Source organism: Homo sapiens, chromosome 12, assembly GCF_000001405.40.
Source record: "Homo sapiens chromosome 12, GRCh38.p14 Primary Assembly".
Lineage (NCBI taxonomy): Eukaryota > Metazoa > Chordata > Mammalia > Primates > Hominidae > Homo > Homo sapiens.
The window spans coordinates 116,884,098-117,452,778 of NC_000012.12; the positions used below are offsets into that span (position 1 = coordinate 116,884,098).

Genomic DNA, 568,681 nt, shown 5'->3' on the forward strand with positions numbered 1-568,681 from the left:
AAGAATGTTGGGGATCCACACCCTCAAATATATATAGTTCCCCTATTGTGAATTGGTGATTCCATTGCTGATATTAAGCATTGCTCAAAGAAAGCAAATTCTTTGGGAGGGTAACATGTCTCCTAGCACTTTTTAAATTGTCTTAATTTTTATTAAAAAAAATTTTTTTTTTAAATGGTGTTTCTCTCTGTGGCCCAGGTTGGAGTGCAGTGATGAGATCATAACTCACTGCAACCTCCAGCTCCTGGGCTCAAGCAATCCTCCCACCTCAGCTCTGGAGTAGCTGGGACCACAGACACACACCACCACACCTGGCTAATTTTAAAAAAACTTTTAGAGATTTTTTTGGGTCTTGCTATGTTGCCTAGGCTGGTCTTGAACTCCTGGGCTCAAGTAATCCTCCCACCGCAGCCTCTCGAGTGGCTAGAACTAGAGGCGTGCACCACCGTGCCAAGCTTCTCCTAACAGTTTAGTAAAAATGAGTTGTCGATTTCAATGTTTAACTTAATAAGCACTTATATAGTGCTCGCTCTGTGCCAGGTGCTGTTCTAAGTTCTCTAGACACATAACTCCTTTAATTCCCCTAATAACCCTATGAGACAGATACTATTGTTAGCCCAACGTTATGTATGCATAAACCAAGGCAGAGGGGTTAAGTAACTCATCCAAAGTCACACACCTGCCACGCCCCAGAGTTTGAGCCCTTTAGAATTAGGGTGACAAATGGTTACTGGGGACTTGGGAAGAGGGAGGGAGGCTGTAGTGGGATGAATTCTGTCCCCCCTGCCACCGCTCCACCCCAAATTGATAACCCCTGGAACTTCAAAATGTGGCTATATTTGGAGATAGCATCTTTAAGTAATTAAGTTAAAATGAGGTCATTAGGATGGACCTGAATCCATTATGACTGGTGTCCTCATAAGAAGAGGAAATTAGGACACAGACACAGACACACAGAAGGAAGACCATGTGAAGACAGAGGAAGAAGGCATCTACCAGCCAAGGAGAGAACCTAGAACAGGTCTTTCCTTCACAGCCCTCAGAAGGAACTAACCCTGCCCGGGCCTGGTGGCTCACACCTGTAATCCCAGCACTTTGGGAGACCCAGGCGGGTAGATTGCTTGAGCACAGGAGTTCAAGACTAGCCTGGGCAACATGGTGAAACCCTGTCTCTACAAAAAAAAAAAAATAGCTGGCATGGTGGTGTGCTCCTGTGGTTCCCAGCTACTCAGGCGGCTGAGGTGGAAGGATTGCTTGAGCCCAGGAAATCAAGGCTGCAGTGAGCCGAGATCATGCCATTGTGTTCCATCCTGGGTGACAGAATGAGGAGTGAGGCCCAGTCTCAAAAAAAAAAAAAAAAAAAGGAACCAACCCTGTCAACTCATTGAACTTGAACTTCCAGCCTCTAGAACTGTGAGAAAATAAATTTTTGTTGTTTAAGCCCCTGAGACTGTGGCATGTTGCTATGGCACCCCTAGCAAACAAATATAGAGAGGAACAACATCCTAAACAGGAAGCTAGAAGCAGATATTTCACCAGACTCTGGCTGCTTTTACTGTGGGGCACATGTGAGGACATTTTTCTGTGTTCTTGGGAAGGATGGGTTCTAGGACTGTTTGCCTGTTCCTCTTTTTTTTTTCTTTTTTTTTTTTTGAGACGGAGTCTTGCTCTGTCTCCCAGGCTGGAAAGCAGTGATGCAATCTCAGGTCACTGCAACCTCAGCCTCCCATGTTCAAGCGATTCTCCTTCCTCAGCCTCCCAAGTATCTGGGATTACAGGTGCCCACCACTGCACCTGGCTAATTTTTGTATTTTTAGTAGACACGGGGTTTCACCATCTTGACCAGGCTAGTCTCGAACTCCTGACCTTGTGATCTACCCGCCTCAGCCTTCCAAAGTGCTGGGATTACAGGCGTGAGCCACAGTACCCGGCCCCTGCCTGTTCCTCTTCTTCCTCATTGGTGTCCTGTTGGAGATCTTTAAGGGAGGAAGAGTTTTAGGAGATTATTTTGGAAAACAGTTTGTGGAACTCCAGTTCATCATACAGGGAAAACTTTTCTACCAGTTGCAAAAAATGCAACCTCTTTCTCATGAAGTAAAGAAATGGGAAAGGCTTTCTAGTCCATGAATGTTTCCTGTGGTCTCCCGGCTTAAAACCAGGCACACAGCAGGCACTCAAACTTTTTTTGAAATATAGACTCAGGCCGGACTCAGTGGCTTACACCTGTAATCCTAGCACTTTGGGAGGCTGAGGTGGGCAGATTGCCTGAGCTCAGGAGTTCGAGACCAGCCTGGGCAACATGGCAAAACCCTATCTCTACTAAAAATACAAAAAATTAGCCGAGTGTGGTGGTACGCGCCTGTACTCCCAGCTACTCAGGAGGCTGAGGCACGAGGATTGCTTGAACCTGGGAGGCTGAGGTTGCAGTGAGCTGAGATTGCACCACTTCGCTCCAGCCTGGGGAATAGAGTAAGACTCTGTCTCAAAAAAAAAAAAAATTAAAAAAAAAGAAGTAAAGACTCAATGAATGAATGAACAAATAGTAAGCATCCTGATTTGTCTCTCGCTTCCTTTTTTTTTTTTTTTTTTTTTTGAGATGGAGTCTCACTCTGTTGTCCAGGCTCCAGTGCACTGGCGTGATCTCAGCTCCCTGCAACCTCTGCCTCCCAGGTTCAAGTGATCCTCCTGCCTCAGCCGCCCGAGTAGCTGGAATTACAGGTGTGCTCCGCCATGCCCAGCTATTTTAGTAGAGACGGGGTTTCACCATGTTGCTCAGGCTGGTCTCAAACTCAAGTGATCCACCTGCCTCGGTCTCCCAAAGTGCTGGAATTACAGGCGTGAGCCACCACTCCTTACCTGTCTTTCTCTCTTTCAAACATATGCAGTGATATATGTACAATCGTTATGATCAAGTGTGTGTGTGCGTGCATGTGTGTGGATTCTTTCCCTAAATTATTCTCTTAACTCCTACAGAAATCAGTACTCAAGTGTATTGAACAGGAAGGGGTTGGGTATTTCCTTTCTTTAATTAAAACAATAATTACCTATCCTGGTGTTTGAGACCGAGTGAGCCTTACCTTATGGTGTTTTAATTTGTGTGGCTTGGTGGAGTGGTAAATGAATGAACAGCTGTTGACTCCTCCAAACAGCTGTGTTTCCTGAAGCCATGTATTAAAGCCAGGGCCAGATTCAATGCCAGGAGCCTGCTTGGTGAACAACAGAGTTCTTGAATTGAAATCAGAGATATAGCAGAGTTTGACACTTGGAGCCAGAGAGACCTGGGTTTGAACCCTAGTCCCACTATGCGATAGTTGGGTACCTGGGGCATATTTTCCACCTCTCTGAGCCTCCACTTTCCCATCTGCAAAATGGGACTAATAATCCTAGTACCTTCCTCATTGTGTTGTGAGGAGGATTAAAAAGAGAGAATGTCTGTCAAGTGTTTGGCAAAGTAGTTGGCACTCAGTAAATATTAGTTATGGTCTTTGTTGATATCTCAGGATTACTAAGCAGCCACTTGAGAACTGGAACAGGGACCCTGACCCAAGCCCACTGGGAATACAAGAGGATTCAGATTTCAGTGAGTACCTTATTCAATTACATCATGGCTATTCCCAGGAGAGTTTCCCTCCATCCAATAGACCCAGATCAGGACAGCGCTAATTTCTCACATTTACCCTATTTGACCCTCCCATACCTGAAAAAAAAATGGGGCAACCCCTTCTCCAGGGACGTCCTTGTAATTCATTTGATACCTCTCCCCTGAGGATCTTGTTGTTGTAAGCAAATGGAGAAGAGCACATGAACGTCCACAGCAGGGGAGAAAAAAATTAACCAGCCCATAATTATAGTCTCATCAATACTTTAAGTGTAAAGGGTAAACCTCACTTAAATAAAACCTAATTCCTTGATTACCGGAGTCACAAGAGATAGGGCTGATTAAACCTGCACCTCTGCTGTGAAAATCCAGTCATATTGTCCTTTGCTCAGGCAATAATCACTTTATTGAAGGCAACTGAGCTCAGTTTAAACACATGAATCACTAGACTTGAAATTATGCTGATGAAAGTGTAAATGAGGATAAATGCTGAAGAACATTTTGGCAGAGCTGGAAAAACTGAAAACGCACATGCCCTATGACCTGGTGATTCCACTTCCAGCTCTTTACTCTAGATCAGCGGTTCCCGACGGAGGACAACTTTGCTCCTCAGGAGACATTTGACAATATCTAGAGAGATTTCTGATGGTCAAAACTGAGGGATGTTATTGACATCTAGTGGGTAGAAGCCGGGGATGCTGCTAAAATCTTACAGGGCACAGGCCACCAAAAGTTACCTGGCCCAAAATGTTGTGACAGTTGTCAGAATCAAAATGCAGTTGCTAATGTTAAGAAAACCCTGACAGGGCCAGGTGCGGTGGCTCATGCCTGTAATCCCAGCACTTTGAGAGGCCAAGGCGGATGGATCACTTGAGGTCAGGAGTTCAAGACCAGTCTTGCCAACATGGTGAACTCCATCTCTACTAAAAACACAAAAATTAGCAGGACGTGGTGGTGCACACCTGTAATCCCAGCTACTGGGGAGGCTGAGACAGGAGAATCGCTTCAACCCGGGAGGCGGAGGTTGCAGTGAGCCAAGGTTGTACCACGGCACTCCAGCCTGGGTGACAAAGTGAGATTCTGTCTCAAAAAAAAAAAAAAAAAAGAAAAGAAAAGAAAACCCTTACAGGGCTACTTGAGGGTGGAGGTTGGGAGGAGGGAGAGGATCCGAAAAAATAACTATTAGGTACTAGGCTTTGCACCTGGGTGATGAAATAGTCTGTACAACAAACCCCCGTGACACGAGTTTACCTGTATAACAAAACTGCACATGGACCCCTGAACCTAAAATAAAAGTTAAGAAAAGAAAACCTTGACAGATAGAGCCAGGAAAGGCCATGCAGAGAAGGTTCTCGTGCTTGTATGCCTGATAACAAAAATGATCATAGAAGCCTGCAAAAACCACAGCCTTGCACAAGCCCTTTTGTGTAAGACCATCACAACCTTACACAAAAAAATACTCCTGCAGGGACGTCTGCCCAGCAACTGCCTGTGCAACTTTGGACTGGTGTCACTTTTGTTATTGATCTTTGTAGCCAAGGATAATTATTTCTAAGCAATTATGTAATCCTCCTCATGTTTTTTTCCTTGAAGAACCCTTGTCTTCTTTTACCTCTCTGCATGCACACATAGTTTACTATGCCGTGCATATTTTCATTACAATGCGTTGCTCCCAGAAAACGTCTTTTCTTCTGGAGAGAGCCTCTCTCTGTTATTTACATTGACAATGTCAATAGTGCTGACTGTGAGGTCCGGTGCGGTGGCTCACGCCTGTAATCCCAACACTTTGGGAGGCCGAGGCGGGTGGATCACCTGAGGTCAGGAGTTCAAGACCAGCCTGACCAACATGGAGAAACCCCGTTTATACTAAAAATACAAAATTAGCCAGGCGTGGTGGTGCATGCCTGTAATCCCAGCTACTCGGGAGGCTGAGGCAGGAGAATCGCTTGAACCCAGGAGGCAGACGTTGCTGTGAGTTGAGATTGCACCATTGCACTCCAGCCTGGGCAACAAAAGTGAAACGCCATCTAAAAAAAAAAAAATAGTGCTGAGTGTGAGAAACCATGCCCCAGATATATTAGCTAGTATGCATTGGGCAAAAGTAACAGGAAATTCAACTGGTAGAGCCTTAAATTATAAGAATTTTTATTGTTTATTTGGTAAGTCCAGAACAGGGGTTGGCAAACTATAGCCTATGGGCCAATCTGGTCTGCTGCCCGCTTTTGTAATAGATAGATCGATTATTGATCGATTGATGGGGTCTCGCTCTGTCACTCAGGCTGGAGTGTAGTGGTGCAATCATGGTTCACTGCAGCCTCAACCTCCTGGGTTCAAACAATCCTCCCACCTTGACCTTCTGAGTAGCTGGGACCACAGACATGCACCACAACACCTGACTAATTGATTTTTATTTTTTGTAGACATGGGGTCTTTCTATGTTGCCCAAGCTGGTCTCAAACTTCTGGGCTCAAGCGATCCTCCCACCTCAACCTCCCAAAGTGTTGGGATTACAGACATGAGCCACTGCACCCAGTTGTAATGGTTGTATTGAAACACAGTCATGCTTATTCATTTATATAATGGATGCTTTTCTGCTACAACAGTGGAGTTGAATAGTTTCAATAGAGACTATATGGCCTGCAAAGCCTAAACTATTTACTATCTGGCCCTTTACAGAAAAAGTGTGCTGATCCCTGCTCCAGGGGAAGGCATGGCCTTTCAAGGTTGGGTTTATGGTGCAAATATCTCATCAAAGATCAGGCTGTGCCTGTGCTTCCACTCCGTCACCCTTAGTATGTTGGTTTTAGTCTTCAGGCTTATTGCCTCATGGCAGCAAGATGGCTGCCACAGCTCCAGCTATCACATCCTTGATGCAAAAGGAGAGAGAAGGAAAAGAAAAAGAACTCCTTGTGCAGGTCTCTTGTTCAGGGGAAAAAAAACCTTTCTTAGAAGCCCCCCAGCAGATTTTTCTTAATCTCATCGACCAGCAGTAAATCTCATGCTCACTTCCAGACCAATGATTGGCAAAAGGTAATGTAATTGTCAGGTGTACTAGATCAAATAGTGTCTCCTCCAAAAGTTCTTCTCCACCTGCAACGTGTGGGTGTGACCTTATTTGGAAATCGGGTCTTTGCAGGTGTGAGCAAGTTAACATGAGGTCACACTGGATTAGGATGGATCTTAAGCAGTGACTAGTGTCCTTATAAGAAGAGGGGAATTTGGACACAGATATACACAGAGGGAGGACAGCTATGTGAAGATGGGGCAGATTGGAGTTGCACTGCTCAAGCCAAGGAACAGCAAGGATTGCCAGCTACCACCAGGAGCTAAAAAAGGCAAAGAAGAATTGTTCCCTAGGGCCTTTGGAGGGAGCATGGCCCTACTGACATCTTGACTTCAGGCTTCTAGTCTCAAGAACCATGAGAGAAGATATTGTTTCTGTTGTTTTAAGCCACCCAGTTGTTGGTAATTTGTTACAGCAGCCTAGGACGTGAATATACCATATGTATTAGGTTGGTGCAAAAGTAATTGCGGTTTTTACCATTAAAAGTAACGGCAAAAATTAGCCATTGGTCTGGAGATGAGCATGTGACCTATTGCTGGTCAATGAGATTAAGAAAAATCTGCTGGGGGGCTTCTAAGACAGGTTTTTCCCCTGGACAAGAGACCTACACCAGGAAATCTTTTCCTTTTCCTTCTCTCTACTTTTGCATTGAGGATCTGATATCTGGAGGACAAAAAAATCTAGTTAGTTAGAATTAGTTAGGCCAGCTGGGCACAGTGGCTCATGCCTGTAACCCAGCACTTTGGGAGGCTGAGATCACTTGAGCTCAGGAGTTCAAGACCAGCCTTGCCAACATGGTGAAACCCTGTCTCTACCATACAAAAATTAGCCAGGTGTGGTGGTGTGTGCCTATAATCCCAGCTACTCGGGAGACTGAGGCACATGAATCACTTGAACTCAGGAGGCATAGTTTACACTGAGCCAGATCGCACCACTGCACTCCAGCCTGGGCAACCGAGTTAAACTGTGTCTAAAAAAAAAAAAAAAAAAAAAAATAGTTAGGCTATGAATAGCCCAAAACACTCAAACTGATGCAGGGCAGGCAAGTCCCAAAGTGGGGCTTAGCCTGCAAGGGTTCTTGGCTTCACCCAGGAAGGAATTCAAGGGTGAGCTAGTTGTAGGGTAGAAGAAAACAGCTTTATTGAAGCAGCAGGGTTACCGCCCTGGCAGGGTTACAGCTCAATGACTGCTCCTGCAGAGCAGGGCCACCCCATAGGCAGTGTGCTGACAGCAGCAGATCAGGGCATCTCTGCAATCAGATTTGTACCTACTTTTAATTACATGTGGACTAAGGGGCAGTTTATGCAGTAATTTCTAAGAAAAGGGTGACAGCTTTTGAGTCTTTGGGTCATTGCCATGGAAAGGGGCAGTAACTCCCGGGTGTTGCCATGGCAATGGTAACTGACATGGCACTGTGGTGGTGTTTCTTATGGAAAGCGGCTTCTACCCCATCCCTGTGTTGGCTAGTCCTCAGTTTGGTCCAGTGTCCGAGCCCTGCCTCTGGACTTTAGTCTTGCCTCCTACCCCAAAACCTCAGTGGCTTAAATGAGATAGGATGTAGTTCCCTCTCATATATACAAAGAGTGAGGAAGGTGTTGTAGCTACATAGACATCAGGGTAACAGGGTCCTTCGATTTTGTTCTTCCACCAGCATTCCACACTGTCTCGTGATCTGAGATGGCTGCTTGAATGCCTGTCACACTTTTACATTCCCAGAATTACCATTTAACACTTTCATGTAGACTTCATATGTCAGAACTTAGTCATGTGGCCTCGCCTAGCTGCATAGACTGCTGGGAAATGTAGTCTTTTGGCGAGACATCAATGTGCCTACCTAATATATACGGGAGGTCTGTTATTAAAACGGAAGGGAAGAACAGAAGGTCTCTGCTTCACCATTATGGCCTTAAATCAGAGATTGACAAACTGTGGGCTGTGGCCAAATTCATACTTCCATCTGTTTGTTTGTTTTTAATTGGAATTTTTATTGAGATACAGTAGTCCCCCCCAACCAAGGGACATATGTGCCAAGACCCCAGTGGGTGCAGAAACTGAGGATAGTACCAAGCCCTATATATATCTATACTATGTTTTTCCTATACGTACATGTCTATTGTGAAGGGAAAATAAAAACTTGGGACCCCAATTCACTACGCCGAAAGAAAAAAAATAAGCTGGAAGCTGAGTCATGCAAGAAGCTGCCTTTCTGTTAGTTCCTAAGCAGAGAGCTACAGATACAAGGTTAAATATCCCCCCAGTCAGTACTCTATGTTCACCTTATCTATGTAAAGTGCCGATTTACTAAGCACGATACATCATGTAATTGACTATTCCCCTACGTGCTCCTTTTGTCTTACAACCTGTGGATGACCTTATCCTCCCTCTTTCCCTTCCAGCCCACTTCTCCTCTTTCAATATCGAAGCCCTCAAAGTCATCTTTGGAGAAAGGCAAAGACCACAGACTGTTTCTGTGATTCCATGTTTATTGCTTGCTGGCATGTCCTTAACCTTGGCAAAATACACTTCTAAATGGATTGAGCCATGTCTCAGATACTTTTTGGTTTACGCCATGATAAAGTTTAATTTATAAATTAGTCACAGTAAAAGATTAATTGCAATAATAAAATAGAACAATTATAGCAATATGCCAGCATCACCGCTCTTGGGCTTTGGGGCCATTATTAAGGAAAATAAGGGTTACTCGAACACAAGCACTGCAATACTTCAATAGTCAACCTGATAACCAAGATGGCAGCTAAGTGGCTAATGGACTGGTAGCATCTATGGCATGGATGTGCTGGAAAGAGGGATGACACACATCCTAGGTAGGATGGAGCAATGGAGCAGGGTGACGAGAGATTTCATCACTATTCAGAATACTGCACAATTTAAAACATATATATATATATATATATATATATATATATATATTTTTTTTTTTTTTTTTGATTCGAAGTTTCGTTCTTGTCCTCTAGACTGGAGTGCAGTGGCGCGTTCTTGGCTCATGGCAACCTCCGCCTCCCAAGTTCAAGTGAGTCTCCTGCCTCAGCCTACCAAGTAGCTGGGATTTCAGGTGCTCGCCACCATGCCTGGCTAATTTTTGTATTTTTAGTAGAGACGGAGTTTCATCATGTTGGACAGGCTGGCCTCAAACTCCTGACCTCAAGTGATTCACCTGCTTTGGCCTCCCAAAGTGCTGGGATTACAGGTATGAGCCACTGTGCCTGGCCATTAATTTTTTATTTCTGGAATTTTCCATTTAATATTTCCAGAAGTCAGTTGATGGTGGGTAACTGAAATCTTGGAAAGTGAAACCGTAGGTAAAGGGGGACTACTGTAATTATAGATTTATGTGCAATTTTAGAAGTAATATGGAGAGACCCCTAGACATTGCCCAATTTTCCCAATGGTAATATTTTACAAAACTGTAGTATAATATCAGAACCAGGATATTGATCCACTGATCTTACGCAGATTTCCTCAGGTTCACTTATACTCTTGGGTGTGTGTGTGTATGGTAAGTTCCATACCATTTTATTGCCTGTGTAGATTCATGTATCCACTCCCACAGTAAAGACACTGATTCCATGGTATGGCTGTATCATAGTTCGTTCAACCATTCACCCATTGAAGAATGTCTGAATCATTTACAGTTTTTGGCTATGAGAAATAAAACTGCTGTGAACATTTGCATACAGGTTTTTGTGTGAACATAAGTTTTCCTTTTTCTGGGATAAATGCCCAGGAATGCAATTGTTGGGTCATATGATAGTTGCATGTTTAGTTTTCTAAGAAACTGCCAAACAGTTTTCCAGACTAGCTGCACCATTGTGCATTCCTACCAGCAATGTATGTGTATGATCCTGTTTCTCCACATCCTCTCCAGCATTTGATGTCACTATTTTATATTTTAGCCATTCTGATAGGTATATAGTGATACCTCATTGTGAATTTTTTTGTTTGTTTGTTTGTTTGTTTGTTTGTTTTGAGACAGAGTCTCACTCTGTTGTCGAGGCTGGAGTGCAATGGCACGATCCCGGCTCACTGCAACCTCCGCCTCCCGGGTTCAAGTGATTCTCCTGCCTCAGCTTCCCGAGTAGCTGGGATTACAGGTGCCCACCACCATACCTGGCTAATTTTTTGTACTTTTAGTAGAGACAGGGTTTCACCATGTTGGCCAGGCTGGTCTCAAACTCCTGACCTCAGGTGATCCATCTGCCTTGGCCCCCCAAAATGCTGAGATTACAGGTGTGAACCACCGAGCCTGGCCTCATTGTGGTTTTGATTTGCTTTTCCCTAATAAGTAGCTAATGATGTTGACTATCTTTTCAAGTGTGTATTTGCTATCCGTATATCCTCTTGGGTGACTCCATCTATTTTTGTAAATAAAGTTTTATTGGAACACACACCTGTTCATTTATATATCATTGCTGTCTGCATTTACACTACAACAGCAGAGTTAGGACAGACACTATATGGCCTGCAAACCTAAAATATTTACCATCCTTGCCCTTTATAGAAAAATGTTGCCAGTCGCTGCCTCAGACAAATCATGATTTATTCCTTGAGGTGGCTGGGCACAAGGCTGTTCAAACACAATCAGGGTTTTATTGGGGAGAGAGAAGAGAAGAAATGACGTTTTCTGCTGTATTAGACATCCAGTGGTGTTCAAAGATGTTCACTGCAGCATTGTTTGAAATAACCAACATTTGGAAGCAACAAAAATATCTACCAAGAGAAGACTGGGTAAACAAATGTGGTATATTCGTACTATGGAACAGTGTGACAAATCACAAGAAATGAACTAGATTTATAGATAGATGTATTTCAAAAACATAATGTTGAGCAAAAGAAGGCATTTGTAAAATGAGGCAATTATTTGTACAGTTTGATACTGTTTATGTAAATTTGAAATACACAGAAAACAATACCATCAATTATTCATGAACACACACATATTTCTTTAAAATAGGCTGGAAGGATACACATGAAATTTACGATGGTGGTTTTGCTTTTGCCCTTGGGAGTGGAAGGGTAGAAATAGCACAGGGGTAATTGATAAAGGGGACTTTGGAAAGATATACATGCACTGGTATGTATAAGAGTTTAAGCCAGGTGCAGTGACACATGCCTATAATCCCAGCTATTTATGAGGCTGAGGCAGGAAGATCACTTGAGCCCAGGAGTTCAGGACCCACTTGGGCACTGTAACAAGACCCCGTCTGAAAAAAACAAAACAAAACAAAACAAAAAACTAACAATTAAAGAAGTTTAAGTGCATTTTCCACATATTTCAATTTCAGGATTTTTTTTTTTTTTTTTTTTTTTGAGACGGAACCTCGCTCTGTCCCCCAGGCTGGAGTGCAATGGCACGATCTCTGCTCACTGCAACCTCCGCCTCCTGGGTTCTAGCGATTCCCCTGTCTCAGACTCCCACGTAGCTAGAATTACAGGTGCCCACCACCACATCCGGCTAATTTTTGTATTTTTAGTAGAGACGGATTTCACCATGTTGGTCAGGCTGATCTCGAACTCCTGACCTCAGGTGATCCACCCACCTCGGCCTCCCAAAGTGCTGGGATTACAGGCATAAGCCACTGCACCCAGACCTCAATTTCAGGAATTTGATGACAAGGTTTTCAATAGTGAAGGTCAGCCCCATACCTCTATGTGTCATCATTTTACTGTTTCCCATTTTACTAAAATTACACAAATAAGGAGATCACAGAATTCACCGGTTTCCCTAGTTATTAGAGTGTCCTGAGCAGCTAGCAGACACATCGTTGATGCCTGCTCAGCGCTCACTCCCTGCCTTTAGGGAGTACCCTTTAGCTGTATCCCGTTTCAACCCTGTAATTCTGATAGAGGCTGCCAGCCTTCGGAGCTTCTGCACTTCCTTGGCCACAGAGGTGGGTAGCTGAGCCACACTGGGCCCTTACATCTTCCTGGCCTCAGTACTTGCTTGGAGATGGACACGTGGCTAGCTTCCCGCTTGCTGCAGAAGCAAGCACCCTTCAGAGGTGTGGCCTTTGGGATTAATCCTGATAGCTCAGCCCAGGGTCTGTTTCTTCAGACCTTTCAACAAGTTTGTGAGCAAGTTAACCCACTGTGGGAATACCCTTTCTGCTTATGAGGAATTCTCTCCTGTACAGCTGAACTCTGACTGATATTCAATAGATAAGCAAGATAGGCTGGGTGTGGTGGCTCCCACCTGTAATCCCAGCACTTTGGAAGGCCAAGGTGGGAGGATCACTTGAGGTCAGGAGTTCAAGACCAGCCTGGCCAACATGGCGAAATCCTGTCTTACTAAAAATACAAAAATTAACCGGGTGTGGTGGTTCACTCCTGTAATCCCAGCTACTATGGAGGCTGAGGCACAAGAATCACTTCAACCCAGGAGGAGATTGCAGTGAGCTGAGATGGTGACACTGCACTCAAGCCTGGGCGACAGAACAAGATTCTGTCTCAAAAAAAAAAAAAAAAAAAGAATCTGGGGCCTTACAGGGGGTATGTTCCCAGAGCCCCTCTCAAGAAGTAAAACAATAAGTGACTCTATGGGGTGGAGAAATGCCCAGAAAAGAATAATTGATCAAATGCAGTTGAATAACTCTGGCATACATTGTGATGTGCTACTCAGAACTCACTTCAGCAGTGATTCTCAATTTTTGCTGCAGGTTAGGATCACCTGGGAGCTTTAAAAAAAATCCTGATGTCCAGGATATCCTGATACCCAAACCAATAAAATCGGAATGTCTGGAGAGGGAGCCAGACAGCAGTGTTGTTACAGATCCCAGGTGGTTCCAACGTGCAGCCAAGTTTGACATGCACTGTCCTCCAGGAAGGAAGGGTGTGTTCCTCCAGGTGCTATAAGTGTTGCAGGAAGACTGCCCTCAGCTCTCAGTCCCCTATGGGAATTGCCTCACTTGAAGAAACTGCCTTATCCAAGATCATATTTCCTTCCAGGGGCAGTCCACATCTGTTGAGCAACCAATGGTGGGTTACAAAGGCCAGGCTCTTTTGCTACAATGGGAGACAACTGTAACGTACAGCGCTTGTTGTCATAGGAACCACATCATCTAGCTACATTGTTGTGATTCCCTGTACCAAATCCTCCTTCCTTTTCTTCCTTTTCATAGGTAGTGATCCCAAAGGTATCCCTAAAAAAACTGTCTGCATGCTAATCTCCATCTCAGATTCCACTTGCTGGGAAACCCAACCTGTGACAATAACCATGTCAGATCTTCCACCTCTGTCCACCTGACACGGAAGTCAAAGGGCAACACAGGTGAGGCCACTGAGTGGACCAGAGGGGAGCATCTGATCAAAGACAGCTCAGGCAGTAAACCTGTCAGAATTGCTCCCTCTCTGGTGGGACTCCACGTATTAGAGAGGATTTGCCAGTTGGCAGCGAAGAGAGAGGGAAGCAAACACGGTGGCGCCAGCTGATATTCCTGTCCTTAGATCTGTCTTGGATCCTGGTGGTTTTCATTTCGAACTTGATCCACTCATTCTTCATCCATTTGTTTAGGAATAGATGAGCTCTAGAAAGAGAGGCTAGCTTTCTCTCTACTTAATATGTTTCTAGTCACTAACTACTTAGATCAAGATTCCAGATTCAACTCTCCGGGTGTCTGGCCCATTTCTCCAGCTCTGAACTGCCTTTTTTTTTTTTCTCCTGAGATGGAGTTTCGCTCTTATTATCCAGGCTGGAGTGCAATGGCATGGACTCGGCTCACTGCAACCTCCGCCTCCTGGGTTCAAGCCATTCTCCTGCCTCAGCCTCCCTAGTAGCTGGGATTACAGGTGCCCACCACCACACCCAGCTAATTTTTGTATTTTTTGTAGAGACGGCAGTTTCACCACGTTGGGGATTTCACCATGTTGGCCAGCCTGGTCTTGAGCTCCTGACCTCAGGTGATCCACCCGCCTCAGCCTCCCAGAGTGCTGGGAGTACAGACGTGATATCTATTGGTAACATCATCCCCATTCCTCTAGAGAAATGACCATCTCTCACTGCATATGGTTCTGAAGGGACTAGCAATCATAGGACATACATGCACTACGTGTATACAGGGCATACATGTGATCAGTCCCAGCCAATCATAGTATCACCTTCCCTGACTCTCACTGTGGGCATGTGACCCACAGTGTCATATGCTAATCAGAGTCCTTCCCTGAGACATTTATCTATGGATGCTGGGAGTGAGAAATAACTTCTTTTCTCTGGTGCTACTAAACTGGAATAATATAAGCTTGGAGCTGTGTACAGCAATGCTTTTTCCCTAAGTGCAATAAAAGAAAGTGAGACCAACAGAGAAAAAGAGGGAGAGAAGGGGAGAGACAAATCAGAAAGAGAAGCCTGAAGGCTAGTTTCAGAGCCTGAGTTTCCCTTTTTTAAACTGTAGTTTTTTAATTTTTTGAGACAGAGTCTTGCTCTGTCACCCAGGCTGGAGTGCAGTGGTGCCATATCAGCTCACTGCAACCTCTGTCTCCTGGGTTCAAGCTATTCTTCTGCCTCAGCATCCAGAGTAGCTGGTATTACTGGCGCGCTCCACCGCACCCGGCTAATTTTTGTATTTTTAGGAGAGACGGGGTTTCGTCATGTTGGCCACGGTGGTCTTGAATTCCTGGCCTCAAGTGATTGGCCTGCCTTGGCCTCCCAAAGTGCTGGATTACAGGCACGAGCCACTGCTCCTGGCCTGAGTGTCCCTTTTTACCCTTGGACTTCCCAGAGCAAAATTAATTCTCTTTTTAGCTAAAGTCATTTTCAATTGGGTTTCTTTTTTTTCAACCTATGGATCTTAGGTAATACAGAACCTAACCTGGTCTGGAGAAGGAAGGCAGGGAGGGCTTCTTGAAGGAAGTAACCTCTAACATGAAACCTGGTAAGAGTTAGGCAGGTGCCGGTGGGAAGGGAGGCGAATTCCAGGGACAAGAGAGCATGACAAAGTGAAAGCTGAAAGAGGTTGGGATGATGAGATTAGATTGGAGACTGAGGAGAGTGTTGAGAGGTCAGGCTACAGACAGATGTGGGGTAGAGACCTCAGAAGGTTTTACATGGCATCCGCCTTGGAGAAATCTCATGAAAGTGGACATTAAGATTTACAAAGCAGATGGACAGGTCCTCAAAGAACTCAAGGGCATTGCAGACATTCCTGACTTCATCCTCATGATGGCCCCAGTGATGTCCATCTGCAAAGTGCTTTGAGAACATTCTGAGTGGCTTAGGGTACTTTGCTGCTATTAAGTGCCCATATAAATCCCAACTTATTGGCTCAAATATTTGATTTCCTATTTTTCTTTCCACTTGCGTGTCACCTGTAATTAGAGTTCCAAAGTGCTCAGTGTACCAAAGTGCTCAGGGTGATTTTTCTATTAAAACAGAAAGGAGAGAGGACTCATCGTTTCTGCAGATTGCAAAGTGGAACAGGCAACTGTTTCCATCACCTGCATGGGCAATTGTGTTGAGATTGATGAGACACATCAATGACACCCCTCACTTTTTTCTTAAAGGACTGAATTTATCTTTCTCTCTCCTACTCAATGTGTGTGTGAATGTGTGTATGGTTGTGTCTACCTTTATTACTTGCAGGCTCATCAGCAGCACAAATTTTTTTTTTTTTTTTTTTTTTTTTGAGATAGGGTCTCACTCTGTCACCCAGGCTGGAATGCAGTGACATGATCATGGATCACTGCAACCTTCATCTCCTGGGCTCAAGCAATTCTCCCACCTCAGCCTTCCGAGTGGCTGGGAGTACAGGCATGTGCTATCATAACTTGCTATTTTTTTTTTTTTTTTTGTAGCGACGAGGTCTTGCTATGTTGCCCAGGCTGGTCTTGAACTCCTGGGCTCAAGTGATCCTCCTGCCTCGGCCTCCCAAAGTGCTGGGATTACAGGTGTGAGCGACTGTGCCAGGCTTAGCAGCACAAATATTTATTGAGCATCCACTGGGTGTGGACACAAATCTCAGAAACACCTTCTGCTCTCTCTGAGCTCCATCATCCATTCATTAATTGATTCATTCATTCCACCAAGCAAGATTTACTGAGCACACTCTAGGAACCAGGCTGTATGAAAGGAGATGAGGATGCCCTGATGAACAAGATAGGCACGGCCCCCAGCCTCAGGGAGCCCGCATCCTAATGGGGGAGACACACAAAACAAACAGATAATAAATAAAACCACTTATCTATTGAGGTACAGCTCTGTTTCAGTGATAGGGATAATTGTGTGTGGATGCATTACTTAAATGGAATGGTCAGGGGGGTCACGTTTGAACTGAGAGCTGAAGGATGAAGAGGCAACCTCACTGAGGAGTGATACAGGAAGAGTGTTTTAGGAAGAGGGAAGTGGGTTCAAAAGCCCCCAAGGTGGAAAAGAAGTTAGCTTTTTTCAGACTACAGATAAGTTTGAATGGGAAGATATAAAATAAACACTGGAACCCTCACACAGTGCTGGTGGGGATGTAAAGTGGTGGATGGCAGGTCCTTAAGTGATTAAACATGATTTAAAATTATTTAACCCAGCAATTCTGCTCCTAGCAATATACCAAGGAGAAATAAGAAACTATGCCTACACAAAAACCTGTACAGGAATCTTTGTAGACACATTATTCTTTTTCGTTTAATATATTTTTTTAAGGACAGGGTCTCACTTTGTTGACCAGGCTGGAGTGCAGTGGTACAAACATGACTCACTGCAGCCTCTACCTCCTAGGCTCAAGTGATCCTCCCACTTCAGTCCCCCAAGTAGCTGGGACTACAGGTGTGCACCACACCTGGCTAATTTTTGTATTTTTTGTAAAGATGAGGTTTTGACGTGTTGCCCAGACTGGTCTTGAACTCGTGAGCTCAAGCAATCCATCCACCCAAAGTGCTAGGATTACAGGCATGAGCCACAGCACCTGGTCAGAAGCATTATTCTCAATAGCCAAAAGATGGAAGCAACTCAAGTGCCCATCAATGTCTGTAAAATAAGGACCGTTTTTTAATAGATGAATTGAGAAACAAATTTTAGTCTATCCATACAATGGAATATTATTCAGCCATGAAAAGGAATCAAGTATTGATACCTGCTGGAACGGGATGAGCCTGGAAAAGATTAACTGAATGAAAGAAGCTAGACACAAAAGGTCACATACTATATGATTCCATCTATATGAAATGTCCAGAATAGAGAAATCTACAGAGACAGAAAGCACAATGATGATTGCCCAGGAAGGACTGGAGGTGATGGCTAAAGTGAGTAGGGTTTCTTTTGGGGGGTGATGCAAGTATTCTAAAATTGTGGCAATGGTGACATATATCTGTGCATACTCTAAAATACATTGAATTGTATGCTTTCAATGGGTGAATGGTGCAGTATGTGTATTATATTTCAATAAAGCTGTTGTAAAATATGATCTCATTTATTATTTCAAGAACAGTGGAGGTACCTTTAGGTGTTTTAAATAGGGAAATGTCCTGATCTGATTCACTTTTCCAAAAGCTCTCTGGCAGCTCTGTGATTCATTGGCAGGAGCAACAATTGAGATGGGGAGACCAGTGGGGAGGTTCTGCAGTGGGCTAGACTCCATGACGGTGCCTTGGATTTAGGGGGTTGTCAGATTTAGCAAAGAGAAATACAGGATGCCCAGTTAAATTTGAATTTCAGATAAGCAAAGAATATTTTTAGTATAATATATCCCAAATATTGCATAGGACAAAATTATTCTTTGCTTATCTAAAATTTAAATTTTGCATGGGTATACTTACACTAAAATAATTCATTGTCTGTCTGAAATTCCATTTTAACTATGTGTCTTGCATTTTACCTGGTGACCTTCCTTGGACTAGGATGGTGGTGAGGGAGATAGAGAGAAGAGAAGTGAACAGATTGAAGATACAGTTTTTCTTTGTTTTGTTTTCTTACTTTCTTTTCTTTTTTTTTTTTTTTTTTTTTTTTTGACAGGGGCTTGCTCTGTCTCCCAGGCTGGAGTGCAGTGGTGCAATCTCAGCTCACTGCAGCCTTGAACTCCTGGGCTCAGTCAATCCTCTGACTTCAGCCTCCCTAGTAGCTGGGGCTACAGGCATGCACCACTACTCCTGGTTAATTTTTTTAATTATTATTTTTAAAGATAAGGTTGTCCTATGTTGCCCAGGCTGGTCTCAAACTCCTGAGGCCCGTGCGATCTTCCTGCCTCAGCCCCCCAAATTGCTGGGATTATAAATGTGAGCCACCTTGCCTGGCCTCAAAATATATTTTGAAAGTAGAATTATCTTGACTTGAGCTGGGCACAGTGGCTCATGCCTGTAATCCCAGCACTTTCAGAGGCCGAGATGGGCAGATCACCTGAGACCAGGAGTTCGAGACCAGCCTGGCCAACACGGTGAAACCCAGTCTCTACTAAAAATACAAAAATTAGCCGGACCTGGTGGCGGGCATCTGTAATCCCAGCTACTCAGGAGGCTGAGGTAAGAGAGTGGCGTGAACCCGGGAGGTGGAGGTTGCAGTAAGCAGAGATTCCACCACTGCACTCCAGCCTGGATGACAGAGCAAGACTCCATCTCAAAAACAAAAAAAAAATTATCAGCCCTTGATGTGAGAGGTGAGGGAGAGTGAGAACTCAAGTTCTTGGCTGAAGCATCAACGTAGTGTCATCATGTGCTGAGATGGGAAAAACTTAGTTGGATTGCAAAGAAATAAGATGAGAGGAATAATTTGAAATTTAATAAATTGGGAGGGATGACTTGGAATAAAGAAAATAATTTTGAGGCCAGGCGCGGTGGCTCACGCCTGTAATCCCAGCACTTTGGGAGGCCGAGGTGAGTGGGTCACCTAAGGTCGGGAGTTGGAGACCAGCCTGACTAATATGGTGAAACCCCGTCTCTACTAAAAATACAAAAATTAGCCAGGCGTGGTGGCGGGCAACTGTAGTCCCAGCTACTCGGGAGGCTGAGACAGGAGAATTGCTTGAACCTGGGAGGCGGAGGTTGCAGTAAGCCAAGATCACGCCACTGCACTCCAGCCTGAGTGACAGAGTGAGACTCTGTCTCTAAATAAATAAATAAATAAATAAATAAATAAACAATTTTGAGGTTCTTTGTTTCATAGGAGTGAGAGTTAAAGTCATACTAATGACAGGAGTATCTCTGCTTCATGTGAGCCCAGACTAGGATGGCTGCACAAGCTTGCCCTGGTGCCTTGCCTCTTAAGTAGACAGGCAAGGAAATTGGCTCTTGCTGTCCCAGGGTCTGAGCTGGAGTCTGGGCACTTATCCTGGGGACCCAAGCCATTGCCTCCTCCTTCGGCGCCAGCAGTAACTGAGCAAAGTGTCTCTCATGAGCATCAGGCTGGAAGTGAATTCTCAAGACAAATAAAAAGATGCAAGAGGTGAGAGAGAGCGAGAGACCCAAGGATGGAACACGTTTTTTTCTCCAGGGGAGGGTAACACTTTCAGAGGGAAAGATTTTGGAACCAGACTGGAGAAATGAAAAGGGAAGGGGCTTTAATAAAAGCAAGAGGGGGTTGAAGAGAGAGAAAGAGAGGTGGGAAGAGAGTTGGGTCCATATGGGACAAGCTTCTTTTGAATGACTAAGTCTGTAAGTGGCAGCTGACGCTGAATCCCGTCTGTGCAGCATTTTTTAAAAAATGGAATTATTGATGGGAAAGTTCTCAAGAACAAGGAAATTTTTTTTTTTTTTTGCTACAGATCGTTTTTCTTTTATTTCAAGCCCAGTTAAAAAAAATTTTTTTTGCAGAATTTTATATTTTGCTAATATGAAAGCATAAATCATGTCTACAGCAAGGGATGCATCCAGGTAAGGCTGACATTCAGAATGGCCACTCACATCATTGCGATGTTCTGTTCATGTTTCTAAACAATGTACTTAGAAATCATCACCATTTCTTATTTTCATTTTCATATTAATTTCCTGATGCTCACACATTAGTGATCCCAAATGAGGTGTGATTCTTCAGTCGCTACTTACAAGAGGGGAGGAAGTAGCAATGTAAGTTGAAGGGAGTTTTGACTCAACTCATGGCTTGTTCAAGAATAAACTACCGTTTGCTTGTTTGCTTTTTTTTTTCCTTTTTCTTTTTCGAAATGGAATCTCACTCGGTCCCCCAGGCTAGAGTGCAGTGGCGCGATCTCATCTCACTGTAACCTTCGCCTCCCGGGTTTAAGCGATTCTTATGCCTTAGCCTCCTGAGTGGCTGGGATTACAGGAACGTGCCACCATGACCTGCTGATATTTGTATTTTTAGTAGAGATGGGGTTTCGCTATGTTGGCCAGGCTGGTCTCAAACTCCTGACCTCAGGTGATCTACCCACCTTGGCCTCCCAAAGTGCTGGGATTACAGGCGTGAGCCACCGTGTCCGGCCGCTTTTTTTTTTTTTTTTTTTTTTTTTTTTTTTTTTTAAGAGAGAGGGTCTTGCTCTGTCGGAGTGCAGTGGAATGATCACAGCTCACTGCAACCTCAGACTCCTGGGCTCTAGGGATCCTCTTGCCTCAGTCTCCCGAGTAGCTAGGACTATAGGCATGTACCATCATGTCTGGTTAATTGTAATTTTTTATATTTTGTAAAGATGGGGCATCACTATGTTGCCCAGGCTGGTCTTGAACTCCTGGTCTCTAGCCATTCTCCCGCCTCAGTCTCCCAAGGCATTGGGTTTACAGGTATGAGCCACTGCATACAGCTACTGGTTGCTTTGAAGGTACTGAATGCAATGTACACTTTTAGATAAACATCTTTGTTTAAAAAATGAAATTAGTTGCTAACAATGGTCATTTTTCATAATTAAAAATCAAGACATTGAATTTTGGAAGATGTGGGCTAAGATGCAACAATTGAGTAGAGGAGAGTAATATTGGCTTTGTGTGGCTGGGCGTGGTGGCTCACACCTGTAATCCCAGCACTTTGGGAGGCCAAGGTGGGTGGATCACCTGAGGTCAGGAGTTCTAGACTAGCCTGGCCAACATGGTGAAACCCCATCTCTACTAAAAATGCAAAAAATTAGCCAGGCGTAGTGGCGAATGCCTGTAATTCCAGCTACTCGGGAGGCTGAAGCGGAAGAATCTCTTGAACCCGGGAGGTGGAGGTTGCAGTGAGCTGAGATCATGCCATTGCACTCCAGCCTGGGCAACAGGAGCGAAACTCTGTCTCAAAAAAAAAAAAAATTGGCTTTGCGCCGTACATGGACATCCGTTCTCCAGTTTGTTACAGTCCACGCCTGGCCCATTTGTCCCACTTTTGTTTCCTGGGGTCATCTGTAGGCATTTGAGTCTGTGGTTACTGAAGTCCAGCTGCTGTAGGCTGAATAATGGCCCCTCAAAAATATCCAAGTCCTAATCCGTGGAACCTGTGAATGTTACCTTAAATGGCAAAAGATTTTTGCAAATGTTGGCCAGGTGTGCTTGCTTGCGCCTGTAATCCCAGCACATTGAGAGACCAAGGCAGGCGGGTCACTTGAGGCCAAGAGTTCAAGACTAGCCTGGCCAACATGGTGAAACCCCGTCTCTACTAAAAATACAAAAAATTAGCTGGGCGTGGTAGTGGGCACCTGTAATCCCATGTACTCTGGAGGCTGAGGCATGAGAATTGCTTGAATCAGGGTGGCAGAGATTGCAGTGAGCTGGGATCGTGCCACTGCACTCCAGAGCGAGACTCTGTCTCAATAATAAATAAATAAATAAATAAATAAATAAATAAATAAATAAAGTTTTTTGCCAATGTCACTACATTAAGGATCTTGAGATAGGGAAGGTTATCCTGGATTGCCAGGTGGGCCCTTAGTAATCACAAGTATCCTTCTAAGAGGGAGGCAGGCTGGGCATGGTGGCTTATGCCTGAAATCCCAGCAGCTCAGCAGGCTGAGGTGAGAAGATTGCTTGAGGCCAGGAGTCCGAGACCAGCCTGGACAACATAGGAAGACCATGTCTCTGCAAAAAAAATTGAAAAATTAGCAAGGCATGGTGGCATGGAAATCCTGGAAATCCAGGACATTGTAAACCGCTCCCTGTTCTCCCAAGAGCTGGAAATATGACTGCCTTAGGCCAATCAGATGGTCCTCCAGGAGAGTGGTTCTCAAACTGGGTTATGCATCAGAATTACAGGGAGGGATTGTTAAAATCAAAATTGCTGGGGTTGGACCCCTAGCGTTTCCAATTTAGTGGTCTGGGCTGAGAATTTGCATTCCAAACAAGCTCCCAGGTATTGCTGGTTCAGGGGCTACATTCTGAGAACCTCTGCTCTCGGAATTTGAATCCTAGGAAATGAAAGACAGGCAGCGATCCCATCCTACAGAGATGGTTCACAGTTCCCATGATGAAATCCCTAAATCTGATCTGGTTCTTGGCATTCCAAGGGTCTGGTTATTCCTCTTTTTGTTTAACTTGGTGAGCCATCCTCTGAGTTTAATTCCCTTTTTCTTAAGGTAGAAAGACTTGGCGTCTGTTGCTTGCAAACAAAGAACTTTAACAGATTGAGCTTGCAAAAGTATACCCTCAATGTGATAAAAGGTGGGGCCCTGTGGAATACAAGACTTACAGAGCACAGGTTAGATGCAATCTCTATCTGCCAAGACTGTATTAATGTGGATCATAGACATCATTTATTAAAAGCCTACATTATGTTTTATGGATGCTAAGAGTTTTATAGGCATTTTATCAGTCTTACAGTTATTCTGAAAGAAAGATATTTCTATCTTTACTTTTCATTTGAGGAAATGGAGGTCCAGGAATTTACTACTGGAAAGATATAAAATCAACATAAATATAGTCAGTGAATGGTAGGCAATACTAAAAAAAAAGACAATATTTTCCTTCTTCTTAGCATGCTTCTCTCTCTCTCTCTTTTTCATTTTCTCTGGGTGACTAATGGTCCCATTAGCCTGCCTGCACTGTCCCTGTAAAAGTTCTTTTAAAGGGGCAACAGGAAACATTGATCTTGACCAGCTTGGGTGGTCTTGACCAGCTTGGGTGTTTAAAATTGATCTTGACCAGCTTGGGTGTTTAAAATTTTCCAGTTTGAGCCTGGAAAATTGGGTGTTTAAAATTTTCCAGTTTGAGCCTGGGCTTGGGGCCTAATGCTTGTAATCCCCCGAGGTGGGAGGATCGCTTGAGGCCAGGAGTTCAAGACCAACCATTTGACCAACTTCATCTCTACTAAAAACTTAAACATTAGTCTGAGATAGTGGCATGCTCCTGTAGTTCCAGCTACTTGGGAGGCTGAGGCAGGAGGATCACTTGAGCCCAGGAGTTCGAGGCTGCAGTGAGCTACGATCATGCCACTGCATTCCAGCCTGAGTGACAGAGTGAGACCCCATTTTTTTTAATTCCAGTTTGCTTTCTGTTTTAAGTGTTAGATGGTCCATAAAATCTAGAGATACCAGAAAAGTGATATTTGGCTTTTGACTTGCAAGTAGATAATCAAAGTAAGTATGACCTTTGGATTTCACATGGAAGGCACATGGGATGAATGGGATGCTAGCGGAATGGGGAAAAATTAGCTCGTTTTTATTTTTATTACAATAATATTTATTGGCAGCAGCCACTGATGAGCAGCAGCCATGTTTCTGTGGTCTCCCATGTCTGTGGGTCTCAGTGAGGGCCACAAGGTGAGGACCAAGAATGTGAGCAAGCATGGCCACTGCTGCCACCGCAGGCACCCCACCAAGCACAGAAAGTTCGTGTGGGACATGATGTGAGAGGTGTGTGGCTTTGTTCTATATAAGTGATGCACCTTGGAATTGTTCAAGGTCTCCAAGAAAAAGTGGACCCTCAAGTTCATCAAGAAGAGAGCGGGGACACACATCTGCACCATAAGAAGTGAGAGGAGCTGGGCAATATCTTGACCTCCAGGAAGCGAATGGCTGCCAAGAAGAACTGAGACTTCTTCCCCTTCTGTGTATAATAAAACCTTTACGGAAAAAAAAGAGAATGCTTACTTGTATTGGATGCTTATGTTCCATCTTGCATCACTTCACTCATCTTTTACCTTAGTCACTGCTGTAGCAACTGGCTTTGTGCACGTGTAACCTGACAGTCGTTCCTGTTAGCTGCACAGTGTACCTCCTGCTTTTTGCCCCAGAGCATCTCTGCTGCCTTGGTACGGAACATCCATGATAATCCGTTTACTTATACCCAATCTAGAAGTGGGAGGTTGTTAAAGCTCCTTGGCTTAGCCTTTCTCTAGTAGGGGATGAGAGTCACTGGACAAATGCTTTCCTCTTCTGGCTCTTATCTCTTGGGAGGACAATTCTGAGCTGTGTTCTAAGGCTCCTTAGAAGGTGCTAATGGAATGAGCCTAAATTGCCACAGTAGGACCAACTCAGAGATGCTCTTTCTTTTTTTTGTTTTTTTGAGACAGAGTCTCGCACTGTCGCCCAAGCTGGAGTGTAGTGGTGTGAATATACGCCCAACCATATACTCTAATTTTCTACAGTGAAGGTTGTCCAAGCCTGGTTTCCCACAGTAAGCAAGCCTGAGCCCTGGGTTTGTAGGCAGCTAGTTTATTTACAGAAGTGATTCTAGAGAAGAGGCCTGAGAGACTAAGAAGAGTTAGACAAGGAATAAGGGACAGTTAATTGCAAGAGCATCTTTGAGCCTGGAGTGGTGGCTCACACCTGTAACCCCAGCACTTTGGGAGGCTGAGGTGGGTGGATCACTTGAGGTCAGGAGTTCAAGACTAGTCTGGCCAACATGGTGAAACCCTATCTCTACTAAAAATACAAAAACTTAGCCAGGTGTGGTGGCGGGCACCTGTAGTCCTAGCTACTCAGGAGGCTGAGGCAGGAGAATGGCGTGAACCCGGGAGGCGGAGCTTCCAGCGAGCCGAGATCGCGCCACTGCACTCCAGCCTGGGCAACAGAGCGAGACTCCGTCTCAAAAACAAAACAAACCAAACAAACAAACAAACAAAAAACCATTTATTGAGCATGTATTAATCACCAGTCTCAAAGCTAAGAGTTGCCAATCTAGAAGGGAAGGGATATATATATATACATAAAAATAAAATTACAAATTGTGTTATGTATTATGATGAGAAGTACAGGATGCTGTGAGAATGAGTAACAGGGATACCTGATGTTTCTTGAGTGGAGGTTGGAAGATTAAGTGAAATGTGAGTTGAGATATGAAAGATGTGTAGGAGTTAACCAAGTCAAGGTGGGGGGAAAAGTTCCCTGCTGAGGGAATATCAGGTGCAAAGAAAACATTTTTAAGTGGAACGCCATCGTATGTCATTTTCTTTCCCATCTTAAAGCCCTTGGATTTCCTTCTGGAAATCTCTCTCCTAAGATCTGACCTTCCCTTGGCTGGTTTCTCTTTCAGATTTTTAAAAAAAAATTTTTATTTCCACAGGTTATTGGGAACAGGTGGTATTTGGTTACATGAGTAAGTTCTTTAGTGGTGATTTGTGAGATTTTGGTGCACGCATCACCCGAGCAGTATACACTGAACCCAAGTTATAGTCTTTTATCCCTCCCCACCTTCCCACCCTCCCCTCGTCCCCCTCCCCTGTTCCAAAGTCCCATAAGTCATTCTTATGCTTTTGCATCCTCGTAGCTTAGCTCCCACTTATATGTGAGAACATACGATGTTTGGTTTTCCATTCCTGAGTTACTTCACTTAGAATAATAGTCTCCAATCCCATCCAGGTTGCTACGAATGCCATGAATTCATTCCTTTTTTATGGCTGAGTAGTATTCCACCATATGTATATATCAGTTTCTTTATCCACCTGTTGATTCTCTTTTAGATTTTAATTTAAATAACATCTTAAACAGACTTTCACTATCAATCCTTACTCCCCTTACCTTACCTTATTTTGTTTTCTTCCTAATACCTATCACTGATTTAAATGTTCATATTTCTTTGTTTAAAGTCTCCCTACTTAAACGCATGCTCCAAGACGTCAGAGTTTTTGTTTTGTTTTACAGATTTAAATGCTGAATTCTTGGTGCCTGGCATATAGTAGTTGCTGAATGAATGTTTGTTGAATGAAGGAACAATGCTTGGCGCAAAGTCAGAGCTTAGCAAAAGTGATAGGCAGCAGAGCTGACGGGCTGAGGGGCAGCTGCGTAAACCTCTGCTTTGGGCGCCACAAGCCACAAGCCGGACCACCACGTGCGTACAGGGGCAGCGCCGGGGGCGTGGCGGGGGCGTGGACGCCCACCCGGAACCCTAGAGCGGCGGCGGCAGCGGCTTCCGGCCGCGGCGGACACTTCCCTGGGCGGGACTGTCTCGTGGCACCCGGTGGAACCGAGGAGAACGTGGAGCGCCGGGAGCGGCGAATATGGACGACTACAGCCTGGATGAGTTCCGTCGGCGCTGGCAGGAGGAGCTGGCGCAGGCCCAGGCGCCGAAGAAGCGGCGACGGCCCGAGGCTGCCGAGAGGCGGGCTCGGCGGCCGGAGGTGGGCTCCGGGCGCGGCGAACAGGCCTCGGGGGACCCGGCGCTGGCCCAGCGTCTCCTGGAGGGCGCGGGGAGGCCCCCGGCGGCGCGGGCGACTCGGGCCGAGGGGCAGGACGTAGCGAGCCGCTCACGTTCTCCTCTGGCCCGCGAGGGCGCCGGGGGCGGGGAGCAGCTGGTGGACCAGCTCATCCGCGACCTGGTGAGTGGCCGTCGCCTCCCCCCCGCCCATGCCTGCGCCGGCCCCCGCCCCCAGGACAAACCCCTGCAGTGATTTGGAGAGTAACTGTGTGCCACTAGTTGCCCGAGAAAATGAGTAGACGCACAAACACCAATGTTTGTGCTTGCATAGGGGTCTTTCTGGAAGCAGCACTTCCCAACCAGGGCGATTTTGTTCCCCCAGATGTGGCAGTGTCTGCAGACATTTTTGGGTGCCTCATCGGGGTGTGTATGTGTGCATGTTACTGGGCATCTAGTGGGTAGAGGCCAGAGATGCTCCTGAACATCCTACAGTGTACAGGACACCACGCACAAAAAAATTATCCAGGACAAAATATCAGTAAGTGTGGGGTTGAGAAATCCTGCTCTTGAAGGCTACCTAAACTTTGAACAAAGGTTGCCTTTGAAAAGGAGGACCCAGATGATGGATAGGAAGTAATTTTACCTTTGTATACTGTTTGCACTATTTAATTTTTGTAACCGTGCACGTATTCAAAAAAATTATCTCAGAAAAAAAGGAAGAAGAGGAGGAAGAATCTCCTGGGCACTTTCATTAGGATAGAGTTTCTTATCTTTTTGTGGGGCGTGGATACCTTGGAGAATCTGGAGGAAGCTGGGGACCCTGTGTCCGTTAAAAATAATCCCCTTCAGAAAGTTGGGAAAATCAAGAACACCTGAAATGCATCCGTGGCTCCCAGGTTAAGAGGACAAGGCTCCAGGTTCTAATGGTTTGATTTAAATTAGGCCCAAAGGAAGTCCCTACAGCTTTACAATTGGGAACCCACTTTTTTTTTTCCTGTTTTTTTTTTTTTTTCTTTCTTTCTTTCTTTTCTGAGACAGGGTCTTGCTCTGTTGCCCAGGCTAGAGTGTACTGTTGCTCTCCCGGCCCACTGCAGCCTCAAACTGCCTGGCTCAAGCCATCCTCTTCCCTCAGCATCCCGCGTAGCTGGGACTACACGCATGCGCCACCACACTCAGCTAATTTTTTAAATTTTTTGGTAGAGACAAGGTCTCCCTGTATTGCCCAGTCTGGTCTCAAACTCCTGGGCCCAAGTGATCCTCCCAATTGAGAATCATTCTTTTTTTTTTTTTTTTTTTTTGAGACGGAGTCTCGCTCGCTCTGTCGCCCAGGCTGGAGTTGCAGTGGCGCGATCTCGGCTCACTGCAAGTTCCGCCTCCTAGGTTCACGCCATTCTCCTGCCTCAGCCTCCCCAGTAGCTGGGACTAACAGGCGCCCACCACCACGCCCGGCTAATTTCTTTTTGTATTTTTAGTAGAGATGGGGTTTCACTGTGTTAGCCAGGATGGTCTCGATCTCCTGACCTCGTGATCCGCCCGCCTCGGCCTCCCTAAGTGCTGGGATTACAGGCGTGAGCCACCGCGCCCGGCCGAGAATAATTCTTTTAAGTGGCAAGCTGTTTCAAGAAATAATGGCCTATTATTTTATGTAATATGTAGTTTACTCAAATAGCATTAATAGCTACTATTTGAGTTTTTACCAAGTGTTTAGTCCTGTGCTCTGCCCTAATTCGAATATAACAATCCTGTGAGGTAGATTTTAACTCTCCTTTTACAAATGAAGAAACTCAGAGATTCTCTGTAACTTGCCCAGCATTACCCCACTGATAGATTCTGGGGATTGAATTTGGATCCAGGTCTTTTCAACTCCAAGTTTCACCACGTGAACTTGAGTTGGCATAAGAATCACTTGAGGCTTGGTTATAATATAGGTTCTGGGCCCTCCCCAGACCTGCTAACTCCATCACCAGGGAAGGGGCCCTGAAATCTGATGACTGGTATGATCAGGCAAGTTTAAGACATTATACTCTACTGTATAGCCTCCTTTGGTTTAAGGTCCTGATTCTCAAGGCTTTCCATTTGTAACACCTTAGAGGTATAGGCATTGATGCCAAAAATAGTAAAGAAGCAAATCATGTACAGTTGACCTTTGAACAACCTGGGGGGTTAGGAGAACTGACCTCCTTGCAGTCAAAAATCTGTGTATAACTTTTGACTCTCCCAAAACTTAACTACGAATAGCCTACTGTTGACCAGAAGCCTTATAGATAAGTCAGTTAACACATATTTTGTATCTTCTGTGTGTTATATACTGTAGCATTATAATAAAGTAAGCTAGAGGAGAAAGTGTCATTAAGAAAATTATAAGAGAAAATGTATTTACTATTCATTAAGTGAAAGTGGCTCATCACAAAGGCCATCATTCTCATTGCCTTCATGCTGGGTAGGCTGCTGCTGCTGCTACGAAGGAGGGATTGGTCTTGCTGTCATAGTGGTGGCAGAGGTGCAAGGAGAGGCAGGCACATTCGATGCAACGTTTATGGAAAAAACCTGCATACAAGTGGACCCACGCGGTTCAAACCCATGTTGTTCAAGGGTCTGTAGTATTCTGAAAATAGAAGGGACCTGCATACTGGAGAATCTGGAGGGTACATCTGAATCTATTTCATGTTGTTGGAAAAGGCCTTCCCTGTCTTCCTGGAATTCATTTCCCTGGTCTCCTCTGCCCCCTTCAGAATCACCACATTAGGTACTACTAGGTTCTCTATGAGTAGCATACAACTTTTGGGGCACCTCTAATTTTAAAGAGGACTTTGTAGGCCAGGTGTGGTGGTACACACCTGTAATCCCACCACTTTGGAGGCCAAGCCAGGAGGATTGCTTGAGCCCAGGAGTTCAAGACCAGCCTGGGCAACATAGTGAAACCCTGGTTCTACAAAAAATTTAAAAAATTTAGCTAGGTGTGGTGGTGCACCCCTTTAGTTCTAGCTACTTGGGAGGCTGAGGTGGGAGGATCGCTTGAACCCAGGAGGCTGAGGCTGCAGTGAGCCATGATTGCACCACTGCACTCCAGCCTGGGTGACACAGCAAGACCCTGTCAAAAGCAGGCAAAAAGCAAACTTTGTGGCTGGGCAAGGTGGCTCATGCCTGTAATCCTAGCACTTTGGGAGGCTGAGGTGGGTGGATGGATCTCTTGAGCTCAGGAGCTCAAAACCAACCTGGGCAACGTAGAGAAACCCCATCTCTACAAAAATTGGCCAGCGTGGTGGCATGTTCCTGTAGTCCTCACTACCTGGGAGGCTGATGTGGGAGGATTGATTGAGGCCAGGAGGTCGAGGATGCAGTGAGCCGGGATCACACCACTGCACTCCGGCCTAGGTGACAGAGCGAAACCCTGTCTCAAAAAAAAAAAAAAAAAAAAAGGCTGGGCCTGGTGGCTCATACCTGTAATCCCAGCACTTTGGGAGGCTGAGGTGGGCAGATCACCTGAGGTCAGGAGTTCGAGACCAGCCTAACCAACAAGGAGAAACTCTGTCTCTACTAAAAATACAAAATTAGCCAGGCATGGTGGTGGGTGCCTGTAATCCCAGCTACTCAGGAGGCTGAGGCAGGAGAATCTCTTGAACCCAGGAGGCGGAGGTTGTGGTGAGCCGAGATCGTGCCATTGCACTCCAGTCTGGGCAACAAGAGCAAAATTCCATCTCAAAAAATAAAAAATGAAAACAAGACTTTGCAATCATTAGTAACACTGCTATAAATAAAGTTATAATTCATTGTGTGCGTAAACTGTCTCCTTGGTACTGTCTTAAGGGTTTAGAGACATTATCGTCTTCATTTCTCCCAACAACTCTCTCCAGTGGCTATTTTCAACTAATCTGTAGATGAGCATTAGGAAAGTAACTGATTTTTAGATAATAAACCTACTCCTTCTCTCCAGGCTGATAAATGATGACAAGGTTTATGGAAAAGGCTTGGATTCCTGTGTCAGTGGTTGCAAGCCCCAGAGCCCACAGGGCTAAGGCAGGTAATGCACGTGAGTGAGGTAGGCTGGGTGTTGCACATTAGGTCTTTTCTCCCAGCTCATCAGGTGTTTTTATGTGTTCTGGTCATAGCTTTATAATTCGTTTCATAGTGGCAGCTGTTCTTTTTGTCACAATTAAACATGTAGGAATTGTCTTTAAACATGGCCATCTTGGTCTTGTTTTCCCACTTTTAAAAGTTTTTAAGCTCAAACTATGTATTGACCTTTACAAGGGCCTAAATACACAGCTTGATGAATTTTCAAGTGTACACATCCATGTAAACAGCAGCCAGGTCACAGGGCAGCATCACCAGCATGTCAGAACCACCTCCCCTGCCCTGTGTTCCCTTCCACCCAAGGGTAACCACTCACCTGACTTCTCTTCCACCCAGGGGTAACCACTCACCTGACTTCTCTTCCACCCAAGGGTAACCACTCACCTGACTACTTTTTTTTTTTTTTTTTTTTTTTTTTTTGGGAGATAGAGTCTTACCCTGTAACCTAGGCTGGAGTGCGGTGGCATGATCTTGGCTCACTGCAACCCTGACTTCCCGGGTTCAAGTGATTCTTGTGCCTCAGCCTCCTTAGTAGCTGTGACTACAGGCATGCACCACCACGGCCTGCTCATTTTTGTATCTTTGGTAGAGATGGGGTTTCACTATGTTGGCCAGGCTGGTTTTGAACTCCTGGCCTTGTGATCTGCCCGCCTCGGCCTCCCGAAGTGCTGGAACTACAGGTGTGAGCCTGCATGCCTGGCCTCACCTGACTTCTAACACCACATTTAGTTTGTTTGTTTTTGAACTGTATATTAAGTGGAGTCAAACAGCACATACTCATGTGTCTTTGAGTTCTCGTGTATGGCATTATCTGTGAGATTGATCCCTATGAATATGCCACATCTTATCTACTGTTGATGGGAATTGTTGCTAGTTTGTTGATAGCCAGTTTGGGACTCTCAGATATAGTGCCACCATAAATGTTTTGTACATCTTCTGAAAAATGTGTCCACATTTTTCCTGAGTATTCATTTGGGAGTGGAATTGGTGAGTCATAAGGTATGCATAGATTAGCCTTGGTAGATACTGACAGTTTTCCAAAGTAGTTGTACTGGTTTTCTCACTTTTGATAGTAACTTGTGTATGTGGAATGTAGTATTTCACTTTCTTCTTTACCATAAATCAACACCCAGCTGAGATGACATGACAGCAGAACTTGACCCCAGCATGGGCAAGATGATAAAGACACATTGGGAAATACATGCCATGGCTGGGGTCAGGGTAATAACCACTGCCCCCATTAGCTGGTTGTTGCCCTGTAGGAATGTGGTCCCAGTGTTGTAAGGTCTTTAGATTTTTTTTTTTAATTGGGAATATGTATTTTTATGTGGACTCCTTCAGTTTTTTCTGCATGAGAAAACCATCCAAGCTGGGCATGGTGGCACATGCCTGTACTCCCAGCTGCTGGGGGAGTTGAGGCAGGAGGATCACCTTAGCCCAGGAGTTTGAGACCAGCCTGGGCAAAATAGATTCTGTCTCACTTAAAAACACCATCCAAAACGTTGGCTTAAAACAACCACGATTTAGCTCACCATTTTGCAGGGTGGCAGCTTGGGCTGGGCATGGGTGAGCTCACTCGTGTGTCTGAGGTTAGCTGTGGTCACCTAGGCTGCTCTGCTTCTAGGGGTTGGCTAATTGTGCGTGTGTGTGTGTGTGTGTGTGTGAGAGAGAGAGAGAGAAAGAGGTGTGTATCTGGGTTATGAGTCATCATACAGCAGCTTAGCTTAGCCCCAAGTGGGCATTCTCAGAGTTACAAGAGCAGCAAGAGGGCGAGCCCCAGTGGCCAGATGCAATGGTGCTTTTGAAGTCTGCATAGGTCATGTTTGTTATTCTCATGTGGCCAAGTCCAGAGTCAGTGTGGATTTACCCAAGTGCTTGGATACAGAGAGACATGAACAAATTTGGGGCCATCACTATGTCAGTCTACCTCAAAAGCTCTTCCAATTTTTAATTGTTGGTAACTAATAAAAATTAATAAGATTTTAGGTGCTAACATTGCAGGTTAAACAAAACCTGTCAGTGGGCTAGATCTGCCTTGGGTAACCATTTTATCATCTTTGCCTTGTGCCTTCCCAAGAATCCTTGCTTGATCCATGGGTGGCTCCTGAAAGGAAGAGTTAGTTCCATTTGAGACTCCCTAGAATCTTTAACAGAAGCTGATCCACTTGACATGAATGGGAAATAAAATCTGGTACTACCTTCTTACACTTCCTCCCTGCCCCCGTTTCTTCTCCAACCTTTGGCACTTTCATTAGTGCACCCTGTTGTATTTCTGGTGCAGTCTCCTCCACTTCAGAGTCTTCAGTATCCATCACTAGAGAGAGAACAACTAATAAGTTAGCAATCAAAAGTGAAGTTGCCTTTGGATGGGTAGGTGAGCAGTGCTGCCTTGGAGTGTCATCTGGCTGGTATAGGCCAGAACCTCTGATGGGCAAGCAAAGCTGACATGAAAACGCAGGACTCACTGGGCATGGTGGCTTATGCCTGTAATCCCAGCACTTTGGGAGGCCGAGGTGGATGGATCACGAGGTCAGGAGATCAAGACCATCCTGGCTAAGACGGTGAAACCCTGTCTCTACTAAAAAATACAATAATTAGCCGGGTGTGGTGGCACGTGCCTGTAGTCCCAGCTACTGGGGAGGCTGAGGCAGAAGAATTGCTTGAACCCGGGAAGCAGAGGTTGCAGTGAGCCGAGATTGCGCCACTGCACTCCAGCCTGGGTGACAGAGCAAGACTCCACCTCAAAAAAAAAAAAACAAAAAAAAAACAACGCAGGACTCCTCCCAAGCCTCATGTTTTATGAAGCTTTTAGTAATAGCACTTAGCAGCCATCTCTTTTTAGGTGATGAGTTGGGAATACCTCAGTTGGCACCTGATAGAGTTCTTAGTATAAGTAAACTAGTGAAAGAACACATCCCTGGTCAGAATTTCAGAGGCAGTAGGCACTTTCTCTGTTGTCTTCTCTTCTCCTCTGTTCATAAACCCAGGCTTCTTGGAGATAGTGGATATACCTGAGTATAATTGCAAGTGTGCTGCTTTCTTCAGTGGAGTGGCTGTGATACCAACTTGCTTGGGCTCCATTTTTATTTAGGTGGTGTATCAGGACTCTGGGCTGCAGGCAACAAGCACCCAACCCAAACTGGCTTAAAAACCCAAACTGGAATCTATTGATTCCTGTAACTGAAAATTCCAGGTGGTAATGTTTGTTCTGGGTGCTTACCTAAGGTAAGTAGGATTTGCCTTCTCTTAATCCTGCTTTCCTTTTGTTGACTTTATTCACAGACAGGCTTTCCTCTTGGGGAAAAATGGCTACCAGCAACTCTAGTCTTCTATCTGCTTAGCAACTCAAGGGAAAGAGAGCTGCAAGTCATGAACCTAAATTCCCATTGCTGCAAACTGGGTCATGTGTCCACCTTTCAGCCAATCACTGATTCAAATTGTTCAGACTCGAATCCATTGCCCATTCCTGAAGATGAAGGTGAGGTCAGCTCTGCCTAAATTGTGTTGACTAAGAGTGGGAGTGGGATGGTTTCCTAAATAGAGGAAGTGGATGTTGGGCAGGAAAAAAGAGCAATAACTGATATCCATTTTAGGTGGGTGTGTGACGCAGCACTAACTGAGAATACAGTAGTCCCACCTTATCCACTGGAGATACATTTCAAGACCCCCGGTGGGTGCTTGAAAATGCAGATAGTACTGAACCCTGTATATGCCATGTTTTTTTTTCCTATATACACAGAGCAATGATAAAGTTTATAAACAAGGCACAGTAAGAGATTAACAGCAACAACAAAATAGAACAATTACAACAGTATACTATAATGTTATATGAATGTGGGCTCTCATAATACTGTACTGTAAGTAACTGATGCTATGGAAAGCAAAACCGCGGATAAGGGGGGACGACTGTGTTTTCTGTTCATCCAACATATATTCATTGATCAGCTCAGTGCTGGGGAATCAGCAGTAAACAGAATGGCTCCTTGTCCTCAGAGAGCCTAAAGTCTTGTTTCTTTTAACTAAAAGAATGACATTAATGGAGTCAGGACAGTCTTGGCTATGGGGCTGGGCTCTGCAGTCAAGCAGACCTGAGTTCAGATTCTGGCTCTGCTGTTACCAGTTTGCCTTGGGCAAGTTAATTTCCCCTGCCTTAGCTGTCAAATGATGATGATGTTAGTACCTATCTCGTGAAGAGGCAATGAAATAGGCATGGAACTTAGCACTGAGCCTGGAGTACAGTAAGGGCCCAATAAATGTAAGCTGGTGCCATTATCGTTAGTACTCAGAGTTTGCTATGCTATTTTACTTCCTCTTTACTGAAGCTTATCACCGATAAGCCCTTAGCTTCCGCCTCTTGTGAATCCCTGGAGGGCAGGATCTGTTGCCTTACTGTTCTAACTCCACCTGCCTTACTAGTACAGTAGGGGCCCTATCTATGTTTGTTGAGTTGAAATAATGTGGGCAAAATTGCTGCTTCTGACTGCGACTTTATAAAGGCTCTATGATTGTTAGAACCCTTGAACATTCAAAGCATCCTTCCAGGTTAAGATATGGAGTTTTAGGTCTGCTGAAAGTTTTAATACTGCTGGCCAATATTTATCACTCACCATGTCAATATTTAACCTGTCAGATCCTGCATCTGTGTTGCCAACAAGATAGATTTAATGGCTTAACCTTCTTCTGTTTTTAAGTTAAACACAAATAAGTAAGCTCCCTAATGTGAACACTTTTCTTCTGGCTAATATGCAGTGAGACAGCAAACCAAACCAAATGTGTACTCATGAATTGACTTAACTGGAATAACTTCCTTTCCTCTTTCCTGTTCTTTGCCTGCCTTTTAAAGCTCAGCTTGAGTTCTGTCTCCTGTGTTAATTCTTCCGTGATTTCTCCAGCCCAAATTTCTCCCTTTCCCCCAACTAAAAAGTTCTTATCCTCAGTGCTGTTCATTTTTTCATGTTATTCGTGAATTAGCAGGCCTCCACTTACGAACCTTTTGAAATGATGCCTGTGTATACTAGAACAACTTGTGACTTACATGCGGTCTTTGTTGGAACGGTCTGCTGCTTGAAGCAGCTTGGGTTTCATTCATATCCCACAAATATTTATTAAGTGTCTTCTTGGTACCAGCCACTGTTCCAGGCACTGAGAATATAGCATTGAACAAGGCAGAAAAAAGCCTGTGCCCTTGTGTAACTTACATTCTGGGGAAGAGGGAGTTAGACAATGGACAAATAATTGTCAGGTAATAAATAAATGTTCTGGAGAAGAAATAAGCAGACAGGATAGAGTGTATCTGCCAGGGGAGGGGCTGTAATTTTAAATAGTGCTGTCCAACAGGGTCTTTCTGGGAAGGTCACATTTCATGGAGAACCTAAAGGAGGTGAGGAGTGAACATACAGAGATCTGGGGGAGGGGATTCTAGGCCAAGACGGGCAAGTGCAAAGGTTCTGTGGTGACCAGGACCCGCACTTAGTTTAATGCTCTGTTGCCTTGATCATTTGTAATGATCTTAATCATTTGTGACCAACAGGCCCCCCAAATTCTATAGCCAATCCTGATGGTGGGAATGTGCCTGCAGTGTTTGGGACCCTTAATGTGAACATCTTTACTCTTTTCACAAACCCACTGTGGTTTCAAAAACCACACCCACTGTGGTACCCCTCTGGGACCTGAAGCTTCTCCTCTTCCTGTCTTCTCTCCTCGCCATGTCCTAAAGCTCAGATCCCAGTTTAGACTAAAAGGGGGCTCAAAGCAGAGGCCCAGCCCATTTTGCTTCACACCACCCTCCTTCACCACCACACCCAGCCTCCTGGGATTTCCCCCAGCACTTGCATTTCTTTAGATTGGCATCTTCTACCTTCTTTCCTTGCCAGAGTCCCCAGGAGAGTGAGAATATGTCTTGAAGCTGGAAAGCCTATTCTCGTAAAAAAAGGATAAATCAAATTCCATGGACATTTATTGTGCATCTACTGTGTGCAATGCACTGAGCTGGTTAGATTCTATAGTATTATAGTTCACTTATATCACCCGCACATGTGATCAACAAACATTTATTGAATACCTTTTGCTCTTCCTCATAGCTAGGCATGGGGATTAGGTTAAATGTTAAGAGACGAATTGTTTTTTTGTGGACTGCTTGGGAGCTTAGCCGCTCTTTGTAGCATTGTTTGTTTGGAGAAATGTTTTCCAGCTTCTATATGGCTGGCTTACTAATGAACTTTGGAGTACCTTAGGGGACGATCTATATTGCCTGTTGTAGTCTCCTGTATTTCATTTTACGTGACAATGACTTACCTCTATAAAAGATTTTAGCTCTTTGAGTGTAGACCATTTCTTATATACTTGCTAACAGCACCTCCCTCCCCCTAGCACCTGGTGTGGCCCTGAATTTAGATAGTATTTTGAACATAAGTTACCTTACTTTAAAAATGTGTTGCTTTTCTGTGTCTGTGAAAATATCATGTGCTCACTGTAGAAATATTTAGGAAATTCAGAAGAATAGAAGAAAATAAAAGTCTTTAGTAATATAATTGCTTAGAGGCTACCATTGTTAACATTTTGGTGTATTTCTGACTTTTTTTTTTTTTTTTTTTTTTTTAGACAGGCTCTCTCTCGCTTTTGCCTAGGCTGGAGTGCAGTGGTGTGATCATGGCTCTGTAGCCTTGACCTCCCATACTCAAGCTATCCTCCCACCTCAGCCTCCTAAGTAGCTGGAACTACAGGTGCATGCCACCACACCTGGCTCATTTATTTTTATTTTGTCTAGAGACAGTGTCTCACTATGTTACCTGGGCTGGTCTTGAACTCCTGGCCCCTAATGATCTGTCTATCTCAATCACCCAAAGTGTTGGGATTACAGATATGAGCCACTGTGCCTGGCCTATTTCTGACTTTTTTTCTTTTTGTATATAAGAATATATATTTCGAGACAAATTGTGGATTATAAATGGATGCTTATTTATCTCGACTGCCTTTCAGACCTTTTTCCCCCAGCCAACCAGTTTTTTTCTTCTCAAAGAAGACACAGGTGAAACTGAAACTCATCTATTTCTTCTGATTGAGATTGTGTGGGTCTACTCCACTCAGCTTTTGCAGTACATGGAAAGTTGAGATAAACGCCTAAAGAAACTAGTTTCAGTCATAGATTTAGTAAAAATGTTATTGCAAATCTCTTCTTTGAACTCAAGGTGCTTTTCTCAGTTTCTTAAACCACCACCCAGAGAGATCTTTCATGTCCTCTTTGCCCTGGAGATGTACATTGGGAACAAAAACCTTAAGTCAGTTTCTTCACTTTTTACTGCTTTGGCTCTTAGTAATTATCTGTTCTTCTATTAAACAAGAGAAGACAGATTAAATTTCTAACAGTAAGGCACAAAACCAATCCATTTACAGAATTAGTCTTACATTAGCACATAGGAATACAAATCAGCCTCCCTGGGGATGGATCTCTTTGCAATTTCTCTCAGTGTTTTTGGAGTAAGTCCAGTAGACTTTGGGAAAATCTAGTATTCACTGACTTTAAATTAAATAAGTAATATGACCCCTTTGAGTGTGTGTGTGTGTGTTTTTTTTCCCTTGACTAGGAAAAAGGGGATGGATAGATTTTTATATCTGCCTATGATGTATGGTTGTGTTCTCAACTTTTAGTGTGCATGAGGATCGCCTGAGAAAGAGGTGCTTGAGGCCGGGTGCAGTGGCTCATGCCTGTAATCCCAGCACTCTGAGAGGCCAAGGCAGGTGGAGGCCGAGAGTTCGAGACTAGCCTGGCCAACATGACAAAACCCTGTCTCTACTAAAAAATACAAAAATTAGCTAGATGTGGTGATGTGTGCCTGTAATCTCAGCTACTTGGGAGGCTGAGGCATGAGAATCGCTTGAACCTGGGAGGCAGAGGTTTCATTGAGCCAGGATCGTGCCACTGCACTCCAGACTGGGCGACAGAGCGAGACTCTGTCTCAAAAGAAAAGGAGGTGCTTGAGCCCTAACCCTGGAAATTCAGGGCAGTAGGTCTTGGTAGGGCCCTTGGCATTTTTTTTTTTAAATTCCACAGGTGATTTTAATGTGTAATACAGGACGAAAGTCCCCAATAGTGGTAGAGAATCGATATCTGAGACATTGTCAAAGAATTAAAAGCAAGGTTGTATGTTATCAAACAGATACTTTTCCTTAACATTGAAGGAATACTAATATTTTGAATTTATTGGTTTCCTATAGAATAAATTTGGCCAGTCTCACATTGCTGAGAGCTATTCAACTACTGCAAAATTATTTTCTTTTTTTTTTTGTTTTGAGACAGAGTCTCGCTCGCTCTGTCACCCAGGCTGGAGTGCAGTGGCGCGATCTCGGCTCACTGTAAGCTCTGCCTGCCGGGTTCACGCCATTCTCCTGGCTCAGCCTCTCGAGTAGCTGGGACTACAGGCGCCTGCCACCACACCCGGCTAATTTTTTGTATTTTTAATTAATTAATTAATTTATTTATTTATTTATTTTGAGACGGAGTCTTGCTCTGTCGCCCGGGCTGGAGTGCAGTGGCGCGATCTCGGCTCACTGCAAGCTCCGCCTCCCAAGTTCACGCCGTTCTTCTACTTAAGCCTCCTGAGTAACTGGGACTACAGGCGCCTGCCACCAGGCCCGGCTAATTTTTTTATTAGAGACGGGGTTTCACCATGTTAGCCAGGATGATCTCCATCTCCTGACCTCGTGATCCGCCTGCCTCGGCCTCCCAAAGTGCTGGGATTACAGGCGTGAGCCACTGCACCCGGCCCAAAATTACTTTCTCTAAATATTGTAGCCATGTTGATATTTTTATAGTTTGACCAGATTTCTCTATTTTAATATTTCTAATGTCTTTAATTCCTTTTCCTTCTTCTTGGAATATCTTTGTTTCTGAAATGACAGGTTGTCCATTTTCATGTTTTTAAGTCAGTGTTGTCCATTTTCATGTTTTTAAGTCAGTGTAGAGTTGGGTTAACGTGGCCCATAACTTTTTGGATGGCTATGTGCTTCGCAGTAGTCTAGGTGGAACACTGATAGCATCTTTATTTATTTATTTTTAATGGACACATTATAATTGTACATATTTATGGGGCACGGTGTCATATATGTATACAATGTATATTGACCAAATCAGGGTAATTAATGTATCCATCACCTAAAACGTTTATTATTTGTGTTGTAAACATTCAAAATCTGTTCTTCTAGCTATTTGAAAATATACAATAAATTGTTGTGAATTATAGTCAACCTGTAGTGCCACAGAGAACCAGAACTCATTCCTCCTGTCTAGCTGCACTTTTATATCCATTAACCAACCTCTGTCTGATAGTGTGTTTTAGATAACAAGGTATTTCTCTGCACACTAGTAGCAAGTAGTGTTTTTAACCTACATTTATGAACTGTGGGAAGTACCCAATCAGAGTGCCTAAGACATTCTGCTGCCCGACAGTAGTAGGATTTATGTGGTTACTAGACCACAGCTTTTGTCCAGGATGTGGCTTCATATCCTTGTCAGATCATGCACACTAATAAAAGAGGTGTGTTTTCAACCACAGGGCCAAATATGCTCACAACTCTGCCTCTTGTAAGGTGTTTCTCAAATGATATTTCCAATAATAACAAACTGAAGTTGATGAATTAGTTACTAAACCTTGAATTTACTCTGGTTTGTCTGGTGGAGTGATGTCACTCATTTACCTGCATTCTAGTATCCTCCTCAAGTAGGGGAGAGGAAGTAGCTTACCTAGACTAATGTCTCTGGAGGTGTGCTTAAGAAACCTTGGGAATATATTGAACACAGGACTATCGTGGGTCATGTCTATCACTTTGGTTAAAAAAAAAAAAGATTGAACTTTTCAAAAAATAGATTCTGAAATGGAGATTTGCATGTAGGTGGTTTAGTGGGTTTTCCTTTCAGAGAGGTCCTGAACTGAGCAAGGGGGCCAGGCCTTTGTACCCAGCCATGGACTAGTCATTGGATACAGGCTGCCTTAGTGGGGTGGGAGGGGATGCAACCTGGGTGAGTCAGCTTGTTTGGCCAAAGGCATTGCCTAGGAAGGGACTCAGCTGTGAGTCAACAGCAGGCAGCATTTTCATCTAGGGGAATGAGTGGGACCGGAAGCGGGATCTGAGTGACCCACTGCAGTATCTATGGCAAGGACCATTGATAGAATATGTTGCCAGAATTACTCTAAGTGTGCGGCATGAAACTTGAGCATTTGGTCTCCTCACCTTGGAGGAGTCTACATATTTCTTAAGATATGGACCTTCCGTTAGTGTATTGGTTTCTTTTTTTTCCCTGCCATTTTCCAGTGGTTACCAACATGGAAGGTCATCTACATGAAAGTCTGGGACTTGATCTCTTTTGGAGTTTAGATCATAATTCTGAGAGCACAGTGACTTTTTTTTAAAAAAAGTTTGGCTGTGTAATGTCGTTTACAAAATTACAATTCAATGCTTTGAAACAGTGGTTGCCCTTCAGAACTTGTAAATGATCAAGAACCATCATAATGCATGCATTAACAGTGAGACCAGCATGAGGTCTCATTTTTATTCTTAATAGCATACCTATTTCATAGAGTGGTTATATCTCTTTTACAGATGAGAAAGCACAGATGCACTTAGCCTGGTGGCTTGTTGGTAAGGTGACTGAACAGGTGTATCAGTTTGAATCTTTGCTCTGAACCTCCATGCTGGGTTGCATCCCAGGGATTATGGTGGTTGGGATCAAGGATACTGGTGGCAGGGCTAGGGTGATGCCAAGATACGGGCATTGTCTTCCATGATGAGGATGGAGGCCAGGCCAGCTGAGTAGGCAAAAGACAGAAGGCTCCTGTTACTAGAGGTAAGACTTTTCTGCACTAGAACAGCTAAAAACAAAGATGATGATGTCCTTTGCCTCATCAGAATAGCATCAAGTCCAGACACCAGTTCCTAGTGAGTCTTAAGTGGAACCAATTGAAGAAAGCAATGCCTGCAAGTCTCTAACAGTGAAAGGCTAGATGAGACTTCAGTTTCAATGAATGCGGGCTTTTCCTTGCCTTTGTTCTGGTTGTAGGAGGATAAGGAACATTTTTCTCTTGTTTCTTTACCAAGTAGGTAAAGTAGGCCTCTCCACAATGTCAAAATAATCCAAAAAAGAAAGCAGGAGGAAGACCACGATTGCAAATGAAAGTTTCTTCGTGAGTGTGGCTTTCCTTGGCAAGCAGTGACTCCCTCCAGTGTTGATTGCAGGAGTCTCAAGTTGTATCTGGGCCGAGAGAGAAAGTGATGCCTCTTTTTCTTGATGAGTGAAGCCAATTAGTTGTGGGAGGGGATGGAGCCTGACATTAAACCAATGACTTTCCATTATTTTTTTAGGCAAGCACCCCTGAGCCTTCTAATTACAATTGCAGATTTTTTTTCCTGTTTTTTTCTGTATGGTCAAAATTTCTCTCTTGATTTAACATTCTGTTCCTTCTCTTTGCCCACAGAGAGCTGTCAGCTCTTACTCTTTTTTTCCTCCAGAGATCCCTTTTGGCCTTCATCCTTTGCACTGTTTTTGCAGTTAAATACCACATTTCCTTTTTATGCTCTGGGCTGTCTTTTAGCCCCGAGACTTCTAGATGAACAGAAACTTCATTCCAGAAAAATCTTTACTGTGAGTCTTGGTAGGGTCTAAATCAGTGCTTGGACTCCCTTAAAAACATTGAGGTGATTTTTTTTTTGTTTTGAGACAGCAGCCTTGCAATACATAAGACCGCTGTATTTGAGTGGTGAATTAACAATTCGCTTGTAAGCAGTAAGTCACTGATGTCAGCCAAAGCTTATTAAAAATGGATTTTATTAAGCGAGTGCTGTTGGGACACAGAGTGAAGCTTTTCCTAGCTTTGCAGAAGCACATACCAAAGTGAGCTTTGGCAGGTGGATTGGGAACAGGCAGAGGGGTACATACATACATACACTTGGCTTTTTTTCTGTTTCACACTCATATTTCTTTGTGCTACCAGGATCGTCAATGACAGCCTTATCTCTCAAATAAAGCCCGTTACCTCATCTCTAATTGCTTATCCAAAGGCAGGCGAGCTCTGATTTCTCTGCATTAATAAATGACACCGAAGAAGAACTGCTTTGTTTGCACTGGCCCGCTCAGGTTAACCAGTGTAAGCCCCTGAGAGCATTAGGAAACCTTGCACTTCTCCAGTGGCCAAGGAGAGGTGGCGTTCATCTCCATCAAGAGCAGTGTCTACTTGTTTACTTTTTGCTCATGTTTATAGCCCTGTTCTTTTCCCAGTGAAAACCCCTTAGTGACCTAGAGCAGCTTTTCTCTAGCTGTGTGTGCTCACTCCCTTCCTAGTTGAGAGTAGTGGTGGTTGTCCTGGGAAGAGGGGTGGCCTCCCTGATTTCAAGCCTCACTTTCTTGGCCGCCTGCTGCTCACCTTTCCTTAGAGGTCAGGAGGCTTTCCACAGACCTTGACGGTGATTCCTGTGCCGTATACCAGGCTGGAAGATAGCACCCCTGCTGCTTTGTGAAGCACCATGGGAAATGGTCATATGGGTTTCCTAAGTGAATATAAGGAGTGAAGGCGTGTGGGGGTCAGAGAATGGAGGATGGCTGGCAGATTCTGAAATAGTTCCATGACTGCCTGGTGAAACAGTATGGATGCCTCCCTCCTGGGAAACAGCCTCATCTATCTTGTTACCACCTAAGAATATCTCTGGTCATTTAAAGGGCCTGTAAATTTGAGTTATTTTCATATCTAAAAATTATAAACTTCTTTCTTTTTTTTTTCCCCTCAGAATGAAATGAATGATGTGCCTTTCTTTGATATCCAACTGCCTTACGAATTGGCAATCAATATATTTCAGTATCTGGACAGGAAAGAACTAGGAAGATGTGCACAGGTAAGGTGTCACCAACAGATGTTCCAGATTTTCCTAAATGTGTGATTAAGGTATAGGACTCTCCGGGGTAATAGAAATTTACTCACAGAATTATAAACTTTGCAGAATTAATGAATTGGATGGCAAGTTTACTTGAAGGAAAGCCACCTTGACCTTAGAGGATTATGTTCCACATCACTACTCGGTGTGTATCTTTCTGTGACCCAAGAGCTCTTTTCTCCCTGCAGTCTGAGTTATGGCTGACCTGTGGCAGTGTGCTGGTGGCCGACAACTTGGTGCTAAGCCTTTATTGAGCTTGTCTGTGCTGTTAATGCACTCACAGTTTTTAATGCAAAGATGTGAGCCCTTGGTTAAATCGAGCCTGTTATTAGGTTGGTAGCTGAGGGGGTCAGCACGAGGACAGAACATGTTTTAGGTGAAGTCATGTTTTAGGTGTATAGTCCAAATTACCCTTTAAACTTTAGGATCTCACTCAGTGAGGTGCAAGGCAGGTGAGAACTGAGACCCACCAAGGGAATTACAGATCAATGTCACCCGTCTCACACTTACTCTGGGGCATATGCCTGTGGAGTGGAATGGTGGGAGATATCATTTAGGCCAAACTGCATTGTGTTTAGGAATCATGGGGGAATCTTGATAAAATGCAGATTCAGATTCAGGAAGTCTGCGGTGGGGCCTGACAGTCAACTTTCTTTTTTTTTGAGATGGAGTTTTGCTCTGTCGCCCAGGCTGGAGTGCAGTGGGACGATCTTGGCTCACTGCAACCTCTGCCTCCCAGGCCCAAGCAGTTCTCCTGCCTCAGCCTCCCGAGTAGCTGGGACTGCGGGCATGTGCTGCCATGCCCAGCTAATTTTTGTATTTTTAGTAGAGATGGGATTTCACTGGCCAGCCTGGTCTCAAACTCCTGATCTCAGGTGATCTGCCCGCCTTGGCCTCTCAAAGTGCTGGGATTACAGGCATGAGCCACCGCGCCCGGCCCCATTGATGGTCTGCTTTCTAAGCAGGGGATGCCAGTGTGGCTTTGGCCACACTTTGAGAGAGGCAAAGGTTTATGCCATTAACATCGTTCTCTTGTTCTCGTCTTTTTGGCCAAGAGTGTGTGATTGATTTTTCTTTTCTTTTTTTGAGACAGAGTCTTGCTCTGTCACCGAGGCTGGAGTGCAGTGGCGCGATCTCGGCTTCCTGCAACCTCTGCCTCCTGGGTTCAAGCTATTCTCTTGCCTCAGCCACCCGCATAGCTGGGATTACAGGCTCATGCCACCACATGCAGCTAATTTTTGTATTTTTAGTAGAGACACGATTTTGTCATGTTGGCCAGGCTGGTCTTGAACTCCTGACCTCAAGTAATCCACCCACCTCAGCCTCCCAAAGTGCTGGGATTACAGGCATGAGCCACTGGGCCTGGACTGATTTTTCTTTTTTTAAAAATTTCATTTTATTTTTTTAAATGGACAAATAAAGTTATATATATGTATCAGGTATAACATGATTTTTGAAATATCTATGCATTGTGGAATGGCTCAGTTGAGGTAACTAACATGTATTACCTCACATACTTATTTTCTGTGGTGAGAACACTTAAAATCTATCTCTTAGTGATTTTCAAGTATACATCATTAACTGAAGTCACTGTGTTGTACAGTAGAGCTCTGAACTTATTTCTCTCATCTAACTGAAATTTTGTATCCTTTGACATCTTTCCAGTGTCCCATCCTGCCCCGCCAGCCACTGGTAACCGCCATTCTACTCTCTACTTCTATGAGCTCAACTTTTTTAGATTCTACATTTAAGTGAGATCATGCAATATTTGTCTTTCTGTGGCTGGCTTATTTCACTTAACATAATGCCCTCTAGGTTCATCCACCATGTTGTTGTAAATGACATGATTTCCTTCTTTTTTTTTCTAAAGGCTGAATAGTATTCCATTGTGTATACATGCCACATTATGTATCATTTATCTGTTGATTCTGTATCTTGGCTGTTGTGAATAATGTTGCAATGAGCCTGGCAGTACAGAGATCACTTTGACAAACTGATTTCACTTCCTTTGGATGTATACCCAGCAACCAGAATTGCTGAATCATATGGTAGTTATATTTTTAATATTCTAAGGAACCTGTTTCCTTAATGGCTGTGCTAATTTCCATTCCCACTAACAGTGTGCAAGGGTTCCCTTCTCTCCATGTCTTTGCCAGCACTTGTTTTGTCTTTTTGGTAATAGCCATTCTAACAGGTGTAGTTTAATTTGCATTTCTCTGATGATTAGTATTGTTGAGCATTTTTAAATATACCTATTGGCCATTTGTATGTCTTCTTTTGAGAAATGTCTATTCAGGTCCTTTGCTCATTTTTAAATTGGGTTTTTTGTCTTCTTGCTATTGAGTTGTTTGAGTTCCTTATGTAATATTTTGGATATTAACTGCTTATGAGATATATGGTTTGGAAATATTTTTTCTCTTTTATAGGTTGTCTCTGTATTCTGTTGATTGTTTCCTTTGCTGTACAAAAGCTTTTTAGTTTGATGTAATCCCATTTGTCTGTTTTTGTTGCCTGTTCTTTTGGGGTCATATCCAAAAAATCATTACCTATACCAGTGTCATGGAGTTTTTCCCCTAAGTTTCTTTCCCATAGTTTTACAGTTTCAAGTCTTATGTTTAAGATTTTAATCCGTTTTGAACTTATTTTTATTTTTTTTATTGAGACAGAGCCTCACTCTGTTGCCCAGGCTGGCATGCAGTGGTACAATCGTAGCTCACTGTAGCCTCAAACTTTTGGGCTCACGTGATTCTCCCACCTCAACCTCCCGAGTAGCTGGGACTATAGGCTCACGCCAACATGCCCAGCTAACTTTTAAATTTTTTGTAAGGACAGGGTCTTGCTTTGTTACCCAGGCTAGTCTCGAACTCCTGGCTTCAAGTAAGAGTTCACTTCTTTATAATAGTGTGAGATGGGATCTAATTTCATTCTTCTGTATGTGGATATCCAGTTCTCACAACACCATTTATTGGAGACTTTTTTCCCCATTGTGTGTTGTTAGCACCTTCATTGAAAATCAGTTGACTGTAAATGCACAGGCTTATTTCTGGGCTCTCAGTTCTGTTTTACTGGTCTATATATCTGTTTTTATGCCAGTGACATGCTGTGTACATTGCTATAGCTTTGTAGTATATTTTGAAATGAGGTATTGTGATGCCTCCAGCATTGTTCTTTTTGCTCAGGATTGCTTTGGCTATTTGCAGTGTTTTGTGTTTTTATGCAAATTTTATCTTTTTTTTTTCCTGTATCTGTGAAAATGTCTTTGGAATTTTTATAGAGATTGCATTTCACTCACTTTGAGTAGTATGGACATTTTGATAATATTCTTCCAATCCATGAACATGGAATATCTTTCTATTTATTTGTATCATCCGTTTTCTCCTTAGTGTTTTATAGTTTTCAGCATACTGGTCTTTAGCTTCCTTGGTTGAATTTGTTCCTAAGTATTTATTTTTGGTGTGGCTATTGTGAATGGGGTTATTTTCTTGATTTCTTTTACAGATAGCTTGTTGTTAGTATATAGAAACTCTACTGATTTTTGTATATTGATTTTGTACCCATAACTGAATTTGTTTATTAGTTTCTTGGTGGAGTATTTAGGGTTTCCTATGTTTATGTTTATATTGTCTGTAAACAGGAACAGATTAACTTCCTCCTTTCTGCTTGGATGCCTTTTATTTCTTTCTGTTGCCTAATTGCTGTGACTAAGACTTCTAGTACTATGTTGAATGGAAATGGTGAGAGTGTGCATCCTTGTCTTATTCCTGAAGAAAAGCTTTCAACTTTTTACTAAGTATGACTTTAGCTTTGGTTTTGTCACATGTGGCCTTTATTGTGTTAAAGTACATTTCTTCTATACCTCATTTATTAAGAGTTTTTATCATGAAAGGATCTTGAATTTTGTCAGATGCTTTTTCTGCACCTGAGGTGATCACATCGTTTTTCTCCTTCATTCTGTTAATGCATTGTATTACATTTATAGATTTCTGTTGATTTTTCGTAAGTTAAATGGGTGTATGATTGCTAACCATTTGGCCTTTGATGGACAACTGTATTCTCTAGGAGACACTGGAGTATCCATTCTCCATAACTGCCAAAAAATTAGTTTGTTTAATGGTTAGCATTTTCATCCCTGGATTCTATACTGCATTTTACACAGGTGTTTACAGCTTCAAGAGCAAGGGTTTGCAAAATTCACTGGTAGGAAAACTGAACATAAAATTCAAAGCACCAGCAAGACTATGAAGTTCAGCATATGAAGGCGGTTTGAGAGTGGTGAAAACTGTACCCAAATTTAGACTCTGGAGCTTGCTACCTCCATGGCAGTTCAGTGAAATCACACATGATACAGGACCATTTAGACAGTTTATGGTGTTCTACTCTTTCTTTTTCTTTGACGGAGTCTCGCTGTCACCAGGCTGGAGTGCAGTGGCGCGATCTCGGCTCACTGCAACCTCTGCCTCCCAGGTTCAAGCTATTCTCCTGCCTCAGCCTCCCAAGTAGCTGGGACTACAGGTGCGCCACCATGCCCAGCTAATTTTTGTATTTTTAGTAGAGACGGGGTTTCACCATGTTGGCCAGGATGGTCTCCATCTCTTGACCTCGTGATCCACCTGCCTCGGCCTCCCAAAGTGCTGGGATTACAGGCGTGAGCCACTGTGCCCAGCCGTTCTAATCTTTCTTTGTGAAGCATTTTGCTTAATCGTTTTTCTACTTGAATATGAATTTGAAAGAATTTTCAATATTCTTGATTATTGTTGTTAGTATTGCTTAAGTGGGGGCATTGGCAGATATTTTTTGATGCGGAGTGTGTGTCTTTAGGAAATGATGGAAATTATTTAAAGGCTAAAATTCACTTAAAAAAAATGTGCTGAAGTGTAAACTGTGCTCAGAGCCTATGAGTTGCATTAAGCATGAGTACCTATATTGTTTTCTTTCCCCTTGGAAATTTGATTTGTTATATTCTAACTTTACACATTGGCCTGCTCCCAAGAGTTGAAAACAAGAGTGTAGCTAAATGAGGCCAATTCCTGGATTTCAGCCTGATGCTGTTAGCCGAAGTCTTGGAACAGGGTCTAATAGCTAGCTGCTTTACACAAAGTCAGCATTAGATGATAAAATCTTCATTCTTGATAGCGAGCTGCTGTTTAAGAAATCATTTCTTTTAACATTGCTTTTTGCTCCCCTGCTTTGTAGAGAGCCATGTGGCTTTCACATCTGCTGCTGGTTTTCTCATCCAAAGAGTTTATCAGAGAAAGATAGAATCTAGTGGAAGAAGAGATCCCCTTTTGGTACAATGGGGCTGCATTACAGGGTAGATTGGTTATGCTGGTGATATTATTCTGCAGGTGTGAACAGTTTAATTTGCAACACAGTAGTCCAATTGTCCACCAGAATTCTTCCCTCTATGGCCAGTTGGATTTGGCTTTTTGTTGTTGTTGTTAACCCAGTTGTTAGAGCACATATATAAGAATAGAAAATATTCTTAAACAGAACCCCGTTAGCGTACAGTGACTAAGTTAGCTGTGATCTGTGAAGTCAGGAGTTTTATGGAGCTCTTACATGAGAATGACAATAGATGGCCAGTAGTTTGTAGAATTGGCTTTGTTTCATCAATCATTAAAATTAAAACCACAAAGTAATAAAAATAAGTAGCACTTTCATTTGTTTCTTGGGGTGTTTTTATTTTGAAACAGGGAGGAAATCCTTCTGTGGAATGTCCTGCTGCTTTATGATTTTATTTTAGAGGGGCTTGCTTTTTTTCTCTCTCTCCATCTCTCTTTTAATCTAGGTGCCTTGGGATTTTAGTGAAATTGGGCCAGTTATGTGGAATTGGCACCATGAACTAAATGTATGCCCTTGGAGAAAACCTGTTTGCTTAGATCTTTATGCCAAATTGGTAACTGACTAACAGTAAGAAACTCTGTTACTGGGAGGCCTTTGAGATTTAATTATCCCACAAACCATGCCGGAGACTGATTTTGCTTTGACTTTGCCTCCTTTCCATATCCCCTCCTCTTTTTTTTGCTTTTGAGGCTTTATGTTTTGAAAACTGAAGTCCTGCTACATTAGTTTGTGATCTGTGTGTACTTTTGATGCTGAGGTCTCCAGCTCCTTCCTTTCAATAGTTGTCCCTCGAGGGACTTAATCTCTCTGTGGGAGTGTTTCTTGCCGAAACATCTTGAAAACAGTGTAGCTTTTAGTAAGCAAAGTTACTTGTTGGACAGTTCATTGAACAGGTTTGTAATCTTGCTATTTATAATTTTATGTTCATCTTTTTTTGTGCCCACAGGATTCCTGGTATTTAAAGGAGACAATTTTTTAGTCGATAACAATGATACAGTTGTTGGTTTCAAAATTACAAATTGGTTTTTAGGAGAAAAGTAAGTCTGCCATTATATTACAGTGTGAATAATTCTGAGGAGTGATGGCTTTTAGGTATTTACCAATATTCATTTTTTAAACTTTAAAAATTATTATAAATTCATAGGAAGTTGCAAAAAATAGTACAGAGAGTTCCTGTGTACCCTTCCCCCAGTTTCCTCCATTGGTAATATCCCGCATAACTACAGAACAGTAGCAAACCAGGACCTGACATTGGCACAATTCACAAATCTTGTTGATGTCACTAGTTTTACATGCACTTATTTGTGAATCTATGGAACTTTACATGGATGTAGATTTGTGTGACCACCACCGCAGTCAACATGTAGAACATTCATCACGAGAATCTCTTGTGCTACTCTTTCACAGTCTTTGACGGCCACACTGGCCTCAAGTCCTTCCCCGACCCTTTCACCCCCAGCTCCATCTCTAACCCCTGGCAACCACTGATCTGTTCTCCAACTCCATAATTTTGTTTTCAGTTTTTTAATGTATATTTTAGTGCTTTGTATTTCCTAATATGTAATTTTAGGAATTTAGCTGCATAAGTAATGATGTCATGTTTATCAAGTAAAAGATAGAAAAACGTGCATAAACAAAGTAATAAAGAAAAAGAGGGAAGATGCAGAGGTTAAAAACTTGAAATTTATGATAATATTGGTGAGCAAGAAGTAGTTGACAGCAAAATAAATAAGTAATTCTAGAACCAAAGACCAGCATATTAGATTATGGTATTTCAAGTTTCAAGGAAAATGTGATTTTATGTCCATGTAGGAGAAACTAAAATCCAGGTGCTTATAGCTAAAGATCTATAATCTTAATGAAGTCTGTGTGAGTCAGGAATCCATAGCCAAGTGAGGCTGAATTGATTTTCCTGGCAAAAGTGATTCTGCAGACCTGTAGTTGCTGGCAGGGTTCCCTTAGTTCTTCACTTTCACCCTTGCCGCCAGACTTCTCTTATCAGGAAGTTCTGTGGAAGGTTCCTTGTATGCTCAAGACCCAAGTGCCCTCAGGAGTTCCTTTTAATTCATGTGATTGTTTTGGCTGCCTCCTTTAAGCACAAATTTAGGGAAAGGCAAAATCACTCTAAAAAACAGATTGGGAGCTAGATGAAACAAGAATGGCAAATGAACATTGAGCTAAGTGGTGGGTACTTTGGAGTTCTTTATATTGTTCACTTTACTCTTGTGTGTTTGAACTTTTCCACAATTAAAAAGTTTACTAGAAAAAAAAGCATAAAGCAAAATAATACATGTGAATAAGAAGGAGCCTACGGAGGGCAGCACATGCCAGGAGCTGAGCTGTGTCTATGACCTTTGAGAATTAAAAGCAATGCTAATTTTTAAAAAAAAGTTGGACTTACACTTTTATCTCATTTGGTTATTTATATAGAGCTGACTATGTATGTGCGAGGTACTGTTCTATATAGTGAAGACAGCTGAGAATAAAACATAAAAAACCAGCTTCTCAGAGAGCTTCCATTGTATATACAATAAAGACATGATTAAATAGAGTTATCAGATGGCAGTGAGTGCTATGGAGAAGAACAAGACAGTAGAGGTGATATGGGGGTTGCACTTTTGAGTGGCCAGGGAAGACTTTGCAGAGAAGGTGAGCTTTGAGCAAAGACCTGAAGGAGGGGTGAAGGACACTGTGCAGATCTCTGGCAGAGTGGAATAGCAAGGACGAAGGACTTGAGGCAGACACAGCTGAAGCTCATCTGAGGCAGGGTGCGCCTGTTGTGTTTGAAGAACAGCAGGAAGGTCCAAGTGGGTGGTTGTCGTACGCTGAATAATGGCCCTCCCAAATATGCTGACGTCCTAATCCCTGAATCCCACCAGTATGTTACCTTTCATGATAAAACGCCCTTTGCCGATGTGATTAGGTTAAGGATCTAGAGATGGGGTGATTATCTTGGATTATACAGGTGGGTCCAGTGCATTACAAGTCTTGTAAGAGGGAGGCAGGACGTCAGGGAGGAGAGAAGATGCTGTGTTGCTGGCCTTGAAGGTGGAGGAAGGGGCCACAAACCAAGGAATGTAGGTAGCTTGAAGCTGGAAAAGGTAAGAAAACTGTTTTCTTTCTGAAGCCTCCGGAAGGAATGCAGCCCTGCCCACACCTTGCTTTTACACTTCTGGTCTCCGGAACTATAAGCGAATAAATCTGTATTGTTTTAAGCAGCTAAGTTTGTAGTAGTTTGTTAGCGCAGCCATAGGAGACTGATACGGGGATGTGGTGAGCAGAAGGATAAGAGGAGGAGAGGACTCAGGATGTGATAAGCGTTTAATCCATTAAAAGAACTCGAAGTTTTGTGAATAAGATGGGAAGCCTTTGGAGTGCTTTGAGCAGAGGGGTGACAAGGGCTGCCCTACGTTTAAAAAGGGACCATTTGGGCTGCTGTGTGGAGAATCGGTTGTTGGGGGACAAGGACAGCAGCAAGGAGACCAGTTAGGAGGCCACTGAAGTAATCCAGAGAAGAGGATGTGGTGCTTGGGCCAGGATGGCACCAGCAGAAGTGGACAGAGTCAGGATTGTGGATGGGCTGGATGTGGGGACAGAAGGAAGAGAGTCAACAAGGGCTCCATGGTGTTTGCCTTGAGCAACTGGAGGAATGAGTTCACTGTTTACCGACAAGTAGCAGACCATGGAAGGAGCATGTGTGGGTATGGGGGAAGATCACTCATTGGTTGTGAGGTTGAGGATGAGCTCTTCGTTGAGCTCTGGGCTGAAGATGGAAATTTGGAAGCTGTCAGCCACATTGATGGTATTTAAGGCCAGGAGACAAATGAGAACATTAAGGAAGTGAATGTAAATAGAGGAGGGGTTCAGGGATGGAGCCCTGGTGCTCCACAAGGATTAGAGGCCGTGGACATGAGCAGGGCCAGGCAGAGGACCGGGAAGGAGTTCCCTGCCAGGCAGGAAGAAAACCCAGATGTGTCGTTCCTTGGGACCATGGGATAAATGTTTTCCAGGAGGAGAAAGTGATCAAAGGTGTTAAGCGCTGTTGTTCATCAAGTAAGAGGAGGACTGAGAAATGACCATTGGGTTTTGCAAGTTGGAGGTCACTGGTGACCTTGACCAGGGTCAGTGGTGTGTTGGGGGCAAAAGCTAGTGGCTCAGGAGCAAGTGGAGAGAGAGGAAACTGAGACAGTGAGTGCATAGAGAGCTGTCTCTATGTGGTGTGTCCTCCCACAGTAGACTTGATGTGTGAACCTGTGAAGGGAACAATGAGACTTCCCCTCTGTGAGCCTTACTGGTAACCCTAATCCAGGCAGAGCTAATAAAGCTCATTTTTGAGCCAACAGCTTTTTTTTTTTTAATGCTGCAATTCACAGTGGTGCTATAAAGCAAAATGCTGGAGACACTTTTATTAGCAAGTCCTTGCAGCTGAGGCTCACTCGGTGGGGCTTTACTGAGCAAGGCCATTCCAACTCTGGTGTATTAAAGAAAGACCATTAGGCCTTTGGAAAATTCAGGCTTGTAAACTTGCTAGATTTCATAAAACTTAAGGAATCAAAACAATTAACAAGATTTCCTCTTGGTGGGACCCTTTAACATTTGCTTGTGAAAGTTTAACTAGGTCTTTTTCTTGTTGATTTTTTTTCCTTCAGAATTAAAAGTCATTTTTAAAACCTGTCATTTTTGTTCTCCTTTAAAAGAAGAAAGAAAAGCACCCTCCTTTTATAGTTTGCTAAAGAAATTGTTGACACATTTCTGTTTTTAATACCTAATTGTGGATACAATCCTGATCCCTTTTTGGAAGCAATTCTCACCTCTGCCTTTTTTAAGTCTCTCAAAGAGATTTTTTATTTGTTATCCAGGACTTAAACTTTAGCTTGAATATTATTTTCTACGGAATAAGCACTGTGACCCGGGGTTAGTGATGTGAATGATGCACCACAACATCAATTTTTTGGTCTCAGTTTTTCATCCTGTAACCCTGTTGTACAAATTTCAGATTGTGTTATTTAAAATGATTTGGCATTTTCCTTGAAACTGTTAGAAAAAGCTGCTTTCAGCTTCCAACATCTTTAAGGTCCGACATATTTGAGACTTCCTGAAAGTCCCATTGAAAAGTTTCCATTTTAAAGTGGTTGAGATTTGCACAGTCCTCATGAAAACTCATACAGAATGTTTAGTTTGAGATTTTCTAGTTTGTAATCATTGAGCACTGCCTTTGGATTTTCCTAAAGTGGGGATGATTCAGAGGCTCCATCCAACAAAACGAAGCTTGTAGCTCATTTTTGAACACATAATTTAAAAGATTGCTTCCCCTATTTGGGGCCAGTCTTGTGATCTAACCTGGGTGTAACGGCAGGGACCCCAGCATTTCCCTATAGCTTCCTCAGCCATGGAGAAGTAGCCCCAGTCTGGGTGCATCCATGGGATCTCTGTCACATGCCAAAGGTTTTGGTTTCATAGGTTGGGTGGGAAGTAGATGAGAACTGTGGGCCTGAGTGCCCAGTACATGGTTAGTGCCCAAAACATATCTTAACTGATTGACCGGTAACCCAAATCAGTGTTCTCTAAAGTGACTTCTGCAGAGCACTGGGCTTTTGAGATACTCGTTGCAAAAAGAAGTCAGGAACCAAATGAGTTTAGGAAATGCAGCTTCTTATACAGGTTGAACTTCCCAAATCCAAAAATCCCAAATCCCAAATGCTCCAAAATTAGAAACTTTTTCAGTGCTCATTGGAGCATTTTGGATTTTGGATTTGGGGATTTGGGAGACTCAGTCAGAATAATGCAAACGTCTGAAATCCAAAATACTCCTGGTTTTAAGCATTTTGGATAAGGGATACTCAACGTGTATCCCCTTCTTAGAGATGTGCAGCACATGCCACTGCTATTCAAAGCGCAAGTTCTGCAGCGAGGAATTCTGCTTCGTTTTGTTTAAAGCAGTGTTTCCTAAGCTCATTTGAGCGTGGAATCCTTTTCTAAGGAACTTATTAACACCTGGAGGTGTTGTTCTACTGAATATGCTTTTGGTCCATGTAATTAAAGAATGGCTACATTTATATGATCTCTTGATTACTCTTGAGTCTTTTTTGTTCGGTAGTTACATTTCATGACTTTTACAAAATGTTATGGTTTCTACAAAAAAGGCATATGTATGCCCAGGATCAGAGTAAAGCTGCCCTGTGTTTCCTGAGCACGTTCTGCCTTTGAGAACCTGTAAAGGTCTTTATATGTTACCTTTATCTTACACCTTATTTAACCCTGAATTCCAGGGCTCGGTTAGGGGACATACTCTGCTCTGGGACTACTCAGGTTGTGGCCTGGCTCACTCACAGCTGACATTGGTCTATCCCTATCTGTGCTTCATGATTGCCCAGTGCTCAGACACTCTGGCACAGACAGATAGACAGACAGCATCTGGGTGTCATGGGTAGGCTCAGCTGTGGACCAGACATGCCAAAAATAAAACCATGGTGTTCTGTCTAGTCAAACTGGAGCTCCAGCATTGCTGAGTCGTTATCCCGTTCTTTATTGCCTGACCACTTGTGATCAGATGAGAGCTTGTTTTCCTGAGCCCTTAAGGCTAAGATGGAGAAGTGTGGGATGACAGTGTGGTTAAGTGGATTTGTAACTGATGCTGTGGCCATGCCCAGGGTGGGCTGCTTAATGGATCCGTGTCAGCCTGGGGGGTGGGCTCCAGTGGTTTGCCACAGAGCTAGAGCCCTATCTTTAGCACCATCCTGGTTATCTTTTTTTTTTTTTAAATAATTAAGACACAAAGGCCCACAGACCATATTTTGCAGATGACTTATGGATGGGAGAAGTGGCTAATGCAATGGATGACAGAATTGGGATTCAGAGATTATCTGGGGGAGGCTAAAATGCTGGGGGGTGGGGCAGACGTTGAGGTGGGGATTAAAATCGATCAAAAGTTTACAAAGTTAAGAATTTAGGTATAAAAAATAGTGTGGTGGAAGGATGGTGGGCTTTTTTTTTTTTTCCTTCCAGTTTGTGTTTAAAAAAAAAAACCCTGAAGAATCATGAGGACCAAATTGGGGTTACTGTTGCGAGGAAGAGAATGTGAACGGTGAGAGATACTCAGGAGTTTTAAGCTGATTAGCAATCTTTTCTTTTGTCTGCAGGGTGGCGAGTTCACAGGTGTTTGTAATATTCTTTATACCTTTTCATTTCCCTTAAATATTTAATAAATTAAACAGACTGCAGGAGCTTTAGTGGACCATTAGTTGAGTAGCCATGTTGATGGCTACAAGTAAAGCAGAAAACCAGTGTCTGATAAGATCCTTCTGTGCATGGGACTGCACAGCCCATATTTGAGGTGTTATTGAGTCTTGAGTACCACATTTGAAGAGGGACACTTTAGATGTACAAATGTTTTAGGGTGCATTGAGAGAGTGTCAGAATGGAAACTATATGAAAAATAGTGGAAGGAAATGGATAATATTTAGAGCAATGAAGAAATGACTAAGGGGAAATATGATCGCTGTCTTCAGCTATTTGAGGGACTGTCAGGTGGAAGAGCAAATAGATTTCTTCAAAAGGGCAAAATCAGGGCCATAGGTAGAATGAGTTTTCTAGACAGTGGAAGGAAGCCCTTTCTAACATTCAGACTGCCTGTTGTTAGATCAGACTGATGGGGGAGGTCAGCTCTCCACTGGAAGCATTGCAGGATTGCCTGGGCCCCATTGGCCAGGGATGCAGTGGGGTGCCTTCTTGCAATGAGGAGATACACCTAGTTGATCTCCAAGGCCCCTCTTGATTCTTCAGGTTCTAAACCACTGGAGACTGAGACAGCGTGACACTCTCAGCATTAGAGTGTGACACTTAGATTCAGAAAAATGACAGCTTTGTCACTTATTTATGCCACGTGATCTAACTTCGGATGCTGTGAATTCCATGCGAAGTGTCCATGCCTGTAGGGAAAGTGACTGAGGTGATGTGACTGCTTATCACACATGGAGCTTGTGTGCACACATATATAGCAGAAGCATAATTAAGGAGGCCAAAACTTTAATGTGTCGTCAGTGTTAGGTTGGTCAGTATTGCTTTGATATGCTTTTGGTTGAATAAGGTATTGTAATGATTATTTTTGGTATAGTTTGCTTGAGATAGAAAGTCAGATTTTGACACCAAGATAAACTGAGTTCTTAGATTCCCACTAATTTTACTTTGTAACTTTTAGCCTCTTTCTGTGTGACTTATGTCTTTTTTATACCTCTGTCCCTTCATCACTGCCTTCTTTTGTGTTAAATAGATATTGTCTAGTATGCTATTTAAATTTCTTTACTCTGTTTTTTGAGTTATTTTCTTAGTTGTTGCCTAGGGATCACAGTGAACATCTTAGTTTAAAATAATCTAGTTTGGATTAATACCCACCTAATTCCAGTAGTGCACCAAAAACTCTGCTCTGAGATAACTTCATTTGGTGTATGTTGGTACACTTGGGTCATATCCCACAGGCCTCTGAGGCTCTGTTCATTTTATTCATTTTTTTGGTTTTGCTTTGTTGTTTTTGTTTTTTAGAGATGAGATTTCACTATGTCACCTAGTCTGGAGTGCAATGGTGCAATAATAGCTCACTGCAGCCTTGAACTACTGGACTGAAGCAATCCTCCTGCCTCAGTCTCACAAGTAGCTGGGACTACAGGCACACACCATCACATCTGGCTAATTTTTTTTTTTTTTGTAGAGATGGGGTCTCACTGTTCATCAGTGTGGCCTCAACTCATTGAGCAATCCTCCTGCCTCGGCCTCCAAAGGTGCTAGGATTACAGACTCTTTTTTTTCCTTTATTCTTTTTTTTCCCCCATAGAGTAGATAATCTCAATTGACTTGCTTTAAGTTTCCTGATTTTTTTTTTTTTTTTCCGAGACAGAGTCTTGCGCTGTTGCCCAGGCTGGAGTGCAATGGCGTGATCTTGGCTCACTGCCACCTCTGCCTCCTGGGTTCAAGTGATTCTCCTGCCTCAGCCTCCCGAGTAGCTGGGATTACAGGTGCACGCCACCATGTCCAGCTAGTTTTTTATATTTTTAGTCGAGATGGGGTTTCACCATGTTGGCCAGGCTGGTCTTGAACTTCTGACCTCGTGATCCACCTGCCTCAGCTTCCCAAAGTGCAGGGATTACAGGCGTGAGCCACTGCGCCTGGCCAAATTTGCTGATTTTTCTTCCAGCTCAAACTTGTTGTTGAGCGCCTTTAGGGAATTTTTTATTTCAGTTCCTGTACTTTTTAACTCCAGAGCTTCTATTTTTTTTTTTTTTTTTTTTTTTTTGAGACGGGGTCTCACTCTGTTGCCCAGGCCAGAGTGCAGTGGTGTGATCTCGGCTCACTGCAACCTCTGCCTCCCGGGTTCAAATGATTTTCCTGCATCAGCCTCCTGAGTAGCTGGGACTACAGGTGCGTGCCACCATGCCTGGATAATTTTTTGTATTTTTAGTAGAGATGGGGTTTCATCGTGTTAACCAGGATGGTCTGAATCTCCTGACCTGGTGATCTACCCACCTCAGCCTCCCTAGTTTTTTAACAGATAATTTCTATCTCTTTATCATTATCTTCTATATGGTAAGACATTGTTCTTCTACTTTCTTTTATTTCTTTAGACATGCTTTCTTTTAGTATTTTGAACATATTTGAAATAGCTGATTTAAAGTCTCTGTTTAGTAAGTCCAGCTTCTGGACTTTCTCAGGGTTAGCTTCTGTTGACTGCCTTTTCCCCTGTGTATGGGCCCTGCTTCCTTGTTTCTTTGCATGCTTTTGTAATTTTGTTAAAAACTGGACATTTTAAATAATGGAAACTCTGGAAATAGAATCTTTCTCCCTCTTCAGAATTTGCTGTTATTGCTATTGTTATTTTTGTTGTTGCTGCTGTTTGTTTAGTGACTTTTCTGGAATAATTCTCTAATTTGTATTATTTGTCATGTGCACCTCCTGAAGTCTCTGCTTGGCTAGCTTAGTGGTTAGCTAGTTATCAAATGGAGATTTCCTTAAATCCACTGAACCAGTAAGTCTCCCAGCCTTTGCTGAGGTGCTCTCTGTATATTGGGGTACTGCTTCACCATTCTAGCAGCTTACAGCTCTGCCTTAGCCTTCACTTCCTGCTTGTGCAGAGCCTCAGGGTCAGCCAGAGGGGAGAGGTTAGGGCCTTCTCTGGTCTTTCCTGGGCACACACATAGCCCTATACATTCACGTGGCATTCCAGACTCCCAGGAATATATTGGAGCCTTTCAGAGCCTCCTATGGACATCCCATTTCCAAGCTTTTTCTTTCAAGCTTTTTGGTCAGCCTCTAACAGCCCCAGCTAGCAGTGCCTCCTCAGGCAGCTGTAGAGTTAAGCAGTTGCCACTTACTATTTTGGGTAAATGCCCTGGAGATAGGACAGAGACAGTGCTCAGCCAGCTCAGATAAAGACAAGCCTTGAGAATAGAGCTTTCTGGCAAGCTGCCAGCCAGGTCAAATGGTGACAGTTCTCTGGGGATTTGATTTTTGGGGACCTCTAAACTTGTCTGGCCTCTCTAATGGCTGCTAGGCTGCCGGTTTTTACAGCTGCTATCTTCACGAGGTTGTTGATTTTTAAGGCAATCCTGGAGCTGGAAGAGGAAACAGAATTAGCACACATTAAAACAACTTAGACGTCACTGTTCTTACTGAGATTTAGCCACTTTTCTTGGATAAATGTTCCTCAGAATGTTGCAATCCTTTTGTTAATTTCCAGACTCCGAAAAAGTTGATCGATCATTTTTGGTGGAATTCTTACTGCTGTTATGGAGGAGCAGGTCTTTGGAGGTCTTTAATCTGCCATCCTGCAAACTAACTCTCTGTCAGTGCTTTATCAGCTGAGGCCCTTTGTGCAGTAAGAATCTGGTCTCCTACTTTCTCTCATTTTCCTTCTTTCCGTCTCTGTCTTTGAGTCTTGAAGTGGCCCTAAGGGAGTGTTAAAGAGTACAGGGTACTGTAACCTACCCGCTACCACTCTTCATTAGAAGTGAGACTCAACTTTTGGATGGATGGCAAGCATCAGGCACTTGATCCTGCATTCCCAGAATGCTGTGCAGACCGGGATCACGCTGATCTGCTCGATCAGTTTCTCATCTGCCAACAGAGTCCATCTTTTGCAGTCTGGCCAACTTTGCACATGATCCTGTGATTAAGTAAACCTTTTGTTCCCCTAAATTAGTGTTGGAAAACAAAATGCTAATAGTTAAAATGGCCATTTCCTCTGGATACTGTTGGGATTTGAAAGTCAGGCCAGACATAACATTAATTTTTCTAGATCTAATCTTACAGTCCTGGATAATGGCTTGAGTTTTCTGTTAATTAAATATATACATATGTTTAAAATCTAAATTCTCACATGCAATTTAAATTTGAATTTTTTACCTGACCAGATGTTTGGGTTATAGGTAATTTTATGACAGCCTTTGATTTTGGAGGCCATCAATCTTCAATTCTGTAAGGTGGAAATACAAATGCTTTTTGTCAAAAGTAAAGAGATTCCATTCTGAAAAGCTCTGTATGATTGTATAGCTAATTACCATGTAAAAGTTTATATTTTTTGCATTTTATGTATTTGTGTATTTTCTTCTCTTATTTGTTAGATTACAATATAACCAAGTAGTCTAAAATGTGATATTACATGGTGGTACAACAATTTTGAAATCTTGAAAGATAAAACTGGAAACATTTGCTTGTATTTTTTTTTCCACCTCATAGTGTTTTGTTAATGAGACATTTTATACTGCCATAAACCCAGGGCAATAATATAGGTGTTGATTGATTTTTGGATGACAAGGGGCTTCTCTAATTGCAGAATTTGACATTTGTGTCACTTCTGCTGTTTTAGGTGAGCAAGACGTGGAAGGTGATTGCAGAGGATGAGGTGCTGTGGTACAGGCTGTGCCAGCAGGAAGGGCACCTTCCGGATAGCAGCATCTCTGACTATTCTTGCTGGAAGCTCATCTTCCAAGAGTGCCGAGCCAAGGAACACATGTTACGAACCAACTGGAAGGTGGGCAGTGGCCAATATCATTACCTGTGAAAGAATAGCCTGCAAGGACATGGGAATCCAAGCTTTCACTCATAGCCTGAGATTAATTGCCAACAGCGAAGGGAGAGGGGTACACTGAGCCTCCCCTTCAGCTGTTGGTGACTTGTTGCCCATTTTGTTCACCATTAGATGATCTGCCTCTGTTTTCAGCCTCAAGATTTGGGAACATCCTCTTATTCTGCAGGAGAGGAAGGGTGAGATTGGGTTGCCAGCCACTTCCTCTCGGATTGTTAGGGTGGTCAGAGGAGTGCTCTGTGCAGCCCCTTTGACTTTCACCGACTCTCTGGAGGGACCCAGAAAGCAAAAGCACTACCTGCATACAAAAGAGGAGCTGAAAATGTCATTTCTAGTAAATGTAAGAGGGAGATGATTAAACATCTCTAAGCACTGTCTTCTCTTCCCTCACATAACCTATTGGCGTGCTTCCATAACATTTATCACTTCAAAGTCTCTACGGAAATATTAGATCACAGCTAAGAATTTGCACAGTGAAGTGTTTCCATAGGAGATAACTGTCAAGAGCCGTGTTACATAAAGCTGTTTGAGGCATGACGAGACAGCAGTGTGGTGGCAGTGTTTCTTTCTCACCTGGGAGGCTGGAGATTCAATGGTAGAGAAGGGATGGAACCATTCTCTTTACTCCCATAAAGGTCAATCCTAATAGACTTTGAGATTAACAAGCTTTTGTGCATTACTGATAATGACAAATTGCCTATGTGCCTGTCTGTCCCTACTCACCTCCTAACCTGATTAGTGACCAATACGCTTGATCTGGGCAACCTCACACGGTTTCTAGCAAAGTCAATAAGAGCAGTGTCTCTCTAGTTCAGGGGTTCTCAACCCCAGCACTAGTGACATTTGGGGCCAGCTAATTCGTTTTGTGCGGGGCTGTCCTGTGCATTGCAGGCTGTTGAGCAGTATCTCTGGCCTCTCCCCATTAGACGCCAGTAGCATTCTCTTCCTCCCCCAAGTCATGACAACTAGAAATGCCCCTAGACATTGCTGGATGTCCCCTGGGAATCAAAATCCCCTCCCAGTCGAGAACCACTGTTCTGAGAGTTAGTGTGGCTATCCTTTCTTAGGCTGTTAAGACACCACCACTAAGACAGGTCACGCTGGCCCCACAGTGCCCTTTTCCATCCACCTACGGTAATAAACTCGTCTGGAGGGAGCCCCCAGTCCCTCTTGCCCGTGTGCCTGGGTAGGTCCATGTGATGCACACAGGCAGAAAGGTATGACAAAGAAAGCTGCCCAGATAAACAAGGGGTCAGAAAGCAGAGGGTCTAACCCTGGTGGGAGGGGCTGCGATTTAAGGAAAGCTTGAGAGCTGAATGTTAACGGGGTCCTTTCTCTCCAGAAAGGAGAGATACTTTTGAGATTTACAAGCAGGAGAGTTGGAGATATTTGGCATCCCCAGGCTTGAATTCGAAGATGTCAGACCGTGGTAGAGAAAAGCAGCAGCTGTGTTTTTTGCTTCCTCTTTGGTGATAGAGAAAGCAAGGGAAGAGGACAGGTATGTCCTTGTTGGGCCTGGAGGTGGCAGAAGTGACGATATTTTAAAGACCCATCACCTAGCATTTGGCACTTAGTAACACTTTACAAGTTATATACAATCTAGCTGAATGTCTATTTAGTATTTATTTCTAATGAACAGGAAGTCATGTGTTAGGTAAGTACTCACTACATGGCTGTTGATTGAGTGAACTGGAGCGGACTGCAGGCTGAACCAAACATGAGGGAGACTTCTATTTGGAGCGTGTAAGGTCCATTTCCTGACAGTGTTAACAAGGAGAATTCTAGGAGTGAAATTTTAAATGATGTATCTTTCATTAAATGTAATGGTGGGATTCTTACCAAAATTCTGGAATGAAAGAAAGCCTTATCAAAACATGAAAGGCGGCCCGGCACCGTGGGTCACTCCTGTAATCCCAGCACTTTGGGAGGCTGAGGCGGATGGATCACTTGAGGTTAGGAGTTCCATGGCCAATATGGTGAAACCCCATCTCTACTAAAAATACGAAAATTAGCCGGGCGTGGTGGCACACACCTGTAGTCCCAGCTACTGGGAGGCTGAGATTGGAGAATCGCCTGAACCCTGGAGGTGGAGGTTGCAGTGAGCCAAGATTGCGCCATTGCACTCCAGCCTGGGCGACAGAGCGAGACTGTCTCAAAAAAAAAAAAAAAAAAGAAAAGAAAGAAAGAAATGAAAGGCAGTGTTGGGGCAAGTTGCTTTACTTTTGTCTGCCTCCATTTTCTCATCTCTAGAGTAGGGGCTAGGAGTGGCACTGCTCATGGCGTCATGGTGAGGATGATCGTCATCAAGTGTCTGCCACTCCTGCAGAGCCTGGTCCACGCTCAGTGCTCAGGCGAGGTTGGCTGTAGGAGAGCATAGGCCTCTGCACACAGATGCAGGGTTCTGTGCTGTGCGTGCTCGACTTCAGGATGGGTTAGGCAGGCGATTTGGTTTGGTACCTCTTAAGTCAGTGTCTGGGGAGACCCTAGAAGGGACCCCAGGGTTCTCAGGTACCTCCACAAAGAGAATGGCCTGCAAATGCATGAAGTTATCTGGAATTGCATTTCAGAGCCAACCTGGAAATGATTTGCTAAACTAATTGTGGTGGCCATAGTGTTTTTTTTCCTAGTGTTTGCATAAATGCAGGTTTTCATCTTAGGCCCTCTATTTTTCTTTCAATACTTTTTCCCTCACAAGAGATTTTCTGTTATTGTAACCTTGGTTGCGGCCTTCACACAGCTGACTCCCAGATCCTTGCCTTCCCTCCCCATATCTCCACTTGTAGGACAGCTCCACGTGGATGTGTCTAGTTTTATCTCTCAGCCTTAGACTCATTCCTTGGATTAAGTTAAGACCATCATGCAAATTACTTTGCTCAGTTTCTAGAGTCTAGGTACTTAATAAATGTGTATTTTAATGGAATGATGTCATCTTTTTCCTAATAATAGAAATAATAATAATAATGGCTACCACTTATTGAACACTTGCTGTATGTTAAGAACTGTGCTGGGCACTTACACTGTTTCTAGTCTTTGTCCCAGTCTGGTAAAGTTGAAATTATGGTATTCTTGAATACCTTTATTCATGCTTGCTTTGTGGCCTATCTCACTTTTCCCAACCTCCCACATGTAAATACTTTATGTGCATTCAGATTCCCTTCATTTTAATTCAATTTAATTTTTTATTTTTTTAGAGATAGGTTCTCACTCTCTTGCCCAGGCTGAAGTACAGTGTTGCAATCATAACTCACTGTAGCCTTAAGTTCCTGGACTCAAGTGATCCTCCTGCCTCATCCTCTCAAATAGTTGGGACTACAGGTGCATGCCACCACACCTGACTGTCTTTTAAATTTTTTGCAGAGATGGGGTCTCCCTGTGTTGCACAGGCTGGTCTCAAAACTTCTGAGCTCAAGTGATCTTCCTGCCTCTGCCTCCCAAAGTGCTGGGATTACAGGCATGAGCCACTGTGCCTGGCCTAGACTGTCATTCAAATACCATTTCCATGAAACCTCTGGCCTCTCAGTTAGAAATAGTATCATCTCATCTCCTTTTCCTCATCCTGATCTTTATCTATTTGTATATAATTTTGCATTTTATTCTGAGAGTCCTTATAAGAATTAACAGGTAAGGTATCATGTAATACTTTCTTTTTGCTGAACGGAACTTTTTCACATACTTTATAAGTTTCTTTAGATACTTGCCACTCCCAGCAGATACATGCCAGCCTATTGTGGATGGTAGTTATTGGTGAGCACATATTTGCTTTCTATTCTGTAACCTCCTGGAGGATGGGGCAATGTCTCACACGTCCTGTGTCCTCGAGTTCAGTGCCTTTGGGATATATGGTAACTCGCCCATGCTTAACAGCTTAGCATGTTAGTCATCATCTTTGTCTTTTTGAATGCCCATGGAACTTTGAATGCACTTGTTGTCCATGCTGTAGAGAATTGCTGTGGAAAGTAGGTGAAAAAGCACGATGCTTGGCTTTCGGGCTGTCCCGAGAGCAGTCTAAACTGCATCCCCCTTTTCCTCACGCAGAATCGCAAAGGTGCCGTGAGCGAGCTGGAGCATGTTCCTGACACAGTTTTGTGTGATGTGCATTCTCACGATGGTGTGGTCATTGCGGGGTAAGCCAAACCGTTTCCACTGAGTGCTCTGCATCTGAAGGTCTTTCATTTTTCTCATACCACCCTCTGAGTACCAGTGACCTTAGCTTCCTTTGAGAGCATGTACCTCCCTCAGTTACAGCCCATGTGGAAGAGGGAGAGTCTCCGTGATTCTGTTCCCAAGGACGTGAGAGCGCGCAGCAAGGGTGAGAAGCACATGGTGTAGAGCGGATCTGTGATCCATTTGTCTCAATATGTCTTTCCCAGCTTTTAAATCACTCTTGTGGCATGTTATGTGAGATTTTCATTAAGGCAAACAGTTTGTATTTTATGAAGACATAAAAAAGTCAAGCAAAGATAATAAGTGTTGGCACAGACAGGCCCTGTTCTCATTCTCTTTTTCTAAATCCCTTATTGTGAAGAAGGGCTTTGGCCACACATAATCTTCCTTCCCCACCATATAGTACCTATTTGTTACTTAAGTTGTCCTGACATTGTTTTTTTTTTTCTCCATGGCCAACACATTTAATTTTAGCTTCTGTAAATTCCTTCAGCTTCTGTCCCAAAAACCACTTTGATGAAGTCTTCCTACTTTGTTACAGAGGTACATTTATATATTTATTTACTCTACAATAAGATCAGTTTTCTTTTTGGATTAGGAAGATGTCATGAACTACAGCCTCAGACTGTATACTTAATGCCATAAAGTAGAAAGCAGAACACTTAAATTTCTTAGTTTGGATCAGCTATGGAGTGAGACGCCTTAGGGAACTTCCTGCCTATGGGAAAATAAAACAAACCTTGGACTTTAAAACTCAGTAGTAGAGGAGTCCTTTTCTTTAAAGAAAAATCTTTCTTTAAGCAGCATTCCTTAAAGAGCACCTTTTGAATAGAAATTCCACACAGTCGGATTATTTTAATATTTTGTGGCATGCAGTGCCTATGAAAAAAAGTATTTCTGCTTTAAACAAGATGTACCCAGGAGGCAGGCTTTTCTTCAGTTTCTGTTTCACTGGCTATGATTTAGAGGTGAAAGCCCTTCTTGGGAGTGCTGCAGAACTAGTTTTAGAAAGGTTGATGGTCCAGATACTTGCGATTCTGTCCATTAAGTTATCGATGCTCGTTGCTAAAATGTGGGCCTGCGATCAACTGATATGCAGCTCCTTTCTACCCACGGATGCTACAGTTTGGTGTGAACTCCGGAAGGTACTTAGATCATTCCAGCTTAAAGGGATCTCTGCCTAGAGTGTCAGAAGACACTTGAGGACAGAAGGCTGAGACTGGACTGAAAGAGTCGCAAAAGAACTTAAAAATAAAGGAGAGCCTTGACTCTCAAAGCCAATTATGAATTTCTTCTCTGGAGCTCCCGAAGGGCAGGCCCCCTACGAGTCCAGATGCCAGTCCTTCTCTCTCTGCCTCTCTGTTCCCTCGGGGTCTGTTCAACATTACAGATTATGCCAGCACAGAGCACGATGGCCACGTTCTGTGGATCGATAGGATGAAACTTGATCTGTGGGTCGAGAGGCTCCTGGTGGCTCCTCTTTCTAAGAAAACCTTACGTTGATGGCTTAGCATGAGAGACTTCAGTCTTGCTTGTATGTAGAGCATCTTGTGTTTATCATTAAAATTTTATCTGGTGGTTACGATGCTTGTTTTCTGGGTCAGATCTTGAATCCCTTTTCATTTGAGACAGCGGTGTTTGTGGTTACCTCATTCCCAATCAATGTTGAATTCACCAGGCTTTCTACAGTTATGTATCTCCAAGGAGCTTCTTAAAGAGACAGTGGCCAACTCACCCCTTCTTTCTCTTGTACTTACCTCGTGTTTCTCTTATTCTTCTTTTTTCCTTCCCTTTTCTCTTTCTTTTGCACAAGTGGAGTCTGTTCAGAGGCTTAGTTTTATGTACCTAGAGCTAAACTATGAAGCATTTTTGCATTTACACCTATTAAGTACATTTCACATCATTGATGGAGAGCAGAATCTCTTCTTCTCACCTTTTCAGCTCTCTATGTAAATATTCCTAGTTTGGGGCCATGCTGCATAGGCCCAGACTGATATTTATTGCAGTGAACCTCATGATGGACCCAGTCATGGTTCTTCCCTACTCTCCTTTTCACATAAAACCAGTGAAATCTGAAAATAGTCACTCGTTGATAAACGCATTTGACACTCAAATACCCATCATGTGAACAGGACCTGGTGCCTGTCTCCCTGAGGCTTGTTTTTCCAGTGGGGAAACATTCTTTCCAAAGCATTTGATTGTTCACTCTTTTGTCCGTGAGTCTTTGCTTACTCTACAGTCTTACAAATAATTTCTAGTTAACTTTTCCTGACATTCAAAGCTCTTTGACATTTCTTTCCAAGCTACCTTTTTCCTTATTACACTTTTCAAGTGTACCTTTGTTTTTTCCACACTGTTCTATTTAGTTACCTCTGACTGCATCATTTTTTTAGTTAAGATACAGTCATATGCTGCATAACAGCGTTTTAGTCAATGATGGGCCCCATATATGACATTGGCCATTCATGTACCCTAGGTGTATAGTAGGCTCTGCCACCTGGGTTTGTGTAAGAACACTCTGTGATGTTTGCACAAATGATAAATTCACCAAAGGATGCATTTTTCTGAGTGTAACCCTGTCGTTTAGTGACACGACTGTATAATTCATATGCCATAAAATTCACTCTTTCAAAGTGTACAATTCAGTGATTTTTTCTTAGTAGATTTACAAGGTTGTGCAACCAACACCACTATCTAATTCCAGAACATTTTCATCAACTGGAAACCCAGAACCCATTCTTTAAGGCCTACTCCAGTCCTGTCTCCTCCCAGAGATTTCTCTAGCACTGTAGCCTAGCGTCCATTCTTCTCGGAACTCCTAGAGACGGGACCATCTACAGCTGACAGGGCAACTCATCGTGTGGCCTTGCTGTTTCACTGAAACATTTTTTGTTTTATATTATTATTTTACTTAGAAATAATATTTAACTTTACAGCCATCTACTGTATTTTCTTTCCAGCAATTTGTAAGCATCTTTTTAAAATTTACATTTAAATTTTTATTGTTTTGAGACACAGTCTCACTCTGTCGCCCAGGCTGGAGTGCAGTGGTGTGATCTCAGCTCACTGCAACCTCCACCTCCCAGGTTCAAGCGATTCTCCTGCTTCAGCCTCCCGAGTAGCTGGGACTACGGGCGTGTGCCACCACACCCAGCTAATTTTTGTATTTTTAGTAGAGATGGGGTTTCACCATGTTGGCCAGGCTGGTCTCAAACCCCTGGCTTCAAGAAATCAGCCCACCTCAGCCTCCCAAAGTGCTGGGATTACAGGCGTGAGCCACTGCACCCGGCCTGTAAGCATCTTTTAAAACCATGAGTGGTATGTAATATTTTGTTAAATGTATACTGTTTTATATGGAGTAAGCATTAAAACTTAATACACAGACTCCCCTTGTCCCCTGCCACCTATATATGATGTTATATGGGAAACTAGAGAAATGCCTATGTCTGTTCTCTACTTTCTTAGTTTTCTCAGTTTAGAATCATACATTTTTAAACCTGGAAGGAACTTTAGAGATGATGCGTTCCAAGACCCTCATCTTGCTTGAGGTGGCAGAGGCTCAGGGCCAGGCTGGGTGTGCGTGAGTGGAGCCGCTCCGCTGTGTTTCTGCAGCATCCACAGGCAGGGCTGGCTGGTGAGGCTGCCGTTTCCAGCCCTCATTTGCTGCTCTGAAGCTTTGGCTATTATAGCATCATTTTGGTTTTTCTTTTGTGGCATGTGTCTATTTAAAAACAAAAGCAGCCGGCTGGGCGCGGTGGCTCACGCCTGTAATCCCAGCACTTTGGGAGGCCGAGGCGGGCGGATCACAAGGTCAGGAGATCGAGACCATCCTGGCTAACACGGTGAAACCCTGTCTCCACTAAAAAATACAAAAAAATTATCCGGGCATGGTGGCGAGTGCCTGTAGTCCCAGCTACTCAGGAGGCTGAGGCAGGAGAATGGCGTGAACCCAGGAGGTGGAGCTTGCAGTGAGCCAAGATCGCGCCACTGCACTCCAGCCTGGGCGACAGAGCAAGACTCCATCTCAAAAAAAAAAGACAAAAAAACAAAACAAAACAAACAAACAAAAAACAAGAAAAACAAAACCAGCCGGGCATGGTGGCTCACGCCTGTAATCCCAGCACTTTGGGAGGCCTAGGCGGGCAGATCATGAGGTCAGGAGTTCAAGACCAGCCTGGCCAACATGGTGAAACCCCATCTCTACTAAAAATACAAAAATTAGCTGGGCGTGGTGGCGGGCACCTGTAATCCTAGCTACTTGGGAGGCTGAGGCAGGAGAATTATTTGAACCTGGGAGGCAGAGGTTGCAGTGAGCTGAGATCGCACCATTGCATTCCAGCCTGGGCGACAGGGCGACTCTGTCTCAAAAAAAAAAAAAAAAAAAAAAAGAAAAAGCAGTGGTAAAAACCATGTTGTTTTGCAACCGTGTTAGAAAGTAGAGAAGAGAAAGCCACTCAAATTCTAGCATGGAACACAACCTTTATTAAGGTCTCCCATGTGTCTGGTTTGGTTTTCAGTCTGTTTTTCTATGCATGTTTTTTCATAGTGTGACTGTAGCCTTTGTTAGATTTGTGGCCTTTTCCCTCACCAAACTGATGAATTTTTTTCATGTTGCATATTTTTCATTACTTTCTTTGACTTGTTGCAAAAACACTTTGGATAATTATACCCCAATTTCCCTATTTATTCCCCTAATAGTGGACATTAAGGTCATTTCCTGTGTTTTGTTATATGTATGTTATGAATATTTTATGTATAGATGTCTGCAAATTTTTCTCCTTTTTAGCATTACAAATCTTTATTTTAAAATGATTAGACACATGCTACTGTAGAAACTTGAAATTCTATATAAGTATATAAAATAAAGAGTTAAAGTTCTCTCATTATCGTCTCCTAGTCTTGCAATCCTGATTGTTTTCCTAGGCTAGAGTCCTGTAAGCAGAATTACTGGATTTAGGGGAATGAATTTTTATTTTCCAGATTAATAAATTATTTAAAAGTGCTTTTGTAGCCCTCAGCTTCTTTGCAATCTAACCTTTTGACTTGAAGTCTCCAAACCATCCCTGCCATCTTCCTGTTAGTGCTGTACATAGTGAGAGCCCGTGCCTCCTGCCCCTCTTCCTTCCTCCCCGTCTAACCTCCCTCCAGCTGGCTCCATCCCAGCCCCACTGTGCTGCACTCTCAGAGGTCACCCGTGATCTTTTGGTCAACAAACCAATAGCCTTTTCTTGGCTCGTCCTCTCCAGCCTCTTGGCAACATTTGGTGCTGTTGACTTTCCCCTCTTGAAATGGGGGGGGGGGGCCCTGTATTAAGCATCTGTATGCCCTCAGAGTCTAACATCTTTCCCAGGACCCAGGAAACTTTGAGCCAAGTGTGTAAGAAAGGAAAACTCCCCTTCGGCGATTCCACACTCTCTGGACTTCCATTACCTCCGTGAGCGCCTTCTCTGGCCCTCGTTCTTGTCTTTCTCTGCTGTCACTTGACCACTTAGCAAGGATATGCAGCAGCGCAGAAAAGACCTGCACCAGTTGTTTTCTTTGTTGGAGAGATAAGTGGACGTGCCTTCAACTGCGACTGAGACATTCAGACACAACTTTTACTTTGCTTTTTCAGCGAAAATTTCTCATTTCTGTAACTTGAGAAAAATTTATGTTCATAAGTCACCAGTCTCTACAGAATCAGTCACCTGTCTTTCTCTCAAAGTTCAGCGCCTGTCTGCATTTGTATCTGTGATCTGCTGGACCTCCTGAAATGCTAGCGAGGTTTAGTGTGTGTTTTCCTTGTGTTTTAGCACAGAGTTTGTCTAGAAAGTTAGTTGATAGTAAGTGCTCAGGAAACATGTCTTTTGTTTGTTTCTTTGATTTATTGTGGTAACAGCTCTTAGAATTTTAGAATGTTTTGAAAATTGTATGTTTATCCTTGAGGAGAAAGAGTAGAAGAAAGGGGCATATGGAAACATCCCTGTTCTGTTTTGTGATGCTTAGACTGTTCTCGTCTTCCTTCTCCCCAGTTGCCCTCTGGAAGTTAAGTGTTGCAATCAGATGACATCATGAGTTCAAAAAAGACAGTATAAAACCTGAGGTGCAGGGCTAGGTGTCGTTTGCCATAAGTAGTGAAGGAGAGCCACCTAGTGAAGAGTGCATCTCAGGTAGAACCAGTAGCTCCTTGGAGGCCTTGTGCCAGCTCTGCTAACCATTAAGCCATTAGCTCACCAGAAGCTTTTATCAGATGCCCAGGAGTATGATGGTGTTTTGCAATAAACTCTCTCCTCATTGTTACTTGAGATTCATAAGGCTAAAGCATTCTAGTTGGCATAAGAAAACACACTTTTCTATTCATATGAGAGGACATTTTCTCTCTTTTGGTTTTAAAAAAAACACCAAGCAACCTGTTTGTGTTGAGGTTTTTTTCATTACTCCTAAATATTTTCTCCCCTGGTTTCCGCCTTTTTAGCATACCGTTCCTGCCTTTGCTGGAAGGAGCAGGGCTGTGTATCCATGCTTCTCTTCTGCCTAGTGTGGTTGGAAGGAGAACTGTATCATTTGCTGCAAACCATTAGCGCTCTTCTTACCCTAAAAACACTCAGTTGTCCCATTTTTGCTTCATTCCTTTTGAGGCAAGTGTGCCCAAGTAGATACAAAACAAAACTGCCCATACCTCTCTAGCAACCAAGTGATCTCTGGCTGCTGCTTCAGCTGCCAGACATGGCCTGATTCAAATATGTTTTTATTTTTCTGAGCCCCATTCATACACCCTGGCGTCAGAGTGAGAGGGTTTGCAGTTCTTTGTAGACAGAGAGCAAAATTTGGAGCTTCAAATTTATATATGTAAAAATTGGTGTCTGAATCTTTGGTTGGTTCAGTTTGCCTGTTGGCCCTTCAGTGGAATTTTATCATTGTTTTACAATTAAGAAGTATTGGAAAATATAATTTTAAACAGGGCAGGCACAGTGGCTCATGCCTGTACTCCCAGCACTTTGGGAGGCCAAGGTGGGTGGATCACTTAGGGTCAGGAGTTTGAGACCAGCCTGGCTAACATGGTGAAACCCTGTCTCTACTAAAAATAGAAAAATTAGCTGGGCATGGTGACACGTGCCTGTAATCCCAACTACTCGGGAGGCTGAGGCAGAAGAATCGCTAGAACCCAGGAGGTGGAGGTTGCAGTGAGCCGAGGTCATGCCACTGCTCCCCAGCCTGGGCAACAGAGTGAGACTCCATCTCCAAAAAATAAACAAAGTCATCTAAGGTAACTTGAAATACCTTGCTTTTAGCTATGTTGTCCTCTGCTTTTTCCAGTAATTACAAATGTACCTTGTTATTAGCCGGGCACAGTGGCATGCCTGTAATCCTAGCACTTTGGGAAGTCAAGGCAGGTGGGTCACTTGAGGTCAGGAGTTTGAGACCAGCCTGGCCAACATGGCAAAACCCCTTCTCTACCAAAAATACAAAAATTAGCCAGGCATGGTGGTGCACACCTGTAATCTCAGCTACTCGGGTGGCTGAGGCACAAGGATCACTTGAACCCGGGAGGTAGAGGTTGCAGTGAGCCAGGATCATGCCACTGCACTCCAGCTTGGTGACAGCGAGACTGTCTCAAAAAAAATTTTTTTTTAAAAAAGGACCTTTTTATCGACTGTATACCATGCCAAAATATGAATAGTAGCTTTAATGTGAATACGTATATATTTGCCCTGAATTTAAAAATATTTTCTGTTCGGGAACTGAAGCCCTCAAGGATCGTGTTTCCAACACTCGCTTAGTTTTATATGTATGTGTGAAAAATAAATACTGCCTATGGATTACTTTGAGACTGTTGAGATAACAGATGCTTTGTAAATAACATAGGTATAAGGTTGTGTGAGATAAATGTTGCCCATATATACTTACTAAGGACATGCGTTCCATTTTTCTCCTTTTTTAAAAAAACTTTTTCCCCTAACAGTTTTCCTTTAAACCTTGTTTTGTATAGATTTTCTGCTGCTAGTTATTGTGACATTGGACTGTTTCCCATAAGGAACTCGATCATTACCCGTTAGGGACCTCTTTTTAAAAATACTTTTAAATTTATTTATTTTCTGCTGTGAGGTATACATGCTCTTCTGGTAAATAAGTCTGAGGTAAGATATTGATAAGTGACTAGAGGAGAGCATTACATTTATTATATCTTTAATGAAGGAGCTCCAGAATATCCTTGATAAATACTGGTGAACTCATGACTGCATTTATCCATCTCTGGTTCTCCGAGGAATAATGGGAAGGGCCACAGCTACAATAACTCTGCATAATCATCATTGACTCTGACTCTATTGATTGTGATTAACCAAGATGTATGGAAAACAGTTTTAAGTGTGTAGTGCATGTATCTCATAAGGTCCATTAAGACGTTCATTATTTTTCAATTGATGCGTCTTAAGCCCCACTTGATGTTTGTTGTAGTGCATTTCCACAGAAGGATTCTGCACTGTGGGATTGAGTTCATTTTGTTAATTGCATAATACAACCCCATCGTGTTTCATAGAAAATAGTAAATACTCTTGCTTTTATTGATTGGTATTCTTTGATATTACTGAAGAAATACCAAAGAAGCAAAGGAGCAAAGAAATACCAAAGAAGCAAAGGAGCAAGTGAATAGTTCTTCAAACTTTTACATATTAAGGGCACGAATGTTTCTTGAAATGTGGACACTGCAGTTTTAGGAGCCTCTGCCTGATTGCTCAGTAGGCTTTAAACCACTTCCATCTTCTGGGTTTAAGTCAGTAGATTCATTCATTCCGTCAACACCCACTAAGCATGGATGAATACCACACACAACCCCCCTGGTCATGGCGAGTTTATAGGCTGCCAAGGGATCCAGTTACTGGTGTTTACAGAACACTCTGGGAGGTGTTAGGGTTGGGGAGGAGCACGGTGCCATAACATGCTAGGGAGAGGCACCTCATACAGGCTCAGCATCAGGCTAGCTTCCTGCTGGGAAATGACTTTCAACCTGAATCCAGAAGGATGACTAGGACTTGGCCAGGTGGAGTTTTATATGGGGCAGAGATGCTGCCCTCCTCACTCCCCAACCAGTAGTGATCATGAATAACTCATTACTGCATTTGTTTTTCTGGTAAGCTGGATGAAACACAGCTTCAGAATCCTTCTCAACACAGAGCTCTAGGCAACCACTACCATGTACTGGATTTGACACACAAACGAAACCATTTGCTGTTCCTGGCCTGAAGCCTCATAACAGGGCCCCTCTTGGCTGCTCTGGGTGCCTGATCAGAACAGAACTGTGACTTGGTTTGGGAGTGGCTGTTTGTGTATGATCCTGTAGAGAAAGAAGTCTTGCTAACGGTTCCATATGTTCTCCTGCATCCCCTGAGAAGCAGGCATGGGAGGCAACAGGTTGCATCTGCTCAGCTCCCAGTCCTGCTCCCAGCATACTGAGCCTTTTTTGTTGGCTTCTCGCCTTCCAGTTGCAATTTAGTGGTCGAATTGATGGGTTAGGGTCAGGGGCTGTGTCCTGCAAACCTGAGTCATAATATTGAAAACAATAAATTCCTTATATTGCACTTAAATGGGGGTGGTTCTTAAAAGCAGTATTTGTTTAAAGACAGTGTCATCTGAGGAGGCAGAGTGGCTTGTTGGCTAAGCAGTGATTGAGAAAAACCTGGGGCACATTTTGATCCCAGCTGTGCCACTAAAATGTTTCTTGTGACCCTGGGTAAGTCACTTAACCTTACTTCTCAGCATTCTTAAATCAAAACAACCCCCCAGCTTGCTAGGAAGGGCCTTAAAAAATTTTGTTTTTAGCAAATAAGAGCTGACACCTGGAAGCAAAATGGAAACGCTGCTGGATACTTATGAAGAAGAAAGGTTGTTTTTAGCTGTACAGTATTTATTCCTTCTTATTCTTCTAGTCCCTTAGTCCAATAAGTAGTCTGCTTATTGGAAACTTACTAGTTAATGAAAGCTCTTTGGTGGTAAATCATTTTAAATTGTCAATCCCTCTGTCGTGCAGAGCTTGAGAGAGGCTCTATTCCCATTCTTTCAACAAAAAATCAGCTATGGTCTCTGACCTATTTATTTAGAGGTAAACTCAACCTTGCCAAGTGTAGAAAAGACTGGGAAAGCACACAGCTTCACTGGGCTGGGGCATATCCTCATTTGGAAAAGACTTCTTTCTTCTTCAGTTTTTCCTTAGTGTTCTTACATCAGCTAGTATATTAGTTGCAGTTGTACTTTGCACAGACGCTAATTAGAGAGCCATCAACATTGGGTTCCAAAGGCTTACTGACAATGTAACTGTCATAGTGGCATCTTAATTGGTTGAGTGTAATTGTCATTAGGCAGCGATAAAGACATCTGGAGCTCTGGAGAAAAATCAGCCTTTTTTCCTACCTCCATTCGTTATCTGTTCTTGCTGCTCCTGGCCAATGTTGTTAAGCACTTTTAGATCACATTTAGGGTTTGGTCCAGGTCCCTCTGCCCCAACCTGTGTTTTACCCTACCAAAGATGTCTGTTTCCTTAGCACAAGTTCATGAGCATGGAGGCTGCCTCCCATGCTATTGTGGCTTTCACTTAGGTTAGATTTGAGAGCCCGCTGCTGAGTCATAATGCAGTACCTGCTGCAGTAGCATATTTAGTCTCAGTTCCTGTCAATACAGGAGACGTAGAGGCTTTTATATTTTACCTCCTGAGTCATTTTGCAGCAAAACATTTATGTTATTATCATACCTTTTGGTCATGGAGAATGAAGTTAATTTAAATAGATATATGGAAAATTTCATGTTTATTGAAATAATTTAGCTTATCCCCTGTTTTATAGTTTTTATTCAGTTTGGAAATAAGTGGAAGCAGTCTAATGCACATCAGTGTGTACATTCTGGGTGTTTCACTCATCATTACCATTGGAAAGTGGGCAGTGGAAATAAAGAGGTACCCCTCAAGCCAGTCAGGTTGTTACCTGCGGACACCCCCTTTCAGTCACTATTTATGATGAGCTCTGCATAAGGCACTGTGATGGAGGCTATGGCACTGCGGTAGGGCCTTCTTGAAGACTTTACAGTCAAGTTGAGGAGACGATCAATGCATAAGGACTGTATTAGTAAAAGCAGTTTCTTCAGATAAAGGGCATAGTAGTTGAGTCAGAAAGCTTCAGGCTTCAAGGAGGGGAGGGGAGGGCCTGTGTTAGACCTTGAGGGGTTGGTAGGATTGGGCTGGGTTGGTGATTCTCAATCTTGGCTGTATATTGAAAACATTGATGCCTGGTTCTATCCCCAAATGGTCAGATTTATTTGGTCTGGGAGGCTGGAATGCAGTGGCACAATCTCGGCTCACTGCAACCTCCACCTCCCAGTTCAAGCGATTCTTCTGCCTCAGCCTCCCAAGTAGGTGGGATTACAGGCACGCACCACCACACCTGGCTAATTTTTGCATTTTTAGTAGAGACGAGGTTTCACCCTGTTGGCCAGGCTGGTCTCAACCTCCTGACCTCAGGTGATCTGCCCCTGCCCTCAGCCTCCCAAAGTGCTGGGATTACAGGCATGAGCCACCGTGCCCGGCCTGTATCTGCACTTTTTAAAGCATTCCAGGCAAATTTAATGTGCAGCCCAGGCTGGACCCCACTGGGCTGGGAGGTGAGGAGGTGAGGTACTGCAGCAAGGTGGGGCAGAGAATCAGAGTTCAGAGGCAAGAGCATTTGGGATCCTCTCTGGAAGCCGGCCCGTGTGAAGGGAGAGTAGAAAATGAGGCTGGGGAGAGGGGTGGAAGTTAGTTTGTGGTGGGTTTTCAGTAGGTCTCATAATTAAAATTTCATTCAATAAGGTGTTAAGATGTAAGACTTTATAGAGGGTTCTCTGGGTATATGGCAAGCGCTGTTCTAGTCTGTCTGTTCCAGTCATTGCATGCACAGCTATGAACAAAACCCAGACCCTGAGCTCAGAAGCTTCAGGCTGGTAGGGAGATGAACAGTGAGATGATCACAGACATGCACCACTGCCATGACGGAGACGTCCAGGCTGCCGTGAAGGTAGATCGTAGTGCGGTGTAGTGTGGCATGTGAGGGAGAAAGGAAGTAAAGGAAATGGTTCCAGAAGAAAGATTCATGCAGTCAGGTGTTTTGAAGGGCTTGGCTTGTGGGGGGAGGATTGAATGGAAGAAGCTCCGAATCAGGGAGCCTGTAGTAGTCGGGTGTGAATGTGAGGTGTTGGGGGATTTGGACCAGGGTGGCTTCTCTGGGAATGAGCAGAACAGAACAAGCTTGGCACCTGAGCATCTATAGTGGTGCGGGTAGTGGGCCACAGCGGTGTTGAAGGGGCCCCTCTCCTTCTGTACCAGTGACCTGGGACTGATGATCCCATTGATAAAAATAAGGAATTCAGACACAGGCTAGCTTGGCCATGAGCTGAAGCATTTGATTTTAGACGTGTGGAGTCACAGTGTGAGTGGACCAACCTCCTCTGTGGGAGAAAGGCTTGCCCAGGAGCCCCTCAGATATGAATAGAGTGCTGTTATCTGTGGGGTTCCTGCCCTCACTCTCTTCTCTTTCTCTGAGTAAGGAGCGGGCTCAACAGTTTCTGTTTCACAGCTCACTATTGTCTGGTTCAGCAGCTAAAGTACCTTTTTCCCAAGCTTTGTTGTTTTGCTGTCATTTTGGCTCCGAACTCTTTGTGTTCAGGGAGCTGGGGGGCTGGAGCTGAGGCCACCTAAACCGTCTTTCCTCTCCACCCTCGCCTCCCCACTGTGTCCCCTGGGGGGGCACCACTGAAAACAGTGTGCAGACTGCTGGTGTGGTGTGACACATGGTTAGCAGGAAGCAGAAGGACAGAGACTGGCAAGAAGGAAATACAGTTTCCTAGTTTATGTACTTCTTTTTCTGAACGTGCCTTACTTTTCTGATCTGAATTCCCTTTATCTTTCTTTCACTTACCATCTGTGTATTTCTGAAAGACGTTGCCATCCTTCTCATCTTTCCTGAATTGGCTGGTTCCTGTCACATAGAATTTAACCTTAAGAATCTAGTCCCCCAGTCTAGACATTCAAACATGTCTCATCTGTTGTGTCTCTGTAGCTAAGCAAGTGGCCTTACTCCAGCAAATGGCCTGAGTCGTTCTCAGGGTGTCACACTGAGCCCGGTATTTTGAGGGCAGTGAGCTCCAGGGTATGTGTTCTGGTATAGGGTTCCTCATTGAGAAGGGTGAGCTGACCGCTGCTTGGAGAGCCTGGGGGCCAGTGGCCGTGCTTTGGCTGGGGTGATCTCAGGATCTGCCCTTGCTTGCACGTCGCTGGGCTTAAGGACATTCATCTTGTGTTTCTGTTTACTGGAGGATCAGTGGTCAACCCAGAGGTACAGCAGGCCAGGTTCAGAAAGCACGTCTCTCCCGTTTGGCTCTTTATCCCACATGCGCACTCTCTGGGTGCCACCCTGCAGGTAGAGAGCCAAGTTCTCCAACCAAGGAATTGGGGTGACAGAATGGCCTTTGGACTGTGCAATATATGTATTTACTGTAGATTAAGAATTTGGGTGCAGTACTACTAGTAAACAAAGCACTCCTGAATCAGAGTACTTCTCTATAAGAAATTCCACCTGAGGCCAGCTGTGGTGGCTCACACCTGTAATCCCAACACTTTTGGAGGCCGACGTGGGTGGATCACTTGAGGCCAGGAGTTCAAGACCAGCTGGGGGAAAACCCCATCTCTACTAAAAACTAAAAAAACAAACTAGCCGGACATGGTGGTGCACGCCTATAATCCCAGCTACTTGGGAGGCTGAGGCAGAAGAATTGCTTGAACCTGGGAGACGGAGGTTGCAGTGAGCCGAAATTGTGCCACTGAACTCTAGCCTGGGCAACAGAGTGAGACCCTGTCTCAAAAACAAACAAAAGAAAACAAAAACCAAGAAATTCCAGATTGGTCTTCTATAGCTACTTCACTAATGTGTCACATCATAGATTTCAGTGACTCAGTGAATCTCAGAGGTTATCTCATCAACTCGGCAAAGAAACCCTGCAGGAACTATGGCTAGGGCCTCAGGAAGACTATGAACCCCCTTAAAATCATTGGCCTATCTTTGTGATTGTGTGGTTCTATCATGAGGCCCTTAAAGGCATTTCTCACCACTTTTCCCCCCATAACACTCAGTTGCTGTACAAGTGGAGTAAAACCCTCTGCAGCAGACATAAGCAACATAGCTTAAATACCTTGGTGATGGGCAGCACCCCACTTTATCATCTGGCCATTCTGTCATCCTGGGGGCCTCAAGTCTGAGTAGGTTCGGCCTGGCCTGGCTTTGATGGAAGCAGTCATTTGTTGGAGTGGCACTAGTCATAGGAGAGAGTGAGTACTTCTATTTTCTAAGTGGGCAAAACCGGGCAGTGTCGCGCATTCAGCAAGAGCTTTTCATGAGCAGGCAGCACTGTCTGGCTGCTAAAGGCAAGATTTAATTGTTTCAGCAAATCAATTAGTCTTCAGGGACTTTAATCAGTCAAATCTGATGCATGGATGAGGTATTAGAAAGCCTGTGCCTGTGAGACCATTAGTTCTGAGTATCCCTGCAGCATCTCTCTCTGTCTTTCCTGTGAGTGAGTGTGTGCGTTTGTGGGTAAATAGTGGGGCTTATACAAATTTCTGCAAGTGATCCCTGTAGTGGGAGAGCTTGCAGGAGCAGATTGTTGTAATAGTGTAAAAGGAAAAGCAAGGAGATCTTGCTACCCATGTCTTATTATTGTTTTCTCATTTGAAATTGTCACCATTGTGCTGTGAGAATGTGAAGCGTGTTCACAGCCTTCTGTCATCTAGTTGACATTTTCTCCTGTTGGAGTCACTCATCTAAACAGTGCCTCAGCAGTGGCTCTACACCACCCGATTCTTACTTGTCTGTTGTTGTAAGGCTCTGTGCATTTTCCCCACCATAGCCCTGCTCTTCAATCTCCTTTTGGAACCAAGTGTGTCGTTCTCTTCCAGATATACATCAGGGGATGTGAGAGTGTGGGACACCCGCACCTGGGACTACGTAGCCCCCTTCCTGGAATCAGAGGACGAGGAGGATGAGCCTGGAATGCAGCCAAATGTCTCCTTTGTGAGGATAAACAGCTCGTTGGCAGTAGCAGCTTATGAGGATGGTAAGTAACCACAACCCTCCTCCCTATTAAGGAAAAAAAAAAGCTTTACAAAAATTAAGCAGCTGTGGCCGGCTCCCCCCTGTAATCCCTCCATATGTACACGTGGGCACACACACATGTTCACACACATACACTCACTCTTGCTTTTATTTGAAGAAGTTGGCCAACAACCGTCAATGCATTAGTAGGCATTGGAACACAGCACCCATTAAAACTGGTGTTTAATTCCTACTGGAACTGTCAGGCTGGGCGCTAGTGCCAGACACAAGGCTGGCCAAAGCATCTTAAGCAAATAACTTGTTTGATGTAAAATATTAAATATACTTGGCCTACTTTTCCTTTAGCCTCTGCTCAGCCCAAAGGGAATAGTGAAAAGGGGATAGACATAGGTCATCTATTGATAAATGTAGTTATAGAAAAATAAAAGTCAGTGCCTACCTTTTCCTGTCACTTAATATACCATACCAGATAATTGGTAATAATATGTTTTCTCTTTGACATTGATAGAATTCTTTTTGTACATGAACAACTATGGATTTTTGGAACTAGGTACGAATAGTCTAAAGTTAGCTTTATCTATGCAAAGAAACTCTTGACAGCGTATAACTACTAGAAATGGTCATTTCAATGGCCATGATATCCAGTATGCCCACCTGTCATGCTCCTATCCTCCGTTATGTTGTGAAGTGTTGAATCTCCACAAGCTTCATGTCCCCACTTGCCCAAAAGTTGGGACCACAGCATATTTCAGAATGTTAAGTGTTCATGTCATGGCACCACTGCAAATCTTCAGAGTCAGTGTGACATTAGCAGTTGGCTCAGAGGAACAAAACTAAAGTAGCTAATGGGGAATTTTATACCCATGTGCTGTTTAAAAATAAAAATTAGGGCTGAGATCTTACATACATACCTATATATATTTGAGACAGGGTCTCACTTTTTTGCCCTGGCTAGAGTGCAGTGGCACTATCTCAGTTCACTGCATCCTCAACCTCCCGGGATCCAGTGATCCTCCCACCTCAGTCTCCTGAGTAGCTGGGACTACAGGCGCATGCCACCATGCCCAGCTAATTTTTTTTTTTTTTTTTTTAAGAGATGGAGTTTTGCCGTGTTGTCCAGACTGGTCTTGAACTCCTGAGCTCAAACTATCCACCTGCTTCAGCCTCCCAAAGTGCTAGCATTATAGGCATAAGCCACTGCACCTGGCCTTGAAAATATTTTTATATTTTATATAATTACTTTAGCAACGTGATGTTGGTTTGATGTTAGTAGACACTACTGATGGATTTCCTTTTCAGCCTATAGAAATTCAGCTGAGCTGTTTCTGTGGTATAATTAATATTTCATATGTTTATTGAGACCCTGGATAGATACCATAAGAGCAGCTTGAACATGTTTGCTACTTTCCAAATTATCAATGAGTTTTGTTTCCAAAATACCTATGCAAAGATTGCAGTACTTTTAAGTTAGAATCATATAGTTTTAGGATCATCTAATAGCCTTTCCCTACCATTCACACACACGAACATGCACACACATATTCTTCTACAGATGGGGAAACAGAGGTGCAAAGAAGCCAGGTAGGTTGAAGTCAGCAGTGAATCCAGAACTGTGATTGTGTCTCCAGGGCCGTGCTGCGGTGGTCGTGCTGTTTGTGGAATCCTGAACATAAAGACTCTTGTAGAAATGTGCGCCCAATTGATTTGCAGCCCATGTCTCACATCTCGTGAGCTTGAAAATACAGCTTGAGGTGATGTGCAGGGGTGCTGCTGCTGGTTTTATATTGTGAGAATTGTCTTCATTGCCCTCATCCCCTGTTGTTGCACAGAAATGTTGGGAAACAATGTAGGCATGATAAAGAATCTACTTTTTTTTTTTGAGACAGGGTTTTGCTGTGCCACCCAGGCTGGAGTGCAGTGGCACCATCTCGGCTCACTGCAACCTCTGCCTCCCGGGTTCAAGTGATTCTCCTTCCTGCCTCAGCCTCCCGAGTAGCTGGGATTATGAGTGCCCACCACAACAACCAACTAATTTTTGTATTTTTACTAGAGACGGGGTTTCACCATGTTGGCCAGGCTAAGAATCTGCTTTCTTTGGTAAAATGCTTCGCAAGTGATTGCCAAAATGTATTTTAAATTCTTTTTTTTTTTAAAGTCATAGTTAGAATTCAAACAGAGCAAAAATGTATATAAAATGACAAAGAAAAAGTATGCAAAAAGAAGTCGAGGTATTCCTCCCTGTCCCACTTCCAGGCCCTCTCGCATTTTACTCGTGGGGGGTCCTGCTCTGTATACTTCTCTGCACCTTTTTTTTTTTTTTTAATAACCTAATGGCACATCTTGGTGATCTTCCGTGTTCACACTTACAGGGTAAACCTTATTCTTTTTAATGCCTGTGTAGTACTGCATTATGTGGCTGTACCATCATTTATTTATTAGGGTCCTCATTGATACACATTTGAGTTGTTCATTTTTGTTATTGAAAACAGTGCTGCAAGCAATATACTTGAACAAATGCCAGGATGGACTTGTCCAAGGGTGGCCCTGGGGTGAGGTGCTAGTGATTGCTAGGTTGGAGGCTATGGCTGCAGGCTTTGGCTGCTTTAGGCTTTGATAACTATTGCCAAATTGCCCTCCAAAAAGGTTTCACCAGTTTATAGTGTCACCAAAAGTATGTGAGAGTGACTGACAGGTAAAAATGGCATTTTATTGTCTTTGTTTGCCTTTCTTTAATTACATGTGGACATCTTTTCTTTGTGTGTTGTTAGCTGTTTCTATTTCTTTCTCTGCAAATTGTTTGTTCCTGTCTTTCTTCATTTTTCTTTTGGGTTGTCATCTTTTCTGGTTGAAAAGAAAGCTTGGGAAATAATCCTTGCCATATGTGTTTCCGATATTTTTTCCGTAAGTCACTTATTCTTTTTTGTTTGTTTTGAGATAGAGTCTGGCTTTGTCATCCAGACTGGAGTGCAGTGGTGCGATCTCGACTCACTACAACCTCCGTCTCCTGGGGTCAGGCGATTCTCCTGCCTCAGCCTCCTGAGTAGCTGGGATTACAGGCGCCTGCCACCACGCCCAGCTAATTTTTTATATTTTTAGTAGAGCTGGGCTTTCACCATGTTGGTCAGGCTGGTCTCGAACTCCTGACCTCAAGTGATCTGCCTGTCTTGGCCCCCACAAAGTGCTGGGATTACAGGCTTGAGCCACCGCGCCTGGCTTGTCATTTATTCTTTAATGGACTTGTTTTCTAGAAGGTACTTGGTATGTGTGAACAATGTTAATTTTTTAATCTAAAAGTGAGTGGGGTTATTTTGTAATTTAATGTTTTTGATTACTACATTTTTAGGGTTCAAAGATCAAAATAATATAAAGTTATATATTGAGAAATCTTGCTGCCACCCACTTTTGTCTGCTCCATTCTGAAGTAACCATATTTTTTACTTTCTTGTATATCCTTGTATTTTAGTATTACAAGTACAAGAAAATATGAGTGTGTATATTCTTATTGCCCCCTTTTTAAAAAACAAAAGATAGCATACTATTTACTTTACATGATTCCACACCTTGGCTTTTTTCTCTAAATAGCATATCTTAAAAGGGAGTGCATGTCTGTGTAGAGAGAGTACCCCGTTTGCACACCTGAATGGTAATTCCATTGTGTATAAGCACTTTGGTTTATTGAAGGACAGTTGTGTTGTGTTTGCCGTTACAGTGTTGTAGTGAAAAACCTTGTAAAGATGACATTTCACACAAGTGCAAGGAGGATTGTTTTCTGGGTTACAGGGTAAATGCAAGTGGGGTTTTACTATTTTATGCTCTTACCAGCAAGCCATGAGAGTGTGCCCGCTTCCTCACAGTTTTGCCAACAAAGTATGTTTCCAGCTTTTGGGTATTCATCAGTTTGAGAAGAAATGGTCACCAAGTGTAGTTTTAATTTACATTTCTCTTAATGTGAGAAAGGTTAAATTAAAAAAAAAATGTGTACCTGCTACTTGTAGTTCTTTCTTTTTCTTCTGTTACTGTTATGGCTTATTTTTTATATTTTTATCTTGACAAGTTCGTCTTGGATTAGCATGCAGTATGGTTCCAAGTACATCTTTTTTCCAGCATCTCTTCTCGGAGAGCCCATTTCTACCTAACTGGTTTGAGGTGCTGCCTTTATAAGCTTTTAGCTATGAAATTCACTTTGTATCTGGGTCTGTTTCTGAACTTTGTGCTCTGTTTCAGTTGGTCTGTCTGGCAGCTTAAATTTACATCAAGCTTGTCAGTCTTGTCCTTTGGGGTTTCACGTCATGGTTGGGAAGATGATTACTCAACGCCTGGGTAAAATCTATAAGTGCTTCCAAGGCTGCAGTGTTTCCATTGAAATCTTTGATTCGTTTCAAGTTCATTTTGGTATTAAGGGCTCTTCCTTTTTTAGAGCCCTTGTGTTTCCCTGCTCCCCTCTCATGCTGAGCTTGTTTCATTGGTCTGATTCGGGTTGTTACTGTTTCTGTGATAAACAACAACTTCTATTCTTTCCCCAGACGTCAGGTGGCGTTACCTTTGGTCCCCCTTCAGTTTAACAGATCGACACTATGATATTTACACTAACATTTTCGTGAATAGCTACTTTTGGGCAAAGACAGATTCAAATAAACCCACATTTTTATATTGCTTCTTTCCAGGAGCAGCTAACTGGCACTTCTGAGGCAGAAACATGACAAAAAAAGGAATTTTACCTTGTGGGTTCTGCTGTCTAAAATTTGTGACACGGAAAAGAAGAATAAGACAATAAAATGAGTTAATGAACTTCAGTTCTCTGGTTGTGCCAAAGTGAGGCTCTGTAGCCATTGAAACGCCCTCGCTGGTCTACACGCACATTCTCGGTGGAGGGAATCGTATCCAGAGGGGGAGATGGAACCTGCTTTGGGGAAAGGGAGTCATCCCTGCATCCCTTTTAGCCTCTTTGCTCCGTAGGAACACTGTACATGCACCTGGGGTGTTGAGATTTGGCAAGGTGATCCACAGTTGTGATTTTTTGAATTCCAACCCTCTGGCCTCATATTTCTTCTGCCTTGTTTCCGATTGTCAGCACTGGCCATCCTCCAGTTTGATTTTACCACTAATTGTGTTGCACGTTACCATACCGAAATGAATCAAATCAAAATGCTTTTCCTGGAGCATTAGATAAAGCAGGCGAAGGTTCTGAGTAATGAGCAGATGCTGCTAATGCAGGGACGGCGGAGACCTTGCCAGGACTCCATCTGCTCCGTGCTTGCCTGCCTTTGGCCTCGTGCCACAGCATTAGGGAATGGCAGTGTGCTTCGAAACCCGCTCCCTGGTCACCGAGTTTGTCTTGAAATCTCGCTCTTTGGTGAGAAATGAGATTACACACTTCTTAGGTGCAAAGAAGTTTTTATTTGTCCCCCTCAGTAGAGAGAGGAGAGACGCGATCTGGTGCATATTAGCATGAGGAAGCCTGGACGGGACAGCCAGCAGTCCTCTTTATATGGTGCCATCAAGCACGGCAAAGTGGCTTATCCACCTCCGCAACACTCCCAGTGCAACTGTCTGAACGCACACATGCTCCATTGTCCGGGACTGTGGCTGCCCTGGGCGGAGGTGACTATGATTTCTCATTTACTGACGTATCAACAATGGACGGGGGTGGGTCTCTCCAAGCTGCTTTTTAGCGGTGAACAGTAGGACCATGTTTTAGTTAGACGGCTGTAGAGACTAGGTACTTCTAAAGTTTTACTTAAGATTTTGTTTTTAGTAAAAAATAGTTCTTCAGTTGTTTTGCTTGTATCTTTTGTTTGTATGCTGATGATGACATTTGGATGTGATGACATGGCCTTTGAATGCAGTAAACAACTACCCCCCTGCCCCCAACATTGAAGTTTTAGAAGTGATTCTTAACATGTTAAAGCATTGCTTGCGAGAAGGCTAAGGCAATTGATGGATTGTGGAGAAGTTGATTTTTTTCAAGGCCTTTGTTTTCCAGTCAGTCTTGTCCTAAAAGTTTCAATCATCAGTTCTTGCCTGGTACCTTTGCCTACTCACCCTTAGGTCCAGGAATCTAGTCTTCATATTCAGACACTTTGCAAACAAAACAGAATGAGACAACTTTCTAACAGAAACCAAAAAAACACACCAGGTATAGTCCTTGTAAAAGATAGGGTATGTTCATAAATGTAAACTTTTTTTTTTAACACTAGGAATGCTCACATTTTAAACATTCAGAAGGGAATTAAAACATCTAGGCTGGGTGTGGTGGCTCAGGCTTGTAATGCCAGTGCTGTGGGAGGATCTCTTGAGCCCAGGAGTTGAGACCAGCCTGGGCAACATAGTGAGCCTCCGTCTCTACAAAAAATGAACTAGCTGGGCATGGTGGGGTGCACCTGTGGTCCCAGCTACTTGGCGGGCTGAGGTGGGAGGATCACTTGAGCCCTGGAAGTTGCTGCAGTGAGCTGTGCGTGATTGCTCTGCTGCATTTCTGCCTGGGCAACAGAGCAAGACCCAGTCAAAAAAAAAAAAAAGGCAGAATTCTGAACTGAGGGGGTTTTGGTGTTTAAGAAATCCTTTTTAGGGCGTTGAACTTTAAGTTGACCTCCACCTGGCATATCTAGGATGTTAGAGATTGTTTCACAGACAGGCCACAGAGACTGTATTAGGGGCTGGAGGAAGTTGTTGAATACAAACGCTCTTTAAAAGTTTTTTCTATTCCTCAGTGACAGGAGCTTGAAATGATACATGCTCTGGGTAGAATCTGTGTTATATCTGAATAATGGGGCAGTGGGCCTCACATGAGAGTCTACAGATTGGATTTTGGGTGAGAGCTGTGAGATCTGTAGGAATTTTTTTAAATCTGTGCTTTTGTTTTTATGGTAATCTTAAAAAAAATAAAACTAGATCTTTTGACCCCATTACTCAACTGTGCTGTGGGATCTCGGTACCAGAATTTACACTTTGTGTTTGAGGCTGTTGGTACCAAGTGACCACCTGCATGCCCGTATTGACCTTGTCATGAATTGTTTTTCACACCAAGTGGCGTCCACAGTGAATTTTTAGGAATCTACAAGCCCTCAAAGTTAAGAAACACTGGAAAGGCACCATAGTATGCTAGTAGGCACAGACTAATGGATGACCAGTTTCTGGGATAACTATGCATTTTTGAAGTTACTAGTGAAAGTAAATTGAAATATTTTTTCTCCTGTAGAAAAATGTGGCACATTAAATTTACACTATAAGATTTAGTGTTACTCTTTTGGTTTCTTGGAGGTGGTTTTACTGAAAACTGATTTTTAATAATAGACATTAAGATGCATAAATTCACAGTAGCTGTTCTATTTTATTACAGTTGAGTTACAAACTGAAAGAAGCAATAGTAGCACAAGGTAGCTTTGGGGAGATAGTTTAGACTGGAGAAATAAATTGCCCAAGTTCTTAAGTGTACCTAATGACAACTGAGCATGAATTTATTTGCTTTCTCAAGGAAGATAAATCGAATTTTAAGTGAGAGAATTTAATTTCCCTTTCACTATGTGCAGTTTTGGTTGTAGCGTTTATTTCATTCTGAACCCTAGGGCTTGATCAAACTAGAAGTAAGTATATTTGTGGAATGAATATATTTTTGTTTGAAAAGCAAAATGCATCTGCTTGCCTGCCTTTTCATTCAAAAGGCCATTAAACGGGCCCAAGTGGAGTAGAAAGGTGGTCTGGGGGCCAGGGACAGTGTGAGAGGGAAGCTGAGCGAGGCAGTGGCCTGGGAGCTTGGCGGCATACAGGGAGACTGAGGAGGTAAGTATGTTGAGGCTCATGGGAGCCAGTTCTCTCATGCTTGGAGAAGGAAGGCTCAAGTACGGAAAGGGGATGGCCAGAATGAACCCTGTGGGGCTGGATTGGAATAGGAGGCATCGGTGTGGAATTTATGGTGTTAAATATAGATAGAGAAGTAAACAGAGATGTACATGTATGTCGTATGTATATATGTTTATGTGTGTCCTGGCTTTGTTTGCTGAGAAGGTGTAAGAGCATCAACAGCCCAGCTGTTGAAAGTATCACTATCTACTAAAAGGAACCAGGGATGCTTGGAGAAATGGTGGACTCCAGGGATGGGGCAGTGAAACCACACAGTAAGCCTGGACCATCTGATTGCACTGAAGTGAAGAAGTGCTTGAAGAATGATGACAACATGTCACAAGGACACATAAGTGAGCTTGAAGATGTTCCCACTGGCCAAACCTGGGACAACTGGAGTATCAAAGTCAATATTGATAATAACAGGTTACAACCCATTGAATAAAATAGGAATATATGAGTATATCATGATAAAAATAAACAGATCAATAAATAAAAAGGGAGGAGAGAAAAGTTTCCTTATAGTAGAATGTCAACTAATAAATGCAGAAAGCATGATGGGATTAGAAAATTACACATTGGCAACCATCACAGTAATAATTGATTCAGACAAAAAATCAATTGAGGCTAAAACCAGAGGATAAGAATGGGATGAGGGATGGGGTCTTACATGGTCTCAAAAAATCTCCCCACTAAACACTTACTAATTAAAAGGCAGGAAAAGATAACTCTGCAGTCAGGAAATCTAACAGGAACCGTCTTAATAAAGTGATCACATTTAACATCATCAGTAATGGTAGAATTGATAACCTGTGCCATGTGACACGATGCAGTGAGAAAAAACACAGAATCACTTCTTTGATATTATTCCAGCCAAAAGTGCACAGCCTGATCTAATCACGAGAAAATATCACACAAGCCCAAACTGAGGGACATTCCACAAAATGACTGGCCTGTCCTCTTCAGCACTGTCAAGGTCATGAAACTCAGGGAAGGTCTTAAGAACTATTCCAGGTGGAAAGAGAAGAGAGACCTGACAATGGAGTGCAGTGTGTCATCCTGGCTTGGGTTGTTTTTCTACAAAGAACATTACTGGGACAGTTGGCAATGGGATCTGAACAGTGAGTATATAGAAGTTCTTGCAGCTTTTCTGTAATTTTGAAAGTTTCAAAATAAAAAGATAAAAAATAACGTGTTTTTGAGAAAGATGAAGTAACAGGAACTGGATTTATCTTTCCACCTTAACTAGAAAACCGGACAAAATATATTAAACCATGGTTTCTAGACATTGGAAAATAAGTAGCCCATGGCTGTGATCTCTTGGAGGAGAACAAACATGGTGAGGCCCACAGTTACACCAGCTCACCAGCTGGAAACTCCAAACAAGGAGGGGGACCTAAACAGAGTCTGGTGGCCTCCCTGACTTGAGGAGGCCCCAGTGAGGGCTCAGGGAAGCCAAGGTGGATAGAATTTGTGGGCCAGAGTATTGGGGAAGAGGGAGCTCCCAGAGGGAGAACCCCAGGGATTGGCTGAGGATTCCCTCGAGTCTTTGGCTGAGTCCTACTCTGCACATGTGTAAGAGGAAATACCTGGATCAGGGAAAGAACTACCTGAAAGGAGAAGGCACAACAATTCCTGGAGCTCACATGAGGCTAAGAATAGTTTGCACTTCCCCAAGAGTAAAAAGACCTCGTAATACATGGATTGTTGAGTGGAATCTTCAGAAGGGTACCATGTTTTAGTAATGGGGCTAATTCAGCCCTAGACTAAAAGCTGCTCGGGATCCCCTAAAAAAAGTTGGAAAGCAAGCCACAAAAGGATCCAGCCGATTCTGAGTGTCTTAATTTTGCATCAGAATAAACTTCCATACTATTTTGTAGAATACAACAAAAGCTAGCAACCAGCAATGTAAAATTCACAATGTCTGTCATCCAATAAAAATGAAGCATGGCTGAGGCAGGAGGATCACTTGAGCCTGGGAGGTCAAGGCTCCAGTGAGCCATGATCATGCCATTGCACTCCAGCCTGGGTGACAGAGTGACACCTGCCTCCAAAAAAAGAATATATTGTGTACCCTGGTAACAGTAAGCACAGCTAGTGCCCAGATTTTGGTTTCTAAATGTTCTTCAATAAAAGGAACAAGGGCTAGGGCAGATAAATACAAGATGAATCTGGAACATTTTATGGGACCCAAAAGTAAGGATGTTTAAAATAAATAAAAAGATGAAGGTAGGGCATCTATAGGACAGTAGAACTAAATTGGAGCTCCTGAGGGCTAAAGGAAGGACAACTTGAGCAACAAAACATGATGATAGTGATGGACTATAACCTATGGATAATTAATTACCCATGAGTCCATATTGGTATCAATAAATACTTGAATAAATAAAGGAGAAGAGATAGCTCTTCCTTACAGTAGTAGTTGAATTGCTGTATGGGAAAGGATGATGAAAATAGAAAGCCACCATTTGGCAAGCACCGTAATCATAATTGTCGTAGGCAAGAATCACCAGCGGATGTTAAAATCAATGTGATGAATGTCTCTGTCCGTTTGGGCTGTTATAACAAAACAGTATAAACTGGGTGACTTATAAACAACAGAAGTATATTTCTGACATTTCTGGAGGCTGGAAAGTCCAAGATCAGGGCACTGGCAGATTCTATGTCTGGCGAGAGCCCTTCCTTCCAGGCAGTGCCTTCTCTCACATGGTGGAAAGGGCAAAGGAGCTCTCAGGCACTGTCGTCATGACCTGATCACATCCCAAAGGTCTCATTTCCTGGTACCATCACTTAGGGGGTTAGGATTTTAACACTGAAATGGTGGTAGGGGGGACACAACATTCAGATGAGCAATGAGTAACAGGACATTTGCATGGTGTGAAATTATCACTCCGTAAGAGAAAAACAGTAACTTTACAGTAGAGAAAACTGGCAGATACCACCTTAACCAAGTGATGATAGTTAACATGGCCAGTAATGAAACTTTGATATTATGTACCTCCTGATACATAATGCACTGGGAAGGCACAACACCTTCTGATTTTAAATATGAGGAAACAGCAGACAATTGAGAGGCCTACACAATAAATGAGCAGTACTTTTCAAAAGTGTCAGGGTCATGAAGGACAAGGAATGACTGAGTAATTGCCCCAGATTGGAGTCGATGAAGGAGACATGGCAGCTAGATGCTATGTGGAATTCTGGATTGGATCCTGGACCAGAAAAAATATGCTGGTAAGAGGACAGGTTAAATGCAAATAAAATCTGTAGATTAAATATGTTGCATCAGCGTTAATTTCCTGGCTTCCATCATTCTGCTATGGTTATGTAATAGGTTAACATTTGGGAAAGCTGGATGAAGCTATAACTGGAACTCTTTGCATAATTTTTATAACATTTTTGTAAGTCTGAAATTATTTCAAAATCAAAAAAGACTATCAAATTACAGGATTAAATAAGACTGGATTTTTCCCATAGCAATTTAATGCCATTTAAAAACAATGTTACATGATTACTTAGAAAAGAATGTGCTTGCCGCTTTTCTGCTGTCTGGCTGACTTGGAGGCCTGAGATTAGATGGTACCCTTGTGTTCTTTTGGTGGTGGTTATAATCAGGGATCCTCAGCATTTCTCTTTTTTGTATCTTGCTATTTGTCTTCAAGCTATTCCCCACCTGCACCCTCCCCTTTTCTTTAAAAAAAAAAAAAAATGCATGATGATGAGTACCTAATCTTTGGTATTTTGTTTCCAAAGGATCCTTTTTTTTTTTTTTTTTTTTTTCAAAACAGAGTCTCACTCTGTTGCCCAGGCTGGAGTGCAGTGGTATAATCTCAGCTCGCTGCAACCTCCACCTCCCAGGTTCAAGCGATTCTTCTGCCTCAGCCTCCTGAGTAGCTGGGATTACAGGCATGCACCACCACACCGGCTAATTTTTTTTTTTTTTTTGTATTTTTATTAGAGATGGCGTTTCACCCTGTTGGCCAGGCTGGTCTCAAACTCCTAGCCTCAAGTGATCTGCCCTCCCTCAGCCTCCCAGAGAATACTTTTTAAAGAATAGTGTAGCCATTTTATTTTAAAATGTCAACATTTACAAACATGCCAGATGTTACGTTTTTGCCACTACTTACAACTTAGGACAAAAAAAATTTATCGGTTTCATATATAAAACGGGAAAGGCAGGCCTTGTTTTTCAAAATCATTTCAGGGGGTAATCAAAAAAGTCTGAAGAGCACTGGTCTGGAAGGCAGGTGGCCATGTGAGTCTCCGTCTCTATTGGGCTCTTGTGATCCACTCTGGGCACAGGGGAGGGAGACCCGAGAGCCCCACCCCAGACATCGGGGCCTTGTGGCAAAACCATCTATTTGTTGGGGGGATTTGCATTGGTATCTGAATGCCCAAGTGAGATGTTAGGCTGTCTGTGGTTTCTGTCTTCTCATTCTTATTTGGTGTTAGGTAACTCAGAACCGACTGCAGTTTCGCCATCATTTAAATCTTTATGTAGACTTTTCCCCCTGCTTTTTATTTGAGCCATTTATTACTTTCCTTGAAAGGGAATTAATTGATAGTATAATTTTAAGATTTTTTTTTCAGGATTTGGAATGGGATTTCTAAAGGCTGCAAAATGTCATCACTAGAATTTTCACCGTAGATCTGAGAAGACACTTAGTCTGCAGTGTGGCTGTTGAAAACGTTTGTAAAACACAAATTAACGTATTTTTACTTTTGTTAGTGATAGCCTTTCAAATGGTTATTCTTAAAAATCTTTTATTGTGAAAAATTCAAAATACACAAAAATGGAACGAATAGCATGATGCACCCCCGTGTACCCATCACTCAGCTTCAGTAGTGATCTTTTTTTTTTAATCTACTACCACCCAGTCCACTGATTCCCCACTCCCCTCCTTAGAGGCATCTGCTACTACCAGTGTCTGCTGATCTCTTCGGGATAGAGTCTATATCATGTGTATATCGGTTATAGAGAACACTGGCCTCAGTCTGAGGCTGCATGCACAGTGATGTCTCTTTCACGTTACCTGCCCTCTGGAACTTTCCCTTGTAGAAGCTGGTCCAAATTCTTTGCCTTCTCCATCAATCTGTTTTTCCTAAGATGTTAACTGGAAATTCTTCTATCTAGTCACATTGCCATAGTCTTAACAATATACTATTTGCCTCCTTTTCAGTCTGCTGTCTCGTCATTTTTCATTCTTCTTTTTCAGGTGTTCTTTCTGCTTTGAATTTGAGAGCTACTAAATATATTCAATCTTACTTCCTCTTCTCTTGACTCAGTTTCTATTTTGGTGATCTCGCTGCTTTGTTTATGCCCTAACCAGTCGCCTCCTCCATAAGCCTATTCAGATTCTTTTACTTGTCAATCTAAAATGCAGATTCCAGAATGTTTTCTGTTTATTTTCTGCCTTAGGCAACAGAGCTGTAGCGCTGTGGTCAGCGGGAAAGCAGGATGGCATGCCACAGTAGCTGCAGTAACAAGAAACTTCAGCCTTTTTCCTTTTTCGTGACCCTCCGTGGTTTAGCTGTTCTTTATGACCCTTGTCTACACTGATACTAATCTCCCACCGGCACCTCTTCCATGAAGAGCAAAAACTTTTGTCCTGTCCAACTTTATGCTAGTTTTATGTCTCTGGCCTGCATTTCAGAGTGGTGATGTGTGGACTTAATGAACAAAGAGGTACGTGTTAAGTCAGTGCTATGGGTATATTTAAAATTTTTGTCAAAATGCCTTTTCCTTTGTTGCAGAATTTCTTTTGACTCCTGATTAATTTCTGATAGGCAAGTGTTTATTTACATGGTAGAAATTGAGATTGCCAGCTGTCTTTATTATAAATAGTCAACTTCATTCAGTATCTCTGAACGCAGTTAATTGATCCTGTCTATTTAACGATCATGAAGTTGACACCAAGCTTCAGGTGTTTATTGTGGAAGCTCAAGAGGATGGGAGCTCGCGGCTGAAATAATTTCTAATCAAGAAACCACTAAAGACCACAAGACCAGCTCTGTAGTTGAAGAAGGGACTAGTCTATGACCTTTCGAAACTGTTAACCTGTTTTAAATTTTGTGGTGCATGGAAAAGATCAAAGGGGAGGGAAGAGTATACCAATTGTGTTTTTTTTCCAAAACCAGTTCAGCAGTTATTTACCTTTCAGGCAATTAACATAATTACCATTATGCTAAAAAGTAATTTTGGAAAGTTCTGCCCTGAGCTCTTATGACTCCACCGGGACAGTTTTAGTTGGGACTTATCTTTTTGATGGAAGCTTAATTGCAATTTTGGCTTTGTGCACACAAACAGAAGCAGCTAATTGTTTAGGCAAATAGCAGATTAATTTAAATATGCATCCCTAATAAAACAAAAATGGTATCCATTATGGTCCTTGTTCCCATGACGAAGAATATAAATATTCTGTGCAAGTACCATTAGACAGAGGTCTTAAGGATTGTCGACATTATTTCACAGTGGTAGCACTTTCCAGATATCGAGTAATCTTTACAAAAGCTAACATAAATCAGTTTAAACTCATTTAGATCCCATTTCCACTATGTGCAGTTTCATTACCACACTCTGGCTGGCCTCCTTAGGGAGGTGGGAGGGGCCTGCTGCAAACTGGCATGGGTGCCCATCCACAGCTGCTGAGCAGGCTTTATGTCTCCTCGAAAGACTGGCCATCGTTACTCATGTCATCGTTAATGGCTGTTACTGGTCTAGGCTGAGCTCAGAGTTCCTTCAGCCTGGCTGCTGCTTGTCAAGGTGGAGGGTCCTGAGCCCAGGGAGCAGGTGGGAGTGCCAGGCCCTGCCCCTTCTCCTTTATTGGGCCAGTGGTCCTCACTTGTCTTCTGGATGTTTCAAGAGACCCAGTTTCTTCTTTTGTCTGCATCCTTTTCCTGTTTGTTATGAGTGAAACAGTATTGTTGCAATCCCAGCACTACTCAGAATTAATCATCTTTTATCCAGCTATTGAGGTTTGGTCAGGAAGGAAGAAAAACACCTGCTCTTTCTGTTTCTCTAGTGTGGGGCAAAATGGGGGCTATAAACTCTGGCCTTCAGGATGATGCCTGGTGCAGGGAATGGCAAAAAAAAAAAAAAAAAAACACTTGCTTCTTATGCCACTGCCAAGAAACCAAGTAGAACCTCCCTTTGTGTTTGCTGAGACTTTTTCTCTTGTTTTACCTTGGCCTACTGTGCAGGAGAGAAGTCGTAGAGATCTTTGGGCAGGGGGTTGTCTCCTTGCCCTGAGGTCCCTCCCCAGGCCCTCTCCAGGTGGGCATGTTCATAGTATTTGAGTTAGTCTTTTGGCCTCAGCTAATTGGATGAGGGATGGGGCCCCAGTTCTTGGGGGAAGCTGATTCATGGACTGGGATGGGCTGGTTGGGACTCAAACTTTGTTGCATTCTTGGAGTAGAAGACCTCCTGGAATGGGGACAGCCACCTTTCTCCATGTACCCAGGGATGAGAGAAAGCTGGTTTCCGAAAAGAAGAATGAAATAGAATTGCAGAGAGAAGCAGAGATAAGATCTGTGGTGCACACAAGTTACATACACTACCTTGGTTCTGCATGTCTTCCTGGTTCCTGGTTCTGATCCCTTATCACCTCCAGCTGTACTTCCTGCCCTTGGGCTCCATGAAGTAGCCTCATTCCTTTCCAGTCAGTTTCCTTTTTATGTTTAAGCCAGTTTCAGTGGGTGTCTGTTTCTTACAACCAAATGTTCCATTGCTGAAACATATGACAAGCATTAAGCAAACCTTTATTGATGTACAGCCACATCCAGCACTGTGAATTCCTTACCATAGGGCATAGAGAGGGAAAAGGACACAGTCTTGCCATTTCACAAGTTCACAGTGTCAGGAGCCAAATCCATTTCATTGCTAGGTCCGCAGTATGATAACACTTGACCTTTCAAATGAATTTATATCAGATTTAAAAAAAAATACCTATTTGAGAAGTGAATTTCCTTGACCCTGACAGGCATTAACTACTTCTTCCTTAGTAGTTATGCAATAAATGCAGACTTGGTTCAAGTTAAAACATCTAGAAAAGTTTGCTGCTCCTTTTCTGGGGTCTTAAAATAGTGTGACAGCATGACCAAAAGTTAAGCTTATTCATTGTTCCATTGTGCTTTGTGTATATCTCTCTGTGATCATTGTGTTTTATATTTTAGTTATTAAATATTTGTTTCTCTCCAGTGTGTGTTTTATGAAAACAGGTATCCTTTCAATTCTTATATGTCACTAAAATGTTGGCTCGATCAGTCAGGGACTTTTTTTGTTTTATTTTGTCTTATTCACTGTGATATCCCCAGTCCCTAGAATAGTGCCTTGGTACAAAACAGGGAGCTCTGTAACTACCTGTTGAATGTATTATTGCATTGATTCCTTTTTGGCTAAATGTAGCTGATGATAATCAGCCACACTATTATAGAGCATTCTTGTAATTCAGTTATTCACTATTCAAGTCCTTGCAGTTTTGAGATTATAAAAGTAGCCATGATATAACTGTAGTAACTGATAAATTGACCATTTATAAAATTAGCTTTCACTCAAACACCCCTCCCTGTTAGCTTCTGTATCTATTCCTGCCCACTCTGCCCATATGCTTTTGGGGCAGATATCCAACAATACAGTTCAAAGGGAAATTGCAAACCTTGCAGAAGCTGCAGGACTTTGTGATGTTGAAAGTGACAGTGAAAGAACTAGAAGTGGTAATTACATGGATAAATAGAAATGGCTTTTTTATTATTTAAATATCTTTAAAAGATAATTGCCTGCTTATGCAAAAGTAATAACAATGTATTTAAGGTTTACAAGATGTACAAATAAAAAGTTTGTAACATATGTAGAAATAAAAAGTATGACAGTAATAGCACAAAGGCTGGAAGGGAAGAAATGGAAGTATGCTGCTGTGAAGTTCTTTTTTTTTTTTTTAATTGAGACAGAGTCTCACTCCGTCACCCAGGCTGGAGTGCAGTGGCACTATCTTGGCTCACTGCAACCTCCGCCTCCCAGGTTCAAGCAATTCTCATGCGTCAGCCTCCTGAGTATCTGGGATTACAGGTGCCCACCACAATGACTGGCTAATTTTTGTATTTTTACTAGAGACGGGGTTTCACTTTGTTGGCCAGACTGGTCTCAAACTCCTGACCTCAAGTGATACGCCCACCGCAGCCTCCCAAAGTGCTGGGATTACAGGCATGAGCCACCACACCCAGCCTAAAGTTCTTATATAACATGTGAAATGATACACTATTACTTGCAGGTAGACTGTGATAAAGACTTATGTTAAAATCCAAAAGCAACCTCTAAAATAACAAAGAGTTTTGGCTAACAAGCCAACAAAGGAATTAAAATGGAATAACCACATTTAGTTATCCCAAATACTCAATCCAAAAAATAAAAAAGGCAACAAAAGAGGAGAAAAGGGAGCAAAGAACAGATGGGATAAATTTAAAAAATTAGCAAAATGGTAGATTAAACCCAACCTTATGAATAATCACAGTAAATATAAATGATTTAAACACCCCAATTAAAAGCAAGACCAACTACATGCTGTCTATGGAAAACCCACTTTAAACATATAAAGACACAAGCGAAAAGATGGGAGAAGTTCTGCATGCTAACACTAATCGAAAACTGGCGTGGCCATGCAAAGTGGATTTCAAAGCAAAGACTATAGTAACCAGGGATACCGAGGGACTTTGCCTGTGATAAAGAATCAACTCATCAAGAGGACATACAATCCTAAATGATTTTGCACCTAAAAATGATGTTGAAGAACTGTGCACGTGATATCAGCCCCCCGACAAGTGAGGATCTGATCAAGTGCGACACTTTATAATTGAAGTAGGGGAAATCGAAAAAGATGAAGACACAACAGGCTTTCAGGAGAGAAAGATTTGACCATTTAATTGATGGAGCCCTGGATTTTTTTTTTTTTTTTTCCCAAAAAGACTCTTCTCAGGATAGCTCTGTGCTACTCAACCTTGTGGTGAAGGATATTTTATTGCATAAAGTTCTGTTGGAAAAATGATGCCAGCAAAGCCAATACTTGATTAATAATGAAAAATGTGTTTATAGATAAACTCCATGTGTGCTTAGAGTGAGCTGTGGTTAAATAGCTTCCACGCTTGGCAGCACCCAGGGTGAGTGTGATGGTGTACGTCAGTTACTCATTGAGCTCATAGTTATTTTATGCACTTACAAATGCAGCCGCTCATCCTGCACTTTTCCAGCTAAATTCCAGCCCAACTTCATGACGTACCAAGTCATGACATAACAAGTGGCTTTGGACCAAGTTGTTTAACCGCTCGGTGCTTCTGTTTCTTTTCTGTGAGAGGAGTAAAATGGTGCGCCTCCCAAGATGGAAGTGAATGCCCAGTGAGAGGAGACACACGAGTCTCTGAAGACTCAGAAGCTCTATGCAAATGGGAGTTTTTTTTCTCTTTACTGTTGTGATGTCTCAAAACAAATGCAAACAAATGCAATGCAGAGTGTTTGAAGGAAGCCCATGTTAAGAGCAGACATCTTGGCATGGGAGAGCCGATCTCCCATCTGATATGTAGAGCCACTGGCATTTTCTGCAGCATATTTTTCTCTTCTGAGTCAGGATGGAAAGAATTTGCCAAAATAATTGCCAGGGGAATGTGCTGTGGAACCTTTTGTGATCCGCTTATCCCCCAAGTTTATCATAATTCTTAAGAGTGCACTGTGTTTTAGATGCGAAGCAACATTTAGCTTGAAGAAGGCTCTGCTTTTGTTTATAATTGCTTCCTTAGCCTACTGACAGTTTGGAAGTCTGGCAAAGCAGCCCAAATGTATTATTTTCTTCCAATTCTCTATATTTATTTAGTGCTGAATGATCCTTTATAGTAAGATCCTAAACTCAAAGCATTTATAGTTTAAAGACAAAGTAGAAGGCAAGAAAAAAGAAAGATAGGAAGATACACTGCCAAGAGAAGGAAAGCAAAAAGCTTGGTCTGTTCTAGATAATAGGAAGTTATAGGAAATAGGGCTAGATTTACGGATGATCAATAGAAGGGGAATTAGCATTGATAGATTAAATATGTTTTATAACACAGCAGGAACTATAGACTGCATAAAAATAAAAGACAGAAAGGAATGGTCCATCTTCAGTGCTTCGTGTGGCCGGTCTCCTTTCATCTGCCTCACAGTCCTATGTAGTAGGTAATGTTGTCTTCAACTTTACAGAAAGGCTAACAGGCTCAGAGCTGTTAAGCAGCTCCCCTAAGTCCGTCAGCTAACAAGTGCTGGAGCTGGATTTGAACTCAAATAGTCACAAACTGTTATCTCCACACATTTATTTCTTGGTGAATTTTGAAAAATTGAATCAATTGGAATTGGAGCAAGGCATTAACCAGCCTAATGCAGAGAGTAATCATTTTCTTGGGTAAATCTTCGAAGGGAAGGAAATAGCTTGGGAATGATAAAAAGAAATTATTTTTGAGGAAAGAAGAATCAATGAAATGCTAAGTACAGAAAAGGTTATCTGACTGGAAAAGCATAAGCTCCTGTAGACCACTGGTCCTAAACTCCAGTGGACATCCCCAGAGTTACTGGTGCCTGACAGTCTGCATTTCTAATAAGTCGCCACGTGGTACTGATGCTACCGGTCTGGAAACCACCCTGGAGAAAGGGTGTGTGGCCAGTGTGTGAAAGAGGAATTAATCTGGGTAGCAGCATTCCAGGTGCTGGGAGAAGAGTGGAAAATCGGCATTTTTGGCAAGTGTGGGATATTGAAGCACAGGTTTTAGAGCTGTGCAAAATAAAGCACTGCTGCTAACAGAGGCTTTAGGAGGATGGCGCTGAGGAAGGATGTGAAATTCAGGCTGAGCATCCCTAATCCAAAATTCCAAAATGCTTTGAAACTGTTTAAGCACTGACATGATGCTACATGTAGGAAATTTCACATCTAACTTCATGTGATGGGTTTGTAGCCAAAACACAGCCAAAACTTTGCTTCATGCACAGAATTATTTAAAATATTGTATAGACCAGGTACGTTGGCTCACACGTGTAATTCCAACACTTTGGGAGGCAGAGGCAGGAAGATTGCTTGACCCCAGTAGTTCAAAAAAGCAGCCTGGGCAACATAGTGAGACTGTGTCTCAGCTAAATTAAAAATTAGCTGGGTATGGTGGCACACGCCTGTAGTCCTGTCTATTTGGGAGGCTGAAGCAGGAAGATCACTTAGGCCCATCAGTTCAAAAATGCAGTGAGCTATGATAGCACCACTGCACTCCAGCCTGGGCGAAGAGTGAGGCACTGTTTCTAAAAAATAAAAAAGTAAAATAAAATATTGTATAAAATTACCTTCAGGCCATGTGCATCAGGTATATATGAAACGTAAGTGATTTCGTGTTTAGACTTGGGTCTCATTTCCAAGGTATCTCCGTTAAAAAATTTTCCTTTGTGTTGCATGTTTTTAAAATAATTGAACATATTAAGTAAATTTAAAATTGTTACCTGCATTGTTTCTTGCTGCATAGGGTTTCTTAATATTTGGGATTTAAGGACCGGAAAGTACCCTGTTCATCGTTTTGAGCACGATGCAAGAATACAGGCACTAGCCCTCAGCCAGGACGATGCAACCGTGGCCACAGCTTCTGCTTTTGATGTCGTGATGTTATCCCCCAATGAGGAGGGGTACTGGCAGATAGCTGCGGAATTTGAAGTTCCGAAACTGGTGAGCTTTTTAGTCTGGTCATCTTATTTTCTATTCTTAGAATCTCTGGGTCTAATGTAAGCACGTACTAATGGTGTTGGTAACTCCCATTCACTCAGAGCTTCCTGCGGGCCTTACCTCCATAAGTCTAACTACAGCCTTACAAAATAGGTAGTAGCATTTTCCCCATTTACCAAGAAGCCACTTCAGGCTGCTTAGAGCAGTGAACTGACTTGCCCCAGTTCTCAGAGGTAAGAAGTTACGATTCAAACCTCAGGGCTGACTTCAGGGCCAGAGCTGCTCATCACTGTGGTTCCTTGGCCTTCTTCAGACTAACACGGTGGAATCTCACCCTTGGGAATCAAAGATCAGTTTGACCTAATATATAAGTGAGAATGAGTTCAGTGGTGTTATCCCAGTCCATCTGGGAAGGAAGGTTTCCATTCCTACACTTTCTTCATCCCAAGACTGTCTCACCTGAAATTTAAAGTAACTCTTGCGTGAAGATAGATTTAAGTTGGTGTTAATTGGGTAGCCATGTTCCAGGATGTCATGTGTGCAGCTCAGCCAGCCTTAAGAATTCTTTATGTCGAGCTTATTTCTGAGTTCATTGGTACAGGAACCTCTAGATTTGTAGAGTGGGAGATGATTTGGTGTTAAGAAGGAAGTGCTCAAATCTGTCTATGCTGAGTTAGGATTTAATTTAAACAAACTTGATTTTGGCACTGGTAGGAGAGTGAGCAGAAAAGCCAACACTGAGTGATGAATTGAGGGCCTGACCTGGAACCAATCCTGTTCCTCCCTCTTTCTGTCTGTTGGGAATCTTCTTAGACTAGAATAACTTAGAAAGCCATGGCATCACTGCTTCACCTCCAGGAGCGTCTGCACTTTGAGTATAGTGCTCCCCTAAAATGGCCTGATGCTGTCAGCTCATCTGGGTTTTATTAGAAAAATGTGAAAGTACATTTCTGTTCTCAAAACTTCCATAGTACTTACTATTTAGTCTGTGATTAAAGAATACTGTGTCACAAGGTCAGGAGATCGAGACCATCCTGGCTAACACGGTGAAACCACGTCTCTACTAAAAATACAAAAAATTAGCCGGGCGTGGTGGTGGGCGCCTGTAGTCCCAGCTACTCAGGAGGCTGAGGCAGGAGAATGGCGTGAACCCAGGAGGCGGAGCTTGCAGTGAGCCGAGATCGCCACTGCAGTCCAGCCTGGGCAACAGAGCGAGACTCCGTCTCAAAAAAAAAAAAAGACAAAAAAACAACAAAAAAACGAATACTGTAGACCAGCAATCACTGTATGGACCCAGATACTTACTTAAGATGCCAGTTTCTCTGTAAAGTGCAAATCCTGCCTTGGCAATAAGGTGGCATCCTGGCACAGACTGGAAGCTTTTTGAACTAGTTTACAGCCCCCAGCAAATGGCACCACCACTGTCAATCTGAGCCTCTTGGTCTGTCAGAAAGCCAACACGGAGATAAAGTTAAAGGGCTAGACGGAGGATATCAGTTGTAGGAAAATGAGACATGATTTGGGGGAGTGAGAGGAACCGAGCAGCCATTGTTCAAGGCGGGTTTTATGCACGTTTTAGGAATTATTTTTCACTTTGAGTGAAAGGTTCCCACAAAATGCTCTGAGTATCCTTGGAAAAGGCACCCCTGGCCCGAAGAGCCAAGCCAGTTTTGTCTTGTCCATATACGCCCCTGAATGGCAGTGGCAGTGTTCCCAGGTCTGCGATATTAGCCTAGTGCGGCTGTCCTTTGTGATGGACCCGCAGCTTGCGGAGCTGGGCCCGAGTATTAGCAGAGTCCCCCGGATGTTGACGCTCCCTCCAGCTCTTCTGGACCGTGTTCTGGAGGCCGGCTTTGAACTCTTTGGCATATGGTCAGGGCAGCGCTGTCCTTTCACACTGTGGATTTTCATAATTAGTGTGGCTCACCTTCTATGTGTCCTCTCGTGATTTACTCGCAGAGGCGAAAGCCTGTTGCGAACGGCACCGCGGAGAAATGGGCCGCCTGTGGATGGACAGAATCAAATTATTCTTGAAAAGTGCGTCTCAGACTCGTGCACATTAGAGAAAGTGCCGGCGGTGACGCAGTCAGGACTGGGGAGCGGGGTGGGTAGAAACATGCGTGTTTGTAGAGCCTTCCTTACCCTCTGGTGGCCAAATGGACCCTGATGACGTTGAAACCAGGAGACAGCAGATCACTTGGATATTTTTAACCTTTTGGCCACACATTTTGACACAAATGTTAAAATTTTTTTTGCGAATTTGGAGCTGAATGTTATTTATTCAGTTCATTGTAAACAAACAAACAAACAAAAAACACAACAAAACCAAAAAAACCCCAACCTTTTATTTTTTGAATTGCTATTACATCCCCATGGTTCAGAATTTAAAAGACACAATAAAGCTGATGGTGGGAAATCTCCCCATCTCATAATCCACTTCCCTCCTTGAAGGCAGCCATTGTTAGAAGATGTATGGATGTGCGAGTCAAGCGCATTGTGTACTTTCTCCACCCCCACCTTGTACACATGTCAGCAGGTGGGGTTACCTAACTCATCTTGCATCCTTGCTTTACCCGCTAAGCTTATCTGGGAGAACCATGCCATTTGTTTCGTTTTATAAAGAACGTTTTCATGCTTCCCTCTAGGACTGCATGGTATTCCAGCGTATAGATACACTGAGTTATTTAATTAGTCCCTTAGTAATGGGTGTTTCTGTTTTTCTAGTTTTTAGCTAAGACACAATTGTACTACAGTTCATGAATAACCTTGTACATAATCATTTTTTATATATGTGAGTTTATTTGTAAGTAACTTCTAGAAGTGGATATCCTGGGTCAGAGTGCATGTTCATTTGGTATTTTGATAAGAGTAGCCAAAGTTCCCTTGATACAAGTTGGACAAGATTATATCCCCACCAGCAGTAAGTGGGATCCAGAAACATGGAACATGGTTTTCCCTCCTTCACTTCCAGCCCAGGGTGTTATCAGATTTCTTGATCTTTACCGATATGAAAGGTGAAGCATCATATTTCAATGAATTTTCATTTTATATTTCTCTTTTTAGGTGTGTCTTATGTTTCTCTTATACTGAGCATCTTTTCTGTTGTGTAAGAGCTGTTTGTGTTTCATTTCCTGTGAGTGTTTCATTTGCCCATCTTTTTCTGTTGGGTTGCTGGTCTTCTCATTGATGTGTAGGTGGAATTGCATATTTTTGATCAAGTCAGGATGAATTTATGGGACTAAACAACTCTTACCTTTTAACAGGTTCAGTACCTTGAAATAGTTCCAGAAACCAGAAGGTACCCTGTGGCAGTAGCCGCTGCTGGAGATCTGATGTACCTGCTCAAAGCCGAAGACTCCGCCAGAACCCTCCTTTACGCCCACGGCCCGCCTGTCACATGTCTAGACGTCTCGGCCAACCAAGTTGCTTTTGGTGTACAGGGTCTGGGATGGGTGTACGAAGGAAGCAAGGTACACAACTAGCAAGATATATAATTAACAAAAAAGAATATAGATTTATTTTTTAGAAGGGAATTGAAAAATTAAAGCTCTTCAATATTTTTCCAGATATATCAGGCCAGTATATAAGCATGGTCAAAAAATTCAAGAACTTCAAAAGGATTGCAAATGAAAAGTAATCATTTTCTTTCTCCTCCCTTCCCCCAACTTCCCTGCACAGAAGAAACTATTAACAGTTTTTAGGTATCCATCTAGAAAAATTTAATGCATATATAGGTACATTTGTATACTAAAAACATATTGTTGTAGAGATGGGATCATAGTATACATAGTGTTCTGTACCCAACATTTTTACTCCATAATGTGCCTTGGAGAGAGGATTCCATGTCAGCTTTTACCAAGCTCTCCCTCTCTAGGATTCCAGCATATGCTTCTAGCTCATAGCCTGTTTAGCCAGGCCCCTCACTGGTAGGTGTTTAGCTTGCTTTCACTGTGTTGGCTGCTATAAGCAATGCTACAATGCATATTGCAGCTTGCAGAAGTCCTTTTATATATAGTGTATCTCTAGGATGTGTACTTGAGATAATGATGGACATTTTCAAATTGCCCTTCTAAAAAGGTGCATCAGAATTCACATTCTTACCAACAGTGCATAAAAGTGCATTCTGATGCTCTTTGAGCCAAAAGCAGGAAGACAGGTTTTTAATGGAAATTCTTTGAGTGATGACTAAATTTTATCACTCCCTAGCATGTTACTATCCTGACTATAGGCCAAATACTTAGTCTAAAAGCTGATTTATAGAACTCTCCCTACCAGTGGGACCAAGGGGGAGAGAGAGAAAGTTTTTGTTTCATTTTGGGTTTTTTCCCAATTTCCCTGCTCCTGACCCATTCTGTCAGTTGGTGGGATTCCTGCGAAGGAACGTGTCTGGGCCAGCAGACCCTGTGTGACTGTTAGTAGTTTCCTTAACCCTCTTTATGCCTCAGTTTCCTCATTTGTAAAATAGAGTTCATAATAGTGCCTGCTTCTTAGAGTTGTAGGATTAAATGAAAAGCCATATGTAAAGCTTGAGGCATGGTGCCTGGCACATGAGAGCTCCCGACCTGTTAGCTCCTGAACCTCCCGTTATTCCTCCCACCCATAGTTGGATTCCAGCCTCTGGTGGTGCCTATTTTTACATCTTACTTCCTCCATGTATTTGACCTGTAAGGTCAAATCTCATTTATGTAGGTGTGATTGGCTTTGCAAACTAGTAAATGGTCAAGAATGGAAGCATCTTGGATCCCAGTGATATATTCTTCATCCAGGAAGATAGACTAAGCGGTAGACGATATGTGTGGCATCCTATCATCTCAATGTGAAACTTTATCATCTCACTGTGAAAAGGCCTCCCCTTGTGCTGCAAACTTTATCATCTCATTTGTGCTGCAAATTTGGTGTGCAGTTTGGTTGGGGCATCTCCGTTGTGTCCTAGCTGGAAGATGTGTCATGATATTACTCCTGAGTTTTGTCTTCCCAGGAAGTGGGGAAGGAGCAGGAATTGTTTCCTAAGGCAGTTTCCTTTCTCATGCTCTAAAAAAACTTTCTTTTCCCATCCCTGGTGAGCTCATTTGTTGAGAGAGGGGAGACCATTTTGCTTTCTAATTTTTCATCTGGTATGCTTTCAAGTTTGTGTTATCTCATTTATTTTTAGAGCTCTCAGTATAGAGAGGTGATAGTTATATTCAGTACCAGTCTGGTTTAAATTTTTCATACTTTTTATAAATGTTTTCTCCTTGACTTATCTGAATGGATTTATTCCTGTAGTAATACAGTTGTAATGGATACATTTGAGAAACTACTTAAAGGGACAGTTCAGCACAAGGATCCTTCAGATACAGATGTAAGGCAGTGGGGTTTTTTTGATTCCTCTCAAAATTTCCAACTCAACTAAAAGCATTAACTGTAAGAATCAGCTGATAAACACATTAATTTTGTGAAAAATCCTTGGTTAAAAATGTATAGTCCCTGGCTGGGCACAGTGGCTCACATCTGTAATCCCAGCACTCTGGGAGGCCAAGTCAGGAGGATGGCTTGAGGCTGGGAGTTTGAGACCAGCCTGGGTAACATAGTGAGACCCTGTCTCTACCACACACACACAAAAAAAGTATAGTCCTGTAAGCTGGTGTTTTCGCTGGTGTTTTAAAATTAGGAGTGGAAATAAATTTGCTGCAAGAATGTTTCTAAATGTCTCTTTGGAAGCTGACAGTAGCATTTAGTCATCCACATATTTTGTGAGCATAGCACCAACCCTCCAAACACTCATGTGGGTGAATGGCTGCTTGCTAGTAGTGTTGGTAATAACTTTGTGTTGAGATGTTTCTCCAACAGGAATGCCACCCACTCAAAAGTAAGAGGAATACCAAGCTTCATCTATGTAACTTTGCTTATTTTTACAGAGACAAGACTTTCCATCTGATTGTGCTTAATGGATTTTCTGCTTCCTCAGAAAAACTTGAATTTTTAAGAAACGTAATTGTCATATAACAGCTCTGTGTGAATTAAGTCATGTCATGGGTAACTCTGTGAGATTTTAGTATCCTCCTGCTGTGCTCTAATGTGATGTCATAATTCCCAAATAGTCTCATGTGCGAGGCTTGGTGTCACTTTGCTTGCGAATACCATGCTTGAACATCTCTGTGCTTCAGCCTGGTGGCAGCGTGTGTCCCAGCACGTTTTATTAGGCTGGTGTGAGACTATTAGCAGTAGAGTTTGCCTGGAGCTATATCCACACTAGGGTTTGTGTCTGTGCCTCTGGCCTGTATATCTAGGATTCAGATGAAGGTTTTATGAGAACAGAGCATTTGGTTTATATTTGTTTGTACCTGATACAAAACTGGGATTTAGCTGTAGTCCATTATTGATTAACTGTGATAAAAGCAGACAGTGAGGTCCAAATGTTGAAATTGACTTTTAGTCAGAAACTTAAAGCTCCCTAACCTGTTGAAGTATTCCAGAGGTGTAATTTTTGTTTAGTTGGAGAATATTCTTACACCGTATGATGCCCACATTAGCATGTTACAGGCACCTCAGCTGCATGAGCATGGAGTAATAATGGCTCAAATCCACCCATTCCTATATCTGGCTAGCCAACCCATTGTGTATTCATCCCAAATACTGAGCTCCAGTAGTGTTCCTGGCATTGGCATGTTAAAACAGCATTACACACAGATTTCAGCAAACTGGTGCTTGTCAAGGAACCTAGCTCTGTTAATAAACATAGTTTTCTAAGGAAACAAAGCCGAGTAATTTAGCAAAAGCTTATCTGTCTAATCTTTTTTTTAAAAAAGTCTTTGAATGTAGCTGGCTGATCAGTCACCTCCAGCTCGGGTAGGAAGGGATCAGACAGTCTGGGCCCTGAAACATCTTGATTTGCTTGTTGGGCAGGGGCTCCCAGACTTGGGTTTCAGACATCAGAGTTAGGGGCCACACCTGGGTTTGCCAGCAGTGTTATGGGCCACGTAAAGTCATAGAAAAAAATAGCAACTATGTATTTTTGCCCTTTTTTTTTTGAAGATCAGAGTTTTGTTTTTTTTTTAATTCGTTCTATTTCAGTAGCTTTAGAGGGGTAGAAATGGTTTTTGGTTACATGGATGAACTGTATAGTGGGGAAGCTTGTGCTTTTAGTGTACCTGTCACCCAAATAGTATACATTGTACCCAGTACCCTTCTGAGTCTCTAGGGTCCTCCAATACCACTCTGTGCCTCTGCATACCCATAGCTTAGCTCCCACTTATAAGTGAGAACATGCTGTATTTAGTTTTCCATTCTTGAGTTACTTCACTTAGGATAATGGCCTCCAGTTCCACCCAAGTTGCTACAAAGGACATTTCATTCCTTTTTATGGTTGAGTATTATTCCATGGTGTGTGTGTGTGTGTGTGTGTGTGTGTGTGTGTGTATCACATTTTCTGTATCTACTCATTGGTTGATGGCACTTAGGTTGGTTTCTTATCTTTGCAGTTGTGATTTGTCCTGCAATAAACATATGTGTACAGGTGTCTTTTTTATACAGTGACTTCTTTTCTTTTGGGTAGATATCCAGTAGTGGGATTGCTGGATCAAATGGCAGATCTGCTTTTAGTTATCTGAGAAATCTCCATACTGTTTTCCATAGAGATTGTGCTAGTTTACATTTCCACCAGCAATGTATAAGCATTCCCATTTCACAACATCCATACCAACATCTATTGATTTTTGACTTTTTTTTTTTTTTTTTTTTTTTGAGATGACGTCTTGCTCTGTCGCCCAGGCTGGATTGCAGTGGTGTGATCTCGGCTCACTGCAACATCCACTGAGCGGGTTCAAGCAGTTCTCCAGCCTTAGCCTCCCGAGTAGCTGGGATTACAGGCACGTGCCACCACGCCTGGCTAATTTTTGTATTTTTAGTAGAGACGAAGTTTCACCATGTTGGCCAGGCTGGTCTCGAACTCCTGACCTCGTGATCTGCCTGCCTTGGCTTCTCAAAGTGCTGGGATTACAGGTGTGGGCCACCGCACCCGGCCTGTTTTTTGATTTTTTAATAATGGCCTTTCTGGCTGGATAAGGTGGTATCTTATTGTGGTTTTAATTTGCATTTCCCTGATGATTAGTGATGTTAAGCATTGTTTCTTACGTTTGTTGGCAATTTGTATATATTCTTTTGAGAAATATCTGTTCATGTCATTTGCCCACTTTTTAATGGGATTATTTGTTTTGGCTTTTTTTTCTGCTGATTTATTTGAGTTCGTAGTAGATTCTGGATATTAGTCCTTTGTTGGATATATAGTTTGCAAATATTTTCTCCCATTCTGTGGGTTGTCTGTTTACTCTGTTGATTATTTCTTTTGCTGTGCAGAAACTTTTTAGTTTAATTAGGTGTCATTTATTTGTTTTTGTTACATTTGCTTTTGGGATTTTAGACGTAAATTATTTGCCTAGGCCAATGTCCAGAAGAGTCTTTCCTAAGTTTTCTTCTATAATTTTTATGGTTTCAAGTCTTAGATTTAAGTCTTGGTTAATTTTTATATATGGTGAGAGAAAGGGATCCAGTTTTATTTTTCTACATGTGGTTATCCAATTTTCCCAGCACCATTTATTGAATTGGGTGTCCCGTCCTCAGTGTATCTTTAAAAACAATCCTAAAATTAATATGGAACCAAAAAGAGCCCAAATAGCCAAAGCAACCCTAAGCAAAAGGAACAACTCTAGAGGCATCCCATTACCTGACTTCAAATTATACTACAAGGCTATAGTAATAAAAACAGCATGGTACTGGTGGTAAAAGTAGATATGTATTGGTACTGGTGTAAAAGTAGATACCAGTACTGGTATAAAAGTAGATGGTACTGGTGTAAAAGTACTGGTGTAAAAGTAGATATGTAGTGGTACTGGTGTAAAAGTAGATACGCAGACCAATGGAATAGTACTGGTGTGAAAGTATGGTACTGGTGTAAAAGTAAATACATAGACCAATGGAACAGAAAAGAGAACACAGATTTTTAAACATCTAAATGTATTTTTTGACTGGGTAATGCATTCACCTAATTCAGGGATCAAAAGATAGGAAGGAAGGGTATGTGGTGGGAGGACTCCTTCCCACTCCCTCCAACCTGCCACCCAGTTTCTCTATCTGGAGCCAAACCAATGTTGCCAGTTTTTTGTGCATTCTTCCTAAGATAGTTTATGCACTTATAATCAAATTACCATATGTGGTCTCAACCCCACTTTAAACAATGAGAATAGTAAAGTGCTACATTTTTGTCTGCAGCTTGCTTTTTCCTGCAGCAGAATCACTTGGAGATCATTTCTATGACATAACAAAGAACTTTTTCATGTTTTGGTTTTGATTTTTGCAACTTTATAATATTACACTTTGTGGATGTGCTTTAATTAATTTGCTGGCTCCCTACGGATGGATGCTAGATTGCTCCTGGTGTTTTGCTATTGTAAACAACACTTGGTCCACATGAATGTATTTGTAGGATCATTTCCTCCAAGTAGACTTGCTGGGTCAAAGGGACATGTGCCTCCATGATTTTGATAGACATTGCCCTCCACAGAAGTTGTACCTTGGGCAGTGGTGGATGGCAGGGCATCCCCTTCCCCTAGTGGTTCTTGGACGGCTTTTCTCTGATAGGCTTTACAGAAAGATCACAAGATGAGGCCAGCGGGGATATACAGAGATCTGACTGGTCCTGCCCTTCATTTAAATTATTTTTCAGCTCTCTGCTTTTAGAGTGAATGACTAGAACACATGACTTCATCTAGAATCAGTGTAGCATGACTGACAGCCCTATCCGGCCAGTGTCGTGGTGGCAAGAAAGATCGGCAGCGTACGCGGACATGCTCCCCTTCTGGGCTTATCTGGGACCCATTTGAGGAAGAGCCCACAATTCTTTTAATCTGACCTGCCTCTTCTCTTCTGTAAAATGAGGAGGGTTGAACACATGACCTTTGGGCTCCTGTCCCAAACCCTGGATTCTTTAAGCCATGTAGGTGGTTTAAACCTTTTGGCTGTGGAGTTGTGTTGAGCCAGTCCACTGGAGGATGCTGAGTTGCTGAGGGCTTCTGAAATGGGCCGAGGAATCCATTATTCTATCACTTCTTCTCTAAGTGTCGCCCAAGAGTTCCTAACAGCTGTGCCTATTGCTGGCAGAAAGTATTGGGCAGGAAATGTTTGGTATTTTTTTCCTCAGTTCCTACGTCTTGCCTTGTAAGCTGTATGTAGGAAGAAGGGCTGCTTGATGGTTTTTTACTTTTGGACAAAAATGAATTCTTAAATTAAATTGGATTCTTAGGTTCTGATGTTGCATTCTTGGGTTCTCAGACTTCAGTGACATACAGGACCTCACAGGTAGTCACTGCTAAGTGGTATATGATTGTAAAAGAAAACAAAGGTAAAAGTAATTCCTCTGGCCTCATCTCTTGTCATGCTGTGGTGCAAAAGTCAGTGTGAACGCTGTTAATGTAGCCTTCGTGCCCAAGCAGCCCTTTAAAATCTGCTTTTATGTCTCATAGTTCCTGAAATCTATCAAAAATACTTTCATCCATGGACACATATTTATGATACCATATAATCTTTATTAATTCTTTTGCTGCCTGAATTAAATTCTGCTCTCAGAGGTGGAGGGTTAGAAGACCGAATTGCCTTGTTTAAGAGCATTAGGTTGATGACGAGCCCCAGGCCTCATAAAGGAAGAGAGAGATCCACTTAGGGCTCTTAGCATCATTCTATGTATTTGGACATATTTCCTAATTTAGGTCTGAAGTACTTGGCATTTGATGGCAGATTGTATTAAGCGGCACACGGCGTGCATCCTAATCAGGGAGCTGTGAGTGAAGTAATCCAGGAGGCTGGAATGCGTGTGACAAGGACGCTTGCTTGGCGCTGCTGCCTCAGCTTACATCACGCTGGAAAATCATTGCTAACGTCTCTTATGATAATTATTCCCCATACACGGACGTGAAGAGACTCTGGATTGGTTGCTCACACTCATCACGAGTTGAAATATCTGTCTGGGAGAGCCTTAGGAATCAGAAATGCAGTGCGCATAGATTGTGGCCACATTCTCCCATACCTCCACCCGAACAGGAAATCCATCTTTCCTTTTGTTCCATATTCTAGTCCAGAGAACAAAAAAAAAACTTGGTATTTTACAAGCAGGATGAAAATGAAATTAGATATTTGCTTTGTGAACTTTCCATTTAAAAATTTTAAATGAAAAAAATTGAAAGTTCACAAAGTAAATGTCTAATTTCATTTTCATTTTTACCTTAAACCTTTAATGTTTTTAATATTTATCTGCTTCCTGGAGAAGTGTAGACAGATAACTCGTGGAGACCAGTTTTCTGGGCTGTTGAGTGATGCTGACTCCCAAAGGGTCCATTGTTGTTGTGAGGGTTGCCGTCATTGTTAATGAATGCTTATTGAACACATGCTGCGTGTGCAATATCTGATTGGCACTGGAAACATAGAGATGAGTCAAATATCACATCTGCCTCAGGGATTACAGCCTTGTGGTCCTTAACAGCGACTTGGCGATGTAAAGGAGGCGTGTTGAGATGGAAACGAGGTCATAACAAGACCTTCGTGATGAACTTGGTGAATTCCAGACTGATAGAAAATCATGTAGATAAATAAATGAGGAATGAACATTCAAATGCATTTTGTACATGTTTAATATTAAAATAGTATCCATAGTTGATATAATTGTTAGTATATGGTTAATAATAAATAATAAATACAGTTCTTCTCACTTGTGAAAACCCTGTAGCACCTCCACAGAGCCCTAGAGTTTCTCAAGACAGAGCGAGAAACCTCTGGCTTAGATGCTTTTGAGGACTGGACCATCTCTGATACTCTGTACAACTGATGGGTTATTCTGTGAAAAGTGTCGTTTGGAATATTGCATCTTATTACAGAAGCCATGATCTTTAGGATCTCTAGGGATCCTGGAAGGGAGTGATAAAGTTACAGAATGTAAATATAGGGGAAAGTTCCTTTCAGCTATAGTCAAGATAGCAGTTGTGTCACCACTGGAGACTGAGCAAGGGTTCTGCAGTCAGGTAAACCTTAGGCAAGTCACTTGCTTTGGCATCCCCATGTGGATACTGGAGCTAATACCCGAGAAAGGTAATGTCCTTTGTATGTGGCTGGTGCTCAGCACTTGTTAGGTGCCTCCTTCACCCCCGGTCCCCCAGCTTTGGGGTCAGGTTGGAGTTCATCAGGCAAAGCCTGGGAGAGAGCAGTCCAAGCAGAGGCAGCAGGGCCTGTGGAAGGGGGTTCCATCGGCTGGAAGCAGCACCAGGTATATTCAGGCCTGCAGGAGCACCAGCAGCCCTGGGCTGCTGCAGGAGCCCTGCTGAAACCATACCTGTAGGTATAGCGGCCCATGCTGCTTCACAGGATTCACTTTCCCAAGAATTGTTTTTGTTGTTGTTGTTTTGTTTTTTTGAGAGATGGAATCTCATTCTATCACCCAGGCCAGAGTGCAGTGGCGCCATCTCAGCTCACTACAACCTCTGCCTCTCGGGTTCAAGCAATTCTCCTGCCTCAGCTTCCCCAGTAGCTGGGACTACAGGCGTGTGCCACCATGCCTAGCTAATTTTTATATTTTTTAGTAGAGACAGGGTTTCACTACATGTTGGCCAGGCTGGTCTTGAACTCCTGACTTCAGGTGATCCGCCTTCCTTAGCCTCCCAAAGTGCTGGGATTACAGGTGTGAGCCACCGCGCCTGGCCCCCAAGAATTGTTTTAAAAGAATGCATTTATGGTAGAATGGGACAGGTCAATTTAGCTTCCATGCAGAACTAATGGAATAAGCTAATGTGAATGCTGTCACTTCATATGAAACCCTTCAAGATGCGAAGCCTTATTGGAGAGGGCTGGCACCAAGTCTTAAATGTCTTTTGTCTTTATTCACACTTGCCTAGTTCCTGTATGCCAATAACATCTGTACCATTTTCTAATTTTTAAAGGAATTATTCAGTCTTCTTGAGACTCTAAGTTTACAGAACCATTTAGATTGAAGAATATCATGTTCATTGCCTTTCTTGTCTTTTGGCTTTCAAATTAAGCTTAGAATGTTATTTAGAGGCTGGTTTTTCTTCCCTGATGGTTTATGTGGAATTGCCTTCCTGGTTTACCATCCTATACCATGGAAGAGAATGAACTTAGCGCTAACTCCATTTATTTCACCTTCACAGATGTGTATGGCTTTGGTTTGTTTGTGCCAAATAAGCCTGGGAGTAAACACTGCCCAGGCATTGTTAGTGTTAAAAATCAGCTCGTTCTCCAGTTCATGGGGAGCTAAGGGAGCCCTATTAGAAATGTTTGCCTTTGTTCCAGAGGTGAAAACACGAAAACACTAGTGCTGCAGAAGAGGCTGTGTGCTTCCCCTGCATGTCCAGACAGTTGAGACTGATGCTGGTTTGGGGCAGAGTAGGAGCAAGAGGGCACTCAGCAAATGGCCTATGTGAGTTGAATTTCTGAATATTTAAAACATTTTACTGTTTTCAAAATACACATCGCAGCTTAGACTCACAAAATATTACCAAGTAGAGAACTTTCACTTTTTATTCAGTACATAGATGACTATGATTTATTAATTTCCTCCGCACTTCAGTCTTCTATAGGGCACTGTGTTAGAGAGTGGGTTTGTAATTAACTTATCAATTACTGAGTTGCAGATGAATCCTTCTAATGGACGCAAAGTTACTCTTTAAAGCATTCCCTCGATGTGTTATTAATTTACAGGGTAAATCCCCTTTGTAGAGAGCAAAGGAAAACTCCTGCTCAGCCCACATCTGAGCGGTCGCATCCCAAACTAAGGGACTCAGGAAGAGCCATGAGGCTGAAGGTGCATTAAAATGAGGAAGTGGGCTGTGTCCAGAGAGCTGCTCTGCTGGACCTGGCTTCCAGCCTTAGCTTGCCTCTGCTGCAGGAGAACTGTGCCAGGGACGTGGGATGACCGACTGGCCCCAAACTGAATTCCTCATCCAGATTTCTTTGGGTCTTTGCAGGGTTAGGCCATCTGGCCCGGGTGGCTTCTTTGCACTCTGCTGTTTGCTTGGGTTTGAACTCTTACTGTGATCTCATGATCACAAGTTTTAAAAGTATGTTGAAAATGACATGAAAATAATCCCTCCCCGAGCGCATTTCCCCTTCCTGGCTCGCCCCTGCCCTTTCCCCACCTTTATACTCTTGTGGCACCTGTCCACCTGTCAGTGCCCCTCCTCACGGTCCACTTCAGGTTTTCTCAGAGCACTGGCTGCGTGGCGAGGAGCATGGGTAAGGCCCCGGTGCCCATCTTCAGCCTGGCCTTCTAGACTGTGGGGAGTCAGGCCCCATCTTAGCTCCTAGCTCTCTAGTCCTGTGCTTCCAGAATGAGACCCCTGCTCCAGCCAGGCCAGCGCCATCCTCAATGTGCCACATTCATTCCTGACCGGGGACTGGCACTAGCATCCCCTCTTCCTCTCCTGTCTTGCCATGTCCTTTTGAAAAACAGTCCTACTTAACAGAAGCAGCCTTACAAACTATCTGCCTCTCATTGAGCATCAGAGCTCTGGCCCTGAGCTTGTACAGAACACAGGGTCTGCATCTCATTTTTTTTTTTTTTTTTTTTGAGACGGAGTCTCGCTGTCTCCCAGGCTGGAGCGCAGTGGCGCGATCTCTGCTCACTGCAAGCTCCGCCTCCCGGGTTCTCGCCATTCTCCTGCCTCAGCCTCCCGAGTAGCTGGGACTACAGGCGCCCGCCACCACGCCTGCCTTTTGTATTTTTAGTAGAGACGTGGTTTCACCGTGTTAGCCAGGATGGTCTCTATCTCCTGACCTCATGATCCGCCCACCTCGGCCTCCCAAAGTGCTGGGATTACAGGCGTGAGCCACCGCACCCAGCCTGCATCTCATATTTTCATACCGGCACCGCCCAGCACTATTGCCTCCCCAGATTGGCAGCAATTTGGAAGCAGGAAGTAAGCACTGATAGCTGAGTAATACTTACCACTGTCATGGCTGAAGTTCTTCGTTAGCCTGAAAGGCAGTATAGGTAGAGCACAGGGGTTCTCACATGCCAGCATGCATCAGAATCTACAGGAGACCTGATGAAAACACTGAGCACTGGCCCCACCCCCGGAGCTTCCGACTCAGTGGGTCGAGGGTGGGGCCTGAGAATTTGCATGTCTAACAAGTGCCCAGAGCAGCGGAGGCTGCTAGTCCTGGGACCACACTTTGAGCACCCTGGGGTAGAGGTTTAAAGAGTATGAGCTTTGATACCACCCACCCAGGTTTGAATCCTGGTGCCAAAACTTCCTAACTGGGCAAGAGGTTTGAGCTCCTTAGGGCCCCATATTCTCCTGTGTAAAGGGAGTAAAATCATGGTACCTATCTTACAGCACTGTGGAGGTCAGGTGAGATAACGCATCATAGCAGTGTTTTGCATGTAAGAGAATATTATAAATATTAGCTGTTATTAATAACTATTTTGGTAGGACAGGAAAGACATTGTGATATGGTCACAAAGTGGCGCAGGAATGACACGAGCTGCGCTCCACCTAGTGCCACCTCAGCTCCTTTTGTTGCCCATGTAATTTGGGGCAAGCTACTTAAAATTATTTAAGCCTCAGTTTCTTGATGCACAAAATGTAGGCAGTAGTATTTGTCTTCTCTCCCTCTTGGTGGTTGTGAGATTCAAATGGAAGGATATTCCGAAGGAATTTGTGTGAAAGGCATGTCCTGGGTATTACAAAGAGCTCATATGTGTAGTGTTTGTTTATGTGCAAAATGCTGCTAAGCATGTCTCTGCCAATACCTCATGCACCATGTAGAGTGAGTAGAGGCCGTTATGCCTTAGGGAGCTGGGGGGAGCCCCTGGGTGGACCTGCTGCCCTCCACCAAAGGCCCTGATTATTCGCTGCGGCTTCCCAGTCTCCCCCTGGGGCTATTTGTTTCAGTGATCTGATTTTAGCTGCCTGCCTGCCCTCTTCTAGAAGCTTTTGTCCAGTCTAACTTTGGGCCAAACTAGAAGTTGCCAGGCTAGTCAAAAGAAAATCGATAACCAAGCTAGTGTAATATACTGAATTTCATGTGCAATGTTCACTAAGTCCTGTCGGCATACAGATACTTGTACATTATGAGCATCTCATGGTAACCTTTTCATTTTCAAAATAGTATGCAAGTTGCCTTTAATTTTAAAGAGTTCACTTCATAGTTTGCAGCCTCAGTTTTCACTCCGTAAGATAGATATTATAACCTTCTCTTGGTGATTATTTCCGTGTGTCAGTGTTCCTGGCATTTTGACACTGCCCATGCTCTCTGTGGGGATGAGGCCTGTTGGGAGCATGAAGGAGGGTGTAAGGATTTTCAGCTCCCAGTCAGTCATACATTTGCACGATGGTTATCATCTCTTCGCTGGACTCACTGCTCTGACATGAATATTCCCTGTTTGTGTTATGTGAGCATTAACCAGGTCTTCATGATCACATTTCTTACCCTTACACCAGCACTGAGACAAAAATGATCCCAAAGCAAAGAGAGAACCATATTCTGCTCACTCCACAAAGTAGGCCTGGCCTTCCTTTATTATTCCCAGCACCTACGGACGTGCTGAGAGAGAGAGATTGGCCGGTTTGGATGGTTTTTGCCTGGATTTGTACCCGAGTGTACTCTTGCTCTGTGGGTTCCTTTCAGGCTTAGGTCACAATAGGTGTTGGTTTGGCCTCACTCCGGTCCTTTGTAGACATCTGCCCACATCACAAAGCCCCCATGTTTGGCACAGCCCGCAGCAGTTGGCACTGCCTGCCCGGGAAGAGTCCAGTCCTGGAACAGCGGGGGTTGCAGGTGCATTGGCACGTGGTGGTGGGGAGCGCACACAGGCCTTGCCTACCCAGCGCCTGGCGACGCTCAGCAACACCGTCCCATCCCTGAAATATCTTGGCCTCGTGGGCTTGTCACTCCAATTAAAACTTAAACATGAAAGCGGCTCAGGCTGCTTCTCCCTTTGTGCTGAATTTGAGCATGGACGGTGCCAGAAGCATGTCGTGGAGACTGTTAAGGGGTGCCATGTTGCAGGGAACGTTGAGGGGGTCAGGGATCCATTTCTTCAAGATTTGCATCTTGCCGGTTGCTGCTGCGAAGTGCACCTGAAAGGCAAGCTTCTGTTTGCCAACAGAAAGTCACCTTTGGGATGGTGGTGAAAGTCATTTTCCACATGTTCACAGATACGGCCGTGTTACCAAGCCTCACGCTATGACTTATCTCTGGCAAGGACTTACAAAATAGTCTCTCTGGCTGATTGTCAAAAATTACATCATATCGGAGTAAACTGCTTTTAAATCAGACATCCATTATTCATGTATATTAACTGCATTTTTATTTTTTTATTGGCTGTTTTGTGTATGATTTACTCTTTTGTCACTGGCTCCCCCTCTCCCCAGTTGTCTATCTTTCTCATTCCTGTTTTTTTAAAGTCTTAGCTCATCTGTGAATTTATAGAGACTGTTCACCTAGCTTTGTGCATGAACGTTGATAGGCACACCTTGCATTTTTGTAGTTCAATTCCACGTTTCTGTGGATCTTACTTTTGTTGGGTCAGAATAGCAATGTGGGTCGTTTATGTGAGTAAATTCTACCATGAAGATGTATAGGACTTTTTCTTTTGTATCTTTTGTTTTTTAAAAAGGAGCATCACTAGTCTTGTATGTGAAGATCTGTACTGAATAAAAGTGTACCTGGCACTTAGCAAACAGCTGTATACATTGCAGTTGGTGGACAGCAAATCGACTTTGTGTGTTCATTTGTATGCGTGAAGCCTGTCTTTACTGTAAGGCCAGCATAGCAGTCGCCTGTAAGGGGTAGATACACGCAGACATGTACAGTGTGTATTCATCTGCTCATTCTTTCATCACCTGTATACTGAGCCCCTCCTATGTGCCAAACACTGCACAGGTATCCAAAGGAGCTTCTGTTCCTTCCAGACAGTGCGGGGGGCGCACCCTGGGCATCTGGCATCTTCCATGGTTATGGTACTTTTTCCTGATTCATGGCATTTGACTGGTTGGAATAAAGACTAGGTACAGATTATTCTATGTATTTAACCCCCAAATCAACATTGTTTTTGCAGACAGCATCTGGATTCTTTTATGCTCATTACTTGAATCTTTGTTGACTATTTCTTCCAGCACCTCAGACCTTTTTTCTGGAATGATTTTCTGTCTCCCAAAAGTGCATTCTTTAGAAGTTTCTTTCATAAGGACTTGGTCACAAGTGTTTTCCGTGTTTCTTTCTTACAGCACCTTCATTTCATCCTTATCCTTGAAAGGTAGTTTTGCTAGTCTTTTACAGTTCTAGCTTGACAGTTATTTTTGCTCAGCCTTTGAGGATATGACTGGTTTTGCCTTCCACTGACACTACTGACGAGTTGGCTGTCAGTCTGTCATTCTCTTTTAGGACTTTCTCTCCTTTTGACTGCTTTTAAGATCTTCTCCTTGTCTTTAATTTTCTGTGGTTTCATGCCAATGTCTCTTTGTATGTCTGGGATTTATTTATTTATTTTTATACTGTCTGGGATTTCTTGTGTGTCCCTCCTTTCAGTTGTAGAGAATTCTTGGCCCTTATCTTACTGGAAATGTATCGCGATGCTCTGCGTGGAGCTCAGGGGAGGTGTGCATGAAGGCAGCTTCTCCCCTCCTCCGTGCTGCTCACTGCCCATTCAGATTTCCCATCTCTCTGTCTGTTGCATTCCGCCCAATTCCTCAACTCGGTATTCCAGTCCACAGTTTCTCTCTCGGACTTATTTCTTGCTTATCTCATCCATTGACTTTTTAATTTCTAGAAATTCTCTGCTTTATTTTTCAAATCTGCTTAATCCGATTTCCTACTTTTTATCCTCTCCCTCTTTTATCTGTAAACATTTTCAGCATGCTTATTTTGTATTCTTTATTTGATCTTGCCTGGAAGTCTAATTCTCCTTGTTTTTCTGTCTCACATATGATATATCACTTCTTGCTGTATTTGGATTTTTTAAATTGTGAGCTAATACTCAGTTGATCTTGATTTGTAGGTTTCTTAAAGGGGCCTGAGTTGAAATTGTTTCCCTCCTGAGAAGATTCTGCCAAGGTACTGGGAGGTATGTTACCAACCCGAAAATACTTTATTAGGCTTGGATTCTTTTAGCCTTGCAGGTGGTGTAAACTCAAACCCAGAACTTGTGTGGGGGCAGACATGTGACTTCAGACTGTTTTCCACCCCGAACTGAACCTGAGGCAGACACGTTTCTGGGTAAGCTCTCTGCACCAATAGATACTTTCCCCATCTTGCTTGCTTTTTACTGAATGTATGTAGCCCTGCAGGGACCCAACTGTAGGTTCTACTTCATGCTGGGCAGATGCTTGGTCTCCTGTTTCCCCAGCTCTCCTGTTTCCCCAGCTCTCCAGGCTCCTGACACTGGAGGGAGGGTCCAAACTAGCCCCTGGCTTGAATGCTCTCTTAACTTCCTGGGTTTCGTGCTCTCTTCATCTGGGTTTCATGCTGTCTCCATTTTGGGCTCCTGTGAATTTCTCTGATTGCTTATTAAACAGAATGTCTGAAGGACTGTTTGATGATAGGCTGAGTCTTATCCAGCATGGTCACTGTTTGTAAATGGCAAGGTTTTCCAGACATTCTTGTCTGCCATGTTGTCAGAGGTGGGACTGTCGGACTGGATGTAGTTGGGGCACTCTGGCATCTGAATAGTATGAAGAGATCTCTGTGGAACCATCTTCTGTTTTGGGTAGGATGGAGCAGTTCCTTTGTACATACCAGCAGCAAGATCCAGGAGTGGAGGAAGGTGTTAAAGCACTAAAAGCAACATCTGAGTATCTTTGGGGTCTGAGACTATAGGAAGCTCTGGATTTGCCTGGCATCGTGTACCAATCAGTGAGCCTCCAAACACAAATGCAGGCACTTAGTGAGATGCGGGAATGTGTAACTGACACTGTACCTGGCATGTACTGCCCTTTAATAATTGCCACATGAATGAATGAATGATAGGATCTCTGTCCCCAGGAACCTTAGAGTTAGGAACCTTAGAGTTGAAACCTAGGAGAGTGTTACAACGTGTAGTGTGATGCGGTGTGGTGCTTGGTAATAGTGCTGCAGAGCCTCCCCTGACCTGCTGGAGTCACCGCCTCCTCCCCTCCAGTATCTGAGAACCACAGATCTGGGGAAGAGCCGGAAGAAGATAAGACACAGGTCAGGGTGACCTTGTCGAAACACCACGTGATGCGTGCAGACAGCAAGGACTGTCAGCACTGACCAGGGGAATGGGCACTATGTGCCAAGGACATCATGGAGAAGAGAGCACAAAGGCAGCTGGAGTGGACGGAAAAGAAGAGAGCAGGCGGTTTAACTGCCTCACTGCCCAGCATCTGGCCTCTGATCACAACTTCCCTGTTCAGAAGAGCCAAGAGCCACATATGTGAGGCAGGTTACTAGGGATCAGAAAAGAAAGTGGGTAGATGGTATCATCTTCAGGAAGTGTAGTCACATCTTCCTCTCGTGCCTCTTCTCTTATACTCCACTCAGCCCAGCACAGCACCTCCTAACCTTTGGCTCTCTTTGCCACTGCCCTTTTTTAAATGGCGGCCAACAAATCATCTTCAATTGAAAAAGCTTTTAAAATGCTATTGTCTTGTAAGGAAGCCTTCCGACTCCTCCTGGGCTCTCTGGACAGACAGTGCTGGGCTTCTGGGGAGCTGAGCCAGCTGCTGGGGTGGCTTAATGCCTGGTGGTGGTTTAATGCCTGTAGCAGGTATTTGAGTATGAAGACTCAGTATTTTGGTAAAATTAAAACACAGAGTTCCTTTCCTCATTCATCAGTATAGGACCAAAATTCTGAGAGGGTAAGGCTCTATCATCTCTTCACAGTGATTTCAGTATGCAAGTGGTTCATGATTAATTATGAGGGTGATAGCCCCCAATTTAGGAAGAGCTTGCAGTGTTAATCCATTTCTTACTGGGTGAAGGAAGAAGTTGGTCTGCCTTGAGCTCACCCCGCCTCCCACCCCCACAGGGACAAGAGCCATCTCTCAGCTCTTTCCTTCACAGTTTGCCTGGAAAGCCAGTCCAGGCCACACCTGGATGCTGCGGGGCCCGCCTGCCCACGGCGGTGGCTGATGCCTCCCAGTTGTTGGGCCTGTAGCTGGTGTCTCCTTCCTGACTCTGGACCACCGCCCCTGCTGCTTAGGACACCAGCTGCCAGGACATGGCTAGAAGATGATCGGTGGGTCTCCTCAGAGAGGCAGGCCCCGTCTATGGAGGAGCAGGACAGCTGACGGTCAGGCCCCAGCTGGGGAAGAGGTGGGCTCTGTCAGCTGGCAGCAGGCTGGGACTTCTGCATGTCACCCAGCGTCCCTGCACGTTCATTCCAGTGCCTAGAAGATGATTGATAAATATCTGTTGGCCAGCTCTTGAATGAATCACAGCATTATTTATTTTATCTAAAAATTATAAACAATCCATATGGAGTTGTGTATCCACAGAGAAATTCTACACAACCATTAAAAAGAACAAGATCTATCTATAGGTATTGACACGTAGGGAAAAGGAGTTGTGAAATAATCCCATTTAGGAAAAAAATGTGTATACACACAGAGGCAGATGTGCAGAAGAAAAGTCAAAGTATATATATCAAACTGTTAAAAGTGGTGATTTGTGAGAGATGAATATACAGAGGGCTACCACTTCCTTTATAGAATTCTATTATGTTAGAATTTGTTGTAAGATGTATCATATTTGAAATCAGAAAAAGATTTTTAGAAATAGATTTCAGATACATCAGAATCATTGACAAAATTGCAAGTTAAGATTCTAAGACCAGGATTTATGGAAATACTTTAAGATCTCTAAGAAAAAAAAAAACAGATGAATAGAGAACTTTCTGCTAGAGTTCTTTTTAAAGATAGTGCTTGCTTTTCCCCCATTGCCTTCTAGGTCTACCTGCAAGCCAAAGAGGAGGAAAAATTCTTCTCTGTGTCATGCATTTCCTATAGTTACCATTGTAAAACACACAACCAGCCTCAACATGGTTTAGCTGTTTTAGCTAATTCTTACAGAAACATCTATTGCCTGCAAAAATTTGCTCTGTAATTACTGTTCAAGTGCTTCTCTAATATATACCTGGTACTTAAAAGGAACCATCCTCAACATCATCTTTGGCAGCTGCATTAGTGCAGAATATTTTCTCCGGGATTTGTGCTGGGGTAGGTTTTTCCAGCATATCTGTACACCTCTGAGAATGAGTCAAGTGGTCATGGGTTGAGACTCACCCAACTAGGGCAATAAAGAGAAAAATTAGTCTAATGCATGGTCTTAACAAGAGGGAGAGTGTGAGCATGAATAATTAATCTCACTAGTCTATGGCAATCAGATAAAATGAAGTCCCATTTGCTCAACCTTATTAAAAGAGAGAGAGTGCGTGGGAGGGAGGGAGAAATGGTAAAGGTCGTTAAGGGACTCGTAACGTGGAAAGAACTGCCTTTGAGATGGGTAATGTGTTTTCTAATCTCTGTGGTCTTTAACTAAACGTCATGGTAAAGGTACTCTTCAGATAGTTCGGATTCGTTTGAATTATTAAACATTTTAGAAAATACTGGACTCTGGACTACTAACTTAGATGTCTTTATGATGAATTTGCAGAGAGTCTTTTTGGAAAGGGATTACATCTCACTATATCACTAAGAAATAATTTATCCACTTGTCAAAAAAGAACAACTGGAAGACATAAAGACACATGGACCTACTCAGTATCAGATTTCAGTTCTTAGATTTACCATCAACATTCTACCGACTTAAAGGCCTTACCTTCCTGCTGCAGAAGTTGGAGTATTTTAAAAACAAGAGAACACTTGAAAGTGGATGCAGAATACTACTTTTATAATAGAACGTGAGGTTGCTCTTTTTATTTTCTCCCTCCAGGTGCCGATTTTATATAATTTTTAGGTTATTCTCTGATGATAAGAGATTTGGTTATTTCTATATACTTACTTGGAAGAATAAATTTACTCTTGATATTTTAAAATTGTTGAAATGTTCTGCGTCAGAAATTTTTCTTTTCAACTGCAATTGTTCTCTGTAGTCTTTATGGATTAAGAGGGCATTTTAAATTTTGAAATTGTCCTTCTTCCTTCCAGATGCTGTTAGCAATAGTTAATATTATAGTGTTGTTTTGACCATTAGAAACTTCCAAAGAAAGATTCACTTGTTAGAAATGTATGTTGACAGGATTGATTATTTTCAAGGTAGAGAATATTTAATTTATTATTAACTTCTCAATACTAAAGTAAAAATCTGTATCGTGGTAAGTGATAAATGTATAGGCTGACAAGAAGAAACGCACATCACTCTCATGTGTGTGCTGAGAGGAGAAATCTTTCTACAAAATACTACTATTAAAACCTTTGGCTGAGGCCAGGCGTGCTGGCTCATGCCTGTAATCTCAGCATTTTGGGAGGCTGAGGTGGGAGGATCACTTGAGGTCAGGAGATCGAGACCAGCCTGGCCAAAATTAGCCAGGTGTGGTGGCGGGCGCCTGTAGTCCCACCTACTCAGGAGGCTGAGGCAGGAGAATCGCTTGAACCCGGGAGGCGGAGCTTGCAGTGAGCCAAGATCGCGGCCACTGCACTCCAGCCTGGGCGATAGAGTGAGACTCAGTCTCAAAAACAAAAACAAAAACCTTTGGCTGGGTGCAGTGGCTCAGGCCTGTAATCCCAGCACTTTGGGAGGCCAAGGCAGGGGGATCACTTGAGCTCAAAAGTTTGAGACCCGGCTGGGCAACATAGTGAGACCGCTTCTCTACTTAAAAAATTTTTTAAAAAAGAAAGAAAGATATCATCAGCAGGCCGTGGTGTTACACACACATGGCCCCAGCTACTCGGGAGGCTGAGTGGGAGAATTGGCTGAGCCCAGGAGTTTGAGGCTACAGTGAGCTATAATGTTGCCACTGCACTCCAGCCTGGGTGACAGAGCAAGACCCTGTTCCCCCACCCCCTCAAAAAAACCAAAAACTTCTGAGTTCATTAATTTAAAAATGTCAACCACATGATCTCCAGGATAGAAAGTATGCTCAGAACTTGGTGTGTTTGTGTGTGTGTTAATGAGGAGCCTTCTGAATGTGAATTTGAGGCAAGGACTCTGTCCTCAGCACCTACGACAGTGACTGACACATAGGAAGCATTTAATGTTCTTTGAATTAAGTTGAATTGAATTAATACTTTTTAAGCAAAAAACGTAAATTTCCCCCTGCTGGAGAGAAGACACAGAGGTGTTCTAATATAACAGTGCATTGTCTGGAAATCAGGGGTACCTTCTTATTTACTTTCATACCCTATGGAACACAGCATCCTAACATTAGCAAGCAGAGAGTGAAGAGAAAAGTGTTTGGGAGTGAGTTTGTGTTTTGGTTTATAGTTCAGTCCGAAGGAAGCATCCAGTGGCTATGCAAGCTTCATCTTCCTGGTCCTTGTACTATTCTTTCTTTTCCCGCCTGTGACGTAAATTCAGATGAGAACTCATGCTGGCTCATCTGCAAGCTTCCTGATGCTTTGCGAGCTTTCCCATTCATTCCAAATCAGAAGCAGTCAGTGGCCCCGTGGTTTCCAGACGGCTTTCTCTTTGTTAAGAAATTAGAATACCTGATTTCCCTGCGTTTTCCTTGTGGCCTGAGTGTGCACCTTGGCTTGAGGAATTCGCTGGATTTCCTTCTCTCTTCCTTTGCATTTCTTTTTGGCACTCTTAATAGCCATGTCCCTATACTATCAGTAACCTGAAAAAGATCAGGAAATTAAGTGGCAGAACATCTTCACGGGAGCTCAGTGATAAGGATCATGCCCTCCACGATGGTGAAATGAAAGTATTTGATGTCGGCCTGGTGTGTGGAATTGTGGGCCCACACATTTCTCTTCCTCTCTCAGATCCTGGTGTATAGCCTGGAAGCAGGACGCCGCCTCTTGAAGCTGGGTAACGTTCTCCGTGACTTCACGTGTGTCAACCTCAGCGACAGCCCTCCCAACCTCATGGTCAGTGGCAACATGGACGGGAGGTACGTGAGTTGGAAGGGCATTGCCTTGCAGCCCCATGGCTTCTGCCAAGGCCCGGCCCCCACTGCGCTGCTCACACTGCCCGGTTCTCACTCAACAGCTCTGCCCACCTGAGTTCAGCCCCGATCCCATAAACACTCTAGACTCAGAGAACAAAGTCCTGTATTAGGTAATAGTTGGATGTAGCTATGTCTCTGCTTCATTTCTGAAGCACCACGGGAAGGTTTTCTTTTAAGCCATTTGGTGGCCGCAGTTGGTAGAAGGTCCAGGGAGACCACTTGGAATATCTTTTGTCCCCTGCTGCAAAATTTGTTTGGCACTTGAAAGCTCACTTTCTAATATTAAAAACAGTAACCTAAGGGATGAATCATGTTCAGCAAAATAGGGTTTCCTGCCAAACGATGTCAAGAGTGTATTTCAGAACACGGTGGTGTCCCTCTGGTGATGGAAGGAAAGAGAGACTTCATGTGAACAGATTCCACTTTCTATTTAGCTGATTAGCAGCCTTCTCTTTAATGCACTGGCTTAGGGAGTCGGATTTTCCCGGTATAGGGGCCTGTGCCAGCCCCGGGCGCCCCAGGAACCATCAGCACAAAAGGATTAAAGTGTTTGAAAAGACCCTTTGAGTCCAAATTTTAGGTTTCTCCCCGCCTCTTCTTTCCTTGTTTTTTTCTTTTCCTTTTTTTTTTTTTTTGGCCAGTTATCTGCTGTGTCTGATCCAGTGCCCTGAAGAGAGGTAGCATGGCTGAGGGCCAGGGGCTGCTGGCGCCCCCTCCCCTGGGCCCGGCCCCGGGCTGCAGGTGGCGGGCTGCTCGGAGGCGGGTGTCAGATCGTGAGGCGGGTACTCCTCTGTGCCAGATCCCAGGCCTCTGTCCCGCCAGTGCAGCAGCTTGCAAAAATAGTTATTCTGTCAAATAATATTTTCACCTCCCAACCTTCACCCCTAGATACCCACCCCCAACTTAGAGCAAGGAAATGATGTGAGTATGCTTTATTGGGAAGAAAAATAAGGCCTCCTAAAATGGCTGATGTTCCGGTGCTTGAGAACTGAACTCCTCAGTGTGTGTGTGGGGCACGCACTGGGCTAGTTCTCTTTAGAAACTAGGCTTGATAAGTGGCCCCACATGTGGCACGGCAAAAGAATCAAGTCAGTTTGTAGTTTTAATCCCGCATTTTAGTTTTCAGGTTGAGCTATACAGAGGCTCCAAGCTCCTCTCCTAGGATCTCCACACAGGGACCTGGCAGCTGCTTGGTTTTGAGGAGAGGCGATGTGGAGAGCTCTTTGGGATGGTGGATGGTGCTCAGAGTTTGCTTGCAGTGTGAACATTTATATCTTCAGCCACAGTTAGGCTCACCGGAAACCAGAAGGGTGTTGTGGAGAAGAAACCTCTGTTTTCTGCATAATTTCAAAAATATTAAGAAAAAAATTCTACAAAGTTCCAAAAAGCAAAACTTGAATTTGCAGCAAGCCAAGTACTATGTTGAATCATAATGAAGCGATGTGTAGGCATTGTATTCGCTCTTATAAGTAATCTAGAGATGGTTTTTAATGGAGGATGTGTGTAGGTTATATGCAAATACCACACCATTTTATATGTAAAGGGAGACTTGAGCATCTGTAGATTTTGGAATTGCAGGGGGTCTTGGAACCAATCCCCTGTGGATACTGAGGGCTGACTGTATACACTCAGTAAAGCTGACTTTTCCTCTGGAGCAAGCTGCCTCATTATGTACGCACTGCCAGGGAGGTGTTCCATGCATAGTGTCAAAGGGCTCTCTGGTCAGTTTGCAGTCCAAATCTGACTATGTTAAGTCCATTTTATTAGTAAGCCAATGTTACATTTTTTTTTAAAACGCTCTGTCTCTGTGGATGAAAAGAACAGACTAGTGACTTAGAGTTGGAGGTGGGGCATCCAAATTGGCATTTAACCAGTGTGAGTCCTAGAGTAGTGCCAGCTGTGTGCCCACTGCTGGTACATTAGGGGCCAGCCATCATATGTAAGAATACTCCCTGAGTCAGGGTTGCTCGGTCAGCAGCTTAGAATATAGGGGTTTAAAATCTGTTGTTTTAATAAAAATTGCACATCTAGAAAAAAGGAATGAGGAAGCTAGACTAAGTGTGGTAGAGGGAAGTCTTACATTTTTTCCCCGGAGGTTTAATAGCTATGAGTAAGATCTCATTAGAGATGCTGGCCCAGGCTTGTATAGCTTATGTTTTATGTCAAAAGTGGGAGAAAGGGGTCAAATATTATGAGGAGAACTATGTCCTTGGCTGTCACTTACTGACTGATGCAATTTTTTACAAACCCTAGAACCTTCCTATTTTAAAAACTTAATTCCCACTGCATTCTCTTAGTGCTTTATAAATAACTTGGGAATGAGATGAACTCTAAAGGTACATAAAACTGCCCCAGATTAAGACAAAAATGTTTTCATTAAAGTAGGGAATCAGTTTTAAGTAGTTTGCAAACATGGGTGGAATTTTATAAGGAGTTTTATTTTGGGGGTGTGGGGGGACAGTGAGCTTAAAGTAAAAATGAAAAAGGATCTATCCTATCACTCAAGAAAAACCAGACGCTTGAGGTCAGGAGTTCAAGGTCAGCCTGGCCAGATGGTGAAACCCCGTCTCTACTAAAATACAAAAATTAGCCACGCATGGTGACGCATGCCTGTAATCCCAGCTACTCGGAGGCTGAGGCAGGAGAATCGCTTGAACCCAGGAGGCGGAGGTTGCAGTGAGCTGAGATCACACCACTGCACTCCAGCCTGGGTGACAGAGCGAGACTCCATCATCTCAAAAAATAAAGAAAAACTAAAAAATAAACAGAGTCTGATGAAGAGCAAGAGAAAGATTGGGGTGGAAACTGAGTTAATGTTAGAGTATGCTTTTCCCTCGCTGGGAGGGAAGGCTTGTAAAGATGGGAGCGGAGAGAAAAGTGAGATTTTGCATAGGAGTTTTATCAGTGTAGATCAATGAGTTTTTCTGAAGGCATATTTTGTCTCTTCTCGCTAAGACTAAGAAGAAAGAGCAATGAGTAATGGTACGGGGAGTGATGCACGTCGGCATTAGGGCTGGCTGCTCATGTCCATTCCACTCACCACACTCTCTCTGGTACTCGGCGGGTGCCTAGCACAGTATATTTTCTATTTATTCTAAGATGTATATTAAAAAAAAATTTTTCACATCTATGAAATCAGAATGGACTTTTACAATAGCATCATAAAATGGCAGCATTTTTAAAAGTTACACAAAGTAATGATGCTTCTTGGAATCAGTGGTGTTTTCTTTTTATTTATTTATTTATTTATTTTTTATTATCATCAGTGGTGTTTTCAATGAAATGAAAGTATATATTCACTGAAGGCAACAATGAATTAATAGCTTAGGAATTGGGGCATTTATGAGAAGCTTGAATGAGTCACTAAGGAAAAGTCTGCAGGAAGTAATCACTTGTTTTTTTTTTTTGGTTTAAACCCTGTCTGGGGTTTATTAAGCGTTTAGAATCTGTATATTTATGTCTTTCACTAAATTTGGAGTTTCCTGCCATTATTTCCTCAAATAGTTTTTCTGAATATTCCCTTTCTCCTCTCCTTCCAGTAACCTCAATAATGTAAATATTAAACCTTGTGAAATTTTCCAACAGGCCACCAAAGCTCTGTTCATGTTCTTTCCCAAACCTTTCTTTCTGTTCTTCAGGCTGCATCATCTCCGTTGCTCTGACTTCAGGTTTATGGACTCTTTCCTGTGTCATCTCCATTCTGCTGTTGAGCCTATCCAGTGAATCTTTTATTTCAGATTTCATATTTTCTTGGTTAAAAATTTCCATTTGTTTCTTTTTTTATATATAGTTTCTGTGTCTCTGCTGAGGTTGTCACTGTCAGTATTCCCATGCATTTTACCTTTACCTCGTGGAATATAGCTACAACAAGTTCTTTAAAGTCGTTGAGGGTTCCCAAACTAGCTTATCTTAGGGTTGACATCTGTTAATTGTCTTTTCCCTTAAGAAAGGGTCACATTTTCCCGTTTGGCTTTTGGTTTGGGGTATGTCAAGTAATTTTGAATTGTGTTCTGGACATTGTGGATGTTGTGTTTTATACACTCTGGATCCTGTTATGTAATCCTCCAACGAATGATTTTTGTTTTGTTTTGCTTTTGAACAGGCAGTCACCCTGGTTAGGTTCAGACGGCAAGTTCTGTTTACCCTTTGTGGGTGGTGACTCCAATGTCAGTTTGCTTTCCAAAGCTGTTCAATTTCTATGCTGTTTTTGGTCTGCGCATGTGCCACATGGGTTGGCAGTGGTTCAGTCTTAGTTGAGCTCTTAAAGCCGTTGCCGTCCTGCTTTGAATCTGTCCCACATAGCCCAGGGATGAGCCTGGGATTTATGTGGGTTTAGACACAGTATTATGGGATCCCTTTCTTGAGATTCCTCCTCTCTCAATCCTTACACTTTCCAGCCTTCAGGGACTCCTATCCCTTACAGTTCTCTGGTCAGAAAGATGGGGTTTCTATCAGAGTTCTACCTGCCGGCATCGCCGCCACCATGCAGCATGTGACTGGGGACTGTCCTTGGGGCACAGCCACAAGAAAGAGAAAAAAACCTACAATAACCCTCACCCCTATTCTTTGAGGACGGCAGGGGCCCCCTTTTGTTCCTCTAGTCAGAAAGATGGAGTTTCTATTGGAGTTCTAGCTTCTTGCACCACCACACAGTTCTGCATGTTGGAGCCCATACTCAGGGCAAGGCTGCAAGAGGAAAAAGGGAAAAACATGGGAAACTCTTCCCCTGTACAGCCACTTCCATGGGTTTGACTCTCCTCTGCAATCCATCAGCTTGGGTTGACTCCCCAGAGTCCTCAGGTGTTTGTTTTTGTGTTTTGTCCATAGGTTTTGCTGGCAGTCGGCAGGAGAGAGGCAGCAGTGGGCTTACTCCGTTCTGGCCAGAATCAGAACGTCCTCCTTTCTTTTCAGTGAATTAAGTCAGCACAGTAGTTGGCAGTCAAGGGCTGTATTAAATGAGGGCCCTTCCTATTCTGTAGCTCTCAGGCTTCTCATCTGTGATCTGCTCATTTTCACCGTGCAACTGGGGATCTCGCAGGGAGAAGCTTATCCGTGCTGTGCTATGGAGAACCAAGAGTTGGTGCTAAGGGCAAATGTCAGGCTGTAACTGGGTTGCTAAGTCACTGAGCCAGCAAATTCCAGTGTTTTCCCCCATGGTCTCAAGTTTAGCAGCTGTACTGAGATTTAATTTACATGCCACATAATTCACCAATTTAAATTGTACAATTCAGTGTTTTAAGTAGGTCCACAAGGTTGTGCAGTTATCACTACAGTCCATTTTAGAACATTTTCACCCCAAATAGAAACCCCAAATCCATTAGCAGTCACTCCCCAGTTCCCTCATCCCCTCCAGCTTTAAGCAACCACTCATCTACTTTCTTTCTCTGGATTTGCCTGAACATCTCCTATAAATGAAATGATGTAATCTATGACCTTTTATGACTGGCTTATTCCACTTAGCATGTTTTTAAGATAAACCCAAGTTGTAGCATGTATCAGTATGTCATTCCTTTTTCTGGCCAAGTAATATTCCCTTGTACAGATATACTACATTTTCTTTATATCAATTAGTGGACATTTGGGTTGCTTCCACCTTTTGACTATTATAATGCTACTGTTATCATTTATGTGTAAGTTTGTATGCATATTTTCAGTTCAGTTGGGGAAATACACTGGGAGTGGAATTGCTGGCTTATGTGGTAATTCTGTGTTAAACCATGTGAGGAATTGCCAGACTCTTCTATAGTGGCTGTACCATTTTACATTCCCACCAGCACTGGATGAGGGTTGTAGTTTCTCCACCTCCTCACCAACACTTGCTACAGTCTCGAATTCTAGATTTGCATTTCTCTGACAGCCAGTGGTGATTAACATCCTTTCACGTGCTTATTGCCTGTTTGTATATCTTCTCTGGAGAGATGTCTATCCAAATCCTCAGCCCATTTTTTAATTGGGCTGTCTTTATATTATTGAGTTATTAGAGTATTTTTTTAATATAGCCCAGGTACAAATCTCTCATCAGATATGTGATTTGCAAAATATTTTCTCCCATTCTGTGGGTTGTCTTTTCGCTTTCTACATTGTATTCTTTGAAGCACACAAGTTTTCAATTTTGATGAAGTTCTATTTGTCTGGTTTTTTTTTTTTTTTCCTTTTGTCATTTGTGCTATGGATGTCATAGCTAAGAAACCATTTCCTAACCCAGGCTCACAAAGATTAACTCCTAAGTTTTCTTCAAAGGGTTTTATAGTTTTGGCTCTTACACTGAGGTCTGTGATCCATTTGGAGTTAATTTTTGTATATGGTGTGAGGTAGAGACCTAAACTTCATTCTTTTCCATGTGGATATCCAGCTATCCTGGCACCATCTGTTGAAAAGACAATTCTCTCCCCCATTCAATTGTCTTGGCACCACTGTTGAAAATCAATGGACTGTAACTTTGAGGGGTTATTCCGGACTCTCAGTTCTGTTCTGTTGATCTGTATGTCTGTGTTCTGGCACTACCACGCTGTACAGCTTTTTGATTACAATACCTCACCCTTTCTAAAATAAGTAATGTAACAGTAAACTTCCAAATGTCAGGCATGTTGAATAGTGTCACTGTATATGAAAGTAACAGTATGGATGTAGGAAATACTCATGACTTAGTTAATAACTAAATGTTTTAGTATTTCCAACTTGGGACCATGTGCCCTTTTCTTGGCATTATATACATTATCATCTTTGTCCACTGAATGGACTTGTTATGGATCTCAGAATTTTGGGTCTAGTAGACCTCTTCAAGACCATCTAATGCCGGTCCAGAAAGGTTCAGTGACCAGTCAGTCCGAAGGGCTTGTTAATCTTGGCCACATAGAATTTTATGTTCTCTATACAGAGAACTCTAAACTTCAGAGATACAGCCTTAAAATACAGAGAGCACTAAGCTTAGGCTAGCTGCATTAAACTGGCAGTTCTACCTGAAAATACACTTTTTTCTAGTTGCCGTTTAAAATGAATCTTTCACCAAAGGCCATTGTCAGTGCTTTGTAGATAAAGCTATTGATTTTGGCATATAAGGTTATATTTAAAATCCTCTTTAATATTTAATAGCCCAGGTTCAGTGAGAGCAAACAGAATCATGTATTGATTTCTTTAAAAAAATACTATTTTTAAAATTAATTTGGTCATAAAAAAAGCCTACATTGTAATACCTTATTGCTTGTTCTCTTTGTTTTCTGGGTAGAAATATTAGCAGAAGGTCAGGTCCTCCTTAATGAAACTGCCGAGCCAGACACTGAATAGGCTTCAGCTTGCCATCAGCTACGGTGTTCCTCATTATCATATGGGAGTATTTAATCCAAGCCAATAGGAAGCACGCCCTGAGTTGTGACCCCCCAATTACAGAGTCTCAGTGCTTGCTTCTTGCCCTGACAAATATAAAGTTGTGTGCTGTGCTCGTGCTACTGCTGCCTGCTGTTAGAGAGAGAGTGATTGGGGCGTAAATGTTGCATTTGCTCCATCTGCAAGTGTTATAATAAGTTATTCAGAGCTCTTAACACAGGACCAACCAGAGCGTGCCTCCCTCTCGGTTCCAGCACGTTTTCCTGCCCATCAGATGGATGCTCCTCTGTTGGAGTCTTTGGAAGGTTCTGGTGTCTTTTGTTTTAATTGGTGGGCTACCGCCGACTCCTATGGTGTGATTTTCATTAGAGAGGGGCTGGAGAGAGGGAGTGTTGGAACTGTCCTCCAAGCCCAACCATGAATATTAAACATAATACAATTACAGCTTTCAGACCAATTATTTTTCCTTTCAATGGGCAAAGTTGATGAAATACTCGCTAGATGGGGATTCACAATATCTACCATTGGCTCCTCTTTGTCCCTGGAATCGGTTGTCTTGGCATATTCTGGTGCCCATTTGCTGTGCTACCTGTTTCCCAGCGTCGAGTATTTGGTTTGAGTGCTGAGCTGACGACGGGCTTTGCCAAGGCGCACGGCATTCGGGCCTGTGCTGCGCGCTGTCAGATGTCCGAGGCAGATACCTGTTTCTTCATGTGAATCTGAATGGCTTGGGTGGACTTAGCACACTGTGCTGTCTGCTGTTTCTGTCGACGAGAAGCCAGAGTGGTGCTTCTCTAAGGAGATGTCAGAAAAATGTTTTTCCTTTTTCCCAGGGGGGAGAAATTCAAGGCTGGTTTGGCCTATTTTTTTTTCCTTAGTGATATAAAATACACTGAGGCCGCATCTTTTGGTTTATTTGTTTATTTTGTTTGGAGCCATCCATGCTGGTATCTAAATACAATAGGAAAACAGATGGCAAACTTTGAACTTCTGGACCAAATTTGTGTTTGCCTTTGTCTCCTTAACAGCCAAACTGTAAATTATGGAGTATAAATATTCAACAGAGGAGCTCTTTATGGAAATCACCATAGCTGAATAGACTCTGATTAACCAAATATGCACTGAAAAGTACTTGGTAAACACTTCCGCTCCCCCTTTCCCCAATCCTTTTCAAGTTCCCATTATGGACTAAGGTTAGAGTTCTCTTTACAGCATTTATACTTTTTCTCTTCTCTTACCTACGCATGCCTAAGGATAGGTGTCTGTAAACGTGACAGAGAGAGACCTTTGTTTACAAAGTCATCTTCAAGCTCTCTCTGCATCTTTCTGCTCCCAGATCCCTCACTGGCAAGTCAGGGACTGAGCAGCATTTGTAGCAACGGACCTATTATGTATCATCTATACATTATCATCTGTGTCCACTGGATGGACTTGTTATGGATCTCAGAATTTTGGATCTAGCAGACCTCTTCAAGACCATCTAATGCTGGTCCAGAAAGGTTCAGTGGCCAGTCCGAAGGGCTTGTTAATGTTGGCCACATAGAATTTTATGTTCTCTATACAGAGAACTCTCAACTTGTCCCTGGAATCGGTTGTCTTGGCATATTCTGGTGCCCATTTGCTGTGCTACCTGTTTCCCAGCGTTGAGTATATCTATTCACTTGGGTTGCCTTGTCAGTTACATGGCCTAGCAGGAAGAAGAAACAGTCTCTCCTCTGTGTCCTAAAACGACGTGTTGTTCCATCCTGTTTTATTTCACCTTTTCTAAGAAATAGATGAAAGTATTATTTTTTAATTATGAAACCGAACATATGTATGGGAGTGTATATAAGGTGCGCATACAGTTTCAAGAGTAACCGAGAATGCCCGCGCATCCACCTCTCAGCTCAAGAAAGAGAGTGTGACTGTTGAAGGCCTCCCGGTCATGAATGAATTCTTGTTTTTTAAACATGGCAGCGTCCAGAATAAAACACAAAAGCCGCCTTTATTGCCCTCTTTCTTCTCCAAGGTAATTGTTGTTAATGTTTCAAGTACGTGCTTCCAGAATTTGATCTTTAAAATTGTTTGGTTTTATTTAAACAGGAAGTACGCACATTCAAAATGGGCCTCAAAAGCAGAGTAGCCTAGAGGGCGAAGCGCACCCCTCTTCCCAGCAGCCTTGTCAGCCTCCCTCATTGCGACTGCTTAAATGCTGAGCGTTCTCTGGGGGCCGCCCACACACGCACAGCCTAAATGCATGTCCCCCAGCACACACCTGTGCGCACGGCTGCCAGTCAGCCTGTGTAGTTCTGCCCCGGGTCCCACTGTATGGATGTACCATAATTGCTTTAACTAGCACTCAGTTGAAGAGCTAGTTAATCGTGTCACCTACGTCATTCCAGTTCATGACAGCTAAAATGTGTCTGATTTTTCCTGTCAGTCTAATTATCTTTCCTTAATAGGTAATGTCTTTTTCTCTCAGGCTGCTTTTAGGACCTCTTGGTCTTTGTGTTTCCCCATTTTTTAAATTATACTCTTAGATATGTATTTTGTGTTTGATTCGTGTGCATTGAGTCGGCATGCATGTCTTTCATCAGTTCGGGAAACATCAGCTGTTAGCTGTCCGCACTCTGTTTTTCTCCTTCCGGAACTTGGGGCGTGTGGTGCACCACCCCTTCTGTCCCTCATGTCTCTTATACCCCCATTCGCAGTTTTCATATTTATCTCTTTGTGCTCCATTCTTGGTAATTTCTTCACATTTTTCTTCTGATTCACGCATTCTCTGATCTGCTTCCAGCCTATCTCCCAAATTTAATTTCAGGGACTATACTTTCATGCTTTTGTATTGAAAGCAGGAGTCTCCATACTCCGCTCCCTGCCTAGGGTGGCCCTTCAGTGTGTTTGATGAAACCACGGAGCTGAGCCTGGCGCTTGCCAGCAGCCTCCCCTCCCCTGAAGTCGCAGCTCACCCTCTCCTGTCTGGTTTTCAGCTCAGGTCCTGGGGAAGTCACTTCCTACGTGAGCTCAGCAGTGCCCTTAAAAGGATTTTATCCAGCATTTTTAAGCGTTTTACAGTGGAACTGTCAACATGTTGTCTGAAACAGAAGCCTCTTTTGCAACTAAGAGCAGTGACTGGCCTTGCGTGTATGTGGACTCTTGTGTAGCTACCTCCTCGAAGTGGAATTGCCGGCTCAGAAGTGAGGTGCATGTGGTATTTGGTTGGATATTGCCAAGTCACTCCCCAGAGAAGGATTTCTGCTCGCCTCAGCTGTCTAGGAGTACCTACCTGTCCATGTCTCCCTGCCACACAGTGCCTCGTAGGGCATGTTACCAAACTTTACCTTTGCTGGGTAGATTGGTGACAAGTGGCATTGCATTGTAGTTTTACTGTGTAATTTATCTGATTACCAGCAAACTTAAACATCTTACACATGTTTAAAAGCCATTAGTATTTTTCTGTGAATTGCTTTTTCTTATCTTTTCTGTCGATTTAATAATGGGTTGTCAGTCTTTACTAATTTGAAGGCATTTATTATAAGACATTAGCCCTTTTTGTTGCAAACATTTTCCTCAGTTTATCATTGGACTGACTTTCTGATTGTTCCCCCCAATAGGAAAAAGTTAAACCCTTTTTTCACCTTCCATATTTTGTTATGTTTAGAAAGGTCTTCCTCCTTTGAATATGTTTTATAGTTTATGTTTAACTCTTTGCGCTCTCTGTAATTTGTGTAATATATGTGATTGATAGAGCTCCAAGTTGAGAAAATTATTATAGAGTATTTTGCCTCTAACTGCTGTTACAAATGGGACATTTTCTTTGATTCTATTTATTTTTAAACTAGATTTTAGCATATAAATTTATATTTGACTCTGTGTTACTGAATTCTCTGGGACTGTCCCTTCTCACTGATAAGAAGTCTACCCACTTCTTTCCGATTTTTTTTAACCTTTCATTTTTTCCTTTTGTCTAATTGTGTCTGGTTTTTAAAAAGCGATGTGAAGTAATGGTGGTGCCAGTGCCTCACTGTTTCTAAAGACCACATCTGGAATGGCTGTGACGTTTCATCCCGTTGCTTTCGGCTTCCATGGACGTGACTGCCTGGTTTTTCGTTGATTCCCCTTGTCTGTGGCATCTTGCTGTGGAGTCTGTTCCTGATGTTTCACTCGGATATGTAGTTTTCTTTGATCATGCTCTCAGGGTTAGGCTTTGGTAATAGAATGCTGGCTTCATGGAGAATTTGGAAGCTTTCCTCCTTTTCCTAGGCTGTGGAACAGTTAACTTAGCCCTGGAGGCAGCTGGTCCTTAACAGGTCTGGCCAAAGTCACTTGTTCTTTTTTTGCAGGGATTGTTGCCCCTTGCTGGCTTCCTCAGGCTGCTATTTGTTATTTTATCTACTTGGATTTTCTGTCTCCTGGGGATTCGTTTTGATAATTCTTATTTTCCCAGAAAGCCATTTACTCATCTAAGTTTTCAGATTTGGAGATTTTAAAAATTCAAGAAATAGAAATAATTTCTGAATAGATTATAGTGACTAAAGAAACTATTAAAAAAAAAAAAAAACAGGCTGGGTGCAATGGCACATGCCTGTAATCCCGGCACTTTAGGAGGCTGAGGTGGGTAGATCCCTTGGCCCAGGAGTTCGAGACCAGCCTGAGCAACACAGCAAAACCGTCTCTACTGAAAATAAAAAAAAAATTAGCCTGGTGTGGTAGCACGTGCTTGTAGTCCCAGCTATTCGGGACGCTGAGGTGGGAGGATCACCTGAGCCCAGGAAGCTGAGGCTGCAGTGAGCCATGATGGTGCCACTACACTCCAGCCTGGGTGATGGGAGTGAGGCCCTGTCTTTAAAAAAAATAATAAACAACAAAACCTATAAAAAGAAATGTGATCCATGGAGTTTGTTTTTCCAGGTCTGACCGAACACTGAGTAAACTGCCCCTTCGTTGTTTTAAGTGCTCTCAGTGAATGCTTTTGCCTTGAACTACTCTGCCTTTTCTAGCATTAAAATTGCAACATCTTTTCATCCTCCTTTACAGATGTGTTTTTCATGCATAGCATATATTTTTACTTTGTGATCCATGGGCAGCTCTTCTTGTTAATAGGAAGGTTTGTCCTGTGTGCCTCCATGGACCCAGCAGACACACCAGGTCCCACTTAAGCCATCTGTCTTCTTGTTCTGGTATTTTGCTATGCCACTTTCTTTCAGAGAGTATCCACAGGTAGTTCACTTTGAGTCCTTTTCTGTTAAAGAAAAAGAAGTCTTTCTTTATTATGCCTTCACACTTGGTAGCTAAGCTAGGTATAGAATTGTTGGTTCAAAATAATTTTCCCTCAGAACTTGGAAAATTGACGTGTGTGCGCATGCTTGCATAACTAGAGTCAGGGCACGGGACATGTTTCAGAGAATCCTGTCGCTCCACAGCTTTTGGGTCAGACGTGCGTTTTTAATCTTACATCCTTGTGCTTGTCCTGTTCCTTGCTAGATGCTGGGGTCTTTCTTTTCAGGGCAGGGACTGTCTTTTCCTTTTCGACTTGCATCACAGGGTCTCTTAAGCTCATCTTTACATTTATTAAATGTAATGAATTTGATTTACTTTTAGCCTTTGGCTTATTGTAGAAACCAAGTAGGGTGGTGTTTGTAGTGGATACGAGATTTCTGTCCCATTATCTAATTTATCCTCGTGAAAAATTCCACATACATAAAAAGTAGTTTTTAAAGAGGTTCTTAAAGAAATGGGGATTATTATAAGGCAAGTAATTATTTCAATAAGTGACTGCCCAGGGTACACACACCCTTATCCCCGCTCTGCTGTGCTTATCAAGGATAAAGGCTTTCCCTTTCTCAGTTCCAGCAAGACAGCAATGAACTTACAAAGTCAAGTGAAATACCCAAAAAGTGTTCTTTTCCTAACCGGGTCCTCACCCGGTTAGGATCTGGGGTGTCTGGCTTTGTAGCTCTTGCCTTTAACAGGTTATTTTACCAACAGCAAAATTACTGTGCTGGGCAGTACACCTACTGCTGGGACAGGCGTCTCAGGCCAACCTGCGCATGCAGTCATGCAGGTGGCTTTTCCCTGTTAAGCAGGTAAAGTGGGCAGCCACTGTCCTTGGCCTGCGTCTTTCTTGCTCCATGTGCTTTTAAACCATTCAGATGAGACCGTGTGGGTCCTCCCTGACAGTCTGTGCTTGATGTCCTTATTATCGATGTTTGTTTGCAGCTGAGGAGTTTTTCATAGCAGTGTTGTGCATAGACCAGCACCGTGGAGGGGGAGTTTGTCATTTGAAGCTTTGACTCTAACCCCATTTCCCTTCTCTGCTCTTCCTGGGCCTGTCCAGGGTGAGGATCCACGACCTCCGCAGTGGTAACATCGCCCTGTCGCTCTCCGCCCATCAGCTCAGGGTCTCTGCTGTGCAGATGGATGACTGGAAGATCGTCAGTGGAGGCGAGGAAGGCCTGGTGTCCGTGTGGGATTATCGGATGAACCAGAAGCTGTGGGAGGTGTATTCCGGGTAAGGTGCATTCTAGACACTCTTGGGAGTTCCTAGTAGGAACAGGGAAGGCAGCACTAATCAGCCTGCACCAGGCACGGTGCTAAATGCCCCCTACCCCCCGGCTTCGCCAGGTGAATCCTTACTGTGACCCTAGGAGCCAGCTGCTGTCCCAGCACCGCTCTGCAGAGGAGGAAACAGGCTTGGAAATGGCGCTGGTCAGTGGGGATGCAGTTCCTGTCTCTGACATCATTCAGATCGCCACAATTCCTACATTAGCCAGGCCCAGCTTTCTCTAAGAATGAAACTACTTTTTTGCAAGTGCTATTCTGATTATTTTAGGATTTCTCCATCTTAATAAACAGAAAAGGGAACTCAAAAACATAGGAAGCTCGCTGGGCTAGACCAGGATGTGACACCCCACCTGCCCACAGGTGGAAGGCAGGGCTGGCCCAGCTGCTGTCCTCCACTCGAGTCCGTCATGTGTAACCATGGTTCTGCCCGTTGCTTAGACTTTCCTCATGCTGTTTACAGAGAAGAGCACTTAGGACTGAAGGGGTTCAGGCTCCAACGAAGGAGGAATTTGTCATTTCCACCTTTAACACCACTATTCAAAATATAAATAAATACTATCCTAAGCACAGGCTGATGGCGTCACAGAGGTAGGTAGGTTTACGCCAGTGGCACCTAACTGGTTAAGACATTTCCAGTGAGCCTGCTTCTGACCTTCAAAGCAGCAGCCCAGCCCAGGGCTGGCTCATCAGAGCTGACTTGAGCCCACCTGCCACCACCTCTACCTGGCCCTGCAGGCCTCGAACAGGAGACCCTGCGTTTGAGACAGGTGGGGAGAAAGGCAGCCGGCCCTCTCGCTTGCTGCCCTCAGCACCACTGTGAAGAGACATTCGGCCAGACACGTGGCTCACCTGTAATCCCAGCTACTCAGGAGACTGAGGAGCTCTCAAGGCCAGGGGTTTGAGGCTGCAGTGACTGTGTCACTGTACTCCAGCCTGGGTGACAGAATGAAACCCCATCTCTACAAAACCGAGATGATTCTGGGCCAGTGGCCTCTGAGCATGACAACATAGAAGAGCAGAAACAGGGCAAGGCCCTCCCACAGGAACTAAGATTTGTTCCCCACTTACCGCAAATCAAGGTAAACCGACCTCTGAGAACACAACCTCTGAGCAGCGACATGGTCTTTATGGAAGTGCAAGGTCAGCAATTTGACAGGTGTCTCCAAGAGGCGGCAGGGTTACATGCAGAATGGGCTTCTTCCTTGGAGGGCAGTGTTGGCAAACACTGTGGCCGGCACATTTTATCAGACAGAGCCCTGGGTACTGCCTGGCCCGCCCCCTCGCTGTGGCTGTGCCTGTTGAGGGCGCCTCGGCCCTTTTTCTGAATGGTGATGCACTGAATTGCCACCAGGTGGTGCCAAACGGCAACTAAAACTCCCGCACTGAAATTCCCGGAAGCATTGCCTTTGAGGAAAACCCTGGATCAGCCATCCAGGTCCTCAGGGATGGCTGCCAGCCCCCAACTCCAGTAGATCTCATTTTTCTCTCAGCAAAGCTTCACTCCCTGGGACAGGCCACTGAGATGAAGCCTAGCTAAGGAAGGCCTTCCCCAGAGGTGTGGCCCTGTCCCAGCACTGCCTCTGTCCCTGTGCGGTCCAGGCTTGTCCCCCACGTGGTCACTGTTTTCACCAGCACAAGGCTGACAGACACATGGTCTCCTGCCCAGAACTCACTGACTTGCTCAAGGCCTCACCTGCAGTGCCTGCTGCCAGGCCCCAGTCTGGCTGTTGTTTGGTCACTGTCATGTACCTCCCGCTGTCCGCTTCAGTCTCTTCAGCCCAGGTCCTCGCCTGCCTGACAGGGTGCCGTCAGTCCTCCAGGCTGCAGGCCTCCACCAAGCCTGCCCTCCCTCCCCGGGTCTTTCTCATCCTCCAGGTCCCATGCCAGGTCCACCAACACTTTCCTTCAGTCCTCCAGGCTGCAGGCCTCCACCAAGCCTGCCCTCCCTCCCCGGGTCTTTCTCATCCTCCAGGTCCCATGCCAGGTCCACCAACACTTTCCTTCAGTCCTCCAGGCTGCAGGCCTCCACCAAGCCTGCCCTCCCTTCCCGGGTCTTTCTCATCCTCCAGGTCCCATGCCAGGTCCACCAACACTTTCCTTCTGTGGGTGTCCCAACCCCAGGGAGGCAGGGACTGCTTCCCAGCTTCCCTCACTTCCAAGAATCCTTTGCTTTAGTCAAGGAGAGCAGCCCTGGCCCAGCCCACACAGGCCTCGTCCCCTCCTGTGCACCCCTCCCAGCCCACAGCACCTCCTGCTCCTCCCAGCACTTAACTCTGGGTCACACATTCTTTGTAGCTTGTAACATCGCTCGTGCTACAGAAACAATGGTCATGTTTTCTGGGACTGCATCTTACCTTCTTCACTAGCTAGGGCTCTCCCTGGGCCAGGCATCCACCTGGATGAGACATCTTTTTAATCCAGTGTCTCCTAGCTCAGTGCCGTGACCACAGCCGGTACTGCATGAAAGTTTCAGAATGAACGCAAACCTCTGTTCAAGAGACTTGGAACCATTTTGTTCCAAGATTTTCCGAACGTGCTTTCACCACCCAGGGTACGTGTGTCATTGCAGCCCTATGAGCAGGATGTGGGGGGCACCTTCATGGATCAACAGTGAACGTGCCCCCAGTGCTCCATAGATGATGGAGAGCCTGGCTGGGAAAGCTCAAGGGACTTGCCCAGGGAGGCAGCGATGGGCCAGTCTCTGTTGCATGTGGCTGATTCGTCTGCAGTAGGGTGTGCCCTTTATGTCTGGAATGTACCAGGTTGTGGGGGCAGATGCCAGCATGCGTACGGGGCATGCAGACCTGTTTACAAAGTCATGCCCAAAGCGTGGCCTGCTCACCTGAGCTTCGGGAACTGAGGTGAGACACTGCTTCCATGGGGGCCCTGTTCCCTCTGTGAAAGAGAAGCTTAGCTTTATGGGTTCTAGAATCCCCTGCAGCTCTGAACTCCCAGGCCTGCGGCAGCAAGTGCAGGCCCAGTGGACGCCCCCTTACGAGCTCTCTCCCACTGCCTTCCAGGCACCCGGTGCAGCACATCTCATTCAGCAGCCACAGCCTCATCACGGCCAACGTGCCTTACCAGACGGTAATGCGAAACGCCGACCTGGACAGCTTCACTACTCACAGGAGGTTAGTGGTGGGGCCGGGCGAGTAAGAGACCATCTTAGTTTGACTGATGTATAGAACCCCACCCCCCCCGCCGTGACACATTGCACCCTATGGGCTATACCCTCAGGCAGGGCCCTGCCTTTCTGCGAATTGGAAACATAAACGTGGATGCTGACCTGTACTGAGCACCCAGCATCTGATGCAGGACAGCCCCGTGGGGCGAGTCCACGCTGTCGGCTGTACAGAGAGGGAGGGCAAGCCGTATGCTGAGGGGCCTGCTGTGGTTAGAATCCTGTCAGGGGCAAGGCCCGCCCTCTTGAGTCCTTGCCCTGTGACACTCACTGCGCCCATCGGACTTGTGCACCCCCACGTTGACCGCTAAGCCGGGGACTGTGAGTATCTGACGCTGTGTGCCCAGAGAACGCGTTTGTGAAGCTGAACCTCTATCTGGTCTCAGGCGAACGCCTCCTGCACAGACAGAAGCGGCTGGGGTGAGGGCCAGCGAGGCAGCCCTGACCTGTCACCATCTTTGTGCTCTTTCTAGACACCGGGGGCTGATCCGCGCCTATGAGTTTGCGGTGGACCAGCTGGCCTTCCAGAGCCCTCTCCCTGTCTGCCGTTCATCCTGTGACGCCATGGCCACTCACTACTACGACCTCGCACTGGCCTTTCCCTATAACCATGTTTAGGGATGTGCCTCAGTTGGGAGCAAGGAGAAAAATGGGAAGAACCAGTTTTATCCATCTTAAAACGCCAGGCACCTCTTCACAGGTGGTAAACATTTAGGGGAAGAAAGCAGCCCAGGGTGCCATGCCTGACAGCACGCATCTCCCTGACCCCTGCACTTCCCCCAGCGCCTGGGGCAAGCTGGCGTGTGCCAGGGCTCGAGTCCCACGTGCTGCCAACTCAAACATAGCCTCCTTCCCCACCCAGCTGGCCACCCTGGCCTCAGCTCCCTCAGGACGCCTCAGGGATCTCGCTGCGCGGTCCTATACGGTCCCTGCTTAGCCAGCTTCTGTGTGTCCGCCCTCCCAGCTCCAGCCCTGCAGGCCGTCTTTTCCGTCTCCAGCCCCTTACCTCTTTTCCTCCGAGGGCCTTTGGATGTGCTTGTTCCTGGCCTCCAAGGCAATAACCTCCATGTCCTTTTCCCTGTATTTACTTGGGGTGCTCTTCTGTGACACTTGCCACCACCACCTTCCAGTAGCAAGCTGGTAGAGCTGTACTTTTTCTTCACAGCTTTTACCATGGTTTATAATTATATACTTATACAGTTTAGTCATCAATGACTATTTTGCTTACTATTGTGTCTATGATATGTGATACAAAGCAAATATTTTCTAAATATTCATTGACTAAACAGCCATCAAGATGAAACAGGACAGGAGAGAACTGTTCAGTGTGATACAGAGCTGCCATTTCCAAAGTATTCTGGAAGCAAGCCATTGCCTTACTCTTGATTTTCAACAGTTCTAAACAGCAACAGCATCCACCTAATATACCTTCAGAATATCAAAGCGAAAACTGATAGAACTACAAAGAGAAATAAAATCCATTCTCACGGCAGGCAAATCAGTGAGAAAAATGTAAAGATCTGGAGGATTTACTTAGTATCGCTAACAAGCTGGATCCAGTAGATGCGTATGGAATTTCAAATACACATAGACGATGCACAAAAAACCACCCTGTACGAAGGCCACAAAGAACAGCTCAGATGCACAAAGATTCACACCATACAGGCCAAATTATAGAATCCCCCAACCCCAAGACACTGCACCCTATGGGCTATACCCTCAGGCAGGGCCCTGCTTTTCTAGGAATTGACTCCAATGCAGAATAGTGAGAAATCAACAAAAAGCAAAATAAGACAATTCCAGACACTCCTGAATTTACTTGGATTTAAAGAGGTTAATAAAAACAAACTATAAACTCTCTAGACTGGGCTGACAGTAAAAGCACAGAATACAAAACCCAGGGGATGGGGCTGGGAGGGGCTGTGAGGGGCTGGCACCTCAGCTCAGAAAAGGTAGCAGCAATCCCAAAGCAGCAGAAGGCAGGGGTTAAATCAGGATAAAAACAGACATCAGTGGAATCGAAAACCAATAGTTAGTTAATATAAAGCCAGAAGGTTTTGTTTTTTTTCAGGTGGGGTCTCGCTCTGTCACCTAGACTAGACTGGAGTGCAATGGCCTGATCTCGGCTCACTGCAACCTCTGCCTCCCGAGTTCAAGCAATTCTCCTGCCTCAGCCTCCTGAGTAGCTGGGATTACAGGCGTCCGCTACCACAACTGGCTAATTTTTACATTTTTAGTAGAGACGGGGGATATTGCTATGTTGGCCAGGCTGGTCTCAAACTTCTGACCTCAAATGATTGCCTGCCTCAGCCTCCCAAAGTGCTGGGATTACAGGTGTAAGTCACTGTACCCAGCCCAAAAGCAGTTTAAAAAAAAAAAAGACAAAATATACAACTCTTGATAAAACATAAAGGTACAGTGGTCTATGAGGAAGAGAAAAGGTACCTGAGGATGCAGAAGTACCTACCACATGGGAACCGTTTGTCCACACTCATTCCAGAGAAAACCGAGTCCTCTCAGTTGCACACGTGTACGTATCAGTGGGAAGTGCTTGCCATTACTCCAAAGCCTAGAACCTTCACGTCATGAAGGTTCTGGAAGGTTTTTCAGATTGCTTAAGATACGCAGCCATTCCATATTCATCTCCAACTACACAGGGGAACGGAGCAGATAGAGCTGCGACTGGGAAGCGTCACCTTCCCGTCCAGAGCGCTTTCTTTCAGACCCTGCCTACCTGCAGGCAGATGGACCGGAGGGTTTTCTGCTTCCTTTCAACCAGATAACTTCCTAAGTGGAGATGGCCTGTAGGTAGCAAATGCAGGATTTTGTTTACTTTCATCATGTCATGTGGTGGTCAGACTGCTCGCTGGTGGCCTCGCTTTAGAAGGTTTTCATCAAGCCCCGCCCTTTCTCTCTCATAGTCTTAATGCGTCTGGACCACTGGGGAAAATATTTTTCTTTTCAAAAAGCAGCCCCTTCAGTCTGCGTTCCCAGTTCATTTTGCAGGCGCATTCGCCCTTCCTAGTTTGCAGCAATTAAAGATAACGGAGTGTAAAGTCATTAGACCCAGAATTAGAGCAGCCAGCAGCTGGCCCAGTGTAAAAATGTCCCAAGTGTAGCCCCTCCCACCGCAGAGCCTGTTTCTAACGTACCTGCCATTCGTGGAAGTCGCCTGGGTTTTGTAAAGGAGAATTTTTTGGACTCAAGCTGTCATCTTCAAGCACGCCAACTTCAGGCAGTGTTTTCTACTGCAAACCTCCACATCCTGGAATCAATCACACTGACAGGGAAAGGATAAATGCTCCTTTATAAGCCAACATGTATCCAAATTAAGCCCCCTTACCTTTATCCAGACCCTTTCACAAACAAGTTCTGAGTTTTTAGCCAATTGATCCTCTACTTTCCTTCTTTAGTCCCTCTCAGGGACGCCTCCATCCCCGGCTCCCCTAAAGGTAGAAGATACTCGAGCATGCTGCCAGGGGAGCTGGATGGTGAAACACCTGAAGATCTCATATCGCCTCTCAAAACACTGTCGGACTTGCTTTCTGCTTTATGATGTCCGTAGTTGTTCTAATATTAAATGCTTTGAATTTCTTTATTGGTCAAGTTATTTTAACTTGGGCAAGGCATACAGTGATAATCCCCTGGCATGCCACGATTCCAGCTCTTCCCACCCCCTTGAAATCTTACCTCCCACCGTGGTGGTTTTGTAAACCCACAGTCAATTGGATTTGCCCAGAACCTCCCCTACAGGCGCTCCCAGCCCAGGATCCAGGAGACCCGCAACATGGTACAGTAACTCTTCACCAACCGTCATCAATAGGTTTTCTTAGAAACTACAACTTTAAGCAAAATGAGGTATAATGAAACTAATTTTGGCTGGGCAAGGTGGCTCAGGCCTGTAATCCCTGCACTTTGGGAGACCGAGGCAGGCGTATCACCTGAGGTCAGGAGCTCAAGACCAGCCTGGCCAACATGGCAAAACCCCATCTCTACTAAAAATACAAAAATTAGCCAGGCCTGGTGGCGTGTGCCTGTAATCACAACTACTCGGGAGGCTGAGGCAGGAGAATCGCTTGCAGCCAAGAGGCAGAGGTTGCAGTGAGCTGAGATCGCACCACTGCACTCCAGCCTGGGCGACAGAGCGAGACTTCGTCTCAAAAAAAGAAATGGCAACTTTAAGCAAAATGATATATAATGAAACTAATTTTACTATAGGCTAATGGATGTAAACAAGAGTTAAGTTCCCACGGCATATTGCTGGCCATAAAAACTTCACCAAACTTTAGAACTTTAAACCAAACACTTCTAATATTAAACATTAAATAGACATGAGTTAGTTATACATACATTTAAGAAAAATTACTAAAAACAAGATAATTACCCAATTTTTGGTGACTCTGAGTGCTGGCAGTTGCAGCGATGGTGAGTTATATCACAGAATAAATGTTTGCAAAGCAAAAATTGTCAGGAGCGCCTCCTTCCACCACGCAGGTCAAACACCAGAATGAACGGGCTCACTGGGCACTTCCGTACAGCGTCATTTACTATTGTGCATTTGTATGGTTATGGGAGGCAATTTTTATTTTACAATAATTTTTTATTCATTCCTTCTTTCATTTTCCAACTCAGTTATTCCAGTTTAAGGTGGTGGGCGACCAGAGCCTATCCCAACAGCTCAGTGTGCAAGGCAGGGACCACCCTGGACAGGATGCCCTCCCATCACAGGGCACACTCACCCCCCACACACACTCAGACTGCGACCAGACACCAACAAACCTCACCTGCACATCTTTGGGGCGTGGGAGGAAACCAGAGTGCCCAGAAAGCTCTCCGACCGGGAGGACGTCTAGACGGTGCACAGACAGTGGCCCCAGCCGGGAATCAATTTTTTTCTCAATGTTATAACAAAATGACATTGAATAAAACGATGCTATTCAAGGACCCACTGTGTGTGAAATGGTGCATGAGGGCATTTTCTGGGAAAAAGCGTGGTTACCTCGCATCAGATTCTCCAAGGGACTACAGCCCCCCTGAGAATTTCATCTCTGCCACTAGAGTGTGTTTTGTAACCCAAGCCATGTGCCACCCTGGTGCTGCTGTTGCCCAGGCAATAATTTATGTTTCAGAGATACTCCAGGGACGGCATCACCTTCTCCTACCAAGCACAACTCCCTGCGCCGGCTGAACGCTAGGGTTTCAGCTGATCGGAGGGAAACTGAATTTCCCCAAGAGAGGGCTTGGTCCTTTCTGAAAGGAAAGGCTGACACCCCCAAGATGAAGTCCTTCACCCCCAACCCCCTCTTGAGAGCTAGAGGCCCCACGTTTCAGGGGCTAGCGCTTCCCACCACACGTGTTAGATGGCAGACACTGGCCGCCGCAAACCCACTTTGTTTACAGTTGCTGAGAAACGGCTTCCCCTGGTGAGGGTCCAGCCTTCTCGTAACAACTGTCCCGCGGCTATTCCAGGCGGGCCACCACAGGGGCTCCAACAGGGCCGTCTCCCACTGCCTGACGGAGCCTTCGCTCTGAGCAGCAGCTGCAGCAGCAGTGAGCTCACGGCGCTGGCCGGCCGGGCCGAGGTGCTGTGAGCCACACAGGCCGGCCCACGTCACCCGTGCAGCCGGGCCAGATGGTTACCTGGCTACCGCTGCAGGGGCCTGTGGCGACTTGGACAAGGGCTGCCTCTAATGTGCGATGGCAGATTCCCTCTTGCTGGGCTCTGGCGGGTGCCATGTTGTCCCCAGCCCACTTTCGGCCTCTGATGCCCAGCGTGGGCTTCCAGAAGCAGCCATTTGACTGCTCTGCACTGGGGGCCGTGTCTTTTCCTAGGAAGGGAAGGGGAAGCCCCCCCAGGCTGAGCTGTCAAGCCGTGTCTTTTCTTCCCTCGCCCAATGTTAGGACAAACGCTGCCTTTTCGTTTCTCTAAGATAGACGTGGCAGCTACCTCCTCAGCGGGCCCCTTGACCACTGCCACCCCATCAGAGCCACTCTTGGGGCACCGGCCCTTCCTCTGGGAGACTAGAACCCAGTCCCTTGCTGACTTGGTCAACAAGCAGATTAGAGGGCTGAGCAGCCACCACGTCCTCCTCAGAGTCGTGAGTCCTCCTAGGACCAGGCTGGTCCACCACCAAGCCCCTGCTGATTGCCACATGTGCAAATTCTGCAAGAGGACAGAGACGCCGCCAGTGCCCCGGGAAGTGCGGTGCTCCCCCTACTCAGCTCTTCCTGGCTTTCCCAAGGTCGCTGTGTGGGAGGACAGCCTGCAAGGCAGGTGTTTGCAAAAGCCTTGCCAAGGCAACTTGTATTTTTAACTCTCCATCAGCCTACTTAAGTCACACGGCGCCGTTTCCAGCACAGCAGAGTTCAGCCGCAGCCTCGTTAACTGCAGGCAGGTGGGGACAGGTTCAACTGCTCCATGACAAGGATCAGATCCACAGATGACCTGTCTCCCATTAGCAAAGCTTAAAAAGAACTTTCCAGTCCCTTGGCTCAGAAAACAACAGCATTGTTTTGTTAAAGTCTAGCAATAATTCGTTCCCTATGCGGGTATTTGGCCAGAGCTGGAAGCTGCTGTCATCTTACTCCGTTCCCTTATCCATAATTCATGCTTAACGTGGCTGCAGTGTGTCCCCTGAGCTCCTCATATTCCATTTCCATCACACGGCCCTTTTGTAAACCAACCAAATTAGAGTGTTTGTGTCAAATTGCCATATTCTTTCAACATCCAAAAGCCAACCTTTCCCCTTGGTAATACGGCGATATTAGGAGTTCAGCCCGCTTTCGACTCTATTCCTGGCAGATGGCTGAAGAGTATGGACAGAGGTGACCTCCCCTGGCGTCCAGCAGGCTGAGGATGCCGCCCCTGCTCAGTCTTCTCCACCCACGGCCTGTGGCCCTCAAAGGACGAACTTATCAGCTTCCTTCAAATATTTGACTTAGTGTTGATTTCTGCCTAGTTCCTTTTAGTCACTGGTGTCATTTCTGATGGAAGGAAGGCTGTTAACCCGTGTACGTGGTTATCACTCACCTGCTGACCAGGTTTCAGGGCAAACACATCACCTCCTTCAGGCTGCTAGAGTTGAGGTGCCCCAGTCATTCCATTCCTGTCCCCATCCAGGGATGAGAGGGGGCTTGCTGCACTTGGGACAGGGTCTGTGAGGCCAGAAATCCCCTCGTGGGCACGCCCCATCGGCCAGCAGATAACAAGAGCCATTTCTGAACCACCTGCCTCCAGCCCGAGGCACAGACCGCAGTGCCCAGATGGTGGGGCTGACTGAGATCCGTGCCCGGGGCAGCAACCCTCGGTCTGTGTTGATCAAAGGCCAGCAGCCCCACAAGACGCATCAGCCTGCCCCTTCTGGGATCAGGTTTGCACCAACTCATCGCCAACCCTGATCGTTCCCGGGATGCCACAGACAATGCCAGGAGCCGGGCAGGAGAGCGCCAGGTGATTTCTGCATCCACGCTCTGGCGGAAATGAGCCCTAACCCTGCCAATTAGAGGACACCCTCAGTGATTATGCACAAATGAGCTTTCTTCTGAGCAGTGTGGACTGGGCTCACGGTAACTCAACCTCATTTTAATTAGCTGTTTAGATAAGCGGTGGCCCAAAGCTTCAAAGACATCAGGCAGGCCTCAGTGGCCCAAACAGGGGAGCACATTTGATGTGTGCCCATCGTGGCCACATCTCCCAAACTAAAACTCGGGGCACAGGGGCTGACGGAAGATGATTTATTTATAAAAACACTTTACGTTAATGAACTGCCTTTGTTGAAATGAACCAAATCAAAGCAAACTGGGACAGCCCCAGAAAACCTGAGGCCTGCAGTGGCAGTGCCAGTATGCCCTCCTGCTCAGTGGTACCACAGATCGTCCTGCTCACATGGGCACGGCAGGGCAAGGTGCATGGGGGCTGGAAGAGGGAGGTTCTTGCAGTAAGGCCGATCCCCACCAGGCTGTCCTAGTGACTTTCTAGGTGCCTTCCGCCAGCAGCCAGGGGACCAAGAAGCTCCCGAGCAGCAGGGGAAGGCAGGGAGAGCAGGTGAGGGGGATCACGTCCCACTTCCCTCCAGAGGAAACTGCCTGGGATCCACCTGGAAGTCCCGGGGGCTTTGTCTCTCCCACTATGTAGTTAGCGCTTGAGGGCAGGAAACAGACCTCTGTCTTTACCCTGCAGCTTTTTTTTTTTTTTTTTTTTTTTTTTTGAGACAGTCTTGCTTCGTCGCCCAGGCTGGAGTGTAGTGGTGTGATCTTGGCTCACGGCAGCCTCCACCTCCCGGGTTCAAGCGATTCTCCTGCCTCAGCCTCCTGAGTAGCTGGGACTACAGACGCCCACCACCACGCCCAGCTAATTTTTGTATTTTTAGTAGAGACAGGGTTTCTCCATGTTGGCCAGGCTGGTCTCGAACTCCTGACCTCAAGTGAGTCGCCTGCCTCGGCCTCCCAAAGGCACAGGCATGAGCCACCCACCGTGTCTGGCCTGCCCTGCAGCTTTGAGTGTTGAATGGACTCCTAGACTGAGAAGCAGAGTTCCAGAGGTGATTTCAGACCATGCAATTTCACCTCCCTGGAGAGACTGAACCTGCCTCCAGCCACCTACCTGCAGAGAGCAGAAGCCTCAGGAGAGCCTGGGGTGGCACACGCTGCTGTCTGGTGTCTACTAGGCTCTGCCAGGTGCTTACAATGACAATGACAGCACAGAGTCAAGAGCCTCTCAGCCGCAGCTTGGCACCTACCCAGGAGGTCGTGCGCATTAACCAAAAGCTGAGCCTCCCCAGGCCGCACTCACTTTCCCGGGGCCATTCGCCCGCTCCCTGTGTAGCGGGTCACCTGGCCCTTTAGCTCCCTGTGCTGCTTGGCTGTGTTTTTAAATTCAAGTCCTGACTTTCAGTCATCCTAAGCAGCATCCCATGGACTCCCTGGTGTGGGGTAAAGTTACTTTTTTTCTTACATGTATTAAAACAGGAATACACCTGTTGAAGTCAATATTCATCCATGGAACACCCAGAACCCTCAGTCACCTCTCCAGGGGGCAGGGGTGTGGGAGCCCTCGGGGAGCAGGTTAGACGCAGCTCAGCACTGTGGGAACGCATCCAACAATAGTGTTTCTGCCTGCCGTGCCCACCATTGCCTCAGAAGTGACAACGGTCCACAAGCACGTGGCCAGGGGTCCCTGGTCTGAGGCTGAGAGAGGAGGCTCCCCCTGCAGCCACTCCCCTGCCTAGGGTTCCCGCTGGGACCACACCAGGCTCAACGCTAGAGTGGAGATGGGGCATCTCAGCACCATCTGGGCTCCGTGCGTTTGCAGCCTTAAGCACAAGTCACGGTCCCCTAGAACAGTGTCCGGGGCCTGTGCTTATGATGGGCTGTACCGAATGAACTCCCCCAGCCTTTAATGTAGAAGGGGTAGGGCCAGGCGCTACCAGCACTTTGGGAGGCAGAGGTGGGTGGATTGCATGAGCTCAGGAGTTCAAAACTAGCCTGGGAAACATGGGGAGACCCTGTCTCTACTAAAAAAGTACAAAAATTAGCCAGGCATGGTGGCGGGTGCCTGTAGTCTCAGCTACTCGGGAGGCTGAGGTAGGAGGTTTGCTTGAGCCTGGGAGGCGGAGGTTGAAGTGAGCTGAGATTGCACCACTCCACTGCAACCCTGGGTGACAGAGTGAGACCCTATCTCAAAAAATAATAAATAAAATATAAAATAAAATAAAATAAATGAAGGGGCATGCTGGGGGGTGGGGGTGGGGAGCAAAAAAGCAGAGGCGCCCTGAGCTTACTTCTTCTGTTTGCAAGTTTCCACCTGGAACCTCACGTGGTGGACACTGAAGCCTGATAAACGTCACCATTTACAAAAAGTGGAGTGAACTAAGAACCCTGCCGCACACAGCTGCTTCCACGTGCATGCAGTGGCTCTGGAAGGATGCCTAAGGCAGGAGCTAACACATCTGCCTTTGAGAAGGGAAGACGGGGGAGGCTGGGGGATGGGGGTCGCGGGCAGATTCCACGGCCTGCCTTTTCGAAGCTTTTAAATTCTGAACTGCAAGGCGTGGGCTTGTAGTAAAGGTAAAGCACGCTTCAAATTAAAACTATGAATGAAAACACCAAGAAGGCAAATAATACCTATTGCCAGTTATCAAGAGAACTCTCTTGGAATACTAGAACGACGCCACCCAGGGAGGGTCAATAAAGGAACTAGGCGTTTCGTGGACTTCAGCACCAGAAAGAGGCCTGGAAAGCAAATGCTAGCCCACCTTGCACAGCGATGGGAACGCATCACCCAGGGAGATAGGGAAGTTGCACTCAGCGGGCCGTTGCAACGCCCATAGGACACAGCTCTCCAAGTCCCACAGGTGCCAGCCCTCTGCTGACTCCAGGCCACCACGACCAACAACCTTTGTTTCCCTGCCCCCAGCTCTAGCCAGTCCCCAAATTGAAAGGTGATAACTGAAGTTGTCAGGGATCCTTACCTACCCAGCTTCCACTGCCGCTGCTTGCTGGAAGGCTGTAGGGCCCTGGGCCCTGCAACTGGCCCAGGACTGCCAGAAAGAGCCAGGGGCACAGCCATGGCTGGCAGACCACACTGCCCCTCCCCCAATCACCGTGAGGAGCTGGGGGTCCCGGGTCAGCCAGCCAGGCCCTGACTCCCCGCGCCCACTGACCAACGGAGCGGGTTCAGGTGCGTCCCCACAGCAGGGACAGGCTCGGGTGCATCCCCGCAGCAGGCACAGGCTCGGGGCTGCAGATGTTTTCTCCATCAGTCTACAGATGTGGCTGTGACAGTGAGGAGGCCCCACTGCCTGAGTCCTGGCCACCTCAGAAGCCCACACAGGGCAGGAGCTGCTTCTCCTTATTTTACTCCCTAGGATGGAGAACACGGATGGGTTCCCAGGATTTACATAGGAAGAACAGCAGATACTTTACCCAAAATAAACAAGAAAGAACAGTTCTTCTGCCAAACCAACCTTTTAATACTATTTAGGCTAGGTGTGGTGGCTCACTCCTGTAATCCTAGCACTTTGGGAGACTGAGGCAGGAGGATCGCTTGAGCCCAGTCGTAAGAGACCAGCCTGGGCAACATATTAAGACCCTGTCATTACAAAAAATGTAAAAACTAGCCGGGTGTGGTGGTGTGTGCCTGTAGCCCCAGCTCCTTGGAAGCCTGAGGCAGGAAGACTGCTTGAGCCCAGGAGGTCAAAGCTTCAGTGAGCCGTGATCCCGCCTGCACTCCAGCCTAGGTGACAGGGGGAGGCCCTGTCTCCAAAATAAAAATAAAATAATTTCATCATTGCTTGTTCCTCATAGTCAGTCTCATGCTGCCAAGTGACCAGGCCACTTTAATGGACGTGAGGAACTGACAGAGGCCACATTAATTAACAAACCTTTTTTTTTTTTTTATTGGAGATAAAAACAGCGAAGTCCCACATACCATACCCTACAAGACACAAGGTGCGCAGACGAGCCTTGGCTATGTACCGGCGCTGCAGGAAGAGGCTGTCCGCCGGGCCTGGGCTGCTCCAGCTACGCGGGGAGGCGGCCCCATTGCAAAGTGCAGTTTCTCCGCGGAGGTGGCGGTGGGTCAGTGGCAGAGGGCCATGGTTTCCATGTTAAGGAAGCGGACGTGCATCTTGGTCTCAATGTCGATCCCCTGCCAGATCTGGAAGGGACGGAGCAGCGTTAAGGGCACGTTCCCGCCGCCACCTCACACCTGACCAGGCCCCCCGGTCCTCGGCCCTTCCCACCTACCGTCTCCTGCCACCAACTGTGATGTTCCAGGCAGGTGAAAACCAGAGGGCTGTGTTTCAAGACTATGAGCTAAGCGAGGACGAAAAACTTCCATCTGTCTTTTTTGCTGGTTAATTTGGCTCTGACATTTGGATTCTTTCTGAGATTGTCACAGCAAGTTATTATTAAGTACTGAATCCAAGCTCTTAGCTCCAAGGCATTTGAATCTCACCCACCACTTCAGGTTCTGTGATTTTCATGCAAATTACATAACCCCATTAAGTCCCCTTCCCCAACCTGTGCCGCCCACTTCACAGAACGTTGGGGGCTCTAATGGACCCGTCCTCATCATGGACGCGTTTTGTAAACTGTTAGGGGCTGTGCGGTCACAAGGCTTCGCTAGGCCATCGTCATCAATTTAAGGATCTCCACAGTGTGGTCTTTACAACCTCCCTGGGATAAGGGATCACGTGCATTCTAGAAAGACAAACTCAAGCCCAAAAAGGTCATTTCTACCCAAAGATCACATGGTGGCCCCATTCCTGGTGCTGGTACTGCTGTTACAGTCCAGCCTGGCCAGAACCTTGGAGTGGGCCTTCGTGCTACAAGGCCATGTATGTACCCCAGTGCTCCCAAGGCTATGCCCGCCAGCGCCTTAGCAAGTCAGGGCCCACGGGGGCCACAGATGGTAGGATGGGGGGGTGCCAACAGGAACGGAGGGACGTGGTGGGCGGGTGACTTCTCACTGCTTCCCGCTTATGTAAGAATCAAACTCTCAAGCTGTCACTCTCAGCATCTCCGGGGACAGCCACGAGGCTGGTAACGGGGGAAAGTCAGAGCCCCGTGGGCACCCAGGCGACAGGGAGGCCTTGGGACATTTCCGGCCGCAGCCCCCAGGTACTTCCTGCTTTCCTGAGCCTGTTCTGGGTGTCATGGGGTGTGCAAAGACAGCTCTGGTCCCAGTCGAGCGGCCCCATCCTTGCTGGATGCACGAGGCATTCCCAGGGTAACACGCATGGACACTCACGGTGGTTTCTGCTAAGTGCCAGGTGGCAACATGGTCGCTGAGGGCATTGGAAGGAATCAGGGAATGGGAAGGGCCAGCTGGTCCCAAAAGATCCCTCAGGGGTACAGGGACAGGCTTGGGGAGCACTAGGGGCCTGGCAGAGGCCAGCCTTTAGGGGAAGGAAGTTGGTTTCGGAGGCAAAGAAATTCATTCTACTCAGCCTGAAGCAGCGATACTTCCTCCCCAACCCTCCCTCCCTCCTCCACCTTCTAGCTCTTCATTCTGTTGTCTTGCTCTGGCGGGCGTCACCTTCTCTGGTGACCGGGTCCCCAGCATAGGCCAGAGTGAGTCTGAAGCACAAGTGCAAATTCTGCCTTTTCCCAGTCTGCCCGCCCTGCCAGCCCCGGGGTGGGCCATCTGCACGGCAGTCCACGGGGCCTGCCGACCTCCGCAGTCTCCTTTCAGCCTTTCATCACAGCCAGGCCCTGCTGCCTGCCTCTCCTCTCTCCTGCCGGTTCTAACCGTTGGCTGCCAGGCTTGGCCTCGGCTCCATGGGGCTGTGACCCTGAGGGCCCAGTCCCCCAGTCCTGCTCTAGGCTCCTTGGCCAGAAGCCGTGATCCTTCCTTCCCTAATCCTCTCTCCTCTCTTGGTCTCTTGCTCCCCTGACTTCCTTGTCTTCCTCAAGTACCCCAAAAGCACTTGGGAACACTGTTGTGATGCCCAGGGCCGAACTGCGGGGAGGGGGATGGGGGGAGGGGGATGGGGACAGGGGTCCTCTCCCTGCCACAGGGCATCTGATTATCAAAACGGCCAGGAGCAGGTCTTGATTTGCAAGGCCAGCACTGGCCTAACCACCATCCACTAGCAGAGGCTGGAGGAGCCATCAGGGAGGAGGGCAGAGTGGGCGGCCGCTTTACGAAAGTGTCATTTTAGGACACAGCGAGGAAGGCCCGGGCGCAACGTGTGCAGTCAGCTCCAAACTGAGCTTCCGAGAAACACTATTTCTAAAGACACAGAAAGTTCCCAGAATCCCTGTTCCAACTACAACAGGGCCTTTTTTTTTTTGAGATGGGGTCTCACTCTATCACCCAGGATGGAGTACAGTGGCGCAATCTCAGCTTACTGCAACCTCTACCTCCTGGATTCAAGCGATCCTCCCGCCTCTGCCTCCCGAGTAGCTGGGATTACAGGCGCCTGCCACCACGCTTGGCTAAGTTTTGTATTTTTAGTAGAGATGGGGTTTCACCATGTTGGTCAAGCTGGTCTCGAACTCCTGACGTCAGGTGATCTGCCCGCCTCAGCCTCCCAACGTGCTGGGATTACAGGCATGAGCCACCGCGCCCAGCCTACAACGGGGGTTACTTCTGAGAAGCGGCAGTGGGACCGCAGGTGGGAGAGAATTTGGTTTACACTATATACCCTTTTGTACTGCTTACATTGTTTTGACTACGTGTGAATATTACCTTTTCCATAAAAATAAGAAAAACCAGTTTAAATTGCTTTAAAGGCCATGCCCAGGTTGACCCCTTCCTACTGAGATGTTGGTCACCCAGGAAGCCTGTCCCTTGCTACTGCAGGTAAAGAGCCATGTCCCCTCCTGACCAGTGGGCCACACGAGGTCTTCAAGGGTCCCCCGAGGCTCCCACGCCCAGGCCACCCACCTTCAGGAAGTCCTCGAAGGTGATCCCCTCGTACACCTGATCAGGCTCCTGGGGACGGAAGCACAGGGTGGACAGTGAGTGGCGCAGGTCCCCACACAGCTTCCGCAGGGGGACGGTCCACTGGCCTCCCCTCCCCACCAATACCCAAATGTAAGTTGTTGAGGCTGTTTGGGAGGAATCACAAGAAGAGGAGAACGTTCTGGATCGTCTGCCTCCAGCATGGAGCCGGTCACCCTGAACCTCCAATATCCTCATTCATGGGCTTGAGGGTGGGATGGGAGCCGAGCGTCGCTCACCAGGGCCCTGGCAACGTGTGGCTCAGAGCAGCCTCCCTCCCCTCCCCCAGCCCCCCAGGGAGAATCCGAGGTGTGGGTGACATGAGGGCATGGGGCTCTCCTTCCCCACTCAGCCCACCTCACCACCAGCCCCCCAGCAGCTGGACCACCAAGATGCCTCCTGTACCCGCCTAGGTCTGGCCTCCTCATGCCTGCGCTGTGCTGATAAGAAGATTCCAGGCTAATCTAAGCTCACAGACCTCAGGGGAGAGGTCAGGGAAACACAGGGCCAGCCTGTGAGGCCCACGCCTCATGCCTCGTGAGTCACCGTGATAACTCAGGGCCACTGGGGAGGGCAGGGCCAGAGGGTGGCCACAAGGAGCCTCTCCCTGCTGAGTGGGTTTGGCGATGCCAGTCTCCATCGCCTCTGCGTCCTCCCTGCTCTGGGGATGACACCAGGTGCTCCTGCCCCTTTCACCGATACTCCAGGATCCCACCGACAAGCCTCCAAAAACCTCACCCTGCAGCTCGCTTTGTGACAGCGAAAACCCGCTGACATCCCAGGTGCCCGTCAATAGAAGGCGAGGGACATAAATCTCGGTCATCCACGCTATTGATTCCCACGCAACCATTAACCATTTATGCCTAGTGTTCCATTACTGGAACGCTAAGCTGTGGGAGTTACTTATATCCTACTGGTCAAGGTCATCGCCAAGGTCTGATTGCAAAAATTGAAAAAGCTGCAACCTCAGGCAAAAATGGGTTAAGAAGGGGTTGATCTGTATGTCTCACTCTGGAAAAGGCTCTGAGATGTGTACCCAGCAGATAAAGAACAAAAAACAAAACCCAACAAGCAGAAAGATGTCTGCAGGTCTGTGCACGCAAACCTTTCCTCAGACTGATAACCAGACCCCCACCATCTGCCCTGTGGGTGTGTGGGGTCATACGGAGAAAATGGGAAGCCACATCGGTTCGATTATGTTTTGCATACATCAAAAATAAAAGACATGCATGTATACATTGGTATATGTAGGAAAAAAACCACCGAGAGGGAGTCCCTTTAGGGAAGAGGACCTGGGCTGGTGGGGGAGCAGGAGAGGCTCAAAGCTCTCTCTGTGACTGTCTGAAATTCTGTACAACGTGTGTTTAAGAACACAGGAGGCACACTCTAAGCATGTTATGCACCAGGCATGTATGTCCCAAGTGCCTTCCAAGTGGTATTGTTTTGTTTTCATTTGTTTTGTTTTGTTTTTGAGACAGAGTCTCGCTCTGTTGCCCAGGCTGGAGGAGTGCAGTGGCGCGATCTTGGCTCACTGTGACCTCTGCCTCCCAGGTTCAAGTGATTCTCTTGCCTCAGACTCCCAAGTAGCTGGGATTATTACAGGCATGTACCACCATGCGTGGCTAATTTTTTAAATTTTTTAGCAGAGACAGGGGTTTCACCATGTTAGCCAGGCTGGTCTCGAACTCCTGACCTCAAGCAATCCAACCGCCTGGGGCTCCCAAAGTGCTGGGATTACAGGTGTGACCAAATGCTATTGTTAGCATTTAATGATAGATGCCAATCTCACAACCGGCCCTGAGTTGGGTTCTAGTCTCTCTCCTGTATTACAGATGAGGGACACAGAGGGAGCTGCCTGTCCAGCTGGGAGCATCTAGCTGCCTCCAAGTCCTTGAGGGCTGTTTCTACTGGCAGGACTTTGCAGGCTCTTTAGTTTCCTCTTTATACTTAAAAAAATTTTGGCCAGGCACAGTGGTTCACATCTGTCATCCCAGCACTTTGGGAGGCCAAGGCAGGAGGACTGTTGGAGGCCAGGAGTTCGAGACCAGACTGGTCAACATAATGACATCTCTTTTTAGCAAAACATCTCTTTTTTAAAAAACTTTTAAAAATTAGCTGGGTGTGGTGGTGTACACCTGTAGTCCCAGCTGCTCCAGAGGCTGAGGTAGGAGGATGGCTTGAGCGCAGGAGATGGAAGCCGTAGTGAGCTATGATCACACCACTGTACCACTGCACTCCAGTTGGGGCGACAGAACGAGACCCTGTCTCTTAAAAAATAAATAATAAATTAAAAAAAAAATGAAACCCAGCAGTTCTCGGCTAGCCTGGGCCAGCCCTGTCCCTAATGGCTCCTTCCTCCCTGTCTTCCCACTCACGGGCACAGTGGCTGCCCTCCCTGCCGGGCCTCCCTAGGTTCCCAGGCTGGCCAAGGGGAGCTAATTATAGAAAAGGCCCCCATGGCCAGAGTCTGGGGCTGGAAAGGGGGTGATCGGTGCAAGGAAGGAGGGCGGGGAGTTGGGGGAAGCAGCCCCGGCTGAATGCCCAGTGAAGCAGTCCCCCCATCAAGCATCCATGGGTGTGACCTCCTGAGAAAGCACTCTCAAAAGATCCACAGGCCGGCGCGACGGCTCATGCCTGGAATCCCAGCACTTTGGGAGACCAAGGTGGGTGGATCACTTGAGGTCAGGAGTTCGAGACCAGCTGGCCAGCATGGTGAAACCCCGTCTCTGCTAAAAATACAAAAATTAGCCGGGCGTAGTGGCACACGCCTGTAATTCCAGCTACTCGGGAGGCTGAGGCAGGAGAATCACTTGAACTCAGGAGGTGGAGGTTGCAGTGAGCCGAGATGGTGCTACTGCACTCCAGCCTGGGCGGCAGAGTAAGACTTGGTCTCGGGAAAAAAAGAAAAAAAAGAGAGAGAGACAGATCCGCCTCAGTCAATAACTGCCTTTGGAAGTCCATTAAAGTGGGGACCAGGGATTGTTTGTCTTTGGCGGATGGCACGGTCAGAACGGGAAGTGTCCTCAGAGGCTGGGAGGGATTGAACCGACGCAGCTGCCCCTTGCCCCCAGCTCAGGCCGCATGCACAGCTCGGTCTGGGTTTATCTGGCCGAGGTTTACACCAGAAGGTATTTTAGGAGCACCCGGAGGACCCATGAGTGAAGAAAGAGGTGGAGATGAGCCCTCTGCCTTGCAGCCGTCTTCCTGGTTCCAGGGCTACCCCCACCTCATGGGGGCCCGTAGGCAGCGGGTACGCCCCGGAGCCCGGCCTCCGCCCCGAGATGCCTCTGCTTCCCAGGCTGCGGGGGTTTTATGCAGATCAGCAGCTGGCAGCTGCCAGCAATTTCACTACAGCAAATTAAGAAAACTGTCGCCAATTGAAACTGGAGTGGGACAGGGAGTAATTTGAACAAGGAGAGTGTAATTAAATCAAATGGGAATTTGGCCCGACAACCCGGCGGGGGATCCCTGCTCTCCCCACCGAGGTCACAAGCCCTCTCCCGTGGTGGTTAGTCTGCTGAGTGCGGAGGTTTCACCCAAGCCAGAAGCTTCCCCCTGGGCTCCAGAGGCAAACAGATAAAATACACGTCAGGAAACCAACCGACCACAGCCCCTGCCCCTGGGGGCAGGCCCAGGCCGGTGGCCTCATGTCCCTCAAGGACAGGCTTGGGGCACAGAGAGCAGGATCCAGCATGAACGCCCCTCCACTCCAGGCTGGGCAAACACAAAGCCGTCAGGGTGTCTAGAGACGCAGCCACTTTAGACACACAGGGGCAAAGGGCTGACTGCATCAGTGGGGCCATCCAAACCCCTCAGGGAACACACGACACCCAGGTGGTCACCTGCCTGCCTGAGTGGTCCCCAGAGGCTTAGAGCCTTAGGGCTGGGGGCTGGTGGGGCTGCACCTGTCCTTACAAGAGAAAATCCACCCTGCACAGGAAAGATCATAAGGTCTAGAGGATTCTCTATGCTCTCTGAGTCTCAGTTTTCCCACCAGTCAAAATGAGGCAAGATGTAATAAATGATGAACATGGAAAGGCCACTTCCCTCTCTTCTGTGTCATTTACACACCAGCCCCCACCTCGGCTCCTCCACCGGACTCCATGCCATCGGCTCTTGTCAGCCCCCAATAGGGCTCCCTGCTGACCCCTGCCTTCGAGGCCAGAAGTTGCCTCTGAGTCATTTGTTAAGAAATAAACCAATTAAGGCCAGCCTGTGCCATGTGCTACCTAGGCCTGGCCCCAGGGTCAAGTGCTGCTGTGAGCACTGACTGAGGCCGGGGTGGGGGATCAGGGGGCTATGCAGGTGGGGGCTCCTGGACCCCAAAGCCTGAGATCTCGAACTCTGCTTCCCTGCCTTATGCAGCTCTCTGGGGACTTGGACCTTCAGTCTCCTGGGGGACAGGAAGGGCTGGGAGAGGTTCCTGAGCCCCACAGGCCACAGGTAGAGCAGGTGGCAGAATACACCTGGCCCCTGCCCCATGAGGCCTTCCAGAAACGCAGACCATAAGCGGGAAAGGCACTGCGCGTCTCGGGAGGGCTGCAGGGGCGCTCACCATCTGCCCCATGCACACGCTGGCCGCCTCCATCATGGCCCCGTCGGCGATGGAGCGAGCGGACTCCTTCTCGATGTGAGGGTTTCCCGACAGCAGCTCCTCGACCACCTGCCAGGTGGGGCGGAAACAAACGGTGACCTTGGGCCTCCATCAGGGTCGTGGGGGGCAGAGGGGGAAGGCACCAGGAGCCCCGGGCGGGCCAGAGGAGCATACTTTACATTTCGATATTCTTCCAGAGTGATGCGGCCGTCGCTGTCCGAGTCGTACATGTGGAACAGAACTAGGGTGGCAGGGGAGAGAGGGGACTCCGTCAGGCGGGGCCTGGCCCCTGCCACCCCCTGAAATGTACACTAAACTAAGCAAAAGACACCAATAACCAAACCTCAATGCCAAAGCCAGAGGGGTCAGGGCATGAGCTGTGGGACCAGACTGACTACTTCCTACTGGGTGACCTTGGGCCCGTGACCTAACTTCTCTGAGCCTCAGTTTCCTCATCTGTGAAATGGGAATAACAACAGTGTCTACCTCGTGGCCTTAGGAGGGCTGGGAGCTAGCGCTGTGGCGTTAGGGCCTGGCAACTGCCCCGTGAGCATGAATATCACGACAGTAAGCGTTACCCGTTAACACAAGTCAAACGGTGTCGAGTTCAAAATATTGTTCCCACAGCCCTGGAGGGCACCATCATCTCACCCATAGCAGGTCACGGTCCACAGTGCTTCTGATCTGGGCCCGACTGATCTAACATGGGCAGCCCCAGGCCTGGCATCAGGGAGGCGATGGCCGGGAGGGGGCCTCTCCATGTTGTTCCCAGCACGGCCTTGGGAGCTGGAGCTCTCCCAAGTCTTCTGTGTTGGCATTTTTTTTTTTAATGTATTTATTTTTTCAAGATTTAGTCTCGCTCTGTCACCCAGGCTGTAGTGTAGTGGCACGATCTGGGCTCTCTGCAACCTCTGCCTCCTGGGTTCGAGAGATTCTCCTGCTTCAGCCTCCTGAGTAGCTGGGATTACAGGTGCACGCCGCCATGCCCAAGTAATTTTTGTGTTTTTAGTAGAGACAGGGTTTCACCAGTTGGCCAGGCTGGTCTCAAACTCCCAACCTCAAATGATCCACCCACCTCAGCCTCCCAAAGTGCTGGGATTACAGGTGTGAGCCACCGTGCTCAGCCGGCATTTATTTTTTATTATTGTTATTATTTTTTTCAGAGATGGGGTCTCACTCTGTCGCACAGGCTGAATGTAGTGGTGCAACTGTAGCTCATTGCAGCCTCCATATCCTGGGCTCAAACTACCCTCCCACCCCAGTCTCCCGAGTACCAGGGACCACAGGCACGCAGCACCACTATGCCGTGCTCATTTTTTTATTTTGTAGAGGCAAGTGTCTTTCTCTGCTGCCCAGGCTGAGCCCTGAACTCGTGGCTTCAAGTTATCCTCCCCACTCAGCCTCCTAAAGTGCTGGGATTACAGGAGTGCACCACTGAGCCCAGCTGGCATTTACTGAACACTGACCAGATGCCCAGGTGTGCAAAGCGCTTCACAAACCTCTGTCTCCCTCTCACCCAACCCCAAGAGGCCAGGGATGCCTGAGCCCTGCCTCCCAGACAGACTGTCAAAGCTCACGGAAGTTAAGGCGTTTGCCCACGGCCACACCACTAAGGGACAGGAAACCAGGGATTTGGACCTGAGTCCGTCCTGTTCCACGCCCCTTGGAGCAGACAGGAAGCCAGGCTCACACCAGGGATCCACCCCCGCCACCCGGGCTGTTCCCACCAGCCCCGCATACACATTCCAGTGCTAAATATAGCGAAGTCCCATGTTTACATTTTCTTGATGAGGAGGCTGACCTGGGGCGGGACACAGAGGGATGTCAGGAGTCATGGGAAAGGCCACAGGAAAAGGAGATGTGACTCGGGGCACTGCCTGGGACCTGTGCGGCTGGCCAGCTGGGACCACAACTGAACCCACTCGGGAGCCAGAACATAGTGGGGCTGGTCTCAGGAACCCAGCAATAGCACAGCCCATGGAGGAGGGAGAGGAGGAAACTGACTTTAGGGAGCGCTTCCTGTGTGCCAAAGGCTGACTGTGTGATCTTACCCAGCCCTCAGAACCACGCATGATCGGCATACCCACGTTCTGGGTCAAGGTTCAAGGTCACATGGCTGGTGAGACGGGCCACACTGGAACCCAGGTCTTTGCATCAAGGGCCTTGTTTCACATCCACCGCACAACCCCCTTCTAGTCCCAGGAAGCCACAAGCTGCTGAGGAATGTTTAGGATGAAGGTGCCGGGAACGGGAGACAGCAATGCCAGCCTCACAGGGACGAGGGCTGGTGGCCCCAAGCCCTCCAAGCCCCCAAGCCAATGCACACCCAGCCTCCTGCTGCAGAGGCGCCTTGCGTTCTGAGGTCTTAGGGGAGGCTGCACCCCAGGCCAGGTGTGAGCAAGGGGACTCAGTGGCACGCACATCTCAGCTTCTCCTTCCGGGACAGCTCCACCTGTTCCTCGTCCATGGTGGTGTCGATGGGCCGGAAGTAGGACATGATGGTCAGGAAGTCCTCGAAATTGATCTCATCAGCCAGGCCACTGGGTCCCTTGCGCAGGTTCCTACGGGAGCAACAAGGAGGGTGTTGGAAATAAATGAAGAACTGGATCTTGTCCTCTTGCTACCATTAGCTCCCGAGAACTCCGCTCTCAGGGTGCACACTGGACCCACGATGGCTGCTCTCGCCTTGCGTCTGTGCCCCAAGAACCTGCTTCGTGGCGGGGCTGCAGGCTCCGGAAGCTGAAAGCTCAGCCCTTGCCCTGCCCTCACGGAGCTCATCATCAGGGAGGTGGAAGAGAGAGAGACAACTGCGTGACCGTTGATTCAGGCGGTGACAGAGGGATGCGTGGGTGTGTGATGGTGCACACAGGCCAGCACTTATGAAGAAACCAAGCAATCCAGTAACTCACTGAGTACATCTCCTGATCCTTTCCTTTAGCTCAGGGGTTGGCAAACAGCCCATAGGCCCAATTTGGCCTGTCATCTATTTTCATACAGCCCCTGAACTAAGAAGACTTTTCGGGCTGGGTGCGGTGGCTAATGCCTCTAATCCTAGCACTCTGGGAGGCCGAGGTGGGCAGATCACCTGAGGTCAGGAGTTCGAGACCAGCCTGGCCAACATGATGACACCACGCCTCTAATAAAAATGCAAAAATTAGCTGGGCATGGTGGTGTGCACCTGTAGTCCCAGCTACTCGGGAGGCTGAGGCGAGAGAATCGCTTGAACTCAGGAGGTGGAGGTTGCAGTAAGCTGAGATCACACCACTGCACTCCAGCCTGGGTGACAGAGGGAGACCCTGTCTCAAGAAAAAAAAAAAAAAAAAAAAAGGAAGAAGAGGAAGAAGACTTTTCACAATTTTATCTTAATTTTGTCAGAGTCAGGGTCTCACTCCATTGCCCAGGCTGGAGTTCAGTGGTGCAGCCTCAAACTCCTGAGCTCAAGCCATCCTCCTGCCTTGGTCTCCCAAAGTGCTGGGACTATATATGACAGCCATGTGCCTGGCCGGTTTTCACATTTTTAAATAGTTGAAAAAATGCTTGCCAAAAAAAAAAAAGTCGAATAGTATTTCATGACAAGTGAAAATTACATGAAATTCAAATGTCAGTGTCCATAAATAAAATTTTATTGGCACACAGCCATGCCCATTCATTTATGCTTGTCTGCAGAGCTGAGTAGCTGCAACAGAGACTGCGTGGCCCGCAAAGCCTAAAATATTTACTCCTTGTCTTTTTACAGAAAAGGTTTGCCAACCTCTGCTCGCTCTCACTAGTTCAAAATTTTAGGATGGTGATTGGCTGCAAGCATCTCTAAGTAATCTGTTTATACCCAAATACAAAGTTTGCCAAGGATTGAAAGTTTTGTGGTAAGTTAGGGCAGGTTTGAGACTGGCCGTACAAATGTGCTTTTTGGAGGAGGCAAGAAAGGGCTGGTGTTCTGGGGGATGGGGACACAGGGAGTTCATGCCCCATGCCCGGCACACTGCCTGACACCCAGATGAGGGACTCAGAAATGTGTGGTCCAGCTCAGGTCTTGGCAGTTGTTAATAGCTCGGAGGCCAGGCGCAATGGCTTACGCCTGTAACCCCTGCACTTTGGGAGACTGAGGCAGGCCAATTGCTTGGGCTCTGGAGTTCAAGACCACCCTGGGCAACAGGGAGAAACCCTGTCTCTACAAAAAATTAGATGGGTGCGGTGGTGTGCACCTGTAGTCCCAGCTACTTAGGGGGCTGAGGTGGGAGGATCACTTGAGCCCAGGAGGCCGAGGCTGCAGTGAGCCAAGATCACGCCACTGCACTCCAGCCTGGGTGGCTAAGTAAGACCCTGTCTCAAACGAAAGAAACAAAACAGCCTGGAGATGACTCCAAACCCAAGCTCCTGACCCACTGTCGTCAAACCCTTATCTCTACTGGACTGTGACCATGAGCGCCCGAGGCTGCTGGGGCAGGCTGTCATATGGCTGGCAAGCTCAAGTTTCTGCCACAGCCTCTCACTGTGGCCCTTCGGAAGGGGCAGTGCCTAGCTGGCCCGGGGTGGCTAACAGTTAGTGGTTAGTGCTTGGATATGTTACTTGGGTCCCACCCAGGGCACGACTGCACCTCCATGTAAAGGAATATGTTTGCAATTCTCTCTTTAGAGGTTCATCTACTACTCCTTTTCAGCACCCAGCAAATACACTAACACCCATACGACAGCCTCTAAGTGTCCTGGGAACTCCCACTTTTTTATTTTTCTCTTCCAGGAGATTTTCCAGGGAGAGGTGGGGTCCCAAGTCTGGATTAGGGAAGGCGGATCAAGAAACTGCCCATCTGCGGGATGAGATCTGTCCTTCCCTGGGCTCAGGAAGCCCCATCTTTATGTGTTTTCACAGGTCTCTCTTCTCTCTTTTATCGTATGAAGCTCCCCACCGCTCCTGCCACAGGCTTTAATAACCTCAAAGTTCTCACTGTGGGCGGCAGAGACCAAATTTACAGAGCATAAAAATAGCCCCCGGACTTATCGGGCTGCTCTGAAAGCCCTTCCCACAGCGACTGGCTCACACGTCCTTCCCAAGTGGTTTAGGCTGCAGCAAGAGGGATTAAGATTAGCATGGGTGAAAATGTGATAGACCCCTGGGGAAGGCAGGTGTGTGTCCTTCTCTGGGAACCTTGTGACCGGCACTGCTTCAGCCTCAGGACCCAACTCAAGGAAGGAGGGTCCCTTCCCCTCCGAGTGCTCCCGCAGGTCTGAAGAGACCAACATTCTGGTCTCCAAAGGCAATGACAGCCAGTGCCAAAGAAACCCAGACAGAGCACCTGGAACCAGCCCCACTTGCTCTCCACTCCATTTTTTAAATAAAAGTTTATTTATTTATTTATTTTTTAAGAGATGAGATCTCGCTATATTGCCCAGACTGGTCTTGAACCCTGGCCATACGCAATCCTACTGCCTTAGCCTCCTGGAGTAGCTGGGATTACAGGTGCGTGCCACCACACCCAGCCCTCTAACTCCCATTTCTAAAATGAGCACCAGGATGAAGATCAGTGGACAGAAAACAGGGGCTACATCTAAATCTGCAACCCAGCATGAGGGCAGGCCATTTTCACTCTTTTTGCAAAGATGCCCCCTTAACTTTCCAATTCTTCTGTAAGGAATGGGGCGCCCTGGAGGTGGGGATGGCCTCTGCTCAAAATACCCCTTCCCCAAGACCTGTTCCCAAAGAGTCTTAGGAACAAAGGCTGAGGCTGGTATTTCTTGAAAGGAAAATCCTGTTTCCAGCATCTCCTCTGAAATCCTCCTCCAGCTTCTTCTCAGCATTTACAGGATGTGATGTGAAGCCCTTTTCCAATAGTTACAGGCTCCCAGCTGTAGCCCACGAAGTTGTTCTGGGTGCAGGCCAGAGGAAACCCTTTTTAAAATCATCCCCTCCCTCAGTGACTTCTGGGCCAGCCTTAGTCACTGGCACCTTCCTTTCTCCACACCAGGTTTCTCTAAGAAGCAGCCAGAGGCCGAGGTCCAGGGACCTATAGGGGAGGCTCTCACCACCCCATACCTGGCCACCGCCCTCCACTTCTAGCTCAGCCCAGGAGATCCCTGACCATCTTTCAACGACAGCTCTGTCAGGCAGGGACAATGACAGCTGCCCTCAGCTCCAGACCCGGAGTCTCCTGGATGCCCCCCCACACCCAACCCACCCCCAGGCTCACACCTCTAGTCAGTGCCCTGGGAACCTTCCTTTTCTCTCCTGGCCTCTGCAGCTGCCTGGCCCAGCCCCCACCTTCTCACGCACTCCAAGTGCAGCCGGAATGAGCTTTGCAAAATGCAAATCAGAGCCTGTTGTTCCCCTGCTCAGCACCCTCCTGGGGCCTCCCCAGTTCTCCTGGTAATCCCCAATCCCACCTGGTCTCCCAGGCCTGCAGGGTGGTCTCAGCCACCCACACCAGCCCAGACCTCACCGCCCCTTCCTGCCTAGCTCCCTCCTCAGGGTCCCCACAGGCCCGTCGCGCCTGGAGTCCCCCTGAGATGTGGTCACTTGTTTCAACGTCCAACTTCTGGACACCCGACATTCCCCAATGACTGAGGTCCCTGCCCCCTCCTTCAGGGAGCACCACGCCTGTGCCAGTCCTCCCACAGCTCTGGCCTAAATCAGACCCTCCAAAGGAGGAGGAGGCTACTGCCTCCGTCTGCCTGTCCCTAAGTCTGGCAGCGGCATACCCAGTGCACCCTCTTGTCTTCTGAAAACAGAGAGGCATCTGCCCCAGCCCTTTCCCCACACCCTGTCTCCTGGAGCTCGGCTGTTCATGGAAAACAGCCTGGCAGGTGTGTGCATTCCACCCCAAGAGCCGAAAACACAACTCCTGGGTCTGTCCAGGATCGTGAGGCAGACAGACCCGAGTTGGAATCCCAGTTCCTACAAGTGACAACTGACAGCCAAGTGACCTTGGGTCAAGTTTTTTTTTAAGGAATAAGAGCATACACTAAAATGCACAGATCTTGTGTTTGGACGAACATATGCCCTTGTGAAATCCACCTCTCATCTCATCCACCCTAGAAGTTCCCTCTTCCAACTTTACAACTGGCCAAAGTTGCACCCAAGCCTTCTGGAAACAAGCCTCGTGCCTACACACACCCCCTAAACGTGCACACATGCTCCCTCTCTCGCGTGCGCGCGCACGCGCACACACACATACACATACACACACGCACGCACCCACAGGCACCCCCTGGGCTCTGGTCCCCTGTACCATCTTCCTGTCAGTGCCTCCAACTCTAGGTGCCCTGTCAGGGGCCGCACGCCTCCCACCCTGATGCCTGCTCTGGCTCATCTGGGGACTGGCCTAAGACGCACTGCCCACCTGAGTCCTTTCTCTGAGAACCAGGATTTAAAAGGAGGTGAGGGCACCGGATTCCACTCTGTCTTTGCCACTGACTGTGCAACTTCACACACTTCACAGTCACTTAAGCTCCACAGGCCCCTCCTCTTTGGCACACATGACAACTGGCTGTGAAGATTCCTGCGGTACCAGGTCTCTCACCCCAACTCCCGGATCCAACCCTTCCTCATCTATAACCTCCCAGGTGGCTCAGAGCTGCCCCCTGCTCCCCAGATCCTCGGGGCACCCCTGACCCAAGCCCGGGACCATGATTCACTCCTCCCTGGCCTCCACCTCCCATTCCCACCCCTACAACCAACCAGCAGTCACAGCACCCTCTGCAAAGTGCAAACCTGGCTCACCCACCCCCTCACACCCTCACCTTAAAGTCCGTCAGCGTCCCCCATCTTGGCTCCTGAAGACCCCTGCTGCTGCTGGTCCACAGATGCTGTCCGATGCAGCCTGCCCTCCCCACACCACACTGGCCTCTCTCTGGTCCAGCTGGGTCTGCCTCTCAGCTCCCCAAGCTCCCTGTGCCACAGGGCCTTTGCACACACAGTTCCCATCGCCTGGAACCTTCTCTCCCTGCTTTTCTGGTTTAACTCTTGGTCACTCTCTCGCCAGGCCTTGCCCCATGGGCCACAGAGGAAGGCCCCTGCAACTCCAGGGGCAGCTGAAGGACCCCTCTCCCCGTGAGCAGCACCCCAGTTTCCAGTGGGACCCTGGGAGGCTCAGCACCTTGTCCAGGGTCCCACATCCCTGGCAGAACCAGGGTGAGTGGTTCATCCCTGCACAGCTCAAGACCCATCAGGGAAGCCCCCACGGTCTCATCACCACACCACGCCTGTTCCCATCCTTCCTCTTTCTGGCCATCCTCCGTTTCCCAGCCATCTTTGCAGACATGGGGACCGTGGGGCAAACAGGCTGGCGGGCCTCACTGTGTCTGCCACAGGCCCCAGCAGCATGGGGAGGGTATACCCACCCCTTCATCCCCCCTAGAGTCCCAGACACCTCCAGGCTCCATCCCGGTCACCCAGGTCTTTCACCTTAAACAATACTGGACACTGAGGCTCGAGCTCTGGCCTGTGCCTCAGCTCTGGGACACTGGCCAAAGTGCACACCTCTTTGTAAGCTTCACCACACATCCCCTCAGTGCCCCTCACAGCAACCCTGCTAGGCAAGTGCTATGATTATCTCCACTTTATTTTATTTTGAGACAGAATCTCATTCCGTTGCCCAGACTGGAGTACAGTGGTGCAATCTCGACTTACTGCAACCTCCACCTCCCGAGTTCAAGGGATTATCCTGCCTCAGCCTCCCGAGTAGTTGGGATTACAGGTGTACGCCACCACATCTGGCTAACTTTTGTATTTTTAGTAGAGATGGGGGTTTCACCATGTTGACCTGGCTGGTCTCAAGCTCCTGACCTCAAGTGATCTGCCGGCCTCGGCCTCCCAAAGTGCTGGGATTACAGTTGTGAGCCGCCGCACCTGACCGATTATCTCCATTTTAGAGATGGTGAAACTGAGGCATCCTCCCAGATGGCCCCCAAAATCCCTGCCTCCTGGTAGTCACATCCCTGTGCTGTCCCCTCAAGAAGGGGGTGACCTAGTGACTCACTTCTAACGAAGAGACACAGCAGGAGGAATAGGGTGTCACTTCCGAGATTCAGTTACAAAAAGATAGTGGGATATGTCCCATCGGTTCATTCAGGGCTGCCTCTGGAGGAAGCAAGCCGCCATGCTGTGGGCAGCTCTCTGGAGGGGCCCAGGAGATGCCACCAGCCACAAGGCTGAATCCGGAAACAGAGCCTACCTGGTTGAGCCATGAGGCAAGACCTCAGCCCCAGCTAATGCCTTGGCTGAAGCTCATGAGGCTTTGAGACCCCCAGCTAATTTGCACCCAGGTTCCTTTCCTGACCCAAAGAAATGGTGAGATAATAAATGCTTTCTAGTTTTCCTTTTCCTTTTTTTTTTTTTTTTTTTCTTCTGAGATGGAGTCTTACTGACTCTCGCCCAGGCTGGAGTGCGGTGGCATAATCTCGGCTCACTGCAACGTCCGCCTCCCGGGTTCAAGAGATTCTCCTGCCTCAGCCTTCTGAGTAGCTGGGATTACAGATGTGTACCACCACACCCAGCTAATTTTTGTATTTTTAGCAGAGACAGGGTTTCACCAGGTTGGCCAGGCTGGTCTTGAACTCCTGACCTCAAGTGATCTGCCCATTTCAGCCTCCCAAAAGTGCTGGGATTACAGGTATGACCCACTGTGCCCTGCTAATTCTTTTATTTTTAGTAGAAACAGGGTTTCACCATGTTGGCCAGGCTGGTCTTGAACTCCTGACCTCAGGTGATCCACCCACCTTGGCCTCCCAAAGTGCTGGGATTACAGGCGTGAGCCACTGTGCCCAGCCTTAAATTTTCTTTTTTAAAAAGTCTTATTTTTTAGAAACAGGGTCTCACTCTGTTGCCCAGGCTGGAGTGCAAGCGGTGTGATCATGGCTCACTGCAGCCTCGAACTTCTGGCCTCAAGTATCCTCCCACCGCAGCCTCCCCAGCAGCTGAGACTATAGGTGTGCACCACCATGCTTGGCTATTGTGTTAAACTACTAAGTTTTGGGGTAATTTGTTACATAGCCAGAGACAATGAACACAGAGGCCTAGAGAGCTTGAGTGAGCAGCCCAGTCGCCCAGCTATGAATCCAGAATGGTCCAACCCCAAACCTATGCTCATAACCCCTACCCAGCTTGGCCCCCTCTTCTGGGCATCAGCTCAAAGGGTCATTCTAGGAAACAAGTATCCCGAGATGTTACACAAGACAAGGGTGCCTGCCACTGGGCTGGTTCAGGGGAAAACGCCCACCTGTTGTCGAAGAAGGCACGAACAATTTTGGATCGGATGGGGTTGAGCTCCAGGTCCGGGACATTGTTGAAGTTCTCCTTGCTGGTTTCCAAGAAGGAGAGATACCGGGAAGAGAATAAGGAAAGATAGCAGACGTCAGCTGGCATTTTCATCCTGTATCAAGCTGTATTTTGGATCCCTAACAGGCCCCCACAAGAATAGTTCAGAGTTAGGAGACAGAACTGGAATACGCTTCACTTATCTGCCCCTTCCTCTAACCTTTAGACTGGGCAAGGGCAGGGAGGATTTGGAGGCTCAAGATACTTTTCTTTTTTGAGATAGAGTCTCACTGTCACCCAGGCTGGAGTGCAGTGGTGCGATCATAGCTCGCTGCAGCCTTGACCTACTGGGCTCAAGCAATGCCTTGCCTCAGCCTCCCAAGTAGCTGGGATGACAGATGCACGCCGCCATGCTTAGCTAATTTTTTAAATTTTTTGTAGAGACAAGGTGTTGACATGTTGCCCTGGCTGGTCTTGAACTCCTGGGCTCAAGTGATCCTCCTGCCTCAGCCTCCCAAAGTGCTGGAGTTACAGGTGTGAGCCACTGGCCCGGCCTTGAGATATTTTTGAGAATCAAAGAGGTGGACTGTACATTCATCCCCAAACAAATGCAGAGACGTGGGATTTGTGTCCATTCTGGGGATTCAGAGACTGCCTGAAGCCCATCCTCAAATCCCTAGGTCAGTATTTAGAGCAGTGGGGTGCTGGCTTGGAGCTCTGGAAAACAGTCTGGCAGGTCCTCAAAGGTTAAACATGGAGTATTGACAACCCAGCAACTCCACTCCTAGGGATATGCCCAAGAGAAATAAAAACCTGTGTGTGAATTTCACAGCAGCATTGCTCACCCGTAAAGCAGAAACAACCCAAACATCTGTCAACTCATAATTGGAGAAATAAAATGTGGCCCATGCAATGGAGTTTTTTTGTTTGTTTGTTTTTTGAGATGGAGTCTCGCTCTGCCGCCCAGGCTGGAGTGCAGTGGTGCAATCCTGGCTCACTGCAACCACAATGGAGTATTTTTTAGCCATAAAAAGGAACCAAGTACTGATAGATGCTACAACACAAATGAATCTAAAAAACATGATGCTAAGTGAGCCCGGGCGCCGTAGCTCACACCTGTAATCCCAGCACTGTGGGAGGCCGAGGCAGGCGGATCACTTGAGGTCAGGAGTTCAAGACCAGCCTGGCCAACATGGTGAAACCCCATCTCTACTAAAAATACAAAAATTACCCGGGTGTGGTGGCGCACATCTGTAATCCCAGCTACTTGGGAACCTCAGACACAAGAGTTGCTTGAATCCGGGAGGTGGAGGTTGCAGTGAGCCAAGATCTCACCATTGCACTACAGCCTGGTAGACTGTAGTCTCAAAAAACTTTTGAGTTTTGAGACTCCGTCTCAAAATACAAACAAAAAAAACCCATTATGCTAAGTGAAAGAAGCCAATTACAAATGACCACATATTACATAATTCCATTTACATGAATTATCTGGAATAGGTAAATACACCGCGGTAGAAAGCAGATTGGTGGTTGTCAGGGGGTTGGGGAGAGGGGAATGTGGTGTGCCAGCTGAGGGTACAGCTTTCTTTTGGGAGTGATGAATATGTTCTAATATTGACTGCAGTGCTGGATGCAGAACTCTGTACATACAACAAATGTCACTGAATTGCACATTTTAATGGCTAAGTTGTATTATGTAAATTACATTTCAGTAAAGCTGTTAAAAAAAAAAAAAAAAAAAGCCAGCCAGGTGTGATGGCATGCGCCTGTAGTCCCAGCTAGCAACCAATGCAGGAGGCTGAGGCAAGAGGATTGTTTAAGCCCAGGAGTTCAAGGTTACAGTGAGCTATGATGGTGCCACTACACTGCAGCCTGGGTGATACAGTGAGACTCCAATCTCTTAAAAAAAAAAAAAAAAAGGCAAAAAAAGCTTGGCTGGGGAGAGGGGAGGGTGAATTTCACAGGAGGACACCCTGTAGCTGGCACAGGTAATGCTGAGTCCTAGAGGCTGCAGGTTTGCAGGCAGGGGCGTCAGCCACTCCCTCACCTGCCTGCCCTCCTCCCCTGCCTTTCACAGAAGGCCATCCTGGGTTCTCTCAATCTGCTTCCTGCTCACCTTTTCCTTCTGCTCCATGGGCCTCCACGGGCAGTGTCTTGGGAAGGACCCAGCACACAGGCTGGTGATCCTAGGGAAAAAGGTGTCAGGCCCAGGTAGGGAAGGCAGAGGGTATCAGCCCACTGAAAATGAGGACGTCCGGGTGGGAAGTGATGACGGGACAGTCATTGGGAGTGGGATTCAACACTAGGACAGACAGATGCTGGAGAGGAGGAGGCAAAACAGATGCAAGGGACTCTACGCCGTTTGGGTTGGAAGATTCTGTGAACGCCTTGTGGCCCCTGTGCTGCCCTGCCTTACGCATTGGAGGGGTGGGGATGGAGGCATGGAGAGGCACAGCAGGACCTGGCCGATTCCCGGGTCCCTCTGTGTCCCCGGCATGGCCTCCTGTCCCTCCCACCCAGGCCTTTCAGCTGGGCTCACTCATGGCCTCTGGCCAAACTCAGTAGCTGTGTCAGGGCAGACTCATGTTTTAGATTCCCAGAAACCCAGTTCAAAAGAAGGAGGTAGACTCGGGACAGCTGGCCCAGAGAGATGGGATGTTATTTGGCCATGGAAAAAAAAATAAGATTATTTTTTGGCCATAAAAAGGAACAAGGTTTTTTGTTTTGTTTTTTTGAGACAGAGTTTCACTCTGTTGCCCAGGCTGGAGCGCGGTGGCACAATCTCGGCTCAATCTCCATGGGCCTGCTCCATAGTGGATCTCGGCTGCAATCTCCGCCTCCCGGGTTCAAGTGATTCTCCTGCCTCAGCCTCCCGAGTAGCTGGGATTACAGACATGTGCTACCACGCCCAGCTAACTTCTGTATTTTTAGTAGAGGTGCGGTTTCACCAGTTGGCCAGGCTGGTCTCAAACTCCTGACCTCAGGTAATCCACCCACCTCAGCCTCCCAAAGTGCTGGGATTACAGGTGTGAGCCATTGCACCTGTCCAGGAACGAGATTCTCATCCATGCCACAGCACGGATATACCTGGAAGACATGATGCTCAGTGGAAGAAGCCAGACACAAATGGTGTACGATGCCATTTATAGGAAACATCCAGAAAAGACAAATGCAGGGAGACAAAGTGGAGAGATGTGGTTTCCAGGGGCTGGGGACGGGGTGATGGCTAACGGGTGCAGAGCTTCTTTCTGAGGTGCTCTAAAGTGGACTGTACATTTTCAATGGGCGAATTTTATAATATGTGCATTACAGCTCCATAAAGCTGTTAAAATTTTCTAATAAGTCTTTAAAAAAACAAAAAAGAACTGCTGTGCTACTGCACTATGACTCCATTTATGTAAAGAACAGAAAGTGACAACACGAACCTCTGCAGTCAGGGTGGTGAACCGCCCCAGAGTTGGGGGTGATTGAGAGGGAATATGGGGGCCTTTTGGGAGCCGGGAACATTCTGTTGCATGTTCCGTCTGTCAAAGTCCCTCTGTGTGTGACACATGCTTTTCTGTATGCAGGTCACACCCTCACTGCTCGGAGACAGCTCGATGCCTTGCCCTTTTTCCTCATTAGTGGGAGGCGACCACAGGAGGGGACAGAATAGAGAGACCAGAGCCCTGAATGAGTCAGGGTTACCAGGGAGATGATCTACGAAATCACGATCGGATGACAATGACAGCTACAGCTCACAACCGTGCAAGCAACTTGGCCGGAGCCACCTCGCTTCCCAGAGACCCCACAAGGGCTCCTATTATCCACGACGCTTCAGGCTCAGCACAGACAGGTTCGGCAACCTGCCCCAGCTCACCCAGTGGGGGCATGGAAGAGTCAGCTTGGAAGCCAGGTAGCGTACAGCCATGCTCTTACCAGATACCCTGCTGCCCGACTCTCCCTGGCCATCCGAATAGAATCCATTTTCCAAGGCCCAGATCCCTGAGAAAGGGACCACGTGGAGCTCCAGAGGGAATCTGGGAGAACAGAGAAGCCGCTGGCTGCTATGCTGCTAGCCAAACCCTCTCTGGCTTTCACTGGCTGTTGCTAATCCTTCCTGAGTCTGTTTTCTCGTCTGTGAGGAGGGCACACTGATACTGACAGAGGGTGAAGGGCACAGCCTCTGGAATCACACTTGGGCTCTACCCTACTCTGCTACCTGGGTCAAACGGCGTTGCCTCACCCAGCCTCTGTCTACTCCTTTGCAAACAGGAACCTCACAGGGTTGCCGTACAGTTTAGAGGAGATAAAGTCTGCAACATGCTCAGCACGGTGTCTGGTGAACTGGGAGTGCACCACAGATGGCACCTTGCAGGATGGGGACCCTGTGATGTCCACAGCACCCCGTCCTCAGTGCCTTGCACTGCTGGGCTTGGCAAGGTGGTCAATAAATGGTTTGCTGAGCGAATAATGAAGCGAATAATGAAGATGGCTGCACGCAGGGCTTCCCTCTTTGTCTGGCCCATCCTGAGGCACTGCCCTTCCCCAGGTGCCTTCCCCAGGGCCCAGGTGTCCAGACCCTGGAAGGAGAGCAGACCCCAATGTCCCAGGAGAGAGGGAGGAGAGGTGGGGGAGAAACCACCTAGAAGAGCCTGACCCATGTGCCTGGAGAAGAAATTAACTCAACACAAGAGGCCTGTCCCCAACCAGCAGCAACAAGACATGCTTGACCTGCTAGGAATTGAGCTGGGGACACAGTGTCCCCAGGTGCTGGCTTCACAACCCCCAGTGGGTGTGTAAATGGCTCTGAAGCCCGCTGCCTCTGCTCTCTCTCTCTCTCTCCATAGGCACCTGCTACATCCACACCTGACTCTCACCTCCCCCTCACCACTGGTGCCTGACTCTTGGAGCCTCAGTTTCCTCATCTGTGAGATGGGTGCAGACCTAATCCTTCCCATATCAAAGGGGATGGTTCAGGGTCAAACACAAGGTGGGGAGAGGGGTGCTGGCCCAGGCTCTGCCCCTTACCAGGCACATGGTCTTGAGTAATCACAGCATGTCTTCAAGCCGTGATTTCTCATATGTAAAATGGGGATCATAGGAATATCCAGGTAACATGATGGGGCTAATGAGATGATCAAATGAGATAAATCCACATAAGATGCTGAGTAGGCTGCCTGACACAGGATGAGCTCTTAATTTTAAAATAATAACAGTAATAACGGCAGCAGCAGTAACAGTAATCGCTGCAGCAGTATTAATAGTAGTAATAATAATAATGTAACAGCAGCTAACCTACGTACCCTCAAAATGGAAGGAACTATTCTAAGAGCTTTACATTATTACATAGGGTTCACAACAACCCTATAAAGTAGGTACTTATGCCCATTTTATTTTCTTAATTTTTTTTTTTTGAGACGGAGTCTCACTCTGCCGCCCAGGCTGGAGCACAGTGGCGTGATCTCTGCTCACTGCAACCTCCACCTCCTGGGTTCAAGTGATTCTTGTACCTCAGCCACCCGAGTAGCTGGGATTACAGGTACCTGCCACCATGCCCAGCTAATTTTTGTATTTTTAGTAGAGATGGGGTTTCACCATGTTGGCCAGGCTGGTCTCGAACTCGTGACCTCAGGTGATCTGCCCTCCTCAGCCTCCCAAAGTGCTGGGATTACAGGTGTGAGCCACTGCACCCGGCCTGTGCCCATTTTAAAGATGAGGAAACTGAGGCAGAGAGATGAAGCCACTTCTCATTGTTAAGAATGATACTGGCGGACCCAGGCAGTGGCATGGTGGTTGGTGCCTGGCCTTCAGGGACTTTCCCTAAAACCTGCCAATGTCCCTTTTCAACAAGGAGAGCACCGGCCTTGAGTCCAGCGCTTAGGACAGGCTAACCTTTTCATTTCATCAGTTTCATGCTCCATCAATACTCGTGTCAGTTTTGTTTTCCTTCCTCCCTAGGTCCCCGCCGGGCTGGATGAACCGGCTTTTCTAAAGGTGTCGCAGCCCAGGCTGCAGCCATGGGAACAGGCTCTGCCTCACCTCAGAGCCCAGGGCTGACGGCAGGTCACTGCCCTCAGCCAGAGCTGATTCTCATGGCCAGTGGTGTTGCCCCAGTGACCATCAGGGGTAGCGGGGATTGCCCAGGAGGGCTCCAGGGCCACACACCTTCCAGGCCTCCTGCGGGAGAGCTTGAGCCCTCGGGGCTTCAGAATGTCCCCCTGGAGTCATGAAGGGCTCGCGTGACATCAAGCTGTGCTAAGCACTGCAACACTTAATCACCCCCACATAATCATGAGTGGCAACAATGATGATCCTATTTTACAGACCAGAACACAAGGCCCAGAGAGGCAAAGAGACTAAGCCCCAGTCACACAGCTAGAGTTGGCGCGGGACTCCAGCTCTGCCTCCAGGCTGGCTCGAACCATCTTGCGCTTCCTCACTCTCACCACTTCCTTCCTTCCAGTTGCGCATTTTTACGTTAAAGAGAGAAAGAGCGAGGCATCTGCTCTCACCCAGCCCCCAGCCCTCAGCCCAAGAGGCCCCATCTGGGACCCAGGAAGAGGGCAGGACAAGCGTCAGGCCAACAAGAAGGGAAGGACCAGGCTCAAAAAACCACCGAGGACTGTGCTGGGCTCTTCCTCAAGCCTCGTGGTGTGGGTTGGTTTCCGGTGGCTTTCGGAGCCCAGCTCAGTTGCAAAGTTCTCTCTAGGGGTACTGAGCATGGAGCTCCCCAACCCCCACCAACCACCACAAGGCTAACCGACCTCCAAGGTGAGGGTGCAGCCAGGCCCCAGATTCTCAGGCCGGAACTTCCACCGCTCCAGGGCTCCCTGCACTGAGGGAGGCCACTTTGCCGGGCTGCCTGCCCAATGTCCCTCTGAGTTCCCCTTCCTGCACTGCCTGCCCAGTGCCCCTCTGATTCCCCTTCCTGCACTCACTGTTCAGCATGTGGTGTCCCCCACAGTGGGGAAGCTGAGGCCCCATGGAGACTCTTCAAGGCAGAGACTGCATGTCACTCAGCACATGTCTTCCCAGTAGCCAAGATACTCAAAGTGTGGTTTCTGGGCCAGCAGCATCTGCATCACCTGGAGCTTATTAGAGATGCACCATCTCTCCCTACTCCAGACCTACTGAATCAAAACCTGCATTAATACAGTAGTGCATTCATGGCTCACTGCAGCCTTGAACTCCTGGGCTCAAGTGATCCTCCCTCCTCAGCCTCCTGAGCAGCTGGGACTACAGGTGTGTACCACCACACCCAATTTATTTTTGGTAAAGACAGGGTCTCACTATATTTCCCAAGCTAGTCCTGAACGCCTGGGCTCAAGTGATCCTCCCGCCTTGGCCTCCCAAAGTGCTGGCATTACAGAACCTGCATTTTAACGCAGTCCCCAGGGCATTCACGTACACATGAATGCGTGAGAACTGCTGGCCTCTTAATCTCTCAATGTTTCAAAGCACCTGGAATTGTGCAAATGTGCTAGGCAATTCTCCTATCCACATTTTTGCACAGAAGATTCTGGCAAGAAAGGCCTGGTCCTTTTTGCTCCTGGCAAATGCCTCTTTGAAAAGCTGGACAACGTCGCCAAGACCACTCCCCCAGGCAAACACCTTCTCATCCCTGTCCCTGCCCCATGTCAGTCCCCCACTTTCCCCAACACCTGGAATTGACTTCTTACAGTGAAAGCAACTCAGCGACAAGCATTCGAGCCCCTTCAAGGAGCCAGGCACTGTTCTAGGTGCCAGCTGCAGAGGTAAAGACAGACACGATCCCTTACGGGGAATCTAGGAGAGCACAAAAAAGATGGGAAATAGAGTATCTCAGGGAGTGATGAGTACTTTGCAGAGAAATTCAGCAGAGAAAGGGAGGGGACCACAGGAGACCGGTACAAGTTTAAATGAGGTTGACCACAGAAAGGCCACAGGGAAAAAAGTGACATTTGAGCAGAGACCTGAAGGAGGGGAGGTTCTCCACTCCCATGTGTCCAGCTGGTGGGGAGGGTGCTACCAGCATCTAGTGGGTGGAGGCCAGGGATGCTGCTCAGCACCCCACAGTGCCCAGGACAACCCCCAGTGAAGAATCATCCAGCCCCAGAGCCCAGGCTCAAAAACCCTGCTCTAGGGGAAAAGCATTCTAAGAAGAAGGAACAGCATGAGCTAGAGCCCTGGGGTGGGGAACAAAGAATGTTCATGTAACTTGGGCAAAAATAATTGGAGATGGGTGTGGCAGGGGCCCAACCGTGCAGGGGCCAGAAGGACACTGAGAGGCCTCAGCGGAGGCTCTGACTCCCAATGGGTGAGACAGAACATCTTCAGCAGAGAAGAGACAGTCTCATAGGACCCTCCCACATGGTACCGTGAGCCTGGATGGTGGATGGACAGTGAAGACAGACACAGGGGAACCAGGGAGGAGGCTGTTGGGGTAGCCCAGGCCAGAGACCATGGCAGCTGGATGAGGGCAGGGGCTGGGGGAGCAGAGGAAGAAGGGGAGAGAAGTAGCAAATCCTGGGCTCCTTGGGAGGTAGAAATGGCAGTGTTTGCTGATGAACTGGAAGCAGGGCTGAGACAAAGGGAGGAATCAAAGGTGACCACTGCAGGGAACTGTGAGGCTGCCGTTCACCACAGAGGAACGGGGGACCTCTGGGAGGGATGAGGAGGTGCTTGCTTTGAAAGGGGCATGTTAAGCGGCATGTCTTATTGGATATTAAGTGGATGGGCAGTTGCTACATGAGTCAGGAGCTCAGGGGAGAGGTCCTGGGAGGACATACAGATGTAGGAGCTGGCCGGGCACAGTGGCTCACACCTATAATTTCAGCACTTTGGGAGGCTGAGGTGAGAGGACTCCTTGAGCCCAGGAGTTCAAGACCAGCCTTGGCAACATGGCAAGACCCCATCTCTACAAAAAATACAAAAATTAGCCGGGTATGGTGGTACATGCCTGTAAGTTCTGGGAGGCTGAGGCAGGAGGATCGCTTGAGCCTGGGTGGTTGAGGCTGCAGTGAGCTGAGATCGAACCACCACACTTCAGCTTGGGCAACAGAGCAAAACAACAACAAAAAAGTAGGAGCTAACATACAGCTGGTGTTTCAGGCCACATCTGTGCATTTTATTTCAAGGACAAAAGGAAACCCAAGTCATCACTAGGGCAAAGGCAAACCCTCTGTGATCTGCACCCAACTCTCCAATTCTCCTCATGTGCTGGGCCTTCTGCCTAGAGCTCCCCTCCCTCTTCTCTTCACACACCGGCTCCTTCTCTCCTGGTCTCAGCCCAGATGTGGCCTCCTCAGTGGCACCTTCCATGACCACCTACCCCAAGGACCCTCTCCTCCCTAGGGTTCCAGGGGATGGCTGTCTGCCCTGTTTCCTTCCTTTAGCTTTTTTTTTTTTTTTTTTTTTTTTGGGGCAGGGCTTCACTCTATCGCCCAGGCTGGAGTACAGTGGTGCGATTTTGGCTCACTGCAGCCTTCACCTCCTGGGTTCAACAGATGTTCTTGCCTCAGCCTTCTGAGTAGCTGGGACTACAGGCACCCGCCACCATGAATGGCTAATTTTTTTTTTTTTTTTGAGACGGAGTCTCACTGTGTTGCCCAGGCTGGAGTGCAGTGGCGCTATCTTGGCTCACTGCAAGCTCCGCCTCCCGGGTTCACGCCATTCTCCTGCCTCAGCCTCCCGAGTAACTGGAACCACAGGCACCCACCACCACGCCTGGCTAGTTTTTTGTATTTTTAGTAGAAATTCACTGTGTTAGCCAGGATGGTCTCGATCTCCTGACCTCGTGATCCGCCCGCCTCAGCCTCCCAAAGTGCTGGGATTTCAGGCATGAGCCACCATGCCCAGCCAACCTTAGTATATTGCTCATGTTATAGCATGAACTGGCTGATGTGCTAGCTTTCTCTCTGACTACCCCTCACACACATAAGCATCAGAACAGAAGTGCCCCAGCAGGGGAAGGGGAGCCTCCCCTTCTCAACCCTGTAGGATCCTCAGCTCTAAAACCCATCACGGAAGGCCCTGGACATTTGCAGGCTTGTAAGCAAGGACCATGTCAGTATCAACCATCCTGGGAAAAGAATCTCTATAAAAGTTTTATATGCGAGTACCTGCTAATAAAACTAAGACTGTTTAGAAAGCTGCTTTTTGCCTCGGGAACGCCTCCGCACCTTTTCACACCAAACTACCCCCTTGGTGGCTCTCCTCACGTCTGCCTTAACACTCTCACCTAAGCAGATGTGCGAGTCCAGCTGCCTCACGCCCGCTGTCTTTTCTGGGCATCTTTACAGCTACCGTAGCAGGTTTTCCTCTTTAAGTGAACGTGCATCATCCTAGCTGAGGCTTTTAAAGGGAGGACTCGCTGCCTCTTGGAATATATTAAATTCTGATGGTGAAACAGCCTGCTGAGCTAGGTAGGGCCTCAGCAACTTCCTTATGAGTATAGTATTTCTAAAAAAAGCTGTCGAGGCCAGGCATGGTGTCTCATGCCTGTAATCCTAGCACTTTGGAAGACTGAGGCAGGAGTATTGCTTGAGCCAGGAGTCCGAGACCAGCCTGGGCAACCTAGCAAGACTCGCATCTCTACAAAAAAATTTTTTTTTAATTAGCTGGATGTGGTGATACACATCTGTGGCCCCAGCTACAGCTCAGGAGGCTGAGGCAGGATGATCGCTTGAGCCCGGGAGTCGGAGGCTGCAGTAAACCATGACTGCACCACTGCACCCCAGTCTGGACAACAGAACGAGATCTTGCTCCCATCCCCTCAAAAAGTGGTCATATCATAGACAGGTTAAAAACAAAGCAAAGTGACTGGGTTAAAAGGGGATTTAATTCTGGATGAAGAGCAACATCACTGCAGTGGTTTGAGGCTACATCTCTTGCATTAGCCAGCTTTGCTTTTGAACTGAGGACCTACTGTGTAATTTTAACCTCTTCAGCCTCAGTTGCTTAATCTGTAAAATGGGGATAATAATGTCAACCTCAGAGGGTTCCTGAGACCATGTGAGCGTTGAGCCCAGCGTCTGGCACATGTTAGCACTCTGCTGCTGGCAGCTGGGCTCCCATTTCTGCTCACAACCCCGTGCTTTTTTTTCTTTTTGAGACAGTCTTGCTTCATCACCTAGGCTGGAGTGCAGTGGCAAGACAAGTTACTGCAGCCTCAACCTCCCAGGCTCAAACAATCTTCCCACCTCAGCCTCCTGAGTAGCTAGGACCACAGGTGCATGCCACCATGCCCGGCTCATTTTTAAATTTTTTTTGTAGAGACAGAGTCTCACTGTGTTGCCCAGGCTCGTCCCAAACTCCTGGATTCAAGCAATCCTTCCACCTCGGCCTCCCAAAGTGCTCAGATTACACGTGTGAGCTACTGCACTGGGCCAATCTTGTGGTAACTTCAAAAAATGACAGAGCAGTGGTAAGAACACTGCTGAGGGCCTGGGTGTGGTGGCTCACACCTGTAATCCCAGCACTTTGGGAGGCCGAGGCGGGTGGATCACCTGAGGTCAGGAGTTTAAGACCAGCCTGGCCAACATGGTGAAACCTTGCCTCTACTAAAAATACAAAAATTAGCCAGGTGTGGAGGTGGGTGCCATAATCCCAGCTACCTGGGAGGCTGAGGAAGGACAATTGCTTGAACCTGGGACGGGGAGGTTGCAGTGAGCCAAGATCGCGCCACAGCACTCCAGCCTGGCTGACAGAGCGAGACTCTGTCTCAAAGAGAAAAACAAAAGGAACACTGCTGAAGGAAGAAAAACAGGACCTGGAGTTAGGACATTTTGCTGACGCCCCACTGTCTGGGCTATCAGAACATGGGGCTGCACGTTGGTGGCATTTGACATGGAGCATGGAGTCCCTTTTTTTTCTCTTCCCTGTGTACGTCTGTGGTTGCATTTACCTCCGGAATTACTCCACAGTCAATGGCTCGATGAACCTAAAAATATTTTTTGTAATGTGGCTTTATCTAATCATGCCTCCTAATGGCCTGCACCACTACATCTGAAGTATTCCATAGCGTCTATTTCTGGCATTTATAAGCCTGCCAGCGTGCTATCAGGAAATTAAAAATTGTTGTTTAAAACATTTACCAGTTAAGGGGCCCAAAAAGAGAAAGAAAAAGTGCAAGAAGCTATTTCTGTATTTTCTTCATTATTTAAAATTCTGACCTTTTAACAGGTTTACCTGTGGAGGTCGCCTCTGCTAGATGGAAAATTTCTGAGTGTACAGGGGAAGAGCCCCCCGAATGGTAGGTGGCTAATGAACGTGTTAGAATTAGATAGAAATTCCTTTTTTTTTTTTCTTTTCTATTCAGGCATTTTGCCGAGAGGCCACAGAAATTCAGTGCTTTGTGGTCTGGATGAATTCAGGTCTTGAGGATCCTGAAGCATATACGATTTGGGGGTTCCCTCTTTTAAAAAGGGAACATAACAAAATGAAATTTTTTTTGAGACAGAATCTCGCTCTGTCACCCAGGCTGCAGTGCAGTGTCATGATCTCAGCTCATTGCGACCTCTCCCTCCCATGTTCAAGCGATTCTCCTGCTCAGCCTCCCGAGTAGCTGGGATTACAAGCACACACCACCACGCCCAACTGATTTTTGTATTTTCAGTAGAGACGAGGTTTCACCATGTTGGCCAGGCTGGTCTGGAACTCCTGACCTCAAGTGATCCGCCAGCCTCAGCCTCTCAAAGTGCTGGGATTACAGAGTGAGCCACTGCGCCCGGCCAACAATATGAATGTCTAAAAATCAGGTACCGGGCTGTGTAAAGAACCCACGCAAAAGTAAGGCCTTGAAGTGGGGCTTTCAATGCCGCAAGACGAACCCTCCCCTAGATGTCCTCAGATGACTTCTGGAAAGAGATGGGACCAGGCCCAACACAGATAAGAAACGGTGGCTTAAAAACAAAATCAATTTTGGTCCATCAATTGCCTCATGAGAGTTTGTAAAGCTATATTCAATTTGTCAAGCCGCACATTTAGAAATCCAGTTCTTCTTTAAACTTCTAAGTGCAACTTACAAATCTTATTCATCTGTATCTAAAGCCTGTGGTTCTGAATGATCATTTTTAAGGGGACTTTTGCATTCAAGGTCTTCACGAGCCTCCTGTGGGATCCTCATAAGCACGTGGGTCCTTCGCTGTCTGAGCGGGAAGGGGCAAAGGAGGTGGCACCCTCTCCCCCATCGCAGATTGTAGTGGGGTGCCAGGGGCCTTCACTAGGGAACCCCAATCAACGCCATTTTCATGTGGGGGAATGTCCCCAGAAAGAAAAGGAATTTTGTCCATGCTCTGAAAACCCAGCACAGCCCAGGGCCTGTTGGACAGCTTCCAAGATGTGCCAGGATCTGAGAGGTTGAAGACCGGGCCTGGGGTCACTTAGAAAACCCCTGGCAGAGAGGGGACAGCACTGGGGATCAGTTCCCAAGCCAGGGCTGCTCAGGGGAAGATGGGCAGGAAAAGGCCAGGGGAACCTTGAAAAGCTACCTCATCTCCCTTCTCTAGGCCCTGGAGGGTGGATTAGGATTAGGCAAAGCAGTTCTGGGAGGCTGGAAGGAGGCCCTTCCTGTAGGCCTGTTTGCATAAGAAGCTGTGGTCAGTCACCTCCTTCCTGCAGGCTGGGCTGGGGCTGTCACTATGTGCAGCTGACACGAACCTCGAAGCCGACTCTGAAGCTCTGAGACCAAGGCAGTGGTGACGGGAATTATAAACGCACCTCCCCCACCCCCAGTAGCAGGGCAGGAAGACTGAGGTCCTTAGAGATCACTTGCAAATCAAGACAATGCCCCTGGCTTCCTACAGCAGGATCTTGGCGCTGGGTTCAAACCCCAGCTCCTCCACTTATGAGCTGTGTGACCCAGGGCCAGGTACATGGCCTCTCTCTCTAGCCTTACTTTCCCATCTGTAAAATGGGGAGAGTGAGCGTCCCTACCTCTACTTCCTATGGGGTTCTGTAGGACTGAAGTCAGCCTGGGCGACATGGTAAGACCTCATCTCTACAAAAATACAAAAAATGAGCCAGGTGTGGTGGCACACACCTGTAGTCCCAGCTACTCAGGAGGCTGAAGCAGGAGGAGCACTTGAGCCTGGGAGGTCAAGGCTGCAGTGAGCCAAGATCGCACCACTGCACATCAGCCTGAGCAACACAGCGAGACTCTGTCAAAAAATAAAAAAAAAGATTAAAGTAACACAATCCTGCTGTGTAGCACATAAAACACGTTCAAATAATAAGAGCTTACATTTGTGAGCTGTTTCTACGTGCCAAGACCCCTGCTGAATTCTTTCACCTGGATTACATCAACCTAACAAGGAAGTACTATTAAGGACAACAGGCCTCACGTAGGCCACGCTTCCTGCGCTGGAAAGAATTCTGCTAGTCATTACATTCACTCCTCATTCCTTTGTTCTTTCATTCATTCATTTATTCACTCATCCCTTCACTTGTTCATTTGAGCACTCTCACAGCACCTACTGTGTTACAGGCCCTGGACTCAGCACTTTGGCCAAGGAAAAAGGCAATCAGTTCCTGCCCTCCAAGAAGCCACAGTCTGCTGGGGTGAGGGGATGTGGGGGCAGTTATAATTCTGTGCTGTGAATGTTGGGATGGGGCACCCCCAGAAGGAGGCTGTGGGCCTTCACGGGGCAGGAGACGTGTCTTGGAAATGTGGTCCACACTGAGGCCTCAGCAAAGCAGAAGCCAGCATCTACACACCTGTGTGAGTCCCACATAAAGAACACAAAGATGACGTTGATGGCACTGGGTAGCCATCAAGAGGGCTGTTGAGCAGAGGCTGCTCACTAGCTCCTTTGAATGACCCTGCCAGGCAGGCACACTGAGGGCTTGTGCAAGGGTGCTACATATGAGGTCCTGGGGATGGGTGTGCAGGAGAGGGGCAAACAGGGTTTGGGGTGGCAGGGCAGGACCAACGGCTCACATTTCTAAGCTGAGCCTGGGCAGGTGAGGCCTGGGAGGTAGGAGTCCGGCGCCATCAGCACAGAGAGGCCGCGCCAGCTCAGCTCCTGCAGGAGGAGGACGCTCCACCCACTCAACCATGGAGGACCTACTGTGTGCTGTCCACAGTGCTGGGCAACGGAGGCACTTGTTAGAAATGCAGAGTCTCAGGCCCCACCCTAGAACTGCAGAAGCAAAACCTGCATGGCAGCAAGATTCCCAGGTGATTCGAGCACAGTCAAGTTGGAAAAAAACTGTTGTAGGGAATGCCATTTTAGTACGTCCCATTGTAAGCTTATGATGGGGTGCTAGGCAATGCATCAGGGCTCAGCGCCTAGAACCTAAAAGTGGGAGGGGCCTCCAACAGCCTCATATCCTCCTCCTCACACAGCACCTGGGCCCCCACCACACTCAGATTAGACCCTCAGGATGGGGTGGAAGAATAGCCCCATTTGCCAAATGCCTGTGAACCCAGCTTAGAGCTAAACTGCCCTGCTTGCACCTGCTTTTTTTTCCCCCTAGAGATGGGGTCTCACTGTGTTGCCCAGGTTGGGCTCAAGCGATCCTCCAGCCTTGGCCTCCCAAAGTGCTGAGATTATAGTCGTGAGTCACAGTGCCCGGCCGACTGCTCATTTTTAATGCTCAAATCAAATCCCAAGTGACCATGCTCACTTTCCAGATGAGGAGACCAGCTCAGAGAAAGGAAGTAACCAGCCCGAAGCCACAAAGCCAATGGCATGAAGGATTCTAATACAGTTGGACTCCGAAGCCTGGGTTTTTGCCTCTGCATCTCTATGCATGTAGAATATGAACCTAAAGTTCACCACCCAAAGTTGGATGGATCTAACATCAGATGCATAACAATAAGTCCAAGGCAGTTTGTTACAGGGCTGGGGGCTCCACTTGCTGGAAAACTGTCTTGAGGACAAAGGGGCTCTGCCTTCCCACATCCTCCACTGTGAGCTCCATAGCGGCTGCAGCTACCAGCGTAGGTACCAAGCACCTGGCGCAGAGCAGATGCTCATGAACTTTTTAAGAGACAGGGTCTTGCTCTGTTGCCCAGCCTGGAGTACAGTGGTGCACTCATAGCCCACTGCAGTCTTGAACCCCTGGGTTCAAGTGATCCTCCTGCCTCAGCTTCCCAAGTAGCCAGAGCTACATGTGTGCATCACCAGACCTGGCTAATTTTTAAATATTTTGTAGAGAAAGGGTCTTGCTATGTTGCCCAGGCTGCTCATTAACTTCTGAAGGAACAAGCAAAGCACGCCCTTGACACTGTTTTCCAGCATCCAGTGTCCATATATGCCACCTCCCCGCTAGATCTCAGTGCCTGGCTGACTTGTGTCATGCTACACACTCCTCAGCCTATGGACCAAGGAGGTTTCACCTTGCCCTGGTTGAAACCACCCGCCCTCCATCCCTGTCCTTGGAGGAAACTGACCCCAGGCCCCATGCCCTTATAGCTCTAGGGGAAAACATTTGCATGTCTGGTCTTTGGCCATGGCGATTGGCTCAGACTCAGGCCCGTGACCCCATCAGAGCCAATGAGAAGCCAGGTGACTCTTCCGCTGGGCTCAGGTTCTCTCTCCTCCACTGGGCTTGGTGGGCAAGATGTCTAGAATTAAAGGTATAAATCTTAATTGTCTTTAAGTCGGCCTTGGATGCAATCAAACTGAGACCAGAGGCCACAAGAATCATGAGACCGTCAGAATCTGAGCTCTTGAAATTAAGAATGAAATATACTGGATTAACAATATGCCTGTGTTTAGACAAACAAGAGAAAGTGGACATTTATATGTCAGTTTCCATAAAACCTAGGGGAAATTTAAGTCTGTTTACCAAGAAGGAAGTTTCCCTGGAGTATTAGAAGGTTTGTTTCAAAGTTCCAACAAGCTGTAACCTTGAGACTCTGAATGCTTATTTTAGGAAACTACATCTGTTAGAAGTTTATGGTAGAAATTTGTTCAACTTGAAGCTTCCCCATGAACTCTGTGTGACGATCAAGTCACTGGCAAGGACCTCTCACTAACCCAGCTGTAAGTAACTCAAGCAGCACTCGCTTGTAATCCCAGCCACTCAGGAGGCTGAGGCGGGGGGACTGCTTGAGCTCAGGAGTTCAAGATCACCCTGGGTAACATAGCAAGACCACGTCTCAAAAAAAAAAAATACAAAACAATTAACAGGTCTGGTGCAGCGGTACACACCTGTAGTGCCAGCACTTTGGGAGGTAGAAATGAGGGGACTGCTTGAGGCCAGGAGTTTGAGACCAGCCTGGGCAACATAGTGAGACCCCCATCTCTACAAAAACTTTAAAAAATTAGCTGGTGTGGTGGTGCATGGCTGTAGTCCCAGCACTTTGGGAAGCTAAGGCAGGAGGATCACCTGAGCCCAGGAGTTCAAGACCAGCCCGAGCAACATAGCAAGACCCTGCTTCTACGAAAATAAAAGTAAATAAAAAATTACCTGGGTGTGATGGCACATGCCTGTGGTCCCAGCTGCTTGGGAGGCTGAGGCAGGAGGATCGCTTGGGCCCAAGAGGTTGAGGCTGCAGTGAGCTATGATCACAACACTGCACTCCAGCCTGGGCAACGGAGTGAGACCGTGTCTCAAAAAAATTAAAAATACCCAAATAACAAATAATTCAACCGGAATACAGTTTAAGGCATTCCTCTTCATTAAAAAGCAACCTAAAGGTATCTAAAAGATTAACAAAACACAATGCAGAAGGTTGATTTTCCTTAACAGAAATTTGAGGCGGCCACCCCCATCTTGCCTGAGGCCAGAACTAACCCTAAAGAAGGAGAGTCAAAAGACAGAGGTCCTGATGGCAGCCTGAGCCCCTAAGTCGGGCTGCACCACAACTGATACATCTTTGTGTGCCCGGCAGTTGGAAGGACCCTGGGATTTAACAGGACCTCCATATGTGTCTGAGATTCCAAGCACATTCCATCCGAGGAAGTCAGGGTGAGGCATGGGGTGGCTGAAGAGCCCTTCCTCGCTTCCACGATAGTTATAATTTATAATTGTGTGATCCTCATAGAAACAGAAGTGGTTCTTTCTTACTGTTTGGGAACATCTTGTCTTAGAAGAGACCAGAAGCATTAAAACAACTACAGTTGGCTCACGCCTATAATCCCAGCACTTTGGGAGGCTGAGACGGGTGGATCACAAGGTCAGGAGATCGAAACCATCCTGGCTAACACGGTGAAACCCCGTCTCTACTAAAAATACAAAACATTAGCCGAGCATGGTGGAGGGCACCAGTAGTCCCAGCTACTCGGGAGGCTGAGGCAGAAGAATGGTGTGAACCCAGGAGGCAGAGCTTGCAGTGAGCCGAGACAGCACCACTGCACTCCAGCCTGGGCGACGGAGCGAGACTCCATCTCCAAAATAAATAAAAAATAAAAAGAAAACAACTACCCCCGCTACTCAGCACTCAAGAAAAGAAACAGGACAAGAAATTTGCAAGGGCATGGCCCCACCCAGCACCCAAACCCGCTGCCAATCTTACCGAATGGTAGGCTGATCTCCACTCAGCTGCTTAAATCTCCGATGGAGCTGCTCGATCTGATCCGATGAGACTGAGAAGTGGGGGAAAGAGAGAAAAACAAGACAGAAAAAAAAATCACTGACTGTCAGAGGGAGGCTGCAGATATTCTTTTGCCCCATCCCCACTGGCTGCCACACCCCTTCTCAAAGCATCTCCCACCATGGCAAAAGCGAGTGCCGGGTGAAGCAGCAGAGAAAGGATTTCCCGTTCTTCCCAGAAACAGCTCTGCAGTCATCAGTTCCAACTGCCTTAGTAATAATAATACAACTATTACTAATAGCTCCTGAGACAGGGCAGTCATGAAGCAGGCCATTCTCCCAGCCTCTGACCTTACCCAGCCCACTACAGAGAAACTTTGTTTTCTGTGGCAGGGTTTCACTTCCATCACTCAGGCTGGAGTACACTGGCACGACCTCGGCATCTCAGCTCACTGCAGCCTCCACCTCCTGGGCTCCAGAGATCCTCCCACCTTGGCCTCCTGGGTAGCTGCAACTACAGGCAAGTGTCACCATGCCCGGCTAATTTTCGTGTGTGTGTGTATATATATATATATATATATATGTGTGTATATATATATATATATATATATATATATATATATATATGTGTGTGTGTATATATATATATATATGTATATATACATATATATATATATATGTATGTATATATATATATATTTTTTTTTTTTAGAAATACAGGGTTTCACCATGTTGCCTAGGCTGGTCTCAAACTCCTGGACTCAAGCAGTCTGCCCGCCTCGGCCTCCCAAGGTGCTGAGACTGCAGGCATGAGCCACCACGCCCAGCCTAGAGAAAACTGCATCTGGTTGTCTGACTCTTCCTCTTCCACTCCAGAAGATGAGTTTTATCCTAGCCGAGAAAGGGGCTTTTTATAGTCACAGACTCAGAGTCAGATGAGTAGCGAGAGGAAATAAGGGTTCAGGCTGGTGTTGGACATGATCTGGGAAACCTACACTGAGAAATGTATGGAGAATCTGGTGGAGCAAAGAAATGGAAGGACTCCAATCTGGTGATGGGGTAAGACCCTGTCTCTAAAAAATGCACAATATTAAACAATGATCTGCATTTCTCACTTCATTATCAAAACAACTCAATAAGTGAGTGGATATTATCTCAGGTATTTTGTTTGTTTTGAGACAGAGTCACACTCTGTCGCCCAGGCTAGAATGCAGTGGTGCAATCTCAGCTCATTGCCACCTCTGCCTCCGTGTTCCAGCGATTCTCGCGCCCCAGCCTCCCAAGTAGCTGGGATTACAGGCACGCGCCACCACGCCCAGCTAATTTTTATACGTTTAGCAGAGACGGGGTTTCGCCACGCTGGCCAGGCTGGTCTTGAACTCCTGACCTTGAGTGATCCGCCCACCGCAGCCTCCCAAAGTGCTGGGATTACAGGTGTGAACCATCACGCCCGGCCGTTATCTCAGTTTTATAATTTGAAAACTGCAGCTCAGAGAGCACGTAAGATCCCACAACACACAGAGGCAGAGCTGGGACTGAACTCCAAGTCTGTGCGACTGACCCCAAAGCCAGCCTTCACCAAGAAGTAATATCGCCTGTCTGCCCAGAGTACTTTGGCACTCAAGGACTTTAGGTCTGGTTCCTGGGGACTATATACAGTTCACACAAACCTTTCCAAAACACGGGCTGGACTGCGGAGCTGTGACCTCCCACCTCAGTCCTCCCAGCATTCCCTACCCCTAAGCACTGTTTTGCTCCTGTTACAGAGGCAGCTAATTTCTGGGGCCAACTGGTCACCTCACTTCCTGCTCATTGTTTTTTGGCCTCAGGCTCTTCAAGAATCAACAGCTCAGTATTCTCAAGCATCTCCAGCAGCTCGTTAAGGCTGTCAACCCAGACTGAGGGCTCTCTACTTCCTGTGGGCATGGCTCCAATGATCAGCTCATCTCTTCCTTTCAACACTCTAGGAGGGGGCTGTATCCTCTTGTTACAGATGTAGCCACTGACACTTGGAACGGTTAGGTGAATCATCAAAGTGCAATTTCTACCTTTCTGCAGGGAAATATGGCCATTTAGATCATAGGTATGTCAGCAAGGACACTGGCTACTTCATGGCCTAGCAATTGCACTCCTAGGTATATACACAAATAACGCATACTTCTGTTCACCCAAGCATGCGTACAAAGATGTCATGGCGGTGCCATTGGAATCGTCCTAAACTGGAAACTACCCACATGCCCAACAATGGCAGAGTAGAGTGCTAATGTGTAATATAGTCAAGCAATGGAATAGCACATGGCAGTGAAAATGAACAATATAGATAATCACAGACAAAAGCAGCCAGACAGGAAAGTGTACATACTTTATGATTCTATTTGCATAAAGTTCAAAAACAGGCAAAACTCAACTACAATGTTAGAGGTCAAGATAGTGGCTGCTCTTAAGGGAGGCATCATAGATGACGCTAATATTGTAACTGACTTTTGGAGGATGAGATGAGGAGGAGTAACTTGAATGGAGTGCAAAGGGGAGTTCTGGGTACTAGGAATGTTCCATTTCTAGATCTCCGTACACTTTACATAGTCGTGTTCTCGGAAACCTCAAAGAGCTGTCTGTATGCTTGAGTGATGCACTGTTCTGGATATGCACTATATCACGACAAAACATTTACTAAAAAAAAAATGTGTTATTCCTCCCTGACTAAAGGAGATCTGGGAAGAGAAAAGAAAAATGAATAAAAATTTTTTAAAATTGTAATTCCACTTGGCAGGAATGTATCCTAAAAAATAATAGATGCAACACGTACAAAAACATGAATACATAAATGTGTTCAACTTTGCATTATTTAAAATAGCTTAAAATTCGACTTGCCCTAAGTGACCATCAAAAGCAGATTGGGGCCGGGCACGGTGGCTCACGCCTGGAATCCCAGCACTTTGGGAGGCTGAGGTGGGCAGAGATCACTTGAGGTCAGGAGTCTGAGACCTGGCCAACATGACGAAACCCCATCTCTACTAAAAATACAAAGATGAGCCAGGCATGGTGGTAGGTACCTGTAATCCCAGCTACTTGGGAGACTGAAGCAGGAGAATCGCTTGAGCCCGGGAGGCGGAGGTTGCAGTGAGCCAAAATCGCACCACTGCACTCCAGCCTTGGCAAGAGAACGAGACTCTGCCTCAAAAAAAAAGCAAAAAACAGATTGGTCAAACACTTTTTGGTATGTTTAGCCAATTTTTGTTTAAAGTATACCTTTAGAGTGCAAGATGGAGGAAAAAAAATTGTTTTTAGGTATACTGCCTTTAACAGTGACAGTTGTGTATTTGCATAGAAATACATTCCACATATACTGCCTAAAAACAGCTTGCTACCAAGAGAGCACAACTCTGTGTTGTGGAAAAGACATAAAAATATACAAATGTGTTTAAGTAATTTAAAAATCCTAGAGTTATTTTCCCCAAAATAATAATAATTATTTCTCATCTCAATACCTGGATTAAAGACTGTTTTGCTTTTGGTTCATCTATATTTTCCCATTTTTCTCTAATGTACAATGTATATGTATTAGTCTTGTAATGAAGTTTTTCAGCCTACAACATGATCCCATCTGGATGGCTGAGGGATCTCATAAATACTGCTATTAATAAGTCATTCACTGGCTGAGTACTGTGTCCCAGGCACACATCATCTTCTTTAGTTCCTTCCATGACCCTATGAGGGACATGCTATTCCCGTTTTATAGAAGAATAAACTGAGGCTCAGAAGGGATGTAACTTGCTCAAGGTCACTGACCTTGATAGAGGCAGACCCACAATTTGAACTTGGTCTGTCTGGCAGAAAACATGTAGTTCTGTGTTTTGTTTTCTTTTTTTTATTTGTCTGTCTCCTTTTGTATGATCACTTAACCCCCAAAACACACTGATCTGAAGATAAATAAGATTAGAAATTACAGCTAAACAGGTGCACCTAAACAACCACTATTAAAGATGAGTTATGGCTGGGCGTGGTGGCTCATGCCTGTAATACCAGCACTTTGGGGGGCTGAGGCGGGTGGATCACTTGAGGTCAGGAGTTTGAAACCAGCCTGGCCAACATGCCAAAACCCCATCTCTACTAAAAATAAAAAAACTAGCCGAGAGTGGTGGCAGGCACCTGTAATCCCAGCTACTTGGGAGGCTGAGGCAGGAGAATCACTTGAACCCGGGAGGCGGAGGTTGCAGTGAGCCAAGATCGTGCCACTGCACTCCAGACTGGGTGACAAAGCGAGACTCCATCTCAAAAAAAAAAAAAGCGTTACCTTGAAAGCATCCTGGTGTGTGAAAGAGGCCACTGGAGAGGACACACACTGGATGATTCCATTTGCATGAAATGCTCAGATGGACAAATCCTTAGGAACAGAAAGTACACCAGTGGCTGCCTGAGGCCAGGGAGGGGAGGGGCTGGAGAGGGAGAACAGGGAGACACTGTCAATGGGCACTGGAGTTTCTTTTAGAGAGAGATAAAAATGTTCCAAAATTATATTGTTTTGATGGTTGCATAACCCTGTGATTATACTAAAACTATGGGGTTCAATTTAAATGGGGGTGAATCTCATGGTGTGTGAATTATATCTCAATAAAGCTATTTAAAAAATAAATTACATGCATAATCATAACAACAAGGGCAGACATTAACTGAGCATTTACCGTTTCCTGGCCTCTGTGTTCAACTACTTGGATAAGCCTGGGCTGGTACAACCCTCTCCTTAGTTCTGTTAGGTAGGTATGATTCTACGCCCATTCTAGAGATGAGAACTCTGGGATGTGCCCAAGGTCCCACAGCTAGGAAGAGGTATATAAATCATCCTAGATCAAGGTTATCTAATGAAGAGTTTCCAGTTAACAGTATCCAAAGTGCACGCAAGGCTGGGTGCGGTGGCTCACACCTGTAATCCAGCACTTCGGGAGGCTGAGGTAGGTGGATCACTTGAGGCCAGGAGTTCGAGACCTGCCCGGCCAACATGGTGAAACCCCATCTCTACTAAAAATGCAAAAATCAGCCAGGCGTGGTGGGGCGCACCTGTAATCCCAGCTACTTGGGAGGCTGAGGCAGGAGAATCACTTGAACCCGGGAGGCAGAGGTTGCAGTGAGCCCAGATCGCACCACTGCACTCCAGCCTGGGTGATGGAAAAAAAAAGAACATGCACACACGTGCAAATTCACATACACATACTCCCTCTGTCCTGCCTGATTGAAAGCAAAGGATTAGGAAGACAACCTCCCACCTCTGGGGCCCTCTTTTTGACACCCAAATCCCTAGAGCCAAGGGCTCAGCTCACAGCTCAGGGAAGACTCCTCTGGCACAGTAACTGAGAGAAAGGATGATTTCCGAAGCCTCAGGAACTGACTTTCAGAACACCCCAGGCCCTGGCAGGTGGAGCTGGTCTAACCCAACATGTCTGGTGAGCTGCTTCCTCCTAACTGCGCCCCCCCAACCCCTTCCCTGCCCCCACACCCGGGCTGACCCTGGGCCCCCAACAGGGCCCCTCGCATAAGCACCTGATGCATGTCTGCCTGCATCAGGGCCCCAAAGCCCACGGAAGGACCTGCCTTTTCCTCAAGGGCTCCTGGGTTGGTAGCTTTTCCAGTTTCCTTGCTCCTCACCTCTGAGCCCTTCTCCAGGGCCCTGAGGTCACAGTTGCCATGCGGATGATGGGCAGAATGGGCTTTGGTTCCTGGCAGCTGGACCTCATTATTTCTGGTTTTAGATTTCAACCTGAGGGAAATGCACACCAGTCCATGGGGCTGGTGGGAGTTTAACTGGCCTAATCTTTTGGAGATGGAGGTGAACTGTCACTTTGTATCATAAACTTCAACGTGAAGGAACACACCTGGCCTGTCCAAGTGGCTGCTAAGCCCTTGAAGGTGGTAAGCCCAGACTGAGATGGGCTGAAGTGGAAACCACACACCAGCCTGCCAAGACTAAGTACAAAAAAGAACACAGACAACTGCAATAACTTTTGATATTGATCATATGGTAAAAATGATCATTTTTAAATATAATGGGCTAAATAAAATACACTATTAAAATTCATCTCACCATTAATTTCTTTACTTGTCTTAATGTGGCCACGAGAAAATTTAGAATTATATTACATAATGTAATTACATTACAGCTACTAGAAAATTTACCATGATTACACCTCACATTATTATTTGTGTTGGGCAGCGTTGGTATATACCCTTTGAATCAGAACTTGATCCCTAGGAACAAATCCTGAGGAATTAAGACAGGCGTATAAAGATGAACAGATGAGGGTAATCAAGGTTGCCTGTTTAGAACAGTAAGAAACTGGGGGGCTGGGTGTGGTGGCTCACTCCTTTAATCCCAGCACTTTGGGAGGCCGAGGCTGGTGGATCACCTGAGGTCAGGAGTTTGAGACCAGCCTGGCCAACATGGTGAAACCCCATCTCTACTAAAAATACAAAAATTAGCTGGGTGTGGTGGTGCATGCCTGTAATCCCAACTACTCAGGAGGCTGAGGCAGGAGAATCACTTGAACCTGGGAGGTGGAGGTTGCAGCGAGCCGAGATCGTGCCACTGCACTCCAGCCTGGGCAACAAGAGCAAAAACTCTGTCTCAAAAAGAAAAAAAAAGAAAAGAAGTTGGGGGAAATGGGCCAGGTGTGGTGGCTTGTGGCTGTAATCCCAGCACTCTGGGAAGCAGAAGTGGGAGGATCACTTGAGCCCAAGAGTTCAAGACTAGCCTGGGCAAGACAGGAAGATCCCATCTATACAAAAAAAAAAAAAAATCAAAAAATTAGCTGGGTGTGGACTAGTGAGGCTGAGGTGGGAGGATCACTTAAGCCTGGGAAGTTGAGGTTGCAGTGAGCCAAGATTGCACTCCAGCATGAGCAGCAGAGCGAGGGGCTGTCTCAAAACAAAAAGAAAAGAAATTGGCTGGGCGCAGTGGCTCAAGCCTGTAATCCCAACATTTTGGGAAGCCGAGGCGGGTGGATCACCTGAGGTCAGGAGTTCTAGACCAGCCTGGCCAATGTGGTAAAACCCCATCTCTACTAAAAATACAAAAATTAGCCGGGCATGGTGGCAGGTGCCTGTAATCCCAGCTATTCAGAGGGCTGAGGCAGAAGAATCGCTTGAACCTGGGAGGCAGAGGTTGCAGTGAGCCAAGAGTGCCATCACACTCCAGCCGGGGGGACAAGAGTGAGACTTTGTCTAAAAAAAAAAAAAAAGAAATTGGGGGAAATACTGAGCCACAGAAAATGAGACAGATGAGTCCTGGTACATCCTGAAGTCAGAATACTACACAGCCTTTATAAATATTTTTTGAATATTGTGGGACATCGGAAAATGTCATATGGCATGTTGTTGCACGGAAAATCCAACAGACTAAGATCTCATTTACACGTGAAAGTTCATATTGATATACACATGTGCACAAGAAAAAATAGAAAAGGGTATACAACAAAATAATAGTAGTCAGTTGTTTTCAGATGGTAGAATTACAGAACATTTTTCTCCTCCTCCCTTTGACCCTAAATTTGGTTATCTGTCCCTTAACTTTTCTGCAATTTACGGAGATTACTTGTATAATTGTATTTGGGTTAAAATTTTTTTAACCATGATGACTATAATGATAAATAAAAGAAATAATAGATGTTGATGAGGCTATAGAGAAACTGAAACTCTCATACATTACTAGCGAGGATTTAAATGGTACAACCACCGTGGAAAACAGTTTGGTAGTTCCTCAATCAATTAAACACAGAATTACCATGTAATCCAGCAATTCTACTCCAAAACAATTTTTTTTTTTTTTGAAACAGAGTCTTGCTGTGTCACCCAGGCTGGAGTACAGTGGCACAACCTTAGCTCACTGCAATCTCTGCCTCCTGAGTTCAAGTGATTCTCCTGCCTCAGCCTCCCCGCACTGGGTGGCATGTGCCACCACGCTTGGCTAATTTCTATATTTTTAGTAGAGATGGGGTTTCACCGTTTTAGCTGTGCTGGCCTTGAACTCCTGATCTGAGGTGATCCACCCACCTTGGCCTCGCAAAGTGCTGGAATTACAGGCGTGAGCCACTGCGCCCAGCCAACAATTCCATTTATACCCGAGATAAAAGAAAATGTTCGTCCACACCAGAAACCTGTAACCAATGTTCAAAGCAGCACTGTTCATAAGTGCCAAGAGGTGGAAACAATCCAAACGTCCATCAACAAAGGAATGGGTGAACAAAATGTGGCACATCCAGATGACAGAACATTATTCAGCAAAAAAAGAAATGAAGCATTGGTAAATGCTACAGCATGGATAAACCTTGAAATAATCACACGATGTGAAAGAAGCCAGACATACAAGGCCACACGGTGTATGATCCCATTTACACGAAGTGCCCTGAACAGGCAAATCTAGTGAGAAATGAAGTAGATTGATGGTTGCCAGGGGCTGGAGGGTGTTGAGGGAATGAGAAGTGACTGCCAGTGGGTATCCTTTTGGGGGTGATAAGTTGTTCTACAATTAGGTAGTGGTGGCCAGGCACTGTGGCTCACACCTGTAATCCCAGCACTTTGGGAGGCTGAGGCGGGTAGATCATTTGAGGTCAGAAATTCAAGACCAGCTAGGCTAACATGAGACCCCATCTCTACTGAAAATACAAAAATTAGCCAAATGTGTTGACACGCACCTGTAGTCCCAGCTTCTGGGGAGGCTGACGCAGGAGAATCGTTTGAACCCAGGAGGCGGAGGTTGCAGTGAGCTGAGATAGCACCACTGAACTCCAGCCTGGGTGGCAGAGCAAGACTCCATCTCAAAAAAAAAAAAAAAAAAGAATTAGACAGTGGTGATGTTTGTATAACTTTGTGAATATACTAAAAGCCACTGAACTGTACACTTTTAAATGGTAAATGTCATCAGCTGTGAATTAGGTGTCAATGTAAAAACTGTTTAACCTTGGGGATGAAGGGGCAATAGAAGCCAATTCCTTCCTCAGATGCTGTCAAGGTGGGGTTGAGAATTTCAGTGTCTCCAGGGTCAGAAAGGCATGAAGTGAGAGAAGGGGCCCGTGCAGGCATGAACTGGAGTCCCACCCTGTCGAAGGGGCTGCCACCGTTCCCTCCAGCCAGTTGCTGCCATGGGAGGCCAGATTTTCCCCTTTCATTAAGAGGAGGCAGAAATCCGCTGGGTTAAAAAATATTGGCAATCGACTGCAAAGGGTTCTGAATGCTGGGGTAAGCGCATTGCCTGCCTGGCCCTGGCCTCCCCCATCAGGCTGTGGGGACCTGCTTGCAGCCCTGCTGTGCTGAGCAAGGCATCACCAGTGGGAGGAGAGCCACACAGGGTAGGGGGTCAAGGACAATGGTCCAGAACAGGGAGGATGGGAGGGGCCCAGGAGCAGAGGAGCAGGCCTGAAATCCACCCTGGAGTCCAGCCTCCCTCCCCTGACTCAGGAGGAAAGAGAATGTCAGCATGCGCTCCCATCCATTTTGGGGCACCAGGACTCTGTGAGCCTGTAGTCCCAGGACCCAGATGAGGGGCATGCACACCACTGCCTCCTCTTCCCACAACCCCTGCTGGCCCCCAGGAGTGTGTGGGCCCTGAGGGGCACCCCCAAGGCCCCACCTGTGCTTGCATGGCCCTCTGAGCACCTCTGGTTTGCTAGGTGCTTGCTAGAGGCCAGGAAAGCAGATGCAAAAAGCGCAGCCCCACTCTGCTAGAAATGCACATCCCCTCGCCAGGATCCAGGACAGTAAACGCTGCTTCAGCTGGCCAAGGGGCACCAGGGTTGCAGCGGAGGTTCTAGGCCACGGGGATGGGAGCAGGAGGTGATGCCCAATGGGGTTCTGGGGGTGGGGTGGACAGGGCTGGCAGAAGGCATAGCCTTGGCAGAGGCAGAACACACAGGGCTCAGGGAGCCTCGGGCTCTTCAGTGTGGGTAGAAAACAGGCAGGGAATGAAGCAGCTGGGGTGGTGGGGGCGTGAAGGCCTCATCTATCAGTCCAGGACATTTGGACTTGCCCTGAGTCTACAGAGGACACCAAGCCAGGGAACGAGATCTGAAGTGCCCGGCAATAGACAGCGTGGGTGTGGATGAGACTGAGAGACAGCAGGTGCAGCCGCCCAGGGTGAGGGTCGGGAAGGCAGAAGGTGGAAGGGCTCAGGGCAAGGCCCCACTGGAAGAAGCAAGCACAGCTGAGAGCCTTCTCCCGTGCCCCAGGGACTCCCCAAGCCACCCTGCCTCCCACTGGCCCCACCAGCTGTGCCAGCCTGGATGCCAGCCCCAGGACACCAAGGGGCATCACTGGGGGGCTCAGTGACTTCCAAGACCCCAGCTCTCTCCTGCTTGCCACCTCTTGAAAGATTGGCCAGGACTCAACCCAAACACTGGGGAAATCCCGGAATACAGAGGTGAGCCAGGCTGGATGGAAAGGTGAGCTCCTGACAGTGCTGCCGGGGGAGGCTGCTGTGAGTCTCTGCTATGCATCCCACTCAGCTGTCACCCTGAACTCATGAGGCTGCTTCCTCCTCCGTGATACAGAGGTGACAACGGGATGTCCTCCCTTGTGAGGTTGTTCATGTCATGAAAAACCACCACAAGCTATTCACAATCACAACCACCAACATGGCAACTACTCAATGTCCAACAACTGGTGAGTGCAAAAACAAAATGGGTATATCCAGGTGATGAGATGTTATAAAGCAATACAAAAGGAGGCAGCCCTGTCATACTCCAAGAAGGGATAACACTAGATATACAAGGCCAGCCTACTGCAGGATGCTATTTACATGAAATGCCCCAGACAGGCAGATCCACACAGGCAGAACACAGATTAGTGGTCGCCAGGGGCTGGGAGAGGAGGAAATGGGGAGTGACTGCTAATGGGTATGAGGTTTTTTGGAGGGCGATGAAAATGCTCTAGAAATAGATACGGTGATGTTTTCAAATCATTGTGAATGTACTTAATGCCAATGAATTATACACTTTAATTTTTTTTTTTTTAATAGGGATGGGGTTTCACCATGTTGGCCAGGCTGGTCTCAAACTGCTGACCTCAAGTGATCTGCCCACCTCGGCCTCCCAAAGTGCTGGGATTACAAGCATGAGCCACTGCTCCTGGCCTGAACTGTATACTTTAAAATGGTTACAATGTTAACTTTTTTTTGAGACAGGGTCTCTCGCTCTGTCACCCAGGTGGATGGAGTGCAGTGGCACGATCACAGCTCACAGCAGCCTCAAACTCCTGGACTCAAGTGATCCTCCCTGCCTCAGCCTCCCGAGTAGCTGGGACTACAGGTGCACACCACAGCACCCAGCTAATTTTTTTAATTTTTCTTTTGTAGAGACAGGGTCTTGCTATGTTGCCCAGGCTGGTCTCGAACTCCTGGCCTCAAGTGATCCTTCCACCTCAGCCTCCCAAAGTGCTGAGATTACAGGTGTGAGCCACAGCGCCCAACCTAAAATGGTAAATTTTATATTACATGAATTTTGCATCAATTTTTAAAGAGATCATGCACACCCTTAGCACAGGATCTGGTAGGAGACGTAGGAGATGCAGGAGACGCTGGGGTTGCTGGGACTGTTATTATTGTTCCCTAAGTAATCCTGTGATACCATCATGGCTGTTCAGCTGGATTCAAGCTCACCAGGGACGCAGCAACTTGCATGCCTCCTGCGGCTACAGCCAAAACAATGACTAACCCTGGGCCTTGGGAGGGAGGCAGGGAGGGACAGCCTCCTTAGCCTTGCAGGGGCCACTCCACAGGGGACTACCCTCTCATGCCTGGCACACGCAGGGCACTTCATGATGCTGGATGCTGGCTCCTCTCCTTCACCTGCCTTTTCCTTGGATGCCATGTGCTGAACTCGTATACACCATAGATCACTCTTAGCTGCTGGGATGTTAAAATTAACCAAAGATGCATTTGGGTGCACTTGGCCTTGAGAAGGAAGCTCTCAAACCCAATTCTGTCCTTCAGAGCAGCAGCAGCAGCAGCTTGAAGATTAATTGCTGGCATTTATGCAGCACCTTAATACCCTTTTTCATGCCAACTTCAACCCACTTTGTAAGTGTGAAAGCCAAGGAATTCCTGGTAAGAGCTGCCACAGGCCCACGTCAGCAGTGTTTATTTCAACCTCGGATACCAAGGGTCCTGTTAGGATCTCTGCGGGTTTTTTCCTACCCTGAATGAATCCTCCAATTCTCAGGACTGAAGGGGAAGCTGGGACAGAGTGAATTGACTTTAGAATCTACTCTTCTCTCATGAGCAATAAGGCAACTGAGAAAGCTGTCAGAGTGGGTGCTCGTGACTTTAAAAATCACAGTCTGTTTCGCTCATCTATGTTCCCTTCCTACAGCTATGCTCTGTTCTTTACCATGCGCCTTATAGCAGTAATAATAACCACCATGTGCTTTAGCTGGGCGTGCTGGTGCACGTCTGTCATCCCAGCTACTTGGGAGGCTGAGGCAGGAGAATCGCTTGAACCTGGGAGGTGGAGGTTGCAGTGAGCCAAGATCGCACCACTGCACTCCAGCTTGGGTGACAGAGCGAGACTCTGTCTCAATAAATAAATAATAATATAATAACCACCATGTGTTAACATTTACCCAGAGGCTAGGACTCAGCCAAATGCCTGGAATTATCTTAGTTAGTCCTCGCTTTTAGGGTGCCTCCCTTTAGGGCCATGCCTCCCTTTTAGGGTGGTAATCACACCCATTTTATAGATAAAGAAACTGAGTCTCAGAGAGGCTAAGTCACTCCCTGAAGGTCACACAGCTAGGAGCAGCAGAACTGGGATTTAGACCGAGGTCCATGACTTTAGATTCTATTTGCATAGCCATTGGCTAGGCTGTATGCCCAAACTGAGGAGGGATGGAACAATAAATACATATCATTTATGTAATTAGAGAAAAATTTCTCCATTTTAATAAAAAGACTAAAGATGATGAAGGGGGAAAAAAGCAACAGTGAATCAGGAAAGATTTTGAGAGTGGGCGAGTGGGTGTCTTTCAGAGCATCTAAGAAACAGGTTTTCACAGCCTTCCAGAACTATCTTCAGTTCCAGATTTATCCTGAGGCCAAATCAAGCATAAACAGGCTTATCTAAAGTACAAGGTTGGCCGGGCACAGTGGCTCATGCCTGTAATCCCAGCGCTTTGGGAGACTGAGGCGGGTGCATCACTGGAGGCCAGGAGTTTGAGACCAGCCTGGCCAACATGGCAAAACCCCGTCTCTACTAAAAATACAAAAATTAGCTGGGCGTGGCGGCGCATGCCTGTAATCCCAGCTACTCAGGAGGCTGAGGCACAAGAATCACTTGAACCTGGGAGGCGGAGGTGGCAGTGAGCCGAGATTGTGCCACTGCACCCCAGCCTGGGCGACAGAGTGAGACTCTGTCTCAAAAAAAAAAAAAAAATGTACAAGGCTTACTTCAGTAGGACACTTAGATCAGGAATTTCAGGTCCTGCTACTTGGATATAATACAGATTCTACCTTCCATTACAAACACTGGATAAAACAAGAAACAAATGTAATGTCCAGCTAAATGGAAGGAAAGGGCAATACCCAAGTGCCAGGGGCAAGGAAGAGACCAGGAACCAGCAGGGTTAGTGACAGATGCTGCTGAGGTGGCCCAGGTGTTAGAATGGTTTCAGGCTCCAACAGCTAAGGGTGGGGACTTCAAGTCCACTGAGTGACAGAAGAGGCCTTGGGTCTGCATGAACTGGAGCTGAGACCCCTCTAAAAAGCTGAAATACAAAAGGCTGCCTCTGCACATCAGGTGGGTCAGAAAAAACGTTCCCCACTGGCCCAGAGAATAATAAGACAGCCATCTCTGCTAGGGAGACGGCAGGGGAAAGAGCAGGCTTCTGCAATGAATCCAAACTCCAAGACTGAGCCACACACTGGTGAAAAATCCAAGTCTCTGTGGGGCAGGAGACCCAAACCAAGGAGTTAATGTGAAAAGTGTTTTCAGACTGGTGAAAAGCTTGAGACACCTAGCACAAGAAATGCAAATGCACTGTGTAAGGCTCTTCTAAAACCCAGGGCACACAGGAATCCTGTGGGGTGGTAGGGGGAAGGGCCAAGGGGAGTTGGGAAAAAGCCCAAAGATGAGCTTATAATCAAAAAACCAAACCATACAAGCAAATGAACCACCATAAGGGAGAACAGCAGACACAATTAACAAAAGGAATAGCACTCCAAGAAGGCAAAACAGAAGAGACTATATAGTAGGCTTTAAATTATTACAAACAATGGAAGAACCATACCCTATGAAAAAGAGGTGAATTTGAAAACTATATAGCACTTATAAACTTTTTTTATAAGTCATTGCAATTTTTTGAAATTTAATAGGTTAAGGCAGCAAGGTTGTAATAGCTGAAGAGAGAATTAGTGAACTGGAAGATGGATCTAAGGAAATGACCCAGCTGAAATAAAAAGAAAATATGAAAGAAAGATTAAGAGGCATGCAGACAGAATGAGATGAACCAACATTTGTCTAATAGGAATTACTAATGAAGAAGATAAAGAGAAAGGGGAGAGATAATATTTTCATAATGGAAGATATGATCTTTCTTTAGAATCAAACAACATAAACCATTCCCAGGATAAATAAAAATAAATCCACACCCAGACATAGCATGTACAAAACACCAATGACAAAAATTTTAAAACAGGGAAAAGGGAAAATAGGTTTCTACAAAGAAATGTCGATTAGACTAACAGCTGATTTCTCAACAGCAACAAGACCAAAAACGAATCGCTGAAAAAAAAAAAATCCAGCAACCTTATATTTTACACACAGCCAAATGTTCATTCATGCATGCCTGCAAAATAACAATATTTCCAAAGTTTACAACTCACAGAGCCTCACTGAAAAATCTACAGAAACATGCATTAAATAAGAAAACTATATCCATAAGGAAGAGTGGTTGCAAGAATTAATAGTGTCTGCATAGAATAATAATGAATATGTAGGTTCTTAAGTACTATGGAGTGATACAAATTAAAGTACATTAAGGTCCCCAATTATGAGCACAAGGGCAGAGATGGTGATTAAGTTTAGGCATGTCCAAGATAGCAGACATATAAAAAATGAAATGAATTACTAAAAAAAGTTATAGCATGCCTTTTAAAAGGAGATACATAGCCAGCTCCTGAAGTGTTCCCAGTTGAAATGATTAGTAACTGCCAGTAACTCTCAAGCACTGAGGATGGGTCAAGAGCTTTGCCCAAATTCTAACTTAATCCTCGCAACATTCAGTGAAACAGGTTCTATTTTTGCTGTCATTTTACAGATGAAGAAACTGAGGCTCAGGGAGGCAAAGTGCTTTGCCTAGACAGTAAGAGGCAATACCATGATATAAACCCACATCTATCTGCTGGAAAAGGACAGGTGGTGAGAAGCCACCTGTGTGCCATAGTGGGACTCTGGCTGAGGTCCTTGGGGGGATGCAGGCAAGGGCAAGAACCCCCTTAGAACTACCAGGTGGGTGAGGCCTGCAAAGTGCTGGGTATTTGCTCAGGGTTCTCTGATCATTGGGATTCTGGCACAGGTGCTCAGGAGGAGCTTAGGGAACCCTCTTCCAACCTCAGCACCTGGGGCAAGCTGGCCTCTGCAGCCCACCTTTGGCCTCTACAGCCCCCCTTTGAGGACTGCTGTCTCCGGCCTGGCCACCTGCCCTCCTCCTGGAGGCACCTGGGCCCTGAGACCTCCACTAACCTGCCAGGGAGCAGTGCCAAGAACGGAAGGCTTGCTCCTGACAGAGTGCCGGTCTGCAAAGGTCACACTGCTGGGACGACAAAGAGCCTTTTTGTCCTAGTGCTCCGTGGCCACCACCACCAGCGGAAATCACCCACTCGACCTTCTGGTTTTATAAATTAATAATTAAGCTGGAGCAGGCAACAGGAAGGCTGGCAGGACCAGGGGTGCCCAGGCCCTCACCCTGTACAGTCACACCAGCATGGACAAAAGAACAAAAGAGGCCCTGAGTTTTCTTCCCAGAACTGTGAGCCCTTCTGAGCTGAAAACACCTCATTCCCTCAGCTCGAGATAACAGATCCTAAAGTGCTTTGCAAAGGGAAGAGCATCTTATCAACACCCAGGTTATTCTGTTTGTCTTACTGGGCCGTATGGCATGTCTGAGAGTTGATTAAATTTCCACGATACATTCTGGAGACCATTAACTCACAAAAAAATATCCTGCCAGGATGGCAGTAGGGGAGGCAAGAAAGAAAGATGCAGCGGGGATCTAATTACCACCAATCTGCGGAGCGAGGACGTCTTGGAGAGGACTGCCAGTGGCTTGCACAGAGAAAACACAAATTCTTTTGAAACAGACCTGAGCCACCCAGTGAGACCCTAGGAAACAGAGGGGGCGGCACCCTCCTGCCTCTTCCTCCCAGCCGTGGTCCCCACTCCCCTCCCACTGCCCACTACTGAGCTTGTTCTCCCTGGGGGCAACCCACCTAGATTCCAGAACTTTCCACATCACCCAGAACCAATCCTATCTGCCTCAAGGTTCAGTTCTCCCCTTGCCGACTTGGTAAACAATGTGTGGAACTCTACTGACGAGGTTGTGGGGTAACAGCATGGCCTCCCCCAGATCACACAGATGTGCCGACTCTCAGAGTCTCAGTCCAGAGCATGTGGGGTTCTCGGCATGCGGGAGAGGCGGTTTCTCCCGGCACTGCACTTGGCAAATCCCACTAGAAGGCCTGGTTTTGAGTCTGGATTCCCTACCCAGCAACTAAGTGATCTTGGGCAGTCATTTCCTCTGTCCAAACCTCAGTTTGCCCATCTATAAACTGGCAGCAATAGTCCCACCCTCAAAGGGCTTTTCGGCAGATCAGATGATTGACAAGTGCTCAAGAAAGAGCAGCTGTCACCTCATTCACAGCTGGCTGCGTTTTTTAAGGAGCGGAACTGGTGGCTCAAAGAAGGACACAGCCTGGATGAGACATCTGAGCGAAGTGGCACAGGACGGCTCCAGCACCGAGCTCAGTGCACATGGAACGCCATCCTCCAGGGTCCCGCTCTGTGGCTGCGACAGATGGTGAGATGATGGGGCCCAGGTGAACAGAATGAAAAATACCAGCATGGGCTAGAGCAGGCAGGTGCCTTTGGTTGATCCCCAGCCCTGTGGGAAGCTTCCACAGCGGGCATTCTCCTGCAAGTTTCCCCTGTGAGCCCCCAGAGAGGAGGGCAGGGGAGGCCTGGAAGCCCCCATCCAGTCAAGGCAGAAAGGGTTCCAGAGGCTGGGGGGGTCCCATGATCTGGACCACTTTGTGGATGACTCCAGGCCAGGGTCTCCCCCCGCCCCAGAGCTCAGCATACAGGACTGGTCCTTCCCCCTGGTTTCACGGACACATTCATTCCTCCTCTGCTGAGGAGCCACTGTCTGAGGAGGGAGCCTGAGGTGGGAGGATCACTTGAGCCTTGGAGTTAGAGGCTGCAGTGAACTGTGATTGCACCACTATGCTCCAGCCTGGGCAACAGAGCAGGGCCATCTCAAAAACAAATTAATTTTAAACAATCAATAAAAGTAATTGTTTGAATCATTTTCTTACTGAGGCATGATTTCCATACAATGGAAAACACTTCACTGTTCAGAGACCCTAACAAGGGCAGAGGGCCCTCCCCAGAGGCACTCAGACAATTCCACATCCTATTTCATGGGGTTCATGGACTCCCTGAAGATGCCAGGGGAAAAGCCACAACCTAGCCCAGAGGAAGAGAAAAGGCACGGGGGACTGGCTGGTTGGCTGTTCAGCTTACCAAGCTTTGGCGGACGACAGAACAGTGTGGAGCTGGCTGGTCCACCCTGGCCCATCAGACCCTTCCTCCCGCTATGCTACAGTTGTTGGGGTGCTCCCCTGTCCCCCTGGAACCCCTGAGCTTCTGGAGGGCAGGGACCGCATCTGGTCCACCCTGGTAGCAGAATATGGCAATTGGTGAATGAGCCGAGGCCACCGTCTGAGGCCACTTAAAGACTTTAGAACCAAGAAGTATTACCCAGGGGCGAGAACGCAGTGGAGAAACCAGCGCCACCCCCACCAGCCACGCTTGGCTACGCCAGTCCTCCCTGCCATCTCTAGCTCCTTCTCCAAATGAGATTAGACCAGGAATGGAATCCGACTCTCTTTTTTTCTTTGGAGACAGTCTCGCACTGTCACCCAAGCTGGAGTGCAGTGGCACCAACTCCTGGGCTCAGGCGAACCCCCTGCCTTGGCCTCCCAAAGTGCTGGGATTACAAGCATGAGCCACCGCACCAGCCTGCGACTCTACTTCTCATTATGATGCCTGTGGCCTTGGGCAGGCACCTCCTCTCTTGAGCCTCAATGTCTGCATCTGTAAAATGGGAAACCAACCGTGTTCCTGGGAGGATTCCATCAGCTACTGCGGATACGCTGCCTGGCTCAGCTGAACGTGTGGCAGATGCCACGCGCCCGAGAAACATTAGCTCTTACCATCATGAGGTCTGAACTCTAGGTCTGGAGATTTTTTTTTTTTTTTTCCTTTTCCTTCTGGCAGCTTCTTGGCATCAACATAGACATGCCTGAAGAGCTGTTTTGGAGCCTGAAGGAAAAAACAGACCCTCCACCTTTCCCAGAATCCTCTGTCTTATTATTTCCTTTCCAACTCCAGGAGCAGACACGGATGGGGGGGACAGGAAGTGGGGCCAGCTCAAGGTGGTGAAGGACAACTGACTCAGGTGAATAATTCCCAAGAAGCCCTTCTCTCCGTCAGGTCCCACTTTGTACCTCGGTCCACACACCAGACACCACTTGGCTGCTGTCACCACGGGTGCGTGGGGAAGGTGAGCTCAATCACACCCCCGGGACGCCTTCGCTCGGGCTTTTCATATGAATCTTAACAATCTAGATGTGAGCCTTCTTGGCTCAGAAAAGATTCCTGGGAATACTCGTTTCCGGTTTAAATCAATCAATGAGACTCTAACAGGCAGGGAGAAGGAAGGTGGGCACGCAGACCTGATGATGCCCTGTGTGGCAAGCTGCTGCTCAGGCATATTTTTGGTGGGGCTGGGGAGATGCTGGGAGGGTTGGCAGCCGAGGACAGCTGGTGAGGGTGGCACTGGGTTTTCCAGTGGCTGCCTGTTCCTGAACAATACACCTTGAGTTTTAAAGTCCCCAGGGACTGTGCCCCTTTAACGTGAGCCTCTTATGCTCTCACTGAACCACCAAGTGCATACAAAGGTGAACAAGACACGTTCTTTCTGCTCTAGGGAGCTCCAAGTTTCGAAGGGGTGGCAGGTGACAGAGTTGACAAGTATAACATGGTGTGATGCCTGCTATTGCGGGCTCCAGGAGCGCTGAGGATGGGTGTTTAACCCTTAAAGGTCGGATGGAGAGATGGCTTTCTGGATGGGAGCAGCAGGTAAGCCAACCCCTGAACAATAATGAGCATTCGTTTCATAAAGAGACAGGGTTAACGCTGTGCGCGGTGGCTCACACCTGTAATCCCAGCACTTTGGGAGGCAGAGGCAGGCGGATCACTTAAGGTCAGGAGTTTCAGACCAGCCTGGCCGACATGGTGAAACCCTGTCTCTACTAAAAATACAAAAATTAGCCGAGCATGGTGGCGGGCACCTGTAATCCCAGCTACTCACGAGGCTGAGGCAGGAGAATTGCTTGAACCCAGGAGGCAGAGGTTTCAGTGAGCTGAGATCGCGCCACTGCACTCCAGCTTGGGCAACAAGAGTGAAAATTCATCTCAAAAAAAAAAAAAAAGAGAGAGAGACAAGGTTAAGAGGAAAGGTTTGAGTTTGTTTTTTCTTGTTTTTGTTTTTTGTGAGATGGAGTTCACTCTGTCGCCCAGGCTGGAGTACAGTGGCATGCTCTCAGCTCACCGCAACCTCCGCCACCCAGGTTCAAGCGATTCTCCGACCTCAGCCTCCCGAGTAGCTGGGATTACAGGCGTCTGCCACCGCGCACAGCTAATTTTTGTAGTTTTAGTAGAGACAGGGTTTCACTATCTTGGCCAGGCTGGTCTTGAACTCCTGACCTCATGATCTACCTGCCTTGGCCTCCCAAAGTGCTGGGATTATAGGCGTGAGCCACCACGCCCGGCCTAGACCTTACCCTGGGTGGAGACAGAGAAAGGCTCCCGTACGTAAACACCTGATTGTACACATCAAATGAAAACAGTGCTCCAGGCAGAGGAACAGCTTTTGTGCAAAGGCCTGAAGGTGAGAAAAAATACGGGAGTCTTTTCCTATCCCTTCTTGGTTCCTAGAAATTCAAGTGGCAGCTACACACAGTGAAAGCATGCTGGCAGTAAGAAAGCAGTCTTGGGGCCAGGCATGGTGGCTCATGCCTGTAACTCCAGCGCTTTCAAGAGGCTGAAGTGGGAGGATCACTTTGAGGCCAGGAATTTGAGACTAGTCTGATCAACATGGCAAGACCCCTGTCTCTACAGAAAAATTTAAAATTAGCTGGTGTGGTGGCGCACACCTGCAGTCATAGCTACTGGGAAGGCTGAGGTGGGAGGATCGCTGGAGCCCAGGAGTTCGAGGTTGCAGTGAGCTTGATCATGCCCCTTGCACTCCAGCCTGGGTGAGAGAGCAAGACCCTGCCTCAAAAACTAAAAATTAAAAAAAACTGTAAAAAAAGAAAGTAGGCTTGGGGATCCCATGATCTCCAACTCCTCCACTTAGCAGCTGTGGGACTGCAGGCAAGCTGGTTTACCTCTCTAAGCCTCAGTTTCCTCACCTGTAAAATGGCCCTAACACTGCCTTCCTGGGGGATCATTACTATAAAGAGTGTTATGCAGAGAGCACCAGCGTGGAGCCTGATGCTCAGCAGGTGCTTGGGGAATTATGTTCATTATCACCAGCCTCAGCCTGACCTTCTGGTCCTTTCTGGATGGTGTTCTCAGAAAGGGACCAAGCTGATTCCTCCCCAGAAAGTCAGGGGTCATCTTGGTCCTCAGGGAGGCGGGGGAGTCAGCAGCCCTGTGGGCTCAGTCTGTCCTCTGGCCACCTTACCCTGAGGCTTTTCTCCCTTTTTCTCAGGGAAGATTCCCAAGGGAATGGCCTTGGAGGAAGGGCCCTGCCTGACCCACTGGGTCTCTGGGAGCTGACGTTCCCATGCCAAGCCGATCGTCTCGCACGTAACCTTATCAAATCCACACAATGACTTCAGGATCCAGGTGGGGGTACTGAGGCTCAGAGAAGTAAGATGACTTGCCCAAGGTCATGTAGCTCAGAGAGGTGGGACCAAGACTCAACTCTCAGCTATGGCTCGGAGCGACCAGGACATACAAGAGTGTTTAAAGCATGGTCAATAACAAACCATGTACATGTGTTTGGTCTAACTACTTCATGTATATTAACTCAATCCTTCCCAACAACTTCAAGGGAGGTACTATGACTATGCCCATTTTATAGTAGATAAAACTGAGGCTCAGAGAGCATAAGTGACTTGCCCAAGGTACCTGGCAAGGCCCCTGAAGCCAGGCTCCTGCCACAGCCTGAGCCCTGACGACAGCTGTGTCCTCATCTCATGCATTCTTATTTACTGTTGCTGGCTTGTCCCTGCCACAGGGCCTCTGCATTCGACGTCCCCTCGGCCCGAGATGCCCTTTCCACTGATTTGCACACCCCTGGCTCATTCTTACTTGGATTTCTGTTCCATTATCACCTCCTCAGGGAGGACCTCCGGATCCACCCTAAAGCTCCATTCTCATGCCACCCTGCTATGCCTCGTTCACAGTTTAACACCTGTCGGGCGTTTTGTTTACTGTGTGTCCCCCTCCAGGAACAGCAGCCTCTCCGAGTCATCTCTAAATCCCCAGCCCCTGGTCTATAAATATTTGCTAAGTGGGCAAAAGTGACCGAATTACGCAGTCCCTTTCGGAGGACTGGGGGCAACTTTCCACCTACCTAAAGTTCCACCTGCCTACTCTAGTCTAACCTCAGAACCTCCTCTCCGACCCTCTCCATCTCCCTTGGGTTATGAAGTCTGAGCTCTGGGCAGCAAGAAGGGAAGCCGCTGCAGCTACATCTAGGAAGGTTACAGAGCAGGAACACAGCATCTGTCATCCCAGTGGGAGGCTGGACCCAGGAAACTGACAAGACTCCCAGCATGCTCTGCAGCCCCTCCTCCCTGTCAAACCCACAACCAGGTGGAATTCCCGAGTGCCCCGTGGGCTGCCGGAGAGCCCACCCTTCCAACGGGGATCCCAGCCACAGAGAATGCCCATCGACACCCATCCAGATTCAAAGCAGTGGGAGGCGAGGAGAGGGCACATGAGAAATAATAAAAGCAGAGGAGACCCAAGCAAGTAAGAGCTAGAGGAATCCCTCCTTTCTCTCTCATATTAGTCTTCGGATTGAAGTGCATAAAACTTTTTGAGTAAGTAAAATATCCAACATAGTTCAAAATGAACATATAAAAACGTTTACGGAGAAAAAGCTCACTCTCCCTTCATCCCTTCCACTCCCCCCGCAACCCCCACCAAGCATCCATTCGTACTTTCTGGTGGATTCTTCCAGTCTGCAAATATAGCAATTACAAATGTATACTCTTATTTTCCCCTCTTTTTACATTTTCTATTTCTTTTTACTTTGCGGCTCCAGCTCAAAGGATCCTTTTTTAAAAAACAGAAAAAAGGGTACCATATTATATATGCTGAGCCACACCTTTTACTTCTTTAGTTGGATATTTCTATATCTCTACACACACAGAGATACAGATATAGACGTATAAGTGCGTGCATACACACACCAGTTATTAATGGTTTTCTGCAATTTTCATCCAGTTCTCCTGGAAAGGGGTATTTAGATTGGGGGTCAAGAGGGGTTGCTTTTCAGCTGACACACAAACAGCTGGGCCACCCTCTCTTGGTGATCAATACTGGACGCTGGTTCTCTGCACTTGAAGCAGGTGCCAGGAGCTAGCTCTTTCCCAAAATATCTGCAGCTCCCATTTCCTGAGCGTCTACCAGGTACTAGGAGAACTCTTACAACAGAGAAGGAAAGCTGAGAATCAGAGAGGTAAAGTGACTAGCCCAAGGTCACACAGCCAGGAAGTGCAGCTGGCAGGGTTCACAGCCGGTCTGTCGCTCGCCAAAGCCGGTTTGCCCACACACCTGGCCCCCGCGGTCTCCAGTCCACACCCTGGTCCACAGCCAGAGGCAGAACTGGCCATGCCGAGTTCAGGACCCAGGGCCAAGTCCCCAGCCCGGCTGAACTCGGGCAGAGAAGCGCTTTCTCCGCCATTTCCCTGCGGGCAGCTCGGCCAGGCCTCCCAGGGCTCCCCGCCTCCGGGCCGATGCGGGGCGCGCAGCCTTTGCTGGTCCCGGGAGACTCAGCGAACTCAGGGGAGGACGCTGGGCTCCGGGCAAAGTGCTCTGCGGCCGCTGCCTCGCTAAGTCTCCCAGCCACCCGCGGGGATGAGGCTGCCTGAACCCATTTTACAGATGCGAGGACGAAAGCAGGCGCCGGGCGCCGGCTCTCCCGACTAAGGTCACCCGGCCGGGGAGCGTCGGAGACCTGTTCCCACCCAGGTCCGCCGACTTCAAAACTTTCCGCTCTCGCGCTCACGAATGCAAACGACTCTCAGGTGTGGGGCGCGCGCGCCAGCGGGGGTGCCTGAGGGACTTGCCCGCCCGGCCTGAGGCACCTGCCCTGCGCTTGGGAAGCCTGGGCCCCGCTCCCTCCCCGGTCCGCAGTCCCCCGGCCAGGGAGTTCCCGGGCCAGTCCGAAGCTGAGCGGCTGCGGCACTGAGCATCGCCGCGGAGCTCCTCGCCGCAGCCCGCGAGGTGGCCAGCGGGGACCCATTTGAAAGAGGAGGAGACTGAGGCGCAGAGAGGGCCCGCCACTGGCCCAAGGTCACACAGCGCGGCGGCGGGCCGGGGTCCCCAACAGTGGCCGTTCGGAGGTCCCGCCCCGGTCCCCGCGCCGCCCCCCGCGGGTACTCACAGCCGGTCTTGCCCTCGAGCTCCCGCACCTCCTCAGACGCGGAGTGGGCAGCGCCCATGGTGCCCGCGGCGGGGGCCCCGGGGCGCGCGTCCCTCTCAGGCCCCGCACTGGCTTCGGCTGCGCAGCGGCGGGACTGGCCTCGGGTCCGGCCTCGGGTCGGGACGCCGGCGAAGGCTCGGAGCCGCGGGTTCCGCGTGGGGCCGGAGCGGGGCCTCATATAACGGCGGAGGGCGGCGCGCCGCGGTCCTAGCGCACGCCGGTTTCGCGCACTGCGCGGCTAGGGGAGCGCCCCGCCCCGCCCCGGCCCGGAAACCGCCGGGAAGGGGACCCCGGAGCCCACCGCTCTGGAGTCCCCGTTCGTGCAGCAGTGCTCACGTACCTCGTCCCTTCCGCACACCTGCTGGATCTGGAAGGAAGCAGGTGTGAGCAAATTTGGGGGCGTGGGTAGGAGGGGTGGGACCCCTGGGAGGTGCTATGCCCACTCCCAACCCATCCCACCTTACATCCTCCAGATCTTAGGAGGGAAACTCCACTGAGATAGTCAAGGAAGTCAGCGAGCATGAAATAGCTCTATGGAGAACAACAGTAATAATAATCCTATTTGAAAATGCACCATGCGCTTTGGTTTTTTCCAGGAAAGCCCCAGCACCTTCTGAGGTGAACACACCCACGTGGCGGCCCGTGTGGGCCCTGCACAGCCCGGTGGCTGAGAGGCACCTCAAACTGCAGGAGCGGGCTGGGCGCATGGCTCACGCCTGTAATCCCAGCACTTTGGGAGGCCAAGGCGGGCGGATCACTTGAGCTCATGAGTTCGAGACCAGCCTGGCCAACATGGTGAAACCCCGTCTCTACTAAAAACACAAAAATTAGCCAGGCGCGGTGGCACATGCCTGTAATCCCAGCTACTCCGGAGGCTGAGGCAGGAGAATCACTTGCACCTGGGAGGCAGAGGTTGCAGTGAGCTGAGATCTTGCCACTGCACTCCAGCCTGGGCGACAGAGCAAGACTCTGTCTCAAAAAACAAACAAACAAAAAAACAACTGCAGAAGTGGGCCCAGGAGGCTGCATTTGGGACAAACTGCTGGAGAGAAGGCAATGCCGGTGGTCCCCATGCCCATTAGGGAAGTTCTGGGTTAAGATGGCTTGAGGGGTTGGCTCTCCATCCAGTTGGGGTGACTGGGGCCGATGCTGTTGCCTGTGTAATGTGATTCCTCCTCCTTAAAATAAGGATAAGTTAATGAGATGTCCACCAGAGGGCCTGGCGTGGACACAGCACATGGCCACAGAGGCTGGTGGGCGCTATGGAATCTTGTCCCCTGGAGAGGCACACAGCCAGGGCAGAACATCAAGGTCAAGGCTCTCCTGAAGGCTCTGCAGTGCTTAGTGACACCACCATCAATGACCGTCAGGTATCAGGTCTGTTCTGAACGTTAGTCTCGATGATAAATGTTGGGGAGGAAGGGGGACAGGGTAGGGGGCAGGAGTTTTTCGGTGCCCACAGAGGGGACTCGGGTGGACCTACCTCCATCAGTTTCACAGGCTGCTGGGAAGGGGGCTGCTGAGAACTGCTGTTCATTCCTGCAGACTACAGGCTCAAGCCAAGGGTCACAGCCCTTTCCAGGGGCAGGAGGTGACTTTCAGAGCCCGAGGTAGAGGGTGGGAGTTGGTCCTAAAACCTCCTAGAGCATCAGAATCAGCCCCTTCCTGGTTGCAAATCCAGCTTTTGGCCAGGTGCAGTGGCTCATGTCTGTAATCTCACCACTTTGGGAGGCTGAGACAGGAGGATTGAGCCCAGGAGTTTGAGACCAGCCTGGGCAACATAGCAAGACCCCAGCTCTACCAGCAATTAAAACTTTTTAAAAATGAGCTGGGCACAATGGTGTGCGTCTGAAGTCCCAGCTACTTGGGAGGATGAGGCAGAAGGATCGCTTGAGCTCAGGAGTTAGAGGCTGCAGTGAGCTCTGATTGCACCACTGCACTCCAGCCCAGGCAACAGAACGAGACCCTGTCTCTAAAATGGAAAATCCAGCTTCCTCTTCCACTGCCTGTCTGCACTCGTAGAGCTAAGGCAGCACCTGCAATCTGCATTTTAAAGCACTCTCCAGAGGGCAGTGCAAGACCTGATCAAGGTGGAAAGATGTTGGCTGTGGGTCATCAGCTGATCTGAGCCGGCAGGACAGCTGACCTAGGGACTGCATTTTGGTTTAAAGGATTCTGGAAACAGGCAGGCCTCTGGGATCAGGAAAGGATCCCCAATACCCCTGGGAGTTCTGAGCCGCTGAGCCAGCCCATTACGTACAGCTGCTGGGAGCAATTTTATTCCAACTTAAAATGTCAGTTCCTGGAATTTTATTATATTAAACTAGTCAAGGATTAAATGATGGAACTGTCTGATGTGGGGGATAGGAAGTGGCATTCTCTGGACATCAGCCCCTCCTGCTTGGCACAGTTGCTCTGGTGGGGACAAAAGCCCTGGGACAAGGAGAAGGGCACATGGCTTCACATTGTCCCTTGGTGATCTCAAGGAAGCCCCTGGTATCTAGTATGAAGGGAGTCTGTCCTACCCGATCACCTGTCTACCCTGACCCACTGACCGCTGTTAGCTACTAGACAAGCACTTGTACTTGTTCCTTTTGCCTGAAACTCTCTTGCACTCCCGCTTCCTCTTCAGACCTCAGTGGAAACTCACATCCTCAGGGAGGCCTTCTCAGAGTCCTCATCCCCTCTCCTGGGTCCACAGCCAAACAAGCCACCACCACCAGTCAGCAGGGAGCTGGGAGGCGGGAAGTCTTGCTGAGGATGACAGAGGAGGATTTATTCCTAATAGCAGGGCTTGGAGAAGTAATCAGGAGATCCTTGGAGCAGCACGAAGGCAGAAAAAACCAAGGCACAATTTATGCATTCGTTCAATCATTTATTCATTGCACATTTATTGAGCACCTACTATGTTCAGGGCTCTTGCTAGGTCCTGGAGCCACAGCCAGGAATAAGATGCCACCTTCGCTCCTGAAGAACTCCTGGTGGGGTGAGGAGACAGACACACGGGCAGTGACAAAGCAGATGGGTAAACAAGGGCTGACGTGATGGAGCCCACAGAGAGATGGAATGTTCAAACCAGAATGGGCCCCTGGAGAGACTCTGTCATCCCTAAAGCTGAGCTTCAGGAAGTCCAGGACTGTCCCCAACTGTGGTCCCGAAGGGATACAGCAAAGCCAAATTCTTGGTGGACAGATGTCTCTGTGGGGGCCCCTGCAGTGGCACCCACCATCTGCCCGGGCTCTGCCCTCCTCTGGCAATGATGTGCACACCGCAAGGCGCCCTCCACGCAAAGCCAGCTGCTGCCTGTTCCGGGACGTCATGGCTTTCATTCAAACCTACCAATGGCTCTGCAGGCGTCAACAAAGCAAGAAGCAAGAATGAGGTCTGCAGCTTTGCATGGGGTCTGGCCAGGGCTCATTGGATTTTTTGTCTAGAGCCCTGGAAGAGGGGCACCCTGCTGGGGGGCAAGCTTTATCCCCCCCAATAACACAGCATGACTTTTGGAGGACTGGGAAACACTTTAGTCACCAGGCAACTGCGTCTTTTCTCCCAGAGGACCTCCTCCTGGAGGAGCTGATTAAAAGTGGTGACCGCAATTCATATAGCTGGTCCCTGTCAAGCCGCAAAGAGCAGCTGAGCCCAGAGATGGCCAGGATGGTCTTCATTTGGCTCTCCCACCTTCCTGTCATGGAGGGCTATGAAACCATACTTGGGCAAGTTAACCTCTCTCATCCTCAGTTTCCCCATCTGCAAAGTGGCAATTACATTGTGAGGGTTAAATGCAGATTCATATATGTAAGGTGATTCATACATGTGAGGTGATTGTGAAGGTTAAATGCAGATTCATATATGTAAGGTGATTCATACATGTAAGGTGATTGTGAGGGTTAAATGCAGATTCATATATGTAAGGTGATTCATACATGTAAGGTGATTGTGAAGGTTAAATACAGATTCATATATGTAAGGTGATTCATACATGTAAGGTGATTGTGAGGGTTAAATGCAGATTCATATATGTAAGGTGATTCATACATGTAAGGTGATTGTGAGGGTTAAATGCAGATTCATATATGTAAGGTGATTCATACATGTAAGGTGATTGTGAAGGTTAAATGCAGATTCATATATGTCAGGTGATTCATACATGTAAGGTGATTGTGAGGGTTAAATGCAGATTCATATATGTAAGGTGATTCACACATGTAAGGTGATTGTGAAGGTTAAATGCAGATTCATATATGTAAGGTGATCATACATGTAAGGTGACTGTGAAGGTTAAATGCAGATTCATATATGTAACATTGTGAGGGTTAAATGCAGATTCATATATGTCAGGTGATTCATACATGTAAGGTGATTGTGAGGGTTAAATGCAGATTCATATATGTAAGGTGATTCATACATGTAAGGTGATTGTGACGGTTAAATACAGATTCATATATGTAAGGTGATTCATACATGTAAGGTGATTGTGAGGGTTAAATGCAGATTCATATATGTAAGGTGATTCATACATGTAAGGTGATTGTGAGGGTTAAATGCAGATTCATATATGTAAGGTGATTCATACATGTAAGGTGATTGTGAAGGTTAAATGCAGATTCATATATGTCAGGTGATTCATACATGTAAGGTGATTGTGAGGGTTAAATGCAGATTCATATATGTAAGGTGATTCATACATGTAAGGTGATTGTGAAGGTTAAATGCAGATTCATATATGTAAGGTGATCATACATGTAAGGTGACTGTGAAGGTTAAATGCAGATTCATATATGTAACATTGTGAGGGTTAAATGCAGATTCATATATGTAAGGTGATTCATACATGTAAGGTGATTGTGAGGGTTAAATGCAGATTCATATATGTAACATTGTAAGGGTTAAATGCAGATTCATATAGAGAAGGTGCTTAAAACTGCCTGACACCGTAAGTGCTAGCCAGTGGTGAGCTGGTAAACAAGTTCTCTGAAAAGGGCAGGAGGGGCAGAAGTCCTAATCTGTAGCAGTTGCCAATTTCTGTGTGTAAATACTCGTGCCATAGTCAATTTCAAGTTACTGATAATTTAACAATAGGCTTGCAAAATCCCTGAATTTTGTTTTTTTAGATATGGGGTCTCACTATGTTGCTCAGGCTAGCGTCGAACTCCTGGGCTCAGAGGATCCTCCTGCCTCAGCTTTCCAGGTAGCTGCAAATACAGGCATGCGCCACCATGCCCAGCTTAAAATCCCTGAATATTTAACCATTTGCTCTTGCAAGCCAGTCAAGACCAGGAAACTACTACCCAGTTGACTGTCATATGTTCGTTTATTTGTTCATGCATTCACTATTGAGTGCCAGGAGTTTGGACACTACAGTGAAGGAGACAGTCCCTGACCTCAGGGATCCCAAAGTCTGCAAGGAAAGAGATGTGAACAGAACATCATGGTATGCTAGCCGGTACCAGTCACTGCAGGGGCCCGGAGGAGAGGCACCCAGCACATCCGCATTTTATTGATAGAAAAACCAAGATGTTCCCAAAGGATTGTAAACCAGAATCAGAGCATAGACTCGAAGGTGTCTGAATAGCAGTTTCTGTAATTCACCTGCCCCTTCTAATGGTTTAGCTTGGGGTAACTCCCAAGGCATGGTAATGTTCTAGGAGTAACACGACATTTGTCTTAGCATTTGGGCCACTGACCAAGAGATTTATGGGGACTCCAAGTACCATTGAGCCCGCCTTTGCAAAAATTATAACAGAAAGTTATGACACCGAGAGTGATCTGATCTCACCAACCCTCATCTTGCCTCTAACTTTCAAAATGCCCTTGGTCATTCCTGGACTTGAGCCGAGCTAACTTTGGGAGAAATTTAATTTATAGTTTAAATGAGAATAGCCCTTCCCCAAAACTAAGCCGCCTTCATAAAACTAATGAAAGGCTACCAGGTGGCCGGCCACAGTGGCTTAAGCTTGTAATCCCAGCACTTTGAGAGGCTGGGGTGGGAGGATCGTTTGAGCCAGGAGTTCAAGACTAGCCTGGGCAACTTAGTGAGACCCTGCCTCTACAAAAAAAAAAAAAAAAAAAAATTAGCAGTGCATGATGTCATTTGCCTTTGGTCCCAGCTACTCAGGAGGCTGAAGTGGGAGGATCACTTGAGCCCAGGAGTTTTAAGCTGCAGTGAGCCACGATCACACCACTGCATTCCTGCCTGGGGGACAGAGTAAGAACCTGTTTCTTAAAAAAAAATGAAAAGAAAAGAAAGGCCACCAGGTTAGGAGGATGAGAGGGGCCTAAATTTCGCTAAGACGCAGGCATAGTTAAATGACAACCAGCCATTATTCCAGAGGATACAAGATTTGCAACTGTCCCAATTCACTATTGTGGAACCTAAGATTGGCCTTTTGAGATGTCTTTACCTGCATTTCTGATGACCGGATGGCCCCACCCAGACCTTCAACTCTTGGCTCAGCCGGTCCTGGGGAGCCCGCCCAGAAGTGGACTTGGTGCACAAGGACCAATTTCCACAACCCTGTGATTGCATCCCCAACCAATCAGCAGCCCCCATTCCCCAGCCCCCTGCCCACCAAAGTATCCTTTAAAAACCCTAGCCTCCAAATTTTCAGATTGATTTGATTTGAGACAGGAGTGGCCAACCTTGTGTCAATTAAGCTCTTTCTTTATTGCAATGCCGTCGTCTCAGTGAATTGGTTTTGTCTGTGCAGTGGGCAGGAGGAACTCATCAGGTGATTACATCATCTTGCTTGGCCTCTTAGCGAAGACCGCACCTAAACCACATCAAACAAGCAATGTGTGGTGAAGCTCTCATAAAGTAGGTCCAGGGAGAGGGAGACCGCACAGGTGGCCTGCGTCAGTGATTTGGCTCTGACACAGACGCTTTTTCTCATAAGATCATTCAGGCTCCTTAGGCTGGTTTCATATGTCGTGGTCTCTTGGTTTTCGTGTCAATGGGATCAGAGATTCACCCGCAATTTGCATTTTGAAATTAAAGTTATCGTTTTGATTTTCTTTTGAACAATCTTTTTTCCCGAGGCACCCTGATCTTCCCCCATAGCCGTGGGCATGCTATAGGAGATCGATTCAGATCTGAGTTGAATCCTGGCTCTGCCCACTCCCTGGCTGTGTACCATTGGGTTGGTTATATTGCAACTCCAAACCTCAATGTCTTCATCGGTATAATAGGCCCCACAATCCCATCTTTGAAGAGTCGGAACAAGGGTGAAATGGCTGGCATAGAGCACACCCTTCCCAACTGTCTGTTCCTTTTTTTTTGGCAGGGGGGTGGTAGTTGGACATCAAGGACTTTATAGCCAGCCTGACTCTCCTGTCTCTTCTAGCCTCCCGTCTCTCCCGGTCCCGTGACTCCCAGTGAGACACATCAATGAAACTCAGACTCGAATCTCTGTCCAGCTCCCAGTTCTTACAGAATCAGATTTGGTCTTGGGAGAATGATCGCAGCAAGGGGGCTTTAGAATAGTTCCTTCTCTTCATTCTCTGAGAGCTTTAAACTCAACCTTGAGTTAGAAAATCACCCCTGGCCCCTTCCTGGGTGGCAGAATCACTGCTGTCACCAGCATCATTGCTTCAGCCCATGGCTGGAGCTGAGTGGCCCAGACCTCAGAGGGACGCTGCCCTACAGGAGGGCAGGCTGGCTGCCTAAAAATAGGAGGAGACTGGGTTTTTGGGGAGGGCAGCTTAAGCTTGTTTTTCTATTATTTATATAATTATAAATAGTGACCAATTACCGGAACTTGCAGGGGGCAGATGGAATGTTGTCCCTGGATGGGCTTCAAACTCTGCATTGTTGTCCAAGAAACAAAGTTACCAACCAGAAAGAGGTGGCAAGGGCCCCAAATCTGTTTTCACTTCACCATCACTTTACATCGAGCCTGGTAGGGGAGGCTGGGCAGGGGCCGGGGGGTGGGAGCTGTTGAAGAAGACAGGAATAATCAGCATTTGGAAGACTCTGCTAGGACCTCTTCTCAGGTAGAAATGCAACAGCCCTGGGTAGAGATGCTTTTATTTATTCATCATTTGTGATTTGGAGAGAGGCATCCTACACCATTAGAGAGGACTGTGTGGTAGGCAGAATGTGGCCCCCAAAGACGCCCACGTCCTAATCCCTGGAATGGGTGAATATGTTAGGTTACATGGCAAGAGGGAATTAAAGGAGCAGATGGAATGAAGGTTGCTAATCAGCTGACCCTGAGATGGGGGAGATTACCCTGGATTATCTGGGTGGGCCCAATATAATCACAAGAGTCTTTATATGTGAAAGAGGAAGGCAGGCTGGGCTCGGTGACTCGTGCCTGTAATCCCAACACTTTGCGGGGCTGAGGAGGGCAGATGGCTTGAGTCCAGAAGTTCGAGACCAACCTGGGCAACATGGTGAAACCCCATACGTACAAAAAATTCAAAACAATTAGCCGGGTATTGGTATTGCATGCCTGTCGTCCCAGCTACTCAGGAGCCTGAGGTGGGAGGATCACCTAAGTCTGGGAGGCGGAGGCTGCAGTAAGCCATAATCATGCCACTGCACTCCAGCCTGGGTGACAGAGTGAGATCCTGGCTCAAACCAAAACCAAACCAAACCAAATCAAAGAGGAAGGCAGGAGGGTCAGAGCCAAGAGTGACATGATATGAGAAAGACTCAATCGGCCATTGCTGTTTGAAGATGAAGGAAGGGCACCAAGGAAGCTAGGCGGGCTCTAAACTGGAAAATACAAGAAAACACATTCTCCTCTGGAGCCTCTGGAAGGAACACAGCCCCACTGACACCTTGATCTTAACCCAGCAAGACCCATTTTGGACTTCTGACCTCCAGAACCATAAGATCATCATTTTTTTTTTTGAGACAGAATCTCGCTGTTCCCCAGGCTGGAGTGCAATGGTGCAATCTTGGCTTACTGCAACCTCTGCCTCCCAGGCTCAAGCGATTCTCCTGCCTCAGCCTCCCAAGTAGCTGGGATTACAGGCAGGTGGCACCGTGCCCAGCTTATTTTTGTATTTTTAGTAGAGGCAGGGTTTCACCATGTTGCCCAGGCTGGTCTTGAACTCCTGACCTCAGGTGATCCACCTGCCTCAGCCTCCCAAAGTGCTGAGATTACAGGCGTGAGCTTTTGTTTATATAAGCCACTGAGTTGGTATAATAATTTGTTGCAGCAGCAACAGGAAATAAATACACACGCTGGGTTTGCACTTGGAAAAATACAGTGCCAAGGAGACAGCGTTGACCAGACTGTCTTCCTACAGGGATGATTTTTCTTTTTTCTTGAGGCAGGGTCTCGCTCTGTTGCCCTGGCTGGAGTGCAGTGGCATGATCACAGCTCTCTGCAGCCTCAAACTCCTGGGCTCAAGCGATCCTCCTGCCCCAGCCTCCTGAGTAGCTGGGATTACAGGCACACACCACCAAGCCTGGCTAAGTTTTAAATATTTTGTAGAGACAGGGCCTCGCTATGTTACCCAGGCTGGTTTTGAACTCCTGGTCTCAAGCAGTCTGCCTCAGCCTCCCAAAGTACTGGGATTACAGGCATGAGCCATTGGCCCAACCCTAAAAGGATGATTTAAGTTCTGTGTGCATACAATCACCTTGGTTCTTATTTAAATTCAGATTCTCAGGTCCAGGTGTTCTATCTCAGGAGGCCCAGGAATGCATTTTTTACTTCTTGTATTTTTATTGATATATCATAGTAGCAAATATTTTGGGGGCTTGTGATATTTTGATATATGTATACAATGTGTCATGATCAATCAAGTTAATTGGGATGTGCGTCACCTCATTTTTTCTTTGTACTGGGAACAATTTTTCTCTTCTAGCTATTTTGAAATATAAATTACTGTTAACTATAATTCCCTACTTACTATCAGATTCCCTACTATCAAATACTAGAACTTATTGCTTCTATCAAACTGTAATTCTGGACCCATTACAGGAATGCTTTTATTTTTTTTGAGACGGAGTCTCACTCTGTTGCCCAGGATGGTGTGATCTCAGCTCACTGCAACCTCCACCTCCCAGGTTCAAACGATTCTCCTGCCTCAGCCTCCTGAGTAGCTGAGATTACAGGCGCGCGCCACCATGTGCCTGTATTTTTAGTAGAGACAGGGTTTCTCCATGTTTTCCAGGCTGGATTCAAACCCCTGACCTCAGGTGATCCGCCTGCCGTGGCCTCTCATCTCAAAGTGCTAGTATTACAGGTGTGAGCCACCGAGCCCGGCTTTTTTAAGATGAGATCTCACTCTGTTGCCCAGGCTGGAGTGCGGTGGTACAAACATGGCTCACTGCATCCCCAACCTCCTGAACAACTAGGACTAGAAGCGCACCACCACGTCTGGCTAGTTTTTTAATTATGTGTAGAGACGAAAGCTCACTATGCTGCCCAGGCTGCTTAAACTCCTGGGCTCAAGCAATCCTCCTGCTTTGGCCTCCCAAAATGTTAGGATTACAGGCGTGAGTCACTGTGCCCAGCCAGGAGTGCATTTTAAATGAGAACTCCAGGTGATTTTGATGGAGATGGTCTTGTGTGTTTTGTAATGGCTTTGAGATATCATCCACATACGACGCCTCCATTTAAAGTGCACAATTCAATGATTTTTCATATCTTCAGAGTTGTGCAGCCATCACTACAATCAATTTTAGAACATTTTTGTCAGCCCCAAAAGAAACCCCATACTCCCTGTCACCCCTCAATTCCCCCATCCTCTCCGGGTTCTGGCAACCACTAATCTCTTCTGTCTCTGTGGATTTGCCTATTCTGGACATCACATATAAACGGAATCATATGATATGTGGCCGTCTGTGTCTGGCTTCTTTCACTCAGCATAAGGTCTTCAAGGTTCATCCACGTTGTAGCACCTGTCAATGCTTCATTCCTTTTCATGACTAAGTAATATTCCACAGATAAACCACATTTTGTTTATCCATTCACGGGTTGATGAACACTTGGGTTGATTTCACCTTTTGGCTCTTATGAATAGTGCTGCTGTGAACACTAGAGTACAAGGGTCTGTTTGAATCCCTGTGACAACCTCATTTTGACACCCATGGACACAGTGGCTGGGGAGTCATTCTCCTTTCTGTATGCATCACTTTCAGAGCAGGGACAAGGGGAGTGAGTACAGGGAATCACTGGATGAGGAAGTTCTATACGTGCCAGTAACTGTACAGCTTCCCTCAAAGTATCTCATGTAACTGTCATGGCCAAAGACAGAGGCTTGGGCAATTAATCACACTGTGTTGCCAATGTAGAAACAGAGACTCACAGAAGCTCAAATCACTTACTTGAGTTCACATGGTCCGCAGGTGACACAGCCCTGGTGGGTCCAAGCCCCTGACCCACGAAGCAGTGATACTTCTCACAGGTGCCTATCTCCACCGGGGGTTACCTGGCTGGCAAAACAGGAAGAAAATGCAAAATCCATTTCTTCCATCTGCTGAATCAGATGGCCACAATTTAGCTTCCAGTAATGACCAAGGAATTCCCCTTTGCAGAGTACTAAGCACTTTCTAGATTCTATAAACCTTGCTGCCTCCTAAGACAACACTACAGAATGTGCATTCTTCACATCTCTGTTATGAGCACAAGGAACTGAGGCTTGGCAAAGCGACCCCAGGCTGCCACACTGGTTCTCAAATGGTTTTGTGCCATAGGATTCCTTGTGTAAAAGGGGGCCCAGGAACCTGCATTTTAACAAGGATTGGCCGGGTGCGGTGGCTCACGCCTGTAATCCCAGCACTGTGGGAGGTTGAGGTGGGTGGATCACTTGAGGTCAGGAGTTCAAGACCAGCCTGGCCAACATGGCAAAACCCTGTCTCTACTAAAAATACGAAAATTAGCCAGGAGTGGTGGTGCACACCTGTAATCCCAGCTACTTGGGAGGCTGAGGCAGAAGAATTGGCCCAACCCAGGAGGCAGAGGTTGCAGTAAGCCAAGGTCACGACACTGCACTCCAGCCTGGGCAACAGAGTGAGACTCTGTCTCAAAAAACAAACAAGGACTGCACCGGGAAAGGGACAGTTAAGAGCCCCCTTGGACTAAGGTGCTAGCTTCTCATGGCCTCACTGTCCCTGGATACCTGCAGGAACAGACTCCACACTCAGGTGGAAGGAGGGGGATCCTTCCCAAAGGGCCACCTCTGTGACCACAAAAGGGCACAGACCGGGAGGAAAAGCTATGACTTAGCTGTCCCCTCGGCTGTCTGGCCTCCAGGCAGGCCCACACCTCCAGTGTGCTAGTAAGTGACAGAGCTGGAACTGAATGCTGAGTTGGCCACCTTTGGGGGACCATGAGCTGCCCCACGGGGCGATGCAGCTGGCTGTGGAGCTGTGAGCCAATCTCAGCACCTCATTCACCCCGGCACCTCCCCATCCAGGGAGGCCCAGCCCCAGCCATCTCCTCCCTCCCCCACTTCCCTCCTGGGATGACTGCAATAACCAATGAGACCCGGCTGAGTGCCTGGGAGGCAGGGATGATAAATATATGTTGGGGTTCACAGTTGGTGCAGTTGATAATTTGGGGCTTACTTGGGAAAGCAGGCAGCAGGCACCTACCATTTTGACCGGCTGGGGCAGGCAGCCGGGGTGGGAGACTGTAGAGGTAAGAGGTGGGGCCTGGAGCCCTGAGGCCCCCCAGCCCTGCCTGGCCACGCTGACTCAGCAGAGCTCAGAACCTACTCTCCGCTGACAAGGCAAGCGTGCTCTTCCCAGCTGGCCGCTCTCAGCTGTCTCTTCAAACCCTCCCAGGAGGGCTGCGGAGAGCAGACACGGGAACCACACCTGGCTTCTTACCTTCATGCAGGAAAACAAGGAGTGGGATGTGAACAAAAGGCGGGAGGCTTCCCAGCTGCCCTTTAAGTAGAAGCTTCATCTGTGCCAAGGAGACCATGTGGTTAGTGGGTAGGGGAGAAAAATGCTTTGAGGGTTTCTGGGTCCCAGCTGCCTGCACAGGCGGGTGAAAGTCCTGCACCAGGTTTGTTGTTTTGACCTGATATAGGACCCTTCTAGGGGAGAAAATCTGGAGAGAAGTTCTCCCTCCCTCCCTCCTTTCCATAGGAGCTGAACAGCTGAACTTCTACTGAAGCCGGGGAACTCAAGGCAGGGCTGACAAGCCCCTTGTAATTGGCTAGTTCTACCCTCTCGTTTCCCTTCCTTTTTTTTTTTTTTTTGACAGAATCTCACTGTGTCACCCAGACTGGACTGCAGTGGTGGGATCTCAGCTCACGGCAACTTCCGCCTCCCAGGTTCAAGCAATTCTCTGGCTTCAGCCTCCCAAGTAGCTGGGATTGCAGACGTGCACCACCATGCCTGGCTAATTTTTGTATTTTTAGTAGAGATGGGGTTTCACCATGTTAGCCATGCAGGTCTCAAACTCCTGACCTCAGGGGATCCACCCACCTTGGCAAAGCGCTGGGATTATGGACGTGACCCATCATGCCTGGCACACACCCTCATTTTCACAGAGGAAGAAACAGAAGCTCATAGTGGTCACCCATCAAGGATATAACTGGCTGGATCTAGATCAGGTCCTGAGACTCAGACAGGGGCACAGGGGGACTCTGCAAGGGTGGATTCGGTCAGGTTCTCCAGCATTCTGGTATGAAAAGGCAGGTTCCTGTCTGGGCGTGGTGGCTCAGGCCTTTAATCCCAGCAGTTTAGGAGGCCGAGGCAGGCAGATTACCTGAGGTCAGGAGTTCAAGACCAGCCTGGGGAACATGGTGAAAACCCGTCTCTATTAAAAATACAAAAATTAGTTGGGCATGGTGGTGGGCACCTGTAATCTCAGCTACTTGGGAGGCTGAGGCAGGAGAATCACCTGAACCCAGGAGGCAGAGGTTGCCGTGAGCCGAGATCACGCCACTGCACTCCAGCCTGGGCGAAGAGCAAAACTGCATCTCAAAAAAAAAAAAAAAGGGCTGGTTCCTGGAACCTGTTGAGAGAGAACTACTGAGCTGGCTCCTCTGTACATTCAAATCTGAGAGCCCCTGCTCTAGAGACCTGGACAGCTCTGGGGTCAAGTCCTGTCTTTGGCCTTAGGCAAGTGACTTCACCCCTCCAATCCTTGGTTCCCGTCTATGGCCCGTGAAATGGGCACACAGATTTTACATGAAGTGCTGCCATATGGAAGGTGCGCAGTAACAGACGAGTGTGACTCTGGTCATTGGCCGGCTCGGGGCCTGCTGCTCCAGGTGCAGTTGCTGGGCCTGGCCGGGACTCAGTGGGGAATGATGGCCTCTCAGGAGGCTCCCTGCACAAGCTGACGTGCATGGGGCAGAAAGTCCGCAGAGATTAGTTGTTCTCAGGTTGTGTGCTGCAGGAGATGGGGAGGACAATTTGGTGCCTGTCTCCTGGGGGCAGGTCCCAGCCCCTCAGAAGGAAGAAGCATAGACAGGCCTGAATATTTATGAAGCCTGGGGCTCAACCCCAGCCACAGATATCACAGGGTGAAGAGTGGGCCTGTCCATTTCTAGGTGGAGGAAGGTGGGTGTGGATACGCATGAACTCAGCACTTAGGCACCCCTGTGGGTAGGTCAGCAGGAGGTGGGGAGGGTCCCAGGAGCAGGGGCGCCTACAGGAGGCATCCTTCCCAGGACCTCAGTCAGAGGTGCAGGGGCAGAACTGAGGACAGATGGGATTACTGCAAAGTTCCCTTTCCCTCTGTCTCTGTCCACAGAGCATGGTGGAACGGGGGATACCTTCACGCCACTCACACTGAGGCTTCATTTCCTATCCAGGAGGACGCAGACAGAAGGCCCATGGCTTTGGATCAGCCTTGACATTCAGAAGTCAAGGACAATAGAGTTTTCTCGAGATGCATATATGTTTAGAAGCAGCAACATGAAGCTAAAGTCTCTTTCTGGAGGACTCAGGAGTGAGAGCCCTCTGTCTACTGCGGTACGGAGAGAGCCCAGGTGCAGAATGAACCAGAGCGGCCGTTCTTGAACCTGGCCTCACATTAGAACCACCTGGGGAGTATGTAGAACGCCTGATGCTCAGGCCACACCCAGACCCCATGTGAATGAAGGCTGAGGGGTGGGAAGGGCAGCATCAGTACTGTTTTTATTTTTATTATTATTTTTTAATGTTTAAAAATTTTTTTTTTTGAGATGGAGTTTTACTCTGTCGCCCAGGCTGGAGTGTAGTGGCATGATCTTGGCTTACTGCAACCTCTGTCTCCTGGGCTCAAGTGATTCTCCTGCCTCAGCCTCCTAAGTAGCTGGGATTACAGGTGTGCGCCACCATGCCCAGCTAATTTTTTTTTTTTTTTTTGTATTTTTAATAGAGGCAGGGTTTCACCATGTTGGCCAGGCTGGTCTCGAACTCCTGACCTCAAGTGATCCACCTGCCTCGGCCTCCCAAAGTGCTGGGATTACAGGAGGGAGCCACCACACCTAGCCAGTGCTGTTTTTAAATCCCCCAGGTGATTCCAAAATGCTGTCAAGTTTGACAACAGACCATTGTCTCTACCCCAGCTGCAAAAGAGACCAACCTGGAGAGCTCTAATCCCAGGCAGATGAAATTAGAATCTTTGGGGGGGTAGTAGGGGCCCAGGTGGTGGTGTCTGTAAAGGGTATATACAGGGTAGAGAATCACAAATCGAATCAACCCAGTGGTGTGATTCTGCACCACCTGGCATGGTGTGTGTCTGAGTGTGTATGTGCGATAGTGTGTTCTCGGAGAGTCCTGGTGTGTGACCTTGGGCTGAGATTAGGCACTTGGCAGCTGCGCTGAAGCCGTAGCTCATTAACCCCCATAACCCAGGGACGAGAGTGGTGCATTAGCCAGGAGCAGCTCACAGGTGGCACCTGCACAACGGCTCCTCCGAGGCTGCCTGTCGCTTGCCCATCTCTGCCTCTTTCAACTCAGGTTGCATTTAGGGCCTCACAGGGAAGAAACGTTTCCTTTCCTCAGTAAATCAGTCTGGAGCTGTTCTTTGGGACAACACTGGTAAAGGAAACCTTAGGAATTTTGGTGAATGCAGCGTGGCCCTGGGCAAGTCACTTCTCTGTAGCACTTCCTTTATTTATTTATGTATTTATTTATGTATTTATTCATTACTATTTTAGATGTAGTTTCACTCTTGTTGCCCAGGCTGGAGTGCAGTGGCACAATCTCGGCTCACTGCAACCTCCACCTCCCGGGTTCAAGCGATTCTTCTGCCTCAGCCTCCCAAATAGCTGGGAGTAAAGGCACACGCCACCATGCCCAGCTAATTTTTTTGTATTTTTAGTAGAGACAGGGTTTCACCACATTGGCCAGGCTGGTCTCCAACTCCTGACTTCAGGTGATCCACCTGCCTTGGCCTCCCGAACTGCTGGGATTACAGGTGTGAGCCACCGTGCCCAGCCCTTTATTTTTATTTTATTTCATTATTATTTTTTGAGATGGAGTCTCACTCTGTCACCCAGGCAGGAGTGCAATGGTGTAATCTCAGCTCACTGCGCCCTCCACCTCCCCGAGCTCAAGTGATCCTCCTGCCTCAGCCTCCCAAGTAGCTGGGACTACAGGCGTGTGCCACCACATCCAGCTAATTTTTTGTATTTTTAGTAGAGACGGGGTTTCACCATGTTTGCCAGGCTGGTCTCGAACTCCTGACCTCAAGTGATCTGCCCGCCTCAGCCTCCCAAAGTGCTGGGATTACAGATGTGAGCCACCACACCTGGCCTGTGCTTCCTTTCTTTAAAGAAGATAAAAGACGAATCTCCTCTTGTCCTCTTGTCACAATGCATGTGAGTAAGCGTACTGGGCTCTCTGAAAGTCAGCTGTGATGAATTTTTAAAAGATGACCTATCCACAGATGCGGTGCTCACACCTGGAATCCCAGCACTTTGGGAGGACTGCTTGAGACCAGGAGTTCGAGACCAGCCTGGGTAACATAGCAAGACCTCCATGTCTACAAAAAAAAAAAAATAGCTGGGCAAGGTGATGTGGGCCTGTAGTCCCAGCTATTCAAGAGGCTGAGGTGGGAGGATCGCTTAACCTGGGAGGTCAAGGCTGCAGTGAGCCGTGATGGTCCCACTGCACTCCAGCCTGGGCAACAGAGCAAGACCGTGTCTAAAGAAAAAAAAATGACTTATCAAGCTTCTATGTGGTGTAAGAAGGTAAAACCCCACTGCAGAAAGAGGGAAACTGAGGCTCATGGAGCAAAGTTTAGTGGAGCCAGGGTGCAATGTCAAAATCATGGGCAGCCATGACACCTCTTGAAAATCTCCTATGGTGACCACAGAGTATGGCACTCAGAGCTTTATGTGCCTAACCAGGTACAGGAAATTATGTGTACTATGGATGGTCAAATGCCCAGGAATGTACTGTGCATAAGAGCCTGCCTATGGCAAGTAATAATCTGAAACAGTATTTTTGTAGTTTTTTAAGAGACAGGGTCTCCCTCTGTTGCCCAGGCTGGAGTGCAGTGGTGCCATCGTGTCTCACTGCAGTCTCCACCTCCCAGGTTCAAGTGATCTTCCCACCTCAGCCTCCTGAATAGCTGGGACAACAGGCCCGCACCACATTGCCCAGTTGTTTTTTTTTCATGTTTTATAGAGATGGGGTCTAGCCTTATTGCCCAGGCTGGTCTCGAACTCCAGGCCTCAAGCAATCCTCCTGCCTTGGCCTCCCAAAACATTGGGATTACAGGCATGAGCAACCGGGCCTGGCCTAAACGCGTATTTTTTATTGACTTTATATGACATTTATTTTTCCAGTTTTATTGATTTATAATTGACAAAAATTGCATATATTTAGGGTGTATATTGTGATATTTAAATATATGTCTATAAGTGAAATGATTATAATAGATAATTATTTCTATGATAATTAACATATCCATTAATATATCCATTTCAAGATAATTCACGTATCTATCCCCTTATATGCTATTTGTGTGTGTGGTAAGAACACTTGAGATCTAGTCTCTTAGCATATTTCAGGTGTACATTATTACTAATTACAGTCACTAATACAGGCCTCAGCCACTATTCTTAGTCTCAAGAACACACCTCCGCCATGCTACTGTGATCACTAGGTCTCTAGCACTTATTCATATTATGCTGAAGGTTTGTATCCTTTGACCAATATCTCTCCTCTCCCCCTGCCCCAGCCCCTGGTAACCAACATTCTACTGTCTGCTTCTATGAGTTGGACTTGCTTAGATTCCACACATAAGTGAGGTAATGCAGTGTTTGTGTTTCTATGTCTGCCTGATTTCAGTTAGAAAAATATCCTCCAGGTTCAGCCACAGTTTTGAAAATGGCAGGATCTCCCTCTTTTTTTTTTTTTTTTTTTTTTTTTGGAGACAGAGTCTCGCTCTGCCCCCCAGGCTGCAGTGGCACAATCTCGGCTCACTGCCACCTCCGCCTCCCAGGTTCAAGCAATTCTCCTGCCTCAGCCTTCCGAGTAGCTGGGACTACAGGCATGCGCCACTATGCCCAGCTAATTTTTGTATTTTTAGTAGAGATGGGGTTTTGCCATGTTGGCCAGGCTGGTCTCAAACTCCTGACCACAGGTGATCCACCTGCCTCAGCCTCCCAAAGTGCTGGGATTACAGGCATGACCACTGTACCTGGCCAAGGATCTCCCTCTTTTTGAAGGCTGAATAATATTCCTATGTGTGCGTTTCACATTTTCTTTATCCATTCATCTGTCGATGGACACTTAGGTTGTTTATCTTGGCTACTATGAATGATGTTGCAATCAACATGGAAGTGTAGCTATCCATTCAAGAAACTGATTTCATTTCCTTTGGGTAGATGCCCAGAAGTGGAATTGCTGGATCCTATGATAGTTCTATTTTTAATTTTTTGAGGAACCTCCACACTGTTTTCCACAATGGCTATACAAATTTGAAACAGCGTTTTAAGTTACCCATTTAAACTGTTACCCTTTCCTTCTTCCCTCACCCCCCACCCCACATCTCTCTAATATCTCCACTAAAAGCTCACAGCTCCTGGTAGGGACCACGATTTAACCTTGGCTTGACTTAATCTTTGCCCTCTATCCCCATAATTTATTTCCAGTCCAGAAAAAAGCCAGTGGTCACCTGTTGGGATTTTGGGCAAGTTCTGGGTTGAAATTCTCCTTCTTGTAGATTACAAGAGTTCTAGGCCAGGCGCGGTGGCTCACGCCTGTAATTCCAGCACTTTGGGAGGCCGAGGCACATGGATCACCTGAGGTCAGGAGTTTGAGACTAGCCTGGCCAACATGGTGAAACCCAGTCTCTGCTAAAAATACAATTAGCTGGATGTGGTGGCACATGCCTGTAATCCCAGCTACTCAGTAGGCTGAGGCAGGGGAATCACTTGAACCCAGGAGGAGGAGGTTGCAATGAGCCGAGATCGCACCACTGCACTCCAGCCTGGGCGTCAAGAGTGAAACTTCATCTAAAAAAAAAAAACAAAGAGTTCTAGAGTTCTAAAACTGTGATGTGCATAACATTCCCCTGGAGCCTCTGGTGTCGCAGGAAGGGTTGGGGACTCTGGGGTCAGTACCTGTTAGAAACCCCCAGGTGATGGTGAGGTTGGGGTGAGCAGGATGGCAAAATACTCTGCCCCCCACTGCTGGGAAAGGGATCTAAATCCAAGGGCCGCTCAGGGACTTCGCAGCCCCTCCCCTGTGGGCCTCTGCTCTTTGTCCCCATCCTATTGTTAAGGCCAGATGGCCACCCTTCAGCAAATAGTGGGAGGTGGAAGTGGCAGATTAGAGACCTCTAGACTCCAGCTAAAGCCTGCTCGTTGGGGGTCACCCATCCCTGTCCCACGCCTGCCTCAGCGTCCAGGCTGAGTGCCGCCCTCTCTGGAGGAACCAGGGTGGGCCACCTCAGTGAACCGGGGTGAACCGGCAGCTGTGGCTGAGCCAGGAGAAAACTCACACTCCCTCCAAGCTGCTGCTGCTGCTGGCTGGAAGCAAGGCTGGGATGCTCTGATGTCACCAGAAAGCGCCTCCTGTCAGGCCTCAGCCACTATTCTTAGTCTCAAGAACACACCTCCGCCTGTTAGAAGTCTCTCGACTTCAACAAGCTCTTTATAAATAACTTAGAAACTGGTAGTGTGCAGGGCTGCTGGCTAAGAACTTCTTTCTTTTATGCAAGATGTTCCAAGGGCCTCAGTGGTAGGCACACCTCGCTCCCGGGGAGCCCTGTAAATGTTATGATCTCAGGAACGGACGCTTCCATCCATGGGTGCTGCTGGCCCAGCTGTGCGCTAAGTGCCAAGCAGTTTCACAGGCAGTTCCAGAGCAGCTGGACGACCTGGATTCAAATCCTGGCTCTGCCACTTCCTGTGTGAGCTTGGGAAAGTCGCTTTGCTTCTCCTTGCCTCTTTGACTGCATCTACAAAACCAGGGCAATGAGAGTTGCGACAGCCCTGGGCTGTAGCAAAGAAGAAAAGAACTGAAACACACCAAGTGCTTAGAACAGCACAAGCCAGCAGCCGCCTGGGTGTCTGCCACTATCTTACTGTTGCTACTGATGTCCTTAGGAAGCACTTGTCCAGGAGAGACCTTTATCTCCATTTTATCCACAGGAAACAGAGACTCCTGCCCTCAGGTTAAATGACTGGCCTCATTCACCCGCCCTGTTGGTAGCCAAAGCAGGACTTGAACCCTAGTCTATTCCACTGGGAATCTCACGGTAAATTATAAAACTCTGCTGCCCCCTAGAGCATGAGGAGGGATCAGGCACAATCAAGACTAGCGGGGCTTCTCACCTGTGGGAACCTGTGACCAGCAGGAAAATCACTCCCTGGACACTGCTGGGGGAGCCACCCTCCTCCACCATCCTCCTCCAACATCTTGAGACCTTGGGCAGCTCAGTGCCCCCTCACTGAGCCTCAGTTTCTTCATCAATAAAATGGGTTTATAGTAACAGCATCTACCCTGTAGAGTAGTATGACAATTAAAGGACATGAGCTTTTAGGCCAGCCGCAGTGGCTCACACCTGTAATCCCAGCACTTTGGGAGGCAGACACAAGTGGATCACTTGAGGCCAGGAGTTCGAGACCAGCCTAGGCAACATAGAGACCCTGTCTCTACTAAAAATACAAAATGTAGCTGGGTGTGGTACCCTGTGCTTGTAATCCCAGCTATTCGGGAGGCTGGGGCATGAGAATAGCTGAACCCGAGAGGCAGGGGCTGCAGTGAGCTGAGATCGCACCACTGCACTCCAGCCTGGGCGACACAGCGAGACTCTGTCTCAAAAAAAAAAAAAAAAAAAAAAAAGGACGTGAGCTTTTATAAAGGCACCCTCTCCCATTTTTTTCTCTGGCCACATTGGGGTGAGTCCCATCAGCTTCCTGGATAAGGCAGGCCCCCTCCAAGACCAGCTGACCTCTCCAAGATGTGCCAGGGCTGCGGTCGCTCACGTCTCCCTCCAGGTCACCTTGGGGACTTCTCAAAACTTCATCTTTGGCACAGATTCCCTGGTGACTTGAGCTGGTTGTTTATGTGCATAAATGTCCCCTTACCCCACTGATGGACGTTGAGGTTCTTCTGATGTCCTCCCCGAGCAGGTGTTCCAGCAGGGTAACTGCTGAACCTGATGTTTCTTCTCCTCCCCCTCACCACCCACCCACCCCTAGTCATTGTGGAGCCACTCACTTGGCATGGAGAAGCACCATCTGGTGGCTTTTTCCAGGCGTTTTCCATATTTGCTATGGGACACCACGCTTGGTTGAATTCACAGGAGGGCCAATGCCTCTGGGGGCCTGGAGTGACGTGCTGGTTCCAGGAGGGAGTCAGGAATAGGAGATCTCCATTTCTCGTGTTAACACTTCCTTGCCAGGCCCCTACCAGACAATGTAAGAGGAGGAGCTCCAATGTGATGCAATCGACAGAGGGGTGCATCCTGCTCAGAAGGCAGGGGAGGCTGGGCGCGGTGGCTCACGCCTATAATCCCGGCACTTTGGGAGACCAAGGCAGGTGGATCACTTGAGGTCAGGAGTTCGAGACCAGCCTGGCTAACATGGTGAAACCCCGTCTCTACTAAAAATATAAAAACTTGCCAGGCATGGTGGTGGGCACTTGTAATCCCAGCTACTCGAAAGGCTGAGACAGGAGAATGGCTTGAACCCGGGAGGCGGAGTTTGCAGTGAGCCAAGATCGCGCCACTGCACTCCAGCCTGGGGGACAGACCAAGACTCCATCTCAAAAAGTGGGGGGGAAGGCAGGGGAAAGCAAACAGTATGCCTGGGCTAGTAATTTATTCATCAGACTAGAATGAATTCCCTTCACCTCACTTTTCCCCCCTCTCCTGTTGGTGCATCCTACAAAGGCCAGTTTTTAAGTTCTCCTTTTTGGAAATCTCCCACTGTCCTCAACTCAGCAGCCTTTTCCTTCTCTGAAATGCTACAAGAGTAAGAGTAACAGGAAGCCGGGGGCTGCAGGATCTGCGGGTGCTATGGAACAATGTATCTATGGGTCATGTCCTTTGCGGAGGTGGTGGGGGAAGAAGTCAGGAGAGAAGGAAGCAGTAAAGGCAGATGGCACATTCACTGGTAAGGCTAAGAGGAAAAGGGAGGCCTGAGATTCACAATAGGGAAGAATTAGGATTTCTGTCATCAGACCCAGGGAATCTGGACTTTGAGAGTACTGCCCCACATGGAGGGAGAAAGGGCCTTGATATCTGCCATCAGCACAGTGACTATAATTAGGGCTCAGCTGAGGTCCTTGAAAAAAATCCATTCTTCCTTCCTGGCCAAGTAGCAATTTGCAGCGTTGTGTACTTGGTGGGCACCGCCAAGTTTCTCAGGATGGCACAGTGTATTCCTTAGTCAGAATCTTTAACCCCAGAAGGTTTAGCATTAAGTACAGAAAGGATGAAGTAATGCAAAGTCATAGCTTCCTTTTTTTTTTTTTTTTGGTCCTGTATTATATTGAAAAGTAATCTACGTATATTGGTATACTTTTCTATTTTAAGGGTTTGAAATGTTTAAGAGAATTTGGCATCGTCTAACAGAAAGGCCTTGTGATTCCAATTTCAAATGAATTGAGTAATCAGTTATGGCCAGATATTTTTGTAAATTGTGGTAAAATATACATAACATAAAACTGACCATCTTAACCATTTTCAAGTGTGCAGTTCGGTGGTAGTAAGTATATTCACATTGTTGTGTCAGCCAGATTTTAAGCTGGAAGTTATATGAGAACTTAATATTAAGTTTGTAAACAGAACACTACTCTTTAAGAGAACTTAAAATTTGCATATTTAAAGTTCAATTTATTAGATGTATAAAAATTCATAATGAAGTACTTAGGAAGGTTCTGAAAAGTGCTTAAGAAGAAATCAAATATATTAAATTCATTAGTATACTTAAAGTATTTAAGGGAATTTATTGAAGTGGCTTTAAAAAACCCTTTAAAAGGCTGGGCACGGTGGCTCATGCCTGGAATCCCAGCACTTTGGGAGGCCAAGGCGGGCGGATCACGAGGTCAGGAGATCGAGACCATCCTGGCTAACACGGTGAAACCCCGTCTCTACTAAAAATACAAAAAATTAGCCAGGTGTGGTGGCGGGCACCTGTAGTCCCAGCTACTCGGGAGGCTGAGGCAGGAGAATGGTGTGAACCCAGGAGGCGGAGCTTGCAGTGAGCCAAGATCACGCCACTGCATTCCAGCCTGGACGACAGAGTGAGACTCCATCTCAAAAATAAAATAAAAAATAAATAAATACATATTTTTAAAAAACTATAAAGTATCCCCTGAATAATCTTTCACAAAAGGCTTTGAGAGCTGAATGTGGTGGTGCTCACCTGTAGTCCCGGCTACTCCTGAAACTGAGGCAGGAGGATCATCTGAGCCCAGGAGGCCACCCTGGGCAACATAGTGTCCCTGTCATCAGATCCAGGGAATCCGGGCTTTGAGAATACCACCCTACGTGGAGGGGAAAGGGGCCTTGAAATCTCACTATAATTAGGGTTTACAATCTCACTATAATCTCATCAGCACTGTAGTTGGTTTTTTTAAATTTTTTTTTAAAAATGGAAAGCCATTAAGGCCACCAGTACCCCATGCTGACAAATCAAACCATTTGTATATAAAATACCTCATGACTGAGTGGTTCCCAGACTTGAGTGTGTCTCTCAGAAGCCCTTGGAGGACTTATTAAAATACATGTCACTGAGCTCCAGCACCGGAGCTTCTGATTCAGTGGGGCTGGGTTCAGAAATCTGCATTCCTGACGAGTTCTCAGGTGATTGCAGTTGGTCTAGGAAGAGACTTTGAGAAGCACTGTGCTAAACGCAGAGAGGTAGTGTGTTCCCACCATCATTCTCCGTTATCTGAGCTGCCTTTCTTTGGGCCTTGATTCCCCTATCTCTAACGTGAGAATAACATAGTAGCACTTACCCTGCGGGGCTGCTGGGAGGATGAGAGATATATATGTGAAGTGCCTGGCACGTGCTGGGCTCACTGTGTGTGGTAAATATGTGATATGGTTTGGCTGTGTCCCCACCAAAATCTCACCTTGAATTGCAATAATCCTTGTGTCGAGTGCAGGGCTGGGTGGAGATAATTGAATCATGAAGGCAGTTCCCCCACACTGCTCTCGTGATAGTGAATAAGTCTCATGAGATCTGATGGTTTTATAAATGGGAGTTCCCCTGCACAAGCTCTCTTTCCTGCTGCCATGTAAGACGTCCCTTTGCTCTTCCTTCATCTTCCACCATGATTGTGAGGCCTCCCTAGCCATATGGAACTGTGAGTCTATTAAACCTCTTTCCAAGTTACCCGGTCTCAGGTATGTCTTTATTAGCAGCATGAAACGGACTAATACAATATGACTCCATTACCGTTACATGCCCAACATGGCTACATAGCCTGGGTGTCTTTTATATGTTCCATGCACCTAGCATACTGCTATGCACTTGGTAGGAGCTCAAAAAATATGAATGTAGGTAGAGTGAGTTCCAGGCAAAGGAAACAGCCTGTGCAATGGCCCAGAGGCAGGAGGGTGTAGGGAAGTCAGGGAGCCTCTAACTTGTGGCAGAGGCAGAGTCTGTGTGCAGGAGGGTAATACACTGTGCTTAAAAGTTTGGACTTTGTTCTAAGGGCAACAGGAAGCCATCAAGCAAGGGAGTCATTCCAAGAGATACAGATTTTAGAAAAACCAGGTAGGAGGCAGGTGAACTTGCCAAGGCAAGAGACAGTGGTGGCTTGGACCAGGGTGGTGGCAGTGGGGAGGCACAGAGGTCCAGTGTGGTCCCTAGAGCAGGACAAGGTGATGGATGAACCTTGAAGGGTGAGAGAAGGGGTGAGCCCCAGGGCTCATTTTGATGAACGAGAAAGAGTTTTATCTGCATTCAGGAACTCAACGGACTCCCTTAGGGCATTTGCCAGAGTGTGAGGCCAAATAACTGATTTCCTTCCTAAGACCCTGCCAGTCTACTCAGTGAGTCAACCTCCTCCGGTGTTAGAAACAGCCACCAATGTAGAAATGGCAAGTTGCTCGCAACCTGGATGGTTCTAGGCCTACGTGGGCATAGCTGGTCCTGATCCATGGGCAGCAGGAGGAGAGTCCAGGTTTGGTCTACAAACAATAGCCCCAAGGCAGTATTTCTGAAGCCATGGCCCCTCTCCCAGCCTGCTGTGTTCTTGTGGATTGCTGGCACATTCCACCAAGGCAGTAAGGCATGGCCAAACACCTCATATCCCATCCTGAACCCCCACACCTCACTGGGCCACCAAGAGGCAGGGGCATTTTAATTTAAAATGAAAGGACAGCAGACCATCTCCAGGCAAACCAGTGGGCTCCAGACAGATACGAGGCTTCTGAAGCAGGGAGAGGGAAGTGAATCTTGAAAAGAATAGATCAAGGGGTTGGGAGGGGAGACACATCTCCCCCAGCCTTTGATCTGTGCAGCCCAGCAATGACAGAAGTAGTAACACAAGCTGGGAACACATTTTGCTTTCGTATGACTCACTCAAGAAAGGAAAATGGAAAATTACCACTCTCCTCTCTCTCTTTCCCAAATAGGAACAGGTGCTCTTCCTTGGTGGGGAAGAGCCTAGGTGTGCGACCTGCTGGCAGGATACCTGGGCCATCTCGTGCAGCCACTGGCTCCTTCCTCGCTCTCTTGGTGCTCCCTGTTCAACAGAGGCTTTTCCAGGCAGGGTGCAAACAGCCAGAGCTTAATGAGCTTTTAAGATTAGAGATGCTATTCGCCTGGGGTTGCTGTGCAGCCGAGACTGAGGGTGACTCATGCCGAATATATACTGCCTAGACAGTGACAATTCGCAGCATCTCTCACTACTAAACTACAAAATGTTGTTCCCTTGCTCTCCCTCACCCTGGGCCATCTGTTTGTCTCTATTACTGGTTACACAGTACTGTCAGGGGACTTCTGCCCCCTCCTACATGGCTCACTTCAGGGCTGCCACTCCACACATTACAAACCTACACATCTAAGACCCGGAACCAGCCCTTCTGTTCAGCAGCAACATGTCCACCCCCAGCTCCAAGCTGGGGAGCGAATTAAAGTGATTAACAAATGGTAAATGGTGCTCAACGATTTCAATGAGTAATTAAGAGAAAGAAATGGAAGACCCAGCTGCAGAGGAAATATTAGGTATTGATATATGACATTGTTATAAACTGTCACGACTGTCACCTGTCACGTCACCTGTCAGTCATGTCACATGTCACTGTCACCTGTTGTCTGTCACTGCCACCTGTTGCATGTCACCTATTACCTGAACCATCACCTGTTGTCACGTCACTGTCATGTCGCCTATCATGTCACATCACTCATCTGTCCTGACACCTGTCACCTGTCACATCACTAACGTCACGGGTCATTTGCATGTCCTTGGCATGCAACAAACATATCATGTCATTGGTATGTCACGTCATTGGCATGGCCATGTAGTAAGCACATCTTTAACATGTAAAAAGCAGGCCATCAGCATGCTTTTGCCATGGCTTCAACACATAAGCATGCCACATGTTCCTGACATGTAAGAGACATCCTTATTATGTAAGGGGTATGTCCTTAGCACGTGATGTACATGCCCTTAGCATGTACTGTGTATGTTCTTGCAACGTTCTGCCCTTGGCATGCAGTAAGCATGTCCTTAACATGTTTTAGGATGTCACCTGTCAAATGGCACTGTCACCTATCACATGTAATGTCACTGTCACGTTAGTCATGTCACCTGTCAAATGTCACATGTGACTCGTCACTGTCACACAGCACTGTCCTGAGTCACTGTCACATGTAATGTCACTGTCACATGTACCTGTCTCCTGCACTGTCATATGTCACTGTCACAAGTCACCTGTTAAATGTCACGACCTGTCATATGGTCACGTCACTGTCACATGTAATGTTGCTGTCATCTGTCACTGTCTCCTATCACTGTCATCTGTAACTGTCACATGTCACTGTCACCTGTCATGTCCTTAGCATTTCCTTACCATATTTTCAGCATGCAGTAAGCATATCAGCATGTAATAGGCATGTCCTTTGCACATCACATGTCACAGGCATGTTCAAATAGGCACATTCATGTCACATGTACTTGGCATGCACACGTCATAAATCCTTAGCATGTCACACATGTGCTTGGTGTATAATAAACATGCAACAGGCATGACCATGTTACAAGCACGTAATACAAATGTAGCATGTCAGTGGTGTGTAGGCATGACCATAGGATGCAATCAATGGGCATGTAATTGGCAGGTCCTATCATGTCAGTAGCACATAACAAGCATGCCCTTAGCATGTAATAGGTATGATCATAGTAAAAATAAGCCTGACAATACTATATAAAAGCATGTAACACACGTATGAGAATGCTACCATGTAATATGCATGACAGTGGCACGTAATTGCCACATGATAGGCATGCCTTAACGTGAGTGGCATGTAATGTGCATGCTAGTGTCATGTAAATAAGCGTGACCATAACATGCAATACGCTTGCTCTCACATGTCCTTGGTATGTAACTGGCATGTAAAAAGCATGCCTGTGGCATTATGAAGCATGCCTTAGCACATTGGTGTCACATCCTTGACATGTAATAGGCATCACCATAGCATACAATAGACATGTCTTCAAATGTCCCTAGCATACAACAGCCACGTCTTCAAATGTAGCTAGAATGCAATAGCCATGTCGGTGGCATGTAATAGGCATGACCATAGGATGCAATGGGTATGTACTTGCCATGTCCTGGCATGTCAGTAGCATGTAACAGGCGTGTCTTTAGGATGTAGTGGGTATGAGCACATAAAACAGGCATGGCCATAGTGTGTGATAAGCATGTGACATACATATTTTGTCAGCAGCGGTAACATAAATGATAGCCTGTCATTGGCACGTGATATGCATATCATCACGTCAGTGGCACATAAATATGCATGACAATCGCATGTAATAGGCATGTCTTCGCATATCCCTGGTATGTAAATGGCATGAGCATGGCACTAATAGCCATACATTCGTATGTTAGTGGCATATAAAAGACATGTTATAGGGACCCCAATAGCTATGCCTTCACGTTACTACCATGCAATAGGCATGTCAGTGGTGTGTAACATGCATGACAATACCATGTAATAGGTATACAATATCTTTGCAGGTCAGTGGCATGTAACAGGCATGACCATAGCATGTGATGGGCATACAAGTCATTTCTCTGTCAGTGACATGTAATAGGAATGACTATGGCATGTAATGGACATGTGGCACACATCTTAGCATGTCACCTGTTACCTGTTACTGTCACCTGTCACTGGACCTGTCACCAGTCATGCACTGTCACCTGTCACTGCCACCACTGTCATGTGTTACCTGTCACCATTCACATTATGGTTACCTGTCACTGTCACCAGTCACATCACTGTCACTGTCATGTCACATCACATGTCACTGTCACATCACCTGCCACATCACCACTGTCCATCACCTGTTACATATCACCCATCACCTGTCACATCTGTGACACCTGCCACATCACCTGTCACCTGTCACTGCCATGTCACTTATGTCACTGTCACATCACATGTCACTGTCACGTCACATTTCACTGTCATGTCACCTGTCACATCACCTGTCACATTTCCCTGTCACATATCACCTGTCACATCACCTGCTGTCACATCATCTGCCATGTCACTGTCACCTGTCAATGCCATGTCATCACCTGTCAAGTTAGTCACCTGTCACCTGTCACGTCATTGTCACCTGTCACGTCATTGTCACCTGTCACGTCATGTCACTCATCTGTCACTGTCAACCTGTCACCTGACTCATGCCACCTGTCAGTCACCTGTTACATGTCAATGTCACCTGTCATTGTCAACCTGTCACCTGTGACTCATCACCTGTTGTTACCCATCACTCTGACGTCACCTGTCTAATCTGTCACCTGTTCTGTCCTGTCACATTTTGCAAGAATGCTACATGTAGTTAGCATATTAGCTTGGTGCAATTCACAAGAATGCCTCCTGTACTAAGCATGTCACTGACATGTCACATGTCAGCATGTCATAAGTATTAAATGGCACATGGACGTCACTAGTATATTGCAAGTGTGTCATATGTTGCATGCATTTTTGCATGTCACATGTTGCAGGCATGTCGTGTATGTCATGCATGTCACATCATGTTGAAAGCCACATGTGGGTCACAAAGCACAACATGCATGTCATAAACATGTCACAGAGCACCTATGTCACAAACATGTCATGTTGCAGAAGTGACATGAAATGTGTCAAGATGACATGCTGCACGTCATATGCATGTTATGCCTTTCAGAATCATGCATACACACGTCATATGCACAACATAGGCTATATGGTACATGCACAACATATATATGTGATGTTACATGCAGAACATTTGCAATATACACGTTACATACATGCGTTATATACATATTACACAGAACATGTGCAATGTATATGCAGAACATAATACATGTATGACATGCAATATGTAATGTGTGTAGAACATGTGACATATACGTAATATAAATGCTATATGCACATTTATGTAATATGTGACATACACATGTGACATATGCATGGCATGTAACATGTTTAATGTGACTATATATGTAATGTGTGATGTTACATGCACATTTTATGTATGTATAATGTTATAGATACATGCTATGCATAACATAATGCTATATTTTACACATTACATGTACATAACATGTATGTTACACAACATATACGTTCTATTGTTACACGTGTATATACATATACATATACATGTGTATAATATATACATGATATATGTTACATATAAATGTTATGTGTCACACATCTATGTTAGCTGTTGATAAATACAAACACACGTATATATATGAGTCACCATCTTGAGAAACCAAGAATTCAACAGGCGATCCTCTGAAGATTTTTGCCTGTCAGCTTCTAATTCCTTCAAAGGCAAAATGATAGTATTCACACGAATAAACCATGCTGACACAATGGCACAAAGTTTGCCCTGAGCTTACCCCTCTGAGTTTCACAACTCAACCAAACTCTACCTGCTGCAACTCTGTCATAAGCAAGATCACTGAAAACCATAGACATCTCTACAGGGGAGGACTGCCTTCTTCTAGCTGTTTCCAGGGAGATGAGGATTAAAGCAAACTCAACCAGGGGAGTTGTAAAAAGCAGCTTGGGTTTTGGAGTCAGGCTGAGCTGGGTTGTGATCTGGGCCTTGTTATTCAGTAGCTGTGCTGTCTTTTGTTTTGTTTTTGAGACGGAGTCTCACTCTGTTGCCCAGGCTTGAGTGCAGGGGTGCAATCTCAGCTCACTGCAACCTCTGCCTCCTGGGTCCAAGCAATTCTCCTGCCTTAGCCTCCTGAGTAGCTGGGATTACAGGTACACACCACCACGCCTGGCTAATTTTTGTATTTTTAGTAGAGATGGGGTTTCACCATGTTAAGCTGTGCTGCCTTGGGCAAGTTACTCAACTTCTCTGGGCCCTGGTTTCCTCAGTTGTAAAGTGGAGAATTCCAGGTATATGCGGCTGGCACAGAAGAAGGGGTCAGAACAGCATGAGCTTTACACAGAGTGGAATGTTTTGTGCTTTTTGGCAAAGGGTGTCCTGTCACAGGAAGGTAAAGGTGACTTCATCTAACATTCCAGAAGGGTTTGCCTGCTGATTATGTCAGCGGCTCCAGCTCAGGCAGGAGCAGGGTATGAATGCTGACCTTGGGAGGTGGTAACTGACATGCCTCTGAGGTCTGTGGGAAAGAACAGCAAGGCTTTCCCTACAGCAGAAGCCTCATTGGAATGACAGACCCAAGCAAATGGGGTTGGATGAGCTCCTTGTTCCCCCAAGCTGCTATGGTCTAAATGGCTACTCCATGACACCTTGGCCACCTCGATTCCAAGTCACTCACCACCTGAATGGGATTATTTCACACTTGAGAGGAGAGTTACATTTGGTTCTGAAGCTGCCGATGGTGTTTTCCACATTTTGGGATATGGGTCCTGAAGGCAGGGCAGACACACCATTGTAGAGACCTGTGGCCCCAAGCTGAGCCAGCCACACAAGCCGAGAGAGCACTGGCCCAACTGGAGTCAAATGTGAATGAGCTAAGCTGAAGGTTTCAGGAACAGTCTCAGGTAAGCCCCAGCACACAGTATCTCCAGCCCTTATAAGACTCTGATCTCTCAAGACGGATGCCTTAAAGTCTCTATAATCTGGAGGCTCTTGGAGGAGTGTGATGTCTCTGTTTCTGTTATCCAGCGCTCAGAAAAAACAAAGCTCCTTGAGTCCAGAAGTGGGAGGATGGTGTTCAACAGCATTCAACAGGGCATGACAAGAGACATAGCTGGCTGGCTTTCTTTTCTCTTTTTTTTTTTTTTCGAGACAGTCTCACTCTGTCACTCAGGCTGGAGGGCAGTGGCACGATCTCGGCTCACTGCAACCTCCACTTCCTGGGTTCAAGCGATTATCCAGCCTCAGCCTCCCGAGTAGCTGGGACCACAAGGTGCGGGCCACCACACCCAGCTACTTTTTGTATTTTTTTGTAGAGAGGGGGTTTTGCCATGTTGCCTAGGCTGGTCTTAAAACTCCTGAGCTCAAAAAGATCCACTCAAAGTGGGTGGATTAAAGGCATGAGCCACCGCACCTGGCCTTGGCTTGCTCCTTATAAGAAATAGCTGTTGGCACTCATACCAATGGCTACACATCCTCAGTGGGCTGAGAGGGGCAGAAGCTTAAAGGAGGCTTAGGGGTGAGAGCATGGACATTTCAATGCATTCGTACAGCACTGGCTCATTCACACCATGAGGCAGGCGCAGAAGAGAGACTGTTATGTTCTTTGCAGATGATGTTGCTGAGTACAATCCTGTCCCATATAGAAATAAATCACAGCCCCCAGAGCGAACTTAGAGGGGCTTTTTTTTTTTTTTTTGAGACAGAGTCTCACTCTGTCGCTCAGGCTGGAGTGCAGTGGCGCGATCTCAGCTCACTGCAGCCTCTGCCTCCCAGGTTCCAGCAATTCTCCTGCCTCAGCCTCCTGGGTAGCTGGGATTACAGGCGCAAGATGCCACGCCCGGCTAATTTTTGTATTTTTTAAGTAGAGATGGGGTTTCACCATGTTGGCCAAGCTGGTCTTGAACTCCTGACCTCAGGTGATCCGCCCGCCTCGACTTCCCAAAGTGCTGGGATTACAGGCGTGAGCCACCGCGCCCAACCGATGGGCTATTCTTACACCTCAGCCCAAATCATTTATCTTAGCCATTGCAGTTTGTTGAGTCAAGGTCTTAGATACCATTAATTTAAAAAGTAAGCCCCAGCATGCTGGCTCACACCTGTAATCCCAGCATTGTGGGAGGCCAAGGTGAGAAGATTGCTTGAGCCCAGGAATTTGAGACCAGCCTGGGCAACATAGAGAGATCTTGTCTCTACAATAAATAAATAAAAATTAGCTAAGCGAGGTGGCAGGCACCTGTAGTCCCAGGTACTTGGCAGGCTGAGGTGGAAGGATCACTTGAGCCCAGGAGTTCAAGGTTGTAATGAGCTATGATCATGCCACTGTACTCCAGCCTGGGCAACAGAGTAAGACTCTCTCTGTCTCTTTTTTTTTTTTTTTTGAGATGGAGTCTCACTCTGTCTCCCAGGCTGGAGTCAAGTGGCGCGATCTCGGCTCACTGCAAGCTCTGCCTCCTGGGTTCACACCATTCTCCTGCCTCAGCCTCCCAAGTAGCTGGGACTACAGGCGCCGGCCACCATGCCCAGCTAATTTTTTTTTTTTTTTGTATTTTTTAGTAGAGACGGGGTTTCACCGTGTTAGCCAGGATGGTCTCGATCTCCTGACCTCGTGATCTGCCCGCCCTCGGCCTCCCAGAGTGCTGGGATTACAGGCATGAGCCACTGCGCCTGGCCAACTCTGTCTCTTAAAGAAAAATAAAGTAAGGAAACCGCAAGATTGTGTATGGGCCTTTATAAGTGAACTCTGCCATCCCCCTAGTCTGCCCAACTCTGTGAGGGTAGAGGATAAAGGAGCCAGTACTGACCTAAGGAAGACAGGGACGAAACGCTGATTCCGCGGGCTCCCACTGAACTTTGATTAAAAAGGATGATGCCCCTCCCTGTTAAAGCAAAGGATTTAAAGACATTGTTTCCAGCTGGGCGCAGGGGCTCATGCCTGTAATCCCAGCACTTTGGGAAGCCAAGGCAGGAGGACTACTTGAGCCCAGGAGTTTGAGACTAGCCTGGGCAACATGGCGAAACCCCATCTCTACTAAAAATACAAAAAATTAGCCGGGCATGGTGGTGCGTGCCAGTAGTCTCAGCTACTTGGGAGGCTGAGATGGGAGAATCACCTGAGCCAGAGAAGTCAAGGCTGCAATGAGCCAAGATTGCACCACCACACTCCAACCTGGGCAAGAGAACAAGACCCTATCTCAAATTAAAAAAAAAAATTTGTTTCTACCAAATTTTATATCTGTAGCAAGAGAACATTTTGGAACCCCAGCTTACCTGCAACAGCAGATATTTTGTCAGGCAGTTGCAGGGTTTGCCTTGGGCAAATGGATTTAGCGTTGAGTGATTTTTAGCTGTCTTTTCCTTTTTTTTCTTTTCTTTCTTTCTTTTTTTTTTTTTTTTGAGACAGAGTTTTGCTCGTTGCCCAGGCTGGAGTGCAATGGTACGATCTCGGTTCACTGCAACCTCTGCCTCCCGGGTTCAAGTGATTCTCCTGCCTCAACCTCCCAAGTAGCTGGGGATTACAGGCATGCGGCACCACACCTGGCTAATTTTGTATTTTTAGTGCAGGTGGGGTTTCACCATGTTGGTCAGGCTGGTCTCGAACTCCTGACCTCAGGTGATCCACCTGCCTCGGTCTCCCAAAGTGCTGGGATTACAGGCATGAGCCACTGTGCCCGGCCTTACCTGCCTTTTTCTTTGACAGCTTCTACCCTATTGATTTCAGCTATGAACACGGTGGTATTCAGAAAATTGAAGTGCTGTAAGGTTCTATGATAAAACTGGTTGATCCTCAACATCCAATTTCGTCTTATTTAGGATGCACTTTTTGCATCACTATTTTCTTAGGTATGATTGATACTGTGCTTAGGTAGGGAAGTGCCCCTGTTCTTAGGAGATGCATGCTGAAATATGTAGGAAGAAGTTTCAAGCTGCTTGAGACATTTTTGAATGGTTCAGGGAAAAAGCACACATACACTAAGAGGGAGATAAAACAGAACAACTGCTGAGTCTTGGTGGGTATCTTGGTTTCCACTACACTATTTTTTTTCAATGTTTTGATGTTGCTTAGACGTCTATTAAAAGAGCACTGTTTAAATGAACTTTACAGTAGGGGTGAGGACACTACAGCCTGTGAGCCTAACCCAATCCACGGCCTGGCTCTGGACATAAAGGTTTAAGGAACTCGCTCGTATTGCCTGTGGCTGCTTTCCCGCTACAATGGCAGAGCTGAGTCACTGCAACAGAAACCATATGGCCCGCAAAGCCCAAAATACGCACTGTCTGGCCCTTTACAGAAAAAGTGTGCCAACCCCGGCTTCAGAGGAAATCGTATTTTCAGAAGCAACTTCCTTCAGAAGTCTTTGTAGGCTTAGAATAGGTTTCCCCCAAACTTCAAGAGCACACGTTACTGAGATGGTGAAGGATAACATTTCCTCGCTTTCCTTCTACAAAGTAAATGTGATTGACAAGAGACAGTGCTGTAACTGGCCAGGAGGCTGCCATGTACAGTTAGTGAGAAAGAAATAACAAAGCTTGGCAGGGCATGGTGTCTCACGTCTGTAATCCTAGCACTTTGGGAGGCTGAGGCTGGTGAATCACTTGAGCCCAGGAGTTTGAGACCAGCCTGGGAAACACGGCGAAACCCCATGTTTACAAAAAAAAAAAAAATTTAAAAAGTAGCTGGGCATGGTGGCACATGCCTGTGGTCCCAGCTCCTCAGGAGGATGAGGCAGGAGGATCACTTCAACCCAGGAGTTTGAGGCTTCAGTGAGGCTTGATGGTGCCACTGCATTCCTGCTGGGGTGACAGAGCAAGACCCTGTCTCAAAAAAAATAAATAAAAATAAAAATAAAATAAAATAAATAATAAAAGAACAGGCTTTGAATCATTAAAGGATGATATTGTTAGCAAGACATTTTCTGTAGGACAAGAGAACCCTACACAGAAAGCAATCTGGGGCAACAGAAACACCCCTGTGGTCAAAGCCAAAGGCCCAGGCTGGGACCCAGTTCTCAGACATTGGCCAATCAAGTCACTTAACCTCTCTGGGCCTTCTTACTTGTACATGTAACATATCAGGAATGGATGCTCTAGCAGTTGATGGTTAAAGGGCTTTCAAATTCTCTAATCTTTTTTTTGTCTCGCTCTGCCACCTAGGCTGGAGTGCAGTGGTGTGATCATGGCTCACCGTGCCTCAAACTCCTGGGCTCGAGCGATCCTCCCTCCTGCCTCTGCTCCTGAATAGCTGGGATTACAGGTGGCTGCCACCACACCGCCTAATTTTAAAATATTTTTTGTAGAGATGGGGGTCTCACTATATTGCCCAGTCTAGTCTCAAACTCTTGGCCTCAAGAGAACCACTCGCTTCGGCCTCCCACAGCATTGGAGTTACAGGTGTGAGTCACCATGCCTGGCCCAGTTCTCTAATTTTGTGGCAACTATCGAGTAAATAGTTCCATACAAAAGTAGTCATTACTGCCAGGTGCGGTGGCTTATGCCTATAATCCCAGCACTTTGGAAGGCTGAGGCAGGTGGATCACATGAGGTGAGGACTTCAAGACCAGCCTGGCCAACGTGGTGAAACCCCATCTCTACTAAAAATACAAAAATTAGCCTGGCATGGTGGCACACGCCTGTAATCCCAGCTACTCAGGAGGCTGAGCAGGAATATCGCTTGAACCCAGGAGGCGGAGGTTGCAGTGAGCCGAGATCATGTCACTACACTCCAGCCTGGGTGACAGGGCAAGACTCTGTCTCAAAACAAACAAACAAAAAAAGTAGTCATTACCTAGGATGTCTTGTAATGCATTTTCTTTTTTTTTTTTTTTTTTTGAGATGGAGTCTCGCTTTGTCTCCCAGGCTGGAGTGCAATGGCACGATCTTGACTCACTGCAACCTCTGCCTCCTGGGTTCAAGCGATTCTCCTTGCCTCACCCTCCCCAGTAGCTGGGATTACAGGCGCCTGCCACCATGCCTGGCTAATTTTTTGTATTTTTACTAGAGACGGGGTTTCACCATGTTGGCCAGGCTGGTCTCGAACTCCTGACCTCAGGCGATCTGCCCGCTTCCGCCTCCCAAACTGCTGAGATTACAGGCGTGAGCAACCATACCTGACCTTATTTTTAGTAACAGATTTTAGGAGATCTGGGGTGGGTCAAGTCAATATAATAAGCAAAGATTACATATCAAAAAAAGTCTTTGGAACATACATTTTAGCCCTTATAAGTGACAGAAATGTACTTCTGCATTTACTACAGCTCCTGGCACCAAGAAAGGTGGGTACATTAAAAGGCACTGAAAGATAAGATACCAATGGTCAACCAGTGAGCAAGAACAGAGAGCAGCTGTTCCCAATACTACTGCTCAGGTGGAGCTTGCGTTTTCAAAGGGGTAATATCGCCCCCAAGGGGGAGTGAAAAAAAGTATGTGTATTTATGCTTTTAATGTATAAAGCATATATATATATATATATATATATATATATATATATATATATATATATATACACATATATAGTACATAAGCAGTTGTAGTTTATCTTTGGCATTAACATTTCATGGAGCTGTGCACAGTAGCTCAAGCCTGTAATCCCAGCACTTTGGGAGGCCGAGGTGGGCAGATCACTTGAGATCAGGAGTTCGAGACCAGCCTGGCCAACATAGCGAAACCCCGTCTTTACTAAAAGTAGAAAAATTAGGCCAGGCGCAGTGGCTCATGCCTGTAACCTAGCACACTTTGGGAGGCTGAGTTGGGTGGATCACCCGAGGTCAGGAGTTCGAGACCAGCCTGGCCAACATGGCGAAACCCTGTCTCTACTACAAATACAAAAATTAGCCAGGTGTAGTGGTGTGTGCCTGTAATCCTAGCTACTCAGGAAGCTGAGACAGGAGAATCGCTTGAACCCAGGAGGCGGAGGTTGCAATGAGCCAAGATCGTGCCACTGCACTCCAGCCTGGGCAACAGAGCAAGACTCCATCTCAAAAAAAAAAAAAAAAAAAGGAAAAGAAAAATTAGTTAGGCATGGTGGTGCACACCTGTAATCCCAGCTACTCAGGAGTCTGAGGTAAGAGAATCAAATGAACCCAGAAAACGGAGGCTGCAGTGAGCCAAGATTGTGCCATGGCACTCCAGCCTGGGCGACAGAGCAAGAATCCATCTGAAAAAAATAATAAAATTAAATTAAAAATTTAAAAAAATCATTTCATGGAGGGCTCACAGCAGCACTATTCACAATAGTTAAAAAGTGGAAATAGCTCTAATGTCCATCAGTAACTTAATAGATAAACAAAATGTGGGCTGAGGCAGGCAGATTGCTTGGGCCCAGGAGTTCCAGATCAGCCCGGGCAACATAAAGAAACCCCATCTCTACAAAACAAGCAAACAAACAAACAAATAAAAAACCAAAACAAAATTAGCTGGGCATGGTGGTGCACACCAGTGGTCCCAGCTACTCGGGAGGCTGACGTGGGAGATCACCTGAGCCCGGGAGGTGGAAGTTGCAGTGAGGCAGAGGCTGCAGTCATGTGCCACTGCACTCCAGCCTGGGCCACAATTTTTATTTCAAAAAAAAAAAATAAAATAGACCGGGTGTGGTGGCTCACACCTGTAATCCCAGCACTTTGGGAGGCCAAGGCGGGCAGATCACCTGAGCTCAGGAGTTCTAGATCACCCTGGGCAACATAGTGAAACCCAGTCTCTACTAAAAATTCAAAAAATTAGCCAGCGTGGTGGTGCGTGACTGTAGTCCCCGCTACTGGGGAGGCTGAGGCAGAAGAATCGCCTGAGCCCAGGAGGCGGTGGTTGCAGTGAGCCGAGATCGCACCACTGCACTCCAGTCTGGGCGACAGAGCAAGGCTCTGTCTCCAAAATAAATAACTAAATAAATAAAAAGAACAAAAACAAAACAATGTGGTGTATCCATACATATTTAGCCATTAAAAGGAATGAAGTGCCAATACATGCTACAAAGAGGATGAACCTTGAAAGCGTGATGCTGAGTGAAAGAAACCAGGCACAGAAGGCCACCTCGTGTGTGATTCCATGTACATGAAATGCACAGAACAGGCAAATCCAGAGACAGAAAGCAGACTGGTGGGTGCCACGGGCTGGGGGAGGGAAGAATGGGGAGTGACTGCCTAATGGGCATGGGGGTTTTATTTTAGGGTGATGAAAATGTTTTTGGAACTAGAGGTGGAGGCTGACAACATTGTACATGAAGTAAATACCAGTGATATGGTTAATTTCATATTAGATCAATGTCATCTCTGTAAAAAAAAGTCAGAACAATTTCGGGGGGCGGGGGGTGGATTAGGAAAAAAATAGCCTAAAAAGGCTCCTGGAGCAGGTAATACTGGAAAAAAGGTTGAGAAACCTTGGGGTGGAGGACAGCACAGATATTGGGCACAGAGCCCTCTGCACAGTAACAGACACAACTAAGAAAATCGTCCTACAAAAACTGGTAGATTATTAAAGAATTCTAGGATTGAGAGATTATAATAGTTTAGAAATAGGAAAACCATAACTTTCATTCAAAGTATGAATTTCTCCCAAATTCAATAACTTGAATATGAACATTTCTATAAGAATTCTTTCATTTAAAAAGTAGGTGGAGAGCCGGGCGCGGTGGCTCATGCCTGTAATCCCAGCACTTTGGGAGGCCGAGGCAGGCAGATCACTTGGGGTCAGGAGTTCGAGACCAGCCTGGGCAACATGATGAAACAGCATCTCTACTAAAAATACAAAAATTAGTCGGGTGTGGCGCCACACGCCTGTAGCCCCAGCTACTCGGGAGGCTGAGACACAAGAGCCCAGGAGGCGGAGGCTGCAGTGAGCCAAGATTGTGCCACTGCATTCCAGCCTGGGTGGTAGAGTGAGACTCTGTCTCAAAAAAAAAAAAAAAAAAAAAAGTAGGTGGAAATTCTTTTTTTCTCTTTTTCTTTTTTCTCTTTTGAGATAGTCTTGCTCCGTCACCCAGGCTGGAGTGCAGTGGCGCCATCACAGCTCACTGCAGCCTCGACCTCAAACAATCTTCCTGCCTCAGCCTCCTGGGTAGCTGGGACTATAGGCGCAAGCTATCACGCCTGGCTAATTTCTAAATTTTTTGTAGAGATGGGGGTCTTGCTATATTGCTCAGGCTGATCTCAAACTCCTAGCCTCAAGTGATCCTCCCACCTTGGCCTCCCAAAGTGTTGGGATTATACAAGCCACTGTGCCCAGCTGGAAATTCTAACCATGCAAGGATTCTATAATGAGACTACCTAGTTCATTCTCCCAAAATTTCTCCTTTCTGTATTCTATGCAACTTCCTTCCCTGCATTTACTAAATGACGTGTAGCTCTTCCCACTCTCAAAGACTTGAATCATTGTTCTCAGTTTTTTTTTCTTAATTGCACAGCCAAATAGGAAATAGAACTTCCTATGGAAATATTAGCCCACTTTAAACTTAATGATAATAATAATAATAATAAACAAAACCATTGAGAGGGGCACCACTGTATAAAAACCCTAAACTCTATGGTGTTAGCCTAGCAGTCAAGTGGCAAGGAAACACCTCCTGGGGAGGCCGGAAGGCTGGAGAGCTCTGTTTCGGGGTCAGACTTGGTAGAATTGTTGCTTTCGGTTTGCAAGGTGGAACCACTGGCCCTGCGGCCAGTCTAGAGAAAGTAGCCAAAAGAGACAAGGAATACAGTGTGTAGATGGCTCTTTGTTGTTTATCACCAGGGAAGACAAGAAAAACAGGAGTGAAGTAAATATGTGCTGGTTTGAGAACTAAAATGGAAAAGAGACTGAAATCCCAGGTGTCCTGTGTGGAAAAGGCCACTGCTTCTACACACCAACAGGAAAGGAGAATGAAAATCGGCTGCGCCGGTAGCTCACGCCTGTAATCCCGGCATTTTGGGAGGCCGAAGCAGGTGAATCACTTGAGGCCAGGAGTTTGAGACCAGCCTGGCCAACATGGCAAAACCCCGTCTCTACTAAATATACAAAAATTAGCTGGGAGTGGTGGTGCATACCTGTAATCCCAGCCACTCAGGAGGCTGAGGCACAAGAATCACTTGAAGCCAGGAGGCGGAGGTTGTAGTGAACCGAGATCACGTCACTGCACTCCAGCCTGGGCGACAGAGCAAGACTCCGTCTTAAAAAAAAAAAAAAAAAAAAAAAAAAAAAGCCAGGTGCGTGGCTCACACCTGTAATCCTAGCACTTTGGGAGGCTGTGGTGGGTGGATCACAAGGTCATGAGATCGAGACCCATCCTGGCCAATATGCTGAAACCTCATCTCTACTAAAAACACAAAAATTAGCTGGGCGTGGTGGCACACACCTGCATTCCCAGCTATTCGGGAGGCTGAGGCAGGAGAATTGATCAAACCCAGGAGTACAAGGTCGTGCCGCTGCTCTCCAGCCTGGGTGACAGATCGAGACTCCATCTCAAAGAAAATCACCGAACAACAAAGACCCGTTAAATGCCTGTAATCAGCACTTTGGGAAGGCGAGGCAGGTGGATCACCTGAGGTCAGGAGATTGAGACCAGCCTGATGATTGACATGGTGAAACCCCATCTCCACTAAAAATACAAAATTAGCTGAGGGTGGTGGCACGTGCCTGTATCCCAGCTCCTTGGGTGGCTGAGGCAGGAGAATCGCTTGAACCCAGGAGACAGAGGTTGCAGTGGGCTGAGATTGCGCCACTACACTCCAGCCTGGGCAAGAAGAGCGAAATTCTGCCTCAAAAAATAACAATAAAAATTTTTCACTTAAGCAGTGAGCCTCACCTTTGGTTAATATCAGATGAAGGCAGCCACATTAAGCCACGTTAAGTCAGGGGGAAGAGAGAGCCAAGAGGTGATAAAGCTGGCTACGATTGCTGGCACCAATAGGTTAATGGCTTGCTAAGCTTTAGAGGGAATCATTGCCAGAGGAATTGCAAGCTTGTTGTACAAATAAGTAAATAAAAGTCTTGGACAGGCCCCTAAAGCTGCACCCAGCAGGAAGTGGAGTGTGAAAGTTGGCCAGCACCCCGGCAGGATGCACCCGACACCCACTTCTGAGGAGACCAGAGAGGATGAGATTTGAGGAAGAACTTCCCAGAGGGCAGGGAGTTCCTCCCGGAGAGCAGAGTCAGGGCTTATGCAAGAAACGTCACCCCCGGCCATGACAAAGGCAGGGGTCTTACCAAGGTCCCCCGCGAGTGGGATTTCATCCCTGCTAGAGACCAGCAACTTGTTTCATTCTTTCTTTTTCTCAAATGGGAGTTCTTATTGCAGCTGCCGTCCCTGCTTCACCTCTTAATGGGAATTGGGGGTGGGGGATCCCGGAGGCGCCACGCTGGGCTGATGGAGGGAACTTGCACGGCCCAGGGAAACTGGGCTGAGTAGGATGCAGGGACCGCGGAGGGCTCTGGGGGTGAGGCACACACAAGTCTGTGCCCACCAAACCTTTTCTCTTCCTTTCGGGCCCACAGGAAACCATTTGGCACCTCCTCTGGAACGAAGGTGTGGCCGGCCACTTGAGATCTGGCTGTTGAGGCAGAGGTAGTGCATGTGACCCACGCGGTGAGAGGTCTGCTCCCCGCTGCTGCAGCCATCTGCGGTGGAGACCGTGAGTGTACACAGACAGTGCCATCTGAAGGGAACTCCACTGCCTCTATGTGCTACTTAGGCAGGGGCGACTGAGCCGGAGACTGCAGAAATGTGTCCGTCCCCACGGACAGCCTGGCTTAGCTGTCCGTGGCTGTCTCCTGCGGTGGAGGAGCACACTGGAGTGGCCCGTGCAGTGGACCAGAGCTTCCACCCACACTGTGTTCTGTCTCCTTTCCTAGAACACAACTGGACGTTTCCCACCTCCGTGCAAAATGAGTGGACATAAGGGGTGCCACTTCCACACCTGGCTCATGGAAGCTCCCAGATGGTCTCAGCCCTCCATGCTCCCCGCTACTTCAGGCGGGATGGAGATGGACGGCTCAGGTTGCTCTGATGCCTGCCTGCATAAGGGCTGCCCTGCCAGCCCATTCCCCTGCCCAATATTATGGAAGCAAAAACGTTCTATGGTGTTTGAGCCATTGTTGCTTTTCGGGTCTATTTATTACAGAACTAGCAGAGCCCTAATACAGTCATTGCTACGTGGCCATAATACATGTATTCTATAATTGCGCCTAATTTTATTCACCGGAGGGACGTCCTTTACTTTCAAGATTCTAAATTTTTCAGAAATGCAACATTCAAGGTTAAAGTCGCTGCTAGACCAAGGCTAAACCGTGGCGAGGTAGTTGCTTGCGCCGCAGAGTGTGGGTGTGAACAGCTGGAGCTCAGTGGTTCCTGGAGACTCAGGGACCACCTGTATTCCACATCCGGCTTCCCACCCACGCACACGCAGTATGACCTGGGTTTCCCCTTTATACAGTGGAATGCTAAGTGCCTACACCCTAGCCGGGGTCAGCCAACTATGGCCTGTGGGCACCATCCCACCTGCAGCCTGTTTTTGAGCTAAGAATGTTGTTGACACTTTTAAAAACAGAGAACATGTGACAGTCTGTACGTGGCCTGCAAAGCCTAAAATCTTTACTATCTGCGTCTGCTTTATAGGATTGCTGGGAGGATTACAAAGACTTTATTAGGCCAGTGCCCGGCTCAAAGTTAGCATGCCACACAAAATAATACGTACAGTACAGCTATTCACGTCTCCAAAAAGCAATTGTCCCACATCCAAATTTTGCATTTTGTCCAGTTGATGTCTCTCCTTCCCTCCAAAAAAAAAAAAAAAAAAAAAAGACAAAATAAAAACACGAAGAGCTGCATCTTGATCATCATGGACAGATACTTTTCAGTTAAAAAGTTGCTGGTAGTCTGAGTTCACTTACTTGGAGTATGGACTAAGGAGGGGAAAGCAAAGAGATGCGACATCAGCAGCAGAAAGCCTGCGACACGGCAGCTCTGCTCAGTTTTCTCCGTGGGGAAAGATCGGAACACTTACAAATGAGAACGGGACTTTAAGTAGATAGTATGCAATGGAAAACTGAGCCGGCAACAGTACTTAATGCTGGTTTTCTCAATAAAATCATTTTGCTGTGTAAACGCGCTTATAATGGGGATCTGTTATGAGTCTCAGGCAGGCGACATGAAAGCCGGCCTTTCAAAATCTGATTAGGTGGATAATGTTTGCAAACATGACGCCTGGCAAAACCGGTCTGATTCTAAGGTAAACTCATTTTGGACATAACTGATGTCTCACTGAGACAGCTTTTCAAAGCATGTCTGCAAACACCGGACCCCCGGGGACGGTGCGTGCGTGTAGGGGAGGGAAATTCCAGGGTTTCATATATCAAGATGACACACCCGCTGCACACTTCTCTTAGAAAGTCACGACGCACAGTACTGTGCGTCACAGGTATTGAGAAACACCACCATAGAGTCAATTGACTTTGTTTAACCTATAACCTTTTTTCCTCCCACATAGTAGGTAGTAACATCACACGGAAACAGTGCTCTGAAGACATTCTGGACACATCGTATACAGCACAGCCATTCAAATCAACGGCAACAGAACGCACGAAGAACCTGGTTTTCTTTCAAAGCATGAGCAGTTCTCATTTTACAACATGTGTTTTAACATAATTCAGAAAGTGCAATCTTTGCATGACAACCAGATAATTCTCAAAGGTTACTAGTGAGCTGATAAAATTAACGTTTGGCAAGGAGGTCATGGTTTACAGGTAGGCTGTCCGCTCACCAATGCTCAGAAAAATTCAGCAGAACATACTTTTCATATTTAGATCCGAAGAGAGGTGAGAGACATTCTACTCAAGTCATGGCTGGGCTTTCTGTCCTCAAACGAAATTGGGCAGGCCATTTGCGTGGTTTCTCTGGATAAGTTCCATTTATTAATCATTGTACAAAAAAATCTTGGCATTCATTTGAAGAGAAAAGAAGTTGCTATATCCAAATATTTAACATTTTAACATTGTGAAAGTTCAACGTTTATAACAGGGCTTTTTAAAATGGAGAAAAGTTTTGGAAAATTTTTAAAAAGAAACTTATGATTTATTAGAGTACAGGATCCAAAACACGTTTTTAGAAAAATATAAAGTGCCCAAATACCAACTTACACAGGTGATACAGGCTTCCTGGAGCCCCATGAAGCATTCATGAAGAAAGACATTTAAAAACAGTCTAGATACATATGTACAGCTGGGTCAGTAAAGGTAAAACCATCTTTCTTGACTTTGATGTGTCTAAGAAAAAAGGAAATCAATCAAACCAGAAAACCAACAATTGCAACTCTCAGCATGCTCAGGTTCTTATTAATGCATCTCATTCATATTAATTAATTCCGTATTATCAAACTTTCCCCTTTAAATGAAAGTAGTGTACAATCCTCCCAACCTTGGCGGGCCAGGTGCTGTGAGTGGTTACGTTTCCAGATGCAGGTTCAAATCCTTTGACTTTGGATTTGACTGATGAGGAACATGGACAGTGGATTAAATAGCTCATTCAGGCTGGAGGAGCCAGGGGCCAAATCCCCATCTCTTTCTAGTAACTGCTTAAAGCCTTCCCTTGCTATGAAGTGGTCTCAGGTGGCTTTCCAAACCTTGGTCACCCCAGGGTTTCCAAAGGGTAAACAAGCAGCAGGCATTCAACATGGGTGAGAATACTGCATGCAGATGGACAGACAGGTGCAGAGACAGGCCCCTAACGCCCCATTCACTAGAGCAACTGCATTATTTTAAATGTTGAGAGCAAAGTAACTAGGTCCTAACTTCGGAAGTTAGCTTCTATCGATTAATGACAAGATTAGCTCGCTTGAGAACTGGCAGGCCGAGAGTTGGTGGAGCTCCAGAGCTGCACAAAGGCGTGCAGTTACTCTGGGCTCAGTTACTGAGAACTTCGGAAAGGAGCCAGTGCCGTCCGAACACACGGTCAGGCTTTCCCAGAAGACGCCACAACAGGCTTCGTCCTGCTGCCGTCAGGACCCTGGCGGCTTGGAAAAGCAGATTCCAACACGCACATCTCCTTTCACACAAGTCCAACACTCTTCAAATGAAAGACATTCTCTCTCTTTCTAACCTGCCACATTCAAACAGGCCTTGAAGTGACTCTAAGGAATAACAAGAGGTGTGAAACCACTTTTTTTCCCTTCAAAACCTTTTTTTTTTTTTTTAAGGTTCATTAATTTTTTTTTTTCCTGATTACAAAAGCAAAACCTCATTTTTTGGTCTTTGAAGACCATGGAGTATGACTTCTAAGAGCAAACATTAACATCAGATTTGTATGTCTCACTACAAAAAGAACCCATCACTGATGTAAGACCTACTCATGATACTGAAGTAGATTTTTTAAATTAAAAAATAAAAGTAGTCATTTAAAATGGAGGAATTGTAGATGAGTATGGAAAAATCCATTCACAAAGTTCACTATTTGCATTTTCTAAAAGAATTTTATGTAATAAAATAGAAAACTAATGATTTATAGAGATGTGCATAAACTCAAGAGAGGAATATGGAAGGGAAAACTGTGTTATATTCCCATTTAAATTTAAAAAAAAAAGATAAAACACTTGAAATCTGTGTTTCACATATTAGAAAAAAATAAATTCAAATGATTCTAATTACCATTAGCTTGTTAATGTCTCCATCTCTAAGATGCTGCCAAGATAGCACACAACTTTACCTCTGAATATGCAACTAACTTCAGGGTAAAAAGACACACAGTCCTCACTCGGGACCGAACACGTTCCACAGAGAAATCAGAAGGAAATTATTGCAAATGCATAACCCCATCTGTCCAGCCAAGGAAATGTTCTGAGACAAATGCAGACAGACAGGGGAATGGAGTGAATACAAAGAATGATTACAGGAGCGTCGACTGTGAGACCTCATGAAGACAGAATGTCACAAACTGTCACCACAGGACAAGCATACAAGCCATGCCACTGACACAGTGCCTTTCAGATTAATTCACTAGTGTAGGCGGAGAGCAACATTGTCTTTGCAGCTGGGGAAGAGCACACGGTATTTAAACTTAGTAGGAGGCAACCAGCACTACTGGTGGAGTGGCTTTCCTGGTGCAGCAGGTCCCGAGGGCTCCGTGGAGACGTCTTCTTCCGGAGTCCCGTTCTCTTGGAAGATAGCAGCAGCAGCAAAGGTGCAATGTCCTCTCTAGACTTTACTCATCTATGTTCTCTTTCTTTGCACTGTAAATATTCTGCACCGTTTCATAGACAAACTCCAGATCTTCTGGATACCGGATCTCCAGCTCTGCGTTTGGGATGTAGTGAGTGCCAGTAAACTCTGAGAAATAGCGTCCCACGTCAGGGTGTGAGATTTCTTGAGGCTCCACGTTATATTCCAAGTTTTCTGTTGGTAAAGAGGCACACGGGCATTCTCATTACAATGTCCATTGCTGCCACACCTTTCATCCAGAGAACCTCCCATCACCCCTTCCAGGTGGCATTTTTGGGGTGGAGAAGGGAAGACTGAAGATGTTTATGGAGTCAGGAGAGGGTAATGGGAAAAGGGCAGCAAGTGGCAATCAGGAGAAGGTGGGTGGTGGCACGGGTGTCTCAAGAGCTCCCCACGGAACAGCAGGATCTTCCTCATCTCTAAGCAGGATGTCTGGCTCCAGCAAAACTCCAAAGGTCTCTTGGGGACTGGCAAACTAGAGACTCAACAGGTCTCTCTGACTGGACAATGGGACAACATTATCCCTGCCTGCTCTTTTTTTGGCAGTGGCTAAGTTTCTGAAGCTGCCATGTCACATGGTGACAAGTCTCGTACCTGCCACCCCTCTCCTCTATTCACAGGAGCCCCTCATGCAGACCACACTTTCCACCCGAGCTCCTTCCAACACTGGCCCTTAGCTTCCAACAGAGAGCAGCCTCTTTCCAGGGCTGCTGTGAGACCGTGGGATGAAAGGAAGGTGGCTTGCACCTCCAGACCCCATGTGGATATCAGATGTTATTATCTGTACCATCTCTTGGGAAAACCATGCTACCTCTTCTCTCTGTTCTCTATTTTGCCACTAGAGAAATAGAAAATAAGGCTGGGAGCAGTGGCTTATACCTGTAATCCCAGCACTTTGGGAGGCTGAGGCGGGAGAATCACCTGAGGTCAAGAGTTCAAGACCAGCCTGACTAACATGGTGAAACCCGTCTCTACTAAAAATACAAAAACTAGCCAGGCATGGTGGTGCACTCCTGTAGTCTCAGCTACTCAGGAGGCTGAGACAGGAAAATCGCTTGAACCTGGGAGGAGGAGGTTGCAGTGAGCTGAGATTATGCCATTGCACTCCAGCCTGGACAACAAGAGCAAAAGTCCATCTCAAAAAAAAGAAAGAAAGAAAGAAATAGAAAATAAGACTGAAAAAATGGAAAAAAAAAAAAAAAAAGAAAAAAAAAAGGGCCAGGTGCAGTGGCTCATGCCTGTAATCCCAGCACTTTGGGAGGATGAGGTAGGGGGTCATGAGGTCAGGAGTTTAAGACCAGCCTGGCCAAGATGGTAAAACTCCATCTCTACTGAAAATACAAAAATTAGCTGGGCGTCATGGCGGGCGTCTGTAATCCCAGTTACTTGGGAGGCTGAGGCAGAGAACTGCTTGAACCTGGGAGGCGGAGGTTGCAGTGAGCCAAGATCACACCACTGCACTCCAGCCTGGGCAGCAGAGCAAGACTCCATCTCAAAAAAAAAAAAAAAAAAAAAGAGATAATACAGGCAAGGTATTTAAAAGGCTTGGTTTCCCACTTCCCCAGAACACCTGGAACAAGGCTCCTCCACAGGGCCAGTTAAAGGACGGTGCTTTGTGCGCCCTTCTTTGCCGCCCACGGAGGCCTGGCCTAAGACTGGGTGTGGCCCCTGATGCAGGAGAAGCCCAGCTATGCCCTCCATGACCTGACACCGGAAGGAAGCTGGGCTGGGCAGATCCTCCTATTGTGACTGTGTCCCCAGGGCACCCCAGTTCCGATCACTCTGAAGCCATCCTTGGCACTGCCCATCACTCGAATGAACGCAAATGGGTCTATGAATTAATACCAGTAAGGCCAACGATGGGCTCACCGACACGAACAGCGTGGCCTATTATTTCTTAAACAGCTGGGTTAAACATCCTGAAACACAAAGTCAGGGCATCAGAGGCCCTGCATCCCCGAAGTACACAGGATGAACGCAGGCATCTTTCTGAAGCACTGACTTTAACTGGTAGTCTTTGGGGAGAGGGGGAAGGAGTTGTAGGACTCAATCTGCAGGGTTCTTTTTAAACATAAAACAGGAGGAGCTGAAGAAATGTGAGAATATGTTGTTTTAGGCTGTTTCGGCAGACTGTGACCAGGGACAGAACTGCCTGAACAAATCAGTACCGCTGAGGAAGTCACAGACACGTCATGTGCAGAGATAAATGTATGGAGGCTGTTTACCTTAACAGTACTTATGCTAGGAAAACTGGAAGAGCAGTGTAAACGTCCAAGTGTAGGTCACTGTGTGAATAAATGATGGCACATTAATTCAGCAAAGCAGGAGGCGGCCATGAAAATGAGCAACCTGTTTGTAAGATCCTCCAAGAAAGGTGGGGGTAGAAAGGTTGTACCACTTAGAAAGGGCCTGGAAGGCCATGGATCAGGGGTTGCTCCATGACGTGGCACAGTGGCACAGAGTTTAAACTGGGCACTTACAACGTGCCAGACCCCACAGCGGTGTCACAGGCACCCCTGCCACGTAACCCTGGAAGGAGCCCCCTTCTGCTGTTGCGTGGGCTGCCCAAGGATTTAACCCCGGACTCAAACCAGACAGTCCCATTCCAGGGCTGAAGGGAACCAGAAGTAAGAAAAATCCAACAGTCAGGAGACAGCAGGCGGGGAGGGGCTGGGTAGACTCAGAGAACACCGCTGCCCCCAAAGGGACGCTCCAGCCCACATTAACACACAGGAGCCTGTGGTTTCAGGACCTCCCACTTTTCCCCGAAGGAAACTGAGTCATCCACTAACTCTGATCTCTCTACTGTTGTCAGGTCTCTAGAGATGATTTTCTCTTGGGAAAAATCAATAAATGTTAAAAAACAAAATGCTGCAAATGTTTCAAAATGCCACTGGCTAAGATGCCCTTTCCTGTCCACCCACTGCTGCCACCTCCCTCTTCACATCCAGTAACAGGAGGAACCAACTAGCAAAGCATATTTTCCTTGAGGAGGCTTACGGGGACATGACCACAACCTGGTATCTTAACCAGGCCACCTGCCAGGGCCCTGGCCTTTGGATTTTCTTTTCTTTTTTGTAGAGACAGGGTCTTGCTACGTTGCCCAGGTTGTTTTCAAACTCCTGGGCTCAAATGATCCTCCTGTCTTGGCCTCCCAAAGTGTTGGGATTACAAGTGTGAGCCACCACGCCTGGCCATGTTTGGATTTTCTTGCAGAGCTGCACAGAAATAGTAGAGGGTAAAGAAGCTGGGAATACCATCGAGACAAAAATCCCCTTTGCTCTAAGGGAACCACTGTTACCTGTCATTGGTAAACAGGACATAGGTATCTGAAGTACACAGAATTCAAGCAGGTAGTTTAGAATAACTGCTTTGTTGCCAGTTCGTCTGGAGCAGTTCTCATCTGGGGGCTCTTTTGCTACTAAAGGGACATCTGGTAAGGCCTGCAGACATGTTTGGTTGTAACTGAGAGCTGCTGCCAGCTTGCAGTGGGTGGAGGCCAGGGGTGCTGCTAAGTACCCTACAACGCACAGGACGGCCCCCCACAAACGGTTATCTTGACCAACATGTGACTAGTGCTGGGCTGACAAGCCCTGCTCCAGAGACCCAGCCCTGTGTTTCAGCATTGTTCCCTTCTCCTCCACTTTTTCCTTTCTATGTATTATCGAGGGACAGCCTGGTGTTGGTAACATTCGGCTTCTGTTGGGAGGAGGAAAGAAGCGGAAACTCAGGTTATCAAACACAGATGTGCCAGGGCAACAGGACCCAACAGCTACTACACAGAATTCTGAACATGGGCCCAGAACAAGATGCATGAGAAGTCCAGGCAGGAACGGTGGGAAACCAGGCAAGAAGTAAATGACAGTCCTCGAGGGTGCTCCCAGCCCCACTCCTGGCTGTTAGAGAGGAGCAAGGACTGGATTTGGTGCATTTACTGGCCTGAGCTCCTAGCTTGCTAAGAAGCAGAACAGGAAAAAATTAACAACATAATGAAGTTGGCAACTATGTATTATGAAAGAAAAATAAATGCCAATCCACTAAGAAGATTTTCCCAAAGTTTACTTGTAAGAAAAATGATAAATCTAAGTAACACAAAACTTAATTGAGTAAAACATGAACCAGGCACCACTTAAAAGTTCTGAAAAATCCTGAGAAATCTTCCTGGATTCTCTTCAAGTTTTCAGAGAAATCTGTCTGCTTATTTTAACGTTCAGCTACCCCAAAATATATGAATAAATACTATGGAAACACTACCCATGAGTCCTGTGTGGGCACCTGTCCTGTCCTGATCCGGTCTTCCTCTCCAAGAGAAAAGCACCATCGGTGCCAGTGTGTCGCTGCAGTCCTCCTGTGAGCACACACATAGGCAGCTAGATACCCTAAGTATACTTAAAATTTAGTACTGCTTTATGTGTGTGTACTTAAACAAAACGTATTCTAACCACTCACCCGCAACTGGCTTATTCAATTGCAGCTTAGTATTCATTCCAGTCTGCATAGACCCCAGGCTACTAGAAGACTCCTTGTGAATGACAATTGTCTTGCTATTTTAACAAAGGGGCCAAAGACCTCCTTGTACACGTGTGGAGGGATCGAGGTGGAACTGCTAGGCTGGAAGAGAATGTGTGCTTGAGATTTTTACAATTTGAAAGCGAAAGCCAAAGCATCCTCTGACATGTTTGTGCCACTTAACACTCAACCCCACCCCCATGCAGGGGATCCCCATTCACCTCACCACACTTGCCAGCAGGTACAGCTGGCCATGGACTGTGTGTGTGTGTGTGTGTGTGTGTGTGTGTCAGGCGGGAGGACTGTATGGGTGGAAAGTTGAGTTTGGAAGTATCAAATAAGTTTGTGTGTGTGTGTGTGTGTGTGTGTGTGTGTGTGTGTGTGTGTGTGTCGGGCGGGGAGGACTGTATGGGTGGAAAGTTGAGTTTGGAAGCATCAAATAAGTTATGGAAAAGGGAACCAACGTTTGTCGAGGACATGCCATGTGCCAAGCATTGTACAGGTGCTTTACCATTACAGACAAAACTTAAGAACGAGATTTTCACATGGTAGTTGAATTCCTGGCCTTTCAATACGGCGGCTGACCTAGACTCGGAGCTTCCGAGAAGTCCAGAAGGAGGCGGGACAGGAGCGGCACTCTCCCACCCAGGGCCATGAAAGTATCAAAGCGCGCCCCCTTGTGGGAACACAACATTACACACATGCAAGATGCCGGACATCCCATTAGGGTTTAGGTGAGAGAGTACACACCGGGGAAAGAATTCTCTTCATTGTACAAACTAAAACTATTTGAAGATGTCATATATGTATGTGATTTCTAATTCACTCTTCAACTCTCCGTGCAGAGCTAGTAATTAGAAAAGCATTATGAATGGGTTCTACCTGGGCTAATAGGATCATTGGAGCCAAAGGCTGGAAATTTAGATCAAGAAAAGTGTTTAAAAAATACATTTCATAAAAACACATTAACCCAGAAATGTTCAAAAAATATTTAATATGTGTTTTTAAAATTTGGCCTCTCACTGGCTAAAAATGGGCAAATGTGAGCATAAAATTGTCCCACGTGATTATAACACATTGAATAAATAAAAATCCAGGAATCTATGGCAGAGACAAGGGCAGGGGAGGAGAGAGGGAGGGGGAAGGGAGAGGCAGGGAGGAAGAAGGCGGCTCTTGTTCATTGAAGTAGAGAGAATAACAGTGGTGGAAAAATCACCACTCGGCAATTCTCATACAAAGATTTAGGCAAGGATATTCAAAAAGTGCTAAAACCATGATGTTCAAGGTCACTGGGGAACAGGATCTTTACAGGATGCTACAGAGTGACCACGTGGATTTCTTAATTGAAATAGTGAGTCACTATCTTAGCCAAGTGACCAAACTCAGTATCACTCACAGGGGGCCCCTGATGAGACCCAGTGGGAAGCACGGGGCGAGGGATGTGAAGTATCCTCCCCAAGAATTCTTATCCCGATCTAATCAGGACTCAGACTTCACTCCCAGCTGGCAGACATCATACAGTTAAGGAACCAATGAGGCAAATCCAAAATGTTATACAATTTACAAGACAATGGCCAGGCACGGTGGCTCACACCTGTGATCTCAACACTTTGAGAGGCTGAAGCGGGCAGAATGCTTGAGTCCAGGACTTCGAGACCAGCCTGGGCTACATGGTGAAACCCCATTTCTACAAAAACACAAAAAATAGCCAGGTGTGGTGGTGCATGCCTGCAGTCCCAGCTACTTGGGAGGCTGAGATAGGAGGATCAATTGAGCCCAGGAGGTTGAGGCTGCAGTGACTCATGTTTGTACCACTGCACTCCAGCCTGGGTGACAGAGCACCCTGTCTCAAAAAAAAAAAAAAATTTACAAGACAACCAGTCTGGATTCTTCAAAAAGTCAAAGTCATATGAAAAAGGGGGGAAAAAAAATGAAGAATGAGGAACTGTCTTTAATAAGAGAGACTAAAGAGAAAAAAAACAACCAAATGCAGTGAATGAATTCTGGTTGGATACTGATTTTAAGAAACAAGCCAAAAATAGGCATAAAGTTATTTTGTGACAATTGAGAAATTTGAAAACTATTAGATATTATAAAATAATTGTTACTAGGTGTGATAATGTAATTTGGTTATGCAGAGGAATCTCCTTATACTCAGACATAATTAGGTCATGTCTGCAATATTCTTTCAAATGGTGCAGGAAAACAGTAAAATCTCTATAGATAAAGCAAATATGGGAATCATTTACTGTTGAATTGACTAGAGGGTAAATGGGGGTATTTGATGTATTCTTTTAACTGTTCCACGTGCGAGCAAGAATGATGACTTCAAAGAAGATGAACGGAAGTGGGCTGGAGTATGTCAGGCGTGGGAACCGTGCTGGGGCTGTAAGGGGAAGGCCAGATCCCTAGGGCCTGGTAAAGCATTCTGCACTGCCTGCCGATGAGAAACTCCTGATGGTCAGTCAATTCAAGCAGCAAGTGGCCCGGTCCAGGGACACGCTAGGAAGATCCTCTTGCTGTTGCTAAGGAAAATGCCCGGTTGGGGACAGGCCGGGAGGCAGGTGCCAGTTAGGAAGTAGGCAAGCAGAGACCACCAGAATGGAAATGGGAGACACATGAGGAGACAGCAGTGGGTGTGTAGACAGATGTATCGCGAGGGCAAGGGGAGAAGAGCAAGACACGGCCCCCACGTGGTGTCACTAGTGAGATGGGGCAGGCAGGAGCAAGGGGGGTATGGGGGCACAATGAGTTCATGTTTTTTCTTTCTTTACAGAGATAATCGAGTTAAAACAATGGGTTCAGTGAGTCGGGGTAACAATGTTGGAGAGAAGACCCCTGAGAGCCCTCCAAGCACACATGCCCGGGGGCTGTTACAGAGGTGGGCACGGAGCCCAGAGAAGAGCCCAGAGAACACGGCTTTGGGAGTCACCAGCACATCCACAGACACCCCAAGGGGGAAGGAGATGAAGGCCTAGAGGAGAGTCCCCTGGAGAGGGAGGACCCTGAAGACAGCCACGTATCAGGCATGCTGGGGGAGATCTGCCCCTTGGCCCAGGACTCCGAGTCCCTCAGGAAGCGCTTGCTGACACAGCGCTGATGGAGCCGCCGGCAGAAGACGGGAACTCTCATAGTGTAGGAACAGCTTTGAAGTTCTACGTTTTAAATTCAAGAAGCCAATTTGCTAACATTACCCATCATTTAGTTCCATCTCAATTTAACAGATGGTAAAACCAACAAGCAGATATTAATTTTTTCAGTAATGACAATTTTATGACTAAACCTTACATTGCATGTTTACCTAGATATGATTAGAGATCAACTTCTGAAGTGAACATATCACAACCCCTAAAACCAAATACTTAAGACCAACCCTAAACAGTGAATAATGATGCCATGTGGTAAAGCCATAGACACTGGCCCACGGTGTTGTTGAAAAGAAAATGCTCATTTATTCTTGTGAACGCCATTTGTTGTAGGCTATCAAGCGTTTACCAGGTGACTTGTGCTGGCACCAGTGGCCCAGTGAATCAGTCAATAATGTCCAAATCATGTGTTGATTTTTAGAGATTGTTTATATTCGACACAGCTTCAAAAGTTAAATAACATTACCGTTGGTGCCTCCATCTGCCACAGGGAGCACAGAAACCCCTTACACCATCCCCATCACACTGAGACAGGGCAAGCGACCTGCAGTTTCAACAAACATTTATCTTGATGCTGCTGTTCCAGGGGATCCTTTCAGTTTCTGATTAACTGACAATAATCATTATTTTCCAGCCTTTTATTTTAAGATGAGGTCTCACTCTGTCACCCAGACTGGAGTGCAGCAACACAATCAGAGCACACTGTAGCCTTCACTTCCCAGGCTCAAGTGATCCTCCCAACCCAGCTTCCTGAATAGCTGGGACCACAGGTGTACACTACTCTGCCTGGCTAATTTTTAAATTTTTTTGTAGAGATGGGGTCTTGCTGTGTTGTAGCTGGGAACACAGGTGCACATGACTCTGCCTGGTTAATTTTTAAATTGCAGAGATGAGGTCTTGCTGTGTTGCCCAGGCTGGTCTCCAACTCCTGAGCTCAAGCAATCCTCCTGCCTCACCCTCTCGAAGTGCTGGGATTATAGGTGTGAGACACCTCACCTGGCAATCTCCAGCCTTTCAGAAAGTTCTGAGGTTTTTATACATCCCATATTTTGATTATTGGATTTATCAGAACATAATATTGAGTTAGGTCAAAACTCAGACATGAGCAGGTACAGCATGATGGATGAAGAGGAGGCTCTGTCAAGCTGCCTGGCTTCAAATCGTGTTCTCTAAGTTAAAATCTCAATGGCTTCCCTGTGCCTCAGTTTCCTCACCTAGAAAATGATGATGATGATGTTTCTCAAATGGAGTTAATATACATTAGAATGATGTCCGTCACAGAATGGCACTACATTAGCATTCACATTCATTTTTATTAATAAATGTGAATTATTAATTAATCAATGTGAATGCTTTGACAGACATACACTGAATTCATCCTATTAAGTAGAGGTGAAATTCAACAGGAACAAAGAGAAGGGAGACTCACACTGAAGGCATTCTTGTCTCTTACCAGCTTCCACAGGCTCTGTCAGTCTCCACCTCAGCCTTGCCCTGGGCTGGCACCTGCCGGGGCGGCAGTGGCCCAGACGCCTACCCAACCTTACTGTACACTTGCGGGCTCTCAGGTGCTCCCAGGGCCGGCGCAGTGGGCTGCAGTTCCCACAGGTGGCCACACGAGGGCATCTCCGGCGTCAGCCGGCAGCCACAGCCTTGGGAGGCCAGGGAGCACTAGGGGGCCCCCAGGTGTTCATCCGGTTCCCTTCTAGTCTGGGAGGAGCCGAGGGCAGGGTCCAGGAGGCAGGACTTACAGGAATTTGATTGGCATAGACAGTGGCCAATCAGATGTCCGGGCTGTGGGAGCGGAGGCCCTGGGGGAGGGCGGGTATGACTACTGACCCCTCGCCAGGGCGGCACCTGTGCAGACCCAGCCACGTTTAGCTGACTGTGGGCCCGAAGGAGGCCGGCCATGGGGCGTCGGCCGCCTCTGAAGGAACCGATGGCCCACGCCCACAGTACCTACCCGAGGGCTCAAACGTGCGCTGAAAACACGCCCGCGGGGCCACTGGCACAAGCGGAACCCGCCGCTTACCTTGGGCTGCGTATCGACAGGAGCCGTCCTCCACCAGCACGTTATAGAAAGGCTGGTGGTGGCCGTGCGGCAGGCTGTGGACGTTCATGTTCCGGATCCACTCGTGTCCCATCATGCAGGTGGGGTCCCAGCCGTAGATCACACAGTTATAGCCATACCTAGTTAACACAGGAGGAGCAGTCAGTCCCTGCAGACCCGGCCGCAACAACCTCCAGACAACCGCGTGGCTTCTCAGCTCACATCCTCAGTTACCTGCTTTACTCCACGGTGAATCATTTTTCAGGACACCCCTAACCCCTTTTATAAACACCTCTTATTATCAACATAGCACTTTATCTGGAAAAGAATAAACTTTTCAACAAAAAGTGATTAGATGACAACTGGTTACCCAAAAGAAAAAGGTATGGGGACCTGGCCTGACAACAGCACACCAAATTCAATTCTCAGTACAGCAAAGACTCAGGTGTTAAATGCAGAACTTCTAAAATAGAAAGTATCTTCATGACTCAAGATAGGGAAGGTTTGTTAAAACAAGGCACTAAAAATACAGCCGTAAAGGAAAAGACTAACCAATCTGACATCACTAAAACCAAGAGACTAACAAATCCTGATCCAAACATGTAAAAATATGAGACAACTGGGGAAATAGGAACTCTCATTAGATACTGCATGAAGTTAAGGAACTGGGGTTTTCTAGATGTGATAATAAGATGTTAAATATGAAAAGACAGAGAAGGAGAGAGCACCCCTGCCTTTTAGAGGTACATACTGAAATCGCTACAGGTGAAATGGCATCTGGCACTTGCGTCAATTAACCCAGGGAGGAAGGTCTGGAGGGTGCAGGGGACAGTAAGATTCACCCCGTATGGCAGCTGTTGAGGCTGGATGACAGGAACACCACCTGGTTCCTTATAGTCCTTTCTCTCTTATAAATCTTTGCAAATTTCCATTTAAAAGTTTAAAAAAATGCAATAAAGAATGAAAACCACCAGCCAAAAACTGGGAAAAGATATTTGCAACTTATCGTCATGTAGATACTGATACACAGAAGAACAACTACATATCATATTAGGGAGGACTAATAACTCAATAGAAAAAAATACACGAAATGGGCTGGGTGTGGTGGCTCACGCCTGTAATCCTAGTACTTTGGGAGCCTGAGACGGCAGATCACTTGAGGTCAGGAGTTAGTGACGTGCCTGGCCAACATGGTGAAACCCTGTCTTTACTAAAACACAAAAAATTAGCCAGGCGTGGTGGTGTGCGCCTGTAGTCCCAGCTACCTGGGAGGCTGAGGCATGAGAGTCGCTTGAACTGGGAGGCAGAGGTTGCAGGTGAGCTGAGATACAACACTGCACTCCAGCCTGGGCAACAGACCCAGACTGTCTCCAAAGAAAAAAAAAAAAAGAAAAAAAGAAAAGAAAAATGAAATGTTTGAATAGGCGCTTAATAAAAGGAAATTTGGAACTTGGATAGCCAGTAAATATATGAAAAGAACCTTAACGTGTTTAGTAACCCAGGAAACAGAAATTAAAACCACAGTGAAACACTATTTGCCCTTTCTCAGGTAAGTACACTTTTAAAGGTCTGGCAATAGCACCAGGCGAGAATAGGAACTCCAGGCTCCCAGCCTGCTGGTGGGATGTAAACTGCTCCAATCACTTTGGATACAGTTTAATTTTGCCTGGTAAATAGACCAAGTGCCTATCGGATTTGAAGAGACTGAGATTAAGTGACAAGATATAAGAACAATGAGGAAATGAGAGAAAAAACTCGTGTCTTACAAAGTTACTTCCATGTTCTCACACACAGAGAAGGGTCAAACATCTAAAGGCCACTAAAAACACTAGAAGATCTCTCAGGAAAGTAAGCTGCTGCTTAAAAAACACAAAGGTCAAAGACACGGTTCAAAAAGAAAAAAAAAGAGGTTCAGCTTTCTGTCTTCCCCGCGGTGCGCACTCGGGGGATAAGTGATCCAGTCAGCTCCTCCTCCACTGTGTCCTGGGGGCTCACCAGGTGCATGTGTGTCTCTGCAGCCCCTCTGGAACGGACACTGCAGGACAGATGATCCCGGGCACTCACCTCTTATGCTTCATAATGAGCCCGATGGAGTAGCAGACATCTCTGTGCTTCTCATCGGAGCGCAGCTTCACCTCTACGCCCACCTCCTCCTTTTTGCGCTCAATGTGCTCTAGAGTGTGCTGCACCAGGTAGCCCACCGCCCCGTGCTGCCCCGGGTCTAGGGTTTGGATGTGCTGGAGGATGTCAAGCACCTTCAAAACAAGACAGAAAGACTAAAAGATAATATTTTCAGCTAGGCCTTTTCTTTTTTGCGGCGAGGGATTTAGACCTACCTACGTAACCTAACAAAGCAAAGGACCAAAAGGGGTGGCTATGCCCTGATCGAACCGGTCCAGGTCTCTGGACCATCCTCTGATGGACCGCCACCAAATCGGCACTGCAGATGCCCAGGGTTGGGCTCTACTGTAACACTGGCAGCTGGCCCAGGATACCCCAATTCAACCAGTGTCAACCTGAGGAGTTCTTTGGAAACCAGTGTGCTGGGATAAGCGCTGGGGACGCAGGTGAGGGCCCACCACCTAGGGCACTCTGGATGAGGTGGGCTCTAACAGCACCTAGCATGCTTGGTCGGCATGGGAAATGTGAGAATCCACGTTTTTTCAATACACAGGAATGATTTTCACTTGCCACTCACGAATTCAGAGGGGAAAAAAAAATGCTAAATTGCTTTAATCGAGACGAAGAGGATGTCTGACACAACTGCCTCAGTGCTGGAAAAGATGGAAAAGGTCACAGAGTGGGCACCAAAGGGATGCATTCGTTGAGTTTATGAAGCTACACTAGAAGGAGGGAGCCACGTATATCAGAGTTCTAAAATCCTGCTGGTCACTTCAGTGGTCTTAACTCATCATGGTATTTGGTATTCAGCAGGCAGCAGGAGAAACTACATCTATGCAGAGGTTAAACTAGTAGCACAGAGTAGCAGCCCTGTCTGACTCCACTATTACCGCCTCTACTGCACACAGTGCCTCTGTGGAAAAAACTCCACGTTTAAAAAGACACAGACATACAATTATTTCGCACCCATTACGTTTACAGCCCTTAGCATAGAATTTCTGACAAGGTTCTCCTTCCAATTTACTGAGTCCTGGATTACAGCCTGCTTAGTGCGTTACAGCAACCTGGACTCTAGGCCCAGATCGGTCAGACTAGCTGGCGTTTTTACCTCTGAATTCCTTTCTTAGCTTATCAAATCATGAGTAATCACTGTCCTATTTGCTGATGCATTGTGAGCCTGTCAAAGTATTGTGAAAACTCCAGTTTTATGCACCATGTTATTATCTTGCCTTTCAGACTGCGACGTGCTGGACCTCAACATTTACTGAACACTATTCTCTGCTGGTCACTGTGCCAAGTCCATCAGGTTTTTTGTTTCACTTAATCCTTCCCATTTGAAGGTCAGTAATTTCTTGATCTTCAAATTGGGAGGATTAGGTGGAAAAAAAAAAAAAGCTTTTAATCACTGCCACTTCCCGAACAGGACTCAGGCTTAGTGAAGTGACTTTCCCGGGGTCACAGGGTTGTGGAGAGGTGGAGTGAGGCTGTGGCTCTGGGTGTGAAGATCAACTCTTGGTCTCAACCAGTGTCATATCCTAGCAAGAGCAGGAGCATTTTAAATTAACTACTACAAAAAGTTCCAAACACATAAAAATGGACAAAGCAGTATAATCCCAAGTACCCCAAACCCAGTTTTGACAAGAATCAACAGACAGCCAATCCCCCTGTGCCTCTACCTCCAGCCGGGTGCTTTTAATTGTGGGACACTCGCAGATTTACCCTTTACTTTAATAGGAAGCGCCTACTGACAGTGCCTGCATAATGGCTGTCCTTGTGGCCTGAAAGAGTACCAACAAGCCGCTTTTTCTGCCCCTCCACTGTGTTCCACACACACAGCTCCCCTTCTCTCCTAGCAGCCACCTCCCCATCAGATAAGTAAAATGGTCAGAACTTGGCATCGTCAGAGAACAGAGGAAGTCTAGATAAGGTCAAGGATAATTACCCCCACCTTCGCTGGATGTGTGGCTGAGCGCGAAGGGAGAGGGCAGAAATGAAGACATTGTGCCTCGGGGCCTGGCGTATTTGCAGACAGTGTTGACCCAGGCACCATGCCGTCCCCACCAAATACTCTAGGGCTAGAATGCCGCAAGATCACCACTTCTGGGGTGGAGATCCTGGATTGGGGTCTATTACCCATGATGCATTTCCCTATACTGCTCTTCTCCCTCTAGCCTAGGGGTTGGTAAACTTTTTCTGTAAAGGGCTAGAGAAGAGACACTAGGCTTTGGGGGCTACACAGTCCCTGATTTAACTACTCAACTCTGCCACTGTAGCTTGAAAAAAGCTATAGATAATAAGTAAACAAACACAACTTATTCACAAAAACAGGCTTTGTGAATCTGGCCCACAAGCTATAGTTTGCTGGCCCCTGCTCTGTCCCTGAATTCCAGGTTCCCTCTAAGGTTCTCTCTGAAGTTCTTGGCTCTGCTTTCTTGAGATCCATTGTCTATGGATCCGCTACTTCTGGGGCTTCAGTTACCAGATGCTGATGCTGGGAGCTCCTGCTAAAGGCTACTGGGCATCTGCACTCGATGGCTTCAGGTCAGGATGAATGCATCATACCCCACACAAAACACTCTCCTACTACCAAAACAGGCCTGCTCTCCAAATACCTACTTTCAGAGTGGCATAAACTGCCCCCGTGTTGAAAAATCTGGACATCCTTTGAGTCTTCTTTATTCATATCTAATGAAGTTCTGCCACATTTTTTTTGAGACAGGGTCTCACCCTGTCACCCAGGCTGGAGTGCAGTGATGTGATCATGGCTCACTGCAGCCTTGGCGTTGACCTCCCAGGCTCAGGAGATCCTCCCACCTCAGCCTCGCAAGTAGCTGGGACTACAGGCACATGCGATCACGTGCAGCTACTTTTTGTATTTTATTTTGGTAGAGACCGGGTTTTGTCATGTTGCTCAAGTTGGTCTCAAACTCCTGGCCTCAAGTGATCCACCTGCCTCTGCCACCCCAAGTGCTGGGATTACAGGCATGAGCCACTGCACCTGGCAGTTATTTCTTAATTATTCATTTAAACAATTTTTTGAGCTCCTATCATGGGCCAGGAATTGTGTTGAGAGCGTGGGGAAGGCGACAGTTAGGAACAAGACCTGGTCCTGGTCCTTAAAGAACATGTTCTAATGGAGACAGATGACGGAGCAGCAGCTACCACAGACTGGACAAAGCTCTAGGAAGGGCAAGCACAGGAACGACGGGAAAACATGACCTGGCCGCACACAGGAACCAGGGAAGGGGTTTCAGAGGAGGCAGAAGTCTAAGCTGACAGCTGGGCAGAAGTGAGCCAGCAAATGGAGTTGAGGATGAGCAGAGGCCCTGGGCAGACACGCAGCACATGCAAAAGACTGAAGCAAGACAGTGCAGGCACACAGAAAAAGTAGTGGGTGCAGGAGAGGACCAAGGAACTCCACGGGAGGTGGGGAGCATCAGGCAAGCAGGGCCAGACCGCCGAGAACCTAAAAGCCACACGGAGGAGAGCAAGTCTGGTCTTCAAGGCAACAGGGGAGCCACCCTGAGGGGTTTAAGCAGTGAAGGGACCTAATTGATATTTTGTTAAGATTCCTCTGGCCTGCATACAGAGCGGGTTCACAGGGGCTCAGAGTCCAGAGAGGGAGGACAAGCAGGAGGCCAGGGCACTGCTTCGGGCTGCAGAAGTGCTGGTCTCAGCGGGTCGACTTTCACCCGTCTGGGAGACAGAGTCACGTGCAGGGGTGTAGCAGGTGTGTGGATATGCTGGTCTGAGCCCAGGGTCCAGGCAGGGGTCCAGTGCTCCAGCAGCCACAGCAGACAGGCAGAAACTGACACAAGAAGAGGGGAACTGTCCTAGGGCACAGGTGCAGGGTAGAAGACGTCTAGAAACCATCCTTCAGCCTTGAAGGGAGGAAATAGCAAGAGCCTGAGAACCAGAGACCACAGAGCAAAAGTAACCGAGTGTTCCCAGAAGGGAGTAGCCTGCAGTGACAGGGCAAGATACAGAAAGAAAAAGTATGTACTGCATTTATCAACGAGGAGAATGGTTTCAGCCAAAGAGGGTCACTGGCTTCCTTGGCAAGAACAGTGCCTATGGAGGAGGCATGGGAACGGGTCCTGATGTCCTGGGGAGTGAGTGGGAGGCAGACTAAGAGCTTCAGCTCTTGGGGAGGAGGAAAGGTGGCAACCCAGGGAAATTCCTGCAGGGCAGACAGGGAGTGCTTTTTGTTTTTCTTCTAATAGAAGAGAGGGGTGTTTGCCTTGGAAAATTGGAGGGATACCTTTTCCACTGAAAGGAAGAGAAAGAGGGAAAGGAGAACTATGGATCATGATGAGGACGAAGGTCTGGCAGCAGGAAGGAGAAGGTGCCTGTGTGCTGGCTTCTTCAGAAGCGCTCTGGCCTTGGCCCACTGTACCACGGGATGCCGCATGGGGTGGGCTAGGGCATCAGCTTGCCTGCACTGAACTCCTAGTGCCGTCACGGCATGTGCAGGAGACCTGGCTAAGTTATTTAACTTCTCCCTGCCTCAGTTTCATTATTTCCCATATGGCAAAAAGAAAAATAATATCTACCCTATAGGGCTGCTAAGAAGATGGAAGGAGGCGTTCAGTCAGTACTCCCGACTTAAAATCTCACCATCCCGCCCTCTCTATGTCCATACAGCCGTCATAACCCTGCATTACTGTGACAGTGACCAAGGCGGCTGATGTTTCTTAGCTCTTCCTGATTTAATTCAATCAATAACAAGACAACCTTCAGGCCTTCCCAGCTCAGGAATGTCTCCCTTTCACTTGATAAACTCAAAGCCTTCCACAAACTGGTCTCACACTCCGTAACAATTTTATACACACATATGTAAAAATACACCTCAAACTGCACACTCATCAGCATAGAAATCCGTGCTAGGCTGACATCTGCAGGCGCCACACCCTCCCACCCCTGGACCACGTGCAGGCTGTTCCCACTGACTGGAGTCACGTACTTTTCTGCCCTCTGAAGTTGTTTTTCATTTTTCAAGGTCACACCTGAAACCCTTCCTCTGGAGAGGAACCTTGTCCGATTTCTTCAGCACCCCCTGGCTTCTTCCGCACTGGGAGTCCCAGAGTTTTCCTTGGCTGTCTCAGGGGCCCTAGCGGGATTATGCATTTATTAAGGGTAGGCAGTCACACATGCGCTGGCAATGAGCCACTTTTCTCCCCTAATCTCTGAATGAGGGGTCACCCAAGAGATGGACTCCAGCAGCAAATGTCAAGATTTCCCCCTAAAAGGGGATGTTAATAGCATCACTTCGACAATGACTCAAAATTTAACTATCAAATTTACATTTAAAGAAACTTGCAGGCCGGGCACGGTGGCTCACGCCTGCAATCCCAGCACTTTGGGAGGCCGAGGCAGGTGGATCACTTGAGGTCAGGAGTTCAAGACCAGCCTGGCCAACAGGGTGAAACCCCATTTCTACTAAAAATATAAAAATTAACCAGACGTGGTGGCACGTGTCTGTAATCCCAGCCACTTGGGAGGCTGAGGCAGGAGGATCACTTGAACCCGGGAGGCAGAGGTGGCAGTGAGCCAAGATTGCGCCACTGCACTCCAGCCTGGGCAAGAGAGTGAGACTGTCTCAAAAAGAAAGAAACAAAAGAAAAAAGAAAAAGAAGAAAAGAAACTTGCTTTGCTCTGCATCTCATAAAAACTTAACAAGTCTAAAGTAAAAAGTGTATATATATCCTGGTATCAAAAATAAATAGGCAGGGGCTGGGTGTGGTGTCTCACGCCTGCAGTCCCAGCACTTTGGGAGGCCGAGGAACGCAGACTGCTTGAGGTCAGGAGTTCGAGAACAGCCTGGCCAACATGGTGAAACCCCGTCTCTACTAAAACAAATACAAAAATTAGTCAGGCGTGGTGGTGTAGCTATAGTCCCAGCTACTCGGTAGGCTAAGGCAGGGGAATTGCTTGAACCTGGAAGGGAGAGGCTGCAGCAAGCTGAGATCGTGCCGCTGCACTCCAGCCTGGGCGACAGAGCAAGACTCCATTTCAAAAAAACAAACCAAAAAAACCCCAAATAAATAAATAAATAGGCAGGGTGTGGTGGCACACACTTGTAATCCCAGCACTTTGGGAGGCCAAGATGGGCTTGAGCCCAGGAGTCCAAGGCCAGCCTGGGCAACATGGTGAAACTCAGTTTCTATTTAAAAAAAAAAAAAAATTAAAATACATAAATAAAATGAAAATAAATGATTACATCTTGGACAAGTAGTTGGTAGCTTTGGTGGAAAGTTTTCTTTTCCAATAATTCCTCTACCACATTACACATATATTCTGGGAGGACATTTTCTATGTGGGCTACAGATGACATCTTTTCTTTTCTTTTTTTTTTTTTTTTTTTTGAGACAGAGTCTTGCTCTGTTGCACTGGCTAGAGTGAAGTGGCATGGTATCAGCTCACTGCAACCTCCGCCTCCTGGGTTCAAGCAATTCTCTTGCCTCAGCCTCCTGAGTAGCTGGGATTACAGGTTCCCACCACCACGCCCAGCTAATTTTTGTACTTTAGTAGAGATGGGATTTCACTATGTTGGCCAGGCTGGTCTTGAACTCCTGATCTCAGGTGATCCACCTGCTTCAACCTCCCAAAGTGCTGGGATTACAGGCATGAGCCACCATGCCCGGCTGACATCTTTTCTTAAAACAGGAGCCTTGGGGTTTTCCTACTGATGCATCATTTCTTAGAACTATTTTAGATCTCCGAAGTTGTGAATCAGTGAGACTTTAAATTTAAGCAATGTAGAGTCACTTGTAATATTTACTTTTTCAAGGAAGATTTTACCCCTCTCTAATGACACAGGGAGATGAGTTTATGTTGATGGCCTGTGAGACCTCAGAATTAAATTCTGCTCTAAACAAACAAAAAGGACTATTCACATATTTCCAGAGAAGGGCCAGGGCATGGTGGGAATGTGCAGCTGGCTCCTGCACCATTATACACAACGGGCCTCTCCATGTGCTGCAGCCACACAGCTCACGGAGGTAAACACCGCAGCCTTCTGAAAGGGCATGCTGCTGCCCAAAGGGGGCCATTAAAAAACTGAGAAAATTCAAGTGAAACAGTGTCAAAATTCAATGGTTTTCAGAAAGTCCTTCTCTAGTCCAGTGGCTGGACTTGAACATATCTAAGATCCAATTTTCCTGTGAAAACAGGAGTACTTATTCATGGCCAATGTAGTTGCTAACAGTACAGCTGGAGGTTGACCATTTACAGCTGTGCTTTCCCTTGCTGAGTGAGGGTGACTTGGGGAAAACGATCTGAGGGCCCCAGTGGTTGAGTAGCGGGTACAGAGGCTTTGTGGTTCTAGGGTTTAAGGAGCTGACCACAAAGAGAACAGGCAATTCCTGGCAGTGGAACCAATTTTCCTTAGAATAAGAGAAGTAAAAAAAAATCTACCAATGGGTTATGATTGGGAGACTGAATAAATTTGTGTTTATTCCCCATGTTAACACAAAGATAAGCTTGTCACGGGCACCCTTCAATCTAGGACTTCCCTTTCTAAGGCAAGTGCAAAGCATCAAAGTAAAATAATTACCTTCTCTGGCCAGATTCCCAGGTGGAAGTAAAGCCTGGCTTGGAGGAGGAGAAGCTGCACCTGGTCCGGGTACATTGCCAGATAGAGATCCAGCGAGTCTCTCAGGAGCTGGTATGACTGGTCGATGCCTTCCCTAGCAGAGGAAAAACAATGTTTGTCTCATCCTGCTTGTTTTTTCAGCAAAGACTCTCTTTTTCAAGGCCCAGGTTTTAAATATAATTGACACAAATCCCAAACGTTTTCTGATTCTGGTATTTCTTCTCAGCTCAACGAAGAGATACAATGCTCTTAAGAAAAAAAAAATACACAATAAATATAAATCTTGTGCCCTACTTTGGTGATGGGTACTAAATTAAAATCAGAAGCATTTTTACTAAGCAGTCACTGCAATAACACTGTACATAATTAAAAATGAATTCTGAAGGCCGGGCGCAGTGGCTCATGCCTGTAATCCCACCACTTTGGGAGGCCAAGGCGGGCGGATCACCTGAGGTTGGGAGTTCAAGACCAGCCTGACCAACATTGAGAAACCCCGTCTCTACTAAAAATACAAAAATTAGCTGGGCGTGGTGGCGCATGCCTGTAATCCCAGCTACTCAGGAAGCTGAGGCAGGAGAATCGCTTGAATCCAGGAGACAGAGGTTGTGGTGAACTGAGATCACGCCATTGCACTCCAGTCTGGGCAACAAGAGCGAAACTATGTCTCAAAAAAAAAAAAAAAAAAAGAATTCTGAGTAGGCGGAGCACAGAGGATATTTTTGGCCAGTGAAACTACTCTGTGTGATACTATAAAGGGGGACACATGTCATTATGTGTTTGTGCAAACACACAGAATATATGACACCAAGAGTGAACCCTCAGTGATAATGATGCGTCAGTGCAGGTTCACTGGCTGCAACAAATGCACTGCTCTGGTGAGGATGTTGACAGTGAGGGAGGCTGTGCATGTGTAGGGCAGGGAGGATATGGGAACTCTCTGTACTTTCTGCTCAATTTTGCAGTTAGTCTAAAACTGCTCTAAAAAATAGTCTATTAAAAAAAAGAATTCTGTCATTAGACATAAAACTATTACTATAATATAGTCTACAACTTTCTACTTTCCCTATATGACAAATTTTCTTGGACTTAGAAACAAGACAGTTTCATATTTTTGTTTTCTTATCTAATGATAGGAAGGTATAAATTAAAAGACGGCAAAGCATTTGGATATGAGAAGATCTTGCCCTTGAAAAATATCTTTCCTAGTCTAAGATATTCTTGTTACTGAAGAATGTTTCCAGTACTCGCAAAGAGAACTTCTTAGGGTCTACTGCAAAGATCTCAACGAAAAGTCACTTGGCACATCTCAAACACAATTCAAGCCTCTAAAGACATGTGCTCTGCAGAAGTACTAGAAAACCAAGAAAACCTTACCGCTTCCCCAGGCTTAACAGGTTTCCCACCATTCTCTGTAACACCTTCTTGACATTGACCACCCCATACAGTGCTGCAGTCACGTGCTGGCCGATCAAGTACTCGCATTCTTTCACTGTCAGCTGCTTGCCTTTCCCAAAAGCATCTATGTAGATGTAGTCAAAGATGTCCAGGGTCGCCCTATCCAAAGAGCCAAATATCAGATGAGAGCTGAACAACTCATTATTTTAAGTCTCCACAGTAAGTAGCTCAAATCATGGGCTGAAGGTTGAGACCATAACATTTCTACTTACAATATGAAGGTCTTGTCCAAGTTTAAAATCTGACCCCTTTGTGCAAGCTCTGCTAAGACCACAGCACACTGACATTTAAGAAACAGCACCAATGTATGTCATCTAATAGCGTTCTTTAGGAAGACTAAAACTCACTGCCAGGAGTATCTACAAGTTCAGCTAAGATAAAGATTTATGGAATGCCTGAGGCAGTCTGTTAATTCCATAGATTAGCAGCAGGTAACCGTCTGTGGATCCTGGGCCCTGGATGATCTGAAGAAAGTTACAGAACCTCAGCCGGGCGTGGTGGCTCACACCTGTAATCCCAGCACTTTGGGAGGCCGAGGCGGGTGGATCACAAGGTGAGCAGATTGTGACTAACATCCTGGCTAACACGGTGAAACCCGGTCTCTACAAAAAAATTGGCCAGGTGTGGTAGCACGCACCTGTAGTCCCAGCTACTCGGGAGGCTGAGGCAGAAGAATGGTGTGAACCCGGGAGGCGGAGCTTGCAGTTAGCCAAGATCACGCTACTGCACTGCACTCCAGCCTGGGCGACAGAAAAAGACTCTGTCTCAAAAAAAAAAAAAAAAAGTTACAGCACCTCACACCAGAAGGATTCGGCCATCAGTTCTGCTGACATGCTGAGGTGGTCAGAGACCTGCTGAGCCCATCACAGCCTTGGGCTGGGAACCCTGTGCTAGAGCACAGAGAGCTGTGCCCCTGGCCTTGATCACACAGCTCTTCTTGCAGCTCTTCTGCTTTCTGTGACCTGCACTCGAACTGCACTAGTATGCTGGGGCTGGCCCTCGCTGAGCACAATGCTGAGCAGTGGTCACATGATGCAAGCTCTCACTGAACTGCCAGGCCCATTCTCTGTGAGGACTCATGGAATCCTCATGGAGGATTCAGGTGGCTCTGTTTCAGGGATATTAGTGTTTCTTATGAGCTATTGTTTCATCTTATATCTGAAGCCCACTACAAATCGTAGCATATTCCTCTCTTTGGTTGCTAAAAAAGTCCAGTCGAATTTCTTCCTTGAGTCATATTTATAACCTACCCTTAGCAAGGATATAGCTGGGTGCGGTGGCTAACGCCTGTAATCTCAGCACTTTGGGAGGCCAAGGCAGGCAGATCACGAGGTCAAGAGATCGAGACCATCCTGGCCAACATTGTGAAACCCTGTCTTTACTAAAAATACAAAAATTAGCTGGGCGTGGTGGTGCATGCCTGAAATCCCAGCTACTCGGGAGGCTGAGGCAGGAGAATCACTTGAACCCAGGAAGCGGAGGTTGCAGTGAGTCAAGATCGCACCACTGCCCTCCAGCCTGGGTGACAAAGTGAGACTCCATCTCAAAAAAATAAAAAAAAATAAAATAAATAAACCTATGAGGAAAGTACAAAAAAAAATAAGAATTACATAAATGTTCTAGAAACAAGGCACTCTTAAACTCTTTTTATGAGGCTAGAACTTCCTAAGGACAAATGTACAAAAATTTCTAGGCCAAGATCATTTATGAGCTATCATAAATGCAAAAATCCTGGATAAAACATGAGTAAATCAAATGCAGCAATGTATTTTACAAATAAGTGATTAAGTTAGATGTGCTGCAACAATCGAAGGAGAGTTGAACATGAAAAAATCTATTTTGTAACAGATGCTAAGGAGATTGTGGAGAAAAAGGAATGCTTATACACTGTTAGTGGGAGTGTAAATTAGTTCAACCATTGTGGAAGAGAGTGTGGTGATTCCTCAAAGGCCTGAAGACAGCTAAACCATTTGACCCAGCAATCCCATTACTGCATATATACCCAAAGGAATATAAGTCATTCTATTATAAAGTCACATGCACACATATGTTCACTGCAGCACTATTCACAATAGCAAAGACCTGGAATCAACCTAAATGCCCATCAGTGATAGACTGGATAAAGAAAATATGACACATATACACTATGGAATACTATGTAGCCACAAAAAAGAACAAGATTATGTCCTTTGCAGGGATATGGATGGAGCTAGAGCCATCATCCTTAGCAAACTAACAAAGGAACAGAAAACCAAAAACTGCGTGCTCTCACTTATAAGTGGGAACTATGTGATGAGAACACATGGACCCAGAGTGGAACAATACACACTGGGGCCTATCAGAGGGTGGGCGGTGGGAGACGATAAGGAAAAATAACTATGGGCACTAGGCTTAATACCTGCATGAAATAATCTGCACAACAAACCCCCATAACACAAGTTTACCTATGTAACAAACTTGCACATGTACACCTGAACTTAAAAGTTAAAAAAAGAAATTCTATTACAACAAAAAAATATACTTCTAAACATATGGACTAAAAGAGAAAAACCTTATCATATGAGTAGACACAGAAAAAGAATTTTGAAAAAAAAAAATCAAATGCCTAGCTATTAATAAAACTTAGCAAAGTAGGAATTTAGATGGTAGCTTTCATAATCCCTAACTGCTCCCAACAGCATGCCTGCTGGTGAATTTTGGTTTTCTTTTTCTGAGACAGGGTCTTGCTATGTTGCCCAAGCTGGCCTTGAACTACTGGGCTCAATCAATCCTCCCACCTCAGCCTTCCAAGCAGCTGGGACTACAGGCGTGCGTCACCGTGCCTGGCTTTGAAATTGTAAAAGCATTCCATTTAAAATCATACCCAAGGCAAGAGTCCCTGCTATCTTTGTTTTTATTTAACTTTGTACAAAAAGATCTAACCAGCAGAGTAATGCAAGAGAAAGAAACAAATATATATAGTTACAAAAAAGAAGAAACCAAATTGTCACTATTCACAGATACTATGATTATCCACAGAGAAAAGCCAGGAATGGACAAATTATTAGCACTAACGATTTATTCAGCCAAGGCACTGAAGATCCAAACTGTATCTAGATAGCAACCACATCTCTGTATATCATTAATACTTAAAAAAATGTAATCTTAAAAATTACCATTTACAACTGAAAAAAAAAAAAAAAAAAGGAAGGTACCAAAGAATAAATCTAACAAGATGTTAGCTTGATGAAGAAAAAGATAACATCTTTTTAAGGCCAGTAATGACAACCTAAACAGAGTGGTCCATGTTCACAGAAAGACTGATAGTGAGACATTGGCGATGTCCCCCTATTAATCTAGAACTCCAATTCAAAGTAATCCCTGGCTCCAATCAACAGACACATAGGGTTTCCAAAGAACCTGACAAAACTGATTCTAAATCTATACGGAGAGCAAAAGCTAAAAACAGCCAAGGCAATTTTGAAGAACTAGCTGGAGTTTCATCCTACCAGATATCAGGGATAATTATAAAGTTACAGTGCTTAAGAAAATATGGTCTTGGTACAGGGACAGAGAAAAGTGGCCAAAGGCAGAGAGAAGAGAAAAGGACAGAAAGGGCCATAGCCCAGCAGCTCCTGCCTTGTCCCTGAGGGCTGAGTCCCTTATGGGGCTCAGTGCTTGTTTCTGTCACATGTCTAGGGGGTATTAAATTATTTCATTGTTCATTTGCATTATAGTGTATGTCTGCTGTAGCACACGAAGGAAAAATGATGTTAACTGCATACAATCCTACCCTGTAGTAAGTTATCGTGGCAAATGACATGGTAATTGGTGTCTTAAATGTTTTATAGTGTACAGAAATCTTTGGTGGATTATTACATAGGCATTTAAGAATATTTTGGAGATACTTGGGGAGATTGGTTGGGTTATTTGGGGAGAGGGAATGGGATGAAAAATCATTTTTCCCACTTAAAATAATGGAAATTGGGTCCCCACTATCCAAAAATTAAACCATGCAGTACATCCTCAGAAACACATATCTGGAACACAAGGGAAGCCTGTATGGGTATTTAAGGCAACACACAGAAGTAATGAACCATCAACATTTGCATGGAAATAAACACAGCCAGGCGCGGTGGCTCACGCCTGTAATCCCAGCACCTTGGGAGGCTGAGGCAGGCGGATCACTTGAACTCAGGCGTTCAAGACTAGCCTGGGCAACATGGCAAGACCCCGTCTCTACAAAAAAATTAGCCAGGTGGTGGTGGTACATGCCTGTGGTCCCAGCTACTAGGGAGGCTGGGGTGGGAGGATGGCTTGAGTCCAGGAGATGGAGGATGCAGTAAGCCAAGATTGCGCCAATGCACCCCAGCCTGGGTGGCACAGCCAGACCCTGTCTCAAAAAAAAAAAAAAAAAAAAAAAAGAAATAACAAACACTTTCAAACTGGTGGTTAGCTCTGGAGAGGAGAAAGGGATGAGGAAGAGTACCTGGGAGGCTTCAACTAAATAGGTAATGTTTTATTTCTTAAACTAAGAGGTAGGAACAGAGACCAATTGTACTTTTTTGCTATGTCACATCAGAAACTCTCCTGGGTATATAATATACTGGGTGAGCTCATTTAATCTTCCAAGCTGCTTTATAAAAAACATTAATCCATTTTACCAAGGAAGAAACAGGCCTCCTCAGAGGAAGGCAAAGTTTGAACCTAGTTTGACTATAAAGCTCTGGTACTTTCTATCACACAATTCATCATTAAAGGGTATCAGAGTTAATCATTAAGACAGAGTTTCAAAGATCAGGACATAGGTAAATAACTTTTTTCTTTTTCCCCTAAATTGTAGATTTAATGAGAATATATTTCTACCTGTTGAACTATTTCTTTCAGAAAAGCTAGACTATAACTGAAAATGAGCTTTTTGCCCTACAGAGCACTAGGTTTAAAAAAGAACAAAACAGAACTCAGTAACCAGGTCTCTAAAATTCTCATCAGTCACCAACCTTGCCTGAAGGGGAACGTGGCCACCCTATTCAATCTCCCCTGCTTTCTTTCCCTCCCTTCCTCTCTTCCTCTCCCACTCATGTGGGACAAAGGGGGAGATTTTACGGAAGAATGAAAAGAAATAATTTTTTTAAGAACTCTTTGATCTGATCTGCTTTGGAACAAAGGGACTCTGAGAACCACAGAGGACCCTGAAATCAGAGTCTTATTTTTTAAAATTAAACTTTTTGAGATAAATGTAGATTCACACATGCAGTTTTAAGAAATACAGAAAGACCCAGAGTACCCTTTTCCCAGTCTCCCCTGATGGTACCATCTTAACTGTTATAGTATAATAACACAACCAGAATACTGACACTGATACAGCCAGGAAACAAAACAGTTCCATCACCACCCTAGTCCTATTTTTAACCTGTGTGGTAACACCCAACTTGATGATGAAAATCAGACTGCCTCTCAGCACAGAGGGACCAAATCTTCAGGACCACAGATAATGTGTCACGGATGCTCACCCTTCTGCGCCTTGGCACCACCTTAATAAGAAGTGACTTGGGAAGTTGACAGGCTCCAGTGGGACTCCCAACTGCCGAGCAATTGTCAAATAGAGCAGAGACATGCTGATTGGGATTCCTGTTCTGCGAATCAAAACCTAAAGCAGAAAAAATGCTTTTATTTCACTGGGATGAACTATACGTTCTCATTCTTTCAATAAACATTCTCATTAGGCACCTATTGTGCATTGGGCATGATGCTCATTTGTGAGGCTTAAGTGAGTATTTCACTTATTTAGGTCAGGGGTGGGTAAACTATGGTCCATGGCAATTCCAGTCCACCGGCTATTTTTGTACAGCCTGTGTAAGAAGAAGTTTTATGTTTTTTAATGTTTGAAAAAATAGTTAATACTATTCAAAGACATATGAAAGTAACATGAAACTCAAATTTCAATGTCCATATATACAGTTTTGTTGGACACAGCCATGCTCAGTTGTTTTTATATTATCTGTGCCTCCTTTTACACCACAGTGGCAGAACTTGGTGGTTAACAACAGAGACTACATGGCCCTCAATGCTGAAATAATTTTTTTTTTTTTTTTGAGATGGAGTCCCGCTCTGTTGCCCAGACTGGAGTGCGATGGCGCAATCTTGGCTCACTGCAACCTTTCGGGTACAAGCAATTCTCTTGCCTCAGCCTCCCGAGTAGCTGGGTTTACAGGCAACCGCCACCATGCCTGGCTAATTTTTTTGCATTTTTAGTAGAAACAGGGTTTCGCCATGTTGGCCAGGCTGGTCTCGAACTCCTGACCTCAGGTGATCCGCCCACCTCGGCCTCCCAAACTGCTGGGATTACAATGTAAGCCATCATGCCTGGCCAAAGCTGAAATAATTTACTGCCTGGCCTGTTACAGGAAAAGTTGGTCAAGCCCTGATTTAGGCCCTCCTTCTTCCAGAAAGTATTTAAGACTGTTCCAAGGAAAAGTGTGTACGATATAACAAAATAAAATGAAAGTAGCAGACAGGGCAACAAACTAAATATGAAAATGGAACTAGGCAGAAAGCAAATAAAAAATAAATATAACAGATGCAAACTTGACACAGCTGGGCCACAGGTTCTCCCAAATGGCTAGAGGCCAGTGCAAAGAGGACCCTGATTAGTTTTACAGTTTAGTGTTCACAAGATACAAACTGACCAAACAGAGTCAGAGAAATATCTATTTTTAGTCAAAAATTTATCTCAAGGGTTTGCATATGGAGGATACTCCATGAGGAAACAGATAAACTCCACAACAATATCCTTACAGCAGAAGGAAAAATAAGTTTCATCGAGCACTCAGAGATGGAAGGCATAGTACTGACCTTCAAGAATGTACGGTCCATCAGAGAGAAGCTTAAAAAAATACATATAGGATGGGCACAGTGGCTCACACCTATAATCCCAGCGCTTTGGGAGGCCAAGGCAGGAGGATCACTTGAGGCCAGGAGTTTGAGACCAGGCTGGGCAACATAGCAAGACCTCATTTCTACAAAAAATAAAAAATTAGCCGGGTGTGGTGGCATGTAGTCCTAGCTACTCAGGAGGGTGCGGCGGCAAGATCGCCTGAGCCCAGGAGTTTGAGGTTGCGGTAAGCTATGATCGCGCCACTGCATTCCAGCCTGAGCAACAGAGCGAGACCCTGTCTCTAAAAACAGAAAAAAAAAGTTACTATACCTATATTACTATACCCATATATTACTGTACCTATATTTACCTGATGCATATATAAGTTGAGGGCATTATAGTAATCCATTCGATTCCCCTTGAACTTCAGTTGGTCGTAAAGGACATAGTTCATGGCATCCAGCACCTGGCTCTGGAGTTCTATTTCCATTATCATGGATGATTCACCTGAAACACAGAGATCTACTCTGGGACCCAAGCACAAAAAAGGTTGTGACAGGTGCCCCAAACAACTCACAACATGAAGACATTGGCAATGGCCTAACAATATTAATCAAGTGTTGCCAATCTAGGAAGCAGAAGGCAGTATGTATTTGAAGTGTTTTAGGTTCAACACTTCAACCAGGTAAACACGTGGTCACGTCATTTTATCACTTTTTCATGACATAATGGCAGCACACTAACAAATCTCTCAAATTAACCAATTCCTCTAGATTTTCTTTCATAAATACAGCTGGATCCAAAGCAATGCCACACCTGCCTTGAAGGCCAAGCTGGGGTGGCGACTGTTTATGCCCCGAAGGGTTTTGCAAACAAGCTCCACGATGCTGTCAATTTGGGCCTGGATGTCTTTGAGGCTGATGTCGGAGAGAGGATTGCAGTACTGGTCAATATATACAGCACCTGAAAATGAACAAGAATTACCGAATAAATTCTCACGTTACCCTTTTCTTATTAGTTTGCAATTTTACCCTGGACATCCTGGGACATGGCTCTTTACACCATCCCACTGGACAAGCTTCATGTTTTGGCCATGGACCTTGCTGCTAACACACTGAGAAGGAGCAACAAACATTTTCATAACAAAGTAGCTTTAACTTTAAAAAAAAAAATACATAAATCAAACTTCTCTCAGAAGTCATGGACTAAAAAACTGCGTGGTATATGGCGCAGTTTCATGTTCTATTACAAAGAGAAGTAAATGACATCAAGGAGATCTTTTCAAGCTACTTCTCTCTCCCTAGCTGTTATAGGTTCCAAATCCAACAACTCTGAAAACTTAATGGTATAAGGCAGTTCCTTTAAAAAAACAAAACAACAAAAAAAAACAACTTGAAAGCCCTCCATGACAGATGTGCCATTTCAACAAATTACACATCTCAAGGGTGAACAGTAAATGGATTCTGGAGCTAACCCCACTTTCCAATGAGATAAACAGTTATGCTCGGGGAACCTACAGCTGAAAAGCTGTGCAGAGCACACTGCAGACAGTCTCTTAAGAATCACTCCTCTTCACAGTCTTAGGTAATTTTGGAAGCAGAGACTGAAGGGCTAACAGCATCATTTGGGTAAGGACACCGTTATGTGGGAAGCTCTCGAGTCACCTTAAATTAAAGAGATCTCAGACCAGCTCAGAACCTGGACTCCCTTACCAATGCTCCAGAGCTCAAAGCAGTTGAACGGGTGTCAAGACACCTCGACCCCAGTCCCAGTGTTGCCACCAGCCAGGGACTGTCTCCTCGGCCTCCGAGGGCCCCAGCTTCCCTACCTGGAAGCTGAAGCAGTTTATGCTGCACATTTCTGAAGTCCGTTCCTTCCTAATGCTATGATTCCCAGACTTCTTCGATGGCATCAGCATTATTCCAGTCAGTCACCAAGGATCAGAAACTTGGAGAGCCAACTGTCATTCACTCAACTACTAAACAACTTCCAATGGCTTCTCAATGCTTATGACACTGATGTGGAAGTTCTTTGAAAATTATAACTTTGTATTTAGAAAATGAAAAAGGAGTATTTGTTTTCATACATAAGCTACAAAAAAATATACTATTCTTAACTGTGAAATAAACAGAAGATAGGATGCTTCTCAACTCCAGTATACAAATGAGGGGATTCTAGCAGTGAGAATTTATTTTAATCAACTGAAACAGATGTTTCATTTCCTTTTGGATGATACTAGGTTTTCATACACTTGATAAACATTTACACTAAGCATTGTGAGGTATACAGTGATCCTAACACAAGGACCACAACACGGGAAGCTTAGGGACTAGTTACAGAAACAAATGTATACACAGGAAACAGAAAAAATGCAAGACAGCTTACTATTAAATGCTACTGTAGCTCTGAGGTGAGTAAAATCTCCAAGTAGTCAGTGGAAATTTAATGGAAGTGAGGCTTGAGCTGAATTATGGAGGGGGAGTAGGATTTTCAAGAGGGATTATGAGAAGGAGGGATATCATGAATGAGGAAGTGAAGCCAGGTGTATTTGTGGGGCACCAGTCTAGACAATGGCCTGGCTGGAGCAAATGGGACATCCTGGAGAGTACGGAGCAAAGGTCTGGACCAGATTATGCAGGGCATTGAAAAGCAGGTAGAGGTTAAATATAAAAGGGAAATCAGTTGTCCACATTGCAGGTTTCACATGCAGTGGTGAAGGCTAGATTTCTAATGGGGCTGGCACTGGTATTTTGGCTGACTTGGAGGGAAGGGGGGGTAATGTTCATGAAAGCAAGTATTACTCAGAAAGTTGTTGCCAGGAGAGGTGGCCATAGACTGCATGAGACTAGTTACAGAAGCCAGCCAGGTGTGGTGGCACTTGAGCACGGGAGTTTGAATCTAGCATAGGTGACATAGCAAGACCCCGTCTCTAAAAATAAATACATTTTTTTTAAAAAAAGGAATAGTAACAGAATGGGAACATGACTATGAGATACACTGGAATGGAAAAAAAAATCAACAATCTGGTAAAACATCAGAAGTAGGGAATAAAAGTAAACGACCAGTCATATTTGTATTTCATAACCATAATTTATGGGAATGTTTGTGTAATATTGTAGGAATTCAAAATCATTTTAAAAAAAATGGAAGTCTCACTTTGTTCCTGTTCAACTTAATAAGAACAAAAAGATTCTCCACTCCCTTCATCTTGCCTGTCCACTCAACTTCTTCCTTCTCACCTTTCATTACGGACAAGCAGACTCACTGATGCCCAAGAACATTCTGTCCTCAATAAACTCCAACCTGAGAGGTTAAGGGATTTACTCAAGGTCACAGGGAGACAAAATTGGATACATTTACTTCTGATTTGGAAATGATCATTAAAGCTCGGAAAAACAGGAATTTACTTCATTAGCTAAAGTATCACTCTCACATTTTAAGCCAATGATGCATCTTTAAAAAACACTATTTCTTTAGTGGACTTTGATAAAATCTTAGCTCTAAATTTAATAGTTTGAACTACCTCATTGATCAGGCCCTATAATCCAACCTGCAGAAGCCCACGCAACATGATTTGCTTTTTCACTTCTTTACCACAAGGAACACAATTCCCTCTGCTGGTCTTAAAAAACTAATCAGTTACCTACAGAAATACTACTGTCCACATATATGGGAAAAGACCCACCTTCAAGATACGACTCATAGTCATCTGGCTGCTGAAGAAAGGCCTTAAGATTATTTAAGATCTTCTGTTGCCGCAGGTAGTAAAGAATTTTTTTTGCGTAGTATTTCCAGGTCAAAGCTTTTCTGGAAACAAAAAGTCAGTAAGAATTAAGATTTGAAAACTTTCAGTTATCTATTTTTCACATTACACTAACATACCATGTAGTTTGCTTAACAAGAAAAATATAATTGGTTCATTCTCTTATAATAATTATAATGGAAATAGCAGTCTTTGAATTGTAATATAATACTAAATTAGTTGTACTGAAATCTGAGGAACAGTTATCTGCCTGGCTTCAGACTTACTTGCCTGTATCTTTCATAAAAGGAAATGGAAGAGCAGCCTGAAAAAGGAATTGAGCTGGGGGAGGTTCAGAAGATGGGGAGGCATCTAGAACCTTTTGCTGGTCCCCCTGCTTGGGCCACTTGGGCCTGGGCACTCACTGCCATGGTGAGTTCCTCACGGTTTCACATATTATGAAAACTCCTATTTTCCAGACCAGAGTTCTCTCTTGAACTCTAGACCTTTGTATCAACTACTATCCATCTACTCCACATCCCACTCAGATAGCTGAGCACTTTCATCTTTCTTCCCCTCCCAGAGTCACCCTCATCTCTGATCAAGGCATCTCCATCATTCTAGTGAGGCATAAAACCTGCGAGTCATCCTGGATGCCTTGCTTTCTCTCATAAGCCATACTTAAGACCTGTCAGCCAATGCTATCGGTACTATCTTCAAATTACATCCAAAATGTGCACACTTCCCAATTACTCCCACACACCACCATCAGCATTCCTGTGTTGCAGCAACATCCTCCTACCTCAGCTTCCCGCTTCAGACCTGGCCCCTCCACAGTCCATCCTCAATACGGCAGCCAGAGCACTGCAGTAACACGTACGGTCACGCCACCCAATCCTCGCCTCCAAGTCTCCAGCGGTTTCCCACCTCGCTCCAAGAAAAAGCCCAAGTCCTAAGGAGGACTTAAAAGGTCTCTTGAACTCTCGCCCCATTACCTCTCTGACCCCAATTCCTGCCACTCCCCCTCAGTCCAGCCACCCAAGCATTCCAGCTGTTCCTTTACTGTCTGGCGGGTGCTCACCTTAGTGCCCTGTTCTTCTGCCTGGAACATTCTCTCCAGAGACTGCAGTCTGTTCTCACCTTCTCCTAGGTTTCAACTCAAATGTCCCCTTGAGTAAGGCCCCCTACATTATTTTAAATGGTACCCCCTCACCACTCCCCTGCCTTCTTCCCCGATTATATTTCTCTATAGCATGTTTCATTTTCTAATGTAACCAATTTCTTAGTGCCCATCTCGCCCACTACAGTATAAGCCCCATGAAGGCAGGGATTTTTTTTGTGTTGTTCACTGCTGTATCCCTAGTGCCTAGAATAGCATCTGGCACATAGTAGATGTTCCATAACACTTGTTGAGTGGATAAAATTCTTCACCACATATCCCAAATACATATGGGGATTATAAGAAGCAGGAGAGAGACAGTGATGAAACTTATCTGGCTGACATCATGAAGAAACAAACAACTTGCCAATCTTGAGAGAGGTCAATGAAAATCTGCAGAATGATCTATGTTTCATCTACTTTTTAACCTTTGAGTTGTAAAATATATCAATCTAGAAAATTGTGTGAAACAAACAAGTAGCTTAATGAATCATTACAAGGCACATTCCTGGATCTAACACTCTTGCCAAGAAAGAAAACTTTGCAAACGGCCAAGAAGCCCTCCGGGGCCCCCCGCAACAATAATCACAAACCACACCTCTATGGTCATCACTTTCTTGCTTTTCTCTTTAGTATTACCATGAAATATACATCCCTAAACAGGCGAGTCTGTTTTGATGCCTTCTAAATCTCTTAATCTACAGGATCCTCCTCCATCTTTTTTTTTTCCCTTGCATTTTATTTGTTGAAGAACCTGGGTTGTTTGACCTGCAGTTTCCCATCGTCTGAAATTTGCTGACTGTACCCACATGATGTAGTTTAACATGTTCTTCTGTCTTCTGATCTCCTGTAAATTGGATGTAGAGGCTACATGAGATACAGATTCCATTAATTTAGCAAGATAATTTCATAGAAGGTAGTGCATTCTCCCATCAGGAGGCAATAATGCCTGGGTGTTTCTTTTGTGATGTCAGCAGCACTGCTACTCAATGTCTTGATCTGTTCATTCATTTGAGGTTACGAAGTGGTGATATTAAAATTCAATCAACCCTTCTTAATTCATTAGCTGGGATACTTCTATAAGGAAAAACCTCCCCGTCTATTATTTGATCCCCCATGATACAGTACATGGAAAAGGCAGGATAAATGCTCATATCTTCTATTTACAATTTTTCAAAACAATGATATGGGCTTCTATTTATCCTTCAAAGGTGACCAATTAATTTTTTAGTATTATGGACTCAGAGAGACAAGCATATTCGATGCATTTCAATCCATTCCTGTTATTATCCACACTGATGCTCTAACTGTCACATCTTTGGCCACTGGAAGCCTCTTCATATTGGTTCCTCAATACTTCCGACATAAAGTAGTGTCAGTTTTCTTACTATCTGGTTAGGTTTCCAGGATGCACCACCAGGCTCATCTTTTAAAATCCTTGCATTGGACATACAATCAGTCTTTCTCCAAAAACCCTGGCTTCTTTTGTGGAAAATGTTGTATCAAGATGACAATCTGGAAACCAGGGAAGATCAATTCCACTAGGTTGGTTATTATTTCTAGATCTTTTCAGCAAACAGACGTAGGAAGCCTAGTGTTGATGTGCACGTGTGTGTACATGTACATATGCACATGCACTTACATATACCTACATGTATTTAAATATAAAATACCTTTTGAGTTCACACTGGCACTTCTAATTCAAAAATATATGTCTCTGACCTTCTTCTATCTTATATCTATGTCTTCTTTATTCCAGGAGAATTCTGCTTCTCCAGGATATCACAGGTGGTAAAATTAGAATATCACATCGTTATTCATTTACTTCATTCCACATCTCTCTCTCATACACACACACCAGCCCTCAGAATAACAAGACTAATGTTTTCATCACTTTTTTTTTTCTTTTGAGACGGAGTCTCGCTCTGTCGCCAGGCTGGAGTGCAGTGGTGCGATCTCAGCTCACTGCAATCTCCGCCTCCCGGGTTCAACCTAGTCTCCTGCCTCAGCCTCCCAAATAGCTGGGATTACAGGCTGCATCACCACACCAAGCTAATTTTTTTTTTTTTATGTATTTTTAGTAGAGACGAGGTTTCACCATGTTGGCCAGGATGGTCTCAGTCTCCTGACCTTGTGATCCGCCTACCTCAGCCTCCCAAAGTGCTGGGATTACTCATCACTTTTATGATTACTGAAAACAGCTAAATATTTTGCATATGTTCTCCCCCACTGTCCATTCATTTTTTAAAACAGATGCATTGTATTTATACTGACATGTCTTACAGACGTTACACATGAAATATTTTCTCCCCTAGAGCCCTCATTTGAATTTAAATCTAAAAATAAATACATGTTTAGTGCTCACTGCCAGTCCTTATATCAGTGTTTCTCTGTTTTGTTTTTTTTGGGGCGGGGAGTGGTTTTTGGTCATTTGAAATTCATTTTCCAGGAGATCTCTCAGGAAGGACTGAAAAGTCACTGAATTCTTGTTAAGTTGTTAAGTTTCTGTGCAGTCTTTGTATCTGGAAGTCAGTTTGGCTGGATATAAAAATCCTTGGTTGACATTTCCTTAGATCATTGAGTATCTTAAGCTATTTTTTCCTTTGGCACAAAAAATTCTGTTGAAAAGTCTGATGATATTCTTATTTTCTTTTCCTTATAAATGACTTTACCTTTTTTGCTTGGATGCTCAAAGGACTTTCCTGTCTTTAAAATCCAGCAATTTTACTAAAGTATGTCTCAGTATTGGTCATTCTGTGACACTTTTCTCAGGTACAATGTATGAATTTATCTATCTATCTATTTATATCTATCTATCTATCTGAGACAGTCTATCGATCGATCGATCTATCTATCTGAGACAGTCTATCTATCTATCTATCTATCTATCTATCTATCTATCTATCTATCTAATCTAGCTATCTATCTATCTGAGACAGAGTCTCACTTTGCCACCCAGGCTGGAGTGCAGCGGCATAATGTCAGCTCACTGCAACCTCCACTTCCCAGGTTCAAGCGATTCTCTTGTTTCAGCCTCTTGAGTAGCTGGGATTACAGGTGCCTGCCACCATGCCCGGCTAATTTTTTGTATTTTCAGTAGAGACGGCGTTTCTCCATGTTGGCCAGGCTGGTCTCGAACTCCTGACCTCAGGTGATCTGCCCACCTCAGCCTCCCAAAGTCATGGGATTACAGGTGTGAGCCACTGTGCCTGGCCCAGTGTATGCCCTTTTAATATGCTGTTTCTAATCTTTATTGTAGGACATACTCGTTTTTAAGACCACATAGCACATCATAAACACAAACTGATTTCAAGCTGATACTTTGGCATTTATGGAAACTACACTTTTTCCTTCCCATGCTTTCCATATCCAAACCATAAGCATTTGCCAGGAATGAAAACAAACAGGGTCTTCCATGAAAACTGGTATCCCAAAATATTTTTAAATGCGGGGTATTCTATCATTTAAAAACAACCTTATTTGTTTGTTGGCTCACACTTATAGTCCTAGTACTTTGGAAGGCCAAGGTGGGAGGATCACTTGAAGTCAAGAGTTCAAGACCAGCCTGGGAAACATAGTGAGACACTGTCTCTACCAAATAAAAATTAGCCAGGCATGATGGTACATGCCTGTATTCCTAGCTACTCAGGAGGCTGAGGCCAGAGGATCCCCTGAACACAGGATTCAAGGTTACAGTGAGCCATGATTGCACCACTGTACTCCAGCCTGGGCAACAGGATGAAACCCTGTCTCAAAAAAACAAACAGGGCTGGGCGTGGTGGCTCACACCTGTAATCCCAGCACATTGGGAGGCCACAGCAAGAGGATCTTTTTTTTTTTTTTTTTTTTTTTGGACCGAGTCTGTCGCCCAGGCTGGAGTGCAGTGGTGCAATCTCAGCTTACTGCAACCTCAGCCTCCCAGGTTCAAGCAATTCTCCTGTCTCAGCCTCCCGAGTAGCCGGGATTACAGGCGTGTGCCACCATGCCCAGCTAATTTTTGTATTTTTAGTAGAGGCAGGGTTTTACCATGTTGGACAGGCTGGTCTTGAACTCCTGACCTCAAGTGATCAACCCGCCTCGGCCTCTCAAAATGCTGTGATTACAGGCGTGAGCCACCATGCCTGGCTGGGAAGATCTCTTGAGGCCAGGAGTTTAGTAACTGCCTGGGCAACAAAGCAAGACTCCATCTATACAAAAAATAGAAAAAATTAGCCAGGTGTGGTGGCAAGTGCCTGTAGTCCTAACTACTCGGGAGGCTGAGGCAGGAGGGTCACTTGAGCCCAGGGGTTTGAGTCTGCAGTGAGCTATGATTGCGTCACAGCATTCCACCCTGGGTGACAAGAGTGAGACTCTGTTTCTAAAACAAACAATCCTTTTTTAAGGTCAAAATATGTGTGTTGGGTAACCTATTCGTATTTATTTCTAAAAACACTATAATATATGTCTTTACTAGCTATGCATTTTCATCTTTTTTGGGAACCTGATATGTAAAATGGCAGTATCTCATTGCTGTTTAACACTTTTTTTTTTTTGAGACGGAGTTTCACTCTTGTCACCCAGGCTGGAATGCAATGGCGCGATCTCGGCTCACTGCAACCTCTGCCTCCCACGCCTCCCAGGTTCAAGCAATTATCCTGCCTCAGCCTCCCCAGTAGCTGGGATTACAGGCACCTGCCACCATGTCTGGCTAATTTTTGTATTTTTTGTAGAGACAGGGTTTCATCATGTTGGCCAGGCTGGTGTCGAACTCCTGACCTCAGATGATCCAAGGACTTGGCCTCCCAAAGTGCTGGGATTACAGGCGTGAGCCACTGCACCCGGCCTATTTAACACTTTTTGAATAGTGTATTAAAAGTTTTCCGTGATTGTTAGATGTTAGGATTTGTTCTTCTGTGAATGTCATCCTCCTAACCTTTGAACATTTTTCAATATCTCTTGAGTTCTACTGACTTCGTTCATGCTCTCTTGGCCATATAGAAGTGTCTGCTCTTTCACTGTCTCCGCATTGTCCTTCTTGGTTAAGGTGGTCTCCCTTAGACTATACAAAGTCTCCTATTTTCTTGAGGAATGTTCACTGTGATCATTTAAAAATTTCAGTTGTTTCATCCTTTGGAAAAATGTTTGCATATGATGCACGTTTTCCTTTCTTCCAGCTGGATATTCAGTTATGTCCAGTACCATTTCTTTAAAAATCCATTTTTTCCCTCTGAGTTTAAATATATTAAATTATCTTTTATTCTGGGATGCATTTGTCAATTATCCTCTGCTACTGATGCAGCTATTTTTATTGAATCACTGTGCTGTTTGGATTATAAGTAGCTTTATAAGATGGCCTAATATCTAGTGATGCCAGTTTCCCATTATGATTACTGAAAAATTGTTTTCTGGCTCTTCTTGTGAATTTAGTCTTCTGTATATATTTTATGACATCCAAATGAAAGAAAAGAAAAAAGCAAAACAACTCCCCCCTGCTCACCACCCCCAACAAAAATACTTTGTTTGAATCCTAATTGGAATGACACTAGGTTTATAAATTAATTTGGGGAGAACTGACATTTTTTGTGATAGCAAGTCTTCACATTCCAGGACATGCTATCTATTTTATGTCTTTCAATAACATCCTATAGTCTGAACTGGGAAACCCATTCCCAGGACTCTACTGCCTAGAAACATCACTCCTCACAGTGACACAAAATGGAAAAAAAAGTGGTTGTCCATCTATAGGAAAATTATGTAGGCTAGGCACGGTGGCTCACGCCCATAATCTCAGCACTCTGGGAAGCCGAGACCAGCAGATCACGTGACATCAGGAGTTTGAGACCAGCCTGACCAAGAGGGAGAAACACCGTTTCTACTAAAAATACAAAATTAGCTGGGTGTGGTGGTGGGCACCTGTAATCCCAGCTACTCAGGAGGCTGAAGCAGGACAATCTCTTGGACCCAGGAGGCAGAGGTTGCCAAGATCACGCCATTGCACTCCAGCCTGGGCTACAAGAGCGAAATTCCATCTCAAAAAAATAAAAATAAGTAAATAAATTATGTAACATACCACAAAAGAGTAAGTAGACATTAACAATAGTGATTTTGATGTTTTACCCGTTGAAGAGGATGGATTTCCATAAGGTACTGTTGAATGAGAAAAAACAATATAGAAAAGTACCTATTATGTGATCCCAATTTTGTGCAATAATGATCCCTTCCCATACTCATCACTGTCAGCAAGAAGAATGCAACCTGGGCTGTTATCAAGAATTACAGAGGTGGGGGCAGGAAAGGACAATGTAAACAGAGGGAATGGGGAGGAAAAAGGAAACAGCATAAATAAGAGAAAAACCAGGTCTGTACTAAACACCAAACCAAAACAACCAACAAAGTAGGTATGAGGTCCCATTTATGTATTTTAAAGTACATATGCACATTAAAAAACACAAGTCAGCTTTTATTTTTAAGACTGCACAATACTGACTACTAGATCATACTTCAATTCATTTATAGATAAACCAAAATAGAAATGGAAAAATGACCTCTGCATCTGAACTCATCCAAGGCCTAGAATAGTGACACATCTTACCTCTACCCACAGTTGTTCCACTGATAGATATTTCTCTCTCCTAAATCCCCTTTAAAAAACAACATAAATATTTCATGCCTTGTTTGTGAGATATTTCGCAAAGATTCCTTTTAAGGAAGATGTTAAACTAACATTCTTATCTTCCATCACTAGAAAGTTTTCAGAACTTTTAGAACAGAAAGTCTTTTCCACAGGAAAGTTAGGCTGGAAGCCCACTCATCTTTCAGGGAAAAACTGGAAATTAACCTTCACAGCAGAAAATAAAAGGTATATGAAATTTTAAGCAATAACCAAGACATAAGGGGTTCTTCTTGATCAAGTGAGTCCCTAAGTACGCAGTTTTCTGACTGGAAGATAAAAGAAAGGCTCACCCAAAGATCTACAGTGTTCAAAGAACAAAGTAGATTATTTTGTACCGCAATTCAGAAATTGTAAAAAATCATCCATTAAATTAAGACATGCCTAAGAAATTATTATTTTTAAATTAAAAGATTCAATTCATGATAGGCAAATCTGATAGTAAGTGGAGAGGTAATAATGAAGGAAGGATGATTTATATTACCAGAAGGTTTCTTTTTTTTATGAGACGAAGTCTTGCTCTTGTCCCCCAGTCTGGAGTGCAATGGTGCAATCTCGGCTCACTGCAACCTCCACCTCCCGGGTTCAAATGATTCTTCTGCCTCAGCCTCCCGAGTAGCTGGGATTACAGGTGTGTACCACCACACCCAGCTAATTTTTTGTATTTTTTTAAGTAGAGATGGGGTTTCACCACGTTGGCCAGGCTGGTCGCGAACTCCTGACTTCAGGTGATCCGCCCATCTCGGCCTCCCAAAGTGCTGGGATTACAGGCGTGAGCCACCGTGCCTGGCCTATTACCAAAAGGTTTCTAAACAACACAACAGATACAAGGGTCTGGGGCACAGTATTTGACCCATAGTAGTGCTAAACATTAATTCCATTTTCTTTCCAAAAGGATTTTTGTAAGGTTTCTTTATATGTCAATTGTCTTGGTGTATCTACCTAATATACACAGAACTTTTCAAAACTGTAACTATGACAAGGCGTGAAATATTTGGAATCACATATTCCAGGGTTTAGCCACACAGAAATTACAGCAATTTACTCTGGACTTATTAAAGCAAACAAATCCCTGCTAAAGCTATGGCTTACCTTCCTTCCATATTTAGGATACACACCAGTTCATCCTCAAAAAAAATCTCTGGTCCTTCAAGGTTCTCAATGTCACTGAAGCCATTACAAGGAACCTATGAAGAAGACATATACAAGTAGGCCTCAATTATGAGTATTGATGCAACTCTCACTCTCACAAATTTGAGCTGAAATAAAGATGTCCACTACTAAAGACAGTGCTAACAGTTATTCTACACTACCTTGCACTACCAGTCATGGGTAGAAAATAACATAAAGTAACAATAATTTACTGAGGTTTTGTTGTTGTTTGTAATCAATGATGTTTTCATAGACTGGAATTTCTGAAACTGACAACTCACAGTTCTAACGTAAAGAAAACTAGCTCTGGCCGGCCATAGTGGTTCATGACTGTAATCCCAGAACTTTGGGAGGCCAAGGCAGGCAGATAACCTGAGGTAAGGAGTTTGAGACCAGCCTGATCAACGTGGTGAAACCCCATGTCTACTAAAAATACAAAATTAGCCAGGCATGCCTGTAATCCCAGCTACTTGGGAGGCTGAGGCAGGAGAATCACTTGAACCCGGGAGGCGGAGGTTACAGTGAGCCAAGATTGCGCCATTGCACTCCAGCCTGGGCAACAAGAATGAAACTCCGTTTTAAAAAAAATAAAAAGGCGGCGGCGGCAGGTGCAGTGGCTCACGCCTGTAATCCCAGCACTTCGGGAGGCTGAGGTGGGCGGATCACCTGAGGTCAGGAGCTCGAGACCAGCCTGACCAACATAGAGAAACCCCATCTCTACTAAAAATACAAAATTAGCCAGGCGTAGTGGCGCATGCCAGTAATCCCAGCTACTCGGGAGGCTGAGGCAGGAGAATCACTTGAACCTGGGAGGCAGAGGTTGCGGTAAGCTGAGATCACACCATTGCACTCCAGCCTGGGCAACAAGAGTGAAACTCTGTCTCAAAAAAAAAAAAAAAAAAAAAAAAAAGATCTTCTGAGTTTAAAATTCTATGGCTTCTCTCAGTTTTCTTTTTGCAAGTAGCCAGAACATTTCAGGTCAACCTGTGTGCATTCTGAGAACACAGGAACGCCAAGATCCCGGGCCAAAGCAATCACCCACCCACAGATTAATGTTAAGTATGCTCCCGCTGTGTTCAAAGTCCTTGACATACTTCTAATTAAGCAGTGGTACAGGAAAAGGGGGAGCTGAGGAAAAAACACAACAATCCATCATTATTACACAGAGGCACAGACTGTTCAAAACATACACAAAACCAGCTGGACTAGAAATGGAGGTTGCAGGCTCATAGTCCATGACCAACTGCACCAAACATAGCTAGTACCAAAATCTACGTATGTGCAAACACATTCAGATCAGCATTTACAATTTGTGATTATGAATGCTTTTAGCCAGGGCATGGCTTCTCCAAAGTAAAATACAAATTTTGTTTATTCTAACACTAATAAATATTTATAGAAACCAATTACACTAAGGAATGTCTATTTGTATTCTCCATAGGGGAAAACATTCAAATTTGTCCAAAGTTCAAATTTTCCCTTTCAAAACTTGAAAAGCCTTGAAAACATTTCAAATTATTAACTCCATTAACTAACAGTAATTAAAATTAGAGAATCCAAAGGAGTCTTTAGGAAAACAAAAAAGTGAAATAAATCAGATTGGCTCTATTTCTAGAACCCCAACCAGAAATAAATATCGAATAGTTTGTTGAACTCAAAACATTAGTGTGGATTATTTTCCAGAGTTACAAAAAGGGATCAGGGGCAGATACAGAAACTTCCGTGAGGCCAGGCACGGTGGCTCACGCCTGTAATCCCAACACTTTGGTTTGCAGAGGCCGGCGGATCACTTGAGACCAGGTGTTCAAGACCAGCCTGACCAACATGGTGAAACCCCAACTCTACTAAAAATACAAAAATTATCCAGGTATGGTGGCGCATGCCTGTAGTCCCGGCTACTCGGGAGGCTGAGACATGAGAATTGCTCGAGCCCAGGAGTAGGAGGTTGCAGTGAGCTGAGATTGCGCCACTGCACTCCAGCCGGGGAGACAAAGCAAGACTCTGTCTCAAAAAAAGAAAAAAGAAAGAAACTTCCATGAGACATTTTGAGGAAAGAAAAAAAGAAAACAAAACAAAACAAAACAAAAAAAACCCACCATGTATTTCTGCAATACTTAAAAAAAAAAAAAAACCCAAAAACTTTTCAGGGATAATGAATGCAAGACAATTCATTTCAGGGAGTAATAACTCTGATTTATAGGTAGCTTTTAATCCTCTGTTACCTTAACAAATAATGCAGTTCACTACTGGGTAGAACCTGCAAAGCCAGAGAGAAGAACCACATTAATTTCGTCAACCCTTCTGGGAAAACAACCGGGAGAAATTTACAGTGTTCAATCATTGATGATTCCCCAAATAACGGAGGGGTTGCAAAAAAAATCCGTTGAACCCATTTGAGAAATAATGCTGATCTGGACTCCGTCTACATTGTGCTGCGTGGGTCCCTCCCTGCTCCCTCCACCCCCACTCTCTCTCTGGCTTTAGAAAAGTAAAGCTGGCACAGACAAATGGCTTCGTGTTGTTGGATAGGAGGAAAAGGACACAATGACTCTTGCAGCCATCTAAGTGAGTAAGGGATTGTGAGAGCATTGAAAAGGGAGATACGAAAAGAGCTGGATGAGCTCATGCCTGCAGACCCAGACACATACACCAGCAAGCCAAAGCTTAGAGCCACATCAACAGATCCTTACGTGCTCTGAAAAGAACCTCTTTGAGAACGAGGCTACAATCTTCCGCGCTTCTAACCCAGCTTTTTGCCGAACTTTATACTCTTCCAACCAATTGACGTAGTCGGTGGGGCTGTAGTGTTTCATAAGGGAAGGCCACCTACGAGGAGAGAAACACCCCCTCAGCTTAACAGAAACTCAAAGGCAGGCGGCCACGAATCCAAGGCAGCCTTGGAAACAGGGACAGCAGTGGCGTCCAGTGGTAAGAGGGACCCCGGCGAGAGACCTAGTTCAAAACCCCACCAGCATTCACTCACTCACTCCCGGTGTGACCTTGGCGTAGCGGCATGAATGATGTCTCCATTCCCCATCTCTAAAATGGGGACAGTTGTAACAACAACAACAATAATAATAATGACAATGACAGTGAGCACTGATTGAGCGCCTCCTAGGAGCCGGGGCCCTGCGTGCGTGCCTCCCGGACATCATCTAATTTAATAAACACGGTGAAAGGTAGGTCTAATGATCACCACCACTCAAAGTCTATGAACGAGGCTCAAAAAAAGGGAAGTCGCTCCCCCCAAGGTCACAGAGGGAGTGTGCAGGGCCAGATTTCATCCTGGGGCCACGCTGAAATCTGTGCCGTCCACAACCAGCCCGGGGATGCTGCGCCCGCCCGATCGATGCATCACTGGGTCCATGTAAACATTTCAGCCCGAAGTCGGGCACAAAAGAAGCGCGCAAAAGGGACGAGCCGCGCCGCCGCCAGCGTCACCCTTGACGGAGGACCCGGCTGCGAGGCGCTCCTAGATGCGCCATTTGGGGACCCGGGGGTCCGCCTGGCGTGGCCCCGCAGGGTCCGGGGCCTGGAGGCCTTTGTCTGTCTGTCCGCGGGAAGGGGTCCGGGGTGGGGTCCGCGCGCGGGGCGGCCGCGGGGAGCTAGCGGGGCGGCTGCCCGGCCCCGGGGGGCGCGGGGCGGTGGGCGCGCAGCCGGGGCGCGGGGCCGCTGGCTCACCTCACCCGGAACTGCTCCTTCCACACCTTCCCGCTGCTCTGGCACAGCTCGCGCAGCCGCCGGCAGGTGCTGGAGACACGGCCGATGTCGGCGGCCGTCAGCGAGCCGCAGCACAGGATGTACTCCAGCACCTCACCCGGCAGGTTGACGAGGCAGCTGAGGCCCGCTACCTCCGGCGCGGCCTCCTCCGCCAGCGCCGGCACCACCTCCATCGCGCTGTCGACTGCTGCCGCCGCCATCTTGTCCGCGTACCTGGGGCCGCCGCGCGCGCGCGTGCGAGAGTGCCCGGGCGCCCCGCCTGGCCCCGCCTACTGGTCTTGGGGGCGAGTCCTGAGATCGCTCCGCCCATCCGCGGGCCACACCTCCCCTGCATCGGCTGGGGGCTGCGCGGGTGGCAGCGCCGCAAAAGGGAGGACATAATTGGGCTCTGTGCTTGGAGCCGGCAGCGCAAGCCGCCTCTAGTCCGGGACAACAATAGTAGCACTGATTCTTTTAAACGTAATTAATGTTTAAAATTAACAAATAAAAATGGTATCTATTCTCACGCGTGCTGAGCGCTTTCTGTGCGCATTGGACCTTTCCGAATTACCCTGCGAACTTTCTCCCCATATTACAGATGGGGAAACAGGTTCGGAGAGTGAGAGGGCTTGCTCAGGATCCCTTGTCTTGGATTTTTTTTCCCCCTTTGGGAAGGAGTCTTGCTCTCACCCAGGCTGGAGGGCAGTGGCGCTATCTCGGCTCACTGCAACCTCTGCCTCCTGGGTTCAAGCGATTCTCCTGCCTCAGCCTCCCGTGCGGATGGGATTACAGGCGCGCGCCACCACCCAGGTTGGAGTGCAGTGGCCGTGATCTCGGCTCACTGCAACTTCCACCTCCCTGGTTCAAGCAATTATCCTGCGTCAGCCTCCCGAGTAGCTGGGATTACAGGCGCCCGCCACCACAGCCAGCTAATTTTTGTATTTTTAGTAGAGACAGGGTTTCACCATGTTGGTCAGGCTGGTCTCGAACTCCTGACCTCAAATGATCCACCCACCTCGGCCTCCCAAAGTGCTGGGATTACAGGCGTGAGCCACCGCGCCCAGCCCCTTGTCTTGGATTCTATTTCAGATCCACTTGACTTTTGCTTGTCAGTAATCTTAACCATATGATGTAATAATAACAATATTCTTGAGTGGGTGCTATGGGAAGCCCTCTATGATGGTGTAGGGGAGTAATAATAATCCTCAAATGTGTGCCCTGATTTTAGGCTAATAGAGGGCAGGCAGAGAGCTCTCCTGTACTGGTTTCTTAATTGTTTCCAGCTCAACAATCCTTCATATTTGGGGAGCATAGTCTGACCTCCCACAATAGGTACCACAGTTATACCTATTCTACAGAAAAGGCAAAGTTCTTCCAGGTGGCAGTCACTGGTTCAAAGTTACAGAGACAAAAGTGCTAAAGCCTGGATTTGAGTCTTCAAAGCGGGAGTTATCACTCAGGATTGGGAGGGTAGTCTCAGGATCTGCACATTAAAAAAAAAAAATCAGTTTAGTTCAGTGCCAAAGCCCTGTGTTGTGTGCCCTGGGGATACAGGGGTGAGAAAAATGGAGTCTTTGCTTCAAAACCTCAAAGTGCAATTACAGTTAGAAGGATCTGTTGTCAGTACATGGAGGGTCCAATGAAGTACTCCTGGCAACTTGGAAATCAAGATGCCCTGAGAGAGCTGAACTAGTAAAGTGACTCTCAATGGATGGCGTTGAGCCATCTGTGGCTCCCTATTTCCCGTAGAAATGAATGTGACATCCCAAACATTGTTGCAAAGCAACAAACTCCACCTCTTCTTACCTATCTGAAGTCTTTCTCTCTCACTAGCCATGCATACCCCAGCAAGGCTGGTCATCTCTTTCCTCCCATTTCTGGCCCTACATATACTATTCCTGCTGCCTGCAAGGCACTTCATGCAGTCCTCCCCTTCCAGTAGCTCCTCCTCTTCCTCCAGGGCTCAGCTTAACCTTTCCAAATGCTCTCCCTTCCCCCGCCCCAGCACCAGCACCAGATATGGCTCCTGCCCAGCATTTTGCAGTCTTGTAATTACTTAACTTACAACTATTCAACATGCATCTTTCCCACTAAATCTGAAGGGAGTTCAGTGCTAGGACTGTGTCTGAGTCACCTCTAGAAGCCTAGTTACTTGACCCATGCCCTGCACAGAGCAGATTCTCAATTATCTATTGATTGCGATAGTCTAACCAGCTGTTTGACTAGGGAAGTTACTTAGCCTTTCTGAGGCCCAGTTTTTTATCTGTAAAATGGGAATAATAATTAATAATAATAATGCCTGTCTCCTGGGGCTGTCATGAGAATTAAATGAGGAAATTCATGTGAGGGGCATAGAACAGTGGCTGGTATAGAAAAAATCCTTGAGCCGGATGCGGTAGCTCACACCTGTAATCCCAGCACCTTGGGAGGCCAAGGCAGGCAGATCACCTGAGGTCAGGAGTTCGAGACCAGCCTGACCAACATGGTGAAACCCCATCTCTACAAAAATGCAAAAACTAGCCGGGCATGATGCCAGGTGCCTGTAATCCCAGCTACTTGCGAGATTGAGGCAGAAGAATCGCTTGAACCAGGGAGGTGGAGGTTGCAGTGAGCCGAGATCATGCCTTTGCACTCCAGCCTGGGTGACAGAACAAGATGCTGTCTCAGAAAAAACGAAACGAAAAAAAAATTGCTTGACAAAACTGTGTGGGAAGCAGGGAGAAATGGCTCAATGGATATGGGTTTTTTGGTTTGTTTGTTTGTTTTTTGAGGCAGAGTCTCACTCTGTTGCCCACGCTGGAGTGCAATGGCACGATCTCGGCTCCCTGCAACTTTGGCCTCCTGGGTTCAAGAGATTCTTCCGCCTCAGCCTCCCGAGTAGCTGGGATTACAGGAGCATGCCACCATGCCTGGCTAATTTTTGTATTTTTGTAGAGACAGTTTCACCACGTTGGCCAGGCTGGTCTTGAACTCCTGACCTCATGATCTACCTGCCTCGGCCTCCCAAGGTGCTGGGATTACAGGTGTGAGCCATCGTGCCTGGCCTGGATATGGATTTACTTTGGGGTGATGGAAATGTTTTGGAAGTAGATAGAGGTGGTGGTGGTGGTTGCACAGCATTGGGAATATACTAAATGCCACTGAATTGTTCTCTTTAAAATGATTAAATTTTACCAGCATGGCGGCTTAAACCTGTAGTTCCAGTTACTCGGGAGGCTGAGGTGGGAGGATCACTTGAGCCTAGGTGTTCAAGGTTGCAGTGAACTATGACTACACCATTGCACTCCAGCCTGGGTGACAGAGCAAGACAAGACAAAGCCTTTGTGACTCCACTGTCTCCCGGTTCTCCTCTCACCTCTGGGGCTGCACCTTCTCCATCTTCTTTGCAGCCACTCAGATGTTACATGTTGAGGTATCTTGGGCCTCAGCCAGCCCTCTTCTTTCACTATCTTGCCTCTGTCCACAACTCGAATGATGATCCAGATCCAATCGAAATATCCACATTTCTCTCTTCTGCCCCACCCGCTCCTCTGGGATCTAGTCTGGCTTAGCCTGCTCACCTGCCATTCCCTTTGGGCCCTTCAAACTCAACTTATCCAGGAGGAAACTCATGATCTTTCTTCTCCACTTTACCTTGTCTTCTCTTAGTAGTTCCTGCCTTAGGAAGGGCTACTCATTCATCCATTCCTGTAAAACATGAACTTGTCACCATCCTTGCTACCTCTTTCTCCCTCACCATCCATAACCAAATGCCCAACAGAGGTTAATTTCTGTAAGCCTCAGTTTCCTAATCTATAAAACAGGGATAAAAATCTATCTTGCTATTAAATAAGACATATACATCAGTTAGTATTGCTGTGTAACAAATAAACCCAAATTTAGTGACTGCTCTGTTTTTGGCAATGTGGGTACAAAGGTGAACAGGGTAAAGTCACAAATGCCCTGGTCACAGAGCCGAGATATTAGCATAGGTGACAGCGGATACCGCCAATACTATCAGGACTCATCAGTGCTATCCTTAGGCAGTGATAAGTACTGGGAAGAAAGAGATAAAACAGAGGAAGAATATGGAGAATGTGGACAGTGGCAGTCTCCTTTTTCTTTTCTCTTTCTTTTTATTTTCTTCTTTCTTTCTGTCGTCTCTCTCTCTCTTTCCTTCTTCTTTCTTTTTTCTTTTCTTTTCTTTTTTTTCTTTTTTTTTTTTTTGAGACAGAGTTTTGCTCCTGTCACCCAGGCTGGAGTGAAGTGGCATGATCTCTGCTCACTGCAACCTTCACCTCCCGGGTTCAAGAGATTCTCCTGCCTCAGCCCTCCAAGTAGCTGGAATTGCAGACATGTGCCACCACATCCAGCTAATTTTGTATTTTTAGTAGAGATGGGGTTTCACCATGTTGGCCAGGCTGGTCTTGAACTCCTGACCTCAGGTGATCCACCCACTTCGGCCTCCCAAAGTGCCGAGATTACAGACGTGAGCCACCATGCCTGGCTGGCTTTTTTTCTTTCTTTCTTTCTTTCTTTCTTTCTTTCTTTCTTTCTTTCTTTCTTTCTTTCTTTCCTTCTTTTTTCTTTCTTTCTTTCTTTCCTTCTTTTTTCTTTCTTTCTTTCCCTTCCTTCCTTCCTCTCTCTCTTTTCTTTGTTTCTTTCTTTTTTCTTTATTATTTTTTGAGATGGAGTTTCGCTCCTGTTGCCCAGGCTGGAGTGCAATGGCCGGATCTTGGCTCACTGCAACCTCCGCCTCCCGGGGTTCAAGTGATTCTCCTGCCTCAGCCTCCCAAGTAGCTGGGATAACAGGCATACACCACCACACCTGGCTAATTTTGTGTTTTTAGTAGAGATGGGATTTCTCCATGTTGGTCAGGCTGGTCTCGAATTCCCGACCTCAGGTGATTCGCCCACCTCAGCCTCCCAAAGTGCTGGGATTACAGGCATGAGTCACCGCGCCCGGCCTCTTTTTTTTTTTTTTTTTTTTGAGAGAGAGTTTCACTCTGTCATCCAGGTTAGAGTACAGTGGCGTCATCTCGGCTCACAGCAACTTCTGCCTCCTGGACTCAAGCCAGCCTCCCACCTTAGGCTCCTGAGTAGCTGGGGCTGCAGGCACACACCACCAAGCCCGACTAATTTTTGCATTTTTTTTTTGTAGAGATGGGGTTTCACCATGTTGTGCAGGCTGGTCTCCAATTCCTGAACTCCCGCCTCGGCTTCCCAAAGTGCTGGAATTACGGGTGTGAGCCATGGCGCCCAGCCTTCTTTTTCTTTCATTTTAACTTAAATTGTTTTCCTTGATTTATATTTGCAATATGAAATAGAAGCTTGGCACAAACACACACTCATGCCAGCCTGGGGAGAGAGGGCTAGGGACAAGATCACTTGGCAGCAGGGCTGGTACCCCAGATGCTTAGTTAGGATGGCAGGAGGGGGATCCCGAACCCTCACCCAGCCCCTCCTACCCTGGGGTCCATGAAATGTACAGAAGGGGAGAAGGAAGTATGGGATGTTGGTGAGAGTGTCCAGGGCCCGGTGGGATTGTATGAAAGAATGGCGCACACACAAAAGATTTACATACCTATCAAAGGGACAGAAGATATAATTACAAACACAAATTTTCTCAAGGAAATTCTCCAAGAAAGGAAGAAGGGAATGAGTCTCTTTCCTTTTTGGCATAGGGAAAACTCTGTTTTTAAATTTCCCCTAGGATACCCTTTTGCTGAACTGGCCTCACGCCCTGACTATATCCAGCTGGTCCCCTCAACCCTAATTGAACCTAATTGGGGTCCTCTTGGCCTGCACAGCAAAGCCAAACACTGACATTGGGATTGCAGTGAGGGAAAGTGAGGCATTTATTGCAGGGCCCCAATCAAGGAGAATTGGGGAGCTCATGGTTTAAGACTCAAACTCCCTGATGGCTTACAGGTAAGAGTTTTTTAGTTTGTTTGTTTGAGACGGAGTCTTGCTCTGTTGCTCAGGCTGGAGTGCAATGGCACTATCTCAGCTCACTGTAACAACCTCTGCCTCCCAGGTTCAAGCGATTCTCTTGCTTCTCAGCCTCCTGAGTAGCTGGGATTACAGGCATGCACCACCACACCTGGCTAATTTTTGTATTTTTAGTAGAGGCAGGGTTTCATGATGTTGACCAGGCTGGTGTTGAACTCCTGACCTCAGGTGATCCACCTGCCTCGGCCTCCCAAAGTGCTGGAATTACAGGCGTGAGCCACCGTGCCTGCCCACAGGTAAGAGTTTTTAAAGGCAAGGAGGCAGAGGTTACAGGCAAAGCCATAAATCAATTACATGGAGGCTATCCATTGGTTTGACCTAAAAAGGCGGGACATTTGGAAGCAGAGGCCCACAGGTCATAGGTAGATTCAAAGGTTTTTTGTTGTTGTGTTTTTTGTTTTTTGTTTTTTTGAGACACAGTCTCACTCTGTCGCCAGGCTGGAGTGCAGTGGCACGATTTCAGCTCACTTCTACCTCTGCCTCCTGGGTTCAAGTGATTCTCCTGCCTCAGTCTCTGTAGCTGGGACTACAGGCGCACGCCACCACACCCAGCTAATTTTTTGCATTTTTAGTAGAGACGGGGTTTCACCATGTTGGTCAAGATGGTCTCGATCTCTTGACCTTGTGAGCCGCCCGCTTTGGCCTCCCAAAGTGCTGGGATTACAGGCGTTAGCCACTGTGCAGGGCCCTGGATTCAAAGATTTTTTGACTTGTATTTGGTTAAGGAGGTGAAGCTTTGTCTAAAAAAATTGAGATTTGCAGTAAAGAATGTTAGCTCTGGCTGGTAGCCGTGATCTCCTCTAGACCCCACAGGAAGAAATTTAGAACAAAAAACAGTGGTCAGGGTTCGGTCCTCAGTTTCTCTTTATGTGAGGTCTACGGCCAGTGGGTCTGTTTGGTGGGGGTCTGGGATCCTGAAAAACAACCCACAGACGTGTGTTAAGACACTATCCTTAGTTTCTGTAAGCGAACCAGACATCCCATGATTCTAACTTTCTTGCTAGTGTTTTGAGCTACTATTACCTTCTTGCTTATCAAGTCACTCATTTACTTCTCAGCAAGGTGCCTGGAATTACTAGCGAGGTGCCTGGAATTTCCCTTGAAGGAACTCAAAATTTTTCTTCATTTCCATGCTTGGGAGTTCCTGCTCTATCCCACAGTCCCTGCTAAAATCACCCTGCACAAACTCAAATCCTAGAATAAGTCCCTCTGGGATCCCTCCTCCCTGGCTTCCCAGTGGTCCTCTAGGGTGGCCTCTCCCTTGCTGCAGCAAGGTAAAAACTTATCTTTGTTGGACTACAGATGAATTTCTCGTTATTTTTGGCTGGCGAGGTCAACACCCCTCTCCAGTGAAATCTCCACAATCTAGCCGCAGATACCATTTCAACTACCCTCAACACTGTCCACACCTGTTTTGCCAAGATCCAAGCTCCCATTCTTTCTGTAATTTTAAGATGTTAATAAGTTTCCAAACTCCATGGCAGCGGGGAGGTGAGTAATCTTTTGGTGGGCCTCTTCCGTGTGCATGTTCATAAATTTGTATGCCCATTCTCTCTTTCTCTCTCTTTTTGTTTTGGAGACAGGGTCTTGCTCTGTTGACCAGACTGGAGTGCAGTAGAGCAGTAATAGCTCACTGCAGCCTTGAACTTCTGGGATGAAGCCATCCTCCTGGCTCAGCCTCCCAAGTAACTGGGACTACACGTGTGTGCCACCATGCCTGGCTATTTTATTTTTTGAGATAGAGTTTCGCTCTTGTTGCCCAGACTGGAGTGCAGTGGTGTGATCTTGGCTCACTGCAACCTCCACCTCTTGGGTTCAAGCAATCCTCCTGCCTCAGCCTCCTGAGTAGCTGGGATTACAGATGTCTGCCACCACACCCAGCTAATTTTTTTGTATTTTTAGTAGAGACGGGGTTTCACCATGTTGGCCAGGCTGATCTTGAACTCCTGACCTCAGGTGATCCAGCTGCTTCGGCCTCCCAAAATGCTGGGATTACAGGCGTGAGCCATCGCGCCTGGCCTATGCCTGGCTATTTAAAAAAAAATTTTTATAGAGATGGGAGCTTGCACTGTTGCCCAGGCTGGTTTTGAATACCTGGCTTCAAGCAATCCTCCTGCCTTGGCCTCCCAAAGGCCTTTTCTCTTATTAATCTGCCTTTTGTGAGTTGATTTTTCAGTGAAACTTCTGAGGGCAAAGGGGAAGTTTCCCTTAGTCCCTACAGTGTTCCTTGTCCTCATAATTAGTACTTACATCCTTTCTTTTCTGGTCCACTTCTCTGCCCACCTGAGGGCCTTTGCTGATACGGTTCCTTTTCCCAGGAGTGCCTCCTCAGCCACACCTACTCATCTTTCAGATTTCTGCTCAAGTGCTCCTCTGTAGGAACACAAGTCCATGAACCCAGGCTAGGCAAGCTCCTTCTGCCTTGTGCCTTCTCAGAACCCTATGCCTTTCATTCAGTACACACTCACAAACTGTAGGAATGCATACATGGCCATGATTACTAGATTCACCCTCCCGCAGGGGCAGATCTGGGTTTAGTGGAGCCCGGAGCTTACGCTGTTTGGAGGCCCTATTTTATTGTATTTTATTTTAAGACGGAGTCTTGCTCTGTTGCCTAGGCTAGACTGTAAGTCTCGCTCTGTAGCCCAGGCTGGAGTGCAATGGCGTGATCTTGGCTTACTGCAACCTCCGCCTCCCAGGTTTAAGCGATTCTCTCACCTCAGCCTCCCAAGTAGCTGGGACTATAGGCACACATCATCATGCCCAACTAATTTTTATATTTTTGGTAGAGATGGTGTTTCACCATGTTGGCCAGACTGGTCTCAAACTCCTGACCTCAAGTGATCTGCCTGCCTCGGTCTCCCAAAGTGCTGGGATTACAGGTGTGCGCCATCACACCTGGCCTGGAGGCCCTGTTTTAGAAAAGAGATACACAAGGATGAATTCACAAGTACACAAGAGTACTAGAAAGAGTATGTAGAATGAGAAAATAAGTGGCCTTGGAAGGGAGGGATCTTTCCAAGGGAGGGGCCTTAAAGTTAAGCTTCATCACTTCCATCAAATCTCTTTCTATAATATAGCAACTGGCTGGGCACAGTGGCTCACGCCTGTAATGCCAGCATTCTGAGAGGCCGAGGTGGGTGGATCACCTGAGGTCAGGAGTTCAAGGCCAACCTTGCCAACATGGTGAAACCCTGTCTCTACTAAAAAATACCAAAAAAAAAAAAAAAAAAAAAAAATTAGCAGGGTGTGGTGGCACATGCCTATAATCCCAGATACTCGGGAGGCTGAGGCAGCAGAATTGTTTGAACCTGGGAGGTGGATGTTGCAGTGAGCCAAGATCATGCCACTGCACGCCAGCCTGGGCAACAGATTGAGACTCTGTCTCAAAAAAAAAAAAAAAAAAAAAAAGGCAACCTCAGCTGGGCGGGGTGGCTCATGCCTATAATCTCAGGACTTTGAGAGGCTAAGGTGGGAGGATCATTTGAGCCTAGGAGGTCGAGGCTGCAGTGAGCCATGATCACGCCACTACAATCCAGCCTGGGTGATAGAGCGAGAGCTTGTCTCAAACAAAAAAAAAAAAAAAAAAAAAAAAAAAAAAAGAAGGCAACTTCTATGAAAACACAGCTTCTGCTCAGTTTTGCTGAAATAGTTATTGAACGTACATCGAGGACATCTCATGTTGTCCTGCAGAGACACTTTCTGACCAGCTAATCAACCCCGTTATGTGCAGGGTTTGCTCCCCCTCATTGTCCCCTCAGAGCCACCTTATTGCTGAAGACTTCCCTGACCACTCTATTTAAACAGTCACTTTTTTCCCTGTTTTTTTTTCCTCCAAAAATTACTTAATCATCACTAACATTCTTCTTCCTACCCACTCCTCCTCCACTTCTTCCTCTTTCCTCCTCCTCCTCCTCCCCTTCCCCTCCTCCTCCTCCTTCTCCTCCTCCTCCTCTTCCTCCTCCTTCTTCTTTCTTCTTCTCCTTCTAGCTTCCTTATGAACCAGGCTCAGTGGCTCACGCCTGTAATCCCAGCACTTTAGGAGGCTGAAATGAGGCCGAGATGGGCTGATCACTTGAGGTCAGGAGTTTGAGACCAGCTTGGACAACATGGTGAAACCCTGTCTCTACCAAAAATACAAAAATTAGGCAGCTGTGGTGGCAGGCACCTGTAATCACAGCTACTCGTGAGGCTGAGGCATGAGAATCGCTTGAACCTGGGAGGCGGAGGTTGCAGTGAGCAGAGATCGTGCCATTGCACTCCAGCCTGGGCGATAGAGTGAGACTCTGTTTCAAAAAATAAATAAATAAATAAAATAAATAAATAAATAAATAAATAAATAAAAGCTTACTTATTGTCCCTGTCCTTCTTCTGTAATGTGAGTGCTACTGGTTGATCTACCAGAGTCTGCCACATAATAGGTCCTCATTCTATTTCTATGGAATGGATGAATGCATCCTACAAGCGAATCAATTGAGCTGACTGTATTTTGTGTGTGGGGTGGACATGAATCATTGGGAGCCAGAGGATGGGCTGTGTTAAGCTGGAAATGATCCCCAAACATGTCCAGGTTCTAATGCCCGAGAACTGTGAATATGTTACCTTATGTGGCAAAAGGGGGCTTTTCAGATGTGATTAAGTTAAGGAATCTTGAGAAGAGGAGATGATCCTGGATTATCTGGGTGGATCCAGTGTCATCCCAAGGGTTCTCATAAGAGGGAAGCAGGAGGGTCAGAGGCAGAGGATGAGGTGGGATAACGGAAGCAGAGGTTGGAGTGATGCTGGGCAGTGAGTCAAGGAATGTGGGAGGCTTCCAGAACCTGGAAAATGCAAAGAAATGGATTCTCCTCTAGAACAGTAGTAACAGTCAATGAATACAGATTTAATTCATATTTTGTATTAGCTTTCCTTTTTCTTTTTTTTTTTTAAGGAGTTTCTCTCTTGTTGCCCAGGCTGGAGTGCAGTGACGTGGATCTCTGATCACTGCAACTTCCACTTCCCAAGTTCAAGCAATTCTCCTGCCTCAGCCTCCCAAATAGCTGGGATTACAGGTGCTAATTTTTTGTATTTTTAGTAGAGACGGGGTTTCACCATGTTGGCCAGGCTGGTCTTGAACTCCTGACCTTAGGTGATCCACCTGTCTCGGCCTCCCAATGTGCTGGGATTTCAGGCGTGAGCCACCGCGCCCGGCCTTAGCTTTCCTTTCCCTTTTGTGTGTGTGTGTGTGTGTGTGTTTTGTTTTGTTTTGTTTTGAGACAGAGTCTTGCTCTGTCACCCAGGCTGGAGTGCAGTGGCGCGATTTCAGCTCACTGCAACCTCCACCTCCTGGGTTCAAGCAGTTCTCCTGCCTCAGCCTCCAGAGTAGCTGGGACTACAGGCGCCCACCACCATGCCTGACTAATGTTTGTATTTTTAGTAGAGATGGGATTTCACTATATTGGCCAGACTGGTCTCAAACTCCTGACCTTGTGATCTGCCTGCCTCGGCCTCCCAAAGTGCTGGGATTATAGGTGTGAGCCACCACGCTTGGCCAGCTTTCCTTTCTTTCTTTTTTCTTTTTCTTTTCTTTTTTTTTTTTTTGAGATGGGGTCTCACTCTTTTTTCCAGGCTGGAGGGCAGTGGTATAATCACTGCTCACTGCAGCCTCAGCCTCCTGGGCCCGAGGGATCCTCCTGCCTCAGCTTCCCAAGTAGTTGGGACTACAGGCGTGAGCCACCATGCCTAGCTAATATACTAGCTTTCTTCAGTTACTCTAACAAACTACTACAATCTAGTAGCTTCAAACCACGCAATGTTATTATTTTACAGCTCTGTACGTCAGGAGTCCCCCGTGGCTCTTTCAGGGCTAAAATCGAAGTGTTTAACAGAGCTGTGTTCCCACTGGAAGCTCTCGATGGACATCTGTTCTTTGTCTTTTCAGCTTGTGAAGGCCACTCGCATTCCCTCACTCACAGCTGCACCCCTCCAACCTCTGCAGCAATAATGCAGTATGCCAGGGAGATTTCGTGGCTGTTTGTTACTCAGCATTAGCGTGGCAAGAGCTGACTGGTACAAAGAGGCAGACAGGACATACGCACAGACACGTACACAGACAACTATTGCCAAGCAACACTTCCTGGGTGCAAAGTGATTGGTATTGACAAGCAGCATAGCCAGAGGCTACAGGCAGGAGCCCACAAAGGGGCTGTTTGAATCAAACCCTCAGCAATAGAAATGGTTACCAACAGAAATAAGAGAGGAGGGTGGGTTTCCAGGTAGTGGGGAGTGGCAGAGGCAAAGGCCCCATGGGAAGGAAAAGAAAAGCTGTGTTTAGAACCACCGAGGTGGATCAGCCCAGAAAAGTAGACTTGGGCAGAGCTGAGGAAGAAAGGGAAGCCAAAAAGGGCCACTTGTGGTCACACAAACACTGACTGTTGGCCAGAGGAACTGGCCCTTCCTCCTCTGATCCCTAGTGGCACCGAATGACTTTGAGCAAAGGCATGACGGGATGAAAGAGATGTTTTAGGAAGGGCACTCTGGGGGCAGCATGTGCTTTCCAAGGAAGGCAATACCACCAGCCTGGAGGGAAACGGAACAGGTGTCTCTCTCCCTGTAGACTTTGCCGGCAGCGTTCTGCTAATAACAGCCTTTCCATTAGAGACTCTTTTCGAAACGTTCAAGACTAAACGGATTTGGTGACTCGCTGCATTATGTTGAATTAATACCACAGATACTACACTTTGAGTTTATTGCGTGTCTCTGAAGCTTTCTCAAACTTGTTTTTTTTATTTTGAGATGGAGCCTCGATCTGTCGCCCAGGCTGGAGTGCAGTGGCATGACGTTGGCTCACGGCAACCTCCACCTCCTGGGCTCAAGTGATTCTCCTGCCTCAGCCTCCTGAATAGCTGGGACTGCAGGCGCACACCACAATGCCCAGCTAATTTTTGTATTTTTAGTAGAGACAAGTTTTCACCATGTTGACCAGGCTGGTCTCAAACTCCTGACCTCAAGTGATCCGCCTGCCTTGGCCCCTCAAAGTGCTGGGATTACAAGCGTGAGCCACGGCACCCAGCTGGCTTTCTCAAACTTAATCGTTGCTTTATCTGGTAGTTCCTTTGTTTATGAGAAAAGGAATTGAAGGAGAGAGGAGGAGAGTGGAAAACATCACCCCTGAATATCTTAAAATTCTTGGTCACAGTAAATTAGCAAGGGGCCAAGGGAGTGAGGCTTCCCATGTCAACTCCGGGTGCCAGCAGAGAAAACCTAGATGCATGAAGGCCAGGAGATCACTCACCTCTGTATCCCCATCCCTGAGTCTAGTAGTACGAAGAAATTTGAGGGTTTTTTTGTTTTGTTTTTGTTTTTTGAATCACTTTACCTGGCTGGGCGAGGTAGCTCACACCTGTAATCTCAGCACTTTGGGAGGCTGAGGCGGGCGGATCACCTGAGGTCAGGAGTTTGAGATCAGCCTGGCCAACATGGCAAAAACCTGTCTCTACTAAAAATACAAAAATTAGTCAGGTGTGGTGGCGTACATCTGTAATCCCAGCTACTCGGGAGGCTGAGGCAGGAGAATTGCTTGAAACCCAGGAAGCGGAGGTTGCAGTGAGCCAAGATGGTGCCACTGCACTCCTGCCTGGGTGACAGAGCGAGACTCCATCTCAAATAAAAATAAAAATAAAAATAAATAAAATTAAATAAATAAATAAATAAATAAAATAAATAAATAATCACTTAACCAATAACCAATTACTCAGGTCTCAACTCTTCTGCTGTCTGATTAACGTAACCTCATTTTCCTCTAGAGGCCATCCCTAAAGCTATTTCCTTTTAGTGATATGTATCAAACACTATGTTGATTCACCTGGTTGTAAAGACTTTGCCTGTTTTTGATTTCCTGGTAATCTTGTGGAGGGTACCACAAACAAATAAACACATTTTGACTCTGTAAGGGGCTGTGAAGCCCATATTCTATGTTCATTTGTAGTGACTCAAAAATATTTTTATATTCCCTCCCCCACCACTTGTTTCCCACCTGCTTCTCTTTCTGATTTGTACTTGGGAAGGTTCTGTTTTGGTGCAGACTCGGGTTTTTTACGTGGTTGCCAGGAAACAGAAGTCATTTGGTTGAGATGCATATAATGTTAAATTGTTCCCGGCTGCCTCTGGGGCAGAGCCTGTTGAAACTCCAGTGTGTATGTAAGTCATGCCGAGATCTGGTTAGACATGAAGATGTCCGAGACTTTCCCTGGACAGGTCAGGGAGATGCCCAGGCACTGGCTTTTTTTTTTTTTTTTTTTTTCGAGACGGAGTCTCACTCTGTCACCCAGGCTGAAGTGCAGTGGCATGATCTTGGCTCATCACAACCTCCACCTCCCGGGTTCAAGCAATTCTCCTGCCTCAGCCTCCAGAGTAGCTGGGACTATAGGTACACACCACCATGCCCAGCTAATTTTTGTATTTTTAATAGAGATATAGGGTTTCACTACGTTGGCTAGGCTGGTCTCAAACTCCTGACCTCGTGATCCGCCCGCCTTGGCCTCCCAAAGTGTTGGGATTACAGGCATAAGCCACCATGCCTAGCGGCACCGGCTTTTAAAAGGAGAGATCCCTGTAACTGCAGGTGGTCCGAGGAGGCTTGAGAAACTCAGTGCTTAAGTATCAAATAACTTCAAGATGGGCTGTTGGAACTTCTAGAAGACACAAAAGCTTGAGAAGGCTGGAAGGCACCAAAGCTGGGGCCTTATTTTATCTACCTATTCTACTCCATTCCATTCCATCCTGTCTTGCCCTAAGCATATTGCAAATATTAACTCATTTAACCCTATCGCAAACCAATGGCGTAGAAACGATCATAACTGATTTCACAGTGAAGAAATGGAAGTCTAGAAAGGATGGGTAACTTACCCAAAGTTGCATAGTTAGAAAGTGGAGGAGCTGGGATTTGAACCAAGACAGTCCGGGTGTCTTAGTGACAGCATGGGGGGGTGGATAGGAATGCGGCTTCTTCGGCTGCACAGCTTGGGTTCAAATCTCACCTCTAACATTAGCATGCTATGTTAGCCTTGCATAAACTGTCTGATCCCCTTGCACGTCAGTTACCCAAGCTTTAAATTGGAGGAGAGTAAATCGTAACATGTCAAAGCATTCTTGTCAAGATTAGCTTTTTTTTCTTTTTTTCTTTTTTGCCTGACTCACTCTGTTGCCCAGGCTGGAGTGCAGTGGCATAATCACGGCTCACTGCAGGCTTGACCTCGCAGGCTCAAGCAATTCTCCCACCTCAGCCTTCTGAGTAGCTGGGACTACGGCTACACCTGGGACTACAGGAGCACACCACCACACCCAGCTTTTTTTTTTTTTTTTTTTTTTTTTTGAGACAGATTCTCACTCTTTCACACAGGCTGGAGTGCAGTGGTGCAATCTGGGCTCACTGAAACCTCCACTTCCTGGGTTCAAGCGATTCTCCTGCCTCAGCCTCCTGAGTAGTTGGGGTTACAGGTGTGTGCTACCACACCCAGCTAATTTTTGTATTTTTAGTAGAGATGGGGGTTTCGCCATGTTGGCCAGGCTGGTCTTGAACTCCTGACCTTAGGTGATCCACCCACGTTGGCCTCCCAAAGTGCTGGGATTACAGGCATGAGCCACTGCGCCCGGCTGTATTTTGTATTTTTTGTAGACAGGGTCTCACTATGTTGCCCAGCCTGGCTTGAACTCTCGGGCTCAAGCAATCCCCCCACTTCAGCCTCCCAAAGTGCTGGGATTACAGGCATGAGTCACTGCGCCCGGCTGTATTTTTGTATTTTTTGTAGAGACAGGGTCTCACTATGTTGCCCAGGCTGGCTTCAACTCCTGGGCTCAAACAATCCTCCCACTTCAGCCTCCCAAAGTGTTGGGATTACAGGCATGAGCCACTGCGCCCACTAAGACTGGCTTTTAATAACTGTTAGCCCTTCTTAAAATTGGCTAATACATTGTTGTAGGACAGTAAGTAGGGCATGGAGTTCCCTGACTCCTGCTCTGTCTCTGATCTTCATCCCACACTTGAACTTAGGCATGAGGCTCAGGGATGGGATGGAGGAGTCAGGAGTGATGTATGTGTGCAGGTGGGGTGGGCAATGAGTTGAATAAGCTACTTGGTAATTTAAAAAAACCTGAATGTCGGCTGGGTGCAGTGGCTCACGCCTGTAATCCCAGCACTCTGGGAGGCTGAGGCAGGCAGATCACCTGAGGTTAGGAATTTGAGACCAGCCTGGCCAACATGGTGAAACCCCGTCTCTAACAAAAATACAAAAAATGTAGCCGGGTATTGTGGCGGATGCCTGTAATCCCAGATACTTGGGTGGCTGAGTCAGGAGAATCATTTGAACCTGGGATGGATGTTGTAGTGAGCTGAGATAGTGCCCTGCACTCCAGCCTGGGCGATGGCGATGGAGCGAGAGTCTGGCTCAAAAAAATAAAAAATAAAATAAATAAAAAAGCTGAAATGTCTAGTCACAGCATCCAAATCGCCATGTCTGGAAGGGCATGATGAAGCCTCATCCCCCTGCATCAAACCCAACTGCTAGTTTATTCCTTTATGGTCACAAATCTGTCGGGCATTTGACATCAGCACTTCTTCATCTATTTTTTCTTTTTTTTTTTTTTCTGAGATGGAGTTTCTCTCTTGTTGCCCAGGCTGGAGTGCAATGGTGTGGTCTTGGCTCACTGCATCCTCCGCCTCCCGGATTCAAGTGATTCTCCTGCCTCTCACCTTCCTGAGTAGCTGGGACTACAGGTGTGCACCACCATGCCTGGCTAATTTTTGTATTTTTAGTAGAGATGGGGTTTTGCCATGTTGGCCAGGCTGGTCTCAAACTCCTGACCTCATGTGATCTGCCCGCCTCGGCCTCCCAAAGTGCTGGGATCACAGGCGTGAGCTACCGCGTCCGGTCTCTTCATCTATTCTTTTACTGCTTTTGAGGTCTCTTTGTTTTGGAACTGGGCCTGAAACCAGCCAGGAATTAGAGTTTAGGGTCCTCAGGGAGGAGGGCCCTAAATGGAAGAGGGCTGAGGGTGAAGGTCTTACTGTTTCTCTGGGGCCCTGGCTATGGATGCAGCTGTGCTGGAGGAAAAGGGGGTGTTGGGGAGGCGGGCAGAGAGGACGCTCAGCTACGCCACCCAGATCTGCATCGGGACTCAGGAACGAGTCCCCTGGCTGCCGGGAGCACCCTCAGCCTTCAGCCCCTTGGGTGTGGCTTCTGCTGGTGAGAGTTGCCTGACTCAAGATGTACGGGTCTAAAATCCTGCCTTCCAGTCCCAAATCGGGACACCTCTGAAAGGTCACCTTTAGAATGCCCTGCAGGGCTGGCTGAAGCTTCTGTTGAGACTTATGGCAGCTCAGCTTTGCCTCTGACCAGAGAGGCCTCCTCCCCTCCCCTCCTCTCCCCCTGCCCTTCACTTCTGCCTCCTCCTTCCCCTCCCCTTCTCTCTTCTTCCCTTAGTTTTCTTCTCCCCTCCCTCTTTTCCTCTCTTCTTGCTTTCCCTCCTCTCTGCTCCTTCTCCTCCTCCTCTTTTCTCTCCTTCTTCTCCCTCCTCTACCCTCCCTCCTCTTCCCCTCTTTTCCCTCCCTCCCCTCCCGCTCCCGCTCCTTCCCTGGTCTTTCTTTTCCCTCTCCCCTGTCCCTTCCTCTCTTCCCTCTTCTCTCCTCCCCTCCCCTCTCCTCCCTTACCCTCCCCTCTCACTCTCTCCCCTCCCTTCTCTTCCTCTCTCCTCCCCTTCACTCCCTTCTCCTCTCTTCTCCCCTTCCCTTCTCTCCCCTCTCCTCCCCAAGAGCACTCTCTTGTCAGCCTCCTGCCAACTCCATCTCAGAGCAGGCTTCTGGGGCACCCAACCCAGGACAGCAGGCCAAAGTGTGAGAAACTCCAAGCAAATCCAACAGAAGACAGCAGCCAGCCAAGTTGAATCCACTTTTTAATATTGTAACCATAATGCAAACAAGCATAATAGGCTTTTGTTGAATCCCATAAAATTGGAAGATGAGAACTATACAGAAGAAGAGCATGCGACAAACACAGCCTGGACAACCTCGCAAAGAGCGTGGGGTGGGCGTCAGTCCTTCAAGGAAGGTGCTGGAGCACAGGGACACTTGGCAGAGATTAGCAGCATTGAGAGCTCAGAGGTAGGGGGGACGGCCGAGTTTCTGACAGCGTGTGTGTGTGTGTGTGTGTGTGTGTGTGTGGTGAGATGCGACCAGGTCTGCCCACCTCCCCAGCTTCCCAAGCCCGGAACGGACACTGCGACGTGGGGTGCCCGGCACCGCTCTTTGGGCCTTCTGGAAAACCACTGCTGAGCCAGGAGTGTGAGTCTTAACAATCACAACGAGAACACAACAATGAAAACAGTGGCGGCAGAGCACAGGACATGGGAGGGGACTGAGACCCAGCTCAAGAGCACTGGATCTCAGTGAGTCTTAATCAGAACCAACACCAAGGACACAGTGTCTTATTGAAACAGACTGCCATCCTCTGTTCTGGCATGGGAGGGCTTTTTTTTTTTTTTCCACAGGGTCTCATTCTGTCAACAAGCTGGAGTGCAGTGGTGCCATCTCGGCTCACTGCAGCCTCTGCCTCCTGGGTTCAAGTAATTCTCCTGCCTCAGCCTCCCGAGTAGATGGGATTACAGATGCCCGCCACCACGCCGGGCTGATTTTTGTATTTTTAGTAGAGACGAGGTTTTGCCATGTTAGCCAGGTTGGTCTCTAACTCCCAGCCTCAAGTGATCTGCCAGCCTCGGCCTCCCAAAGTCCTGTGATTACAGGCATGAGCCACCACGCCTGGCCTGGGAGGGGTTTTTGAAAGCATACTGCCCTCCCCATGCCCCCTCCCCCGGACACCCTCAAATCCCACTTTGGCAGCAGATAATGGAAACAACCACTGGGCTAGGCAAAGTTTCTGCTGCGTGCTCCAGGAAATCTATAATGAGAAGTCCTGGGGTAGCCAGCAGAGATTCTCTTGACCCTGAAGTCCAAGAGAGGGGTGTTGCCCCCTGGGGACATTGGGCAATGTCTGATGACATACTTGATTGTTACCGTTGGCAGGACACTGCTACAGGTATCTTGTGGATGGAGGCCAGGAATGCTGCTCAGCTTCCTACAGTACCCAAGACGGCCCCCACAAGAAAGAATTACCCAGCCCCAAATGCCAATAGTGCTAAGGTTGACAGACCCTGCGCTACAGTCTCCTAGAACTTAGGAGTCAAATCTGGGCACTTCGATGTCCTGGAGTTACTTTCTAAAAGACTACAGGAAGCAGTGCATGGAGGCAGATTTGTTCCCGCCTGCCAGGGCCATCTCGTTAATAACGGACTGTGTTTTGGGCCAGACGGGCATAGCCCCGCTTGACCAGAACTGTTTGGGTATTTTAGAACAAAACAAACTCATATAAACATACTAAGGCATATTGACAGCTGACCACCTCCCTCGCACATGGCTTTGATAAGTATTAATAGGAAACAGACTCTCGACAGACACTGCTTTCCACGGGTGAAAGTGTACCTGGGTCCTTACATTTGGGGAAGGGCAGCTTTTCTTTTGGGGCCCCTTTGCCACAAGGCAGGGACTGGCAGTGGGCCAAGGATAGGGAGTGTGAGATAAAGGGCAGAGGCCAGGCCAGGTTGGCCTCCAAAGTCAAATCCCTGTTCATGGGGAACATCTATGTTGACTCCCTGGGAGGCAGGCCCCTTCCCTCAGACCCTCAGACCTGTGTTTCCTTAATCCCAGCACCTGGTCTTTCATTTTAATTTTTTTTAGAGACAGGGTCTTGCTCTGTCACTCAGGCTGGAGTGCAGTGGTGCGATCCTAGCTCACTGTCGCCTCAAACTCCTGGGACCAAGTGATCCTCCTGCCTCAGCCTCCCAAGTAGCTGGGACCACAGGAGCATGCCATCATGCCCAGCTAATTTTTTTTTTTTTTTTTTTTTAGTAGAGACGAGATTGCGCTGTGTTGCCCAAGCTGGTCTCAAACTCCTGGCCCCAAGTGATCCTCCCACCTCAGTCTCCCAAAGTGCTATTACAGGCATGAACCACCATGCCTGGCCTACTTTTTGAGCCAAAGAGGACATTTGGATGCAGGAGACTATGAAGGTTGGGGACAGCCAGAGAGTATGAATGGGTTATAAAGGAAGACTAGTTAGTGTTTCTCTCTCCTTGTTGCTTCCTGGCAGTCTCAGACTACATTCCTGATACAGACAGAAGGCTTTGAGGACATGGTGGCCACAGCGGCATGCTGGGTATGTGGGGCAGCGGGTAGGGAAATATACAAGGAAACATGGCTGGTTTAAAACACAGGCTAGAAGTCCACAGATTTCCTAATGGCAAGAATGAAAAGGCTGCATTAGGCGCTGGTGCTGTCGGAGTGAAGGGGCTCAGGCATCTGGATTGCCCATCCTATTAGGACCATTTGCCCTATGAGCTAGGTCAGGACACCTCTCACTTGTTTTGAGCTTAGGGCAAGACCTGACCTCTTTCAAAGTCCAGAGCAGGCAGCTGCTGAAAGCGTGTTTGGTCAGAAGATTCTGTGTTCTTAGCCAATGTCTACTGGCTGGGGGTCAGTTTTCCCTCCGGGCATCTGGGCATGGCTGGACTTGGGAAGGATTCACCCTGTTGACTCCAGAGAAGCTGACTATCACATCAGCTCTGAAAACTCATCTTTTCCCTGAGCCTGCTCTTCAGAGACCTCTCTCTCAGCTAGGGGCAAGATGTTTTATTTTATTTTATTTTATTTTATTTTTTTTGAGATAAGAGTCTTGCTCTGTCACCCAGGCTGGAGTGCAGTGGTACAATCTTGGCTCACTGCAGCCTCCACCTCCTGGGCTCAAGCGATCCTCCTTCCTCAGCCTCCCAGGTAGCTGAGACTACAGGCGCATGCCACCATGCCCAGCTAATTTTTGTATTTTCTTAGTAGAGTCAGGGTTTCTACTAACTGGCTGACTGGTCTCCAACTCCTGACCTCAACTGATACACCCACCTCGGCCTCCCAAAGTGCTGGGATTACAGACATGAGCTACCGCGCCCAGCCTGCAAGATGCTTTAATTTCTCCTTTATTCTCACCCTCTACAATGGATGGGGTGCCAGGTACGCTGATTCAGTTCCTGGAGTCTCTTTATCACTACATCCGCCTCTTCCCTCACTCAAGCCTTGGTTGCAGCAATAACCCCCCCAACAGCTCAACGGGCCATGCTCTGTACTGTGGCCAGAACTTTCTTTTCCAAGTATAACTCCAATCGCCTTAATGTCCCTTTTTGAAAAACATTCTTAGGGACTCCCTGTTGCCTTCTGAATAAAGCCTAAATTTCTTGTAATGCCACTCACCTCTCCCCACGGTCTGGTCCCAGCCCACCTTTTCTCACCCTCCTCAGCCTTCCAAAGCCAGCCTCAATTTATCTTACATGCTCCCTGTCCGTGCCTTTCCTCTCACTCTTCCCAATTCCTGGACAACTCTTACCTTCCAGAAGCTACCAGTGAAATCCCGCCCATTTCTCAAACCCCAGAAATTTATGTCAGTTCCAAGACGGGTGTCTCTCTCCATCAGATTATAACCTTTGGCTGGGCGTGGTGGCTCATGCCTGTAATCCAGCACTTTGGGAGGCTGAGGTGCGTGGATCATTTGAGGTCAGGAATTCAAGACCAGCCTGGCCAACATGGTGAAACCCTGACTCTACTAAAAATACAAAACTTAGCTGGGCGTGGTGGTAGGCGCCTGTAGTCCCAGTTACTCAGGAGGCCGAGGCAGAAGAATCACTTGAACTGGGGGAGGCAGAGGATGCAGTGAGCTGAGATCGTACCACTGTACGCCAGCCTGGGTGACAGAGCAAGACTCTGTCAAAAAAAAAAATAGATTCTAACCTTCTGCACGAGAGGAACTGTGTTTTGCTTATCTCTGCAAACTGCCCGGTGCCTTCCACACACTGGAGAAGCAAGACATGTTATAAGTTAAGTGAAAAATTAAAATGCAGTAAGTTTTGAACCAGGTACTGTAACTGGGCATTTCGTGGGCATTGTCTCATTCAATCCACCTTGTTATACAGGTGGGTATGCAGACTCTAAAAGGTCAAGTGAGCCGCCCACAGCCATCTGCACCAACAGGGGCAGAATTAGGATTTGCACTCAGGTCGGCTCCCAAAATTCCATATTGATGGGTCTGAAGTGTCCCCCCGCAAAAGAAAGACACCTGGCTGTCTCACTCCAGGGAAACCAAAAGAAGCCCTCTCTCCTCCCAAGGAGTTTAACATCATCTCTCTGCTCTTTCACGACACAAGCTGTGGGAACTGGATGCATAGTGATGGCAGGTGAGCATGATGTTCCGGTGTTCCTATTTCAGGAGACGTCTCATTCCTCCTGGCCAAACTCACTTTTGTGAAATGGGGCTGGAGCTGCTACTGGTCAATTCAGGGGGAAGAGGGAAATAAATGGGCCATAACCCGAATAACCCCCAAATATCTTGTCAACCCTATTTTGCTTACCCATTGCTTAATTCTATTTTGCACTTAAACGGTTGGCTACGAGGCCTGGATGAAAAGCCACCACGAGAGGGCAGTATTTCCCCACCCTTGATCTGAGCCTAACAATCTGGACTCCACTCTGGTCCTTGAGAGGTTACTCAACAGAGAGAGAGGCTTTTGGTATCAGGAATTCTGGCAAATGAAAGAAACACATCAGATCGCTCTCCTGCCTTCTAGCCTGGAGTTGTGAAGCAGCTTGTGTTGGGGATTGAAAGGTGTTTACTTAAAAAAAAATCTTTCTGGAGAAGAAGGATGAATCCTGGTTTTATAATCATTTCTTTGGACTCCTTGACAAAATGAGACAATGTTTCCATCTGTCTGCTACTAGAAAGGCAGGCACATGCAGAAAGGAGGTGCCTGGCACCTTGTAAGCGCTTCTAAGTATTTATTCCCTGATGGAAAAGCATTCCTGCATAAAGCTTGACTTGGAGTGGGAAGCACTGATCAATTTGTCTTTAATGGGGATTGGACACAACAGTTTCCTTCCCTGGGGAATTGGGGAGGCGTCTCCAAAGCTATAAAGGATTGGAAAGAAAGCCTTTGGGAGGAAAGCTACTAGGAGCTGGAAATGGGTTTGCAGGAAAGGAGTTTAGAATGGGCTTCCCTTCAGGATTAGAAGGGGTGAGTGTGGGATGCTAAGTGTTTGTTCTTTATATCTGTGGAAGAGTGAGCAGGGGAAATTGGGATTAAAGGAAGGCAGGGGAGATTATAGCTGGCATGAAGTCAAGCTCCATGTGGCAGGAACAGGACACCGGTGGGGGCTGCCAGGGATGGCAGAGCAAGGTGAGTCATAGATTGCCTTTTCACTTTAACAGTCTCCTGGCCTGGGCCCTTTGGGGTCTTGGTGCCCCCACTGTAAAGCCCTTTCAAAGAGGGCCAGTGCACTTCCTCTTTAGCAGACACCCAAACTGAACAACAAGATATGCCCACGTACAGTATATAAAAGAAATGTGGTTTTTCTGTATAGCAAGACACAACAAACAGGGTAGAACCAGCAGAACATTCCCTTTCCATCCTTGGGGACCCTGCAGTCTGGGAGGCCACTAGGATTTCTTGTCTCTTTCTGGGAACTGCCTGACACTAATTTGTAGTATTTAAAAAAGTATACAAAGGGATCCCTTCCCACCATTTACTCTGAGAGAGTAAATTCAACAGGTTGCCTCTTAGGGAGGAATTACACCGGCTCCAATTCCTACCGAAGACTTGGCTGCCCATTTTTGATCTGAGTTGAGGGTAACTTATTTGTCAAAATTAATTTAACAGGTTTAAAACTTTGGAGATCAACTGCAGAGGGCAACAAGCCTGAGGGACAAGTTCTTCCCACCCCAAGTTGTGGCTCCTATCGAAGAAGCCACGTGGGACCTCATTATGGCAACTCTTTCCAACCTCATCCACTTTAACCAGCTTCCATTATTTCATCCCCAAGGGTGAAGCAGCAAGCCCGCTTTGGGGGAATAAAAAAATAATAATCATATTGTTACTTGATATTGTTTCCAGGCACCAAAGCTTTAACATTTAATCCATTCATATTCTTTAGGTTCGTATGACATTATGACTAGGAAAAACTGAGGACAAGTGACCCATCCAAAGTCATCCAGTGGCAAAGTGGGAAGATCCTTATTGCCACCAGGCTTCTTTGAACAACATAACTTCCAGGCCCCTTGGATGCTATTGCTGGAGGAGGGGGTCAGTCAATGGATGTGGCAAAGTCAAGTGATTCTAGCTGGTATGGGTGGGTTTGGGGAGGGGATTTGCACAATCCATTGGATGGGTTCATGTCACATGAGGGCTCTGCTCACTGGTATCAAAATCTAAATGCAGCAAATTCTGGGAATGCCTCTTTCATTGGGAGACAGCCCCTTTAATCAATTTCCCACTCCTCTCCCCATGCCCTGAACCCTTTCTAACTAGAACAATTATGGGGCTTCCAAATGTTTCAGGTACATGGGCGTGGACCCTAATTATGGACACACGAGGGATTAATATGGGCCAGGGACACGTTTCTTGGCATTGAGGGTCTTCAATGAAAGCAGTGGCAATCTAAGATCGACACACTTGTGCAGGGAAGAGGACGGACAGAGACCTGGCCCATCACACACACACACACACACACACACACACACACAGGCACGCACAACCAAAATGTCATCATAAAAAAGGAGAAAGGGGGACTTCAGTGGCTGAGGGACTGGCTCAGAGAGCTTGTGCCTAGTTCCTGCAGCCTTTCCAGGGGAACCCCAGAGAAAAAAACCCCCACAGCGACGGCCATGTTCCAGTGGTTTCATGCACCCGTGAGTTGCCCTTGTCGGCAAGAGAGGGAGTGGGAACAGAGTTTTGTAAGAGCCACTGCAGATTAGAAAAGCATTGCATCGCAGCAGGAAAACTCAAGGAGTAAACCCAGGAGGGCCGAGGAAACCACTGAGGGGCGAGAAGCCCGAGGAGGGAAACCAGGGCACAGCGACAAGGACAGGAGGCAGAGCGAGGGCCACAGGGGGTCCCAGAGGAAAGGTTCAGCAGTGTCTGTCCGCGCTTACAAAACTTGCAGCCGGCTGGGCAAGAGGGTCCAGTTAGGAGCTGAAAACCCTGTGGAAAGAGAAGTTGGGGGGCAGTTAGTGCCCCAAGGGCAAGGCTGCTGTTTCCTCTGAGTGCCCCAGAGAAAATCACCCATGCTCTGGGCTCAGGGGCTTTGTCTCTTTCTTTTTTTTTTTTTTTTGAGACGGAGTTTCGCTCTGTCACCCAGGCTGGAGTGCAGTGGCACGATCCCAGCTCACTGCAATCCCAGCAGGGTTCAAGCGATTCTCCTGCTTTAGCCTCCCAAGTAGCTGGGATTACAGGTGCCTGCCACCACGCCCGGCTAATTTTTGTATTTTTAGTAGAGATGGAGTTTCACCATGTTGGCCAGGCTGGTCTCAAACTCCTGACCTCAGGTGATCTGCCCGCCTCAGCCTCCCAAAGTGCTGGGATTGCAGGCGTGAGCCACTGCACCCGGCCCGTCTCTTTCATTTATTCTGTAGCCTTAGTGTCTTGGACAGGACCTGGCACCTAGCAGGGGCTTGTTTTGAAAGAATGAATGAATGAATGAATGCTCACAAGTACAACTGGCCAGGAAGAGAAACATTTAAAAGGACTTTTTTTTTTTTTTTTTTTTTTTTGAGACTGAGAGTCTCACTGTGTCGCCCAGGCTGAAGTGCAGTGACGTGATCTCGGCTGGCTGCAACCTCTGCCTCCTAGGTTCAAGCGATTCCTGTGTCTCAGCCTCCTGAGTAGCTGGGATTATAGGCACATGCTACCACACCTGGCTAACTTTTGTGTTTTTAGTAGAGACAGGGTTTTGCCATGTTGCCCAGGCTGGTCTTGAACACCTAGGCTCAAGTGATCCACCCATCTTTGCCTTCCAAGGTGCTGGGATTACAGGTGTGAGCCACTGGGCCCGTCAAAAGGGATTTTTTTTTTTTTTTTGAGACGGAGTCTTGTTCTGTCACCCAGGCTGGAGTGCAGTGGCGGGATCTTGGCTCACTGCAAGCTCCACCTCCCAGGTTCATGCCATTCTCCTGCCTCAGGCTCCCGAGTAGCTGGGACTACAGGCACCTGCCACGACGCTCGGCTAATTTTTTGTATTTTTAGTAGAGATGGGGTTTCACCGTGTTAGCCAGGATGGTCTTGATCTCCTGACCTCATGATCCACCGGCCTCAGCCTCCCGAAGTGCTGGGATTACAGGGGTGAGCCATCGCGCCCGGCCTTTTTTTTTCTCTTGAGATAGGGTCTTGCTCTGTTGCCTAGGCTGGGGTGCAGTGGTGCCATCATGGCTCACTGCAGTCTCGATCTCCCTGGGATCAGGCCATCCTCTTGCTTCAGCCTCCCAAGTAGCTGGGACCACAGGCGCGTGTCACCATGCCCTGCTAATTTTTAAATTATTTGTAGAGACAGGGTCTCCTTGCGTTGCCCAGGCTGATCTTGAACTCCTGGGCTCAAGCAATTCACCCACCTCAGCTTCCCAAAGTGCTGGGATTATAGGTGTGAGCCACCACACCTGGCCTTAAAGGCTTTTGACAACCCAGGGACTTGTGACCTTAAAGACAATGATATGAGTCTACTGGCCACGACAGTATGTTTTAGAGACTGCTGTGTCATCGTAAGGGGAAAACAAAGAAGATGCCAAATTCAAGAAATGAGTGTATGCCTTGTGTTGTTGAAAAAAGAGACAGCTGAGTCCCCACCCAATTTAAAGTAAAGGGCGTCCAGGGGTGCTTTCCAGGGGTTCTGTGGCAGGGACTGGGGCGGGGAGCACTGGGAAGTGAAATTACGATCAAGGTTGCCATGCCATAGAATTCAAGTAAGGTTTAAATCATGAGACCCGGGCACAGTCTTCTGGTGCCTCAGCCTGTTTCCAGCAATTTCTAGAGGTTCAGTGAAATTGTCAAAATCATGTGAATTATAATTTGTGTTGATGAAAAAGCCCCCAGCCATTTAGGGGATGAGAGAGCTGGTGGAAAGGACACAAAAACTGAGCGCCAGACCTCCACCTAGCTCCAGGGGCGATCCCATTCTTCTCCCCACTTTCCTAAATGAGCAGCGTTCAAACACTTTTGTAGAAGAAACCCTTGCCCTAAATCTGATGCTAAACCCCAGTAGGTAAAAAACAAACAAGACAGATACTTCTGGTAGAAATGTCACAACTCCGGCCATGTGCGGTGGCTCACACCTATAATTCCAGCACTTTGGGAGGCTGAGGTGGGCAGATCACTTGAGGTCAGGAGTTTGAGACCAGTCTGGCCAACATGGCGAAACCCCGTCTCTACTAAAAATACAAAACTTAGCCGGGTGTGGTGGTGCACGCCTGTAGTCCTAGCTACTTGGGAGGCTGAGGCACGAGAATTGCTTGAGCCTAGGAGGTGGAGGATGCAGTGAGCTGAGACTGTGTCACTGCACTCCAACCTGGAGTACAGAGCAAGACTCCGTCAAAAAAAAAAAAGCAACTTCCCAGAGGTAGGAGCCATCATTACACTAGGGGGTGCCCCAAACAGAAGCCGGCCCCCAAAGCAGGCATTTCCTCCCACACTGGACAGGGCCTCAGGGTTCCCCTGGAGAATTAGTTAAAAGGCAAACTGCTGCATCCTAACTCCTGAGTTTCAGATCCAGCAGGTCTGGGGTGGTCTGGGAATTTGCATTTTGAACACGTTCCCAGATGGTGCTGATGCTGCTGTTTTGGGGACCCTGCCGTGGGAAAGCCAGACATTCCTGCCCAGTGGGACCTAGAAGAGAGGGCTCTTCCTGCCCCTCACCCAGGGATGGAGCCAGCTTACTCATCGGTGTCTTTTTTGCTCTCTTCAATGAAGGCAATGGACTCAGATCTAAGGCGGTTGGTCACTTCGTACGTTCGCAGGGTGACTCCAAAAATATCCTCATGGTATCGGTTGTCATCCTAGAAGACAGAAACAGCCAGAAAACAGCTCTCAAATGCCAGATAAAGGCTTGGAGCAGGGGCAGACTTGCCTGACACCTGGAATGGAATATCCCTAAGGAAGATGGTTCCCAAAGAGATGAGGCTGAAGCCAGTGTCCCCGAGGTACCTTTGATCTCGAAGACTCTGCTCAGCAAAACTGTTCTCTGGGACGTGGGGCAACTGTTCTCTGGGACATAGCCCAGTTGGCAAAGAACATTTAGGTTGCCATCTGGAAACACCGCTGCTGCTTGGTGGATTCTCAGGTGAAAAGGAGCGATGAGGTCAAATGGAAACCTCACCATTCCCTCTTTCCTCCCTCCAACGTGCTCTTGCAAGTTCAGGTCTGGGCAAAACTGGGTTTAGTGTGAAATAGCCCATGAGACCAGAAGAAAGGGGAGGAAGGAACAAGTGGCCGCATAGCACTCAGGGAACTCCCCACAGCTACCCACAGTGGAGACTCCGTGGGCATGCGTGAGTTTTTCTGAAGATGAGCATCTTTGCTCAACATTGCCCAGAAAGAAGCAAGCAAAGAGAAGAACCTCCCCCGGAGTCTCAAGAAACAGCCCAAACGACGACTGACTTGTGACATCTGAGAATTTACCAAGCTATGGGAGCTCCTGTGGCGGGCAGTCAATATTCTCAAAGGGCAAGAGGATCAAACAAAGAGAAAATGCATCTCAATGCTGAAGAAGGGCAGTGGTTGGGAGTGTGCGTCTGGCAAGGCAGGCATAATCGTGCACTAGGTTCCAGCCTCCCCATCTGTAGAGTGGGTTCATTTTCAGTTGGGGTTAGTTGTTTTTTTTTTTTTTTTGAGACAGAGTCTCGCTCTGTCACCCAGGCTGGAGTGCAGTGGCGTGATCTCGGCTCACTGCAACCTCCACCTCCCGGGTTCAAGTGATTCTCCTGCCTCAGCCTCCTGAGCAGCTGGGACTACAGGCATGCGCCACTACGCCCAGCTAATTTTTGTATTTTTAGTAGAGACGGGGTTTCACCATGTTGGTTGGCCAGGATGGTCTCGATCTCTTGACCTCGTGATACACCTGCCTTGGCCTCCCAAAATGTTGAGATTACAGGCGTGAGCCACTGCACCCAGCCATTTTTTGTTTTGTTTTGTTTTGTTTTTTTTGTTTTTGTTTTTGAGATGGAGCCTCACTCTCGTCGCCCAGGCTGGAGTGCAATGACACGATCTTGGCTCACTGCAAACTCCACCTCCCAGGTTCAAGCAATTCTCCTTCCTCAGCCTCCCAAGTAGCTGGGGCTACAGGTGCCCGCCACCATAGCCAGCTAATTTTTGTATTTTTAGAAGAGACAGGGTTTCACTATGTTAGTCAGGCTGGTCTTGAACTCCTGACCTTAGGTGATCCTCCCACCTTGGCCTCTCAAAGTGCTGGAATTATAGGCGTGAGCCACCGAGCCCAGCCGGGGTGAGTTTTAAACTCTCTTCTGCAAAATCCTGGGGAATCTTTAAAAGTGTGTCTAGAGGGTCACACTAAAGAGACTGAGTATATAGAGGGCTCCACAGTTCTCCTCGGATCTCTTTGTGCAGTGCCCAACCTGCACAACTACATGGGGCAGTGCTGCAGCTTCTGGGGCAGGAGAAGTTAGGTTAGAATGGTTTCTGTCTAGCTACCAGAGGTCCACTCACTCGTTATTTTCACACACAGCCTCCAGTCATATTTGCTACACCTGCCTGCATGCCCAGCCATCCTTCTACTTTCTCTGTCATTGTTTGGGACCATCTATATCCTCTACCCTCAGTGGTAAGTGCAACGAATGGGAGCAGGGATATCATCGTGGCTCCCCTAATCATCAAGACAGGTTGGATGAAAAAGGGGGGATAGGAGAGTGGATGTAGGAAAAGGGACCTGGGAAGTCAGCCTGTCACTCACCCTCATCCGGCTGATGAATACGCCGGCGTCCTCTGCCGAGAGCTTCCCCTGCTGGGTCATGATGCGCTGGATGGCTTTGAGGACATCAGCAGCCATGGTGACGTCCCCACAGACGTATATGTGGCCCCCTTGCTCCTTCAGGGCTCGGTACACAGACTCCGCCAGCTGCTCCTGCAGGATGTCCTGCACGTACTTCTGCAAGGAGCAGAGAGCAGTGAGAAGGGGCTGGGCTGTGCAACGTGCCTGCCATAGCCCATGTCTGCCCAGGAAGCAGAGCCTGACTCAGGGGCTTGTGGGCAGGTAGGATCTTTTGTGAGCTGATCCCAGGGAACAAGAGTGAGGGACTGGGAAGAGTGAGATAGAGAAGGCGGGAAAGTCAATTGGAGGGTGCGGGAATGCACTGCTACCCTCTTTGGATAACTGGAGCTCAGCTCTGCTAAGGACCCTCCAGGGAGCTGGATAGACTGTTTCCCAGAATCATCCCCTGGAGAGGGGAAAGACGGGGAGCATTCACTACCCACTTCTCTCTCCTGGTGGCCAATGGTCACCGGGTGTTAACACCTGCACATTTCCAGGTGTGCAGCTGGTTATTGCAGGCACCCTATGTTACAGTGCCAGGGAAGCCCTGGGCCGATAGCAAGAGATGGGGGTGAGGTGAGGGGCTGCCAGCTTCCACCTCTGCAAAGCCGGCTGCTGTAGCGATAGCAGAAGGAAAAGGTGGGCTAAGGAGGTGTGAGGTGGGCACAAGGCGTGTCCAGTACAGCTCCAGGGAGCTCATTTGTTCAGGATGTCTTTAACTTGTCCAGGAAACTCCCACTCTGAAGCTGATATTTAGCTGGAACATGCTGGTATGGCTGTAGCGACTCTTAAGACTGAGATACTCCCACCCTAGTAGTCAGACACTGCCCGGACTCTCTGAGTGCCCCCCCAACCTGCCACGATGTCCTGACTCCTTCCCTGGGACCCCCAGACCTCCCCAAGATCCCATGGAGCTTTAGTTCTGTGGCCCGTGTCCATTCTGACTAGTATTGCCTCTTATGGGCTGTTAAATTTATTTTTATTTATTTATTTATTTATTTATTTATTTATTTATTTTTGAGACAGAGTCTTGCTCGTTGCCCAGGCTGGAGTGCAGTGGCATGATCTCAGCTCACTACAACCTCCGCCTCCCAGGTTCAAGCCTTCCTCCTGCCTCTCAGCCTCTTGAATAGCTGGGACTACAGGCATGCATCACCACACCTGGCTTTTTTTTTTAGTAGAGATGGGGTTTTACCATGTTGGTCAGGCTGGTCTCAAACTCCTGGCCTCAAGTGATCCACCCACCTCGGCCTCCCAAAGTGCTGGGACTACAAGAATGTGCCACCGCGCCCAGCTAATTTTTATATTTTTATTAGAGATGGGCTTTCACCATGTTGGCCAGGTTGGTCTCGAACTCCTGACCTCAAATGATCTGCCCACCTTGGCCTCCCAAAGTGCTGGGATTACAGGTGTGAACCACCACACCCGGCCTAAATTTGTTTTTTTTAATTTCTGTTTTTAAATATTTTTAATTTTTATTTCTAATTATTTATTGTTTAGAGACAGAGTCTTGGTCTGTTGCCCAGGGTGGAGTGCAGTGGCATGATCACAGCTCACTGAAGCCTTGACCTCCCAGGCTACCCTCCCACCTCAAGCTGCCCTCCTGCCTCAGCCTCCCAAGGAGCTGGGACCACAGTCATACGCCACCACGCCCAGCTAACTTAAATTTTTTTTTTTTTTTTTTTTTTGTAAGGACAGGGTCTCAGTATGTTGCCCAGGCTGGTCTTGAACTTCCAGACTCAAGTGATCCTCCCACCTCAGCCTCCCAAAGTGCTGGGATTACAGGCGTGAGTCACGGTGCCTGGCCCCACATTTTTCATTATGGTAAAAACGTCATGTAACATTTACCGTCGTAACCACTTTAAAGTGTATGACTCAGTGGCATTAAGTACCCTTCTCAGTGTTACGGGATCATCACTATCTGGTTCCAGAACTTTTTTCTTTACGTCAGATGGAAACCCCATGCCCATTTGCAGTTACTCCCCATTCTCCCCTCCCTCAGCCCCTGGCAACCACTAATCTACTCTGTCTCTATGGATTTGCCTATTCTGGATATTACATATAAGTTGAATCTTATAATATAGGCTGTTAAATATTTTATTTCATCACATATATATTTTTGAGATGGAGTCTCACTTTGTCACCCAGGCTGGAGGGCAGTGGCGCGATCTCAGCTCACTGCAATCTCTGCCTCCTGGGTTCAAGTGATTCTCCTGCCTCAGCCTGCCAAGTAGCTGGGACTACAGGTGTGCACCACCATGCCTGGCTAATTTTTGCATTTTTAGTAGACAGGGTTTCACCATGTTGGCCAGGCTGGTCTCCAACTCCTGACCTCAAGTGATCCACCTGCCTTGGCCTCCCAAAGTGTTGGGATTACAGGCGCTCGGCCTGTTAAATATTTTACATAGATATTTTCCCTACCCATGCTTTCTGAAGTACAGAGCAACTTCATAGAGGGAAAATCAGGAAGCTTAAGAGTGAGGGTGAGGGGTTTCTGAGAGTAGGATGTCCAAGTGTGCATGTGTGTTGGGCTGGGCTAGGGGGTGGGCTGCTGGGGGTTACCTTTGGTTTGTCTGGCTCCCGGGAGTAAGCCGTGTACAGCTCTCTGAAGACCCCCTTGTTCTTGGCCTGCAGGGTCTCTTCCCTGTAGATATGATCTATCTTGGATTGCCGGCACCCGAAGACCAGGACCATGGGGCAGGGGTTCATTCCTGGGGACCAGGAAGACCTTATGTCACCGATGGCTCTCTGCCTGATGTGCAGGGTGGCTGAGGTGCCAGGGATGGGGTACTGAGACCTTAGCGTGTGCCATGCGGATAGAGGCTCACAAACACTAGGACAGGCAGATGTATGCGTGCACACACATGTACACAGGTGCTCACATGCACGCACATGCACACACATACACACACATACATATGCACGCACTGAGGAAGGAGGTGAAGTGTGTTCAGATTTTAGTGGATCTCCCTCCCAGGTCTCAATCCTTCCTTCTGCTCCTTGACTACTTAGGAGCCCCCACCTGATGCCCAGACTCTGGGCCTAAGACCCAAGCCTCTGGAGCTAGACGGCCTGGTTGAAATCTCAGCTCTGTGATGAACAACTTACTCAACTTTTTTTTTTTTTTTGAGATGGAGTCTAGCTCTGTCACCCAGGCTGGAGTGCGTGGCACGACCTCGGCTCACTGCAACCTCCACCTCCCGGGTTCAATCCATTCTCCTGCCTTAGCCTCCCAAGTAGCTGGGATTACAGGTGCCTGCAACCGCGCCTGGCTAATTTTTGTATTTTTAGTAGAGATGGGGTTTCACTGTGTTGGCCAGGCTGGTCTCGAACTCCTGACCTTGTGATCTGCCCGCCTTGGCCTCCCAAAGTGTTAGGATTATAAGCGTGAGCCACTGTGCCTGGCCTTTTTATTTATTTATTTTATTATTATTATTATTTTAAGATGGAGTCTCACTATGTTGCCCAGGCTGGAGTGCAGTGGTGTGATCTTGGCTCACTGCAACCTGCAGAGTGAAACCTGCAGAGTTTCACTCTTGTTGCCCAAGGTGGAGTGCAATGGCACTATCTCGGCTCACTGCAACCTCTGCCTCCCGGGTTCAAGTGATTCTCCTGTCTCAGCCTCCCAAGTAACTTGGATTACAGATGTGTGCCACCATGCCTGGCTAATTTTGTATTTTTAGTAGAGACAGGGTTTCACCATGTTGGACAGGCTGGTCTCGAACTCCTGACCTCAAGTGATCCACCTGCCTCAGCCTTCCAAAGTGCTGGGATTACAGGCGTGAGCCACCGCACCCAGCCACGATGTACTCAACTTTCTAAGCCTCTGCTTCCCTATTTGCAAAATGGAAGTAACAGGACTGTTGTGAGAAATGAATGTGAAACATTACAACTCTGCCTGATACCTGGCAAGTACTTTATAAATGTTAGCTATTCCGCTAGAATGACAGTTTCATGGGGGCAAGTTTTTACTGACTGATTGATTTGTTTTTATAATCATCCCTCAAATCAATGGAAAGGTTTTCATTTCTATTTTAGTTGCTTTTCTGTCTTGTTCACTGCTATGCCCCAACGCCTCCAATAGTGTTTGGCACTCATTAGGTGCTCAATAAATCCTTGTTTTATTTTATTTTATATTTTATTTTTTTTCTCAGACGGAGTCTCACTCTGTCACCCAGGCTGGAGTGCGGTGGCACGATCTCGGCTCACTGCAAGCTCCGCCTCCCGGGTTCACGCCATTCTCTCACCACAGCCTCCCAAGCAGCTGGGACTACATGTGCCCGCCACCACGCCGGGCTAAATTTTGTATTTTTTAGTAAAGACAGGGTTTCACCGTGCTAGCCAGGATGGTCTCGATCTCCTGACCTCGTGATCCGCTGGCCTGGGTCTCCCAAAGTGCTGGGATTACAGGCGTGAGCCACCGCGCCCGGCCAATAAATCCTTGTTTAACGCATGCCACAATTTGGGTTTCTTTCTCTCTCTCTCCTCCCAAAGCTGATCTGCTGTGTCTTTCACATAGCACTTGCTCTTGAATAACAGTCTTTGCAATAATTACATAAGCATAGCCATTTGATAAGGACTAATGCCTATCTTTTCCAGGCTACTGGATTTTTTTTGAAGAGATCACATCTTAACAGTCAAAGAAATGTCCTCTGGGCCTGGAATTTCAGGCCCCTGGGACAGGCTGTTTGGATTACACCATGAACTTCACCTGTAGGTCAGGCTGGTGCTACACGCCCCAGCTTTTCTGAGGCGGTGATGCCGTGGAGAGACACCTTCACTGTTCTCTAGGGCTGCTGAGACACAGCTGGACCTCCCCAGGTCCGGGGGTGGGAACCAAGTGGCCACTGGACTGTAACCCACCTTTGTGTTGGATATCAAATTGCCGCTGTTGCCAGAAGCTTCGGAAAGGGGCAATGCCGGTGCCTGGTCCAACGAGGATGCAGGGGACTTGGGGGTTCCGGGGCAGGTGGAAGCTGGGTGCTCTGGGCAAGGAAGAGGGGGTCAGAAGTCTTGCAGAGCTCAAATCCAATCAAGAACAATTGAATCTTAGGTAGACCAGGTGGCCATCTTCGGTAGACATACAATGAGACTTAAGGCTCTTCAGCCGGGGCCAGGTGCCCCTTTCCAGGGTGGGAGTCTCATCGATTAGGGGAATTCCAAAAATGGGGGGTCCTCAAGTTCTGGCTATTTCTCCATTCCCCAATTCTTCTCACTGCTGAGCTCAGCAAATTCAACCCAGGGTATCTCTACGCTGGCACCCTGGTCACTTGGGGTGAACACTCCTTTGTCGTGGCACTGTCCTATGCATGGTAGGGTATTGAGCAACATCCCCGGCTTCCACCCACTAGATGCCAGGAGTACATGTGAGTTGTGACAACTCATAATGTCTCCAGACATTGTCAAATGTCCCTGGGTGGCAGGGGTGGGGTGGGGTGCTGCAAAAATCACCCTGGTTTGAGAGCCACCATTTTTTTTTCTTTCTTTTTTTTTGAGACGAAGTCTCACTCTGTCACCCAGGCTGGAGTGCAGTAGTGTGATCTTGGCTCACTGCACTCCACTTCCCAGGTTCAAGCAATTCTCCTGTCTCGGCCTCCCAAGTAGCTGGGATTACAGGCACCCGCCACCACCCTCGGCTACTTTTTTTTTGTATTTTAGTAGAGATGGGGTTTCGCCATGTTGGCCAGGCTGGTCTCGAACTCCTGACCTCAAGTGATCTGCCTTCCTTGGCCTCCAAAAGTGTTGGGATTACAGGCGTGAGCCACTGCGCCCAGCCCAGAGCCACTGGTTTAACCAACCGTGAAATCTTTAAATCAAGGAGTCACAGACTTCAGTGTGTAAAAGAATCACCTGGGGATGTTCAAGGTGCAGATTCCTGGGCCATACAGTACATCTGGGCTCAGGACTCTATGTTTGAAACACCCCAGAGGACTCTGATGCCAATGAGATTTGGATCATTATCAATGGCATGTGGATCATATCGTGAACATTCTAACCTCAATGGTTGAGAAAAATGATTGGCCAAAGTCACTGTTCAGGTAGAGAAGTTATTGATCGACAAAACAGGTTAACTATAACTGGTCTAAGATCAGCTATAGCCTTTACAGCTGAATTTGGGAGGAAAAGCTCCAATGAATGGGGGTGATTGGATTTTTTCCATCTCTAGGAAACTGGGACTGATTGGGAGCGAGCAGTAGAATTTGGCTAGAATTTCCACTAGCCCATACGGTCCATGAAGGTGGAGACTGTATTTGCATGGTTTTCCCCGATAGCTCCAGCACCTAGCCCAGTACACGCCCAAATGAAATGTGTGTTGCATTGACTTGACATTGACCAGAGGACTTGCCTAGCTTGCTGTGCTGCTCTGATCTTGTTTCCTTAACAACTAAGAGAGACGCAGGACATTGGTCTCCATCGTGTGTCACCCAGCCATCTCTCTAGAACCCTTCAGACTGGTCCACCTACCCCAACTTGTGACGTCAATATGCAGATTTGAGATGATTGCTCATTTTTCTCCACTTATTACTCACCCTCTCACGAAACAGGGGACCAGTTCGTCAGCCTGTATCCGGTTGAGCCAGGAGGAGCATACGCCGTGGTGAATTGGTCCTTCTCCATCTAGTAGAATAACCAAGGCAGTCAGGGCCACCCACTGCTCCCGAGCACGGCCTCCCCTCCTCCCTCCAGTGCAAAATACCCACAGGCCCAGTGCCAAGTTTATCCTTTGGAATTCCTCCCCAGGATCCCTTCCTCTGAAGGGCAAGAGGAAATGGTATAGCTGGGGTGACTTCGTGCCTGTGCAACCACCCAGGGTTCTATTGGGTAGGGGTGGGTCGGATTCGAATCCTTCCCTATTGAAGGGTGCTTCTGGTGGCTTGCTGGGCTCCTGGGACGGGCACTGTGCATTTTAATTGCTTTATCTAGGAGGAAAAATACAGGGCAGAGCTTGGGTTATCTGACTTACAACCAGCTGGGCATGATACAGCAGAGCGCTCTCCCAGGGAGTGAGTAGTGGTGGCTTGTTCTAGTTGCTGCTTTGGGGATATTAGGGGGCGCCACTGTAAATACACATCTTGCCTCTTTCCTAATTCTGCTCAGGCTTGGCTCTGCACCAGGGGACAGTTCACCTGCTGCTTCTTCCCCCAGCTTTCTGGTCTTGGGGATGAGTTTCTTCCCAGGGATTTGGGATTTAGCCTGCAGACGGTGGTTTAGGGAACCCTCCAGAGGCCCCTTGGGGGAAAATGCAGCTGAGGAGGCTCTCCCAGTGCCTCCGCCCACCTCGAGTGCGGTAGGAAACGATGGCCACAGTGAGGTGCACTTCATCAGGGTACATGTCTGGGGAGGAGCTGATGGAATAGTAGCGGGGCTGCAGCAGGGACAGCTGGGTCAGGAGCAGGGTGGCCGGCATCTGGATAGATGGGAACTCCTCCAGCACCTCCACGATGGTGGGGTTCTTGCCCCATTTCCATTCCTCGTACTCCTGCAAACCCTGTGCCAAGGAGATGGACAGAGACAAGCTTGAACCCAGCTGCCACATACTTCCCATGAGGACCTGAGGGGGTCCAGGAAGAAGGCAAAATAAAAGTAACAGTTGGCAGGTGCAGTGGCTCATGCTTGTAATTGCAGTGCTTTGGGGGGCCGGGGAGAGAGGATCACTTGAGGCTAGGAGTTCAAGGCCAGCCTGGGAAACATAGTAAGACCCTGTCTCTACAAAAAATTAAGAAAAATTAGCTGGATGTGGTGGTGGATGTCTGCAGTACCCCAGTTTCTTGGGAGGATGAGGTGGGAGGACTGCTTGAGTTCAGGTGCTTGAGGCTGCCATGAGCTATGATCATGCCACTGCACTCCAGCCTGGGTGACAGAGTGAGACCCTGTTGACAGATAGAAAGAAAGAGAGAGAGAGAAAGAAAGGAACAAAGAAGGAAGGAAGGAGAAGGAAAGAAAGAAAAAGAGAGAGAAGAAAAAAGCAAGAAAGAAAGAAAAGAAAAAGGGAGCAATAATAGTTAACACTTGAATCGCAATTATTCTGTGCTAAGTTTTGATTCTCATGAGGACCTTATGAAATAGGTATTACTGTTTCCCCATTTTATAGATGAGGAAACTGAGGGTTATAGAGGTCCCATGGCTACTAGGTGGTGATGCTGGGTGAAACTGATCCTTGCTCTAGACAGTGTGTCCTCAGAATCTGTGTTCCTAGTCACTACACACTCCTGAAGTCAAGAGAGACGCACTATGGAAGGGAGTCATGACTCATGCAGGGAGTGGCAGGCATTCAGTGGAGACCTGTGATTTGTTGGTTGCAGAGTCTGGAGATGCATCTTTGGAGAGCTTGGGTCATGTTCATGATGGTGAGTGACAGCCCCAGAAAAATCAGGTTGGGGTGTGTGGAGGACCATGTTTGGGGACGTGTTGACAGCAAAGCCCAGCTGTAACCAGGCAACAGAGGAACTCTCTGGAGCTCTGGAGTTATTTTTCCTTAATCTCAGAAGACGCCCTAGGCAGTCTCTGATTGCTGGAACAGAAGGCTCAGTTTCTGAGACCAGGGTGCGAGTGCACTGTGTAACAAAGATTTTCACCATGTTCCTAAAGACTGTCCTGGCCTTATTTATTTATCTATTTTTAAACTTTTTTAAATTTATTTTTTTTGAGATGGAGTCTCACTCTGCTGCCCAGGCTGGAGTGCAACGGCACGATCTTGGCTCACTGTAAGCTCCGCCTCCCGGGGTTCACGCCATTCTCCTGCCTCAGCCTCCCGAGTAGCTGGGACTACCGGTGCCCGCCACCACGCCCAGCTAATTGTTTGTATTTTTAGTAGAGACAGGGTTTCACCGTGTTAGCCAGGATGGTCTCAATCTCCTGACTTCGTGATCCACCCACCTCGGCCTCCCAAAGTGCTGGGATTATAGGCATGAGCCACTGCGACCGGCCTGTTCTGGCCCTATTAATAGGCGATGGCATCCTTGACATTGTGCTTCTCAGACCTCCAGCCTGACTGGCCTGCAGTTGCAGGAGCAACATGGACCAAGAGCCCTGGCCTCTCAACTCTTTGAAACTGACATCACCTGAAACTGACATCCATCACCCTGTTGGTGCCAGGCCTGGCTTCCCACAGGCTGCTCCCTGCCAATGACCAAGCACAGGAGTCTCCAGGGCTACTCAAGGACCTTGCTGGGCCTTCCTTAAACTGCACTGCTATCTAGAATGTTCCCATCCAACCTTTCTTCCTTTTCCTTTGGTTGGGGTTAGATTTGTTTTGAGGTCTGATGGTTCTCCCAGCCTTATCTGATCCCTTTCCATTTTCTGTCACACAGGTGTTTCCCCTAATAAAAATCCTTTCTCATTTAATCCTGTCTTGAAGTCTGCACTTTTTGGAAGAAATGAACTAATACATATGGGTTATATCAAATTCTTCTATCTATCTATCTATCTATCTATCTATCTATCTATCTATCTGGAGACAGATTCTCGCTCTGTCACCCAGGCTGGAGTGCAGTGGCATGATCTCGGCTCACTGCAACCTCCGTCTCCTGGGTTCAAGCGATTCTCCTACCTCAGCCTCCCGAGTAGCTGGAATTACAGGTGCCCACCACCACACCAAGCTAATTTTTGCATTTTTAGTAGAGACGGGGTTTCACCATGTTGGCTAGGCTGGGCCCGAACGCCTGACCTCAGGTGATCCGCCTGCCTTGGCCTCCCAAAGTGCTGGGATCACAGGCGTGAGCCACTGTGCCCGGCCTATTTATTTATAGAGATGGGGTCTTGCTTTATTTATTTATTTACTTATAGAGATGGGGTCTTGCTCTTTCATCCAGGCTGGAGTACAGTTGCAAGATCGTGATTCACCACAGCCTCGAACTCCTGGGCTCAAGTGATCCTCCCACCTTAGCCTCCTGAGGAGCTGGGTCTACAGGCATGTGCCATGACGCCCAGCTAATTTAATTTTTTTGTAGAGATGGGGTCTATGTTGCCCGGGTTGGTTCCAAACTCCTGGCCTCAAGCAATCTTCCCAACTCTGCCTCCCAGAGTGCTGGGATTACAGGCATGAGCCACTGTGCCCAAATTCTGCTTTAAATAAGATAAAAACAGTGCAATCTAATAAGGTACCAACAGTACAATCTATGATCCTTCTTCCTATTAGCCACCCTCCCCCATTAATTAAAAGTTTTAAATCAAAATTATACTTGCAGATAGTCTAAAAAGTTAAATAACTTTGTAAAGCTTATGATTAAAAATAATGGTCTCCTGTTCTACCTCTGCCATCTGCTTCCAAGTCCTTGGAGGTAACTACTTACAGCCCTTTAAGTGTTCCTTCTGCTATTTATTTTCATATTTCTAAATACTATGCACTCGCTAATTAGCCTCTTCCTTGCTGCCCACCATTCAATCCCCTCTCCTGGACGGCAGAAGAAAGCTAAGCCATCCTGTGCTGGGGGCTTGCTCACTGGGAAGGAGCCCCCATTGGGAGCAGCATGGGTGGTTCTCCTGGGTAGAATTTTTATTGAGCAAGGCTTTGCAGTGGGCTGGGGCAGGTGATCCCAGGGTTTCTAAGCAAGGTGGTAGAGGCTACATTTGGTTCATTTTACAATCAGAGACCTCTGATCTCTAATAGTCCCCCCTGCAGCTCCTCTGCATTGGCAAAAGCTCATCATTTGCAGCCACATGGATGGAACTGGAGGACATCATGTTAAGTGAAGGAAGCCAGGCACAGTAAGACAAATTTTGCACGTTCTCATTCATTTGTGGGAGCTAAAAACTAGAAGCAAATAAAGTCATGAAGATGGAGAGTAGAAGGAGGGCTACAAGATGCAGGGAAGGGTAGTGGGGAGGAGTGGGGGAAAGTGGAGATGGTTCATGGGTACAAAAATACAGTCACATAGAATGAATAAGATCTAGGCCGGGTGCAGTGGCTCATGCCTGTAATCCCAGCACTTTTGGGAGGCCGAGGTGGGTGGATCACCTGAGATCGGGGTTTGATGGTGAAACTCCATCTCTACTAAAGAAAAAAACTACAAAAATTAGCTGGCCATGGTGGAAGGCACCTGTAATTCCAGCTGCTCGGGAGGCTGAGGCACGAGAATCCTTTGAGCCCGGGGAAATGGAGGTTGCAGTGAACCGAGATTGCGCCACGGCACTCCAGCCTGGGCTAGAGAGTGAGACTCTGTCTCAGAGAAAAAAAAAAAGAATAAGATCTAGTATTTCCTAGATCTAGACAAGGTGACTATAGTCAACAACAATTTATTGTATATTTAAAAATAACTAAAAGAGTGGAATTGGAATGTTCCCAACACAAAGAAATGATGAATGCTTGAGGGGATGAATACCCCATTTGCCCTGATGTGATTATTACACATTGTATGCCTGTATCAAAACATCACATGTACCCCATAATATATATACCTACCAACCAAGTACCCATAAAAATAAAAATTAAAAAAACAAAAAACAAGAAAAAACCTTATCTTTAAACCAAGGCATGGTGAGATCCTGTTTCTTTTTCTCCTAAGCATGGGCTAAGATGGCACTAATGGAAGCTCAAGGTTCCAGAAGAAGACAGAAAGAGTTAGAATAGCAATTTCTGTTGTAGCCAGGGAACTGTTGATTCAAGGGAGTCACTCTTGCTCTGCCAGGCCTTAGAACTGGTGGAAGACCAGCCACGTTGGACCAGCCAATATGGCAATCTACAGCAAATAATGGCCCCCTTGGCTCAAGACTTCCATCTGCTGGAAGCCTGGTAATAACAGTTTTCAACTCTTTAATGACGAGGAGGTGAAATGCGCCCCCTAGGGTTGTGCGAAGCCTGGGGACCCACCTTGCTGAGGACCAGCAGACGCTGCTTCTCCTTCTCGCTGGTAGCTAGGGAGGCAAACTGCTGCAGCTGCAGAGGCGTTGGTGGCGTGGTGATGTCCAGGTAGTACTTGAAGGCCTGGAAGATGGTGCAGGGCGGGAGGCGGAGCTCGTCTGTCCAGTTACTGATGACACCTGTGGAGGTACAAGGCAGGTGACAGGTGGGTGTGGGAGGGCTTGAGTCCAAGTCGGGGGTTCAGGTCTGCTCCTGGAGCAGAGGATGGGGCCAGGAGAGGAGGGTGGCTCCAGAGCCAAGCAACCTTCTAGCTCTCCACCTTCCATGCCCAGAATCCAGGGGATTTCATGTGTGCAAGAAGCAAATCCCAAATTAGGCAAATGAATCCAAAAATTAAGAAAAATACATGAAGAGAGGAGAAAAATACTAAAATAGCATGACAGTCCACTGGCATTCTATACAATGAGCCCCCAGCTGTGCGTGACAGAGATAAGCCTATTTCGGCCCCATGTGTCTTTGCATGGTATCAGCCTCTCACCCCCTGAATGGGATGTTAGTGTTGTCATTATAAACACTAACACATTCTATATGCCGAGTACTATTATTAGTATTTTATATTAGCTCATTTAATCATCACAACAATCCAAGACAGTGTTATTCTTCTCCCTGCTGAGAAAAATAGAAGCATGGAGAGGTTAAGAAATTTGCCCGAGATCACACAGCTCATAAGCGTGAAGTCAGGCAGTGTGGCTTCAGACGTTGTTCTAACTACTATATTGTACCCCCTCTATACACTCTTCATCCAATACGTCCCTAAATATAAGCCTCTTCTCCATCAGGGGTTCAATCCCAAATAAAAAGCTCTATTTCAACACAGAGGAAGTACTGTCTGGGTTGGATTTATTTTTATTTTTATTTTATTTATTTATTTTTTTGAGACAGGGTCTCACTCTGTTGCCCAGGCGAGTGCAGTGGTGCGATCACAACTCACTGTAGCCTTGAACTCCCGGGCTCAAGTAATCCTCCCACCTCATGCTCCTGAGTAGCTGGGACTACAGACGTGTGCCATCATGCCTCACTACTTTTTTTTTTTTTTTTTTTTTTGAGATGGAGTTTCGCTTTTGCTGCCCAGGCTGGAGTGCAATGGTGTGATGGTGTGATCTTGGCTCACTGCAACCTCTGCCTCCTGGGTTCAAGCGATTCTCCTGCCTCAGCCTCCTGAGTAGCTGGGATTACAGGCATGTGCCACCATGCCTGGCTAATTTTTTGTATTTTTAGTAGAGATGGCATTTCACCATGTTGGCCAGGCTGCTCTCAAACTCCTGACCTCAGGTGATCCACCTGCCTCAGCCTCCCAAAGTGCTGGGATTACAGGAGTGAGCAACCATGCCCGGCCTGATGCCTGGCTAATTTTTGTATTTTTTTTGTAGAGATGCAGTTTTGCCATGTTGCCCAGGCTGGTCTCGAACTCCTGGGCTCAAGTAATCTGCCCGCTTCAGCCTCCCAAAGTATTGGGATTACAGGCGTCAGCCACCTCACTCAGTCAGGATTTATTAAGAGAGGGTATGTCTCAGCCGGGTGCGGTGGCTCATGCCTGTAATCCCAGCACTTTGGGAGGCCAAGGCGGGTGGATTACCTGAGATCAGGAGTTTGAGACCAGCCTGGCCAACATGATGAAACCCTGTCTCTACTAAAAATACAAAAAATTAGCTGGGTGTGGTGGCACGCGCCTGTAATCCCAGCTACTCAGGAGGCTAAGGCAGGAGAATCGCTTGAACCTGGGAGGTGGAGGTTGTGGTGAGCCAAGATTGCGCCACTGCACTCCAGCCTGGGCAACAAGAGCAAAAGTCTGTCTCAAAAAAAAAAAAAAAAAAAAAAAGAGGGTATGTCTCTCTAAAGTAGTGCCTTCCTGAGAGGTTTTCAGCAGGGCTTTGACTACATGCTACTTCACATTCTATCTTGACTTTACATCCTAGCTCTTTTGTAAAAGTGACAGTCCTGTATTGGTCTGCCAGGTAAGCTCACTGCAGTTCCTTGTACCTGACTCCTGAGCCCACCTGTGCTCCTGGATGAAGCACTGAGACCCATTTGCCTTTGAAAGTTCTTCAATATGAATGTCAAGGATGGACACTTAAGCAGGCGAGAACTTGACCTAATGAGGTAAAAAACGTGGGCTCAATCCCTAGTTGGCCATCGAGCTTCCTATAGTACCTTTTGATTCTAAGAGGAGGCAGGATCAGACTTCAGCTGTTATTTACTTGGTGGACAATGGGGTACTAGAGATTTTCCTGAGGGCTAGTGGTGAGGATGGAAAGTGAAAAGAATGGCTACTGCTAAAGTCCGTGTCTAGTCAATGAAGGAAGGTAGCAGCCCCCTTTTTTCAATGGTGAGCCATCAATGGCCTGGCACTATGTGCATTTATTTGCTCAGCTGGTTGGGCCAAGGTTGATCAGTCATGAGAAAGGGGGATATCTTTAGTCTCATAGGCTGTTAGCAACAGACACCCACTCTCCTGCCTGGACTGGTGATTGGGAAGAAAAGGTATCTTCTTCCCGAGACACCCACTGCCTCTGCAGCTCCCTAGAGCAGGGAAGGGTCCCCGGGAATGTTACCTAAAGCCGTGTTCCGCTCCTCCAGCAGTTCCACTTTCACCATCTGGTTGACAGGCGGCGCGTCCTCCAGCCGCTCGATCAGGGCATTCACGAGGTCCTCGTGGTTGCCAGGGAAGACACCCAGGTGGTCCCCAGGCTGGTACTGCAGCTCCTGGCTCCCGTTGGTGTGGAGACGCACGAAGATAGTTGACCGACTGCAGGAAATTGCAGAGGAATCATAGGACAAGGGCCAGCAGCTACTTCCTCCTTTTTTTGCTCTTCTGTCTGTCCTTGTTGGCTGCAATTCTCCTCCTTCCATTCTTGTTGGGGCCCGTGCTAACCAAGCCTATGCCCCCATCATTCTATTATTATTATTATTATTATTATTATGGTGAGATAGGGTTTTGCTCTGTCACCCTGGCTGGAGTGCAGTGGTGCGATCACGGCTCACTGCAGCCTCTATCTCCCAAGCTCAATGATCCTCCCACCTCAGCCTCCCAAGTAGCTGGGACTATAGGCAGGCACCGTCATGCCTGGGTAATTTTGGAATTTTTTGTACAGATGGAATTTCCCTATGTGGCCCAGGCTGGTCTCAAACTTGTGAGCTGAAGCAATCTTCCCACCTCGGCCTTCCAAAGTGCTAGGATTACAAGTAAGGGCCACAATGCTCAGCCATCATTCTACACTGAGGCTTTTATCAAGGTCACCAGTGAACTCCTCACTGCAAATCCAGTGGCTGGTTCCTAGGGTTCATCTGGATCTGGAAGCAGTATTGGGCATAACTCCTCATTCTCTCCTTCTTAACTCCCTTCTTTTGGATTCTAGCACCCCATTCTCAGTACTAATAGGGGTTCTCTCAGTGTCTAGCACTTCACTGGGACCACAGGCTGTGGCATCCCCAATCTGTGAAATTCTATATCTCCTAGGAATTCCAAGCCCCACCCCCTTTGGCAACCAGGGTTCCTCGTATTGTTATGGTAAAGGAAAAAAGACTTGGCTTTAAGCTTGGGTTCCTCCTATGCATAAATTCATCAATATTACAAAATTGAGAGATCTAAAAAGAAAACACAGAAGGAAACTCATTGATGCCACCGGGTTATAACCTTTCTGCATTGATTTTTGTGTTTCAAGTTCAAGAGGCCTGTGCTAATCCAACAGCTTTCAATAATAAACTCTCAGAATGTGATTATTCTGGTCCTTTAAAAAGTTTCAGTACAGGCTGGGCACGGTGGCTCACGCCTGTAATCCCAGCACTTTGGGAGGTGGAGGTACACAGATCACCTGAGGTCAGGAGTTTGAGACCAGCCTGGCCAACATGACAAAACCCCGTCTCTACTAAAAACACAAAAATTAGCTGGGCATTGTGGCATGTGCCTGTAATCCCAGCTACTTGGGAGGCTGAGGCGGGAGAATCGCTTGAACCCAGGAGGTGGAGGTTGCAATGAGCAGAAACTGCACCACTGCATTCCAGCCTGGGCAACAGAGCGAAACTACATCCTCCCACCCCAACCCAAAAAACAAACAAACCCCATATCTGTATTTCAGTACAGATATACTGCATTTCACCCAACACCTGCAAACTCGAGGATCGATTACACTTTGAGAAATCAAATCCTTTGCACCCTTTGAGCTACGATTGCTTTTTCAGATCTGCTTTTTCTTCATTGCCAATTAATTTTCAGTGGCTAGAGACGCTTGATATTCAACATGAAGTTTCTATATTCTCTATGGTATGTAAATCAACACTTGAATAGCCCAATGGGACTCGCTATTTAAAGGACTTTTTGGCTCAACCGAGAACCTTTTGTGCTACAAATAGCCACCATTATTAAAAAGAGTTGAGCGGGCACATTATTTTGGGGGAGGAAAGGGTGTCAAGTATTTTCTTGAAGCAAGGCATCCCCGCCCTTAGCATAGTGGGGAACTTAGCGACCATAATTGTGAATGGCAGTATTAGAGTCTGGAGTCCCACTGGCCCTCCATGGGCAGACCTTGCCCTGTCTGGGAACTTGCACGACTGAGCCTTCTCAGAGCTCACACCAGTCTTTGGTTCCTGGGGAGCAAAAAGACAACACCTCCAGAGAGCTGCAAGAAGGAACTCGCAGAAGCCGGGGCCAGCAGGGGGCGCTGTGGGGTTTCTAATTTGGGAGCCTCCTAAGTCTACCCAAAGGAAGCCTTTGAAAGGCCCGCAAATCAATTCCCGCTTTCTTCCCAGATCATCACGATTTGTACAAAATAGAAATGCAGAGGACCCAAACTTGCTGAGCTAGCTCACGAGCACAGCCACCTCCCCCAAAGTCCTCTTGAACGAGGCAGAGGGTGGCCGTGCAGACAAGGAGCAGGCATGGGAACGTGGCTGGCAGGTGGGCTAGAATGCAAGGTGGGCCCAGGCTCTGGCCCTGCTGGGAGTTTAACCAAGGGGACTGACTCTGCATGCCGCTTGCTGAGAACCCTGGCAGAATGGCTGTGGGGCCCCAGGGCACCTTGGTGGACTGGTCTTTGATGCTTTGCTGGGAAGCCGACCCTCTGGGCGATAGCACTGGCTCAGAAACCAATTGTCTTAAATCTCAGTTCTGCTGAGCTTTGTAAGTAGAGAATTTTTAGCATTTCATTATTATTTTTATTTTTTTTTGAGATGGAGTCTCTCTCTGTTGCCCAGGCTGGAGTGCAGTCCACCTCCTGGGTTCAAGAGATTCTCCTGCCTCAGCCTCCCGAGTAGCTGGGATTACAGTAGCCCGCCACCATGCCCGGCTAGTTTTTGTACTTTTAGCAGAGACAGGGTTTAACCATGATGGCCAGGCTGGTCTCAAATTCCTGATTTCAGATGATCCACCGCCTCAACCTCCCAAAGTGCTAGGATTACAGGTGTGAGCCACCACGCCTGGCCTATTTTTTATTTTTTCTTCAAGCTTGGGACACATATGGGCCATATGAGAAGTACAGGGAGAAGGGGAAGAGGCAATGGAACAGCAGCAGCCATTTGGGCCCTATTCCCTTCTCCCCCCGAGTGTCCCCTCTGTGTGACTTATGTCTAGCCACATCCAGAAGCATCACATATACACACATGCTTGGCGGTGGCTCAATGATAGGTTTGCAGATGAAAGAATAATTTGCTAATGTCCAGCATTAAATGGAAAAAAAAAAACAGAAAATGTGCATTCTTCAGTGAAAAGAGTAAATATTGTCACCTGTGAACTGCTCAAGGTAACAAGGTTCATTCATTCCACACCTGTACATCATGTGTCAGGCACTGTTCTAGGCACTGGTGAGAGAGGGGAAGGACAGCAAAGTGCCCTATTCTCATTGAGAAGTCACTTAAAGGATCTCAGGTGGGGTTGGTGATGTGGACGAGTGGGTGGTGATGGGTTGAGGGGAGCAGGCTATGTCAGACAGGACGGTCAGGGAGACTTCTCTGGCGATTTGACACTTAAGCAGAGACGTGCAAAGACCTGCAGGCACAGCATTCCAGGGATGGGGAAGAGCACGTGCAAAGGCCCAGAGGCAGAGAAAAGGTGGCATGTTCAAGGAAGGGAAAGAAGGCTGGAGTGTTTGTTTGGAGGGTGGTAGTGGCCAGATCACAAGAGCCTCATGATGACCTGTCATGGCAAGGAGTTTGGAGGTTTCCTAAAGTCCAGCAGGAGACCATCAGGGGCTGTGAAGCTGGGGAGTGACAGGCTTCAATTTATGGTTTTAAAAGATTCCTCTGTCTGAGGACCCACTTGCATAGTAAAAGATTAGGGTGGGGGTGGCCAGAAATTCACACCCTATACAAGTAGGACACCTAGTCCTAACCAGTTTTTCGCGCCCTATGCAAATGGGACGCCTGGTCCAACCAATATTTTGCGTCCTATGTAAATCAAACACTGCCTCCTCACCAGGCATCTATAAACCCCCCTGCATTTCACCGTGGATCTGGCAACCCATTTCTCCAGGACCCCTCTGTGCAGCAGAGAGCTATTGTTTCTTTTCTTTTCTTTTCTTTTCTTTTTTTGAGATGGAGTCTCACTCTATTGCCCAGGCTGGAGGGCAGTGGTGCAATTTTGGCTCACTGCAACCTCCACCTCCCAGGTTCAAGTGATTCTCCTGCCTCAGCTTCCTGAGTAGCTGAGATTACAGGCACCTACCACCACACTCACCTAATTTTTGTATTTTTAGTAGAGACAGGGTTTCACCATGCTGGCCAGACTGGTCTCAAACTCCTGACCTCATGATCCGCCTGCCTCGGCCTCCCAAAGTGCTGGGATTACAGCTGTGAGCCACTGCACCCGGCCCTTTCTTTCACCTATTAAACTTCCACTTTTAACCTCAAATAAATAAATACATAAAATAAAGGAAAGAAAAAAAGGAAAAATTCTTCCGTCTGCTCTTCGGAAAATGATGTTTTTAGACACAAGCTTAGAAACCAAGAGACAAGTTGGGTGGCTATTCCAGTCACTCCGACCAGAGATGCCTATGGCTTTGCTCAAAGTGGTGGGTCTGAGATGTAGTTGAAAGACAAGGCCAAGGGCATCTGCTAAGAGACTGCATGACCCAGGCGAGGGAGAGAGAGGAGTGAGGATGACACTGGAAGTTTTGGCTGAAGCCAAATGTTGATGTCCTCTGTTGAGACTGGGAAGGCTGGAGAGAAGAAATTTTACTTGACGGGGGATGAGACTGAAGCATTCTCCCCATCAAGAACTCTCCACTGTAATGTCTGCCATTCTCCCAGACATCCCGGTGCTGACCTTGACTTCTGCTGTTCTTTCTTTCTGGACCTCCCTCCTCTCTCCTGCCTTTCTAAAGCCCACCCTCCCTTAAGAGGTTCATCTCAAGTCCTGCATTCCCCTCTTGCTCCTGACTTCTAGAACTTAGTGTCTACACCCCACACATTAGCGATCCATTATGTTGTCTCTTCTGTGTCGTTTGCTAATTGTTGTACGTGCATTAGAAAATTTATTTCCAGGCTGTGATGGTGACTGCGGTCACTTTTCTCTTTAGATTTTCAAGGATCACCCTCAAAAGGCTGCCTACTTCCTCATAAGCACTTTGTCTGCAATTAGTGGTCTCTCACAGGGGGATTAGTGATATCTTGGTTGTGGCCTTTTGGGCCAGACAGCCCAACTTCAGCCTCAGGCGGGAGAAAAACAGGAGAGTCATGCTTTTCCACTCAATTATCCTTTTTCTTCTTCTTTTTTTTTTTTATAAGCCTTATGAAGCTGGAAACGGTATTAAGCTTGAAAATAGGTAGTGCTTTTAAAGCACTTTAAGCTTGAAAATACAGAACATACTTTTTAAGAGATAAACACGGAGGTGTGACTGGGTCCTTTTTGTGCTAATTCATAACTGATTTTAATTCTACACTCCAGTTCTAACCTTGTTTGGAATATTCTCTTGCTAGTCACTTTTAGACCCGTAGCTTAGAGTCAGGTGCCTCCTCTGGATTGGTGGGGGTGGGGGCTGATTTTGGGACTTTTGGTTCCACTTAGTATCAAAACATTTGCAAGTTTCCTTACTACTTATGTACTATGGCTTTTGGAGTAAATTCTGTAAGCTGGTCTTTCATAGTTTGTTGCTGAAAGAAATTTCCAGTAGATTATTAGGCCTTCTCATACAATGCTACTTAAATCATCCCTTCCCATAGGACCAAAATAAGTAGTGAGAAATATATTTCAAATATGGAGCCCCTCTCTGCATCAGGGACCATTATGCTCTGAATTGCACTTAACTAATTATTCAGAGATTAATTTCCCACTCCATTTCTTTAATGTTTGAGAATCTAAGAGAGAATATGAGAGCCCTGGGGCTCTGCTGTGTTGATCACTTTTATCAAAGGTTTGGAGGATTACATAGAAAGCACACACACTAAATTTGCAGGTGACATGAAGCAGGGATGGATAAGGAATACGGATGGGACTCTATGATATGCTAGTTGTTTTATGTAGCTTATTTTTAATACTCAGCAGCCTTGCAATGCTGGTGAGGCCATCTGTGTAGCCATTTGGCACACTGACTTTGGCGTCAGATAACCGGGTCGGTGTGACCTTGAGAAAGTCACTTGTGTTTTCTAGCTGTCATTGTTCCTATTTAAAATGTGTATGATAAGAGTGCCTACTTCCCAGGCTGGTTAGAATTATAAAAGATCCTGGACAGAGGACTCAGCACAGTGCTTGGAACACAGAAAGCTCTAGAAAAACATTAGCAATCTTCAGAGCTATCATTCCCATTCTGTAGGTAAGGAGACAGGGACTCAGACCACCTAAATGACTTGGCCAAGGCCGCACAGCTAGTGTGTGGCAGAGCTGGGATTAGAACCCAGGACTGCTCAACTCAAGAGCCTACTCTTAGACATCACATCTCAAATTGATCAAACCGGCTCTGTCCATCCATCTCTCTCCTTGTATAAGTAATTTTTCTTTTTCTTTTTTTTTTTTTTTTGAGACAGAGTCTCATTCCGTCGCCCAGGCTGGAGTACAGTGGTGCAACCTTGGCTCACTGCAGCCTCCGCCTCCTGGGTTCCAGCGATTCGCCTGCCTCAGCCTCCTGAGTAGCTGGGATTATAGGCCCCCACAACCACGCCTGGCTAATTTTTGTATTTTTAGTACAGACGGGGTTTCACCACGTTGGTCAGGCTGGTCTCGAACTCCTGACCTCGTGATCCACCCGCCTTGGCCTCCCAAAGTGCTGGGGTTACAGGTGTGAGCCACCGTGCCTGGCCAAGTAATTTTTCTAGCACTAATGAAGGTCTTTGCATTAGTTCCCATTGAATGGAATGTTTTTCACTTTGTAGTTATAGCAGAAGATCTTTTCAAGTCTTGATTCTTTGCGCAGCATAGCTCACTGCAATATGCTTGGTTCACCGGGTTACCCACCTCTGTTCCCAGAGCAGCAAGGGGGTCCTATGGCACTTTGCAATGATTGGAAAACAGCCAGTCCTTGGAATCAACAAGAGCTTGTCCTTTATTGTGGGTGGCACCTGGGAGCAGAGGTGGGTAACCTGGTGAACCAAGCACAGCACAGTGAACTATGCTGTGCAAAGAATCAAGACTTGAAAAGATCTTCTGCTGTAACTACAAAGTGAAAAAGATTCCATTCAACAGGGATCTATGCAAAGACTTTCATTAGTGCTAGAAAAATTATTTATACAAGTAGAGAGATGAGCAGACCTGGTGTGATCATTTTGAGAAGACGTGATGTCTAAGAACAGCAGCGACCGCTTTTAATGGAAGAGCAGAACGGCCATCAGAACCGCGCCTGCGATCTCAGGCAGCATTAGCGCGTCCTGTTCAAATTGGTGATGGTAATAATAACCTCAGCATATTTGGCAGTGATCACATGCTCTCCACTGCACTGTGACCAGGTGAGAGTGACATTTCCAGCAGGACAGAGTGTGTCCTTTTACTAAAGCCAGAGGCTTGGGAAACCATCTCTTAGGAAGAATGACTTGAAGGAATCAGGCCCCACAGGAGATTGGTCAATGTTGTTGGCTATTTCCAGGTCTTTCATTTGGAAAGAAATAAACTTATTTTAGGTGTCACAGAGAGTAAAACTGGGTTTAAAATAAAGTACTAGGAAGACATGCTTTGGTTACATTAGATAAAAAGATATTGGTTATATTGGATATTAAGCTAATTTCTAACACTTAGGACTTCAAAACACAGAGTGGGCTGTTTTGTGAGGTAATGAACCTCCCATCAACCCAAAGAAATTTAAGCAGAGTGTGGGTAGCCACTTTTTAGCACTCCATTAAAAAAATTATCCACAATAGGAAATACTTGGACTAAGTGATTTCCAGCTAAGATGCTGTGGTACAACGAACATGTGGCGAAGCTACAGGGGTGTGGTCTACTGTTAAAAATCACTCAGAAAACCTTTTTCTTTCCTCTTTTCATGAGACCAATACCATCTCCTTTTTCCACTCCTTCAGGTTGGAGCTAGGCAAAAGGAAAGCAGGAACCCCAGACACTATAAAGCAGCAAGGGGGTCTCTATGGCACTTTGCAATGATTGGAGAACAGCCAGTCCTTGGAGTCCACAGGGCTTGTCCTTCATCGTGGGTGGCATTTGGGAGAAGACGTAGGTAACCCAGTGAACCAAGATGTTCCTACCTGGATTTAGGGCTCTGGAGGTTTTGACGGCTAAGGAGCCGGGCAGCTGAGACTCGCTTTTTGTGGACATTGGATAGACCTGTGGGGAGAAAAACAACAGTCTTCCTGAGAAGGGGTTGAATGTTCCATTAAAAACTCCCCAGGTGGGGCAACGTGGCTCACGCCCATAATCCCAACTACTTAGGAGGCTGAGGTGGGAGGATCACTTGAGGCCAGGGGTTCAAGACCAGCCTGGGAAACATAATGAGATCTTGTCTCAGAATATTAATACAAACAAACACTCTGCAGCATTGTATTCACCCTCTACTGACACTTCCACTGCTCTCTGGAGTAGAATGAGAGACAGAAGAGAGGAGATGAGGCAGGCATTGGTTGGGATGGGTGGGGTGGTTGTGGGTAGTGCAGAACAAAAAGAAAATATAGTTGAGTTAAGTTGAGAAGAGGATGGTTTGGAAGAACACAGTACATTACTAGAGAGAGAGAGGGAAACATTTACCAGCACTTGTTTTACTGAGTGTGGGAGAGCAGCAAAGTATTCATTTTGGTAGGACTGCACTAAAGGGAGATCAAAGCAATGAAGCCCATCTTCTCTAAGCACCTTCTGGAGGTGAGATCACCTGCCTTTCCCCCATTGTCACGAATACCTCCCTGGAAGGGTGGTGGGAGGTACCTTGTGTGAGTTCTGGAGCTTCGGCCACAAAGGTGAGGCGGAACTTGTTTCTCTTCCAGCTGCGATCATTGCTGATGAGGGAATTGTTGGCCTTTTCAATGTTGACATCATCTCCCACACAGAAGACATCACAGGCTGCCTGTGGTGTACACAAGGCTTTCAGTGACCTCTTTCAGCCAAGCGGATCTCCTCTCCAACAGCTCCAAGTCATGGCATGTATCTCTTCATTCACCCATCCATCCATCTATCCAACCATCCATCCATCCATCCATCCATCCATCCATCCATCCATCCAGTAACCCTTCCCTCCTTCCCTTCTTCCTTCCCTTCCTTTCTTCCCTCTACCCTTTCGTTGTCTTCCTTCCATCCATTCACCCATCCACTCATCTACTCTTCCATTCATCTACCCTTCCACCCTCCCATCCATGTATCTATCTTTCCATCCATCCATCCATCCACCCATCCATCCACCCACCCACCCATCCATCTTTCCATGCATCCATCCTTCCCTCCATCTACCCACCCACTCATCCATCTTTCCATGCATCCATCCTTCCATCCATCTACCCACCCACCCACCTATCCATCTATCTTTCCATGCAGGCATGCATCCATCCATTCATCTATCCATCCATCCATCCTATATATTTTGAGTGTCTGCGATGTGCTGGACACGTCGGATTTGACATTGACTTTAGGACCTAACCTGTACTTAAGATATAATTCTATTGCGTCATTTATTCCTAAAACTGATGTGTGTAGAGGTTTAACATTAAAGAAGAAAGTAAACATCTCAGAATTTCCCAATCCATCTTCCTTTAATATTTAAGAATTACATAAAGGCAGAGCATATTGAATGTCTGGATGACTGCAAATACATTTTTCTTTTTTTTTTTTGGTCAAGCTCACTTGTTCTTTGACTTTAACAATTCTAAGAATTGCTGTCCTTATTTATTTATTTATTTAAGACAGAATCTCACTCTGTCACCCAGGCTGGAGTGCAGTGGTGTGATCTTGGCTCACTGCAGCCTCGACCTCCTCCCCAGGTTCAAGTTATTCTCATGCCTCAGCCTCCCAGGTAGCTGGGATTACAGGCATGTGCACCATGCCCAGCTAATTTTTAGTAGAGACAGGGTTTCGCCATGTTGGCCAGGCTGGTTTCGAGCTTCTGGCCTCAAGCAATTTGCCCGCCTCAGCCTCCCAAAGTGCTGGGATTGCAGGCATGAGTCACCATGCCCAGCCAATGTCCTGATTTACTTTTTAAGATAAAACCACAGATAATTCAAAATAATGATAACTTTTAAGAGTAGTTTTTACCATTGTTTGACCTCATGTTGACTTCAAAACAATCCAAATGTTCATCAGTGGATGAATGGATTAACAAGATTTGACACATCCATACAACGGAATATTATTTGGCTATAAAAAAGGATGAAGTTCTGATACATGCTATGACACGGATGAACCTTGAAAACATTATACTAAGTGAAAGAAGTCAGTCACAAAAGACCACATATTATATGATTCCATTCATGCGAAATGTCCAGCACAGGGAAATCTACAGAGACAGGAAGTAGATTTGTGGTTTCGAGAGCTGGGGGTGGGATGGGAGGACAGGAGGTTGACAGCTAAAGGGTACAGTGGCTTTTCACAGGCCTTGCTTCCTGGTTGCTCAGTCAAGGTTGGCTGATGGAAATCAAGCAACAGAATTATCTCAATGGGTATAAAAAGCCGTTATCTCATCTCTCTTTGTCTGGGAGGAAATGCAGGAACAGGCTGATGAACATCGCCTCCCCACCTGGAAATCTTTATAGCCCAGGGGCCTCAGCTTCCCCATTTGCTCTCTACCTGCATTTGCTTTCAGGATGAAAAGCGCCAACTGAATGACAGAAGGTTGCATAGTACCCTTTCCCCTGGGGTTGCTGAGGAGAATGTATTCCAAGGCTAGGATGGAGTGGGTAAAACTGGCACAGTCTACATTTATTACCACCTCCCACCCCAGAATGGCCAGTTTAGTTATCCTCATATGCAGACAGAAGGCCATGCATGGTTCATTTATCCCCCGGTGGCCTTAAATTTAAAACAGCTCTGGCCAATAGGATGTCTTATCATGATGGAAAGGTTCTGCACTGTCTAATAGGGTAACCCCTACCCCTGTGGCTACTGAGCATACAAAATGTGCTTACTGCAACTGAGCAATGGGATTTTTTTTAAATACTGAAGAAAGATAACAGTTTATTATAATTTATTTTATTTAACAATCTAGGAAGTTCCAGTGCAATTTCAGGTATAACTGGGGATTCTGGAATCTCAGTGGAGCTGTGACTGTAGTGAACGTTGTATGTGAAATGTGTGCCACACCTGTAATCCCAGCACTTTGGGAGGCCCCGGGGGGCAGACTGACTGAGCTCAGGAGTTCATGACCAGCCTGGGCAACACGGTGAAACCCCATCTCTACTAAAATACAAAAAATTAGCTGGGCATTGCGGCAGGCACCTGTAGTTCCAGCTACTTGGGAGGCTGAGGCAGGAGAATTGCTTGAACCCGGGAGGCGGAGGTTGCAGTGAGCCAACATTGTGTCACTGCACTCCAGCCTGGGTGACAGAGCAAGACTCTGTCTCAAAAACAAAACAAAACAAAACATGTATATTTTTGGTAATATAGGGATAGGAATCTCTCTCTCAAATTAACTTCATTTGTTTTATTTTCAGCTAACTGACCTGGGCCACTCAACATGGCTTTTATCATTCCTGATATTAGCACATGTTCTATTTTTACAATACATTCCTGACCATCAGAAGGTATCAATTAGACATGCATGGCACCAGGGACTTCACAGCCACTATAGGCTTTCTCCTCTCCATCCATTATGTTCTAATGAAATTCTACTTTGCTTCCCCAGGAACTTTAGTGGTTTCCTGGTGAGGTGGGGATGCAGAGTCTGTCACTCTATTCTGTCTGAAGGAAGTCAGGAATGGGATTTTAAACCTGTTTAATTTAATTAATTATTATTATTTTTTAAGCAGATGAGGTCTCACTATGTTGCCCAGGCTGGTCTTGAGCTCCTGGACTCAAGCAATCCTCCTGCCCCAGCCTCCAAAAGTGCTGGGACAACAAGCATCAACCACCATGTCCAGCCTTATTTAATTTTGTACTGTATAGATAGGTATAAATGTAATTCATATAACATACAACTCACTGTTTAAATATGCACAATCCTGTGGCATGTCGAACGTCCACAAGGTTATGCAACCCTTCCCATTACCTGCTTCCAGAACATTCTCATCACCCCCCCAACACTGAAAAACTTTTTTATCTATTAGCAGTCACTTCCATTTCCCATCCCCATAACCCCTAGCAACCACTAACCTGCCTTCTGTCTCTATGGATTTTCTGATTCTGGACATTTTATATAAATGGAATCCTGCAATACATATTCTTTTGTGACTGGCTTCTTCCACTTAGTGTAAAGTTTTCAAGGTCCATCCATGTTGTAGCATGTATCACCACTTCATTCTTTTTTATGGATGAAGAATATTCCATTGCATTGATGTACCACATTTTATTTACCCATTCATCCTACTGAATTTTAATTAGTTTAAGTTTAAATTTAAATGGCTATGTGTGGCTAGTGGCTACCATATTGGTTAGTGAAGATCTAGTACAAGAGGGGTAGGCGTGTCAAAATTGGTAGACTGCCAAGATGTTAGGTTTGGTTTGGTTGACCATCTCTTGTTTTCTTTGTGTACCTGTACACCAAATGGGAGTGACGGATGGCTTCCTCCCAGCCCTGACATTCCAAGACTCTATATAATTTTTTTTATGGACTAACTCCTTGCCCATAATGTAGAATGTTGGATTCTGGGTAGAAAATATGTGTTTTCAGGACACCCAAATTTGTCTGAGCTGTTTAAAGCTGTATCTTGGCTGGATACATGGGAGAGGTACTGAGGGTTCTCTCAAGTTTATTCTCTTCTTGATGGTTTAGGTGCTGTCTTTGGGGGTGTGGGGAGCATTACTTTTTCCTGTAGGTCCATGAGATCCAGATTACCTTGAAGACCTTCTTGGCCCAGGTCCTGAAAGCCTCTTCCTGCCCACAGAGCTCATCCCCTTCCCTCATCTTCAGGATCCTCTCCCCTCCCAGTTCTTCCAGGAGGGTGTCCACAGCGTGTCCGAAGGCGCAAAAGTGAGGGTATGCTCGTGAGCCGAGGCCAAAAACTGAGAACCTGTCAAGGAGATGACAGAATGTTCATGCTAAGGGACTGTGGGGAATGTGGGGAGTGTCTGGTGTAATGGGCTAAACTGTGTCCCCCCAAATTTCATATATTAAAACTCTAATCTCCTCACAATTGTATTTTGAGATAGGGCCTTTAAGGGGTAATTAAGGTTAAATGAGGTTATAAGGGTAAAGCCCTGATCTGATAGGATTAGTGTCCTTATAAGAAGAGGAAGAGCCTGGCTAACACGGTGAAACCCCGTCTCTACTAAAAGTACAAAAAATTAGCCGGGCATGGTGGCAGGCGCCTGTAGTCCCAGCTACTTTGGAGGCTGAGGCAGGAGAATGGTGTGAACCCGGGAGGCGGAGCTTATAGTGAGCCAAGATAGCGCCACTGCACTCCAGCCTGGGTGACAGAGCGAGACTCCGTCTAAAAAAAAAAAAAAAAGAAAAGAAAAAGAAAAGGAAGAGACACCAGAGTGCTCTCTCTCTCTCCTCTCTCTCTAGCTCCCTCTCTCTCTCTCCCTCTTTCCTTTCTCTTTCTCTCTCTGGACATAGCAAGAAGGTGGCTATCTGCAAGCCAGAAAGAGAGACCTCACTAGAAAGCAACGCTGCTAGCACCTTGATCTTGGACTTGTGGCTTCCAGTACCATGAGAAAATAAATTTCTATTCTTTTTTTTTTTAAATTTATTATTATTATACTTTAAGTTTTAGGGTACATGTGCACCATGTGTAGGTTAGTTACATATGTATACATGTGCCATGCTGGTGTGCTGCACCCACTAACTCGTCATCTAGCATTAGGTATATCTCCCAATGCTATCCCTCCCCTCTCCCCCCACCCCACAACAGTCCCCAGAGTGTGATGTTCCCCTTCCTGTGTCCGTGTGTTCTCATTGTTCAATTCCCACCTATGAGTGAGAATATGCGGTGTTTGGTTTTTTGTTCTTGAGATAGTTTACTGAGAATGATGATTTCCAATTTCATCCATGTCCCTACAAAGGACATGAACTCATCATTTTTTATGGCTGCATAGTATTCCATGGTGTATATGTGCCACATTTTCTTAATCCAGTCTATCATTGTTGGACATTTGGGTTGGTTCCAAGTCTTTGCTATTGTGAATAATGCCGCAATAAACATACGTGTGCATATGTCTTTAAAGCAGCATGATTTATAGTCCTTTGGGTATATACCCAGTAATGGGATGGCTGGGTCAAATGGTATTTCTAGTTCTAGATCCCTGAGGAATTGCCACACTGACTTCCACAATGGTTGAACTAGTTTACAGTCCCACCAACGGTGTAAAAGTGTTCCTATTTCTCCACATCCTCTCCAGCACTTGTTGTTTCCTGACTTTTTAATGATTGACATTCTAACTGGTGTGAGACGGTATCTCATTGTGGTTTTGATTTGCATTTCTCTGATGGCCAGTGATGGTGAGCATTTTTTCATGTGTTTTTTGGCTGCATAAATGTCTTCTTTTGAGAAGTGTCTGTTCATGTCCTTTGCCCAATTTTGATGGGGTTGTTTGTTTTTTTCTTGTAAATTTGTTTGAGTTCATTGTAGATTCTGGATATTAGCCCTTTGTCAGATAAGTTGTCTGTCAGTTCTAGAATTACAGCCAATACCACTCAGTCTGTGGTATTTTGTTATGACAGCCTGAACTAATATATCTGGTATCTCAAGAAGAACAGTGTTTAGCTGTTGGTGGTCAGGCAACCCCAAGCTCATCTGTGGAAGGGCACTTGAAACCTAAGGGCTCTCAAGGGTTTCTCTTCGTTTCTTTTGGTCTCTTCTAAGTATCGCCATCATCAGGAGAATATTCTAATTGGTTCTAAGGAGGACGAGTTAGGGACAGCAATGACCTGGAACCACTGGTTGTTTCTTGCATGCTTCTAAGCTGGACCAATTGGGGAAATTAGTCTATGTTAGTGGAAGGCTTGAATTCTACAAGTGACATAACTAGATTAGTTTTAAATATGAAGATAATGAAACTATAATATAATGGTCCTCAGGGACTTGTATTAATGAAAAGACCAGAAGAAATTGTCATCAACACATCAAACAGGTTCTTCTAAAAGGGAATGAAATAGTTATAAGTATTCTGGTTCCATTCCTTGTAAGGTCTATGAAATTAATTTGCTTCACAGACCCTCTGTGCATAGACGCCACCAAGAAAATATTGGTGCTTGAACCAGTGGGGTCAAATTCATGAGCTATTTCTCTATGTTGAGGTGGGGACACTTTGACTGAAGTATGGAAAATGGAGGGCTGTGTCCTAGATGGCTCCTGTAGGGCTGGTACACAGTCCTTCAGACACTTTCTGCTACATTTCCAGAACTTGGTCTTGGCTGTAGGTCTAGACCTCACAGGGACAGGAACAACAGCTTCACCAATGGGACAAATACACCCCACCTTGCCCCACTTTTTAAGGTCAGAGTGTTCTGCTGTAGACTGTCACCTCAGATAAACCATGGAGTGGGGCTACTTAACCTACTCCATACAGGATCAGGCCCTGCCCCTGAATCTCTTTTTTAGGACGATGGGGACAAAATGGTAACAGATTGAGATGGGAAGGAAGGAAGAAGGTAGGAGAAGTTGGAAAGGCACCCTCCATCATTGGAGTATGAACTTGGGGTGGGTCCAGGTGCCTCACAGGTGTAAGTTAATGTAGGTTAATATCCACTCCCCTCAAATCTACACTCATATTGTAACATTTCATCTTCCTCTTCTTCCTTGCCCTCCTTTCCCCAGAATTCCAGAGCCTTTCCAAATAAAGTATGTGGGATTAGATAGCATTTTGCCATTTACTTTTTTTTTTTTTTTTTTTAGACAGAGTTTTGCTCTTGTCACCCAAGCTGAAGTGCAGTGGTGTGATCTTGGCTCACTGCAGCCTCTGCCTCCCAGGTTCAAGTAATTCTCCCGCCTCAGCCTCCAGAGTAGCTGGGATTACAGGCCCCCATAACCACGCGTGGCTAATTTTTGCATTTTTGTTAGAGATGGGGTTTCACCATGTTGGTCATGCTGGTGTCGAACTTCTGACCTCAGGTGATCCACACACCTTGGCCTCCCACAGTGCTGGGATTACAGGCGTGAGCTGCCGTGCCCAGCCTGCCATTTACTCTTAACCAATGATCTTCCTGGATCTAAAAACATTACCCTTTTCTTGCAGGGTGGCGGCCTGACAGGTAGACAGAGATGGTGACTGGGTGTGGACTGACTGGAGGGGTGACAGGAAAGGGAAACCCTACCCAAAGCCACCTGCCTCAGCCTTAGCCCAGTGCAGATCTGGGAACTTCCAGCACTAGTCATGCCTTCTGGTTAAGGTGTTGTTTCCTGAATCTCTGTGATTTATGTTTGTGATGTCTGCCATATTCAATTACCGCTGACACTGTCAATCACTCATTTGTGTTTTTGAACTTGCTTTTAATTTTTCCTCACTAGCTCATCACTCCTATGGTCTGAATGTTTGTGTCTCCCCCAGATTCATAGGTTGAAACCTAACCCCCAATGTCATGGTATTAGTGGCCTTTGGGAGATGATTAGGTCATGAAGGTGAAGCCTCATGAATGGGGTTAGTGCCTCTTAAGGGGCTGAAGAGATCAGAGTTCTTCCCTTCTGCCATGTAAGGACACAGCTGGAAGGCACCGTCTATGAGCCAGAGAGAGGGCCCTCACCAGACACTGAATCTGCTGGCACCTTGATCTTGGACTTCCCAGCCACTAGAACCGTGAGAAATAAATTTCTGTTGTTTACAAGCCACCAGTTTATGGTATTTGGTATAGTAGCCCCAATGGACCAAGGCTCCCAACTCTTGTGTTCACCAACAGATGATGATTCAGGCGGTTGATTCATTAATATTCTTCTTGGTGGGCCTGAGGACCTAGACTACAGTTACTTCTAGTCACATTTCCATCACAATCTTCAGCTTATGATTTCAAGGAATGTAGTAGTAGCGTGATCATGGCTCACCATAGCCTTGATCTCCTAGGCTCATGCAATCCCCCCACCACAGCCTCCCAAGTAGCTGGGACTAAAGACATGTGCCACTATGCCCAGCTAATCAATTAATTTTTTTCATTTTTTTTTTTTTTTGTAGACACAGGGTCCCAATATGTTGCCCAGGCTGGTCTTAAACTCCAGGGCTTAAGTGATCCTCCCACCTTGGCCTCCCAAAGTGCTGGGATGGTAGGTGTGAGCCACTGTGCCTGGTCTTGGCAAACTTTTTTTTTTGAGACAGGGTTTTGCTCTATCGTCCAGGCTGGAATGCAGTGGCGCCATCTCGGCTCACTGTAACCTCTGCCTCCCAGGCTCAAGCGATCTTCCCACCTCAGTCTCCAGAGTAGCTGGGACCACAGGTGCATGCCACCATGCCCAGCTAAGTTTTTATATTTTTGGTGGAAACAGGGTTTTGCTATGTTGCCCAGGCTGGTCTCAAACTCCTGAGCCCAAATGATCTGCCTGTCTTGGCTTCCCAAAGTGCTGGGATTACAGGCATGAGCCACTGTGCCCGGCGTTGGCAAACTTTTTATATGTGGGGGTCAGACAGCAAATATTTTTAGGCTTACAGGCCAAGAAGCAAAATTGAAGCTATTACGTAGGTACTTACAAAACAAGAAAGAAAACAAATTCCTGAACATTCTCAATTGATAAAATTAAAAACATAATAATAACAATTAAGCATACTTTAACACAGGTCTACTATGAGAAGACTGGAATTCATTTTTTGGGAGAGAATAATAACATTTTCTTTATTCGGGTTCAAAGGTAATGTTTTCTACCATCAAACTAATTACAAATGTTCATTGGTAAGAAAACCATTATTAGCTCATGGGTTGTAAAAAATATGCAGTGACCAGGCTGGATTTGGCTCACAGGTGTTAGTTTGCCAGCTCCTGCCATGATAGATTTAATAAGGGAAAAATGGGTCTGACTGTCAAACTCCAGAACTGACGTTTCAGTGTTGAGCTGAAAAAAGTACTGATGTCAAAACCTATAGAATGTTCAACACCAAGAGTGAACCCTAAAGTAAACTATGGACTGTGGCTGATAATGATGTGTCATTGTAGGTACATCAGTTCTAACAAACGCACCACTCTGGTGTGGGATGCTGATAGGAGGAGAGACTGTGAGTGTGTAGGGACAGGAGGATGTGGGAACTCTCTGTACTTTCTGCTCATTTTGCTGTCAACCTAAAATTGCTTTAAAACGTAAAGCCTATTTTAAAATGTCCTGGAGGACATAACAGATATTTCAATAGCTAGCAAACCAGTGATCTATATCATCTACTACGCATTGCTCTGAGTAATTACGGAGAAGGCTCAGTTAGCGAAGGTCTGAGAGATTTGTGGCCAGGCCTGAAGGTTCTTCCTACAGGGCAACTCACATCAGTCTTGTCTTGATCAATATCCACGAAACCAAGGGTTTGACATCCCTGTTTTCTTTCCTTCCAAGAACCCATTAAACTGAATACACAACTATTGTAATATAAAATATCTGCCCACGTGCTTCCTAAAATTATCTCATAGTATGTGACTACGCCATGAGATAATGTGAGGTTAGGGCAGTATTTGTCAAATCTGACTGCACGTTAGAGTCAATTGGAGAGACTTAAAGAAAAAAGCAACACATGGGCCCAATTCTAGATCAATTCCATCGGAATCTCTGGAGATGGGTCTTGGTTATTGTATTAGTACACTGCAAACCTCTCTAGGTGGTTTTGAGGAGCCTCCAGGATTGGGAACCACTGGGTCATAGCAGGGTGTCTACAGAAGCTTCTATGAAGTATACACCGTAGCTATTGGGAAGGGCAGCTCATTGAGCAATATCCAGGGATTGATATCCTTCAGCACAAACAATGGGGTGAACCTTGGGTAATGGGGCTCTGAGGGAGTGTGTATATGAAAAGAAGTCACAGAAAGGATAAAAAATGGTGCACGGGGAGACCAGGCAATGTGACTTAATGGGTGGGAGGGGTCCCAGACAGCCAGGATGCAGCTGGTTTTATGAGAAATGAATGGACACTACCTCTCCACAACGAAGCGCTCACTTTGTAAGTAGGTCAAGCTCCCCAGGAGCCTTAGTCTTCCCTGACCCCCGACCCCCTTATCCCCTTGCTCACCTCACATTGGCCAGGGGTCCAGCACTCTCAAAGTTGTCTCTGAGGTCGGGCCCATCGCCTGATGATTTTTGGGAGTCAGAGTAGGAGGAGACGCTGTTGAATCGGACCTTGTAGCTCCTGCCAAAACCAAAGAGAACCTGTGAGCTCTGGCCTGGAGCTCCCTCCTGAGGTCAACACCCTTGATGGATCTTCAAGTGACCAGTCCTGATTCTAGGGCCTTCTCTTGTATGTTGAGTCAAACCATAACACTCCCATGGCCTCTTCTATAATCTACCAACTTACCCTTGTCCACCACAGTGGTAACTGTTCATCTGCACTTGGTCTTAACTGGTACTAAAAAGGTTTCTGGCCATGCTTAACTCAGGAAACCTGAGACCCATAAAGTTAAAATGATTTAATCAGTAAGAAGTCAGGAACAGAACTAACTACTCCCCTAAACCATGAGACCATGCTCCCTTGTTTCTAAAAAAAAAAAAAATTTTTTTTTGAGACAGAGTTTCACTCTTGTCGCCTGGGCTGGAGTGCAATGGCACGGCCTCGTCTCACTGCAACCTCTGCCTCCTGGGTTCAAGTGATTCTCCTGCTTCAGCCTCCCAAGTAGCTGGGATTACAGGCATGTGCCAACATGCTCAGCTAATTTTGCATTTTTAGTAGAGACGGGGTTTCACCACATTTGCCAGGCTGGTCTCAAACTCCTGACCTTAGGTGATCCACCTGCCTCGGCCTCCCAAAGTGCTGGGATTACAGGTGTGAGCCACTGCACCTGGCTGTTTCTCAAATTTTAATGTGTACAAGAATCATCCTGGGATTTCATTAAAATGCAGATTCTGATTAAGTAGTTCTGGGACCTGGCTTGGGGTTCTGCATTTCTAACGAGCTCCCAGGAGATGCCAGTGTCTCCAGACTTCATTTTAAGTAGCTAGAAACTAGACCATGCTGTCCAAGATGGCAGCCATTGGCTAAGTGTGGCTATCTAAAGTTAAATTAATTTGAGTTAAATACAAGTCAATGTGGTTGGTACACTGCAAACCTCCCTAGGTGATTCTGATGTGCATTCAGCTTTGAGAACCACTGGGTCATAGCAGGGTGTCACTTGCACCAGCCACATTTCAGGGGCTCCGGAGCCACGTTTGGTTAGTGGCTGCTATAGTGGACAGCACAGATATAGAACATTTACATCTCTCTAGAAAGTTCTTCTGGACAGTGCTGGAGTATCCCATTCAATACTGTCCTTCCATAAAGTTATGGTCCTTAGACATTTCAGGGCTCTATCAAATTTCACATTTCAAGTAAATATGAACAATGTTCAGCACTGACGCCTGGCATGGAAAGAGACTGCATTTTTTAAATTAATACCTAATGCTAAATGACGAGTTAATGGGTGCAGCACACCAGCATGGCACATGTATACATATGTAACTAACCTGCACATTGTGCACATGTACCCTAAAACTTAGAGTATAATAATAATAAAATTAAAAAAATAAATTATTTGGAAGGTGAAGGAAGATGTCTTTGGGACTCAAATCTCAGCATGAGAGGCTCAGGAACCTTGATATTAAAAAAAATCCAATTTCTCCGTTTTCCTCCAAAAATGGTAAGTTGTGCTCTCAGGCAAGGCAAAACAAAACAAAGCAAACAGAAACAAACAAAAAATCTGAGACCAAACAAACAAGCAACCAAAACTCCAAAACAAAACCCAAAACTCAAGAAGCAAACCCAACACACAAATCTAATTACAAAAAATTAAAAAGAAATGAGAAAATTAAAAAAAGAGAGAAAAAGAAGAAAAGAAATTGTGCATTCTAGCAGCAGGGTTTCTAAGCTGGATGTTCTTTAAAGTTTTCGCTCCAGCATCAGGAAAGTTCTAAATATATGTAAGTGTATTTTCTGCCCTAAAATAGTCTCACATTGAGTCATGCAATATATCAGGGGGTGGCTGTGTTGTTAGTGTGGGAGGAATGGTTGATGGTTGTGGGTAAAAATAACAGCACGTGCATTTGTATGAGGTTGGAGGTTTTTTCAAATGCTTTCCTTTTTGTTATTACCCTTTGACCCTGCCAATAGGCCACAGAAGTGGGTAGGGCAGAGCTAATTTCTCCCCATTCGGCAGATGAGAAAGACCAAGGCCCACAGGGGTTAAGCGACTTGCTCAAGGTCACTTAGTGAGTTAGTGACACAGCTCAGGTTAGAACTCGGATCTCCTTGAGACCTAGATGTGTGGCCTGGGATGCTCAGGCATTGGGTGTGCATGCATACACTCGCACACACCTGCGTGTACACACATGCACACTCTACCTGTGCTGGCTGTCACGGGCTGCAGCCAGACCGTGGACTTCTGTGTCACCATTGGGGAGGGGAGGCCCTTTACGGGGAAAGAAACGCAAGGGTTCCGGGTACCTAGAGGGGAGAATCGATGGTGCCCTATCTCTCCCTGAAGGAGGGGTGAGAGGGAACCTGCTGGGAGGCCATCTAGGATGGGGTGGGAAGGAGAGAGGTAAGGAGAGTGAGGACTAAGATGCTGGAGTTGGGCGTAGAACGAGGGCTGACCACAAAGGACTCAGCAACGGTCAGTCTCCTGGGTATCAAACTTATGTGAATACGGCAGCATGTTCTCTGCACAAAGAAAATCAGAAGGGATTTTCTGTTTTTTTTTTTTGAGACGGAGTCTCACTCTGTCACCCAACCTGGAGTGCAGTAGCGCAATCTCGGCTCACCGCAACATCTGCCTCCCAGGCTCAAGTGATTCTCCTGCCTCAGCCTCCTGAGTAGCTGGGATTACAGGTGCACTCCACCATGGCCAGCTAATTTTTATGTTTTTAGTAGAGACGGGTTTCACCATGTTGGCCAGGCTGGTCTCGAACTCCTGACCTTAGGTGATCCTCTCGCCTCAGCCTCCCAAAATGCTGGGATTACAGGCATGAGCCACTGTGTCTGGCCTCAGAAGGGATTTTCTGCTTAACACAGCCAAAAAACACCAGCCAGCTAGAGCATTTGATGTTCACCTTAAGACACAGGGATCTGCTTGCTCCATGCTGGAGCAAATACTGAGTTGGCCTCATGGAAAGGCAGCTCAGCGTGCACACACCATGTGTCCTATACCTTATGGGGGATGCAAGGGCTTTTCAAGGGTCATTAACAAAAATTTTTTTGTCATGGTGCGGTGGCTCAGGCCTGTAATCCCAGCACTTTGGGAGGCTGAGGCAGGCAGATCACCTGAGGTCAGGAGTTCGAGACCAGCCTGGCAAACATGGTGAAAGCCTGTCTCTACTAAAAATACAAAAATTAGCCAGGCATGGTGGTGTGTGCCTGTAATCCCACCTACTCGGGAGGCTGAGGCTGCAGAGTCGCTTGAACCCAGGAGGCGGAGGTTGCAGTGAGCTGAGATCGTGCCATTGCACTCCAGCCTTGGTGATAACAGCGAAACTTCATCTCAAAAAAAATTTTTTTATTTTTATTTTTTAGAGACAGGGTCTTGCTCTGTTGTCTAGGCTGGGGTGCCGTGGTATAATTATGGCTCACTGTAGCCTCAAGCCCCTGAGCTCAAGTGATCCTCCTGCCTCAGCCTCTGGAGTAGCTGGGACTTCAGGTGCACACTACCATGCCCAGCTAATTTTTAATTTTTTTGTAGAGATGGGATCTTGCTATATTGCCCAGGCTGGTTTGAACTCCTGGCCTCAAGCAATCCTCCTGCCTCAGCCTCCCAAAGCACTAGGATTATAGGCATGAGCCACCGTGCCCAGCCATCAATGGTAAGTTTGATTAGATGCTTTTTTACTTTACCAAATACCTTTAGAACTCAATCCCACATTAGATGCGGTTCCATTACAAACATATTTTTGACTACAGGTATGTTTTGTCTTACAAGGTATCTTATCTTTTGAACTCAACTTCTAGATTAGCTGCAACTTCACTGTGAGCATCAGACAGGAAGCTTTTAAGGAAAGAAGTTCCATTCTTTGATTTTAGCTTTTTTTTTTTTTTTTTTTTTTTTTGACAGGTCTGGCTGTTCAGGCTGGCCTCAAATTCCTGGGGCCAAGTGATCCTTCTGGCTCAGCCTCCAGAGTAGCTGAGACTATAGGTGTGCACTACCATGCCTGACTGCCTTGCACTGATTTTGAATGTAGGTTCTCAAAGAGGGAAAAAGAATAATATTTACACAGTGCTTTTTTTTTTTTTTTTTTGAGATGGAGTTTTGCTCTTGTTGCCCAGGCTGGAGTGCAATGGTGCGATCTTGGCTCACTGCAACCTCCTCCTCCCAGGTTCAAGCGATTCTCCCGCCTCAGCCTCCCGAGTAGCTGGGATTACATACATGCGCCACCACGCCCGCCTAATTTTTGTATTATTAGTAGAGATGGGGTTTCACCATGTTGGCCAGGCTGGTCTCGAACTCCTGACCTTGTGATCCATCTGCCTCGGCCTCCCAAAGTGCCGGGATTACAGGCGTGAGCCACCACGCCCAGCACACAGTGCTTTTACATCTAGTTTGTGATTTGATTCTTACTAATTAGAAAGTCAAGGTAGGTGCTATAATCTCTATTTGATAGAAAAGGAAACTGAGGCACAAGGCTGTGAAGTGACCCAGATACCAAAATATTTGCCCCAGTAGACTGCAGACACCTCACAACTAAGACCCATTACAAATGGACTTCAGATTACAGCCACCATCCAGAACTCAAATGTGAACCCCAGGTGCCAAAAGTCAATGTCCAGTTACCCTCGGGGGTGGCGGGTGACGTCGGAGGGGTCATTCACTTACTTCCTTTCTTCCTGCACAGAGTTGGGGTGCCTCATTTCCATCAAAGCACAGCCGAATTTCTGGAAGCCAAAACATATGGGTGAAATTAGCACATCTTAGTAAATGGGAAATCAGGTCGGATACTGAGGGTCTGGGGTCCTGGCTGTCAAAGAGGAGACTGATGCCCGGAGGCCAGGATGTCAGGAGCGGTCAGGGGCTCAGGCTGGACAGTAATGCCTGGGCTACAGACGCAGTGGATACACCTGCTGTTTAAATGACTACAGGTGTGGACTCCCTACCCCCAGCACACAACTTCCCGTTGGAGCCTTCCTTCTATAAAAATATTGTCCCCATGTTCCTCATCTACATCAGGGAACATCAAGCTAATGATAGGAGCAGCCACTGCAAACAAATAGCTCACTTAGGTGACAATATTTTCACCAGGGACTTGCTAACTAATGGACGCCAGTAGACTGAGTACTTGGAATTGTCCAACCTTTGTATAACTTGGATCCAAATGGAAATTACTGGCTTTCAGGCTCTGGGAGGGTTTGCTACTGAATAGCAGGTGTAGGAAGAGTCTCAACCTTGGCCCCTACTTCTTCCTGATGATGGAACCACACTCTTGAACAGGTAAAAGCTCATCTCACCTCCCCATTCTCAGGGGGATCTCCATTGCCAAAGGTGCTGGTGACCACAAGGACCAGAGTTTCATGTTCCAGGTGCACAATGTCATATTCTTCCATGGACATCACCTAGGTGGGCAGGGCACAGGTATAGGATGGGGAGAGGAAGAAGGGGATGAGGAGAGAAAAGAGGTGGGAGAGACAAAAAGTGATGGGGGAAGGGCAAGAGGAGAGAAAGGAAAAATGTGAGTCATTTTGGGTCATCTCCTTTGGAAGGAGAACCAAAAGATCTGAGGTGTTAGTACTTCAGTGGGCTCAAGTGGGTAGAACTAAACGCTTTTTGGTAGCGTGGGACCTTGCTATGGTCACTGTGGCCTGAAGGGTTGTGGAGAATCTGAAGCAATGGTTCAAGGGATTGGCAGATACTAGAAACACAGCTTGATGGAATCCCATGGGATTCTTATAGTCAATTGGTCTTGGATTCTTCCTGACCCCAGTTAGGCCGGGAATGATCTGGCTAGAGCTGACTAAGTCTTCTCAACCTCCTCTCTAATCCTCCCCCGAGCAGTGTGGAGCACCTGGCCAAACAAGTCTGAGATATCTGCCTTCTGGAAAGATGATTGCCCTGTGTCTCATCATCGTCTGAGCAACATTTCTCAAAATAGGTTCTAGAAAATCCCAGTCTCCTGAGATGCTCCATGAAAACAAGCGATCCACGATCAAACATGTTTGGGAAACGTCTATATTCTATCCTCGCCTCTTTTGGAGATTAGAACACATGCTTATAGATTACAGGCTCTGGGAAGTCCTGCCACAGCAATGAAAACCATCGAGCTGGCCGGGTGCGGTGGCTCACGCCTGTAATCCCAGCACTTTGGGAGGCCGAGGCGGGCGAATCAAGAGGTCAGGAGATCGAGACCATCCTGGCTAACACAGTGAAGCCCCGTCTCTACTAAAAACACAAAAAATTAGCCGAACGTGGTGGTGGGCGCCTGCAGTCCCAGCTACTCGGGAGGCTGAGGCAGAAGAATGGCGTGAACCCGGGAGGTGGAGCTTGCAGTGAGCCGAGATCGCGCCACTGCACTCCAGCCTGGGTGACAGAGTGAAACTCCTTCTCAAAAAAAAAAAAAAACAAAAAACAAAAAAACAAAAAAACAAAACCAAAAAACCATCGAGCTGTACTTCAGGCAAAGCTTCCCAAACTGACCTCAGAATGGTTTCTTATAAACCCTCTAACATTTTGCTCTAAAGAGGGGAATTTCATTTTGTGACTCCTGGACTCATGGGGACAGGGATATCACAGTCCCCTGAAATTTATGCAAATGTGTATGTGAGCTGATAGGCCCTGTCAGGTGTGCTTTCATCCTTTGCCAAAGGCTTCTTCTCTGTTGACTTCCCTCTCTCCCCTTCCTGCCTTAATTCACCATGAGAAGCTGGTGGAGCTAGGGCTACCCCCCACCTACCTTGGCATCAAAGGCGTGTTTGAAGATCTCACACAAGGTCTTGGCATAAGCTTGCGATTTGCCTGTCTCTGTGGCATAGAGGATGGTCGCTTTCACCCTCTTGGCCATAGCCTGCCCCATCAGCTTGGCCGAGAACTTGACAGCTCTGGAGGGAAGAGGATGGAGATGAAAAATGGGCAACAGAAAAGGGGAGAGAAGATGCTGGATTGGGACTTTCGTGCAAGAACCAGGATCCATGAAATATAACAGAAGAGAACTCTCTTGATCTTTGATGGCTTCAGGGGTTTCCTCAGAGGCACTTGAAGTCTTTGTGTTTAAGCACCGTATTATTAAAGTATTATTAAATCCTTTATTTTATTTTATTTTTTAACTTCTCTAGAGATAATGCTGGATATTAAATCCTTTATTAAATCCCACCAGAGGCCGGGTGTGGTAGCTCATGCTTATAATCCCAGCACTTTGGGAGGCCGAGGCAGGTGGATTGCCTGAGCTCAGGAATTTGCCACCAGCCTGGGCAACAAGGTGAAACTCCGTCTCTACTAAAATACAAAAAAATTAGCCGGGAGTGGCAGCGTGCGCCTGTAGTCCCAGCTACTTGGGAGGCTAAGGCAAGAGAATTGCTTGAACCCAGGAGGTGGAGGTTGCAGTGAGCCGAGATCGCACCACTGGGCACCACTGCACTCCAGCCTGGGCGACAGAGTGAGACTCTGCCTCAAAAAAAAAAAAAAAAAAAAAAAAAAATCCCACCAGAGCAATTAGTCATGAATTAAAAGGAGTAGTTAGTTTTGTTAGCTTGTTACTTGATTGATCCCAGGCTTAAGAACCTTGGTTTGCCAAGCATTGCCTCAAAAGATGATCGTTCATCCATTTCCTCTCTCTTTCATTCATCAAATATTTATTAAGTGCTTAACTATGTGTCAGTATTGTTATAGGAAATGGAGACCACAGAGAACATAGCTATGGAATGCAGCTGTCATAGGGCTCATATTCTAATGTGTGTGTGTATGCACATGTGTGAATGAGAGAAAGAGAGAGAGAAATGAATCACGAATTAGTCACCAGGCATTGAGTTTGATGGGATTTAGAGGTTTATTGGTCCACAAGGGAAGGACCAGGTCTGATTTATTCAGCAATGCATGTCAAGGGTCTTGCACAGAGCCTGATACCCAACAGGCACTAAATAAATATCTATCAAAAGAAGTTATGGGATGGGCATAGTGGCTCATGCCTGTGATCCTGGCACTTTGGGAGGCTGAGGCGGGAGGATCACTTGAGGCCAAGGGTTTGAAACCAGCTTGGTCAACAGAGTGAGACTTTGTCTCTACAAAAAAGAAATAAAAGAAGTTATGAATTTTAAAAGATGCTGCCACTGAGACCCTGGGAAGTCTGAACATCAAATCCAGCCTCTTTCTAACTAAACAGAGAAGCCCAAACCAGTGTCTCTTCCTTCTGCTCTACTGGGCAGGGCGAGTTCCAGGGGCACTAGCAGACAGGCCAGAGGCTCAGAAATACCCAGGCTCGACTCCTTAACAAGCCTCCCTGTTGTAACTAGAAATCTCAGTGCAGACAAATCGCTAACTTCCCCCCACCTGGGATTATCGGCGTTAAGTTCATTATTTTTTAGAATCAGGGAAACCGCCCACGATGCAGGAAGACTTAGCTAAGGGGAAGAAACAGAAAGGAATAAAAGGTACCTGGAGGGTTCCCTTTGAATAATTTGAGCATAAAGATGCATCTATAATTAATTCCCATTGTTACTACCCAAAACTTAATAGTGTAATTAATGTTTTAGATTTCTCCCTCCCCTTTCCCCCCAGAGACAGTGGAGCTGAACTGAAGCCAACAATTGCCCTCCCTGAGAATATCTGAGATATTCTTGTTAGGGAAATGGTGGCTGCTGATGTGTTCTTGCTTGGCTGGGGGATGGGATTAGGGTGGAAGGAGAGAGAGGGAGGGAGGGAGGGAGAGAGAGAGAGAGAGAGACAGAGAGAGGAGAGGGAGGGAGGGAGAGAAAGGGGGAGGGGGAGAGAGAGAGAGAGAGAAGAGAGAGGAGAGAGAGAGAGAGAGAGATTGATTGATTCTATGGGCTCTATTAATGGAGCCAGGACCTAGGTTTGGGTCCCTGCAAGACCCACCAGTGTCTTGTCTCTGGGGCCCATGGCTTAGATGACACCTGTTGTACAACTAGTTATCATACATAGAGAATTCTGGACCTGAGGGAGCTGAGGAAACAGAGTAGTGTCTTCTGACAAAAAGTTAGCTCCAAACAGTGGTCTTTGGTAAGTGGATCAGTGGGGTTCTCTTTTTTTTGGGGCAGAAGGCTGGCATCCCCGTTAAATCAACTTAGTTAACCCCATCCTACTTGTCAGCTGGTCCTCTGGCTGGTCAGGCATTCTTCAGGAAAATCACTCCTCAGTAGTCTCAGGCCATAACCCCCTTCCTTCCCCTCTTTGCTTAAACTTTCTTAATCTCATTCTTTAGCTCAATTGTCACCTCCTCCAGGAAGCCCTCCCTGACCTCCCAAACTCCGTGAACCATTATTATTTCCAGGAACCATTCCTCGATGGTACCTTCCACAGCTGCCATGTTTACTGTATTTGTTGATTCTTTGACAAAGGAATGGCTGTGAGCTTCATGACAGCAGGGACAGCATTTGTCTAGCTTGCCATGATCCCCCTGAAGCCTCACACAGTGCCTGGCACAGAATCTGAGTAGCTAGAACTACAGGCGTGTGCTGCGACACCCAACTAATGAATGAATGAATGAGTAAATGAATGAATGAGTAAAATTAAGGGTCAGCCCTGAACGAGGGTGCTCTCCAGGCAGTAGTGTGCTGGAGCTGACTAACTCCAGCTCCTCCCTAGTCTGGGTTCAGTGACTTCCTAGGCCAGGTGTAGTGGCTCACACCTGTAATCCTAGCACTTTGGGAGGCTGAGGCAGGAGGATCGCTTGAGGCCAGGTGTTCGAGACTAGCCTGTGCAACAAAGTGAGACGCCTCCAGCCTGGGGAACAGACCCTATCTCAAAAAAGAAAGAAAGAAAGAAAAGAAATTGGTCATAGTGGGAATGTTTACATCATGGAAACTGGCAAACATGAAAATCAAGGTATTACTATTATTATTATTATTATTATTATTATTATTATTATTATTATTATTAGGAGGGCTGGTTCACCAACACACCATTGCCCCCAGGACAAGAATTTAGGAAACCAGTGTGAGGAAAGTGAGGCTGAGAAGGAGAAGAGTTGGAACGACATTCACAGCTCAGACTCAGAGGCAAAGAAGGCCCAGGTGGCTGAAGAAGATGAAGAAATCATATTCTGTAGAGAGGTCAGAGGGCACAGGAGTCTGCCCAGCCTCCTTCTCTGGGTTCTCTGAGTTTGTGGGGACATCCACCCCACCCGCCCACTGCACGAAACTTACTCTGCTAGCTTCTTGAAGCCAATGGCTCGCCGCTTTGTGGGGGTCCCGTTGGTGCCTTTCCAGACATGCGTGTTCCAGGGATCAGGCTGGGAAGAGAAGGAGAGGGCTATGGTCACTCACTGCAGTGAGGGCATCTGGTTCCTGTTGGGGATGCTCAGGACCACCTGGGACTTGTGACTGCCTGACCCTCGGCCTCTGAAGGGAAGAATTCTGCCCAGTGGTGACCACCATGGGGGAAGGGATGCGGGGTTGGGGGGAGGGGGGGGGTCCTTGCCCAGTGGGTGGTCTGGCCTTGGCAGTGTCCTGCTAGCTCTTTCCCCTTGGCCCCCAGTCCCTCTCAAACTCTGTTCTTGTGACCCCTGACTACTCACTCTCATTTCATCCCTCTTTCTCTCTCTTAAGAGACAGGGGTCTCACTCTGCTGCCCAGGCAGGAGTGCAGTGGTGTGATCATAGCTCACTGCAGCCTTGACCTCCCTAGCTCAAGGGATCCTCCTAACTCAGCCTCCCAAATAGCTGGGACTACAGGTATATGCCACCACACTCAGCTAATTTTCTTATTTATTTTCTTTCTTTATTTTCTTTCTTTCTTTCCTTTCTTTCTCTTTCTTTCTCTCTCTCTCTCCCTTCCTTCCTTTCCTTCCTTCCTTCCTCCCTCCCTTCCCTTCTTCCTTCCTTTCTTCCCTTCCTTCCTTCTTTTCCTTCCTTCCCTCCCTCCCTCCCCTTCTCTCCCTCTCTCTCTCCCTTTCCCCCCTCTCCCTCTTTCCCTCTACACTCTCTCCCTCTCCCCCTCTTCATCCTCCCCATCTCCCCCTCTCCCTCTCCCTTTCCCTCTCTCTCTTTCTCTCTTTCTTTTTGTCCCACTCTTGTTGCCCAGGCTGGAGTTCAGTGGCTTGATATCGGCTCACTGCAACCTCCACCTCCTGGGTTCAAGCGATTCTCTTATCTTGGCCTCTTGAGCAGCTGGCATACGCCAGGCTAATTTTTTGTATTTTTAGTAGAGATGGGGTTTCGCCATGTTGGCCAGGCTGGTCTCGAACTCCTGACTCAGGTGATCCACCTGCCTTGGCCTCCCAAAGTGCTGGGATCACAGGTGTGACCCACCATGCCCAGCCTGCTAATTAAAAAAAAAAAAAAATTTAGAGATGGGGTCTCACTATATTCCCCAGGGTGGTCTCAAACTCCTGGCCTCAAGCCACCTTCCCACCTCAACCTCCCAAATCACTGGGATTATAGGCATGAGCCATCATGTCGGCCTCATATAGTCTCTCTTGTTCTTTCAGCTAGACCTGTGCAATATGGTAGCCACCAGCCACATGTGGCTATTGAGTGTCCAGAGCACTAGCCTGGGTTGAAATGAGCCTAAATGTGACACACACACCAGATACAGGACACTTAATATGAAAAGAGGCAGGGACAGGGAAGGACCTGGTATTCGAAGGAGGGGGTGAGCCGGTAGTTGAGCATCTCCTGGTGGAACACAGGGGTGATGCTTCCGGACATGGGGGGCACGATCCACACCCAGTCGGCAGGGCAGCCCCCCCGGCAGCGGTACTCATTCTCCATGTGCTTAATGAAGGACTCGGTGGCGGAGTGATGGTCAACAATGGTCACTTTGTCACTCTGTGGGAGGAGAGGGGACAGGGGTCAGGAGGTATGAGAAGCTGGGGTATTTTGGGACTCCCTGCCCCAAAGAGCAGCATTTCCCAAAGGGTGGTCCCTGAGATGGTTTAGAGCAGCGTGAAGTGAGATGGTGATTCTCTCTGCATTTCTTGTCCAGTCCTTCCACTTAGACCCAGGAGAAAGTCTTCGTTGGGTGCTATTGTGTCTTTAACACCTTTCGTGTCGATCTTGCCAATCTTCCTCTCTCCCATCCCACCCCCATCTTTTTTTTCTTTCTTTCTTTCTTTTTCTTTTTTTTGAGACGGAGTCTTGCTCTATCACCCAGGCTGGAGTGCAGTGGCGCGATCTTGGCTCACTGCAAGCTCTGCCTCCCGGGTTCACACCATTCTCCTGCCTCAGCCTCCCGAGTAGCTGGGACTACAGGCGCCCGCCACCACGCCTGGCTAATTTTTTTTTTTTTTGTATTTTTTAGTAGAGACGGGGTTTCACCGTGTTAGCCAGGATGGTCTCGATCTCCTGACCTCGTGATCCACCCGCCTCCACCTCCCAAAGTGCTGGGATTACAGGTGTGAGCCACCGTGCCCGGCCTTTTTCTTTTTCTATTTTTTAATTTTTATAGGCTTTTGGGGAACAGGTGGTGCTTGGTGACATGAGTAAGTTCTTTAGTGGTGATTTGTGAGATTTTGGTGCACCCATCGCCCGAGCAGTATACACTGCACACAATTTGTAGTCTTTTATCCCTCACCCCCTTCCCACCCTTTCCCCGAGTCCCCAAAGTCCACTGTGTCATTCTTAGGCCTTTGCGTCCTCGTAGCTTAGCTCCCACTAATGAGTGAGAACATACGATGTTTGGTTTTTCATTCCTGAGTTACTTCACTTAGAATAATAGTCTCCATTCCCATCCAGGTTGCTGCGAATGCCATGAATTCGGTTGGTTCCACATTTTTAGCAATTGCGAATTGTGCTGTTATAAACATGTGTGTGCAAGTATCTTTTTTGTATAATGACTTCTTTTAGGTTTTTTTTTTCTTTTCTTTTTTTTTTTGAGATAGGGTCTCACTCTGTCGCCCAGACTGGAGTGCAGTGGTGCAATCTCGGCTCGCCGCAACCTCTATCTTCCAGGCTCAAGTGATTCTCCTGCCTCAGCCTCCTGAGTAGCTGGGATTACAGGCACATGCCACTACTGCCCGGCTAATTTTTGTATTTTTAGCAGAGATGGGCTTCACCATGTTGGCCAGGCTGCTCTTGAACTCCTGACCTCAAATGATCCACCCTCCTCGACCTCCCAAAGTGCTGGGATTACAGGTGTGAGCCACGGCGCCTGGCTAGTTTTCATTGTTCATCTCAATTACATCCCTGTTGTCTCTGGCTTGACAGACTTCATACCAGTCCATCAGGCCACATGCCACACTCCTGAAACCTCATTCTCCATGGTTAAAGGAGAAGGGAGGTGGCCTCCTTCCCTCTTGCCCTGTCTCAACTTGTCCCTTCCCTTTGACATTCCTCAGTGCACCCACTCCATCCACATCTGACATGGGGACCTATGGCTTCTATTCCTATCCATCCATGGCTTGATTTAACACATTCATTCTGCTGGCTGTGTGTGCCTCTCACGTGCATCTACGGGGGTCTAGCTGCCTAGACTGGAAGCCCCCAGAGGACAGTGATGGTCCCTATTATAGAGAGCAACTTCTAGTTTCTAGATCTCCTGGTTGGCCCAGGAGAATCCTAGTGATGCCCATTGTCCTGGCATAGTTATTACTAGTGTCGCCCTCTGGCTCTCAAAAGTGTTGTGGTGGCCAGGCGTGATTCACGCCTGTAATCCCAGCACTTTGGGAGGCCGAGGCAGGTGAATCACCTGAAGTCAGGAGTTCAAGACCAGCCTGGCCAACATGGTGAAACCCCACCTCTACTAAAAATACAAAAATTAGCTGGGCGCGGTGGTGGGCATCTGTAATCCCAGCTACTCAGGAGGCTGAGGCAGGAGAATTGCTTGGACCCGGGAGGTGGAGGTTGCAGTGAGTCGAGATTGTGCCACTGCACTCTAGTCTGGGCGACAAGAGTGAAACTCCATCTCAAAAAAAAAAAAAAAGTGTTGTGGCTTAGTTGATACATTTTCCAGCCATCCTGCTATAATGCCATTTAGCACAGCCTCATGCATTTATTTAGGAGCCTATATGTCTCTGATGATGTTGAAGAGTATTTGTCTCTGTTATGTGATAGTCTGAGGCCCTAAGAGATGACAAGACAGAGAGGATGCCTCTTGTTTGAATTCTAAAGAACTCTAAGCAACAAGACAGAACACTCCTCTACCCCTGCCACCATTTGTTCATCTCTTCATCAAATGGTCCCCACCCAAGATCCACACTGGAGAGGAGGGCATGCAGGATGGAAGCTAGACCATACTCATGGACACAATCCCCGCAAAGGTGGTTTCTGGCAGTGAGGTCTCTTGATCCTCTGCATCAAGGCTCTGAAAGGTTTGAACTCTCATTTGAAGCTTGACCCTGGTGGTGCGGGCCCTGGTGTTACCTGGAAGCTATAGAGAACCGCGATATTGATCTCCACCAGCGCCTGGTCCTTCCACAGGGAGGACGTCTTCCTCATGTCTAAGTTCATCTTCTTGGCCACTTCCTGAAAGAGGAAGGAAACACAGATATACAGGCTGGGGTATCTCTGGATTTCAGATTGAAGAGGGACAGGGCTAGTGGCGTGAAATAATTTCTTTTCTTTTTTTTTAAATGGACTCTCGCTCTGTCGCACAGGCTGGAGTGCAGTGGTGTGATCTTGGCTCACTGCAACCTCTGCCTCCTGCATTCAAGCGATTCTCCTGCCTCAGCCTCCTGAGTAGCTGGGACTACAGGCTTCTGCCACTATGCCTGGCTAAGTTTTTGTATTTTTAGTAGAGACGGGGTTTCACCATGTTGGCCAGACTGGTCTCAAACTCCTGGCCTCAAGTGATCCACCCACCTTGGCCTCCCAAAGTGCTGGGATTACAGGCGTGAGGCACCTTGCCTGGCCAAGAATTTCTTAATTAATTAATCAACTCATTCACAGACTAATGAACTCACTCATTCAATTTTTTTTTTTTTTTTTTGAGACGGAGTCTTGCTCTGTCACCCAGGCTGGAGTGCAGTGGCACGATCTTGGCTCACTGCAAGCTCCGCCTCTTGGGTTCATGCCATTCTCCTGCCTTAGCCTCCTGAGTAGCTGGGACTACAGGCGGCCGCCACCACGCCGGGCTAATTTTTTTTTTTTTTGTATTTTTAGTAGAGAGGGGGTTTCACCGTGTTAGCCAGGATGGTCTCGATCTCCTGACCTCATGATCCACCCGCCTTGGCCTCCCAAAGTGCTGGGATTACAGGCGTGAGCCACCGCGCCCAGCCTCAAAAATTTTTTATTGATCTGTTGGACTAGGTATGAAATAAAAATGTTAAAAAATTTAAAAAGTTAAAATTTTTATCGAGAACCTACCAGCAGCAGGAAACTAGAGACTCGGCTGGCCCTTTAATTACTAATCTTGTGTTCTAATGGGGAAGAGAGAGATACTTAATACAGTGGTAGGTACTAATTCTTAGGAAGAAAATAAGGAAATGGGATGAAGAGGGATATGGGGGCTGGGCTAATTCAGCTAGGGTAGTCAGGGAAGGCCCACTGTGGAGACAGCATGCAAGGTGAGCCCTAAGTGATGAGAAGAAGCCAGATATTCGCAGATCTGGGGAGAGAGTGCTCTAGGCAGAGGGGGCAGCAAGAGCAAAGCCCTGGGGTGGGATCAGGCTTGGGCTATCTTAGATATGGAAAGAAGACCAGAGGGTGTTTGGAGGGTGGTACATAAGGGGTAATTGGTGGGAGTGAGACAGGACTAGCTGGTGTAAGATCTTGAAAGACATGCCAAGGAGTCAGGATGTTATTCCAGATGTGACGGGCCCAGGGGGCAGGATCTCTGGAGATTTGTTTTTTTTTTTTTTTTTTTTTTAGACAGAGTCTCACTCTGTCGCCAGGCTGGAGTGCAGTGTCGTGATCTCGGCTCACTGCAACCTCCGCTTCCTGGGTTTAAGTGATTCTCCTGCCTCAGCCTCCCAAAGTAGCTGGGACTACAGGTGCACACCATCATGTCCAGCTAAGTTTTGTAATTTTAGTAGAGATGGGGTTTCACCATGTTGGCCAGGATGGTCTCGATCTCTTGACCTCGTGATCCACCCACCTCGGCCTCCCAAAGTGCTGGGATTACAGGCGTGAGCCGCTGCACCCGGCCTCTGGAGCATTTTAACAGAGATGTAGGTCTGTGAGTGCATCATCTGCTTTCTAGCAGGAAAAGCTCTTCATCTATCCTACTCTACCCCCAGAGTGGTCATGACCTAGCATCTAGGCCATGGGTGCTCTGAGCTCATGAGGCCCCTGCCAGACTCCATCTGACACATGGGGAAACTGAGGCTCAGAGAGGTGCCTGGACTTGTCCAACGTCCACAGAACCAGCTAGTCTCAGAGGTGGAGCCCAGGGAGATGCCTAACGTCTAAGACCTTGGAGCTGCTCTCTAAGCAGCTGACGCCTGTGGCAAAATTACTTGCAAAAAAAGAACTCATGACATGCATGTTACAGCCAAGGCAGAAGCAGGAGCTGGTGTCAGGAGCAGGGAAGACCCAATAGCAAGTGCATTAATTAAAGCCCTGCTTTTCACTTCCTCTGTCAATACTAGTCACTGGTGGGAACCCAGGTCTCATTATGGGGCTAAAATGCAGCAATTTCTTTGGTTTGGGTAAACTGCTCCTAGACCCAGCTATCAACGTTTGTACATAATGACAGGTGGAATTGGAGGGTCGGGGTGGGAGAGAGGCTCATTTCAGTTACCCAGAGACTACTCTTTGCAACTGAAATGTAGACAGAGATCAGAGAGCAGACTTATTAACTCACTCTTTGAGGCTGAGGCATTAGTTTCTGCTTGGGGTCTCTATCAGCGACACATTTGTGGGAAGTAAGAAATTTGATGCTGCTTTCCATAAATACATATAAAACTGGAGTGTATGACAGAGGAAAGTATACACACACAGAGGAAAGTATGTATAGAAGAACAATGCTATTGTTATTCTATAGCATTATTTGGTTAAAAGAATAGAAATTAATTGCAGGGAAAAAAGAAACCCTTAAAAAAAATCCCCAAGTGCAACTTGAGCCACATCTAAGAAAACTGCCTGAAACATTTTTTCCTTCCTGCTAGAAGTTTGCACACATTGGTGGTTGTTTAGGCTGGGCGTGGTGGCTCACCCCTGTAATCCCAGCACTTTGGGAGGCCAAGGCGGGTGGATCATCTGAGGTCAAGAGTTCGAGACTAGCCTGGCCAACATGGTGAAACCTCATCTCTACTAAAAATAATAATTAAAAAAATTAGCCAGGTGTGGTGGTGTGTACCTGTAGTCCCAGCTACTTGGGAGGCTGAGACAGGAGAATTGCTTAAGCCCAGGAGGTGGAGGTTGCAGTGAGCCAAGATCGCACCACTGCATTCAAGCCTGGGTGACAGAGCGAGACTCCATTCCCCTACCCACCCCTCCAAAAAGAAAGAAAGAAAAAAGTTTGCATTGCATCAGTGGTTGTCCAGAAGAATCTCCTGGGGAACTTTGCAAAATGCAGATACCCAGGGCCCACCCCAGACCTATGACATCAGAACCCCGATGAATGGGATCCAGGCATCACGAAGCCCCCCAGATACCCTCCGATGTGTGGCAAAGCTGAGGATCCCTGGCATCTGTTTTCCACAGTGATACCGGTGGCTTTTTTTTTTTTTTCTTTGAGATGGAGACTCGCTCTGTTGCCCAGGCTGGAGTACAGTGGCGCAATCTCGGCTCACTGCGACCTCTGCCTCCCTGGTTCAAGCGATTCTCCTGGCTCAGCCTTCTGAGTAGCTGGGATTATAGGCGCAAGCCATCATGCCTGGCTAATTTTTGTATTTTTAGTAGAGACGGGGTTTCACCAAGTTGGTCAGGCTGGTCTCGAACTCCAGGCTGTGATCAGCCTGCCTCGGCCTCCCAAAGTGCTGGGATTACAGGCATGAGCCACCGCGCCCAGCCAACCGGTGGATTTTTAACAGCACAAACCTGATGCTCGGTTCTGGGTTCTAATCTTGGTTCTGTGCCTTAGCTCCTGTGTGACACAGGCCCAGTGCTTAACTTCTCTGTTTCTCAGTGCCCTCTTTTGAAACAAATCCAACAGCAGCAGAGTGTTGTTAGAGACATTTGCTGACAAAAACACAGCAATCATGATGCTTTCACCAAAGTTGGGCTTCAGGAAGCACCGCTCCAGCACTTTTTAGTAGATACGGATGACTCAGCCCGGGAGGGAATCAGACCCTCTGCCGAGAAATGCTTAGAGTGGGGAACCACTGCCAACCCTCCTCCCTTGTTTTTTAGAAAAGACACTAAATATGTCCCGAGTTTGTCAGTCATCCTCAAGCTCTTCTAACAAGATTTAAGACCGAGAGGCAGCGGAGTGGAGTGGTAATGAACTTGGAGCATGAAGTCAAACCAGACACATTTCCCAGCCCTGCTGCCGGCTAGCTGTGTGACCTTGAGCTTGTCATCTGTCGAAGGGGGATTCTCATACCTCAAGGTTCAGGTGAGGATGAAATGAGAATGGAACACAGCAACAGTGCTTCGGATGCTGTTAGCACGTGCTATGTGCTATGTGCGTGTTTGCTGTTATTTTCATTGTTGTTAAAGACATGGATGCCCCTGGCATTTCCAGGGGCTTCTCTGGGATTGCAATTCTATTCTAACCCCTTCAAGTTTCCAAGCCACCAAGCTCGCCGTGGGGAAGGGGACTGCTGAGCTGGCACCCTCTGCTATGTGCTTTTCCCCTGTGGTGACCAGAGAGGGCCCTTACCTCCAGGATATTGTAGCGGGAGTTGTCACAGTAGTCGCGGACACCAATCTCTGTGCCCATGTACCAGCCACTGAAGGGACAGGCGCTGAACTCCAGGCCGCCAATCTCTAGGAGCATGTTGGACACGGCGGGGAGGCCGTACCACTTCAGCCCCAGGTCCTTGAACCACTCAAACCTGCAGGGAGCAACAGGGCCCAGCTCACCCGGAGCAGGTGTCTCATGGGCGGGACAGCTTGAATCTAGAGATGCTGAAATGCCAAGGATGGACTGGGACTGACAAGGTCAGAATATGGTTCCTGGGCCCTGCTTCAGATCTGTGGAATTGCAGGTTCTGCAGCTGGGGGCCTGAGAATGTGCATTTTTAACGTATTTCTCAGGTGCTTCGGATGGATATTCAGGCCTGGAAACTACTGCCTTAGGCTGCTGTTTCTCTCTCAAACCCACCCTGAAAGTGAGTCCAGGAGAAAGTGTGGGGACCTCTCTCCCCCTTCCCCGACTGAGCACCCTCCTACCCTCAGGGCCTTTGCACAGGCAGCCAAACTTCAGAGCCAAACTCTGTCACCCAAACTTCTTCTTTCTTTCTTTTTTTTGGGGGGTAGGGGAATGCAGTCTCGCTCTGTCATGCAGGCTTCCTCCTGGGACCTTCTCCCTTCCTTCTGTGCTTCCAGCTCTTACTCATACTTTAATTGTCAGCTAAAATCATGCTTATTCTGGAAAGCCTTCCCTGAGGCCCAGCTGGTCAGGGGATTTCATCCTAGGCACCATACATTTCCTTTGCAGCACTTTATTAAAATTAAGTGGTTATTTGAGTAATTATGTGTGTAAGAACTTCTCTTCCTTGAGATCATAAGCACCGTGGGGGCAGGGATTGAGTCAGCTCCAAAAGCTAGCACAATGCCTGGCATGCATGGGGAACTGTGTTGGATGAGCCAATAAATGAATGAATAAATATAGGCTACATTTCACCAAGGAACTGGGTGAGTTCCCAGATATCAGGCAGTGTCAGGAGCCTCAGGACACCGGCTCCCTCTCCAAGGCTGGGACTAGGGTGAGGCAGGTGTGGCACTATCCTTGGGTGTAAAATTTAAGTGGGGGGAGCTATTAGGTTGATGCAAAAGTAGCTGTGGTTTTGCAATTACTTTTGCACCAACTGAATAGTTTCCCCCTCTTAAGTTTACTTTTGCCATTAAAAGTAATGGCAAAAACCACAGTTACTTTTTGCATCAACCTAATAAAAACCCAATAATTAGGATCAATGCTATTATTTATTTATACAATATTTTAAAGAAACATTTAAAAAATCAAAATTTATGTATATATATGATGAACAATAATGTAGGATTCCACCCTACACTTGTATGACACCTCGTTCATCTGACCCTAATCTCAGTCCTGAGCTGGATCCTATCTTTATTGAAAATGTTGATATATTGTTCATCATGTGCTGTTTTTTAAAAAAATTAACTTTGAGACCAGAAACTATAAAACTACTAGAAGAAAACATCAGGGAAATTGGTCTGGGAAAAGATTTTATGAATAAGACCTCAAAAGCCCAGGCAACAAAAGCAAAAATAAACACACAGGATTATATTAAACTAACAAACGTCTGCAGAGCAAAGAAACAAGCAACAGAGTGAAAAGACAACCTAAAGAATGGGGGAAAATATCTGAAAACTATTCATCCACCAAGGGATTAATATCCAGAATATACAAGGAACTCACACATTTCAAAAGCAAAAAACCCAAACAATTGGATTAAAAAATGGGCACTTGCTCTGAACAGACATTTCTCCAAAGAAGATAGATAACCAACAAATACAGGAAGAAATGCTCAGCTTCACTCAACATCAGGGATATGCAAACGAAACCCACAATAAGATAACATTTCATCACAGTTAGGACGGCAATTATAAAGAGACAAAAAATAACAAATGCTGGCAAGGTTGCAGAGAAAAGGGAACTCTCATACACTGTTGGTGGGAATATAGGCTAGTACCGGAGTATGCAGAACGGTATGGCAGATCCTCAAAAAACTGCAAATAGAACTACCACGAGATCCAGCAATCCCACCAGTGGGCATTTATCCAAAGGAAAGGAAATCAGGCTGGGCGCAGTGGTTCACACCTGTAATCCTAGCACTTTAGGAGGCCGAGGCAGGTGGATCATTTGAGGTCAGGGGTTCAAGACCAGCCTGACCAACATGGTGAAACCCCGTCTCTACTAAAAATACAAAAACTTAGCTGGGCGTGGTGGTTCGTGCCTGTAATCCCAGCTACTTGGGAGGCTGAGGCAGGAGAATGGCTTGAACCTGGGAGGTGGAGGTTGCAGTGAGCCAAGATGGCGCTACTGCACTCCAGCCTGGGCTGGAGTGACACTCCGTCTCACAAAAAAAAAAAAAAAAAAAAAAGAAAGGACATTAACATGTCAAAGTGATACCTACAACCCTGTGTTTATTGAAGCACTATTCACAGTAGCCAAGATATGGAATCAACCTAGGTGTCTAACAACGGATGAATGGATAAAGAAATGTGTGATATTTTATATATACTGTGTGATATAAAGAAAATGTGTGATATGTTATATATACTGACTACAGTCAATAATAACACAATTGTATATTTCAAAATAACTTAAAGAGTGTAATTTAATTGTTTGTAACTCAAAGGATAAATGTTTGAGGGGATAAATACCCCATTCTCCATGATGTGCTTATTTCACATTGCATGCCCATATCAAAACGTCTTATGTACCGCATAAATATATACACACATATATATATACACCTACTATCTACCCACAAAAATTAAAAGTAATAATTAAAAAAAAACTCTACCAGGTCTGGTGTGGATCAAGTTCAAAAGAAATTTGGAGTCATGAACTCCAAATTAATTCTCTCTCTCTCTCTCTCCCCACACTGGAATACCATTCAGCCATAAAAAAGAATGAAACCATGTCACTCACAGCAACATAGATAGAACTGGAGGACGTTATGTTAAGTGAAATGAACCAGGAACTGAAAGTTAAACACTGAATATTCTCACTCATAGGTAGAAGCTACAAAAAAAGTTGATCTCATGGAAGTAAAAAGTGGAACAGAGGATGCTGGAGGCTGGGAGGAGGAGGGAGAAGGGAGAATGGGGAGTGATTTGTTAAAGGATACAAAATTATAGCTAGAAAGGAATAAGTTGTACTGTTCTACACCACTGTAGGATGACTATAGTTAACATTAATATACATTTTCAAATAGCTAGAAGAAAGGATAGTGAATGTTTCCAATACAAAGGATAAGCGTTTGAGACAATGGGTGTATTAATTATACTGATCTGATCACTATACATTATATGTATTAAAACATCATTATATATCTCATGAATATATGCACTTATTAGACATCAATTAGAAAAATAAAATGAAACATTAATTTTGATTTAAAAAATATTGCATTCTTATATTTATCTTATTATCGAGTGTGTTAGCAACTCCCCTTGATTTTATTCATTCCCAGGTTTGAGTCTAGTGCCTCACGGTGGATGTCCTTTACTCTCAAAGGGCAAATGCTGTTTGTGTTGCTGGCCCGAGACCTTGCAGCAACTTCATGACTCCAAATTCCTTTTGAACTTGATCCACACCAGGTTCTGTAGAGTTTTTTAATTATTATCTTTAATTTTTGTGGGTACATAGTAGGTGCATGTACTTATGGGGTACATGAAATGTTTTGATACAGGCCTGTAATGTGAAATAAGCACATCATGGAGAATGGGGTATCCATCCCCTCAAGCAGTTATCCTTCGAGTTACAAAGAATCCAATTCCACTGTTTATTTTAAAACATACAATTATGTTATTATTGACTATAGTCACCCTGTTGTGCTATCAAATAATAGGTTGTATTCATTCTTTCTAACTATTTTTTTTTTGAGATGGGGTCTTGCTCTGTTGCCCAGGCTGGAGTGCACTGGCACAACTTGGGCTCACTGCAACCTCTGCTTCCCAGGTTCAGGTGATTCTCCTGCCTCAGCATCCCAAGTAGCTGGGATTACAGGCATGTGCCACCATGCCCAGGGAATTTTTGTATTTTTAGTAGAGATAGGGTTTTGCCATGTTGGCCAGGCTGGCCTTGAACTCTTGACCTCAGGTGATCCTTCTGCTTCGGCCTCCCAAAGTGCTGGAATTACAGGCGTGAGCCACCATGCCTCTATTTCTTTCTTCTACCTCTTAACCGCCCCCATCTTCCCCTCACCCCCTCCACTACCCCTTCCCAGCCTCTGGTAACCATCCTTCTACTCTTTATGCCCATGAGCTCTATTGTTTTCATTTTTAGATCCTACAAATAACTAAGAACATGTGATGTTTGTCTTTCTCTGACTGCCTTATTTCACTTAACATAATGATCTCCAGTTCCATCCATGTTGTTACAAATGACTGGATCTCATTCTTTTTTGCAGCTGTATAGTACTTCATTGTGTATCTGTGCCACATTTTCTTTATCTATTCATCTGTTGATGGACACTTAAGTTGCTTCCTTAGCGTTGCAGCTATTGTAAACAGTGCTGCAACAAACAAAAGGGTACAGATATCTCTTCGATATACTGATTTCCCTTCTTTTGGGTATATACCCAGCAGTGGGATTGCTGGATCATATGGTAGCTCAATTTTTAGTTTTTTGAGGATCTCCAAACTCTTCTCCATAGTGGTTGTACTAATTTACATTGCCACCAACAGTGTACAAGGGTTCCCTTTTCTCTACATCTTCACCAGCGTTTGTTATTGCCTGTCTTTCGGATAAGCCATTGTAACTGAGGTGAGATGCTATCTCATTGTGGTTTTGATTTGCATTTCAATTGAGAGAACTGTTTACAACTCTATCTTGATCATCAGATCCTATAGAGTTTTAAACAGTTCTCTCAATTGAAAATGTGGGTCAGGTACAGTGGCTCATGCCTGTAATGCCAGCACTTTGGGAGGCTGAGGTGGGAGGATCACTTGAGCCCAGGAGTCCAAGACCAGCCTGGACAATATGGCAAAACCCCGTCTCTACTAAAAACACAAAAATTGGCCAAGCATGGTGGTGTGTGGCTGTAACCCTATAATCCCAGCTACTTGCAGGGGTTGAGGTGGGAGGATCACTTGAGCCCAGCAGGTCGAGGCTGCAATGAGTCATGTTTGTGCCACTGCACTCCAGCCTGGGCAACAGCAGCAGACCCTGTCTCAAAAAAAAGAAAGAAAAAGAAAAAGAAAAAGGAACAGGAAAATAAAAAGTGTGCTCGCAACAAGAAAGTATGGTGCTTCTGCTCTTTCAATGCTTAGGGCTGGAAGAAGGGCAGGTCCTTGTTAATGGCTTAGGAGTGAGATGATTCAGAAAAGGTGGTGGTCCCCAGGCTGGTCAAAGAGGTCTTTTTGCTCCTTGAGGGAACTCACTCTGCCCAAGCCCGCAGTGAGGACAGGAACCAAGCCCCCCTTTCCCCTTTCAGCTTCGGTCTGGACTAGAAAGAAAGCCAGGGGGGATGGGGCTGGGCAAAGAGGGGCACTGGGCAAACCCACTCACCCTCTCCCACCCCTTGCCAGTCCCTCTTACTTGGGGTGCCTGATGGGAACTTCCAACACCAGCTCTGGAGGAATCTGGAAGAGCTCAGGGTCATTGCCGTTGGCCTGAAGCAGGAGCGGCAGGACATCGAAGCGGCCTCTAGGCGGTTTCCAGCCCTGCTGTATGCATATCTGCAAGCAGACCCGGCCAGGTAATGCCACTGTACCCCACACCCTACAAACACAACCCTTATGTGGGAAGCGGGGGTGGGGTGGATAGAGATCCAAATGCAAGCCCCCAGGAGACATTTCCTCTGGAGGCTCTTGGACCACATCACCTGCTTTATAGAGTTCTCCCTGACATCACCATGTATTAGGTTGGTGCAAAAGTAATTGCGGGTTTTGCCATTACTTTCAATAGCAAAAACCACAATTATTTTTGCACTAACCTAGTAACTAGCATGAGTTCTCATGGGCCCACAGGACAGAGGGCAAACCCTTCCTCTAGTACTGAGCTTTGTTTTCCAGGTCTTCCCTGCCCACTGGAATTCCCAGAGGGCAAGGGCTGAACCTGACTAACAAGTGCATCTGCAGGCTGCCAGCTCTGTGTTTGTAATAATATAAGGTATTGTAAGATACAAAGAAAATCTGCTGAATTTGATGAAGGCAGATGTATTAGAATTACAGTATAAAATGCATTTGTTAGAGCAGCTGTCCAATAAAAATATAATGCAAGCCACCTAAGTAATTAAAACTTTCTAGTAGCCACATTAGAAAAAAAAAACAACTGGTGAAAATAATTTTGATTTTATCTTTTTTTTGCTAGGCTTCTTCAAATCATGGGAGAAAATAATATTAATAATATACTCATCTTAAAGTTCAATAATGTCCTTGATATTAATATTAATTTATTAATAGTATATTAAATATTACTATCATATATTCTAATTATATATTTGACATTAAAATTAAATATGTAACACTTATTCATCTAATATATCAAATAATACATTAAATATCAACATTAATTTATTAATAATAAATTATCAATATGAGTGTATTTAAATAATATATTTAACATTAAAAATAAAAATATACTTATTAATCCAGTGAATCTATTAATTTGTTAATAAATATATTACCCTAATGTATCCATATTATTACTATTTCAACATTAAAAATGATCAATGGGCCGGGCGCGGTGGCTCACGCCTGTAATCCCAGCACTTTGGGAGGCAGAGGTGGGCGGATCATGAGGTCAGGATATTGAGAGCATCCTGGCCAACATGGTGAAACCCTATCTCTACTAAAATACAAAAAATTAGCCGGGCGTGGTGGTGCGCATCTGTAGTCCCAGCTACTCAGGAGGCAGAGGCAGGGGAATTGCTTGAACTCAGAGTTGCAGTGAGCTGAGATTGCACCACTGCACTCCAGCCTGGCAACAGAGTGAGACTCCATCTCAAAAAACAAAAAAAAAACCAAAAAAAACAAACCAAGATCAATGAGTTATTTCCCTCTCTTTTTTGGACCCAGACTTCGAGATCCAGTGTATATTTTCTCTTATGGCACATCTCAACTGGGACTGGCCACATTTCAAGTGATCAATAGCCACATGTGTCCCTATTAGACAGGGCAGGGTTAGAGGGTTTCAAAAGGTAAAATTGCATGGTTAGGTTTGGAATGATTCTTTGTGCTTAGTAAAAAGAGGAAACACCAAATCATGGAACAGGAGAACATGTCCCGCTCAGCAAGGTTTCCAGAGATGGAGCGAGAGGAAGAGGTTGGGGCATTTATGTTCTGGTGACCACGAGGACAAGGTCAGCCAAGTACACACAGTTAGTGCTCAGCCAAGTGGAGCAGGGAGTCTGAGCCTGGCTGCTTCTAAAACAGCACAGGTGCAGCTCCTGGTTGCCCTGGTTACAGTCCCCTCCTCATGAGAATAACATTTTCATAAGAAAAGCCACATGCAAATGAAGTCGGCAGCCAGGAGGGAGTGGAGCAGCCCTTAGCCTTGCCAGCTACATCTTCAAGGAGGTACCACCCGGGAGGGGCTTGAGCAAAGGACGACGGTGAAATTCAGCGGGGTATTATTTGGGTGATAAAGGAAAGGTGGTAGCAGGCCTGTGTGCCTGAGATCATTCTAGACACGGGATGTGCTTGTGCTGTCATGTGGGCATGGTCCGTATAAGCTACCATATCTTACCTGTGCTACCTGCCCGCACTACCACCTGGAAGGAACTCTGGGCAGGGAGATGGTGGTAGTCACTTTCCTGGTGGCTTTTATGAATTGACTTGGGCTACCAGTAACTGTAGTGATGCTGGTGACAGACAAAGTCAAGCCTACTCAAAGGCTTGGGTGGCTCAAATTGTTGTATCAACAAATGAAGGAATGAAATGAAACTGACATTATCTCGTAACTCAGAAAAGGTGGATGCCAGATATGGCTTCCATTTCTCGGCTCTTCCCTTCCTGGTGAGAGGCAGGAGATTTGGACTGTAGTTCTAGCTTTTCTTCTCTACTCATTTGGCAGTCTTGAGTAACTCACTTGGCCTTGGTGAGACTCGGTCTACCCATCTGTGAAATGGGAGAACAGTTCCCATCAGGAGGGCTGAGTGAGGTAATGGCATGAAAGTGACCAAATGTCCAGCTGTAAAAGAATTAGATTGGGGAACAGCCTGATGGAGAAGCAGGTTTGGAGAAGAGTAAATGACCCCATCAGCGGATCTCCTGTGATGATAGCATTAAGCCCGAAAAAGTCTGTGGTCTGGGGACATAAGAGCCCATGTTGGGGCAGGGTAGGGGGCGGAAACGCTCGCACCTCTGTGAACTGCACATTGGCTGGGTCCCCCAGGGTGGAGCCGTCAGGCTGCTTGTAGCCAGCGTAGCGGATGAGCTGGGAGTTCCAGACTCGGAAGTCGTGCTTGCCGTCTGTCCTCTGGGGGAATATGGTGATGGCAGACCTGTGGTGGAGAGAGGGGAACACCCGGCATCAGGGCGGGACTTGCGCTGTGGGAACATACTAAACATGGCGCCACCCAGGGCGACAGCTGCTTGAGGCTCAGGGTAGATTACCTCCGTGCCAAGGTCCCCAGGGCCAATGGAGCAGCGGTCGGAAGGGATGGGCCGTGCTCTGTTCCTCCACCAGAACTATGGTGTGAGGAAAACGGTGGAGGGGGTGGGAGCTCCCATGCCACCATGCTGAAGGAAAGAATCTCTTTCTAGCTGGAGACTTTTAAATAATATTGACTTGAGCCAGTCTTCCAAAGAGTTCTTTTGCAGCCAGTCATTTCCACGGAAACATCAGACCTTGTTTCCCTTTAAGAATGCACTAGACGCCGGGCGCGGTGGCTCATGCCTATAATCCCAGCACTTTGGGAGGCCGAGGCGGGTGGATCAGGAAGTCAGGTGTTTGAGACCAGCCTGGCCAACACAGTGAAACCCCGTCTCTACAAAAATACAAAAAGTCAGCTGGGTGTGGTGGCGCACGCCTGTAATCCCAGCTACTTGGGAGGCTGAGGCAGAAGAATCGCTTGAACCTGGGAGGCAGAGGTTTCAGTAAGCCAAGATCACACCACTGCACTCCAGCCTGGGCGACAGAGCGAGACTCCATCTCAAAAAAAAAAAAAAAAAAAAAGGAATGCACTACAGGCCAGGCATGGTGGCTCATGCCTATAATCCCAGCACTTTGGGAGGCCAAGGCAGGCGGATCACGAGGACAAGAGATGGAGACCATCCTGGCACACATGGTGAAACCCTGTCTCTACTAAAAATACAAAAATTAGCTGGCTGTGGTGGGGGGTGCCTGTAGTCCCAGCTACTCGGGAGGCTGAGGAGAATCGCTTGAACTCGGGAGGTAGAGGTTGCAGTGAGCCGGGATCACACCACTGCACTCCAGCCTGGCAACAGAGCAAGACTCCCATCTCAAAAAAAGAAAAAAAAAAAAAAAAGAATGCACTACAGAATCCCGATTCCAGTCTTCTTCCAGCCATCATTAATTTTATCCACTTTGCCCACCCTCCTTACCAAACCAAAGTTTATAGACTTATCATTAAAAAGCAATCAGCTTGCATTTGTATTCACATTTATTTATTTAAAAGAAAATTGCAGGTCACCAGCCATTGGCTTTGCCTGCCTAAATAGGCAACAGTGAAGGCTGTATTCTTTTATTAATTGTGGAAAGATGTTGTCTGCTGAAGGTCCTAGCTGGAGCCCTGGTCTCTATGTTAAAAGGGAGATCAGCAAGTATTAGGTGTTAACAATATCTTAGCACCAAACTGAGCCTTTCTCCTCAACATCATCATCAGGATTGGAAAAAAAAAAAAGGAAAGGAAAATAACTTTTTCACGATGTAGTTCAATGTCATCTCACAGCAGGAGCTCTTGCCAGCTGGATTCGCTGGCCCCCCATCCCAGGCTATGGAAACATGGTCCTGGCTTCTTGTGTCAACAAAAAGATGGCATCTCGGGTCCAACTCCTTGCTTATAGATCTCTTCTCACATATACATTTCTGTCCAGAACTGTGTCCCTGCTGATCCCCTTGGCTGGAATCCCCCTCTTCCATTTTATGTCCAAGTTCAAGACCTGATTCAAATCTGCTTCCTCCATACAGCAACCCCTGTCTCATCTAGTTTCATAGAGCCTTCTTTCTGAGCACGGTTTTTAGGTCTTGCTCTCTACACAAGACAACGTAGCATGTAATTCTGCTGGGGTGATGCATCACAGCTGAGGGTGAGTCTAGAATCCAGGCTGGAGGCCAAAATCACATAGAGGCAAAGATGCTCTTAAAGATCTCTTAACAGAGGCGCCATCTTGGAGATGAACACGGAGTGAGTCAAACAGTTTTCCCTCCAGCACTAAAACACATTGCTGTTTCTCTGGTTGAACATCCGATAAAGGGTGTTTGTGTAATGTGTATATTTTAAAAGTGTGTTTAGAAACACTAGAATCACACACAGTGAGTGGGGTGTGATGCCTACTCTATGTGCAGAAACTGAGACCAACAGAGGAACCAGAACACACATCTATACCTGTACTCTCCTGCTTCCCTCAGCACAGTGTAAACCTGCATCTCTCCCTCTCTTCTTCTCTCTGCTGTCCTTCCCCTCTATGCACAGATTATTCCTATAACATTATATATATATATATATATATTTTTTTTTTTTTTTTTGAGACAGTCTCACTCTGTCACTCAGGCTGGAGTGTGGAGTGCAGTGGTGCAACCTCGGCTCACTGCAACCTCCACCTCCTGCGTTCAAGCAATCCTCCCACCTCAGCCTCCCAAGTAGCTGGGACTACAGGCACACTCCAGCACGTCCTACTAATTTTTTGCATTTTCTGTAGAGATGGGGTTTCACCATATTGCCCAGGCTGGTCTCAAACTCTTGAGCTCAAGTGATCCATTCACCTTGGCCTCCCACCTTGCTGGGATTTCGGGCGTGAGCCACAGCGCCCAGCTGCATGGTATACATTCTTATACAGTTCTCATCGCTTTCAGACATGAGGGTTAAAAACTATAGAAAGAAAAAGAATCTGCTGAATGTTTTCTTTAATAGAAGATCTCACAAAGACCCCTTAATACAGCAGTGAAAAAAGTGGAGGTGCACTGCTGGGACTGGGGTGACCCATACTCAGAGCCTGCTCAGAGCCCCATTTGAAAACTACCAGAAGAGACTAGGCGTGGTGGCTCACACCTGTGATCCCAGCACTTTGGGAGGCCGAGGCAGGTAGATAGCTGAGGTCAGGAGTTTGAAACTAGCCTGGCCAACATGGTGAAACCCTGTCTCTACTAAAAATACAAAAATTAGCTGGGCATGGTGGTGTGTACCTGTAATCCCAGATACTCGGGAGGCTGAGGCAGGAAAATTGTTTGAACCTGGGAGGTGGAGGTTGCAGTGAGCCAAGATTGTGCCACTGTACTTCAACCTGGGTAACAGAGCAAGACTCTGTCTCAAAAAAAAAAAAAAAAAAAAAAAGGAAATCCACCAGAAGAGCCCATAAACTCTTTGAGGGCCTAATCTCGACCAGGTCCGGATACACAAGAGGGTTCTTTAATATTCTTTAAGGGGTGAGGTCTCTTGGAAAAGAGTTGTCTTGGGAAAGACACCTAAATACCAATTCCTCATGCAGGCCCAGGCTTAGATTACAGGCCGTTTTCTTACTGGTGGACTCAGAAAATTGGCAAACACCATTTCCTTCTTACGGAAGAGAAGAGACACATCTAAGAAAACCCATGTTTCATGCAAAGAAGCCACTTTTGGATGAACTCAGTGAAGCCCGGGCGCTTGTGGGAATATCTCTGCAGTGATCCTGTGTGGCTCCAAGATGGGGCTAGTGCTCAGTGGCTGGGAACAGATGCCGTGGCAGCAGTGAGCGGGCAGAGTCAACAAGTGTAGCCGGCTGTCTGTGGGGCCCCAGCTGTTCATTTCCACCTGTCCCTCTCCCAGCTGAGACTTGCCAGCGTGGCCGCCACCAGCCACATGGATGTCTGCCTGCCTCGGCCTGCTCCCTGTGGCTTTGTTCTTTGTATTGGTGAAGACGAGTCCAAGGCATGGCTTGGCTGGGTGGAACCTGAAGGAGCAGTTCCCATTGTATCAGCAAGAGAAACTGCCTTTTAAACCAAGGGAGATTTGGTTTGGTTTGTCTCCAGGCGACAGAGCAAGACACAGTAAAAGCAGGTCACCACCAGCAATAGGATTTTCTGATTCCTGGGAATCTCAACTATTTGTTCCTGTCCTCTCCAGGAAAGATACTGAACTGTGGGTTGAACGTGATGTTTGCTGCTGTAGTTTTGCAAACCACACAGGAATCCACTTGTCCCAGAAAAGAAGGAAAATGGGATGGTGTATGGAATAAAGATGCCGGGGCTGGGCGTGGTGGCTCATGCCTGTAATCCCAGCATTTTGGGAGGCCGAGGCGGGTGGAGCACTTGAGGTCAGGAGTTTGAGACCAGCATGGTCAACATCATGAAAGCCCGTTTCTACTAAAAATAAAAAAAATTAGCTGGGTGTGGTGGCGGGTGCTTGGGTCCCAGCTACTCGGTAGGCTGAGGCAGGAGAATCGCTTGAACCTGGGAGGCAGAGGTTGCAGTGAGCCGAGATCATGCCACTGTACTCCAGCCTGGGCGACAGAGCAAGACTCTGTCTCAAAAAAAAAAATAAATAAATAAAATAAAATAAAAAATAAAAAAAAAAGATGCCAGGACACCTCTCCCAGCTTGGCCCGTGTCCCTGAGATGAGGTGCATTTCCCTGGCAGGTGAGCTGACTCCAGAGTCAAAGTACAATGCTGTGGGGACTTTTGACCTCCTGCTCCCCAGTGCCCAGCTGGTCAGCTCACCTGAGGTTCCCTTTGTTGGTGGCATACTTGACATGGTTACAGATGTAGTTGAACATCCCGTGGGCCGTGGTGCAGTCACGGGCATCGAATACCTGGAAGAGGCACAGGGCGGAACTGATTGCCTCTTCTTTCCCTCCCCAGCTCCCCCAGCGCAATCTTCCCATTTTAGGAGAACCCAGATCCCACTCCAGCTGCTGCTACATTGGTGAAGTGGGCACCTCATTACTGAGTCCCAGGCTGCATTTTATATTTTCTCTTTTCTATCCTAATAACCAAGGCCAATTTGACCAGAAAAAAAAAAAAAATCGCCTAAAAGTAGGCACGGCATGAAAGTGAATGTGGGAAAGGAATGGCAAATGAAGGAGGGGGTTTAGATGGGCTGGTTACATTTTCTGTTAGGTTACTAGGGATTAGGGATTAAAAAACAGAACAAAAATCAAACAAAACCCCCCTGATCTTGATAACAAATCTACTTCCAACTTTAAACTATTTCCTAAAATAAAATCGTAACCAAGGGACACAGAAACTAATGCCTTCAGGGAGTAGGCAGATAAATAGGCTAAGTAGATGCAAGACAAAAGGGAGTGGTGAGGTCTGCGGTCAACTGAAAAGTATAAGCCCTCCCTTCCAAGAGATATGCAAGTTCATTTTTGCAAAAGCACTGTGTTGGCTAAATAAGACATGATTATCATCTAGAGCTGGCTGTGATCTTGGAATGTGGGACCCCGTGACCATCATCTGATAGGTCACCATGGCTACCAGGTACCCTTGGTAGAAGCTTATCCTTTTTAAAGCTCCATCCACTCCCCTTCCCCTCTTCCCTCATTTAAGGGCTCTTCAAGGTATCTGACTTCACCACCTACCTGCAGCTTGGACCACTGGATCCTGCCCACACAGCGCGAGGCATTCCGCCAGGCGTGCTTGGCCCCATAGATGAGCTCTGTGTCCTTGAGCTGGTAAGTGCTAGTGGTGTCGATCTCTTTGTTCACCTCTTCCAGCCTTTCCATGTGGGCTTTGGAGCCAAATCTGAGTGAAGAGGAAGGGACATGGGAACATCACCCCCTCTTCTGAATTAGAAGTTAGTGGAAGGGGAGAGCTATTCCAAGAGGCTGGAAGCTACAAAAAATTCCAAGTTGATTTCTGGATGCAACAGTTTGATTTCTGGATGCAAGATAAAGCAGACACTGTAAACTCAAATGGCCACAAAGGCTGAACATTGTAGATATAAGTCAACCAGCTGGGTGGGGACTGTGGCAAACAAGTGAGCCAGGCCTTGTCCAAAGCGGGCAGCCACGGCTCCACTCCTGTCAGTTGTCACCTGACAGGAGTGGGGACCCAGGACTGCTAAATCTTTCCAGAGAAACTGGAAATCTGAGTTTTAAGGGGAACTCTTATAATTTTTAAATGTTGGCAATGAATTCAATTTTAGAAAGTTAGAAAAATTTTTGGTTTACAAAATGGTATACAGGATAATATAATAAACTCCCATGTCCCAAGCCTAAAAAATACTATAATAGTTTCTTGGGGAATACTTCCCCACTGTAGCCCATTCTGTCCCCAGAAGTGACTGCTATCTTGAACCTGGCATTTACCATTCTCATACACTTGTTCATATCTTTGCCACATGTATATCTATCCTTCAATCATGTACAATATCATTTTGCATGTTTAAAGCATTCATATAGGCATACAGGCCGGGTATGGTGGCTCACACCTGTAGTCCCAGCACTTTGGGAGGCCGAGGAGGGTGGATCACTTGAGGCTAGGAATTTGAGACCAGCCTGGCCAACATGGCAAAACTCTGTCTCTACAAAAAATACAAAAATTAGCTGGGTGTGGTGGTGCGTGCCCGTAATCCCAGCTACTCAGGAGGCTGAGGCAGAGAATCGCTTGAGTCTGGGAGGCAGAGGGTGCAGTGAGCCAAGATCATGCCACTGCACTCCAGCCTGGGTGACAGAGCAAGACTCTGTCTCAAAAAAATAAATCAATAAAAAAATTCATATAAATGGTGCTATACTGGATGTATCCTTTTACAATTTATCCTTTCTTTTGCTCAAAGTTAGCTATGAACATGAACTTAAATTCCATTAACATGCAGAGCGCTAATCCCTTTGATTTTTACAGTTGTTATAGTATTCCATCACTGGAATATACCATAACTTACCCATTCTCCTGTTGATGGTGTTTATGTGGTTTCTTTCTTTTGTTTTTTTTTGAGATGGAGTCTCGCTCTGTTCGCCCAGGCTGGAGTGCAGTGGTGTGATCTTGGCTCACTACAACCTCCACCTCCCGGGTTCAAGCAATTCTCATGCCTCAGCATCCCAAGTAGCTAGGATTATAGGTGTGCACCACCATGCCCTACTAATTTTTGTATTTTTAGTAGAGGTAAGATTTCACCATTTTGGCCAGGCTGGTCTTGAATTCTTGGGCTCAAGCAATCTGCCCGCCTCAGTCTCCCAAAGTGCTGGGATTACAGGCGTGAGCCACTGCACCTGGTCTCTTGTTAGTTCTTTAATTTAATTTTTTCCTGCTATAAACAATGTTTCAGTGAACATTCTTACTGATGGTTCCTTGTGAACAGGTGTGAGAATTTCTTTAGGGTATGTATCTAGGCATGGAATTGCTTGAAATCTTTCAAATTATAAGCAACCCTTTGCAGGTGAAACAAAAGCACTTCTGGGGAACAGATGTGACCTATGGGTAGCCAGTCTTAAGCCTCTGTGTATGGCAGAGGCCTTGTGCCTTGGCCTTGGTTTGCAAAGTTGGGGCTGACATCTTTCTCTCCAGCATTCGATAACTTACCTCGGGCTCCCCGGAATTGACACACACTTGCCTTTTAATTGATGAATAGTATTGATCAATAAACTCTTTGGCGAGAGGGAAGAGCTGTCCTTTTGTGCGGACGTCTTCAGGCCTCCTTGCATGCTGAGAAGGATGCATGATGGAGCCCATGCAGATGTACTCAGTGCATCCCGTTTCCTGGAAGATCAAGAGATTTGGGGTATTGCTTGGTTTTACCCAAGAGTGGCAGGTGTTAGGCTGTGGGCTTGGATCTCGTACTCATGGTTGAGTTTATCTGGCCCTTAATTCCCAGAGGCAGTTTCTCAAGTACCAGCTTCAAATCCTTGGTGGATATGATCATAGTCATGTTAAGGAACAATAAGTAGCATTTTAAGGTTCCTAAAGTATTTGCTCTACTCATCTTGGGAACAGAAGCTTTTTGACTAGGAATCAGAATCATTGGTACTAAAATCTGAAATATTTTTAGATTTTGCATGATGATCAAGGAGGAACTAATAGAGTGGCTACAGTAACTCATTTGAATGCATCTATGATAGACTGATTGCAAAACAGGACCCTAATTTTTCCCCTCCCTGTATTCACACCCTTTGAGATGTGGCTTTACAACAATTCTCCATGAAGAAGTGGAACCTATCCCTTAACCCCTTGACTCTGGGCTGGTTTTGACCCTTAGGATGTGGCAGAAATGACCCTGTGACAACTCTGAGTCTAAGCCTCAAGAGTTCTTGCATGTTTCTGCTCATTCTCTTAGAACCCTGCAACTACATGTGAACAAGCCCAAGCTAGCTTGCTGGAAGAGGAGAGACCACATGGAACAGGGTTGAGTTATCTCAGCCAGGACCATCCTAGACCACCCTGACCTTAGCTGACCCCTCAGATGTAACTACAGATGCATGAGAAAGCCTCACCAAAATCAACAGAGTCTGGACCAGATCAATCACTGATCTACCCAGCCAATCCGTAGACTTTTGAAAAATAATACATAGTTTTAATAGTTGTTTTCAGCCACTAAGTTTCAGGGCAATTTGTTACATTGTAATAGCTTGCAGATACCATTCTTCCAAGAGGCCCAGGTTCAACAAAAATTTAAAGCAATATAATGGTTTGTTGACTATTAAAAATATGAAATAAAAATACTGAGGACACACTGTGAAATCAAGGAAGGGTTTGTTTAATACTCCACCAGTGGTCAGACTGTGAGAGACAGAGATGATATTCGCAAGCAGCAACTTCCCTTAGATTCTTTTGTGTACTGGGTTCACAAATAAAAAGCATTTACATAAGAGAGTGAGAATCCACCAGTGGTTCTCAAACAGGGGTGAATTTCTTGCCCAGGGAATGTTAGGTAATGTCTTGGAGACTGTAAGAGTTGAAGAAGGAAGAAAGAAACATGAAAAGTGGCTTAACAGTCAGAGACAGGTTTATTTTAAAGAATAAACCTGAGAGGGGCTTCTGGCCAAGTTAGGTTAGGAGCACTCTTTATTGTTTTTCTTTAAGTTCGGGATACACGTGCAGAACGTGCAGGTTTGTTACATATGTATACATGTGCCATGGTGGGCACCTATCAACCCATCATCTAGGTTTTAAGCCCCGCATGCATTAGGTGTTTGTCCTAATGAGGAGCACTCTTTTTTACAGACTAAGAGTATTTAAGGGTTTAGGGTGGTAGAGCTTATCACAAGCTTGGAATGTTTCTGTGTCTCTTTGTCTTGCTTATCTGGGAGGGAGAGTTTTTGTGTCTGTTCCCATATATTTTCTTGCAGCTGCAGGCATACCCCGCAAGTCTGCTTTTAGCTTCCCTATCTTTGTGCATCTAAAGGGAAAGGAATATGCTTATTAAGGCCCACTGTTTTACTGGAGCCCATTGTATGAGTTTGAAGTTTGGTGGTTACCCAAGAGACTTTCCCCCCTCCCTGTGTGCCCGAGCTGTCTTATCTGTGTTTTACTATCTGCTTTTTCTGGCTGCTTGTTGTTAGAAGGGAGGTGATTTCCTTGAAATACATGAAGTTAGAAAGGGAGCTGGAACTTAAAATGGCAGTGTTTGCCCAAGACGGCAGTGCTCCTGCTCTGTCAGAGACATTTTTGGTTGTCACAACCTGGAAGGGGGCGTACTGACATCTAGGGGGTATGGGTCAGGGGTGGTGCTCAACACCCTACAACAGAGGACAGCCCCCACAACAAAGACTTATCCGACTCCAAATGTGGATAGTGATGAAGCTGCCACCCTCTCATCTACACCCTGCTGGGATACTTACCAATGTGCTCTTAAGGTGGAGGGTGTCAGTGAGAACCACCTCAGTCTCCCAGTTCTTGACCTTGAGGAAGCGTGGACACTTGGAGGGGCTGCCATTCTTTGTGGGGGACTGTTTTCCTGAGGTGGGGGGCTGCAGGAGAGAATGAAGGTGGAAGATGAGGCAGGGCCTTGAGTGGACTGTAACATTGTCTCCACAGAGGCTGGGAGAGCCATTGTTCTTCCTGGGATCTGCCTTGAGTGACCAACTGTCTACATCCAGAGTAAGATCCAGCCCTTCCTGCTTGACATGTACAAGGTTCCTGGGAACCTGATTTCCCCACTTACATGGAAAGAAACACCATGGAAGAGCCTCTAGGATTCTGCTCTGGGGAGAGGGGTCAGGAACTCAAAGGTGGTCTCTCTGGTTCAACAGGGTCGGACACACTGAGGAAGGACTCGGTGAATATTTGTTGAATGAATACATGACTGAAAGGACACCATCAGCCTCTTTGAATGATAATAGCCCCCAGCACCGAGGAATCAAACCTAAAGCTGGGTCGATTTACTTGGATTTCTAGGCCTTTCTGTGACAGTCCAAACTCACCATTTCTGGCGAGTACTGAGAAAACAGAAAGATTTAAATTGAAAAATTTTGGGCCAGGCACAGTGGCTCACACCTGTAATCCCAGCACTCTGGGAGCCCGAGGTGGGCGGATCACTTGAGATCAGAAGTTCGAGATCAGCCTGGCCAACTTGGTGAAACCTTGTCTCTATTAAAAAATACAAAAATTAGCCAGGTGTGGTAGTGCACACCTGTAATCTCAGCTACTTGGGAGGCTGAGGCAGGAGAATCACTTGAACCCGAGAGGCAGAGGCTGCAGTGAGCCAAGATTGCACCACTGCACTCCAGCCTGGGAGACAGAAGGAGCCTCCATCTCAGAAAAATAATAATGAAATAAAATAAAATAAATTGAAAAAATGTGAAGCAAAGAATATTGTCCCCAAATTTCTGGTTTCTGATTTTTAAAACTTCCAGGCTTGTTCCTGCCTCAGGGCCTTTGCACTTACCGTCCCCTCTGTCTTGAACACCTACATGGAAAGAAACCATGGAAGAGCCTCTTTATGGGGACCTTTAGTCCCCCATTTGTCTTCACTCTGCAAATGATTTGGCCAGTAGGTGAGGGGGGATAAATCTCAGGCTGACCAGTGTTGGCCCATTCATTGTAGACCTCACTGATAAGGATTACATCTGTCTTTTTTTTTTTTTTTTTTTTTTGAGATAGGGTCTTGCTCTGTCACATAGGCTGGAGTGCAGTGGTCCAATCATAGCTCACTGTAGCCTTGACCTCCTAGGCTCAAGCAATCCTTCCACCTCACCCTCCCAAGTAGCTGGGACTACAGGTGCGTGTCACCATGCCCAGCTAATTTCTTATATATTTTGTAGAGATGGGGGTCTCACTATGTTGCCCAGGTTGGTCTTGAACTCCTAGACTCAAGTAATCCTCCTGCCTCAGCCTCCCAAAGTGTTGGGATTACAGGTGTGAGTCATCGTGCCTGGCCTAGGATCACATCTGTCTTGGATGCTCCTGGGTTATTGTCTACCTGCCTGGGTACAGGCACACACATGCATCAGGCAAGCATTGGTCACTTAGTAACTCTAAGGGAGGGGCAGCAGGTGCACCCTGATGCGAAAGCCAAGCAAGATCAGGGAGAAGATGAGCCAATGTTAAGTGACACTCATGCAAAGAGTACATCAGTGCACAGTGACCTTGAGGCAGGGCATTCATACATTCAATTAGCATTTATTGAGCACCTATTATAATACATGCTCAATAAATAGGCACTGGGGATTCAGCAGTGAAGAATACAGACAGGTACCTTGCCCTCTGGAGTGTTATGTGGTAGAGGTGGAGATAAACAGTAAGTAAACTAATATAGGGTCAGTATAATTCCAGGTGATGATAAGAATAGAAAATGGGGAGGTGACTGTAACTAAGTGGAGGGGAGAAGGGCAAGTGCAAAGGCACTGACATGGGAATGAACTTGTTAAGTTCAAAGGACCAGCAAGGAGGTTGAGTGTGGCTGGAGTGTATGCATGAGGGCAAGTGTAAGGAGATAAAATCAGAAAGGAGGCAGGGCACTCATCTCACTGGCTTGGAGGAGCTCAGGCTGGTGACGGTAGCTGTGAATTATGATCAAATGAGCTGGATCAAAGTCCAGGATAGAAGTCACAGAGAACTGCGAAGGACTAATACTGAAGACTAACATTAAATGAGCACTGATTATGTGCCAAGCAACAACCTTATTATCTCCATTTTACAGATTAGGAAACTGAGGCACAGAGAGGTTAAGTTGCCCAAGATTGTAGAGCTAATAAGCTGAAGAAAGGAGTCCAATCCAGGCAGTCTGGCTCCCAAACCATGCCCTTAACAGCTTGACTATCCTGCCTCCTGGCCATCAGGAATAATTCATTAATTTAACACATGTTTATTGAGTAGTTCCTATGTGCCAGGTGAGGCAGCAGAGACCAAGACTATAGTGACAAGCTAGATGGATGTGATCTCTGCTCCCATGGAGTCACAGTCCTGTAGGGGGTGACGAAAACTGAATGAGCCATTGCAATCGATTTAGCACAATGGATGCCATTACATGGGACCTTGGCAGCACAGGGGAGGTGGGAGCACATAGAAGACACATCTAACTTCTAGGTCAAGACCAGAAGATGAGTACGTGCTAGCCAGGCAAGGAAGAGGAAGCAAGGTCTTACAGGCAGAGAGAACAGATCATGCAGAGGTCCTGAGTTAAGAGAACTATCATGGCCACCTTTGCAGCCAGCGGAATAAGAGTTCTGAGTTCTGTGTTAAAGCATTCATGGCGCCATGTTGGAGCCTGGGGAACAGGAGGTGGGGAAGAGCGTGCCACTGTTAAAGACTGCTCCGGAAGAGTGCAGGCTGTGGCAGCACAGGGAACACACGGAAGGTGCTAGGATTCATAATCTTCCACGGCTCCTGGCCCTCGCCAGATCTGGTCCTCCTCAGTGCCGGGCGCTACCAACCATCTGTGCAGGACAAGCCACGGGTGGGAGCTATCTTAATCATCAGCCTCTTCTCTATCTCCCACACCCAACTCATCACTGACTCTCCCCCATTTTAGCTTTTTAACTAGCTCTAGAATCCATTCACTCCTCTCCCCTTCCACTGGCCAGCACCCTGACTAAGTCATCTCTTACTTGGATGATCATAGTCACCCCTAAATGTTAGCCATTATTTATTATTATAAATGTTATTATTATGTGACTACTAGCCCAATTTACAGTATTAGAAGTATTTCTTGTAGTACTGCAATACTTCTGCAAGTATTATTACTTGTATTACTTGTATATTATTACTTGTATTATTATTACTACTTGTATTATTACTTGTATTACTATTATTACTTGTATTATTATTACTTATATTATTACTTGTATTACTATTATTACTTCTGCAAGTATTACTACTACACTACCACACTGGGAGCATGATAAAGGTTTGGGCGAGTTCTTTCCTTTGTTCCTCATTTATACTTTCTAGCCTGTCTAAGTTATTGTGCCCATGTTTCCCTAGGAAGTTGGATACAAACAACCCCACTTTGTTCAAACGTCTGGCCAGGCACCCTAAACACTTCTTTAAGATCCTGTCTCCCCTCCTGTGTCTTCCAGGAGGAGTCTTGGAGGTGATGAAAGTCACATCTGGGCAGGGCTTTGTAGCAAACACATCCCTCTGATTGTGCCCACAACCTGTATCATTGAGAAAAAAAACAAATAATCCTACCTTGCCCACAGGAAGGCACCCCAGCCATTCTCCCTACATACCCAGTTTCACTCAGCCAGTTTAGAAACCCTCTCGGCCACCCATGTGAACACTGTAGAGGCTGAGGAGCAGCTGAAATCCCAGGGCGGGGATGACAGATGTGGTGATGACATCGGGTCTGGGCCCAGGACTCAGAGGGTGGGGGGCCAGGCGTGAGGAGGAGGAGCAGGGTGTGGCCTGTGGGCGGCAGCCGACAGTTTTCATCACCAGGGAGGGGGAGGAGCGAGATAACAGGACTAATAAAAGAGGCCATCTGTTGAGGTCCCAGATGTGCGAGGGGTGGTCGTTACGAGTCAAGTAATTGGCTGCCCGAGTGCGAGCCGTGCCACCCTCCGCCCTGGGTTTCACTGGATTGCACACTTGAAACCAGGCATTAGGAGGCTTCTGGCAGGGCTGTTGTACTTGGCACTTTGATGTTTTAATTAGCCAGCAGCAATATTAGATGACTCAGGAGGGGAGAAACGGGGAGATTAATATAGCAGTCAGGGGCCCTGCATGCAGGATGCAAATGACTATTCTGAGTGGGCACCAAAGTTCTCCTGGTCAAAATGCAGATTAGCAGCACTTGTGAGTTATTATGTTGGGCACAGGGCACAAGTGGGCTTTGGGCTGTGGCTACATACTCCCTTTTCTGGCTTTATGTCTGTGGTGGGGACAAGGGAAGCTTTTAGGTGGGAGGAGACATTGGCTCGCTCTTTGTGGACCCCTGGGACACCCGCCCCTAAGTGTGCAAAGGAGGCCATGATCTCATGGGCATTTTCATAGCCTTGTCAACACCTCTTTGCCTAGGAAGCTTGCAGAGGCCCTGAAGGAATGAAAGGAAATGGTCCTGCAGCCAGGCTCAAAAGGAGGCAGGGAGGTGCGGTCACGTCAGCCTGGGCTCCAGAGCTGAGAATGCCACTTCCAAGGACTGCTGAAGCTCTGATTCCTTTTCCCCTCTCCTTTTCTCCCTTCTTTCTCCCCTTCAACAAGTGCATATTGAGCACCTACTATATTTTGGGGACTAGTATTCTAGGACTCAGCAGCCACTGAATGACTCTCATCCCACAACTGGGAAAAGCATCTTACAGCTGCTTCTTCTAAAGCAGAGATCTGCAGACGGCGTGGCCCACTGTCTGTTTTTGTACAGCTTCTGAGCTAAGAAGGATTTTTTCCATTTTTGGGTTATTGAATGCAAAAATCAAAAGGAGAATATTTTGTGACACACAAAAGTTATATGATGTTCAAATGTTAGTATCCATAAATAAAATTTCATTGGGGCTCATTTGAGTCCATATAGCATGTGGCAGCTTTGACATGACAATGTCAGAGCTGGCTAGTATTTTGATAGAGTCCAAGGCCATGTGGCCCACAAAGCCAAAAATATTTATCTTGTCCTTTAGATAAAAGGTTTGTGGATGCCTGATGTAAAGGGTTGAATTCCAGTGGCTGACCCCGATCACTGCGTTTGCTCAAATGCCGTCATGTTAGAGATCTTTCCTGATCATTCTTTTTTTTTTTTTTTTTTTTGAGACAGAGTCTCACTCTGTCGCCCAGGCTGAAGTGCAGTGGTGTGATCTTGGCTCACTGCAACCTCCATCATCTTCTGGGTTAAGTGATTCTCCTGCCTCAGCCTCCTGAGTAGCTGGGATTACAGGCATGCACCACCATGCCTGGCTAATTTTTCTATTTTTTTTTTTTTTAGTAGAGACGAGGTTTCACCATGTTGGCCAGGCTGGTCTCGAACTCCTGACCTCAGGTGATCTGCCCACCTCAGCCTCCCAAAGTGCTAGGATTACACATGTGAGCCACTGTGCCGGCTGTGATCATTCTTTAAAGCAGTGTCACTTCCTTGTCATTCTCTGCCCCCAATCACCCTTACCATGCTTTGTTTTCCCCATAGCACTTAACACTACCTGTGGTCATCATGAGCATATATGTACCTGGACATGTATGTGCACACCTACATTTCTATATCTTGTAGATATAGATTTACATTTACCTATATAGGCATTTAGATAATACTTGTTTTCTGCCTACCCACTGTTCAGTTTGTTCTATCCCTGAAACAGTGCCCAGCACACAGTATATGTTCAATAAACATATGAGATCTGCATGAGACTGCATTCTGTCCTTCCTCCAAATTTATTTGAAGCCTGTGATAGTTAATACTGAGTGTCAACTTCATTGGATTGAAGAATGCAAAGTACTGTCCCTGAGTGTGTCCGTGAGGGTGTTGCCAAAGGACACTAACATCTGAGTCAGTGGACTGGGAAAGGCAGACCCACCCTCAATGTGGGTGGGCACAATCTAATTAGCTGCCAGTGCAGCCAGAAGAATAAAAGCACCAGAAGAACATAAAAAGACCAGACTGGCTTAGCCTCTGAGCCTACATCTTTCTCCCGTGCTGGATGCTTCCTGCGCTTGAACATTGGACTCCAAGTTCTTTAGCTTTGGGACTCGGGCTGGCTTCCTTGCTCCTCAGCTTGTAGATGGCCTATTGTGGGACCTCACCTTGTGTTCGTGTGAGTTAATACTCCTTAATAAACTCTTTATATATACATCTATTCTATTAATTCTGTCCCTCTAGAGAACCCTGACTAATACAAAGCCCTAACCTCCATCCCCCACCCCCATGTGATTTTGTTGGGAGATAGAACTTTTAGGAGATAATGAAGGTTAAACAAGATCATAAGGGTGGGGCCCTAATCTGATAGGATTGGTGGCCTTATATGAAAAGGAAGAGAGAGCTCTTTCTCTTTGTCTGCCATGTGAGGACACAGAGAAGGCAGATGTCTGCAAGCTGACAAGAAAGCCCTCTCCAGAACCTGACCATGCTGGCACCATGATCTTGGACTTCCAACCCCCAGAACTGTGAGCTGTAAATTTCTGTTGTCTAAGCCACCCAGGCAATGGTCCTTTGTGATTAAAACCTGAGCAAACTAACACAAGGTCTAAAAAGTTTCAACACTGTAGAGTTCCTTAAATGCTAAGCCAAGGATGTTGGCCTTGATTTCATAGAGTGAGTGATCTTATCTCAGCTGGATTTTAGGAAAGACATGATTGCAAGGATTGCAGGAGGGAGAGGGTCAAGGCAGAGAGACCCATGAGGAGGATGGTGCAATGAGGCCAGGAGTAGCCATGGGGTTGGAATGCAGCTGCAGGGGCAGCAGGACTGGAAGCAGGGAACTGAAGGTTGGGGGCTCTGGAAGTGGAACTGAGAGTCTCTGGGTAGGAGAGGATCGGGGCAAAGGATAAAGTAAACATGGATTGGGTAAGTGGAAGGATGGTGGGCTTTTTTTTGAGATAGAGTTTTGCTCTTGTTGCCCAGGCTGGAGTGCAATGGTGCGATCTCAGCTCACTGCAACCTCTGCCTCATGGGTTCAAATGATTCTCCTGCCTCAGCCTCCTGAGTAGCTGGGATTACAGGCATGTGCCACCATGCCTGGCTAATTTTTGTAGTTTTAGTGGAGATGGGGTTTCTTCATGTTGGTTGGGCTGATCTCGAACTCCCGACCTCAGGTATCCGCCTGCCTTGGCCTCCCAAAGTGCTGGGATTATAGGCATGAGCCACTGCACCCAGCTGGATGGTGGGCTTTTTAGCAGACACTAGGAAGTAAGAAGCAGGTGTGCTGGGCAGTGGACAGAGGGAGATTTTTTAGGCAAGAAGACAGAAACTCAGCACCAGAACTCAGAACACCAAGACACAGAGGCCAAGCACCTGCCCTTCCCTAGTAGTGGCTGTCACTGTCACGAGCCTCACAGTGAAACCAGGACTGACAACTACACCAGGGGAGGCAGGCAGGCGCCTCCAAGACATACAACATCTTAGGAGCTATTATGGCAGCAGTCCTCAACCTTTTTGGCACCAGGGATCGGTTTTGTGGAAGACAATTTTTCCATGGACTGGTGGTCGGGGGCATGTTCAGGATGATTCAAGGGCATTACATTGATCGTGTGCACTATTTCTATTATTATTATATTATAATACACAATGAAATCATTACACAACTCACCAGAATGTACAATCAGTGGGAGCACTGAGCTTGTTTTCTGCAACTAGATGGTCCCATCTGGGGGAGATGGGAGACAGTGACAGATCATCAGGCATTAGATTCTCATAAGCGCAGGCAGCCTAGATCCCTTGCAGGTGCAGTTCACAGTAGGGTACGAGCTCCTATGAGAATCTAAGGCCACCACTGATCTGACAGGGGGCAGAGCCCAGGCGGTAATGCGAGCGATGGGGGCAGCTGTAAATACAGATGAAGCTTCACTTGCTCGCCTGCCGCTCACCTCCTGCTGTGCAGCCCAGCTCCTAACAGGCCAGTACTGGTCTGTGGCCTGGGGTTTGGGGACCCCTGTATTATGGGCTGAACCATGTCCTCCCTCCCCATCCCCATCAAATTCATATGTTGATGTCCTAAACTGCCTCAGAATGTGGCTTTCTTTGGAGTTAGGGCCTTTACAGAGGAAATCAAGTTAAAAACGAGGTCATCAGCATGGGTCCTGATCCAGTAGGGCTGGTGTCCTTAGAGAAAAGAGAAATTTGAAGGCAGATGTGCTCACAGGGAGAGCGCCATGTGAACATGAAGACGGCCACCTACAAGCCAAGGAGGGAGGACTGGGTCAGCTTCTCCCTCCCAGCCCTCGGAAGGAACCAGCACCGCCAACACCTTGATTTTGTATTTCTGGCCTCCAGAACTGTGAGGCAATCCATTCTGCTGTTTAAGCCACCAGTTGGTGGTGTTTTATTACAGCAGCCCTAGTAAACTACTCTAAGAGCTAAGGCCTAAACTTGTACAAAGCAAGTCGCTTCTTATTCTTATGCTATCGGCACCAGTGACAGCTCCTCTATTAGAGGCCTGCAGCAACCTGCCCTGTTTGGCTTGTCCTGAAATGAGGGCAGCACACTGGGGCTGAGCTGGGCAGAGGGCCATTCACACCATGGGCCAGACGCCACACACTGTGCCCTTTGCTGCAGCCCTGGGCGGCATCGCACCCACCTGTGGGTACCACCTCTCCCGGGCAGCAAGCATAACCTGGTTACAAGCTGGGACAGCTCAGGGTCCAGGCCCACAGACTCACAAAACCAGAAGGTACCCACTTATCCGTACAATTAAAAAATTGCTATGTATAGAACTTAACCAAGTGTATTTAGTACTTTGGAATATAATTTCCTTTAGTGTATTCAAAGCACTATGTCTAAAGTGATTCGTTCCTTAAGATAACTCCATAGAAACTTGACATTGCTGGCCGGGCGCGGTGGCTCACGCCTGTAATCCCAGCACTTTGGGAGGCCGAGGTGGGCGGATCACGAGGTCAGGAGATCAAGACCATCCTGGCTAACACGGTGAAACCCCACCTCCACTAAAAATACAAAAAAACTAGCCGGGCGTGGTGGCGGGCGCCTGTAGTCCCAGCTACTCGGGAGGCTGAGGCAGGAGAATGGCTTGAACCCGGGAGGCGGAGCTTGCAGTGAGCCGAGATCGCGCCACCGCACTCCAGCCTGGGCGACTGAGACTTTGTCTCCAAAAAAAAAAAAAAGAAAAAAAGAAAGTTGACATTGCTTACTCTGCCTCTCTCTCTCTCTCTCTCTCTTCTGTAATTCAACAGTCTGTAGAAGGTGATTAAAAATGGGGGTGCTTGGGAGTCAGACTCACCCAGTTAAGGATTCAGGGTGATAGTGGAGACCTCTGGAGGACCGAGGGGCATCAAGGCTGAACTTTTTAAGCTTTCTCCAAATTGCAGTGATATCATAGTATAGCCAGATGTTACTGGACAACTTTCAGCTTGGTCCCATTACCAGACCAGAATGTATATATACACTAGGAATTAATCTTAACATCAATCCTGTAATTATCTCGTGGCCTGCCCTATGATACCGCATCATACTGTGTTTGTTTGTTGAAAGCCTTAACTTGCTAAATGCAAATATTGAAAATGCACAACAAGTTTCATGTTTATGTTTTGGCCCTTGTATCTTAGAAAATCCTGGGAACCTCAGGAAATGGAAATAGGCTGGGGCTGTTGACCTGTAAGAGCCTCTGTTTGGTGGGAGGTTGGTTTTGGCAACTGATACCAATTTACAGAGAGGAAGAAAAATGACTTTGACCCAACTTGCCCTTTTTGGGAAAAGCATTTCAATATGGGGTGACGCAGTGAAGGAGCGTGCAGAGTGGTGTCACTGATTGTGAACCACAGTGTCATTGTCAGACCTGGACAACAGTTGGGACAGCCTGCATTGAATATACTCACTCTTAAAACAAACAGTTAGCAAAATATGTGGAAATTCCAGCAGGGCTGAACCCAAACACTAGTCAATTCACGCACCACTTCCTGGCTCCACCCTGGCTCTGACCACCCAGGACAGCAAGTTTGGTTGCTGGCCTCTTGGCTCAGTGACCTATAAAGACCTGGGAGTCACTGAGCAGGCGATGGCTCAGGTGGAAGGAAGGAAGATGCCTCTGGGATGGAGAGAGACTGTGTTCAGTATACATCCCTAGAAAGCATCTTGGTGGGGGGTCTGCTGGTTTGAGGGCACCCTGGGAATGTTGGATCACCCTAAGAAGTGGGGCACTGAAGATGCCTTTGGGAAAATCCAACTTGGGTATCTAGACCAAGGCAAGGGATACCTGACCTAATTGAAGTAGGGGCAAAAATGAGTTGGACTGCAGCTTAGAACTAGGGATTTGGGGCATCCTCCTACAGAGGGAAATTAATCTCAAAATGCAAGAGGTTTCTCAAATGCTTCGAGAGAGACTTAGGGAAAGGAGTAATCAAGAAGCACCCTGAGATGTCAGCCTCAAGGGAGCCGATGGACTCTGCCAAAGCCAGCCAAGGCAGCTCTGTGGGTAACATCTGTGCATGAGTCTATGAAACCCCAAATATCACAATATGATGACTACTGTGTGTATTTCCATCTGTAGTTTGTCTTGAAAGTAGAAGTTTTCAGAAGTTGAGGTGCATATCAAATGAGAAGAGGGGATGGCTCGGCTGTGAACTGCTCCAGGGCAGTGATCATACTCAATTTCATTTCTCTTGAGATGGAGTCTCACTCTGTCACCCAGGCTGGAGTGTAGTGGCACCATCTTGGCTCACTGCAACCTCTGTCTCCCAGGTTCAAGCGATCCTCCTGCCTCAGCCTCCCAAGTAGCTGGGATTACAAGTGTGTGCCACCACACCTGGCTAATATTTTTTGTATTTTTAGTAGAAACGGTTTCACCATGTTGGCCAGGCTGGTCTCAAATTCCCGACCTAAAGTGTTCCACCTGCCTCTGCCTCCCAAAGTGCTGGGATTACAGGCATGAGCTACACCTGGCCTTCATTTCATTTTGAGTAACATTCAGTAAATGCCTATTTGGTGCCTGACCTGGGCTAGGCCACTGCACATCCATGGGCTCATTGAATCCTCATGGTAACCCATTCTTCAGATCAGAAAATAGAGGCTGTGAGAGGTGACGTGGCTATCCCCAAATTAATGAAAAACAAGCAATAGAGCTGGGCTTGGAATCCAGGCCCTCAAAGTTCCCCTCTTTCCACTCAAGGCCCTCCTGCTCTTTTCTCTGTGTGTTTCCACAGCCCGGCCCCCAGGAGGCATAAATCACATCTGTCCCATTGATTTCAATGAGTGACAAAGATGACGATGTGGTCACAAAGGGGAGGAGATGCAGCCTTGTCATGACTCAATGGGTGGTCACTTTGGGCTTTGGGTCACCTGTTGGCCACAAGGGTTTCATCTGTAAAATGGGCACAGTGCTTCTTATCTGCCTCAAATTCGCAATATATTATTTAGCCAAATAAGAACAATAGTAACGACCCCAACATTTGTTGAGCATTTATTCTGTGCCAGGCCCTGTAGAGTGGGCTCAGGGCTCCATGGCCTGGGTTCAAATCCCATCTCCAACACTTACTGGTTATGTGACCCTCGTTGAGCACCAAAACCCTCTGTGATTCTCAGTTTCCTCATCTGTAAAATGGAGACAATCACAGTATTTCATTGGGTTGAGCTGGGGGTTCAATGAAGCCATGGACTTAAAGTGCTTAGCACAGTACCTGATATTGCTCAATAAATATATTAGGTCCTGTTGTTATGGTTGACATCATTATCTCATACATTATCTCATTTCATCCTCCCCACAACTTGATGAGCCTATTAGCCCCTATTAGGAAAGGGAGGCTCAGCACAGATGCTATTAATAATTAGTTGTCGGCCGGCGCGGTGGCTCACGCCTGTAATCCCAGCACTTTGGGAGGCCGAGGCGGGCGGATCATGAGGTCAGGAGATCGAGACCATCCTGGCTAACATGGTGAAACCCCATCTCTACTAAAAATACAAAAAATTAGCCGGGTGAGGTGGCGGGCGCCTGTAGTCCCAGCTACGCGGGAGGCTGAGGCAGGAGAATGGCGTGAACCCCAGGGGGCAGAGCCTGCAGTGAGCCGAGATCGGGCCACTGCACTCCAGCCTGGGTGAAAGAGCGAGACTCCGTCTCAAAAAAAAAAAAAAAAAAAAAAAATTAGTTGTCTGACCAAGGTCACCAGCTTGGCGCTGGATTCCTGGCCTCAGTGCTGTGGGCTCATGAGTCCAAGGGTTAAAATGGCTACACACCTGCACCGTGATATTGTTATCACTGTTACTTTTTAAAATTTTTTTATTTTTTTGAGATAGGGTCTCACTCCAATGCCCAGGCTGGAGTGCAGTGGCACGATCTCAGCTCAATGCAACCTCCGCCTCCCAGGTTCAAGCAATTCCCCCGCCTCAGCCTCCTGAGTAGCTGGGACTACAGGCACACGCCACCAAGCCCAGCTAATTTTTGTATTTTTAGTAGAGACAGGGTTTCACCATGTTGGCCAGGCTGGTCTCGAACTCCTGATCTCAAGTGATCCACCCTCACTGGCCTCCCAAAGTGTCGGGATTACAGGTGTGAGCCACCGCGCTGGGCCACTGTTACTGTTATTTTTATCCTGACATCATTACCGTAAGGCTGATTTAGAAGGCTTCCTGGTGAGCATGCTAGGTTGTCTCCAAGAGGCAGAGCATTTTACTGGTTTGCCTTCATTCAGACCCAGGCTGGCTGGGGCTGGCTACACCCTTTTGGTTTTCAGCAAGGCCAGCAGTAGCAGGCCAGTTGGTGTCATCCTGGTGACCTTGGATCCCCTAAAGATTGGGAAAGAAACGGCCCGCAAGCCTGTCCCCCACCTTTCTCATAATTTAGAGCTCTCTAGAGAAGCTGGGGGGTGCTGTCATTTACCTGGAAATAGGGAAAATCTTCTCAACAGATTTTGACATTTTGAAAGCAGCTAGCAAGCCCTGCGTCCCCAGGGGTGAGAAAATGCCTTGATCCTCAGGTGGCTGAGCTTGGGGAGTGGGATTTCGATATAACAGTGATCTCTCTATCTGATCACCTTTACCAGCTAGAGGCTGGAGGGAGGGGCAAGGGCAATGGGAAGGATGGAAAAGAGGAGAGAACCCCAAATGAAAACACCACTTCCCAGGTCCGGCCCCGTCCCCACTCGAACCTCGTACTAAGGGTTTGACTGATGCTTAATTGGTATCTGAAAATAGATGTTCCATCCCCAAACAGGGCACAGTTCTACCCCTTCTCTCTTAGGAAGGCAAACCAGACAGGCAAGGGAAACGATGCTTAATAAGAAAGGAAGGCAAGAAGGGCTTGATTTGAATCCTGAGTTTGTGCAGGGAGGATGGCCCAACAGCAGGTCCTCATGTTGTTTATCTGGGGTAGCTTTTTACTTAAGACGATTATTATAACAGCCTTTAGGATGATGTCAAAACTCAACATGTGTTCACGCCTGTAATTCCAGCACTTTGGGAGGCTGAGGCGGGTGGATCACAAGGTCAGGAGATTGAGACCATCCTGGCTAACTCAGTGAAACCCCGTCTCTGCCAAAAATACAAAAAATTAGCCGGGCGTGGCGGCGTGCGCCTGTAGTCCCAGCTGCTGGGGAGGCTGAGGCAGGAGAATGGCGTGAACCTGGGAGGTGGAGCTTGCAGTGAGCCGAGATCAGGCCACTGCACTCCAGCCTGGGCGACAGAGCGAGACTCCATCTCAAAAAAAAAACCACAAAAACACAACATGTGTCTCAGGTGGTGTTAGCACCAAAGGCAACCTCAGAGAACTAATAATGATCCTTAGCGAAAAAAATAAAAAGCAACATATCAGCCACAACCATTCCCTTGCCTATAATGCCTTTTTCCATTTTCTTTTAGGCAAACTTCTACCTGAGCTTCAAAACCCAGACCAGGTGTCACTTCTTGGGGTAAACCTTCCCTGGTATCTACTTGCTGAGGTAATTATGTTCCCAAAGCATTTTGTGCTCCTCTTTATTTCAGCACTAATTGAATCTTATGTGAGTCTCTCCCCACACACATCCGTGAGGGTCTCAAGGGCAGGGAAGCCTGTGTTTGCTCAGCTTTGCTTCTACCCCAGAACTACGCACACGGCAGGTTATCAAGTGAATGGTGACAGATGAACTGATTTGTTCTATCTACTATCCCAGGCCAGATGCAATTTGCAAGGGGGTGGTGAAGATGAGGGTCACAAAGTCATACACACAACGCACTCTGTGACTGGGGACTCGTCTCACTGGCCCCACCCACAGTGACCCAGACTGTTGGCAAGAGAAATGACTGCTAGATAAAGATTAATGCCTCAGCCTCCTGAGATGGACTTAAAAGAAGATGCCTCTAGGGCTGATTTTCTTTGAATCTAGACAAACAAGAGCATCGAAGAGGGTGGGGATCCCTTCTGGGATTCCCAAGGGGTCAGACCTCACTATTTCCTCCAGGAACTTATAGTCTCCTGTGTTAGGAAGTTCTTCCTCATGTCTAACCTGCATTCGTCCTGCTTCAATTGCATTCTATTGCCTTTTGCCCAGTCCTTGGCAGTTGCTTTGCTGCCCTGCCCAGCCATTTCTCAACCCCCACCTATCCCTTCCTGACTCAGGATTGCAGGTAGTGGCTGGGTTCCTCTTTGTGACATTAACAATGCTAGGCCCCCTGTGGATGCTTAAACAAGCCATAAATGTGGGTTACAACTGGAAGGATAGAAGCTGATTCCGGCTGGGAGCGGTGGCTCACGCCTGTAATCTCAGCACTTTGGGAGGCCGAGGCGGGTGGATCACAAGGTCAGGAGATCGAGACCATCCTTGCTAACACGGTGAAACCCCGTCTCTACTAAAAATACAAAAAAAATTAGCCGGACGTGGTGGTGGGCGCCTGTAGTCCCAGCTACTCGGGAGGCTGAGGCAGAAGAATGGCGTGAACCTGGGAGGCGGAGCTTGCAGTGAGCGGAGATCGCGTCATTGCACTCTTGCCTGGGCGACTGAGTGAGACTCCATCTCAAAAAAAAAAAAAAAGAAGCTGATTCCAGGAGCTCCAGGTACAGTGGCTTTGAGCAGGTAGAGGCGAGGTTAGGAGATCATCTTTCAGGATGGAAAAAAGAACATTGTGTTTTCTATTAATTTGCTCACCCTGGGAAGCATTTCTGAAGCCTGTGCCTATGGAGATGTCTAGCAGGCGGTAATAGGGCTGTTTCCTTTGCGCTGGAGCTGGGACTCAAATATATCTGAGCGCTAGGGTCTCTGCCTCCTGACAGCTCTATTTCTGAGAGGCATTTGGAAAATTGAATCTCAGACAACAGAGCCAGGATGATTTCGCAGGCCCGTGACTTTTTTTTTTTTTTTTCCTGAGGCGGAGTCTCACTCTCTTGCCTAGGCTGGAGTGCAGTGGTGCAGTCTCGGCTCACTGAAACCTCCAACTCCCAGGCTCAAGCAATTCTTGTGCCTCAGCCTCCCGAGTAGCTAGGAGTACAGGTGTGTGCCTCACGCCTGGGCTCATTCTCGTATTTTTAGTAGAGACGGAGTTTCACCATGTTGGCCACACTGGTTTCGAACTCCCGACCTCAGGTGATCTGCCCACCTCAGCCTCCCAAAGTGCTGGGATTACAGTCGAGAACCACCTTGCCTGGCCTGGCCCGTGGTTTTAAATCTTTTTGGGTCAAATCCTACATTAAGGATTTGATGGTGGGCAAAGACGAACGTAAATCCCAAGCTCTGCTGGTCTATCAGTCATGCTCCCAGGAACTCTCTAGGCTAAAACTGCTCGGCACACTTACTTCACCTTGGAAGATTCAGTCTTACCCCCTTTCTCCAGCACCCTCAAAGTCCTTCCCTTCTCCAAGCAAACGGAATTTCTATATTAGCAGAGGCCTTAAGGCAAGCTCTCCATATATCTTCCTGTCCTTTCATTGTCACATCCTGCAAAGGCTAGCGGTCCTTCTTCCAGCGCTGAGTTTGTAGGGAGAATGGCCCAACAGCAGGTAGGTCCTCATGTTATTTATCTAGGGTAGCTTTTCACTTAAGATGATGATTACGATAACAGCCTTTGATGATGTCAAAACTCAGCAAGTGTCTCAGGTGTTGTGAGCACCAAAGACAACCTCAGAGAACTAATAATGATCCTCAGCAAGAAAAAAAAGCAATGTTATCCGCCACAACCACTCCTTTTTTTTTTTTTCAGATGGAGTCTCGCTCTGTCGCCCAGGCTGGAGTGCAGTGGTGTGATCTGAGCTCACTGCAACCTCCACCTCCCAGGTTCAAGCAATTCTCCCACCTCAGCCTCCTGAGTAGCTGAGATTACAGGTGCCTACCATCATGCCCGGCTAATTTTTGTATTTTTAGTAGAGATGGAGTTTCGCCATGTTGGCCAGGCTGGTCTCAAACTCCTGACCTCAGGGGATCTTCCCACCCTGGCCTCCCAAAGTGCTGGGATTACAGGCGTGAGCCACCGCGCCTGGCCCCGCATTCCTTTTACTATAATGCCTGTTTCCTTTTTGTTTTAGGCAAACACTTATCTGATCTTCAAAACCCTGAGGTCCTGTTCTCAATGTTGAGCTCCACTCCTCAGGCTTGAAGACCAAAGTTATGCTTTGCAAGTTGGCATTGTCTAACTAAGGTGGGCAGTGTGCAAGGAAATGACCAGTCTGCCATTGCTCAGATTTCTGCATTGACTTTTAGTGTCTTTCTTGCGGAGTCAAGGCCTCCCCTGCTTCTTCCTTCGAACCGAGATCTCAAGGATTACTGCAGACCGGGAATTACAAATGGATACCTGGAGGTGGTAGGGGGTAAGCTAAATCAGTAAGGAAGGCTGGGTAACTTCCAAACAGGACATTTAGTTGCATATTTAAAAAGAAAGACTTTTGTGTGTGTAGAAATGAAGAATGTTGTTAGGTGCTTTTTTTTGTTTTGTTTTTGTTTTGAGACAGGTTCTTGCTCTGTCACCCAGGCTGGAGTGCAGTGGCACTAACAGGGCTCACTGTAGCCTCAACTTCCCTGGCTCAAGCGATACTCCCGCCTCAACCTCCCAAGTAGCTGGGACTACAGGTGCACGCCACCAGGCCCAGTTAATAGTTTATACTCTCTTTTTTGTAGAGACGGGGTTTTGCTATGTTGCCCAGGCTGGTCTTAAATTCCTAGGCTCAAGCGATCCACCTGCCTTGGCTTCCTAGAGTGCTGGGATTACAGGTGTGAGCCACTGTGCCCAGCCAAAAAAATCTTTCTTAAAACATGAACCTCTTGGTCCATCTCTACCTGCCACTTATAAAAATGACATGGGCCCAGGTGCAGTGACTCATACCTGTAATCCGAGCACTTTGGGAGGCTGAGGCAGGTGGATCACCTGAGGCCAGGAGTTCGAGACCAGCCTGGCCAAGATGGTGAAACCCCATCTCCAAAAAATGTAAAAATTACCCGAGTGTGGTGGCACACACCTGTAATTCCAGCTACTCAGGAGGCTGAGGGGGGAGGATTGCTTGAACCCAGGAGGCGGAGGTTGCAGTGAGCAGAGACAGCACCAGAGACTCTGTCTCACAATAAATAATAATAATAATAATAATAATAGAGACATGGGTACAAAAGGATTTAACTTTCCTCCTAGTATAAGAAATCAAAAGCACTAATGCTATTATAAATGACAATGGACACTGGCCTTAATAAGAGGGAGACAATAGGGAGTGGTGAGGTTTGTGGCCAACTAGAAAGCCACATCCTGTCTAGAGGGGGCAGCTGCTATTCAGTCTATGCAGATTGTTGCCCCATAAGAATATGGTTGGCTGCAGTGACTCACACCTATAATCCCAGCACTTTGGGAGGCTGAGAAGGGAGGATTGCTTGAACTAGGAGTTCGAGACCAGCCTGGGCAACATAGCAAGATCCCGTTTCTACAAAAAAATATAAAAAGTTAGCCAGGTCTAGTGGCACCAGCCTGTAGTCCTAGTTACTCGGGATGCTGCAGTGGGAGGATCTCTTAAGTCTAGGAGATTGAGGTTGCAGTGAGTAAGCTATGATGGTGCCACTGTACCTTGGCCTGGATGGTGCCACTGTACCTTGGACTGGAAGACAGAGCAAGACCTGTCTCTAAAAAACAACAAACAAACAAAAAAAAAACAGCGTATAGGCGCAATGTGGTCAGATTATATAATTTTTTTTTTTTTTTGAGACAGAGTCTTGCTCTGTCGCCCAGGCTGGAGTGCAGTAGCATGATCTTGGCTGACTGCAACCTCTGCCTCCTGGGTTCAAGCGATTCTCCTGCCTCAGCCTCCTGAGTAGCTGGGATTACAGGCACCCGCCACCATGCCCAGCTAATTTTTGTATTTTTAGTAGAGACGGAGTTTCACCATGTTGGTCAGGCTGGTCTTGAACTCTTGACCTCGTGATTTGCCTCCCTCGGCCTCCCAAAGTGCTGGGATTACAGGTGTGAGCCACCGTGCCTGGCCATAGATTATGTAAATTTTAAAGAGAAGCTGTAGATATATTTATGTAAAAATTTGAAACATTGGCAATACATTTAAAACATAACTATAAATTATCTCTTAATACAATACGGGGTAGACCTAACAAATCAGGTCTGCAGGCTAGATCTGGCCCGAGGCTGCCTCTTGCTGTCTTTCTTTCTCTTGTGAGGGCTCATATGATGGCCATACCTCTTTGTTTTGAATTAAGAAAGAAAATATAGAAGAGCTTTAAACCATATTTGTTCATTTAATCATGAATGGAGAATAGTTTCCTAATGCTTCAGTGTGGTCTTGACTTTTGAGGACAACATAATAAAAGTCTACAGTTGTGCTTTTCCACCAAACATTTCCAGATATCACTGCTAGAGGGACATTCAGCTAGTGGGACCATGGGTCTGACCTACCACAGAATCCCTGATGTCCTTATCTTCCTGGCCAGCCATCAGCGGCTAAGGAAAGCAGTTACCACCAAGGCTCTAGAATGTCTCATCCTCCCCGCTGAAGCTGTGTAGAGAACTTTGAGGCCTTGTTTAGGTGCGCTGGCAGTGAAAGCTGCCATCTGTAGGCCAAGCATCAGGAAAATGAAGCCGGTCATCACTTGCTGAGTCACCTAGGCCACCCCCATGTTTCGACCTCCCACCGGTCACGCCAACTTCACTGCAATGCAGAGGATGGGTTTGAAATTCACACGATTCCCTAGGGTTGCCCTGGCCTGGCCCATCAGCTTACTGGACAGGTAAGACAAAGGTGCTGCTGATCTCCAGCCAAACCTAGCCACTCTTTGGAAATGATATTGACTTAGCTGTCAAAACACATCTGAACAGATTGGCAGAGACTAAAAAGTTGGATAACAGATGGAGTTGGCGAGGCTGTGAAGAAACAGTCTCCTAGTTAGCCGGTAAGATTGATCCAACCACTATGGCAAGTACCACAAAAATCACAAATGTACGTGAATTTTGGCCCAACAATCCCACTTCTAGGAATTTATTCTATTTTGTTTTTTTGAGACAGGGTCTCGCTCTGTTGCCCAGGCTAGAGTGCAGTGGTGCAGTAATACAATCACAGCTCACTGCAGCCTTGACCTTCCAGGCTCAGGTGATTCTCCCACCTCGGTCTCCAGGGTGGCTGGGACAACGGGCATGTGCCACCATACCCAGCTAATTTTTGTTATTTTTTTTAGAGATAGGGTTTTGCCATGTTGCCCAGGCTGGTCTCAAATTCCTGGGCTCAAGTGATCCTCCTGCCTCGGCCTTCCAAAGTGTTGGATTACAGGCGTGAGCCGCCATGCCTGGCCTTTAGGAACTTATTCTATTGATAAGCCTGCCCATGTGCCAAATAAGGTATGGGCACAAGGTCACTCATTACGGCACTGTCATAGCAAAATATTGACAGTGGCTCATTATGAAGGACTGATACAATAAATTACAGGATGATCACAGAATGAAATATTATATGGCTATAAAAAAGGAACCAAGATCCTCTTTACCCACTAATGGGGACTAATCTATAAGATATGTTAATAAGTGAAAAAGCAAGATATAAAACAACATGTGTAATGTGCTCTTACTTGTGTAAAAATATTCAAAATTAATGTGTGTGTTTGTCAATGCATAAAACACGGCTAAAAGAACACACAAAAACCATTAATATTGCTTGATTCTGGGGAGGAAAACTATGTGACTAGGATTAGGAACAGATAGAGCTTTTCATCATGTATCTTTTTGCTTATTTATTTCAATATTTTTTTAGAGACAGGGTCTCACTCTGTCACTCAGGCTAGAGTGCAGAGGTGCTATATCACAGCTCACTGCAGCCTTGAACTCCTGTCCTCAAGTGATCCTCCTGCCTCAGTCGCCTGAGTAGCTAGGAACTACAGGTATATGCCATTATGCTCCACTAATTAAAAAAAAATTTTTTTTTTAAAAGAGATAGGGTCTCGCTATGTAGCCCAGGCTGGTTGTCTTTTTTTTCGAGATGGAGTCTTGCACTGTCACCCAGGCTGGAGTGCAGTGGTGCAATCTCGGCTCACTGCAAGTTCCGCCTCCCAGGTTCACACCATTCTCCTGCCTCAGCCTCCTGAGTAGCTGGGACTACAGGCGCCCGCCACCATGCCAGGCTAATTTTTGTATTTTTTGTAGAGATGGGGTTTCACCATGTTGGTCAGGCTGGTCTTGAACTCTGGACCTCAAGCTATCCTCCGCCTTGGCCTCCCAAAATGCTGGGGTTACAGGCATGAGGCACTATGACCAGCTACCATGTATCTTTTATATCTTTTAAATTTGGAATCATGTGAATGCCTTTCCCAGAAGAAACAGAATTAAAATGTGAAAAACGGCATCTCACAAACAATACCAAACCACACAAAAACAAAGTCGAGATCCACATCCGAGGATAAGCACTCCTGACCTCGGCCTCCCAAGCTCTCCAGCCACGGCGGCTGATTTCCATCATGACACAGTTTAGGATTTAGCTTCCCTCCCCTCAGCTTCCCACCTGGGAGGGGGTCGAGAAGGCGTGGGAAGCAGTGGTACCAGCTTGGCATCAAGCACTTACCTGCTCCTTCTCTGAATATGGGTTGTTGAGGACGACAGGCACATTGCCCTTCCCCCATAGGTCATTGAAGACTCGGTCGTTCTCCACGCCGAGGGGCAGAGGTTTGTGTGACTTGCCGTCCAAATCTCTGAAAGGCAAGGTGGGGCAGGTGAGGAAGGGGACATCAGGAGGGACTTGCTGGTTGCTTTGACCTGGAAGTCCTGAGTCTGTACAGAACCTCAGTAGCTCACTCACATAACTCCATATGAGCCAGCGAGCTTTGGGTACCCATCCTGCTGCTTCATAAAGACGGACAGTGACACGTGGGAAGGCAGCTCTGGGTGTCAATCACAAAGGGAGCTCATCCAAGGTGACCTTGACAGCTGATGTATCCCTAACTTTGTGGACATCATTTCAGGATGGCAAGGAGAAGGATTTTGCTTGTCCCTCTCCCTTCTTCATTCCATGGATCTGGGAACACAGGAGGCCTGTTTCCTAGTAATACTCCATGTACCATGAACCCCTGGACAACTTACTGTTCATGACACCTACCAGTGGAAAAAGTAGGAGGTAGGAAGGATAGAGAGGTCCTGTGGGCTTTGGGTAATAAGTTATTCTGACCCTGGCTAAGACTTTCGGCTTTGAACAATAGCAGCTCAGGACAAACAGAATGATTCGGAAAATAAAGGGAACATAATGACAAAAATAATAATACTATTAATAAGGAGAGATAGCATTTATTAAACGCTTACTATGTGCCAAGGACTTTACATGTGGGTTTTTAAAAAATATTATTTTATCTATATTAGACACGGGTTCTCCCTGTGTTGGCCAGACTGATCTCTAACTCCTGGGCTCAAGCGATGCCCCTGCCTCAGCTTCCCAAAGTGCTGGGATTACAGGCGTGAGCCACCATGCCTGGCCATGTGTTTTAGTGCATTTAACTCTTGTGACAACCCTTTGAGGCAGGAATGACTGTTTTTCGTTTTTTTCCCCAGCCTTGTCCTGTCATCCCAGCTGGAACACAGTGGCACAATCACAACTCTCTGCAGCCTTGATCTTCTGGGTTCAAGTGATCCTCCTGCCTCAGCCTCCCGAGTAGCTGGGACTACAAGGGTGTACCACCATGTCTGCCTAATTTTTTTTTTTTTTATTTTCTGTACAGATAGGGTCTCACTGTGTTGCCCAGGCTGGTCTCGAACTCCTTGGTTCAAGTGGTCCTCCCACCCCAGCCTCCTGAAGTGCTGAGATTACAGGCGTGAGCCACTGAACCTGTCCAGGAATGATTGTTAATCACCATTTTATGGAAGGGGTAAGGGAGACAGAGAAGCTAAGTTGCTCAAGGTCACACAGTGGCAAAGCCTAGTATTCCAGCCCACTCATCACATCCATTCTAAAGTAGGGGCTGTCACTATCATCATCATCATCATCACCACCACCATCACCATCATCTTTATCACGACCACTACCACAATCATCACCATAGCCACCATCATTCTCATTGTTACCATCATGATTATTGTAATCATCATCATCTAACTTTCCTCATCAGCCTCCACCATAATCACCATCACCATCATCATCACCATAATCACCCTCATCGTTATCATCCTCAACCTCATCATATCCTAATCTTCATGATCAGTGCCATCACCTTCATTAGCAGCATCACCATTGTCACCATCTTCTTCCTCCTCCTCGGCATCAGGACCACACCAGCATCTTCACGACCACCAGCATCATCCTCACAATCATCATTACACGAGGAAACTATAGTTCAGAGTGACTAAGTCACTAGCCTAAGTCACACGCTAGTGATGGTGGATTCAAACCCAGGCTTGTTCTGGATGCTAGCGCCTGACTTTTTTTGGAGACAGTCTCGCCCTGTTACCCAGGCTGGAGTGCAGTGGTGCAATCATAGCTCACTGCAGCCTTGACCTCCTAGGCTCGAGCGATCCTCCCACCTCTGCCCCTCCAGTAGCTGGGACTACAGGCGTGCACCACCCTGCCTGGCAATGTTTTAAGTTTTTTTGTAGAGACAGGGTCTCACTGTGTTGTGCAAGCTGGTCTCAAACTCCCAAACTCAAGTGATCCTCTTGCCTCGGCCTCTCAAAGTGCTGGGATTACAGGTATGAGCCACCATGCCCGGCCAGAATCCGACTTCTTACCCACTAAGTTTTCCTGGCTTCCTGTCCCTGAACTCTAACAGGCTCAGGATGAGGTGATCTCAGCTAGGTTCCACAGGCTGGCCACCCTCTAAGATGGAGATAGGAGTTGGCACCAAAATCCAGATGGCCTCATCAGACCTGTCTCACTCTCTGAGTCCTTCTACTCTCTGAATACTGCCCTCCTACTTCCCAACAGCCTTTCTCCTTTTGGCTCCCCTATCCAATTTGACTCTGACCATGGCCTCTGTCTGTTCCCTAACTGGGCAATGCAGCTTGCCCTGTGGCTCATCTTGGTTTGGGTCCCAGGCATTAAGACTGGCCCTTGTCTTGCCCTCTGTTCTATGGTCCTAGCTTAGGGGACTCCCCCATCCCCCAATCTGGTACAATGACAGTCACCTGGGATGAATCAGAAGCCACAGTCCAAGCTCTGAGAGCACGATCCCCAGTGACCCCTCCAGCGGCTCCCTCTGAGCCACCCAGATCCCCTGCCTGCAGTGTTCCATGCTGTCCCTGTGGCCCACATCAAAACCACTTCTGCTTTTCTGCCTGGAGAGGTTTGCATTCATCAGAGGGAACATTCTGTTTTACCCTTTAAAATGTCACCAAAACATACCCAGAGTGGCTCTTGATTACAGGCATTTCCCAAGTCAACGGCTACCTACATGATCGTAAACAGAAGTATGGTCTGTTGAGAGTGCTGCTCTAAATGTCACTCAGTTCCCTTTCAGCTCTGAAACTACTGATCCTATATCACATGACCATAAATGAGGATTCAGCAGAGAAGGGAGGAGGTTAATGCATTTGGAGCCTCTATAATATTCTGGGTACTTGCACAGAAGTTATTTCATTTAATTTCAACAGACATTAAAAGCCCCCATTTTACACATGACAAAACTGAACCCAGAGGGGTTATGTAAGTTTCCCAAGGTCCCACCGTAAGCATATAGTACAGCTGGGATTTGAAACTAGGTGTGACTGATGGGCTGCCAAGATCCTTCCTTTTTTATTTTTTGAAACAGAGTCTTGCTTTATCACCCAGGCGGGAGTGCAGTGGGGTGATCTTGGCTCACTGCAACCTCTGCCTCCCAGGTTCAAGTGATTCTCCTGCCTCAACCTCCCACACAGCTGGGACTACAGGCGCACACCACCACGCCCAGCTAATTTTTGTATTTTTAGTAGAGATGGGGTTTCACCATGTTGGCCAGGCTGGTCTCGAGCTCCTGACCTCAGGCGATCCACCTGCCTTGGCCTCCCAAAGTGCTGGGATTACAGGAGATCCTTCCTTTTTTAAAACAGAGGTAGGAAAAACTGGTTAGGATGCTTATTCTAAGCCAGAGGCTACAGAGCAAGTAACCCAACATCTCCTGCTAAGTGCAGCCAATTTACAAAAATTATAAGCTACAATTACCTAGGCAACTTGGAAATGATCACATGGTTCATCTTATGTGAATTTGAATTTGCAGAGAGAGTTTCTTTTACCATCATTCTTTTTTTAAAAAAAATCCATTAAGACTTTGTTTAAATAATGCAGTTGAAGTGTTTTGCCAACAAAAACTTAATTTTGGAGTCCTGTGTGATGAGCACATAAAATTTTTATTATTTATTTTTTTTTAGATAGTCTTGCTCTGTCTCCCAGGTTGGAGTGCAGTGGCGTGATCTTGGCTCACTGTAACGTCCACCTCCCAGGTTCAAGTGATTCTCCTGCCTCAGCCTCCCTAGTAGCTGGGATTATAGGTACACACCACCACACCCAACTAATTTTTAAAATTTTTTTTATTTTTAGTAGAGACAGGATTTCACCATGTTGACCAGCCTGGTCTTGAACTCCTGGCCTCGAGTGATCCACCCAGGAAGGATATTTTTAATATGGGACCATGAGAAACATCCAGGTTGAACTATTTTGCTTCCCTTCACCCAGAAGCAAAATCAGAAGGAGATTTAGTTCGATTCTCAGCCCACAATCTGTCAGTGATAACCAGGTCTGAGGGAAATATCTGGCTTATTGCCACAAGTCTGTTCAACCTGGATCCACCTGTTTGCTGGGGTTGCAGGAGCAGTGTAGCATGCTGGTTAAGGATGTGGCTGTGGATTGGGTGGAACTGGGTTCAAGTCCTGGCTTTGCTGGTTATAAACTGTGCAACTTTGGACACTTCATGTCTCACACTCAGTTTACTCATCTGTTAAATAGGGTCAATAATATCTGCAATGATTAAGGGAGGTAAAGCTTATAATACTTGGCAGTGTGGCACCTGCTATCAGTCTTACTGCTTATGGAATATCAGAAGGAAACAGAGAAAGAAACTTCTAGCTCTGTGTAGAACACTGACTATTCCTCTAAGTCATCTCTGTCTAGTAGAACTTCCTGTGATGATGGAAATGTCTCATATCTGCACAATCCCATGTTATAGCCACTAGACACATGTGGCAATTGAGCATTTGAAATGTGGTTATTGTCATGGAGGAACTAAATTTTAAATTTTATTTAACTTGGATTGATGTAAATTTAAAGAGCCACATGTGGCTTAAGTCTATATTGTCAGACAGTGCAGCCGCTGGAAACCTATTAATGTCTCCAAAGACTGGGAATTGAAGGCACACGTGGCTCCAACCAGGGGGCATCTTTGCTGGGGGCTGGGGCACACGTGGGGAAGTCTACACTCAGATACTTTCTGAGCTGCCATGTCTTGTTCACAGAGCCCAGGAATTCGATAATTCTCTACTACCCTTCCAGACTCCTACCTCCTATCATTCTTGGCCCTGATCTCTTGACTCCTCCCTCTTCCCGAGGAGCACACCACGTCCACCCTTACCTTTATACTTAAGCTCCCCAGGTTGCTCTTTCATGTTCCCTCTGCTGAGAGCCAACTCCTACTCAGCCTTGACGGCCCACTTCATGTCCCACCTGTCACGGGAATTTAATGAGATCATGCATGTAAAATGCCTAGCACATAATCGGCACTAACTAAACATGAGTGATGTATATTTCCATTTAGAACTAAGAAAACGGATGCCCAGAGAGATTAGGTAATTTGTCAAAGGTCACACAGCAGGCAACAAGAGCTTGCAGATGAGATGTCTCTTCACTGTTATCCCAGCTGAGAGTCACTGTGTATAGGGCTTATGTGGGGGGCCTCTGGGAGGGCAGCATTTGGTTAGACCTCATATCTGAGAAGAACCTCAAACTTGGATGTTAGATGTTCTCTCCAAATGTGGTAGATGTGTTGAATATACTCATCTGTGAAATATAAATTTAGTAACTCTGTTTTTTTATTATTATTATTTTATTGAGACAGAGTCTCACTCTGTCACCCAGGTTGGAGTGCAGTGGCACGATCTCAGCTTACTGTGACCTCCGCCTCCTGGGTTCAAGCAATTCTCCTGCCTCAGCCTCCTGAGTAGCTGAGGTTACAGACGTGCACCACCAAGCCTTGCTAATTTTTGTATTTTTAGTAGAGACAGGGTTTCACCATGTTGGCCAGGCTGGTCTCCAACTCCTGACCTCAAGTGATCTATCCGCCTCGGCCTCCCAAAGCGTTGGGATTACAGGTGTGAGCCACTGCGCCTGGCCTGTTTTATTATTTATTCACCAAAAATATATTGAGAGCTCACAGAAGGAGATGGACAGGGCCTCTTTTGACTTCTGAGATGTCTGGATGGTAACTCCCCTTTAACAGTGCTCATGAGTCTTGGTCTTGCCCAGCTGCCTGGAATAATCTCAGTTTAGATCAGAGTTTCTCTACTTCCCCACTACTGGTATTTTGGGCCTGATAATTTCTTGTTGCCAGGACTGTCTTGTGCGTTGGAGGATGTTTGAGCAGCATTCCTGGCCTCTGCACACTAGATGCCAGTAGCACCCCTATCCCCAAAATTGTCACAACCAAAAAAATGCTTCCAGATATTGCAAAGTGCCCCCTGGGAGGCAAAATTGTACTCCTAACCATTGAGAGGCACTCTCAGTGGTTTAGATGTGGCTGAGCATCTCAACGCAATGCTTCCAAGTTCCTCCCCATCCTTGCTCTATGCTCACCCAAGGATCTGCAAGGACTTATTTACCAGCTGTCCCTTGTTCCCAGATGTAATTGAGGAGCTCGCCTTCACTAAATGGCCCTCACCCACCCCTCTCAGGTGTCCTTCTCTCTCTGGAAAAGCCATCCCCCAATGAGCTTGGCATTGTGGTGGCCAGTGTGGCCAGGGCTATCAGGTGGTCACATTTGGTGGTTCTCAAACTCCAGGGTGCATCCAAATCAACTGAGAGGCTTGCTAAAGTTCAGATTCCTGGCCCGGCATGGTGACTCATGCCTGTGATTCCAGCACTTTAGGAGGCCGAGGTGGGAAGTTTGCTTGAGCCCAGGAGTTCCAGACCAGGCTGGGCAACAAAGTGAGATCCTGTCTATACACAAAATAAAAAAATTAGCTGAGCGTGGTGGCACCTGCCTATAGTCCCAACTACTGGGGAGGCTGAGGCAGGAGAATCACTTGAGCCCAGGAGTTTGAGACTGCAGTGAGCTAAGGTTGTGCCACTGCACTCCAGCCTGGGAGACAGAAACAGACCCTGTCACACACACACACACCCCTCAGATTTCTGAGCTCTCCTCCTAGAGAGTTTGAGTAGTGGGTCTAGGAGGGAACCCTAGCATCTGCATCATCAGAAGCACCCCAGGTGGTCCATGGACACACTGGGAGACCCATTTCCCTGGGAACTCTCTGGCCCAGGCTCTAGCAGTAGGCAGCAAGGTTCCTTCTGGGTTAGAGATGTCAGCCTTTCCTTTCTTCACTCCCATCCTCCTATAAGGCCAGGTGTGGAGCTCTGCCTCCCTCCTGGCAAGCATTTTCTATGCTTTCTGGCAAGAGCAAAACTAAACCCTTTTTTCTTCCACTTCACTAGCTGGATGATCATACCCAAGCCAAAAGTTGCTCTTGCATCTCTAAACCTTCTGAGAATCTTTGCCAGATCCTTCCAACTGAGGCTTCCTAAGAACCAGGTTCCCCGACCTCTTGCACGGAAGGAAAAGGGGTCCTGGGCTTGATTCCCCAGGAAGTTTGAAGGTGGGTCGATTGGCCCGTTGCTGACCACTTATGGACCCCGAGGACCTGAGAGGGGAGCAGGTGGGCCAAGCCTGTGTGCTGGGCACAGGGAGGCGGGGGCTGCTGCCTGTTCCGGCCAACCAGACAAGGAGGCCGCCGAGGAGCAGCTGGTGCTGGCAGGAGGCCCTGACCACATTTTTCAGCAGACACTCCACTCTCTCTGACTCCTGCTTCTCCTGGCCCTGCATGCTCCAACAGCCTTGGTTTCTGCCTCCACCTGGGCTGGAATGCTGGGAGCTGAGTTAAAGTAGGAAGACTTGGAGGCTGTGGAGGCTGGGTCTGGGGTCTCTGCAAAGCTTTTCTTCTAGATTTCATCATGCTTGGAGTGGGAGGAGTGGGAAGTTCTTGTTAAACAGAAAAGTATGCTTTATTATTATTATTATTTTTAGAGACAAGGTCTCTAAAGTACAGTGGCATGATCATAGCTCAATGCAGCCTCGAACTTCTGGGCTCAAGTGATCCTTCTGTCTCAGTTTCCTGAGTAGTAGGGATTATAGGCATGCACCACCATCCCTGACTAGTTTTTAAAATTTTTTGTAGAGATGGGGTCTTGCTCTGTTGCCCAGGCTGGTTTTAAACTCCTTGGCTTAAGCAATCCTCCTGCCTTGGCCTCCCAGTGCTGGGATTACAGGCGTGAGCCCCCACACCTGGCCAAAAGTATGCTTTCAAGAGGAGGAATTCTACCATGAATGCCGCAGCTGGGAAGTGAGGAGAGGGCCTTTGGGCTCTGTCACAATTGTGACTTAATTGCTAATATCACCAAAGCTGGGCAGGATTCTCAAACTCATATGTCTGCAGAAGACAGGCTAGTGAGGTCAATGTGTGGACTGGGCTGTTTGGATGCTGGAGGATGAGAGACCCCGCAGTGGCCCCTTCCCAGCTCCTGCCACTGGTTGCCTCACAAAGATGTAGATTCTGTGTTAACAGTTCTGTGGATTTTTTTTTAAGAGGTTGGAAACTTGATTTTGCCGCAAATTCACATTTCTAGAAAACTGCAGGCCAAATAAAACTCATGGGAAAACTGTGTGTGGTCCTCAACCTTGTTTGCAACCCTTGCCCTAAAAGGATGTTTTGAGTTCCTCTCTTTGGAGGAATGTTCCAGAGAGGTGGAATGGGGTAGTTCCTACGATCCAGGTGTGGCCTGGCCTGTGATGAGCGTGCCAGCCACTGGCCCTCACAAGGAACCTGAACACTAGTTCTAGGAGAAACCTTAAGGCTCACCTGGTCCACATCTCATTTGTAAAGATGGGGAAACTGATGCCCAAAGAAGTCAAAGGGCTTTCCTAAAGTACGTAGCTGGTGAGAGGTAAAGTGGAAGGAGGGGCTAGAAGCAAGGTCAGTGGACTTAGTCCAGTGAGACCTCATAGGGATGGCAACAGAGACAGCCATTGGTTAGCCCAGGGCCGGGCCACAGCATTGCTCAATGGCATTGGTTAGATGAGTGTGGTAGGCTGAATAACAGCCCAAGGATCTCAGGTCCTAAACCCTTGAACCTGTATATGTTTCCTTAGATGGAGAAAGGGTCTCTGCAGATATGATGGGATGTTAAAGATCTTGTGATGAGCAGATTCCCTGGGGTTATCTCCGTGGGCCAATTTAATCATGTGTCTTGATAAGAGGGCTACAGAGGGAGCTCTGACTACAGAAGGGATGTCACCACGGAAGCAAGATGCTCTGCTCCTGGCTTTGAAAATGGAGGAAGGGACCACAAGCTAAAGGATGCAAGGAATGCAGCTTTAGACCCTGGAAGAGGCAAGGAAATGAGTTCTCTTCAAGAGCCTCCAGGAAAGAAGACAGTCCTGCTGATACCTTGATTTGATATCAGCCCACTGAGACCACTTCAGACTTAAGACCGTCAGAATGATAAGGGAATAAAGGTGTATTGCTTTCAGCCACCAAGTGTGGGGTGATTTGTTATGCAGCCATAGGAAGCTGATACAATGAATGAATGGGGGCGGGGACAGGGATGACAGTAGGGTGGTTGATGGGCCCACCCATGTGTCCAGCCTCACTGCCCACCACTCTCCCTCCACTCACTATGCTCAAGCCCCTCGAGCTTTCTGTCCTTTGCACGTCCCAACCCTGTTCCTGTCTCAGGGCCTTTGCTCCTGCTGTGTCTTCTGCTAGGAACACCCTTCCCTAGATGTCACATGGTTGGTATCTTCTGGCCTCAGTACAAATGTTGTCTTTTCAGAAAGCCCCTTCCTGACCCCCCTATCTAATGCTCTACCAAACCCCAAGCCCCTTTTCTTCAAATCACTGTTTTATTTCCTTCACAGCATGTACCACTATCTAAGATGATTGCATGTGTCTATTTATTTATTTATTTAGAGATGGAGTCTCATTCTGTTGCCCAGGCTGGAGTGCGGTGGCACGGTCTCGGCTCACGGCAGCCTCTGCCTCCCGAGTTCAAGCGATTCTCCTGCCTCAGCCTCCTGGGTAGCTGGAATTACAGGTGTGTGCCACCACACCTGGCTGATTTTTGTATTTTTAGTAGAGACGGGGTTTCACCATGTTGGCCAGGCTGGTCTCAAACTCCTGACCTCAGGTGATCCACCCGCCTCGGCCTCCCAAAGTGCTGGGATTACAGGCGTGGGCCACCACACCCGGCCTATTTATTTTTGATTTCTCATCTCTGATATGATTCTCCAAGGGCAGAGGTTCACCATGGAATTCCCAGGGCTGAGTACAGTGTCAGGGGCAGAATGGATGCTCATGGAACATTCATTCCATGAAAGGCGGTGAGAAGCCCCCTGGTTACCCATCATTTTTGGTGGGCGGGCAGGCTTATCCCATGGCTCTTCCTCAGAATAAAGGGCTGGGTACCCACCTGGCAAGACGGCAGGGACACAGATGGGGAGAGGGTACAAAGCGAGAGTAATCCCCAGGAAGGGTGGATGGGGAGCTGCTTACGTTCAAGTGGGCAAGATCAGAATAAAAGGTGGAAATTCAGGTTGAAGGCTAAGTTACTGGGCTTAGTTCCTTAATTGAAATATGCCCCAGCAGAGGGATTCCAAGCTCTGAGATACATCAAGTGTGGTCTGGGAGGAGTGCTTCTGACTCAGACAGTCCTGGAATCAATACTGCCATTGGTCATGCTGAGGTCAGTTCTAATGGAGAATTCTAACTAGCGTGAGTCCTCGAAGCAAAAACCGAGCCAGTCCTCTTCCCTGCTGTAGAGAAAGCCATGGGGGAACAGAATCCTTCCTTCCTTCCCTCCCTCCCTCCTTCCTTCCCTCCCTCTCTCCTTCCTTCCCTCCCTCTCTCCTTCCTTCCCTCCTTCTCTCCTTCCTTCCCTCCCTCTCTCCTTCCTTCCCTCCCTCTCTCCTTCCTTTCCTCCTTCTCTCCTTCCTTCCCTCCTTCCTTCCCTCCCTCCCTCCCTTTCTCTCTTCTTCCTTCCCTCCCTCTCTCCTCCCTTCCCCTTTTCCTTCCTTCCCTCTCTTTTTCCTTCCTTCCCTCCCTCCTTCCTTCTTTTTCCTTCCTTCTCTCCTTTCTTCCCTCTCTCCTTCCTTCCCTCCCTCTTTCCTTCCTTCCCTTCCTCCCTCCTTCCTTCCCTCCCTCCTTTCCCTTCCTCTTTCCTTTCTTCCTTCCCTCCTTCCTTCCCTCCCTCTGTCCCTCCTCTTCCTTCCCTCCTTCCTTCCCTCCCTCCTTCCATCCTTCCTTCTGTCCCTCCTCCCCTCCCTCGTTCGTTCTCTCTTCTTTCCCTTCCTCCTTCCTTCCCTCCTCCCTTTCCTCACTCCTGCTTTCCCTCCATCCTTCTTCCCTTCCTTTCTCCCTTCCCTCCTTCCTTTCCTCTCTCCTTCTTCCCTCCCTCCTTCCCCTCCTCCTTCCTTCCCTCTCTCCTTCTTTCCTTCCTTCCCTGTCCCTCCTCCCCTCCCTCCCTCTTTTCTTCTTTCCCTCCCTCCTTCCTTTCTTCCTTCCTACCCTCTCTCATTCCTTTCCTCCCTCCCTGCTTCCCTCCCTCCTTCCGTCCCTGCTTCCTTTCTTCCTTCCTTCCTTCCCTCCTTCTTTCCTTTCATCTCTCCTTCCCTCTTTCCTCCCTTCCCTCCCCACTTCCTTCCCTCCTTCCTTCCCTCTCTCCTTCCTTTCTTCCTTCCTTCCCTCCTTCCCTCCCTTCCTCCTTCCCTCCTTCCCTCCTTCCTTGCTTCCCTCCTTACTCCCTCCCTCCCTCCTTCTTTCATGCATTCTTCCTTGCCTCCCTCCCTCCCTCCTCTAAGGCCTACCCTGGGGTCAAGCTTGGAACTAAATGATGGGGATTCAGAGAAGAATGGAATGTGGTGCTTAAATGGTGAGACCATGGGTGGGAACCAGCCTTGGATGAAGGATGGGCTTTTTCATCCCATCCTTCACCCTCTCTCCATCTGTGCCCCTGCCGTGTTGTCAGGTGGGTACCCAGCCTTTTATTCTGAGGAAGAGCCATGGGATAAGCCTGCCCGCCCACCAAGGTTGCAGTGAAGAAGAAAGGGCATGAGGACCACAGAGCAAATGAAGGGGCCCTTCCATAAATGGGGGAGTCCCTCCTGTTGCTTGAATGAAGCTAGGTCTTGGGCATCTCAATGTCAGGCATCCCTCAGGGTGACCTGCATTCGCTACAACAGGCCAGGGGCACCTTCTTTAGTAGATGACACCCAAGGCCTCAGTTTCCCTTTCAGACTCTGAGAAAATATTCCAGTGTCTTAAAAAATGTGATGGCTAGAAGCCAAGTGCACTGTGGCCAACAATGCAATCCAGAAAGTCAGTAGAGGCCAAGAGTACGAATTTGGGGTCAAGTCCTGGCTTTGCTACTTGCTAGCTGTGTGATCTGGGACAAGTGACCATACCTCTCTGAGCCCTGGTTTCGCCATCAGGAAAACAAAGTGCTGTGCAGAGAAAACCAATTAATTGACATAGAGACTGTAGCATGGAGCCAGGCTCACTTCTAGTGCTCCATAGAGATTGACCAGACTCATAATTATAAAACGTAGGCTTGCCACAGAAGGAGCTTTCTTCTCTGCCTCCGACAACTGAGCTGATTCTCTGGGGTTGAAATTGACTTCCATTCCTCCAGCCATATTCTCTTGCCTAGTGTCCCTTTAATTTTTTATTTTATTTTATTTTATTTTGAGACAGAATTTGACTCTGTCACGCAGGCTGGAGTGCAGTGAGGCGATTTCAACTCACTGCAATCTCTGCCTCCCAGGTTCAAGCGATTCTCCTGCCTCAGCCTCCCAAGTAGCTGGGACTACAGGCACGCACCACCACGTCTGGCTAATTTTTTTTTTTTTTTATATTTAGCAGAGATGGGGTTTTGCCATGTTGGCCAGGCTGACCTCAAGTGATCCACCTGCGTCAGCCTTCCAAGATGTGGGAGTACAGGCATGAGCCACCACACCTGGCCTGTCTCTTTAGTTCTAGACACTCACTATGAGGCTTCTAGGTAGAACCAGGAGAGCATCCTGTGGCCAGTGCTGTGTGACCCTGGGTAAGTCTTTTACCTCTCTGAGCCTCGCCCTCATCTATGAAAGTAGGCTGAAACTACACATCCTACTTACGGGGCAGAATTCAGACACTCTCGGAAGAGGTTGACAACTATTTGTAAGTGACCAAGTGCTCTACAAGAGGGAGGGGTTATCAGAGCAGGGCGAGGCTGACCTGCTGGTCCAGATGGACACTGGATCGGGGACCTTGGCCTCTTTGGAACCCTCCTTCAGGGCAGCAAGCTGAGTAACCTGGATATTCTCTTACACGCAGCATTTTAAAGTGACCGCTCCAGCCAGGCACGGTGGCTCACGCCTGTAATCCCAGCACTTTGGGAGGCTGAGGCGGGCGGATAATTTGAGGCTAGGAGTTTGAGACCAGCCTGGGCAACATGATGAAACCCTGTTTCTACAAAAAATATAAAACAATTAGCTGGGCATGGTCTCAGTTACTTGGGGAGCTGAGGTGGGAGGATCACTTGAGCCCAGGAGGTAGAGATGGCAGTGAGCCATCATGGCGCCACTGCACTCCAGCCTGGGCTACAGAGCAAGACTCTGTCTCTAAATAAATAAATAAATAAATAAAGTGACTGCTCCCAAGTACAGAAGGTGCTGAAACTTTGGGATTCACTATCTGCCTTCCCCAAACCCCCTCGTATTGCTGCCACTGCCTGCTGGAGCCACCTTCCTCCTGGGATGAAGGGATAAGACTGTCTTTAGAGTAAACATCACTTCTCCTCCCACGTAAGTGCCACCATCCTGAAACTACAGGGACGTCCCATGGGGGAATGGAAGAGATGTGGCAGGAGATTAAGCCTGTTTCCAAGAGGAAAGAAAGAAAGAAAATGGGGACAACAGAGCAGGAGAGACAAGGCACTGCTGAGAAGCAGTGATGGCTCCCACCTCAGCTTGGCTCCCCGACTGGCGTGTGTGTCCTGGATCTGGGGCTCTGGGACTGGTGGGCTTCACTGTCACCCAAGTCAGTGGGTTTTCTTGGGCCAGTGACTTCACCCAGCATCCAGGATGCCAGTGCTGATGCCCACCCCGACATGCAGCCTGGATGGAGAGGTCACCGGGAGGATGAGCATTTTCCAGGCAGCCGTGTGCTCTAAGCGGCTTGAATCAAGCCAGGACTGCCCGTCACAAGAGTGACCCCGAAGAACATTCTAGCTCTGGGATTCCAATTCCTAACTTGGGACACTGATGCCTAAAGAGGTCCTTATTTCAGCCCCTAGGAGGCCATTTGGTAATTTGTGGAGGTAGTTTTGGTTGTTACAAGGATGGAGGTGGGGGTGCTCCTGGCATTGTAGTAGTAGGGAGGTGGCATTAGGGGTGGTGGTCCTCCTGCAACGCCAGGAACATGAAGGAAGAGAGTCTTGCATGCCACATGATCTCTGGGACTTCACACATATAAAAGGCAAGCTTATATTCCCGGGCTGAGATCCCAACTCTCTCTTGTATAAACACGGCTTTAAAACAGACTGAATTTTCCGTGCAGTAAATCCACTGGGTAAATTAAGGAAAAATTGATTTACCCATCGTTTTATCAGGAGTCATTCACTATTTTGGAAAATTGCATCACCAAGGCGACGCTGCTCATGGCATTTGAGCCAAAACAACACACCTGTGTCAGTCTCTGCTTCTGATGCTGTTGTGTTTGCTGTGATTCTATGCTTAGGCGCAAACATCTGATCATTCCAGTGCAGTCGTGTCTGAGCACTGATATGTTAAATTACAGGCTTTTGAAATTATAAGTTACTTTTATGAGGTCCCCTTCATTTTATAGTTAATGGCATTATATTAGATTTTAAAAATATGAAGTGCGAGTAGCACTTCTAACTGGATCCATGAATTAGCATCCAGTTAGTAAAGACATTTAAACTGCTATCCATGAATTAGCATCCAGTTAGTAAAGACATTTAAAAATATGTGTTAAGAAATGGGGGTGCTGGCCGGGCATGGTGGCTCACTCCTGTAATCCCAGCGCTTTGGGAGGCCGAGACGGGCGGATCACCTGAGGTCAGGAGTTCAGGACCAGCCTGGCCAACATGGCGAAACGCTGTCTCTACTAAAAATACAAAAATTAGCCAGGCGTGGTGGCACATGCCTATAATCCCAGCTACTCGGGAGGCTGAGGCAGGAGAATTGCTGGAACCCGGGAGGCGGAGGTTGCAGTGAGCCGAGATCATACCACTGCACTCCAGCATGGGTGACAAAGCGAGACTCTGTCTCAAAAAAAAAAAAAAAACAAAAAAACAAAAACAAAAACAAAAAGAAATGGGGGTGCTTTGAGTCCAAGCCATTGAGCAAGGAGGACACACACTATGATTAAATATCACTCATCCTTAGAACTGCTCACCTAAGTGGGTTTCACAGAGCCCTGTACTTGCTCTAAGCCACCTTCTCTAGACCTTGTTTCTCCTCTGAAGCAGGTTTTTTGGCCGCTTTCGGGCAAACCACCTCATCACGGTCACAGTTGAGATGGGTGACTAGTGGGAGGGCCGCAAGGGATGAGGGAAGCTGAGAGCTTGGATGCAGCCTCCTGAGCTGGGAAAATAGGTCTGCAGGGGCAGGACTCCATGGCAGGCCGACTTGTCCCTCCCTCTTCCTTGGGGAAACAAAGGCAGGACATTGCTTCCTGAGATGGCGTTTGGAGAGGAGCCCCTTGGTGCTTGGTGACACGAGGGCTCCCGTGAAGTCCTCCACATCACACCCAAGCCTAGAGTTCTGCACCAATCCTCGTGTCCCAGACTGTCGGCTGGGGGAGAGGATCAAACGAACTCCCTGGAGGGGAAGGACCCAGCTCCCAGTTCTGGAAGAGAGGGTGCACTGGGATCCTCTGGGGGACGTCTCCACATCGCATACAGAGATTCAGACTCCTGGAGTTCTGGGGGTGTGGCTGAAATAGAGCCCCTCAGAACTCTGATACTCACCCCTCCATGCCCACCTGATGCCCAGTTGAGAATTGCAATCAAGTGCATGGATATTAGATACGGCTGGGATTCAGCTGCCCATGGGAAGGGGACTCTGCTTATATAAAGTAAGACAGAGCTCCCATTCCACACTGGTGCTGCTCTTCTCAGGAGAGGGAGCACTGAGGGACAGGGAGCACTGAGGGACAGGGAGGGTGGTAGAGGATTGGGAGGCAGAGGTGGTGCTTGGGGGCAGCCTTTCGGGAGGGACACTTCCCAAAGCCTCCTGGCAAATAAGGCCAATGCCTTCCGTTCTGGATCCTACAGCTGCCTTAGGATTTAACTCTATGGCATGAGCTGGACTACTGGGAGACACAGCAAGGCCTCAAGATGCCACCTCCACTGGATGTGCTGCTGGAGGGACCCATGGGCAGTGGCAGCTCCCTGAGGCCCGGGTTCCAGCCTGGGAGGCCTCCTGTGCTAGTTGTGGGTAAACCAGGCTTCAAATCTCCCCCAGCCAGCAGAATCTTGAAGACTAATCCTGGCTACCCACTCTGGAAATGGACATCCAATGCCACAGAGTTCCCCACGCATGCATCTACCTCACTGAGACGTCACACAATGCTGTGTGTATTCGGTCCAAGACTTTTGGTCTTCCTCCTCCTGGGGATGAGGACCAAAGGTGCAGGGAGGACTCCAGGCTGTCCCCAGGGAATGTACCGAGGAAAAAAGGAGTAGGTTGGAGGGAAGGGGCTTAAAGGGAGGCCAGTGACCCTGGTTTCCCCTCTGCCCAGGGACTTGTGATGGAGCCCCTGTCTTACTCCTTGGGGGGCTCTTGGGTCTCACTGGAATTGGCCCCATTTTTGTCCAGGTGTGAGAAGTTAGGAAAACTCTGATGCACTGGCAGGCTGAGGTGGGCTGTGACAGACTGAGGGGCCATCAAAGGGCAGTTTGGGAGGAAGGTGCATGCCAAGCAGTGCCTCAAACACGTTAAGCACACTCCTACCTGAGGACTCTGCACAGGATCTTCTCTCTACCTGGAGTGCCCATCCCCTCTCCCACCCCCTAGAAAGCTGCCAGACTCCCTCCCTCCCTTCCTCCAGGCATTTAATTAATTAATTATGAGATGGAGTCTCACTCTGTGGTCCAGGCTGGAGTGCAGTGGTGCGATCTCGGCTCACTGCAACCTCTGTCTCCCGGGTTCAAGCTATTCTCCTGGCTTAGCCTCCCAAGTAGCTGGGATTACAGGCACCCACCATCATGCCTGGCTAATTTTGTATTTTTAGTGGAGATGGGGTTTCACCATGTTGGCAGGTTGGTTTCGAACTCCTGACCTCAGGTGATCTGCTCGTCTCAGCCTCCCAAAGTGCTGGGATTATAGGCGTGAGCCACCTTGCCTGGCGGTATTTAAATGTTGCCTTCCTAGTGAGACCTGCCCTAGCCTCCCTATTTAAAAGTTCTCAATATTTCTGATCCCATCCTTCCCTGCTTTTTTTTGTTCCTTTTTTTTTGAGACGCAGTCTTGCTCTCGCTCTTTTGCCTAGGCTGAAGTGTAGTGGCGCAATCTCAGCTCACTGCAACCTCTGCCTCCCGGGTCCAAGTGATTCTCCTGCCTCAGCCGCCTGAGTAGCTGCGACTACAGGCATGTGCCATCACGCCCAGCTAATCCCTTTCCTGCTTTCTTTATCTCCTTTACATATATCCCTAACAGACGGTCATGCATCGCTTAATGACGGGGACACATTCTGTGAAATGCATCATTAGGCAATTCAGTGATTGTGGGAACATCATAGAGTGCACTTACACAAACCTGGATGGGAGAGCCTACTCCACACCTAGGCTATACGGTGTAGCCTAATGCCTCCAGGCTACAAACCTGTACAGCATGTGACTGTACGGAATGCTGCAGGCAACTGTAACACAATTGTAAGGATCTGTGTATCCAAACATATCTAAACATGGAAAAGGTACAGTAACAATACAGTTTTATAATCTAATGGGATCCCTGATACATAAGCGGCCCTTTGATGACTGAGACATCATTATGCACCTGTAGCACATGACCTCATTACATATTTATATATTTATCTTATTTACCACCAGTCCTCCCCACTATACTGTGAGCTCCCCAATGGCAGGGGATTTGTTGATTTCATTCATTGCTCTACCCTAGAGCTTAGGACAGTGCCTGACACACAGTAGGTCCTCAATGAACATTTGTTAAATGAGTGAATGCAGGGGTCTGGGGAGCTACCTTAACCCAGGCCCCCAGATTGTGGGGGGCGGAATGTTCCTGAAGATCTCTAAGTGCTCTGAGGACACTTTGGGGTTCTTGGGGAAAGGGTTGGGAAATCTTGGCCTGGATTTTTTGGTGGCCTCAGACTGAGCCTCCCTCTGGGTATACCTAGACCCACCCTGGCAGCACTGGGGGCTGTAACGTCAGTGCCAGACCTAAGATGCAAATGGAAGGGGGACAGAGAAACTTCTCTCTGTGTTTAATCTCCTGACCCATTATTCTCTGACTGCCTGGCCCAGCTGCTGATTTTCTCCCCATAGAAGGAGCTAGCATCACCCACTCTGTTGCCAGCTTTCCACCTGCAGAGAATTGAAAACATTAATCTGGCAAACACAGAGGGCTGGTACCCAGTTCTTTAAGTTCTAGTCCCAGCTCCCACATAATCCCAGCAAGACTGCGGTTTTTAGGAACCGGGGCCAGTTCTAGACTTTGATTCCCTTCTACTCCTTCAGAATTTTACGCATCCTGGACTGGCTGCAATGAGGAGAAAGCTGATTTAAGCTAAGGGTTGCCCAGGGCTCAGCTCTTCCCTCCTGTCTTCCAAGGGTTTTTGCAGAGCCACACACCCCAGGGTGCCACGCACACACGCCTCCCACTTGCTAGGCAACCTCAGGAAGGGCAGCCTCCACTCCGAGCCTCCGTCTTCTCACTTGTGAAACATAGATTGCAAAAATGCAAGTAAGTTTCCTGGAGGATTATAGGGGATAAAGATGAGAAGACACACTGTCTGCTACCATGATGATTAATTCGCTCTGGGTTTTGTGACAAGAGAAGCATCCTAGAAGCTATGCCCTGTGGCCTCTTGTGAATGTAATTTTAAGTGAAGATCAAGGGGGCCGTCAAGTGGTTATGCAAAAACAGGTATCTGAGACAGCCCAGGTTGGCTTCTGGGCTATGAGGCTGAGTCTCAGTAGACGCACATGCACACACACAAGCATGCACACACACACACACACACACACACACACCCCTGTGGAGCTTACCTGTCCACCTGGATTCCCATATCTTTCATCTCTGCCTTGGCAGGTGCCCCTCCCTTGACCCCTCTGCTCCCACTGGTGAGAAGGCTCAGCACAGGCTCTATCTCCTTGAGCAGTTCATTGTTCTCCCCTCTGCCTTGGAGGCTGACTCTGGTTGCTTTCTTCGCGGGGTCCTGGCCTGGGGGCCTGGGGGCCAGGCCGTTGGCATGGGGGAGTGAGCCAGCCTCCTGCCCATCATCGTAGGCATGCTGAGGCCCATTCCCGGGACCCGAGGCCCCATCCACTGCCAGGGGCTGTTCTTTGCCGGCCGGTGGCTGGTGGGACAGATCCACGGCTTTGGTGGGGGGACCCAGGGGCTGTGTCACCCGGATGGTCTTGGGGGTCCCATCACCTGTAAAGGTGGTCTCCAGGTGCGTGGTGAAACCTTCAGGGCCCCTCAGAATGAGGACCACGTGGGTCTCAGAGGCAATGCCTCTGAGTACCTCCAGGGCGCTGTCATAGCTCAGGTCCACCAAGGGCCGGCCGTTGACCGCAAGAATGATGTCTCCGGCCTGGATGAGGCCACTCTGCTCTGCGGCGCCCCCACGAATCAGGTCAGAGATGATCACGGGCGGCTTACTGACCCGCTCCTTCACCAGAAATCCCAGGCCCCCAACTTTGCGCTTGAAGAGACGAACAGAAATGACATTGGGCTGGATTTGCTGAACACCGAACATGTGATCCTCCATGGTAACTAGCTTCCGAGGGGTCCTGTCTGAAGACCTCACAATGCTATCAGGCCAAGATGATTTCACCAGGAGGATCCAGGCTTCAGGCTACACGGAGAGCAGGAGCCGGGGTGACAGGTGCTGACAAGGCTTCAGCCCTCTCTGTCTTTGACGTCAGCTCAGCGTCACCCACTCATGGCTGGTGGCCCGTCGGTGGCATGATTTCCTGCATCCGCCTCTCTCCTTATTCTCTAAGGAAGTGATGGTTGACCAGGCAGACGTCAAGAGAGGCGGTGGGACGTGTCCCTAAGGTCAGGCAGAAAGGGGAGGAGATGCGTCTGATGGCTGTGTCTAGAAGTGACGCATGATAGATGTGAACTATTCTCTGGGTATCTTCATTGCCAGCCTGTTAGATGCGGATCAGATCTGAGGCATCATGAGCTGAAGAGGAAGAACAGGAGGGGATGAAAAGAATTTAAAAAAAGAGATTGAAGTAGAGTGCCCAACACCACCTTGAAAACTGAGATAGAAAATGCAGCCAATTGACAAAGTCTAGACACAAGACACTCCAGAATTTCAAGCCAACCTAGAAACAAAATCCTTCTTCCTGGAGGGGGCACCTTTCAAGGTTAGCTGCAAATTACCTAGTTTCACTTCCATGATCAAAGCCCTCTGGGACAAAAGGGTCTCCCTGGGCAAACATGGACAGTCAGCCCCAGAAATCAAGTGACGAGAATCAAAAGACCTCTCTTATCTCTTTCCCACCACGAGAGGTCATCAGTCCAACTTGTCAAGCATTCTAGTTGCTCTCTGTGTCTTGTATACATTTTCCATCCATAGCTCGGGGGCTCAGCTGGCACAGATTTTTGGGCTCTCTGTTCCAGCCACTCCCAAAGCCCAGTGGAACGGGAATGACACTGCCTTCCATGTACACAATGATGACGAATGTCAGTTGGCCTTCATAACCATTTTTGTAATTATTAGCTTGTTCCATGTTCAAAAGGATAGGCTTAGTCACACTACAAACATAAATACTAAGAAGATGGGTCCACACAAAATTGTGGAAGACACTTGTGCTCCACAGACAGCTGAAACTCTGATGGAGAAGGGGAAACATAGGAACATTGTAGGCACTCAATGAACATTCGTTGACTGAAGAAGGAAAAATCCCAAAGACTAAACACGGCAGACACTTTTTGAGCACGTTCGCTCTTAACACATATTTGTTATTTCTCCTTTGATCCTCACGATAACCCCTCAAGAGAAGAGGAAAGGGAAGCTTGGGAAGGTTCAGTAACTTGTCCAAGGTCACATAGAGAATAATGGCAGGGGGAGGATTTGACCTGGAGCCTGAGCTTTTAAACTTATACTCTAGCTCTTTCAAATTTATATTATAGTACAGGTATGGTGGCTCACACCTGTAATCTCAGCAGTTTGGGAGGCTGAGGTGGGAGGATCGCATTAGCCCAGGAGTTTGAGACCAGCCTGGGCAACATAGCAAGACCCTTTCTCTATTTATTTAAAAAAAAAATCAGGCCGGTCACAGTGCCTCACACCTATAATCCCAGCACTTTGGGAGGCCAAGGCGGGCGGATCACCTGAGGTCAGGAGTTTGGGACCAGCCTGGCCAACATGGTGAAACTTCGTCTCTACTAAAAATACAAAAATTAGCCGGGTGTGGTGGCGGGTGCCTGTAATCCCAGCTACTCAGGAGGCTGAGGCACAAGAATCGCTTGAACCAAGGAGGCGGAGGTTGCAGTGAGCTGAGATTACGCCATTGCGCTCCAGCCTGGGCAACAGAGTGAAACTCTGTCTCCCCTGCCCCCCGCCAAAATCAAATTTATATTCTAGTTATTTTCTTAACTCCTAACTTTCTCCCTGAAATGCTGGAATCTTGCAAGTCACTGACTCTCTCAGGCTCAAAGAAATGGGGTCTGGTTGGGGTACCAAAGGCCAATGGGGGCCCAGCTGGAGATGCTGTGGCCCAGGTGAGGGGCAAGCACCTGTAGCATGTGCCCACGGGGCCGTGTACATGCACAGTGTGGCACATCTGGGATGGGGCAGGTGATCTGTGGGTGTGGGTAGGGTGGGAAGTAGCCGCCCGTCCCTACTTGTAATTATTAGTTTGTTGCAAGTTCAAAAAGATAGGTTTGGTCACACTACAAACATCAATACCAGCAAGATGGGTAGGAGACATCAGAGAACCCTTCCATCTCTTTCCCTGCTCCCCACTCAAGTGCTACTTCCATCTCTGTCCCAAAGCCCCTTCCTGCCAGCAACCTCACCATGCTTCAGCACCAGGAGGGAGCCCCCATCTGCCATGACTAACAAACTGACACTCACTTCCTCATTTCCCTTTTAGCGACTTCCCAGGGTCACCCCAGGGCTGAGGCAGCTGACAAGCTCCTGCTGCCTCTGAGAGCAGAAGGTGGGTGCAGAGACCCCTCCCAGAGGGAGGTGCCACCTCCTGGATCCCCTCAATGGGGGGGTGTGTGGGGGGGATAATTAGCAAGTTCAGCCTCCCCTTTGCAGCCTGCATTACGTAACTCTGTCAGCCCCTCTGTGTGGGTGAGGAAATAATGAATCCCCGGGCTCAGCCTGGGCTGCGTTCTCCATCTGGCGTTGCTCTGTGTGTGTGTTTCTGTGTATTCATGCGTCGCCCGCGTGCTGTGTCATTTCTCTGCTGTGTGTGGCCCGGGTGTCAACCGGCTGAGTGTCTTTCGGCATCTTGCTGCTGGGTTCTGGTTTGCAGGGAAACCCATCCAGGACCGCTGTGCCCTTCTCTCTCCTTGCTTCCTTAACCCTCCCCAAGCCCCATGTCCTGCAGGTACCAAACCCAGGATGCTCACTGTTCAGTTGGTGGCAGAGACAGCCGGGACCTCCAGAGCTCTCTTGAGCATCCCGTTTGGCATTAAGGCTTAATTCTTTAATGAAAGAAGCAACTGAAAGGCGACCTCTTGGGGAGGCAAGGCCCCCAAGCTGACTTCCTCCAGACTCTGGCTTGGGCCAGACCTTACTAAAGGACAGAGGCGGGAATTAGCCTTTGGTGTACTTTGCTTAAGGAAAAAAGAAAACAGAAATGAAGCAATTGGCAACAGCCCCTGGCCACTCTCAGCACGTTCTTCTCTCTTTCTCTGCTGCATCCTAGAATCAGGGAGGGCTCTGGGCTGGTGCTTGGGAAATTGGTGTGCTGTTTCTCTCTCACACCTTGGCTGTAGAAAGGAAACTTGATCTTTGGAAGGAGTTGGAAGGAAGCTGGGCTGGGGAGAGGCAGATATATTTTCTGTCTGCTGAGAGACAGAGACAGAGAGGGAGGGAGACAGCAAGCTCTGGGTCTGAGCTCTGTCAATTAGCTTCTTTTTTTTTTAGACAGAGTCTCACTCTGTCGCCCAGGCTGGAATGCAGTGGTGCGATCTCAGCTCACTGCAACCTCCACCTCCTGGAATCAAACAATTCTCTAGCCTCAGCCTCCCGAGTAGCTGGGATTACGGCTCCCGCCACCACACCTGGCTAATTTTGTATTTTTAGTAGAGATAGGGTTTTGCCATGTTGGACAGGCTGGTCTCGAACTCCTGACCTCAAGTGATCCGCCTGCCTCAGCCTCCCAAAGTGCTGGGATTACAGGCGTGAGCCATTGCACCTGGCCGTCAATCATTATCTTAATAACAATTCCACAACACTTTCTCTGCCTCCTTTTCCTCCTGCAAAACATCCTCATCTATCCTATTTTTCATCCTTGTCCTGACCAACATCAGGTTCGGCTGTCCCCCAACTTTACAGATGAATAAATTAAGCTGCTATAAGGACACCCGCTTGTCCCGGTTTTTGAATGTCCAGTTTCCATGAGGCTCCGTAGGGAGAGCTGGCCGCCTCCTGCCCCAGGGAAGAGTTTTAAGGTCCTTCCTGGCTCTATCCGGGTGTTTCTGGGTGAGTTGTTTATTTTCTCTAAACCTCAGTTCCAAAATGCGGTCATTTGTAATCACCTCGTCTCTGAGTAACGGGGAGGGTTAAATGAAACAGTAAATGCAGAGAACTTGGCAATGTCATACAGTAGTGAGAACTCAGAAAAGTGGCTTCCTATTATTGTTATGTAATAGATAACGATTCGGACTTCCTGGCTTTTAATTCAGTGCACTTTCTACTCTGTCACTGTCCAGCCAAAGGTACTTCAGGCGCCATGTAGAAGGGGGCCCTTCCCTTGAAATCACACCGAGGCATCTCACGCCGGTCTGGGTGGGGGGCACCGTCTAGGGAGAGACGGCTGCTGGATAGAATTGCCTGAGAGCCCTGCCTCCGCCCTCAGGAGCTGGGATTTTAAACAAATCACATATGCATGCTTGCCAGGGTACATACCATGGAAACAATACTTGGACCCAAGCCTCATTCAAGTAGTTCAGTGGCTTCGGGTGTATTTATTGCATTTACCTTGCTGTGAGGAAATTAGTAGCTGACTATCGGGGATGGCTGCCAATGAGAGGGAGGAAGCCCAAATAGGCCAGCGTCTGCTACTCCCTCCTCTCTGTGCGACCTTGGCCAAGTCCCTCTCCACCCTGAACCTCATTTCTGCAACAGAAGGAAAGGTAACAGCAGCAGCCTCCTGTGGTTGAGAGCTTACTGTGCACTAAGCATTGGTGCCTGAGCCCTCTGCATAGGGGTTTTATTTAATTGTTACAGACTATATGAGAGAGAGAGAGAGAGAGAGAGAGAGAGAGAGAGAGAGAGACAGGGTCTTGATATCTTGCCCAGGCTGGTCTCAAACTCTGTGCCTCAAGTGATCCTCTTGCCTTAGTCTCCCGAGTAGCTAGGACTACAGGTGCATGCCACTACACCAAGCTAGTTGTTTTTATATTTGTAGAGACAGAGTCTCACTATGTTCTCGAACTCCTGGGCTCAAGTGACCCTCCTGCCTCAGCCTCCTGAGTTGCTGTGTCTACAGGCATGAGCCTCCATGCTGGGCCTTGTAAGCGCCATTTTTATCTGCACCTTACGGATGGATAAGGCAGATGAGGTTCAGGGACATAAATCAAGGAGGTAGACCTGGGTCTAAGTGAGTGGTCAATCACAGTCCTGAAAATAATCTCACAACACTATGCCTCCCTCCTTTTCCTCCACAAAGCACATCCTCGCCTGTGGATCTGGGTCATATTTGATTGCCCCATTTTATAGATGAGAAAACAAAGCTCCCACAGGGAAGCCTGCTTGTCCTGGTTTACCCGTGCTTTCCATTTTTAGCATTGAAAGATGAAGAATGTTAGGATGAAGAGGAGCCACCAAGCCTATCTAGTCTAGCTTCCTCATGCAGAAACGAGAAAACAGAGGCCTGGAGAAGCAAAGGGCTCATTCAACATGGACCAGCCATAGCTGGAGCATCCAGACCTGTGCTGTCCAATATGGCAGCCGCTTGACACACATGGCCATTGAGCACATGGACTGTGGCAGGTTCAGTTGCAATGTGCTGCAAGAGTAAAGTGCACATTGACTTTCAAAGACTAGTATGAGAGGTGATGGGTGCACCAAAATCTCAGAAGTCACCACTAAAGAACTTAGTCATGTAATCAAACACCACCTGTTCCCCAAAAAACCTATTGAAATAAAAAAATTTAAAAAACAAAAAACAAAGACTAGTATGAGAAAAAGAACATAAACATCTCCACGATGTTTACTGATTATATTTGAAATTATGCTGTTATGGATATATTGTGTTAAATAAAATTATTATGAAAGTTAATTTTCCCCATTGCTTTTCACTCTTCTTTCTTTTTTTGTGAGACAGGGTCTCACTCTGTCACCCAGGCTGGAGGGCAGTGGCACAATCTTGGCTCACTGCAGCCTCCACCTCCCAGGCTCAAGTGATCCTCCTACTTCAGCCCCCTGAGTAGCTGGGACTCCAGACACACGCCACCATGCCCAGCTAATTTTTGTATTTTTGTAGAGAAGAGGTTTTGCCATGCTGTCCAGGCTGGTCTTGAACTCATGGGCTTGAGCAATCCTCCTGCCTCAGCCTCCCAAAGTATAGGGATTACAGGCATGAGCCACTGTACCCAGCTGCTTTTTACTCTTTTTTTTTTTTTTTTTTTTTTTTTTTGAGACGGAGTCTTGCTCTGTCGCCCAGGCTGGAGTGCAGTGGCGCGATCTCGGCTCACCGCAAGCTCTGCCTCCCAGGTTCACGCCATTCTCCTGCCTCAGCCTCCCGAGTAGCTGGGACTACAGACATGTGCTACCATGCCCGGCTAATTTTTTTGTATTTTTAGTAGAGATGGGGTTTCACCATGTTAGCCAGGATGGTCTCGAGCTCCTGACCTTGTGATCCGCCTGCCTTGGCCTCCCAAAGTGCTGGGATTACAGGCTTGAGCCACCGTGCCCGGCCGCGCTTTTTACTCTTTTTAATGTGACTTATAAAGCCCAACATTACACACATGGCTTGCATTATATTGCCATTGGGCAGCATGGGTCTAGAGTGTGACCGTTGTTCTTTCTGTAGCCTACCATCCCTGGATCTCCTCAAGAACCTACTGGTAACAGCCAGGCAGAAGACACTTCTTAAAGTTTTCCCTTTTAAAGAAACCAGAAAAATGACAAAGAGGGTTTGCAAATATCACGTCACCTTTTGAAACTGACCTCTGGGAATAGGCATGGTGGGGGTAGCATGGAAAGAGAGAAAATCCACCCAGAACCATATGAATAGAGAGGTCATAGTAGAATGTCCCCTGGGCTAATAGTCCAGTATCCAAAATCTTGCTTCCAAGTGTCAGTTAAAATCTAACCCAGGGCTGTCATCCCAGCACATTGGGAGGCTGAGGCAGGCAGATTGCTTGAGGCCAGGAGCTTGAAATCAGCCTGTGCAACATAGTGATATCCCATTTCTACAAAAAACACAAAAATTTGGACAGGCGCGGTGGCTCACACCTGTAATCCCAACACTTTGGGAGGCCGAGGCAGGTGGATCACTTGAGGTCAGGAGTTCAAGACCAGCCTGGCCAACATGGTGAAACCCCATATCTACTAAAAATACAAAAAAGTTAGCTGGGTGTGGTGGCAGGCACCTGTGATCCCAGCTGATCAGGAGGCTGAGGCAGGAGAATGACTTGAACCTGGGAGGCGGAGGTTGCAGTGAGGCGAGATTGCGCCACTGCACTCCAGCCTGGGCGACAGAGTGAGACTCTGTCTCAAACAAAACAAAAAAAAACAAAACAAAACAAAATAAAAATTAGGCATGGTGACACATGCCTGTAGTCCCAGCTATTCTGGAGACTGAGGTGGGAGGATCAATTGAGCCTGGGAGGTTGAGGCTACCGTGAGCCAAGATAGCACCACTGCATTCCAGCCTGGGTGACAGAACAAGACCCTGTTTCATAGGCGGGAACTGAACAATGAGAACACATGGACACAGGAAGGGGAACATCACACTCTGGGGACTGTTGTGGGGTGGGGGGAGGGATAGCATTAGGAGATATACCTAATGCTAAATGACGAGTTAATGGGTGCGGCACACCAGCATGGCACATGTATACATATGTAACTAACCTGCACATTGTGCACATGTACCCTAAAACTTAAAGTATAATAATAATAAAATTAAAAAAATCTAACTCATCTGTACAATAAATGTGTCATTAAAGACAATGAGGCAGATCTCTATCTGCAAATAAGAAATGAACTCCAAGGTATACCATTAAGGTGCAAGCAAGTCAGTTCTGTATATGTAAATGTAAAGGTTATTCTGGAGGAAACGGATATCAATGGTTTTACATGAATAATATCAAAGAAAACAAAACCCAGCCTGCCTGTGAAGTCTTGACTCTTTTCAGTTTATACACCCACAAAATATCTGATGGAGTTTCAGCCCTGTTTCCCATCTCCCTCCAATCTCATTTAAAAACAAACTCCAAGTCCTCCAAGTCTTCAAAAACAAAACAAAATACTGCCACCCCCAACACAAACAAAAGACTGAAAGCGTAAACCCAACTGCGCTCTTTTAAAAAATGCAAAACCACCAGCTTCTTTACATTTCCTGAACTGCTAATTTGCAGTCTTTCCCCAGAGAGATCACCACCCAGGAATCAAGCTGAAGTGCTTTCTCCCATGCCGGTAAGTCATGGCGGCAAACCCACAAGTCCCCACAAATCTGGGGGTTAAGTTGACATTCTTTGCCTTGGGGATCCCAAAGACACAAGCATCCTGAGTCTCCTCAGCCACGGAATTCCCCCAGTTTCATGGCTACAGTTTGCCTATGATGATGTCAATCTTCCCACCTCTGATGCCCATATCTCAGAGGTAGTAACAGGCTCAGCTTAGAGTTACAAGCACGAGCATTAATGATTGTTTAAAATGTGACACACACTCTGTTGTCAAGGCTTTGGGAAATCCCACTCTCTTACATTGCTGCCAAATACAACCTCTTTGAATGGCAGTTTGACAATATCTACCTCCAAATTTAAAATACATATATCTTGGCCTGACAATTCAAATGTCAGGACTTTCTCCTGCAGGTAACCTGAAAGGAACATCCTTAAACACATACAAAACTCTTCTTTGCAGGGTTCTGAATATCTGAATATCAAGAGATTGAGAAAATCTTAAGTACCCATCAATAGAAGACTATTAAATCAACTATGGCACATCCATACAACGGAATTCTGGGCAGGCATTAAATAAGCAGGAGATTAGAGCTAAAAAGACCAGACCAGTGAGGAATGCTCTTAAAGATACAGTGTTAAATTTAAAAGCAAGGTGGAGCACACCCATTTAGAAATATAATTATAAGTCCATCCTACAGCTTCATCATGCATTCATCCATGTTTCCACATAAGCTTGGAGATGCACTGAACAGCTCTGGAAAATTATTCAAGATATCAGTACCAGTGGTTACTTCTAGGAAAGGGGGCTGGAAGGCTAGAAATTGGGTGGGAAGGAAGCTTACTTTTTATTGTATATTCCTTCATATTAGATTGCTATTCTTTATTTATTTATTTTTGAGACAGGGTCTCGCTTTGTTGCCCAGGCTGGAGGGCAGTGGTGTAATAACAGCTAACTGCAACCTCCAAGGCCTGGGCTCAAGTTATCCTCAAGCTTTGGCCTCCTGAGTAACTGGACTACAAGCACACACCACCGTGACTGGCTAATTTTTTAACTTTTTGTAGAAACGGTGTCTCACTATGTTGCTCAGGGTGGTCTCAAACTCCCGGCCTCAAGCAATCCTTCCACCTTGACCTCCCAAAGTGCAGAGTTTATAAGCATGAACCACTGTGCCTGGACTAAATTATTATTTTTTAACAATGTTTTTTGCATCAATTTTAAGAAAAGAGTAAGGTCTTTGAAGTCAGACTGTCTGATTCTCTACTTGGCTTTGTGATCGTGGGCAAGTTACTTACTCTCTCTGAGTCATAGTTTCTGCATCTATTAAATAGGGGTGATAATAGTGCCTACATAGATAGGGTGTCTGAGGATACAAAGAGATAATAGTTAATGTTTTCTCCTTTTTTATTTATGTATTTATTTTGAGACGGAGTCTCACTCTGTCACCCAGGCTGGAGTGTGGTGGCGCAATCTCGGCTCGCTGCAACCTCTGCCTCCCAGGTTCAAGTGATTCTCCTGCCTCAGCCTCCTGAGTAGCTGGGACTACAGGCACCCGCCACCACTCCTGGCTAATTTTTGTATTTTAATTTTTAAATTTCTATTATTTTTATTCTTTTTTGAGACGTAATCTTGCTCTGTTGCCCAGGCTGAGTGCAGTGGCGTGATCTTGGCTTACTGCAACCTCTGCCTCCCAGGTTCAAGTGATCCTCCTGCCTCAGCCTCCTGAGTAGCTGATATCACACCTGGCTATTTTTTTTTTTTTTTTTTTTTTTGTATTTTTAGTAGAGATGGGGTTTCACCATGTTGGCCAGGCTGGTCTCGAACTCCTATCCTCAAGTGATCCACCTGCCTCGGCCTCCCAAAGTGCTGGGATTACAGACATGAGCCACTGTGCCCAGCCAATAGTTAACGTTTTCTATGTTATTACAATGCACCATAGACTAGGTAAGTGCCCAGGAAATGGATCCTTTTACCACCACTATTACTAATTATCATCACGTAAGCAGTCATTTTTCTATTGAGCATCCGTAGTGTCTGGTGGATGTGCTGCTTAAGGCACTTTGTGTTGAAAGACCAGGTAAAAGGTACGGACACGTGGACTGGTCCTGTCTCCCATGGGAGTCGATGACTGTCATTGGCTCCTTTTCGGAATGCTGCAAAAGCAGGATTCAGTTTGTCGGAACACGGCACATGAAAGATGCATCCAGAAGCACTGAGGCCCCAGAACTTGGTGGTGAGTCAACACCACTAGGGCGGGATGAGGAGGACGGTCTGGTTCATCACAGGGAGAGAGCTGCAGGGCTGTCATCCCGATGTTAGAATAGATCTGGGGAATCACAGAGTCTTCATTTCAGCTTCGTTTTGCAGAGCTCATTTACTTGAGCTAGTTCGGCCAACGGGAGACCAATATATCCATCCATCATATGACAGAAAATTTCAGAGTTTGGGGCTAAGGTTCTTAAGTTCCTTCTATCCATGGACGCTTCAGTGGCACAAAAGCACAAAAGTGGCACAGATGCACTTCTGCCTCCCACCCTTGCCCCTACATACCTGCCCCATTGCTGTAAATGCTGTGTGGGGGTCAAAGGCATGAATTTGGAGCTAGAAAAACCAGGGTTTGTGACCCACCTCTGCTGCCTATTAGCCTCAGATTCCTCATCTGTAAAGTGGGAACAATTCTGGTTTCTGCCTTAAAGATGGAAACCAATAAATCACATGGGATAATTTAAATGGAAGTGCATTAGAGGGGATAATTCATCTATAGCATGTGGTACTGTTGACTATTATTTTTAGAGTCACTTTAGATTACACATCAAGATAATTGAACCATTTCAGGCTAGATATGCAAACATAATCATGGCCAAGAGGACAGCCTCATTACTATAAAAAGGAAACATATTATCAGCGGTCTCGGAAACTTTTCTTAACAATCATTAAAATAAGATGGCACATATTTTCTAACCCCCATCAACATTATACTCTTTTACTTTTTTTTTCCTCCCTCCCTCTTTCTCTCCTTTGCCTCCTCTCATCTTTTCTTTTCTTTCCTTCATGCCAACCATTCATTTGCCTACTCATACATAGCTCTCCCCAGGACAGGGCAGTCAGCGTGGAGCTTGCATTGGGATTACAGGGGTGGATAAGATAGACAGCATCCCTGCCCTCAAGCTTACAACCTAGGGTGGAGGTAGTTGGAGATTAATATTAGTGATAAAAACAATGAGTAGAACAAAAGCGAAAATACAGGGTGCTAACGAGACCTTGCATAAGGGACATAACATGGTCTGGGTGGTGGTGGTCAGGGAAGGCTTCCTGGAGGAAGAGTCAGGATCCAGAGTTGGCCAGATAAGAAGGTGGATGGAGGAAGTGAGAAATGGAGGACAGAGACCAGCGTGTGAGAAGGCACTGTGGTAGGATGGAGCTGGCATTGGGGTGACAGAAGAAAGCCATGTCACGAGATAAATCTGGAGAGGTCATCAGGGGCTGGATCATCAGGTCTCTTGAAAGGCAAGTTAACAATTTTGGACTTTATTCTTAGAGCGATGGCAAGCATTGGAGGGTTTTGAGACAAGAAGTACAGTGGTCAGATTTAGATTTTATGAAGATTACTCTGGCTGCTGCTGGATGGCAAATGGGTGGGAAAAGCAAGGCTGGGTATGGGGAGCCTGGTTAGGAGGCTGCTGCAGGCCAGAGATGAGCAATGATGGTGGTTAAGGATCAGGTGGTGAAAGGGAGGAAGGAAGGAAGTGGGTCGATTTAAGAGATGTTTACAAGATTGAGTCAACAAGATTTGGTGACTAATTGGATACAGAAGCTAACGGAGAAGGAGGTGTCTGCAGTGACCTCCCAGCTCCTGGCTTCCACTAGTAGAAGGAGTGTGAAGGATTTCCTGAGAGAGGGAAACCTGAACAATGGGGTAAAAATAGGGTGAAAGGGCTGGATGCCTGTAATCCCAGCACTTTGGGAGGCTGAGGCGAGAGGATTGTTTGAGGCCAGGAGTTCAAGACCAGCCTGAGTAATATAGTAGGACCCCCATCTCTACCAAAAAAAAAAAAATTAACTACGATTGTGCCATTGCACACCAGCCTGGGTGACAGTGCAAGACTCTGTCAAAAAGAAGGAAGGAAGGAAGGAAGAGAGGGAGGGAGGGAGGAAGGAAGGAAGGAAGGAAAATGGGGGTGAAAGAAAGAATAAGAATGAATGAAATTCATTTCATAGAACTGTCTTTCATGAATAGTAATAATTTAGTTGTGGTCTAGTATATTGCAAGAATCAACATTTCCTAATAACGTCATTTCCATAATTCTGAGAATTCAGCTACAAAAAATATGCTCAATTTGGCTCAATTCCAAGCTTTGCCATTTATAAGCTATTTGATCTTGGATAAGTCATTTAACATTTTGACTCTCAATTTCCTTTTGTGAAATCGAAACAGTAATAACAACTAGTTGCCAAGACTTTCGTAATGATTAAGCAAGATGGACACCGTAAAGGGCACTTTGTAAACTGTAAATGTCAACTATAATGACAATGTTGAATGTTTATTTTTCAGGGAACATAATAACTGTTTTCTCCAAATTGCACATCAGTGTTAACTTGAGGCTCAATCAAATTTCTCCTCTCATGCCTGGCATCCTTGGGTGCTTTCTGGTGTAGGGGAGCTGAGTCAAAAGGCTGACAAAAGGTGCTCAGGGAAGAAAAAAGAAGTAAGAATAACTATTTTAAGAGAGCAGTAATAAGATTTGTTCCCTTCACTCGAAAGTTGCCTTTACATAGATCCACAACATCCATATAGGCCTGAATCAGTTACAAATGAATTTCAGTAAAGGGAAAACATGTTAAATAGAAAACATAAACTACAATGGCAGAAATAATTCCACATATGTCAGATATACCAGTAATAACAATAAATGCAATTGGGTCAAACTTGAGTAAAAGATCAAGACTCTTCAATTGTATAAAATGTATTTGCAGTTGCCCTACCTTAGTATGAATGTGTAAACTAGTACCAAGGACAGGAGGGAAAATATTCATTAAGGCAGGCCTGAGCCTAGTATACATTTGCTGGCCACATGGAGCTAAAGCACCACAGGTCTGCTTTCATCTGCACAATATAATTGACTTTCTTCTTAGAATATGTTAGCACCTAGTAAGCATGAAATAAGTATTTGGTGAATAAGCGCTCAACTATTCACACTGAGTACTTATTAGGTTGAAATATATGAAATTAACAGTTTTGCAAATGATCAACTTTTTCAATTTCGTACAGTTCAACTTAATATTTTGAGCATTTTTATATGTAAGCACTTTATTGGAAGATCTCATTTTCATTCTTGCAACACGATATGAACATGACATGACATTATAATTCCCATTTTATAGATGTTAAAATCAAGGCTCAAAGACATTAAGTCATAGGTTATGCAGCTAGTGTCAGTGGTGGGGACTCAAGTCAAGTTTGTCTGAACTCAACGTCTTTGCTTTTCTAATGTTCTAAGTACTGCTATATATTTTTAGCTCAATTCTACAATTTTAGTAATTGAAAGTTGAAAGAGATGCTAGGGATTTTCTACTCCAATTCACAATATTGATTTTATAAACCTCCTACAGGGCTCAGGGAACCCTGAAAATCCTGAAATTGTGTGCACAACTTTTGTGATACGTGCATTTATATGGGGAAAACAGGCCATGGCATTAATACAATTTTCCAAGTATTCCATTACACAATAAATAACAAGGGTAGAAGTCACTGGTTTCACATTACATTTTGGAGATGAGGAGCTACAGGCTCATAGTCAGGAAAGGACTTGCCTAAGATTCTTAGAAACAGAGTCAGAACGAAGATCAAACGCGGGCTATTATGATTAATTCTTGCTTGCTTGCTTGGTTGCTTGGTTGCTTTCTTGCTTTTTTTTTTTTTTTTTTTTGGCAGTGTCTCACTCTGTTGCCCAGGCTGGAGTGCAGTGGCACAATCTCGGCTCACTGCAACCTCCGCCTCCTGGGTTCAAGCAATTCTCCTGCCTCAGCCTCCTGAGTAGCTGGGACTATAGACGCCTGCCAGCTAATTTTTATATTTTTAGTGGAGATGGGATTTTGCCGTGTTGGCCAGGCTGGTCTCAAACCCCTGACCTCATGTGATCCGTCTGCCTCGGCCTCCCAAAGTGCTGGGATTACAGGCGTGAGCCACCGCGCCCGGCTGCAAGATGCTCTTTCTGTCTTGTTATGCTGGAACTTAACAATTTAAATTATTGCCCAACAGTCAAATATTGGCTCACCTCCCTTCCTGGTGAAATACCTCCAAAAATTATCCGCCTCCTGAGGATCGATAACAGGGTATCTGAAGATACCACTACAAGTGAGATGAGGGGACAAGGCTAACAGATTCTAGTCACTTGTCAAAGTAAATGTTTAAACAATCAATTTCATAATTAGGATAAGAAGCTTAAAATATATATTTAGTGCTGTAAGGGAACCATAGATGATAATGTACTTTTTCAAATAAAAAATCAAATAAAAATAATGATTATGGTATCAGAGACGTCTGCTACAATTCCTTCATTTACTCAGCTTTTATCAATTAACACTTAGGGCTGGGCTCAGTGGCTCATGCCTGTAATCCCAACACTTTGGGAGGTTAAGGCAGGAGGATTATTGAGCCCAGGAGGTCGAGGCTGCAGTGAGCCATTATTGTGCCACTGGACTCTAGCCTGGGTGAAAAAGCAAGACCTTGTCTCAAACAAACAAACAAAAAAACAACCACCTGTGCATAGCACAGGACTTGGCACATAATAGGTACTCAGTGAATCAGGGTCTCAATCTCTAAGTCTACAGCTATTGAATGAAGCAGCCCTGTGAGAGGTGAGAGGGAGCAGTGGGGACTGTAGAGAACTGGAGGGCCCATGCCGTGTTTGGAGAGCAGTTCCAGCCAGTGGTTGCCATGCAGAAAGCCAAGACTGGTCTCACTTCACTTCCTGAAAGCAGCTGCAGGGAGGTGATGGCATGGCCCATTACAAATGAGTGAATGAATGAGACTTCAGACACTTGGTTAACAAAACTTGGATTCAGGCCAGGTGCCGTGGCTCACGCCTGTAATCCCAGCACTTTGGGAGGCTGAGGCGAGCGGATCACCTGAGACCAGGAGTTTGAGACCAGTCTGGCCAACATGGTGAAACCCCGTCTCTACTAAAAATACAAAAATTAGCCAGGCGTGGTGGCACGTGCATGTAATCCCAGTTACTCAGGAGGCTGAGGCAGGAGAATGGCTTTAACCCGGGAGGCTGAGGTTGTAGTGAGCCACGATCACACCACTGCACTCCAGCCTGGACCACAGAGCGAGACTCTGTCTCAGAAAACAAAAACAAAAACAAAACTTGGATTCAGAAAAAGGAACGACAATGTGGGGTGGGTCTTAATGGAGTTTGCAAAACCACCAGCGATGAACATGGTCTAATGCTTTGCTACCCAAAGCGTGGTCCATGCACCAGCACCAGCAGCATCACCTGGGAGCATGTCAGCAATGCAGAATCCCAAGGCCCAGCCCAGACCTATGACTCAGGCTCTGCATTTTAGGAAGATCCCCCAGTGGATTTATGTGCACACTGGAGTTTGAGAAACACTGGTACGGTTTGCTTCTAAAGCCCCGTGTGACTTTTTGTGACCTACACAAATGGCCATTTTAAAGGAAATTTCAACTTCAACTCAAACTATCACCTGTTCTGCACAAAAAATGCTTCAGATCCAGGATATCACATTCTTCAATCAGGCTCTGGTCAGATTCTATCAAAGACAGCCCATAGGTATACAAATGAATTGCGTTTGGTTAATACAGTTAAATTTTTTCCCCCAAATTTGTTATCACCATTTAAAAACTGGAGGTTTCAGGCCGGGCATGGTGGCTCACACCTGTAATCCCAGCACTTTGGGAGGCCAAGGAAGGTGGATCACTTGAGGTCAGAAGTTGAAGACGAGCCTGGCCAAGATGGTAAAACCCTGTCTCTACTAAAAATACAAAAATTAGCTGGGTGTGGTGGTGCACACCTGTAGTCCCAGCTGCTTGGGAGTCTGAGGCAGAAGAATTGCTTGAACCTGGGAGGCGGAGGTTGCAGTGAGCCAAGATCGCGCCACTGCACTCCAGACTGGGTGAAAGAGAGTGTGACCCTGTCTCAAAACAAGGAAAAAAAAAAAAAGAAAAATAAACAAACAAACAAAAAACTGGAGGTTTCATCAAAGATAGAAATTTCTGGCTTTCTTGGAGCCATGGAAGATATGTTTACACTGGGCCTGTGTTCCTGAGCACACTCCAAACAGCTGGAGTAGGTGGTGGCGCCTCCCCCTTTAGGTGGGGCATGAGCTCTCTGGTTCCCCTGCAAAACCCTGTGGCCCCCGTCATTCATTTGTTTCTTGCAAATAAGTATTTCACTATAGGCCTTTGACTGTGGGACCCCTGCTAGTGAGTGAGTTTTAAAGGGCAACAAGGAAGGTCACCTTCAGAAGCTACTCAATGAAGGGACAGCATGCTCAGTGACTTGGGTCTTGTCCTGGGTGGTTCCAGTCGATCCAGGTGTTTGATGGGATCCCCACCTCCGCATGAGATCACAGCATCCACCCCAGCTTGTGCCCTGGGGCTGATACTCAACACTGACCTTGTTCTCCCTGGGTTAAATCTACTGAGAGTGACGCAGCACTTTGCACGATCATCTTGAAGTCTGAATCTGTTTCTTCTTTCACTTTGGGTGTGCACCAAAGCCCTTCCTGGAGTGACACCTTTCTGTCTAAATTGGGCTTTCTCTTTTGATGTCAAACCAGTCCTTGCATACTCATTCTAACAGGAGCTGAGTGGAATGCAACTTCCTTCCTCCATTCCAAGGGAAGATTCAGTCCCAGATCCCCTACATTTTTTTTTTTTTTTTTTTTTTTAGTGACTCTACCTGGGGGTTACCTGAACTGGCTTGGTCTTTATCTCGTGTTGCACCAGCACACCTGGGAAGCCCCTGGAGGACACCCTACCTCGACACTGCGGGACACATCCCCACCTGAGTCAGCTTTACTGAACAGAGCTCTGCAAATAACCCCTGAAATAAAAATCACAGAAGAGAACGGTGTCACCTTCAACAGTCTATAAGCTGATGTCGCAGAGGTTGGAAGGAAGGGTTAAAGGGGAATGTCATGGTTCAGGATCACAGGCATGGGATTCAAATCCTGATTCTGTCATTTACTGACACGTGACTCGGTCAAGGGCTTCAGCATCTTGGTGCCTCCGTTTCTTCATCTATAAAATGGCAAAAAACAATAGTCCTGAATCTACTTTGCAAGACTCTTGTGAAGATTCCATGAAGTAACGTCATGTTTCCCATGCTGCTCTTACCAACATCATATCTTTGCACCATACCTGTGTCTCACCTATGCAATTATTTATTTAATATTTTCCCTTACAATGAACTCACTTTCTATCTTAGATACTATAGCCTCATCCTAAAAGCTAATATCCACGAAATCGTCGTATAAATTTGCTAACTGCTTTTTTCTATGATCTATCAAAACAAATATTTAATGAGTAAATTTTTTAAAAAATGGCTCCTTGATCTAATCATGAAAACACATGGAACAAATTCACACAAAGTGGCACTGTAACTGACCAGTCATCTTCAAAGGTGTCAAGCCCGTGGGAGACAAGGAAAGACTGACAAACTGTCACAGATCAGAGGAGGCAGAGAGAAATCAGCGCCGAAAGCAATGTGGGATCCTGGAACCGAAACAGCACAGTAGCGGAGAAAGTGGTGCAATTCGAATAGGGTCTGTCGTTTAGTTAATATCATGCCATTGTCAATCTTCTGTTCTTGATAATTAGATTATGGTTATGTACGATATTAACATTGGGGAAACTAGGTCAGGGTATAAAGAAACTCGTTGTACCATATTGCAACTTTTCCGTGAATCTAAAATTACTTCAAAATAAAAGTTTTTCAAAAAATGAGTATCAGTAAAGTGGTTGTTCCTTTTCCCTTCTCCTCGCCCCCTGGCAACCACTAATCTGCTTTCTGCCTCCGTGGATTTGTCTATTCTGGATACTGCATATAAATGAAATCCTACAAGATGAGGCTTTTTGAGTCTGGCTTCTTTCACTCAGCATCACGCTTTTGAGGTTCATCCATGTTACAGCATAGATCAGCACTTCATTTCTTTTAGTGGCTGAGTAATATTCCATTAGATAGATGGATAAGCCACTTTTAGTTTATCCACTCGTCCATTGACAGACATCTGGGTTGTTTCCACCCTTTGGCTATCGTGAATAGTGCTATGAACACACATGGGAAAGTTTTTGTTTGAATACTTCTTTTCAATTCTTAAGAAGTACAAGGTTCCCTTGTGGGGTAATGGAGATGTTTTGGAACTAGATAGAGGCAATGATCACACAACACAAATGCTACTCTAAAATGGTTAATTTTATATTACATGAATTTTACCTCAATGAAATAAAACAATAAAAAATGGGTCCCACCAGTGGAGTATCCACCATATTTTGGAAACCTGTGCTTATACAGGCCCAGGGCTTAGCATGGTACCTAGTCTGTAGCAAGTACATGAAGAACATTGGCTGGTGTTATTATTCATTATTTTGAGACTGGGTCTTGTTGTGTTGCCCAGGCTGGAGTGCAGTGGTGTGATCATAGCTAACTGCAGTCTCGAACTCCTGGGCTCAAGGATACCCCTGCCTCAGCCTTCTGAATAGCTGGGACTACAGGCACGAGCCACCACACTTGGTTAATTTTTTATTTTTTTTGTAGAGATTGGGGTCTTGCTACATTGCTTAGGCTGGTCTTGAACTCCTGAGCTCAAGCAATCCTCCCTCCTCAACCTCCCAAAGTGCTGGGTTTACAGGTGTGAGCCACCATGCCTGGCCGGCTGGTGTTATTATTACTGCCAGAGACACACAGACTCTCAGCTCCCACTTCAGAGTTTTTTTCTACAGTATCATTGTCATTTCCACCAAGAAAGTTTCTCCAAGTTTAATCTACAACTCTCCTTGGAAGTCAGCAGTAAAATCTCAGGATTCCTGAGATGCTATCATTAGAAAACCTTGCTTTGAAATCTATGAACCTTTTGTGCTTTGATAAGACTTGCATTCCTGGCTAGCAGGGCACAGCACGCCATTGCCATGGGACGATGTGTGACGTGCTCACGGACAATGCAGAGTGGGCATTCAACAGGCACTTACTAGTTACCTGTTGACTGCACACCAAAGCTATTTCAACAGATTATTCAATGAGTCACACCTCCTCAATTAACTGGGTGCTTTATTTAGGACTCCACCCTACAATTTGCAGGCTAAGTTGCAATGCCCTGGAACTGTTCACTTGATTTTATAGTACCCACTCCCATTTTCTCAAAGTACCTTGTGTGTTTGAAATGAAAGCAAATGCCTGATTTATTTTAAGGATTTCATAAGGACCCTACAGAAAACTGAAGACACACCAGCATGTCCTGGATCCAGGAAGCAAAATGGAGACATTCCAGGATGTCCCAACTCAGGGAAACTTCTTTTTGCTCAGAGCTGATGAACTGGGATTGGTCTTACTCACCATTATTGGTGAACTCTTCCTCTTTCCCCCCATCTGTGCTAGTTGTCATCCTTTGCCCCCAGATTCATTCTCCAAACTTATCTGGGCTCCCGAAGAGGCTGACCTCTATGGACATCAAAAGGTCTCTTGGCCGGGTGCGGTGGCTCAAGCCTGTAATCCCAGCCCTTTGGGAGGCCGAGGCGGGCGGATCACGAGGTCAGGAGATGGGGACCATACTGGCTAACACGGTGAAACCCCGTCTCTACTAAAAATACAAAAAAATTAGCCGGGCCTGTTGGCGGGCGCCTGTAGTCCCAGCTACCCAGGAGGCTGATGCAGGAGAATGGCGTGAACCCGGGAGGCGGAGCTTGCAGTGAGCCGAGATCGCGCCACTGCACTCCAGCCTGGGCGACAGAGCAAGACTCCGTCTCAAAAGAAGAAGAAGAAAAAAAAAAGTCTCTTGCCCTCTGGCATCTGATTGGGTTTGGCCAATGGGATGTGGAGACAGGAGATGAGGGAGAAGCCGAGAAGCCAGGGTATTTCTTTCTCTGCTCTCTCCCTCTCTTAGTGCTGTAGTCTGGCAGGGTCTGCATTCCCTTCTGAGTATAGCTTCTACAGGGACCCTTCCCTTCGCCAGCACCCCCACTCCATTCCACCACCCAAAGGGCTTCGGTAACACTGTCGCTTCCCCCTGCTCCTTCAGGCCTGGAGTGGCAACTGCTGCCCTGGTTGCTAGTCCCTGAGTACTTAAGCACCCCTTTGTTGGTGCCTTAACCTGTGTCCATAAGCTGCTCCTTAATTAAATTACTTGGAAATCCCAGCTGCAGGTGCCTTCTGTTTCCTGCTTAGACCCTGACTGACAAATCTTCACCTCCATTGCCCCTTGGGAGGAGGGATGAGGAATATCAGAAGGAACCTGGATAGTCAAGGGCATGACATGTCTAAGCCAAGTCATCCTAATCACCAACCTCAACCTTGCCAAGAAACTGATGGAGTAGCTGCATGTGCCAAGCATTTAATGGTCTCAATAATGCAGTGAAGTAGAATTATTCCTGTGTTTACAGAAGAGGAAAATGAGATTTACAGAGAGATTAAATAACTTGCCAAGGTTACAGAGTGAATAAATGGCAGTGGTTGGATTTGAACCCAGCTTTGATGGGCTTCAGAATCCTGCCTCTTCTCCATCATCCAGAGGGGTCTAAAGTGTTCAAGAACCTGCTGAGCATGGTGGCTTACGCCTGTAATCCCAGCATTTTGGGAGGCCCAGGTGGGTGGAATGCTTGAGCCCAGGAACTTGAAACCACCTTGGGCAACATGGTGAGACCCCGTCGCTACAAAAAATTAGCCAGGTGTGGTGGTGCACACCTGTAGTCCCAGCTACTCAGGAGGCTGAGGTGGGAGGATCACCTGAGCCAGGAAAGTTGAGGTTGCAGTGAGCCATCATCACGCCACTGCACTCCAGCCTGGGTGACAGAGTAAGACGCTGTCTCAGAAATACATACATACATACATACATACATACATACATACATGCATACATAATACAGTGTTCAAGAGCCGATGTCATGGCACTGAACACTCTGGAGGCAAGAGGCGTGGGCCTGGGGGAAAGCTTGCTATCACTGAGAAGGAGGTCAGAGCTTCAGTTCTGCACAACCCTCTCAAGCTCAAGTGCATTCAGGCACGCCTGGGCTATACCGCCAGCCACGGAAAAACCAACTTTGGAAGCTATTCCAGGAACAAACCTCAAGCTCATTTCTCAGTCCCTCAAGAGGCCCTGAGCCTGTTCTGTTGCTGACAGAGGGAACTGTCGCCTGCTCACTGCTCAATGCCCCTGATGTAATGAGCACCGCCAAAGAGGGCTCGATTGGGATGCTAAACAGCCGTAAATGACATTGTCACCAGCCTTCATAAAGCATGGTGACTCACAGCCCTAATTAAAATGCTGAGGGAAAAATGTAAAGAGAAACTGCCATGAAAAACAGTGACATTCTGCTAAACTGCAGGATTATTTCTTCCAGGAAAAAAGAGGGAGAGAGAGAGAGATGTGTGTGTTCATGAGTGTGCGTATATGCATGTGCACATGTATTCGTGTGTGGGAGGTGAGGGGATAGAAACGAGAAGGCTAAATATTATTCTCCAAAGAAACTTGGAAAAATTTAACATGGAGGAAAGTTGAAAGCCATTCTTGCCTCCCAACTTTATGATAAAGTATTTAAACAGAAAATGTAAAAGAATGGTGTAAAAACACCCATAAACTTTCAACTTAATTCAACAGCTATTAGCATTTTCATATCTACCTACTTGTCTTTCTCTATCAGTCATCTATCTATCCATCCATCCATCCATCTATCCATCCATCCATCCATCCACCCACCTACCTACCTATCTACCTACTTACCTATCTACCTACCTAGCTATCTATCCATCCATCCATTCATGTACCTATCTATCTACCTACCTATATACCTATCATCTGTCTATCCATCTATCTACCTACCAATCTATCTACCTACCTATCATCTGTTATCTATCTATTCATCTATCTATCTACCCATCTATCAATCATCTATCTACCTACCTATTCTATCCTCTAGCTATTATCTATCTATCTGTCTATCTATCATCTATCTACCTACCTACCTCTCCATCTATTATCTACCTACCTACTTACCTATCTTCACAATGAACCATTTTAGAACAAGTTGCAGAATCATGATGTCTCAGCTCTAAATTCTTAAGCACACTTATCTTCAGCGTAGAGACAGACTCCCACAAAACCCACAGTACCATTATTACACCTAAGAAAATTAACTATATACTGTACTTGCACAACTTCCCCAAATACTCAGTTAAGGTTGTTTTCTAAACAATGACAATTCAAGTCATAAGTCTCATCCCTGTTGGTTAGGAGAGAGAAGCAGACAAGCTGTTTCCCAGAAATAGGTGTCAAGGGTTCTTGCGAAGGAAGGGTTTTAGCATCATGTAGGCTGGTTCCCATCATCAGAGTCACAAGATGAAGTACATGGGGCACAATGCTTGACTTAGATGTCAGTTTTGAACCAGATAGGGAATCCTGATCACACCATATTGTTTTTTTAAAATAGCCCTCCTCTAAACGAAAACTAAATCTCCACATTTTGGGCTGGGCTCAGGCCTGTAATCCCAGCACTTTGGGACGCTGAGGCAGGAGGATCATTTGAGCCCAGGAGTTCAAGACCAGCCTGGGCAACATGGTGAGAATCCACCTCTACAAAAGCAAAACAAAACAACAATGAAAAAACCAATGAAACAAACAAACAAAAACCAAATCTCTGCATTTCATCCAAGGTCATCACCCATTTTAGCCAAAAAAATATGTGGCTCTCAATGACTTCTTGCTGTTTCTGAAATTCAACTGCATCCTCAAAAGCCCAATAAGATATCACTAGTAGGGAGATTCAGAAAGAGATATCATGCTTTCTGAAGGCAAGTCTTGAAGAAGGGACCCTCAAGAAATCCTACACCTTGCCGGCAGCTGGAAGCGAAAATATTTATCTACGTATATGAGTTTGGCATGTTTGTTACAAAAATCATCAAAATCAATAAAAATATCAAGCCAAGAAACCCACCCAGTCCCATTATTTTATACCATGCTTTGGGAGAAAGAAAGAGATTCCATTTCAGTGACTACCATGATATTAGAAGCAAAATGATAACTGAAGGTATTGCCAGCTAAGACTTATAACAAACAAGCACATCGATGCTATTGACTGTGTTCATTACCTGTTTTCTGGCACATGAACATAACTGGCTTTCATTTTTCTTACTGAGTATTCCAGAGCTGAGATACTGCTTCAAAAAAATTAAAGAGAAAAATATGCCCAAAATATGTCAGTTGCTATCGAGTACTATTCTGATTTATCCCCGGAGGTTACTTTTTTTTTATGCTGAAAATTCCTGGAAATGACATAGAGCCCAATGTGATCCATGTGGCTGTTTTAGTGACTAAATAGGATGGACTGCCCACATCATTTACCTCACTACATCTAGTTATTGGTGAGTGGATGCCTGTTTTGGACACCATGAGCTACCTTGAGGGTAGGGACTCTGTCTTCCCTTTCTTTATGAGGAAGCCTCTCTTGTGGGGACTGGCACAGAGCTGGGAGCTCAGGTTGTGTTTGTTAAATGAAGAAGTGGTTAACTTCACTCTCGTTTATGACAAGAAATGCTTTAGCTGGGAAACGACGGTTGTACACGGATACTATCTGAAGTTGCGTAAGCTTTTTGAATTCACAATATTCCTTCTTCATTTCCAACTGGAAATGGGTTTCAGAAAGGCTCACCTTTTTAATCCTCATGGTAGCAAAATTTAGCTGTCAGGTTTTGAATAAAGAAGAGATTCTCGAGTATTATTTAATGCCAGTGGGCAAATGTTCCCAGCAGAAGCTGAAATGCTTTTCAGGGCACCTCTGAAAATCTGTAGGCTCCCAAAGCATCTTGGATGGTCAAAAAGAAAAGGCTCATCATTCCCAGGAAATCCCAGTCTTAGTAGGTAACAGGACATACAAATAAGAGGTGGGAAATGCCCAGGCTGGAAATGGGAACTTTGCCCCTTGCAAAGGACTTCTGTATTTTCCACCTGAATAGGGCCACCTTTCTCTTAGGAAATGTCAGCAGAAATCATAAATGCAATTGATGGATGATAATTGGGCCAATGTTGCTCTCAGGTAAGGCAGAAGATGTTAAAGCTGAAAAGGTCTTTGTGGGAAGTGCGTCCTGGGGTTGTAAACTAAAATGCCTCGAAGGGCCCGGACAAGCAAATTAAACAATATTGAATGGTGAGGCTGGTGACCTAAAGGAAAAAAAATACTCTCCAAACAAAACCCAACAAAACAATGCCCCCAATCCAAACAAACAGAGAACAAAAAAAAGCCCTCTGCCAGACTAACAGAACATATCTGCAGGTCTCTGAAGGGAGATGCCCTTTAGTTCCAACTCCATTTCACAGATAAGAAAACAGAGGCTGAGCAAGAGAAAGGGGCTCAGACTACACCAACTGGCTAACTCTTTTTTATTTAAAAAAATTAATTAATGAATTAATTTATGTATTTTCGAGACAGGTTCTGGCTCTGTTACCCAGGATGGAGTGCAGCGGCACAATCTCGGCTCACTGCAACCTCCGCATCCTGGGCTCAAGCTATCCTCCCACCTCAGCCTGCTGAGCAGCTGGGACCACAGGTGCACGCCACCACACCTGGCTAATTTTTTTGTAGAGATGGAGTCTCACTCTGTTTCCCAGGCTGGGCTCAAACGCTGAGCTCAAACAATCCTCCTGCCTCAGTCTCCCAAAGTGTTGGGATTACAGGCGTGAGCCACTGTGTCTGGCTGGCTCTTTTTAAAATTTCTTTTCTTTGTTATGATCACTGAGATGGGCTGGATGCTGTTTCCTTTCCAGAGTTAAACACACACACTATCCCATTAAATCCTCCTAACAACTCCCTGTAGTACTTATAATCTCTGCTGTATGAATGACATGCTGGAGAGTCAGAGATGTTAATTCTCTCACTCTGAGTCACAGAATCCACAAGTGCCCAAGCTGGCCTCTGACGTTTCCTAAGATGATTCTCAGTGTGAGGCCCTCCCTTTCAACCTGGCTGCTGCTGGCCCAGTTTGGCACTGGGGACCCCAACCCTGAGAGGGTGCCACAAATCAGGCTATGGGCTTTGATGCTACCTCCTCTGAGAAGTCCTCCCTGATTCCTTCAACCACCTGTCCTGGGTCCTACCACAGCACCTCACCTCCACCTCTCTTGCAGAAACTTCACGCCAGGTACAGGGTTTGTCTGGTGCTCACCGCTTAGCCAGACTACAGGTTTCATTAGAATGGGGCTCACACCACCTTTATCTGGGCACCTGCCCTTGGGGTCTAGCACTGGCCTTGCCATTTAACACGTGTCATGACACATACAATAAATGTGCTGACGTCTGCTGCCGAACAGCCCACGATAACTGCTGTTCATCCTTAGCATCATACGACTGTGCCAAGACCCATGTCCACTATACCCTGTTAACCATACTTGAATTAGAGACTTAGGGGCACTTTCTGTTGACACGTCATTTTCATTTAAAAGATTCGAATGGGCTCAATTTTCCAGCATTGCCAGGTGCTGCTCATCATTCTTCCACCTTAAGAATGGGCATGTGAGCAACATAAACACACTTGCAAAGGCTGAGTGGAAGGCCGATGGGCTGTGGAAATGAACTCAAACCAATGGCTTTGGTGAAATCAGTGGTAGTTAAACTGGGTTTATTAGCTCTGTGATTACTTCTTTGCAGAAGTTATACCTGATAGGTCACTTATAAAAGGAATTTTTCTAGGCCTGGCGTGGTGGCTCACACCTGCAATCCCAGGACTTAAGGAGGCCAAGGCAGGCAGATGGCTTGAGCCCAGGAGTTTGAGTCTGGCCTGGGCAGCATGACAAAACCCCGTCTCTACAAAAAATACAAAAATTAGCCTGGTGTGGTGGCACAGGCCTGTAGTCCCAGCTACTCGGGAGGCTGAGGAGAGATGATCATTTGAGCCCAGGAGGTCGAAGCCCCTTCCCTCTGAAAGGGAGAGATCAAATAGTGGGGCTAATGTCCAAGATTAGATGGGAACTCAGGGCTGACACCCAGCAAGGTCAAGGTGGGAGGAATTATTTTCAGTCTCCTCTGAGCAGTTGGTCTAATTTAGAATAACAACCAGAAAGATGAAATTAAATTTCTTTAAAGTCCGGCATTTACGGGGCTTGTACTGAAGGAAACATGAAGTTATCATCGATGAGGATTGGACAATAAGTCAAGACACTGAGGTTCTATCCCAGCTTTGGCAGTAATGTGCTGTGTGACTTTCATCGAGTCACATGCCTCTTCTGGGCCTCAGTTTCCCAATTTGTACAACGAGGGTGACAGACAAGAACTGAGAGTATTAGAATCTCCTGGAGCAACCTTGTTAAAAATAGAGATATTTCCAGTCTCCCCCAGGAATGCTGATTCGGTAGATTTAGGGTGGGGTCTGGCATCTTTGCTTTTAACCAGGGACTTGCTGTATTCTGACACTAAAGGTCCACTGGGCTGATGTTTGGCGTTCGCTGGATTAGATGATGTTTAAATGTTATCATATATTAGAACGAGGAAAATGGTCATGTCTGTAACCTATGTGGTGTTAACTACACAAACCCACACTGATCCATGGCAGGAAACATGCCCCTCTGTTCAAACAATCCAGATTAAAATGGGTCCTGAAATGCCAAATTCAACTTCCACAAATTCCAGTTTCTAATGGGAAAAAGCCCCAGTTCTCACGAGCACGGATTGTTGCCTGTGGCTCTTAACCACATTCCAAGCCCCGCACAGACCCACAGAACCTGAGTGACAGGCAACACATGAAGTCTTGTCATAAGACACCCCAAAACATCTGCAGATTGTGAGCGCAACAGGCACAGCCAAACCTGTCTGTGCTCACAATATGCAGGCGAATTGACCTCCAAATCTTCCTGCCTCCTGGGAAATCAGCGGCCCCCCAGTGGGGAAGTTTCTGGACAACTGACTGAATGGTACCTCGGACAACTCTTTGCATCTTACTCACAGAGACCCACTGGGAGCAGCCTAACCCATCACAATACCCCCGCCCTCTCACTCTTCTCCGTGCGGTCCTTCCCCAAGGAAGATGGAGGCTCCTGGGGACTGGCTTTGGCCATTTGGGAAATATAAAGAGGAGACAGAAAGGGCAAAAAGCGGGCTGCTCTGAAAGCCACGATGACACTATTGGCCCCAAATGGCTCCATGGGACACTCTTCCCTCTGTTTCGGGTTCCCTTCCTTCCTTACAATCACCAGTCTTGGCATACCAGCATTGTTTCCAGAACCCCTTTCACATACATCATCACAGAGTCTTCAAAACAGCCCCGTGTGGGAGTTACTGTTCTCATTTTACAGATAACAGAACTGAAGCTCAGAAAGGTTAAGTGATCAACCTGAGGTCACACAGCCATGGAGTGAGCTAAGCTTGGCCTCAAGCTGAGGTCTTCACCAGGTCTCTCTACCACACTGCTCACTCTTTCTCTACATGATTTGGGACTTTGGGGAAAAAAATCACACAATTTGTGGAGACAAAGCCATGCCCCTGACCATAGCGTTGGCCTCTGGCTGAACAGATGTATCAGGAAATACAGCTGTGTGTGCTAAGGTTCAGGCACATGCCAGACTGCGTAGATGCCCAGATGCATGCAAAATGCCCCAATTAAGAAGCCGAAAATTGGGGTTGAGGTCTCGGGTAGTGCCACTTACCAGCTAGGTGACTATGGCTAGGTAGTTTGGTTTGCCCCACCTCAATTTCCGCAGCTGCAAAATGGAATTCAGATGGCTGCACTGGCAACCTGAAAGTTAAGAGGCTCCAGGTGAATAATACGTGTGACAGTGCCTTGGAGCTGTCAGTGGCAGAGCCGTGCGCCCCTCAGGGCGCTTCTGAAATCCAGACTAGTGGAAAGGGGCCGGGGCCCGCCGTGGCGGTGCTGGTGGGGCGGACACCCCCTCCTTCAGGGACCTGCCGAGGCTTCTCAAACCATCCGCTGAGATGCCTTGAGGGCGGAGAATGGACGCGACCCCTGCGCACTTGGGGAGCTGCCACAAGAGCCCTTTTCCTATTTTATCTTCAGTTCTGAAAAAATAACGGGGGAAAAAATCTATGCTCCAGAGAGCTGCGTCAGTGTTCCCTGGTGTTTACGAATTTCTTGCGTTTGCCCCGACCCCAATTAGAGAAGCACTAAAGAAAGGCAGCAATTTTCCCTCATTCCTCTCGGGAGGAGAGGTCTGGGGTCTCCTTTCTGCTGTCTCCCAATGTCGTGGGCCGCCAGAGGTGAGATGAGGCGCCTATGGGCGCGCTCGCCTGCACCGCACCCTTGCCTAGCGGCGTCCCTGGGGACCCTCCCTCCGTGGTGGCTGCGTGCGCGCTTTTCTTAGGCCTGAGCGCAGGGTTTGAGCTGGGCTATGGGAGTAGAGGGAAGAATCCCATGCGTCTTTCCCAGGATTACTGGGGTAGAGATGGAGGCGAGAGCAATCTTCCGCAGCCTGTAGTACCCTGTGGGGTAGACCCCCCGGTTCCTACTGGTGGGGAAACCCTAGACCTGCGTGCGAGTCTCCCAGATCCGGTCCCAGAGCATTACAATAATGGTTTTATATATATATATATATATATATATATATATATATATATATATATATATATATATATATCAGCAACACTTCCTGCGTTATGAACGCTTACCCTGACTTCATATTCACATTTATGATTTTTTAAGGTCCTCATGACAGCCCCACGAAAAAGGTAGTTTCTCCATTTTACAGATGAGAAACTGAGGCTGGGAAAGATGAAGAGACTTACCGAAGGTCACGCAACAAGTAAAGGGTCGATCTAGGACCAGAACCCAGGGGAGTCACTGGAAAGGTTCCTGCCCTCCTCGGCTGCCTTCTCCGTGAGAGCCTCTCCTCTCTAGATGTCTACCCCAGACAGCCTGATGCGGAGCTTGGAGAGCCATGAGCTCTCTGGTCACAGTGCCCTGGGGGTGGGGGCGAGCGTCTGGCGTCCTCTGGGGCGCAGTCCCGAGAGAGCCCCTTCCGGGACCTCGGACGCAAGGCCCCTGAGTGGCCCTGGAAGTTGGATCCCCCGGGGACCCTGCTCCGAACCCTGGCCACCTGGAAGCAACCTCATCGAGCGCTCCTTCCACTGCCCAGCCCCGAACCGTGGCGGAACGCGCCCCTCGGCCTCCCTAGAGCCTCCTTTGCGGGAGAAGCACAACTTTCCCAGGTTTTGGAGACGGCGCTCTTACACCCCAATCTCGCCCAGACGGAAGAAGTGAGAGGTGCGGGCGGCCCCGCCATGACCGCGGGAGGAGAGCGCAAGGAGGCTCCTCGCAAAGTTGGAGGCCAGGCCGGAGCGATGTTCCGGGAGCGGAGCCCTCCCAGCCTCGGGCCCCCAGCCGCGGACAGCTGGCAGTGCCAAAGACTCCGCCATTACCTGCGGCTCGCAGTTGCGATTCGGCCGCAGAGTCGGGCACCGAGGAAGGCGTAAAGTTGAGCTTGGGCAGGTACAACGGTCCCCAGGGACTGGCATCCCCCAGCCCGGGCTGCCCGCGGGAGGGTAGCGAGCTGTGCCAAGGGCTCCGCCATTACCGCCAGCGCACAGCTCGGAGCCAAGCGCGCGGCTGAGGAACGACTAGGGTCTTGCAAAGTTGGAGCCTGGGCGCGTAGACCCCCGGACCGGAGCCCCCGGCCTGAGGCCGCCCGCTAGGAGGAAAATGAGGCCGCCCGAACCAAGTTGGGACGCGCAGCAAAGCCCGAGCCTTCCGCGCACACCAGGGGCTCGGGCGGGAGCGGGGAGCCCTGGGGACGGAGAAGGGGCGCGGGACGCCTGGATCAGGAACTCACCTGACGCCGAGCCGGGCAGCGCCGAGGCTGCCTCTTCGCGCTGCGCACCCGCCCGCCCGCCTCGTACTCCTCCTCTTCCTCCCGGGCGCCCGCGGCCGCCGCGCTCCGGGTTCTGAATCCTCCGAGTCCGCCGCCCCGCGCGGCTGGAGGGCGCCGGTTGCACCCACTCGCCTCCTGGTAGGAGCCGCGCGCGTCCCTCCCCTTCCCCTCCGCTTTGTGCCTCCAAGATCCCTCCCCACCCCCTCTCCCCTAGCCCCCACTCCTCCCTTCTCTTCTTCCCTCCCCTTGCGTCCCCTCCCTCAGCCTCAGCGAACCCAAGTTCGGGACGGAGGCTGCGGGCTTCCCCGGCGCAGTGCTGGGCGCCCCGCGCGCGCCCCTGGCTCACCCCGTCCGCTCGGCCGCTGCTCGCTGCCCGGCCGCCCCTCGGAGGAGCCGCGGCGCTAAGTAGCTCCTCACCCAGCGGCTGGAAACGCGGCATAAATATGTAGGGACTGAGCCGTGAGCTCAGCGAGGGTCGTGAGGGGGAATTTATTTCTTAATGTCCCTCCTTTATCCTATCATCACTGAAACGAATTAGCAGTGACGTCCAACCCGACTGGTTTATGGGTGTGGGGAGGGAGACGTCGCAACCCTCATTAAAAGAGCCGCTCTGGGCTCCAAAGCATACATCTTTTATATAACCTAATTTCCATTTTTTTTTTTCTATCAGGAAACACACACACACACACACACACACACATACACACACACACACACACACACACACACACACAATGACAATTTCTGGGAGCCTGGATAGGGCTGAATGTAGTAGCCACGCAGGGCAGGGCAGGTCTATTTGGGCAGAGAAGGCCCCATGGGAGGCAGGGATGGTTATTTCTGCCTCTACATCAGTGTTGGGATAGCATTCCTTAATGGGACAGTGGAACACACAGCCTCCCAGGCTGGGCAGTGCTGGGAGCCCCTCCCAGGAGCCCGCAGAGGTTGCAGCCTGGGTTCTGGCCTTGGCTCTCGGGTGGACAGACGGAGAAAAGCAGCCTGTTCAGGAAATGTTGCCTGGTTCTGGTCTTTTCTGGAGCCACACTCAGGCCTGGCATCTGGGGAGAGTGAAGGATGGAGGGCACATGTTCATCTGTGGCCTGGGAGCCCCACAGGTGTGGAGAGGCCAAGGTCTGGGCTGGAGGAGGGAAGACACAGAGAACGCAGCTTCCCTTCCTTTCTTAGGGGCCCTAACATATGGGTAACCATATAAACCCGACTCAAAATCTGTCTTTTCCTGGGCAGATTGCAAAGGATTTTGCATCTCCCCGTTGCTGTTGCTGCTGCTCACACAGTCTTGGGAAAACGGGGGAAAATCAAGGAAAGAGAGGACACACACACGCGCACGCGCACACGCGCACATACACACACACAAACACACACACACACACACTTGGCACCTGGCTCTGGGTGATTTGATCTTTTCCTCCTCCCCAGCCTTGCCAAGCGGAGCAAACCCACTCAGGCTTCGAGTTGCGCAGAGAAGAGGCAAAGAGGAAAACCACCACCCCCTTTGTCACTAATAAATGCTTTTCAGATCGTCTTGCACATCCAGCAGGGGAGGGGGTGTGTGACTTTGGGGGCAGGAAGAAGGGTGTGGGGGATGAGGAGGGGAGGAAGGAATAAAGAATAAGCTGACGAGGGTGCCTGGAGGTCTATGCTGTCTTCCACATGCTGGAAGGAGGCCTGGAGAAATGCCACCAGCCCCAGGGCTCTGCCACTTCCTGGCTGCCACAAGGGCAAGTTTCAGAGCCTGTTTCCTGAGCCATGGATGGGCCTGGGGATGTCGTGAGGATATACACAATGAGATGATGCTGGTGAAGCCCTTGACATGGTGCTAGACATATAGTAAATGCTCAGGAAACAGTTGCCAACAATAATGGTGATTTTGATGATGATGAGAATAATCCAGCATACAGGCTGGATGGGGGGTGGGTCCCAGAAAATTGAGGCTGGAGCTGAGTCCTTGCAGTCTGGTCCCCTCCTGTTTTGGGTCCAGCGTCCCTTGCCCGAACCATTTCAAAGTTGAGCGCTGGGTTTCAGTGGTGTCATTCTCAGAACACTGCTCCCTCAATTACCATGGCAACTGGGGAAAATCAGGAAGCTAGGGGAAGGGAAGCTGCTCTTCCACTGGGCTGGCGGTTCACCTGCTCAAAACAGAGTCCACGTCTGCCTATGTGTGGGTCAAGGCCAAAAGAAGCTCAGAGTAGGGGCACTTCCTCTCTGGGAGCACAAGCTTTTTTGAAATTGGGGAGAAGGGTGGTTGGGAGGGGATGCACGGCCACGAGATGGTGGAGATAGTGGGGTCGGGCCAAGGCTGGCTGTGCCTGCAGAAGGCAGAGTTGGCTTGGGTTTGGGGAGAGGGGGACAGAAACCCCACTCCCCTCAGTTCTCTCCTCACTTCCAGGTGCCCTGGTGCGATTAAAAGCAAAGCCTTAGAATGTAGCTCTTGAGACAGAGATCTGGGAAGACAGAGCCTCAGAGCCCACGGGTGGAGCCAGGGACCATGAGGTGCCCTCTGTGTGTGTGTGTAGATGAGAGACGAAGACAGACAGACAGACACACACACACACACACAAACAGAGAGAGTCAGAGAAGAGAGAGAGGCAGAGAGATTTATAGACAAAGAGAGAGACAGAGACAGCAGAGACTGGCAGAGACAGTGAGAGACAGAGATAGAAAAACACACAGAAAGACTGGCAGAGAGAGAGAGATTGGCAGAGACGGAGATAGAAAAAACACACAGAAAAAGAGAGAGACGGAGAGATTGACAGGAAGACAGAGACTTATTGGCAGAGACAGAGAGAAAGACAGAGAAAACAGAGGGAGACAGATTGGCAGAAAGAGAGTAAGAGAAGAGAGAGGCAGAGGGATTTGCAGAGAGAGAGAGACAGATTGGCAGAGACAGAAAGAAAAAATACACAGAGAGACATATTGGCAGAGAGAAAAAGAGAGACAGAGTAAGAGAAGAGAGAGAGGCAGAGAGAGATTGGTAGATTGGCAGAGAGATTGGCAGAGAGAGAGAGAGATTGGCAGAGAGAGAATGGCAGAGACAGGAAAGAGAGACAGAGATACAGAGAAAGACGGACAGTGACAGACAGAGCCAGATACTTCCCTTCCCTCCCTCTGGTGGTTTCCCCAGGATTAACGGGAACTATGGACAACACTAGTTGCGGTAGTAAAGAGAACAATGGCCATCTTCTGTTGAGCACTTCCCATTTTGCTGGTTTTGAGCCACGCATTTAATAGGTATAACTCACTGAACCATCATAAAAATGGTAAGAAATGACTCCCTTTCTTATTCCCATTTTACAGAGGGAGAAAATAGAGGCTCTGGAGGCAAAGTGACTTGCTCCAGGTCACCCAGGTAATCTGTGGTAAAGCAGATATTAGAACTCGGGACCCCAAAGTGGAGCTTTTCCTGCCTCCTCGCCGCTGTCTTGTGGAGAAAGAGGGAGAGGGAGGATGTCAGAGCCATCTGGGGAGTGTCTAGGGTTTGGGGAGAGTGGCTCCTGGTGTTTGGGGACCCCTACCACATGAGTACGGACAGTGTCTCCAGAGATCCCCAGCAAGTGGAGGGAAGAGACTTTTACCATCAACCAGGTGGCCTTGGGACAGTCCCCAAAATGCCCCTTGGGTGTAGTGCCTTGGAAGCTGCTCTGGGCTGTCACAATAACCTGATTCCACCAGGACCTCTCTGGGGTTCAGGGGGAGATGAGGGTTGTGCCACCCTTCTCTCGAGCTATTGGAAGATCAAACCAGCTGAGACCCATCCAGGCATCAGCGTAGGGCAGGCACTTCATAAATGGTCACCGTGATAACAATTATTCTTGGTCCTTCTCTCAGGACCACACCCCTCAACCCCTGCATGGATGGTGGATGGGTGTAAAGGGTGTCCCTTCCCCCCCAGCCTCCCAGCCACTCTGGACCCTCACTGGTGCCCACCCCTCAGTGCAGAGGTGGACCCCAGGGGAGTGGAGTGCTCTGGCGGAGCCCTGGGCAGGAGGAGGAAGGGAGGAGGCTGGCCTCACTGACGTGGCTGTCACTGAGGGGGTAATACATTATCCAGGGCTAATGAAAACATAATTATCTTCTTTTGGCTGCAGAGAGGGGCTAATTTAATAGGCTGTGATCGAAAGGCATCTGCTGAATTCACCCAGCAGTGAAAACACTTGAAGCGCTTCAGGGGGCGGAAATGGACAGAGTGTGGCTGGCCGGGTCCGGCAGCTGTGTCCAGGTGGCAGCTCCCCTGGGAAGAAGGGGGTTCCTGGGGGTGCAGCAGAGGGGATGTGGCTGCTGGTAGGTGTCCTGTGCACAAACAGACCTGGGCTTCTTTCTTGCCATGAGTTCTGGGGCCAGTTATTTCTCTCTCTCAGCCTCACCTTCCTCATCTGTAAAATGGGCGTTAATCCTACCTTCCTGACATTGACTGGGAGGAGCAGATGAACGATATGAGAGAGAGCCTGGCACATTCTAAGTAAGTGTTTCACAAAATTTTCATCCCTCTTCCTGGGCTGGCTCTACTCGGCCTTCAAGTCTTAGCGCGAACTCCCCCACTTGGGAGCAGCCCCAAGCACTCTGCATGTCCCTCTTCAGAACATACAAGTTCTGTGATATTTACTTGTTCAATGCCCTCATGAGGGCAGGGTGGTCTGTCTCATCCGTCACTCCAAGGCAGTGGTTCTCAAAGCGTGTTCCCTGAATGATGAGGTCAGCATCACCTGAGAACTTGCTAGTGATGCTGATTCCAAGTCCCCACCTCAGACCACCTGAATTAGACCCTCAGGGTGGGGCCCTGCAATCTGCATTTTAAACAAGCCAGCCAGGTAATTCTGATGCATGCTCAAGTTTGAGAACCTCTGTTCCCACCAAAAACCGAACAAATGTTTGTTTAAATAAGTAGAAGAAGAGTTTACTATTAAGCTGGGGTTCAGCTATGTGATGACAATGTCTCCCTTATTAGACACCAACTATATACCTAGTCCTCTGCATTATGCCCTTGAACCTACCAAGCCATCCCTTTATCCATCACTTACCATTTCCCACACTACTTCATCCCCAAGAAATGCCCCTTGGTCTGCCTCATTGTCCTGCCTTGCTGGCCCGTTGGAGGTGTTGGAAGACCCATGGGGTGCCTCCTCTGTGTCCTTCCTGTTCCCATGGTGCGTAGGTCCCCTCTCTCCCTTAAGCAGCCCCGTCCACCCAGGGCTTCTGATTCTGGAAAGGAATTATGCTTTTGACCCTGTCTCTGGGTATTTGGCTGGGAAAGTGATTTGGACCTGCTTGTTGTGAAGGATGGCACCCATTGGTCAGTTCTGCAGTTAGAGTAAGGAAGGGCCCTTGGAGATGGCTGCCTCCAACCTAGCGTTTTACACTGGGGAGGCCAAGATCCAGGAAGGTTTGACAATTCATCCAGGGGCAGCAGCCTATCAGTGACAGATCAGTTTCCTGTCCTAACTCCCAGTTCAGGATGCAGGGTCTGAGCCTCCTAAGAGCAAAGTGGGTGTCACTAAAGTGGCCGGGGGCATGCTTCTGTAGGACCCAGGAAAAATGAACAGCGAACAGGGTTGTCTGAGAGCCCAGAACCCCCAGGAGAGGTAGGAGCATTATAGTTTCTGGGCATGTCAAAGACTCCTCCAGATATTTACAGGACTCTGGCAGAGAATAAAGAGGGAAGAACACTTTAAGGCTTAAAGAGGCAGCCTGAGCATTAAAAACACTAGATTTGTGGCTGGAACACCTGCTTTCCAGACCTGGCACTTCCACTAATGTGCAATGTGAGCTCAAGGAAACTCCTTGGCATCTCTGGGTCTCAGAAGATCTTAACCTGAAGATGGCCAAGTCCCTGGAATTATATGCAAAATCAATTGCAAGTGCGTTTTGCTGGGGTAGAAGGTTCATAAGTGTGCAGCGGCTTTTTAAAGGGTGTGAGACCTTGGAAAGGTTAAAAACAATTTCTTGCCTGAGAGCCGGCTGGCAAATTTGCAGATGCCTGAAGCTCTATGCAGACCGTTTGTCAGAGATGCAGTTTCCTAAATGACCAACAGATGGCGCGCTAAACCTTCGCTGTAGCCTTCCTGTTTTCCCGGAGACCAGCCAGGTAGGTCCATGGCTTCCTATATTCAGCTTTCAGGACCAGAACCTAGGTCCCCGCTAAGCTGGGCTGACCTGGGTGGGTTGAGAATGCTGGATCACCCCAGAAACTGTCTGCATCTCCTAGTTCCCAGCATCTGTCCACATAGAGAAGGCATTAAAAAGAATGTGAGGGCATAGGCAGGAAACGGGGTGGGGGTTGCAAGCACACCAGAGGACCAAGTAAAACATTGAGAGGAGTCCTAAGTTTGTTCTTCATACCCTCAATTGAGTCCTTCGGTTATTCCCTTCACCCTCATTACAGAATTCCCTGGTCATCTCGCCCCAATTAAAGGCAACACATTGCAAAAATTCTCTAAGCCTGGAGTTCTGATGGTCTAAATTGCACTGGGGTATGAAGGGCTGGTCAAAGTATTTGCATTTTGAAGGCACTGTTAGAGAGAAGCCAGTGCTAACCGGTGTTGCAAATGTACATACTTCCAGGGAACATGAAGTGGGCTGGGTGGGAGACATCAGGGAGTAGTGGAGCCTGTGGCTAACTGGAGCACATGCCCCTCCTAAAGACATTCACATTCAGATGTTTCCAAAATAGCGTTCCATCCAACTAAATCACTTGGGCCACTAGTATAGGAGCTCTGACCAAGGAAATGGGTTTCAGCCTGGTTAGTGGAGCTGTCTGAGTGGCAAAGAAGGTCTTAATCAGAATGTAAAATAGTGACTCCCAAACTCTCAGATGTATAAGAATTCCCTGAGAAGGGGAACACCAGCTCCTTGACCCTGCCCTCAAAGACTGGGAGTCTATAGCTCTTGGGTGGTACCCAAGAGGCTGTATTTTTAATAAGCTCTCCAGGGGAAACTGAGGCAGGTTGTCTTCTGGTTCTAAGTTGGCTACCCTGAGCTGGTAAGGCCACCCCAGTGTGCTGGACTGGGTCCTTACCCTTGCTCAGCAGATAACTGGAGTTCAATGACAGAGCTTCTCAGCACCAGTGACATCCCCTCAAGATGAAAGCAGAGATCTCTTACAATTCTGCCCTCCCCACCATATCACAGACATGTGCAAAAAAGATGACATGGGTTGACTTATTTCTAAGAATTAGGCAAATTCTGAGACCAGTCCCTAGGGGAGGATAATGGGGAGGTGGTTGAAAGAGGAAGAGGTAAGTGTTCTGGAAAGCTCCCAAACCAGGGCCAGGGTATCTGACTTCTTTATTTGACTCTAGCCTCCATCTGCTGTGTGACCTTGGGCAAGTCCCCTCCTCCCTCTGGGCCTTAACTTCACCATGTATAAAATTAAGAAGTGGTAGACTGGAGCATAGCTTCTTCCTCTGTTCTAGGACCACCTTGGGCTCTCCAGCAGTGTCTTGGGGTCTGCCTGTCATGCAGGTCAAGGGGGAAGGTTGGGGAGCTGAGCTCTGAGCTCACTCAGAGCTGTTCTGTTTTTAATCTGTCTGTGTATCTGGCTTCTTCATTCAGCTTTCATTGAGAGCTATTGGCCTGGCATCTTCTAGCATACATATAATCATTCTCTTTCCCCTCTTTCTGGTGGTCCACATGCCTGGCACTATGCCAGGGGGCTGGGGCAACCAAGACCCCCAGGCAGGCTTCTGGCTCATGAAGCACTCAGTGCCAATGGGGAAGTCAGATGAGCTCACAGTCCATAGGCCGTAACAACCAAGCCTGCTAGTGTGCTGACGCTTTGCAGCCTACACTGCCCAGAACCATGGAAAGGGATCCTGCTGGCCTCACCCTGAGTTTTAAAGCCTTAATGAGAGAACCCATTTTCTTCTCCACAGCCTGACAGCCTAGAGCTCTGTTAGCTTCATATGCTTTGACATTTGATTTATTCAAACAGACATGCGAGCAAACTGTCTTAGACTCTTCTCTAATTGTGTGGAAGAGGGGAGGGTGCAATGATCGGGCGTGATATGAAAGCTTTGGAGTCAGTCCTGGGCTTTGCTACTTCCTAGCTGTGCAATCTTAGGCAAGTTAATTACCCTTTCTGAGCCTCAGCTTTCTCATCTGGCAAAACTGGGGAAAATGATAATCCCTACTTCATAGGATTGTGCTGATTAAATGAGATAGTGGATTTGAAGCCCTTAGCACAGTATTTGGCACGTAGTACCTGCACAACAAATGGTAGCTCCTTCTCCTCCTGTTATTACTAGTGTGAGGGTCCGGCCTCTGTTTTGAGATTAGGAGCCTTTTGAGGGGTAGGAGCCATGTCCGAATCTATTCTGACGTTCTCTAGTATGCCTAGCAGTTTGCCAGTACATCCCAGGCATTCAGTTACTGAATTCAATTGCATGGAGGAATTGGACAATTTCTCTAGACCAGTGGCTCTCAAAGTGTTTTCCCCAGACCAGCATCACCTGGGAACTTGCTAGAAATGCAAATTTTATGAACCCACTCTAGACCTAGTGAATCAGCAGCCCTGGGCATGGGGCCTGGCAATCTGCATTTCGAGAAGACTCCAGTGATTCTGGTGCATTTTCAAATTTGGGAATCAGTTATCTATATCAATAATTTTCAAACTTGTTTTAGCTGGGGCATTAAAAAAATTCTAATGGGATTGTATGCAGAAGCCAGTATATAAAATAGGTGAAAGGGGAGCTATTGAGGAATCATGAAGCAGGGGGCAAGATTCTTGACTGCCCTGTCCTCCTTCGGGGAGCCCCTGGAGCACTTAGGACTTCCAGGAACACAGCTTAAAAAGGACTTCCTCACAATTTTTCATCCTCCTACTCATCTACCCACTTATCCATTCAGCCACCCACTGACCCATCCATCCATCCATCCATCCATCCATCCATCCATCCATCCATTCTTCCATCCATCCATCCATCCATCCATCCATCCATCCATCCACCCACCCATCCATCCATTTATCCAGCCAGACAACGAGCCACCAACCCATCTGTCTGTCCAACAATCCATCCGTCTATCCATCCACCAACCCAGAAGTTCATCCACCAATCCATCCATCCATACATCCATCTATCCATCCATCCCTCCATCCCTCCATCCATCCATCTGTCCATCCGTCCGTCCATCCGTCCGTCCGTCCGTCCGTCCGTCCGTCCGTCCGTCCGTCCGTCCGTCCGTCCATCCATCCATCCATCCATCCATCCCTCCATCCATCCATATCTGTTGGGAGATTATGTATCTCTTGCATTTCTCTATGTCTTGCCAGCAGAGGCACTGATTGCCTTTTTATCAGACTATCCTTTTAAGATGCTTATATAGAGAACAGCTTTGGAAGACAGAAATAATGTTTCAATTCAGAGCAAAGGGCAGGCATGTGTACTCTCCAGGATGATAAATATACTATCTCGGGAAAAAAGGGCAGGTTTGTCCAGTATACAGGATGGGGTTTCCTCTCTTGTAATCCAATCCATGTCACCTGATCCTCTTTGTGTTGGGGATTGAGGAACTGGCACAAATGCTGATACCCTGGTTATTACTGTTGCTGTGAGTAATAAAATCCTATGTCTCTGACCCAGGAATCTCATGTCTTCTGCCAACATCCATAAAACTCGGCAGCTAAATTGTTGGCTTGCATGTAGGGTAAAGCCTCCAATCCTTCACACTTCTTGACACTAGTCAGCCTCCCTCCCCATCACTCTTTCATTCCTTCAGCACAGTGTGTTGGCTACTCCAGGCATGGAAAAGAAAATCGTGTCCTAGCCTCAGAGGGCTTGCAGTTGGCTTGTCAAGGTGAAAGATAGAGACCCACTGAACACTCTAGCCATGCTGTCAGGCAGAAAGTGGGAGCTTTTTGGAAGAATGAGAAGTCTGGACTTGGGAGACAGCAGAATGTCCAGAGGAGGGCACATCTGTGAGGAGTCCACAGGGAAGGTCTCCGGACAGGACAACAGCATTCTTCTGCCCCTCCCTCTGTCCCTGCACTGCTCTGTGTTCACTCTCATCTGTCTCTGCTTCTCTACCTGGCTGAGCACTCTTTGGAGCAGAGACCACATTTTCTTCATCTCTTGGGCCCCAGCACTCCACCCAGTGTTTGGCACACAGTAGGTGTTTAGAAAAGGTTTGCTGACTCACAGGAAGAATTTCAGGTAATATTAATGATGATGATAAAAGAAATATGATGATCATAAATACTTAGGAGCACTTTAGCACTCACTATATGCCAGGCACGGTCCTAAGCTCTCACCCAAATGGGAAGTGTTATATTCATATATTGGTATATTCGCTGTCACATACTTGGTGAATGATATATTAGTGTATTAGCTGTCACCCACTTAATGAATGGCAGAGCCGGGATTTGAACCCAGGAAGACTGGCTGCAGGGTCTGTGCACTTAAATGCTACACAATGATTGCTAAAGTTGAAGAGGGAATGATAAGAGGGGGCAGCTTGGGACACAGGAAGATGGGGTAGCAACTAAAAAATAAGCTAAGCATCACTTCATCAAGATCACCATGGTGACCATTTCTTGAGCACTTACTATGGGCCACGCTAATCCTCCTTATTCTTCATAGCCACCCTATTAGTTGGGTATTATTGGCCTGTTTTGGGGGAAACTAAGGCATAGAGAGGTAGAATTACTTGCTCAAGGATACCTGGCTAAGCAGTGGCAGCTGCAGAATTGGAGCTCAGGTTGGTTGGACTCCAGAGCCCAGTATTCTTAAAGGGGAAAGTCTGGTTGAGGTGAAGCCCTAGAGGGTTGGGGTGACCTCAAGGCAAGGGGTTTCATTGACTGGACTTTGAGGCAAGGTTAAGCTGACCTAGGTCTGGAGCCAAAGAGAAGAAAATGAGAAAAATGGGTGCCCTTCCTAAGCTTTCCAGCCAGGGTATCCACATCACTGTTGTATCCAACTGATCAATGTTATGAAAAGAGAGAGAGGGTGGGCACTGAAGCCAGGCAAGACTCAGCCCAAATCCAGCCTCTGCCTCCTGCTAGCTGTGTGACTTTGGGCAAGTTACCTAACGTCTCCGAGCCCCAGAATCTACCTGCCTGTCAAAAGCCTTGAAAATCACATGAACTAACAACTCCAAGATACCTAGTATGTACTAGGTACCCAACCAATGTCCATTTCTTTATTTATTCAATAAATATTTACTGAAGCACCTTCTGGTGGTGCCCCACCCATATCACCTTGACACCTACCATTCCCATGCATGCTGATCTAGCTGCCAGCTATCAGCATCTGCAACTCTTTTGCTAAAAAAATGTCAGGGAATTCATACTCCCCCACCCCCCTCCTCACCCAAGAACACTTAACCAGAGATTGACAAGATTGGGGGTATAAATACCCGAATACTTCCTTGCCCCTTGATATGGTTTGGCTCTGTGTCCCCGCCCAAATCTCACCTTGAATTTTAATAATCCCCACCTGTCATGGCAGGGACCTAGTGGGAGGTAATTGAATCATGGGGGTGGGTCTTTTCCGTGCTGTTTTCATGACAATAAATAAGTCTCATGAGATCTGATGGTTTTATAAAGGGGAGTTCCCCTGCACAAGCTCTCTCTTGCATGTTGCCATGTAAGACATGACTTTGCTTCTCATTCACATTCTTCTGTGATTTCAGGCTTCTCTAGCCATCTGGAACTGTGAGTCAATTAAACCTCTTTTCTTTATAGATTACCCAGTCTTGGGTATGTCTTTATTAGCAGCATGAGAGCAGACTAATACACCCCTTGAGTGGACTAACTCTGAGATGTGTTTTCTCCATTGGTTCCCATGACTGGTAATACATCCTTCACTGGCTCCTTGCCTTCTCTGTCTCGCTTCTCCATTCTCCTATCTGTGTTTCCCGAGATCACCTCCCAGAGAAATTCCTTGCATCCCAACCCTCATCTTGGAATTGGCTTCTGGAGGACTCAAATAAAAGTGAAGCTAAGACATGTACTAAACTCCTATCATATGCCACCCACTGAACTCCATCTCATGCCTGGATTAACCAGACATATACAGTCCCTGCTGTCAGGGTGCAAAGACTCAGGCCATCAGAAGAATCAATCACTAAATGAAGAAACTCATAAAGGATTAACTGGAGGCTGGGCACAGTGACTCACGTCTGTAATCCCAGCACTTTGGGAGGCCGAGGTGAGAGGATCACTTGGGGTCAGGAGTTCAAGACCAGTCTGGCCAACATGGCAAAACCCCATCTCTACTAAAAATACAAAAAAATTAGCAGGGCGTGGTGGCACGCACCTGTAATCCCAGTTACTCAGGAGGCTGAGGCAAGAGGATCGCTTGAATCTGGGAGGTGGAAGTTGCAGTGAGCTGAGATCACACCACTGCACTCCAGCCTTGGCAACAGAGCAAGACTCCATCTCAAACAAGGAAAAAAAAAAAAAAAAGAATTAACTGCAGGATATGAGGCCCGTTTTCTTCCCTTTCTCTGTCTTTCAGAGAATGTTAAGGCTCCTGTCTTAGGATGCATCTGATTCTTTCCAGAATTGTAATAACTTTTCATGCCTTTTCTTGACCACTCAATGAATAAGCATTTTGAAGCCAGAATCATGTCTCATTGTTCATAATTTGTTTTCCCCACTCAAAATGCCTGGCCCATCGCTTTGTGTTCATTCATATGATAAATATTTATTGAGCATGACTGTATGTCGTAGGCCCTGGGGAGACCACACTGAGCTAACAGAAACGGACCCAGCCTTCATGAAGCTGATATTCTAGCTAGGGAAGCAGACCATACACAAGCAAAGACATCAATAATATAAAAGTCCACCAGTAAACAGATAATATAATGTCAAGTGATGATGAGGACTCTGGCAAAAACACCAGGACAAGGGGGCTGAGAAGGGACTGGGCTGGAGCCAATTTTAGATAATGTGGCAGGCCCCTTGGAGGATGTGCATACAGTTGGTGCTCCATAAAGTGTTGTTAAATACAGGAAGTATCATCTTTAACTATCCAGCTAGTGAATAATACTACAGACGAGGAGGATAACACCCTCGATGTAAAAGGGAAAAGGGGCTGGATGCAGTGGCTCATGCCTATAATCCCAGCACTTTGGGAGGCTGAGGTGGGTGGGTCATTTGAGGCCAGGAGTTCAAGACCAGCCTGGCCAATGTGGCGAAACACCATCTCTACTAAAAATACAAAAAAATTAGCCAGGCATGGTGGAGCACGCCTGTAGTCCCAGCTACTTGGGAGGCTGAGGCACAAGAATCACTCGAACCCAGGAGGTGGAGGTTACAGTGAGTTGAGATGGTGCCACTACACTCCAGCCTGGGTGACATTTATCTGTAAATTAATAAATTTATCTGTAAATAAATAAATAAATGGGAAAAGACCATGTAGAATTTTCTAGTCATTCAGAAATCTGTTGGGTCCCTAGTGCACACAGTTTTTGTGCCAACTAACACCCCCCATCACCACCACCAGAGGAAGGCGGCACTGATAATTGATCGATACTAGTAGGAGAGCTGCCAGAATCAATGAAGGGGCCATCTGAGGTCTCAGGAAACCACAGGCGCTGGTACAAACAGAGTCTGCAACAGATTCTGCAGTAAGTCTTATGACTGAGAAGTGGCTAAGGCCAGCAACAGCTGATACTTCATGTCTGCGTCCTCTGCTGTAGGCTTCATGCTAAGTACCTTATGAGGGCCGCACCATTAAGGCTCTGATAACCCTGTTAGGCAGCTACTATTATAACCCCATTTTCCAGGGGATGAGGAGATTAGTAACTCGCTCAGCATTGCACAGTGACCATGCAGCGTGTTCAGGGCCATGATGGGGAATGGTGGCGAAGGAGGCACAGAGGAGGCATGCCTACCCAGCCTGGGGCAAATCAATGCCTACCTCCTGGACATAACTTCTGAGCTGAAGGCTGGAGAAGGATTGGGGTTGGCTCAGGGAAGGTGAGCAGGGAGGAGGGAGAGGAACTCATTCTAGAGATATGCAAAGATCTGGAAGTGTTGGCACTTTTAGAAACCCCCAGGAGCTTATATTTTGCTGAAGGTGAAATTAACCCCTTGTCCAAGAGTTTGTACAGCTCAGGGCTTGGCTGGATGAAAGTCACGTTTCTGGAGCCATGGTGTAATCCTAGGCTTCCCCATACCCCAGGGAAATGCTGTGTGGAGGGTGTGGGCACCTCCCAGGTGATTCTCTGTTCCTTCTTTGGGCAAGGTTAGCCTTGTGCCCATCTCCCTGCGCCAACAGAGTGGAAGATCTCTGGGGTCAGTGACTGGGCTACCATCATCCTGGCAGCTAGAGGGGACTTTATATCAGCTTATGGGATTGGCTTGCATCCCTGGGTTATCGGGGGCGTTGGAGTCAACAGCTGCGGTGGGTTAAGGGTGGCTGCAGGGTCTGACAAATTTGTTAGCACATGCTGATGCTGATGCTGGCATCTAGAGCACCTCAACTTCCACCCAGGGCTGCAGCCTCCTACCCAAGCTCACCAACAGGGCTCTGAGCTGTGGTTATCAGCTTAATTAACTATCACACATATAAAGTCCCAAAGGCCCTGACCCCATCTTTCCTTCTCTATAAACACTCTGCAGTGTGAGCCACCATCTTCCTCGCCTGAGCCATGCCACCAGCCCCAACAGGCTTCCCTGATACATGCAATCCAATCTCCCAGCCCAAGTCAGCAAGATCTTTCCAAGGTGCATCTCCAGATGCATCTGACCATGCCATCTCCAGATCTGGAAGTACTTCAGTGTCCCCAGTGACCTGTGGATAAAGCCCAGATTCTGTAACATCCCTTGGTTCATTTATTCTTCCAACCCACAAATGCTGATTGAGCGCCAATATATGATCCTTATTAGGTTTGATGAGGCATTTGCTTCTCAACTGACATCGTTTCATGTTCTTTTTGGTAGGAAGGAGCCTAGTGAGAACATTTCTTATTTTCGTAGGCTCAGCATTTGCATCCCTTCTGCAGTGGCACCCTAATTTTCTTTGGGATGCCTCCACCCTCCTTCACTCACAGTTGTGGGACTCTGGTTCCTGTCCCTGAGGCTCAATTTTTCAGCTTTTCCTCAACATCTTGGTGCTACCTCAAATCCCTCCAATACACTCTTTCCTCCTTTGCTGGAATTTTGCCAGGTCAGTTTATGGTGCTTGAAACCAAATAAATCCTAATGAATGGGGCCACCTCTCATCTTTCAGCCTGGAAGGGGCACGGGCAATTGTTGGTTTGCCCCTCCAGGTCAATTCGCTACACTTCTGCACTATGCTAGGTGCCCTTGGAGGCTGACCCAATCAACAGACCTCTCTTCCAGTTGGATTCAGTCAATAGAAAACATTGGTAGGATAATGGGGGGTGGGAGGAGAGTGAGGTTGGGTTTATTCCCTCTTGGGTTTCTGCTGTGGGCTAGAAAGAGCAGTGGCTCTGTCCCTCTGTTAAAGGCTGTCTTTGCCACATAGCTCATTACCAAGTTCTGCCAGCTGCTCTCTCCCTCTCATTCTTTGAGGTGCCCCATGGTCCTGGGTCTTGAATATTCCTTGTTGGTTTCCCTTGCCCCTGACCACACCTTTGTAAACTAGCCCTTCATTCATCTGTCCTCAATTACATGGTTTGAGTGCATAGCCCTTTCCTGCCAGGGTCCTGACTGATACGGGGGAGGTCTCTGCCATGATCCATGCCTACTTAGGATCTAGAGGAGATGGGAAGCTGTGGTGAGTCTTCCACGCTCCTGGGAGGTAGCAATAGGATAGAAGTTCTGGAGGTAGCAATAGAATAGAAGGTCTGGATGTAGCAATAGAATAGAAGCAATAGAATAAGCACCAGCTTCAGACAAAAAGTCTCTGAAAGTACACGCAATGGGAAGCTCTAAGTAGAGCTCCACTAGAAAGAGCTTGGAGCTGTAGGTCAGAGGACAGAGGCCCAACACTTCCTTGCTGTGAGGCCCTGGAGAAAATCACCTCCTGTCTCTGAGTCTTATCTTGTCATCTGTAAAATGGAAATGATAATAGAGCCTACAGTATCGAGTTGTACTGGGGAGTTTATGACATCCTGTCATTCATTCACTCAATTATTCCTTCATTCAACAAATATGTATTGTGTCCTCCTATGTGTCTGGGAATGTGCTGAGTGCTGGGCACACAGTAGGGAAAAGAAGAGGTACTGCTCTTACCCTCAGGGAAAGAGATATAAGTAAGCAAAGAGCCGCACAAATAAATATCCAATTATTCACTGTGAAAAGCCCTCTTGCGAGGGGCTCCATTTGGATGGAAAAATCCTCTCTGAGGAAGTGACAGATGTTTGAGCTGAGTCTTGGAGGAGAAGGAAGGTTAGCCAGGTAGGAAAGGTGACCCACGTATAGACAACAGAACATCCCAAGGTGGAGGTGATTGTAGGAGGAACCATGAGTGATGGGGAAGTAGAAGATGGTGGCAGGTGGCAGGAACCAGGCCAATCGGGGCCTTGTACACCTCAGTGAGGGATCTGTATTTTATTCTGAGTGCAAGGTCTGATTTGTGGCTTGAAGGACCACTCTGGCGGGTATGTAAAGGACAGACTAGGGAAGGGACAGGAACAGAGTCTGGGAGACCAGCAGGGACTGCCACAGTTGCCCAAGTGAGGCTTGATGGTGGCTTAGACCTGAGTATTGGCTGTGTAGGTGGAGGAAATAAACTGAAGCAGAGATGGTTGTCAGTCCCCCAAGGGTTCATACTCTATTTCCCTAGTTTATAGTTGTGGCTGGGAAGCAGCCAGAGACTACATTTCCCAGAGTCCTTTGCATCTGGATGAGGTCATGTGACTGGTTGTCACCAATGAAATGAGGGCAGAAGTGATGGCATCACCTCTGGGCTGAAGTGGTTAGGAGCAGGTGTGTCTTCCCTGCCTTCTCTTTTCCTGTCTGTTAGCTGGAGGCAAAGGCCATAGGGGATGGCAGAGCCGTAGATGAGAGTTCCCTACATCCGTGAATCACCATCTGAACCCTTCATTAGATTTCACTTGGTTGCAGAATAAACTCCTATCATATTGAGTTACTGAGATTACAGGGTCTCTTTGTTACAGCAGCTAGCCCTACTGTAACCAACCTATGGACAGATTAGTTGAACAGATGGAACCAGCAGGACTTGGTTATTGTGAATTAGCAAGGAGGTGAAGAATAACTTCTCAGTTTTAGCTTGAACAACTATGGAGATGGAGTTGATGTTTTCTGAGCTGAAGATGATATCAGAGAATTCGTTTTTTCTTTCTTTATGGGAATCAAGAGTCAAGTTTAGAACATGGATGTTTGCAATGTCTGGGAGACATCTGAGTGGATATATCAAGTAGAAAGTTAGATATAAGGATTCAAAAGAGGTCTGGGCTGGTGACGTAGTTTAGGGATTTGTTGTCTTGTAGGTAGTATTTAAAGTACTTAGTAGGTACTCAATAAACATTCTTTGAATCAGATGATGTAAATCATCTTTTCCTCACTTCTACCGAGCCTTTGGAAGTAGGTGGGCAAGAATCATCCAAAAGTGATTTAAACGCCCCCCAAAAACCCTGCAGCAAGCTGAAGAACTATCAATTCCTTGCTTTGCTCTTGTATGCCCATTGAAGAGCCTCTCTGAGCTCAGAGGAGCCTGAGAATCAAGCTATTCAAAGGCTGAATGAAGGTAATGCTGATGATGCTTAAAACCGCCTTCCCGCTGCATTGGGTAAAACACTCATCTTTGATGCAATGAAAACCACTTGAATGTCTGCCTTTTATTCCTTCAAACAGCTTCACCTCATAGGCCAGGATTTGAAACAGTGTAAAAAAGGCAAGGCTGGACTTCACCTGCCTCTGGCGAGGCCTCTTGTGCCCTTCCCAGGCTACAGGTATTTTACTCCATGGGGGTTTTGGTGGGATTCTGGGTAGGCCAGGAAGCAGTGTGGCTAGGAAGAGACCTCCAGGCAAAGTTGACGCTGTCACCCAGATGGCCTATAATCCAGGGTAGTAAACTCAGACGCTTGCAGGAGTCAACCAGTCAATGAGTCAGAGAAATGGGTCACATGGGGACCTTAAGAACCAGAGAACTCAGGTCATGGGTAATTGGTACAATTTGGCTCCAGCCCATTTGTTACCACGTGGAACACAAGTCCAGTATTGGTGGGTCTTCTGAATTTTCAAAAGAAGCCCCAAATTCAGATTTGATATGAAATTTTCTGAGTTTTAAATGCTGGCAAAGGGTTCCATTTTAAAAAGGGCACTGGGGGGCCAAACAAAGAATTTGTACATGGTGCCAGTGATGCCTGGGCTTGCAATCAGCTTGAAACCCTTGGGGAGCTGTGGAGCAGACGCGTGCCTCCTTCTCAATCAGTTGTCCAAGGGGACATACCATTTGGGAATTGTGATTGAACCAACACACGCTCTTTGACTCAGCCACAGAAATTGCGAGCTATAATTATGGTTCTTTTAATTCCTCCTTTAATTAGGTAACATTTAAAGTTTTTCAACAAGTGAGAAAAAGAAAAGATAAAGACTGAGAAAGAACTAGAATTCAAGAAAGAGCTAGAATTTGAACCTGGGGGCTATGTGTGTCTTATCCACTGCTGTAAGCCAGGGCTGGGTGCACAAAAAATGTTGCTGAATAAAGTACTGAATGAAAGTAGAAAAGTCACAGAGCCAAGTTTGCATGTTTCAGGGTGTGGAAGGGTGGCCCAGTGGTTTCCCAAGCCCCACATTTTAGTTCTATTACATCTAAATTATTCGCTGAAGAGGACATCTATAGGATGCTGGTGCAATGTATGAATGTACGATGGTTCCCATTGAGGAACATGAACTTAGTGTTACCAAGCTCTGTGTGTGGCTGACCTGGCATTCTCTTTTCCCTTCTCTCCCCGCTAGAATTCCCCTCCAGCCTTTAAATTGTAGCTCCAGACTGTACCACATATGAAGCTTTTATTGACTCCCCCAGACAATAATAGCAGCAATAACAGTCCCATTTAATGAACAACTACTACCTGGTAACATTGTCCTGGATGTCTGTAATGATAACATTTTAGACACCTGGCCATAGTGGTGAGTACACATGACTAAGGCCTGGCCAATCATAGCACCTCATACCCTTCCCCTAAAGTGATTGGTCTGAAAGGTAAGCAAGTGACTCAAGCAGGGCCAATCAGGCCTCTTCCCTGGAACTAATATACTGTTGCTGGGTGAAGGAAGCTGTCTTCCTGCTGAGGCTGCTAAGCTGAAGCTATTAGTGGTATAGTTACTGCCGCTTGGGAAAGGCTCATCTGCAGGAGAAGAGACTGAGGTTTATACAAATCAAGAGAAGAGACAAGCAGAGAACAGAGGAAACTGTGGATGTAATGCATTCCTTTATGTGTCTCCTTGGAGTGGGGTTTTTGTCATTTACAACCAAAAGAATCCTGACAGATACAGCCCATTATATACGTTGTCATACTGAACTGTCTTAAGAACCCTGTGACACTGATATCAATAACCCTCATTTTATAGATTAGGAAATTAAGGCTCAGAGAGGTGAAGTGACTAGCCCAAGGCCACACAGCCACTAAGAGGATGGTTTGATGACTCTGGATGCTCTATTTCCATTGTGTTGCTCTGCCTGTCTTGATAAACCAGTTGTCCGGGTTAGAGCAAGCTAACAACACAAAATATCATTATTATTACTGTAGGGCAGGAATGTCTCCCCAACTAAGAAATCTACTGTTTCAGGGTTAGAAGGAACTTGAATTCAGCTGAGGTTCTTTGGAAAGAGCAGGGAACTTGGAATCAGGAGGCTTCTAGGGGAAGTTCTGGTTGTTACTAGCTGGGAAAGTCAGTCACTCAATGTCTATTTGAATGTCCTCATCTGCGAAAAGAGGATAATACTCAAGATACAAGATTGTTATGACAATTAAAGGAGATAAAGTACACGAAACTGTCTTAGACATGTAAAGCCCTGTATAAAAGTAAGGTACTAGTACTATTATTTACCCCTATGATGCTTATGCCTCATCTCAGTCTGTGCCTCCATACTCCCACATATAGGGAACTCACTGTCTCTCAAGGCAGTTCTTGCCACCTTTGGACTATTTAGATTATTATGAAAGTTTTTCATATTCCAAGTTGAGATATTTTCTCCTTGGACTTGTGTTCATTGATTCTATTTTATCTCCATGGGTTTCTACTTCTTTTTTTTTTTTTTTTAAATTGAGATGGAGTCTCCCTCTGTCACCCAGGCTGGAGTGCAGTGGTGCAATCTCGGCTCACTGCAGCCTCCATCTCCTGGGTTCAAGTGATTCTCCTGCCTCAGCCTCCCGAGTAGCTGGGACTACAGGCACATGCCACCACACCTGGCTAATTTTTTTGTATTTTTAGTAGAGATGAGGTTTCACTATGTTGGCCAGGCTGGTCTCGAAGTCCTGACTTCAAGTAATCTGCCTGCCTTGGCCTCCCAAAGTGTTGGCATTACAGGCGTGAACCAGTGTACCTGGCCTCCCTTGGGTTTCATCCATCCATCAATCTATCCCATCCATCCATTTTCCTCCCTCCCTCCCTCCCTGTTTTTCTTTCTTCATTCCTTTTTTGCACCCATCAATCCACTGAGGTAAATACTGAAGGAAATCGGAGAATCAAGAATACAGTGCATGTCCACACTAGCTTCACCCCACCTGTCCAATTCTCCATCCAACAGCTGGAATAATTTTCTAACACAAATATAATCCTGTCACCTCCTTACTTCAAGCCCACCAGTGGTCATCCATGGCCCTCATGATAGAATGAGCTGCAGACCGCTGTCTGACATGGCCCCTGCCCACCTCTCCAGCCTTGCCTCTCCCCTCTCCCATCTCATGACCATCCTCAAACCGAATAGAGTGACCCAGCTGAACAGAGTGACTGACAGTTATTGGAATGGGCCACTGTCTTCCCCCATTGGGCCTCTGCACAAGCTCTTCTCTATGCCTGGAATACGCCCCCCACCACCCCTGCTCTTTACCTAGCTCAATCCTACTTATCCTTCAGATTTCAGTTGAGATATCACTTCCTCCAGGAAGCCTCTCCTACCTCCAAAGACTGGGTGAAATGGCCCCTCTGGTATTTCCAGAGTCCCCTGGGCTCACCTCCAGCCCCGCATAGATCACACTACAGTTGGCTCCCTGGTTGCCTGTCTGTTTTCTGTCTCTGTGTTATATTGATGTCTGGTTCTCCAACACCTAACAGAGTCTCAATAAAGAGTTTTAAATGGATACCATCTCTCCTTTTATTTCTGTCTCTTGTCACTTGCCTCCGTCCCTCAGAACCCTGTGAATTATAAAGAGCACTAATGACTCCACTACAGTAGGGATGAAAGGCTCTGGGAAGGGCCCCTGTCTGCAATAGCTCTAGCTTACCACAGTAGCTGAACCACTACCATTAGCAAATCATTAAGGTAAGAATTGCCCTCTTCTGAGGGATCCTCAGACAGAGACCCATAATAAGTGAAAGGTGTGTGAGTGTATGTGTGCGTGTGCATGCTCCTCACTGCAGCACTTTGCAAGGGTCCCAAACTCCTACTTTCCAACATCAATACTGCCAGGGGCCAGGGTGAGGGGCTGCTCATAGGAGGCTGTGTGGCACAGTGGTTGTCTCCTGTAACTGGTGTTGACTTCCTGGGTTTGAATCCTGACTCTACAACTTCCCAGCTGGGTACGCTAGGGTAAGTCATTGAATGCATCAGTGCCTCAGTTTTCCCCTCTGTAAAATGGTCTTGATAATAACAATATGAACTTTTGGGGTCAGGATGAGGGTATTCAGCAACACGATGCCGGTAAAGTGTTCAGTACAGAGCTGGGGCAGAGTAAGAATTTAGTAGAACTCAGTTATTATCATTGTTCTCCTTTAAATTTAAATTATTCTGCTTATCCAGAAGTCCTGGCATCTGGTCCCAGCTCTGCTGTTAACCCTATGGATGGCCCTGGATAAGTCCTTGTCCCTCTCTGCACTTCCCCCTCTGTTCTTGAATTCTCCTGCCTCAGAGCTTCAGATGAGTGGGCTTTACTGAGCAGCTGTGAAGTGGCAGTTGGACTGCCTGGCCCTGAGCCTGCCCTTTTGTGGGGGATGAGAAAGTGGGCAGTGGGCCTGAATCATCCCAGGATGATTTGCCTTCAGAAGCACAGGAAGGCATGGGTAAAGGGCCTGCAAGCTGAGAGGTCATAGGCGGAGTGACCAACCTTGCTGATGTGCCCAGGACTTTCCTGGCTTTAGCATTGAAACTTCCATGTTCCAGGTACCCTCTCTGTTCTGGGATCAGTAGATGTCCACTGAGCAGGATCATCATGTTTCTGGGAAATTGATCTTGGGATAATGAGGTTGGGATGGGAACTGGAGGCTGGGGAGGGGCTGTCCAATGCACCGGGCACTGCTGGTTGGGGGTACCTGGAGGCGGGATATGGTCTCAGCAAAGCGAAGGAGAAAGTCGAGGGGGAGGGGGAAGGGCTGCTGCTACCCTTTCTCTCTCTATATATATATATATTTTTTTTCTTTTTTCTTTTTTTTTTTTTGGATAGGGTTTTGCTCTGTTTCCCAGGCTGGAGTGCCGTGTCACAAACAGGGCTCCTTGCAGCCTGGACCTCAGGCTCAGGCGATCCTTCCAACTCAGTCTGCTGAATAACTGGGACCACAGGCATACACCATCATGCCCAGCTAATTTTATTTGAATTTTAGTAGAGATTGGGTCTCCCTATGTTTCCCAGGCTGGTCCCGAACTCCCAAGCAAGTGATCCTTCCTCCTCGACCTCCCATAGTGCTGGGATTACAGGTGTGAGCCACCGTGCTGGAGCTGTTTCTATTTCTGCATATCTCCTCCAAAGTATCAGCTGCCCTGTGGGATGAAAGCGGGGACTTTTCCAGCCTCTGGTGTTTGCTCTTCCTGTACCCCTTCCTGTTACCTAATTAGGAACTGGGCCTGTATCTATATCCTTCCCAGGCTGCCTTGTAGCTCTCCATACATGTTTGATGAATGAACACTGAACCACACTACAGGTTTCAAAGCCTCATTTGACTCTCTAGTCTAGGGGGGACTAGAAAGGTCTTTTGGCAAGACAGCAACAATAATAACTAATGTTTGTTGAGTATTTCTGTGTGCCCGTGAATGTTCTAAGCACCCTACAGCAGTGCGGTTTCTTTTAACTCAGAAAATCGTTGCTGGCCCCAGGTAGCCTCCATCCATCAGTGCTGACATGGCACTACGCAACAGGAAACAGTCTACCCCAGTAATTCTCAACAGGATAACTTTGTGCCCCGGGAGACTCTTGGCAATGCCTGGAGACATTTTTGGTTGTCACAACTGAGGGAGAAGTGGAGACCAGGGATGCTACTCAATACCCTACAGTGCGCATGGCTGCCCCCACCACAAAGAATTATCTGGACCATTATGTCAGCAGTGCAGAGGTGGGGAGACCCTACATGACATGCATTATCTCCTATTTTACCCTCTCAGTGGCCCCGTGATGTAGGATCACAGAAGAGGAAACTGAGGGTCAGACAAGTTAGGCAAATGCCCAATGGAGCCAGGACGTGATCGCTGGATGATCGGGTGTCAAATCCCGTACTCTTGACCCCTGCTCTGCGGAAGCCAACTGGGAGATGAGGGCAGAGGGGCTGCCTTGGGCAGGGACAGGGGGGCTGCTCTGTTGGAGGGCCTGGATCCTCCGGATTGCTGAACACAGTCCTGTCTGAGGGTCACTGGAGGGTCGGGGCGTGGCAGAGTGGCTTGTCCAGAGCCCAGAGACAGCCTGTGGGGAATTTTCCTGGCTGGCCAGAGCAGCCACCAGATGGGGGACCGAGCAGAATGTAATATCTGGCCATCTGCAGTCAGCAGCCCCCAAATGCAGCAGGCAGCCCCTCCCGGCGGATGAGAAGATTCTTCCTGCAACCCTGTGTGCTGGATTTGCTGCTGGTCTAGGAAGACTGGACTTTGGGGAATAGAGCGTCTCACATGTGATTGAAACATGCATGTGCTCATGTGCACACAAGACACATGCCTGCACACAGCCTCCACCTCTCAGGTGCCAGGGGCTCTGACGGGCACTGAGACCATTGGTGACCACAACTATTGGACCATCCACCTCTCCTTAGGAAACTGGTCAGGATTTACCTACAATGGAGGATTTCTTTGCCCCCTGTGCCAAGCAGAAGGGAAAACATCAAGATTGCTATGACTGGAGGCACGATGCATTCAAGAGGGCATGTGGGGTGGCAAGGGGGCAGCTCACCCTCACCTGTCCTCAGTCTACCCTGTGCCTTCAGAATACCTGTTCTCCTCTCAGTCCTGTGAGTCTTCAGCAAGTGCTCCTCTCCTCTCTGATCTGCTTCCAAGGAAATACAACCAGCTTCACTTTTTGGGACCCGAGAGAGTCTTTATGAGTTACTGAATCATCCTAGAACAATGAGAACTACCATTCACTGAGGATTTAAATCAGGCACCCGGGGCTGTGATGCACATGTCTCCTCCAAGTCCTGTGATAGCTCTGAGAGATGTTGACATAAACCCTGTTTTCTGAAGCTCAGAGAGGTGAAGTCTTTCTCCCAAGGTCACAGAGCAAAGTACATTATTATTTCAGGGTTTTCTAGGAAGTTGAGACTTGCCGTAGTTCAGGCAGAAAAGTGCAGAGCAGGGCATATGGCAGGCACCCCAGATTCATCTATGTCCTTGTAGGGGATTAGGGCACCCCAGATTCATCTATGTCCTTGTAGGGGATTAGGGAACCCTCTTCAGTGACAGACAAGAGCTGCTCATAACCAGTCTCACACAGGGCTACCTCTCAGGTGTTGGGGGGGCACGTGGCTTTTTGCAGTGGTTAAAATACACTCTTATTGTCAGGTAAAGAGGAAATAAACATTGTTGACTTATTTGGTCAAAGCTTTCTTTAAAAATAGGAGCGTGACCCACTTCATATGGACTCAACATCTGAGAATGGCTCAAATTCTTGAATTTGCATCCCCCAAGCCTTCACCCGGTTCAGAAGTTGCATTCTTCCTTGATTATCTCCCTGATTAACTAAACGTGACTGTGGACCAAGTCTGAGCCCGGCATGAGGAACACAAACATGAAGGCATGGGGGTGGTGGAGGTCTCTGCCTGGTGTGTCCATTCACCAAGAAGGGTGACTATTTACAAAGCACCTACTATGTGTTGAGTGGCTTTGCAAACTCACCACTTCCTTATCCTCATGACGGTCCTGTGAGTTTAGATAATCGTCACTTTTATTTTACAAGTCAGGAGACTGGGGCTTGGAAGGGTTTTGTGGCTTGATCAGGGTCCTGCAATCAGATAGTGGCAGGGGTGGGATGGGGACCCAGGCCTGGCTGGGGCATAAGTCCTTATCCCTTCTGGGTATGATCGCTACCCACATGTGGAAGACTGCCCTGGTCTGAGCTGGGGTCAGGATGGGGAGGGCCTCTTCATTTGCCTCCTTCATTTGCTACTTAGCTTTGCTACCTTCGGGGGTTCAAGGCTGTTTTCCTCCCAGTGGGATTAGCTCTGTTCTGATTTTAACCCAAATGGAAATTTGGGCTACAATCATTAAGGGCCCTTCAAGTCCCCAATGAGACCAAGCCAGACCGGCCAAGGAGTTTGCTCTCCTAGCCCAGAACACCCAGTGTGCCCCAGGCGAGGAAATCACATTACTGAATTATGGTTCATTTGCAAGGTTCCCCTGTCCAGCCAGGATGCTGGCTTCCTGACCCCATTAATCAGAGATTCAACTTTCCAAGTGCAGGGCGGCCTACACAGTCCATGGTAGTTGTCCCAAGGACCATGGCCTGACCTTTGTGGACTGAGATGCTAATGCTGAAATCAGGTTTGAATTCCAGCAGCTCCTCCCAATTTCTAGGCAATTATCTAACTTCTGTGAGCCTCAACTTTCTCACCTACAAAATAGGGATAGTCATGGTGTTTGGCAGACTTTTCTTTTCCTTTTCTTTTTGTCTCTTAGAATCCATTTTGCTTTTTGGCCAGCATTCCCTCTCCCCATATTTTTAAGGAGAGAATTCACCTTTTTCTCTGTTGGATGATCACAGGTTCTGCTCTTCCCAATCCAGAGGCAGGTACTATTCACCCCATGGGGTCATAGAGAGGATTAAACAGGGTGATGCCTGCAATGGGAATATTTGAAAACCTTTCTTCCAACTTCTTTTTCCTTTCTTTCTTTCTTTCTTTCTTTCTTTCTTTCTTTCTTTCTTTCTTTCTTTCTTTCTTTCTTTCTTTCTTTTTTTTTTGAGACGAATGTTGCGCTCTCGCCCTCACCTAGGCTGGAGCGCAGTGGTGTGATCTCAGCTCACTGCAACATTTACCTGCTGGGTTCAAGTGATCCTCCTGCCTCAGCCTGCTGAGTAGCTGGGACTGCAGGTTCCTGGTACTGTGCCCAGCTAGTTTTTGTATCTTGGGTAGAGACGGGGTTGCACCACATTGGCCAGGCTGGTCTCAAAACTCCAGACCTCAGGTGATCTGCCTGCCTTGACCTCCCAAAGTGCTGGGATTACAGGTGTGAACCACTGTGCCTGGCCCTTCCAGCGATTTTGAAAAGCATTTACTCAGGGCCTAGCACTTGGTATGGACATTAACTGTCCCTCAGGGGTAGGCAGCCTTCAAGATGCCCCAGCTCAGTCTTGCATATGGTCACACAGCCAGGTATTCACAGCCAGACCCCTTGTGACTCCTTTCCCTTCAAGTGTGGGTGGGACGTTGTGACTTGCTTCTAATGAATTGATACAGCAAAAGCGACGGGCTGGCACTTCTGAGATCGGGTGACAAAAAGGCAGTGGTTTCTGTCCTTTGCTCTTGCCATTGCTCTCCTAAGAGCCCTGGAAAAGCAAGAGGCCAGGTTGTGAGCTGTCCTAGGGAGAGGCCCACGTGGCACGGAGCTGATGCCTCCAGCCTGCAGCCAGAGAGCACAAACCTGAGGCTTGCCAAGAACCACGTGGGCGAGCTTGGAAATGAAGTGAGCTATCTGCTTCCTTTTCCCCACCTTTGGGAGAATAGATGGTATTCTGTAAGCTCTGAAGCCCTCTGTGATTTTTGCTATTTTTCTGTTAACTATTGCTCTAGCAACTGCCAGCAGCAAGCCCCACTAACCACATGCTTTCTATGTGCTAGGCACTGTGTTAAACCCATTTGTCTGCCTTCTTTTTGAGACAGAGTCTCGCTGTGTCACCCAGGCTGGAGTGCAGTGGCGTGATCTTGGCTCACTGCAACCTCCACCTCCTGGGCTCAAGCAATTCTCCTGCCTCAGCCTCCTGAGTAGTTGGGATTGCAGGCACCCACCACCACGCCCAGCTAATTTTTGTATTTTTAGTAGAGATGGGGTTTTGTCATGTTGGCCAGGCTGGTCTTGAACTCCTGACCTCAGGTGATCCTCCTGCCTCAGCCTCCTAAAGTGCTGGGATTACAGGCATGAGCCACCAAGCCCGGCCCATTTGTCTACCTTTTTTTTTTTTTTTTTAAATCCCATTTTACAGAGGTGACACTGAAGCTTGAAAGGGATGAGTCTTGCATATGGTCACATAGCCAGCATGTGGCTGAGCAGGGGGCCCAAAGCAAAGTCAGCCTGACTTTTTGGCATCTGCTTCTGGACAAGTGTAGGCTGAGACTTCTGAGAAAGGAGCCCTAAGAAGCCTTTTATGCACTCCAGGGAGCACCCTCTGACTGCGGCAGGGTTGTTGGGGGTGCCAGTGTTATTTTGCACCGAGGGTCATGCAGAGCTGAGACTGTTCTGGAGAGACTCAGAGATTGGGGGTTTGCAGCATCTTCCTCTTAGCTGGAGGAGAGCATGGGGGCAGGCCTGCGTGGGGGCAGCAGGATGGCTGAGTTGGCCTGCCTGAGCTTTGGACACTCCAGGTTTCTTGGCCACGCACTTTTGTTCCTGAGCTCAGAGGCCCTGGCCACAGGCTTCTGGCTATGGGTCTTTGGCGACTCCTGGGGGAGAGGGGCCCCACCTGTGTGACTGAAGAAGACAAGGACCCCCCGTGGTCATTCCCCTTCCCAGGGAACCTCCTCTGAGCCAAAGGTTTGTGGCTGCTGTGACCTCATCCTCTTGCGCCAGTTCCTGCTTCCCTGTAATTTATGGCCACGTCCGCATTAATTGATGCTGCAGAGGCCGTGAACTGGGCTAATTGTTTCCAAATATCAAATTGCAGGGTTTCTTGGCTGATTACAGGGGCATTAGAGTGGAAAGTGGCAAGGTTCTGCTGTTGTGATAATGAATGATGGGCCCCGGGGATGCCATCTGCCCGGATGAGACTGAGAGACCTCCACATGGCACAGTCACCCAGCAGGCTGGGACACCTCCAACCCCTGGCCATGAGAGGGGCACATTTCCTGGAAGGATCTGGGGGAGTTCTTCTCTGTGGCGATGTCTTCAATATCCCCCATTATCCCATGGAGATAATGGGACAGACAGGGGCCTAGTGATGCATTTCCAGGCCACAGAGGAAGGAGATACTTGCTAGATCATCAACATCATCATCATTACCTTATAATAGCACCTACTACGTGCTAGGAGCTATGCCAGACCTCTCGGTAGAGCTCATTTATTTAATGCATCATCGCTATGGGGAAGGTACTCTTTCCACTGCCATTTTACAATGAGGAAACTGAGGCACAAAAAGGTGACATCACACAGCCAGTAGGTGGTGGAGCTGGTCTTTAACCCTGTGTAGTCTGACTCTGATACACACACTTTTAACCATCACACCAAGAGTCTCTCCAGGGGGCTCTGTGCCAGCCAGACGAGCTTGCATCTCCAGTTCTGGAAGCTTCGGGGTTGGCTTTTTAAACTCCCCATTGTTTTCTTTTAGCTCTATGCCCAGGCTAGAGTGCAATGGTGCAATCTCGGCTCACTGCAACCTATGCCTCCCAGGTTCAAGCGATTCTCCTGCCTTAGCCTTCTGAGTAGCTGGGACTACAGGCATCCCCTACCACTTCTGGCTAATTTTTGTATTTTTAGTAGAGACGGGGTTTCGCCATGTTGGCCAGGCTGGTCTCAAACTCTTGACCTCAGGTGATCTGCTTGCCTTGGCCACCCAAAGTGCTGGGATTACAGGTATGAGCCACCGTGCCTGGTTCCCATTGCTTTCTAATTGTTCCAATTTCCATTCATTTCCAGGTCAGCCCGTCTGCACTTCCCTTATCCCAGTTACTCCAGGGCCTTCTCCCTTTCCTTCCTGGCTTCTCACCTCCTCAGTTTGGGTGGATTTGGGACAGAGTGGGAAGAAGGGAAGTAAGTCTTACTGAGTTCCTACTACCTATGAATAATTTTGCAAATATGATCTCATTTAATCCTTAAAACCTATGTGGTTATTTTTTATTTTTATTTTTATAATGAGATAATGAGAAAACTGAGGCTGAAAGGTACTTGACTTGCCCAAGATTACCCGGTTATACAAGTGGTAGAGCCAGGAATGGTCTGACCTCGGTCTGTTTCCTTTTTTTTTTTTTTGAGACGGAGTCTCGCTCTGTCCCCCAGGCTGGAGTGCACTGGCGCGATCTTGGCTCACTGCAAGCTCCACCTTCTGGGTTCACACCATTCTCCTGCCTCAGCCTCCCAAGCAGCTGGGACTACAGGCACCCACCACCATATCCAGCTAATTTTTTTTGTTTTTGTTTTTGTTTTTAGTAGAGACGGGGTTTCACCATGTTAGCCAGGATGATCTCGATCTCCTGACCTCATGATCCACTGCCTCGGACTCCCAAAGTGTTGGGATTACAGGTGTGAGCCACCACGCCTGGCCAACCTTGGTCTGTTTTCATAGTGACATGTCGCCTCAGGACGATCAGTCTGTTATTGCTTTGCATCTATTTCTAGCTGGGCATTTTTCACAGTGTTAACCATTTGGTCAGGTGTGGCAAGTATCTGTCATATGTGCACAACCTGCCCTTCTCATGTCCCTGGCAGACATTACTAGTGGATCACAGTACACTCTCCTGCTGAGCCTGGATCTGCTCTCAACACTGTGGTCTAGGCCATCATTACCAAACCCTTTGAGATGACATTTGACGTAAAAACCAGGCTGGGTGCAGTGGCTCACACCTGTAATCCTAGTGCTTTGGGAAGCCAGGGCAGGAGGATCTTTTGAGTCCGGGAGTTGGAGACAAGCCTGGGCAACAAAGCAAGGCCCCATCTCTACAACATTAAAAAATAAGCATTAGGCCGGGCGTGGTGGCTCACGCCTGTAATCCCAGCAATTTGGGAGGCTGAGGCGAGTGGATCACGAGATCAGGATATCAAGACCATCCTTGCTAACATGGTGAAACCCCATCTCTACTAAAAAATACAAAAAATTAGCCAGGCATGGTGGCGGGCTCCCTGTAGTCCCAGCTACTCGGGAGGCTAAGGCAGGAGAATGGCATGAACCCAGGAGGCAGAGCTTGCAGTGAGCCAAGATCGTGCCACTGCTCTCCAGCCTGGGTGACAGAGCGAGACTCCATCTCAAAAATAAATAAATAAATAAGTAAAATAAAAATAAAAATTAGCCAGGCATGGTCGTGCATGGCTATAATCCCTGCTACTTAGGAGGCTGAGGTGGAAGGGTTGCTTTAGCCCAGGAGTTCAAGGCTGCAGTGAGCTATGATCGTGCCATTGCACTCCAGACTAGGTGACACAGAGAGACCCTGTCTCTAAAAAAAACTCCAAACAACAACAACAAAAACAACAACCAAAACAAACAAACAAACAAACAAAAAAAACAGATGCCACTCTTGTGATGGTCATCTTGAGGAAAAGGCAACAACTTCTGATTCCTTGGTCTCCAATCTCAACCTCAAATGGCCTACCAGTAACAAGGGGGAATCAAGAAACCCCTCAATCTTGCTGAAAAAAAAAACCCAACCCAAAGTTTAGCCTCCTCCCCAAACACAACCAGTTTTGGAAGTTGCCCTTTCTGGATTAAATATTACCTCAATGCTATTAAATTGCAACTCTCAACTTTTATTCTTCAGAGACCTGCAAAGACAGACGAGGCTAAGCATTCTCATGGGCGTCCCTAGATTTCAAGGTTGGAAAAACATTTTGCAAAGAAGTAAAGCAGTTTAGTAGCCTGTAGCCACCAGGGCTGCCAACTCCCACCAGTGATAGCTTCATGGTATCAGGCATGTTGTGGCTGAAATAGGACAGAAGGTAGGCGCAGACCCCCGTGTATCTACCCATGGTGAGTCCACGTCCTTTCTTCCTGCTCAGAAAAGTTTGTCAGTGACTGAAAGTGACATTTCTTTCAAGGACCTCCTAGAATCTGCTCTGATTTCTCTAGAATCAAGTATTTGTGTATCAAGCAAATATCAAGACTTGTGTGCTCTGGCACCTCTTGATTGGTCCTGACACATCAGTGTCCCACCCCAGCAGTGAGAACCATTGCCCTAAGCCAGGAGGCCAGAAATGACCACTCCCCTCTCTAGTGCCCAGAGCCTCTTCCATGATGCCTGGTACTGACTCCTACACACCGTGAATACTTGCTCTAGAAGTGCAATCTTGACTCCTTGAGCCTGTTGCCTCCACAGTCTGCTTAAGACAGTTCCTGGGTTTTCCTGATCAGCTCTATCCCCCCTCTTTCTGATAACAGCACTCCATTTTCCTTGGCAGAACAATTTGGCTGTTATTCTCATGGCCATGGGATTGGTTGAGGAGAAACAAGTGCCTCCAAGCAGGGCAATCGGAGGCAACACACACTAATTGAGTTCTACCCCACCTCTTCCAATACTCTCCAATTCCACCTCAATCATAATTGTTTCAGAGCGCTTATTAGGGTCTGACTCTTGTCTGCCCACTAGAATGTGAGCTTTAAGATGGCAAGGACTCAGTCCATTTTGATTACTCATGATGCCTCAATTCTTACAATGGTGCCTAGAACATAGTAAGTGCTCAATAAAGGCTTGTCAAATGAATAAACAGTGACTTGACTTTGGCAAAAGAGAGTCTAAAGGAGAGCCTTTCTTTTCACTGGCGTTGTTAAAGGGATAGAACAAAAATCTGCCCTGAGAAGAGCTTGCCTGAGAGTGAAGACTGCTCAGAAGAAAGCAGACCTGAGAGGTGAACAGAGAAAGATTCCTGATAACTCTGGTCATCTGGATCCAACTGTATCTGAAGCCAGAACTAGAACCACTGCTAAGATGGCTACTTTCTCATTTATTCTACTATGAGTAATTCACCTGTTAGGTGCTGGGTAATACTCTGGCAAATAAACATCCATGATGCCTGCCTTCATATTCCAGAGGAGGAAAAAGGCAGCATAAAAGCAAGCAAATTAACAAAAGCTATAACCATTAGCCATGATAAAGGCTGTAAAGAAATGTCACATGACGGCTAGGTGCAGTGGCTTAGGCCTGTAATACCAACATTCTCAGAGGCTGAGGTGGGAGGATCGCTTGAGCCCAGGAGGTCAAAGCTGCAGTGAGCCGTGATCATGCCACTGCACTCCAGCCTGGGTGACAGAGTGAGATCTTGTCTCAGAAAAAAAACCCATAACAAAAACCCAAAAAACTTGAAGATTGAGAAGAAGTACCCCTGCCCTTCCAATGAAGAGGAGGTGTTCCAAGCAGAAGAAACAGCATATGCAAAGGCCCTGAGGTTGGAGGAAGCTTGGTATGTGTGAAGATGCCAGAATCCTGGCACGTACAGAGCGAGGGAACACCTGGCTTGAGACAGAGCTGGACATTAGCACATATCTTAGCCTAGAACTTGGAGATCAAGGTGAGGCATTTAGATTTTCTCCGATGTGCCCTGGAAAGTGACAGAAGGATCTGGAACAAGGAATGACAATCGCCTTGTGTCTAGACAGATTCCTCTGCCTGCTTAAGGCAAACACACTGGGACATAGGGTGAAAGAGGACGTAAGGGCTCCAGGTGAGAGAAGACAGTGGACTGGGTGAGCGTGGTGATGCTGGACAAGGCAAGGAGTGGGCAGAGGCGAGGACTGTGGTCCAGCTGAATTTTCAGAGGCCCTCTCATGTGCGCCCACTCTTTGGAATCATTCTCATAGATACCCTATGGGAAGCCCACCCCCCAGCCTGGCCCCGCGTCACACTGAGTCATATCTAATCATAGGCTCCCAGGGTGATTTCCTTACCTGCTTTTTTCTGTGTTTTTAAGCTCTTCATTACTTCCTAATTGTCCTGATTTTAGTTCTTTCTCGTTCTTGTCAAACACCCATTTAGAAAATGAGTCATCATTAACTGCACGCCACTCTTCACTTAGAATTAGACCCATTTCACCCTTTCTCTCTCTCTTTTTTTCCTCTTCAAAAAAACTGGGGGATTAAAAAAATTACACTTTTCTGACATCCTTTTTTTAATCTCTTTTGCTAGCGCAAATGCTATTGGCTGCTCAACTGCCTTAAGGGTTTCTTCTGCAGCCCAAATGAACAGCTTTGTGCTTCCAGCCTTTGATAGCTCCTGGGGGCGTTGATCACTGAGTCAAACCTCCAGGTCTCAGCCTCCCAAGTGGCCTGCTCAGGCATGAGTCAAATCAAGACTAGACCATCAGGGGACAAGAAGCTACTGCTCACCTTGCAAGTGAAGCTGGCCTGGCCTTGAGCCACTCCCTGCATGGTAATCCTAGGCACTTCAAATGTTGCAGCTCCAAAAACCAGCAAGACAGGTGCTATCATTCAGTCAATCAACAAACATGTCTACTGGGTCACAAGGCCTCTGCTGGGAGATAGGACAGAGCTAAAGGTAGGCTCTGGATCCAAACTGCCTGAGGCTGCTTTTTTACAGCTGGTAGAATTTGGGACAAATGACTTAACCACTCTGAAGTTCAGTTTCCTCATCTGTAAGTTGGCGGAATACAAACAACCTACTTACAGGGTTGCTTTGTGAATTGAAATGGATGCTATGGAAGCCATTGTCTAGCCATGGGTGATGAGATCTTGAGGGAAATGTACTTTACACAGAGGAAGAGGGATAGACATCAGCTAGTGTCAATGGACATGGTCACTCAAGCTGAGTTTTCAGATGGGATGAGAAATAAAAAATAAATTGGTCAACTCTCAAGAAGGGGCCTATGGCACAAAGAGAACATATTGTATGATTCCGTCTTATGAAGTTCAAGAGGAAGAACACTACTGATGGTGGTAGATGTCAGAATGGTGGTGACCCATGAGGGTGGGTTATTTTTTACTATTTTTCTGAGACAGGGTCTCACTCTGTTGCCCATGCTGGAGTGCAGTGGCACAATCATAGCTCACTGCAGTCTCAATCTCCTGGGCTCAAGCAATCCTCCAGCCTCAGCTTCCCAAGTAGCTGGGACCACAGGCATGTGCCACCATGCCCTGCTAGTTGTTTTGATTTTTTAGTAGAGATGAGGTCTCACTATGTTGCCTAGGCTAGTCTCAAATTCCTGAGCTCAGGCAATCCTTCCACCTTGGCCTCCCAAAGTGCTGGGATGATAGGCGTGAGCCACTGCACCTGGTCAAGGGGTGGGCTATTAATTGGGTGGGGCACAGGGATATTGTAGGGTGTGTTATAAGTGCCCTGCATCTTGATGCAGGTGGCAGATACACAGGAGCGTTGTTAAAACCCAGCAAGGGTGTACATTTAATATTAGCACACTTAACTGGGTATAAGTTATGCCTATAACTCTCCTTGTAACTCTTGATATCAAACACATTATCTGCCCCTTCTACCCAGTTATTTTTCTTCTATCTATCCATCTATTCATCCATCTATCCTTCCATTCACCATTCATTCATCTACCCATTCATCCTTCCATCCATCCATCTTTCCATTATCCAGCCATCCATTCATTCACTCATCAATCTATCCATCATATAATCATTCACCCTCCATCCATATTTCCTGCCTTCCTTCCTTCCTTCCTTCCTTCCTTCCTTCCTTCCTTTCTTCCTTCTTTCCTCCCTCCCTCCCTTCCACCCATCAGTTTGTTTTTTGGTCCATCCATCCACCCACCCATCCATCCATCCTTCTATTCATCATTCATTCATTTATTCACCAATTCATCCATTTATCCTTCCTTTCTTCCTTCATCAATCCTTTTTCTCCTTCAGAAACTAGTAGTGGCCCCTACAATATGCCAGGCATTGAACCAACTCAACTAGGAGGATGCGACGATGAAGAAATCACCATCCTCGCCCTCTCTCAGCTCAGTTCAGGAGACAGAACCCAAATCCACCTCTATGATGCACCATGGAAAGTGCTACAGGGGTGAAATGGAGCCCTGTGCTTACAGCTAGGGAGTCTGGGGAAAGGGATGTGTTTTTCAGAGGAGTTGATGTCTTGGATGAAATGTGAAGGCTGACCTGGTGTTTACTAGGGTAAGGAAGGGCAGTGGCATTCCAGGTGGGGGGAACAGTGTGTGCAAGGCATGGGGCATGAAGGAGCAACTCAAGTTCTAGGACTTGCATATTCAGCCTGGGAGAGTATGAGGAGTGTGGGCAGGTCTTGAGGCTGGTGGGGAGGACCACGTGGTGGAGGATTCTGTGTAGGAGCCAGTGGGCCCTGGCTGCATTAACTGCAGGGTACTTAGGGAAGGAGGAAACTATTTCTAAGGCAGGGGTCAGCCCCAGACCCTTCTGACATATATAAACAAAAGCCCTTCCAAAGCTATACAGGGACATCTATCTCTTTTCTCAAAACCTGAAGATGTCTGAGGTCTGGAGGAAAAACAGGCCCTAGGCCATGATTAAATATCTATGATATGCTTAGTTATGTGTGCAATTTAGATTTAATAAGAGGGCTCCTGGATTGTATAATAAAATACAAGGAGCATGTTACCAGGTGAGGCCTGATCTTTATTTAATTAGATGCTAGCTTCATGTGGCTTCAGGGAATGAGAAAACGACTTATGGGTTAGGGGATGAATTTTGCAGTAAGATTTATCTATGTCCCTCTCTAGGGCATCTGTTGAAATTACCAAAGGAATATACAAATCAGGGAAAGCCTTTATTGGTGCTGGAAACTAGGGAAGATTGGCATCCATATAAATTCATATAATTTATACAAAATAGAGTGTGGATGAGATTTGACTGAAAGAAGGTCTGAACAGATTTGTAGAAGGTCAAGAAGGAGTAAGTCACCTTCCAGTTAGTGGAAGAGACCTCAGAGCATACAACTGTCAGGAATGGGAAGTAACAAATAGGTTCATTTAAATCCAGCTGGTTCCTCTGGGAAGGATGTAGTATGGGCCACCATGTTGTGGGGAAGCCCAAGTGGGTGTTAATCCTTGGCTGGTGGCCACTGAGGGAAGCCAGGCTCGGCAGACAGTAAGGGCATTGCCTTCATTTTTTCTCTGATTCCACAATCACCAGAGAAAAGACACCATTTGGCCCAAGGCTGAGCCTTCTGCTGAGGTTGCCCACGATAACCGTCCCCCATTCTGCTTTCCTCGGGGGCTGGAATCCCCAGTTAGAAATGTTCAACTGCGATAAGTCCAATTTTCCCCTTCTTGTTTCTGTTGGCCTTGATAGGATTAATAGGGCTCATGTAACCTTAGAAACATGGAGGATCAATTCAGATATTATGGAAGAGGGAGTAGAACAAAGAGAAAAATAATTTTAAAAAATAGAAAACTTTCTTGAGGCTTCAGTCTATAATTGGCTGAGCTGAGTGAGTATCTCAGCCAAATCGAACAAAAATCAATGTCAGGAATTTCAGAATACGAAAAAATTTCTGCAAGTATTTAAGAAAAAAAGTGAAGCAAAACCAAACCCCAAACCCCAAATGACCACCACCACTACCCAGGTGATCTTTATAAAGGAACAGAATCAGGCTTGCCACAGATTTCTAAAACTTGATACCATAAGCAAAAGAAGCAAATAGGCAAAAGAGTTGAACAGGCACTTCATGAAAGAATATATCCAAACGACTGGTAAGTAAGCATGTGAAAAGATGTTCAAAGTCATAAGACATTAGAGAAATACAAATTAAAACCACAGTGAGCTCTCTCTACACACCTGGAATGGCCCAAACCAAACAAAATAAGAATTTAAACCCTGGCAAATTCCAAGTGTCGACAAGGACATGGAGCAAGAGGAACTCTCATGCATGGATGGTGGGAAATGGTGCAGGCATGTTGGGAAACTCTTTGACAGGTTCTTACACTGTTCACCTCCTGTATGATTGAGTAATTTCACACCTACATACATACCTGGGGAAATCAATTCAGTGTCTATGGAAAACACCTGTATAATAACAGTAATCCCAAACTGGAAACCACCCAAATATCTATCATGAGGAAAATGGATAGACAAACTGTGGTACAGTCATTCAATGGACTAATATTCAGACAGAAAAAAATAATTAAAAGGGACAAATTAGTGATATACACAATATAGGTGAATCTGAAATAAATAAGACCTAGTGTCTGATAGATCAGTAGGGTGATTTTAGTTACCAATAATACTATTGTACATTTCAAAATGGCTAGAATGGAATAAAACAGATGTTCTTAGCATAAAGAAAAGACACAACCTGGGCAACATAGTGGGACACTGTCTCAACAAAAAATAAAATAAAATAAAATAAAATAAAATAAAATAAAATAAAATAAAATAAAATAAAATAAAATAAAATAAAATAAAATAAAATAAAATAAAATAAAATAAAAATTAGCCAGGTGTGATGGTGGCATGCACCTGTAGTCCCAGCTACTTGGGAGGTTGAGGCAGGAGGACCCCTGGGGCTTGAGAGACTGAGGATGCAGTGAGCTATGACTGTGCCACTGCACTCTGGCCTGGGTGACAGAGTGCCCTGTCTCAAAAAAAATAAAGAGTCAAGGTGCTAAATATCCCTATTACCCTGATTTAACCTTCACACATGGTATGAAATGTAACAAACGATCACACACACGTGAAAATATGTACATCTATTATGTATCAATTAATAAAAACTTAATGTGGAGTAGAATAAGCCAGACATAGGGTCCAGACTGTGTGATTCCATTTATATGAAGTTCAAGAATAGATAAAACTAAATTGCTATGATCCTAAGGGTGGTTGCACCTGGGGGTGGAAGAATGCCTGCAAAGGAGGATAAGGGGACATTCCTGGGTCATGGGAATTGCATTAATCTGTTTTCATGCTGCTGATAATGACATACCTGAGACTGGGTAATTTATAAAGAATAAGTGGTTTAATGGACTCACAGTTCCATATGGCTGGGGAGGCCTCACAATCATGGCGGAAGGCAAAGGAGGAGCAAAGGCATGTCTTACATGGTGGCAGGCAAGAGAGAGAATGAGAGCCAACCATCAGATCTCATGAGATTTATTCACTACCACAAGAACAATATGGGGGAAATGTCCCCCTGATTTAATTATCTCCCACCAGGTCCCTCCCACAACGTGGGAATTATGGGAGCTACAATTCAAGATGAGATTTGGGTAGGGACACAGTGAAACCATATCAGGAATATTCAGATTGTGGTCCAAGAATTCTCCACTCTTATATTTACCTTTCAGGTGCCACGAATGTATTCTCAGACAAAAACTTGGAAAGTCTGCCACTTGTGTGCCCTCAAACAAAACAAAACGAAAAACTCAAATGCAAGCCCTTGTTGACCCAACAATAAATCAAAACAAATAATCCAAGAATGGGGAGATCATGGATTTTAAGAACTGATATTGAGCAACAAAACCAGAAAAACGAAAAATAAATCTATGTATATTTTTGTTAATAGTTACTGACAATGCAAATATAAAAATAATTATCTAAAGTGGCATCTATTAAATAAAACTATTTTATTAATACTAATAATTTGAATCTAAGCTCCTAGAATACAATGAAAGAAATTCTGAAACTAGGGAAAAGAGAGAAGAAATAAATCTTAAGGAAATAAACAGATATAGGAAACAAAGATGAATGTTCACGGAGAGTTATGGAGTTATTGACCAGACAGAAGAAATGATCTAAATTTTCATAATGGAGGACTATATGACAGAATATTACACAGTCCATAATATTATGTCCTTTTTCTCATCTGGATTCTTTCAATTATAGGCTAGGTGACTTCAAGCGAGCCTCAGATTCCTCATTTGTAAAATAGGGTCATTCATTCATTCAACAAATATTTATTGAGCACCTACTAAGCGCCAGGCACTGTGGAAGGTCCCTAGAACACAGAACGAACACACCAGGGTCCTGCATTCACGTAGCTCACATTCTAGTGTGTAAGGAGGTAATGGTGCTGCAGAGAACATTACGACAGGGTAGAGAAACAGAGGGGGACAGGATATGCTGGAGTGGTCAGCAAATAACTCTTTGAAGAAGAATCACTTCATCAGAGACCTGACAGAGATGAGAAAATGAGGAGCGCTTGGAAGGCTTTGAGTAGGGGAATGATGTCATCCAACTACTATTTTAATAGAATCCTTCTATGTGGGATCATAAATGTAGGGTCACTCAAGGATTCATGGACAACGGGGTCAAGGGATTGACAGAATATGGTACACAACCATCATGAAATAAGGGTTTTTGTTTTGTTTTTGTTTTTTGAGACTGGGTCTTGCTCCATCACCCAGGCTAGAGTGCAGTGGCAGGATCTTAACTCACTGTAGCCTCCAACCCCTGAGCTCAAGTGATTTTCTCACCTCAGCCTCCTGAGTACCTGGGACTACAGCTGTTCGCCACTATGCCTGGCTAATTTTTTAAAAAACTTTTTGTAGAGACAGGGTCCTGCTATGTCGCTCAGCCTGGCCTTAAACTCCTGGCCTCAAATGATCTTTCCTCCTTGGCCTCCAAAAGTGCTAGGATTACAAGTGTGAGCTGCTACACCCAGCTGAAAGAATATATTTGAAACTCCACTTGCACCTAGGAGAAAGTAGAGTTCTTTCTGTTGTGGGGGATGGGAAGGGAGGAAACTAAAATCTTGATTTGGTCCATTGTTTTCTAGTTTTGCTCCAGAGACAGGGCTCTGCCTATGCTGAGACTGTTTCCAATGGACATGGCAATGATTTGCTCTGTGTGGCTTCTGCCAAGCTCTCTGCAACTCCATTGGTAGAAATGGACTGAAGGGTCATTACCAAGTTCTTGTCCACATAGCCTCTGATGACCTTTCTGCAGGCAGAGGGTGACAACACTTCCCTGAAGTCGCCTGCTCTTCCCTGCCTCACCAGGAAAGGTGTCTATGCCTCAGGAGTACTGGCCTGCTGGGACCCCTCCCCAGAGGCTTGGTGAGAAGAGGATGCTGTGTCATGAAACGTTCCCCCAGGGATTCTCCAGAGGTCCAACCCCTTTCTCCAGCCTTTGAAGCCTAGCTGCTCTAGAGCTGAGACTTCGTTAACTGAGACCCCTGCTTCTTCTCTTGCTGTCCCTAGGGATGGGAGTCAGGAGGGTGCCTGGAAGTACTCTCTTCCTTCCTTCCTTCATTCATAAATTTATTTACTCAATGCCATCTAATGTGCAACCTCAACAGGTTTAACTCCCACAGGGGAAGTGCTGGGGCACAATGGGGAAGACCGTGGACTCTAGACTCAGCCAGCCCTGGGTTCGAATCTTGGCTCTGCCATTGACTCCCTGGGTAGTGTTGGGGAAGTCACTTTATTTCTCTGTGACTCAGTTTCCTTTTCTGTAAAATGGAGATCCTAGTGGTACCTATCTCGTAGAGCTGATAGATTTGTGCACATAAAATACTTAGCCTTGTAACTGGCATATGATGATAAGACAAAATGGTAACTGCCATTGTTGTTGTTATTATTATTATTATTGCTAAATCTGCCTGAATTTGAATCCCAGTGGTGCCAGTTACTTTTGGGTGACTGGAGCATTATAGAACCTTCTTCTTTAGGGTCAGTGAAAGAAGGCCTTTCATTCTTGGAGGTGTCAATGAAATAATTCAGGAGAAGTATTTGGAAGAGGGCCTAATATAAGTAAGAAAGTAGTAAGTGTGAAATCAGTACAAAAAGTCTGGCTGGGCGCGGTGGCTCACATCTGTAATCCCAACACTTTGGGAGGCTGTGGTGGGCGGATCATTTGAAATCAAGAGTTCGAGACCAGCCTGGCCAACACGGTGAGACCCGATTTCCACTAAACACACAAAAATTAGCTGGGTGTGGTGGCGTGCACCTGTAATCCCAGCCGCTCGGGACACTGAGGCAGGAGAATTGCTTGAACCTGGGAGGTGGAGGTTGCAGTGAGCCGAGATCACGCCACTGCACTCCAGCCTGGGCGATAGAGCAAGACTCTGTCTCAAAAAAAAAAAAAATTAAAAAAAAATTTTTAAAAGGGCAAATTTCCCCCCAGTGTTTTATGCCACACTGACACCAGGAGAAGAAGGGCAGAGTCCATTTGACCTCGAGGAGGGTGGACATAGTGGTGGTTTGGGCCCCCCACTATGGAAAGAACCCCTTGGAGTGACCTGTCTGCTTTGCACATACCTGTTTGTAACCTTCCCACACCCCGCCCACAGGCCTAGACCGTTATGCAGTCAGCAGAGTTGAAGAGGGCATGGTGTAGCCACAGAGAGCATGGACTTCAGAGCCAGACTGACCCAGTTTGAGTCTTGACTCTGCTGCCTCCTAGCTGTGTGACTTGGACATATGCTCTCACTCCTCTTATGTGTAAAATGGGGACGATAATAATGGTGCCTGCCTGGTTGGGTTGGTGAAGGATTAAATGAGATCATTCCACACTGCCTCTACCTCCTATGGGCTAGGCCTAATGGAAGGCACCAGGGAACATCAGTGAATAGGGCAGGTATGGTTCCTGGCCTTGAACAGGGGACACTGTCACAGTCAGCTTTCAATAACTGTCATCGATCATCATAATAACTAAATGATGGTGTTTGTTCTCTTGCATCTGCTCCGAACACCACAAATAGCCAAGGGCTGGATTAATCATCCTCTTCTTTGAACACTTCTGATCTCCGTTTTCCCAGGCTTGTGAGATGCTTGGTGGCTGATCACTGGCACTCTTGTAGGAAAGTCACCAGGCACCAAGATGGCCTGAGACAACCTGGCCGCATTCACGGAGCACACGTCTCTTTCCTGCATCTTAGAACCTGTGGCTATGAGACATCTCAGAGCACACAGGCTGTGTTTATTGAATGAAAGCGAACCTTTGCCAGGGAAAGGGGTTCATTGAGAATGGTTTAGGCCAAGAAATTTCAAAGTTTGCTTTTAGACCAGCTAACAGAATTATCGGAGGGGCATTTGGCTGACGCTTAGTATTTAAGCTCAAAAGAAAAGGGTCGTGAGAGTTTCTGGCAAAATCACTTGGGTTTTTCCTGGGAAAATAGACAGGAGGATTGATGGAGGATCCACCAGGGGCTTGCCAGACCTTGGCTACTGATAAATTACAGAGAACTTGGCTCGGAGGGGAGAGATACCTGTGCCCAGCAGGAGCAGTCGGGCCTCGTTTTGTTTCAAGGACTGATAATAAAATAATAGCCCCTTCTACCTCTACTATTTATCTGAGCTTTCTGACAACTTGTGAGGCAGGCAGGTTAGGCATAATTTGCCTGAATTGTAAATGAGGAAACTGAAGCCCAGAGAAGCTAAGGAGCTGCTCAAGGCCACATAGCTAAGTAATTGACAGTTTCTTAGCACCAAATTGCATGCTGGTGCCACTAACTGTGAGGACTCTAAATAAGTGCATGACCTCAGGAAAGGAAGGAAAATGTCACTGTGGTACATTGCAAAAATGATGACAATAGTCTGTGACTCCTCCCACTAAGGGGGGAAGTATGTTTCCCCATCCTTTGAATATGGGCTGGTCACAGAACTTGCTTTGACCAGGAGAATACAGCAGAAATGATATTTCTCAGTTCCCAGTGTGGGCTTCAAGAATCTGTGTAGCTGCTCTCATGCTCCTAAAATGCTGCCACTACCACATGTACAAGCTTGGACTAGAAGGCTGGAGGATGAGAGACCACGTGGAGCAGAGATGACCCATCTCAGCTAAGAACTGTTTGGATCAGCCAGGCTGCAGTTGACCTGGTAGTTGATCACCAGCGCATGAGTGAGCCTATCCGAGACCAGAAGTACCACTCATCTGACCCAGCCCAAACTGCCAACTTGCAGAATTGTGAACTTAAATAACTTCAAATAACAAGCATTGGCATTTTGGGGTGGATTGTTACACAGCAAACGCTGACTGATACATGGCAAGGAGAGACAGTTTCGAAGGACCATCATTGACCCAACATGTCAGACTAGGAGTATCCATAGAGATAGGACCTTCCTCTCTTGGGAGGTCAGAGCCTCAATACATGCTGTCTTGTATTCAGCCTTCCTAGAGATCCCCCAATCTGCTTCCAAAGTTATGACCACAAATGCCTCTTGCACAATGAACAGATGTTTTGCAGCATGCCTGGACTCTATCTGCTAGATACCAGTAGCACCATCCACCCAAGTTGTGACAACCAAAGATATGTCCAGACATTGCTAAATATTCCTTGGGGGATACAATTGTCTCTGGTTGAAAACCACTGACATAGCCACCCTCTGATGCCCAAGAAACAGGGCAGAACTTCCTCCATGGCTGAGGATGGCAGAAGGTGGAGAGAGGCAGCTAAAAATAACGCTGCCCAATCAAGAATTATAAATCACCACGAAGGGAGTGCTCTCGCCCAGATGATGCCATCTGTTTCCAAGTTGGTGGTGGAGATGCCTGGGTAAGCTGGCCTGGAGGGGAAGGCAGAATGGGGAAGAGATGGGGAAAGTGGGGAATAAGTGGAACCAAGGTGGGAGGGAGGGGGATTTGGAAGGCTGAGATGAAAAGGGATAGTGTCTTGGGTTGGTTTCCCCAGAGGCACACTCTGAGATGAAGATTCCTGCCACTGTGATTTACTGTGAAATGTCCTCAGGAAAAATGACAGAGAAGAGGGGGAAGTAGAACCACGAAGGGAAGAGAGCCAAGCAAGCCTGTGATATCAGCAAAGTCCCCTGGAGGCTCAGTCCTGGAGGGCAGTACTGCAGACAGCGTAGGCGATACCCTAGAGGTGTTCTTGTTAGTGGCAAGGGAGCTGCACCCCCCAGTCACTGAAGTTCACCCTTTACGGGTCACCCATGGAAGAATGCACACTCCCAGGAACACAGGGTCTCTCCCAGGCAAAGCCTGAGGACAGTCTGCCGCAAAGAGACGCAGCTGCCGGCTGTTGGGAGTAACAACGCACCAAGAGCTGGTATGTTATGCAAACATGGTGAAGAAATCTTAGTGACTGTGCACAGGATAATGACAGTGTCTGCTGTAGACACCCAGAGAAAGAAGTAGACTGAAGAGCAAGAATACATATGCAGCTGCCTTTTATCATACTAAGTGCCAGGTACTGTGCCTGTCACTTAATGTATGACCCCAGCTCATGCCCATGATAAGCCAATGAGTGGGTTGTCATTGTTCCTGTTTATAAATGAGCTTCAGGGTAAATGACTGCTCAAGTCACACCTCTGTAAAGTGCCAGAGTAGGATTTGAACTCAGCTCTTCCTGGCAGTAAATTCTTTTTGTTGTTGTTGTTGAGACAGAGTCTCGCTCTGTTGCCCAGGCTGGAGTGCAGTGGCATGATCTTGGCTCACTGCAACCTCCGCCTTCTGGGCTCAAGCAATTCTCCTGCCTCAGCCTCCTGAGTAGCTAGGATTACAGGCGTCTGCCACCATGCCTGGCTAATTGTTTTGTGTTTTTAAGAAGCCAGGTTGGTCTCGAACTCCTGACCTCAGGGGATCCTCTGACCTCAGCCTCCCGAAGTGCTGGGATTACAGGCATGAGCCACCATGCCTGGCCCCTGGCACTAAATTCCGACTACCGGGCTATGGGGAAGAGAAAGAGAGATACAGATGAAGAAGTGGAACCTAGACATATGTCTTAGATGAGGCAAAAAGAGGCTGGGGCTGCTGGGTTCCCAGCCTTTCCTTCCATGTCCCCATTCTCCTGCCCTTGCTTCTTTCTCTCTGGAAAAATTAAAAGCTGCCTTAAACCAGTGTCAGCCAGCCTGGCCCATGCAGAGCAGCTCCAGACCAGCTCCTTTAGGTGAAGGGGCCATAAGGAATGGTTGACCCCCAACCCCGCAGTCCTCAGGATTAGGACCTAGGGGAGGCTGGATGAGCACTTGGGGTGGCAGGAAATAGGGTGACTTGTGGGGTCATGGAGGCTCCCAAGGCAGGGACCCCAGACCCCGATGCCTCTAGGAGCCAGGCTGGGTAGCCCCCGGAGGCATTGGGGTCTGAGGTCATTTACACCGAGGTGTAAATGAGGAAGTGGGTGAGGTTAGGGGCTGGATTGAACTGGAGAGCCTATGACCTCGTCTATGGTGGGCACCTATTGCTGGCCTTCCACTTTGACTGCTTGTCCCCAGGTGGGAACATGGAGCCTTCAGTGTCATCAGTCTCTCTGATTTTTCACAAGAAGCTGGACACCTAGATTATTTTGTTAAAAATGTGAAATCCCAAATTATAAATCTTGATGGCTAACCTCAAAAAGCAAACCCAATCAGGCAAAACATTACAGTGTACATGAAGCATGCCCACCTGAGAGCTACTTACATGTGACAACTGGCTTATTGGGTTGAAGAAATGGGGACAGTTAGATGGCAGTGGAAATGGTGAGACCATAATGGTAAACCTTACTTTATAGGACCCTAACTTTAAGAAAACCAGTACCTCTTTCTCTCTTCCATTCCCTTCTCCTCTCTCCAGCTGGCCCCACCCAACCCCTGCCACCTCCTTTTGCCAGAAATTTTGCAACTGATGAACTTCACCTTGCCTCAAATACACCACAGTCATTTCACACCTCTGTACCTTTGCACATGCTGTTCCCCCTGCCTGGAATGCCCTCTGTCACCCCCTTCTTCTCTGGCTCAGTGTCTGTTCATTCTAAAGAGGAAATCTGGTGTTAAGCTCTTGGCCCCAGCCCTCATTACCTCTAATACAGGACATAATTCCTGTTATTATAAGCTGCTGTTTAATGGATTGATGTCCCTCTGTTTTCCCCATCCTTCGCTGTAGGAGGGCAGTAACAATATAGTGCCTGCCACAGAGAAGGTGCGCACCAAAATTGTGAATGAACGAACCACATCCCCTCTTGGTGGCTTCCTAGTGGCCGGCTGGCACAGTGGCTGATCGTATTGTTAACAAGGCCAAGGTGAGGGTTTCATTTCTTCCTTACATGCTTGGGAACCTACGTCAGGGTAGCTAAAAACTCAAGTGAGCCCTGAAGTTATCTCAGACTCCTGATAACAAACACCCCTGATCATTCTGCTTTTCTGTATTTCCTAATTCATTGACAAAGAATACACATGTATACAATTAAAAACAAAGTCTTGATAGATCTGTAAGCACAGAAAGTCTGGCTGAATTGACTTCAGGAATGAAGGTTCCAATCCCCAAATATAACTAAGAGTCTTTCCTTCTTTGCATCTGCCCACCTGCCTCTCCCTCCTCTGCCCTCATACCAAGGCGCCACACTTATCTGTCCATTATCTGCCCTCCTCCACTTGGCTCACGCTCATTTATCCTTCACGTCCCAGATTAGATCCACCTCCTCCAAGAAGTCCCCCAGCTTTCCCAGGTGGGTGAGGGGCTGCCTACCTGCCTCTCCCTCCTCTCTCCTCGTACCAAGGCGCCACACTTATCTGTCCATTATCTGCCCTCCTCCACTTGGCTCACGCTCATTTATCCTTCACGTCCCATATTAGATCCACCTCCTCCAAGAAGTCCCCCTGACTTTCCCAGGCAGGTGAGAGGCTTCCTCCATGCTCCCGCTGTGCACTGCCTCATCCAATCACATCTGTTAGGTCCCCCCACCAGAAGGAGTCCCTCATGTCTTTCTGTGACCTGCCCACAGGTCTTGCCAACTGCAGGGAATGGGGGTCTCAAATCCAGGCATCTGAAATTATCTCCCAATGTAGTTATTCATACAGTCACCGAAATGCAGCAGTAGGGTCCCAAGCAGATGACATTTAGCAAACAAGTTTTAATTTCTGCCCTGTCCCAGACTTTGCCAGCTGTAATGCACTATGAATTAATATTTAAAGCGAATCCTGTCACTTTCTTATGACCAGCATCCTCCTATCCCATTGTTGTGGAAAGGCGTGCAGCACAGCCTCATGAGTGCATTTCAAGGCTTAAAAATATAGCAGCCAGTTTTAAAACGCTGTTTTGAAACTCCCTCATTTTTTCGTATACCAGGAGCTTCAGGAAGTGGGAGTGGCCTGGATCTCTTTCAAGCTCCGAGAGGCCCTGTTCTTGGCTCCTGCTTCCAATTCCTCTCTGACCATTCAAACCTCCCCCCTCCTTCCCCAGGAGCTGCTCTTGATCTTTCCAGTGCCCACAATGGGCATTTGCCTAACAAAATACAGACCCTGCCCAGGATCGCAAGAGTGGTGGTGCCAGGGCAGGCCTCACCAAGGGTTCGGGACTGCACAGAGTCTTGGCAGAAAGCCCCTTCCTACTGGGCAGGATGACTGGAATCTTCCCTGCCCAGGCCTCCTACCTGGCTGAGGCCGCTGAGTCCCTCCAAGGCTCCTCCTTTTCCTCCTCCTCCTTCTTCTTAGGATCCGGGCAGATCCTGAGGTCACCTCTGCCTGTTCTCCCAGAGGCCTGGCCTTCTCAGGCTCCTGGCAGCCTGGCACTGAGCAGGTCTGACCCCTGGCCTCAGCGAGCCCTCCCCTTCCAGGGCTCTGGGCTGTGAGAATCAGCCCAGGTGCAACCCATCCCGGGGCCCCGTCACCTGGGCCCAGCTGTCCCCACGCTCCTGGGCTGCACATGAGGCTTTGGGAGAAAGTGGAGCTGAGACATGGCTCACTCACCCCAAGGCTCGTCCGCCCATCACAGATTCCCAGTCTGAATGGGTGTCTCCAGGAGGGTTCCAGAAATCCGTGTTTTTAACAGGTATACCAGCAATTCTCACAATTTGGCAAGTTGGGCAATGGTGAAGGAAAATTCTGGGAAGGAGCCTGGAACCCTTGAACCCTGTGGGCTGGCCCAGGCTGCTAGCTAGACAGAGAAGTGTCAGGAGAGGTGGGTAGTCGGGACCAGCTAGTGAACAGTCAGCCAGCCAGGCTACAGCCTGGTTGGTTTCCCTGAGTCTTAGACCTACTTGCAATTATACAGTTATTTGTTGTTTACTTTATTGCTGTGCCCTCTACTAGAATGTCAGCCCCGGGAGGCTGGAACTGTGTCTGACTTGTTTGTTGTTCTCTCCCAGGACTAGTACAGTGCCTGGCACATAATAGGTGTTCAATAAATACTTGTGGAATAAGTGAATGAATAAAATAATGGATGTGTGAGAGGGTGGACAGACAGGGAGGTGGATAGAGGGATGAATGAGTGAATGGAGGGGTGGAAGGTGGATGGAGGGAGGGATGGAGGGAGGGATGAATGGATGGGTGGATGGATGGGTGGATGGGTGTATGGAGGGGTGAGTGGATAGAGGGATGGATGGGTGGATGGATGGATGAGTGGACAGAGGAATGAATGAGTGGAAGGGGGATAGATGGGTGGATGGAGGGGTGGAGGGGTGGATAGAGGGTAGATGGATGGGTGGATGAGTGGATGGAGGCATGGATGGGTGGATGGAGGGATGGATAGGTGAATGGAGAGGTGGAGGGGTGGGTGGATGGATGAGTGGATAGAGGGATGGATGGGAGGATGGGTGGATGGGTGGATCGAGGCCCTGAGGGGCCCTCGGAGCCTTGAGACTGCCTCCACTCCCTCTGCCAACTTGGCCCAAGTCCCTCCAACTTCCCCAGCAGCCTGCCACTCCCCTTGTCCATTTCCAGACAAAGAAAATCTATTCAGAGAGAAAAGCTGCCCCTGAGGTCATGCCAGAGAGTTCTGGAGGCCAGGACAGAGATGTCCTGAGCAGGCCTGGAAACATCAGACCCAAGCTGAAGGGTGGCTGGGGGCCAGGGCTCATTTCAGCCACTGAGGCCCCAGGAACAACCCTACCCCTGCCTTCCAGCCTGAAAGGTGGGGAGGGTCTGGAGTTTTTTAAAAGTACAAAAATGTACAAAGAATAAAAATAACTCTCCCGCATGGTCCCACCCCAGCACTAACCTGGGTTAATATTGGGCATGTTTGCATCCAGCTTTTTTCCTAGGCATACGCTTTTTAAAATTACATCATTAGTGTATGAACATATTATCCTCTAAAATATGACTAGCATTAATTGAATACCTACCCTATGCCAGGAGGTGTTTTATGCATTTTATATAAATTATCTCTTGTCATCCTCACAACCACTCTATGATATAGGTATTATCAGTTCCATTCTACAGATGAGGAGACTGAGGTTGGGATGAATGAAGTAACTTGCCTTGGGGCCAGGATCAGAACTCAGGCAATCTGCCTTCAGAACCCACGCTCTTAACCACTATGCTGGAAAAAATCAGGATATTATAGGTAAAGCTAAAGTCCCTTTTAACTCCCAGCTCTGACTCTGGTGCTCTGTATCCCCTCCCCAGCAATGGGCACCAAGGGCGGGGCTGAGGGAGTAACCTACCCTGGCTGCAGGTAATAAGGGGCTGGGCTGTTGGTAGAGAAATGTACAACAATCACAAAACTGACAAAAGTCAGTCTGCTTTTTCTTATCACCATGCACTGGCTGTTTTAACCAATATCAGGGATCAAATATTTCACCTTGAGAAAGTATTCTGTTTGTCTAAATTCTAAACCATTGCTGCATTACTATTAAGTTTTACTAATAAGCTTCAAATTAGTACACTTAAAAAACTGATACATAATATTTGTGCATATGTATGGGGTACATATGATATTTTGTTACGTGCATAGAATGTGTAATATCAAGCCATGGTATTTAGGGTACCGATCACCTAGAGTATTTATCATTTCTGTGTGTTGAGAACAGTTCAATTCCTCTCTTCTAGCTATTTTGAAATACACAATACATTGCTGTTAACTATCGTCGCCCCACTCTGCTATCGAACATTAGAACTTATTCCTTCTATTGGACTGTATGTTACTATCTCACCAACGTCTCTTCACCTCTCCGACTCACACATCATTCCCAGCCTTTAATAACCATCATTCCACTCTCTACCTCCACAAGATCAACTTTTTTAGCTCCTACATGTGAGTGATAACATGCGATATATGTCTTTCTGTGCCTGGCTTATTTCACGTAACATAATGACCTCTAGTTCAATTCATATTACTTAATTAGCACATTTTTATTAGTTATTCTTTTTTTTTTTCTTTGAGATGGAGTTTCGCTCTTGTTGCCCACACTGGAGTTCAATGGTGCGATCTCAGCTCACTGCAACCTCCGCCTCCCCAGTTCAAGTGATTTTCCTGCCTCAGCCTCCCAAGTAGCTGGGATTACAGGTGCGTGCCACCACGCCTGGCTAATTTTTTGTATTTTTAGTAGAGACGGGTTTTCACTATGTTGGCCAGGCTGGTCTCAGACTCCTGACCTCAGGTGATCCGCCCACCTCAGCCTCCCAAAGTGTTGGGATTACAGGTGTGAGCCACCACGCCCGGCCTAGTTATTCTTTAATGAACATAGTACATTATTCTACATGGAAGTGAATTCAGAGAACCCCCTGGTTATACACAGGCAGACTCAACATGCAATTATTTCAGAAGTTGGAAAGTTCAGAACCGTTTGGAATCGTTCGAAGTCACTGAGGGCCCAGTCTGTGTCTTCAACCTCTGGAATAATATATCTTCCTTTGTTTAAACAATAGATTCAACATAAACAGTGATTATAGACACAAGGAAGTAGCGCTTGAGTTAATTCTGTCATTCTTTGCCACCACTGGGAATGCTGTTTAACATTTATTTCTGATTAAAATTTAAAATTGGTGAAATGGGGTACAAGCTGTGAGGTTTTTTGTTTTTTTTTTTTTTTTTTTTTTTTTACTTTCAACCAACTCCAAAGAAATTTTTTGGGTTTGTTGTTAGGCACAAATTTATAGTTTACACACCGTCTATTTTACTGCATTTGAATATAACTTTAACACAGAAATGTATTATTTTTAAATAATTGGGTTTAAAACCAAAGAACAAGAAACTGTGAAAAGACTACTTATTATCAGAGGATTATTACTGAAAATAATTTTGTCATAGAGAGGAGGGGAGGGTTAAAAAATGATCCTCTCCAGGTGTCCTCCAATGTCACTGTTTCCCAGAGGTAATCTACGCTGTAAGTTTCCTGTGTATCTTTCCAAGCTTGCTTTCTACTGATACATATGAATATATGCACCAGGGTAGTATAGATAGCCTCATTTTGTAGCTGGACAAATGTTCAAGTATATCTACATATTATCACCTTTTAACCTTATTCTACTGCCTCCTTTTCTCACTCCACAGGATGTGTTTGAGATCGGGTCATGTGGATACTTATAGATCTAGCTCTTTCTTTTAACTTGCCATATGCATGATAGAGACCACATTTTACTTATTTGCTCCTGGATGGGCACTCAGGCTATTTCCGGTTCTTCACTGTTACAATGTGTCCCTGGGGTAGGGTTTCTCTACACATGGAAAGGTCAGAGGCAGACATAGTTCTCAGCTTAATAGATCCCATCAGGCGCCCTCCTGAAGGCCATCCCAACCTGCAGCTTCTCTCGCTCTGGGGTTATTTTCACCCCTGTCCTTTTCCACGATGGCCCAGGGCCAGGCCAGACCCAGGATGCCTTTCTCAACTCCGGTGGCACCTCCGGCAGATCCCGTGACCCTCACATGTGGCTATCAGTAACCCTATGCCATGAGCCCTGGGATCTGTGCTATTTAGGTAATTATGCATGCATGTGTGTGTGTGTGTGGGCATGCACACACACATACACACATAAACACACACACACACACACACACACGCTGCATCCGTTGTTCTCTCCATGCCAATGGGAGAATTCCAGGCCTGATCATATTACCCTGATCTGTATTTCCTGGGCTGGCAACTAGAGCTGGGGATACCAGGGGCTGTTCCCACTGTCTGTCTACACACGTAGTTTTTCCTCTTTCCAAAAGCATTCCCTTGGCCATTGCCCCAGCCTGGGAGGTACGCCAGGCATGGCTGATTCTCCTCTTCCTTTTATGTAAGTGTCTATCTCCCCAACTAGCCTGTGATATTCTTGAGGGTAGGGAAAGCATCTTGCTCACCAGGTCCCCAGAACTTGGCACAAAGGAGGTTCTGGGTCATTGGATAATTAACAATTGATCAATGAAACACTTACAGCTGCTCTTTGTGGGGCCCTTATTCTGTTGGGCACCATACTTTTTGTGTATTTTCTCATTTAATTCTTACACGGCCTTATGAATAGAAGGCTTTATACGCTGTTACAATTCTTGTGAGGTAGTAAAATAGTGCTTATTTTGTGGTTGGGAAAACCAAGGCTCAGAGAGCTTATGAATTTTGCTCAAGGTCACATAGCAAGTACCTCTGTGGACAGGATTTGAACTAGCATGTGCCTAACTCCCGCTGGTGACTAGGTGAAGTTTGGGAGTTCAGAGGTAAGATGGGCATCATTTTAAACCCCAATTCCTCAGCCCTAATTGAAAGCCTTAGACCACCACCAACTCTGGCCGGGATGATGGTGAATGCCTCTTAGCTGGTCTGTTGCCTGCTCTTGTACCCCCACTGAAGTTCCTCACAGCAGCCAACATGATCTTTCTGTAGTATCAATCTGAATCTGTCTCCCCTTGCTCAAATTCCATCCATGGCTCCCTATTGCCCACCCTCCTACAGATGGCTGATGGCCCTCTTTGACCCACACCTGCTTTTGTCTCCAGGCTCATTTCTCCTCCTCAGCCCCCTCCAGCCTCCCTAGTCCAGCCAAACCTAGCTGCCTTCAATTCTATACTTATATTTCCCACTCCCTCACTTCAGGGACTTTGCACATGCTGTTCCCTCTGCCTGGAGCACTCTTCCTTCCTTCCCTTTGCTGACTCAACCTTCAGATCTCAGCTTAGAAACCATGCCTTCTAAGAGGCCCTTTCCTGTCTCCCCTAGACTGATGTGGTGCCTCCTGTACTTCAAGCACAGCACTGATCACATTCTATGGTAATACGCCACTGTAGATAGGGGCTGCTAGAAGCCATACAGAGGGCTGGGCGCGGTCACTCACACCTGTAATCCCAGCGCCTTGGGAGGCCGAGGTGGGCAGATCACGAGGTCAAGAGATCGAGACCATCCTGGCCAACATGGTGAAACCCCGTCTCCACTAAAAATATAAAAATTAGCTGGGCATGGAGGCGCACGCCTGTAGTCCCAGCTACTGGGGAGGCTGAGACGGCAGAATTGCTTGAACCCAGGAGGCAGAGGTTGCAGTGAGCCGAGATCGCGCCACTGCACTCCAGCCTGGCGACAGACCGAGACTCCGTCTCAAAAAAATAAAATTAAATTAAAAAAAAGAAGCCATACAAAGATATTCATCATCATGGGCCATGGCACATAGTAGGCATTCAACTAATATTTAGTGAATGACTAAGTAAAAAATTAAACTCCTGGGCATGAGTCCAGGAAAGTGAAGCTGGGTGAGCTTGGGTAGTTTAGTTCAATCCTTTCCATCTCGCCTATCCCTGCCCCCTAAATCCTAGAAATGCTGCTGCAAGCCCATTCTCTTAGGTCCCAGTGACCCAGCGGCCCCTCCTTCCTCCTCCTCTTCCTGGCTCACGGCCTCCAGCATTTTACTGCCTCTCCCTACCCCCAACTGCCGCTTGGTTTCTTACTGAAAGGAGGGTCTTGTTCTTGTTACCAAGGTATAGCCTCGATCTGGGGTTCAACATCACCCGACGGTCCACCATGGGGATAGCTCTTGTCTCAGCTGAGGGGGATGATAGCTCTAGATCTAGATTGTGGTTGGGGAAACCAGGGCTCAGAGAGCTTAAGCGTTTTGCCCAAGGCCACACAGCAGGTTCCTCCATGGCCACGATTTGAACTGGGGTGTTCTCCAACAGTGATGTACACACCGGCCACGTGGGGGTCTTGCTCACAGGCAGAGTCTGACTCAGTGAGTCTGGGGCAGGGCCTGAGCTCTGTGTTTCTAGCCAATTCCCAGGTGATGCCGATGCTGTGAGTCTATGGCTCCTGCTTCAGGAGCAAGGCACCAGCTAAGTGCTTTTCAAATGTAGCAACAAAGCCCCCTTTTTCAAATGCAGTCCTATGCCCTATGTGTCTGAGGAATGCCAATTATTCTGATCTTAAGATCCCTGGTAGGCTGCAGCGAGCCCACACTCCAGCCTGGGCAACACAGAGAGACCCTGTCGAAACAAAAACAAAAACAAACAAAACAAAACAAAACAAAACAACACCTTGTAATCTTCTTTAAAAGTCTGTGTAATGAAAAGGAACTCCCTAAAATCAACACACATTTATTGAGAACTTACTATGTCCCAGACCAGCCAGGCAGGCCCATGTCCGTGACTTCTGACTTAGTTTCCCAGGACTGTCCCAACACATTGCCACAAACTTTGTGGCTTAAAACAACAGACACTTATTCTCTAAGAGTTTGGAGGCCAGAAGTCCTCAACCAACGTGTTGGCAGGGCCAGGCTCCCCGCAAAGGCTCACGGGAGAATCCATCCCATGCCTCTCCTAGCTTCTGGTGGTTGCCAGCAAGCCTTGGAGTTCCTTGGCTTGTAAATGCATCAGTTCAATCTCTGATTTCATATTCACATTCCGTTCTTCTCTGTGTCCTAAATTTTCTTCTCCTTTCTCATAAGGATACCAGTCATGGGATTTAGGGGCTACCCTTAGTCCAGATAATCTCATCCCAAATCCCTGACTTAATCACATCTGCGAAGACCCTATTTTCAAATAAGGTCATATTCACAGGCGCCAGGCATTAGATGCATCTATTTTGAGGACACTGTTCAACCCATTTACAGCCTCTCTTAGCAGGAGGTGGGGCTAGGAAATAGAATTAAAAACTTCCAACTCGGCCGGGTGCGGTGGCTCACGCCTATAATCCCAGCATTTTGGGAGGCCAAGGGTAGCGGATCACCTGAGGTCGGGAGTTCAAGACCAGCCTGACCAACATGGAAAAACCCTGTCTCTACTAAAAATACAAAATTAGCCAGGCGTGGTGGTGCATGCCTGTAATCCCAGCTACTTGGGAGGCTGAGGCAGAAGAATCGCTTGAACCCGGGAGGCAGAGGTTGTGGTGAGCTGAGATCGCGCCGTTGCACTCCAGCCTGGGCAACGAGAGCAAAACTCCATCTCAAAAACAAAAAACAAAAAACTTCCAACTCAATTCTGAAGCCTACTGACTTGGTGACAGCCTCAGGTGACCCCCAGCATCACCAGGAGACCCCAACAGTAGTGGGTCCAGGTCACACCAGCCTTCCCTCTCTACTCCCCACCCCTCAGTGCTGATTACATCATCTCATGTCCTGGCAGTTTCCTACAGAATCAAATATCACTGACAGGGCTGCAGGCTCCTGGATAGTAGAGCCTGGGACCTTGGAATGACTTGGTTTCCAACTTTGAACTTTTCTGCGGTCCAAGACCAGGCCAAGAAGAGCCGGACTGCCCCCCTGAGGGTCCAGCTGCATGTTGAGCAGGTGGTTCTGGAGTCAGGGCTTAAGGCTAGGGTGGTGATTGGGAGACACAACATTCCTTGCTACCTGGGGCGGGTGTCAAAGGTTTGCACACCTCCAGCATCAGCATCAGCAGTCAGGATGCAGAGACTGGTCACTGCTCAACCTCCCCCGCCGCCCCCCACAACAAACCTGAGAAAATCCCTTCTTCATTTTCTGGCATTAGGCTGGACCACTGCTGGCTAATTTGAGCACTGGGAGATAAGGACCGTAAGGAAGCACCCCTTGTCCACCGGCCTCCTTTTGCTTTATTCTTTCATGTTAGTTGCCCACGCCCTCCATGCGCCAGGCACCAGGAGAGATCTGATGGCAACCATAGGCTTCAGAAAGAGGACTGGCGATTTTCAGACCCAATCTTAGGTATGGATCTTCTTGAAATTCCAGGGCACTCTTTCCTCCTTGGAGTGTCCTGGTGCAGGGTCTCTCTAAAAATGGTGGCTACAATGCCACCTGCCACCTGTGATGCCTGCTTGACTTGATTTCACAGGGGACACCAGTTGTTGTCCATCTTCCCACGTGGGAAAATTACACAGAAAAGTCAAGCTGACCTTCCTGATATCCCTCTGTGGTGGACCTAGGCCAAATCACAAATTGGTTTAGGACTTGCAGTTGGTGAAGGACTGAGAGTTCAGGGCACACACATTTGTCCTTTGGACTCTGCCACATCCCTCTCCAGAGGTGGGAGAGGCAGAGGCTGGGCTTCAGGTATCACCCTTCCCCCAGCTGCCTCCAGGATATGAAGAAGAAGGGACCCTCTTCCACAGCATGGCCATGTCCAACTCTGAAAGTAGCTCTTACATCTTTCTTTCTGGCCACAGTTTTCAGAACTACTTTTAAGAGATTAGTGGGGAGGGAGGGTGGTCAGGAAGCTACAGCTCAAACCCACTTACCCAGAAACCTCTTGGAAACTTCCCAGCTCACCTTCTGTGCCAGACCATCTGCCAAGGATGGTCTGCAGCCCCCTGCATCACAATCACCCAAGGACCTGGTGAAATGCAGATTCCAAGGCCCCACCCAGATCTTCTGAATCAGAATCACGAGCCTGTGACCTGTGCAGCTGCTGTTGCTGTCCTGAAATTCTTATTAGTTTTTGAACTAATTTTCATTTTGCATGGGGCCCTGAAAATTATGTAGCCCATCCTGATTAGAATCTCTGGAAGTGGGGATCAGAAAGCTCCTTATTTTTTTTAAAAAAAAACTAGGCCTCCGGGTGAATCTGATGCATGCCAAAATTTAAGAGCTACTGCTCTGCGGAACCTACAGTAGGCAAAAAAGGAGGTTTAAAATTCTCCCATTGAAAAAGGTAAAATAAATTGAACACCGTTGTGTTTTTGTTTTTTTTTTCCCCCAAAACTTCCAACAGCTTCCTTTTGCCCACCTGTCCCTGGTTATTCAACTCCCTGGTCTGTGGCAGGGGCAGTGGCCATATATATATTATATATTGTCTTTCATATAAAGGAATCAGCCTCAAAATGCCCAAGTACTTCATGCTCCACTTATTTGAAGAGAGGGAAGGTAGAGAGGAAGGAGGAAGGGGAGGAGGGAGAGGAGGGGGAAAGGGAAGGAGAGAAAGGGGAGGAGGGAGAGGAGGGGGAGAGGGAAGGAGAGAAAGGGGAGGAGGGAGAGGAGAAGAGGAAGGAGGGGGAGAGGAACCACAGCAGAGTTCTAGTGACGAGCCTTGTGTGTTTTACTTATGTTCTGTGTGTTTTACTTATTTTCTGTATGTTCACTTATTTTTTTAATTTTAATTTTAAAATTTTATTTATTTATTTATTTGTTGAGATGGGGTCTCACCCTGTTGCCCAGGCTGGAGTGCAGTGGCATGACCCCAGTTCACTGCAACCTCCACCTCCCAGGCTCAAGCCATCCTCCCGCCTCAGCCCCCCGAGTAGCTGGGACCACAAGCATGTGTCTCCATGCTTGGCTAATTTTTAAATTTTTTTTGTAGAGACAGGGTTTTGCCCTGTTGCCCAGGCTGGTCTTGAACTCCTGAATTTAAGCAATCCACTTGCCTTGTGATATGGTATGGCTGTGTCCCCACCCAAATCTCATTTTGAATTGTAATTCCCATAATCCCCATGTGTCGTGGGAGGGACCACGTGGGAGGAAATTGAATCATGGGGGCAGTTACCCCCATGCTGCTGTTCTCATGATAGTGAGTGAGTTCTCATGAGTTCTGATGGTTTTATAAGCGGGTTTTCCCCCTTTGCTCGGCACTTCTTCTTCCTGCTGCCCTGTGAAGAAGGACGTGTTTGCTTGCCCTTCTGCCATGATTGTAAGTTTCCTGAGGCATCTCCAGCCATGCAGAACTGTGAGTCAATTAAACCTCTTTCCTTTATAAATTACCCAGTCTCCGTCAGTTCTTTATAGCGCGTGAGAATGGCTTAATACACCTTGGTTTCCCAAAGTGCTGGGATTACAAGTGTGAGCCACCATGCCCAGACTGTACATTCATTTATAATCACATTCTCTCCCCTCTCCAATCCTCCTTTCTCCTTATCTCCTTATCTAGCTCTTGACCACTTAAGGAAGGGATGACAGATTCTAAGGCCATTCTTATACATTCCTGAATTGCTGTGAAGTCCCCTCTTGTTATGGGTTGAATTCTGTCCCCATAACAAGATCTCACTGGGGAGTCCTACCATATCCAATGGCTTCTGATCTAGCCCCATGAGCCATCTTACTACGTTTACCTCTGGGTGTGAGTGACAACTGGCCCTAAGTAGAATCCCCTCACGTTAAGACCATGACTTCTAGAATTAAATGGACCCAGGTTCAAATCCTGGCTGTGCCACTTACGGAATGACCCTGAGAGTAACTTCACCTCTCTGAGCCTCAGGGTCTTCATCTGTAAAATGGGGATTATAGGGGGGATTGCCTCATCTTTTCAAAGATACTAATGCAGTTGAACCTAGAGGACGTTATGGTGAGTGAAATAAGCCAGGCACAGAAGGGCAGATACCCCATGATCTCATTTATATGTGAAATCTAAAAGAAAGTAGAATACACAGAGATAGAGTTAAAAACAGTGATTACCAGGGGTGAAAGGGGTAGGAAGTAGGGAGATGTAGGTCAAAGGATACAAAGGGATAGATATGTGGAATGAAGTCTAGAGATCTAATGAACAACATGCTGATTATGGTGTATTGTATTGTATTTGGGATTTTTGCTAAAAGAATACACTTTAGGTGTTCTTGCCACAGGAATAAAAAGGGTAACTGTGTGAGTTGATGGATGTGTTTATCTGCTTGACTATCATAATTATTTCAGTCTCTCTCTATATATCAAAACATCATGCTATACACTTTATTATTATTATTATTATTATTATTATTATTGAGACAGGGTCTCACTCTGTTGCCCAGGCTGGAGTACAATGGTGCGATCACAGCTCACTACAGCCTTGACCTCTTGGACTCAAGGGATCCTCCCACCTTAGCCTCCCAAGTAGCTGGGAATACAGATGCACGCCACCATGCCCGGCTAAATTTTTACTTTTGTAGAGATGGGGTCTCACCATGTTGCCCAGGTTGGTCTTGAACTCTTTGGCTCAAGCAATCCTCTTGCCTCGGCCTCCCAAGGTGCTGGGATTACAGGTTTGAGCTACTGAGTCTGGCTGTACATTTCAAATATATACAATAAACTTTTTGAAAAATCGAAGGGATGGGAAAAATGCTAATATATAGAGATGGCTTAGCATAGTACCAGAAACACAGGAAATGTCCATGCAATGGTGATGGTTTTTTTTTTTTAAATCAATTCACAGATAATTTAGAGCATTTTCTTGCTTGTCCATAGAGAGGCTTTCAAACCAGAGCATCCATGTTGCCCTTGGTTTCCAAAATCCAAGATCACTCAAATGTTAGTACGAACAACTGCATGATTCCAATTTTAGCCCTAAGACCAGGAGGTCTGACCCTGGGCCCGCAGAGGTCTGCAAACCTCCTCTGCAAGATGCGAGAAACAATTCAGGGTATATGTGTGTTTTTCTGCAGAGAAAGGCTTTCACTGTTACCAGATACTCAAAGGGATTCTCCATCCACAAAAGGATCAGCTTGTGAGGATGATGTGAGCAGACTGCTTATGTCCAGGAGCCAGGAGAAGGGACCCACTCTTTACTGACCCTCCTAAGTGGCAGGCTGACATACACTATCCCCATACTAACAACAATCAGACAATGTAGGCATCATTGCTCCCATTTTCTAGATGAGGAAACTGAGGCTTGGAGAGTTCAAATTAGGAGACAGACACTGAGCTCTATCACTTACCCTACAGCTGGTACAGGGCTGGGATTTCAGCTTGTGTCTATGTGATCCCAAGCTGGGTCCTGTCCTTGGTGCCATGCAGCCTCTGGGGAATGGAGTGAGGTGATCTAGCCAGGAAATGCATACCCTGTCTTCTGTCAGAGCCCTCAGGAGACCAGGCTTTGAAGTTTCAGAGACCATGAGACAATCCCTCTTTAAATCTATGAGTATCTACTCTCAAGTACACAGAATGTCCCACCCAAACTCTGATACCCCCTCCTGGGTAAAGTCTCCACCTTTCCTTGAAGAAGAGTCCATTTCTCTCTCTTCCATGTTCCTCTGGTACGTGGCTTATACCCATCTTGCTTCCTCTCTCATGGTCTGGCTGTGTGCTATGTCAGAGGCCATGGAGTGGTTAAAAACCTGGGTCTTGGAGGCAGGTGGAGTTCTGGCTCTGCCACTTATCAGCTATGTGACCTTGAATTATTCACTTAACCCCTCTGAGCCTCACTTTCTACACTTATGAAATGAAGCTAATAGGACCTACCTCACAAGATAGGGTATGATATTTTTCTCTTGTACTCTGTATCAGGGGCATCCTCTCTTCATTCTCCATCTACGTCCTATTCTCCTATTAGTTAGAACTTAATAAATGGCAGCAGTGATCTCAGCTATTGTCATTGTGTTATTATTAGCTGAGTGCACATTTACATCCACCACTTCCCCCAGACCCTAAGCTCCCGGAAGGGAGTGATTTTTCATTTCCATATCTCTAGCACCTGCCATAGTTGCTGGAGCATAATATATCCTTAGGAAATGTTTGTTGCTGAATAAGAAATTCAAAAAAGTCCCGCTTACACAATTGATAATATACATGTAACATTCAGAGCTCCAAATCTGCTCCAAAAAAGTACAAGTTCCAGGAAGTTTCAGAGACTTTTTTTTTTCTTTTTTTTTTTTTTAGACAGTGTCTTGCTCAGTCACCCAGGCTGGAGTGCGGTGGCACGATCATAGCTCTTTACAACCTCAACCTCTGGGCTCAAACAATCCTCCAGCCTCAGCCCCCTGAGTAGCTGGGACTATAGACGCATGCCACCATACCTGGCTAAGTTTTGTATATTTTGTAGAGACAAGATGTCGAGCCCTTGTTGCCCAGGCTGGTCTTGAACTCCTGGGCTCAAGTGATCTACTCTCCTAGGTCTCCCAAAATGCTGGGATTATAGGCATGAGCCACTGTGCCCAGCCCAGAGACACTTTTGAGTGAAAGATCCTCCATGGGTTACTGGGAGAGCGGGGAAAGTTAGGGTATGAACTTAACCTCAGGGCTACATGCAATAGGGCCAACTATTACTCCACGATGTGTGTTTTGATGGCACTTGTCCACTTTATCAGGGACCAAAGGTCATGTGCCTTCCATCTTCCCAACCAGTAACCTTTTCACCCATTTGTGTATCCATCCCAGCCTTCCAGTTGTTTATGCAACCATCCCCTCATCCACTCATCTATCTATCCATGCATTCAAACAACCATCCCCATCCACCATCTATTCATACATTTATCCACTCATACACTCATCACAAACATCTTTATTGAACACTTTCTAGCTTCCAGGCACTGTTAGGCATTGTTGTGACCTAATGCCGAATATCATATGAATTTCACCTTCAAGGAATTTATACTCTAGAGGGGGAGACCATTGAGTAAATAGATCATCTCAATTCAATGATGTAAATTATGATAGGGATGAGTTCAAGAGGCTGTGGGAGGACATAGGACCTAGAAGGCCTCAGGGAAGACCGGCAGAGGTGCTGTCTATGCCAAGGTAGGGAAGACAAGTAGAGGATGCTGCTGGGGAGGAGAGCTTTCCATGTGGAAGAACAGCAAGGGCAAGAGGATGTCTACTGATCTGGGGAAATTGCAAGTGGTTATATTTGGCTTGATTATGGGAGGTGAAGCTGGAAGGAATAGGGTTGGCTAGAGACCAGGGCTTGGTCACAATGGGCCTTGGGTTGAGTTTGAACTTGGACTTTATCCCAAGGGGACTGGGGAGGCTTGGGTTGATATCAGAGGCTTGAGTGAAGGCAGCAGGCTTTAGAAAGAACTCTCACACAGGAGATTTCTCTTGTAGGAAATAGATTCTCTTTATGAAGAGAATGACCCGGGAAACAAGTCATCAGACTCGGGAATGATAGCAGAAGCCTTCTTCTTTCTGACATCTGGTCTTGCTGTCTCCTTTTCCAGGACCATTTTATGGCTGGTTGAAAATCTAGTGATGCTGGTGGGAGGGAAGCTAATGATTCAGACAGTCATTAATATTCTCCCTGAAGAAGCTTCCTTGAAGATCTAAGGGGAAATCAGACCCCCAAGGCCAGGAGAATTTCTATAGTGCGTAACTGCGGGCAATAATAGCCCCCATGACTATGCTTTGGCCAGTCATTGGGGATGGGCTTGCATGCATCGTATCAGCTCCACTCCTTCTCCTGGCTATAGTGGTGGCTGGGGGCTCATTTTCCAGATCAGCAGCCAGGTTAGGGGGCACATACTACAGCCAAGGGGCAGAGCATGGGACACAGATTTACTGCACACCTACTATGTGCCATTAGATCCACTTGAGATATAAGAGAAATCAAACCAGGTCCCTGCTTTCCAGGAGCTTATAGTTATATTAAGTATACAGGACCTATGCATCAAAAGAAAGTTGTCAACATTTTTTTTTGATATAGGGTCTGGCTCTGTCACTCAGGCTGGAGTTCAGTGGCACAATCTCATCTCACTGCAACCTCCACCTCCCAGGCTCAAGTGATCCTCCCGACTCAGCCTCCTGAATAGCTAGGACTACAGGCATACGCCACTATGCCCGGCAAAATTTTTTTTTTATATTTTTTGTAGAGATGGGATTGTGCCACATTGCCCAGGCTGGTCTCGAATGTCTGACCTCAAGCAATCCTCCTGCCTTGGCCTCCCAAAGTGCTGAGATTTCAGCTGTGAGCCACTGCACCCAGCCTGTTGTCAATATTTTGAAATGCAGAGAAAGGGGAAGAACAAAGGAAGTTGAAGCACCAACATCTCATCTGAAATAGTGTGGAGTCAAAATATAACACCTGTAGTGGATGAAATAAAAAATGAAATCATAAAGACATTTGTTAGAGTTGCCAAGGTAACCAAAGTAGAACTAAAAATAGTGATAAACCTATTTTGGGAGGACAGGGCAAGAAATATCAATAGATGAGGTCTAAGGTCTGTAAATCGATAAAGACCATGTTTTAGCATGGTGCTTAGAGATTTGGAGATAACCACAGAAGAAACACCCAGAAAACTTAAGAATGGTAGCCCCTGGGAAGCAGAATAAAAGTAGGAAGAAGTGGGGGGGAGAACTGTTTCCTGTTGTACGGGGTTCTCTCTCATTTGATTCTTTTTTTCACCATGTGCATGTTGGTAGATAAAAATAATTCTGAATGTTCAAATAGAAATAAGTCTTAACTAAATGGAATCGGTAGCATGAGGCAGACAGCACTATTTGATTTGTAGCAAGGGGTCTGTGGATACAATTCAGAGAAGCTGTGAACCTGGATGGGAAAAAATTACATCTTTGTTTTACATTAACCTCTAACTGAAATGTAGCACTAGCTTTCATTATGAATATAGATCAATAGCCACAGTAGTATGATCGTACCTGTGACTTTACCACCAAAAGAAATCATAAGCATTTTCATATCACCTTACACTTGTTACAAATATCTTGAAATGTTTATGTTCATTACTACTTCAAAATTATAGAATCTGTTAGACTCACAGCTAGCTCGTTTGTTAATGCGTTAATAAAGAAACACACATGTTGGCTGGGCGCGGTGGCTCACGCCTGTAATCCCAGCACTTTGGGAGGCCAAGGTGGGTGGATCATCTGAGGTCAGAAGTTTGAGAGCAGCCTGGTTAACATGGTAAAACCCTGTCTCTACTAAAAATACAAAAATTAGCCGGGCGTGGTAGTGGGCACCTGTAGTCCCAGCTACTCGGGAGGCTGAGGCAGAAGAATCACCTAAACCCGGGAGGCGGAGGTTGCAGTGAGTCGAGGTTGCACCACTGCACTTCAGCCTGGGTGACAGAGCAAGACTCTGTCTCAAACAAAAACAAAAACAAAAAATTTGGTAACTATATTTCAGTATAATTACTTCCTTTGCAATACTATGTGTTATATTTTACGCATTTAAAAACATTATTTGTTTTCAAAGTAGCAAAGTTATGGAATCAACCTAGATGCCCAGCAGTGGACTGGATAAAGAAAATATGGTTTGGGCCGGGAGCAGTGGCTCATGCCTGTAATCCCAGCACTTTGAGAGGCCAAGGCAGGAGGATCACTTGAGCTCAGTTTGAGACCAGACTAGACAACATGGTGAAACCCCATCTCTCCAAAAAACACAAAAATTAGCTGGGCATGGTGGCTCAAGGACCTCTGGTTCCAGCTACTCAGGATACAGAGGCAGGAGGATTGCTTGAGCCCAGGAGGCAGAGGTTGCATTGAGCTGAGCTGCTCCATTGTACTCCAGCCTGGGCAACAGAATGAGACCTTGTCTCCCCAAAAAAAAAAAAAAAAAAAAAAAAAGGAAAAGAAAAGAAAAAATGTGGTACATATAAATCATGGAATACTACACAGGCATAACAAAGAATGAAATCACCTTCTTTGCAGCAACATGGATGCAGCTGGAGACCATTATCCTAAGCGAATTAATGCAGAAACAGAAAACCAAATACCACATGTTCTCACTTATAAGTGGGTGCTAAATATTGAGTACACATGGACACAAAGAGGGGAACAATAGACACCAAGACTTACTTGAGGGTGAAGGGTGGGAGGAGGGTGAGGTTCGAAAAACTACCTATCGAGTACTTATGTTCACTACTTGGTGACAAAATCACATGTACACCAAACCCCAGTGACACACAATTTTCCTGTGTAACAAACTTGCACATGTACCCTCTGAACCTAAAAAAGAAGTTGGATTTCATCCATGTCCCTACAAAGAACATGAACTCATCCTTTTTTATGGCTGCATAGTATTCCATGGTGTATATGTGCCACATTTTCTTAATCCAGTCTATCATTGTTGGACATTTGGGCGGGAAAAAGAAAAAGAAGTTGGAAGAGAAAAATAAAGAAATAAAAACCTTATTCTGAGAAGAGTCTGTAGGTTTCACCAGACTATCAAAGAGTCTATGGCATAAAACAGGTTGAGAACCTGCATTAGAAAAAGGAGAATAGCTATGAGGTAAAGGCACCGGACAAAGTCTTCATAGGCAGAGAAGCAGGATTCACATGTTGAGGGAAGCTAGGACCCAGAATGATGGAGAGATAGAGAAAGCTGGTGAGGGAATGATGATGATGGTAACACGTCATCACTGATGATATGAATGAGGTTGATGGTAACAGTAACACAGCAGTTATTATTTACCGAGTGGGTCACAAAGTTTCAGACGCTGACTAAGCCCCTTGCAAACATGATCACATTCACTTTTGACAATAACTGTACAAAGGTGTGAATGCTATTTCTCTTTTACAGCCTAGGAAACACAGCCCCAGATATGTCCCGGGTCTACTCTCGGGTCTCCTAGCTAGCAAGTCGTAGAGCTAGAATTCAGGCCATGGGCTGCCTGATTCCCCAGCTTGTGCCCTTACTCACTCGTCCATTCTGCCAAGCGCAGGGAAGGTCTTGTTCTCATTTAACCAATGAAAAAACTAAGGCTCAGAACGAGTAAAGTGAAGCCAAGCCCAGGATCTCAATATGCTTAGGAAAAGCAGGTGAGATTTCTCCCTTGCTTCACTGCTACTGATTTCCTTCCTTATCCCTGATGGTACCTCCAGGGCCTGGGAGGCTCAAGGAACCTCGTGCCAGTTCTCTGGGCATCACCATCAAAGCTCAAATCCTGCCTAGTCTTCCTTTAACACAACATATGGCTCAGATTCTTCCTTCCAATTTTTTTTTTAGATGGGTTCTCACTCTGTCACCCAGGCTGGAGTGTGGTGGCATGATCACGGCTCACTGCAGCCTTGACCTCCTGGGGCTTAAGCAATCCTCCCACCTCAGCCTCCTGAATAGCTGGGACTCCAGGAGCATGCCACCACACCTGGCTAATTTTTATTTTTATTTTTTTGTAAAGACAGGGTTTCGCCATGTTGCCCAGCCTGGTCTCTAACTCCTGGATTCAAGTGATCCTCCTGCCTCGGCCTCCCAAAGTGCTGGGATTACAGGCGTAAGCCACCACACCTGGCCCTTCCTTCCCATTTTAGCCATTGAAGCCCTCCTGCTATCAGGCCTAAATAACATCATAGCCTCTTAATTCAGCTCCCCAATTCTAATCCATGCTCCCCATGAATGCGAGATGTGTCTGAACATGAGTTTCTCAAATTGGGGTCCCCTGGGGGTCCACAATACACTATGATCACGTTGTAATTGCTTTAAGTTATAGGATATTACCATCATCCTTTTCTGAATTAACTGATCACTATCTAATCATCATGCACTGCCACATGATTCTGGTGTCTGTTCCGCACTTGTGTTTGTGATGACAACTGTGCTGAACTGTCTCACTTTAATTACTGCGCAATGACAAGAAAATATCATGGACATGATACAGAAATGCCCTTCTTTGTGCCTGGTAAAGGCTCAAGAATGGAATGCCATGCTGTATGAACAGAAGGTTCACAGAAGTCTGAGAAGGGGAAAGTGGAAAATCACAGAGGTCCTCACAGAGGCAGGGGAAAATCAAAAGAACTCTCTGGAATAAATACATTTTAAAAATGATATGTGCTGATTAAGCTCTTGAAAAAAGAACTGTCTGGGGAGTGTGTCCACTATTCAGATTGTGAGTGGCAGTTTTGTCTCGGCAAGACATCACTGTGCCCACCACAGACATGTTTTTAATTTGAATTTTATTGGTTTTGTAATTGGAATCATATTTAATTTGCAGATTTGTTTTGGTTTTATAGCAGTAGATAAGATATAAGTGAAGAACTTATATCTGCTTTTATGCCAACATACATTTAAAAAACATCATAATAGAAATATTTTATGGTGACATTGGCAAAGGGGAGGTGTCTGTGAGAATAGGTACCCTTTAAAAGCATCCCATGTTAGCCGGGCATGGTGATGCGTGCCTGTAGTCCCAGCTACTTGGGAGGCTGAGGCAGGAGGATGGCTTGAGGCCAGGAGGTTGAGGTTGCAGTAAGCTGTGATCATGCCACTGCACTCCAGGCTGGGTGACCAAGCAAGACGCTGTCTCCGTTAAAAAACGAACAAACAAAACAAAACAAAATGGCCAGAGGTCACATGGTAGCTCAAGCCTATAATCCCAGCCCTTTGGGAAGCTGAGGTATGTAGATTGAGCCCAGCAGTTTAAGGCCAGCCTGGGAGACATGGGGAATCCATGTCTGTACAAAAAAATTTAAAAAATTACCAGGCATTGTGGAGCATGCCTATAGTCCCAGCCACTGGGGAGGCTGAGGTGGGAGGATCACCTGAGCCCAGGGAGATTGAGGCTGCAGTGAGCCATGATCATGCCATTGCACTCCAGCCTGGGTGACAGAGCAAGGCCCTGTCTCAAAAAAAAAATTAAAAATGTTTATCATCACTGGCCATCAAAGAAATGCAAATCAAAACCACAATGAGATACCATCTCACATCAGTTAGAATGGCAATCATTAAAAAGTCAGGAAACAACAGGTGCTGGAGAGGATGTGGAGAAATAGGAACACTTTTACACTGTTGGTGGGACTGTAAACTAGTTCAACCATTGTGGAAGTCAGTGTGGCGATTCCTCAGGGATCTAGAACTAGAAATACCATTTGACCCAGCCATCCCATTACTGGGTATATACCCAAAGGACTATAAATCATGCTGCTATAAAGACACATGCACACGTATGTTTATTGCGGCACTATTCACAATAGCAAAGACTTGGAACCAACCCAAATGTCCATCAATGATAGACTGGATTAAGAAAATGTGGCACATATACACCATGGAATACTATGCAGCCATAAAAAATGATGAGTTCATGTCCTTTGTAGGGATATGGATGAAATTGGAAATCATCACTCTCAGTAAACTATCGCAAGGACAAGAAACCAAACACTGCATATTCTCACTCATAGGTGGGAATTGAACAATGAGAACACATGGACACAGGAAGGGGAACATCACACTCTGGGGACTGTTGTGGGGTGGGGGGAGCGGGGAGGGATAGCATTAGGAGACATATCTAAGGCTAAATGACGAGTTAATGGGTGCAGCACACCAGCATGGCACATGTATACATATGTAACTAACCTGCACATTGTGCACATGTACCCTAAAACTTAAAGTATAATAATAATAAAATAAAATTTAAAAAAATTTTTTTAAAGCATCCCATGTTTGGAAGATGCTGACCCGCTTGCCACTTTGCAGATTACATTTACTGTTCAAATTGTCACCCATTTGGAGTAAATGCTTCACATGCTTCACCTGGCCTCTGTATCCTGCTGGGTTGGTGGACAGATCCTCTGCTTCAGTCAAACGGGTAGATATAACATCCTTCGAGTCGTCTGTGTGGTACTTTCACCTACAGTTAAGGATGGGGTGTGCTGAGTGCTCAAACTAGCACCTACAACATTGATCAGTGTCTGCTAAATGATAACCACTATTAATATGAGCATGATTGCCTCTTCGAGAGACTGCAGAAAGAGATGTCACATGTGCTGGCATAAACCCCCTCTCCTGATGTTCCTGTCTCTGCATCTTACAGCCTGATCATGAGAATAGAAGAAAAATCAAGGTAAATGTGTTATTCAAAGTAGAGAAATGCCTGGGAATGAGTTTTGGGAGCCTCCATCATGTTGTGGGAAAGAACATTCTGGATTAGGGAATACAGAGACTTAAGGGTAGGGCCCAGCTCTGTATGTCCTTGGACAAGACACCTAGCCTCTCTGAGCCTCTAGCTCTGCTATGTTGAATAGGACAAAGGATCATTCTAGCCCTGCTCACTTCATGGAGCAGGCGGCAGGATCAGTGAGGTCAGGGATGTGGAAGGTGGAAGTGACAGTGACCTGAGGGGCTGCCATTATTATTGCTAGAGTGACAGTGATGAGGCAGAGTTGGAGAGATGCTCAGAGAGCTGGCAAATGAGGGAAAGATAGAGAGAGAGAAGAGTAACTCTATTGCCTTCACTGTCTGTCTTTTCTCCAGAGCTAACTCAGGCACATACAGTTGCTATAAATTTTCCTCCCAGCCTCTTCTCTCAACTGGGTTCAGCTCACACAGACTCTCTAAGGCTGCCGTGGTGGCAGCTGAGGTCCCAGTAGAGAAGCTGGAATAGTTACCTTGCAGCACCATAGGAAAAAGAGGGAGGACACAGGTGAGGGGCACGGCTGCTCAGAGTGAAGGGGGCCCATGGCTGAGTTGTGCTCAGCTCAGACCACACTGGGCTCACTGAGGGCCTGCAGCTCTGCATTGACCGTTGGTTCATCCCAGAGACATGTGCCCCAGGAGGGCCCTTCTCTCCACATGTCTTACTTCCTCTATGGAGGAGGAGATGGAATGAGATGCTCTTTTTAAAGGCACTCAGAATGTGAGTGACTTGATGAGAGTGGGTGGGGAATGTCTCATCCGTTTCTGCAGTCTCGAGCCCAGTAAGACAGGATGAGAGTAAATGTTTAATGCATGTTGGGTGAAATAAACGAGTAGATGGAAAGATGGATAGGTGGATAGACAGATGGACAGAACAACGGATGGATGGATACATGAACGGGTGGTGGATCAATGCATGAGTGGGTGGACAGATGGATAAAAGGACAGTTGGATGGAGTGAAGGAAAGCTTTAATACAGCAGGTCTGAGACAACTCTCCTGAGAGCCCTCCTTGCAAGGCTCACCCTTGGCTCACAACTGGGAAATTGGATTTTGGGAGGGTTTCCAAAGTTCCTAGAATTGATAAGAGTAGCTCACTATGGTTTATGTTAAATGTCCATTTTTCTTCTGAGAGTCTGGAATTTTGGTTTATTTTAGGCAGAGTGTGCCTACATGGCCCACCCCCGTAAAAACCTTAGGCACAGAGTCTCTAATGAGCTTCGCTGGCAGAAAACATTTCACACGTGTTGTCACAACTTGTTGCTCCAGGAATTAAGTGTGTTCTGTCTGACTCCACTTGGAGAGGATTGTTGGAAGCTTGCTCTTGGTTTCTCTGGACTTTACCTCATGCATCTTTTCTCTTTGCAGATTTTGCTTTGTATCTTGCACTGGAATAAATTCATGAGTGCAACTGTATACTGAGTCCTGAGTCCTCTCAGAGAATCAACAAACTTGGGAATGCTCTTGGGGACCCCAGTTACAGACAGATGGATGGATGGATGGACAGATAAACTAATAAATGGATAAATTAAAGGTAGATAGATGAGTGATGTCTGATAAGCTATTGATAAATGTATGGATGAGTAGATGAACAGGTGGATGGACAGACAGATGAATAACTAGGTGGATGGATGGACAGACAAATGACTAATAGGATGGGTAGATGTATGTATGTATGGATGGATGAATGGCATGCATGGAGGGTTAGCTGGATGGATGGATGGTTGGATGGATGGATAGATGAATGCAAGGATAGATGGATGGTTGACATGCATGCATGGGTGGATGGATGGATGCATGGATGAATTCATGGATGCATGGATGGATGGATGGATGGATGGATGGATGGATGGATGCATGGGTAGATAAATGGTTGGATGGATGGATGGGTGGATAGATGGTTGCATGGGTGAATAAATGGTTGGATGGATGAATAGACGGTTGGATGGATGGATAGATGGATGCATGCATGGATGGATGGTTGGCATGCATGCATGGGTGGATGGATGGATGCATGGATGGATGCATAGATGCATAGATGTTTGGTTGGTAGGATAGATACATAGATGGATGGGTGGTTTCATGCATAAATGGATGGATGGATGGATGGGTGGATGCATGAGTGGGTGGATGGTTGGCATGCGTGCAAGAATGGATGTATGGGTGGATGGATGGATGCATGAATAGATGCATGGGTGGTTGGATGATGTGTGTGTGTGTGTGTGTGTGTGTGTGTGTGTGTGTGTGTGTGAAGGGTTAGAAGGAGTGATCTAAATCTTTCAGATGCTCTAAAGGCCACAGATTTTAATGGCCACGAGAGTTCCTCAAAGGCTCAAGACTATTCACACCTAACTTATTTGTCAGGAATGAGTCAGCGCCTGGGGGATTTTTACTTGGCGAGATCAGAATTTAATATTGTCACCGCTTATATACTCATATGGGCACCTAGAGGATTAACTATATGCATAGTAGTGTCCGTGATGAATAGGAAGGTTGGTTTGGGGCATAAGCTCAGATTGCAGGAGCAAAAGGAGTAGAAAAATGCATCTGGTTTCTCAAATCTGTGGGTATTACTGGCCAACAGCACTACCAGCTTCCCAAAGACTGAATTTGTTTTCTCTGGTTTGGGTTTGACTCTATAAAAATATTTGGTCTTTATTTGAGATCTTTTGTTTCCTCTTGCAAGTATTAAATGTCTCTTTATGATTCATTGTTCTGGAGGAGTCATGGTGAGCATTGCAAACCCATTTTTTCCTGTTTTCTTTCTTGAATGATGAACTCTACTTTGATTAAACATTTTTATAATAATTTTCCTCTTAATTGAAAAGTGATTTTTAAAATGCATTTGGCAGAGGGGGACAGGGGATGTGTTAAAGTTACAGTCTCATTTATTCCTAATGAAGTGGAAGGGAAATGGAACCCAGGGGAGGAACAGGATGAAAAAAGAATACTGGAAAGTGATGGAACCAAAGGAGGAAAGAAAGAATACGATGAATGTGAGGGGGCTTTGAATAAGCATCTTGTTTTGTACATAAGCACTCGAGTTAGAAGAAATAGAGAAACTAACAGTCGGAGCTGCTACCTGGCCAAAGACCAATTCTCTGTGACTCAGAGGCACTGCCACCATCTCCCTCTGAGCCCATGGGCCTCAGTTTCTACATCTGTCAATGGGATGAAGCCATCTTCATATGGCTGCTGAGGGTCTCAGGAAATGATGAATGGGAAAATGCAAGCTGTAGGATGCTACACGTGGGGTGGGTGGGTGGCGTGAGGGGTGAAGAAGGTGGGGTGAGCTTCCAGACTCTCCTAGCTCTAAGAATCCATAAGTAATGAAAATACATGGATATGTATCACACTCACAGATTTATACTCTCTCACACAGTTACACATGCACACACCTCTCACACGGATTCTCACACATCTCACACAGCCACACCCTCTCTCACACACTTGCAGACTCATTATACACACTCTTCCACACCCATAGACACACCATTAAATACACACACCCTCACACAGATACCAACTCCTCACACACACACCTTCACACATGCTTCACACATACACACCCCCTCACATGCACACTCTCAACATCACTTCTCACACTCACCCTTAAACACATCTTTGCATGCACAGAACCCTCACACACACACTTTACACCCCCTTACACACACTCCATACACACACACCCCCTCACATGCACACTCTCAACATAGTGTCTCACACACACCCTTAAACACATCTTTGCATGCACGGAACCCTCACACACACACACACCTTCTCTCACACACACCCTCACACACACACTTTACACACACACCCTTACACACACTCCATCCACGCACACACCTTCACATGCACACCCTCAATATAGCCTCTCACACACACCTTTAAACACATCTTTGCATGCACACAGCCCTCACACACACACCTTCACACACACACCTCCCTTCACATACACTTTATGTACACACACATCCTCACACATACTCCATATACACCTTCACATGCACAATCTCAACATAACTTCTCACACACACCCTTAAACACGTTTTCACGTACATAACACTCACACATACCCCCTCAACATATCTTCTCACACACACCCTCAGACACACTCCATACACACACACACACCCTCACATGCACACTCTCAACATAGCTTCTTACACACACCCCTAAACACATCTTTGCATGCACATAACCCTCACACACACACCCTCACACAACCGACACACTCCATACACACAAACCCTCTCACACACACTGACACACTCCATACACACACATACACCCTCACATGCACATTCTCAACATAGCTTCTCACATACACCCTTAAGCACATCTTTGCATGCACAGAACCCTCCCACGCACACACACACACACCCTCACACACACCGACACACTCCATACACACATACACCCTCACATGCACACTCTCAACATAGCTTCTCACATACACCCTTAAACACATCTTTGCATGCACAGAACCCTCACACACACACACACACACACACACACACTCTACATATACACAAATGTAGGGTGCTACATGTAGGGTGGGTAGATGGGGTGAGCTTCTAGACTCTCCTAGGTCAGTCTAAGAATCCTAAGTGATGAACATACATAGATGTGTATCACACTCACAGATTTACACTCTCTCACACACAGTTACACATGCACACACCTCTCACATGCATTCTGACACATCTCACACAGCCACACCCTCTCACACACATGCAGACATACACACCCTTCCACACCCATAGACACTATTAAACACATCCTCACACAGACACCCCCAAATTCTCACACAAACACCTTCACACACCCCCTCACGTGCACATTCTCACACACAACCTTAAACACATCCTTGCAGGCACATAACCCTCACACACACACACACCCTCTTACATATAGCCCATATACACACACCCCTCACATGCACACTCTCAACATAGCTTCTCACACACCCTTTAACACGTTTGCACATACACAACCCTCACACACACACCTTCACACATGCACACACCCTCACACACTATATACACACACATCCTCACATGTACATGCTCAACACAGCCTCTCACACATACCCTTAAACAGATCTTTGCATGCACACAGCCCTCACATACACACACCTTCACACACAACCTCACACACATTCCCCAACAATCCGTCACATGCACACAAACTCTCATACACAGATGACCCACAATCCTCACATGTATTCGCTCTCACACATACCCTCACACATATGCACACAACCTCACACACACACCTCTCACACATATGCACACACACTCCTACTCCTCAGGTCCACACAGCCACCCCCCACACAGCCTCACACACATCATGTCCTTCAAATTAGCCACTTTGAGGGGTTCGGCCAAGCTATGGTGGAGAACAGAGTGTCTGCTCACTCTGCCACCAGGCCTCTGCCCCACGGATGCCCAGAAACTGCTCCTTCTGGGCTTCCAATGACCACATGGAACCAAATTTCAATGGACACACACATGCTTGTCACTCTCCTGACCCCTGGGTGATGTCTCTCTTTCTTCCCCATCCTTGGTATCTGATGACCCCAATCATGAACTTTGAGGTCCCCAAGCAAAGGGGCCCCTTCTGTCTTATTCATATGTGTATCCTCAGAGCCCGACGATCAATAAATATTTGCTGAATGAGACAGAACGAGGGTGTGAGGTGTGGAGAAAGAGATGATCGACCTAGGCTAGGGCTCGGGGCTCTGGGAGTGAGGTGCAGGGAGAGGATGTGAGGGTGCCCTTCTCAGCCAGTTTCAAGGCTTCCCTCCCTCCCCAGCTCTTGGCTAAGCCCTAGGCTCCTCCTGAGCCAGATCCTCCTCCCTATATGCATCTCATCCTTGCCTCCTCCTGAATGACCCCAAGTTTCGGTAATATTTGGAACCTGCCTCCAGCAGCCATTTCTGACTCACCTCTCAGGTCTTCCCGGGTCCCTCTGGAGTTTGGTGGGAAGGAACCTAACTTCGTTGGGAACCCAGGCCTTCTGTGATCCAATCCAGCCTCAATACACCCACACCACCATCTTCATTGCCCCAGTAGTTACTACGTGCAGGAACTGGGCTATGTGATTTGCACACAAATCCTCCCAACCATCTAGAAGGAAGGCCCTGGTGGCAGCCACATTCTAGAGTTAGGGAAACAGAGGCTCTAAGAGCAAAGTCTTTGGCTGAAGGTCAACAATGGGCAAGTGGTGATTCTGGGATTTGAACTCAGGCCCCCAGCTCTTCCTGGCCAAGTTTCCTCGACTTCCCACACTGGGTCTGGCACCCCCTTCTGGGCTTCCCCATCCAAGCAATGCACCTTCCTTGCTATCGTCATCTGTCCCCTCACATGCCTCCCCCACTGAGCCAAAAACTACTCAGGGGCAGTGGAGTGGACAACAGTGGTGTCTTTGCTAGGCTAGGGCAATGTCCCAGCTGGGAATTGCCTTAGGTCGGGAAGCTGGCTTGCCTGGGAGATGATGACACCTCCCCCACCTCCCCAACTGAGGACAGCCTAAGTCAATGACTGATGGACACAGGCGTACAAAAAACCGGTCTCCTTTTGTTTTCTGTGTCTACCACTTCATCATGAGGTCCTAGACCAATGCCTGGTGCGTAGCAGGAGCATAGTGAATGTTTGTTGAATGAATAAATGAATGTCTCTTCTTCCCCCCATCTAGACATCGGCATTTCTCAATTCCTATCCAGGTCTTCTCTAAATCTTCAAGGCCATCCTCTCCTTAACCTGCCAGGTATCCTCACCTGCTGTGTTCACCCCAGCTGGCCTTGACTCCATAGCAAAGTGCTTTGTCAGCTACCTGTACACCTCAGGAATTCAGCTGCATATAGGGGGTGAGAGGGAGTCTGAGCTGAGGGAGGTGGTGAGATCCCCACCCTAGCTCAACCTGGAACACTCTGCCTCTATCGATTTCCACAAGATTTTGTTTAGACGAAAGTGCTCTGCGCCTGCAAAGACTGAGAAGCCCTCTGACACGTTGTGTTTTCCTTCTGTCCCACCCACTCCCTTGATGGGGAGCACACCCTTCCTCACGCTGCCTCATCCAAATTTTGTAGAAAATTGCTTCTGTCCCATCTAAACTGGAACTCCTCAAGGAGGGCTGCAGCCTAGAGGTTGAAAGTGTGCACTCTGGAGTCACAAAGACCTTGGGCAAGTGATTTCACCCCTCCTAGCCTCCGTTTCTGTAGCTGTAAAATGGGAAAGTAATAGAACTAGTATCTGAGCACTGGGCAAGAGTTCAACAAGATTAATCATCTCAGGCCAGGTTCAGTGGCTCACGCCTGTCATCTCAGCTCTTTGGGAGGCCAAGGCGGGACGATCACTCGAGCCTAGGAGTTAGAGACCAGCCTGGGCAACATGGCGAAACCCCATCGCTACAAAAAATACAAAAATTAGCTGGGCATGGTGGCGTGCACACACCTGTAATCCCAACTACTCAGGAGGCTGAGGTGGGAGGATCACTGGAGGCTGGCGTGTTGAGGCTGCAGTGAGCTGTGATCGCACCACTGTACTCCAGCCTGGGCAACAGCACAAGAACCTGTCTCAAAAAAACAAAACAAAACAAAAAACAGAAGCTAAAACGCAAAACAAAAATAATGAATCATCTTGGGCCAAACACAGCGCCTGGCTCATGGCAAATAATAAATGGTACCTTCTAGTATTTGTTAAATTACCCAAGCAAGTGCCTTGGGCTTGCCTAGTAATTAATTATCAAAATTATCATACTTTCCTTTGGCAAAGGAAGTTAAACCATGGATGTATGTGAAGCTCAGTTTGCTCTGGTGTGGTTATTTCCCAGAGGCCTAAGAGGGTATGTGATAGTCATAATCCCTGGCCTCTAGCAAAAGCCACTAATTCTGGGTGGACACTGGAGATGTTCTGCATGGTATTGCCAAGTGGGGCCTCATCCTTTGCTACAAAAAGAATCCCATGTCCTGCTGTTTCTTAGACATCTAGATTTCCACTAGATCCAGGCGTAGTGTGCAAAGCCAGCTGAGAAAATTGGAAGAGGCCATGGTTTCTCATATCCCAGCTCTGCCCGTGTATCTGCCGCAGCTAGTACGGGGCTCACTCATAGTGTATCCTCAATAAATGCCGTGGAGTGAACAAAGGAATACAGGAATAAATGGATCTGAGATCTCCCATGTAATTTCAGCATCCGGCATTAGATGTTTCTTGATAAATATTTTTGGAATGAATGAATGCATTCTACGTTTGCCATCATATCCTCAGCGTTGGGCCTAGGTCCTGGCACAGAGGCCTCTGATGAATATTTATAGCAGAAATGAACTAGATCCACTGTTTCCCAGAAAGCAGCTGAGCTTCCCTTGCAGCTGCCCCCATCCCTTTCCTCTTGTCTCATACTCACAGTCCTCGGGTCCAGCCACCAGCCTGGCTTGGCGTTAGCCAGCTGGGAAAGGAATCTGGGAGAGAAAGCAAGTGAAACTCCCCAAGATGCACAATTGGGAGAGTCTCTAGCCAGCTCTCCAGGAAGCTCTGGGGGCGCTGCTCTTGGGAAACACCCCCAAGATAGACTGAGCTGGAAGGAGCCGTCTGCAGTGATTCTGTGACACTGTCACGGAGCCCTCCTCTGCATGGCTTTGGCATCAAATGCAACCACACACACACACACACACACACACACACACACACACAGAGCAGGCACTATGCCCTGCTGGACAGAATGGGCTGCAGGGATGTGCATGACCAAAATGCACCCCAGACAGCATGTGCACGCGGAAGGACACTCAGCGATGTGCACCCCAGATAGCACGCGCATGCGGACGGACACTCAGTGATGTTCCATCTCCCCAGGCCAGGCCCTGCCATCCTATCTCAAACACACTTTGCCTCCACCAAGGCAGGCAGTGGCCACAGACCACCAGGTGGTACCACCAAGTGATAACACTGTCTGTCACCACGAGGGACCCTCTCATGGATAACGGAACCTCTCCCAGCCAGGAGCTGAGGCTCAGCGTTTACAGACAGTGCAGGCTCAAGGACGACTCATGTGTCCCCCCCACTTCCTGGAGGCACTGGTGAGCTTTCCCTGTGTCCCCCCCACCCCAACATCTGTCCCATGAGCAGGCAGCCACCTCCTCCTCTGTCCCTGCTGGGATCAACTCTCCACAAGGAACCAGGAGGTGGCTGAGATCCTGCAGAGTGGCCCTGTGTGCAGGCTGCACTGGTGCCCCTAAAAGCATCTGTGGATCCTGGCCAGGGCCCTCCTTGGCCCTCAGTCGTGCTCCAGGACATGTGGCCCTCTGAAGCGCGTGGCCTCCCCCTCAGCTCCGGCCTCCAGTACAGCAGCCTCTCCACGCCTGCTTCCCACAGGGGTCTCATGCCAGCCGAGCAATGGTGCCACCCACAGCATGAGCTCTGAGGCTGGCAGGTTGGAGGGACCCAGGCTTAGAGTCCCAGACAGGCCAGCAGGGAGAACCAGCTCTGTTGGGGGTAATGAGGGCAGAGTGGAAACCCTAAAGCCTCAACTGTGCCGACTGATCCCTCCTTCACCCATCAGGTCTCCTGACACTGTCTGGGGGGAGCCCCTGCGGCTGCGTGACTGGAGGGGAAGGACACGGGGCTGGCCTGTGGTCCCCTTGTGTACCCTTAATGTAAGGCTGAGGTGACGGGGTCAGGGATGCTGTGAGGCCCTGTAACGCTTCAGGAAAATGAGCCCTACGGTAAGCCTCCACCCCATGATGCCCAGCTCGGGCACACCAGGTCCTCCTGCCTGGGGAGCTGAGCCCCCGCCTGGGTACTCACCAGCTCCGGCAAGGCCTCACCCTGGCATGGTGGCGGTCACCCCCTCTCAGACAGTGCTCCCCATCTGGAGAGGCCAGCGGCACTAATCAGCCGCCTGGCGTGGTGCAGGCCGAGCGACTGGGGTTTAATTGACACCAGGTGGCCCCTCCCCAGGGGCAGGCTGGGAGGCGGCTCTGCTGGGTTGGGAGGCCAAGCCTTGGGCAGGGGGGTTGCACCCAGACCAGGCCAGTTCAGGCTTCCCTGGGAGAGACAAGGGCAGTCAGGCAGTCACCGGCCACCCCTCCCTTCCTCTCCTGCCGGCTGCCTCCATGGCATGGCCCTGGCTTCCCCAGGCTCTGACCTTTCTTTCATTTAGAGGTGGCAGCAGCAGTGGCAGCGTCTGCCCAGGAGGAGGGTGGCTCAGGTTTCCCCCCAGCTGGCTGGGGACAGCCAGGATCGAGTGCACTGTGTCTGCAGGGACCAGGCTGTGCCCGCCGGATCCTGAGTGAGGCCACCCACGGCAGTCACAAAGGATCCCATGAACTACCTTTTATTGCACACTTACTATGCACCAGGCCAGGCATGGTGCCCACACTGTCCCCTCTTAAATCTCATGTGTCCCCAAAAGGTGGGCATTTATTAACCCACTTTGCAAGATGAGGAAACGGAGACTCAGAGAAGCTAAGCTTCTTCTCCAAGGTCACACAGTAGAAGAGCCAGAACACACATTCAGCTGTATCTGACATTGAGTCAGGGATTTTCATGGCCACCTGCAATATAGATAATGTCATCCCCATTTTTGAGATGAGGAAATTGAGGCTTAGAGAGGGGATGCCAGTTTTCAAAGTCACACAGCAAAGTACGGAACGTGGATTTGCCACCAGGTGTGTTGGGGCAGGTTGCCAGGGAAAGTAAAGTCCACTGCTAAAATACAAGCCTTCTTCCCTGACTCACATGTGTTCCTGCTTATATTAGGGCTCCAGGTTTGAGCCACAGTTTGGGGTTTAGGAGAAAGAGCACTGGACATAGAGTCAGAAAACCTGTGCCCAACTTGCTGTGTGACCTTGAGCAAGTTACTCCACCTCTCTGGGCTTGGCTGCAGCTGCTGTGAACCCCAAATGGGACATCACATGGAAAAGGCTTTGTGACTTGGGTTCACAGGGCAGGATGAGGGAGTACCAAAGTAGCCCCACTCTGCCCTGGGAGCCCTTGCCAAAGGCCCCCAACCCTGTTCTTTGTCTTTACTGCCAGCAGCGGGACTCAGCAGTGAGGAGTACACAGGTTCCGCAAGTGCACAGGGTTCAGATCCTGGCTCTGATTTGAGTCTCACAAACTGCGTGACCTTCAGAAGTCATTTTACTCTCTAGTCTCAATTTCTCCTTTCTAAAAATGTGCTCCCGGGCGCTCCCACCCTGCCTGGGCTGCGTGAAAATAAATGAGATAATACTCAGCACCTGCCTTTTTATTCAACAACATTTATTGAGCACCTACGAGACATGGGTCACTGTGCTGGGGATATAATTTTTACAGGAACAATATTCTTGTAAAAACAGTCAGTTGGCCAGGTGCGGTGGCTCACACACTTTGGGAGGCAGAGGCGGGCAGATCACCTGAGGACAGGAGCTCGAGACCAGCCTGGCCAAGATGGTGAAACCCTATCTCTACTAAAAATACAAAAAAATTAGCCGGACATGGTGGTGGGCACCTGTAATCCCAGCTACTCAAGAGGCTGAGGCAGGAGAATCACTTGAACCTGAGAGGTGGAGGTTGCACTGAGCCAAGAACATGCCGTTGCACTCCAGCCTGGGCAACAAGAGTGAAACTCCGTCTCAAAAAACAAACACACAAACAAAAAAAACCCCAAAAAACCAAAGTCAGTCACTCATGCCCCTGTGGTGGAGACAGACAAATGTAAAACCCCCACAAAAATAAATATTAATTCCTTGTGTTATGTGCTCAGCAAATAGAAGTAGCTATTATTGTTGTTGTTCACGCATTTATTCCACAGAAGAACTCACTGAGCACCTATTATGTGCCAGGTACCCTTCTAAGCATTGGGGATATAGCAGTGACCAATGCAGACATGGCTGTCCACTTTAATAATTAACCGTGACAATAAATAGCAATAATTAGCCATGACAACATATAACAATAATAATTATTATATTACTATTCTCAGGCAATGCAGGTTCTCCCCAACACATTGGATGCCCTGGTTTTCTCACTGGTAGAATTACATACCTGTCTGCTGCCATCTGGCCCTCTGGGAGCTCCAAGCTAGAGCATGGGATTCCAGAATGTTCTTAGGTCTGATCCTCAGTGAAGCTCATGGGCTCTTTTTGGTCTGACTTGCGGGCACTCTGGCAGGCGCTCATCCCCCTGGCATAGACCCAGACCCCACGTGGGTTGGGAGAAGCTGAGCCTGTGACTCAGCCAGCCTGGCTTGTCAAGCAGAGATGAGAAGGGAGCAAGCAGCTGGCTGGGCTGTTAGCCATGGGGCCCTCCCAAGCCAGGCATAGGGCAGGTGCCTGGGGGACAGAGTGGGGCTTTGAGATGACAAGGGAAGGGCTCTAAGCTCAGGTGACTGCACCCTGGTGGTGGTGGCTGTCTCTAGTAAAGATAATTTTTTTTAGAAGGAGTCTCGCTCTGTTGCCCAGGCTGGAGTGCAGTGGCACGATCTCTGCTCACTGCCACCTCTGTCTCCCAGGTTCAAGCAATTCTCCAGCCTCAACCTCCCGAGTAGCTGGGATTACAGGCATGCACCACCATGCCTGGCTAATTTTTTTGTATTTTTCATAGAGACGGGGTTTTGCCATGTTGGCCAGGCTGGTCTCAAACTCCTGACCTCAGGTGATCCACCTGCCTCAGCCTCCCAAAGTACTGGGAATACAGGCATAAGCCACCACGCCTGGCTAAGAATATTCTTATAAGAATCACAGAGTATGCTGCCTTGTGAGCGAATGAGCTTCTCATCAATTAAATAACTCCAGCAGGATGCTATAAAGGGGACTCCAGAATTGCCTGTTCATCTGTCAGATGTATCCACCAGACTGAGCTCTACCTTCTGGGTCTTGTTTACACCATCATACCTCCAGTGTGTGGCACAGAGCACATCACATAGCAGTCGGCAAATATTTCTTATATTCATATATGCACAGATCAGAATGTTCTTTCTGGCTTTGACCACATGAGACTTTGACAACAAGTAGCCCTGCCATTTTATTCATTTGTCTCTTCATTCAACAAATATATCCTGAGCACCTACTATGTGCTGTCTCCTAGGCACTGGGGATATAGTAGTGATCAAGACTGATAAAAATTTCTGCCTTCGTGAAGTCTACCGTCTCACGATTGGAATTTCATTTTTATTTTTTAGAGACGGGGTATTAGTCTGTTCTCACACTGCTCATAAAGACATACCCGAGACTGGGTAATTTAGAAAGGAAAGAGGTTTAATGGACTCACAGTTCCACGTGGCTGGGGAAGCCTCAAAATCATGGTGGAAAGTGAAGGAGGAGCAAAGTCACGTCTGACATGGCGGCAGGCAAGAGAGAGCTTGTGTAGGGGAACTACCATTTATAAAACCAACAGATCTCATGAGACTTATTCACTATCATGAAAACAGCATGGGAAAGACTCACCCCCATGAATCAATGACCCCCCCATCGGGTCCCTCCCACAACATGTGGGAGTTATGGGAGCTACAATTCAAGATGATATTTGGGTGGGGACACGGCCAACCCATATCAGACAGGGTCTTGCTTTGTCACCTAGGCCGGAGCGCAGTAGTGTGGTCATGCCTCACTGCAGCCTCAAACTCCTGGGTGATCCTCCCACCTCAGCCTCCTGAGTAGCTGGGACTATAGGCATGTGCCACCGCGCCTGGCTAATTTTTTCATCTTTTTCAGAGATGGGGTCTCACTCACGACTGGACTTTTAACTAGGTAATTTCCACAGGTGTTAATCCTGTTAATCACAGTGATAGCCATTGCCTTAGGTTTCTGAACCTTGGCCCTGTTAACATTTGGCTGGATGACTGTGGCAAGGAGCTGTCCTGTGCATTGTACGATTTTAACAGCGTCCCTGGCCTCTACCCACTAGATGCCAGTAATAACCTCCCTTCCGCCTCCACTTATGACATCCCAAAATGTCTTTAGACAGTGCCAGTGACCCTGAAGTAGTAATAACATTGTCCCTGGTTGGAAATCATAGTCATCTATTAAGCACCAACTATGCAACAGACACTTTGCATTCATTAATTTACTTAACCTCTAAAATAACTCCAGGAGGCAGGGATAATTACTATTTCCATTTTACAGAGGAGGAAACAGGAAAGACCAGTCACTTGCTTATGGTTCCCAATCGGTGCACCTAGCCCTCTGATGCGCGGCTTCCAGCACCTCCCATGCTGAGCCCATGCGCAGCTGCATAGACCAAGCCTAGAGCAGCGAGTCTCTTTCCTGGACTTTTGCAGATTTCTCTTCTGGTTCTACTCTGTGGCCTCTTGCAGAGCACAGGGATTGGGACCTTCAGAGAAGCAGCGACCACCAGAAAAATACTGCAAGCTGCAGATATAATTGTAAGTTTTCTAGTAGCTGCATTCAAAGGTAAAAAGAAACAGGCAGCATTAATTACAGTAATTAATACACTTTAATCCAGTATCATTGAGAACTATCATGTCAGTGTGTAATTAATTAAAATTTATTAATGAGACAGTTTAGTCTTTTTTGGCACCTCATTGAAATCTGGTGTGTGTTTTGCACTTGCAACTCAATTCAGATCAGCCACATCTCAAGGGTTCAGTAGCCACGTGTGGTCAGTGGCTCCCGTTTGGGGAATGCCGATCTGGAAAGTTTTGCTGACTGAGGGAATGAAGACAGGAGGCAGGATATTCTCAGCAAAATGGGCAAGGTGTCCCTGAGCCCACAGATCCTAAGGGTTGCCACACTCTACTGTCACTTTCCATTACTTGTCTGTCTCTAATGCTCGGCTGGGCTCCTCTGTGTTTATCTGTCTTTCTGTCCCTGGAGCTGAGCTCCACTGTGGGCCTTTGTAGGAGAGGCAGTTTGGAATCAGAGTGGCTGGAATCAGAGGCCAGGGTGCCATCCTGGCTTTATCATACAGGAGCCTGAGCCAGAGCCTCAGTTTCCTCATCTGTGAATTGGGGATGAATTGCTATTCCCTAGAACTTCCTGCCGTAATGGACACATGGACACCAAGGTGGTAGCCACTAGCCACGCGTGGCTATTAAACACTTGAAATATGGCTGGTGTGACAGAGGAACTGGTTTTCAAATTTTATTTAATTGTAATTAATTTAAGTGGAAGTAGCTGCCTGTGGTTCGTGGCAGTTGCATTGGACAGCACAGCTTCAGAGAGTTACTGGAGGATTAAGTATAAAGCCCCATAGCACAGAGCAGGCGTTCAGCACCTGGTGCCTTATCCCCCTGGTGGGTGGGTCCTCAATGATTGTTTGTGGAGGTCCCCTTGAGGGTTCAGCTGACTGCTGATGGTGACTGAGAGGAAATTGCCCAAGGCTGGGGACACCATCTGAGGGGATTAGAGGAAACAGCCTCTCACACAGTCCTGGGAAGAGTGCCTGTTGCTACGAGCCAGACTGGAAAGCCTCATAATTCACAGAGCATCGGTCAGATTCTTCAGAAGGGTCTTGCCTGAGTAGTGGGAAATAATTAGCCCTAAATGAAATGCAGCCCTGAGTCTGTCTAACACTCTTAAAAGCAATGATTTAGGAGCACAGTTTGGCGTTCAGACCCCAGTTCAAATCCCAGCTCTGCCTGCTGTATTACCTGCTGTGTGACTTACAGCAAATCAGTCCTCTCTAAGCCTCAGTTTCTTCACCTCTCAAATGGGCATGCATAACAACAGTGCTTACCTCATGGGGCCTTTGAGGGGACTCAATGAGCCCTCAGCAACTTTCAATAAATGGTAACAATTATTGCTGTTTGATTGCAATGGAATGCAATGGAATTTATGTTTAAAACATGCTTGGTGGATGGGCTCGTGGCTCGCGCCTGTAATTCCAGCACTTTGAGAGGTCAGGTTGGGTGGATCACTTGAGGTCAGTAGTTCAAGACCAGCCTGGCCAATATGGTGAAACCCTGTCTCTACTAAAAGTACAAAAATTAGCTGGGCATGGTGGCATGTGCTTGTAATCCCAGCTACTCAGGACACTGAAGCAGAAGAATCGCTTGAACCCAGGAGGTGGGTGTTGCAGTGAGCCAAGATTGCACCACTGCATTCCAGCCTGGGCAGCAGAGTGAGACTTCGTCTCAAAAAAAAAAAAAAAAAAAAAAGTGATCCTATGACAATTACAGGAGCGGTTGTTAGAATGTTAGAAGCAAAAGCCTGCAGAGGTGGGGGAAGGGCACACATACATGGCAACCTCTAAGAGTCCCAAGTCAGTGAGACCAAGAGCGGCGGTTCAAACCCCTGGTATCCAAGTCCAGAATCCAGGGACTCTAAAAAAACATTTTAAAGTTGATACATAGTATTTGCACATATTTATGGTGTAGGTGCGATATTTTGTTACATGCGTAGAATGTGTAATGATCAAAGTGGCCCCCAAACACTTGTCTATGAACTGTGGTCTCCACCTCACTGGTATTTGGAGAAATGAGAAAATATAAGAGCATTTACATTTTTATTCTTCAAATTAAGGCCCTACTAATCTTGGGGTAATAGATTGCCTTTCTTTTATAAAACAATGTTGATACTACGTTGGAAAGATCTTGTTTTTGTTTTGCTTTGGTTTTTTTAATGTCTTTACTTGGCAAAATAAAAAGCTGAGACAATATATCAGTATCTCTGAAGTTTCTTTTTTTTTTTTTTTTTCCTTTCATCTAATGGTCCAGGAAACATGGACTATTAGGCTGCCTGGTTTGTAAAAGTTCTCAGAATATACTTTGAATTTTTCCCATGTCTGAGTGTAGTGTTTCTCAAAGCATTCCATGGAGCATGAATCCACCAAGATATAGTGAAAAAAGGGTTCTGAAGCCAAGTAAGTTGAGAAACCTACCTACTCTAGCCTCTCCTAAGGGAGTTATAATGTTCATGGGCATATTAAAAACTGACAGGCTGGGCACAGTGGCTCACGCATGTAATCCCAGCATTTTGGGAGGCTGAGGTGGAAGGATTACTTGAGGCCAGGAGTTGGAGACCAGCCTGGCCAACATGGTGAAACCCCATCTCTACTAAAAATACAAAAATTAGCAGGGTGTGGTGGGTGGCACATGTCTGTAATCTAGCTTCTTGGGAGGCTGAGGCAGGATAGTCTCTTGAACCCGGGAGGCGAAGGTTGTGGTGAGCTGAGATCACACCACTGCACTCCTGCTTGGTCAACAGAGCAAGACTGATATGATTTGGCTGTGTCCCCACCCAAATCTCAACTTGAATTGTTATCTCCCAGAATTCCCACGTGTTGTGGGAGGGACCAGAGGAGGTAGTTGAATCATGGGGGCCAGCCTTTCCTGTGCTGTTCTCATGATAGTGAATAAGTCTCACAAGATCTGATGAGTTTATCAGGGCTTTCTGCTTTGCTTCTCTCATTTTTCTCTTGCCACCACCATGTAAGAAGTGCCTTTTGCCTCCTGCCATGATTCTGTGGCCTCCCCAGCCATGGGGAACTGTTAGTCCAATTAAACCTCTTTTTGTTCGCAGTTTTAGGTATGTCTTTATCAGCAGCATGAAAATGAACTAATATGAAGACTCTGTCTCAAAAAAAGAAGAGTGACAAGTCCTGCTGCAAAGAGCCAACTTAACTTAGTTTCACTTAGTGCCCTTTTTCTTATCTTTCTTTTTCTTTTTTTTGAGATGGAGTTTTACTCTTGTTGCCCAGGCTGGAGTGCAATGGCGCCGTCTCGGCTCACTGCAACCTCCGCCTCCCTGGTTCAGGCAATTCTCCTGTCTTAGCCTCCTGAATAGCTGGGATTACAGGCACCCACCACTATGCCCGGCTAATTTTTGGTATTTTTAGTAGAGAGGGAATTTCATTATGTTGGCCAGGCTGATCTCGAACTCCTGACCTCAGGTGATCCACCAGCCTTGGCCTCCCAAAGTGCTGGGATTACAGGTGTGAGCCACCATGTCCGGCCCCTTTTGCTTTTTGACCATATTCACTAACCTCCCATGAACACATTTCAGGAAAACTCCAAGTCCTGGATGAAGCCACTGATCTTGGAGCTTAAGGATGTGTGTTTCCTTGTTTGGCTTGTTAGCTGCTGAGATGACATTTTCCATGTTCATAAACCCCCAGGGGAGCTCCAGGAGTTATAAATGGTGCAGGAAAAACAATGACCCAATTGTCAAACACTACTGTAATTTGGAGCCCTGGGAAGGGCAGGGACTTACATTTAGAGCTGGACCTGGACACTCCCAGCTGCCTGCCTGCAGCCATGGAACAAGCAACTCACCCCAGGGGCAACCATTGCAGACTGCTTAGACAAACAGTTACTGTTGGGCATGTTTTGGAAACTAATGTTAATGTCAGGTCAGGTGAGGCCTGCAGGGACCCAGCCCCAACCAGAGGGCAGTGGTGGCCAGAGGTAGTGGGGAGGGATTGGCGTGTGAGAGTGTGTGGGGTGAGCAGTAGGAATTTACATGTCCTAAAGTTGAGCAAGTGTGGATGTGGGTGTGCATGTGGACGATAGAGTATCTCTGTGCACACGTGTGTGTGTGCATGTGTGAGCACATGGGTCAGCTCCCGGAAGGTAAGGCGGGGACTTGAGGGTGGGGCCACCTCTGGAACCTGTAGGCCTATGAGAAGAGGGTCCCAGCCAGGAGTGAGAGTCCCCGCTTTGGCCAACTCCACCCTTACCTGGAGCTCCAGCCACCTGCACAGGCCATACCTGCCTCACCCTGGACATGACCCTACCTGAACTCCCTGGAGCCTCCTGGAAGATGTATGAAATGCTCAAGGGGGACATGGACCTTTCCCCAGAGCTCATTTCAGGATGGGGGAAGAACTGCTTGCACCGTGCATGTGGGGTTTGCACGGCTGACCACATCAACTGACTGGCCACCTCTGGACCACCACTGCCTATGAGCCTAAGCCCCAAATTTTAGCCTGGCATTCGAGGCCCTCAACAAACGTCCCCCATCCAAGTCCCAATGCTGCTTCCCAGAATGCCCTGAACTAAAACATGCACTGAAGTCTTACTCTGTGCTAAACACTGAAAGTTTTTTACATTAAGTCAATGAGGATTCACAATTTTTTGAAATAGGCACTTTCATGATTTCCATTTTACAGATGAGCGGGCCAAGGCTCCAAGAGGTGAAATGACTTACCCAAGGTCACACAGCGGCTAAGTGGTGTTTTGGCCACGACACAAACTCATATCGGGGATTTCCTGACTATGCATACAAGATGCTCCTGCTCAGAGGTGGCGGCAGACTCCCTGAGGTTAGTGTCTTTGGTTTGCTTTTCGGAAAATGTGACCGTGCAATTGACGGGAGACCCAGGTTCAAATCCCAGCTCTGGCCCTTTCTAGCTGTGTGGCTTTGAGCACATAGCACATGTCTCTGAGCCTTGGCTTCTGCAACTACAGAATGGGGATGACTGTTTTCAACTCCAAGGGTCTTGACTAAGCTGGGCAATGTCTGAATGAATGATCATTAAATGTGTGAGCTGGTAGCATCCCTGGCCCTGTGCCCACTGCATAGAAGGTGTTTAGGAATGCTGGCTTAGATTTCAGTCTGTCCCTTAGCAATTTACATCACTTCTCTTGCTGCGTCTGTAAAGTGAAAGCAGATGACTTGCTCTCCAACCAAGGTCTTTCAGTTCTTCCGTGAACACTGTCCAATTGCTCCCCACTGTAACCCAAGCCCATGTGCCCCACCATGTCCTGTACTTGCAGGATTTCTCAACCCCAGCACCACTGGCATTTTGGGCTGGATAATTCTTGTTGTGGAGGGCTGTCCTATGCATTAGAGGATTTGAACAGCATCCTGGGCCTCTAGCCATTAGATGCCGTTAGCATCCCTCAGTTGGACATTGCCAAGTTCCCCGGGGGAGGTGGGGGGGGCAACATCGTCCCTGGTTGAGAAGCATTGATTCATTGCAATGGCTTTTCGTTGCCTCTTGTCTTCCCTGGAAGTCATCAAGAATTGCAATTCAGGCCAGGAGAGGTGGCTCACACCTGTAATTGCAGCACTTTGGGAGGCTGAGGCAGGAGGATCACTTGAGCCCAGGAGGTCAAGACCAGCCTGAGTAACACAGAGAGACCTCTGTCTTACAAAAAATAAACAAAATTAGCTGGGCATGGTGGCACGCACCTGTAGTCCCAGCTTCCTGGGAGGCTAAGGTGGGAGGATCGTCTGAGCTCGGGAGGTTGAGGCTGCAGTGAGCTGAGATGGTACCACGGCACTCCAGCCTGGGCAACAGAGTGAGGCCCTGTCTCAAACAAAACAAAACAAACAAAAAAACTGAATTGCAGTTCAGAGCATGGGCCCCAGATTCAAATGGTCTGGGTATGAATCTTGGCTCCACACTTCCCACTGTGTGATGCTGAGCAAGTCACTTAACCTCTCTGAGCCTCAGGAGCTTCATCTGCATAACAAGAACAATATAGCATTTGCTGCATGGGACCATGGTAAGGGTTAAGTGAGATGACAAATGTAATGTGCTTAGCACTGTTCCTGGGAACTGAATGATGGGAGATGGGAGATGTGGGTGGGCTCTGGAGAGTCTCATTCTGGGCAAAGGTGAAGAGGAGTCCAGGACTAGAGGGGTTTCAGAGGCCTTGTCCCTGCTACCCAGGCAGCTGGGCAGGCACCTCATCTGTGCCTGTGTTTCTGGTTACCAGGCACTTGCCCTGAAGCCTGTGCACAGAGGTTAATGAGCTGTTTAGTTCCGATTACTCGCAAGGTTTCCCTCACTCAGCTCAGCACCTGCTGTGCCTGATTGATGGCGACCCCAAGGCCACAGAAGACCACAAGCCAGAACCAGGATAATCAATTAGTTCCAGGCCCCAGGAAAGACTCTTCCCCTTCTCTTATGCCTGCAAAAGGAGAGAGGAGGATGGAAGGTTCTGGTATTGTTTCACACCGCCTCCCCACGTCAACACTCTCCCAGAGATTAATGTCAGATCTGGGCTTGAAATAGCTAATGTGTATTGATTGTTTATGCCAGGAATTGTGCTACATGTTTTACCTGCTTTTAATCCTGACCATAACTCTCTGAAATGAATGTAGTTATTATCCCAATTCTACAGTAAAAAAAAACTGAGGTTCTGACAGTTGATGTCATTGCCCAGTTGGGTCACCCAGCTGGTCTGAGTGAGATAGCCCAGGACAGACATGCAGATACTGTAGGAGACTTTCACTTTTTGCAACCTCAGTTTCCCCTTGTGTAAAATGGGCCAACTCATACACCCACCCCATCTGAACGTGGTAAGTGGGAAGAAATCATGCTTGTGAAGGTGTGTCGAAAAGTTTACAGTGCTAGATACCAATTGCTGTTCTCTGAGAGAGAGATTGAGGGTGAGACAGATCTGGGTTAACTCAGCAGAGATTTGCATTCTAGGGTGCAGACGGTCACTCACCGTGGAGTTTGCCCTTAGGCACTAATGTTAGAAATGAACCACAGTCATACTTTTCTTTTTTCTTTTTTCTTTTTTTTTTTTTTTGAGACAGTCTCACTCTGTCGCCAAGGCTGGAGTGCAGTGATGCGATCTTGGCTCACTGCAACCTCCACCTCCCAGGCTCAAGAGATCCTCTTGCCTCAGCCTACCAAGCAGCTGGGACCACAGGCACCCACCACCATGCCTGGCTAATTTTTTTGTATTTTTAGTAGAAACAAGGTTTCACCATGTTGCTCAGGCTAGTCTTGAACTCCTCCTAAGTTCAAGTGACCCACCTGCCTCGGCCTCCCAAAGTGCTGGGATTATAGGTGTGAACCACCACGCCCAGCCTAGCAATAAATATTCAAACTAGCAACTCATGTATTTAAGAACACTTACTGGGTGCTGGTCACTGCTCCAAGTACTGATGTTAATTCATCTAAGCCTCATAACGCTGGGAGGTAGGTACTACAGGTACAATAATTATGCCCATTTACAGATGAGACAGTGGAGGCTCAGAGCAGCTAAGTGACCTGGCCAGGGCAATATAGCTTGCATATGGCAGTGCTATTTAACAGAATTAGACTCCAGCCTGTCAGTCTGCTCCCTTCCAGCGCATGCTGAGAAGAACTTACCAGGACAGATGAGGCCAGTTCTTCCATCTCTCAGCAGCAGCTCCTCAAGGGAGGGGCCTGGGAGTTCCAGTCAGATTTGCCGGATAGCCTGTTTCTCCATCTTCAGTTATTCTGCTGTCGAATGAGTTGAATAGTCCCAGCCTCACTGGTTTTCCAGGTCAGGTGAGATCTTGTTTCATAAAAGCACTTTATAAAGTGGCTTTTAAAAATCCAAGGTACTTAGAAGCCCATCATGCTGTGTGTGGCCCCAAGAGGGCTATGAGTTTTGGGTTCTGAACTTGGGGTGGGCCAGTTACTTCATCCCTCTGCACCCAGCCTTCACATCTATAAAATGGAATTGTGTGGTTGTGGGGATTAATCTGGGCACAGATCACATGCTCAGTGTGGAGAGCTGTAGTTGTGTGCACATCCGTGTATATTTCTGCATTCACACGACGAATTCACGGACGAATTTCTGCATTTGTCCCTAGGGGAGAGAATGCATTTTTGCCGGGCTGGCTGGAAGAATACTTGGCCAGACTGTGATAACTTGGATTACGGTGCAGGAAACATTCACTTCCTTCCCCCTCCCACTCTGGGTGGAGTTTACAATACTGTCCTATTGAAAGGCTCAGTTATTTGACTTGCTTGACCCAATGAAATGTTAGTGCATATGGTTTGAGATGATGTCATGAATGTGTCTCTACAGGCTGGTTGGCTTTTTTTTTTTTTTTTTTTTTTTTTTGAGACAGGGTCTTGCTCTGTCACCCAGGCTGAAGTGCAGTGGCACAATCATGGCTCACTGAAGCCTCAACTTCCCAGGCTCAAGTGATCCTCCCACTTCTGCTTCCTGAGTAGCTGGGACTACAGGTGACTGCTGCCATACCTGGCTAATTTTTTTTTTTTTTTTTGTAGAGATGAGGTTTCGCCATGTTGCCCAGGTTGGTCTCAAACTCCTGGGCTAAAGCAATCTGCCTGCCTCAGCCTCCCCAAGTGCTGGGATTACAGGCTTAAGCCATCATGCCCAGCCTTGTTTGGCTCATATGTTCTGATGATCTTTCATGGGAAGAGCATGCCCCAGGGAGTTTCTTCTTCAGCC

The 568,681-nt window shown here is 46.7% G+C and overlaps 4 protein-coding genes, 3 long non-coding RNA genes and 2 pseudogenes across 25 annotated transcripts, besides 54 other annotated features; 3 read left to right on the forward strand and 6 right to left on the reverse strand.

The window, feature by feature from the left end:
- On the forward strand, window positions 24,215-24,534 carry RPL36P15 (ribosomal protein L36 pseudogene 15; annotated as a pseudogene).
- Window positions 26,681-26,900: a silencer, noted in NCBI's record as "silent region_4908". NCBI's record gives its function as "represses an Ori minimal core promoter by ATAC-STARR-seq in GM12878 lymphoblastoid cells {active_cell/tissue: GM12878}" and the evidence as "EXISTENCE:reporter gene assay evidence [ECO:0000049][PMID:35858748]".
- FBXW8 (F-box and WD repeat domain containing 8) lies at window positions 26,853-147,051 on the forward strand. 8 transcript variants are annotated; one of them, XM_024448937.2, is made up of 12 exons: window positions 26,853-27,258; window positions 34,434-34,634; window positions 43,926-44,030; window positions 61,267-61,431; window positions 65,521-65,609; window positions 80,600-80,757; window positions 101,109-101,305; window positions 104,566-104,772; window positions 126,226-126,353; window positions 140,050-140,223; window positions 143,297-143,407; window positions 143,931-147,051. In XM_024448937.2, the coding sequence occupies exons 1-12, from the start codon at window positions 26,941-26,943 to the stop codon at window positions 144,073-144,075; spliced, it is 1,998 nt and encodes a 665-aa protein (XP_024304705.2). In that variant the 5' UTR covers window positions 26,853-26,940; the 3' UTR covers window positions 144,076-147,051. The 8 variants fall into 8 exon arrangements, 6 of the variants coding, with proteins under 6 accessions (XP_024304705.2, XP_016874665.1, NP_699179.2 ...); XM_017019176.2 differs by having other exon boundaries at window positions 26,853-27,060; NM_153348.3 differs by lacking the exon at window positions 34,434-34,634.
- Window positions 27,061-27,320: a silencer, noted in NCBI's record as "silent region_4909". NCBI's record gives its function as "represses an Ori minimal core promoter by ATAC-STARR-seq in GM12878 lymphoblastoid cells {active_cell/tissue: GM12878}" and the evidence as "EXISTENCE:reporter gene assay evidence [ECO:0000049][PMID:35858748]".
- LOC100506551 (uncharacterized) lies at window positions 93,343-103,240 on the reverse strand. Its single transcript, NR_103809.1, has 4 exons — window positions 101,557-103,240; window positions 101,086-101,279; window positions 96,153-96,322; window positions 93,343-95,492 (listed from the first exon to the last, which is right to left on the reverse strand). It is a non-coding gene; the product is annotated as an uncharacterized LOC100506551 (long non-coding RNA).
- Window positions 121,922-122,444: an enhancer, noted in NCBI's record as "H3K27ac-H3K4me1 hESC enhancer chr12:117443824-117444346 (GRCh37/hg19 assembly coordinates)". NCBI's record gives its function as "activates a minimal SCP1, AML or CMV promoter by ChIP-STARR-seq in naive H9 embryonic stem cells {active_cell/tissue: H9 hESC(naive)}" and the evidence as "EXISTENCE:reporter gene assay evidence [ECO:0000049][PMID:30033119]".
- Window positions 125,620-126,371: an enhancer, noted in NCBI's record as "OCT4-NANOG-H3K27ac-H3K4me1 hESC enhancer chr12:117447522-117448273 (GRCh37/hg19 assembly coordinates)". NCBI's record gives its function as "activates a minimal SCP1, AML or CMV promoter by ChIP-STARR-seq in naive H9 embryonic stem cells {active_cell/tissue: H9 hESC(naive)}" and the evidence as "EXISTENCE:reporter gene assay evidence [ECO:0000049][PMID:30033119]".
- Window positions 140,028-141,227: an enhancer, noted in NCBI's record as "BRD4-independent group 4 enhancer chr12:117461930-117463129 (GRCh37/hg19 assembly coordinates)". NCBI's record gives its function as "activates an origin of replication core promoter dependent on BRD2, P300/CBP, MED14 and CDK7 cofactors, and independent of BRD4, by STARR-seq in HCT116 cells {active_cell/tissue: HCT116}" and the evidence as "EXISTENCE:reporter gene assay evidence [ECO:0000049][PMID:35650434]".
- Window positions 140,028-141,618: a biological region, named in NCBI's record as "BRD4-independent group 4 enhancer GRCh37_chr12:117461930-117463129".
- Window positions 140,547-141,082: an enhancer, noted in NCBI's record as "H3K27ac hESC enhancer chr12:117462449-117462984 (GRCh37/hg19 assembly coordinates)". NCBI's record gives its function as "activates a minimal SCP1, AML or CMV promoter by ChIP-STARR-seq in primed H9 embryonic stem cells {active_cell/tissue: H9 hESC(primed)}" and the evidence as "EXISTENCE:reporter gene assay evidence [ECO:0000049][PMID:30033119]".
- Window positions 141,083-141,618: an enhancer, noted in NCBI's record as "H3K27ac-H3K4me1 hESC enhancer chr12:117462985-117463520 (GRCh37/hg19 assembly coordinates)". NCBI's record gives its function as "activates a minimal SCP1, AML or CMV promoter by ChIP-STARR-seq in primed H9 embryonic stem cells {active_cell/tissue: H9 hESC(primed)}" and the evidence as "EXISTENCE:reporter gene assay evidence [ECO:0000049][PMID:30033119]".
- Window positions 151,727-152,479: an enhancer, noted in NCBI's record as "H3K27ac-H3K4me1 hESC enhancer chr12:117473629-117474381 (GRCh37/hg19 assembly coordinates)". NCBI's record gives its function as "activates a minimal SCP1, AML or CMV promoter by ChIP-STARR-seq in primed H9 embryonic stem cells {active_cell/tissue: H9 hESC(primed)}" and the evidence as "EXISTENCE:reporter gene assay evidence [ECO:0000049][PMID:30033119]".
- Window positions 152,480-153,231: an enhancer, noted in NCBI's record as "H3K27ac-H3K4me1 hESC enhancer chr12:117474382-117475133 (GRCh37/hg19 assembly coordinates)". NCBI's record gives its function as "activates a minimal SCP1, AML or CMV promoter by ChIP-STARR-seq in primed H9 embryonic stem cells {active_cell/tissue: H9 hESC(primed)}" and the evidence as "EXISTENCE:reporter gene assay evidence [ECO:0000049][PMID:30033119]".
- Window positions 154,826-215,319, reverse strand: TESC (tescalcin). Of its 6 annotated transcripts, none has more exons than NR_031766.3 (8): window positions 215,128-215,319; window positions 191,174-191,243; window positions 172,709-172,789; window positions 164,922-165,061; window positions 162,675-162,741; window positions 162,462-162,569; window positions 157,850-157,897; window positions 154,826-155,113 (listed from the first exon to the last, which is right to left on the reverse strand). NR_031766.3 is itself a non-coding variant. In NM_017899.4 (8 exons), the coding sequence occupies exons 1-8, from the start codon at window positions 215,183-215,185 to the stop codon at window positions 155,036-155,038; spliced, it is 645 nt and encodes a 214-aa protein (NP_060369.3). In that variant the 5' UTR covers window positions 215,186-215,319; the 3' UTR covers window positions 154,826-155,035. The 6 variants fall into 6 exon arrangements, 5 of the variants coding, with proteins under 5 accessions (NP_060369.3, XP_011536805.1, NP_001161797.1 ...); NM_017899.4 differs by having other exon boundaries at window positions 162,680-162,741; XM_011538503.1 differs by lacking the exon at window positions 215,128-215,319 and adding an exon at window positions 209,555-209,591 and having other exon boundaries at window positions 162,680-162,741.
- Window positions 155,279-156,224: an enhancer, noted in NCBI's record as "H3K4me1 hESC enhancer chr12:117477181-117478126 (GRCh37/hg19 assembly coordinates)". NCBI's record gives its function as "activates a minimal SCP1, AML or CMV promoter by ChIP-STARR-seq in primed H9 embryonic stem cells {active_cell/tissue: H9 hESC(primed)}" and the evidence as "EXISTENCE:reporter gene assay evidence [ECO:0000049][PMID:30033119]".
- Window positions 156,225-157,168: an enhancer, noted in NCBI's record as "H3K4me1 hESC enhancer chr12:117478127-117479070 (GRCh37/hg19 assembly coordinates)". NCBI's record gives its function as "activates a minimal SCP1, AML or CMV promoter by ChIP-STARR-seq in primed H9 embryonic stem cells {active_cell/tissue: H9 hESC(primed)}" and the evidence as "EXISTENCE:reporter gene assay evidence [ECO:0000049][PMID:30033119]".
- Window positions 158,087-158,591: a silencer, noted in NCBI's record as "fragment chr12:117479989-117480493 (GRCh37/hg19 assembly coordinates)". NCBI's record gives its function as "represses an EF-1alpha promoter that drives an FKBP-Casp9 reporter gene in an ReSE screen in K562 erythroleukemia cells {active_cell/tissue: K562}" and the evidence as "EXISTENCE:reporter gene assay evidence [ECO:0000049][PMID:32094911]".
- Window positions 158,827-159,121: a silencer, noted in NCBI's record as "tiled region #12461; K562 Repressive DNase matched - State 5:Enh". NCBI's record gives its function as "represses a minimal TATA promoter and a strong SV40 promoter by Sharpr-MPRA in K562 cells {active_cell/tissue: K562}" and the evidence as "EXISTENCE:reporter gene assay evidence [ECO:0000049][PMID:27701403]".
- Window positions 166,727-167,021: a silencer, noted in NCBI's record as "tiled region #12935; K562 Repressive DNase matched - State 8:EnhW". NCBI's record gives its function as "represses a minimal TATA promoter and a strong SV40 promoter by Sharpr-MPRA in K562 cells {active_cell/tissue: K562}" and the evidence as "EXISTENCE:reporter gene assay evidence [ECO:0000049][PMID:27701403]".
- Window positions 168,981-169,586: an enhancer, noted in NCBI's record as "H3K27ac-H3K4me1 hESC enhancer chr12:117490883-117491488 (GRCh37/hg19 assembly coordinates)". NCBI's record gives its function as "activates a minimal SCP1, AML or CMV promoter by ChIP-STARR-seq in naive H9 embryonic stem cells {active_cell/tissue: H9 hESC(naive)}" and the evidence as "EXISTENCE:reporter gene assay evidence [ECO:0000049][PMID:30033119]".
- Window positions 170,193-170,798: an enhancer, noted in NCBI's record as "H3K27ac-H3K4me1 hESC enhancer chr12:117492095-117492700 (GRCh37/hg19 assembly coordinates)". NCBI's record gives its function as "activates a minimal SCP1, AML or CMV promoter by ChIP-STARR-seq in primed H9 embryonic stem cells {active_cell/tissue: H9 hESC(primed)}" and the evidence as "EXISTENCE:reporter gene assay evidence [ECO:0000049][PMID:30033119]".
- Window positions 178,316-179,092: an enhancer, noted in NCBI's record as "H3K27ac-H3K4me1 hESC enhancer chr12:117500218-117500994 (GRCh37/hg19 assembly coordinates)". NCBI's record gives its function as "activates a minimal SCP1, AML or CMV promoter by ChIP-STARR-seq in primed H9 embryonic stem cells {active_cell/tissue: H9 hESC(primed)}" and the evidence as "EXISTENCE:reporter gene assay evidence [ECO:0000049][PMID:30033119]".
- Window positions 179,093-179,869: an enhancer, noted in NCBI's record as "H3K27ac-H3K4me1 hESC enhancer chr12:117500995-117501771 (GRCh37/hg19 assembly coordinates)". NCBI's record gives its function as "activates a minimal SCP1, AML or CMV promoter by ChIP-STARR-seq in primed H9 embryonic stem cells {active_cell/tissue: H9 hESC(primed)}" and the evidence as "EXISTENCE:reporter gene assay evidence [ECO:0000049][PMID:30033119]".
- Window positions 214,715-214,814: a silencer, noted in NCBI's record as "silent region_4910". NCBI's record gives its function as "represses an Ori minimal core promoter by ATAC-STARR-seq in GM12878 lymphoblastoid cells {active_cell/tissue: GM12878}" and the evidence as "EXISTENCE:reporter gene assay evidence [ECO:0000049][PMID:35858748]".
- Window positions 214,885-214,994: a silencer, noted in NCBI's record as "silent region_4911". NCBI's record gives its function as "represses an Ori minimal core promoter by ATAC-STARR-seq in GM12878 lymphoblastoid cells {active_cell/tissue: GM12878}" and the evidence as "EXISTENCE:reporter gene assay evidence [ECO:0000049][PMID:35858748]".
- Window positions 215,055-215,574: a silencer, noted in NCBI's record as "silent region_4912". NCBI's record gives its function as "represses an Ori minimal core promoter by ATAC-STARR-seq in GM12878 lymphoblastoid cells {active_cell/tissue: GM12878}" and the evidence as "EXISTENCE:reporter gene assay evidence [ECO:0000049][PMID:35858748]".
- Window positions 215,313-215,451: a silencer, noted in NCBI's record as "fragment chr12:117537215-117537353 (GRCh37/hg19 assembly coordinates)". NCBI's record gives its function as "represses an EF-1alpha promoter that drives an FKBP-Casp9 reporter gene in an ReSE screen in K562 erythroleukemia cells {active_cell/tissue: K562}" and the evidence as "EXISTENCE:reporter gene assay evidence [ECO:0000049][PMID:32094911]".
- On the forward strand, window positions 215,370-257,392 carry TESC-AS1 (TESC antisense RNA 1). The gene is made up of 3 exons (NR_120464.1): window positions 215,370-215,547; window positions 216,356-216,543; window positions 257,294-257,392. It is a non-coding gene; the product is annotated as a TESC antisense RNA 1 (long non-coding RNA).
- Window positions 216,318-216,535: a silencer, noted in NCBI's record as "fragment chr12:117538220-117538437 (GRCh37/hg19 assembly coordinates)". NCBI's record gives its function as "represses an EF-1alpha promoter that drives an FKBP-Casp9 reporter gene in an ReSE screen in phorbol 12-myristate 13-acetate-treated (for megakaryocytic differentiation) K562 erythroleukemia cells {active_cell/tissue: K562(+PMA)}" and the evidence as "EXISTENCE:reporter gene assay evidence [ECO:0000049][PMID:32094911]".
- Window positions 218,451-218,950: an enhancer, noted in NCBI's record as "H3K4me1 hESC enhancer chr12:117540353-117540852 (GRCh37/hg19 assembly coordinates)". NCBI's record gives its function as "activates a minimal SCP1, AML or CMV promoter by ChIP-STARR-seq in naive H9 embryonic stem cells {active_cell/tissue: H9 hESC(naive)}" and the evidence as "EXISTENCE:reporter gene assay evidence [ECO:0000049][PMID:30033119]".
- LOC105370010 (uncharacterized) lies at window positions 221,807-236,940 on the reverse strand. The gene is made up of 4 exons (XR_945398.3): window positions 236,753-236,940; window positions 227,720-227,956; window positions 226,451-226,558; window positions 221,807-223,096 (listed from the first exon to the last, which is right to left on the reverse strand). It is a non-coding gene; the product is annotated as an uncharacterized LOC105370010 (long non-coding RNA).
- Window positions 221,814-221,953: an enhancer, noted in NCBI's record as "active region_7102". NCBI's record gives its function as "activates an Ori minimal core promoter by ATAC-STARR-seq in GM12878 lymphoblastoid cells {active_cell/tissue: GM12878}" and the evidence as "EXISTENCE:reporter gene assay evidence [ECO:0000049][PMID:35858748]".
- Window positions 234,396-234,990: an enhancer, noted in NCBI's record as "H3K4me1 hESC enhancer chr12:117556298-117556892 (GRCh37/hg19 assembly coordinates)". NCBI's record gives its function as "activates a minimal SCP1, AML or CMV promoter by ChIP-STARR-seq in naive H9 embryonic stem cells {active_cell/tissue: H9 hESC(naive)}" and the evidence as "EXISTENCE:reporter gene assay evidence [ECO:0000049][PMID:30033119]".
- Window positions 257,393-257,893: 501 nt separating the features above from the next.
- Window positions 257,894-306,373, reverse strand: FBXO21 (F-box protein 21). 4 transcript variants are annotated; one of them, NM_015002.3, is made up of 12 exons: window positions 306,121-306,373; window positions 305,130-305,265; window positions 302,380-302,474; window positions 293,423-293,544; window positions 290,554-290,700; window positions 290,108-290,244; window positions 288,374-288,510; window positions 282,801-282,980; window positions 281,388-281,520; window positions 273,776-273,966; window positions 271,694-271,851; window positions 257,894-262,180 (listed from the first exon to the last, which is right to left on the reverse strand). In NM_015002.3, the coding sequence occupies exons 1-12, from the start codon at window positions 306,357-306,359 to the stop codon at window positions 261,990-261,992; spliced, it is 1,866 nt and encodes a 621-aa protein (NP_055817.1). In that variant the 5' UTR covers window positions 306,360-306,373; the 3' UTR covers window positions 257,894-261,989. The 4 variants fall into 4 exon arrangements, with proteins under 4 accessions (NP_055817.1, NP_296373.1, XP_016874527.1 ...); NM_033624.3 differs by having other exon boundaries at window positions 273,776-273,987; XM_017019038.3 differs by lacking the exon at window positions 282,801-282,980.
- Window positions 258,695-259,894: an enhancer, noted in NCBI's record as "BRD4-independent group 4 enhancer chr12:117580597-117581796 (GRCh37/hg19 assembly coordinates)". NCBI's record gives its function as "activates an origin of replication core promoter dependent on BRD2, P300/CBP, MED14 and CDK7 cofactors, and independent of BRD4, by STARR-seq in HCT116 cells {active_cell/tissue: HCT116}" and the evidence as "EXISTENCE:reporter gene assay evidence [ECO:0000049][PMID:35650434]".
- Window positions 259,295-259,374: an enhancer, noted in NCBI's record as "active region_7103". NCBI's record gives its function as "activates an Ori minimal core promoter by ATAC-STARR-seq in GM12878 lymphoblastoid cells {active_cell/tissue: GM12878}" and the evidence as "EXISTENCE:reporter gene assay evidence [ECO:0000049][PMID:35858748]".
- Window positions 271,184-271,363: a silencer, noted in NCBI's record as "silent region_4913". NCBI's record gives its function as "represses an Ori minimal core promoter by ATAC-STARR-seq in GM12878 lymphoblastoid cells {active_cell/tissue: GM12878}" and the evidence as "EXISTENCE:reporter gene assay evidence [ECO:0000049][PMID:35858748]".
- Window positions 282,178-282,227: a silencer, noted in NCBI's record as "silent region_4914". NCBI's record gives its function as "represses an Ori minimal core promoter by ATAC-STARR-seq in GM12878 lymphoblastoid cells {active_cell/tissue: GM12878}" and the evidence as "EXISTENCE:reporter gene assay evidence [ECO:0000049][PMID:35858748]".
- Window positions 305,500-305,589: an enhancer, noted in NCBI's record as "active region_7104". NCBI's record gives its function as "activates an Ori minimal core promoter by ATAC-STARR-seq in GM12878 lymphoblastoid cells {active_cell/tissue: GM12878}" and the evidence as "EXISTENCE:reporter gene assay evidence [ECO:0000049][PMID:35858748]".
- Window positions 306,060-306,109: a silencer, noted in NCBI's record as "silent region_4915". NCBI's record gives its function as "represses an Ori minimal core promoter by ATAC-STARR-seq in GM12878 lymphoblastoid cells {active_cell/tissue: GM12878}" and the evidence as "EXISTENCE:reporter gene assay evidence [ECO:0000049][PMID:35858748]".
- Window positions 306,390-306,489: a silencer, noted in NCBI's record as "silent region_4916". NCBI's record gives its function as "represses an Ori minimal core promoter by ATAC-STARR-seq in GM12878 lymphoblastoid cells {active_cell/tissue: GM12878}" and the evidence as "EXISTENCE:reporter gene assay evidence [ECO:0000049][PMID:35858748]".
- Window positions 306,530-306,589: a silencer, noted in NCBI's record as "silent region_4917". NCBI's record gives its function as "represses an Ori minimal core promoter by ATAC-STARR-seq in GM12878 lymphoblastoid cells {active_cell/tissue: GM12878}" and the evidence as "EXISTENCE:reporter gene assay evidence [ECO:0000049][PMID:35858748]".
- Window positions 323,303-323,803: an enhancer, noted in NCBI's record as "H3K4me1 hESC enhancer chr12:117645205-117645705 (GRCh37/hg19 assembly coordinates)". NCBI's record gives its function as "activates a minimal SCP1, AML or CMV promoter by ChIP-STARR-seq in primed H9 embryonic stem cells {active_cell/tissue: H9 hESC(primed)}" and the evidence as "EXISTENCE:reporter gene assay evidence [ECO:0000049][PMID:30033119]".
- On the reverse strand, window positions 324,045-477,529 carry NOS1 (nitric oxide synthase 1). 4 transcript variants are annotated; one of them, NM_001204218.2, is made up of 30 exons: window positions 477,415-477,529; window positions 446,248-447,392; window positions 427,369-427,495; window positions 406,201-406,329; window positions 403,977-404,122; window positions 402,007-402,169; window positions 401,144-401,235; window positions 396,628-396,769; window positions 393,862-394,001; window positions 388,288-388,462; window positions 383,946-384,047; window positions 381,219-381,413; window positions 379,792-379,877; window positions 376,368-376,512; window positions 374,929-375,033; window positions 374,300-374,358; window positions 371,839-371,940; window positions 369,541-369,657; window positions 363,251-363,425; window positions 359,200-359,338; window positions 358,530-358,608; window positions 350,468-350,661; window positions 347,865-348,034; window positions 343,334-343,544; window positions 342,586-342,673; window positions 340,919-341,040; window positions 338,618-338,766; window positions 335,978-336,172; window positions 333,949-334,067; window positions 324,045-331,227 (listed from the first exon to the last, which is right to left on the reverse strand). In NM_001204218.2, the coding sequence occupies exons 2-30, from the start codon at window positions 446,970-446,972 to the stop codon at window positions 331,212-331,214; spliced, it is 4,407 nt and encodes a 1,468-aa protein (NP_001191147.1). In that variant the 5' UTR covers window positions 446,973-447,392; window positions 477,415-477,529; the 3' UTR covers window positions 324,045-331,211. The 4 variants fall into 4 exon arrangements, with proteins under 4 accessions (NP_001191147.1, NP_000611.1, NP_001191143.1 ...); NM_000620.5 differs by lacking the exon at window positions 371,839-371,940; NM_001204214.2 differs by lacking the exons at window positions 371,839-371,940; window positions 427,369-427,495; window positions 446,248-447,392; window positions 477,415-477,529 and adding exons at window positions 417,919-417,974; window positions 425,220-425,313.
- Window positions 335,648-336,204: an enhancer, noted in NCBI's record as "H3K27ac-H3K4me1 hESC enhancer chr12:117657550-117658106 (GRCh37/hg19 assembly coordinates)". NCBI's record gives its function as "activates a minimal SCP1, AML or CMV promoter by ChIP-STARR-seq in primed H9 embryonic stem cells {active_cell/tissue: H9 hESC(primed)}" and the evidence as "EXISTENCE:reporter gene assay evidence [ECO:0000049][PMID:30033119]".
- Window positions 342,493-342,693: a silencer, noted in NCBI's record as "peak1985 fragment used in MPRA reporter construct". NCBI's record gives its function as "represses an SCP1 promoter by STARR-seq MPRAs in K562 erythroleukemia cells {active_cell/tissue: K562}" and the evidence as "EXISTENCE:reporter gene assay evidence [ECO:0000049][PMID:32103011]".
- Window positions 348,744-348,910: a silencer, noted in NCBI's record as "fragment chr12:117670646-117670812 (GRCh37/hg19 assembly coordinates)". NCBI's record gives its function as "represses an EF-1alpha promoter that drives an FKBP-Casp9 reporter gene in an ReSE screen in K562 erythroleukemia cells {active_cell/tissue: K562}" and the evidence as "EXISTENCE:reporter gene assay evidence [ECO:0000049][PMID:32094911]".
- Window positions 352,284-352,788: an enhancer, noted in NCBI's record as "H3K4me1 hESC enhancer chr12:117674186-117674690 (GRCh37/hg19 assembly coordinates)". NCBI's record gives its function as "activates a minimal SCP1, AML or CMV promoter by ChIP-STARR-seq in naive H9 embryonic stem cells {active_cell/tissue: H9 hESC(naive)}" and the evidence as "EXISTENCE:reporter gene assay evidence [ECO:0000049][PMID:30033119]".
- Window positions 352,789-353,293: an enhancer, noted in NCBI's record as "H3K4me1 hESC enhancer chr12:117674691-117675195 (GRCh37/hg19 assembly coordinates)". NCBI's record gives its function as "activates a minimal SCP1, AML or CMV promoter by ChIP-STARR-seq in naive H9 embryonic stem cells {active_cell/tissue: H9 hESC(naive)}" and the evidence as "EXISTENCE:reporter gene assay evidence [ECO:0000049][PMID:30033119]".
- ELOCP32 (elongin C pseudogene 32) lies at window positions 361,840-362,160 on the reverse strand (annotated as a pseudogene).
- Window positions 397,039-397,538: an enhancer, noted in NCBI's record as "H3K27ac hESC enhancer chr12:117718941-117719440 (GRCh37/hg19 assembly coordinates)". NCBI's record gives its function as "activates a minimal SCP1, AML or CMV promoter by ChIP-STARR-seq in naive H9 embryonic stem cells {active_cell/tissue: H9 hESC(naive)}" and the evidence as "EXISTENCE:reporter gene assay evidence [ECO:0000049][PMID:30033119]".
- Window positions 477,030-477,190: a promoter, noted in NCBI's record as "5'1 promoter fragment +1 to +161". NCBI's record gives the evidence for it as "EXISTENCE:reporter gene assay evidence [ECO:0000049][PMID:7532307, PMID:8562455]".
- Window positions 477,030-479,307: a promoter, noted in NCBI's record as "2.3L promoter fragment". NCBI's record gives the evidence for it as "EXISTENCE:reporter gene assay evidence [ECO:0000049][PMID:7532307, PMID:8562455]".
- Window positions 477,415-477,487: a promoter, noted in NCBI's record as "5'2 promoter fragment +1 to +73". NCBI's record gives the evidence for it as "EXISTENCE:reporter gene assay evidence [ECO:0000049][PMID:7532307, PMID:8562455]".
- Window positions 477,654-478,575: a promoter, noted in NCBI's record as "-897 to +27 promoter". NCBI's record gives the evidence for it as "EXISTENCE:reporter gene assay evidence [ECO:0000049][PMID:17250678]".
- Window positions 477,700-477,708: a TATA box. NCBI's record gives the evidence for it as "COORDINATES:motif similarity evidence [ECO:0000028][PMID:17250678]".
- Window positions 477,742-477,802: a repeat region, noted in NCBI's record as "1f VNTR".
- Window positions 478,553-478,575: a protein binding site, noted in NCBI's record as "NF-kB site". NCBI's record gives its function as "positive regulation of promoter activity" and the evidence as "EXISTENCE:protein binding evidence [ECO:0000024][PMID:17250678]".
- Window positions 479,228-479,251: a protein binding site, noted in NCBI's record as "HRE". NCBI's record gives the evidence for it as "EXISTENCE:protein binding evidence [ECO:0000024][PMID:26458913]".
- Window positions 504,474-504,974: an enhancer, noted in NCBI's record as "H3K4me1 hESC enhancer chr12:117826376-117826876 (GRCh37/hg19 assembly coordinates)". NCBI's record gives its function as "activates a minimal SCP1, AML or CMV promoter by ChIP-STARR-seq in primed H9 embryonic stem cells {active_cell/tissue: H9 hESC(primed)}" and the evidence as "EXISTENCE:reporter gene assay evidence [ECO:0000049][PMID:30033119]".
- Window positions 555,450-555,589: a promoter, noted in NCBI's record as "-90 to +49 core promoter". NCBI's record gives the evidence for it as "EXISTENCE:reporter gene assay evidence [ECO:0000049][PMID:11960979]".
- Window positions 555,450-555,796: a promoter, noted in NCBI's record as "-279 to +49 promoter". NCBI's record gives its function as "drives expression in kidney" and the evidence as "EXISTENCE:transgenic organism evidence [ECO:0001131][PMID:16412259]".
- Window positions 555,545-555,589: a protein binding site, noted in NCBI's record as "-90 to -47 Sp1 site". NCBI's record gives its function as "positive regulation of promoter activity" and the evidence as "EXISTENCE:protein binding evidence [ECO:0000024][PMID:11960979]".

Bases quoted from the DNA above. Each gene is read 5' to 3' on its own strand.
- TESC (NM_017899.4), bottom strand. From the start codon at position 215,185: ATGGGCGCTGCCCACTCCGCGTCTGAGGAGGTGCGGGAGCTCGAGGGC. The intron at 162,570-162,679 runs GTAAAGTATGCT...CCCACCTGGCAG, and splicing joins CTCTGGAAGAATATCGAAAT to GTGGTCGAGGAGCTGCTGTC. The intron at 155,114-157,849 runs GTGGGTGGCCTG...CGTCCCTTCCAG, and splicing joins CCTTCGAGGACTTCCTGAAG to ATCTGGCAGGGGATCGACAT.
- FBXO21 (NM_033624.3), bottom strand. From the start codon at position 306,359: ATGGCGGCGGCAGCAGTCGACAGCGCGATGGAGGTGGTGCCGGCGCTG. The intron at 293,545-302,379 runs GTAAGCCATAGC...TTTTGTTTCCAG, and splicing joins ATCCTAAATATGGAAGGAAG to AAAAGCTTTGACCTGGAAAT. The intron at 273,988-281,387 runs GTAATTATTTTA...ATTATCTTTTAG, and splicing joins TGGGAATCTGGCCAGAGAAG to TCTTTCTGTCTTGTTTTGAA.
- FBXW8 (XM_024448937.2), top strand. From the start codon at position 26,941: ATGGACGACTACAGCCTGGATGAGTTCCGTCGGCGCTGGCAGGAGGAG. The intron at 126,354-140,049 runs GTACGTGAGTTG...GGGCCTGTCCAG, and splicing joins AGTGGCAACATGGACGGGAG to GGTGAGGATCCACGACCTCC. The intron at 140,224-143,296 runs GTAAGGTGCATT...ACTGCCTTCCAG, and splicing joins CTGTGGGAGGTGTATTCCGG to GCACCCGGTGCAGCACATCT.
- NOS1 (NM_001204218.2), bottom strand. From the start codon at position 446,972: ATGGAGGATCACATGTTCGGTGTTCAGCAAATCCAGCCCAATGTCATT. The intron at 374,359-374,928 runs GTGAGATGAGCT...TTTGGCTTCCAG, and splicing joins ATCCCCCTGAGAATGGGGAG to AAATTCGGCTGTGCTTTGAT. The intron at 369,658-371,838 runs GTAGAGTGTGCA...TGGTTTTGGCAG, and splicing joins GCCCGTGACAGCCAGCACAG to GAGCTACAAGGTCCGATTCA.